Source organism: Hippoglossus hippoglossus, chromosome 22 (genome assembly GCF_009819705.1).
Source record: "Hippoglossus hippoglossus isolate fHipHip1 chromosome 22, fHipHip1.pri, whole genome shotgun sequence".
NCBI classification, from domain to species: Eukaryota; Metazoa; Chordata; class Actinopteri; order Pleuronectiformes; family Pleuronectidae; genus Hippoglossus; species Hippoglossus hippoglossus.
The window spans coordinates 22,492,870-23,057,952 of record NC_047172.1 but is presented as its reverse complement, the minus strand read 5'-3'; the positions used below and the strand labels follow the sequence as shown (position 1 = coordinate 23,057,952).

The following is a 565,083-nucleotide window of genomic DNA, read 5'->3' as shown; positions in this document are numbered from 1 at the left end:
CTTAAGAAAACACATGCAAGTGGACAAAACACAAGCAAAGTAAGAAAACATCTTCATCAATTTCACAACACAACACAACACATTACAGAAACGCGCAGCAAATACAGAAAAGCGCAGCAAATAGAGAAAACGACAACGTAAGTGTTTCCAGAGGACAGCTAAAAGTGATGGACACTGCTGCCACAGGAGACACAAAAACGTCCAATACATCAAACAAATATGGTTCCACACAGGGGTCGGCAACCCGCGGCGCTGGAGCTGCATGCGGCTCTTCAGCCCCTCTGCAGTGGCTGTACAGTGTTGTGCATATTTTTCATGAACGGTGAACTTAACGAATCAGTTTTCATATGATTAACGTGAACGTGACCATGAACGTGAGTGAACGCCACGTTCATTTTTTAAATCATCATCGTATCAGGCCATCATGAAATACCAGGAGCGGGCGTGTGTGTGTGTGCTCCCAAATAGCGCACACACACACACTGGCCCTGGGGCTCCGCCCCCGCTCACTAGCTCGGAGAGACGCACAGTGAGATCAGAGGTCGGAAGAGGGAGCAAAATTGCTCTTTTGATAGTAAAGGTTTCCTACCCCTGCACAATATGGACAATACATTGCCTCACGAACAGGGGCTTGCTTGTTAGCGCTGTTTATTCAGTTTAACAGGAGAAAACGGCATGTTTTGTTGACCGTTGACCGTTGAGGAGTCATGACGCTCTAAAGACAACATGATATTTGAGATCGTAAACAGCCCAGTGGGTCTCAGAGGGTTAACAGGATACATCTGCAGTAATAAAGTTTGTTATTTATTAAAATAAACCAAAATGTTTAAAGTTTAGCAAATTTTCCACGATCACTGACGGACACCGACTTTAACAACTCCAAACTGCGGCAGCAACAACAAGCGGACGTGTCCATCAGTTTTAGGAGTCCTCTGGAAACACTTCCGATGTCATTTTCTGTAGTTGCTGCGCGTTTCTGTATTTGCTGCGCATTTCTGTGTTTGCAGCGCGTTTCTGTAATGTGTTGTGTTGTGTTGTGAAATTGATGAAGATGTTTTCTTACTTTGCTTGTGTTTTGTCCACTTGCATGTGTTTTCTTAAGTTGCAGTGCGTTGAGCTCTCAGGGCCACCGTATTACGGTCACAGTAAAACACCAAGTCAGTTCGACTTCAGGTTTTTCAATCTGTCCATTTAGGAAGCCCAAGTGATTGTGAATGAATTTCACCTGTTTTGGTGCAAATGAAAGTGACAACAGGTGCAATGAAGAGGCAAAAGCAAGACAACAGAAAGGGAACAGTTTTATATGTGGTGGCCACAGACATTTGCTCTCTCCTCATCCTTCCTGACTGATTCTTCTCTAGTTTTGTGTTCTGCTAGTGTTCTTGTCACTACCTGTAGCATGAGGCGGTCCCTGCAGTCCAATCAGGTAGCAGAGGTAGTCTAGCTCCTCCAGGATGGAACATCCAAACGTGCAGGAGCAAGAAGGTTTGTTGTGTCTCCCAGCACAGTCTCAAGAGCGTGGAGGAGATAGAAGGGGACTGGGCGTTAGTTTTGTGTTCTGCTAGTGTCCTTGTCACTACCCTAGTTTCTCTCTGGTCACAACTGCTCAATAATCTGTGCCGCTGCTTCATAATCAGAGCAGAAGCTGCAGTTGGTTTGTACCGAGCTGGAGTTTCTGTGTCCTCCTCCACTCTCCTGCTGACCTGCTCTCACTTTAACTAATAAACACTCATCAGTTATCAGGACCAGGGGTCTCATTTATAACCATTGCGTACGCACAAAACGGGGCCTGAAACGTACGTACAAAACTTCTCACGCAAACGTTTGGATTTATAAAAACAAACTCGACGGCAAAATTTGCGTATTTCCACGCAAACTCTCACCCATGTGTACAAACATTTTCGAGACGGGAAAGTGTTGATACAGATGTGAGGTGGTGAACTGAGGCCAGAATATTGATCCACTTCATCATTTACATTAAAACCAACAGCTGTAGTTGTGCTCGCGTGAATATCTGTTCCACACAAACCTTTTAATTCAAAAATATATAAAACAACTTATAGCAAATTACGTTCAGATTCCATTAAACAGCTGAGTTACAGAGCCGAGTCATTAACAGTTTTTAATAATATCTTCTAACACTGTGCGTGTATCACCAAATCACTGCAGTGAACGGGACTGTGCCATCAGGCGCACAGAGCGCACTGGAGATCACTTACATGAAATGAATAAAAAACATTCACTTTCCAAATAATATCCCAGAGTGGAGGTTAGGATCCACTGATGTGAGGTAATCGGTCAGATTGCTCTAAATAAATAAATACTGCCATGACACTGCTGCGTGATGCTGCGTGATGGATGCACGCGAATGGAAGGATGAGGAGGAATCGAGGGTTCAGCGATGTCTGATCAGCTGATATAGATTCTATTGATCTGTGATCTGTGATCTTTGTGCTGAACTGAGTCAAGTATCACACAGATCGACCGATAGAACCGAACCATCCCAGTACAAACACAAGCATATGATAATAATTCTGTTAAATTCTATAGGTTGAGGACATCAAAGCTGCCTGTGAATTTAATAATCCTGCGGTTTTGGATGATTAAAATACGAACATGAGATTCAAAAAGTTCCTTCAAATTCTGAGAGTGTTTGAATTGGATCTTTTTTCATTTCAGGCTCTGTTCTTTCTATCGTCTTCACTCTCACACATTGTATTATCCACAGCAGCAGCAGAGTATCAGTGTATTTTCTTTATTAGTGACATCACTGCTGTCCCATGAATCGCTCTTCACCTCCACCTCACTAACAAACACCTGATGTCAGTGTCAGAAAATTCCGCTTCCTCTTCTCATCGCTTGATGCCGGGACTCTGTCAGGACTCACCGTGGAAACCCATTGGTCAACAAACAAGTTCACAATGACCGAATTCAGAAATGGACACTCCGACAAATATATAATAAGAGCAAGTTATATGCTCTTATTATATATTATATTATATATGTTTATACTTAATATATATTTGATATATATAAAAATGTGTTGCCTTAAATTTAAGGCAACACATTTTCACACATTCCCATGATACACCAAGTAAAGTCCAGTGATCTGAATGCATTGGTTTCAAGCTGTAAGGAAACGTTTGAGGCTTTGTGTGCTGAGTCTGCTAATGATGAATTGGTTCTGTTGTTCATGAATCATTTATTAACAATAAGCTTATGCAGACGATCCAGTCATTCAAATTTTTTGAGAATTCCAGTCAAATCAGAAAAGAAAAACATTTGATATTCCACAAACACATTGATGATTAAATGAGGAACTCCTAAAGTGTTTCATGGACTCAAACACTTCACCCAACTTTCCATCGGCATAGTGGTGACTAGAAAATGGGTGAATTTAAATTTTTCGGTGAACTATCCCTTTAAGGTTAGTGTAAATGTGGATATGATTGATGGAGGCAGGAGGAAAGTGTTGTATTTATGGATATTTAAGGTGGAAAAATCAAGTGTAATCAAATTAAAAAGGGAAAAAACATTTCATGCAGGTGCTTAACTGTGTTTATATATTAATGATGACTAATGTAAGTTAAGTTCATTCCTGCGTTTATGGGAATTGACAAAACAATTGTTTACAATAATTTACATGTATGTTTACACATGTAAATATTTACATTAGCTTTATGTGAACAGTAACGATGTGTTGAATCTGCCTCTGTAGTTCTTTCACCTCAGTCTGTGGCCTCCTGGCTTCTCCTTGTTAGTTCAGTCACATTAGTGAGAAGCAGGAAGTATGAGTGGTTGATGATCAGTGTGGAGAACAGTAAAGTGCAGCTTCACTAAGTCAGTCTCCATCCTGGAGTTTCTTCACTTTAAGAGATTCAACTACCCCACATTGAACCCTCACGTTACACCGTCATAGTTCCATCGATTTACAGACGTTATTGTGTTATTGTACTCTGGAAGAACGAGTGATTCGTGTTGAGCAGAGGATGTGATACAACAGAGGACTTGGTCAATGTTTTTAATGAAAACCTGTCTCATGTGAAACACGTCTATAATCACACATGTGACCGGACACACAGCACCTAACTTTTAAAACCTGATTTTACAGCTTAAGCAAAAGTACCATCAGTTATTGTTTATGACATTACTTTGTAAATAATAGTTAGTAATAAATGTAATAAATAATATCATTACTTCTTCCACTAGATTGCATCATGACAATGTAAAGAGGTTGAAAAAATACATTTAATCTGTTACTTTCTTTCATTTGACAAATATTAATGTGTGTTGTTTCTGCAATCATACTGTACATCTTGACAGATATATGCAGGTCCCTTTAATGCCATGGATCCATGTACATTAGGTGTATTGAAATTTGAAGTGTGTATCTTAATATGAACCTCCCCAGATAACTCTGGTTTTCTCTCACTAAAATGACACTAACATCTGACTCTACGTATTGACTGCTAATGTGCCTAGAATGACATGCATGTACTTGTGTATTTTACAAGTTGGTGTGTGACATGAGGAGATTTGCTGCTCTACCAGAGGAGAGTGTGTGCTCTTAAAAGAGCCTTTGTGGTCGGTGGTTTCAAAGCAGCTTTGCTTTACTTGGACTTGGGGGCCTTCTCGGTCTTCTTGGGCAACAGAACAGCCTGGATGTTGGGCAGCACGCCGCCATGATGCGATGGTCAGCTCCGCCCAGGAGTTTGTTGAGCTCCTCGTCGTTGCGGACGGCCACTGCAGGTGGCGGGGGATGATACGGCTCTTCTTGTTGTCGCGGGCGGGCGTTTCCAGCCAGCTCCAGGATCTCAGCGGTCAGGTACTCCAGCACAGCCGCCAGGTAGACGGGGGCGCCGGCACCAACGCGATGTGCGTAGTTGCCTTTACGCAGCAGCCTGTGGACACGACCGACGGTGAACTGGAGCCCAGCGCGGGACGAGCGAGTCTTTGCCTTCGCTCTGGCCTTTCCGCCGGTTTTAAACCTCTGCCAGACATTATGGCTGAACTTTGTTTTCCTAAGACACGTCAAGAGAAAACTGCTGTGAACTGCTCGAACCCTCCTTTATATATCCGGCGGATCAAGCGGGACGTTCATGCCAGACCAGCCAGAATAGAAAGCATCCACGCAGAGGCAGCGGGAAAGCCTGCACTTTCCTCCAATAAGCAGCGAGTACCCCAGAGGAGCCTCTCACCATCAGGATCCGGGGATCTGAAGCAGCGTCACCATTTCACGGCTGGCTCCGCAGTTTAAAAGCAGAGTGTCGCGTCTCTGTCTCACATTTCCTCCCGATCAGAGAGACCAGAAACAAAATGGCAAGACCACCAAGCAGACTGCGCGTAAAATCCACCGGAGGCAAAGCCCCCAGGAAGCAGCTGGCCACCAAGGCTGCTCGTAAGAGCGCCCCGGCCACCGGCGGCGTGAAGAAGCCTCACCGTTACAGGCCCGGTACCGTGGCTCTGAGAGAGATCCGTCGCTACCAGAAATCGACGGAGCTGCTGATCCGCAGCTGCCCTTCCAGCGCCTGGTCAGAGAAATCGCTCAGGATTTCAAGACCGACCTGCGCTTCCAGAGCTCCGCTAGTCATGGCTCTGCAGGAGGCCCAGCGAGGCTTACCTGGTCGGCCTGTTTGAGGACACCAACCTGTGCGCCATCCACCGCCAAGAGGGTTACCATCATGCCCAATGACATAGCAGCTGGCCCGCCGCATCCGCGGAGAGAGAGCTTAAACTGCTGCTGCTCCACTGACGATAACAACGGCTCTTTTAAGAGCCACTTCACTGCACTCAAGAACAAACTCCTCCGCGGCCCTCACTAGTTACTGACTGTTCATACATATAGAATACACTGTAAAATAGACTGACTAGAGAATTTACATTTTTTATTTTAACTGAGTTGAGTTCTAAAATACATGTGTGGGATTGGAGCCCTTATAAAACAAGAGAAACATAATTCGTAACCAGTGACATTACAGGCATTCATCACAGAACATTCATACGCCCACTGATATAGACTTGTAATTGAAAAGGTTAAGTATTACTGAATGGCTTCAACACAAATATCACTAGTATCAGGGACGCTGTCATATTCACTGCAATTATATTTGCATTGATGCATCTTACAAACAGCAACATTTTTTTCCAAGTCAACCACATCAAAGTCTTTTCCCACTCGTTTCTCATCCGAAAAGGAGTTCAAAAGCTCCACAGCTCCACCAAAACCCGTTTCCCAGCTGCTCCACATGTTTGTTCAGAGAGACCGAGTAAAAACAAGCACCTGCTGATGATCCCTTTGTAATAAAGTCAAGTTATTGTGCAGGCAGCAACACACCGCTGATGGACGAGGCTCATGGTGAAGTTGAGCCAGACTTCCTATCAGAGCCGTGAACGTTTCATGCTGAGGATGCTGGAAGAGCCATTCTATAATTAGGGCTACATTTCATGTCCATTGGGTGAATTTATCAATTTTACTAAATATTCACTTCAAGCGATGATCAAATCAATATTGGGGAACATTTCTCTTTCATTTAATGACAAACAGTCAACAGGTTCCATCATCAAATGCAACAGAAACAATCGACCACATCGAATGAATGCAAACACCAGATCAAACCTAAATAAAACTGTTGAAGTGCAGCACCTAAACATAAAAAAAACAGCTCTTTCCATGGTCCTGATACAATGTATCAATTGTATCAGTTTAATATTTGTCGCCTTTGTCAGACCTGGTTTCAACTTTAGCTCCAAGTATAGGTGTGAACACACCAAAGCAGGGCCATAGCAAAGGTTGGAAAAACATGTTGATTTTACATTTTCTGAAGTTATCCAAGTTTATAGTCTTATTTTTATACATTTAAAATATATGTTGTAGTGTGTGTCTGCTGGTATTTATTTATATTCCGCTTTGGGTGTTTGCGGCTTGTTGTTTGCGACAGTTGTGGAGGCCGTAGTGCAGGTTAGTGCACATGCGTAGTTATATATTGGTCATTGATATCATCTGGTGTGCGAAGGTCTGCGAAGGAGTGGATCAACACAAGTTCTTGACAGTGACACCGTGATATATGATCGTGCGACCTGCAACGGGCAGTGTGACGATGGACATGTAACGGATACTTGGACTTTACGCATCACCAAGTCGGTAATGGACAGAGATAAGGTGTTTTTAAAAAGCCATTTGCTGGAACCGTGCAAATAAACCCTTTCAAGTTTTTCCCGGCCTCCGGTTGAAGTGTGTTGACATTGGGTTTTCACAACCAGGCCAGAAGTATATCTGTTGGACACGAGTTAAACTTGATTATCACTCTGCAGGCTGACATTAAGTGGCCTATTGAAACTTGGAGCGAGGTAAAATGGCCAATACACCTTCCATTAAGTTTAATGCCATTGATGATATCATAATAAACCCTTACTGATTGGAATGTGGCTTTAACCATTTCTTTGTGATGGATTTTCTTGCAGCTACACTCAGGAGTTTTTTCAGAATTTAGTGCCAGAAGGAATTTACATTTGGAAAAGCCCAAAACAAATGGTAGTGATTTTAGATGGTGCTTGTTGTTTCATATCCTGAAGTCCTTTAAAGAGTCTGCCACAGGTTGAATAGACCTGGGTCCATGTCACTAGCATCTTGGGGCCCGGTTGGATTCTTTCCTCCTGATCCAGAGTCATTGGGTATTGTTGATTATATGTGGCTTTCACTGTCGGGATCAACAAACCCTTCATTTCCTTGTACCACTCAGATGGAAAACCATCTGGTCCTGCTGCTTTATTGGGTTTCAAATTACATATTACACTTTTGATTTCTTCATTTTTGATTTAACTAATTCGGAGCTTGTTTTGTTCTTCCTTCATCTTAGGTAATTTTATCGGATCAAACAATTCTTCCATCCATTGTTTGGAGAAAAAACTGCTTTTTTAAATATCATTAGAATAGATCTCATGTAGTTTGTTATTTTTCTTATCTATTTCCATTTTCATTCATGGATTTGGTTTTTAGACATCTTTTTTTTTTTTAATCGGACTGTAATTGCTCCATTTGTATTTTCTCTGTTTTTTAAAATGAGAGTTGTAACCTATCATTTCCCCCTCAGGACCACTTTACACCCATGGCAAAGTATTGGAGAAGACACTTCCCCACTTTCATCCCAAAATTATCTTGTATGGGTTTTTTGCTGTTTTTTTATTTAATATCCCGACGTTCAGTCTCCAGGTTGTGGTCCTATAGCTAGATCCATATGAATTGGGCTCTGATCTTTCAGGTCCATTGTCCCAATATTTCCATTTTTCACCAAAAGCCTACTGTGACCATTAAGTGTTCCCTTAACATTTAGAGCTGTGTATTTATCAGGTTGCTTTAGTTCAGATTGTTTTAAATGATACTAATGTGATACTAACATCAATAATAATAACATATAAAGTTTCAGACATCTTGCATTTCTTAACCCCCCAAATGTTCCAGTTGAGCTCTACAGTTCAACCTCTGTCAGCAGCAGAATAATGGACTCATGAACGTGGAGACACTCCCACGTGCTGTTACACTGACGCTCAACATTCAGCCAATGACAGAGAGGGAACGGCACAGCGACATTTACATGTCATGTATATAAATACAGCCTGGCCACCGACGTCTTTTATACATTTGATCGACTCATATCTTGACGATGCCTGAACCAGCGAAGCCTGCGCCCAAGAAGGGCTCCAAGAAAGCGGTGGCGAAGGCCCCCGGTAAGGCCGGAAAGAAGAGGAGAAAGTCCAGGAAGGAGAGCTACGCCATCTACGTGTACAAGGTGCTGAAGCAGGTCCACCCCGACACTGGGATCTCCTCCAAGGCCATGGGCATCATGAACTGCTTCGTGAGCGACATCTTCGAGCGCATCGCCGGTGAGGCCTCTCGTCTGGCTCATTACAACAAACGCGCCACCATCACCTCCAGGGAGATTCAGACCGCCGTCCGCCTGCTGCTGCCCGGGGAGCTGGCTAAACACGCCGTGTCTGAGGGCACCAAGGCCGTGACCAAGTACACCAGCTCCAAGTAAACGACTCTGCGGAGACATCACATCAAAGCAACGGCTCTAAAAAGAGCCACACACTTTCTCTATGGAGACAAACTGTCCTGACTCGAACGACATGTCCATCAATATTAAAATATACGTTTTAAACTAATACTGCAACTGTGGTTGATTGGATCATGGTTGAATTTAATAACTAGCATTCATATTGAATTTTTCCAAGCCACAGGCACAATAGCTTACAAATAGTAAAATTTATTTTTTTAGTAACACTGGTGTATTGAGACTTTTTGTAATGAGGAGTCCCCTAATGGTCATCGATTTATGATCTTTTATTATCAATATACCCATTTATTTATAGTCCACATTAGCTCCACAACATCCATTAAGAGCCACAAACTTAACAGCACCTAAACACAGCAAACAGCTCTGTCCATGGTCCTGAAACAAGGTTAAGATTATACTCTGAAAATTACAGCCTTTTTCTGATGTGCTTTTATCTGTAGTTTCAAGTTTGTTAACACTACTATGCAGGGCCATTGTCATGGTTGGAAAAAACTAGTCAGAATAGTGTTAGAGGTTTACATGTCCATCAATAGTAAAACAATCCACTTTTAACGAATACCGTAACTGCGGTTAAACAGATCATGATTGAATTAAATAATTGGGGTTCATATTGAAAGTTTTCTTGTCCCGTGTCAACAGGGACAATATATTACAAATATTATTTTTTAAAAAGGGAAAAAGATGATCGTGATAAATTTGGCCCATTTTCAATATAATCTGTTATTTTAAATGCATTAAATTATACAAATTCTCAAAACAGTTGGTCCGGCCTGCTGCCTCTGAATATTATAGTCAAATTAGCTGCAGCGACAAGACCTGTTACAGGCTGATTTCCGCCGGTTGAAAATCGCCCACATCGCTCTGATTCATAATGGCCGTTCTACCCCTCAGCTGTGACTGAGGGGTAGAGCAGTCGTCCTCCAACCTGAAGGTCGGCAGTTCGATCCCCAGTCTTCCCCATCTGCATGCCGAAGTGTCCTTGGGCAAGATGCTGAACCCTGAATTGCCCCTCATAGAACAACAAAGTGCTGCTAATAGATGCACTGTATGAATGTGTGTGTGAATGGGTGAATGTAACACGGTACTGTATAGAGCTTTGAGTGGTCAACAAGACTAGAAAAGCGCTATATAAATACAAAACCATTTACCATAATAAGACGTTGTTTTACAAAGTGCAGACACTGCAATCATCGACAGCAAACACACACAGGCCCCGGGGCCCCGCCCACTCGCTCAGAGCAACACAATGGAGCGTTACCATGAACCATCTGGTAAGTGACTTTGTTGAAGAACAGTGGAAACAGTGGAAATACAAAGTTTCTCTCTGGTCACAACTGCTCAATAATCTGTGCCGCTGCTTCATAATCAGAGCAGAAGCTGCAGTTGGTTCTTACCGAGCTGGAGCTTCTGTGTCTTCCTCCACTCTCCTGCTGACCTGCTCTCACTGACACTAATAAACACTCATCAGTACATGAAGTAACTCAGTGTTTATTTGATTCACTCCAGAGTTTATGTCTTAAGTGAAGACTAATAGAAAGTTTTTCTTGTTGCAGTAATTTCTAACAAACAAGTTCACAATGACCGAATTCAGAAATGGACACTATGACAAATATAAATGAAGAGCCTTAAACTTTAAGGTGACACATTTTCCCTAATTCCGGTGATACACCAAGTAAAGTCGAGTGATCTGAGCACGTTGGTTTCAAGTTGTAAGGAAACGTTTGAGGCTTTGTGTGCTGAGTCTGCTAATGATGATGGATTTATTGGTTCTGTTGATGTTTCATTCGTTAAAAATAAGCTGATGCAGATGATTCAGTCATTAAAAATGTAAATGTAAAATCAGTGAAGAAAAACATTTGATATTCCACAAACACATTAACTCCTAAAGTGTTTCATGGACTGAAACACTTCACCCACCTTTCCATCGGCATAGTGGTGACTACAAAATGGGTGAATTTTCATTTTTCGGTCAACTATCCCTTTAAAGTTAGTGTAAATGTGGATATGATTGATGGAGGCAGGAGGAAAGTGTTTTATTTATGTATAATTAAAGTTGGAAAAATCAAGCCCTACCAAATTAAAAAGGGAAAAAGGTTTCATGCAGGTGCTTAACCTAGAACACTAACGAACAGTTAGTAACACCATCACTAACGTCGGGTATATTTTATCCGATATATTATATCGGGTAAAATATATAATTTTCACTCTTCAGAACCCAACGGGTGATGTCACGGACACTATGTCCATCTTTATATACAATCTATGGTATAGACACAACACAAATATAAAATTATACCCAGGAACTTTAAGGCGACACATGTTCCCACATTCCCGTGATACACCAAGTAAAGTCCAGTGATCTGACCACAGATTCATTGGTTCTGTTGATCATTTATCATTTGTAATCAATAAGCTTAATCATGTTGAATACATTCATAAATATCCTGCATAACATCTACAATCTAAAATATTTTCATTTTAAATCCAATAGCAGTTTCAACTTGGATGTGTTTTGTCCCATGTGTCAAGAATCAGTGATCTGCGTTATTCATGAGGAGAAGGTGGTGGATTTTTTCCCTGATAGTTATAATGCATTTTTAAAGAAGCACATGAAATCATTGCTCCTCAGAGCAAGAGGAATAGATGGATCAGTAGAACTATGACTCTCTGTCATCTCTCAGTGCTTTCTTGTTATATATCAGGCTATCTTTCCAGGCCAGGTGAAAATCATCTTGGTTGGTGGAACGCCACTTCCTCTCCAGCTTCTGTGATGTCTGTTTTAAAACACGTATTGATAATTATACCATGGAGCTAATCTCCTCTGGTTTACTCCCTTATTGTTCAGTGTCAAGGGTGGTTTGTAATGAGGCTGCTGTACATTTAACAAAGTAATCAACTATTGTGGGATGTGAAGTTTTGATGTAATTAAAACATAGTAGTTGGACAGAAGAGGGTTTTGGGAAATATTACATTTCCAACATCTATATCATATGTCAGAAGAAGATCAAGAGTGAGATTGAGTTTATTCACATGTTGAGTAAAACCAATTGAGTCTATTAATGATGTAGTGGAAAAATAACTAAGTGTGGTTAAACCTATTTTGTTATTGAAAAGTAAGTTTTTGCAGAACTGTTTGAGACTTTTATGACCTGAAACCTTTATGACCTTTTTATCACTTATGTTCTCTCCAAAGAACTGAATTCATGTCTGCTTTAACTCCAAAGGAAAAATATGTAAATCCGATTTCTGTGTTTTAATTCCTCTCTCAAACTGCACTTACAGAACCAGTCTGAACTGGCTCTGACAAACAGCCTTAGTTATCCTATATAAGATCCTTGCATTTCACTGTCCAGCATCTTCACCTCTGAGATCCCTGTGACTCTCTGTGTTGATCCTTTCTGCAGAAAGCTCCTATTAACATACACAAAGACACATTTGCTGTTCCAGCCTCTTGTATTTTCAGATTTCCATCACAATTAATTAAATGATGAACTAAAACTATCACTGGAAAACAAATGAATGTTGAAATCACCTGTTGGGGTCAGGCCAGAACAAAGGAGAATGACGAGGCCTACATGGGCCTTTGAGAGCCTGCCTTGAGTTGTTTCCTGCCGTGAGGCCGAAGAGCACCCAGAATGCTTCAGGGGACCCCTATGTTTTTTAAACCGCCGCCCGAGTTTAAACTCGGCCTTCCATTGGCTGAGAGCCAACAGACCCCACGGCCCCCCCTGGAGGGAGGCCGGACACTTCTCAGGTAATAAATACAGAGAATCCCTTCAATTCATTGCATTTTCCCGTGCGCTGGAGATTGGACCAGAACCTCTCCCGGTTCCTCCAGATGATCCAGACACTTAAAGGGAGCAACCAATCCAAACGTTTGTATTTTTATTTTTAACTTAAGTTCATTCCCTTTTATTTTTGTGAACTTCCCATTCGGCGCTTTGAACCACGAGATAGACCAAAGCATCCCTTTGTTCTCCATTTCCTGTTGGTCGAACCACGAGTTTATACCGCCATCTTGAATTCGATCCTACATCAAATCACGTGGTTAGACCGCCATCTTGAATTCAGTCACACGACACCACGCGGTTAGACCGCCATCTTGAATTCAGTAATACGTCATCCCCGTGACTTCGTACGCCATCTTGACTCCCCCTCACACACTCACACACACACACACACACACACACACACACACACACACACACACACACACACACAGCATGTGTGTTATAAATCGTGATAGGTGTTTGTGGTTTTATCTTTGATATAGTGGTTCTTGTTAGGATAGTAGTCATTAACATTGATGTTATTATCTTAAATAAATTCTATTGTATTTAAAGTAGTAGGTATTTTTGTGATTATTTGTGCATACGTATGTGCATACAGCTGGATTATGATAGCCAGTGCTTGAACTTAAAATCTTCACTGTTTATTATATAATCATTAATAGTAAATATTGAGATTTTATGAGACTGATCTTTACAGATTGATTGTTGGTCCCTGATACCAGGGTGGTGCCCCGTCTTTTATAAATTATTACAAATTGTATTATTCTTAATTGATAATTTTATTGTTTCTCATTAATTATTTCATTATTCTTAATTGATAACTCTGTTTTAATTAATAATTGTATTATTTTAAATCATTTTATGATTATTAATAATTAGCCAACATCAAGTCTACCTACTATTGCACAACACCTATTATAATGACTTTATTTGTCCTAAGAACTAGCTCAGATAGAAATTCAGAGTAAGGGGTAGAAGATACGAACCTTAGAAAAATGGTGTTTGACATCCTTAATGTTAACATGTTATTAGATAACCAAGTATATAGGTAAATTATTTGACCATCAAAGCTACTAGATTTGTGAGGGATCAGAAACTAGTGAGAGCAGCGGAGGAGTTTTGTCTTGAGTGCAGTGAAGTGGCTCTTAAAAGAGCCGTTGTTATCGTCAGTGGAGCAGCAGCAGTTTAAGCTCTCTCTCCGCGGATGCGGCGGGCCAGCTGTATGTCCTTGGGCATGATGGTAACCCTCTTGGCGTGGATGGCGCACAGGTTGGTGTCCTCAAACAGGCCGACCAGGTAAGCCTCGCTGGCCTCCTGCAGAGCCATGACAGCGGAGCTCTGGAAGCGCAGGTCGGTCTTGAAATCCTGAGCGATTTCTCTGACCAGGCGCTGGAAGGGCAGCTTGCGGATCAGCAGCTCCGTCGATTTCTGGTAGCGACGGATCTCTCTCAGAGCCACGGTACCGGGCCTGTAACGGTGAGGCTTCTTCACGCCGCCGGTGGCCGGGGCGCTCTTACGAGCAGCCTTGGTGGCCAGCTGCTTCCTGGGGGCTTTGCCTCCGGTGGATTTACGCGCAGTCTGCTTGGTTCTTGCCATTTTGTTACTTGTCTGTCTGATCGTGAGGCGAAGGGGCGACACTCTGCTTTTAAACGGCGGAGCCAGCCGTGAAATGGTGACGCTGCTTCAGATCCCCGGGTCCTGATTGGTGAGAGGCTCCTCCTGGAGCTCAGGGCCGCCCAAAGAAGCGACCCACCGCCTGATTACTCGATGATTATTGGACAAAAGTGCAGGCCGTCCTCCGCTGCTCTGCTGGAGGCTTCTATTCTGGTTGGTCTGGCATGAACCGTCCCGCTCGATCCGCGGATATATAAAGGAGGGTTCGAGCTGTTCACAGCAGTTTCTTTTGACGTGTTTTAGGAAACAAACTTCATCCATAATGTCTGGCAGAGGTAAAACCGGCGGAAAGGCCAGAGCGAAGGCAAAGACTCGCTCGTCCCGCGCTGGGCTCCAGTTCCCCGTCGGTCGTGTCCACAGGCTGCTGCGTAAAGGCAACTACGCACATCGCGTTGGTGCCGGCGCCCCCGTCTACCTGGCGGCGGTGCTGGAGTACCTGACCGCTGAGATCCTGGAGCTGGCTGGAAACGCCGCCCGCGACAACAAGAAGAGCCGTATCATCCCCCGCCACCTGCAGCTGGCCGTCCGCAACGACGAGGAGCTCAACAAACTCCTGGGCGGAGTGACCATCGCTCAGGGCGGCGTGCTGCCCAACATCCAGGCTGTTCTGTTGCCCAAGAAGACCGAGAAGGCCCCCAAGTCCAAGTAAAGCAAAGCTGATGGAAACCACCGACACAAAGGCTCTTTTAAGAGCCACACACTCTCCTCTGGTAGAGAGCAAATCTCCTCATGTCACACACCAACTTCACCAACCACCAAAATACACAAGTGCAGATGAAAAAAATAAAAGATGTTTATTGTTTTTCAACATGTTACTTAAACATTTTAGGGAAGGATTAAACTGATCTTTGAGTTAACTACATAAAGAATGTAATAGTGGTGTGCGATACTGCAAGATTTGGTATCGATCCGATACCAAGTAAATACAGGGCCAGTATCACCAATATTGATACCGATACCGACACTTTTTAATAATTAAGGTGGATGCATCATCAAATTGCTAAATCTGAACGAATTTTCACGACCTGTAATTGTTTTTGTGATTTGTCCTTTGGATTGTTAATTAGTTCAAATCCACGACAGAATTTGGGCAAAGATTGTTCGTAAATAGAAAATACTTTATCATAAAAGTTTTTGTTCAGAAACGACAGTAACAACAGAACAGTTACAAAACTATTTTTTCCCCATACATTGTCATGTCGGGATTTTTTTCTTTAATAAACAAAGTGCACTGCACAACAAATATTATAAAACATTTAAAACAAATTCAGCCTGAATCTGAAAATATAGCCACACGGCGCTCCTCTTCCTCTCTGCCATTCTTCTGCTCCGTCTCTGTGCTGCTGGCCGGGGGGAGGGGGAGGAGGTGTGCCTGCTCCGTGCTGTGACTGGAGCGGCCTTATCGATCTTATTACACTGGTATTGATCAATATCAATACCAACGTTGGTATCGATATTATCGATATTTGGATCGATCCGCCCACCACTAGAATGTATGTGTACATGTACTTTTGTGTACATACAGAGTTTGTGACTCAGATTTAACCTTAGTTAACAAGGTATTTATTACATTAACATCATTGTAACACTTGTAACAGTGATACAACATGAACTTGTAATGGTGACACAGACAGCATTTGTGTATGTGTGTGTATACATGTATATGTGTGTATGTATGAATGCAGTGAACATTGACTGACCATTGGCTCTTTTACCCCACAACCACCAATTTGAAAAAAACAGTTTCACACAGTAGCTCAGATCAACGGTTCTGTTAAGTTTATTATCTTGATTTGTAGCTTACAATGACTTAAATTAACATGTAATAATGTCAAAAACATCTCTAATTTAACTAAGATACAACGGTTATAATTTTAGCAACATGATGAATTCACTTTGCTTGACAAATATATATTTGTTCTAGTTTGCTTACCACTCTCCATGTGCTTTAGTGAAAGATGGAATGAGTAATGTCGACCACATTTCCTTAATTACTATTACTTTTTTTTATAGTTATCTAAATACAGGCCGTGGCTCATCTTACCCACTGGCTCGACTTACCCAGTTGTCACCGACGTGTGTTTCTTCACAGACTTGAAGCGTAAAGCAGCTGCGCTCTGCTCCACAACATCCATTCAGAGAAACAAACTGTTGAGGTGCAGCACCTAAACACAACAAACAGCTCTGTCCTTGGAAAAACTAGTCAGGATAGGGTTACAGAGGTTTACATACAAAGGAGAGTTATTATGATCTGAGAGAAACTCTCTTTTAAATCTGAAATTGAAATGCTATTGATTTACACTTGAGCACTGGGTGTTAATGACCATATATGGACACACCCAAGCCAATAGCCAATATTTGAAAAGCATATGTCAGGTGGGTATTACTTAGATTTACTTTCACAGAAGATCTAATGATATTTGCAGGAAACAAGTTAACTTAGTGTTTTAATCATGAATCTGAGAAAAACGTCACCTGGAAAAACCCTCTGCTCACTGTGACTAAATTTAACCACGTGACTTTCCCTCTGTTGGTGTTGCCTGATGACAGTTCATCAATACTTTAGTCATACATTTTTTCTAACACTATTTTTATCGAAATTTCAAGTGTATATCAAAACATATACAGCAATAAACAAAAATAGAAACAAAAATATATACCTCATACAGTCAGAGGTTCACACACACGCACATAAACAAAAAAGTAAACAAAGCATTTTCATGTCACGTGACCACATGACGTCTATCAGGTAGCTCTGCAAGTTTTGCTGACTCGTACCCTGTGCTGAGGCAGTGAAGACGTCTGTAGTACAACTCTATATAATAAAGTAAGAATTTGAAATTATGTTATTTTAAGGTGAATGCATTTTTTCTGTACTCATTTGGTTAGCCATGTGTTAGCAAGTTTTAATGCTAGCTAAACCAGGTCATTTGCATTAATTTCCCATGAAAGTGGCAAACTTTTGTTGTGTCTGTTCGACTAGTGAAAAGATAATATTGTTGCTATTGTTTTTTCGGAAAACTTAATGGTAGTAAATTATGTCAAGGCTCATTTTTCTATAGTGCTTGAATTACATTAATTTGAGGTCACTGGTTTGTTATCAGGGACATCTTAGTTATAATATTTTAGTATGGCTCTTTTTATCATATACATATTTCGAATTTATGAATACTACTTCTATTATTCTAAACTTAGAAATGATTAGAATGTTTGAAGTACCAGACAGTGAGTACTGATTAAAGAGTAAGAATTCATATTTCCTTCTTTGATCTGTAATGCAGTTTAGTAAAATGACACCACTATGTCTTAGGCCTAATATTAGTGAATAAGAGTCAGTAGTGACAGTTATGGATAACAGTCCAGACAAAAAAGCTAAATGTGAAATCTTACATTTTCCTTTGTGTGTACAGGTTTGCTGTTTCTTCTAAAGGTCGCAATTAATGCTGTATTTGGTCCCAAAATGAACTATGAACGTCATTTCCATGTATATTTAAATAGGATCGACAAACCCAAAATGGAAATGGGGCACTTTAGAGAATAGCTTTAAAATTACCATAGATACTTACTAATATATTATGCAAATGTATTATGGCATTTGCAGAATGTCAGGGTGGTGTGATCAATTAAGAATATTTATGGAGACAAATAATGATTACAAGTTTAAATTCAGAACATTTAATTAATATCTTCTCCATCTTGAAGCTATTGCTTTATTGTTGAAGAGTAACTGGCAACAAACATAAATGTTTGTATAAATCAAATGCAACTGTACGATGCTGCATTTTGTAAATTGAATCAAGTGGCAGATGGTCTTTATGAAAAATGCAAAGACTGCCTTATTTCTGTTTCACGACGATCTGAAATTTATAAACATTATAAGCTGGAACACAGACATTATGGACGCTGCCATTCATATCTATTCATCTATTTCAACACTCCGTGTACCTGCAAGATTGGAATGCAGACCTGTGGTCTGTATCATACGATAACTGCTAAGAAACTGAGCCAAATAAATAAAAATGCATGTTTTGGCCCTTGATGTCAAAAATATGATCTTACACACCAAATCTGCTTGTGCTATTTTGTTTTTTAAAGATCAATGCGGAATTTATGAGAATTTCCACTGTTCCACTTCAACCACGCTTGCTGGCTACATTAGACCAGCACCACAGCAAGCTGACTGACATCATCAGAAACAAGGGGGGAGTCTTCAGAGAGAAGACCCGGAATGAAAGTTCAGGTATGTACTTGCTCAGTATATTGAAAATACGCCCAGTACATTAAAAATAATTGTTCTATCACTTAAATAGCAACATTGTCAATGTTTATGCTCAAATTTGAACAGAGTCTAAAGATATGTTTTATATCACTTGATAGTATTTGATGTTTTGATACTTCTAAATCTTGACATTACTGAAATAGATATTTAATATATTTCTGTATAACTTGACTCCCTTTAGTTAAGAACTCTGTCTCTACATATTTATTGTCAGTGGTGATGATTGATGAGGAAGCAGCTCTTTGTGGATAGACGTGTGTGGCTCTTAAAAGAGCCTTTTACCAGGATGGACATGTTTCACAGTGAGGACATCTCACTTCTTCTTGGCTGCTGTCCTCTTCACTTTGGGTTTGGCGACCTTCTTCGCGGGGGCTTTCTTGGGTGCAGGGGCCTTTTTCACCACCTTCTTGGGGCTCTTCGCCACCTTCTTGGGGCTCTTCACCACCTTCTTGGGGCTCTTGGCCACTTTCTTGGGGCTCTTCGCTACCTTCTTGGGGCTCTTGGTGGGCTCCTTGGCCGCTGCTGGTTTCGTCCCCTTCTTCAGGGACTTTTTAGCGGCTGCGGGCTTCTTGGCTGCCGCTGACTTGGGCTTTTTAGCCACTGCGGGTTTCTTGGCAGCGGGCTTCTTCGCTTTGGGAGCGGCCTTCTTCTCCGGCTTCTGGACCTTGGTCTCCACCTTCTTGCTCATCTTGAACGAGCCGGTGGCCCCGGTTCCCTTGGTCTGGACCAGGGTCTCGTTGACCACCAGCTTCTTGATGGTGTTGTTGACGCGGGCATTGTTCTTCTCCACATCGTAGCCTCCGGCAGCCAGAGCCTTCTTGAGGGCGGCCACTGACACGCCGCTCCGCTCCTTGGACGCGGACACGGCTTTCACGATGAGCTCACTGACGCTGGGGCCGACCTTCTTCGGTTTCACGACCTTCTTCTTGGCCGCTTTAGCCTTGGCAGCGGCTGGAGCTGGAGCTGGAGCTGGAGCTGGAGCAACTTCTGTCATCTTTCTCTTTGTGTTTAGATCAACGAGGAACTATCGGAGTGAGTGACCGGACTGTAGAAGAGTCCTGATCGGGAGGCGGTACTTGAACACACCATGAGAACCGTGAAGACTCAGTCGAGCCGTGGCTCCTGTGTGCAGTGTGAACACCGAGACACTTGTGTTTTCTCTTCACTGATAAACGAGTGAAAACTCAGTGGGTGAGCGGTGCTGGAGGCTGACAGTGAGGAAGCAGGTAGCGGACTTGTCTGTCTTCATATTGAAGTCATGAAGAGCTCTGATGCTCTCTGCATTTTGTCGGTGGAGCCTCCAAACCTCACCCGTTCACCGCGGTGAGCAGCGCTGCTCAGCGGCTTTTCCCACTCGTTTCTCTCCTAAAATGAGTTCAAAAGCTCCACAGCTCCACCAAAACCCGTTTCCCAGCTGCTCCACATGTTTGTTCAGAGAGACCGAGTAAAAACAAGCACCTGCTGATGATCCCTTTGTAATAAAGTCAAGTTATTGTGCAGGCAGCAAACACACCGCTGATGGACGAGGCTCATGGTGAAGTTGAGCCAGACTTCCTGTCAGAGCCGTTAACGTGTCATGATGAGGATGCTGGAGAGTCGTTCTATTATTAGGGCTACATTTCAGGTCCATGGGTTTAATATGTCAATTTGATTAATATTCACTTCAAGCAATGATCAAATTAATATTGTGGCACAGTTCTCTTTCATTTAATACAAAAAGTCAACAGGTTCCATCATTTATTTTGCAGAAAATGTTTAAGCTTTACTGGAATTTGCAGTTTCTCTGCTGTCTGATTTAGTAAATACCAACTTTTGCTCTTCACATTAACACTAGGATACATGTTTTTTATATATTGTAAAATAATCATTAAAACATGACAGAGGTTTCCCAAAAACTATCTGACTCACACATTAAATTATTCATGTGTGTGAGAAATCTCTGTCAACCTGTCAATATGTTACCTATTGATCAATAGATCAAGTCTTCTCATACTTTTATAGCCAATAACATATTCATATTACAAATGAAGGCCTTAGTGTCAACAAACACTCTGTGTATCCAGAATGTACACACGTGTACAGTACGTGTAAGTGTGTGTGTAGATTGCTGTGTGTAAATTGGAGCATGTAAACATGTAATTTTAACCATTCAAACAGATTTTATTTATGTAGTACAAACACTACAATACAAAGTACTTTCCATGCTAACTATGATAAAAAACAACATCCCCCACCCCTCCACTCACCCCCATCCAAGCTCATAGCAAAACAATAATAACAGTGTTGTTGTTGATCTCATAGTTTTTAACTCATGAATCAAAGGTAGGAAAGCAAAGACAAAGGTGAGAGATGGTCACTCTGCCCAGGAGTTTGTTGAGCTCCTCGTTGTTGTGGATGATCAGCTACAGGTGGCAGGGGATGAAAATACCATGTTAAGGATGCCCCCACAAAACCATGACCATTTTTTCTAAGGTCCATTTCTGCAAATGAAACCAGATGAATATAGTAAAACAGAATCCAGCAGATTGACAGTTTGTAATCAACAACACTTTCAAGCATACATGAGGTGCTTTTAAAACTGGTCAGTATCCAATGATTGTAAATGACCTATTAAACATTAGTTTTTTTATTAGAATGTGTATATATATTCAGAATTATGTGCTAATTTGTCTAAACAGACGCACTATTGGTTTTGATGCATTTATTTTGAAATGGTGTAAACGGAATGAGAAATGTTATACTTTTATTTTGAAAAGGTAGTTCCCGAAAAACGAAGATGATCGGTAAAATGGCAGGTGTGCCTCGTTGTTGTATGAAAAAGCATTACCATTAGTTGTTTAGCACCTGGCTGATAAAGGCACAAGGTTTGTGGTTATTTCGTTTCTTGTTGTCATTATTATAGACTTAATTCTAAACGTCCTTTTGCAGTTTGCTGAGGTTAAGGACACGTGTGCGTGTGTGTGTTAAATTTACTGTAACTGACTGCTAAACCTGGTAGGTTATGCAGATTGTTTCATTTATTATTTGGGTTGGGTTTATTTTGTACTTTATGTTCAAGTATGTATCGTGTTATTTAAGTTAGTAATTTGTTGTCCTTTTTAAACGTAGCGACTCACCTCGCGTAAATGCCTGTAGCTTTCACGGCGCGGACAGATGTAATATACACACCAAATCCCTCGCTTCCGGTCCGAGCCGATATAAAACACCTGCCGTACAGCTGCGTCTTAAGGATGGTAGCAGCGGAAACGACAGGACGCCAGCTGCACGGTGATTCCTTACCTTACGGACATATTGTAATCCTCGTTTAACACCCCTCGCCGAGCGGAATGAGATAGGAAGCAGGTTTTATTCACTTTGCTACAGGTAGTGCGGAATGGGAGTCGCTATGTCACATTAACCCGTCAAACTTGTCTCACGTGGTTATTTGTTTGTTTAGCTGATGTTTAGGTATTTTAACGGTTGTATTTGTCTTTTATTAAATGATTATGTTGTACTTGTTGTCGTTCTAGTTTTACGGTGTTTCTACGGCGCCACGATGTAATGTCTGAATAAAGAGCCGTGACGCATCAGTTCGAAACTCTCTGCGTCATGCTTTGCCAGCCAGGGGCTGTTACATTTACAATGTGGGACAAAGTATGATTATACTGAAACTGTATCATTCACACTAATAATTTGTTGTTATGTTTACGATAATATGAAATGGGGTTTATAAAGTGACAAAGAATTTCATTTAAGTTGAATATGTTTATATGCAGCCCTCTATTAAGAGTTTATTTTGTTAAGATATATAGCTATTAAGTATATAAGGGAAGTAATTAGGGCCCGAGCACCTCCGGTGGGAGGCCCTATTGTATTTCGAAGGATTTGTATTTCCCTTTTGGGGCTTTTTCAGGGCCTAGACATGCTCAAATTGTTACCAAAATTTGCAGGGAATTCAAAACCCCAAAAAGTAATTGTATTCTGGAGTAATTTGAAATGGCCGTGGAAAAATGGCTCAACAGCGCCATCTAAGGAAAAGCCCCTCAGTTAGCTTTCACCGATCTTCACAAAAATCGTAGCCCAGGTGTATCATGACAAGACAAACAAAAAAGGTCAGAGGTGCAATTGGGGAAAAAAGCAACAGGAAGCCTGCCATTTGGACTTTAGTGGCCATATTGCCCATTTTTACTTTGATGTACTTGTCCCAGGGCTTTCATCAGATCAACTTCATATGGAGATGCGTGTCATCACAACAAGATGGAGATGAAAACTACCCCAAAGATAGATTTTTCGTCACATGGTGTGACCGTGGCGTGGCATCTAAGTTTGATTACACGCCATCAAAACACGAGGTTCTGTATCTTGGACATACATGGTCCAATCGAGTCCAAACTAGACATGTAAGACAAGAGTCCCGGCCTGATGACATCTACATAGAAATCATGACTTAAAATCACAGCGCCCCCTGGTGGCAACAGGAAATGTCTTGTTTTTGGAATGTCTTACACTTGGAGGTATTCCTCCTCACCCACTGCTCGCAGCCGTGTCAAATGGGTCTCCAGACATTGATAATGTAGGCATAACATTACTGTGACTTTTCATCAAACGCCATAATAGTGGCGTGGCGTCAAATTTCATCAACTCGCCGTGACACACGAAATTAGTATAACTTCGGTGTTGGAGGTTCAACCTCCCTCAAACTACATTTGTGTAGCAACAGCCCCCCCTTGCAGACATTCAGATGGTTTTAAGGAATAGGCGTGGCAAAATAACTGACTAGCGCCCCCTAAAGTACAGCCCCGGCACTACGATTGGCAGACATGTTCAAAAATCGATAGGGACATGTGTCTTTTCATAACAAACAAATAAGTCTCTTGGATAGATATGCTAGACCAAACAGGAAGCCCGCCATTTTGACTTTAGTGGCCATTTTCCACATTTTTACTTTGAAGTACTTGTCGTAGGGCTTTCATCAGATCAACTTCAAATTGAGATGAGTGTCATCACAACAAGATGGAGATAAAAACTAACTCAAAGATCGATTTTTCGTCACACGGTGTGACCGTGGCGTTGCCTCAAAGTTTGATTACACGCCATCAAAACACGAGGTTCTGTATCTCAGAAATATTTGGTCCAATCGAGTCCAAACTAGACATGTAAGACAAGAGTCCCGGCCTGATGACATCTACACAGAAATCATGACTTAAAATCACAGCGCCACCTGCTGGCAACAGGAAGTGACATGTTTCATACTTTGATGCACTGCTCCTGGCTGCTTTACCATATACAGCTCAAATGAGCTCAGTCAAGTCATTGGACCATGGTCAGAATTGTGACATTTCCTCAAACCGTGTAAACATTGAGGTGCGGCGAAGGATCATCCTTCGCCAAAGGAGACGATGTTGTCATAACTACAGTGTGCATTGTCCTATCACTGCCAAACGTCTGTCTCATGATCAGAGATCAAGCCTGAACAGCTCTGTGTCAATATTTCCTCAGTGTCATAGCGCCACCTACTGATTCGCCATGAAACAGGAAGTACTTTGTGAATCCACTCTGCATTATCCTACCGGACCCCAAATGCTGACCTATAATCACAATCCAGACCTGCACAGCTCCATATATTAATATTAGTGCAGGGTCATAGCGCCACCTACTGATCAGTGTGATAATTAAGTTGTTGTAACATTGTCCAATTGACACAAAATTGCTCATGCTACATCAGAGCCCCTTCTTCAACAGATATATTAGTATGTATGTAATAATAGTGATGGCGCCACCTACTGGCAACAGGAAGTAAGCTTTGTTTTACAACTATCATTCGATTTACATAAAATTCACAGTGGGATGTGCTATTTGATAGCGTGGACCGTAATGAGCAATTAGCAGGCAAGGATCGACATCACGTGACGGACGCAGGAAGTGAAGCGTTTGTCCTTGCCGCAGTGCGCAAAACGCATGCAACGTGGAGACGTGCACTTGTTCAATGATCGCTCTCTCCACCAACAGGCTTCAAATTGCCTGTGCTCGGCCCGTTAGTGCTACAACGTAGCCCTACTTCTAGTTGTTATCAAATAATGTTTGTGATTCTTTGTGAAGTTCCATCACCACTGACGAGTAGCACACTTCAATAACTTCACACAGCACCGAACTACAGGCAGGTTCATCACTTTTTTGGGTCCCCAGGAAACATTTCCGGTGTCGTTTTCGTTATTTGTGGCGCTTTTCTATATTTGCGTGCTTTGGGACTTTATTTTTCAGCCCACGTGTCGTCAAATTGATGAAGTTGTTTTTTTGCATGTGTTTTGTTAATTTGCAGTGCGTTGAGCTCTCTCGGCCACCGTACAACACTATATAATCAGAATGGGACTTTTACTTCCGGAACCAGGCTGTTTGAGATCTACTCTCAAAAACAGAACCAGTCAGTCGAGTTGCCTTCCTGCCGAATATGCGCATTTCATTTCAGTAAATCCGTGAGGGCGGGTAGTTAAGGGCTGTTTTCTATGTTTGAGAAAAGGGCAAAAGGGCAAAAGCAGCTCAGTCTCATTCTCCGGCTCTCTCTCTGTGCAACACGTATGTCTCCTCCACCACGTGTCTCTGTGCTGCGTGTCGTCACTTTGTCTTTTAGCTTTTAATGTCTCCACTCTGTGTATTCATGTAACTTCCTCTGCTGAGCCCGCGCTCTGTGCACTGACGGGTTTGACCTGTGAGGCGCTGATGCTAGCCTGGTTAGCCGCAGCAGGCCTCGACCACGTGTTGCTTAGCGCGGGTTGAGATCAGCTCGGCTCGGCCTCGTCTCATCGCAGTGTGATGAAACAAATGTTGGTAGGGACATCTGACTACTGTGAGGAAACGCCAACTTTCTGACCGCGTGGGACACTGAGACACAAAGAGGCCGTTTTCACTGCAGAGCTCCTGCGCTGCCAGACTTTAGGGTGTGGACATGTTTTCAGTCAGAAGATGGCTGCATCTATTTCAATAAGTTTCGTGCTTAATCTGTTTTCCCATCTTTTTGCAGACTCGTCACCGACATCGACTCAAAATGAAGGTGAACAGCACGTGGTAAGTAAAAGCTATTAGGTTAGATGGACAGTAGTTTCTGAAACTTCTCACTGAGTTTGAATCAGTAGTGATAAATAAAGATTAGTTCCAGTTACTCAAGATGGCGTCCCGGACCCCTTCAACTAACGTGCCCTTCTTTCCTCAGGCTCAAACGGGTGTTTCCAGGCGTTTGGACTCATCAAATGCATCCCTGGTAATTGTACTTTTTAAACTCTACTAATCCAAAATGGAAGTCGCTGATGATTTCAATTATAAGAGTAGTGGACAGAAGTGATTTCTGAGCAGCTTTAGACGGAGACTTCCGTTTCCGCTGTGCACCATGCTCTCGGTGTCACATGGACAATACCAACATGCGCTTGTATCCGCAGGTTGGAGTATGATGCAGAGGTGTGAAGAAGCTGGGGATGATGAGGTAAAGCTCACGTTTTCTAAATGGCTTCTGTTTCTCTTGAGGTGTTTGCAAATCTTTATTTAGCTATTGAACATTTCACCAGGCTCAAAGACAAGGCCTCAGTTGTTGGTCTTAAGTCTGACAATTGTATTTTATAACTTGCATCCTTTTATTAACAGGATCCATTAAATCTGAACCAGTTTAATAACTCTCAAATCTCTTAATTTACAAGTATTTGATTTTAGAGCCACATCTGAAAACTCAAAGTGCAGTCTTGGCTCCACTCTGACCACACCTCCAGAGAAGCATCGGTCTGCACGTGATCCCTGTGCTGCTGATGACATTTATTTGCTATGTATTGGCTCACGTATATGTCTTGTTTCTGCAGGTGTGATCACACTGACTGAATTCACTCTTCGTTCACGACATTCAATAAGGTAACAAACTAGACTTTTATCTTGACATATTTGCCCCAAAACAAACTGTTAATGATGATTATTGTTAAACAATGGGAATCTCTCTGATAAAGGGTGAAAGAGAACTGTTTTCTGATGCAGTGCTGGTTTAGGAAAAGCTTGTATGTTTGCAGGTTTTTTTGTTTTCTCAACTTCTGGTGTTTGTCTTGCAGATGGTCTCGTGTTTGTGCATCTGGTCTGAACGCTCTAGTATGAGCTACTGGTGAGTTTAAGATTTTACCGGTTTAGTTTTGAAACTGGTCTGATACAATGATGATCCCATAGTTCAGCACAGTTAATCAATGAAGAAGAACTATTGTCTTTCGCTCCTATCTGATGTGTCGACTTCTATGACCTCCAATGTCTCCTCAAATGGGATTTGGTTTTAATTGAATTTCTTGTTTATTTTCAGAAACCTCTCTGGCTACAGAATGCTATGGTGAGTGAGACTGAAGTTTTATCCTTAAATGAAGTTTGACACAATGATGATACCATAGTTCAGCAGATTTAACAATGAAGAAGATCTATTTGTCTTTCGCTCCTAGCTGATGTGTCACCTGTAATTGTCCTCTAGTCCAAACAGTTTATTATGCATACTAACGTCCCCTCTGTTCTCCTCAGACATGTGACTTCTCCGCCGACTAAACTTCCAGCCTTGTTGGTACATCTCACATTCAAATCAAATGTTGCTAATGTTCAGGCGTGATGAATGTGAATCAGGTCGCTGATCCAGTTGAGGAAATATGTCATGTTTCTGATCTGATACTTGTTGCAAGAGATAAAATTGCTAGTTTCTGCAATCATCATAATTGAAGCTGTTTTTACTTTACAGATCTAATGGGATCTTGGGCAGTTGGGTGCAGAAGATGTCACACAAACAATGTGAGTATGAAAATAAAAACTGTAGAACCTCAGTCCCAGATGACAAGTGGAGCTGGACACAAACATGCCCTTTAGCTATCAGCAGGTAGTTGTCAAGACTGAAACTGCTAGTTGGCTTTTTTCACTTTATATCAAATAAAAGGTATGTAGTTAGGCTAGAACTGCAGGATTTAATTGGGATACCTATTCATAATGTAAACTTATGTTGAGTGGAAATAAAAGTCAAATTGGAAAATGCATGAATTGGAGTAAATTCATTTACAACTGACACCAGCTCCATTTGCTGGTTGAACTCCACCTCATCTGGGTCTGAGCAAGCAGCTCTGGTTCATTAGTTGGGAACTTGGTTGGTTTTAGTGAACCTCATGATCCCTGTAGTCTGACCTTGTGATGACTAGATGACGACTGACTTGAAACCATGGAGTCTTGTTATATTAGCTCTATCTGATTTGGTCAACGTAGAAAGCTTCACCCCATGTATGTTGTGCATACTCATCTTATGCTGTTCTGTCGTCTGCAGGTTCTGATCGCTCTCTGAGATCCGACTGAACGGCCAAGACGAGGTTGACTGAGGTGAGAATTCAGAGAATTGCAAAATGGCTTTTGCTGGTTCAGTGATGTCTTTAACAAATGTCTGACCTGAACTTGTAATGTGGACAACATTGTTGCTGAGTAACCTGCAAACTTGAAGCTTAATAGACCAATCACTGACTTGTAATAAGGGTATTTCTGTCTCTTCTCCAGGAAAAGGCTGCATCTCTTGGGCTGACCTTGGTAAGTATTTCAAAGTCTATGACAAAGTGCCAATGTTGGTTTGATAGAAAATATTGACATGAAAATCTGCTTAAATGGACCACTACCTGTGATGACAAGATTCTGCCAAATGATATCTCTTGATTATACCTTACCGTTCCATATTTCTCTGAGGTTGTGGTCTAAAACAAATGTTTTGTTACTTGATACCTGGTTTTATTTTAAAAGACTTGTTTCTTTCCACAGAAAGCAGATGTAATGTCCTCTGGCCCTCAGACAGCCTGATGTTTTACTCTAAAGGTAAGTACAAGCCTGCTAGAGTACAATATCTGAGTCGTGATGATATCAAATAGACTTTATTGTTCTGGATATTAAAACAAAGCTGCCTCTTTTTCAGATTCTGTGGTATTATGGCGACCGGAGTTTGACCTGCAGACAATTTAATATCTCTTGGCAAATGTGTTTTCAACATTGTTGCAATAAAATACTCAAAATGAAATATTGATGTTGTTTTTTTTGGAAAAATATGGAAATTGTGTTTTAAAGTATAATTGACTCAACTACAGAGCTGGTCAGTGATTGGAAGTCTTCATTGTGCCAGAAATCAATGATAAAATGCAATGTGATTGCAAAAATGTAAACAAGACTCATTTTAACTTAAGTAGGTTACTTAAGTCAGTTTGTAGGGATTATGCAAAACCTCAACTGATAGCCTTGAAATAGTGTGGGGTCAGGCATGTCTCAAAGAACCCGTTACATTTGTGTGGATCTGGGGTATTTGATATAACGTTAGGAAGTTTTTTTGCCTCTTACTGATCTCAAAAGAATTTGGCTATGGGGTAATTTGTCTGATGTGTGGGAAATGAGATTATTTTTTTTATATTGAATGTGCTTAGTTTTTAATCAGTTACAACCTAAGCCTTAAGCTCATCTATTGAATGGGCCTTGTTTTTCTGTTTAATTTTCATGTGCACTTTCAGGTTCCAGCTTTCAATTATAAAAATAGACATGGCAAGAAATCAACAGCATGAACAAATGTGTGATTCTTAAACTCTTCAAGCTAACAGCTACTCATAATGAACCCAACATTAAATCAAGGTCAAATAAAGACAGTAGGCAAACTGATCCCTTTTTTTTATTGCGGAGAACATTTCTTGAGTACGTGCTCGTCTCTAGACTTCTGAGGACACGCATTGACATGATTCATTCTCTAACCTTTACCATTGCAACTAAATACCTAACCTGAATCTACTTATAGCCCAAATCTACCTCTAACTCTAAAATCAAGTCTTAACCCTCAAACAACCCATTGACTGTGAGGACCAGGCAAAACCGCCCCACAATGATGAATTGAACCAAGATGGGCCATTATAACTAGATAGACATGCGCACACACACACACACACACACACACACACAGAGCTATGCTTCAGACTTTACCTTGACTTCCATTCATAATGGACAGCCTAACGTAATCCTTCTACCTTAACCTGACAACAATCCACATCTGATCTTTAACCTTAACCAGGAACACAGAAATGAAGTTTGGCCTCATCAGGACTGAGCTTTGGTCCCGTCAGGTCTACTGGTCCTGACAAGGTCAATGTTTATACTGGAAAAGACCTACAAATTTGTACACACACAAAATCACATATTGATTAACAGACATTTTCTGAGATAAGATTGTATGTGTGTGGGTGTATTAGCGTAAAAAACATACAGGAGTGAGAACTACCATTAAGGCAGTTTTAGTATTTCAGCCGGTGTTTATGTGTCATTTCGCTGAGCAGTGTTTCACTTCGCCCACCCTTGTGGTCTATTTGCGGGTGGCAACCGACATCAAGGTGCATTAGCGCCATCTACTGTTTAAATCACGATGGTTGACAAAGATTAAAATAAAAGAATTGTGACGAAAAGAAGAAAGAAAATTCACATAAAAGAAAATAAATCACTACAAAGGCATGAAGTTGATTGTGTGGTTTTATTCTAATTAGACATCAAAGCCGTGTGAGAGGTATATAGGCCGTGTGAAAGGTATATAGGCACACACAGCTTCATCACTTCAGTCACATTAACCTATTGTGAGGAGCACTTGGCTAAAATCTTTGCGTGATTACAGAGATTAACACTTTATAAAGATTTTAACATTTTGCCGAAACGGACATCAGCTTCCCTGGATCAAACCTAAGTAAGTTGAATTTTTTCCAGCTGACACTTGTTGAATTAAGCAGATTAAGTATGTTATTACAATGTTGTTACAATTTGAGCTTGATGGGAGTTAAACGTTGAGAAAAGATATTTTCATGTGTCATTAGTAGTTTTATCTTCTATATATTTTACTTAGTGTACAATGTGGGCATGATTTTGAATCGTGAACAATGAATATGTAGATATAGTGTTAGGAGTATAGTAATAGAAGAGAGAAATATTTATCGGCCTGTAATGAATCTTTGATTGAAGCAATACTTTTAGTATTGGCTGATTTTCAAGATTAAAACGACTGAGGTTGATGAACTGGCTGTAAACATTTCTGCTACATACTGTTTGTGTGAGAGCATACGTGGCTTTGTGTCTAACTTCCTTCTTTTCTATTCTCCTGACAAGTGTGAAAAATCAACAGGAGAACTATTCTGTCACCATGTCTCAAAACAGTGAGTTAGAAATCAGTGTAGGAGACCTGATCCCCTCCCCCACTACACAGTACCAGGCACAGACAATCCTGGGCAATGGCGTCTATGGAGTGGTCATCCAATGCAGGAATGTGACCACCGATGAAACGGTGGCTTTAAAAATGATCAAAAGCATGGAAAACATTGACTGCGCCAAGGAAGAGGAGGTAACCCTTCAAACCATGAAGGCGCTCCACTCAGACAGGTTCAACATCGTCAGATTCAACGAGTCATTCACCTACAAGGGACATTACTGTCTTGTGTTTGAGCACCTGGATATGGATCTGCAGAAATTCAAGCAGATCAGCCCGGGTCAACACCTTCAGCTGAAGCAGATCCGCCCCATTCTACAGCAGGTTTGTTTTTTAAACTCAAGCTCTTACACTAACTGCTTTGTAGGGTGAAGGGTAAACTTGGTCGCTAAAATGTGTCTGTTATGGTTGTTGTTGAGGAAATAACTCTGTAGCTCATGATTATTATTATGTTTTTCATGATTTCAGCTGGCTACATCCTTGGAATTTCTGAACAGCGCAGGGATCATTCATGCAGATTTGAAGCCAGATAACATCATGTTGGTGGATCATGTCAGGAAGCCACTCAAAGTTAAAGTCATTGACTTTGGTTTAGCCTTCGATGATCCTGAGGAACAGATCGGTGATCTCCTCCAGCCTTTGTGGTACAGGTAGGTAACTGACAGCACATCTGTATACCTGGGACAGCTGTGTTTGCTGTAATTAATTAGACAAGTCCTGTACGCTGGCATGTCAGGTTTATGTCTCAGAAACGGACAGTAACATATTGACAGTAACAAGGAGTTTAGTACATTTTAAAACCTCAGTAATATGTTTGTGTTTCTTATCCTAAGATCTCCTGAGATTCTATATAAAGAGCCTTTCAGCGGGGCCATCGATGTATGGTCTCTCGGCTGTATTGCTGCTGAGCTGTCTACGGGCAGACCACTGTTCCCAGCCTCTAATGAGAATGAATTGGTCAGTATCTGCACTTAAATCACAAGAAACACGTACAGTTCTGCCGTGATGTTTGTGTATTTTTAAATCCACACACTTGATTATTATAGTGAGAGGGTTTCCAGTAGAAGTTCACTGATTTCTACTATTTTACTAATGAGACAAATCAGAGACACTTCATCCATATGTCTCAGTAATAGAAGTGCACCTGATGTACATGATCAACAATGTAAACTTGAAGTTAACTAACTCTCACAATGTTGTGTTTTCTCCACAGATGAGGCAATTTGCGTTTGCAATTAGAGATCCAGAGCATGAAGGAAACTTCCTACCTCATGCGTTCTGGCCAAGACGCTGGATGGAAGGCAGATTTATGGTAAGAAAGTAGTTTACAACCACTTAGCTGGCTCCACTAGCTCACTAATTATGGTGTCTTTCCTTCAGTCTGTGTTTCTTTCCCCTGTGCCATCCACTGCAAACTATCTCAATGAAACAATTCTTCATTTCAGTCGATAGTTTCAATTCTCGTTTGTGATCAACAGCCTGGATGAATTTATAACAGCACAACGTTTTCATAATCCAAACACGAGGACATGTAACAATGTTGGTTTTCCTCATCTTGTTAAAGGGGACTCATCCGCTCGGGGGAGAAGACGTCCAAGCTGAACACTGTGACCTGCAGTGCTTTTTGGACCTAATGACTCAGATGCTGATGATGAGTCAGTTCAGAAGAATTACCCCCAGCAGAATTCTCCAGCATCCATTCATCACGATGAGCCACCTTCAGGGTTCATTCAGAAACAGCCTCTAGTAAGTTTGTGCTTAGATGGTCTGTGTAAGTCTGTGCTGATAGACATGGGTAAAAAATATCTGAGATATAAGGTGATTAAGGTGTTTGGCTCAGCAGTTTCATTTGTCTTCCAGTGTGAAGTCATGTAAGGATCTGATGGACATCTGTCAGGATCCAAGCTCTGACGATGGAGGACATGGAGACCAGGTGATCCTTCAAATGTCCCTGAAAGAGGACGCCTCCAGCAGCACTGCCAGCCCAGCCAAGGAGCGCAGCCCTGCTGGGATGACAGATGAGAAGCATTCAAAAATGAATGCAAAGCGTGGCACCATGTGAGTGTTTGAAATATCTTCCTGTCTTGATCGTTTTATATTGTAGAAGAACAGTTCAACATTTTGGTAAATATTCTTGTTTTTTGCTCAGAGTTTAATGGGAAGAATGATAAAACTCTCATTAACTATGGATCTGCAGCCAAGTGCAGTTTAGAATGTGCATTTTTAGAAATGTCAAATCACTGCTTTAAGATCAAGAATTAAATTATTTTCTTATCCGCATCACAGACCAGAAGACTCCCAAGCAAAGGTCAGAAGGAGTGAACGACTGGCAGCCGTTCGAAAAGGCACAAGTGGGCAAACGGGCCCAATCAGGATGAGGATGAGAAAGAGACACGATCCCACAGGGATGGGAACCCCTCGACAAAGAAGACAAACATGAGCCTCAGAAAAGGACGGACCTTGTGAGAGGCAACAAAAAGTCAGAAGCTGCCCCCTCCAACTCAACCAATGTTCATTCCCCAAGAAGAGGATGAGGGATGAAGAGGAGGTGCCAGTGTTGGACAAAACCTGCTCATGGAGAGAAGGAAGGTAGAACTTGCCCGTTCTAAAGACTGGAATAGTCTGCGAGTCAGCAGCTTCAGGTTCCTCGGGGTCCACATCAGTGATGACCTGACCTGGACCAACCACACAGACTCCATCAGGAAGACGGCCAGACAGCGGCTCTTCTTCCTCCGCAGGCTGCGGAGGCTCAACATGGATGCCAGGATTCTCTGCAATTTCTACAGGTGCACCATAGAGAGCATCCTGACTGGCTGCATCACCGCCTGGTATGGCAGCTGCACCGCCCTGAACCGTAAGGCTTTACAGAGGGTGGTGAAGTCTGCCCAACACATCACCAGGACGGAGCTACCATCCATGGAGGACCTCTACACCCAGCGGTGTAGGAAGAAGGCCAACAGGATTATCACAGACCCCTATCACCCCAGCCATAAACTGTTTTGCCTGCTGCCATCCAGCCGACGGTACCACAGCATCCGGGCCCGCACCACCAGGCTCAGAGACAGTTTCATCCCCCAGGCCATAAGACTTTTAAACTCCTCCAATCTGTCATAACTCTGCACCTTAGCATATTTGCACTATTGCATATTTGCACTATTGCACACACTTGCACTATTGTTTTTCTTTTTTTCTTTAGGTGTATATATATATTTTAGATATGTATATTTTATTTTAAATTTTAAATTTTGATTGAGCATTGTTATAAGAGAGCCTGTGACCCAAGCATTTCATTGCAAGCGACTGCTTAATGTTATCGTTGTGCATATGACAATAAACTCTTGAATCTTGAATCTTGAATAAGGAGACCGAACTGGACTGTCAAGATATTAATTTGTGTTTTATCTGCTCTTTTTAATCGATGACCAAAACCTTGCGCCACCTTAAGGAATGGGCGTGGCAAAATAACTGACTAGCGCCCCCTAAAGGGCAGCCCCGGCACCATGATTGGCCGACATGTACAAAAATCGATGGGGACATGTGTCTTTTCATAACAAACAAATAAGTCTCTTGGATAGATATGCTAGACCAAACAGGAAGCCCGCCATTTTGACTTTAGTGGCCATTTTCCACATTTTCCACATTTTTACTTTGAAGTACTTGTCCCAGGGCTTTCATCAGATCAACTTCAAATTGAGATGAGTGTCATCTAAACAAGATGGAGATAAAAACTAACTCAAAGATCGATTTTTCGTCACATGGTGTGACCGTGGCGTTGCCTCAAAGTTTGATTACACGCCATCAAAACACGAGGTTCTGTATCTCAGATATATTTGGTCCAATCGAGTCCAAACTAGTCATGTAAGACAAGAGTCCCGGCCTGATGACATCTACACAGAAATCATGACTTAAAATCACAGCGCCACCTGCTGGCAACAGGAAGTGACATGTTTCATACTTTGATGCACTGCTCCTGGCTGCTTTACAATATACAGCTCAAATGAGCTCAGTCAAGTCATTGGACCATGGTCAGAATTGTGACATTTTCTCAAACCGTGTAAACATTGAGGTGCGGCGAAGGATCATCCTTCGCCAAAGGAGACGATGTTGTCATAACTACAGTGTGCATTGTCCTATCACTGCCAAACTTCGGTCTCATGATCAGAGATCAAGCCTGAACAGCTCTATGTGTCAATATTTCCTCAGTGTCATAGCGCCACCTACTGATTCACCATGAAACAGGAAGTACTTTGTCAATCCACTCTGCATTATCCTACCGGACCCCAAATGCTGACCTATAATCACAATCCAGACCTGCACAGCTCCATATATTAATATTAGTGCAGGGTCATTAGCGCCACCTACTGATCAGTGTGATAATTAAGTTGTTGTAACATTGTCCAATTGACACAAAATTGCTCATGCTACATCAGAGCCCCTTCTTCAACAGATATATTAGTATGTATGTAATAATAGTGATGGCGCCACCTACTGGCAACAGGAAGTAAGCTTTGTTTTACAACTATCATTCGATTTACATACAATTTTCACAGTGGGATGTGGTATTTGATAGCGTGGACCGTAATGAGCAATTAGCAGGCAAGGATCGACATCACGTGACGGACGCAGGAAGTGAAGCGTTTGTCCTTGCCGCAGTGCGCAAAACGCATGCAACGTGGAGACGTGCACTTGTTCAATGATCGCTCTCTCCACCAACAGGCTTCAAATTGCCTGTGCTCGGCCCGTTAGTGCTACAACGTAGCCCTAGTATTTGTTTTGTTTTCCTTCTAGCTCTTACGGTGTGTTCACACTTATAAAAGCATGTATGTAGATGGAAATAAAGAGGTTGTGAACCATCAGTTAACAAGAGAGTCAGACCATCATTCAGCCGGGGATGCTAGGGTTAGGGTTAGGGGGTTAGGGTTAGGGTTAGGGGTTAGGGTTACCTAACCCTAACCCTGACCCCCTAACCCTAACCCTGACTAATAATAAATGGGCATGTTCATAATACTATCAAAAATAATTCCAGACAAGCATCAAGTGCTTACACTGTTTGACCCTGCACTAACACTTTTGACAAACTGCAACATGACTTTTATTGCTGATCAAACAAATCGGTGCATGTTTTTTTTATAAAAGACCACATTTAAAGAGTCAATTTGTCTATCGACTTTTAGATTGTTATGTCTTTGTTGTAATTTAACCTTCCTATTGTCCTTTGGGTCAATTGACCCCATTAAATGTTTAAAATCTTTAAAAAAATAAAGAGGTAACTCCTTTTTTTGGCTTCACATTTAATGACTTTTCCTATTAAATGGGGACAGCAGGTAACTTTTTTTTTTTTCATGATTATGTATATTCATTGACCTGGACCCATAGTGCACGCATCAGGGTTATTTTACACTTATTCATATTGATTGTTTAGGATGATATCGAGGTCTCTATAACATGTACTCTTCTAATCTTAACCTTCTGCTTTGGGGCCCTAATCTACCCGACCACAACTGTAGTGTGAGAACCACTGATGGTTCACCAGACATGGGGAGGCATGTACAGCAGCTTTCTAAACCATTTCCCTGATCTATGTGCTTTCTGTTCATGCTTGTTCTCAATTTGATAATAGCGTCTAAGAAAGGGTTTCTGCCAGTGAGGTTTTGTCACAGCTATTTGACAGTGAAAACGACAGGAGAATATGTCTGAAATGGAGGAGAATGTTGAGGAGGACCCTGATTTTGAGGCTTCCTCCTCCGATGAGAACTTTGGTGCTGATCCTCCTGTTGTCTCTCAACCACCAGCAGAAATGTTTTCCGTCAAAAAATGATATCCATATCCAAGACATCAAACCAGCTTTTTTTGTTCTTCATAACATTCAACAGAGATATACATGAGATAACACATTTTGAGGGCAGGCACGTGTATTTGGGTACAGTTGGAAAAACTTGGCTGCTCAATATTGTATTTTAGAAATAAGATCTTTCTGTTTGCTTATCCTGGGGTCAAATTGACCCCAAACATAAGATACAACAATAGTTTTTATCTCCAAATGTTACATACAATGTACTTGGAAGAACATAAATCCTCTAAAACCCCAAAAGATCTCTCCTTAAAATTATAGGTCGATTGGTGAGATTTTATGGTTATTTGCATATTTAGTTGCATAATCGGTAGTTGGGATGTATTGTGGGGTTGGTGGGGGTTGTGTTTTAGATAAAAGGCTATTTAAGTAGTCAACAAAGAAGCAAACCATACTTGAAACATACACTTAGGTTACATTTTTTATTATAATAATTGTCTGGAGGTTTTTATTGCTGTGGTTAAAATTACTCTAAGGATAAACAATGTCAATTTGAGGATAACAGGAGGGCTAAGGGAGAAATCATGAGCTGAGTCTTTGTGTGACCACTGTTTTTCACTCAAGGTTGCTCAATATTCATACATTGTCTAAGTACTTCCCTAATCAGTCCTAATGTTACTCTTATGTTTACTAAGCCTTTTTCACAGGCACTATTCCTACTTGATGGAAACGTGCTACAGTCCTACTGTTACACAAAACTGGTAAAGTGTCAGACCTCAATATCTACCGTCCTACATCCAAACCTGTGGAGGCGCTAGCGCACCATAGACTTTATAATCAGCGGCCATGAGGATCCACAGAGGAGGAAGACGGCCGCCTCTGTCTTCTATCAGGTCCTCAGTCAGGCTATCAATAGCTGTGTTTCCCGCGGAGCACTCTATTCACTAGATCTCATCTTACTGAAGAGAAATGTCTGGACGAGGAAAGGGAGGAAAAGGGCTCGGTAAAGGAGGCGCAAAGCGTCACCGCAAAGTTCTCCGTGATAACATCCAGGGAATTACCAAGCCCGCCATCCGCCGCCTGGCTCGCCGTGGCGGAGTGAAGCGTATCTCCGGTCTGATCTACGAGGAGACCCGCGGCGTGTTGAAGGTTTTCCTGGAGAATGTGATCCGCGATGCTGTCACCTACACCGAGCACGCCAAGAGGAAGACCGTGACCGCCATGGACGTGGTGTATGCTCTGAAGAGACAGGGCCGCACTCTGTACGGCTTCGGTGGATAAACTCACTTTACAACAGCTCAACAACACAACGGCTCTTTTAAGAGCCACACACTGAGTCAATGAGAGCTCACATCCTCTGCTCAACACGAATCACTCGTTCTTCCAGAGTACAATAACACAACAACGTCTGTAAATCGATGGAACTATGACGGTGTAACGTGAGGGTTCAATGTGGGGTAGTTGAATCTCTTAAAGTGAAGAAACTAGAGGATGGAGACTGACTTAGTGAAGCTGCACTTTACTGTTCTCCACACTGATCATCAACCACTCATACTTCCTGCTTCTCACTAATGTGACTGAACTAACAAGAAGAACTACAGAGGCAGATTCAACACATCGTTACTGTTCTCAAGTAGCTAATGTAAATATTTACATGTGTAAACATACATATGTAAATAACTAAACAGTAAATATTGTAAACAATTGTCGTTAGTGTTTTAGGTTAAGCACCTGCATGAAAATGTTTTCATGTTATTTGATTTGACTTGATTTTTCCACCTTAAATATCCATAAATACAACACTTGCCTCCTGCCTCCATCAATCATATCCACATTTACACTAACCTTAAAGGGATAGTTCACCAAAAAATTCAAATTTACCCATTTTATCGTCACCACTATGCCGATGGAAAGTTGGGTGAAGTGTTTGAGTCCATGAAACACTTTAGGAGTTCCTCATTTAATCATCAATATGTTTGTGGAATATCAAAGTTTTTTTTATCTGATTTGACTGGAATTCTCAAAAGGTTTAAATGACTGGATCATCTGCATAAGCTTATTGTTAATAAATGATTCATGATCAACAGAACCAATACATCATTAGCAGACTCAGCACACAAAGCCTCAAACGTTTCATTACAGCTTGAAACCAATGCATTCAGATCACTGGACTTTACTTGGTGTATCTTGAGAATGTGTGAAAATGCGTTGCCTTAAAGTTTAAGGCTCTTATTATATATTTGTCGTGTCCATTTCTGAATTCGGTCATTGTGAACTTGTTTGTTGACCAATGGGTTTCCATGGTGAGTCCTGACAGAGTCACGGCATCAAGCGATGAGAAGAGGAAGCGGAATTTTCTGACACTGACATTGAGGTGTTTGTTAGTGAGATGGAGGTGAAGAGCGATTCATGGGACAGCAGTGATGTCACTAATAAAGAAAATACACTGATACTCTGCTGCTGCTGTGGATAATACAATGTGTGAGAGTGAAGACGATTGAAAGAACAGAGCCTGAAATAAAAAAAAGAAAGAAACAAGTTTAGTGACAAGGACACTAGCAGAACACAAAACTAGAGAAGAATCAGTCAGGAAGGATGAGGAGAGAGCAAATGTCTGTGACCACCACATATAAAACTGTTCCCTTTCTGTTGTTGTCTTGCTTTTGCCTCTTCATTGCACCTGTTGTCACTTTCATTTGCACCAAAACAGGTGAAATTGATTCACAATCACTTGTGCTTCCTAAATGGACAGATTGATAAACCTGAAGTGGAACTGACTTGGTGTTTTACTGTGACCATTAAGTGTTCCCTTAACATTTAGAGCTGTGTATTTATCAGCTTACTTTAGTTCAGTTTGTTTTAAATGATACTAATGTGATACTAACATCAATAATAATAACATATATACTTTCAGACATCTTGCATTTCTTAACCCCCCAAATGTTCCAGTTGAGCTCTACAGTTCAACCTCTGTCAGCAGCAGAATAATGGACTCATGAACGTGGAGACACTCCCACGTGCTGTTACACTGACGCTCAACATTCAGCCAATGACAGAGAGGAAACGGCACAGCAATATTTACATGTCATGTGTTTAAATACAGCCTGGCCACCGACGTCTTTTATACATTTGATCGACTAATATCGTGACGATGCCTGAACCAGCGAAGCCTGCGCCCAAGAAGGGCTCCAAGAAAGCGGTGGCGAAGGCCCCCGGTAAGGGCGGAAAGAAGAGGAGAAAGTCCAGGAAGGAGAGCTACGCCATCTACGTGTACAAGGTGCTGAAGCAGGTCCACCCCGACACTGGGATCTCCTCCAAGGCCATGGGCATCATGAACTGCTTCGTGAGCGACATCTTCGAGCGCATCGCCGGTGAGGCCTCTCGTCTGGCTCATTACAACAAGCGCTCCACCATCACCTCCAGGGAGATTCAGACCGCCGTCCGCCTGCTGCTGCCCGGGGAGCTGGCTAAACACGCCGTGTCTGAGGGCACCAAGGCCGTGACCAAGTACACCAGCTCCAAGTAAACGACTCTAAGGAGACATCACATCAAAGCAACGGCTCTTTTAAGAGCCACACACTTTCTCTATGGAGACAAACTGTCCTGACTCTAAAGACATGTCCATTAATATTAAAACAGCCACTTTAAACCAACACTGTAACTGTGGTTAATTAGATCATGGTTGAATTTAATAATTAGGGTTCATATTGAATTAGTTTTATTGTCCCACTTATTCATGCTCTGAATCATTTAAGAAATATGTTACAGATATAAATGACCAGGATCAGTTCTGTTGGAAATAAAGTGGGCAAATATTTGAATATATATTTATAGTCTCAAAGGAAAATTGCCTTAAACTATAGGGCAAATCATTAATACGTTTTAAACTAATAGTGCAACTGTGGTTGATTGGATCGTGGTTGAATTAAATAATTACGGTTCAGATTGAATTAGTTTTATTGTCCCGTGTCCACAGGTACAATATATTAGATACGTTACAAGGACTGAAGTATTTGTATAGTGCTGTAATACACTGGTGTATTGAGTCTTTTTGTAATGAGGAGTCCCCTAATGGTCATGGATTTATGATCTTTTTAGCATTATCAATATACCCATTTATTTATAGTCCACATTAGCTCCACAACATCCATTCAGAGCCTCAAACTTAACAACAGCCCCTAAACACAACAAACAGCTCTGTCCATGGTCCTGAAACAAGCAGGGCCATTGTCATGGTTGGAAAAACTAGTCAGAATAGGGTTAGAGAGGTTTACATACAAAGGAGTGCTTACGATTTGAAGGAAACTCTTAAATCTGAAGATTTGCACTGGGTGCAATATACTCTAAAACTATTAAACTTATTTAACCCTGTCTGCCATGGGTGCACTCTGCATAGGTGGAATATGAGAATGGATCCTTCAGAGTGACTTGACAAACCAAGCTGTGTTTTCCAGTAGCTCAGCTGCTCCTGTTTTATTGCAGCTACTTGTCTGTTCTGAGTCATAAAAATGAGCTCTGTAGCAGCATCAACTTGATCAGTGGCTGTCATTAAACTAAAGTATTGATGAACTGTCATCAGACACTGCAACACCGAGGGAAAACCGAGGGACTCTCTTCATATACTGTGGAGAACAAGATGTACCGTGAACATTCATAGTTCATTTGTTTTGTTTTTGTCAAACATGTATCATTGTATTTCAACGGTCCAACTATCAGCTTTTTTCAGCTTTCAATTGCATCTCAGGGTGTTCATCAGTTAAAGGAACTGGCCCAAGGGTCATCTCATGACCAACATTACAACCTTAGCTCACATGATGAGGCCAAAGCTATTTGAGTTCACTGAAGAAGACCCTGAGAAGTGGTCGAAAGCTCAGAAAACAAGTCAAATAATAATGATGGCTGAGTTCCATTCAGCTGCTCCAGTTCAATGGTCCTGATGTTGTGCATGCTGGATCACTGTCATGTTTACTGGGGCACTTTAATACAACAGAGGACTTGGTCAATGTTTTTAATGAAAACCTGTCTCATGTGAAACACGTCTATAATCACACAAGTGACCGGACACACAGCACCTAACTTTTAAAACCTGATTTTACAGTTTAAGCAAGAGCACCATCAGTTATTGTTTATGACATTACTTTGTAAATAATAGTTAGTAATAAATGTAATGAATAGATATAATTTCTTCTTCCACTAGATTTGCATCATGATGAATGTAAAGAGGTTGAAAACTGCATTCCATCTGTTGTACCCACATTTGTTTATTTTTCATTGGACAAATAATAAAATGTGGTATTGCATTCATACTGTACATCTTGACAGAGGTATGCAGGTCCCTTTAATGTCGTGGATCCATTAACCTTGGGCATATTGAAATTTGAAGAGTATATTATTTATATTAACACTTCCAGATGAGCGCTGGTTTCCTCACTAAATGAGACAGAAAAACTACACCAATGAATACGTATTGACTGCTAATGTGTCTAAAATGACTTATGGTGTACTTGTGTATTTTACAAGTTGGTGTGTGACATGAGGAGATTTGCTCTCTACCAGAGGAGAGTGTGTGGCTCTTAAAAGAGCCTTTGTGTCGGTGGTTTCCATCAGCTTTGCTTTACTTGGACTTGGGGGCCTTCTCGGTCTTCTTGGGCAACAGAACAGCCTGGATGTTGGGCAGCACGCCGCCCTGAGCGATGGTCACTCCGCCCAGGAGTTTGTTGAGCTCCTCGTCGTTGCGGACGGCCAGCTGCAGGTGGCGGGGGATGATACGGCTCTTCTTGTTGTCGCGGGCGGCGTTTCCAGCCAGCTCCAGGATCTCAGCGGTCAGGTACTCCAGCACAGCCGCCAGGTAGACGGGGGCGCCGGCACCAACGCGATGTGCGTAGTTGCCTTTACGCAGCAGCCTGTGGACACGACCGACGGGGAACTGGAGCCCAGCGCGGGACGAGCGAGTCTTTGCCTTCGCTCTGGCCTTTCCGCCGGTTTTACCTCTGCCAGACATTATGGATGAAGTTTGTTTCCTAAGACACGTCAAGAGAAACTGCTGTGAGCAGCTCGAACCCTCCTTTATATGTCCGCGGATCGAGCGGGACGGTTCATGCCAGACCAACCAGAATAGAAGCCTCCAGCAGAGCAGCGGAGGACGGCCTGCTCTTTCCTTCAATAAGCAGCGAGTAGTCAGGCGGTGGGTCGCTCCATTGGGCGGCCCTGAGCTCCAGAAGGAGCCTCTCACCAATCAGGACCCGGGGATCTGAAGCAGCGTCACCATTTCACGGCTGGCTCCGCAGTTTAAAAGCAGAGTGTCGCGTCTCTGCCTCACATTTCCTCCCGATCTTAGAGACAAGTAACAAAATGGCAAGAACCAAGCAGACTGCGCGTAAATCCACCGGAGGCAAAGCCCCCAGGAAGCAGCTGGCCACCAAGGCTGCTCGTAAGAGCGCCCCGGCCACCGGCGGCGTGAAGAAGCCTCACCGTTACAGGCCCGGTACCGTGGCTCTGAGAGAGATCCGTCGCTACCAGAAATCGACGGAGCTGCTGATCCGCAAGCTGCCCTTCCAGCGCCTGGTCAGAGAAATCGCTCAGGATTTCAAGACCGACCTGCGCTTCCAGAGCTCCGCTGTCATGGCTCTGCAGGAGGCCAGCGAGGCTTACCTGGTCGGCCTGTTTGAGGACACCAACCTGTGCGCCATCCACGCCAAGAGGGTTACCATCATGCCCAAGGACATACAGCTGGCCCGCCGCATCCGCGGAGAGAGAGCTTAAACTGCTGCTGCTCCACTGACGATAACAACGGCTCTTTTAAGAGCCACTTCACTGCACTCAAGACAAAACTCCTCCGCTGCCCTCACTAGTTACTGATCCATCACAAATCTAGTAGCTTTGATGGTCAAATAATTTACCTATATACTTGGTTATCTAATAACATGTTAACATTAGGGATGTCAAACACCATTTTTCTAAGGTTCATATCTTCTACCCCTTACTCTGAATTTCTAGCTGATCTAGTTCCTAGGTCAAATAAAGTCATAACAGGTGTTTTCAACATTCATTTATGTTTCCAGTGATAGTTTTAGTTAATTTAATTAATTGTGATGGAAATCTGAAAATACAAGAGGCTGGAACACCAAATGTGTCTTTTAGGCTGTTTGTCAGAGCCAGTTCAGACTGGTTCTGTAGCCACAGTTTGAGAGAGGAATTAAAACACAGACATCGGATTTACATATTTTTCCTTTGGAGTTAAAGCAGGGTTAGGGTTAGGGTTAGTGATATAAAGGTTTCAGGTCATAAAAGTATTTAGACATGTTACATAGGTTTCAGGTCACAAACAGTTCAGGTAATAAAAGTCTCAAACAGTTCTGCAAAGACTTACTTTTCAACCACAAAATAGGTTTCAACCACACATTTACCTTTTATTTAACACGTCTAATTAACAGGTTTAAGCAAGTTAACTACCTCAGTCTAATTTTCACTTCACTTTAGTGTGTTTTGTTGTCACTTGATTGTAATTATAAGTTAATATCAATAAGCTACATGTGATAGTAACTATATGTTTAACAAATGTTCTCATACAGGCTCGTATAACCACCATTACTAACACAGCTAATATTACGTGTCAAAGGTATTGTAAATATTATTAATTGTATTGTCCAATAGCTTAAAAAAGGTATTTACAGAGTGTCTTTAATGTGAGGTGTTTCTCCTTTGTTCCATGTTATCCTACAAATGTTGACAGTGATTTCAGCATAAAACATCCGTTATAGTGAGTTTCTTCTTTTCATTACATGAAGCACCAGATGTCCTCAGCATCCACTTCAAGGTTGTCCGTCCCTAATAAAATGACAGGAAACATAAAAGTATGGCATTATTGCAGAGGAAAAATAAGTTTATTACTTCAGAGTTCATCAGATCATATCACTTCACTTTAGCTTAAGAAATAGGGGGTGGACATCAGCCTCAGGTTCTCCATGTGACTGTCTATGTCAGTAAAGTTACACTAACTATTATTTATTATCATGTGACAGACTAATACATTATTCTGCATGTTCACTTATTTAACACACGAATGACAAATTCAGTAAAGTTTGCTTAAGATTAACGATGTAAAAACTGAATGTAGGCGACAAGTTTAGTTTTCACTGTAACACGTTACAACACATCAACACCAATACTCTGTATACGTCAGAGTACATCCAAACCTGTGGAGGCGCTAGCGCACCATAGAGTTTATAATCAGCGGCCATGAGGATCCTACTGAAGCGTATTGCATTCACTTGAAAACAAAAACAAAAAAAATAAAATAAAAAAAGGAAAAACAGGAAAAAAAATAATTAGAAAAACAGAGCTTTTTTTACATGCTTTTATTTTGAAAGTAAAGTTCCTGTATAGACGCGGACTTACTGTTATGAATCTGTAACTTCACAAAGGAGAAGTTTGATGTTTTAGCGACCCTCCGAAGAGGCACACGCTCTTACGGTGTTGTTTAGGGAAGTTTCAAATAAACCTGAAAACATCAGCTGAAGGTCTCGACCATCTTTCGGGGATATGCTGCAGATAGATAAAGGATAGTTTTCATTTTTGTCCATAATTCAAATATTTCGTTTGGTAGTGTAAGCTATTTTATTTCGTGGCTTTATTATGGAAGATTGATGTGTAGTTCCTGTTATAAGCAGGGTGTTGGTTGGGACTCTTGTTTTGAAAGGGGTTCTAACGGAAGAGGGTTCTGTCGATAGAGAAGTTTTGAAGTGTGAAGGAAAGTAAACGGGTGTGATTCCGGCTGAGGCCTGTGACAGTATAACAGAACAACACGCTCGGCTACATTAGTCTTTTGTGGTTTACTGTTATTTATACAGAAGGAGAGTATGACAGTTTGAAGCGACGCTATACGTCATGGCGCTAATACAAGAAATCGTGCCAAACAAAAGACTGTCTTAAGAGTGCAACAGTTACATGCAGCCCGCTGAACAAGGGCTCTGTGCGAAACGTCCATGCAAAATGTAACTTCATCAAAATACTAGATTACAATTATCTATTGCATTCAAGTGAATGCAATACGCTTCCGTATATTAGCGCCATGACGTATAGCGTCTATACAGGAACTTCACTTTCAAAATAAAAGCATGTAAAAAAAGCTCTGTTTTTCTAATTAGATAATTATCTCAGAAAAACAGAACTTTTTTTTTTCAAGTGAATGCAATACGCTTCCGTAGGATCCACAGAGGAGGACGACGGCCGCCTCTGTCTTCTATCAGGTCCTCAGTCAGGCTATGAATAGCTGTGTTTCTCGCGGAGCACTCTATTCACTAGATCTCATCTTACTGAAGAGAAATGTCTGGACGAGGAAAGGGAGGAAAAGGGCTCGGTAAAGGAGGCGCAAAGCGTCACCGCAAAGTTCTCCGTGATAACATCCAGGGAATTACCAAGCCCGCCATCCGCCGCCTGGCTCGCCGTGGCGGAGTGAAGCGTATCTCCGGTCTGATCTACGAGGAGACCCGCGGCGTGTTGAAGGTTTTCCTGGAGAATGTGATCCGCGATGCTGTCACCTACACCGAGCACGCCAAGAGGAAGACCGTGACCGCCATGGACGTGGTGTATGCTCTGAAGAGACAGGGCCGCACTCTGTACGGCTTCGGTGGATAAACTCACTTTACAACAGCTCAACAACACAACGGCTCTTTTAAGAGCCACACACTGAGTCAATGAGAGCTCACATCCTCTGCTCAACACTAATCACTCGTTCTTCCAGAGTTCAATAATATGACTCTGAATTATTGGAAAACATGATCTTGTTAATAATCAATATATAAACCATGTTAACTCGTGAAATGTTTTTGTTTGTCTATAGTGAGTTTCCCCCCAACATGCACATAAGTACAACTTTCTTGCTGCCTCCAACAATCATAACCACATTTATACTAACCTTACTCATATCTCAGGTCAAGTAATATGTACTGTGTGACTGTCCAGAAAAAGGATAATTTTGATGTGGGTGAGTTGGTTTGTCAAGTCACTCTGTAGGATCCATTCTCATATTCCACCTATGCAGAGTTCATCCTTGGCAGACAGATAAGTTTCATAGTATATTGCTCAAGTGTAAATATTCGGACTTTAAAAGTTTCTTTCAAATTGTAATCACTCCTTTGTATGTAAACCTATGTGCCCCTATTCTGACTAGTTTTTCCCAACCATGACAATGGCCCTGCATAGCAGTGTTAACAAACTTGAACCTAAAGACAAAACCACGTCTGAAAAAGGCTGTAATTTTCAGAGTATAATCTTAACCTTGTTTCAGGACCATGGACAGAGCTGTTTGTTGTGTTTAGGTGCTGGTGTTAAGTTTGAGGCTCTGAATGGATGTTGTGGAGCTAATGTGGACTATAAATAAATGGGTATATTGATAATGCTAAAAAGATCATAAATCAATGACCATTAGGGGACTCATTACAAAAAGCCACATCATACCAATGTATTACAGCACTATACAAATACATCAGTCCTTTTAACACATTTAATATATTGTCCCAGTGGACACAGGGCAATACAACTATTTCAATATGAACCCTAATTAATAAATTCAACAATGATCTAATAATCCACTGTTATTGTATTAGTTTAAAGTGGCTGTTTTAATATTGATGGACATGTCGTTAGAGTCAGGACAGTTTGTCTCCATAGAGAAAGTGTGTGGCTCTTAAAAGAGCCGTTGCTTTGATGTGATGTCTCCACAGAGTCGTTTACTTGGAGCTGGTGTACTTGGTCACGGCCTTGGTGCCCTCAGACACGGCGTGTTTAGCCAGCTCCCCGGGCAGCAGCAGGCGGACGGCGGTCTGAATCTCCCTGGAGGTGATGGTGGAGCGCTTGTTGTAATGAGCCAGACGAGAGGCCTCACCGGCGATGCGCTCGAAGATGTCGCTCACGAAGCAGTTCATGATGCCCATGGCCTTGGAGGAGATCCCAGTGTCGGGGTGGACCTGCTTCAGCACCTTGTACACGTAGATGGCGTAGCTCTCCTTCCTGGACTTTCTCCTCTTCTTTCCGGCCTTACCGGGGGCCTTCGCCACCGCTTTCTTGGAGCCCTTCTTGGGCGCAGGCTTCGCTGGTTCAGGCATCGTCACGGTATTATTCGATCAAATGTATAAAAGACGTCAGTGGCCAGGCTGTATTTAAACACAACACATGTAAATCTATCTGTGCCGTTCCCTCTCTGTCATTGGCTGAATGTTGAGCGTCAGTGTAACAGCACGTGGGAGTGTCTCCACGTTCATGAGTCCATTATTCTGCTGCTGACAGAGGTTGAACTGTAGAGCTCAACTGGAACATTTGGGGGGTTAAGAAATGCAAGATGTCTGAAAGTACATATGTTATTATTATTTTTGTTAGTATCACATTAGTATCATTTAAAACAACCGGAACTAAAGTAACCTGATAAATACACAGCTCTAAATGTTAAGGGAACACTTAATGGTCACAGTAAAACACCAAGTCAGTTCGACTTCAGGTTTATCAATCTGTCCATTTAGGAAGCACAAGTGATTTGTGGCTGACACATTAAACGACCTTTATAGGACAAAAACATATTTCTTTGCTGTCGCAAATTAAACACAATTTTGAGCGTTGGTCCCTCCTTAATCTGTCTGTTGCTGCTAGAATCAACACTGTCAAGATGATTATTTTTCAACCTTTGTTATATCTGTTTCAGTGCGTACAATTCTTTCTTCCTCTTTCTTTTTTCCGCAAAGCAGACAGTTATATTATGGAGTGTGTTTAGAATATGAAGACTCCTAGATTGCGACGTCAGATTTTACAGAGGCCCAAGGCTCTGGGTGGAATGGTGCTACCGAACATTTTGTTTTATTATTGGGTAACAAATATTAAAAACTTGAACTATTGGCTTCGATATGAGGATTTGGAGGCCCCTCCATCATGGTTGGTTATGGAGGCAACCTCCACTCATCCGACATCGTTGAAAGTCTTTTTGCAGTCACCTCTTCTTTCTTCGACCTCTAGTTAGACTAAACATGTGATTGTGGCCTCCTGTCTTGAAATTTGGTTTCAATTTAGACGCCATTTCGGCTTACAGACACTCTCTACTAGGGCACCATTAGAGGCAAATCATATCTTTCCCCCATCATTACTGGACAGTGCCTTTTCTATCTGGGCTCGGTTAGGTATACAAACTGTGAGGGACCTATATGTGGATGATGTTTTTGCATCTTTTCAACAACTAGTTGACAAATCTTCACTCCCTAAGGTCATTTTTTCAGGTACCTTCCAATTCGCAATTTTATCCGCGGTTCATTTAAAAAATTTCCCTGCCATTCCTACCGTGTCAGCTCTTGAGATCTTTTTGGAACCTTTCCCGTCACTGAAGGCGGCGATCTCTATTATTTATTCAAACATACACAACCTCTGTTCGGGCTCCTCTAATGTCCTCAAAACTACTTCGGTGACAGATTTGGGTGAGGTGCTTCCGAGTGATGTGTGGGGAGAGATCTTACAGAGGGTACACAGGTCATCTATTTGAACCAAACACAGTTTCACTCAGTGAAGGATCCTGCACCGAGCTCACTACACCAAAGCTTGGATTGCAAAAATGTTTGAAACGGTGTCTCCCATGTGTGATTGATGTCAAGAAGCGCCAGCAAGTTATACACATGTCCACACGTTCTGGGGCTGTCCCTCTTTGAATAGATTCTGGTCTGAGGAATATTGTCCCTAACGTTTTTCTGCTCTATTTGGTGTGTTGTCCTTTCCGCTTAATTTTTCTTCTGCCAATAAGGACTTGATAGCATTCACAACTCTGCTGGCAAGAAGATTAATATTGTAAAAATAGAAATCCTCCGCTACACCTACCCATGCAAAATGGCTCAAAGAAGTGTTTTTTTTCCTTAAACTGGAAACAATTAGGTACACCTTGTCTGGGTCTGCTAACACTGTCTAACATTTGAAAAGACCTGGAATCCTTTTCTGTCAGATGTTAATAGCTCAGCATGTCATATTACTATTGCCTTGGATTGGCTCACTCGCATTATTTATTTAATTGGTTATTTTTTATTTTAAATTAAAATTATTATTATTATTTTTATTTTCTGTTGCTTTATCGTGTGCATCTTCCTATCACTCTGAAGGGGGTATGTGCCGTTGTTCATTGTTTTCTTGTCAACTGGCAACAATAATAACAAGTATTGGATTAATGACTGTAATTTTTTGTACACGTGAAAATCTATAAACAAAGTTTAAAAAAGAAGCACAAGTGATTGTGAATCAATTTCACCTGCTTTGGTGCAAATGAAAGAGACAACAGGTGCAATGAAGAGGCAAAAGCAAGACAACAACAACGGCTGTGGCTGAGGGGTAGAGCGGTTGTCCTCCAACCAGAAGGTCGGCAGTTCGATCCCCAGTCTTCCCCATCTGCATGCCGAAGTGTCCTTGGGCAAGATGCTGAACCCCAAATTGCACCTCATAGAACAAAAACGTGCAGCTAATAGATGCACGGTATGAATGTGTGTGTGAATGGGTGAATGGCAAACTGCACTTTAAAGTGCTTTGAGTGGTCATCAAGACAAGAAAACTGCTAGAGTAACAGATTTGTGTTCTGCTAGTGTCCTTGTCACTACCTCTCTGGTCAATAATCTGTGCTGCTGCTTCATAATCAGAGCAGAAGTTGGTTTGTACCGAGCTGGAGTTTCTGTGTCCTCCTCCACTCTCCTGCTGACCTGCTCTCACTTTAACTAATAAACACTCATCAGTTATCAGGACCAGGGGTCTCATTTATAACCATTGCGTACGCACAAAACGGGGCCTGAAACGTACGTACAAAACTTCTCACGCAAACATTTGGATTTATAAAAACAAACTCGACGGCAAAATTTGCGTATTTCCACGCAAACTCTCACCCATGTGTACAAACATTTTCGAGACGGGAAAGAGTTGATACAGACGTGAGGTGGTGAACTGAGGCCAGAATATTGATCCACTTCATCATTTACATTAAAACCAACAGCTGTAGTTGTGCTCGCGTGAATATCTGTTCCACACAAACCTTTTAATTCAAAAATATATAAAACAACTTATAGCAAATTACGTTCAGATTCCATTAAACAGCGAAGTTACAGAGCCGAGTCATTAACAGTTTTTAATAATATCTTCTAACACTGTGCGTGTATCACCAAATCACTGCAGTGAACGGGACTGTGCCATCAGGCGCACAGAGCGCACTGGAGATCACTTACATGAAATGAATAAAAAACATTCACTTTCCAAATAATATCCCAGAGTGGAGGTTAGGATCCACTGATGTGAGGTAATCGGTCAGATTGCCCTAAATAAATAAATACTGCCATGACACTGCTGCGTGATGCTGCGTGATGGATGCATGTGAATGGAAGGATGAGGAGGAATCGAGGGTTCAGCGATGTCTGATCAGCTGATATAGATTCTATTGATCTGTGATCTGTGATCTTTGTGCTGAACTGAGTCAAGTATCACACAGATCGACCGATAGAACCGAACCATCCCAGTACAAACACAAGCATATGATAATAATTCTGTTAAATTCTATAGGTTGAGGACATCAAAGCTGCCTGTGAATTTAATAATCCTGCAGTTTTGGATGATTAAAATACGAACATGAGATTCAAAAAGTTCCCTCAAATTCTGAGAGTGTTTGAATTGGATCTTTTTTCATTTCAGGCTCTGTTCTTTCTATCGTCTTCACTCTCACACATTGTATTATCCACAGCAGCAGCAGAGTATCAGTGTATTTTCTTTATTAGTGACATCACTGCTGTCCCATGAATCGCTCTTCACCTCAACCTCACTAACAAACACCTTGATGTCAGTGTCAGAAAATTCCGCTTCCTCTTCTCATCGCTTGATGCCGGGACTCTGTCAGGACTCACCGTGGAAACCCATTGGTCAACAAACAAGTTCACAATGACCGAATTCAGAAATGGACGCTACGACAAATATATAATAAGAGCATATAACTTGCTCTTATTATATATTATATTATATATTTTTATACTTATTATATATTTGATATATATAAAAATGTGTTCTCTTAAACTTTAAGGCAACACATTTTCACACATTCCCATGATACACCAAGTAAAGTCCAGTGATCTGAATGCATTGGTTTCATGCTGTAAGGAAACGTTTGAGGCTTTGTGTGCTGAGTCTGCTAATGATGAATTGGTTCTGTTGATCATGAATCATTTATTAACAATAAGCTTATGCAGATGATCCAGTCATTCAAATTTTTTTAGAATTCCAGTCAAATCAGAGAAGAAAAACATTTGATATTCCACAAACACATTGATGATTAAATGAGGAACTCCTAAAATGGGTGAATTAAAATTTTCCGGTGAACTATCCCTTTAAGGTTAGTGTAAATGTGGATATGATTGATGGAGGCAGGAGGAAAGTGTTATATTTATGGGTATTTAAGGTGGAAAAATCAAGTCAAATTAAAAAGGGAAAAAACATTTCATGCAGGTGCTTAACTGTGTTTATATATTAATTCTGACTAATGTAAGTTAAGTTCATTCCTGCGTTTATGGGAATTGACAAAACAATTGTTTACAATAATTTACATATGTATGTTTACACATGTAAATATTTACATTAGCTTTATGTGAACAGTAACGATGTGTTGAATCTGCCTCTGTAGTTCTTTCACCTCAGTCTGTGGCCTCCTGGCTTCTTGTTAGTTCAGTCACATTAGTGAGAAGCAGGAAGTATGAGTGGTTGATGATCAGTGTGGAGAACAGTAAAGTGCAGCTTCACTAAGTCAGTCTCCATCCTGGAGTTTCTTCACTTTAAAGGGGACATAGCATGCAAATTCCACTTTGTTAGTGCTTCTACAGGTTAATGTGGGTATCTGGCATGTCTACCAACCCAAAAACTCTGGGGAAAAAACACTCGCGCGTTTTGTTATAGTTCCTCTAAGTCAGAAACGTCATGCTTGAGCGACTCGATTGCGCTTCCTGGGTATTGTGTCGTAACAAGGAACTGGAAGTCTCCCTACATGGTCTTGGCCCCCGTCCCCCCACACTCGTTACTTCCGGGTTTACACCGGAGGCAGCGAGGCTGCGAGGCAGCGCAGCGCCGTTCCCAAGCACGCAGCCGGGCTGTTCACACGGGACGAGCATTTCTCCGCTGGTCAGCCCGCGATTCACTCACATGTGGCATTTGTCTGGATCGTTGGGACTGGGAGGCTGCAGCAGCTGCTCGGGAGCGACCGCTCGCTCTCCCGTGCGTGAGCTGGAATTTGTGTCAGCGCCACACAGCCAGCAGTGTGGAGGACTTCCGCAGTGTTCAGCGCTACTGTAACCCCCGAACCCCGACATTCAACGGGTACAACAACAAGCGGAGAAAGCAGAATCGTGGGCTGACCTTATATATACAGTCTATGGGGCTGACCAGCGCGGAGAAATGCACGTCCCGTGTGAACAGCCAGGCGGCTGCGCGCTTGAGAACGGCGCTGCGCTGCCTCGCAGCGGTCTTCCACACTGCCAGCTGTGTGGAAGACTTCCGCAGTGTTCAGCTCTACTGTACGCCGGGTTACAGTAGTTACGCCGGGTTACAGTAGTTACGCCGGGTTACAGTAGTTACGCCGGGTTACAGTAGTTACGCCGGGGTACACCGGACGCGGAAGCGCCGCTGCGAGGCAGCGCAGCGGCGTTCTCAAGCGCGCAGCCGCCTGGCTGTTCACACGGGACGAGCATTTCTCCGCTGGTCAGCCCCATAGACTGTATATATAAGGTCAGCCCGCGATTCTGCTTTCTCCACTTGTTGTTGTACCCGTTGAATGTCGGGGTTCGGGGGTAAATGATGGTCTTCATAGCCCCCCCCACCCACCCCTCTCTTTCTCTCTCTGTCTGTCTGCTTGTGTGCTTGTAGTGGATGGGCAGAGGGGGACATTTAATTATGTGATTGGGAAAATTAAAACTCCAGGACAACAAGGGGAATACAAAGTATGGGATGCATATTTGATAATTTATATCATATAAAATTTGTAATTTATATCGTTTAAAATCATGGGGGGAGGGGGGGGAGGGGGGAGCTGGCTCATTAGCATTTAAAGGAACAGGCACTCAAAACAAGTCACTCTGTGGAGGGCTGTTTTATACAGGGTAAAAAGGGTGCTGTTTTAAATGATCCTTGTGGTATTTTGACCAAAGTATGTTACAGACATTTCATTAAGACCCCAAGGAACCATATCAACTTGTGGTAAAATGGGCATGCTATGTCCCCTTTAAGAGATTAAACTACCCCACATTGAACCCTCACGTTACACCGTCATAGTTCCATCGATTTACAGACGTTGTTGTGTTGTTGTACTCTGGAAGAACGAGTGATTAGTGTTGAGCAGAGGATGTGAGCTCTCATTGACATGGATCCAGGTCAATGAATATACATAATCATGAAAATCTTATTTTTACGCAGTTGCCCCCTAAATAGGAAAAGTCATAAAATGTGAAGCCAAAAAATGAAGTTACCTATTTACTTATTTAGAGACGTTAAACATTTAATGGGGTAAAATTGACCCCAAGGACAATAGGAAGGTTAAATTACAACAAAGACATAACAATGTAATAGACAAATTGACTCTTTAAATGTGGTCTTTTATAAAGAAACATGCACCGATTTGTTTTATCAGCGCTAAAAGTCATGTTGTAGTTTGCAAAAGTGTTAGTGCAGGGTCAAGCAGTGTAAGCACTTGATGCTTGTCTGGAATTGTTTTTGATAGTGTTATGAACATGCCCATATATTATTAGTCCGGGGTGAGAGTGTGACTATGTTCATCTTTCATTTGGCATCATTGAATACTGACCATTTTTAAAAGCACCTCATGTATGCTTGAAAGTGTTGTTGATTACAAACTGTCATTCTGCTGGATTCTGTTTTACTATATTCATCTGGTTTCATTTGCAGAAATGGACCTTAGAAAAAATGGTCCTGGTTTTGTGGGGGCATCCTTAACATGGTATTTTCATCCCCCGCCACCTGTAGCTGATCATCCACAACAACGAGGAGCTCAACAAACTCCTGGGCAGAGTGACCATCTCTCAACTTTGTCTTTGCTTTCCTACCTTTGATTCATGAGTTGAAAACTATGAGATCAACAACAACACTGTTATTATTGTTTTGCTATGAGCTTGGATGGGGGTGAGTGGAGGGGTGGGGGATGTTGTTTTTTATCATAGTTAGAATGGAAAGTACTTTGTATTGTAGTGTTTGTACTACATAAATAAAATCTGTTTGAATGGTTAAAATTACATGTTTACATGCTCCAATTTACACACAGCAATCTACACACACACTTACACATACTGCACACGTGTGTACATTCTGGATACACAGTGTTTGTTGACACTAAGGCCTTCATTTGTAATATGAATATGTTATTGGCTATAAAAGTCTGAGAAGACTTGATCCATTGATCAATAGGTAACATATTGACAGGTTGACAGAGATTTCTCACACACATGAATAATTTAATGTATGAGTCAGATAGTTTTTGGGAAACCTCTGTCATGTTTTAATGATTATTTTACAATATATAAAAAACATGTATCCTAGTGTTAATGTGAAGAGCAAAAGTTGGTATTTACTAAATCAGACAGCAGAGAAATTGCAAATTCCAGTAAAACTTAAACATTTTCTGCAAAATAAATGATGGAACCTGTTGACTTTTTGTATTAAATGAAAGAGAACTGTGCCACAATATTAATTTGATCATTGCTTGAAGTGAATATTAATCAAATTGACATATTAAACCCATGGACCTGAAATGTAGCACTAATAATAGAACGACTCTCCAGCATCCTCAGCATGACACGTTCACGGCTCTGACAGGAAGTCTGGCTCAACTTCACCATGAGCCTCGTCCATCAGCGGTGTGTTTGCTGCCTGCACAATAACTTGACTTTATTACAAAGGGATCATCAGCAGGTGCTTGTTTTTACTCGGTCTCTCTGAACAAACATGTGGAGCAGCTGGGAAACGGGTTTTGGTGGAGCTGTGGAGCTTTTGAACTCATTTTAGGAGAGAAACGAGTGGGAAAAGCCGCTGAGCAGCGCTGCTCACCGCGGTGAACGGGTGAGGTTTGGAGGCTCCACCGACAAAATGCAGAGAGCATCAGAGCTCTTCATGACTTCAATATGAAGACAGACAAGTCCGCTACCTGCTTCCTCACTGTCAGCCTCCAGCACCGCTCACCCACTGAGTTTTCACTCGTTTATCAGTGAAGAGAAAACACAAGTGTCTCGGTGTTCACACTGCACACAGGAGCCACGGCTCGACTGAGTCTTCACGGTTCTCATGGTGTGTTCAAGTACCGCCTCCCGATCAGGACTCTTCTACAGTCCGGTCACTCACTCCGATAGTTCCTCGTTGATCTAAACGCAAAGAGAAAGATGGCAGAAGTCGCTCCAGCTCAAGCTCCAGCTCCAGCTCCAGCCGCCGCCAAGGCTAAAGTGGCTAAGAAGAAGGTCGTGAAACCGAAGAAGGTCGGCCCCAGCGTCAGTGAGCTCATCGTGAAAGCCGTGTCCGCGTCCAAGGAGCGGAGCGGCGTGTCAGTGGCCGCCCTCAAGAAGGCTCTGGCTGCCGGAGGCTACGATGTGGAGAAGAACAATGCCCGCGTCAACAACACCATCAAGAAGCTGGTGGTCAACGAGACCCTGGTCCAGACCAAGGGAACCGGGGCCACCGGCTCGTTCAAGATGAGCAAGAAGGTGGAGACCAAGGTCCAGAAGCCGGAGAAGAAGGCCGCTCCCAAAGCGAAGAAGCCCGCCGCCAAGAAACCCGCAGTGGCTAAAAAGCCCAAGTCAGCGGCAGCCAAGAAGCCAGCAGCCGCTAAAAAGTCCCTGAAGAAGGTGACGAAACCAGCAGCGGCCAAGGAGCCCACCAAGAGCCCCAAGAAGGTAGCGAAGAGCCCCAAGAAGGTGGCGGCGAAGAGCCCCAAGAAGGTAGCCAAGAGCCCCAAGAAGGTGGCGGCGAAGAGCCCCAAGAAGGTGGTGAAAAAGGCCCCTGCACCCAAGAAAGCCCCCGCGAAGAAGGTCGCCAAACCCAAAGTGAAGAGGACAGCAGCCAAGAAGAAGTGAGATGTCCTCACTGTGAAACATGTCCATCCTGGTAAAAGGCTCTTTTAAGAGCCACACACGTCTATCCACAAAGAGCTGCTTCCTCATCAATCATCACCACTGTCCATAAAAATGTAGAGACAGAGTTCTTAACTAAAGGGAGTCAAGTTGTATAGAAAGATAGTAATTATTTATTTCTTACAATGTCAAGATTTAGAAGTTATCTCATATCAAAACATCAAATACTATCAAGTAATATAAAACATATCTTTAGACTCTGAAGGAGAAGCAGATTACTACTGACACACACACCATGTAACATGATGTGCAACGATTTCAGCTTTACATCATATACTATACTTCTTGAAGAGCGTTCCTTTGTTAAACTTTTACATTTGTTTGGTAGAAACACATTTATTCTCTTAGTATATATGTATCGTATTTTCCTTTTAATTGCTTAATATATAAGTGACACTTAAAAACAGTGTCTATATATATATATATATATATATATATATATATATATATATATATATATACACACATGAGCTGCTTAGAAAAATGACGATTTCAGCTTTACATCACATATGTATAATGTAGTAACATCAGGCAGCCAACAGATGGCGCTGCTGTCCAAATATGTGAAGCGGAACCACGTCCACTACCAGATGAACTCTCTTTCATGTCCTGTCAGAAGCTTTGTTTTCCAGTAGCTCAGCTGCTCCTGTTTTATTGCAGCTACTTGTCTGTTCTGAGTCATAAAAATGAGCTCTGTAGCAGCAAAGACTTGATCAGTGGCTGTCATTAAACTAAAGTATTGATGAACTGTCATCAGACACTGCAACACCAACAGAGGGAAAATCACGTCGTTAAATTTACTCACAGTTTTTTCATTTGGCATTTTTCTCAGATTTATGATTAAAACACTAAATTAATTAGTTTCCTGCAAATATCAAAAGATCTTCTGTGAAAGTAAATCTAAGTAACCCCCACCTGACGATTGTTTTTTTTAAATTAAAACACTAAGATCATTTTTCAGAGTATAATTTTAAACAACTAAAGCAAATACCTTGTTTCAGGACCATGGACAGAGCTGGTTGTTGTGTTTAGGTGCTGCACCTCAACAGTGTGTTGCTCTGAATGGATGTTGTGGAGCAGAGCGCAGCTGCTTTACGCTTCAAGTCTGTGCAGAAACACACTTAGGTTACAACTGTGTAAGATGAGCCACCGCCTGTATCTAGATAACTATAAAAAGAAGTAATAGTATTTAAGGAAGTGTGGTCGACATTACTCATTCCATCTTTCACTCAAGCACATGGAGAGAGTGGTAAGCAAACCAGAACAAAAATATTTTTGTCAAGCAAAGAAAATTCATCTTGTTGCTAAAATGATCCATCTTGCATCTTAATTAAAATAGATTAACAAACAGACATTAACATGAATACACAGACAGACACTCACACACGAACACACACACACACACACACACACACACATATCCACACACATACATTAATATATACACACAGACACACAGCCATTTAGTGCATATATAAATTCACACTGAGCCACTACATTTGTTGCTATGAAGAACACACACGTGTCCTTTACGTGCACACCACAGCGTGCGTTAGTCACTGACGTCCCCTCGTACTGCAGGAGTTTGGCGACGGCCTTAAACTGCAGCCTTCTGGACCCTGACTGACTGACCCACTGACCTATTGACTCACTCACTGGTTAATGTAGACACTATTGCAATAAACACTAAAATAAAACACAGCACTTGATATCAATTTTTACTTGCTGACTTTTCTTTTCTGCCTGATTTCTTTCCTGACTGACCAATGACAGCTTCCCATGTCAGCTGACCTGTCTGATCACATTCAAGTAGAAGTCTGAGCCTGAGCCCTAAGAAGCGACTGGGTGAAGGACAGTTGTAGTAATTAGTTGTGTTCCTGATCGACACCAGTAATGCATTTATTAGATATTTAGTGTGTGTGTGTGTGTGTGTGTGTGCGCGCGAGTTTGTATGCATGTGAATGGTTGTGTGTGTGCTTGGCTATAAAGACGGTGAAGTATTATTATGATCTGAAGTAGACCTGACACAATATCCCTGTTATCACTGTGTAGAATATATATATATATATATATATATATATATATATATATATATATATATATATACACTAGCGTTCAAAAGTTTGGGGTCACTTAGAAATTTCCTTATTTTTCAAAGAAAAGCACTGTTTTTTTCAATGAAGATAACATTAAATGAATCAGAAATACACTCTATACATTGTTAATGTGGTAAATGACTATTCTAGGTGGAAACGTCTGGTTTTTAATGAAATATCTACATAGGTGTATAGAGGCCCATTTCCAGCAACTATCACTCCAGTGTTCTAATGGTACATTGTGTTTGCTAATCGCCTTAGAAGACTAATGGATGATTAGAAAACCCTTGTGCAATTATGTTAGCACAGCTGAAAACTGTTTTGCTGGTGAGAGAAGCTATAAAACTGGCCTTCCTTTGAGCTAGTTGGGTATCTGGAGCATCACATTTGTGGGTTCGATTATACTCTCAAAATGGCCAGAAAAAGAGAACTTTCATGTGAAACTCGCCAGTCTATTCTTGTTCTTAGAAATGAAGGCTATTCCATGCGAGAAATTGCGAAGAAACTGAAAATTTCCTACAACGGTGTGTACTACTCCCTTCAGAGAACAGCACAAATGGGCTCTAACCAGAGTAGAAAGAGAAGTGGGAGGCCCCGGTGCACAACTCAGCAAGAAGACAAGTATATTAGAGTCTCTAGTTTGAGAAATAGACGCCTCACAGGTCCTCAACTGGCAGCTTCTTTAAATGGTACCCGCAAAACGCCAGTGTCAACGTCTACAGTGAAGAGACTCCACTCCATTTTGCAACGCCATGCCATACCCTGTGGACAGCGCTTGATTGGAGCCAATTTCCTCCTACAACAGGACAATGACCCAAAGCACACCTCCAAATTATGCAAGAACTATTTAGGGAAGAAGCAGGCAGCTGGTATGCTGTCTGTAATGGAGTGGCCAGCGCAGTCACCAGATCTCAACCCCATTGAGCTGTTGTGGGAGCAGCTTGACCGTATGGTACGCAAGAAGTGCCCATCAAGCCAATCCAACTTGTGGGAGGTGCTTCAGGAAGCGTGGGGTGAAATTTCTACAGATTACCTCAACAAATTAACAGCTAGAATGCCAAAGGTCTGCAATGCTGTAATTGCTGCAAATGGAGCATTCTTTGACGAAAGCAAAGTTTGAAGAACAAAATTAATATTTCCAATAAAAATCATTATTTCTAACCTTGTCAATGTCTTGACTATATTTTCTATTCATTTTGCAACTCATTTGATAAATAAAAGTGTGAGTTTTCATGGAAAACACGAAATTGTCTGGGTGACCCCAAACTTTTGAACGGTAGTGTATATATATATATATATATAGAGAGATAGATAGATAGATACTAAAAAAAGCTAATGCTTAAAATAGAAGGCCAGGATGCACACCCCTGTGCCTCATTGTCATTGGTCCAGGATGAAGAGGGGGGGCAGGGGAAAGTGAATCAACTGCATTTAATGTAAAAAATTACTTTCCTGTGTATCAGATATCACATGTTCCTGAGAGAATCTGCTTTTTGTATGAATATTCACAACGAATAAATAACAGATGATTGGTACAAAGTGTCTGACCTTGTGTTTTTGTTCATGATGTCTTCCATTAAATTGTTTTCCACAGGAGACCTCTCCAAGGACATGTGCCTGAAGGCACAAGTAGAGTAATACATTAAAATAACAGAAATAAATAATGATTTAAAATCCTTGAAAGTCTAATGGAGTTTGACATGACTCTCTTCATATACTGGGGAGAACAAGATGTACCGTGAACATTCATAGTTCATTTGTTTTGTTTTTGTCAAACATGTATCATTGTATTTCAACGGTCCAACTATCAGCTTTTTTCAGCTTTCAATTGCACCTCAGGGTGTTCATCAGTTAAAGGAACTGGCCCAAGGGTCATCTCATGACCAACATTACAACCTTAGCTCACATGAGGCCAAAGCTATTTGAGTTCACTGAAGAAGACCCTGAGAAGTGGTCGAAAGCTCAGAAAACAAGTCAAATAATAATGATGGCTGAGTTCCATTCAGCTGCTCCAGTTCAATGGTCCTGATGTTGTGCATGCTGGATCACTGTCATGTTTACTGGGGCACTTTAATACAACAGAGGACTTGGTCAATGTTTTTAATGAAAACCTGTCTCATGTGAAACATGTCTATAATCACACAAGTGACCGGACACACAGCACCTGACTTTTAAAACCTGATTTTACAGCTTAAGCAAAAGTACCATCAGAGTTATTGTTTATGAATACACGTAAATAATAGTTAGTAATAAATGTAAATAAATATTACTTCTTCCACTAGATTTGCATCGTGACAAATGTAGAGGTTTAAATCTGTTACACTACTTTCTTTCCTTAGACAAATATTAAAATGTGTTGTTTCTGCAATCATACTGTACATCATGACAGATATACGCAGGTCCCTTTAATGCTGTGGATCCATGTACCTAAGGTGTATTGACATTTGAAGTGTGTATTCTTTATATCAACACTTCCAGATGAGCTCTGGCTTCCTCAATAAATGACAGGAACATTTGACACTGAAACACTACACCAATGAATACGTATTGACTGCTAATGTGCCTAAAATGACTTATGCTTGTGTATTTTACAAGTTGGTGTGTGACATGAGGAGATTTGCTCTCTACCAGAGGAGAGTGTGTGGCTCTTAAAAGAGCCTTTGTGTCGGTGGTTTCAAGCAGCTTTGCTTTACTTGGACTTGGGGGCCTTCTCGGTCTTCTTGGGCAACAGAACAGCCTGGATGTTGGGCAGCACGCCGCCCTGAGCGATGGTCACTCCGCCCAGGAGTTTGTTGAGCTCCTCGTCGTTGCGGACGGCCAGCTGCAGGTGGCGGGGGATGATACGGCTCTTCTTGTTGTCGCGGGCGGCGTTTCCAGCCAGCTCCAGGATCTCAGCGGTCAGGTACTCCAGCACAGCCGCCAGATAGACGGGGGCGCCGGCACCAACGCGATGTGCGTAGTTGCCTTTACGCAGCAGCCTGTGAACACGACCGACGGGGAACTGGAGCCCAGCGCGGGACGAGCGAGTCTTTGCCTTCGCTCTGGCCTTTCCGCCGGTTTTACCTCTGCCAGACATTATGGATGAACTTTGTTTTCTAAAACACGTCAAGAGAAACTGCGGTGAGCAGCTCGAACCCTCCTTTATATATCCGCGGAGCGAGCGGGACGGTTCATGCCAGACCAACCAGAAAGAGCAGCGGAGGACGGCCTGCACTTTCCTCCAATAAGCAGCGGTGGGTCGGTCCTTTGGGCGGCGCTGAGCTCCAGGAGGAGCCTCTCACCAATCAGGACCCGGGGAGCTTCTTCTTCTTCTTTTTGTTTAATTGCGGGTGGCACCTAACGTTAAAGGCCCATTACCGCCACCTACTATACTGGAGTGTTTGTTTTGTTTAGTTTTTTTGTTTATTTGTATTATTTATATATTTTCGCAGACCAAACAACCCCCCGCCCCACAATTTAAAGTTAAATATTCCTCATTAATCCAGTTTCTTTTAAAAACTCTAACAGGACGTTATATTTCCCTTCCCCAATACCTAACAAGTTCTTCAGATTTAACACTTCCACCCCACATTTCCTCAGCTCCATCTGTAGCTTTCCTCGGTCTGTGTTATATTTTTGGCAGTGACTGATGACATGTTCCACAATTTCTTCCCCTAAACCACATTCACATTGTCCTTATATATAGACCTTATGTCTGTTTCTTCTCCGATGTTTTTCCCTATTGTTTTCATTCCTCCCACTTTTTGCTTTATTTGATACAGATGGCCTCCTTTTCCTCCCTCATCCCATTGTTTTTGCCAGTCAGTCATGATGTTACTCATTATTATTGTTTTGACTTCGGCATAACTGAATGTTTCCTCCATAATTATTTCCTGTTTTAATGATTGTTTAGCGAGTGAATCGTCCATTTCATTTCCCTCAATGCCCCTTTGAGCTGGGATCCACATGAATCTGACTTCAGTTTGTGAATGATGTAGTCCAGTGATTCTCAAACTGTGTTATGCCTCCGCGCCCCACAGGTGGGGCGCGCGACCGGGAGGAGGAAATGTGAGGCGGAACTAATGTTTTGACGTCCACATCTCTTTAACGGTGGAACGTTAGTTACGTACTGTAACTCTAGATTCTATGAGTATAGGCGCAGCCCTTTAAGGCTATCGCTAGTTGGTTTATCCCTCGTGCGCATGCGCAGCACTGACAACTTTAGTCCACGCCCACCCACTGTGGGCCCCACCCCCGGTCTCACCTCGTATAAATTAGACTGAGACCGGCGATCGGTTCCCAATTAATAGCTTTTCTTCAGCCATAAAGGAAACCAGTGAGGCCCAAGACTTAAAGGGCCGCCTATACTCATAGAATCTAGAGTTACAGTACGTAACTAACATTCTATATCGTATAGGCTTCGCCCTTTAAGGCTATCGCTAGTGGGTTAAAGGCGAAGCTCGATGTAGTCCATGCCTCACTGGGTCTGTACAGTACCACAAGCATAAACACATCTACTTTAATAATCCAACAAGCCATTCCCAGGCATCATAGTGGAATATGAAGAAAACTTCATGATGGAAATGGCCTGGGATATCTACTGCTGTAAGAAGTGATAGACGAACGTTACAAAGACAGAGTAGAAATCAGACAGCTCTCCCCAGATCTATAATGGGAAGGAGAGCAGTATACAGATGCATCCAAGAACCCATCACTCTGACAAAACACTCAGTACAGAGTGAGTCATGGAGAAACGGGAAACATCCCGCAGGTAAAAACGGATGAAAGAACAGGGGGAAGACCAGGAAGCTGCAGTGCAGATGTCCGCTACTGTCATTCCTCCGTGCAAAGCCGCAGAGGAAGAGATTCCTCTGGTGGAATGTGCTCTGATGCTCTGTGGGGGGTCCATTCCTGATGAGAGATAAGCCTGTGAAACGGCCTCACAGAGCCAGTGAGACAGGCGCTGTGTCGACAGGGGGAGCCCTTGAGAATGTTCCCTGTAGTGCACAAACAGACGCCGAGAACGTCGCACCGCGGCCGTGCGCGTCACGTAACAGGCCAGCGCGCGCACAGGGCAGAGAAGATGGGAAATAGCCTCTTCCTCTGAATTGTGAAGGGGTGGGAAAAAACCCTCCAAAGTGATCACCCTTGATCGGAAAGAGCTTGTGATACTTTTAGGAGTAAAAGCAGGATTAGGGCGTAGAATAGCCGAGCTGCCATCTCCTTGCATCCGAAGACATGAAGGTGCCACAGAGAGAGCAGATAAATCACTAACCCTCTTTGCAGATTTCAAAGCCAACAACAGAGCTGTTTTGACTGACAGCAACTTAAGTGGAATTTGATCCAATGGTTCAAATGGGGCTTTTACCAGTGCACGTAAAACTAGTGCTAAATCCCACTGAGGGGCCAAGGAACGTAACACTGGCCTGTCTCTTCTCACGCCTCTCAGGAAACGTTTCGTCAGAGGATGACTGAACACTGTTCTGCCACCGAAACCCTCATGACAGGAAGAAATAGCAGCAGCGTATGATTTAACTGTGCTGAAAGCCAAATTCCTATCCATCAAGAGCTGGAGGAAAGACAACACCTGAGGCAGGGGACACGCAGTGGGATCCAAACTCCTGTCTACACACCAACGCTGAAAAGCGGTCCATTTGGATGTGTACGAAGCTCTGGTAGATGCGGCCCTGGCGCCTTGGATAGTGCGCACAACATCTTGAGAGAGACCCAGCCTCTCTAAATGTTCCCGTTTAGCGGCCAGGCCCACAAACGCTGACCTATCATGGGGTAGTTCCTGATCGCTCCTTCTGCCTGAGAGAGAGCGTCCCCGCGCCACGGAATTTCCCACGGCAGATCTGAGATCAGTCGTTGCAGACATGGAAACCATGACGCGCCCGTGCGCTCCGGAGCTATGAGGATGGCTGACAGCCGTTCCTTCCGCACTCGATCCAAGAACCCTGGTATCAGAGGACCCGGTGGAAAAGCGTAAAGAAGCATCTTGGGCCACGGCCGATGTGCTAACGCGTCCACTCACAAAGTGTGTTAACACACCTACGCAGAGTCATTGTCATGGTTGGAAAAACTAGTCAGGATAGGGTTACAGAGGTTTACATACAAAGGAGAGTGATTATGATCTGAATGAAACTCTCTTTTAAATCAGAAAAATTGAATTGCTATTGATTTATACTTGAGCACTGGGTGTTAATGACCATATGTGGACACACCCAAGCCAATAGCCAATATTTGAAAAGCATATGTCAGGTGGGTATTACTTAGATTTACTTTCACAGAAGATCTATTGATATTTACAGGAAACAAGTTAACTTAGTGTTTTAATCATGAATCTGAGAAAGGCGTCACCTGGAAAAACCCTCTGCTCACTGTGACTAAATTTAACCACGTGACTTTCCCTCTGTTGCTGTTGCCTGATGACAGTTCATCAATACTTTAGTCATTATTTTTTTCTAACACTGTTTTTATCGAAGTATGGCTCTTTTTATCATATACATATTTAGAATTTATGAATACTACTTCTATTATTCTAAACTTAGAAATGATTAGAATGTTTGAAGTACCAGACAGTGAGTACTGATTAAAGAGTAAGAATTCATATTTCCTTCTTTGATCTGTAATGCAGTTTAGTAAAATGACACCACTATGTCTTAGGTCTAATATTAGTGAATAAGAGTCAGTAGTGACAGTTATGGATAACAGTCGAGACAAAAAAGCTAAATGTGAAATCTTACGTTTTCCTTTGTGTGTACAGGTTTGCTGTTTCTTCTAAAGGTCGCAATGAATGCTGAATTTGGTCCCAAGATGAACTATGACCATCATTTTCATGTATATTTAAATAGGAACGAAAATTGCAAATTTATTACAAATAAAAAATGAAAAAATCCCATGTACATAAGTATTCACAGCCTTTGCCATGACACTCAAAATTGAGCTCAGGTGCATCCTGTATCCACTGATCATCCTTGAGATGTTTCTATAACTTGATTGGAGTCCACCTGTGGTAAATTCAGTTGAATGGACATGATTTGGAAAGGCACACACCTGTCGATATAAGGTCCCACAGTTGACAGTGCATGTCAGAGCACAAACTAAGCCATGAAGTCCAAGGAATTGTCTGTAGACCTCCGAGACAGGATCATATCGAGGCACAGATTTGGGGAAGGGTACAGAAAAATGTCTGCAGCATTGAAGGTCCCAATGAGCACAGTGGCCTCCATCATCCGTAAATGGAAGAAGTTTGGAACCACCAGGACTCTTCCTAGAGCTGGCTGCCCAGCCAAACTGAGCGATCGGGGGAGAAGGGCCTTAGTCAGGGAGGTGACAAAGAACCCGATGGTCACTCTGACAGAGCTCCAGTGTTGTACTGTGAAGAGAGGAGAACCTCCCAGAAGGACAACCATCTCTGCAGCACTCCACCAATCAGGCCTGTATGGTAGAGTGGCCAGACGGAAGCCACTCCTCAGTAAAAGGCACATGACAGCCCGCCTGGAGTTTGCCAAAAGGCACCTGAAGGACTCTCAGACCATGAGTAACAAAATTCTCTGGTCTGATGAAAAAAAGATTGAACTCTTTGGCCTGAATGCCAAGCGTCATGTCTGGAGGAAACCAGGCACCGCTCATCACCTGGCCAATACCACCCCTACAGTGAAGCAAGGTGGTGGCAGCATCATGCTGTGGGGATGTTATTCAGCGGCAGGAACTGGGAGACTAGTGAGGACCGAGGGAAAGATGAATGCAGCAATGTACAGAGACATCCTTGATGAAAACCTGTGTCGTATATTTAAGGAGCAGTGATGTTGAAGATGATGATGAAGGAATTTCCGCGGACACCGTTCTTGCTTGTATAATAAGGTTTATTACACAGAAGTTACAGGTCAGGACGGGTACCGGCACACCCGGAGACGTTCTCGGCCAATTCAGAAGTCTCCCTCGCCGGTGCCGGACAAGCCTTCATATAGGGAAGTTGTTTCCGCCCAGGAAATAAGATAAAATGACGTCATACATAGGGGCCTCTAATACAAAACATGCTTCCTACTAAAAGATGGAAACCCCTCTATCTACTTCCTACTTAAAGATGGAAACCCCTCTATCTAACAGGTCAAAGAGAGTTTCTCCGGGTCACAGAGAACTTAACGAGTATCATATCGAATAATAATTAGATTCCTCTGAGAGTCAGGAAACGAGGGGCCCCCTAATCATGAACATGTCATTAACAATCTATGTTAGCTGAATATACCACACCTGCTCCAGAGCGATCTGGACCCCAGACTGGGGCGAAGGTTCATCTTCCAACAGGACAACGACCCTAAGCACACAGCCAAGATAACAAAGGAGTGGCTTCGGGACAACTCTGTGAATGTCCTTGAGTTGCCCAGCCAGAGCCCAGACTTGAACCCGATTGAACATCTCTGGAAAGATCTAAAAATGGCTGTGCACCGACGCTCCCCATCCAACCTGATGGAGCTTGAGAGGTCCTGCAAAGAAGAATGGGAGAAACTGCCCAAAAATAGGTGTGCCAAGCTTATAGCATCATACTCAAAAAGACTTGAGGCTGTAATTGCTGCCAAAGGTGCTTCAACAAAGTATTGAGCAAAGGCTGTGAATACTTATGTACATGTTATATTTTCGTTCTTTATTTTTAATAAATTTGCAAACATTTTAAACAAACTTTTTTCACTGAAAAATTCTCCTCACCGATGATCGTCCTTTTTCGCTTACCATACAGGAGGGTTCCCCCAGCCCATTATCAGAAGCTGTGGCAGGCTATCGCTGCTATGGAAGAAAAGGGGATTATCAGGAAGTCCTCCAGTGAGTACGCTTCACCCCTTGTGATGGTGTGGAAGAAGGACGGTGGGTTGCGTATCTGCACTGACTTTAGGTGGCTAAACGCTTGAACCCTAAAGGACGCACACCCATTGCCACAGCAGTCTGATAGTTTGGCTGCTCTTGGAGGCAACTGCCTCTTTAGCACCATGGACCTCACATCTGGCTTCTTCAAAATTCTGATGCACGAGGATGATAAGAAGTACACCGCTTTCACGACTCCCCTTGGACTCCATGAATACAATCGCATGCCACAGGGTTTGTGTAACAGCCCAGCATCCTTCATGAGGATGATGATTGGTATTTTTGGAAACATGAACTTCACAAGGCGTTTGTATTATCTCGATGATCATCTTGTCTTTGCGTCGTCAGAGGATGAGGCTTTGTCCGGACTGTGTACAGTGTTCCAAAGGCTGAGAGAGAACAATCTGAAACTCGCTCCCAAGAAGTGCCCCCTGAACTGGCTCAGACAAACAGTATTATTTCTCCTATATAAGATCCTTGCATTTGACTGTTCTTGTTAAGTTTCTGTTAATATGTGCCCTCATTCTGAAGTCTATGCCTTTATATGAAATGACTGGAGCTTGCGCAATAAATTAAGTTGCTTCCGGTTCAAATAAACACAGATGACGGCTGTGTGTATTTTTCCTCCGTGGAATATGGATATTGGTGCCCGGTTCTTCTTCCCTTAATGATGACAACACCAACAGGTTATGGGCCCAGGAGGTAAGTTGGAGGCCGATGGAACCGTTTATGTTTTGATGGAGATGAGAAGAATTACAGGTTATGGGAAACAACGTTTTTGTGCCACATGGGACTGCTCGGACTGAAAGCGACCATCTTAGATGAGCCCAGTGAGGAAGACGAAGGCAGCGATGATGGTGAGAGAAATTAAGAAGCTTACGCCGAATCGATACAGTTTCAAGATGATAAGAGTCTTTCCTTGATAATGAGAGAGCCAGCGGACAACGGGAAAAAGACGCTACAGATGCTGAGGGAGCATTACGCAGGAGAAGGGAAACCTCGCGTGAGTAGGCACTGGAGCAACGTCACACAACGGAGCTGAAGTGAACTTTTGCCAAGGGTGTAACCAGCTCATACACAATAATGGTACAAAATTTGCCATTAAATAGCACGATAGACTTTACTATCTAAACACTGAAAATTATATGACTGATGATGATGTATGTTATGGGTGTTATGATATTCAAACTTGGCACGAAATACTCAGTCATTGCAACTATGATGATGTGTCAAAACTTGCGAAAGTAACAGAGGGAATGACAATCAAGGGCAAGGTTGATAAGTCTTACCTGAACTGTGAAATCTGTACACAAGGAAAATTTGTGCAGAGTAGGAACAGAGAACCGGATGAAAGAGCTAAAGCAACACTTGAGCTTGTGCACACTGATTTAGCTGGCCCGATTGAACCAGTGGCAAAAGACGGATTTAGATACACATTAGCATTCACTGATGACTATTCAGGGGCAGTATTTGTGTATTTCCTAAAGGTAAAGAGTGATACTACTAGAGCCACAGAGAAGTTCATTGCTGATATGACACAGTATGGAAATATCAAGCGTATTAGATCAGACAATGGCACAGAGTTTACGGCAACAGACTTCCAGTCGCTACTGAGTAACAATGTGATAAAACATGAAACTTCAGCACCTTACTCGCCCCATCAAAATGGGACAGCTGAGAGGAACTGGAGAACACTTTTTGAAATGGCCAGATGCATGTTACTGGAGAGCAATCTTCCAAAGCAACTGTGGACTTAAATTTGTTTTAAAAGGTGTAGTTGATCGACAGACTCAGACAAATCTGGAGACAAGCGATGAAGATCTTTCTGGGAAGAGATTTGTATCCCCCATGCCAAAAGATACAGTGACAGACCTAAGTTCAAACGGGACACAGGAAGCCCACACTGAAACTACACAAACCCAGACAGGAAAGGGAGGAGATAGTCATAGTACACGCTATCCCGACAGAGAGAGGAGAAGCCCTCAGTACTTAAAGGACTACGAGTGTAAAGTACAGTGTGATGACCATGTACCATTAACTATTGACTATTGTTACAGAATGTTGTGTAATGTACCAAAAACCATTAAAGAAGCCATGAACTCATCAAAGTCTGAACTTTGGATTGATGCGATGAAGGAGGAAATGAGTTCTCTTAAGGAAAATGATACATTCACTTTGACCACACTACCAGAGGACAAAAATGCAGTGGGGGGTAGGTGGTTCTATGCAATCAAAGAAAACACAGATAAGACTGAGACATATAAAGCCAGATTTTTTGCAAAGGGGTATAGTCAAGTGGTAGGGATAGACTAGAGGGAGACTTTTTCGCCAACTGCATATATGACATCAGTACGGAGCTTGATGCAACTGGCGGCTCAGTATGACTTTGACGTACATCAGATGGATGTTAAGACTGCTTATTTACATGCTCCAATTGATTGTGAGATATACATGGAACAGCCTGAAGGATTTCAAGTCAAATCAGATACAGGAGAAAGACTAGTTTGCAGGTTGAACAAATCATTGTATGGTCTGAAACAATCTGGGAGAAACTGGAATAAGATGCTACATGATCACCTCAGTGAGAATGGTTTTATACAGAATCCAGCTGATCATTGCGTCTACAGTAAACAAACTGGATATGAGAGGATAATACTAATAATTTGGGTCGACGATCTAATTATTGCTGCAAGTGATAATGACTTGATCAATGGAGTGAAAGAAATGTTAGGTACCAAATTCAAGATGAAGGATCTTGGAAAACTTAATAATTTTCTAGGGATTGACCTTACACAAACAAAAGGAGAAGTAAGGATAAATCATCAGAGATGTAAACATGTCGACGTCAAGTACCATTTCATTAGATCTGCATTGAGTGATAATAAGATAACCATTGAGTATTGTCCAACAGTTGATATGGTTGCCGACATTTTGACTAAGCCTGCAACAAAGGTCAAAGAGGAGAAGTATAGGAGTTACATTTTTGGAATGTGAAGAACACCATTGTTTATTAATTTGTGTTGAATGTAACTTGTACAGTATAAGAGCATGTGGGGGTGTTAGGTTTCTGTTAATATGTGCCCTTATACTGAAGTCTATGCTTTATTATGAAATGACTGGAGCGTGCGCAATAAAGTGAATCACTTCCGGTTCAAGTAAACACCGATGACTGCTGTGTGTGTTATTCCTCCGTGAAACAAGGATATCGGTGCCCGGTTATTCAACCCTTAATGATGGCAACCCTAACAGGAGGGACACTCTGTTTGTGTGACAGAGGAGATGTACTGACTTAGTGCCGTGAGTCCGCGCTGCCTGTTAACCGAGAGGTTACCGGCGGCCGGCTCACACAGTGTGGGGGTGTGTGTGTAACAGTTGCGGCAGTCAGCAGACTCAGGGACAGACTGTTTAGAGGATGTACTGCTCTTCTGTGGAAGATGTTTGTGTTTTATTTCGAAACATTCCACATAATCAATAGCACACATATTGAAGCGGGGCCAGACAGCGTCGCGCTGGGCCTTATGGGCTTGGGCGAAAACACTGGTCATCTCATCATAACAAGAAAGCACTGAGAAATGACAGAGAGTCACAGTTCTACTCATCTATTCCTCTAACTCTGAGGAGCAATGATTTCATGAGTTTATTTAAAAATCCACCACCTTCTCCCCATGAATAACTCAGATCACTGATTCTTGAGACATGGGACAAAACACGTCCAGCTGTTGAAACTGCTAGATGTTGTGCAGGATATTTATAGAATGTATTCAACATGATTAAGCTCATTGTTAAAGTTCATTGGTATAATTTTATATTTGTGTTGTGTCTATACCATAGACTGTATATAAAGATGGACGTAGTGTCTGTGACGTCACCAGTTGGGTTCTGAAGACTGAAAATGAGGCTCTCAGTGGTTACCCTGAAACTATTTGTAACCCAGGTTTCAAATGATTTAAAAGTAATCTAAAAATAATATAATAATTTTCGATGCTCAACTATAAATATCCGGGTCAGGAGGGTCACTTCCTCTTTCCCCTCTATTATGGTGAGCAGTGTGCAGCAGCGTTCAGCAGCAAACATCAGCGTGAAAAATCTCCGGTAAACTCTTATCAAATCAGCGGTCAGGTTTTTCCCCCACCTTTTGTCAGATGTTGCTGGACCCAAACACCCAAATTGGACTAATATGAACTCAACCTCCCTGCCACTACGAGTGGTAGGAACGTAAACTCTTTTTTGTTTGTTTTCCTTTTACATTCCAACGTGGAATATCCTTGGACCAACTGAAATTATATTAATGAACTGAAATTATATGCATGAACTGAAAATATATGAATGAACTGAAATTATATGTGTCTTGGCATTCATACATTGGGCTCCCACCGAACCTTGTAGTCTGTAATCTGCCTAAACCCAATTGGTTACATATTCCACAACAAAACCTATTGATTTATCTATTATCATAACCATACTACATACGCTTACATGCCTCAAGTGGTTTTTAATATGTAATTGTGGTAATTTACCTTTTATTTAACACGTCTAATGAACAGATTGAAGCAAGTTAACTACCTCAGTCTAAATTTTCACTTCACTTTAGTGTGTTTCGTTGTCACTTGATTGTAATTATAAGTTAATATCAATAAGCTACACACTGTGCAGCACTGTGAGAATTTATCACCTTGAATATTACAGATGAGGTAGAAAGACATTTGATATATTTGTACAATGTTTATTTCTTTCAATACGTCAGTTCTGGCTGAAATCTGTGGTGCTTCCACCTGCTGAACACAGAATAAACTGTAAGTACCAGTCTTGGCTGCTTAACACAGGTAATATTACATGTGTCAAAAGTATTGTAATTATTATGAATTGTATTGTACAATGTCTTTAAAAAGGTATTTACAGAGTGTCTTTAATCTGAGGTGTTGCTCCTTTGTTCCATGTTTTCCTACAGATATTGACATAGTGATTTCAGCATAAAAGATCATTTATAGTGATTTTCTTCTTTTCATTACATGAAGCACCGGATGTCCTCATCATCCACTGTGGCAGCAGCAACATGGTGGAGATCGGCAGCTTCAGGCTGGTCAACATGAGGACGACCTGCACCAGCTTCATCTGCACAACACTTCATGTTTACCTCCCTCAACTAAAGATGAACTGCGACTGCTTACAGTTGGCAGTCATTACTAAGTGTCATGGATAATATTGAGTAAATTTCTATATTCGTTATGGTTGGTTAAAAAGAAGAACACTGTTATCAGAACCATGTTCATCTTTTAAGAGACAGAACACAGTCAGCACAGCTGTGTCCTTCAGGCTCGTCCGTCCCTAATTAAATGACAGGAAACATAAAAGTATGGCATTATTGCAGAGGAAGTGTTACTTATAAACAAAGTTTGTGTCCTTATATTCTGTTGATTTTCAACTATGTATTTGAATATGGTTTTGGATTAAACAGTGTACTACCAAGACAGTGAATGTGCAGTATGGAGTTCTTACACATTAAAAGTTTTGCGTATATAATTTAACGTATTATGTCTAATGTACAATACTTTGCTTTGATTGTTTGTCAGTTCTGAAAACAGGTCTGTACCTGGAGTCAGTGCTGAAGTGATTACTCTCTGTGTTCAGTCCTGTTGGACATCCACGGGTGCAGGTTGTCTGAGTCACCTCGAGGAAAACTCAACACAAATACACAGATATGTGAAGTCATACATGTGCCAGGTTAACACTTTCACAGACTAACATGATAAAAATAAAAGTTTATAACTTCAGAGTTCATCAGATCATATCAGTTCACTTTAGCTGAGGAAATAGGTGGTGGACATCAGCCTCAGGTTCTCTATGGGACTGTCTATTTTAGTAAAGTTACACTAACTATTATTTATTTCATGTGACAGACAAATACATTATTCTGCATGTTCACTTATTTAACACACGAATGACAAATTCAGTAAAGTTTGCTTCAGATTAACGATGTAAAAACTGAAACTAGGGCTACGTTGTAGCACTGACGGGCTCGACCACACGCATGTTGAAGCCTGTTGCGGTCGGTGGAGAGAGCGATCAATGACCAAGCGCACGTCTCCACGTTGCATGCGTTTTGCGCACTGCGGCAAGGATAAACGCTTCACTTCCTGCGTCCGTCGAGCGATGTCGATCCTTGCCTGCTAATTGCTCATTATGGTCCACGCTATCAACTGCACATCACGCTGTGACAATTCTATGTAAATCGAATGATAGTTGTAAAACAAAGCTTACTTCCTGCTGCCAGTAGGTGGCGCCATCACTATTATTACCTACAGACTAATGTATCTGTTCAAGTAGGGGCTCTGATGTAGCGTGAGCAATTTTGTGTCAATTGGACAATGTTACAACAACTTAATTTTCACACTGATCAATAGGTGGCGCTATGACCCTGAACTAATATTAATATATGGATGTGTTCAGGTCAGGATGTGATCATAGGTCAGTAGTTCGGAGCCGGTTGGATACTGCAGGGTGGATTTACAAAGTACTTCCTGTTTCATGGCGAATCAGTAGGTGGCGCTATGACACTGAGTAAATATTGACACATAGAGCTGTTCAGGCTTGGACTCTAATCATGTGACAGAAGTTTGGTAGTGATAGGACTATGCACACTGGAGTTATGACAACATTGTGTCCTTTGTCCGCAATGTTGCCACGGTTTGAGGAAATGTCACAATTCTGACCATGGTCCATTGACTTCTCTCAGCTCATTTGAGCTCTATATTGTTAAGCAGCCAGGAGCAGTGCATCAAATGTCACTTCCTGTAGCCAGCAGGTGGTGCTCTGATTTTAAGCCATGATTTCTGTGTAGATGTCATCAGGCCGGGACTCTTGTCTTACATGTCTAGTTTGGACTCGATTGGACAAAATATGTCCGAGATACAGAACCTCATGTTTTGATGGCGTGTCATCAAAATGCTACACCACGCCACGGTCACACCGTGTGATGAAATCAAATATTCTGAGGTAGTTCATATCTCCATCTTGTTGAGATGACATTCCCAGAAGTTGAAGTTGATCTGATGAAAGCCCTGGGACAAGTACTTCAAAGTAAAAATGTGGAATATGGCCAAAATGGCCACTAAAGCCAAAATGGCGGGCTTCCTGTTTGGTCTAGCATATCTGTCCAAGAGACTTATTTGTTTGTTGTGAAAAGACACATGACCCCAGCGATTTTTGTACATGTCGGCCAATCGTGGTGCCGGGGCTGCCCTTTAGGGGGCGCTAGTCAGTTATTTTGCCACGCCCATTCCTTAAAACCATCTGAATATTTTCAGGGGGGGGGGGGGGGTTGATACACAAATGTAGTTTGAGGGAGGTTGAACCTTGAACACCGAAGTTATAGCAATTTCGTGTGTCACGGCGAGTTGATGAACTTTGGCGCCACGCCACTAATATGGCCTTTGACGAAAAGTCACAGTAATCTTATGCCTACATTATCAATGTCTTGAGACCCATTTGCCACAGTTTGATATGGTTGCAGTAAGTGGATGAGGAGGAATACATCCAAGTGGAATACATGCAAAAAACAAGACATTTCCTGTTTCCACCAGGGGGCGCTGTTATTTTAAGTCACGATTTCTGTGTAGATGTCATCAGGCCGGGACTCTTGTCTTACATGTCTAGTTTGGACTCGATTGGACCAAATATGTCCGAGATACAGAACCTCGTGTTTTGATGGCGCGTAATCAAACTTTGACGCCACGCCACGGTCACACGGTGTGACGAAAAGTTGTAATTCGAGTTAGTTTAGATCTCCATGTTGTTGTGATGACACTCATCTCAATTTGAAGTTGATCAGATGAAAGCCCTGGGACAAGTACATCAAAGTAAAAATGTGGAATATGGCCAAAATGGCCACTAAATCCAAAATGGCCACTAAATCCAAAATGGCGGGCTTCCTGTTGCGTTTTTCATAATGCTCCTTGAGACTTTTTTGTGCGCCCTGAACATGATACACCTGTGTATTAATTTTTCGTGAAGATCGGTCAAAGTGAACTCAGGGGCTGTGTATAGATGGCGCTGTTGAGCCATTTTGCCACGCCCATTTCAAATTACTCCAGAATACGTAAATTTCTCAGACTTTTGAAATTCCTGCAAAGTTTGGTAAGAAGTTGAGCATGTTAAAGCCCTCAAAAAGCCAATTCATTTGGCAGAGAATAATAAGAAGAAGAATCCTTACAATATCAATGAAAAGTGGAGCAGCTGGAGAGTGTGAAGGTGAAGAACGAAGACAAACGTCTGAACCAGCAGACAAATGATTACACAAAGAGAAGAGGGATGAGGGGACGTTTGTCCTGAACCCGCTCACCCTTCTACCTTCCTCTTTCCGTGTCAGTCGTTGACAACAGGAGTTAACATGTCATTTGCATCAGGTTTTGTTTCCAAACAGGTTTACACATACAAGGAATTCAATGTGGTGTAAGTGTGCAAGTTAAAATATAAAAAATACAAAAATAGGAAACTTTGTCTCTAATATATAGAGATATTATATTATTCTGACACCACATGGACCACACACAGTTTTCTTTAAATAATCTTTATTTAAAAACAATATGAAGTTCACACATAAACTAACATAACTCTGTTAATAAATTACCAGGAGTTATAAACAAGGTTTAACATGAAAAAACACAAACTGAGAGGAAAGAAATTATTATTTAAATGTATATTTTTATTCTAAAATATTATCAACATGTTTAATTGGGTAAAAGATTGAAGGTTTTTATTTATTTTCTATTAAAGGATGTCGATTGTTTGGTTTCATCTTTGCGGAAGTATTTTATTTTTTCACACCCCAGGTAAGACAAAACCCGCCCCTACCCAACCTCTGATTGGCTTATTTTATTTTCATTCCCCAAACTCCGACCAATCATCACTGGACTTGCCTTAAACTAGCCAATCGGAGGCTAGGTGGGGGCGGGCCTTCGCTCACCCCGAGTAGATTGCGGAGAATTCTGAATGTTACTGTCAGAGAAAATCTGTAAATACCTGCTGCTAGCTGGGTTAGCTGTGTGTTAGCAGTTTGTTAGCTGTGTTAGCAGAGTTTTAGCTGTGTGTTAGCAGGGTTAGCTGTGTGTTAGCTGCTCCTACAGTCAAAGCTCATGATATCTTAGTTCAGTGCAGGTCTGAAAGCAGCTGGAATCAGTTTGTTAATATGGTCGTTGCAGAACCACCAGTGATCATCACAGCTACCTTGTGTTTCTGCTGTTGTTACGTGTGCCTATATGTTTACAAAGTGGTTGTAGAGTATCCTGATGAGAGCGTTGTGCTCAGTCAGTGAGACGGTGTGAGACAGTGCGTGTGCACGAGGCTACGCACAGCGTGTCTGTACCTGGCAGACATCAGGTGGTACACCAGAGGGTTGATGGCAGAACTGAGGCGGGAAAGGATCCAGGTGAACAGGATATAATACAAGTATGTTTCAGTCAGTGTGTGATTGTGTGTACTGTCAGTGGGCGTCACAGCATATGTGTGTGTGCCTGCTGTCGCTGTTGTGAGACTGAGTGTGTCCTTCTGTGACTTTATGCAAAGGGTTGTGTTTTGCTTGTTACGTGTAGTATTGTGTATCTCCGAGTGTGTGTCTCTTTCAGTGCGAGGAGCCAGGTTGTGTGTGCTCTCCCCAGCTCTGATGTCGTGTGATACAACATGATGTGCGCTCGTATTGTCAGAACCTGCGCCCGGGTCATTGAGCGTTTCAGGTTGTGTGTCCACCAAGTGTGCGTCTGCATCACTGAGTGTGTCGATCTCGTTGTTTGTGTTTTCACAGAGTGCATCATCTCTGTCTGTGTGAGCTTGTGTCTTCAGGTCCCAGTCTGAGAGGCTAACAGGTTCGGTAACAGAGGCCATGTTGCCTGTGCTTTCAGGAGGAGTGTTCATGTCCGAGAGTGTGTTTGTGTCTGTGTTAGTTCCCGGACTTTCAGCACCAGTGCTCTCAGAAACATAGGTCATGGTCAGGCCGACGATGTAGGGCAGCCAGCACAGGACGAAGGCCAAGAAGATCACTCCTGATGGACATGAGGAGAAGGACACAGGAAGTGGACATGAGAATCATCAATATCTGCAGGTGATAGAATACATGTCTCACACTGTTAAACAAGAGAGCTGTGTCTCAGTTCAGGGGCTGCAACCTTCAGAGGACACGATCTACTCAACCCACCTCCTTCCTCGGTCAGGTAGACTGTGAAGGCTGAAACAAAATGAGACCGTCTGGTCCACAGAGGAGAAGCTTGTCCTGTCCTTAAGTTGGACACGACAGAAAGCTTAATGCCCCTTGGTTTTTTAACATGTGAGCCGTTAGTTGAGTTGATACGGTTCGTCACCAAAGTGCAATGAGTCCTGGGATATGTTGGACCTGGAAGGATTCACTTGTCAGAGCTTTCTCTGGTATGAAAGGAAGCATCTGTAGGAGCCTTTCTACTCGTGTCGCTGTGATGCAGCCCCTAAATTGACACACAGCTGGAAATAAAGATGGACGACATGACTGCTCCCCAAAAGTGAAGCCGAAGCATCTCGATTGCCCCTTGGTGGCTGGCTGCAGGTCCTAAACCTTGCCTGCCTCCTTGATGGTAACAGGTGGGACATGGACCAAACTAAAAAGTCAAAATACACATCAAATATATTCTCAACGATGGTTTCTGTCATTTTATGTGGTTCTCATAAAACTGGTGAGTTCTTTTTCTGGTAAATTTAGTTTTGATTAACTATTGGATGATACAGCTCCGACTCTGGCTCCAGATGTGGAAGCTGAGATGAAGACAAAGTATTAAATCTGTTCGTCAGCCTTTGTCAGTTGTATTTAGTAAAAGCTAAATTCAGAACCTAAGGGTGTGTGTGTTGGATTGTGTTTCTCACCCAGCATCTTGACTGCGTGTTGGTGACTCTTGTCTTTACGGCTGCTTTGTGGTCGGAGCCTCAGAGTCCGTCCAATCAGGATGTAGACTAGTCCCAGGATGCACAGGGGTACCAGGAAGTACAGGTTGTAGAGAATTAATATGGCCAACATGAGGCCAGAGGAGAATGAGGATTTTGATAATCTGCACACTTCGATTTCATCCTCTTTTCCCTTATGATCCACTTCCATCATGACCAAAAATGGTGCTGCACTGACAGCCGCTCCCAGCCAGAGGCAGCCAATCAGAGCCCTGGTTCTGCGATGTGTCACCAGCGTCTTGGAGGTGATTGGCCAGCAGACAACCAGGTACCTCTCCAAGGAGAGAAAGGTGATGTGGAGGATGGTGCAGTAGGTGCAGCACTCTGAGAGGAACACGGTCAGCTTACAGGCGAAGTCTCCCAACTTCAAGTCTGTCCAGAGCTGGAAGAGACACAATCCGTTTAGTGCACGTTCAGCCAAACCATGAGTATCTGGTCAAATCACAGTGAACTGCAACAAAAAGGTGTATAAGTATATAAGTATTATAGGATATATGTGAGTGCACCTTATATATATCCAGAGGCAGCAGCAGAAGATTCAGCAGATCACTAACAGCCATGCTGCTCAGGTAGAGGTAGGTGCAGCTTCTCATGTGTGGGCGAAGCCAAACCACCAGAAGGGTCAGTGTGTTTCCAAGAAGGCCGAAGATTATCAGTGAAACCAAAATCACAGTCAGACACACTAGAAAACGAAATATTGATGATTGATTTTCATTAGAATCACAAATTTACACATTATTAAGTCCACAATGGAAAATGGTAAAAAACATTCACAGAAATAATTTGTTCTCATGATTACTGGCACAAGAAGATATTTTTTTCAGTTTTTTCCTAAACTACTATGAAAGACTAGTATAAAAATATAAGAAACAACATGGAGTCAGGTGAAAATATCCTCTAAATGTTTTCTCCATAGCTCAGCAACATTTTCAGCCCCAGTGATCAATATAAGACGGGAGGAATATTTTACTGTTATTTATAACTTTAACTTCCTTAGAAAATTCATTCGCATCATTCTGCTGAAGCTTTCTGGCCAAGTTCTGCTAATTAATTTTAAAATATGTACTGCATATCTAAATCTGGAAAACACACACACACACATATTTACTTTTTCATTTTATAACTCACTTTTCCTCCAGCACTTTTATTTATTTTCCAGATTGTTTTTACAGTTTCAGTTAAAATATTGCAGAGGTAATTCATCATGTTCACTGGAAACAGACAGGAGCAACTGGGCAGTTTAATGTGGTGTGATTTTAAATCTATTCAAATGCTTGTGTGCATGTGTTTATATAACAATATATAACGTTTTAATTGGTGATATTTAAAGGTGCTGGGAGGAGAATCTGTTTATTGATTGTTGACAGAATCAGGCTAAGAGGACAAGCCTGTCTTTATGCTAAGCTAAGCTAAGCAGCTGCTTTGTATTTACTGTAGAATCATCTCAACTCTCAGTTTTTCTCTGTAATAATTTAATAAATTGTTTTATTAGTTATAAGAGGAAAATGTTTTAATTTTCTGTCTTTCAGATAAAGGTTGAAGTTGTTGTTTTATAACTAATAATAATAATAATAACAGTAGCTGGCTGTATCATTTTAAAATCGTCTACAGTATCATCACCATTGTTTTGTACCCACCTAACTCAATCGATCCAAATCTTGTTTCCTCCTTCTGACAGTCTTGGTTGGAGCAGTTTTCCTGGAAGCCTGGCGTGCTACAGTTTTTAACTCCACAGCTCACGTTTCCCTCCTCCATTAGATCCATGACGGCTCAGGTGGAGGCAGGACGGAGAAACCTGCAGGGGAGAGGTGTGTGTGTCCCAGGTTCCACAGAACTGACGCACACTGATGGCTTTCCTATGACGCTCGATCACAGCCAACACTGAGAGGAATGGTCAAGTGCTGTCTAATCAGAGCAACGGAAAAAACACACAGGAACATATTTAGAACCACATAAACATGCATGTATCACACTGTGAACTCTGAATAAACACATGTACTGCACATATTCACACTAAGAGCTGTTCTACACACATGGATGCACACATATTCAATATCAACACAGTAAAATTCAACCTATCAAAGCTTTAATCAGACCTTCCTCACTATTCTTACATTTTTAAATCACTCACGCAGAAAAGAAAAGGAGATCTCGTCCCAACGCCTACATCGACTGCCTGGCCGCACTCACTGCAAAAGACAAGGAGCTGAAGAAGAGTCGGGCAGAAACGCTGGAGGTGAAGCTGCAGCAGGAGACGACTCCAACTGAGGGACTGAGCTGCAGGTAGGTGGAGGCCGTCAACAGAGGACACACGTCTCTGAAGGAGCAAGTTCACCAACTGAAAGGTGAACAGATGAAGCTGGAGGAGGACGTGAGACACAAGGATGAGTTGATTAAGACAGAAACAAAGAAGAGACGAGCTTCCATAAAATCATACCTGGCTTGACGAGCTGGAGAGTGTTGAGAGGAAGTGGAGGAGAAAAGTGGAGCAGCTGGAGAGAGTGAAGGTGAAGAACGAAGACAAACGTCTGAACCAGCAGACAAATGATTACACAAAGAGAAGAGGGATGAGGGGACGTTTGTCCTGAACCCGCTCACCCTTCTACCTTCCTCTTTCCGTGTCAGTCGTTGACAACAGGAGTTAACATGTCATTTGCATCAGGTTTTGTTTCCAAACAGGTTTACACATACAAGGAATTCAATGTGGTGTAAGTGTGCAAGTTAAAATATAAATAATACAAAAATAGGAAACTTTGTCTGTAATATATAGAGATATTATATTATTCTGACACCACATGGACCACACACAGTTTTCCTTAAATAATCTTTATTTAAAAACAATATAAATTTCACACATAAACTAACATAACTCTGTTAATACATCACCAGGAGTTATAAACAAAGTTTAACATTAAAAAACACAAACTGAGAGGAAAGAAATTATTATTTAAATGTATTATTTTTATTCTAAAATATTATCAACATGTTTAATTGGGTAAAAGATTGAAGGTTTTTATTTCTTTTCTATTAAAGGATGTCGATTGTTTGGTTTCATCTTTGCGGAAGTATTTTATTTTTTCACACCCCAGGTAAGACAAAACCCGCCCCTACCCAACCTCTGATTGGCTTATTTTATTTTCATTCCCCAAACTCCGACCAATCATCACTGGACTTGCCTTAAACTAGCCAATCGGAGGCTAGGTGGGGGCGGGCCTTCGCTCACCCCGAGTAGATTGCGGAGAATTCTGAATGTTACTGTCAGAGAAAATCTGTAAATACCTGCTGCTAGCTGGGTTAGCTGTGTGTTAGCAGTTTGTTAGCTGTGTTAGCAGAGTTTTAGCTGTGTGTTAGCAGGGTTAGCTGTGTGTTAGCTGCTCCTACAGTCAAAGCTCATGATATCTTAGTTCAGTGCAGGTCTGAAAGCAGCTGGAATCAGTTTGTTAATATGGTCGTTGCAGAACCACCAGTGATCATCACAGCTACCTTGTGTTTCTGCTGTTGTTACGTGTGCCTATATGTTTACAAAGTGGTTGTAGAGTATCCTGATGAGAGCGTTGTGCTCAGTCAGTGAGACGGTGTGAGACAGTGCGTGTGCACGAGGCTACGCACAGCGTGTCTGTACCTGGCAGACATCAGGTGGTACACCAGAGGGTTGATGGCAGAACTGAGGCGGGAAAGGATCCAGGTGAACAGGATATAATACAAGTATGTTTCAGTCAGTGTGTGATTGTGTGTACTGTCAGTGGGCGTCACAGCATATGTGTGTGTGCCTGCTGTCGCTGTTGTGAGACTGAGTGTGTCCTTCTGTGACTTTATGCAAAGGGTTGTGTTTTGCTTGTTACGTGTAGTATTGTGTATCTCCGAGTGTGTGTCTCTTTCAGTGCGAGGAGCCAGGTTGTGTGTGCTCTCCCCAGCTCTGATGTCGTGTGATACAACATGATGTGCGCTCGTATTGTCAGAACCTGCGCCCGGGTCATTGAGCGTTTCAGGTTGTGTGTCCACCAAGTGTGCGTCTGCATCACTGAGTGTGTCGATCTCGTTGTTTGTGTTTTCACAGAGTGCATCATCTCTGTCTGTGTGAGCTTGTGTCTTCAGGTCCCAGTCTGAGAGGCTAACAGGTTCGGTAACAGAGGCCATGTTGCCTGTGCTTTCAGGAGGAGTGTTCATGTCCGAGAGTGTGTTTGTGTCTGTGTTAGTTCCCGGACTTTCAGCACCAGTGCTCTCAGAAACATAGGTCATGGTCAGGCCGACGATGTAGGGCAGCCAGCACAGGACGAAGGCCAAGAAGATCACTCCTGATGGACATGAGGAGAAGGACACAGGAAGTGGACGTGAGAATCATCAATATCTGCAGGTGATAGAATCATGTCTCACACTGTTAAACAAGAGAGCTGTGTCTCAGTTCAGGGGCTGCAACCTTCAGAGGACACGATCTACTCAACCCACCTCCTTCCTCGGTCAGGTAGACTGTGAAGGCTGAAACAAAATGAGACCGTCTGGTCCACAGAGGAGAAGCTTGTCCTGTCCTTAAGTTGGACACGACAGAAAGCTTAATGCCCCTTGGTTTTTTAACATGTGAGCCGTTAGTTGAGTTGATACGGTTCGTCACCAAAGTGCAATGAGTCCTGGGATATGTTGGACCTGGAAGGATTCACTTGTCAGAGCTTTCTCTGGTATGAAAGGAAGCATCTGTAGGAGCCTTTCTACTCGTGTCGCTGTGATGCAGCCCCTAAATTGACACACAGCTGGAAATAAAGATGGACGACATGACTGCTCCCCAAAAGTGAAGCCGAAGCATCTCGATTGCCCCTTGGTGGCTGGCTGCAGGTCCTAAACCTTGCCTGCCTCCTTGATGGTAACAGGTGGGACATGGACCAAACTAAAAAGTCAAAATACACATCAAATATATTCTCAACGATGGTTTCTGTCATTTTATGTGGTTCTCATAAAACTGGTGAGTTCTTTTTCTGGTAAATTTAGTTTTGATTAACTATTGGATGATACAGCTCCGACTCTGGCTCCAGATGTGGAAGCTGAGATGAAGACAAAGTATTAAATCTGTTCGTCAGCCTTTGTCAGTTGTATTTAGTAAAAGCTAAATTCAGAACCTAAGGGTGTGTGTGTTGGATTGTGTTTCTCACCCAGCATCTTGACTGCGTGTTGGTGACTCTTGTCTTTACGGCTGCTTTGTGGTCGGAGCCTCAGAGTCCGTCCAATCAGGATGTAGACTAGTCCCAGGATGCACAGGGGTACCAGGAAGTACAGGTTGTAGAGAATTAATATGGCCAACATGAGGCCAGAGGAGAATGAGGATTTTGATAATCTGCACACTTCGATTTCATCCTCTTTTCCCTTATGATCCACTTCCATCATGACCAAAAATGGTGCTGCACTGACAGCCGCTCCCAGCCAGAGGCAGCCAATCAGAGCCCTGGTTCTGCGATGTGTCACCAGCGTCTTGGAGGTGATTGGCCAGCAGACAACCAGGTACCTCTCCAAGGAGAGAAAGGTGATGTGGAGGATGGTGCAGTAGGTGCAGCACTCTGAGAGGAACACGGTCAGCTTACAGGCGAAGTCTCCCAACTTCAAGTCTGTCCAGAGCTGGAAGAGACACAATCCGTTTAGTGCACGTTCAGCCAAACCATGAGTATCTGGTCAAATCACAGTGAACTGCAACAAAAAGGTGTATAAGTATATAAGTATTATAGGATATATGTGAGTGCACCTTATATATATCCAGAGGCAGCAGCAGAAGATTCAGCAGATCACTAACAGCCATGCTGCTCAGGTGCAGCTTCTCATGTGTGGGCGAAGCCAAACCACCAGAAGGGTCAGTGTGTTTCCAAGAAGGCCGAAGATTATCAGTGAAACCACAATCACAACACACTAGAAAACTAAATATTGATGATTGATTTTCATTAGAATCACAAATTTACACATTATTCAGTCCACAATGGAAAATGGTAAAAAACATTCACAGAAATAATTTGTTCTCATGATTACTGGCACAAGAAGATATTTTTTTCAGTTTTTTCCTAAACTACTATGAAAGACTAGTATAAAAATATAAGAAACAACATGGAGTCAGGTGAAAATATCCTCTAAATGTTTTCTCCATAGCTCAGCAACATTTTCAGCCCCAGTGATCAATATAAGACGGGAGGAATATTTTACTGTTATTTATAACTTTAACTTCCTTAGAAAATTCATTCGCATCATTCTGCTGAAGCTTTCTGGCCAAGTTCTGCTAATTAATTTTAAAATATGTACTGCATATCTAAATCTGGAAAACACACACACACACATATTTACTTTTTCATTTTATAACTCACTTTTCCTCCAGCACTTTTATTTATTTTCCAGATTGTTTTTACAGTTTCAGTTAAAATATTGCAGAGGTAATTCATCATGTTCACTGGAAACAGACAGGAGCAACTGGGCAGTTTAATGTGGTGTGATTTTAAATCTATTCAAATGCTTGTGTGCATGTGTTTATATAACAATATATAACGTTTTAATTGGTGATATTTAAAGGTGCTGGGAGGAGAATCTGTTTATTGATTGTTGACAGAATCAGGCTAAGAGGACAAGCCTGTCTTTATGCTAAGCTAAGCTAAGCAGCTGCTTTGTATTTACTGTAGAATCATCTCAACTCTCAGTTTTTCTCTGTAATAATTTAATAAATTGTTTTATTAGTTATAAGAGGAAAATGTTTTAATTTTCTGTCTTTCAGATAAAGGTTGAAGTTGTTGTTTTATAACTAATAATAATAATAATAACAGTAGCTGGCTGTATCATTTTAAAATCGTCTACAGTATCATCACCATTGTTTTGTACCCACCTAACTCAATCGATCCAAATCTTGTTTCCTCCTTCTGACAGTCTTGGTTGGAGCAGTTTTCCTGGAAGCCTGGCGTGCTACAGTTTTTAACTCCACAGCTCACGTTTCCCTCCTCCATTAGATCCATGACGGCTCAGGTGGAGGCAGGACGGAGAAACCTGCAGGGGAGAGGTGTGTGTGTCCCAGGTTCCACAGAACTGACGCACACTGATGGCTTTCCTATGACGCTCGATCACAGCCAACACTGAGAGGAATGGTCAAGTGCTGTCTAATCAGAGCAACGGAAAAAACACACAGGAACATATTTAGAACCACATAAACATGCATGTATCACACTGTGAACTCTGAATAAACACATGTACTGCACATATTCACACTAAGAGCTGTTCTACACACATGGATGCACACATATTCAATATCAACACAGTAAAATTCAACCTATCAAAGCTTTAATCAGACCTTCCTCACTATTCTTACATTTTTAAATCACTCACGCAGAAAAGAAAAGGAGATCTCGTCCCAACGCCTACATCGACTGCCTGGCCGCACTCATTGCAAAAGACAAGGAGCTGAAGAAGAGTCGGGCAGAAACGCTGGAGGTGAAGCTGCAGCAGGAGACGACTCCAACTGAGGGACTGAGCTGCAGGTAGGTGGAGGCCGTCAACAGAGGACACACGTCTCTGAAGGAGCAAGTTCACCAACTGAAAGGTGAACAGATGAAGCTGGAGGAGGACGTGAGACACAAGGATGAGTTGATTAAGACAGAAACAAAGAAGAGACGAGCTTCCATAAAATCATACCTGGCTTGACGAGCTGGAGAGTGTTGAGAGGAAGTGGAGGAGAAAAGTGGAGCAGCTGGAGAGAGTGAAGGTGAAGAACGAAGACAAACGTCTGAACCAGCAGACAAATGATTACACAAAGAGAAGAGGGATGAGGGGACGTTTGTCCTGAACCCGCTCACCCTTCTACCTTCCTCTTTCCGTGTCAGTCGTTGACAACAGGAGTTAACATGTCATTTGCATCAGGTTTTGTTTCCAAACAGGTTTACACATACAAGGAATTCAATGTGGTGTAAGTGTGCAAGTTAAAATATAAATAATACAAAAATAGGAAACTTTGTCTGTAATATATAGAGATATTATATTATTCTGACACCACATGGACCACACACAGTTTTCCTTAAATAATCTTTATTTAAAAACAATATAAATTTCACACATAAACTAACATAACTCTGTTAATACATCACCAGGAGTTATAAACAAAGTTTAACATTAAAAAACACAAACTGAGAGGAAAGAAATTATTATTTAAATGTATTATTTTTATTCTAAAATATTATCAACATGTTTAATTGGGTAAAAGATTGAAGGTTTTTATTTCTTTTCTATTAAAGGATGTCGATTGTTTGGTTTCATCTTTGCGGAAGTATTTTATTTTTTCACACCCCAGGTAAGACAAAACCCGCCCCTACCCAACCTCTGATTGGCTTATTTTATTTTCATTCCCCAAACTCCGACCAATCATCACTGGACTTGCCTTAAACTAGCCAATCGGAGGCTAGGTGGGGGCGGGCCTTCGCTCACCCCGAGTAGATTGCGGAGAATTCTGAATGTTACTGTCAGAGAAAATCTGTAAATACCTGCTGCTAGCTGGGTTAGCTGTGTGTTAGCAGTTTGTTAGCTGTGTTAGCAGAGTTTTAGCTGTGTGTTAGCAGGGTTAGCTGTGTGTTAGCTGCTCCTACAGTCAAAGCTCATGATATCTTAGTTCAGTGCAGGTCTGAAAGCAGCTGGAATCAGTTTGTTAATATGGTCGTTGCAGAACCACCAGTGATCATCACAGCTACCTTGTGTTTCTGCTGTTGTTACGTGTGCCTATATGTTTACAAAGTGGTTGTGGAGTATCCTGATGAGAGCGTTGTGCTCAGTCAGTGAGACGGTGTGAGACAGTGCGTGTGCACGAGGCTACGCACAGCGTGTCTGTACCTGGCAGACATCAGGTGGTACACCAGAGGGTTGATGGCAGAACTGAGGCGGGAAAGGATCCAGGTGAACAGGATATAATACAAGTATGTTTCAGTCAGTGTGTGATTGTGTGTACTGTCAGTGGGCGTCACAGCATATGTGTGTGTGCCTGCTGTCGCTGTTGTGAGACTGAGTGTGTCCTTCTGTGACTTTATGCAAAGGGTTGTGTTTTGCTTGTTACGTGTAGTATTGTGTATCTCCGAGTGTGTGTCTCTTTCAGTGCGAGGAGCCAGGTTGTGTGTGCTCTCCCCAGCTCTGATGTCGTGTGATACAACATGATGTGCGCTCGTATTGTCAGAACCTGCGCCCGGGTCATTGAGCGTTTCAGGTTGTGTGTCCACCAAGTGTGCGTCTGCATCACTGAGTGTGTCGATCTCGTTGTTTGTGTTTTCACAGAGTGCATCATCTCTGTCTGTGTGAGCTTGTGTCTTCAGGTCCCAGTCAGAGAGGCTAACAGGTTCGGTAACAGAGGCCATGTTGCCTGTGCTTTCAGGAGGAGTGTTCATGTCCGAGAGTGTGTTTGTGTCTGTGTTAGTTCCCGGACTTTCAGCACCAGTGCTCTCAGAAACATAGGTCATGGTCAGGCCGACGATGTAGGGCAGCCAGCACAGGACGAAGGCCAAGAAGATCACTCCTGATGGACATGAGGAGAAGGACACAGGAAGTGGACGTGAGAATCATCAATATCTGCAGGTGATAGAATCATGTCTCACACTGTTAAACAAGAGAGCTGTGTCTCAGTTCAGGGGCTGCAACCTTCAGAGGACACGATCTACTCAACCCACCTCCTTCCTCGGTCAGGTAGACTGTGAAGGCTGAAACAAAATGAGACCGTCTGGTCCACAGAGGAGAAGCTTGTCCTGTCCTTAAGTTGGACACGACAGAAAGCTTAATGCCCCTTGGTTTTTTAACATGTGAGCCGTTAGTTGAGTTGATACGGTTCGTCACCAAAGTGCAATGAGTCCTGGGATATGTTGGACCTGGAAGGATTCACTTGTCAGAGCTTTCTCTGGTATGAAAGGAAGCATCTGTAGGAGCCTTTCTACTCGTGTCGCTGTGATGCAGCCCCTAAATTGACACACAGCTGGAAATAAAGATGGACGACATGACTGCTCCCCAAAAGTGAAGCCGAAGCATCTCGATTGCCCCTTGGTGGCTGGCTGCAGGTCCTAAACCTTGCCTGCCTCCTTGATGGTAACAGGTGGGACATGGACCAAACTAAAAAGTCAAAATACACATCAAATATATTCTCAACGATGGTTTCTGTCATTTTATGTGGTTCTCATAAAACTGGTGAGTTCTTTTTCTGGTAAATTTAGTTTTGATTAACTATTGGATGATACAGCTCCGACTCTGGCTCCAGATGTGGAAGCTGAGATGAAGACAAAGTATTAAATCTGTTCGTCAGCCTTTGTCAGTTGTATTTAGTAAAAGCTAAATTCAGAACCTAAGGGTGTGTGTGTTGGATTGTGTTTCTCACCCAGCATCTTGACTGCGTGTTGGTGACTCTTGTCTTTACGGCTGCTTTGTGGTCGGAGCCTCAGAGTCCGTCCAATCAGGATGTAGACTAGTCCCAGGATGCACAGGGGTACCAGGACATACAGGTTGTAGAGAATTATCATGGCCAACATGAGGCCAGAGGAGAATGAGGATTTTGATAATCTGCACACTTCGATTTCATCCTCTTTTCCCTTATGATCCACTTCCATCATGACCAAAAATGGTGCTGCACTGACAGCCGCTCCCAGCCAGAGGCAGCCAATCAGAGCCCTGGTTCTGCGATGTGTCACCAGCGTCTTGGAGGTGATTGGCCAGCAGACAACCAGGTACCTCTCCAAGGAGAGAAAGGTGATGTGGAGGATGGTGCAGTAGGTGCAGCACTCTGAGAGGAACACGGTCAGCTTACAGGCGAAGTCTCCCAACTTCAAGTCTGTCCAGAGCTGGAAGAGACACAATCCGTTTAGTGCACGTTCAGCCAAACCATGAGTATCTGGTCAAATCACAGTGAACTGCAACAAAAAGGTGTATAAGTATATAAGTATTATAGGATATATGTGAGTGCACCTTATATATATCCAGAGGCAGCAGCAGAAGATTCAGCAGATCACTAACAGCCATGCTGCTCAGGTGCAGCTTCTCATGTGTGGGCGAAGCCAAACCACCAGAAGGGTCAGTGTGTTTCCAAGAAGGCCGAAGATTATCAGTGAAACCAAAATCACAGTCAGACACACTAGAAAACGAAATATTGATGATTGATTTTCATTAGAATCACAAATTTACACATTATTAAGTCCACAATGGAAAATGGTAAAAAACATTCACAGAAATAATTTGTTCTCATGATTACTGGCACAAGAAGATATTTTTTTCAGTTTTTTCCTAAACTACTATGAAAGACTAGTATAAAAATATAAGAAACAACATGGAGTCAGGTGAAAATATCCTCTAAATGTTTTCTCCATAGCTCAGCAACATTTTCAGCCCCAGTGATCAATATAAGACGGGAGGAATATTTTACTGTTATTTATAACTTTAACTTCCTTAGAAAATTCATTCGCATCATTCTGCTGAAGCTTTCTGGCCAAGTTCTGCTAATTAATTTTAAAATATGTACTGCATATCTAAATCTGGAAAACACACACACACACATATTTACTTTTTCATTTTATAACTCACTTTTCCTCCAGCACTTTTATTTATTTTCCAGATTGTTTTTACAGTTTCAGTTAAAATATTGCAGAGGTAATTCATCATGTTCACTGGAAACAGACAGGAGCAACTGGGCAGTTTAATGTGGTGTGATTTTAAATCTATTCAAATGCTTGTGTGCATGTGTTTATATAACAATATATAACGTTTTAATTGGTGATATTTAAAGGTGCTGGGAGGAGAATCTGTTTATTGATTGTTGACAGAATCAGGCTAAGAGGACAAGCCTGTCTTTATGCTAAGCTAAGCTAAGCAGCTGCTTTGTATTTACTGTAGAATCATCTCAACTCTCAGTTTTTCTCTGTAATAATTTAATAAATTGTTTTATTAGTTATAAGAGGAAAATGTTTTAATTTTCTGTCTTTCAGATAAAGGTTGAAGTTGTTGTTTTATAACTAATAATAATAATAATAACAGTAGCTGGCTGTATCATTTTAAAATCGTCTACAGTATCATCACCATTGTTTTGTACCCACCTAACTCAATCGATCCAAATCTTGTTTCCTCCTTCTGACAGTCTTGGTTGGAGCAGTTTTCCTGGAAGCCTGGCGTGCTACAGTTTTTAACTCCACAGCTCACGTTTCCCTCCTCCATTAGATCCATGACGGCTCAGGTGGAGGCAGGACGGAGAAACCTGCAGGGGAGAGGTGTGTGTGTCCCAGGTTCCACAGAACTGACGCACACTGATGGCTTTCCTATGACGCTCGATCACAGCCAACACTGAGAGGAATGGTCAAGTGCTGTCTAATCAGAGCAACGGAAAAAACACACAGGAACATATTTAGAACCACATAAACATGCATGTATCACACTGTGAACTCTGAATAAACACATGTACTGCACATATTCACACTAAGAGCTGTTCTACACACATGGATGCACACATATTCAATATCAACACAGTAAAATTCAACCTATCAAAGCTTTAATCAGACCTTCCTCACTATTCTTACATTTTTAAATCACTCACGCAGAAAAGAAAAGGAGATCTCGTCCCAACGCCTACATCGACTGCCTGGCCGCACTCATTGCAAAAGACAAGGAGCTGAAGAAGAGTCGGGCAGAAACGCTGGAGGTGAAGCTGCAGCAGGAGACGACTCCAACTGAGGGACTGAGCTGCAGGTAGGTGGAGGCCGTCAACAGAGGACACACGTCTCTGAAGGAGCAAGTTCACCAACTGAAAGGTGAACAGATGAAGCTGGAGGAGGACGTGAGACACAAGGATGAGTTGATTAAGACAGAAACAAAGAAGAGACGAGCTTCCATAAAATCATACCTGGCTTGACGAGCTGGAGAGTGTTGAGAGGAAGTGGAGGAGAAAAGTGGAGCAGCTGGAGAGAGTGAAGGTGAAGAACGAAGACAAACGTCTGAACCAGCAGACAAATGATTACACAAAGAGAAGAGGGATGAGGGGATGTTTGTCCTGAACCCGCTCACCATTCTACCTTCCTCTTTCCGTGTCAGTCGTTGACAACAGGAGTTAACATGTCATTTGCATCAGGTTTTGTTTCCAAACAGGTTTACACATACAAGGAATTCAATGTGGTGTAAGTGTGCAAGTTAAAATATAAATAATACAAAAATAGGAAACTTTGTCTGTAATATATAGAGATATTATATTATTCTGACACCACATGGACCACACACAGTTTTCCTTAAATAATCTTTATTTAAAAACAATATAAATTTCACACATAAACTAACATAACTCTGTTAATACATCACCAGGAGTTATAAACAAAGTTTAACATTAAAAAACACAAACTGAGAGGAAAGAAATTATTATTTAAATGTATTATTTTTATTCTAAAATATTATCAACATGTTTAATTGGGTAAAAGATTGAAGGTTTTTATTTCTTTTCTATTAAAGGATGTCGATTGTTTGGTTTCATCTTTGCGGAAGTATTTTATTTTTTCACACCCCAGGTAAGACAAAACCCGCCCCTACCCAACCTCTGATTGGCTTATTTTATTTTCATTCCCAAAACTCCGACCAATCATCACTGGACTTGCCTTAAACGAACCAATCGGAGGCTAGGTGGGGGCGGGTCTTCGCTCACCCCGAGTAGATTGCGGAGAAGTCTGAATGTTACTGTCAGAGAAAATCTGTAAATACCTGCTGCTAGCTGGGTTAGCTGTGTGTTAGCAGTTTGTTAGCTGTGTTAGCAGAGTTTTAGCTGTGTGTTAGCAGGGTTAGCTGTGTGTTAGCTGCTCCTACAGTCAAAGCTCATGATATCTTAGTTCAGTGCAGGTCTGAAAGCAGCTGGAATCAGTTTGTTAATATGGTCGTTGCAGAACCACCAGTGATCATCACAGCTACCTTGTGTTTCTGCTGTTGTTACGTGTGCCTATATGTTTACAAAGTGGTTGTGGAGTATCCTGATGAGAGCGTTGTGCTCAGTTAGTGAGACGGTGTGAGACTGTGCGTGTGCACGAGGCTACGCACAGCGTGTCTGTACCTGGCAGACATCAGGTGGTACACCAGAGGGTTGATGGCAGAACTGAGGCGGGAAAGGATCCAGGTGAACAGGATAAAAAACAACTGGGGGTCAGTGTGTGTGTGATTGTGTGTACTGTCAGTGGGCGTCACAACATATGTGTGTGTGCCTGCTGTCGCTGTTGTTAGACTGACTGTGTCCTTCTGTGACTTTATGCAAATGGTTGTGTTTGGCTTGTTTTGTGTAGTATCGTGTATGTCCGAGTGTGTGTCTGTTTCAGTGCGAGGACCCAGGTTGTGTGTGCTCTCTCCAGCTCTGACATCGTGTGATACAACATGATGTGCGTTCGTATCGTCAGAACCTGCACCCGGGTCAGTGAGTGTTTCAGTTTGTGAGTCCACCAAGTGTGCGTCTGTAGCACTGTGTGTGTCGATCTCGTTGTTTGTGTTTTCACAGAGTGCATCATCTCTGTCTGTGTGAGCTCGTGTCTTCAGGTCCCAGTCTGAGAGGCTAACAGGTTCGGTAACAGAGGCCATGTTGCCTGTGCTTTCAGGAGGAGTGTTCATGTCCGAGAGTGTGTTTGTGTCTGTTAGTTTCCCGACTTTCAGCACCAGTGCTCTGAGGAACATAGGTCATGGTCAGGCCGACGATGTAGGGCAGCCAGCACAGGACGAAGGCCAAGAAGATCACTCCTGATGGACATGAGGAGAAGGACACAGGAAGTGGACATGAGAATCATCAATATCTGCAGGTGATAGAATCATGTCTCACACTGTTAAACAAGAGAGCTGTGTCTCAGTTCAGGGGCTGCAACCTTCAGAGGACACGATCTACTCAACCCACCTCCTTCCTCGGTCAGGTAGACTGTGAAGGCTGAAACAAAATGAGACCGTCTGGTCCACAGAGGAGAAGCTTGTCCTGTCCTTAAGTTGGACACGACAGAAAGCTTAATGCCCCTTGGTTTTTTAACATGTGAGCCGTTAGTTGAGTTGATACGGTTCGTCACCAAAGTGCAATGAGTCCTGGGATATGTTGGACCTGGAAGGATTCACTCGTCAGAGCTTTCTCTGGTATGAAAGGAAGCATCTGTAGGAGCCTTTCTACTCGTGTCGCTGTGATGCAGCCCCTAAATTGACACACAGCTGGAAATAAAGATGGACGACATGACTGCTCCCCAAAAGTGAAGCCGAAGCATCTCGATTGCCCCCTGGTGGCTGGCTGCAGGTCCTAAACCTTGCCTGCCTCCTTGATGGTAACAGGTGGGACATGGACCAAACTAAAAAGTCAAAATACAGATCAAATATATTCTCAACAATGGTTTCTGTCATTTTATGTGGTTCTCATAAAACTGGTGAGTTCTTTTTCTGGTAAATTTAGTTTTGATTAACTATTGGATGATACAGCTCCGACTCTGGCTCCAGATGTGGAAGCTGAGATGAAGACAAAGTATTAAATCTGTTCGTCAGCCTTTGTCAGTTGTATTTAGTAAAAGCTAAATTCAGAACCTAAGGGTGTGTGTGTTGGATTGTGTTTCTCACCCAGCATCTTGACTGCGTGTTGGTGACTCTTGTCTTTACGGCTGCTTTGTGGTCGGAGCCTCAGAGTCCGTCCAATCAGGATGTAGACTAGTCCCAGGATGCACAGGGGTACCAGGAAGTACAGGTTGTAGAGAATTAATATGGCCAACATGAGGCCAGAGGAGAATGAGGATTTTGATAATCTGCACACTTCGATTTCATCCTCTTTTCCCTTATGATCCACTTCCATCATGACCAAAAATGGTGCTGCACTGACAGCCGCTCCCAGCCAGAGGCAGCCAATCAGAGCCCTGGTTCTGCGATGTGTCACCAGCGTCTTGGAGGTGATTGGCCAGCAGACAACCAGGTACCTCTCCAAGGAGAGAAAGGTGATGTGGAGGATGGTGCAGTAGGTGCAGCACTCTGAGAGGAACACGGTCAGCTTACAGGCGAAGTCTCCCAACTTCAAGTCTGTCCAGAGCTGGAAGAGACACAATCCGTTTAGTGCACGTTCAGCCAAACCATGAGTATCTGGTCAAATCACAGTGAACTGCAACAAAAAGGTGTATAAGTATATAAGTATTATAGGATATATGTGAGTGCACCTTATATATATCCAGAGGCAGCAGCAGAAGATTCAGCAGATCACTAACAGCCATGCTGCTCAGGTGCAGCTTCTCATGTGTGGGCGAAGCCAAACCACCAGAAGGGTCAGTGTGTTTCCAAGAAGGCCGAAGATTATCAGTGAAACCACAATCACAACACACTAGAAAACTAAATATTGATGATTGATTTTCATTAGAATCACAAATTTACACATTATTCAGTCCACAATGGAAAATGGTAAAAAACGTTCCTAGAAATAATTTGTTCTCATGATTACTAGCACAAGAAGATATTTTTTCAGTTTATTCCTAAACTACCATGAAAGACTAGTATAAAAATATAAGAAACAACATGGAGTCAGGTAAAAATATCCTCTAAATGTTTTCTCCATAGCTCAGCAACATTTTCAGCCCCAGTGATCAATATAAGACGGGAGGAATATTTTACTGTTATTTATAACTTTAACTTCCTTAGAAAATTCATTTGCATCATTCTGCTGAAGCTTTCTGGCCAAGTTCTGCTAATTAATTTTAATAATATGTACTGCATATCTAAATCTGGAACACACACAGATATATATTTACTATTCATTTTATAACTTTCACTTTTCCTCCGTGCATGTGTTTATATAACAATATATAACGTTTTAATTGGTGATATTTAAAGGTGCTGGGAGGAGGATCTGTTTATTGAATATTGACAGAATCAGGCTAAGAGGATAAACCTGTCTTTATGCTAAGCTAAGCTAAGCAGCTGCTTTGTATTTACTGTAGAATCATCTCAACTCTCAGTTTTTCCTTGTAATGATTTAATAAATTGTTTAATTAGTTATAAGAGGAAAATGTTTGAATTTTCTGTCCTTCAGATAAAGGTTGAAGTTGTTTTTTATCTTTTAATAACTAATAATAATAATAATCACAGTAGCTGGCTGTATCATTTTAAAATCGTCTACAGTATCATCACCATTGTTTTGTACCCACCTAACAAGATAGATCCAGACATTGTTTCCTCCTCCTGACAGTCTTGGTTGGAGCAGTTTTCCTGGAAGCCTGGCGTGCTACAGTTTTTAACTCCACAGCTCACGTTTCCCTCCTCCATTAGATCCATGACGGCTCAGGTGGAGGCAGGACGGAGAAACCTGCAGGGGAGAGGTGTGTGTGTCCCAGGTTCCACAGAACTGACGCACACTGATGGCTTTCCTATGACACTCGATCACAGCCAACACTGAGAGGAATGGTCAAGTGCTGTCTAATCAGACGATGATGTTGTACAACTCGTTTTGAACGAACTTGGCTGAAATATGAGAAAGCCAATTAATTGCTGCGGTCGAACGTACAAGGAATATTCTCCATCTTGTCCTATGTTCTAAAATGGTACAGAGTTTAGTATAACCCTTGTGTTGTCCCTGCTTGCCCCGGCTGTTGGCCCCCTCATAGCCCACCCCATATTAGGACACACACGCACACTGACACCTCTTCCTCTTTCTCGCCCCGAGCGGGGCTGCTGCTAGGGCTATGGAGGAGGCCGGACAGTCGGGTCGAGCGTCGTAGTCAAGAGCTCTCTGTGCGGTGGCGGCGGGGGCTTTTACAGCCTTCACAACCGCGGTGGACGCGTCCGTGCGGGGGATGCGCTCCCTTCGTGCGATGAACGGAGTCACGAGAGCCTTTCCCAGCTGCTCTAGGAACACCCTCCGCTTGTTCCGCTTGCCCGGCATCCAGTCTGGGTTGATCTCTCTCCATATCACGAAGGCGTTGTAGGAAGAGACGTCGAGAATGTTGTGAAAGACGACCAGGGGCCAGCACGCGGTCATCCTCCTGCAGCTGTACGTTCCGATCACCTTGTCTAGGTTGTCCACGCCACCTTTGTTGCGGTTGTAGTCCAGGACGATGACCGGTTTCCCGTCCTCGCGGTCGCTGATGTCGGCCTCGGGGTGCCGTGTGCTCATGAGCACCACATTCCTGTTTTTCTTTGGGATGTAGGACACCAGAGTGGCGGTGGGCGTGAATGCGAACTTGGATGAGAACACCTCTCTTCCCATGACCGCGAGCAGCCCGGTCGGGAGCTCGGGCTTGTTCTTCCAAACCGTGCCAACCACGGTGAGCTTCCTCTCCAGGAGCGAGTTCGTAGGAGGTGAAGTAATTGTCGCACATGACGTTACGACCGTGCAGTCCCTCCGTTACATGGAGCACTACCCGCAACCCCTGGTTCCGTACTGGGCGTCCACCGCTCGGCTTTCCGGTGTACACTTGCATCTTCCAAGCGTAGCTTGATTTCGCATCGCAGGCCACCCACGACTTGATCCCGTATTTCGCCGGCTTGCTGGGCATGTACTGATGGAACGGACACCGGCCTAGGGAGAAAAACTGAGAGGAGAAGAGATGAGATGAGGACGAGGACTAGCAGCCGCTATCTACATAACATAACATAACATAACATAACATAACATAATAATAATAAAAGACTAACCTCTGAACGGAACCAGTTGCTCGTCCACGGTCACTTCGGGCCCCGGGTTGTAGAGGTGCGGTAGCCGCGACACCCACGCATCCCAGACCTCTCGCACGGCCGCCAATTTGTCCGTGGCTCATCTCGTGCATCTCGTCTCGCGGCCGTCGAAGCGCAGCAGTCTGGAGTACGTGTGGAAGAGTTTTAGGGGCATTGTGGCACGAAATATCGCCCGGCCCCTCTCGGCGTCCCACAGGCTGGCGGCGGCCTAGCCCCGGGACCTGTACACGCCCGCTAAGATCAGCAGCCCCACGTAGGCGCGCAGGTCAGTCTGTGGTCCGTGAGAGAGTGGCACACTGAGACTTATATGTGGGTCTAATGTACCCCCCTTGATTTCAATTGGAATCAGGTGTGGGTCTAAATGACCCCACAGAGCACCACAGCGCCCTCTCTGGGGGTCTAAATGACCCCTCCCATGACAATCGAGAATGACAATCCATTGGTCTCAATGACCCCAGGAGAATTGGATAATGACAATCCGTGGGTCACTCTAACCCTAACCCTGACCGGCCAGGGCTTGCGTATGATCACACGCACGCACTCAGGCACGCACCCACACACACTATTTACAATATTTCCATCTTCCTGCAGAAATTTAACTCCAAAATTGAATTAGTTGAGATCTCAAATTTCCTTCAAAATTAAGACAAACACAATCAAGTAACACTGTATCGATTTACGTTGATAGTCAGCAGCAACTGTGTCTTATTCTGAAAATATCTGACAGTTAGATGCTTACTATCGCTATTTGATCACCAGCCATAATGAGGTCACTCTACTCTGCCTTATACAGCTTGTTGGAGCTAAGTTCAGGTGAAGGTGCTGATGGCTGATGAATTAAAGGAAGAAACTAAACTTGCACCTGTGAAACAGTGAATTTTCAGCTTGTGAAACAGCAAAACTTTAGTCTCAGTGGAATAAATCCTGAGAACAAATTATTCGATTTTGAATCTTTTAATAATTGTTTTAAATATGGGAGGGAACCGGAGCACCTGGAGAAAAGCCACAACAAGACTGAGTGGAATAAATACTGAGAGCAAATAATTCCATTTTAGACATTTTATTCATTTTTATAAATGTGGGGATAACAGGAGCACCTGGGGAAAACATATTTAAATTTGAAAGTGAAGCTATCAGAATAACATCATCCACCTTTTATCTCCAGAAGAAGGAAGAGAACCTTGTTCTGAAAGAGGAGAAGACGCCAGGCTTTTTGCACAGGCGTCTTTTCAAAGAGGAGCTAATTGATATCTCAAGTTCTGGATCTCTTAAAAGAAAGGAAACCAATAGCATCTCTGGACAAGGCCACTTCTTACACAACTCCTTGAAAATGACCTCATCAAGGATTGTGTTGGGGTTGAAAGTTGAGTCAATGTCTTTGACCTCGGCCCATATTCTCTCCAGCAGATGATGACTTGTGTCTGTTATGTCGACATCAGTCCGGGTCACCTTTGCCTTATTATAGATTCGTGTGATAAGCTGGTCCAAGAGAACACTGACATACATTTTACATCTGTCTGCTGCCAGCATCTTTGCAATCTTCTCCCTGGAGTTGCTGTCTGATGATGCTGAGTTCTCCTTTTCTTTGCTGACCTCTGATGATGACGTCTGCTTCGATCCTTTCTCCTCAATGCTGCTGACCTCTGATGATGTTGACTGCTTCGATCCTTTCTCCTCAATGCTGCTGACCACTGCTGGTGTTGACCGCTTCGATCTTTTCTTCCCACTGCTGCTGACCTCTGATGAAGTCTGCTTCGATCTTTTCTCCTCAATGCTGTTGAACACTGCTGGCGTTGACTTCTTCGGTCTTTCATTCCCTCCGCTGCTGACCTCTGATGATGTTGACTGCTTCGATGTTTTCTCCTCAATGCTGCTGACCTCTGATGATGATGACTGCTTGTTAGTTTCCAGTGAGTCGATGGCCATAAAAGCCTCTGACACCCTTTTTGTGTGGCAGTTAACTTGGTTGTTCAGCCACCAGCTTATCAAGGACAGAAAACAAAACACCCTGGTCTGAATGTCTGCATATATGCCCCTGTGTGCCTTAGGAACAGCCACCTTTTTCACTGGACCTGAACTAATGTCTGAATTCCTTCCAGGTGCGATGTGCGCATAGATGAGATCTGAAAGCTGTTTTGTGAATACAAGAACCTTTTCAGATGGAGGCTTTTTCAGTGTTTGGAATGCAGAACTTTCATTTCCACCTCCCGGCTTCTCCTTCTCCAGAAGCACAGCGTCAATACTAGCCATCAATGACTGTATCGTCAGCCTCCTATTGACTTTGGTCTCCTCCTTGAATTTTTTCGTGACCCCTGTCAGTATTTGAAGCGTCCCTGCTGTGGCAAAAGTCTTTATGAAAAGACTATTGATCGTCCTCATTCCTTTACTGATTGAGAGGTTTGGCTGTGGAGATTCCTTTCCATTTTTGCTTTCCTTATTGATTGACTCAATAATTTCATCTAAAGCCATATCAATCTCTGGAGAAAACGATGAATTGAGAAAGAGGCTGTCATTGAACTCATTAAAGAAGTCTGTGATGTCAGTCAAACTATTGTTGATTGTTTCCTGGACAAGCATCTTCCCACTGTCCATACTGCTTGTTGTTGAACCTCCCTCTGAGGAACTACCTGACTTGGAGCTGACTCCTGAAGAGTGGGAGCTTGAAGAGGTCCTACACATCCGAATGGGATCATCTGAAGCGTCCTGTTCCTCTGAGGAAATGGCCCGACTTCGCCTGCGCGATTGACACTCAAGCAAGAGTTGGATTTTTGCATCTGCCTTTAACGTCTCGCAGGCATAACAGATCATCTTCTGGACTTTAGCGGGGTTAATGAGGCGGGTTGGTATAGGCTTCTCAGAGCTCACACAGGTGGAGCTTGCAGACAAGGTGGAGTTGACAGTCTTCGTCACCTCCTCTACAACCAAGTCTGTGAGCTTATCCAAACTCTTAGACTTTGTTGTGCCTGGTGAAAGACTGTCGTTGAGAGTGTCGCCCAGAATGGACCGAACTTCTTCCTCAGACAAGGGTGCATCGGGACATCGCTTTGCAATGGCATTTGAAACGGTCGTCATTAACTTCAGCAGAAGATCTGCCAACATAAATGTTGTAGCTTCATCCGGTTTGCATGACTTCAACAGCTCCCACTGCTCTGCAGTGATCTTCGTAAAAAAGGACTCGAAGTACGGGCGGACAGTCTCTACCTTTATATCCATTTGTTTCACTCTCCGAGTGATCTCCATTGCGACTGTTGTTTGTTTCAATGTGTGTTACAAATTGTTATTTTCGCTGTTCAAGATGTGTTTTCCAAATTCTCATGAAAAATCTCTTATCATCTTTGTTCTACCAATTCGCTGGTTAGTGCAGACTGATTCTTCACTTCTTATTTTTCTGAGATAAAGAGCATCTTTAAAGAATAGAAAGGGATTTGAAGCAAAGGAGTTTAAAGGAATTGAAGCAAAGGGGGTTAAAGGAATTGAAGCAAAGGGGGTTAAAGGAATTGAAGCAAAGGAGGTTTAAGAAATTCAAACAAAGGGGGTTAAAGGACTGTGATGTGACTAATAGATCAAAGGAAACCATAAACTGTTTTGCCTGCTGTCGTCTGGCCGACGGTACCGCAGCATCCGGGCCCGCACCACCAGGCTCAGAGACAGTTTCATCCCCCAGGCCATAAGACTTTTAAACTCCTCCAATCTGCAATAACTCCACTAAACCAGCACCTTAGCATATTTGCACTATTGCACATAATTGCACTATTGTTTTTTTTCTTTAGGTGTATATATATATTTAGATATATATATTTTATTTTCTATTTTAAATTTTTGATATTCTATTTTATATTATTTTATTCAGTATTTTTTTGCTTGTAATATTCGGAGCATTGCTATAAGAGAGCCTGTGACCCAAGCATTTCATTGCCAGCGACTGCTTAATGTAATTGTTGTGCATTTGACAATAAACTCTTGAATCTTGAATCTTGAATCCACTTGGATCGACCTTGTATTGCAGTACCTCTAGGAACGGTGCACCAACTCAGTAGATGGCGGTAATCAGTCCAAAATACTCTGTTTAATCTATGACAATACCATGACACAAAGAAGTTTTTTTACAGTTATCTTCTGGGATCACATGATCAAAGTCCCTTTCCCAACATATTTTAAGGCCCTCCAACTTTGGAAATGTATATAAATATAATCATAGAATTTTGATGCTCCCTTATTTTCGTGCTCCATCTTAGGTGAGAGATCTTCAATTCCAGTTGTACCTTGAAAATGTGTTTATTTGAAATACAGCAATGCCTAATTTAATAACCAATGCCTAGGTACACTGAGTGGAACTAATGCAGTCCCATACAAAATGCCATATATTATATAAATATTGTACATTTCATGAAGGTAGGACATGTTTTAGGGCTGTTGGTGTTGGATTGTATTAGTTTTAGCTTGGTGTACCTAATAAACTGCTTCACTTAGTTCCTTATGCAATACGTTACCCTTCATGTCCATTGTATAATACTTTGTGCATTGTCAGGGATTTGTTCTGCAGTTGAAAAACAAATGACATAAGATAAATTGTGAATAAAATTCACATATTTTTCATTTGGAGAAGTGATGAATGTCACTGTCTGATCTGTGTCAGCACCAAAGTTGGGATCTGCGATTTTGTTTTATGGTTTGTATTAAGCATATATTTAACAAAGCACTTTGTCAACTCCAAATACAAATGACTTCTGAGTCCTGTTTTCTATTGCTTTTTTCAAAATGTCAGTTTTTACTATGTATGACTGATCTGTGGAGAAAGGCATTTTCTTCTTCATTATTCCTGTGTATGCTGAGTGAATATTATAGAAGTGACACTAAATCTGATTGTGTTGCAAGTTGATTTAGCGCAGCATCACACAAGCCAAGAAGTTAAAACCTGAACAATACGAGCTCTTCACAGAAATATCAGTAGTGGCATATGTACCAACCAGTAGGTTCACACTGAACACATGGGGAGCATTATGCTACCTGTACATTCTACACACTAAACCTTTAAGGTTTCTACATTCTATTGGCCAGGTATTCAGTATCCTAAGCATCCACATTTAGATTTAAAGATGGAAAAATAATTACATTACCAGAGTTTAAATTGATAAAAAATAAGAGTTGGGTTCACAACTGCTGAGACAACCTATTTGAGAAAATAGGTTTAAGAATAGAGAGGATGACTGTGGTTTTTCCGAGCATGGGAAGTCTGAGTTTAAATCAGTTATAGCAACTCAAAACTAAACTGCAATGTGCCGGATTGGGGAGCGTATGAATGTTGTTTAACTGAAGTGAATATCAGGGACTGAACTAATCTCCAAGTCTCAGTGTCTCCGACTACACCCTGATCTGGACTCAGCTCCACCAAGAGAACAACCACAGCCAGCAGTGGTGCAGACTCCGACCTTGTTGCAGCAGAGGATGTGGACAGGCTTCCAGCATACACCACTCCATATGTGGCAGCCCATATTCCACGGCAAAATGGAAAAAGGACAATTCATGGCCTAAATGCAACCTCGCAAGCACCGAGGGGGCGCTAGTCAGTTATTTTGCCACGCCCATTCCTTAAAACCATCTGAATGTCTGCAGGGGGGGAGGGGGGCTGTTGTTACACAAATGTAGTTTGAGGGAGGTTGAACCTCCAACACCGAAGTTATAGTAATTTCATGTGTCACGGCGAGTTGATGAAATTTGACGCCACGCCACTATTATGGCGTTTGACGAAAAGTCACAGTAATGTTATGCCTACATTATCAATGTCTTGAGACCCATTTGATAAAGTTTGACATGGCTGCGGGCAGTGGGTGAGGAGGAATACCTCCAAGTGTAAGACATTCCAAAAACAAGACATTTCCTGTTTCCACCAGGGGGCGCTGTGATTTTAAGTCATGATTTCTGTGTAGATGTCATCAGGCCGGGACTCTTGTCTTACATGTCTAGTTTGGACTCGATTGGACCTTGTATGTCCCAGATACAGAACCTCGTGTTTTGATGGTGTGTAATCAAAGTTTGATTCCACGCCACGGTCACACCGTGTGATGAAAAATCGATCTTTGAGTTAGTTTTTATCTCCATCTTGTTGTGATGACACTCATCTCAATTTGAAGTTGATCAGATGAAAGCCCTGGGACAAGTTCGTCAAAGTAAAAATGTGGAATATGGCCAAAATGGTCACTTAATGCAAAATGGCGGGCTTCCTGTTGTGTTTTTTTCCAATTGCACCTCTGACCTTTTTTGTTTGTCTGGTCATGATACACCTGGGCTACGATTTTTGTGAAGATCGGTGAAAGCTAACTGAGGGGCTTTTCCTTAGATGGCGCTGTTGAGCCATTTTTCCACGCCCATTTCAAATTACTCCAGAATACGTAAATTTCTCAGTCTTTTGAAATTCCTGCAAAGCTTGGTAAGAAGTTGAGCATGTTAAAGCCCTCAAAAAGCCAATTCATTTGGCAGAGAAGAAGAAGAAGAAGAATCCTTACAATGTCAATGAGACGGAGAACGAGCTGGAGAGTGTTGAGAGGAAGTGGAGGAGAAAAGTGGAGCAGTTGGAGAGAGTGAAGGTGAAGAACGAAGACAAACGTCTGAACCATCAGACAAATGATTACACAAAGAGAAGAGGGATGAGGGGATGTTTGTCCTGAACCCGCTCACCCTTCTACCTTCCTCTTTCCGTGTCAGTCGTTGACAACAGGAGTTAACATGTCATTTGCATCAGGTTTTGTTTCCAAACAGGTTTACACATACAAGGAATTCAATGTGGTGTAAGTGTGCAAGTTAAAATATAAAAAATACAAAAATAGGAAACTTTGTCTCTAATATATAGAGATATTATATTATTCTGACACTACATGGACCACACACAGTTTTCTGTCAAAGTAAAAATGTGGAATATGGCCAAAATGGTCACTTAATGCAAAATGGCGGGCTTCCTGTTGCGTTTTTTCCAATTGCACCTCTGACCTTTTTTGTTTGTCTGGTCATGATACACCTGGGCTACGATTTTTGTGAAGATTGGTGAAAGCTAACTGAGGGGCTTTTCCTTAGATGGCGCTGTTGAGCCATTTTTCCACGCCCATTTCAAATTACTCCAGAATACAATTACTTTTTGGGGTTTTGAATTCCCTGCAAACTTTGGTAACAATTTGAGCATGTCTAGGCCCTGAAAAAGCCCAAAAGGGAAATACAAATCCTTCAAAATACAATAGGGCCTCCCACCGTTCGGTGCTCGGGCCCTAACTAGGGAGAAAAATAATAATAACTAGGGCTACGTTGTAGCACTAACGGGCCCGAGCACAGGCACTTTGAAGCCTGTTGCGGTTAGTGGAGAGAGCGATCAATGACCAAGCGCACGTCTCCTAGTTGCATGCGTTTTGCGCACTGCGGCAAGGATAAATGCTTCACTTCCTGCGTCCGTCACGCGACGTCGATCCTTGCCTGCTAATTGCTCATTACGGTCCACGCTATCAATTGCACATCACGCTGTGAAAATTTTATGTAAATCGAATGATAGTTGTAAAACAAAGCTTACTTCCTGCTGCTCCTATTACATACAGACTAATTTATCTGTTCAAGTAGGGGCTCTGATGTAGCGTGAGCAATTTTGTGTCAATTGGACAATGTTACAACAACTTAATTATCACACTGATCAGTAGGTGGCGCTATGACCCTGCACTAATATTAATATATGGAGCTGTGCAGGTCAGGATTGTGATTATAGGTCAGCATTTGGGGGCCGGTAGGATAATGCAGAGTGGATTCACAAAGTACTTCCTGTTTCATGGCGAATCAGTAGGTGGCGCTATGACACGGAGGAAATATTGACACATAGAGCTGTTCAGGCTTGATCTCTGATCATGAGACAGAAGTTTGGTAGTGATAGGACTATGCACACTGTAGTTATGACAACATTGTCTCCTTTGGCGAAGGATGAACCTTCGCCGCACCTCAATGTTTACATGGTTTGAGGAAATGTCACAATTCTGACCATGATCCTATGACTTGACTGAGCTCATTTGAGCTGTATATTGTAAAGCAACCAGGAGCAGTGCATCAAAGTATAAAACATGTCACTTCCTGTAGCCAGCAGGGGAGCTTTGACGACGAGTCAATATTGACACATGGATCTGATCAGGGTGGGACTGTGAATGTGTGAATGAGGTTTGAGGCTGATGGAACAATGCACAGAAGAGTTATAAGAAATCCCTCTTTTTTGGCGAATCATCAAAATTCGACGCCACGCCACGGTCAGAGCGTGTAACGTACACTTAAAAAAATTTATTTTTACTCTTAATCATGAACTAAAGTTATCTCTCAACATTAATTGACAAACATCCATAAGTTTAATTTAGTTTGCAACATATTAACAATGTGTGAACGAACTCTTCAGCCCTGGGGAAGAAGATTTGCGCCTTGGGCAAACCATGGTCTTACACTGCCCTCTAGTGACCAATATTGCAGGTGCAGCTCAATCATCTTGATTTGACTCATCAAACTTTAAAGGGGACATAGCATGCAAATTCCACTTTGTTAGTGCTTCTACAGGTTAATGTGGGTATCTGGCATGTCTACCAACCCAAAAACTCTGGGGAAAAAACACTCGCGCGTTTTGTTATAGTTCCCCTAAGTCAGAAATGTCATGCTTGAGCGACTCGATTGCGCTTCCTGGGTTTTGTGTCGTAACAAGGAACTGGAAGTCTCCCTACATGGTCTTGGCCCTACTGTAACCCCCGAACCCCGACATTCAACGGGTACAACAACAAGCGGAGAAAGCAGAATCGCGGGCTGACCTTATATATACAGTCTATGGGGCTGACCAGCGCGGAGAAATGCTCGTCCCGTGTGAACAGCCAGGCGGCTGCGTGCTTGAGAACGGTGCTGCGCTGCCTCGCAGCGGTCTTCCACACTGCCAGCTGTGTGGAAGACTTCCGCAGTGTTTAGCTCTACTGTACGCCGGGTTACAGTAGTTACGCCGGGTTACAGTAGTTACGCCGGGGTACACCGGACACGGAAGCGCCGCTGCGAGGCAGCGCAGCACCGTTCTCCAGCACGCAGCCGCCTGGCTGTTCACACGGGACACGCATTTCTCCGCGCTGGTCAGCCCCATAGACTGTATATATAAGGTCAGCCCGCGATTCTGCTTTCTCCGCTTGTTGTTGTACCCGTTGAATGTCGGGGTTCGGGGGTAAATGATGGTCTTCATAGCCCCCCCCCACCCCTCTCTTTCTCTCTCTGTCTGTCTGCTTGTGTGCTTGTAGTGGGGGGGCAGAGGGGGACATTTAATTATGTGATTGGGAAAATTAAAACTCCAGGACAACAGAAGGGGAATACAAAGTATGGGATGCATATTTGATAATTTATATCATATAAAATATGTAATTTATATCGTTTAAAATCATGGGGGGAGAGGGGGGAGGGGGGAGCTGGCTCATTAGCATTTAAAGGAACAGGCACTCAAAACAGGTCACTCTGTGGAGGGCTGTTTTATACAGGGTAAAAAGGGTGCTGTTTGAAATGATCCTTGTGGTATTTTGACCAAAGTATGTTACAGACATTTCATTAAGACCCCAAGGAACCATATCAACTTGTGGTAAAATGGGCATGCTATGTCCCCTTTAAGAGATTCAACTACCCCACATTGAACCCTCACGTTACACCGTCATAGTTCCATCGATTTCGAGACGTTTTTTGATTGTTATACTCTGGAAGAACGAGTGATTAGTGTTGAGCAGAGGATGTGAGCTCTCATTGACTCAGTGTGTGGCTCTTAAAAGAGCCGTTCTGTTGTTGAGCTGTTGTAAAGTGAGTTTATCCACCGAAGCCGTACAGAGTGCGGCCCTGTCTCTTCAGAGCATACACCACGTCCATGGCGGTCACGGTCTTCCTCTTGGCGTGCTCGGTGTAGGTGACAGCATCGCGGATCACATTCTCCAGGAAAACCTTCAACACGCCGCGGGTCTCCTCGTAGATCAGACCGGAGATACGCTTCACTCCGCCACGGCGAGCCAGGCGGCGGATGGCGGGCTTGGTAATTCCCTGGATGTTATCACGGAGAACTTTGCGGTGACGCTTTGCGCCTCCTTTACCGAGCCCTTTTCCCCCCTTTCCTCGTCCAGACATTTCTCTTCAGTAAGATGAGATCTAGTGAATAGAGTGCTCCGCGGGAAACACAGCTATTCATAGCCTGACTGAGGACCTGATAGAAGACAGAGGCGGCCATCTTCCTCCTCTGTGGATCCTCATGGCCGCTGATAATAAAGTCTATGGTGCGCTAGCGCCTCCACAGGTTTGGATGTAGGACGGTAGATATTGAGGTCTGACACTTTACCAGTTTTGTGTAACAGTAGGACTGTAGCACGTTTCCATCAAGTAGGAATAGTGCCTGTGAAAAAGGCTTAGTAAACATAAGAGTAACATTAGGACTGATTAGGGAAGTACTTAGACAATGTATGGATATTGAGCAACCTTGAGTGAAAAACAGTGGTCACACAAAGGCTCATGATTTCTCCCTGAGCCCTCCTGTTATCCTCAAATTGACATTGTTTATCCTTTGAGTCATTTTGACCACAGCAATTAAAACCCTCCAGAAAACCATTACAATAGAAAATTGTAACCTAAGTGTATGTTTCAAGTATGGTTTGTTTCTTTGTTGACTACTTAAATAGACTTTTATCTAAAACACAACCCCCCACCAAAAGTACATGTTATATTGAACTCGATATCGTCCTAAACAATCAATATAAATACGTCTAAAAGAACACTGATGCGTACACTGTGGATCCAGGTCAATGAATATACATAATCATGAAAATCTTATTTTTACCCAGCTGTCCCCATTAAATTAGGAAAAGTCATTAAATGTGAAGCCAAAAAATGAAGTTATTTATTTATTTAGAGACGTTAAACATTTAATGGGGTCAAATTGACACCAAGGACAATAGGAAGGATACATTACAACAAAGACATAACAATGTAATAGACAAATTTACTCTTTAAATGTGGTCTTTTATAAAAAAAACATGCACCGATTTGTTTTATCAGCGCTAAAAGTCATGTTGCAGTGGGTCAAAAGTGTAATAGTGTTTGTATATAAAGTACTACATAAATAAAGTCTGTTTGAATGGTTAACATTACATGTTTACATGCTACAATTTACACACAGCAATCTACACACACACTTACACATACTGCACACGTGTGTACATTCTGGATACACAGAGTGTTTGTTGACACTAAGGCCTTCATTTGTAATATGAATATGTTATTGGCTATAAAAGTCTGAGAAGATGATCTATTGATCAATAGGTAACATATTGACAGGTTGACAGAGATTTCTCCCACACAACATGAATTATTTAATGTATAAGTCAAATAGTTTTTGGGAAACCTCTGTCGTGTTTTAATGATTATTATTATTATTATCCTAGTGTTAATGTGAAGAGCAAAAGTTGGTATTTACTAAATCGGACAGTAGAGAAACTGCAAATTCCAGTAAAGCATAAAGATTTTCTGCAAAATAAATGATGGAACCTGTTGACTTTCTACATTAAATGAAAGAGAAATGTGCCACAATATTAATTTGATCATTGCTTGAAGTGAATATTTAATCAAATTGACAAATTCAACATGGACATGACATGTAGCCCTAATAATAGAATGACTCTCCAGCATCCTCATCATGACACGTTCACGGCTCTGATAGGAAGTCTGGCTCAACTTCACCATGAGTCTCAACCATCAGCGGTGTGTTTGCTGCCTGCACAATAACTTGACTTTATTACAAAGGGATCATCAGCAGGTGCTTGTTTTTACTCGGTCTCTCTGAACAAACATGTGGAGCAGCTGGGAAACGGGTTTTGGTGGAGCTGTGGAGCTTTTGAACTCATTTTAGGAGAGAAACGAGTGGGAAAAGCCGCTGAGCAGCGCTGCTCACCGCGGTGAACGGGTGAGGTTTGGAGGCTCCACCGACAAAATGCAGAGAGCATCAGAGCTCTTCATGACTTCAATATGAAGACAGACAAGTCCGCTACCTGCTTCCTCGCTGTCAGCCTCCAGCACCGCTCACCCACTGAGTTTTCACTCGTTTATCAGTGAAGAGAAAACACAAGTGTCTCGGTGTTCACACTGCACACAGGAGCCACGGCTCGACTGAGTCTTCACGGTTCTCATGGTGTGTTCAAGTACCGCCTCCCGATCAGGACTCTTCTACAGTCCGGTCACTCACTCCGATAGTTCCTCGTTGATCTAAACGCAAAGAGAAAGATGACAGAAGTCGCTCCAGCTCCAGCTCCAGCTCCAGCTCCAGCCGCCGCCAAGGCTAAAGCGGCCAAGAAGAAGGTCGTGAAACCGAAGAAGGTCGGTCCCAGCGTCAGTGAGCTCATCGTGAAAGCCGTGTCCGCGTCCAAGGAGCGGAGCGGCGTGTCAGTGGCCGCCCTCAAGAAGGCTCTGGCTGCCGGAGGCTACGATGTGGAGAAGAACAATGCCCGCGTCAACAACACCATCAAGAAGCTGGTGGTCAACGAGACCCTGGTCCAGACCAAGGGAACCGGGGCCACCGGCTCGTTCAAGATGAGCAAGAAGGTGGAGACCAAGGTCCAGAAGCCGGTGAAGAAGGTCGCTCCCAAAGCAAAGAAGCCCGCCGCCAAGAAACCCGCAGTGGCTAAAAAGCCCAAGTCAGCGGCAGCCAAGAAGCCAGCAGCCGCTAAAAAGTCCCTGAAGAAGGTGACGAAACCAGCAGCGGCCAAGGAGCCCACCAAGAGCCCCAAGAAAGTGGTGAAGAGCCCCAAGAGAGTGGTGAAGAGCCCCAAGAAGGTGGTGAAGAGCCCCAAGAAGGTGGCGAAAAAGTCCCCTGCACCCAAGAAAGCCCCCGCGAAGAAGGTCGCCAAACCCAAAGTGAAGAGGACAGCAGCCAAGAAGAAGTGAGATGTCCTCACTGTGAAACATGTCCATCCTGGTAAAAGGCTCTTTTAAGAGCCACACACGTCTATCCACAAAGAGCTGCTTCCTCATCAATCATCACCACTGACAATAAATATGTAGAGACAGAGTTCTTAACTAAAGGGAGTCAAGTTATATAGAAAGATAGTAAGTATTTATTGTTTACAATGTCAATATTTAGAAGTTATTTCATATCAAAACATCAAATACTATCATTTGATATAAAACATATCTTTTGACTCTGTGTGAAGGAGAAGCAGATTACTACTGACACAAACACACACACACACACACCATGTAACATGATGTGCAACGATTTCAGCTTTACATCATATACTATACTTCTTGAAGAGTGTTCCTTTTTTAAACTTTCATATTTGTTTCGTAGAAACACATTTATTATCTTACTATACATTTATCGTAGTTTCCTCATGTTTTAATTGCTTAATTTATAAGTGACACTTAAAAACAGTATCTATATATACACACATGAGCTGCTTAGAAAAATGACGATTTCAGCTTTACATCACATATGTATAATATAGTAACATCAGGCAGCCAACAGATGGCGCTGCTGTCCAAATATGTGAACCGGAACAACGTCCACTACCAGATGAACTCTCCTTCATGTCCTTTCAGAAGCTTTGTTTTCCAGTAGCTCAGCTGCTCCTGTTTTATTGCAGCTTCTTGTCTGTTCTGAGTCATAAAAATGAGCTCTGTAGCAGCAAAGACTTGATCAGTGGCTGTCATTAAACTAAAGTATTGCGGTACATAAGTATGTTGGTGAAAAGATAACTTGTCACAATTAACTCTAAATGGACAATTCAAACCTGGTAGATTGGAAGACAGATTCAAATTATGGGCAGAAAAAGGAATCGGAATGGTTTCAAACCTACTTTGTCACAGGTATCACATTCCTCAAAAAAATGTTTCCAAATATTTGCAATGAAGAAGTTTCCCAATCAAATCTCAATACAAAACTTAAATTGGGGTTCTATAATGTTAGGATCTGAGACCATGTATAAACGATACATTTTAAATATTCAATGTATAGTTCATACAAAAATGTAAATTCAGTCATTATCTACTCACCACTATGCAGATGGGGGGTTAGGTTTAGGGTAAGTGCTCCATTTCTACTTTGGGTTTGTCGTTCCTATTTAAATATACATGGAAATGACGTTCATAGTTCATCTTGGGACCAAATTCAGCATTAATTGCGACCTTTAGAAGAAACAGCAAACCTGTACACACAAAGGAAAACGTAAGATTTCACATTTAGCTTTTTTGTCTGGACTGTTATCCATAACTGTCACTACTGACTCTTATTCACTAATATTAGGCCTAAGACATAGTGGTGTCATTTTACTAAACTGCATTACAGATCAAAGAAGGAAATATGAATTCTTACTCTTTAATCAGTACTCACTGTCTGGTCCTTCAAACATTCTAATCATTTCTAAGTTTAGAATAATAGAAGTAATATTCATAAATTCTAAATATGTATATGATAAAAAGAGCCATACTAAAATATTATAACTAAGATGTCCCTGATAACAAACCAGTGACCTCAAATTAATGTAATTCAAGCACTATAGAAAAATGAGCCTTGACATAATTTACTACCATTAAGTTTTCCAAAACAACAATAGCAACAATATGATCTTTTCACTAGTCGAACAGACACAACAAAAGTTTGCCACTTTCATGGGAAATTAATGCAAATGACCTGGTTTAGCTAGCATTAAAACTTGCTAACACATGGCTAACCAAATGAGTACAGAAAAAATGCATTCACCTTAAAATAACATAATTTCAAATTCTTACTTTATTATATAGAGTTGTACTACAGACGTCTTCACTGCCTCAGCACAGGGTACGAGTCAGCAAAACTTGCAGAGCTACCTGATAGACGTCATGTGGTCACGTGACATGAAAATCTCTGGTTTCAAGTGAAAATTCAATTTCAGTCAAATTGTTACTTTTAATTTGATCCAAAGGGAGTATTATTTGCTTTGAGGCTAACTGAGCAAAACAGGTTTAAAATGGAAACCATGATTTTCAAGTAGACCAATAAAGAAATTCACTTAAAATTATTGACACGGTAGTTTCACCTTTTTCAGTGCATGATGTCTGTGTTAAATACCTACATGAGAAAGGAACTCTGATTCGCTGCTTGTGGGAATGCCCTAAGATTCAGATGTTTTGGGGAAATGTAGTTAAATGTCAATCACGGTTGGTTAAAAGTAATTTTCGACTGAGGCCAAAAATATGTATACTAGGAACCCACCCTGAGGACTTTAACAGAACAATGAAGCAAACGAAAATGATTGATTTTGGACTTCTCCATGCAAGGAGAATGATTGCTTCATGTTGGAAAAATGTAGAACCACCATCACTTGAAATGTGGAAAAGGGAGCTGATGACAGGTCTTGGGCTGGAGAGGTTGACATATATGGTTAAAGGTAAACAGGAATAATTTGTTTGTATTTGGTAACATGTATCACTGACTGAAAAGGAAATGTTAAAAGGGTAATATGGAATTATTGATCCTGCCCCTTTAATTTGATTGATTTGTTTACTTTTATTGTATGTACGTGTGTGAACCTCTGACTGTATGAGGTATATATTTGTGTTTCTATTTTTGTTTATTGCTGTATATTTTTTGATATACACTTGAAATTTCGATAAAAATAGTGTTAGAAAAAAATAATGACTAAAGTATTGATGAACTGTCATCAGGCAACACCAACAGAGGGAAAGTCACGTGGTTAAATTTAGTCACAGTGAGCAGAGGGTTTTTCTAGGTGACGTTTTTCTCAGATTTATGATTAAAACACTAAGTTAACTTGTTTCCTGCAAATATCAATAGATCTTCTGTGAACGTAAATCTAAGTAATACCCACCTGACATATGCCTTTCAAATATTGGCTATTGGCTTGGGTGTGACCATATATGGTCAATAACTACGGTGGCCCTGAGAGCTCAACGCACTGCAACTTAAGAAAACACATGCAAGTAGACAAAACACAAGCAAAGTAAGAAAACATCTTCATCAATTTCACAACACAACACAACACATTACAGAAACGCGCAGCAAATAGAGGAAACGACAATGGAAGTGTTTCCAGGGGACACCTAAAAGTGATGGACAAGTCCGGATGTTGTTGCTGCCGCAGTTTGGAGTTTTTAAAGCCGGTGTCCATCCGGTATTGGAAACTTAACTAAACTGTAAATTTTTGGGGTTTATTTTCATAAATAATCAACTTTATTACTGCAGATGTATACTGTTAACCCCCTGAGACCCACTGGACCGTATACGATCTCAAATATCATGGCTTTCAAGCGTAATGACTCCTCAATGGTTTGAGCTAGAGACATGCCGTTTTTTCCTGTTAAACTGAAGAAACAGCGCTAAAAAGCAAGCCCCTGTTTATGAGTAATTTACAGCACTTAGCATTCACATTCTTCCTTTTCTTCAGGCAATTTATTGTCCATATTGTGGAAACAAATTTGTTGGACGTATTGGACGTTTTTGTGGCTCCTGTGGCAGCAACATTGAGTTTTTGGCACCTTTTGTAGAAGATGGTAAGCTCTTCCCTAAAAGTCAATTATTTCACTAGTATTTGAGTTTAAATGTCTTCTTTGTGCATGATGTGGTACTGTGTTAATGAAGGATGTAGACTTACTATTGTCAGTCATGCCTGTGAAGGAATTTTCCTTCTTGTATGTTAAACTTCCCTCGTTTAGGTTAAAGGTAAATTAAGAGTGTTTCCCAGGCCAACCTAAATGGAACAGGGCAATAATTAATGTTATTAATTACATATGTGTTTGCCCTGCAATGACATGTCCAAATGGCTGCTGTGAAAAGGGCCTGTGTTAAAGGCTCTTTACACCATTGGTAAACCCACACAGGTGACAAAAGCATGCATGTAGGTTTCTGTGTTCTGACTTTTAAGCTTAATATGCTTAAATACAAAACAATAGTGGGATGTTTACATCATTGGTAAAGATGGTCATATTGAAGATGAGGTTATCTGGAGGTAGCCTAAAAAATAATTATTGTAACTATTTTTCACCACTTTTTGGTTGTGGCAGAATCATGTCAGTTAGACTTTGATGCTGTTTTTTAAAGGGGTAATGTTAAATGCCAGTCCAAGTTGAAGTTGTGCACACATTGAGCAGACTACTAGCACTTCTGTCTGTCCTGGGAGAGGGATCCCTCACATCTACCTTCTTTTTACCCTGTTAAAAGGTTTTTTAGTAGTTTTTCCTTACTCTTGTTGAGGGTTAAGGACAGAGGTTGTCACACCTTGTTAAAGCCCTATGAGACAAATTGTGATTTGTGAATATGGGCTATACAAATAAAATTTGATTGATTGATTGATTGACTAAATACTTTATATTATATGTGTTTTTTTCTTTCTTGCTACTGATACATTTTAATGTTTTTCTTATTAGTTTTGTCTCTGCATTCCTGCATTCCTAATGACCCTGTTCTCTTTTCCCTTCTGGCCCAGGACCCATATCAGATGAAGTCACGGAGACAGGCCTCATCCACAAATGTTTCTCAGACGGTCACACATACGAGGTGATCCTAGATTTTCTTGGAAAAAAGCACAACATTGTTATGAATCTCAGCACTTTAAAGAGGAGGCTAAAGGAAGCAGGCCTAACTTGGAGGACAAATTATACTCCCATTGCCACTGTGCAGGCAACTTTTGCACAGGAACTGAGAGGCTCAGGTCAGCTGGTCAACAGAGCCATGTGGCAGACATTGCAACAGAAGTATCACCTGACAGTTAAAAGAGATGATGTAAGGCATACCATTGCCAGACTGGATCCATCTGGAGTTGAACTTCGCTCTAGACGCAGGTTTGTCAGAAGAGGATACTTCACAGAGGGACCAAACCAAGTGTGGCATGCTGATGGGTATGATAATTGAAACCCTTCGGTATTGCCATCAGTGGCTGCATTGATGGCTTCTCAATGAAAGTAATGTGGCTCATGAGTGGCAGCACTAATAACGATCCAGGGATCATAGCGCAGCATTATATGCAGTGTGTATCTGAGTTTGGACAACTCCCAGCCCGCCTTCGCACAGACTGTGGAACTGAAAATGGCACTATGGCAGCAATTCAGTGTGCATTAAGATCTCAGCATACAGATGACTTTGCAGGATCCCTCAGTCACATGTATGGCACCTCAACGGCAAACCAACGAATCGAGAGTTGGTGGTCTTTCTTCAGAAAGCAAAGGTACAGGACTTTTAAGGTCAATTCCAAGAACATGTATGTAATGCTGCCATGTAGTCAGTCCTGTGTTTTATGTGTTTTCACATGCCAGAGGTTTTCAGCTGTGTCAACAATCTACATTATAAAAGAATAACAACACTACAAAGACATTGTCATTCCACCATTAGGACTCAGTTCTGGATTGATGTCTTCAGTGACCTGAGAGAGAGGCACCTTTTCAACGGCAGCCATGAGCACAAGTGCCTCATACAGTATGTCTTCTTGGCCGTCTTGCAGAAAGAGCTTGATGAGTACAGACAAGTTTGGAACAACCACACCATCCGACCTGTTCGTCAATCTCGTTATCCATCGGGTAAACCAGAAGCCATGTACCACCTGCCTCACAGGTTTGTATTTAACGTATGCGATATGTGACCATGTGTAAATATCAGATTGCATTTTCACTTGTGTTAATTTGAACACAATGTGTGTGATTGCCTAAAGCAGATCAAGTGTATAGTGAGATGCTCTGCAACTTCTACTGGGTCCCGCACTGAGACTTTGCTAACACCCTTGGTATACTGGCCCAATATGACAAATTCCTCACTTGACGATAAACCCATTTAATTTAAGTATGAAAACTATTTCATTCTTTCAAAAGGGAACTCAGATGCTGTTACACAAAAAAAAAAAAAAAAAATTCCACACCAAACCTACATTTAAAATGTACAAAGCAAAAAGGTGAATTTATCTGATAAATACCAAAAAGTGCCTTGTGGTAGAAGCAAATATAATGACCTTATTTGACTGAAAGAGCTGCTGTCAACCTATAAATTAACCTGTGGCTCATTTCTGTCAACAGAAATTTTGTCTTTGTTTACATTTTATGACAGCTGAAAAACAGACTTAGTTTGAATTATAATACTTATTTAGCATTTTTGCCTACCTTTTGGGGGGTTAAATGATCAATTTGTAATGACTTGACTTATAGCGTTTTGATTTCTGACTGGCCCAAGGTTTGACGGAAGGGAGTGCGGATTCCCAGTGTCCCAGGAAGCCCTACACCAGTTTGATGACTTACTGCCAGCTCAGCGCAGTCTGTGTGGTGATGTTAATCTCCAAAGTCATTTTGCAGACTTGGAGAGACAGAGTGGGCTTGCTCTACCAGTCAACTGCTGTTGTGAATTACATATCACTCAAGAATATCTCTAGCCATTAGAATCTTCAGTTCCTGGTTCTGCAACATAATTTGTCTGGTAGACATACACGTGTTATCTAAATAAATTATTATAAAAATGAATTAACATCCAACAGCCTTGTGTATTTGTTCATTTATTTGTTCTATTACATCAGTATTTTTGTAAATATCAGATTTTGTAAACACAATGAATATACCACACATGGAAAACCCTGTGGTCTTTAAGGAAAACTGTAACATGTCAAAATAAAACTGTTCAAGATGTTGTACAGTGTAACAGTACAATCAAAACGATTAACCTGAATGTGCCTCGTTTAATGGAATGGCTTGAAATGTTTGTTAACTAACAAATTGCAGGCTAAAAACTCAGACTGATACGAACATGTCTGCATTGCTAAAATGGTCAGAACATAAGTGGCACATTTGCAGCATTTGAATATAATAGTTTAACTATTAACTTTGGTGAACCAGCTAAAGAAGTTTGGCTTTAAGGAAGCCCAAACCCAGGGGCATTTTGTATGCCAAAAACCATGGCTTCTTAAAGGTCTTCATAACTGTGTAAGATTGGAATCTTATTTGAACATACATTTGCCACAGGAAAGCGTGAGGTCTTCTGAAAAAAATCTGTGGCTGTGGCTGTATTGTTGCAGGAGGAACTTCCCTCAGCCCGGTCCCAAACATAAGGACATCCTCCAAAGATGGGATTGCCTCTTTTTCTGGCAGGGGAGGGGGGAAATATGTTAGGCATTTGTTTTTTTAAGAATAGATTGTGGCAGAAAACGATTGCTGCATTTACATTTTTATATCTCACTGTTTAATGCATTGATGATTCTGCAAGTCTTATAATTTTTAAAGTTAATACCTTGAACGTAGAGCAGATAATCTCGCCAGTAGCCCAGTACTCTGGCCTCCTCCTGACACTTGGTGCTACCAGGTGGACTGAACTCCACGTGAAAGATGTTATCCACAGCATCAGCAGTCAGTGTTGTCTGAGTGTACCACATGAAAGAAAAGAACAATGACGGACGCTGTTCCAGGGCGTTGACAAAATCGAGCGTCGCTAGTCCCTCCTTGAACCTACAACACATACAGAATTATTTATTTATTTGCCAAGTACAATGTACAAGGAATTTGTTCCACAGAATAGACCGAATATGTTATGCCTCTGGACGGAATGATGGTTTCGGTAGATGAAATACCACTGAATATAATCATCTACTACTTTCTTCTGATCCTCCAGTGTCCTCATGAAGCGATAACAGCCTGCTGTCTGAAGCATGCTGGAGTGTTTTTCTTTGAGTCCCCGGAGTTCCCTCAGTGATGTAGTATTCTTTATCTAGTGACAAATATAAAGCAGTTAACAAACCACCAAACAACGGCTTCAGTTCCCAGTCAGAAAAGGATCTCTGACGGCAAAGTAAACCCGTGAAAATATTCTAAATATAGCGTACACTTAAATTGATATACATTTTTTTAAGGTGGCTAAAATCCGTTGTGCTTCTGACCCTGTCCACAGCAGGTCATTGTGAGTGTCCAGCGGGTACAGCTGTCAACTTCTCCAAACTGGGGGCATGCTGACCGCCATCCACTCTAGGTAATATGCTGACTATGGATAAGTACCTCATACAACCCTACTTCAAACAATCCAAACTATTCCTTTAATTGGAAGATGGGATTATCTACAGGCCTTTTATCAACACATAAGAGCAGCATATAACTCTTACAGTCAAATTTTAAGGCATTATATTAATAACACTGAATTTTGTACATTTAATTCAAAGACAGGTTTGAAAACACTGAAGTCTGTTTTGAATTTAGAGTCACTTTCCACATGGAAGTCCTCTATTACAGTACTGTCAAACAAACTATTTTTCAGCCACGGAGGTATCAATTTATATTGATAGTTTTGTGTCAGTTTCATGATTTCTTGAAATTGCTTAACCCAGCCCAACAAAGTACCTCCAGGAGGGCCTTCTTCACTTCATCATCAGGTATGTCCTCAATTGGAGCCTCAATTGCCTTTACTTTACCAATGAGGTACAGGAAGAAGTTTGGGGAGAGACAACGGGGCCCTGGACCGCCATTGACACAGGAGATTGCAATCATTCTTCCAATGTGGAAGTATTCATCATCTTCGACAGCTAGAAAATACCAATATTGCAATGTTCGGACAAATTACTTTGCAACATTATAAAAACGTGACAAATAAGGATTACCTTTACTATAAAATGAGAGGTATTTGGCATTGTCTTTGCCGTCAAATATTCTTCTTGTCTTGATGGAGTCCATCAAAAGGGTAAGAAATTCTCGAGTAGGCCCACCGGTGTCCACAGCGTCTTCCGTCAACCCAACATCTTCAGTGAATTCCACCATCATGCTGTAGCTAGGGTCATATGTGGATCGCTTGAACCCTCTTAAGGCACCATCCCAGACATTGGCCCGGTTAATGTTAAATCTGCTACAGGAGGTAGTGTTAAGCTTCTGAGACAGATTTAAGACCACGTCTGCAACTGTCAGTCCATCATTGTAGAATAAGAAAACAGTCAGTTAAAGGCAAGAAAATATAAAGACTGCCTCTTCTTAGTTGTGTGGATCATTTAAACTCTAACTAAAACTTAGTTTTAGTTTTTTATGGGCTTTTTATAGTGAGTAAGCTATCCGACATTACTCGAAAATGATAAGCTGAAGTCTGACATCACAATCTTTACTAAGTAATAGGTTGTTCCGCATGACCATGTTCTTCTGCAGAGGGACAACTGGGGAGAACAAACTTGACAGGTCCTTTAAGATTTGACTTGGTTTAATAAATCCTATGACTACTGAAAGCAACTCAAAATGTGTTCAGTTGATTTGACACGATACATAGTTTGTCTGAGGGTTAGAAAAACAAGAAAGGCTTAAGGTAAGCAACTATGTGCTGATAATACTTCTTATATCTGATAGTACCTGTGTTCCTCTTGCAATTTCTCTTCTTTCTCAGAATCTGAAGAACTGCTGTCAATGACGACAGGTGCATAGATATTGGTGTATGTACTGTGGAAGGAAGGTACAAGAACAATTGCCTTTTGAAATAAACTGTGAAATACAGTTTATCTAGTCTGTGTCTAGTATTGTCACACAGAGATGTTTGGACTCTGTAGTCCAGTACTTTAACCAAATAGTCCATGTTTAATTTCAAATCCAATGTTGTTGAGTACAGAGACAAAACAATAACAAACTATGTCACTGTCCTAATACTTGTTACTCTACTGAAGATGTCAGAATAAAAACAATTTAAGTTATGACTGACTTGTAGAATTCACTTGAAGTACTAGGGTGATCTACTGAGGTGGTCGTCTGTTGGGGCCTTGTTGCACTCTTGATCTGTAGCATTGATAAGACCAAACATCACAGCACAATCAAAATAATTACAATTGCAAGTTTACTATAGTAAAGAATATTACATACTTGTCCACTGGATGACTGGGATGTTGTGGTTGACCTAAAAAGTACAAATAATTCGAAATGATTTAGTAGAAATAGTCATTGTGTTGTAAAGGACATAAAATGCTTTCTGAAACATTATTTATATGGCTGTCACAGGGACCAAAACAATGTGTCAGCAGATATTTTACTTACAAATGTCTACACTCCGGTGTACTGCTCTCAGGACTTGTCCATAGCTGCCAAGTGAAAACATCAGACCCTAAACTTATTCAAAGCCATAACACTTAATCAAATCAATGTATATGCCTCACCTGTTGTCTAGGATATTTTAATGTATTACAACTGTAGTGTAAGCACAAACATCTTGAACAAATAAATCCCTGAGATGTACCTACCACTGTGTCAGAGTTGTCCAATAATAAGCCACAGAAAGGACAATTTTTATCTGACATTTTTATCTGAAAAAAAAAATGGGTTAAAGTTAGCATGCTACATTGTCTTCTGCTGTTCTGTATACATTTAAAAATATTCATGCTGTCAAACTGCATCTTAATTTGCTTACTTCTTGTTTTAACCATTAATTAAACAATTTAGAATTTATTTTTGTCCTTAAACGTTACTTGACAGTTCTGAAAGTAATAAAAACATTATAGCCAGCTAGCGTTTTTCACAATTAATTGTGTATGTCGTTGTATTTCGTATTTTTTAATTGGCAGTCATATAATAAGCAAAACGTCAACGCTCGGTCAACATGAGACATCTGCAGTAATAAAGTTGATTATTTATGAAAAGAAACAAAAGAAACTTACAGTTTAGTTAAGTTTCCAATATCGGATGGACACCGGCTTTAAAAACTCCAAACTGCGGCAGCAACAACATCCGGACGTGTCCATCACTTTTAGCTGTCCCCTGGAAACACTTCCATTGTCGTTTCCTCTATTTGCTGCGCGTTTCTGTAATGTGTTGTGTTGTGAAATTGATGATGTTTTCTTACTTTGCTTGTGTTTTGTCTACTTGCATGTGTTTTCTTAAGTTGCAGTGCATTGAGCGCTCAGGGCCACCATAAATAACACCCAGTGCTCAAGTGTAAATCAATAGCATTTCAATTTTTCAGATTTAAAAGAGTTTCTTTCAGATCATAATCACTCTCCTTTGTATGTAAACCTCTCTAACCCTATCCTGACTAGTTTTTCCAACCATAACAATGACTCTGCGTAGGTGTGTTAACACACTTTGAGCTAAAGATAAAACCACGTCTGAAAAAGGTTAAAAGTTTTCGTAGTATAATTTTTTAACTATTAAATTGGATACCTTGTTTCAGGACCATGGACAGAGCTGTTTGTTGTGTTTAGGTGCTGCACTTCAACAGTTTGTTTCTCTGAATGGATGTTGTGGAGCAGAGCGCAGCTGCTTTACGCTTCAAGTCTGTGCAGAAACACACACAGGTTACAACTGGGTAAGTAGAGCCAGTGGGTAAGATGAGCCACCCCCTGTATAAAGATAATTAAGAAAAAAAGTTATATTGTGACACAAATTAAGGAAGTGTAGTCGACATTACTCATTCCATCTTTCACTAAAGCACATGGAGAGAGTGGTAGGCAAACCAGAACAAATATATCTTTGTCAAGCAAAGTGAATTCATCATGTTGCTAAAATTATATTTTAGTTAAATTAGAGATGTTTTTGACATTATTACATGTTAATTTAAGTCATTGTAAGCTACAAAACAAGATAATAAACTTAACAGAACCGTTGATCTGAGCTACTGTGTGAAACTGTTTTTTTCAAATTGGTGGTTGTGGGGTAAAAAGAGCCAATGGTCAGTCAATGTTCACTGCATACATACACATACATGTATACACACACATACACAAACGCTGTCTGTGTCACCATTACAAGTTCATGTTGTATCACTGTTACAATGATGTTAATGTAATAAATACCTTGTTAACTAAGGTTAAGGTTAAATTTGAGTCACAAACTCTGTACATACACAAAAGTACATGTACACACATTCTTGATGTAGTTAACTCAGATCAGTTTAATCCTTACCTAAAATGTTAAAGTAACATGTTGAACAACAATAAACATCTTTTATCTGTAAATACAAGAGGCTGGAACACCAAATGTGTGTATTTTAATAGAGGCTTTCTGCAGAAAGGATCAACACAATCACAGGGATTTGAGTGAAGATGCAGGATAGTCAAATGCAAGGATCTTATATAGGAGAACTTAGGCTGTGTGTCAGAGCCAGTTCAGACTGGATCTGTAGCCATAGTTTGAGAGAGGAATCAAAACACAGAAATCGGATTTACATATTTTTCCTTTGGAGTTAAAGCAGCCATGAATTCAGTTCTTTGTAGAGTAAATAAGTGATAAAAAGGTCACAAACAGTTCAGGTCATAAAAGTCTCAAACAGTTCTGCAAAGACTTACTTTTCAACTACAAAATAGGTTTCAACCACACTTAGTTATTTTTCCACTACATCATTAATAGACTCAATTGGTTTTACTCAACATGTGAATAAACTCTAGAATCTCACTCTTGATCTTCTTCTGACATATGATATAGATGTTGAAAATGTAATAATATTTCCCAAAACCCTCTTCTGTCCAACTATGTTTTAATTACATCAAAACTTCACTCCCACAATAGTTGATTACTTTGTTAAATGTACAGCAGCCTCATTACAAACCACCCTTGACACTGAACAATAAGGGAGTAAACCAGAGGAGATTAGCTCCATGGTATAATTATCAAATACGTGTTTTAAAACAGACATCACAGAAGCTGGAGAGGAAGAGGCGTTCCACCAACCAAGATGATTTTCACCTAACCTGGAAAGATAGCCTGATATATAACAAGAAGGCACTGAGAGATGACAGAGAGTCATAGTTCTACTGATCCATCTATTCCTCTAACTCTGAGGAGCAATGATTTCATGAGCTTCTTTACAAATGCAATTATAACCATCAGTGAAAAAAATCCACCACCTTCTCCTCATGAATAACTCAGATCATTGATTGTTGACACATGGGACAAAACACATCCAAGTTGAAACTGCTATTTGATTTAAAATGAAAATATTTTCAATTGTAGATGTTATGCAGGATATTTATAGAATGTATTCAACGTGATTAAGCTTATTGTTTTCAAATGATAAATGATCAACAGAACCAATGAATGTGTGTTCAGATCACTGGACTTTACTTGGTGTATCACGGGAATGTGGGAACATGTGTCGCCTTAAAGTTCCTGGGTATAATTTTATATTTGTGTTGTGTCTATACCATAGACTGTATATAAAGATGGACGTAGTGTCTGTGACATCACCCGTTGGGTTCTGAAGAGTGAAAATGAGGCTCTCAGTGGGCGTTTCACCCAGCGCCATCTTGCAGGAGCCTGACTCCTCCTAGTTACTTACCCATAAATGGGCAAAAAGGAGGAGCGCGAGTGGAGCCGAGGTGGGCTGGGTGATGACCGACAACTGAGCCACGCCCACAGAGCTCAACGTTATCTGGTTAGCTCACATGCTTACATGCTACCCGCTGTTACTAACTGGTTAGCGCTGCGGTGTTGTTGCTTCAGGATGCTAGCGGTCGTCACAACGGACTTAACCAGAGGTAAGTTACCCTGAAACTTTACAACAACAAAACCTTTTGATTTGTCTATTGTCATAATCATACTACATATGCTTACATGCCTCAAGTCGTTTTTAATATGTAATTGTGGTAATTTACCTTTTATTTAACACGTCTAATGAACAGATTGAAGCAAGTTAACTACCTCAGTCTAATTTTCACTTCACTTTAGTGTGTTTCGTTGTCACTTGATTGTAATTATAAGTTAATATCAATAAGCTACATGTGTAAGTTGCATGTGATAGTAACTATATGTTTCACAAATACAGGATTCTGATACAGGCTCGTATAACCACCATTACTATTACCACCTCGTTTATTTAGCCTGTTATGGAATTTACAGTGAATTAGACTCAGTGCAGATGTGTAATGACAGTTTAGATGTGATTTTAATCTCCACTCACCACTGTTGTAAGCAGTTGTCATATTTATTACATATTTATCTGTTTTCACACTGAGAGAAGTGGAGGGACTTGATGTGGACTGTTGTCAACAGCACTGTGAGAATGTATCACCTTGAATATTACAGATGAGGTAGAAAGATATTTGATATATTTGTACAATGTTTATTTCTTTCAGTACGTCAGTTCTGGCTGAAATCTGTGGTGCTTCCACCTGCTGAACACAGAATAAACTGTAAGTACCAGTCTTGGCTGCTTAACACAGCTAATATTACATGTGTCAAAAGTATTGTAATTATTATTAATTGTATTGTACAATATTTTTAAAAAGGTATTTACAGAGTGTCTTTAATCTGAGGTGTTTCTCCTTTGTTCCATGTTTTCCTACAGATGTTGATTTCAGCATAAAACATCCTTTATTGTGAGTTTTTTCTTTTCATTACATGAAGCACCGGATGTCCTCAGCATCCACTTCAAGCTCGTCCGTCCCTGTTAACATCACAGGAAACATAAAAGTATGGCATTATTGCAGAGGAAGTGTAACTTATAAACAAAGTTTGTGTCTTTATATTCTGTTGATTTTCAACTATGTATTTGAATATGGTTTTGGATTAAACAGTGTACTACCAAGACAGTGAATGTGCAGTATGGAGTTCTTACATGTTAAAAGTATTGCATATATTATTTAATACATTATGTATTATACGCAATACTTTGCTTTGATTGTTTGTAAGTTATGAAAACAGGTCTGTACCTGGAGTCAGTGCTGAAGTGATGACTCTCAGTGCTCAGTCCTGTTGGACATCCACAGGTGCAGGCTGTCTGAGTCACCTAGAGGAAAACTCAACACAAATACACAGATATGTAAAGTCATACATGTGCCAGGTTAACACTTTCACAGACTTACATGGTTACAACACATCAACACCAATACTCTGTATACGTCAGAGTACATCCAAACCTGTGGAGGCGCTAGCGCACCATAGACTTTATTATCAGCGGCCATGAGGATCCACAGAGGAGGAAGACGGCCGCCTCTGTCTTCTATCAGGTCCTCAGTCAGGCTATGAATAGCTGTGTTTCCCGCGGAGCACTCTATTCACTAGATCTCATCTTACTGAAGAGAAATGTCTGGACGAGGAAAGGGAGGAAAAGGGCTCGGTAAAGGAGGCGCAAAGCGTCACCGCAAAGTTCTCCGTGATAACATCCAGGGAATTACCAAGCCCGCCATCCGCCGCCTGGCTCGCCGTGGCGGAGTGAAGCGTATCTCCGGTCTGATCTACGAGGAGACCCGCGGCGTGTTGAAGGTTTTCCTGGAGAACGTGATCCGCGATGCTGTCACCTACACCGAGCACGCCAAGAGGAAGACCGTGACCGCCATGGACGTGGTGTATGCTCTGAAGAGACAGGGCCGCACTCTGTACGGCTTCGGTGGATAAACTCACTTTACAACAGCTCAACAACACAACGGCTCTTTTAAGAGCCACACACTGAGTCAATGAGAGCTCACATCCTCTGCTCAACACGAATCACTCGTTCTTCCAGAGTACAACAACACAACAATGTCTATAATTCGATGGAACTATGACGGTGTAACGTGAGGGTTCAATGTGGGGTAGTTGAATCACTTAATGCGAAGAAACTCCAGGATGGAGACTGACTTAGTGAAGCTTGACTCGAGCAACAAATTAATTAATAAACACAAACTTAATTGTCATTTACCATAAACAAATATCTGAACTTAACTTATATCCTTCAGGGTGGATCAGTTTTGTGCTGAATGAACTGCCGAGTGCTGTGATGGTGTACTGCAAAGGGTGGGACTGGTTGTACATGAGAAGACAGCTTCGCCATCATCCTCCTCTGTCCCACTGGGTATCCCAGGACCGAGCTGGCCCTCCTGGTCAGTCTCTTCCTGTCAGCAGTTGAAATGCTGCTGCCCCAGCAAACTATTCCAAAGAAGATTGCAGATGCCACCACAGAGTCATAAAAGGTCATCAGGAGCGCCCCCTGCACTCCAAAAGACCTCAGACTCCTGAGCAGATAAAGAGTGCACTGGCATGATCGGTCCAGTTTATTGTTCAGGTGAACACCCAGGTACTTTCTATGAGGGGGACCAAATCAGGAATCTTAAGTAGACCTTACACAATATCACTATTATCACTGTGTGGAGAATAAACATATATATACAAAAAAAAGCTAATGCACCAATGCAAGTTTCACCTCCGTGTCATTGGTCCAGGAGGAAGAGGGGGGGAAGTAAATTATCTGTATTCAATTTAAAATTAGTTTTCCTGTGTATCACATGTTCCTGAAAGAAGCTGCTTTTTGTATGCATATTCACAATTAATATAAAATAGATGATTGCTACAGAATGTTTGACCTTGTGTTTTTGTTCATGATGTCTTCCATTAAATTGTTTTCCACAGGAGACCTCTCCAAGGACATGTGCCTGAAGACACAAGCAGAGTAATACATTAAAATAACAGAAATAAATAATGGTTTAAAATCCTTCAAAGTCTAATGGAGTTTGAAATGACTTTCTTCATAGTGTGGAGAACAATATGTACCGTGAACATTCATAGTTCATTTGTTTTGTTTTTGTCAAACATGTATCATTGTATTTCAAAGGTCCAACTATCAGCTTTTTTCAGCTTTCAATTGCACCTCAGGGTGTTCATCAGTTAAAGGAACTGGCCCAAGGGTCATCTCATGACCAACATTACAACCTTAGCTCACATGAGGCCAAAGCTATTTGAGTTCACTGAAGAAGACCCTGAGAAGTGGTCGGAAGCTCAGAAAACAAGTCAAATAATAATAATGATGGCTGAGTTCTATTCAGCTGCTCCAGTTCAATGGTCCTGATGTTGTGCATGCTGGATCACTGTCATGTTTACTGGGGCACTTTAATACAACAGAGGACTTGGTCAATGTTTTTAATGAAAACCTGTCTCATGTGAAACACGTCTATAATCACACATGTGACCGGACACACAGCACCTAACTTTTAAAACCTGATTTTACAGCTTAAGCACCAAAGTACCATCAGAGTTATTGTTTATGAAAACATTACTTTGTAAATAATAGTTAGTAAATTCTTCCACTAGATTTGCATCATGACAAATGTAGAGATTGAAAACTGCATTCCATCTGTTGTACCCACACTACTTTCTCATTCATTACACAAACATTAAAATGTGTTTTTGTATTCATACTGTACATCTTGACAGATACATGCAGGTCCCTTTAATGCCATGGATCCACGTACCTTACGCAGATTTATCAATCAAGTGTGTATTCTTGATATTAACACTTCCAGATGAGCTCTGGTTTCCTCACTAAATGACAGGAACATCTGATACAGAAAAAGTACACAAATTAATACATATTGAATGCTAATGTGCCTAAAACGACTTATGGTGTACTTGTGTATTTGACAAGTTGGTGTGTGACATGAGGAGATTTGCTCTCTACCAGAGGAGAGTGTGTGGCTCTTAAAAGAGCCTTTGTGTCGGTGGTTTCCAGCAGCTTTGCTTTACTTGGACTTGGGGGCCTTCTCGGTCTTCTTGGGCAACAGAACAGCCTGGATGTTGGGCAGCACGCCGCCCTGAGCGATGGTCACTCCGCCCAGGAGTTTGTTGAGCTCCTCGTCGTTGCGGACGGCCAGCTGCAGGTGGCGGGGGATGATACGGCTCTTCTTGTTGTCGCGGGCGGCGTTTCCAGCCAGCTCCAGGATCTCAGCGGTCAGGTACTCCAGCACAGCCGCCAGGTAGACGGGGGCGCCGGCACCAACGCGATGTGCGTAGTTGCCTTTACGCAGCAGCCTGTGGACACGACCGACGGGGAACTGGAGCCCAGCGCGGGACGAGCGAGTCTTTGCCTTCGCTCTGGCCTTTCCGCCGGTTTTACCTCTGCCAGACATTATGGATGAAGCTTGTTTCCTAAGACACGTCAAGAGAAACTGCTGTGAACTGCTCGAACCCTCCTTTATATATCCGCGGAGCGAGCGGGACGGTTCATGCCAGACCAACCAGAAAGAGCAGCGGAGGACGGCCTGCACTTTCCTCCAATAAGCAGCGGTGGGTCGGTCCTTTGGGCGGCGCTGAGCTCCAGGAGGAGCCTCTCACCAATCAGGACCCGGGGATCTTCTTCTTCTTTTGTTGTTTAATTGCGGGTGGCACCTAACGTTAAAGGTGCATTACCGCCACCTACTATACTGGAGTGTTTGTCTTGTTTAGTTTTTTGTTTAGTTTTTTGTTTATTTGTATTATTTATATATTTTCGCAGACAAACAACCCCCCGCCCCACAATTTAAAGTTAAATATTCCTCATTAATCCAGTTTCTTTTAAAAACTCTAACAGGACGTTATATTTCCCTTCCCCAATACCTAACAAGTTCTTCAGATTTAACACTTCCACCCCACATTTCCTCAGCTCCATCTGTAGCTTTCCTCGGCCTGTGTTATATTTTTGGCAGTGACTGATGACATGTTCCACAATTTCTTCCCCTAAACCACATTCAAATTGTTCTTATGGATGTGTCCCTATTAAGTGCATTGTTTTATGTAGTGCTGTGTGTCCTAGCCGTGATATATCTGTTTCTTCTCCGATGTTTTTCCCTATTGTTTTCATTCCTCCCACCTTTTGCTTTATTTGATACAGATGGCCTCCTTTTCCTCCCTCATCCCATTGTTTTTGCCAGTCAGTCATGATGTTACTCATTATTATTGTTTTGGCTTCGGCATAACTGAATGTTTCCTCCATAATTATTTCCTGTTCTAATGATTGTTTAGCGAGTGAATCGTCCATTTCATTTCCCTCAATGCCCCTTTGAGCTGGGATCCACATGAATCTGACTTCAGTTTGTGAATGATGTAGTCTGTGTTTCATATATGTCATAAAGAATATCTGCTCTGCAATGGGATGAGATGGACTGTAATGACAACAATGCTGATAGTGAATCTGAACATACTATAACTTTTTTATCTTGTTTTGCTCTGTCCACTGTAATGCCATTGTTATTGCCAACATCTCTACTGTGTATACTGTCATACTATTTACATTTAACTCTGGGGTAACAAAAGCAAACCCAGTCTTTCCTTCCTTTGGCTCCTTTGACCCATCTGTATATATTGGCTCCAGAGTATTGTGCGTAGTCCTTAGTCTTACCTCTACTATGTCTGCCCAATTTCCTTTTCTTTTGTCTATCTTCATTTGTTCTTGAATATAAAAGTCAATGGAAAATGGAACTGTTGCACTGTATAGTTTTTCAAGTAACCTGATCTTTTTTGCCATTTTAGTTGCTATAACATTCGGTCTTAGCTTTTTCCCTTTCCCAGCATGGTCTAAGGGCCCTCACAGTTGGGTGTTCTTCTTCTTTGTGTTCTTGTAGGTTTGACCAGTAGTTTAGAATAATCTGTTTGTATCTGAGGTTCAGTGGCATTTCCCCCGTCTCCACTTGGACAGATATATTTGGCAAGTACTGACATTAAATTCACAGCCATGTGTCAGTAACATACATGAAAGTTATCAAAACTTCACTCCCACACTAGTTGATAACTTTGTTAAATGTACAGCAGCCTCATTACAAACAACCCTTGACACTGTCGCCCTGCTGAACAATAAGAAAGTAAACCAGAGGAGATTAGCTCAAAGGAAATTATGATTTCATGAGCTTATTAAAAAATACAATTATAACTATCAGGTAACAAATCCACACCTCCTCCCCATGAATAACTCAGATCACTGATTCTTGACACATGGGACAAAACACGTCCAGCAGTTGAAACTGATATTGGATTTAAAATGAAAATATTTTCACTTCTAGATGTTATGAGGGGAAAATGATACAATGTTTTCAACATTCTTATCCCCTTCAATTTAATTGAATTATTATAATATCAAATGTATGACACTTACTGTCTTCCCACTACATCTAAAACATCATGTCCACAGAGAAGGGTTCAATAATTCATGTGCAATAAAATGGATACAAATATTTTTTTATGATAAATATAATTAAGCTTCAGGAGGGAATCTCCAAACAGTGAAAGAGTAAAACAGCATAGGAGTGATCATATATGGTGCATGTATAAAATTCCCTGCTGGAGCACGGTCGACGTCACATCACATCACTTGTGTTCTGCTTTAGAGACCTTGTGCTCATGCACACAGCTCGTGTTTAGTAGCAGACTTACCTAGAAAGTAGTTAACTCCCTCGCCTGGCAGGTTCGTTTAGCACAGCTGTAAAATATCCTTGTTTGAACATTTTGCATTAGTGACAATGTCAGTTTTTATCACTTATACCTGATGTTGTGTTTCATTGTACTATGACACTGGTTGTAAATATTAGACTTTGTTTAGAAGCTTGTGTGATAATTAGCAGGCTATTAGCTTCGCCCAGGAGGTCCTGAGCTGAGTGACTGGGCAGGTGTGTACCACAGCTCATATGCTACACCTTGTCATTTATGTTAGTGCCTGTTTGTTTAGTCAAATGTAAAGTTTGAATATAGCCTGCCATAAAACGATATCATGTGCATGCACTGCTGCCTTGTGGTCAATTCATGGCATAACATCACTACGCTAAGAGATGATCCATAATGTTTACTTCCTCATTTAATCATCAATGTGTTTGTGTAATATCAGATGTTTTCTTCCCTGATTTTACAGCAACTCTTGTTGATTTCCTGTCCAAAGTGAAGGATTTATGGTATAGGGATTGGGAAGAAGTCGACCTGCACGTCATAGGAACTGGTTTTCTCACATTTGGCTCCGTGACGCCTGGAGCCAGGCCAGGGAAGACCAGATAATCATTTTCTGGAGGTTTTTAATTGCTGTGGTCAAAATGACCCCAATGATAAATGTTGTAAATTTGAGTATAACAGGAGCGTTAAGATTGAAATTGGTAGTACGTAAAACAGTATGTATACTTTGCACATTACATGGGAGCATTGCACCTCATACATTATACTGGGAAAAATGTAATGTATGGTTATTCACATATTTTGACCGTGTTATCTCAGTTATAACTCTGTAGCAGTAGAATGCTTAATTTATAATTGTTCTGGGGGATCCAGGGGCTCTGGGGGAGTTGCATGTATCTTGCATTATTAAAGAATAGGTGACCAGTCAACATTGTCTACCTGCAACCATTACAGTTTGGAATCCCATGGCTTTCCTTAAAAACCATACCAATCACACCCCCTCCTCAAATCAGACACCTGGTCAAATTACAGACAGATTATCAATAGTCGATAATCACTTCCTCTCCTCTGGTCTTTCATCTGATATGGCTTCAGAACGACAGTTGATTCTTGTATTGTTACTGTTTAAATTAAAAGCATGCTGAAACACTGGTGCAGATCATCTTGAGCCTTACCTACATTGTCTAAGTACTTCCCTAATCAGTCCTAATGTTACTACCATTTTTAACCAAGCCTTTTTCACAGGCACTATTCCTACTTGATGGAAACGTGCTACAGTCCTACTGTTACACAAACTGGTAAAGTGTCAGACCTCAATATCTACCGTCCTACATCCAATCCTGTGGAGGCGCTAGCGCACCATAGACTTTATAATCAGCGGCCATGAGGATCCACAGAGGAGGAAGACGGCCGCCTCTGTCTTCTATCAGGTCCTCAGTCAGGCTATGAATACCTGTGTTTCCCGCGGAGCACTCTATTCACTAGATCTCATCTTACTGAAGAGAAATGTCTGGACGAGGAAAGGGAGGAAAAGGGCTCGGTAAAGGAGGCGCAAAGCGTCACCGCAAAGTTCTCCGTGATAACATCCAGGGAATTACCAAGCCCGCCATCCGCCGCCTGGCTCGCCGTGGCGGAGTGAAGCGTATCTCCGGTCTGATCTACGAGGAGACCCGCGGCGTGTTGAAGGTTTTCCTGGAGAATGTGATCCGCGATGCTGTCACCTACACCGAGCACGCCAAGAGGAAGACCGTGACCGCCATGGACGTGGTGTATGCTCTGAAGAGACAGGGCCGCACTCTGTACGGCTTCGGTGGATAAACTCACTTTACAACAGCTCAACAACACAACGGCTCTTTTAAGAGCCACACACTGAGTCAATGAGAGCTCACATCCTCTGCTCAACATTAATCACTCGTTCTTCCAGAGTACAATAACACAATAACGTCTGTAAATCGATTGAACTCTGACGGTGTAACGTGAGGGTTCAATGTGGGGTAGTTGAATCTCTTAAAGTGAAGAAACTCCAGGATGGAGACTGACTTAGTGAAGCTGCACTTTACTGTTCTCCACACTGATCATCAACCACTCATACTTCCTGCTTCTCACTCATGTGACTGAACTAACCAATATGAAGCCAGAAGGCCACAGACTGAGGTGAAAGAACTACAGAGGCAGATTCAACACATCGTTACTGCTCTCAGGAAGCTAATTTAAATATTTACATGTGTAAACATACATATGTAATTAACTAAACAGTAAATATTGTAAACGATTGTTTTGTCAAATACCATGAACACAGGAATGATATTAACTTACATTAGTAAACATTGATATATAAACCCAGTTAACCCTAGAACACTAACGTCGGGTGATTTTCTCTCACGCGATTGTGTTGCTGCTGTCTGAGAGGCGTGGGTCCTTGGTTAGCTTCAGTCTGCTCACTGACGTCATCGTCACCCGACGTTAGTGATTGAGAGTAAAATATTTTTGGGGTTGATTTTACCCGACGTTAGTGTTTGTGTATTGAATCAGGCGATCTTATTACTTTTCAAGGGTAACAACGTTCAGGCCCGCCATATGTATTGCCCCATATCATGCACAGCTATCATCCTGTAACAGGCTTGGTGACTCTGGCATGCCAACAAGTGAGTAAAACCAAGTTAAGGTTTGTTTACGTTGGCAATCGTCAGCTACGCAGATTTCTTCTTTAATACTAGAGCTAAGTTATCTAGCTTGGACTTTGCATGTAATCCTTATTTAGTGTAATGGTTATGAATAAATATCACTTTGTGGTAATTTCCAAGGGAATTCATTCGTTAAAAATGTTTTTATAGTCAACTCGTCATTTTTCCCTTCTTGAAAAATGCCATTTTTTGTTTATCTCTCCCAAAGTTGTCAGTGATGCAGGGAGACTGGGCCTTCACCAGACAAGGCTCACATGTCCCAGGAACTGGTGGACCGAAGAACAAGTTCCCAGCTCCATTCTTTTTTGGGGGGGAATTTTTCATTAACGATTCACTAATTTTTCACTAATTTTAGAGCCTTTTTATAGGGTCCCCCCATGATACTTTTTTTTCGTTTTATGAGTGTTCTATAGGGGAAAATAAAAGAAGAGTACTTCAATTTGCCATGTATTGTTGTACTTTAATATATTTTGATGAGAAGTATTTTTTATCAGGTATATTATATCGGGTAAAATATACCCGACGTTAGTGATGGTGTTACTAACTGTTCGTTAGTGTTCTAGGTTAAGCACCTGCATGAAACCTTTTTCCCTTTTTAATTTGGTAGGGCTTGATTTTTCCACCTTTAATTATACATAAATAAAACGCTTTCCTCCTGCCTCCATCAATCATATCCACATTTACATTAACCTTAAAGGGATAGTTGACCGAAAAATGAAAATTCACCCATTTTCTAGTCATCACTATGCCGATGGAAAGGTGGGTGAAGTGTTTCAGTCCACGAAACATTTTAGGAGTTAATGTGTTTGTGGAATATCAAATGTTTTTCTTCACTGATTTTACATTTACATTTTTAATGACTGAATCATCTGCATCAGCTTATTTTTAACAAATGAAACATCAACAGAACCAATAAATCCATCGTCATTAGCAGACTCAGCACACAAAGCCTCAAACGTTTCCTTACAACTTGAAACCAACGTGCTCAGATCACTGGACTTTACTTGGTGTATCACCGGAATTAGGGAAAATGTGTCACCTTAAAGTTTAAGGCTCTTCATTTATATTTGTCGTAGTGTCCATTTCTGAATTCGGTCCTTGTGAACTTGTTTGTTAGAAATTACTGCAACAAGAAAAACTTTCTATTAGTCTTCACTTAAGACATAAACTCTGGAGTGAATCAAATAAACACTGAGTTACTTCATGTACTGATGAGTGTTTATTAGTGTCAGTGAGAGCAGGTCAGCAGGAGAGTGGAGGAAGACACAGAAGCTCCAGCTCGGTAAGAACCAACTGCAGCTTCTGCTCTGATTATGAAGCAGCGGCACAGATTATTGAGCAGATGTGACCAGAGAGAAACTTTGTATTTCCACTGTTTCCACTGTTCTTCAACAAAGTCACTTACCAGATGGTTCATGGTAACGCTCCTCACATCTCATTGTGTTGCTCTGAGCGAGTGGGCGGGGCCCCGGGGCCTGTGTGTGTGTGTTTGTGCTGTCTGGGATTGCAGTGTCTGCACTTTGAAAGACAACGTCTTATTATGAAAGTCTATCAGAGCGATGTAGGCGATTTTCAACCGGTTGAAATCTCTCTGTACTCTATTAAACAGGCCTAGTCGCTGCAGCTAATTGGACTATAATATTCAGAGGCAGCAAGCAGGACAAACTGTTTTGAGAATTTGTATAATTTAATACATTTACAATAATAATGACGATTATAATGAAAATGTGCAAAATTTATCACAATCATCTTTTTCCCTTTTTTTCTTTGGGAGGGCGGCGCCCTATTGGCCAGCTGCACCTGTTTATGTTCCTCACACAAAGGAGCAGATACTGGTCCTGCTGATGGGTTGATGCTCTTCTACGGCCCTGTCCAGCTCATGTAACGCCCAGTCCTCTTCTATCTCCTCCACGCTCTTGAGACTGTGCTGGGAGACACAACAAACCTTCTTGCTCCTGCACGTTTGGATGTTCCATCCTGGAGGAGCTAGACTACCTCTGCTACCTGATTGGACTGCAGGGACCGCCTCATGCTACAGGTAGTGACAAGGACACTAGCAGAACACAGAACTAGAGAAGAATCAGTCAGGAAGGATGAGGAGAGAGCAAATGTCTGTGGCCACCACATATAAAACTGTTCCCTTTCTGTTGTTGTCTTGCTTTTGCCTCTTCATTGCACCTGTTGTCACTTTCATTTGCACCAAAACAGGTGAAATTCATTCACAATCACTTGTGCTTCCTAAATGGACAGATTGAAAAACCTGAAGTCGAACTGACTTGGTGTTTTACTGTGACCATTAAGTGTTCCCTTAACATTTAGAGCTGTGTATTTATCAGGTTGCTTTAGTTCAGATTGTTTTAAATGATACTAATGTGATACTAACATCAATAATAATAACATATATACTTTCAGACATCTTGCATTTCTTAACCCCCCAAATGTTCCAGTTGAGCTCTACAGTTCAACCTCTGTCAGCAGCAGAATAATGGACTCATGAACAAGGAGACACTCCCACGTGCTGTTACACTGACGCTCAACATTCAGCCAATGACAGAGAGGGAACGGCACAGATAGATTTACATGTAATGTGTTTAAATACAGCCTGGCCACTGACGTCTGCATTCATTGAATCGACTAATATCGTGACGATGCCTGATCCAGTGAAGCCTGCGCCCAAGAAGGGCTCCAAGAAAGCGGTGGCGAAGGCCCCCGGTAAGGCCGGAAAGAAGAGGAGAAAGTCCAGGAAGGAGAGCTACGCCATCTACGTGTACAAGGTGCTGAAGCAGGTCCACCCCGACACTGGGATCTCCTCCAAGGCCATGGGCATCATGAACTGCTTCGTGAGCGACATCTTCGAGCGCATCGCCGGTGAGGCCTCTCGTCTGGCTCATTACAACAAGCGCTCCACCATCACCTCCAGGGAGATTCAGACCGCCGTCCGCCTGCTGCTGCCCGGGGAGCTGGCTAAACACGCCGTGTCTGAGGGCACCAAGGCCGTGACCAAGTACACCAGCTCCAAGTAAACGACTCTAAGGAGACATCACATCAAAGCAACGGCTCTTTTAAGAGCCACACACTTTCTCTATGGAGACAAACTGTCCTGACTCTGATGACTTGTTCAATCAATGGTAAAATATCCACTTTTAACTAATACTGTAACTGGTTTATTAGATCATGGTTGAATTAAATAATTAGGGTTCATATTGAAAATGTTCTTGTCTCGTGTCCGCAGGCACAGTATATTACAAATAATATAATTACTGATTTATTTGTATAGTGCTGTAATACACTGGTGTATTGAGACTGCTAATGGTTATTGATTTGTCTTTAGTGTTATCAACATACCCATATCATTAGTCCACATAAGCTCCACACCATCCATTCAGAGCAGCTCACCTAAACTTTGAATAAAAGTTTAACCTAACAATTTAGTATCACTTAAATGTCACTTACTTATAGCACTTTGTAGTTTGGCTTTCTTGAAGAAAATTGTACTTTCTTGATTCTTGTTGTTCTGGCTTTGTGCCCTCATGGTTGAATGCACTTATTGTAAGTCGCTTTGGTTAAAAGCGTTAGCTACATGAAATAACAACCATAACAACCGCTCTCTGTCCATGGTCCTGGAACAAGGTATCCAATTTTTCAGACGTTTTGTCTTTTGCTCCAACTGTGTGTACACATTTAAGCAGGGCCTTTGTCATGATTAGAAATACTTGTGAGTATAGGGATAGAGAGGTTTATATACAACGGAGTGATTATGATTGGAAATAAACTCTTTTAAATCTGAAAAACTAAATTGCTATTGATTTACAGTTGAGCACTGGGTGTAAAAGACTGTATGTGGACATCACATCAAAGCAACGGCTCTTTTAAGAGCCACACACTCTCCATTGAGACAAACTGTCCTGACTCTAACGACATGTCCATCAATATTAAAACAGCCACTTTAAACCAACACTGTAACTGGTTAATTAGATCATTGTTGAATTTAATAATTAGGGTTCATAATGAATTAGCTTTATCGTCCCACTTATTCATGCTCTGAATCATTTAAGAAATATATGTTACAGATATAAATGACCAGGATCAGTTCTGTTGGAAATAAAGTGTGCAAATATTTGAATATATATTTATAGTCTCTATAAGGAAAATTGCCTTAAACTATAGGGCAAATCATTTCCACACATTCCCGTAATACACCAAGTAAAGTCCAGTGATTTGAATACTGCTGGAATTTTGTATCAAGCTGGAAGGAAATGTTTGAGATACCAGATGGATCTGGATGGTTTAGCAATTTTGTCAACTTCCCTAAAGGCGATTAGAAAACATTATTGAAACAAATTACAAACTTTAATTCTCATTGCTGTCAATAAAATGAGCTGGTTTACAGTAAAGAGTGGAATGTTGTTTTTGTGGCCTTTTTCCAGATGTGGAGCATCCTCTTCCTCGAGGGGGAGGCAGAGGAACTAAAGTTAAAGAGCTGCCTGCTCAACCCATTGAGTCAGTTCTGCCCAAATAATCCGCAGGGCCAGGCATCTGTTTTGTCAGGTTAAACGTTTGTTCGGGTGAACAGCCACTCTTTCCGGTTTGCTGTCCGAAATGAAGGTTTTATTGTATAGGGATTGGGAAGTGTCATACCTTAATATCTACCATTCTACAGTACATCCAAACCTGTGGAGGCGCTAGCGCACCATAGACTTTATTATCAGCGGCCATGAGCATCCACAGAGGAGGAAGACGGCCGCCTCTGTCTTCTATCAGGTCCTCAGTCAGGCTATGAATAGCTGTGTTTCCCGCGGAGCACTCTATTCACTAGATCTCATCTTACTGAAGAGAAATGTCTGGACGAGGAAAGGGAGGAAAAGGGCTCGGTAAAGGAGGCGCAAAGCGTCACCGCAAAGTTCTCCGTGATAACATCCAGGGAATTACCAAGCCCGCCATCCGCCGCCTGGCTCGCCGTGGCGGAGTGAAGCGTATCTCCGGTCTGATCTACGAGGAGACCCGCGGCGTGTTGAAGGTTTTCCTGGAGAATGTGATCCGCGATGCTGTCACCTACACCGAGCACGCCAAGAGGAAGACCGTGACCGCCATGGACGTGGTGTATGCTCTGAAGAGACAGGGCCGCACTCTGTACGGCTTCGGTGGATAAACTCACTTTACAACAGCTCAACAACACAACGGCTCTTTTAAGAGCCACACACTGAGTCAATGAGAGCTCACATCCTCTGCTCAACACTAATCACTCGTTCTTCCAGATTACAACAATCAAACAACGTCTGTAAATCGATGGAAAACATGATTGTTGTGATCAGATGTCATTGCATGTTTTATCCACCAGGTTGACAGTTGTCGAAGAGGAGTAATTAAAGACCGAAAACATTAGAGTAAGGGGACAATAAGATGAACATTTACGTTGCTAAACGCCAGGTGTAATAATGTTAAGCTGTGACTTAAGCTAAGCCTCAGTCTTCCAAACACGAACATAACAATGATCTTAGTAATAATCGATATATAAACCATATTACAACATAAATGAAACTCATTTCTACATTTAGTTTGTCTGTGTAGTGAGTTTTTCACCCAACATGAACATAAATACAACACTTAAATTCTGCCTCCAACAATCATATCCACATTTACACTAACCTTAATCCTGTTATGGATATCGAACCATCACTATCTCAGATTGGTAAAGTATCATGTACTATGTGACTGTCCAGAAAAAGGATCCAAACTGGACCACAGCCATATGATGGGTGGTGCAGTGGAAATTGATTCATTTATTAAAACTCACAGATCCAGCTGGATTAAACAAAAACAAAAATTTGGGATATAAAATGTTTTTTATTTTACACATGTGAACCTCCTTGATTTATCAGGGCTCCTTCCCAGCAGTACCTTTCTTTAAGAACACCCAGCACTCAGCGTGCTGTGTTTCAACCCCAATCTAACCCTAACATGTCTATCTAACCCAGACTCTGTGAAATAACAATATTGAAGATATCGATGTCCTGTCATGGCTTTCACAATGATGTTTTTCAGAATATATCAATTAAAGTAAGGCAGGATACAAAAACTAAATAAATTCATAGGCTGAAAACATATAAAATCAAGATTTGAAGAGAGATCATTTCCAGGCCTTGGTTTTGGGATCCATTCATCATATAGACGAGAGTTTAACTAAATAAGAGAAGATGCTGCAACAACCTTTTTGATTCCACACAGAATGACTCATTTTGTCTGTCACTCTCCCCCTGATTCAAACTACTGATTTATTGTGATGACATTTTTATCCTCAGGCTCGTTCATACTGAATAAAATGTTTCATTGAAATATCTTTAACCTCTTTAACACTAACCTGATTAATATTTCCAACCTTTGCGTTGGCCCTGCTTAAGTGTGATCACACCTATACTTTGAATTAACATTAAAACCAGGTCTGACAAAGGCTGCACATTTTCAAAGTATAATTTTCAACTGAAAATTTGATAAATTGTATCAGGACCATGGACAGAGTTGTTTGTTATGTTTAGATGCTGCACTTCAACAGTTTAATTTAGCTTTGATCTGCTTTAACAGCACCTTGCTGTTGTCCAATGGGCTTCACACTCAGTTCCTCGAGCTCCTGATGTCCGATGAAGTCCGCAGCAGAGTCTCCACTCTCCCCTGTTCAGCTCAGGTGGATCTATGAATTCAGTCTGAAGCATAGACACACAGCTGCTGTCTAAGCTGCTGATCCACGACCTGCTCTGGGCTCCACATCTCATGTGAACAGAGAGAATCCCTAAGAGAAATATGGTTCAGGAAAGAGATTGTATAAGATATCTATTAACTACGCTTCAAGTCTATGCAGAAACACATGTGGGTGACAACTGGGTAAGTAGAGCCAGTGGGTAAGGTGAGCCACCCCCTGTATCTAGATAACTATGAATAAATAAATGTGAACACAGATTTAGGAAGTGTAGTCAACATTACTCGTTCCATCTTTTACTCAAGCACATGGAGAGAGTGGTAAGCAAACCAGAACAAAGATATCTTTGTCAAGCTTGATAATACTGTAAACAACTTTAAAGAATTGATTCCTCTGACATTAAAGTCACAGCCATGTGTCGGTACAATACATGACAGTTGTCAAAACTTCACTCCCACACTAGTTGATAACTTTGTTAAATGTACAGCAGCCTCATTACAAACAACCCTTGACACTGTCGCCCTGCTGAACAATAAGAAAGTAAACCAGAGGAGATTAGCTCCATGGTATAATTATCAAATACGTGTTTTAAAACAGACATCACAGAAGCTGGAGAGGAAGTGGCGTTCCACCAACCAAGATGATTTTCACCTAACCTGGAAAGATAGCCTGATATATAACAAGAAAGCACTGAGAGATGACAGAGAGTCACAGTTCTACTGATCCATCTATTCCTCTAACTCTGAGGAGCAATGATTTCATGAGCTTCTTTACAAATACAATTATCACCACCTTCTCCTCATGAACAACACAGATCACTGATTCTTGAGACATGGGACAAAACACGTCCAGCAGTTGAAACTGCCTTTGGGTCAAAAAATTAAACGATTTTCAAATATAGATGTTATGCAGGATATTTATATAATCTATTCAGCATGATTATCCCCTTCAATTTAATTATTATATCAAATCTATCACAGTCTTCCCAATACATCTAAAACATCAAGTCCACAGAGAAGGCTTCAAACATTCATGTGCAATAAAATGGATACAAATATTTTTTAATGATTAAAACAAGATTATTTCCACATAAGAAAAACTGAATATATCCTATCAGAGCCAAATTGATCTTTAGTGACACCTGCATATTTCATAAGGTTTCATAGTTTCCCAGTTTTTTGTCAATCCCATGAGACATTCATTAAAATCAGCCAATATCAGGGGCAGCAGTCACTCTGAAGGATCCATTCTCACATTCCATTCATGCAGAGTGCATCCATTGCAGACACGTTTAATAGTCTGAGTATTAAAATGTTAACGTTAATATTTCCTGTGTCACAACCACGGGATATCAACAGTATCTTAGGAAATTGTTTAGAATATTTATATCATTTTATCTCCTGTAGTTTATGTTAGCATCAAGTTGAAAAGAAAATGGATGCTACATGAACTCCATTTGGTTTTAAAGAAAAAAAAAAAAAAAAAAAGGTTTGTGAAATAATGTTTTCTGCAAATATCAATAGATCTTCTGTGAAAATAAATTGAAGTAACCCCCAACTGACCCCCACTCATTTACACCCAGTGCTCAAGTGTAAATCAATAGCAATTTAGTCTTTCAGATTTAAGTTTCTTTCAAATCATAATCACTCTCCTTTGTATGTAAACCTCTCTGACCCTATTCTGACTAGTGGTTCTAACCATGACGATGGCCCTGCTTAGATGTGTACACACACTTACATAATATATGGGTATGTTGAGACCACTAAAAAGATCATAAATCAATCAGTAGCACACTCAACACAAAAAGCATCACGCCAATGTATTACAGCACTATACAAATACAGCAGTCCTTTTAACACATTTAATATATTGTCCCTGTGGACACAGGAAAATATAACTTTCAATATGAAACCTGATTATTAAATTCAACCATGATCTAATAAACCACTGTTACAGTATTAGTTATAAGTGGATGTTTTACTATTAATGGACATGTCGTTAGAGTCAGGACAGTTTGTCTCCATAGAGAAAGTGTGTGGCTCTTAAAAGAGCCGTTGCTTTGATGTCATGTCTCCTTAGAGTCGTTTACTTGGAGCTGGTGTACTTGGTCACGGCCTTGGTGCCCTCAGACACGGCGTGTTTAGCCAGCTCCCCGGGCAGCAGCAGGCGGACGGCGGTCTGAATCTCCCTGGAGGTGATGGTGGAGCGCTTGTTGTAATGAGCCAGACGAGAGGCCTCACCGGCGATGCGCTCGAAGATGTCGCTCACGAAGCAGTTCATGATGCCCATGGCCTTGGAGGAGATCCCAGTGTCGGGGTGGACCTGCTTCAGCACCTTGTACACGTAGATGGCGTAGCTCTCCTTCCTGGACTTTCTCCTCTTCTTTCCGCCCTTACCGGGGGCCTTCGCCACCGCTTTCTTGGAGCCCTTCTTGGGCGCAGGCTTCACTGGTTCAGGCATCGTCACGATATTAGTCGATCAAAAGAATACAGACGTCAGTGGCCAGGCTGTATTTAAACACATCACATGTAAATCTATCTGTGCCGTTCCCTCTCTGTCATTGGCTGAATGTTGAGCGTCAGTGTAACAGCACGTGGGAGTGTCTCCACGTTCATGAGTCCATTATTCTGCTGCTGACAGAGGTTGAACTGTAGAGCTCAACTGGAACATTTGGGGGGTTAAGAAATGCAAGATGTCTGAAAGTATATATGTTATTATTATTGATGTTAGTATCACATTAGTATCATTTAAAACAATCTGAACTAAAGCAACCTGATAAATACACAGCTCTAAATGTTAAGGGAACACTTAATGGTCACAGTAGGCTTTTGGTGAACAATTGAAATATTGGGACAATGGACCTGAAAGATCAGAGCCCAATTCATATGGATTTAGCTATAGGATCTGAAAACACCACAACCTGGAGACTGAACATCGGGATATTAAATAAAAAACATCATTATTTTTAGATGAAAATTTGGAAGTTTCTTTTCTTCACCAAGACTTTGCCATGCATATAAAGTGGTCCTGAGGGGGGACATTATAGGCTACGACTGTCGTTTAAAAAAGCAGAGAAAATACTAAATGGAGCAATAACATTCAGATAAAAAAAAATAGAGAAAATGTATAAAAACTAAATCCATAATTGAAAATGAAAATAGATAAGAAAAATAGCAAACTACATGATATCTATTCTTATATTTAAAACAGATACCTGAGATGAAGGAAGAACAAAACAAGCTCCCGATTAGTGAAATAAAAAATGAAGAAATCCAAAGTGCAATATTTAATTTGCAACCCAATAAAGCAGCAGGACCAGATGGTTTTCCATCTGAGTGGTACAAGGAAATTAGATTTTAGCCAGACCATGAGATCAGACTTTGTGTTTGCTGCCTGCACAATAACTTGACTTTAATACAAAGGGATCATCAGCAGGTGCTTGTTTTTACTCGGTCTCTCTGAACAAACATGTGGAGCAGCTGGGAAACGGGTTTTGGTGGAGCTGTGGAGCTTTTGAACTCATTTTAGGAGAGAAACGAGTGGGAAAAGGACTTTGATGTGGTTGACTTGGAAAACAATGTTGCTGTTTGTAAGATGCATCAATGCAAATATAATTGCAGTGAAATGACAGCGTCCTGATACTAGTGATATTTGTGTTGACAGCATTCAGTAATACTTAACCTTTTCCATTACAAGTCTATATCAGTGGGGTATAAATGTTCTGTTGATGAAGGCCTGTAATGTCACTGGTAGAATTATGTTTCTCTTGTTTATACGGGCTCCAATCCCTGGGGGACATGTTTGTCTTTCAAAACAATTGGAGTGTTTTACTAAAGGCATCTTTTTAAATAACTTAAACTGTTTGATAAATGTTTGCACTGAGTAGATCAGTTTCTCAGAAAAAGCAAGGTCATCTCAGGTTCTTAAAGTTTACACATGTATTTTAGAACTCAACTCAGTTAAAATAAACATTTTATTTCATTGCAGCTCTGACTCTGGTTCCATTTAACAGGTGAAGTGAAAGTAGCAATATTAATAAATATTAGATTAATAGCAAGCCAGGTCTTAGTCTGCATACTTTCCAATGTGTATTATTTGCAAAGCTATTAATGTAACAAATATTTTACTGTAAACTCTTTTGTATATAGTATTGTGAAATACTAACAACTGTTTGCTGTTCAATTAATATTGTAAAACTTATGGTGAGATGGTCCAGCCTGCCACTCTCCTTAGTCGGCTGAGTTAACCTAATTAAAATGATTGTGCTACCAAAATTTCTTTACCTCTTCCAAAACATTCCCATCTTGATAAGGAAAAAAATGTTTTAAACTTTGGACCGATGCATAGCATCCTTCATCTGGAATGGTAAATCACACAGGATTAAAAGGCAATCGCTTGAAAGACCCAAAGGGCTTGCTGGCTTGGCTTTGCCCAATTTTATGTATTATTATTGGGCCTGTAATATCCAGAAAATATTGTTCTGGATGAAGGACTATCAACCTGACAGCAGTGAGGCCTGGATACATCTTGAGTGCACAGGTGGCCCGGTCCATTTGCGCTCTGTCTTATGCGCTCCGTCCCCTCTGACCCCACATACCCGATTTTTCTCCAACCCAATTGTCCTTAACTCAGTTGGAATCTGGTCACAGTTTAAAAGACATTTCAACCTGTCTACAATGTCAATTCACTCCCCAATTGTCAATAATTACAATTTCCCACCCTCTACCTTAAAATCTGGATGGCAAAAGGCATTACTTCCACACTTAGCCTCTTTTTTCAGGGGAAATTTGGATCATTCGCACAACTCTCTGAGAAGTTTGACCTGCCAAAATCACATTTTTTTTAGATATCTCCAAGTAAGACATTTTGTGCAGAAAAACATTGCCTCATTTCCAAATTTACCATCAGATAACGCAACTGACAATCTTCTCACTTTGTCTCCGCACCGTAAAGGCTTAATTTCAGTCCTTTACAAGCAAATCTGCAACATCTCCCCCCAGTCACTGCAAGAAACTAGAACACTCTGGGAAGAAGACCTAGGGGAAGTAATGAGAGAGGATCAATGGGAGGCTGCGCTAAACCTAGTACACACATCATCCCCATGCGCTAGACATAGCTTAATTCAACTTAAAATCCTCTTGAGAGTTCACTGGACCAGGGCTAAACTTGCCAAGATTTTCCCTGATGTTGACCCCTCTTGTCCCCGCTGTAAAAGTCAACCAGCTGATCACATACATATGTTCTGGTCCTGCCCTTTCCTCAGAACATTTTGGGCAGACATCTTTCATGCTTACGCTAAAATGTTTGGTGTGGTCATCCCTCCAAACCCATTATGTGCCATTTTTGGCTTTACTGATGAAGCTCGTCCTCTTAAGGGCAGGGCCCATGTTGTCATAGCTTTCACCTCTCTGCTTGCCAGACGTCTGATACTACTCTTATGGAAGGAACAAACACCACCCACATTCAGCAGATGGATTAGAGACACCATGTCTTTCTTGAAACTGGAGAAAATCAGATATACTCTGAAAGGTTCCATACAGAGCTTTGAGAGAACCTGGACCCCTTTCTTGTCGTACTATGAGAGCATACAAAGCCCACTACAAGAGAAAGATTAGATGGCAACCATCCCCCCCCCCTCTCTCCCCCCTTCTTTTATTTTTTTAATATTTTTTTATTTTTTTTAATTTATTTTCTTTATTTTCTTTATTTCTTTATTTTTTTTGCTTTGTCTGGCAGCATTGTTGTATGTAATTGTACTGTAATAATTCAATATTCCTGTATATATGTGTATATATATATATACATATACATTCTAGATTCTGTCTTAATGTATGTACTTCTGCTGCATGGGGTAGGCTGGCTGGGGGTGGGTGGGTCTTATTGTGGGTAGGGGTATAACCATTAGATTTGTGATGTGTAATTGTATAGATTACCCAAATAACACCAATAAAAAACTGTTAAACATAATATTGTAAAACTAAAATAGTTAAATGTTTTTTAAACCTGTGCAAATATTTATTGTACGATGCTGTAATTACTTTACAGAAATTATTTATATTGGAAAATAATTGAATAGTAACTTTATTTTCCAGATAATTACTGTAAATTCTTTAGTCAGTTATTTACAGTGTATTATATGTATGAACAGTCAGTAACTAGTGAGAGAAGCGGAGGAGTTTTGTCTTGAGTGCAGTGAAGTGGCTCTTAAAAGAGCCGTTGTTATCGTCAGTGGAGCAGCAGCAGTTTAAGCTCTCTCTCCGCGGATGCGGCGGGCCAGCTGTATGTCCTTGGGCATGATGGTAACCCTCTTGGCGTGGATGGCGCACAGGTTGGTGTCCTCAAACAGGCCGACCAGGTAAGCCTCGCTGGCCTCCTGCAGAGCCATGACAGCGGAGCTCTGGAAGCGCAGGTCGGTCTTGAAATCCTGAGCGATTTCTCTGACCAGGCGCTGGAAGGGCAGCTTGCGGATCAGCAGCTCCGTCGATTTCTGGTAGCGACGGATCTCTCTCAGAGCCACGGTACCGGGCCTGTAACGGTGAGGCTTCTTCACGCCGCCGGTGGCCGGGGCGCTCTTACGAGCAGCCTTGGTGGCCAGCTGCTTCCTGGGGGCTTTGCCTCCGGTGGATTTACGCGCAGTCTGCTTGGTTCTTGCCATTTTGTTACTGGTCTCTCTGATCGGGAGGAAATGTGAGACAGAGACGCGACACTCTGCTTTTAAACTGCGGAGCCAGCCGTGAAATGGTGACGCTGCTTCAGATCCCCGGGTCCTGATTGGTGAGAGGCTCCTCCTGGGGTACTCGCTGCTTATTGGAGGAAAGTGGAGTCCATCCTCCGCTGCTCTGCTGGAGGCTTCTATTCTGGTTGGTCTGGCATGAACCGTCCCGCTCGATCCGCGGATATATAAAGGAGGGTTCGAGCAGTTCACAGCAGTTTCTCTTGACGTGTCTTAGGAAACAAACTTCATCCATAATGTCTGGCAGAGGTAAAACCGGCGGAAAGGCCAGAGCGAAGGCAAAGACTCGCTCGTCCCGCGCTGGGCTCCAGTTCCCCGTCGGTCGTGTCCACAGGCTGCTGCGTAAAGGCAACTACGCACATCGCGTTGGTGCCGGCGCCCCCGTCTACCTGGCGGCTGTGCTGGAGTACCTGACCGCTGAGATCCTGGAGCTGGCTGGAAACGCCGCCCGCGACAACAAGAAGAGCCGTATCATCCCCCGCCACCTGCAGCTGGCCGTCCGCAACGACGAGGAGCTCAACAAACTCCTGGGCGGAGTGACCATCGCTCAGGGCGGCGTGCTGCCCAACATCCAGGCTGTTCTGTTGCCCAAGAAGACCGAGAAGGCCCCCAAGTCCAAGTAAAGCAAAGCTGATGGAAACCACCGACACAAAGGCTCTTTTAAGAGCCACACACTCTCCTCTGGTAGAGAGCAAATCTCCTCATGTCACACACCAACTTGTAAAATACACAAGTACACCATAAGTCATTTTAGGCACATTAGCAGTCAATACGTATTCATAGGTGTAGTTTTTCTGTCTCATTTAGTGAGGAAACCAGCGCTCATCTGGAAGTGTTAATATAAAGAATATACTCTTCAAATTTCAATACGCCCAAGGTACATGGATCCACGGCATTAAAGGGACCTGCATACCTCTGTCAAGATGTACAGTATGAATGCAATAACACATTTTAATATTTGTCCAATGACAAATAAACTAGTGTGGGTACAACAGATTCAATGCAGTTTTCAACCTCTTTACATTCGTCATGAAGCAGATCTAGTGGAAGAAGTAATGATATCTATTTATTACATTTATTACTAACTTTATTATTTACAAAGTAATGTCATAAACAATAACTGATGGTGCTCTTGCTTAAACTGTAAAATCACGTTTTAAAAGTTAGGTGCTGTGTGTCCGGTCACATGTGTGATTATAGACGTGTTTCACATGAGACAGGTTTTCATTAAAAACATTGACCAAGTCCTCTGTTGTATTAAAGTGCCCCAGTAAACATGACAGTGATCCAGCATGCACAACATCAGGACCATTGAACTGGAGCAGCTGAATAGAACATTATTATTTTTTATATTTTCTCTTGTGATTCTTCTGGTGTGACACTGATGAGGCTGTCCTGAACCAAAGTGCATGTAGCTCTGTCACCATCTGAATGGTTTGGATTCCTCGATAAACTCTTTGAGCACTGAAGTTTACTCTTGTTCACCAGAGGAGTGTGACTCTGGATCAATTCAACCAGAAGCTCCACTTGTTTTCTAAGCTTTCGACCACTTCTCAGGGTCTTCTTCAGTGAACTCAAATAGCTTTGGCCTCATGTGAGCTAAGGTTGTAATGTTGGTCATGAGATGACCCTTGGGCCAGTTCCTTTAACTGATGAACACCCTGAGATGCAATTGAAAGCTGAAAAAAGCTGATAGTTGGACCTTTGAAATACAATGATACATGTTTGACAAAAACAAAACAAATGAACTATGAATGTTCACGGTACATCTTGTTCTCCACAGTATATGAAGAGAGTCATTTCGAACTCCATTAGACTTTGAATGATTTTAAACCATTCTTTATTTCTGTTATTTTAATGTATTCCTCTGCTTGTGTCTTCAGGCACATGTCCTTGGAGAGGTCTCCTGTGGAAAACAATTTAATGGAAGACATCATGAACAAAAACACAAGGTCAGACACTTTGTAGCCATCTATTATTTATTCGTTGTGAATATTCATACAAAAAGCAGATTCTCTCAGGAACATGTGATATCTGATACACAGGAAATTTAATTTTACATTCAATACAGTTAATTCACTTTCCCCTGCCCCCCTCTTCCTCCTGGACCAATGACAGGGAGGCACGGGGGTGAAACCTGCAATTCTATTGGTGCATTCTGGACTTCTATTTTAAGCATTAGCTTTTTTCTATATATATATATATATATATATATATATATATATATATATTCTACAGTGATAACAGTGATATTGTGTCAGGTCTACTTCATACTACACCATCTTTACAGACAAGCACACACACAGAACCATTCGCACACACACGCTTGCACACTAATTATATCATAAATTCAGCACTGGTGTCGATCAGGAACACAACTAATAACCCAGTCCCTCTCAGGGCTCAGGCTCAGACTTCTACTTGAATGTGATCAGACAGGTCAGCTGACATGGGAAGCTGTCATTGGTCAGTCAGGAAAAAAAAGTCAGCAAGTAAAAAGTGATATCAAGTTGTGTTTTATTTTAGTGTTTATTGCAATAGTGTCTACATTAACCAGTGAGTGAGTCAATAGGTCAGTGGGTCAGTCAGTCAGGGTCCAGAAGGCTGCAGTTTAAGGCCGTCGCCAAACTCCTGCAGTACGAGGGGACGTCAGTGGCTAACGCACGCTGTGGTGTGCACGTAAAGGACACGTGTGTTCTTCATAGCAACAAATGTAGTGGCTCAGTGTGAATTTATATATGCACTAAATGGCTGTGTGTGTATATTAATGCATGTGTGTGTGTGTGACTGTATATTCATGTTAATGTCTGTTTGTGTGTGTGTTTCACATTTACTTCTCACTAGGGGCATCTGTGCACATTTTTGACATATCTAACCCAACATTAAGAAGTTTAAACTCAAATTCAGAAGTTTACATTGATCATCTGGACTGTAAAAGTGTACAAGTTAAAATGATTTGTGTGTCATAATTTAAATGATCACAGGGTAAAGTCTAAGGAGGCACCATGAAAGAGGTCCAGCATCTCTGATAAAGAACAAAACAAGAAAGAAAAATAAATTCTCAGTATTTCAGGATGACAGAGATAACTGTCATAACAATGTCATGTAAAAGAAAGGTTTCCCTCCCTTTCATGACAGTCGGTCAATGAACTAAAATGTGTCCATTTTGTGTGATCAGTGACACCTGGTCAAGAGTGTGCAGAGGATGTATTCTCTACAAAATGTATTAGGGCCAATGTTAAGAGAAACGGCTGTGATGTAGATGGAGTTACTATAAGTCACTAACTTCTGGAGAAGTTGTACTTTTATAAGGAAAAAGATTATGCAGGAATACAGTCATGGAGGAAATAATTCTGAGAATAAAGTCATAGTATCACCAGAAAACCTTATTTTGAAGATGAAATGTGTTATGATTAATGACAGAACTAAGTTGTAGTTTTATGAGAAACTGACAATTTAAAAAGAATTAAGAATAAAAACGAGTATGGACATTGTATAATTTGACTTCAACTCAAAATATTACAACGTTGTTGTCTTAAGAATAAATGGTTGTGTCATGATCAGAAAGCCCCAAATAATAAGAATATCTCAGGATGAATAAGCAGTGCCATACACATAGAAGACACAGATGAAGAGGTCAAGAGAGTTTTTGGTGATAAGGGCCGAGTGCCAGCGTTGATATGCCGTGAAAAAAACATGTGATTGTTGCAGCAGAATTTATACGCGACGTCCTGCCTCTGCCTGCTGCAGCACCCCTCACCTGAACTCAAGAGAGATTTCTGTGTTGTGAACACATCTGAGCGGAGAATCTCCTGCTGCATTGTTCAAGTGTAAAAAGCAAACAGCGGAGAAAGCGCGGACATTCTCCAGAGGTCATGTCTGAAAACAGCTTTTAAATGAGAACTTCTTGAGAAAAGCTTGATAACAAAATGTTCAAGGTTACGATTAAAGTCAGAATTGCGAGGAAATCCCCCAAATTATGAAATAATAATTTAATTTAAATTTCAAATAATATTTCACTTCACTTTTGAGTTGGACTTTTACAAGACATTTATTTTAATGCCACGTCCCATTAAACTAATGAGCACCTAACTAAACTATGTTCAAGGAAACTGAAGTGAAATAAACACACATAACAGGCAGTCTGAAGTAATGGACTGTGAATCATTAAAGTTCATGTTCTGTTGATGAGTTGCTACCTCTGCTTAGCCCAAACCCAATAATACCAAAGTGACAGTTCGGTTCAAAAACAAGTAATGTTTGAGTCGCTAAAATCGACCCACACTTATCCCATTTTGTTCTCAAAATAACAATCTGTTTTCTTGGCATATTATAACTAAATTTTTATAGCCTAAATACATTTTGTGATTTCATCAAACTAAAAGAAAATGCATAGTTGCTTTTGCATAATAAATATCACTTTCATATTTTATTCTTGTAATATTTGGACATTTCCTTGTAAAATAACAACTTTAGCAACTCATCTTTTTCTAATGATGTTGTGACACTTGATTTCATAATATCATATATATATATATATATTCTACTAATATTAGGACTTTATTCTCAAAATCTCTCATTCCTGTTTTTCCTTACATCAACCCTAATGTTATGTCATAAACATCAGCACAGCACACTGTGTAAAAGCAGGTCCAGTTTGAGAAATGTGTAGAAATGGGCTCTGTGAAGGATGTGTGTGTGTTTTCAGCGCAGCCAGGAGCAGGGCACCCACTGAGGTTCAGTGTCCAGTTTGTTGATGAGTCGTAGCAGCTCGGTGTAGGCTTTGTCCTGGTCGGTGTTGACGATGACGGCATCAAACAGGTGACCACAGCTCTGCTCCATCTCTCGCGCTTTCTCTATAATGTCCCGCAGCTCCTCGGGCTAAAGACAAAACACACATTACTAAGGCAAACATTATAGAAATGTAAAAACCAGTGATGATTTGTCAGAGTGTGAAGAGCCAGTGTCGACAGTTAATCAGGGACCTTGGGGTTCTTGTTCTCTTTAGCCAACAGGGCGCGGAGTCTTTCCTGGGAGGGTGGAGCTATAAAGATGATGTAAGGCTTCAAGTCTGAACTCCTCAGCACCTTCAGAGCCTGTAGACACACATGCATGCACACGGTTAAATAAGCAACCTTTGAATCCGAGTTATGTAGTTCCCTTACAAGGAGTTTTTAACTTGTTATGAAACAGTCTTATTTCAATATTGCTGCCTCTTTATGACCTACAACAGCTAATGAGAACATCTGTGAGAAACTGGCTTTTTCTATGAACTATTGTCACTGTGACGGCATTACCCGCAAAGTCAGAGCAACGATAGTCAGGCTGGCAAAGCCTATGGTTCTGCGGTGGGAGAGGAAACAGAAGCGGGGGAAGCGAGCCGGGCTACAGGCTGAAGGCTAACCCGTACAGACCAGCGCTCCCGAGTCTGTTCCTCGCCAACTCCAGGTTTCTTACAAACAAGATGGATGACATCAGAATGAGATTTACAATACATTACCTCATTGCTATGCATCCTGCAAACAGCTGTGTGTTATGGTGTGGTTTGATATTCCAGCCAACTCTATGCCCCTATACATTGAGTGACTTGGTACTGTCTCAGGTGGGATGTTCCATTTGCCCACAAGAGGGGGGGGGGGTATACATTTCTTGTACCTGTATACATTTAATACTCAATGATTATGTTAAATCAGTTATAATATAGTTAGAATATAGTTTTTTACTGACAAATGGGTTCATATTCTATGTATCTTTATTTTTCTATGAATATGTTGAGTATTTTGATCTTTGCACAGAGCGGGGGATCCCCTGCTGTGTTCACACAGACTTTATACAGACTTTAAACTAGGAGTTAAGGCGGATACAATCCACAGTAGCAACTGCAGAGCGTCTCACTCTGACTTTTGCGTTCACACATGCATCTGTGGAGTCCAGTGGATATCCGAAAGCAGTTTCAGTCTGCATTTGGAGCAGAGAGAGACAGTGGTCTGAGAAGCGGATGTAAACGGATTCAGTCACTGTTTCGTGTTATATATCATTACATTAAAAACAATCTAAAGAGAGCTGCAGTGTCTCAGTGTTTTCTTGGTGAGTGTCCTGAACTTGATATACATGTGTGTTTTCGCTACTTCAAAACAAATGCACATGCTGTCTGGACCAAGGCTTTTAAGACAGGTGATAGGGGAAACACTTCTGCTTTTGTCCACAGAGGCACCAAAATCAACACAAATTAAAAGTTCCTTTCTCTCATGTTACTGTGTGTGTGCGTGTGTGTGTGAATACCAACCTGTGTGTGCAGACAGAGCACACAGATCTTTCCAGTGTTGATGACCTGCCTCACTGAGTCTGAACTGGTCCCATACAAGTTCTTCTCAAACTCACCAGATTCGATCAGCTTCCCTGGGGACAGTAGAAAATACTAAGTTAGAAACTATCTGGTTATAATTTTGTTACACAATTCTTACACAAACCATCACTGAATGTCCAGAGTATTCTCTGCAGGACTCTTGCAAATAAGCAAAACTTTGTTTACATTCAGCATTTTTACACCTAATCAATTGTGTGTATCTTTTAGTACAAAAAATGTGCCAAATCCATTTCCTTCCTCAGATAATATTATTAAATTAGACTTTGGGGCCATTTTAAATCACATATTGTTTACATGCATGTTTTAACTGACACACTGCTGCTGTGTACTTCGTTGTATGTGTGTAGATTAGTGCATAATGGTCAAGATTGTGTATCATGTCACCCACACAGAAGACTGACTTCTAAAACATTGCTACCAATGATTCAAATATGACCCTTTGTCATGTCTGTAAGAGAAAGCAACATACCTAAAATAAATAAAATAAACTCTGTCTCTTTCTGAGTGAACAAACTAAATCTTAAACAGACAATTAGCATGTAAGGCAATGGGGTACGCCTAGTGATGTTAGCTGTGGGTTTCTTTCTCCTCCAATGCTATTTACAATACATCTGTAACATGAACGGATACATCAGCTCTAAGCTGTTCCAGTACAGACAACATCACTCAGCCACTTTGATCATTATAGTCTCAAGTTATCTGAGAGATCTGGAGAAATGGACGTTTATCCTCAATAGATGTTGGAGAAACCGATCTAAATGGAAAGTGGTCTGCCACACTCAATGGTTCTGATCAACAACTCAGTTGCAAGGTCTTATCATTTACTTAAGTCAGGTTTGATGCAGAATTTATCAATATATAACCTGTCTATCAGTACACAGAGGTTTTCTAGCTACTGTGAAACTGGGGCTGCATCTATACTACTACTCTGATCTCTGTCCACACAAGTATTTTGGCTCTGTATCAGTTTCAATCCCCATCCATACAGACACGCCGTGACGTGACCCTGCCGGTATAAAACAGAAAGCATTTGGTTGTTAGTTGCAAAAAGAGCTGTTTAATTATCCATGTTCCTTTGTACACTAATAGTCATGGCTAATGCTTTGTTGTTAATTGTTTTCTTCCAGAAGGTTTCATATGACAAGAGTCGGACAAATGAGTGAAGGTTACGTCGGGACCCGATCAGCAAGTAGTTGTGAGTGTCTACGCCATCATCTCCGTTTGTGCAGTGCCAGAGTTTTCAAACTCCCAGCAGCATCTCCAAACTTCTCAGTTTTTGTAGCTCTGAGTAAAATATAATTACCTTCTGCTGAAAGAAAAAAAACAAAAAAAAACAAGAAATGCCTGACACTGACCGAGACAAAACATGGGAAAGAAAACCCTTGAAAGCTTACCAGCTGCCAGCTCTGCCTCAAACGTCTGACGAGACACAAAGTGGTAATCCCGACCACCCAGCTCTCCTTCTCTACGGCTTCTCGTGGTGTCTATTACATGTATGCACAGAAACACAGTATTTTTAATCCACAAACACATGGAATTGTGTGTGCACTTGTATGTGCGTGTGTTTGTGGGTGTGAGAGAGTCTTACGAGGTACAGCTCCAGCAAAACGTTCTGGTTGGTTGTTGAGGAGTCTCTGCCTAAGTTCTCCCTGTCCACAGCTGGTTGGACCGATCAGTGCAATAGGCCGCTTCCTATTGGCTGGCTGGTGGTACAGAGCCATCTCCTCATAGGTGAGAATCTCCTCATTATCAAAATCTGGACCAATGATGAGGACAGAATAAACAAGTGATAATTTGCTCCAAAAAAAGCTGCAAGGGTCTAGAATAGGTTTAGTCATTTTTAGACAAGGAACTGTTACATATTATATCTTTAAGCTTTGGATTTAATAGACACAGACAGAATGGACTTACCATCATTCTTGTGTGTGTTGTACAACGGCTTCTTTCTCTTCCTCTTGTTCTTCTTTGCACACCACAGCTTCCCTGTGAACATAAACACATCTTAAAACTCAATTTCAAACTCCAAGTGATTGACTCCATCAATCATTTCTTATATGGAAGGGGAAAGGTACACGTATTACCTTCATATAGCACGGTTCTCCTGTCATTACTACAAAAATACTATGAGGCCCATTCACTCTTTTCAAATACACACTCAGAAGCAGTTTTCAGACATGAACTCTACCTCTGAACTTTACCTCTCACACATGAAGAACACAGCAGGAGATTCTCTGCTCAGACGCATTCACAACACAGAAATCACTGGAGCATTTAGGTGAGGGATGGCACAGCAGGCAGAGGCTGGACATAATGTGTCAATGCTGTTGCGGAGATCACATGTTTTTGTTTACAACACATTGACACCCTTGTCAGCCCTTCTCACTAAGAACTCTAGAATCTAATCTTTCCAAGTTGACAAGTTTGTCAGTGTCCTCTACATGTATGGCTCCTATTTTTCCTCCCAAGATATTTTATATTAATTATTTATTTTTCAGTTTTGTGTAGAAACGTATTCTCTACAAAAAACATTCACAAACTGACGGTGCATATATCGGGGGCCATTTGGGGTTCAGTATCTTCTTGAGGGACACTTTGACGTATGATTTGTGGAAAACCTGCTCTACCTCCTGAGCCACAGCTTCCATATTTGGCTTAAACAAAAAGGTCTTGTCCAACATCTCCTTGTGTTAGGTTTAGTGTACGTGAGGTTGGTAAAGCACACACACACACACACAAAAACACATTTCGGTATAGAAATTGAGTTATATAGTTTGGTCAAATTGGACACTGGATAAAAAGTAACTTTTGTGGCAATGTAGCTATAAGCAATGTTTAAGCTTAGATACAATTATGAACTTTAAAAGCTTATTTATCATTACAGGGTTACATTTGTGGATGGCGGAGGAACTGACCAGGCTTCTCAGGCTCCTTGTCTTCTTCTATGGTTTGTTTCATAGCTTCTCTCTGCTGCTGAAAACTCTTCCCTGTGGAAAAAAGAAGAGAATATGAGCAAAATATAATGCAGAGTGGACGCAAGTTTAAACAGTGTTTTCAGCTAACAACCAACAACCTTGTGTATTTACTGGCAAGAGTCTGACTAAGCATTCTGCCCATGCTCCACCAAAACCACGAGATATTAAAAAGAAGAAACACTAAAAGACTCCAGCCACAGACAGACAGTAGTACCTGGTACCAGTCCAGCCAGCGGCTGGTTATCCTCATCTCCATCCCTGTAAGCCTGCCACCAGTTGGGGTCTGACTGACTGATGATGTGGAGAATGTCTCCTTTCTGGAAAGACAAGCCCAGCTCTCTGCACGGCACATAAGGGTCATCTGAGGGGTCGTAGTCAAAATGAGCCTTCACATGGACCTGGATGAGAGAAAGAAGAGACCAGGAAAACTGATTTATGAGACGTTTCTAACAGTAGAGATGGAGATATTTTCAAGTCTGCAGTCTTATATCAGAATACTTCAAATAATCAGCATTTGCAAACCCAAGGTAACTGCTCATTAGTCAGTCTGGTGGAAGAACAGAAAACAAACATTGTTTCTTCCAGATTAAATCACCATTTATGTTGAGCACTCACCACAGTCTCTTTGACAGGAGGAGGTTTGCTCTGATTGCTGGGAATCAGCACAAAGGTCAGTAGGCCATGCATGTCCGCCTGAAAAACACACACACACACAGACGGGAGAGAAAAGTGAACTTGTTATTTATCATCTTGCCTACTATTTCAGATTATTAAAATTTTAGACATCTTACATTTGTACCACATTCAATCCAAGTATCATTAAATACTGCAATCACTCACTTTGTAGATCATAAAGAATAACAATACATTTTACACTGTGCCTTTCTAGACACCCAATCTGATGTGAAGTGTTGGATAGTAAAATGTAAAGCTTTAGGCTCCCATTTGTTGGCTGGTCGAAATGCTCTCGTCTTAAAATTCTTATTGCTCTAGTTGGTGTTGATGAGAAAAGTGCTACATCCATGTCCTTCCTGAATGAATCTGTTATTGTTGGTAGTGGGAGGGATGGGAAGGACTACATGTAAAAGGGGGAGGTTGTTTTAAAGATGTGTTCTACGCCATTGTCTGCCGGGGGTGTGGATGCACTGAGAGGGACGGAAAAGACTAAATAAAGTGGTTAGGAGAGCCAGCTCAGTCCTGGACTGCCCCCTGGATTTCACCGAGGAAGTGGGTGAGAGGAGGATGTTAGTGAAGTTGAACTCCATCATGGACAACACCTCTCACCCCCTATACGACACTGTGGAGGCCCCGAGCAGCTCTTTCAGCAGCAGGCTGCTGCAACCACAGTGTAAGAAGGAACGCTACCGCAGGTCCTTTATTCCACAGCATTCGAAATGAAAAATAAAATACTGCACTGGTTTTTCCCATGTCTCTCTACTTATATGACTTGCACAATTTCTTACAAAAAAATATATAATTTTTCACAGTAGTAGGGTCCTCTACACATCACATTATCTCCTTATACTTATGTACAAACTGTTTTTTACTTGCTCATGCAATCATCCTGTGCCACTGCACTACACTCAAGTGTAGTGCAGTGGCACAGGATGATTGGTTCAAGAGTAGGAACAATTTCAGTTGAAGATATTTTTGGGTTTCGTACAGCCCTGGTAAAATGCCTATATAAGATATAAAGAGTAGAAAGTATTGATTGAAACTGACTGCAGAATAATAGATTATTATTAAGAGATTAATATAATCACTACACAACGAAATTGTGTCAAATATTCGCAGATGAGAATATACTTACGAGAATGTCAAAGACTTGGTTGACATCTTTCCCTCTTATCTCAATGCCGTTGATCTCCAAGATTTCATCTCCCTCTGATAACAGTCCACTCCGCTCAGCTGCTCCGCCGCGAACAATGCGACTAATCACGACACTTTCCATTTCATTACGAACAGTCGCTCCCTACAGACACACAGGGGAATACAGAGAAGATCGAAAACACACACGAGTGTATTAATGAGATGTACACTATTATTTATAACATGAAGAACTGAGGAGACAAGTTAATAATTTGGGGTGCTGTGTTAAGCAGGGGATCCCCCACGAGCAATGACAGTTGCAAAACTGAGAAAAACAACTGAAAACAAAACAAATATCTCCCGCTGAAAAAGCGGTGACATTTCGTAGAAGACACAGACAAAGATGTCAAGAGAGTTTGTGGTGATAAGAGCCGACACCGGTGTCTGTGTGTTGTCAAGAAAACCATGTGATCTCCGCAGCTGAGTAAATGCGCCACTTCCTGCCTCTGCCCTGAATAATGCAGAGAATTTGTTGCTATGTTGAATGGGTCTGTGTAAGAGAACCTCCACAGTTCAGGTCTGAAAATGGCTTTAGAGAGCATAAAAACAAAGCAACATATCAATAATATGGCAATGACAATATTTACTGTGTTATCTTTATTAATATGACTGACATCTACTGTATTATGAGTGTTCTACAGAGGCAGTATCACAGCCTAAGAGGAGCCATACAAATTGATAGGGCAGGGGATGTATGATGTCTAGTCCACATCATAATACAATTTTACATCTGTAATAACAAATGAGCCGATATCGTTTTAGAATAAGCAAAAGCTCATCCATCCTCTCAGTCAGACGTTAGTTCACTACCTCTGAACATTTATTTAATAAAAGGCTTTGTTTCATTTTTCCTATGATTATAAAACTAAACACTTCATTCGACTTCATGGCCTCGCTGGTCTCCCTCAACCCATGTTTTAGGTAACAGACTTTTGCAAATATTATTTTATAGACAGCTGCATCCAAAATGTGCATGATAAGCAAGAATAAGAGTGTTTGTATCATTAAAGGGGACATAGCATGCAAATTCCACTTTGTTAGTGCTTCTACAGGTTAATGTGGGTATCTGGCATGTCTACCAACCCAAAAACTCTGGGGAAAAAACACTTGCGCGTTTTGTTATGGTTCCTCTAAGTCAGAAACGTCATGCTTGAGCGACTCGATTGAGCTTCCTGGGTTTTGTGTCGTAACAAGGAACTGGAAGTCTCCCTACATGGTCTCGCAGCGGTCTTCCACACTGCCAGCTGTGTGGAAGACTTCCGCAGTGTTCAGCTCTACTGTACGCCGGGTTACAGTAGTTACAGTAGTTACAGTAGTTACGCCGGGTTACAGTAGTTACGCCGGGTTACAGTAGTTACGCCGGGGTACACCGGACGCGGAAGTGCCGCTGCGAGGCAGCGCAGCGCCGTTCTCAAGCGCGCAGCCGCCTGACTGTTCACACGGGACGAGCATTTCTCCGCTGGTCAGCCCCATAGACTGTATATATAAGGTCAGCCCGCGATTCTGCTTTCTCCGCTTGTTGTTGTACCCGTTGAATGTCGGGGTTCGGGGGTAAATGATGGTCTTCATAGCCCCCCCCCCCCACCTCTCTTTCTCTCTCTGTCTGTCTGCTTGTGTGCTTGTAGTGGATGGGCAGAGGGGGACATTTAATTATGTGATTGGGAAAATTAAAACTCCAGGACAACAGAAGGGGAATACAAAGTATGGGATGCATATTTGATAATTTATATCATATAAAATATGTAATTTATATTGTTTAAAATCATGGGGGGGAGAGGGGGGAGGGGGGAGCTGGCTCATTAGCATTTAAAGGAACAGGCACTCAAAACAGGTCACTCTGTGGAGGGCTGTTTTAGACAGGGTAAAAAGGGTGCTGTTTTATATGATCCTTGTGGTATTTTGACCAAAGTATGTTACAGACATTTCATTAAGACCCCAAGGAACCATATCAACTTGTGGTAAAATGGGCATGCTATGTCCCCTTTAACTTTTTCTTGGTCGTGCACTTATATTACACAGAAAGAATGTGTTTAAAAGGGCTGCACGATATATCGGAAATTTATCGTCATCGCGATATCAACCCTACTGCCCTAGATAATAAACTAAATGTATAGTTTATTATATATAGTGAATGATTGTCGGAACAAGAGAATAAGAAGAGAATAGAGAGAGAACAGAGAACTGCGAAGCAGCTCCATCAAATCTCGCTCTGCCTCCTCCAGACTAAATTCTACTGTGGAAACTTCGAGTGACCACATTTGTCTCGGGTCAAATTCATCACTATGAGCGGTTGATTATATAAAACAATTGCAAGGCTTATTTATGATCATAGAACCTGAGTGAAAAGTAACACACACACAGACTCCGCACAAAAGTGTGTGTGTGTGTGTGTGTGTGTGTGTGTGTAACTGAAAAGCCTACTGTTCGGGTCAGGCTTGGTTAGTTTTCTCTCCAACCCCCACTCTATAGCATGATACTATACTTCAACTACTCATCTCTTTAATCTTAAGTGGCTACTTTTGATACAATCTCATCCCCATTTTAATTGATCAGTTTGGCTGCTTCTTGTATGAAGGCAGCGGCTGATACGCTGATACGCTGATTACCTTTTACTTGCTACAAGATATAATGTATAGGGACATAAGAATTAGTATTTGAAAAAAAGGATTCAGACAACAACTGAGTATTTATATAATTAGCCTATTGATTTTGCACAGTGCTGAAGGTTGTACAGTCCACAGTGCACTATCACACTGGTGATGCCTGTGACACTGGTGTACTGCCCACCTGTTTTAAATGCACCCATTTGATTGACAGGGCACCTTTTCCTCTATCAGCACTTCTCATCTTCCCGTGCCTCCAGCCACAGTTGCACAAACATTGAGAGATGTTTTCTCTATCACAGTTCAGGAGTGGTTGCACCGACCTTCGAAAATGGAATGGCCCTGTATAGTAGATTTTCTCACAAAGGCATAGTACATTTACACAGTGATTTCATCGCACAGGATCCAGCAAAATAAGTGGTCTTCTATTTTGAAGAGGTGTTTCAGTACTGGTAGCCAGTATAGCAGATTTCTAGTGGACAGACCCACAGAGGATGGAGGGAGGGTTTTGTTTATCAGTTCATCAAACACTGGATCAGTGGAGTTTGTATGCGTTTCTTTTGAGGAATTACACTGAAGAATTTAAGAGATCACTAATTTAGCATTGCCTTCTATATATATCTATATATATATACATATATATCTATATCTATATATATATCTATATATATAGATATATATATAAAAAAAAAACCAAAAAACATAGAAATTGATAAAACTTTTTTTTCATGCCTTTTTCTTCTTGTTAAGTCCTGACTTCTACATTTCCTACAATGCAACCTGAGCTCCAGTGTTATGCTACCTTCATTTAATGGAGCCTGCAGCACCAAGCTTGAATCAGTGACCAGGAGCAACTTTTTAAATTGTCATATTTGCAGTGTTAAGCCTGCAAATGCTGATGCAAATACTGATGTTAACTATGCTCATCAACACCTGTAAACACATTCTAATGTGAAAGATTGCTGGAGTTCCCCAGTGACAGTTATTGGAACACAAGCTGAACTAGGAGTGTGGAGGGAGTTCAGCTCTCTATACAACTGTGTTCTACTTTATTTAGGCTGAACGTGTCTGTGTCTTACCAGTGGTATATCTTGGGCCTTCTCTATGCGAACGATCTTGACAGTCTCTCCTCCCCACTGGGTCAGTGTTTCTCCCTGGTCAGGCACTGCTTCGGGCTGCATTTCCGTCTCTGCTATGCTGTCATGGGCCAGGAACAATGACTGCAACACACACACACACACACACACATACAGTCACTACGGGATTCTTTTCTTTACTTTCAGACTCTATGTGTGTGAGTGTGTCTCTACCTGGATGTGTGTGTCTGACAGCAGGCTGTGGAGTTCAAGTCCCTCTTTGTTCTGACTTGACTGGATGAGATCCCTTACCTAAATCACAGAACATCACTGATGTTAATTCGTATAATAGCTATGCTATAGTTCAGAATAACCGTAGAACAGGCAACCGTTCCTGAACATAACAGTCTTTTTACAGTAACATAGCCAAGATACACAAGAGACAAGACAGGAAGCAAAGACACAAGAAGTTCCAAACTTGTTTGACAGCTAGGATGAAGTAAACACTTTATGAAACATGGTTAGAATTAGGTTCTAAAGGATATATTGTCTAACATTTAATCATTTTGTAGTACGACAATGTGCCTGATTCGAGAGAAAACAATCAGTGAAATGTGTGTACAATGTATTCAACGTAACTCAAGTTTAATATGAGAAAAGATTTAAATGTCTTTCATTCTGACCCTGATCTTATAAACTGCTCCAAAAAATTAAGCGAACACTTAAATCACTCATCAGATCTTGATCAATGGATTATTAGAGTTGAAAATCTTTACTGATCTACATTGTATAATTTGTTGAGAACAAAATGACGTAACAATGGTCAATCATCAACCCATTAAGGGGAGGATTCCAAACCTCACCGAAAATCTAAGTAAAAAATTGAGGCTGATCCAACTTGCGTGAATTCCATTGAGGCAACTCATTATGTGACTCAGAAGTGTGTATGGCCTCTGTGTGCCTGTATGCTCTCCTAACAACGTCTGTGCATGCTCCTGATGAGACGGTGGATGGTGTCCTGGGGGATCTCCTCCCAGACCTGGATCATCAGGGAGCTCCTGGACAGTCTGTGGCGGTACTTGGTGGGGTCGGATACACAGATATATTGTGTCCCATAGGTGCTAAATTGTATTTAGGTCAGGGGAACGTGGGGGCCAGTCAATGGCATCAATGCCTTCGTCATCCAGGAACTGCCTGACAGTTTGGTCATACTGGTCCTGCTGATGGGTTGATGCTCTTCTACGGCCCTGTCAAGCTCTCCTCATGTAACGCCCAGTCCCCTTCTATCTCCTCCACGCTCTTGAGACTGTGCTGGGAGACACAACAAACCTTCTTGCTCCTGCACGTTTGGATGTTCCATCCTGGAGGAGCTCGACTACCTCTGCTACCTGATTGGACTGCAGGGACCGCCTCATGCTACAGGTAGTGACAAGGACACTAGCAGAACACAGAACTAAAGAATCAGTCAGGAAGGATGAGGAGAGAGCAAATGTCTGTGGCCACCACATATAAAACTGTTCCCTTTCTGTTGTTGTCTTGCTTTTGCCTCTTCATTGCACCTGTTGTCACTTTCATTTGCACCAAAACAGGTGAAATTCATTCACAATCACTTGTGCTTCCTAAATGGACAGATTGATAAACCTGAAGTCGAACTGACTTGGTGTTTTACTGTGACCATTAAGTGTTCCCTTAATTTTTTTGAGCCGTGTTGAATAGATTTGAACGAAAGTTGTTTTTAGTTCTTGTTTTTGAGTTACTCACTGTGGCGGTTTTTATTTCTTAATATTTCTCTTCAACTTCATAAACAATGACAGTGTTTCTCCTAATAAAGTGTGAACTTTTCTTTTTGTAGCCAAATACAGGGCAGGGGGTGGAGATGCCAACACAGAGCAGAAATACTGTGTTGGTCGTTAATGAGATTCCACTGAAATGAGCCATGAATAGCTCTACCAGCCGGCCGGCTCAACACTGAAGCAGAAACATAATTACAGCACTGACAGTATTAGCAGACCGAGTATTGGCTTCACTTGAACTCGTTATGATCAACACGGTGTCATCTGGTTGATAGAATAACTCAACATTCACTTTACTTGTTCCAACAGCTAAACAGATACAGTTTGAGCTGAAACTGACATTGTAAAGTGTTACACAGGCTGTTAAAATATGATCAGTTAACAGGAGAGTTTGGCTGAGTGTGTACAAGCAAAAAATGTGTGTTTGTTTGAACACCTATTATGAGCACTAGTGTTTCTAATTGATGTGGAACAGAGCTGCTTTGTCTCCAACCCCATTATTACACACTCACTGACTCAGACCCTGTGTGTGTGTGTGTGTGTGTGTGTGTGTGTGTGTGTGTGTGTGTGTGTGTGTGTGTGTGTGTGTGTGTGTGTGTGTGTGTGTTAGATGATGCAACAAGGATCGACAAGTGATTAAATAAACAATCATTTCAAATTAATTTGATTTGGAAAACTGTGTGTTACCTCCATGGCCAGCTGAAGTGCCTGGTGTGTGTGGGGGTATGGAGGAGAGGGTCGGTGCATGCTGGTGGCCACAGCATTGTGGATCTTCAGCGCTGACTGGAAGTCAGACTAAAGGATAAAAAAAGAAAAAAGAGAGCAGGATGTTCTGTCAGAATCCACTTGCCCTGTGGTCACAAAAAGCATTTACGTTTTTGAAGTGAAATTATTTCCAACTAAAGTCTAATGCTCTGTGAAATCTTGATTAATTTGTTGCACTGGTCAAAAAACCCATCAACACCCACTAACATCTGGGCAACTTCCCCCACTGACAATGGGAAAGGAGTCAGTTGCCTACTTTTAGCAGGTTTACCCATGTTTTAAAATTTAAATTGTGGTGTAAAGAAGGTATATATATATGCCCACAGTGTACCCCACCTTTTGCCCAATTTCAGCTAGGACTGACTTCAGCCCCCAAACGATCCTCAAAGTACAAGTTGTATAAGTAAGGTAATTGAATGGAAAAATATTCACTGATAAAACTGAAGTGCTTCAGTTTGTATAATATTCATTAAATATTTTTCAGAGGTGGTTTTGACCCTAACCCTTATTTTGATAATTTACACTTCATACAGAAAAAACACGAGTATTTAATAATTAACTAGCTAGACAAAGAAATGTTGCCAGCTCTCTTACTTATTCAGAAGATACAACTGAATTATATATATTTTCCAGATCTCCAATCCCCACTGGAACAACAACAAGATATAAAGGGATCATTACTTCTTCTTCATTTATTCTACAAATGACATAATTGTACATCACATCATCTATTAAAAAGTGGGATACACACAGTCTGGGAATAAAACCGTGCCTTAGGAAACACAAGGGGACATGTTGGTGTGGACGTGTTGCTTCAGACAGCAGTAAGACAATGAAATACAAGAAGAAGAATCGAAGAATCAGCTGGTCCATGGCACATAATTCCATTATCGATTGTAGGTAATCTGCCAGGCTTGCATGCATTTGATAGGGCAATCCAGTCAAATGACGTCACTTTGTGAATTGTATTAATCTCAAAAGCATTTGACAGCTGTCATATCTGCACTGTTAGTAATCAATCGGCCACTAAAATCCTGAAAAGCCAGCTCCACCAAACAACAGCAACAGTCCAAGAACAACACTGGTGTCAGAGTGACACCAAAACTGCAGCTGCAAAGGTTTTAAGACCAATAAGACATTCGTGGTGAAACAGAGATGTCTATTCTTGTCCATGTCAGTAATATTCAGTAGTGCAAATTCTACCCACAGGTTCTGCAGCATCGGAGATTTGAAAAGATTCTTTTGAAAACAAAACTATAGTCTTGGTTTCAGAGCTCCCAAAAGGTTCCCGGAAAAACACCTGATTTTTTACCCTTAGAAATGTTACAATGTACACATGGAAATATTGAAAAACATAACATTTAGGAAAGTTTTACACTTGCACTAAAGGACAGACCAAAACTAAAGGAATTTTCTAACTGTGGTCTCCACCTTCCTCCATAAATGCAGCCTTCATCCCAGGGGTAGGAAGCTTGTAAGACCCTCATTGCCATGGACATTCCCACTCAGACAGCAGTGACGACATGGCTCCATCTTTGTAAATCTTTTTTACCTCTGAGGTCAGTAAGTATTGAAAAATACCACAATTACATATTTACCCGAGGCTCTTTTCCTCTAATTCCCTTTATATTACCTTGTTTAGTAGTGCAAGAACCAGCTCTATGTCATTCTGACTCTGCTGGTCGGACAGGCAGCCTCGGACCTGCTTCAGTGACAGCAACAACTCCTCCAACTCTGCAACAAACACACAATCACATCAAACACACTTGGATAGATTCACAAACCAGGAGGTTGACAGATCAAACACAAAGAGAGGACTAAGAAAACAATCTAAATCAGATGTTTTATTAATGACCAGAGGACGATGTTGTCCTGCCTTCAGATTAATGTCTAAAGTTTGTGTGTGTGTGTGTGCTTTTCATTTCATTGCTCAGTGAAGACTGAAGTTCTACAGTGTTTGTGTGATTAAGTGATTGTGTAAACATCACCACCCCTGGCACAGTTTTAATTAAGTTGCCCTCAAGAGCCTATCCGGTCCCTCTCTCCCTCCCTGAGGAATTTCCTCCCTGACAGCAGACATGTCTTCTTTACATTCCTTTCCCTCCTAACTTTCTCCTTCCATCCTTTACTTTCACCATCCCTTCCTTATTTACCTCTTCTCCATCAGCTTGTTTTGTTTTTTACAAATTAAAATTATCTTTCTAACACCTCTTTCATCTTTATTCTTTCCTTTTCCTCTGAGACCTTTATCGAAATGACCTGCTCTGGGCTGTGTGTGTGTGTCAGGTGTGTGTGTTTGTGTGTGTGTGTGTGTGTGTGTGTTACCCAGCAGTGCATGTGCGTGCTGGCTGGTGAGCGATGTCTGCTGCGGTATGTATGCGTCTTCCAGGAATGTGGGGTTGTCTATGCCGATGTGGGGATTCTGGGAGAGCTTCCTGAGCCTGAGTGAGGCGTTCAGGTCAAGCTGCCGACCCTCCTCCTCTCTACGACGCCGAAGGTCCTCCTAAAACACACGCACACACACAGACAAGTAAATACACACAAATCAGGAATACAATTCATTGTACATTTTGTAAGTCTTTTGATCTGATTTTGTATGACGGCACACCAAACACATTTAACCCCCTATTGTATTAATTAATGGTGCATCATTATTCATTAGGCAGCTGATACCTGCAGAAAGAGATACAGAGAACAGAAAAAGACCCTTAATAATAAGGTCGGCCTTTTCTTAACTACTGCAGACATGTTTTTGAACTGATATTTTCCCCTCTGTTTAATTGTTGTCTGTTTCATTTTTTCATTCACACGACCTTTGTTAAATTTGTTTGTCCAGACAATAACAAAAAAACTACTAAAACTGCTCCAATAAGCAGGCTGGGCCCAGAGGTAATAATAAAATCTACATCAACGATCCATCAAATATCAGAGGTGAACATTGTGAGCATGCTCAGTGATTATTATCCTTATTCTCCTCCTTTGCCACTTCTAACTTCGAAGTCAAAACAATAGTAGCTCATCATTTTTTTAATTACATGTTTGCTAATAATTATTTCACATCTATTTTGTTGTGTCCTGTCTGGTACATTCCCCAAGTGCTGATATACATGTAACATTCAGTTAGATTAATGTATAACAAGCCATCATATTTTATACAATTGTAAAAAAAAATCTAGTGCAGTGGAAGTGTAAAATGACAATGCAATAGAAACAATTCACGCCTCAGAGTGGTACTTAATTACAGTACTTGAGTAAATGTACTTAGTTGCATTCCCCTACTGCTATTAACTCTTGAAATAATTTTGTGCAAACATATGCAGAGTATGTGATCACCGGCCAGTGACTGGGAACGCGGAACACTGACCTTTCATTTGTTCTCTGTGTGTTTCCACACTATTTTTCTTGTAGAGTAATTTGATCGACCTTGATATATTTTTTTAATGTTTTATATAAATATACTTGACTTTTATGTTAGCAGCTGCTTCAACCTTAAGTAAAGTTATTGATGAATGACATAACAAGTGTGTGTGTTTATGTCTGCGCACCTGATGTTGTCGTATCCTCTCCAGCTGTGCAGAACGTCGGAGCGGTAGCATCCGACCCCCCAGCTCTCCCGGACAGTCGACGGCCATTTCTCTGTGCTGCTGTCCTCCCCTCAGCTCTTCATCCCCTCCTCCTCCTCCTCCTCCTCCTCCCCCTCCCTCCCCAGCAACATGGCCGTTCAGATGGGAGGTTGTCATCCTTCACATGTACTCACACACACCACAACTCAAAAGTGAGTGTGTTTGTGTGGTTTACAGGGAGGTTTATGTATGTGTGGGTGTAGATATGAAGGACGTCTAGGAGGGAAGCTCGGTAAACAGGGCAGCCATGATACCGTTACCTGTGGATAAAGAAAATGATGTCATTAATATAGCTTGACTGGTCCTGCACTGCAGCTCAACATTCCTCCAAAACATGCAGGAGGCATTCACATAAGCTGTTTTCAAACATGACGTGTGGGTAAAATCCAGAGAATTGGCGTCGGCGTTTACCCGCAGTTTGCCTTTCGCACATGCACAACTCAGCGGGAGGTTCTCTTCACAGACACATTCACAACAGCATCAAATCCTCCTTATAATTCAGGCGAGAGGTGGTGTAGCCGGCAGAGGCAGGAAGTGACGTATTAATTCTGCTGCTTTCGTCACTTTTCTTGAAAACATAGTCACCGGTGTCGGCTCTATCACCACAAAGTCTCTTGACATCTTCGTCGGTATCTTCTATGTGTATGACACCGCTTTTTCACCAGGAGATATTTGTTTTGTTTTTTGTTTTTTTTCATCGGTCACATCTTAGAAGCATCATCAACCAGCAATGGATTGGATTTGGCTGCAACGCTGTTTACCCCTGAAACTAAAAAAGTGTTTTGTGGACTCAAACACACCTCCGTCGGCATAGTGGTGAGTAGATAATGAGTGAATTTTCATTTTGGGGTGAACTATCCCTTTAACCCTGACGTGCTGGCTGTGCACGTCAAGTTACGCCTCTAGTTGTTTGTGTGATGGACTTTTTTTTTACGCGTTAAAATACATATCTTATAAACTCTAGAGAGAATCAAACAAACATAAATTAAACTCCATCACTGTACGTGACCATACAACTGATTAGTGTTGGTGTTTATTGTTCATGTGTAAAGTGAGTGCAGGTCAGCGGGGGAGTGAGGAGGGAGGATAGGCAGCAGGGTAATCCAGCACAGTGCAAGGACACTGGACATGTAATGTGTGTCTGCCCTGATCCTGAAGCAGCGGCGGGCCGTACAGTTTGGTACCTATGGTACTGTAAAAACAGAAGAAAAGAAAAAAAGAGTACTGTGACATTTTAGAATTTCAGCATCGGCTGTGTACCCGAAGTATCGGTTCTCGTGACATCCCTAAATCTGGACATTCTAAACAACTTAATACACAGCACCCACAATCCACCCATTTTCGAAGTGGACAAAAATATTGAAACATGAGACTTGTGTTTTTTCAAACATTAAAAGGTCTGTATGTCTACTCTTAGTTTGATCCTTTGGTTTCACCTGTGAAGACTGAGATTTAAAACAACATGAAGAGCAGAGAGCTGTCAGGGGAGAAAATCTGACATTCTGAGGTTGAAAAAAATAGGGAAGATTGATCAGAGCCATTATACAAACACTAGCCATAGCCAATATAACAATTTGGAGTGTCCTGAAAAAGAGATGACTGGTGTACTGAGCAAAAGACACTGAACAGGTCAGCCAGTCAGTATCACAACCCACTGTTGGAAGAAAACTCCCAGAGGCCAGACCCCTCATCAGCACTAAGAGTCGGAGAGCCAGACTAGAGTTTGCCAAAAGTATTATGCAAGATTACAGTTCTGGTTTAACAAGTTTAGAACATTAACAATTGCCTTTTTCAAAGCCCTCTGTCTACTGCTTTTTGCTTTCACTTATGGTCACACTATCTTCTCTGTTCTGTACACTGCCTGTTTGAGGTGGGGCTCAGCTCCTGTTACACACAAACGCACGCACGCACACACACACGACAGCAGAGCAGAGGCCGAAGTAGAGACAGGGAATCAGGTTAAGTTAAGGTAACAACTTACTCAAGTTGAGGACAGCAAGTGATATTAACATCTGCTTTGTCAGCAGTTGTTTTACACAACCACAGCACACTTCTTAAGCTGGTAGCAAATTCTTTTGCAGAAGTTAAAACGAAAGCGGTTTGTGTGTAGCCTGAGACCCCGACTTGACTGTGTGCCGTTGTACACAGAAATTGCTTGTACCCTAAACATGTAAGCAGTTGTAGCATTGTAAAAAGCTGAATTTAACTGCGCAACAGCTTTTAGCAAAGACAGCAGATTCAGCAGCTCTTGTAATTGATTGTCCATGTTGCCTTCTAAACTGGTAGCCGAGGCTGATGTCTGTTGTTTTCTTTAGGAAAGGGTTCATGTGATAGGAGCCTGACGATACAGAGAAGGCTACATCGTGACGGAAAAGAACAAATAAGCAAGTGGTTGTGTGTGTCTCTGTCTATGTCATCGCTTCAAAACTTCTGTTTTTGCTTGTCCAGACTTAAAGCAGCCTCAAAGTTTTATAAGTAAAACGGGACCAGCAGCATTTCCAAACTTCTCAGATTTAATGTCGGAGTAGGAATGGATACCTAAATCCTACATAATTCCTACATAGCCGGTACCTACCAGAGTGAATCACAATGCTGATTGATTAAAAAAGTTTAAAAAAAAATACATTAATTTGTTGAGGGACTTATTTATATTTAAATAAAGTATATAAGTATACTGTAAACTGTCAACAGTTGACCATCATTTAGTGCTTTTTTTAAAGAAAAAAGTTTTGGTTCTGAGCGCACTTGAACGCACCTCTGAGGAGGATATCAGAGGACATTTAGGCTAAAAACATGGTATAAATGACACTGTTTCAAGGTGAATATGAATGTTGGGGCTTGCAGACCACACGAGCAGTTTGGAGGCATGTTATGTTTTTTCTGTTTTATTACATCTGAAGAAGTCATAATTGACTTCAATTGTATTGGATTCCTCTGCAAAGCTGCTTACCACCTCCGAGAGTGTTTTGTGGACTCAAACATTAAACCCACCCCTCCATCGGCATATTGGTGAGTAGATAATGAGTGAATTTAAACTTTTCGGTGAACTATCCCTTTGAGATGAGAATTAAAAGGAATGTCGTATTGAAGGAATGCAACTTTTGTCCTCCTCGCAAGACTGAAGTCGAGCAAACATTGCAAATAGCAACTTTGCTATCCGTTTCTGACAAAAAACACATCTCAGACATGTTTATCCCTCTTTTAAACTCACCAACGTGATGACACGTAAAGCCTAAAAAAACGGACTTATCTTGTCTCACTCCAAGAGTCACCTTATCGGTATGTCATATTGACAGATGTTCATTTCGGTTCGTTGCCGATATGTCATATTAAAATCTTTGTCGGCCGATACTGATGACGTGCCGATATTATCATGCATCCCTGAAAAGAAACTCGGTGTAGTGTTTTGGTTTTTCGATAGCACCAAAAACTAAACTTATGGGGTAAATGTTGTTTGCAACCATTGCTTTCTGTCGTCTTGGTTGTCCAGTACCTGTGCGTAGATAATGGGATATTTTTAAATCATGATCGTATCAGGCCATCATGTGAAATACCAGGAGCGAGAGAAAACGTGCGTGTGTGTGTGTGCTCCCAGAAAGCGTGCACACACACAGGGCCCCCGGGGCACTTAACTTTGAACTAGTTCATTTTCATCTGCATGAACTGAACTTTGAACAAGTGGGAACTGGCACAACACTGAGATATATACAACTTCATAAGCTGTGTTATCAAATATGTTCTGTGGCTCCAGGTGAATTTTACTTGGTGGAAGAGGGGGCAAAATGGCTCATTTTCTAGTAAAGGTTGCCGACCCCTGGTCTAGAAAAACAGAGAGTAGGTCAGGTTTCACTCCTGTCAGACAAGAGAAATGTGAGACTGCAGTAACACAGATTCACCAACTATGGACAGTTAAAGATGGAAAAACTAAGCCTGGTCTGGTGAATCTGGATTTGTACTGAGGCTGCAGATTGCAGAGTCAAAATCTGGAGTCAACAGCATGAATCCATGGAGCCAACCCCCTGGTGGTGGGGTAATGATATGGGAAATGTTTTCTTGACCAACTTTTAGCCTTAATAGCAATCAATCATGTAATCAGGAGTATGGTTGCTAACCGTGTTCATCCCTTTATGGCCACAGTTTACCATCTCCTGCAGGATAATGCTCCATTGCAAAAAAGGTGTTTTCAGACATGAAAACATTTGTTCCTTTCACATAAGAAAAACGCCATCAAACATTTCAAACACACCTTTGAGTTTTCTCCTTTCCTCTTCCACTTATTATTTGAGGACAGAAATAAAAAGGAAAACAATTGAAACAAAAATAAGAAATGTTTTATGAATGTCTGCATGTCTGAAAGTAGCTAAAGTACAAGTCTCAAACAGGCTTAATGAACATGATTGTGAGTTCAGTGAACTTCAGTGGCCTCAACAGCCACCAGATGTGAGTGTGATGTGGTAGAACAGATGATTGGCAGCTTGAACATGGAGTAGAAATGATGTGATGCAGTTATTAAAATAAAAGGAAAGTTTTCAACATCTTGGGGAATCAGTTCTATGAAGAACTTGTGTTTTCTAGAGCAAAGGGTGGAACGAGCCAGGTGTTATCTGTGTTGAGGACTGGTTAGATTACTATATGATGAACTGGTACACTGACGGACTCCTTAAAAAGAACAACATAAGCTTAGGGCTCCAGACTGTAACCATAGTCTTATTTTGCGACTATTTTTGAGACAGTGCGACTAAATTTTACAACTAGGCGCACCACTGCGACTTGCAAATATGCCCCATGTTTTTATTTTTTAAATCATCAATGTATAGGACATCGAGTGAAATACCAGGAGCGAGCGAGAATTTGTGTGCACGCACGCACGCACACACGCACTATTATATTATAATATAAAATGTATAATTCAAATATCAGACTGAATATTCTTAAGAATTAAAAGTCCATTGCTCTACGAAAAGGTGGACCTGCATGATTATGCTATAATAATTATCATTATACAAGTGGTTTGAAATGTTTTTTAAGAATGCAAGAGGTCAGCGAAAAAAGCGCAATGATGGGATGCACCCAAATGAAAAAGTTGGACCACAGGTGCAACCAAAGTAAAAAGTTAGTCTGGGGACCTGAATATGGTCCCTGTTCTGCTCTCTACTGGTTTCTATCTTCATTACTTCTGAGACAACAATGTCATGAGAACCCCCACTCTCCTGATAACCATGACAACAGCTTTGTCAACTGCTGGGTGGTCCCACCCCACACACCCACGATGAACAGAGTTAGTGGGAGGGAAGAGTGGATGGATGATAAAATGTTGGGACAGACAACAGAGGGCAAGCAAGGTATAAATGACTGGAGAGATAAGAAGAGAGATGGATGGCAGCCTTATCTTTGAGTGTCACAATAACAACTATCTCTTGCCAGCAGGGGGGACACACACACACACACACACACACACACACACACACACACACACACACACACACACACACACACACACACACACACACACACACACACACACACACACACACACACACACACACACACACACACACACACACACACACACACACAGTGGGAGCAGAGGGGAATCAAGGTAAACATGGAGAGAGAGAGAGAGGAGGTAAAAATAAACACGTGAGAGATGGATGGAGGCCTCATCTTTGAGTGACACTATAACAGCTATCTCTTACCAGCAGGGCAGTAAACACACACATACACACTATCACACAGCGACAGAAAGAGGCAGAGAGAGGGACAGAGAGCGAGAGAGAGAGCAGAGGTCTCATGATGCAGCAGTGAGGAATGCCAGGCAGTCCTGAGAACAAAATTCCATAGATGGGGGAAGGGAGTGTGTGTATGTGTGTTGCATGATCTCAATATATTTGCACTGATCCCCTTGAAGTCTCGAAATCTTGGGAACAACAGTGCATTATTATTTAACACAGGGACAAAATAGATTAATGGCACTCTAAAAGTAGTCACACAACAGTACATGTTTTATTGATTGACTAGGATAAATTTCAACTGTATTTGTCCAGAAGGTTTCTAAGAAGAACATTTAGAACCAGTAGGGTTGTAATGTTGGTAAAATTTGGACTAAAAATATTATACAAACGTCCATGATCAGGATGACGGAACCACGATAACCCAACCCTGTGTCCCCACTGCAGAGGCAAAAAAGTGATTGTTCCTTAATTGTAATTGAGGTTAAAGTATTGATTGAAGTCATATTGCCCGGGCTTACTATAACACATGTAAATAACAAAATTATTATTCTGTTTAAAGTTTAATTGAGATATTTACACAATACCTTATTTTACTGTCTTCCAACTTCATGTGTCAAATGACTCTTTTTGGTCCAATCATGACCTGAGGGTTCAGTAGCAACAGTTCAGTCTATTGGAGCAGAACATCAATACTTTAAAGTATAAAAGCATAAAAATGGTTAATAACAAAATCATTGTACAATTTTGGAATCTGCAGCTGAAAGTTGACAAATGTGGTCACACAGACGTATATACACTGATAGCTGGTTTACTGCTCTGGTGACCAAAGACAATGACAGCTGCCATATTCTGAACCAAACATACAAGGCAACCAATGACATACAATTCACTGGTTAACACAACAATGTGAGAACCCATAGATTTGCAATTGAAACCAAAGTCGAAACAAATCCCTAATTCTATCTTTGCATTTTGGTCTTTTCTCTGTAATTACAGTGTGTACATCAGTGCTATATGTTGTGTGTAGGCAGAAGTTGTTGATACTTTGTGGAATCCAGTTCTTAACATGCACCAAAGGGTTAGTTGAGGTTAAACACTAATGTTGATGATAGCTGGCTACATGAGACACCTTGAGTCATGAGTCTCATACACTTTGCTGCAATAATTTGTCTATACAGGCCCTGCACACTTTATAGGACTATCATGATGGTACGTTGATGATGTTATCTCATAGCAGAGATATCTCATTTCTACAAAGAGAATGTGCTCACTGTTTCCAGCTCTCAGTTTAAGTTTGTTGACACGTTACTATCTCTGGCAGCCTGCCTCTTCCGGGGGGTTAACGCTAGCTAGTCTGCTGTGTGCAGACAGGCTGTTGTTTTGTCAACACAATGAACTGGTGTGCAAACTTTCAGTCTCTACCCTGTTTGTGGTCCAAGCGATATTTTAAGAGGGTGTGCTGTAGTTAGTTGTGTTGGATGGAATAGCATTTTTTATATGCATTATGATTACACCCAGTGAAGGTTTATTAAATGTTATTGCTAGTTTTATACATATCAACAAAATAAAGATGAAAAAAAAATATGTCGCCGTAGAAACACTTTGCACTCATCTGTCTGGGAATTTCAAGTTTAGCAGACCTCAAAACATAAAACATTTTTAGCTTGAGTCAAAACAAGTATGACCTAAAAAGAATGTCAATGGAAACAGGACTGAGCAACAGTGGAAGTAAAAAAAGCACCTGATAAGGTCTCGAGACAGTGATAATAGTGATAACAGCTCTGCAGTAAGAGTAGACAGTGTCTGAGGCTCAGACATCAGAGAGGAGGGAAGTGCAGGAGGATACATGCAGCTCCACTGGAGAGTAAATCTCCCTACAACATCAAACATCAAGCTGACACCACTACGAGGAGGTTGTTGAAAGTCATTCAGAGAGCCTTACAGAGAAGGGTTTTTTTTGGTCTATCATGACTGAGGAGACTCAATCAGTCTTCCAGACAGTAATCAGAGTATCACACACAAAAACTGACAAAACCTCCACACAACTACAACATGGTACACTGACTTTAACTGCAGTGTCTATCACCTCAGCATGGGAAGTAAAAGTACAAAATGAAATACAAAAGAAATAGTTAAAAGAACAGCATTTAAAATATGATTAAAACAAAAAAAACAGAAGAAAACTTCAGCTGCCTTCTAAATTCATGTTTTTAATCACTTACCCCATTTTGCTCTGATAAAATGTGGCATATTATTAAAAGCAAACAATATGATTGGTTGCATATAAGTGCAGAATTCATTATAAAACTATTAAACCTTATTTTTTCAATACAAGACATGTATTGATCACGTTGGCTTTTAAAACCAACCATCTCAGCACTTCTCTAACTCTACAACTTTGGCAGGTGAGTCAGAACGTTAAATTTGAACATTGACTACATGGACACTAATATTCGCGCCATTGAAGGTATTCTGAATAAGACATTATTTTGATTATTGTGTTTACATGAGTTGCTAAAAAATATTAAATTCTTATTCCCATGTTCATGTTAGAGTGTAGACCGATTATGACTCACATCATTACTGGTGTTATTCAGCCAGTTTTAAGACCCCACCCTGAAATTGTTTAAGGTATGATGCTACCATATACCGTTTTGGGTGTTTTCTTTCTAAGCGGCAACTGCTTTTGATTTTTCCATCTTGTTTCCACCCAGGTCAAATTGCATCAAGCAGTTGGTAACTGCTGTATGTCAATGTTGCAAAATGCTGTGGAAATTTAAAATGGTATAATGCGATCAAGATATATACATGTCTACAATGTTACTAAAGTCATAATATTCCACAACCTTATTCAATTAAGGTTAAGTTAATCAGAACTTAACTTTAACCTTAATCTGTTTAAATGCGTCTTATTCTATTGGCTTAATTGGGTATCCATGTAAACTCATTGAGAGAGGTCAAGAGTAGCACTGTCAGAAGATGTAAATAAAGCTGCTTCCAAGCAGGTGTCTTGACTGAATGGATTACTTTTCTCCTACTCTGAGGCTCGCTCATTAAAATACTGTTGTTCTATTGATGTGGAAAGCTAGCAGAAATAGACCATGACCTCCTTTATGTAATGATCCATACATTCTTACTGAAAGCTGGGTTTGAATATCAGTGTTTCTGACTGAATGATCTGCAGATGCAGTAGAGGGGATGACGTGGGGGTTTGATTTGTAAAACCCCTGTAGCTGATGAAGACTTGCAGCTGTTTCAAACTGGATCCTGCCGTTAGACCAGTGACTTGGTCAAATAAGACTTTATTTGCTGACCTACTGAACTGTGTACTGTTGTACAAGAAACACACTCAGGATTGATAAGCTATAAACTAAAACAAGGAACCCCCAACACACAAACACATAGACAACACCATCTGTCGCTATAGCTTACCCCCTGGTGTGAATGCATGAATGTGGGTATGCATGCGTGTCTTGCTGAGTTAACAGTTCAAGGCAAAGCTATGGGAAGCAAAAAGCCCTTCAAATGAAGGGTTGGGAACATGACTATATCACTGGTGAAGCAGTTTTTACTCCTTCAAAATAGTTCATCGTTTATCTATAGTTCATCTCAATCAGCTATCAGCCTGCTCAATCATAGATTCATTTTACTTCAGCCTCCATCTATAATAAAATAATGTAATGAAACTGACACCGTGTTGAGCTACGTAAAAAAGCAATTCACCACTCTTCACAGTTTCTTTCATCACAGACAACTCACAACCAACTCAATTATTTTTAAGAGTGTCAATGCTTATGAATTAGTTCTCAGCTATTGCATTTATAGTTTTTCTTTGAATTAATTCTGGGTCATTTAAGTATAAACACACACCACAAATATTATTTGCAGGCAAGGATGCTTAGCAGCACAACACAAGGGAGAGAAGAGCTGTTCAAAAAAAGAGTTTTTTTCTGCTCCGCACAAATACGAGTGAAGTAGTTCTCCAAGTACTTGAAGGAAAAGCTGATAGCTACAGTCAACAGCTTCTTCATCCTGCACAATATTACATGAGCTTCTTGAGTTGAACAGGAAAACAATGTGTGGGGACGCATAACTAATGGTATACAGCACTTCATCATGCACTGTTATTGTGTAATGCAAGAAAACAATTGCCCATTGAGAGCTGTGAAAGTAATTAAAACATACTTGTGAGCCTCAGGGGCTTTATGTGTGAGGAAGAGGAAGCATGACAATACCACTCCAGACAAAACAAAGCATCAGCAACGCCAGATTTAAAATCTCACTACAACATCGTACAGGAAGTATACTCTCCCAAAAAATGTGCAGCGTTCGCTAAAAGCTGGGCTGATACTACAGCAGTTTTAACATCCTGGCTGAAATTGGGTTGCACTCTAGGAGAATCTCACTGGGAGGAAGACGATGTTGAAAAAACACTATGGCTCTATCTGTAATAATGCTTTGCAGTGTTATAAAACAAAGCAGAAGAAATTAGTTTGGATGAAATAATGGTTGGGGAGATGTGGTCAACACAACACGTCTATTCTTCAGCAAGAGGAGAGATTACAATTTTCCGTTTAATATATGTCAACAAGACACCTGGTATAGGTGGTTGCCATTTCAGCAGCTTGACCCGTGGTCTCTCTGGTTCCAATTGGAAAGTACTGATGTAATCGTCCTGACTCTACATCCTAAATATTAAACATGTTTGATAATTTTGCTGAGCGGCCCTGATGAGGTGTAAGAAAGGCTCTTTAACCCTCAAACTACCAGACGATCCGGGCTGAACATCAACACCAACCGAGGTTCCTGAATTCCTGCAGTCTGAGCAAACTTTAGGTGATAGCTAATTTCAAAATGTGTTTTAATTGACAAATTTCCATGTTCGATTAAAATTAACATGTAGAGACAAAAAATAAAAACACAGATTAGACAATTAAGTTCATGCAGCAACATGTTACGTGATAGACCTATTATTTCCTCAAAGAGGATTCGATTTCCTCCTTACGGTGTCAGGTGAAACTGAGTATAAAGCAGGACTGAGGTGTAAACTGAAGGTCTGATGTTTACAGTGGGATTATCTCAGCGTAGTTCTTGTTTATTTATGCAGTGCAACAATGAAAAGCAGCAACTTGCTTCTTCTGAGGGGGCGAAAAACAAAACCTTCTTTGTCCAACGGCACATGCAGGTGCAAGTTCTGGCAAACGTTCAGTAGCAGTAGGAACATACATGTATGTATATTAATGCCATTAAACATTCCTCTGCCTTCCCCATATGCACATAGACTCTGCCTCTAGCTGCAACACTTTCATTGCCAGATGATGTCATCTTTAGGAGTTCTACAACCTGTTAAGGTGGTAAGCTTTGTGTCCACATTCTCTATAGGCCTGCATCCAAGGACAACCATAGGAACCAAACTCAGGAATGTCACCATGCTGTGCTCTTGCTATCAACAGGGGTATTGATATCTATATGTTAGCACGACTGTAGCACAGCCAATCTGAGAACAGTGGAATGAGACTCAATAGCATGTGGAAGATAAGGTCACCAGAGCTTTGTTCGAGCTGCAGCTGAAAGAGAAAACCTGCAGCCGGAGTAGCTCTGTTAGCTGGTGAGTGTGGCAGGTACACATTCATTTAGACTAAACTTCAGTATGTTCAGCGCCTGCCTGCCTGCCCGGTGAAGTCAGTGATTCCACTGAGGATGAAGGTAAGCCTCATGTATGAATTGTTATTATGAAAAGTACAAAACATTGTAGAGACTGATAATGCTAGCTTTCATTGTACCTTCAAAATACATTGTAAAAACTAGGCAGGAAATACAGACAAACAAAGTGACATAAATTAGTATTTTTCATCACCTGCATGTCTCCACATCTAATTTCTACATGAAATGCTAATGTGCATGTATTTCCTCTCTACAACACAAGATGTGTCAGGACGTCAGTGTGTAAGTCACCGGAATGATCCAGATTCATAACCCGACACCATCCATTAATAACTAAATACATGTGGTAGGTAGGGCTGGGCGATATGGAAAAAAATCTTATCACAATAATTTTTTCATATCAGTCTATATCGATATATATCACAATAAAAATCATAATAGGGGCGCTGCACTGAGGTGCATTACTCTGTGCAGGTCAACAAGTGACTCTGCTCCTCTGATGTTTTCTAATCACTCACACGTAGAACTGATCTTTATAATGCTGAATTCATATTTATGTTCATGGATAAACGGGGCATCGCTTCTTCTGCAACAATGAAGTTAAAACACTGCTGTCACAATCTGCTGGAAGAACCTCTGTGTGTGTGTGTGTGTGTGTGTGTGTGCGTGTGCGCGCGCGCGCTTATGGGGTGCCAAATGTAAAAATTCATTGATATGATATATTCGCTGATATACTTCAAATATTTAGCTCACTTTCTTCACATTTAGGACAGAAATTTGTGTCATATATAAGTTGAATGTTAAATTTCGTATCTATATGTAAATGTTAACTATGAATGTTGAATATATGCGACTGTTATATCTAAATGTAAATGGCAAATGCAAATGTCTCGTCAAAGGTAAAGCTAAATATTTACGAATTATGCAAATAGCCCACAAACCTTGAACTGTCCTCAGGGCACACAGCCACACTACAGACCGTGAATTGGTTGTGGAAAGACAGCAGCATGGCTGGCTCTCTTTATTTAGAAGATACAGAAAGAGCGGTTATGGCAGGCTGGCACGTGCACACATGGACATCAAAGGGAGCTTGAGCTCACTAAATGAATATTATATTCCTGTTTGCGCACAGCTTCCCTGTCAAACCAGTATACTGATTGAATAAAAAAATCTAAACATCAGGTGGAGAGATTATACTAGTCCCTCCACGTCTCCTGCACATTGCTGAGCACTAGAGCTGTGGACGTTTCTTAGATGCATTGTGACTCGGACCTGGGCTCTGAATAATTATAACCACCGCTGCTCCAGGATCAGGACAGATGCTCATAATTGTCTGCTCGTCCTGTATGTGTCAGGGTCTCTGTCGGAGTCTGCTTCCTCCTCACTCCCACTCTGACTTGCGCTCACTTTACACTTTAACAATAAACACCATCACTGATCACAAGTTATTAGGACACGTTAAAGTACTGATGTTTAGTCTGTGTTTCTTTGATTTACTCAGAGTTCATGAGACACATGCTTAAACCTGCTACACAACACGAGACGTAATGTGACGCGCACAGACAGGACATCTAAGGAGTCATGATTCGACACCATCGATAAATAACTAAATACATGTGGTCAGTTTGTGTGAAGAGGGACAGAGACGAGCACACACACGCACACTTCTGTAGACAGAAGTTCTTCCCGCAGATTATGACACAACGCTGTGTTTCAACTTAATTGTTGCAGAATAAATGCCGCCACGTTTATCCAGTAACATAAATATTAATTCAGGAGGTTTTTTTATAGAGATCAGTTCCTCTGTGAGTGATTAGAAAACATCAGAGAAGCAGAGTCATTTGTTGACCTGCACAGAGTAATGCACCTCGGTGCAGTGGCGCTGATATGAGTTATATTGTGATATACAGTATATATCGATAGTGACTTATATGAAAAAAACTATTAGATAAGATTCATTTCCATATCGCCCAGCCCTAATTGAAAACCTTATTTTGTAAATTACAGCACACTTGTAATAACAGTAACCGTCTAAAATACTTTTTTAAAGCACAAATCATGAGACTAGTGAAGATGCACACCTCTAGTAGTCACAGTGATAAAAAAAAATGAATCATGTATAAAATTATTTGATGAATCCAGATGCATCGATAATTGTTTTATAGTTGAATCGTAACCCTCTGAATTGGAATCGAATGGAATCGTGAGGAGCCTAAAGATTCCCAGGCCAACAATTGTATCCACAACATGTAAAATACGATGTGGAAATAACTTAAACTGCAGACAGCTGACAGAGAGTGAGTAAAGCACCAAGTCTCTGTGTGCGTGTGTGTGTGTGTGTGTGTGTGTGTGTGTGTGTGTGTGTGTGTGTGTGTGTGTGTGTGTGTGTGTGTGTGTGTGTGTGTGTCACTGGGAGCAGAAGCAGAGCTCAATCTTATCTTGTGTTTAACAGTACACACACACTTAAAAAGGGCTGTACCACCTTGTACCAGACTAAGGGATTCAGAGCGAAAATGAGGGCGAGGGGGGATGTAGGAACTTAAAATCATGTTTGTCAGTTATGATGTACTGAATTATTTAACATGAACAGACATGAGATATTTCAACAATCTGTCATCGAATATATAAAAGATTTGATCGATTTAAACTAGGAACGTTTTCAAATATGAAGAAATGCTTCAATAGGCAGTAGTAGAAACATATTTATGAAATAGTAAGACAGATTTGTAAAGAATATTTGTTGACCACACCCTTTAGAAAAATCCGGGTAGTGGTACATGTCTGCGTTAATCTGACTGCATGAACTTTCGTAAGGATGTTTAAAATATAGGTGTGTAACTTTACACAAAAATCTTGTTTCGGTACATACCTCGGTTTTAAGGTCACAGTTTGCTACATTTCCGGTACAGTGGAAACAAGGAAAAGAAAAACATTAAACTGATTTGTTGGGGGGGGTTTCACATTGTTTGCAGAAAGGGTGACAATGCTGGCACTTACAATGTTTCCCACTGTGGAGAACACTCTCACGCCAAGGACAGAGGTTTACAGAGGGCTGGCTGAAATGTGGACAAGAGGGAACATCGTAACGGGGCTCATTTACTTTCAGCGTGTATTTGAAGCCTGGGTTTTGAACCGCAGAGAGCGGTTGCATATCTGCTACTATAAAAACCCCTATGGTGGTTGTTAATGCTTTGACACGGTCTGAATTATTTGCAAGCGGTGCTTGGATGCCATGGGGACCTGGGTTTGCACTGAACTCTCTTTTTCCTTGTCCCACTAATGTCAGTCGCCATGACCACGAGCCTACGGCACATCCGGTCCTTTGCTGAAGTTTTCCCTCGGAATTTGAGACCCGTATGCACACAAATAAGTTTGGCACGTGGACTCGCTGCATTCGTTCGGTTCTCGTACATACCGAACTGAAAGGCCTGTACTGAAACGTTTCGGTTCAGTTACACTCCTATTAAAATAACAATGCAAATAATGTTTATGTTTGCTTTAGCATTTAGCTTCTACTATAAACTCTACTGAAAGTCAGGCTAACACCAAAAATAACAAGGATAAGTGGGTTATTTAAAGGCAACTAAAGCCGCTAAAATAAAGCAGTTGACTCTTTTCCCCATTGCCAGTATAGGAGGAGTTTGCCTTTCTGTTTTTTCCTGCTGCATCATGTTCGACATCACTGACGCATCTTAAACTGAGGTGCTCTCTTGCCTCGTTGTCTTTCCAAATTAGCCCATTAACCCAAGTGTCTTGTTTCCATCACTGCCAGTCAGAGCCGGAGCTGACAAAAACCTAGGTCTACTGCAGAGTCATTTGACCCGGAAGTATCCATTCCCAATGCAGATAAAAGCCAGGTGCGATTATAAGTTAGTGGGTTATTTGACCAATAGCCAACCAGCCCCTTGTTTCTGCGACAGGTTCCACTGACTGACAACATTAGACTGCTTAGCAAACGTTCAAACAGCACACTAGAATTAAGCCTGTTAATTAGCCATGGCCAGAGAGGAATTCTCATCAGATCCAAGATGGAAGAGACCCTGATTTGGTGACACATGTTGATTGGCAGCTCAATGGGTCTCAATCAGGTCAGAGTGAAAATGAGAGTGAGCGAGTGAGCGAAAGAGCATTCCAGAGAACAGAGGACTTCTGTATTTTGTCCGTCCTCACCTCTCTGCTTCACTAGCCCACTCTGTGTGTACGTGTGTGTCCGTAAAATCAGCATTGACCTCTTAACCATAGTGATGTGACCTAATACCTGCTTGTAGAGCCTATCTGAAGGTCAGCCCAGAGTTTCAAAGGATCAGAATGATCACACATGGTCCTGTGCTGTAAACTATAAAGTAGTGGACCAATGAACAACGTGCACCTGTAGTTAAGTGGCTGGACGGATAACACAACCTACAACTGAAGGGAATATACCTTGTGAGTTAGATATGAAGGATTTTGGTGACTGCACACTTCTTGAACGGCTCTGGTTCCAGAGGTAAATTCCCCAGTCATTTTCGCCATTAATGTTTCAGAGTTTTAAGTCTGGAACCAAGCGGACTAGCTAAGAAATGAATCGTGACAGAAAAACATTTGATTCGGACCAAAGAAAATCGGAAAACAATAAAAAAATAATATGTTGATATTTTTTTAAGAGTGAAGGAACTATGCATCCCATAAACCATTGCAAATAATCCCTTCCCAACAACCTCCAGCATGCTTCTTCTTGTTGTTAATGTAAAGTTGCAATACATTGTGGTTTCTGTCTTTAACGCATGTATATAGCGTTTCAAATAGTGTATAGTACAGTGACCTAGCGTAGTAACGCTGAACGATCCGATCGTAGCTGTTGTGGTAAACATTTCCATGGTAGCAGCAAGCTCCACCAATGAGAGATGTTGCTATTACACCTGATGATTGTAGGCAATTTAATACTTCCCCTTGACATTGTGAATTCCTTTTTTCTTTTTTTAAATGCAGTTGATATCACTTTGACTGCAGGACTTGGAATACCTGTGGAAGTGAGCTGTACCAAAAATAAGCAGCTCCTGTTAGTGCAGTATCTTTGGAAATGCTGCAGCTCATTGCAGGGTGAAGGTAGGGAAGGTTGTGGTTTTAAACTTTTCTTTAGAAAACACTTGACAAACGGCAAAACATTCTACAAATTTGAGGGAGATAAATTGTCTTATAACTCCTCGATGTGCTTCCACACGTTATAAGCATTATATTGATATGTAATGGATTTGTGCTGTAGTGCTATTGATAAAATATATTAATTAATCATATTGTTTTATTGCCTAGCCATACTCTAAATGGGTTTTTTTTTGCAAAGGCAAAAAAAGGTATGCCTCCTTGTGCCATATAGTTGCAGACTCTCTTACTCTGTTGTTTACAACTAGGTTTTGTTCGGCAGTGTTCCTGCTGCTACAAGGGATGTCTTGTCAATTTCTTATAGCAAGTCACTGTAGATCCAATCCGCCCTGAAGAAGTCGCACTGCTCAGAGGTTGTATTATAACATATTGTCTTGTAAATGCAAAGATGGCAGAAGCTCATGCAAGCTAAACCATTACAACCACCACCCACTCCTGGCAAGAAACCACCTTTAAACTTATTAAAAAAACGTATCCCCCTTCTTTGAATTATGCATAAGATCAAATGTGCAAAGCAACCAATTCTGGATGCAACAAATGAGAGTTGTATTTCAAAGCTATTTTGCACTGTTCCACTGCCAAGTTTGTTTTCAATGGTTGTGCTTGTCTGAGTCTAACTAGTCATTAAGTGTCTGTTCCAATGAATCATCTACAACACAAAAGAATCAGCGATGATGACGATGTGACAGATAAACTGCCAAAGCAGCACAGTGGTATCATTGAACCTGTGCTGACAGCCCCAGGCAAACAGCATGACACTGCAAAGAGAGAATCATTCACTACCATTGGGTGATTTCCGTTGCCAGTGTCATTGAGGACTACACCTTGTCACTGATAACAGTCTTCAGGTAAAGTGTTTCACTTGCTATGCTGTCTTTACACCTCTGTGTCTGTATTTCTTCAAACTTCAAACTCCTTGTTTGCCTCCTAGCCAAAATATTGGAAATGTTTGTATCTAAGAAACTGAACACGTCTGAACCACTGGGATGATTTAAAACTGTCACCATCTGTGTCAAACTCTAGCAGTGTTGCAAGATATTGAACTCATAAAATGCAGAACAAGGTGAGGATAAGAAATCCCATGGAAACTTACAAAGAATTAAAGCAGGAACATCATGCAAAGTAAACTTACTTTGGTCCCTCATGCTGGTTTCAATAGTATCTGTGCAATGTGATGTTGGCACAACCCAACACATACCGTTCTCTGATAGAGATAAGGAGGCTACATGTGGGAAATATGGCAGTCACTTGTTCCTTTACTTTGACTGTAGGTGCACAGCAGCGACTCCACACGTCCTTGATTAACCAGAGGCGACTTTGTAACACTTTGTGTTGCATTTAAAAAGTCGTACCTTTACATTTTGACTGTGCTATGATAGCAGCCTACAACATCAGCCAACGCAACTGGAGGTAAACACAAACCTCGGACAACAAAGCACAAACTAAACACACTCTTCCATTATTAACAATTGCCCGACGTCACGTCACGTATCGCTGATACTATCTCTGAAAGTTATTTAGTCTCTCTTCGTGTTTGGCAGCCTGCGGGAGAGCTACGTGCCAGGTGAGGAAGGCTCGCTGGGAGAAATGAGTGTTGTGTTGAGCCACTTCCACCATCAAACTCCCCCACAAGTAGCTGGACATGGAGCGAATTACTTTAACCACCAGTAAAGACAAACTGCCTCTGGTTAGTATAAACCGTTGACATTAAGTTAGGGAGTGCCACCCCCCCCACACACACACACAGAGACGACTACACTTATTCAAGAAGCGTGGGTTCGTTGTACTGAATGTTATCGGGCTAGCGTTAGCAGCTAACTAGCTAGCTGGCTGCTTCCTGCGGCACCTGTTGATAACAAAGCCACTTCAGAGCAGCAGCGAGAACCCGGGGACACTCACTGTGTTTCGGAGCCGTCCACCTCCTCCCTGCGCTGATGGATCCAACCGGGAGCTCGTGGATACGGTTTCGTTTTTGTAGTCCAACCGCTGGAAACTCCGGTTTTGTTCTGGAAAGTGTGTGACAGGCTGACTGCTGGTGCGTCGGAGCAGCGGAGCAGGGCTCTTCCTGCCGCTCCTCCTCTCAAACTGTCACCTCCGACTCCAGACAGGGGGGAGGAGACTGCATACCACACTCACATAAAACAACGACGCTGATTGGATGCAGCGATCCTCCGAGCCAATCGAATCCGCTGCTACATCCGTGGAATGTAGCGCGTGAACGTTGCATGGTGGAGTGGTTATTATTATTGATAGATTAGTATTAAAAGAAGCCAAATTAACTTCAAACAAAGACAGAACCCATGAAAAATCATCTGAAATGCGTAGATTGATTAATAAGTCCCATAATGTATCTCCTATGCTTGATATAATCAGGTGTATCCCAAACTTTAATGCCAATCCCAATTTAAAACGCAATTTTCATTAGTTCAAAACAATGCATAGATGCACTTTACTAAAGGTCTGTGTAGCAGTAGAAGCTTTGGTGTTGTTTTTGAATACATGTTTTTTACTTTGGTAAACTTTATCACCTTTATTAAAACTAGCAAACTAGTTAAAAAAAGTTAACTTAGTTACACAAGTGTCACCACCAATGACAGCCTTGTATTTACTGAACCTTTATGTATTGTGGTGCCTTATGTAATAAGTAGTTCACACAAATGCCCTTGAGGTATTGTGCATTCTATGTAGTGCCGTTGTGGCTATACTACTACTATGACTAATAATAATAATAATAGTATTATTATTTTGATGTAAATTAGCTGCAAACAAACTCTGGTGCACTTGCTTGTAATTGTATCTTTGCCCTGTAAAATAAACAATAGACTTTAGAACTGACAATGACTTTACTTTACAAATTACTCAAATTAGTCTTTGTCTCACCATGAACATTATATTGTTTAATCCCATGCTTGTTTAAAGGTTCAGCATGTAGAATTTAGTTTTAAAGGTGCTATATAAAGATGTTATGTTGTGAACATCACTTTCACAGATTTTTCTTCCGAATTATTCAATTTCACAGACAAACTGGATTTGAGAAATAATATCCACTTGTTGAAACAAATATAGTACAGAATAATCAGGATTATTTTTATTAATTCATCTTCAGTTTCAATAATATTACAGAAAAAACATCCTCTTTATCATATCTATACAGTAGTAGTAGAATGCTGTGTCATTGCTTCATTACAAGTGCTGGTCATAGTTTATAGTATGTGCAGTGTGACACTGAGTTCAGTCCAGTGTTACGAATCACTCAGTACAAAGGCAGTTTAACAAGAACCTGCTTCTTCTTACTCAAATGAATCTATCTGGGATTGATTGGTCCTCCTTGGGCAGGTGCCAGGACAAGCTCTGATGCTGCGTTCATGTCACTATGGGTTTCCTTTAAATATGAGCTTCCAGATGTGCAATATAATAAATGTGTTTTCATTGTTTATTTTTTATAATTTTTTTATTTGGATGTGGACTTTTCAGTGAATTTATGTCTACCTTTCACCCTGTTTTTCCAATTTGTATTACATGACATGAACCCAGCACGAGCCATTGGCAGATGTACGGTGCATTTGAGGTAACTGGAAAGTTTCTGACATCTGAGCCAGAGAAGTGAATGAGAAGACTGTGTTGGTATCCGAGCCTGGGCTCTGAAAACTCATCTTACGCACCAGTAGTCACATCAAGATCTTTCATAAATGTAGTTTTTAGTCAGATCAGAAGACGTCCAGACGCTGCACCCTGGTCTCAGGCCTGGAATCAATCCTGCCCAAAGAGAAAGACACCCCCCCCCCCTTTAATGGGCATGCAAGTGTGTGGGAAGGATAAGTGGAGGATGAGGAGAGGAAGAAAATGAGTGGAGAGGTGGAGAAAGACTGCGTCAGCCTATAGAGAGAGGGTCAAAGGTCAGAAACACTGACTAGTGTGGTATTCAGGTCAAAAATATTTTGTAGACACAAGGTTCTTATCTGGAAAGAACATTAACTTCAAATGTCTTAACTATGATCATCAGGAGGAAAAACTCCAATTATGTCATGTGGGTGTTGTAAAGTACCATTACATTTAAATACTCGCCACAGCTTTGTACGAGCGTTTCCACTATGACCTGAATGCAGCATCAGACCTTTGACCATGAGGGGTTGTTTAGCACTGATCAATCTGACAGGAAGAATCAGAGGAAGTAGAGGGAAGAAGGTTTGGGGCATTAGTGAATGTTTGGAACTCACACACTGCATATGATGCATTTGAATGATCCTTGTTAACTGGTAAACAATTTAAGGTTGGTCTTTAATCAGCAGGACACTGTAGGTCTACTTGCTTGTTAAATAAACTAGTCATGGGCTGAATCTCACAGAAGGTTTTCTAGATGTCTCAGTGTTGCTCAGACTACAGTACAGTACATCGAGAGAGAAGCGGTCACATGTTGTAGTTTGATTTACAGCCTTGAACTGCACCGACTTCGACAAGCACCTTAACACCATTGTGGTAGAAATACACTAGTTGTACAGTTTACGAGCACCTGAATGTGACATCCTGCTTTCAAGCGATGTCACGTCAGAGTTTCTCTGAGTTTGAAACATGTCTTGTCACTTGGACTTCTGTTGTCCACGTTCGTGTGGTTTGTAGGTAAAAACTTGAAAAAAGATGGAGGCTCCTGATTAGCCAAAACACAAAGCAAAGCTAGTCTCTGAGATAAGCTGTTGACTAAGTATAGTAATCTTTGGCTGCTGACAGAAAGATAATATTCCATATTATTTTCACTAAATCCCATGAAAAGACCAAAACCAACAATAATATTTGTATTCCTATGTGACACAATAAAAACCTACACACACACACACACACACACACTTGCTTCCACACACTGCTCTACTGTCAGAGATACTCAATCTAGCACCAAATGATGAGTCTGCTGCTGAAAGCGACCCACAGTAAATGTCCCATTTACTTATGTAGGAACTAATATTCCCAGCTGTTCATGGGTAAAGTTGGAGCAATACATTTTAAACGAGTAGTGACAGTGGTAGGTGGATTCTGTAACATTTGGACAGAGCGTGGCCAGCTGCCAAACCACACACATTCACTTCTAGTTTTCATTAAGTCTTGTCAGAGTATTGTAGTTTAATATTTAACAGAGAGACACGAGGTGTCAATCTTCTCATCTAACTCTCTGAACAAAAGGGAATTTAAGTTTTTCCGTCAGTAGGAATCAGTTGTTGATTCTGAAAGACAGTACAGAGTGAAAGAATGTCACTAACATAATGTTGGTTTTAGTCACTGGTGGGATGAAACAAAGTCCATTTAAATTGTTACTCTACTTGAGTACATTTTTCATGAATCTGTTCTTCACTTAAGTAGATTCATTTTCCAGTACGATTCACATTTACTCCACTACATTTTAACAATGCACTGTGTTACATGATCACATTGTTTTTATAATTTTAAAGTAATCAACAACTACAAGAGAATCTATCCCCTGATCCGATCACAGTTGGCATGTAACATTAGACCCGTCTCCTGCTGCAGAATCAGTCACTAATGAAGAAACACAACAGAGACTCAGACATAAAGATGTGGTAGACTGTTGCATTAGGTAACATGCTACACTCAGCTATACTTAGACTTTTGATACTTAAAGTATATTTAAAAGCAAGTATTTTTAATAAAGTAGAAACGATAATGTGTAAATTTTTGTCTATTTATTTGTACTTTTACTTCAGTAAAACATTTGAGTGCTTCCATCACCACTGGTTTTAGTCTTTTCATGAGATTTCATGACCATTAGAAAAATATAGAATAAAGTCAGCCATATCTTTTTTATAGTTTTAAAAATGAAGAAAAAATGGCAAAGTATAGACATTTTGTAGTTGTAAACCTTATGGAAATCAAACACCACTTGAATGCAGGGTCTGCGTTGTGTAATATAGCATCGGGATTTTGTTCAGATTTGATGTCGGAGCAGAGGGTTCTGGTGTGGTGAGTGAGGATGGAAGTCCAGCCTCACTCTGCCTTAAAGCTGAGCCACTTACAAGAGTTGCATGGCTTTCACTGAGAGTCACAATGGGATTCAGGGTCTCAGTATGGTCTCAAAGTGTTATCATACTGTATCTGGACAAAACAAATACAAAGGATCCTTGTATTATTTTTTCCTCTTTTGGCAACAAATGTTTTTTTTCTTTTTCTGTACTGGCACAAACTATTTCAGCAGCTTTGATCAGAAGATGTCCTTATAAGCCTTTAGATCAATATTCATGTTAGGGTCAGTGTGTTGTAGGAGGAGATGTAGTAATACTGCAGGGTAGGGATCTTCTATATCTTGATAGAGGGCGCCAGAGCAGAGGCAGGAGTAGAAGAAGAAGAAGAAGAAGAAGAAGAAGAAGAAGAAGAAGAAGAAGAAGAAGAGGAAGAAGAGGAGGAAGAGGAGGAAGAAGAAGAAGAAGAATTAGAAGAAGAAGAAGAGGAGGAGGAAGAGGAGGAAGAAGAGGAAGAAGAGGAAGAAGAAGAAGAAGAAGAAATGAAGGAAGGAAGGGGAAGTTTACGTCTCTATATCTACCAGGGAAACTCACAAAGCAAATGAACAGGAAAGAAGAGGGAATGGTTACTACTAAGATGATAATATTCAATCAATAATAATAAATAGAATATTAATTAAGAATATTAATAATCATTATCATCAGGATAGTAATAATAATATTACAGAATAAATCTCATATTTTATATATTTCTTTTCACTTTTTTTTTCTTCATTGAAATACAGTGATCTCCTCAGAGCAGACCAATGAGGATTCAGCCCGCGCTGGCTCCAATTGGCTGTTGCATATGACATCACAGCTAATGGCGACCAGGTAGACATGCATCGCTTCCTGCCCCCGCCCATATCCTGTCCAGACAGGAAGTCCTGGCACTGCCATGGTAATCGGTAGCGAGTGACATTGAAGTCTGGGGATAAAAGCAGTTTGTTGGATAGTTAGTGGGAGTGTTTTTCCTGCCTTTGTGACAAAGTGAAACACGTGGACAGGGGAATAAAACAGATGAGAGAGTGATGTACCTGCATCATAGTCGTCCGATCACCATGACGTCAACGACCTCTCCCTTATGTAGCTCCACATACTGCTCTGTTTTAGGAGGCAACATCAGCAGGCCGTTGGCGCTACGCATTGACATGAGCCTACTGGATACCTGGTTACCTGGAGAGAGCCACAGCGATCATGCATGTCTGAGTAAGTTGTGTGTGTAAGCCTCCAGGATATGCATATAATAATAATAATAATAATTCATATTATCATTATTATATACTTTTTATATGGCACTTTTCAATAAACAGGTTTACAAAGTGCTTTAAAGACAAAAAAAATGAAAATGCATAAACAAGTTAAAGCAAAAGACAAAGGATAAAACACACAAATAATTAAAAGCAATTTTATAAAAGTGTGTTTTAAAAGAGGACACTGGTGGTCTGATTAACAAAGGAAGGTTGTTCCACAGTTGTGGAGCCCTAACAGTAAAATCCCTACCACCCTGTCTCTAGTCTGGCTCTGGGTATGGAGAGCAACACCTGGTTAGCAGATCAAAGAGTCAGAGCAGGGTATAAGGGATGAGGAGGTCTGCAAGGTAGGGCGGTGCGAGGCCATTCAGTGATTTAAAAACTTGCAAATTAATTCTGAGAACCATGCGTAAGAATTGCAAAGGCGAGAATGGGTGTGATGGGATCATATTGTCGTGTTCATGTAAGAACCCCTAGCTGCTGTGTTTTGGGTTGAAGGTGAATAAGGGCATGAAAGGAATGATTTGATCTGGGCAGTACTGATTTGACTGATATCTGATTTGGTGATATAGCTCAAATGTGTATGGAACTTTGGAAACACAATTCTTGCCTCATGGGTTTGCAATGAAGACCACGTCTAAAATGTGTGTGTATATCCGTGTGTGTGTGTACCTGTGCTCTGTGCCCAGGGCAGTGGCTCCTGGTGATGCCAGGTGAGAATACAGCGGTGATACTCTGGTCTGGGATCCAGCTTAACATCACAGGAAAGCTGAAATACACACACACAAACACAAGGTTATGGGCATGTTACATATCTGTCCAACTTCACTGCTTCTAACTTCTAGGAATAGGATTCAGGAATACCATTTTCATACCTGTATGCTACATATAACAAAATATTTTAACCATACGATACATGAAATGTTAATTGCTAAACTTTAGAGACTCTAGGGGGTGAATTGTGTTTCCTTTGCACAAAGCCTGGGTAGCTGTTTCACAGTTTCCTGCCTTTATGGAAAGCTAAGTGGCACTAAGCTGACTGAGCTACTTGTTCCGGTCACATGTACATGCCCATGGCTCCCTTCATATTAAAATGAGGGTCTGTGTCGGTCTTGCATTCCAGGTATGCATACCTGATCCCTCGTTCTATTCCAGTAGGTGAATTTACTTTATTGTACCTGTAGCATGTGCAGTTTAAGTGTTCAGTCAGCGTGGTCACAAATTTGGGAATGCATGCCTACATAAGCATATGGGTCTGTGTGTACCCAAGCAAACGTGAGTGGATAACAAACTGTGCATCACAAGGAGAACAGCGGACCCCAGCGGACCCCAGTGGACTGGCGGATGCGGACACTATGAATTCTCCTTAACAACCTCCCCAAATATTGCAACTTTTTGTGTGAGTGGGCCTGGACACAGTATCTTAGAATATGGATTTATTTATTTTTTAAACGCTCCCTTCCAAACGTCTCTATAATTTCTTCCACAAAAATGTTGATTTGAGCCATTTTACAAAACTTATTAACAGATATCTGGCATCTGTGGGAAAACAAATTACAGTATTTACATTACTGTTAAAAGAGTTGTTGGGTTCTAAGACACATTTCTCACACAGTGGATCGAAAGTCAGTTCCCGCCATGTACTATATGTCGTTGTCATATTATGATCAACCATCGAGAAGGTGTCTCCACCCTTAATGTAATAATATATAAATTTGAGATTATGGATGTGTGTGTGTGTGTGTGTGTGTGTGTGTGTGTGTGTGTGTGTGTGTGTCTGTGTGTCTGTGTGTGTGTGTGTGTGTGTGTGTGTCTCTTACCCTAGCTTTAATGATAGTAGGTCTAGGATCCAGAATGCCTTGCATCTTCCTCAGAGCAGGTATCACAAACAGGTTACAAGTCACCACTGCAGACACTGGGTTACCTTTAAGACAACATAACAACACAACACTGGGTTACTGAGGAGGAAAGCATGGGCACTACCAACAACTGAGATATAAAGTTAGGAGATATTTACAACAATCTACACGAGTGCAGATATACAGTGTACAGTGCCGGGTGAATACATGTCTAATTAGTGTCTGCATTGTCTCCCTTTGCATTGAACATGTTGGTGTTGTACTGCACATGCCTGATATAACACAGACCTATCCCTGGTGAATAAATTATTTTTGATGCCAGTCATAACCAGCACTGGAGACTTTGTACGAAGGCAAAGAAACTCACTGTCAGCAAGTTTGGGAGTAACTCCCAATGCAAGAGCAATACAAGGTTGATTGAGCCACTCAAGCAGATGTCAGACAGGAACTCTGGAGGATGTCTGGAGCATTGAGTCTGGACATTGGGCTGGAGCTTTAACGTGAGGGGCAGTGCAGCAGGAAGAGGCAGGATGTAACGTATTAATTCCGCTGCGGATATCATGTGCTTTGGTTTACAGCACATCGAAACCGGTGTTGGCCTTCATCACCAAAAACTCTCTAGACATCTTTGTCGGTGTCCTATACATGAGTTGCTCCTCTTTTTCTTCCTGAGATATTTGTTTTCTTTTTTGCATTTGTCGCATGTTAGAGATGTCATTAACACCCCAACTCGCTTGCAATTAATCCTGAAGAGAATCTCCTTCTGTGTTCTCAAATCGGTTCCACCGGACTCTCTGCAAACTTCTTTACTTGGGGGCCAGACAGAGAAAGTCCGGAGGCTCTCACTTGGACATTACAGCCCCAGCGGAAATAGTCTAGAGTTCAGTGCGTATCTGAAAGCAGCTTTATTGTGTTGAAGCAGGCTCCAGATAATAAGAGCATTACGAACCAAGGTGCAAACGAGGATATGGAACTATTGTCAGTGCTTTAATTTAATTTTTTTCTTCCAACTCCTCATGTAGTATTTTCTTAACATTTTATGAAAACAAATGTTGAGGTCTCCCAACTTTTGCTGTTTCTCACAGCATTACCAAATATGTATCTTATTCTAGTAATTATTCTGTAGTTCCTCTAGAACAAGACACATAATACTTTAAAAGATTTAGCTGTGCCTCAGCTTTACCAGGTTAAGGACAAAGAAAAGTAGGTGCTGGTCCAGGCAGTGTCCTATTCAGAAGAGAAGATGACTCCTATAAACCCATAATCATGGCTCTCTAAAGAGTCATGTACACGTTTCTATGGGTCTATGCAGACAAGGGCATTATGGGTTACCATAGTTCAAAGAGGATTTGCAAGACTGAACGACACAAATCCTCAATATGAACAAAAACAACTTGTGTGGACCAGTATGACTGTATAACTGATGGTCAGGTCATGATGCTATTCGACAGAACACAGCACTGAGGACAAGTGGCTGGTTAAGCAAGAATATGCATGAATATCCAATAATTTCCCAGGTTACAGTGAGTATGGGTATCAATATATTTACATTCATCATGTTTTCAATCAGCTGATGGTCACCTGAGGTTCAAAGTTTGTACTTTGGGCTTGGGCAAAGATGATACCCAAAGGACATTTAGGGTTTTCACAGCATTGCCCATAAGGAGAGTGCAATATACTTAATTTACACCTAATGCTGCTTTAAAAGTAATTCTATCTTTAACTATTTATATTAATTTATTTCTCTCTGTATTGTGAGCTAAATGCAACAAAATTCAGTTTAAAGTGCACTTGTCTGTATAACTTTGAATGACAATTAAGGTCTTTTGAAGTTTTGAAGTTGAGGTTCTGTCAATGATGATGATATGAGGTGATATCTGTTGCTCTGCTGTTACTAAGAAACACTTTGGTAAGTGATGTGTTTGTCAGTATCTGATGTTACCTGTTCTCGTAACGAAACGATTTATTGAATTAATTCATTGACTAAATATTTGACGAGAGCCAGCAAAAAAACCACTGAGACGAACTATGAAAATATGCAGGCAACAGAATGACATTTTAGCAAGAGTCATCAGGAGATAACATATCGTCCCCGGCACCCACAAAACCTGAAACAGCAGATGATTTGGTGCTCTAACAGTTAGATGTAGCTGTAAAATTTTCCTCAGTGATTAAGAGTATCCAATTGTTTCTTAAAACAGGTGAATCTCTTCATACACATACCCTGTAAACATAATGTGTGGCATCTTTCTGTTGCTTACTGGTGAAAAGCTCTAATGTGAGAGCCTACTCACGTTTGATTTGGTGATTTGGAATAGATGTGTTAGCTAATGATAGCATGCAACCACCTACAACCAGCCACTTAAGAGATTAAACATGCTGAGTTAGCAGGTCTGTTCAGATGGAGAATGAATTGCTTCAAGAAGAGAAGAGTATAAGGTCAGAAAGATGAAACCTGGAGTTAGACTTTCTATTACACAAACAGTTTGACCTTTGCCACTTTGAACAATAACGTATAACTCAATAAGACCATGAGTCCTTCCTCTGGCGAAATTTGAAAGACTTGTGGCATCACATCACTTTAGCCAATGAACTTTAAGCTACAACTGTCACCAGTTTGTGCGTGTTTGCTACTAAGTGCTTCTGACTTTGAGCTGCAGTTGCTTTTATGTTGAAGGTTACTTCTTAACTTCAGTTACTTGTCACATAAACTCCTGATTCATGAATTGGGATTATGACTGAGCCAACACATACAGTTGGTCACATGTACTAAATTGAACATGGCTTCATATGAATAACGACAGTGTGTGAGGAGCCAAAACAGTTCTGATCAAACAGGGTCTAGGTGATTGGACAATAATGAGATACACACTTACTGACAACACTGACACAACACACAAAAGCAGTAACATCAGATATAAATACGGCACCTGGCAGAGCAAAGATGAGTTTCCGAGCTCCATCAATGTCAGCTGTGGCAAAAGTAGTAGGAAGACTGAAAAACAGAAACACGCAGATGGTCATTTTACTTTTACTAGCTGTGATCATATCAGACCATACCTGTATATAAAAAATGGACGTAGCTTCCGGCTCCAAAAGAAGAAGCCTATGCGGAAGTGCTTAAAAGTGTAATACTGCAGAGATCCAGCAGGGGCTGGGTCAAACTGGCTCCAAGAAATCTCTGGCTCCTTAGACTGCCATTGAAAAAACTTTCTCCCATGAAATACTCTGTCAAAAAAATGTCCCACCTATGATTATGGTCTCATTCGCTAAATACTCTCCTTCTTAACAGAGATTTGGTAGTACATCTGAAAATTATATCGTAATTAATTAGATATTAGAGCTTAAAAAGCTGTAGATTTGGGGGCGTGTCTGTTTGATTGACACACTCTCGGATGATTGACAGGCAGCAGCTGGGACGGGTCAGACTAGAGAGAGATTCATCGTGTTCACTCACTTCTCTGACATTTACTTCTATTCTGTCGTTATCAGTTGCTGAAGAGGGTTTTTACACCGATGCTTTTACTGTTTGTACAGTTTGCTTTATTAGGGCCCGAGCATTCACAGTGTGATTAAGGCCTGTTCTTCAGTAACAACAGACACGGAGGAGCTGATGTCTCCGGTTTGTTCGGTGAAGAAACTCTTGTTTTCTTAATGTTTTACAGTCTTTATCTTCACATTTTCACTATGCTCCAAAAAATGTACTGTGTGTTTCTATGTGTTCTGACTGGAGAAGAGGAAACTGCTAGCATGCTAGTCACTGTCCCAGTGAATGTGAATTATGATGTTAACCAAGCTAGCTAGTTAGCTGATAGCTTTGCAATGCTGGGCCTACCAGTTCCCTCAGGGCTGCTAACCTGTGTTAACCAGGTGTTAAAGTTACGCCCTTTTAATTTAACCAAGGTTAACATGACAACGTTTGTTTTGTTTCTGCCACATGTGACTCAGTTTAAATGATGTGAGCTGCTTTAATGTGAGTTATTAAAAGTCCAAGAGGATGTCGTGATAGTTCAGTTTACAGCATAAATGTTATGAACAAAGAGGTTAGTATTGTTTCTCACCAGGAGTCAATAGGAAAAAAAAAAAATCCCCTGTTTCCTCCATTTTTAATGTTTAACCCCATCCCCCGTCTTACCCTGGCTTCATAAAGACTCGACCAAAGTGGATCTGAGCATGTAGATCAATATCCAGCACCTGCTTTAGGTAGTCCTGACAGACAAACGTGAAAAACAACAACATTATAAAACTGAACTGAGTCAACAGAAATGAAAAGCAATGATGACAAATCATTGGTAAAACCTAATAAGCTGTAGTTGTTGCTGTAATTTTACTGGTTCCAAAGGTTAATGTATTAGTGAACAATACAATGTTATTTTTTTACTTCATAGTGACATGATGATGATCAAACTATTTTTTTGATCCATATGAGTTTTAGGTCATGTCTACAGTCCTTTAGGACCGAATTGTCTGACTTCTTTATGTCGTCTTCGTGACATCACATATCATATGGTTGGTAATACGTTTTTGATCAACATAAGCTTTATATTGACTCTGTTATTTTCGGAAAATGTTGATTTTTCTGACCATTATTTTGTTGACCTTGACCTTTAACCTTTAAGCTCCAAAAGTTAAGCAACTGGTGATACTGTATGTTGGCATACAGTGCAACAGAAAACGCAAAGCTGAATCAGGCACATATAAATACCGTGCATAGGGATTGTCATCTTCCTCATTACATTTCATCTCCTCAACATGGAATTCTTTATTTATTTAGAAGAGGTGGATTATAAGGTTGAGGTACCTTCTCTCCCATGGACACGCCTCCTGAGGTGATGATGACGTCGGCACGACTGATTCCCTCATGGAGAGCTGACAGCAGATCATCAGGGCTGCAGGACACATCAAACCCAGTTTACTAATCCTGAAGAAGCCACTGAGCTGTAAAATGTCTCATGTGGCTGTTGAGAAGCTTTTGTGATGTCTGAGAAAATAACCACACTACAACTACAACTGCTGACAAACAAGAGATGAGGCATTTCAAAGAGCCTTTACCACACAAGGAGATTCGAAAAGGTGTCAGTCAAGTGGCATTATGGGAAGTGCAGGATTATGTTTTTTTTCCTGATCTTTATTGAACTGTAGTCTTTCAGTTTGAGAGCAGGATTTATTTATTTAACGTTCAGATTTTGTAAACACTCAAATATACCCTGTTTGTGCTTAGATTTGCTTTGCTTGTGCGCTTGCACTCAGATATTTAAGCACTAATGGTTGGGGGAATTTCGCCACCCAAAAATCCAAGCATTTAAGAAAAAAATCTGAGAGTAGATGTTCCATGCGTGCACAAAAGCAGCATGAGTCCCAGGAAATCTGTCCAAGCAATATCAACATCTGAGAACAAGCGCACAATTTGAGCACAAGTAGGGCCTATTTGAGTGCAAAAGCAGGGTTTGAGTGAAAGCATAAAACAATCTGAATGCAAAATAAATAAATCAAACTGAAAGATCACACTCTGTACAGAGTCCCTCTTTTTCTGCCATGGAAAGGACTAAAAGTCAGGATATGTGCCTTTGCTGCTTCAGTTTTGACCCTTGTTTTTTAGATTTATTTGAAAATTAAGGTCCAATCCCATTTCACCTCTTCCCCTCCATTTTGCACGTTCATGCGTAGGTGATAATCCCATATTTTGACATATTTTTATGTTGCATCCCCCCCCTCATTGAAGATACACGATGCACTTGATTTAACTAGTGTATTGCAGCGATGCTACTGAACTGAACTGCTCCTCTAATAACAAAGCATCCTGGCAGGGTTGCATACAGACCCCTGTTAGCAAACTGAAGCTGTGAGCTTTTGATTTATACGTGAAATAATGCAGAGCATCCAAGCTTTTCAATTTCAAATGCCATTGACTCACCTGCATTAGCATAGATTTATATGGATATAATAGGTTTGTCACTTTAGTAACTGCAAACATTAGCATTGGTTTATTTAAGATCTTAACAATGTTATTACAATGACATCCCCGGCAAAACTTCTTGTCGCGTCTGTTTACATCGACGACTACTGATGATGTAACAGCTTCTTGAAGTGCTGTCCCAATTCGTAGGGGAAGATTTCAACCACTACCCCTATTAGCTCCGTTTCAAGGGGCAAAATAACCCTCGAAGACAAGGGGTAGGGGTAGGGAGAAGGGGGGAATGGGATTGGGCCTAAGTCTCTTGTTTTCTTCATCAAGCTTTATGAAAGTGGAATATTAAATCAAAGAAGAAGTATTTTAACTGTATCAATTTGAAGTTAATATAATAAGACTGGTCAAGTAGAATTACCACCAAGTAGAACTATTTGTCTCAACCAACCAGTCAAGGTGCAGGAATAGCGGTAAGAAGTTAGAGTGTTAAATTATGGCCAGAGGAACATTATGATGTCACAGTAAAGTGGCTTTGACCTTTGGCCAACAAATCTAATCAGGGCATCTTTGAATCTAGGTGAAGAATTTGAAGAAATTTCTTCAGGGCATTAATGAATGTTTAAGAGACTGGGAAGAATGGATGGACAAACCATCTCCAGCACAGAGTTATAATCAGTATGATCCAATGGTTCAAAATAAATAACAGTTGTTGGGCAAAATATTTCAGCACAAAACTGTAAATGATTGGATACTATTGTGAGCTACATGTCCTGAATCTGAGATGTTCTTTGTCAAAATAAACGTTCATACTTGTCTCCAACGATGCCCAGGTTGATGGTGGGGTAGCCATGCTCCTGAATGGTGGCCAGAAGAGTGGAGCGGTTAGAGTCTCTGATCTTCCCTGGGTGGAGGTCATCCTCTGGATTCAACAGCTGCGCACGCACACACACACACACACACACACACACACACACACACACACACACACACACACACACACACACACACACACACACACACACACACACACACACACACAGAGAGATATAAACACCTAGCATCTTGATTCAGTGACCAACCAAAAGTCTAAGCGCAAATATCAAAATAAAGGTCAGAGTGTAATTGCATCTGTTTATTGGCATGTACCTCATTTCCAGTGGACATCACAGCCACCACAGGAAACTTGTGCACGCTGACCTCAGTCACTCCAACTGTAGCCAGCAAGCCAATCTCTGACGGACCCATGTGTGTTCCTTTAGCCAGCACACACTCGCCTCGCCTGATGTCATGACCTATTGGCCTTTGGAACACACACACATGTTACATGAATAGATAACAGTGGCTTTCTAATGCAGCTTTAATAGCAATTAGCTTCCACTAGTTTTTTTTTAGTTTTTTTACCTGATGTCCTGTCCTGGCCTGGCCTGAACCATAATCCTCACCTCCAGCTCCTCTGTGCCCTGTAACAGACAAATGTTCAACATCATCATGCCCACTAAGAAGACATATGCTGTCCATACACAGCAGTAAAGTAGCCAGTGATCAGAAAACATCCAAAGTGGTGTTATTACATCCTCAGACTCCCTCAGCAGCTCGGTATCTTCTACTTGGACCACAGCATCAGCTCCACAAGGAATGGGAGCACCGGTCGTCACCCTCATCACCTGACCTGGCATCACTGTATGGGTGGGCTGCACACAACACACCCCAACACAGACACACACAAACACACACAAAATTGACTTAGTCTGATAGTTGTCAAGTGCTTCTTGAACACTTCATTTTAGTCATTTTACGTTTACTTCAGAAATCAGTTGAGCAGAGTATACAGTAAAATATTGTCACTGATTAAAAGTGTGATATGGTGCAGTAGTCACATTAGTAGCAAGGTAGTTAACTGGTAGTAGTGGTAGTCATAGCTTTAAGATTTACTACTGCAAAATTAAAACAGTGACAGTTGTTCGTGTTGTTCGTGTACTTCAACATAATCTGCTGCAGTTGTTACTCTTTGTGAGCTGCAGGAACTACAGTAGACAATAGAAAATCATTAAATATATATATATAGTTATAATATATCTTCCTAATAACGAGATCTACTCAGGAGGGGATGGAAGATCGAGTTACCAGCAGAACTGAGGCGGTCTCATCTGCTACTATAGAAGTTAAACTACTCATTTCTAAAACACAGGAATGAATCTCAGGGGTCAAAGACGCAAAAAATAAACTCCTGTGTTCTCATGGCATTTTTTGAATTTCCAAGGAGAAACACTTCACCCAAAACTTAAGGGTGAAATTACACTTAAATTATGTGACACGAGGCTGCTACAAAGAAACTTGAAACTACAAACCCCAGTGGTCAGACACAACTTGATATGCCGACAATTTCTTCACCATACGTCAAATTAACAAGATTCATTAATACTGAGCATCACTGTTTCATTTTCCAGTGTTTATGACAAAAGCGGTGTGTCACATTTCCTCCATTCTGGTGGAATGACATTGGCTCTGACTGTGAAAATCATCTGTTTGTGTGGCGCAATGTCTCATCATCCTGCAAATTCAGACATTCATTCATTCCCACTGCCATATCTGTTCTGAAGTCAGGCAGATGGGGTAAGGGTTTGGTGATGGCATTTGTGTTGTATTTTTCTGTTTATTATTCTAGTTTTAATTGTATTTATTCAACAATATTGCATTCATTCAATATATCACGCCAACTGGGGACTACTATCTTTCTCTAAGGGGACTGTTGGGCTTTGGCAGACGTATGTGCTCTGTTCAGCAGTATTACTCACAGTAGTTATAGTAGTGGAACTGTTTTTACACATGCTAACAGTTATGTTGTTGACAGTCTGAGTAGCTGTGTTGCTAAACAAATGATGCTAGATACTAGATACAGTTCAAGGCATGATCTCTAAATTAGTGTTAGTGTGTTAGAGCTGACCTGTTGTCCAGCCTGTGATTCTCCCATGATGAAGCGATCTCCTGGGCCATCAGCAGCTACAGGTCAATGAACATGATGTTAATCCAGTTAATTGTGAAAATAAGACCACGATTATTGATTCTTTAAACTTTGAGTGGCAGCTAAGATGACAGGTTACAGTTTGCTCTTTAATTCACTCAGTGTCAGCAGGTTAACAAACATACAGTAAATGAATAGATGGCATTCATTTTCATGGATGCTCCATCACATTAATCTGGTGTAAAATATGATATCGGATTCGTGGTCTCACCTCGCACTGCATAGCCATCTTTAACAGAGGCGGGGAACGGAGGAAGGTTGTCTTTGGCGTAGATGTCCTGAGCGAGCACTCGACCCAAACCGTCTGCAGAGAGCAGCCACCAACCAGTAGCAACAAAAGTATACACAATATTGATAACGTGAATGTGTGTATCGTTGACAATTGAGCACCAAACTGCTGCAGACTACTGATATAAGTTCCTCCTCTCCTCTTGGTTCGTAAGATAGCAGCAGACAGAAAGAAGACAGGTAATGTGATGAGACTCACCTCTGTAGTTAATGACTTCAACTCCCAGAATAGGTGTCATCTCTAGAACAGTGATGAAGGCTTTGTCCATTGACGTCAATGGGAACGGGGACATGCGATGACGACGTGCCACTTTACTGATGTCCACTGCACTGTGGCCTGCACACGCACACACACACACACAAACAAACACAGAATGGGTGAGTAAATGGTTAATATGCTGCTATAGATGGTAAATGGTCTGTATTTATAGAGCGCTTCTCTATTCTTGATGACCAATCATCACACTACAGAATTGCCTTTCACTATTCTCACACACACACACACACACACACACACACACACACACACACACACACACACACACACACACACACACACACAGTTCATCTACTTGGAGCACTGTCTCGATCACACACAATAGTGGCTCAGCTGTCAGGGTTAATGTGGGGCTCAGTATCTTGGCCAAGGATACCACAGCAGGTACGCGGAATGGGGGAGACTGTGATTGAACCGCTGTCCTTATGGTTCCGACCTGCTCTACCTCCTGAGCCAGACACATGGACAACAAGCGTAATCCGGCTTCGTACTACAGGGCCCCGATCTAGAAGCTAGCTATAAGAGACAACTAGCTGGCCCTTCACAGTGTGTACATCATGGTAGAGCCACGGAAGGAAACTGAAGAGGATGTTGTCAGAGAGAATGAAGACGAGAAAAGAGAAACCAACCAGGTAAGAAACTGAATAAGAGTGAATATCCCAGCATATTTCACTCTTAAAGAGGCCAGAGGATGCAGGACAGATGTGGACATTGTGTTGTTGTTGTTGTTATCAGACAAGTGCTAAATGTTTGGTTGTCGACTCGCTAGTTTATCATCAGAAGCTGGAAAACCCATTTCCGCCAAACAATTTGATGCGATCAGGCTCGCACATCGATAAAAGATTCTGTGACTTGCTTGATGTGTTAGCTTGTATGCTACTGTTCTATACCCTATGTTGAGTGGGGTATATGTGGTTCTTTGGCTTTGCTCGTTATCTTTTTCAGTGTCTTGTATGCCTGTTTCAGGCTGGGCATATAATGTGCATGACACAGTGGTAAAAATCTAACAGTTAATCAATAAATAAACTGTTTATCATGCAGTGCTCTGTTTACTGTGAGGCAGATACAAAAAAGTGGTTTTCTTGACTAATGCATCAAGTAATTGACTTTTGGAAGGACAGCCCCCACACACGCGCGCGCACATACACACACAGAGTGAACTTACTTGCTCTCAGAATGTTCTCATTACTGCCACATCGTGACTGAACCTGCAGAGAGACAAACAGATATTCTATATTCTCCTTCATGACAGGACAATCTGCTTGCAAAGGTTTGAAATGTTGATTAGTGTCTCACAAACACACACGACCTTGAAGTATGAATACCATGTATTTGAGCTCTTTGTCAAATTAACAGAGACAAGAATGACTGCAGGGTTTGACTTATACATCAGCTCCACTCCGACCTTTCATCACATATAAGATATCAGACAGTTATTCATCTTTGCTATGAAGGAAGTTCCTGACACAGTTTTCAAAACCTGCTGTGACATTTTACTTTCTTAATTTATCAGATCTGTTCATTCACTAGTTTATCAGTACTTGTTCTGCTCCATTGTGTAATTATTAACGCTCTGCTCTGGCATATAAAGCTCCTTTAAAAAAAATGTTTTTTTAAACACAGAAAAAAAACAAAACAAATTTATGTATTATTTAAAAGTAAATTTTCAGGATTTCTTATTTCTTTATGCAAATGTTTGTGTGTCTGCCATTATGAAAGTTAGTGTATACCTTGGGTGTCGGGCACGAGGCGGTGGAAAGGCGGGAGGTTGCCTGTGTCGCCCGTGGTGACTCGGAAGGGGTGGAGCTTAAAGAGGCTGAATCTCGAGGAAGCACCTGAACGCCTCGAGAAATGATCGAGTCCGGGATCTAGACACACACACACAATGTTGTTGTTTTTTTACAAACATGTGGACAAACTTCACCAACATAGATACCAACATCATCCATGTTTCCCTAAGTGATCACTGGTCCACATGCTTCATATGACACTAAGAAGCAAAGTAACAGTGATGAATCGGCTGAATACATTTAATTTCTTACTTAATGACATGTGTAAACTTGCCTGCAGAGTCTTAAACTATATTTATATCCACACAATATATTCTGACGTATCAGTGGTTAGTAAATACTAAAATATCAATCGAATGTTATTTAACTCAAGTTCAAGTTATTATCAATTAAATAGTAGAACAAATCGTTGCAGGGGATCAGTAATAATGTTTATTTTCTTTCTTTTTATAAAATAAATGAATTTAATTTGAAATGGAATCACAAACACAATGTATAAATGAAATGAAGCATTTGTGCGGAGTTATGAACAAACAGAACCTCTGCAGACTGTGTTTGTGATGAAGGCAAGTTAATTTGTAACTCCATCAGTCGACCTTTAAGTAGGAAATCAGTCATGGATACTGGAGTGTGCAGCATGTAACAGGGACATGTGGATGATTTTAGTTTCTGTGCTCTCATCACTGAATTACCAATGTGACCCACAGGACAATTTACACAAACTATGTTGAATTATTTATAAGATCCATGGAGGCCTTTCCCAGGATGTTTTGCTGTAACATTAATCATCACACCTACAAACTGCTGCTTTCAATCATTATCACTGAGGGTAGGCTCCCATTCTTCATACGATCTTTAATGATCTAAGCTAGGGTTAATGTTTCGCCTCTAAAACCATCACGTGAATTCTTATCTAGTCAACAGCAGCCAGAGGATTGATTTGTTCTAGCTGAAATGAAGGCAACATGAGTTCGAAGTCATAACCAAGAGCAGCACTAATCCAGGAGCACCTAACATATGATTGTGCTCATGTTTGGTTGGCATCATTCCTTAAACAAGGCTTTACATTTACTTATGATGCAATTACATTTCATACATTCCAAGTGTTTTAAACGACATAGTTTGAGATTTGAGCCACCTGAGGGAGTGGACCTATTCACACAACACGCTGACATAGAAAAATATCAACATCTACTTGGAGGAATATTAAAGCAATATTGTTTTTTCTTGTTTAATGTAATAATGTAGTGTGCTGTACAGCTGGCTGCTGTTGCTGGAAACGCAACTGATGAACCAAAACACCTCAGATGTGAGCGGTGAAAACAGAAACAATGATGTGAATAAAAAACAAACTCTGCTGAGCTGAAGGCAACAGCCAAGTTAATTATCTGTGGATTCATCACCTCACTTATATCACTTGATCCAATGTTCATATAAAAAACATTGACTAAGTGCAGCTTTAAATGAACTAAATATAATGTATATTGTCGCATGTTAAAGATTAGAGTGTTCTGTGAAAACTTAACTTCATTTTCTCTGCATTCCAGATGCTCATCGTGAAATTATGAAAATGGTGCTTCATATTTGAAAATGTGTTTTTCGGAATGTGTGTGATTCATCTTGACAAGTCTTTGTTTGTGTGTTACTGACATTATCAGCTGACAAATGGCACAGGGAGGATGGGTTTGTGTGCGTCTCAGCACGAGTGTCTCACCTGCTGGTCATGAGTACAGGAGCAGGTGTAATGAGTGGGTGGGGCGGGTGTGGTGCCAGGCAGATAGGGACCCCCCTTAGCCATGACCACAGCATGGCTTGTCTGATGGACACACACATGCAGGGAACACAAACACACAAACACTTACAGACAGATGTATGTGGGCACGGACAGACAGGTGAGTGAAATTAAATGGTGAACAGATACAAAAAGTTCACATCTGAATCTAATACCAGCTCCTCTTTAAGATGCTTCTAATCATTATCTAAACTGTGCTGTGAACACTCATGACATAAACATTGAATAATCAACATAATCTGCATTAAAACAAGTGCTTTAGACCCCAATTACACCAGGTGTTAAAGGCCCAATGAAATGAAAAATACAAAATGTACAATACAGTCAGTCACTGAGGATCGTAAATACATAAAAAGCAAGTGAGCTAACGATACGCTAAAAAGGAGACGTTGGGAATTATAAAATAATAAATGTGTATTGAGCGAAGCAGCTACGGTTGATGTTTTGTCCAGACATACGGCACATGGAAAAGCATGCTAACTTAGCTAACCTCCGTGGTCATGTGACCCTTGTCCGTAGCTATCTCCTGGGGCTCCCAAAGCAATGCTGCAATAATGTCTTTATAACTACCGCTAAAGAGGTTATGCTTTCACTTTGTTGGTCTGTCTTTTAGTTAGCAGGATTACACAAAAACTACTGGACGGATTACCATGAAACTCGATGGAGGGTTACAGTATGGGTCAGGAAAGAACCTATTAAATTTTGTCTGCGAATAAATATGTGGTTCCAGAAATTGTGTTTCACTTTCTCTGCAGCATGTCCCTCATAATTATTTCAATCTATGGGGGTTGTGAGGTGCACGTGCACTTTGTGAGTGACAGGTAAACAGACTAAAGAGTGAAAGACAAGTTCTTGAGTGGGAGAGAGAGCTGCATTGCATGCCACTTGCAGGTACGCACACAACTGCATCTGAATCTATGAGGTCTGACTGCGTGGACGGTAAATACTTTATGGATGATAGCGCGAGTGAGCATGTGTCAAATAGCGCTGCACACAACTATGCAATGCAAATCAGCAAGTTAGTGATCTCTTATTATGAGAAGTCTAATATTAGTTTTTGGTTCATTGTGAAACTGGCAGGACAAATTAGAATATGGCGGGTATGCAATGCACTTATACCAGGCTTAGAGCCAATAAGAGTGACTTAATCAATTTGTTTGCAATTGTGAAGCGTTCAACAGTCTACAGCTGAGAACAAGCTTTTCCAGTATCCAGATACAGACTGCATATTACCGGGTGTAACTGAGACCTTAATGGCATGTGAAAGGGTCATGGTTTAGCTACCATCATTTTCCCTCCTTATCTCCTTGGAAATGTTTTACTAATAATTTCATCAAACAGCAACTTTCTTCAGCTTAACTTAGACTAGTAAAATATTAATTTGAGATTTGAAGAAAAGACATACTGTACATCCTGAAATACTCCCCTTTATCTCTAATCTGTGATTTCTGTTTGGAGCAGCATCAGCCTATGGCATTAGAGCAGTATCTATAGTGCAGTAGCCTGCTGCTGCAATGACCCAATTTTCCCACAGGGATCATTAAAGTTTTATCTATCAAGTTTTCAGCAGCAGCTCTGGTGTTCTCATGTCTCGCCGGACGGTTACCTTGGCAGCAATAGCAGCTGCGGTGATGTGGGAGGAGCCATGCTGGGGATGGTGGTGGTTGTGCACATGGTGACCTCTCCTATTGTCCTCCTCTTCATCTTCCTCTTCCTCACACTGGGTGCCGCGCTCCATGGTGTGCATGTTGTTGTGAGTGTTGATGTGCGTGTTGGCCAGCAAAGAGGAAGGGGACTGCAGCTGCTCCAAAGCGGCATGTGTGTATTTAATTCTGACCGTTGCCTCCCGCAGCAGGTCAATGGCATGGGGCAGAGCGGGCAAGATGAACTGAAAACACTCCTAGAGCAAAAAAAATAAATTATAATAATAATAATAACAAAATAATATAAAAAGAATATATATATATGCACACAAAGTACATAAGCTGCATTCTAAGCTGCATTCACTGATTCTTTTTTGCTGCTTGGGACCAGGAAAATCTGAAATCCCAACACTGACACCTTTGAAAGACCAGATGACATATACCTCTTTTCAAAATTACCGGTTATACGTGTAAGTGGTGTAAGCATTGCCACGTCATGTTCTGACTTCATTGCTATTCCAGTGTTGCTGTTACACTCTCTGTAATAAAATCCTCGACCTCGAAAGAAGAAGCTAGACTCAGGTCAAACTGCTTGTCAAGCCAAATTAGCGTGTATACGTGTTTTCTTTTTTTTAATATTACATTACATTTCATTTAGCTGACCCTTTTATCCAAAGCGACTTACAATAAGTGCATTCAACCATGAGGGTACAAACCCAGAACAACAAGAATCATGTGAGTACAATTTGCTTCAAGAAAGCCAAACTACAAAGTGCTATATGTAAGTGCCATATAAGTTTTTTTTATCCAAGGTATATTTTTACACAGGTAAACCTGCTAAAATAAGGCAAACAAGCTCAAATATAAATCCAAAATGAGCATCAAGTGATGAAAAATTTTGCACAAGATGAAGTCCCTAGTAAAGTTCAGGACCTACACTTTAGGTCATTACCAAATTAGTGCTCTTCACTGAATTTATTGCCATTTTTGTGAAGTTCTGTAAAACGTAAGTTGATGTAAATTAAATGAGAGATAATCTATGTCATTCTAATAAGGTACACAGTAAGCATGGGTGAGTTAAGTCAAAGAAATCGTACCTGAGAGCCCTTCTTGCTTCCTGGCAGGTTGATGATCAAAGTCTTACCACGGATACCACACACCGGCCTGGAAACAAGGTAAAAGAGAGCCGATTAGACCAGAAGACGACACCACAAACATCATCTGGTTACAATCAAACAGATTAGAATGGCTTTTACAGTTGGCAGCATGTCTGACTGAGTAGTGAGAACATCAAGTCTTTACCTGGACAGCATGCCGAGTGGTGTAACGTTGAGGGATCCCATAAGCATGGCCAGAGCCATACCTGGGGCCTCTCGCTCTATCACCTCTCTGGTTGCCTACAACATAAACAAAAGGACTTAGACTTTGTTCAAACTTTTCAGGTGTTTGTGTGTCCCAAAGATTTTGTTTGTTTCATTTAATTCAGAATATGTTCTTTCAAGATGTTTAGCATTTTTAGACAGGACTTATTAGTTTAGTCTTTCAATTTCTTGTATTTAATCAGTACCAACTTTGTTTTAATGAAACGATGGCAAGGTTTTATTGTGTGTACCTCAGGTGTAACATCTCGTGGTGCAAAGCCAGTTCCTCCAGTAGTCAGAATGAGGTTCAGCTCCTGTTCATCGCACCACTCCAAAAGAGTTTCCTGCGCACACATAAACCCGCACACAAAGTTAAAACTATACCACGCATCATGCTCATGTATAATTCTATGAATCCAATGATTCCTGCAATCGTTAAGACGTTTTTCTTTAAGGCACATTTGGGTTAGAATTCCACTGATAATTAACATTTGTCCTGGTCAAGTGTCTTAGAGCAAGACAACCAGCTCTAAAGGTGCTGCTTAGAACCTCCAGAGAGAATGTCCCCATTAGGATCAACACAAATCTCATATTCTCACTGCATTCAGTGACTATGAGCCCTGCACCGAGGAATCATAACTGGCTGAGTGTTGGATGATGGACAGATAGTACATTTCAATAGTGTTAATGGGAACTATGTTGAAAAATGCAAATGGCAAATGATTTTTTTTCATGACTAAAACTAGACTAAAGCATGGAATATGATGAAACGCATTACATTTTTTGCCAGTGAATAAACCAAAGGACATGTTTTAATGCAAAGTCTTGTTCAACATACAATATACAGTATATATATTTTTTAATTGACAATAATTCCTCTGATGTCATTATCAAACCCCTATGACTCATTAATCATATTTAGACTGGATATTTGACAGCTTTACCATTAACTAAATTATTATTAATATTATTATTATTCAAAATTACTATAAATTATAAGAAAACTGAAATAAAACCATACATATAGAACTATATAGAAAACATTTTTACATTGACATGTTTATGTAAAATGTAGACAAAAAAAAAAAAATCATTGCATTGTTTATTCTTAAAAATACAAGTTTTTATATCCATGCACATCAGCAAACACAAATACCAATTCAGATATATGTCTGTTAAAGGCACATCAGTCAATTGACCATCCGATAAATGTTGTTGACTACATCACTAACACACAACAGAGGCAAAACTGAAATAACAAAGATAAATGAAATATCGAAGGATGTAGAGGCGGTGCTATACAGGTAGAAGACAGCAATGAGTTTTGGGTGATAACGGCCGATGTCAGTGTTGATGTGCTGTAAATAAAAACATGTGATCTCCACAGCTGAATTAATATGTTACGTTGTTCCTCTGCTTGCTGCACCACTCCTCAAATGAATGCTCCAGAGATTTCTGTGTTGTTGTAAATGGGTTTGAGCTGAGAACCTTCTGCTGCATTGTTCATGAGTGAAAGGCAAACTCCGCAGAGAGTATGGACCCAATTGTGCAGACATTCTCTGGAGTTCATGTCTGAAAATGGCTATTGTTGGCTAACTTTAATGTTGCTATCAAAGGAGTTGTTAACTTCCAAGATTCAATGTCGGCAGTAACCATCATCTCCTTCTGGGCATTCGCTGAAGAAATGTGTTGATGTTCTGAACTAAACCCAGACAGTGAACAGAATGTTAGTGAAGTGAGTGGATCCAGCTTCTGAATGACTCACAGCATAGGGAGCTGCAGTGATGCTTGGTTAGAAGGATCAACTGTACTAGAGTAGATTAGAGAGAAAGCGGTTCTGTTCAGACAGTCTGGAAATGCTAACATCATTTACAGAGGTGAGTCAGTGTGTATACGACTGCAGAGCAGAGGGACGATGACTCCTTACGATTGACACCTAGAAACCTGTTAACTGTACACAAAGAAGGTGACAGCTGCAACCTCAAAATAGTTAGAAAGCATTCAAAATTTTTAATTCACGACAAAATTTGACTAACATATCTGTGATGACAACTAGACAAAATGTCTTTGGATTTTTGTTGACAAAACAAAAACTAATTTTACTAAAACAAAATTTAAATCAGTAAAAAAATGAGCAGATGGTCATTGCCAACTGCTCATAAGACTTTATTAATTTGGACAAACAGATTTGTACGTACAAACGTTTAACGCACAAATCTGGGATTCATCATATGTTCTTACCTAAATTTCTTCGCAGAGTAAAAACTAATTTAGAACTTTCTCAGACCATGCGTACGCACAAATGATGAAGGACCAGCTGTCCTGGAAAATGTAAACACACACCCTTTTAACTAAATTAATAATGTATTTTAACTCTAAAAAAAGTCTTTAATGGACAACAATCATTTTATTTACTAATGCATTGACCAAATGTATTAAATAACCATGAAATTAACATCATATATTGTCATAATTAAAATCTTCAACTACACCAGTTGAAATAGCTTACTTAGTTTACATAGAGTATATGAGAACGTTCATATTGAAATATAACAGTTTGGGCTTTTGTTAAATTGTTTATTGACCTAATAGACTGTATTCACCTTTAGTGTCTCCACTTTAGTACAGTACCTGTATGCCATAACTTATCACATTAGCTAGTAGCACACACACGGCAGCGCCACAGTACTGAGGCGTATTACTCTGCTGGTCAACTAGTGACTCTGCGCCGCGCTGCTTCTTAATCTGCGGTGTGTGTGTGTGTGTGTGTGTGTGTGTGTGTGTGTGTGTGTGTGTGTGTGTGTGTGTGTGTGTGTGTGTGTGTGTGTTCACGCCTCTGTCCCTCCTCAGACTTGAACTGATAATCAGATGGAATTATTTTTGAATCGATGATTTCGAATCATGACTCCAGATCGTTCAGGTCACTTTAACCCTGATGTCCTGACTGTGCGCGTCAATTCACGTGTTGTGTCGCAGGTTTAAACATGTGTCTCAAACTCTAAAGTGAATCAAACAAACACAAAGTAAACATCAGCACTGTACGTGTCCTAATAACTTGTCATCAGTGATGGTGTTTATTGCTAAAGTGTAAAGTGAGCGCAGGTCAGAGTGAGGAAGCAGACACAGGACGACCGGACCTTTAATGAGCGTCTGTCCTGATCCTGAAGCAGTGGTGGTTATAATTATTCAGCGGAGTCAACGTCCTTGTTGCGATGTATCTAAGAATGGAGAAATGTCCACAGCTCTAGTGCTCAGCTGTGTGCAGGACACAGCATTCACCGCCTCAGTTATAGCAGCCCAGGTTGAATTTTTTAAACATCGTCACTCCGGAGGACACGCTACAGAGAAGTGTTCCTTTTGTGGCTTCCACCTCCGAGACAATTACTTCAATTTTTCTCCCTTATGACTTCAACTTCTCTGTTCAGCACACTGCTCTCTCCATGACCAACGGATGTCCGTATATGGAGAAATAGAGGCGTGGCAGTATGCTAATTACAGAGAACGGACACACACCTGTCGATTTAAAATGATTCTGATTCACAAACATACGCATGGTGGTGAGAACAAAATCGGCTGGTGCGCACGTGTCATGAATCCGCACTTATTTTCTGCGGAGAGTAAGAACAGACAGAGTGATTCGGTTGAGAGTGAGCTCAAAGCAAAGTCACGCACCTTGATTTCATCGATTTCATCTGGAACTACTTTGTAGGCTGCTATGACTCCTCCCAACCTGCAGGGGGTGACAAAGATACAGTGAGTGAAATGTGTGTGTGTCTGTGTCAGCATGTGTGCAGACTGTAGGTTTTATATATAGTCTCACAGTGAGGGGTCATGGACCAGGTCTTTCAGGTTGACTCCGCTCCTGTCCTCAGCCAAGTTGTTGTAACAGCTGTCACTGACTGAAGAAGAGAGAGGTTCAGGTTACTGAGGAGAAGGTCTCTGACAGCAGACACACTGACTGACTCCATATATATAACTAAAACTGACATATGAAACAGATTGTCATCCAAAGTAAGCCTCATATGACCCTTGAATGGAATTTCACACTTGTACATTTGATTAATGGTGATTTTACCCAGACTTGTGATTGAGTGTTTGCATCTCACTGACCAACTATGTTTACATGGACAGCAATATTTTGACTATTGACCTAATTCTGAATAAGACATATAGAGGGCAGCACGGTGGTGCAGTGATTGGCAATGTCACCTTACATTTAAAAGATTCCAATAGGACGTTACAATGTGATTAAGACATGTACATGTCTCCAGGTCGAAATCCTCAACGTGTCTTAAAGGTTCAGTGTGTAAGATTTAGGTCAAAAGGATCTACTGGCAGAAATTGAATATAAAATAATCCTAGTGATGTTTTCACTGGTGTTTCATGTAAATTGTACAAATTTGTATTTTATTTGTTTACCCTCAAATGGGCCCTTTATATTTAAATACTTAATATTTACATCGGGAGCAGGTTCTCTCTACGGAGGCTGCCATGTTTTTTTACAGTAGCCAAGACTGGACAAACTAAACAACTTTTTGAGTTTGTATGACAACTGAAGGCTACCACAGGTTCTCTTTCATGTTTGGAAGGGGAGGGTGAGGTGAGGGGTATTGAGCTGCAACATGCAACTTCACCACTAGATGTCACTAAGTTCTACACAATGAACCTTTAATTAGAATATTTCTCGAGTATGAGCTTATTTAGGTTACGGAAATCAGAAAATGCTGTTTACATGGCGGTGCCTTTTTCAGGCTATTGTCGTGAATCTTGAATTGTCTTCAATAAAACTGAATCCAAATATTGTAGTCCATGTGAACATAGTCAGTGTTTCCTGTTTCACGGAAAAAAAGCATTTTTTAAATTTTGAATGTCATAAAGAAGTAATTGATTCTATTGAACATAACAGCCCTCCATACTGCTCGTGTGGCGTCATCCAAGTGTCCCCAAGCCCCGACATTGATATTGGACACGAAACAAGGTCATTTACACCGTGTTTTAAGCCTCAAAGTCCACCTGATGTGGCTAAGCTAGCGGACTTAGCTACACGATGGTGTGTCCAATGGTCTGCACCTCGTAGGAAAATATCAGAGGACATTTAGTTTCAAGTCGAATATGAATGTCAGGGCTTGCAAGACACTTGGATGACACCACACGAGCAGTATGGAGGCATGTTATGTTTTTTACGTATCAAGTCTTGTTCACCAGTTACTTCAATTGTATTGGATTCGGCTGCAACACTGTTTACCCCTGAGACCCCTAAAGTGTTTTGTGGACTCAAACACTTCACCCACCCCTCCATCGGTATAGTTGTGAGTAGATGAGTGACTTTCATTTTTCAGTGAACTACCCCTTTAAATGTGCCCCCTACTGAATCAGGGATTGTGAATGGATGTTTGCCATATAATTGGCCCCTCTGTGTAAATTGTGGTCCCTGATAAAATCCTTGATCCGCCACTGGCTGAAACTGACATAAAACCCTCTAGTTAAAATGTCTCCTCCACTGTTAGACATGTAAAACAATACAGCCACACATACGTTATCACATCACACCGCACACACACAGCCACAGACACACGGTCTGGGGGTGGTGTGTGAAGGTGACAGGAGCCTGTGTGTTGCCATGTAGCTGCTGGTAGACGGGATGCTAGCAAGTGAGAGCACAGCAGACTCCTCGGCCAGCTGCTGCTGCTGCTGCCTGACGTCCTCTTAGCATTACTCTCACGTCCCCCTCTGCCTCCTCGGCAAGGAGACAGCGGAGCTACCGGTGAGTGTCGCCCGGCTGGATGTGGACTGGTCCCGGCGACAGTGACTCCGCCGCACGACTCACCCACCAACAACATCCGCCGGGATAATTAGAGCAGATCCACCTGCACCACAATTCATCTCCACTCACCGGAGCCTCCTAACTAGCCTTTTAATGGGCACGACTCGTGATTCACAAATGTACTTTTCGCCCTTTTATTTACATGCAAAACGCAGACATCGAGCCTGAAGGGCGGTCAAGAGAACCTCACAAGGAAACGTTCATTAAAAAACAGCCTAAAACACCGCCGCCATCGTATCGGCTCTGCAAAGGGACATGAATAATGCAGCTGATATAGGCTCGCTAACGCTACATAGCTGGAAAATATAATGTCCTCTAGCGTCAAGCTGGCAACACACAGCACAGGAGAACCGGATATATACCGTCGTTCCTGGCGAAATGAAAGCACAGTTCCCATTAAAACCCATTGCAGCACACGCGCCACCGGGGAATAGCCACCTTATTTTGAAAGTCTCCGCCGGTGGTACGTGTTCCGCCTTGACGCTACATTAAACATGTCCCCGTGCTGTCCGCTACAACACTAAACATGACAGCCTGTCCTCGCATGTAAATGAATACGCGTCCAACTCGGGCTCGGAACCGCGGATAGCGTGGATCCCGAGCGAATGTGCACATCGGTGCGGGCTGTCCGCAGCCAGGCAGCGCTACAGCGAGGCTAGCAGCCCGCTAGCTAGCACCGCAGCGAGGACAGCCCGCATCGTGACACCGACGCGCACAAGCAACCCGCGGCCAAACGGCTCGGGTGTAAACCGTGAAGAACCGTCCTGTCACGTCCCACCGAGCGGCCTCGCTTACCCGTCAGAATGCCCACTCGGGTCTGATGGTCGTGGTTGGTGAGCACCATTCCGTCCGCCGCCATATTTACAACCTCTGTCTGCACTGTGACGGCACGTACATAGAAACAATGTGGTGCGCGAGGCTGCTGCACCTCTGGAGGACGAGCGTGCGTGTGCGTGTGTGTGTGTGCGCGCGTGTCACAGTATCCTCAGCCGTTGCTCCATTTAGAACCAAATTTACTTTAAGTTTAATAAGAAACTCTGACAAGTTCCAGTAAATCGTCTTCTATATAAAAAACGGTTTATTTTTCTATTTATCCTTTCCACAATTAAATACATAGATATTATTATGATATTATATATTATATATTATATTATAAGTAGCTGGGATCTTTTTGGCACACAACAACATAAAAACGGACATGATAGGTATCTAAAAGTCTCTACTTGGTTATAGTCATTTGTTTTGTCTAGTACAGATTGCTGTGTGTTAACATATTATTATTATATTATTTACATATAAACATTTCCTGTTTGGATTACATGATTGTATGTTCTTGAACTAATTTGTCTGCCACATAATATCACAGGCTTATATTGAACCACAATGCAGCCTTATCCAGTACAATACTACTGAATACTACAGGTACAGCAGGATCCAAACAGTAGATACAGAGTGGGAGGAAGGAATGAGAAATCAGTCAGTTCAAATCTAAAAACAAACTACAGGGATGTGGATGCTTGGGGTAGTGTTACAGGCCTTGTGATGAGGAACTACAGTGTCATGTGGTGGTGGTGGTGTGTAGGAACATGGTGACTGGCGGTAAATCAGCCTGCTGACTGAGTTGAACACACGATACCTTCAGTTGTCACCACAGCAAATGAGGCTGAGGGACCATGAAGGGGGGAGCTGCTCTGTATCTGGGACATCCTGCTCCACCAGTGAGCTGGGACACAGCCACCATTTAGACCATTAATGTCTGGATGATTTTTAAAAGAGACATTCTTCGGCTGTGTGATTTCTCTTATTGAATTAGGTAGATATTTTCTTACTGGCATATTACCTTGTATTCTTTAGGTGGTTTTGTTTTTGTTTTTGTTTTGTTATGATGCCTTTTATACTTGGGCCCACAATACCATTAAATTCAATCCAGCTGCACAAAACCACACACGCTAATAGATATGAGTCCCCTAAACATGCTAGTTTTTTTTCATCAAGATCTCTTATTTCTTTAGAAATTCACATCAATCTTGAAAAATGCCCTTTCTCGCTATAATAAAGAAAATGAAGACAAAATCCTGGCTCTGCCCCCTGTTTCCGGAACGCAACCAAATTTAACGGTCTCTTCCCTGACTCATACCACATCCTTGCACCACATTTCCTGGTACTCTGACCAGTAGATGTTGCGTAATCCCGCAAAATTTCAAACAAACAAGTTAGGTTGGCTACTTGGGTGCCTGTGGCTGAGGGGTAGAGCGGACGTCCTTAAACCAGGAGGTCGGCCGCTCGAATCCCAGCCTATGCCGAAGTGTCCCTGGGCAAGATGCTGAACCCCAAATGGCTCCTCATAAATGTTCAATGCACTAATTGGATGTCGCTTTGGATAAAAACAACAGCTAAATGACATGTAATGTAAGACTTGTGGCTATGTGATGATGATCATGACGATGATTATGATGCAGATGACTAAATGTTTTCAACCTCAGATATGACCACAAAACAAATCTGCTAACCGCTAATAGCATGCATCAAAAAAGAGTGCTCAATTAACCAGGTAGGCTAATAACTTCCATTTCACCCATGCATGATAATTTGCTGTTCTCTTTATTGAACTAGATCTACATGGGGCAATAAGAATTGTACTGTCTGCCCCAAAACAGCCATTGACCTGAGTAGGAAAGTCTCACCCTGTCTCTTCATTTTGACAGACACTGGAGAGCTTTTCAATTCCTTAAGTCAGATTTCTATCATAGCTGGATCGAGCTCTCTGAGCAATCTAGCCCTGAACATTTCATGGGAAAAATTCAAGCAAAAGGGCCTCCTCCTCCCATTCACATTGAAAATGAATTTAATAAATTTCAATCCAGCCCTACTCAGCTTCTTCGATATAAAATAGCACATCAGCATGATCTAAGCCTCAGAGGTATCGAGGAAAGGTTCTTTTTAAAGACTTCAAAAAAGTCAATACATAACTTCTCCAGCCATACAAACACTATCATAAAATTCATAAATTCAAACTTGGCCTAGTTCTAACATATGTGTTAAACAGAGTTCACCTAAAATGTTGAATGTTGTGGGACAATTCTAAACTACCAATACTATTTACTATAAATCACATATTTCTCCATGTAAGCAGATGTAATTAAACCAATTCCTACATTTATAAAAAGAAAAATATATTTTGTGCCTCTACAACAGTGTTGTTTGGAAATAATGTTGTCTACTACAGTGACTTTCTGTTTACACACTTGATTTTTTTTTTTTATTGGAGAATGATAGGAATGTTTCTTACTGACTGATTAAGACGTTGCAACAATCTGTACAAGCTGACACATTTTTTGTATTTTAATAGTGCAACCCTATTTTGTAAATCACTAGTTTGAAACCATAGCTAGTCGTGGTTACTAGGACATTAAAAGGACTTGCAATGGATTCTTGAAAAGCTGGTGTGATCCAATTCTGGGGTGAAATTTCAGATATCTGGACCTGCACTCTTGTGTCATGTCAATACTTGCTGTGAAACAGGGAAAACACATTGACTTTGTCTGCTCCATCCCTAAACATCCATGGATCACTACATAACTCATATTGGAAGGTTAAGTTTATATTAGGAGTTCATACCTTTTAAGTAGTCAGCCTCGCCTCCAACATGAGTTACTTGGTGTCTGCCCATGAGGGGGCAGCAGTGTACAGCAGTTTGGTTAATGAATGACAGCCATCACCTCCACTGGGCCCCACATAGTTAAGACAGGGCAGCAAACTCAGACAAGTACTGGCTATAGTCTCCTTCTGGGCCCTTTCTAGCTACTTGTGAAGGCCAAAGCACTGGAGATGCCTTTGATTTAACAGGTAATAACTGTTGCAAATGATTAATATCGAAATTATTTTCTCCTAACCTTTCAGATAATGTGTAATGTGTTATAGTATTTACTTAGTCTATTTAAAATGTACATTTGTTCAGTTATTTTCAGTAAGTCATCAGCTCTTAGACATTAGCATACCTAAATGAAATAAGGCAGTAGTTGATATTTTGTGATAAAATACAAAGTGGGTGCTGATATTTCAGCAGAAACACAAGCTGGAGTTCCTTTACCAGAGGGTTTTATCTGACGGTGGAGGCAGTGTACAGCAAATAAAAATGCAATATACCTTTGATAGGGAAACTAGTGTATCAGAATGATCAAATGTCCATCTGTCCACACACTTGTTAGCTGCACAAATGTACCACCTTGCTAAGTTTAATTATTGGACAAAGTAATAATTACCAAAGTAAAAGTTTCCCAAAATTTTGTTACATTACATAACATTACATTTCATTTATCCAAAGCGACTTACAATTTGCATTCAACCATGAGGGCACAAACCCAGAACAACAAGAATCAAGAAAGTACAATTTTCTTGAAGAAAGCCAAACTACAAAGTGCTATAAGTAAGTGCCATATAAGTGCTACTAAATCAGTACAATTTATTATTATTATTTTTTTTTAAATTTATTTATCTTTATTTTTAAATTAAATTCAAGGCTCAAAATATACATATAATAAATGTAATTCTTAAGCACTTGCAGGGTTTGAAGAACATTACGTCACAGCAACTTATTAATACAAAGCTCAGCAGTGACAATGTGGTGAACCCAGGAGAATGACAGTCTAAAGCTCCTTATCCACTGGTCAGAAGTTCCACTAACATCTGGCTGTTGTCTGCAGAGGGAATGGATACAGTCAGCATTCACTCCTGGGTCAAATTACGGCAGTAGAGAATTGGTTTTAATGGTTCTGGCTCCAATTGGCAGTGGATATAGATTATGTCAGTTTTCAGTGCATTTGTGTTGCAAAAATGTTGCAGAGGCAAACTCTTCCTTTAAGAGTAAATCGCCTTTTTGAGCGGGTTTACCCACGTTTAAAAAACCTGCCTATACCTGCTAATTTTGGTGTAAAAGAGGTATAACAAGCAGTTTGTTCTGATTATAGGATCTTCTTTAGAGCACCCAAAGGACTTTATCACATAGTGTGTAACAGCAATGCTACAATAGCATAGAAAGTCAGAACGTGCTGATGCTGCCATAGTGTACATTTATACATCAGAGGATACATAACCAGATTTTGTGTTTATAGGTGAGGACAATGGATTCTGGACTTTAAGATAAGTTCTTTTTAGGCTGAGAGGAAATCAAATCAAATATGTTTCAGAGGTCATGTCAGTGAAATGGTTCCATCATACTATAACCTTCATTCACACATCTTCAGAAAGTAACTTGCTCTTGAGGCTTGTTGGTGAAGTGACTAACTGCAACACACCAGCCATCCCAGAGCATGCTAATGTTACTGAGATACAAAGATGAGAGGTATTTACAAGTGGATGGTACACATTTACATCGTTCTCAACTTTTGACTTAAAGGGGACATAGCATGCCCATTTTACCACAAGTTGATATGGTTCCTTGGGGTCTTAATGAAATGTCTGTAACATACAGCCCTCCACAGAGTGACCTGTTTTGAGTGCCTGTTCCTTTAAATGCTAATGAGCCAGCTCCCCCCTCCCCCCTCTCCCCCCATGATTTTAAACGATATAAATTACATATTTTATATGATATAAATTATCAAATATGCATCCCATACTTTGTATTCCCCTTCTGTTGTCCTGGAGTTTTAATTTTCCCAATCACATAATTAAATGTCCCCCTCTGCCCATCCACTACAAGCACACAAGCAGACAGACAGAGAGAGAAAGAGAGGGGTGGGGGGGGGGGGCTATGAAGACCATCATTTACCCCCGAACCCCGACATTCAAGACCATGTAGGGAGACTTCCAGTGCCTTGTTACGACACAAAACCCAGGAAGCTCAATCGAGTCACTCAAGCATGACGTTTCTAACTTAGAGGAACTATAACAAAACGCGCGAGGGTTTTTTTCCCCAGAGTTTTTGGGTTGGTAGACATGCCAGATACCCACATTAACCTGTAGAAGCACTAACAAAGTGGAATTTGCATGCTATGTCCCCTTTAACATGGGTCTTTATTCCCTCAAAGGTCAACTCTGTCAAGGTGGCTTGCTGGTGGTCAATGACACACATGTACATGATAAAGCATAACACATTCATAACGTAAGAATTTACATTAATTTAATATTTAGAACATTGCTAATAAGGCAACATGCAAAGTTTTCAATTGGTGGTAGACACCTGTGTCATTCACTTCTGCATCCTCAGATTTAATATTTGATCAATGTAAAAAGAGAGTTACGCAAAAGTTATTATGTTTTAATTTTATTCGGAATAACATCTGTCACCTGATGGAACTGTGGTATTGCAACTATGCATCTATGGAGAGACAACAGCAATTATACATCTGCATGAACGTTTATTCTAGTTTTTAAATAGTTGTTTGACAAAATAACCTTAACTCGAGGTTCGAGAAGAGGAAATTTGGCATGAACGCCAGCATCCTCACAAACCTCTAACGGTGTACCATCGAGAGCTTGCTGACGGGCTGCATCACATTCTGGTCTGGGAACCGCTCTGCTCACAGGTGCAAGTCACTGCAGAGAGTGGTAGAGGCGGCACAACACATCACTGGAAACAGTCTCCCAGCCACTCATCCACCACCAGCGGTGTCTGCAGAAGGCACACAACAGCGTCAAGGATCACAGCCATCCAGCACGCAGACTGTTCACTCTGTTACCCTCTGGCAGAAGGTACAGGAGCAGGGCTGCACAACCACCAGACTGAAGAACAGTTTCTACCACCAGGCCATCAGGTTTCCACACTTGGAGTCAACTCATGACTAACAACCCTCTGCACATCTGTTTTTCTGCCTGTTTGCACTTATGTATTTTTTTTTATCTCACTAAGCACATGGGTTAAACTTGTTCATAGACCCTCCATATAGTTAAAGTTGTTACTACATTTGCAACGAATGTCACACTGCACATTTGTATATTTGTATATAGTTTTAGTATTGTATCATATTTGACTTTTTTATATTAAGCTCTTTCTACCTTGCTTTTATTTTAATTTAATTATTGCACTGCTGAGTTGACCTGTTTTGTTCTCATCCAACACCGTTCATTGTACTGTTGACCCTGTGTTAACTTGCACATGACAAATACAATTTAAACTTTAGGTACGATATGTAATAATCATGTGACAGATGTTTAACTCAACGGATCTAATTCTATCCACTGATGAAGAAAAAAACATTTATTATACTAATACTGTATAATTTCAATCTCCAGTGTAGATTATCTTTATGGTGGCCACATCTTGCTCCTCTGCAGGTTTTGAGTTTGTTAGCTCATCATGTCCCATTGTGAAGAGGCTGTGGTTGACTTTAAGGACCCATTCTGTGATCCTCTGGTCAGTGTAGTACTCATCGTCATCATCGTCCTTCAGCCTCTCCCTGTGACCTTTGTCTTCAGAGGCCTCAGATTCTGTTTCAATGGCTGAGTCAGTAGAGCAGAAACCTCTTTGTCGCCCTGCTCCACGGAGACTGGCATCATGTTTAACCTTGACTGCCTTCACTGTACTATCGTGACTGGCACCAGGATCACTCGAGTCATTATTCTTCTGACGTAGTGGAGATTCCGCTGGTGCTGGAATCAGTGTTGCAGCTGGCTGACCATCAAAAGACCCTTTCATTAGCCTGCTGTGAGATTCTGGATCAAGGAACGCTGCTTTGTTTCCTGCTGCAAGAGCAGCACCGATTTTCTTATATTTGTTAGACTCCTGAATTACTTTCCCACATTGTGTAACCAACACATGAAGCATAGCATTTTCCTTCACCCTGTTGCCAGTTGGTAAGTTAATACCGTATCCTTTTGGTTTGGCTGACTCCTTTCTGTGTGGAGGTAGAGCAGCAGCACGTTCCACTTTCCCCGAGATGCCTTTTGATCTGCTGATGGGTGGTAAAGTGATGCTTGTTGTTGGTCTTGGTTCAGACAATCCCATGAGACGTTTGGGCCTGGTCAGGATGTGTGCAGTGTCGGCTAATTTTGCAGCATCTTGGAGATAATTGGATGATTGCATTTTGATGTTTGCAGCGATTGGTCTGTCAATCCGTTGGACGCTCATTTCCAAAGGTTTTCTTTCAGTAACATTGAACCCCCATCGTCCGGACCTTCTGCTCCTGTTCAGATCTGACTGTTCCTGTTTGCTGTGAACTTCTTTGTGTGAACTTTTCATAGCTTCAGCAGTATGTTGCATCCTCTGTCAGGCAAAGTGCAAACTGCAGCCATGTTTGATGCACTTGGACCCATTTGGCAGTCAACCTTCTTTTATACTGCTTGTCCCTTCCCCGCCCACTCTACACACACACAACCCTGAGCAGTCATTTGATCTGTAACAGTACACTTTACTAGTTACTTGTAAGGACCTAAACCTTTTCACAGTTGTTGAAGAGTCATACATACACAACACACAGCAGCCAGTGGTGGAGGTTGAATGTTGATGGTTAAATGACTTTAATTTACTGGAAGTGTTACTGCTTGCAGAAGGGACAGATAGGCTAACTTGTGATTTTTGCATGAATCCACCATGTAAAATAATAATTCAGTTATGGTGTTAATACAATTTATCTTTAAGAGTTAGATGAGAACAACAACGTTACATCTGTGCATGGGTACAAAAGTCCTGAGTTGGTTCATGGAGCTCGAGAACAGTGGAGGTCAAATTGTTGGTCAAAAACTCAGCCATGCTCAAAAACTTTTTGTTTCAAATGAAATGCAAATAAAACAGGATGCAAATGCATTTACAGAACAAATCCACTGTGAATAGTCTTTCTCTATGTGTTGCCCTGTCCACCATGTTTGAATTAAGATATGTTAATTTTAGGCTTTACAGTGCAAACTGGGAGGGGATTAGTGAGGTGGTAAGGTTCGAAAGGGAGGTGTAGTTTAGGTAAAGCACGGTAGAAGATGAGGTGTATAAATATATGCCACCTGTTTCCTCTGCCTCTGGCCTGGAAACTAGACAAATCAGTGAGCTCATGTTTATTCGCAAAGGGGGTCAAGTCACCTTTCCATCCAACCGTCCTGAAACTGGCTGGGCCATCACAAATATTTATCTAAGATGTGCTGAGTGTGATGCGAAGACTGAAAGAGGAGCGCCCAGTGGAAGCAAATAACTGCTGCATGCTGTAGTCTGTTTACATTTTTCTGTCATTCTTCTTCCACATGTTCCGTTGCTCTGATTGTTTATAGCTCTGTTCTGTAACTGTTGATTACAACCCTTGAAAATCACAAATGAACTGAGAGGCTCCAGACCAATGACTGTGTATGAATATGGATGACACATGTCCACTTCGTCCCGCTGTAAAAAAATGAATCCAAAATATCCAGAATAAGTGTGCTGCCATCTTGTGCTGGTGATGTCATTTTCAGCCAGTCTGTGCAGTGGTGATCACATAGTGGAACAGCAGTAGTTAGGTCCCATCAATACATGCCCTTGACCAAATGTCTCAGCTGTCAATGTTGACAGCTGAAACACATTTTTATTAAAAAAGAATCAATTTAACACAGACATTTCAGAAACATGATCTCGTGAACAGTGTGATAAGGACTATCTAATGTGACAGAAACCATATTTTGGAAACTTTGTTTGACCCGCACGTCGACTTCTTCAATTTGGTCCATGTCCTATCTGCTAACATGGAGGAGGTGTAGTTTCTATCCTATACTGCAGCCAGCAGCCAGGGGGTATGGAGATATCTTTGTGTCATGTTTGAGGGTTTATCATGTCATCCATCTATAAATACAGTCTATTTATTTTTCAATGTCAGACTGGCCTGCTTCTAGGCCAGGCCTTTATACTAAGCTTGGCTAATGTCATGAATCCAGCACAGACATAAGATTAATATTGATTGTCTCATCTCATTCTTGAAAATAATCTAAATAAGTTTCAACATTGAACTGTTCCTTCACTGTCATTCATTGTCCTTTTGCTTTTGATGCCTTTCACCTGATCTGACCAGATGGAGCCTCCTGTAAAATATTCACCACAGGAGGTACTTGATATGTCTCTACGTATGTATGGGACAAGATCGTCAGTCCAGGAAATGACTGCTACGTGCTGCAAACCTAAACCTGAGGTTTCAGTTACAAGTCACGCTCTCTGTTTAAGAGCTATAGTCAGTGACTAAATCCACTTCTTTGTTTAAAGGAAGAGGGGATTATTAACAGCTGTAATATACCCAGTGCGGTTGTTGCAGCATACAGTTGGAATGAATGGAAAATTAAATGATCAAATCTACTGCATGTTAGATGTGAGTACATCCTTAAGAGACCTTAAATGTTCTGACAACTACTGTACACCACAGAAAGTCATTCAGCGAAGATTATATCTCTCTGTTCAGTTTGTTTACACAAGTAGTTAACACTGTAAACAATATCTCTGAGACAGGCATCAGCTCTAGAGCAGCAGGAGACGTGACTCATGTGAGATGAGTGTTCTGGTCTGTGACACTGTTGACCTCCTGCACAGGCCGACTCACCATGATGAGCTCACTTGTTCCACTGACAGCCAGTGAGGGGTGTGTATGTGTAACAGGAGGAGGGTTCAAAATTCAGATTCAGGTCATGATCTCTGGGTATTGACAGAAAGAATGGAAGACTAAATGAAGATAGTTTGCAAACAGAAGAGGGTGAAACTGGTGGGAGACCCTGGTGTAGACCCTCAACAGGAAACAGTTGTATTAGAGACGGACGTCTGGACTTACATGATCTGCTGCCACAGCAGAACAGAGATGGATGGAGTCGTGGATTTAACTGCTTAAATTGAATCAAAATAAACATGTAATTTAAAATGAAATTTCTAGGACAGTATTATGAACAGTAAGACCGTACGCTCTTCATTTACGTCTTATTCTACTTCTGCTACAATAATAGTTTTATAGTATATTCCATTCATTTTCCCTTTTCCTTTTCTACATGGATTAATTTGATCAAACAAAAGAGCTGAGTTAAATCTTAATGAAATAAGAAAAAAGCTGCAGTAACATTTCTGATTGAAGATTTCAAATCAACTACTAACATGCAGTGGGATTCTGCAGTGTGGTGTTAACATGCGTAGACACATTTAATCGGAATAAGCTTTGTGATATGCACTAAAAGTGTAGCATAAGTCATGCATTTGTCTTTCTCCGCCAATGAGGTTATGTTTTCACTTTAATAATGTGAGATAGGGCACTTTTCAATATTTCCATTGCTTTATAAGAGATGTGTAAATCTTGATGAAAAAAATCTGACATGTTTAGGGGACTGATTCATGAGTGTGTGTAATTTGGTGCAGGTCCAAATAAAAATCCTCATTCCGTCATTAAGACTAGAAAAGCACCATATAAATACAGACCATTGCTATTCATTTCTGGGGTGGAAATTAAGGATGCAAGTTATTATATGTCTTTACTGTTTTCAAACACAAAAGACAAAATGCTCCTCTGCTATTTGATATTTGAGATCAGGAGAAACGTACAAATGAGCTTTTTGATTTTATATAATGTAGCAAACTTGAGTGTTTTTGTTGGCATCAGAGGAAACATTTATTTCCTGCTCCCAAACTACTTTCTGTTTTCATCTCAAACCGTGGCCCTATATTCCGTCAGATGACTGATGGTTTTAAAGCTGAAGGAGGCAACTGTCCAAAATGTCAATATTTAGGGTTAAAATTAGATTGCATGGTACTTGTGTGTGTGACTTTATTCTTTGATGTTACAATTAGAACAAATGCATTTTCCATCAGTTCTCCACCAATTCCCCAAACACATCCAAGCATTTTTGTATGTAAACTTAACGTAACTCTAGTCGCGACAACAAATCAAATTCTGTTGTATTTTTATATATTAATGTATGAACAATGAATGGGGAAAGTCTGACTGAAAATTATTTATAGTCTTCCTCTGTAAAGATAAAGGTCAACAAATCTCATCATTTAACATGATTCATGAGCTTGTGGGACTTTAAGTAACACATAGGTCCCCCCATACCAAGGCATGTCTCTCTCTCTTCCACACAGAGATCAATTTATAACAACTATGTTGTAATTATAATTATTAGTGGATCAGCAGTGACAGGATATTGAGTAATAATAGACACAAGATGCAGTAGGTCTGTACTGGGGGCCAGCTGATTATACGGTGTAGACGCTTCATGCTCCAACTGTTGAATAAACAGTATAACAGCTTTAAAGGTCAGAGCTATACTTAGAAGGTGTGCTATCATTTGGATGTTTTGACTGTTATCACAAGCATGTAGCTGGCTATGTTCTGGATGTACAGTGAAGCCATTAGAGAGACAGCAAAAACAAATATTCTAATGTGACATTCTTTCTCTGTGTATTACTCCCATGACTCTTTAAAGCCACAATGTGAACCTTTTTATATGAGCAACTGTTCAAATGGCACACGTATTTGTCTGTAGAAAAACTAGGCCAATTGAAACTAGTGCAGTCTGTTACTTTAAACTGCCTCCTCTCAGTGTCCCTGGATCAGCGTTGGGTGGACTTAAACATTTATATCTTTATATGGATGTGTTTCTAATAGTACCACATGGGCATCAACGTTCAGAGACCATAATGGACTCATGACGAACTCAAAGAAGAACTAGGAAATACTGGGTGATATAAATATGTATAATTTATAAGGTATGATGCAGTTATATATCAGTGCTACACTATCACAAGTTACAGTAACAGTATTTGCTGACAACCGCTGGACACCTGATTTTCAATGTACCAGGCTATGTGTTATTCCTTGGCATGTGAATGTGTGCCCTTACTCTTACAAACCATTACAATCCAGCACAACAATTGTATTAACAGGGGTTTGAAGCAGGTAGAATACAGTTGAGTTGAGCCCTGTTTCAAAAATATATTTTTGGAAAATGCACTATAGCTATTGCAGAATTATTGTATTTGCATGCACTGTATATTGGCATTGTTATTTATTATGTTCACTTAGCTTTACGTAACATTAGAATGGTGTAAGACACAAAATATTGACACTTATTATTTGGTCTTGTTTGTATTTCAAACAATTACCATGTGTTGTTGTAAGTTAATGTCTCCTTCCATTCATGAACATTTGACACTGTTGTTTTCTGTGTGTGAATGCTGATATTAAAAAAGCTAATATATAATATTATATATATTGTCATTCATTGTTTATTATTATATTGCTGTCATAATTACAAGTCTTTTGTAAATAGCAGCTGTGTAAAGTTAATGAGAGTATTATCACATTCACATTCCCGCACATCTACAGTAAATTGAAATCTAAAGATTTCTTTGAATCGAATGAAAGCACCACAGTCAATTCAAGGTTAAACATACCAAGGCATGTCAACAGATTTCCATGCAATACTAGACTTTGATCAATGGGGGGCAGTATTTGCCTGCCATGTAAAGGGCCATCAACTGCAGAGAAGCACAAACACAACAATCAGGTTGTTTTAAGAGGAACATACAGAGTATTGTGTATTTATTGTGGCTTGTAGGTACATATCGGGTCAGTATCTGAGAGCTTTGCATTTAGGTTGTCAGGTTTGCAGCAAAAGACCCTGTGAGAAAAGGAGTAAGACATCACAGACACAAACATGGGGAGGCCATGGATGCAATATTTTGTATGCAACCACGAATCACCTTTATATCAATAAAGACAGATATTTGTTGCCTAAAAGACAGATACAGGTATATTAGGGTTGATGTTTGTTTTTGTCTTTGCATGGACATTCTAATGGGTCAATGGCATGCTTTAGTATCGTCTGCATTTCCCTACATCCTATTTATGACATTTCCACTTCAGCTTGTGGTTCTGCTGCACGGCCTGTGGTTTTCACATCAGTGGGTGGGAGAGAGAGTCACATTAAACAGAGCTCAGACACCATTTTATCTCAATACCAGTGACGGATGTTCCACAGCACAGTCACATCTCCTCCATCTGTAATTAACTGTCTTTTCTAAATTGGGTCAGACCCAGGCACGTTGGCACTGCGCACGCGCACGCCGCCGCCTCTCCGGCTCGTCAGTGCCATAGCAACCAGAGCAGGCGTCAGCTCAACATGGTGAGTGTTCGTGTTGTCGATCATTGCGTCGGTGTTATTTGGTGTTTCTGCGGTAAATATGATGTCCGACCTAATGCAGAGGCTTCGCGTGTGAGAGGCTCAGTTCAACGGGGCTGTCGCTGTGAGTTAGTATCAGCTAACCTTAATTAGCCGGTTAGCTAACCATACTTGTCAGTGAATGTAGCGTTGAATGGGAGGCTAGCATTGCCTCTGACCTGGGTGCCTGTGTGCACCATGGGGGTTTCAGTCATTTCTAAATCCTGGATGGAGTGAACTAGTAGGACTGGAGACTCACTCAGAACGAAGAGTGAAGCAGCTAAATAGAAAGCGACAGTGAGGACAGTTCGTGTTCTGAGCCTGTAGTGAAGTAGAAGGACGTGTGTTTACTCTAACGCTGGCTGGTCCGCGGATAAGGATCTGCTGTTTACTCATCACAGTAACTCAGCCTCTTCCTGTGTCTTGCAACCCTTTGATGCACAAGCTGTGCAAACCCCTTCATGCATGGCTGGGTGTTTCTTTGCTTTTATTCTTTTTTAGCTTATTCTTCCTTCTTCATTTAGGAGAAGGCTCCATTGATGACATAGAAGATGAGTCTCTTATGCCATCAAAGGAGCCTTCTTTATTAATGAGAGCTGGATTCAAAGACACACCCACAACTCCAGCTTGATCCTGTGGAACAAGTCTTGGTCCTTATCATCAGAGATTACAGAATCAAAACCCAGGAATTGTCTCCTCATTTTCCTCATCCTGTTCTTCATACAGCATCTTTATTAACATGGCAGCCGTGAGTCTGAAATGATTGCGACCAGCCATAGTAACACTCTGGATAAAGAAAATCAAAAGCATATTGTCAAATGCACATCAATCAGTCTATTAAGTTTATCCTCTCTGGCTCATGCTCTAGCTATGGTTAGCTAGCCAGAAAGGAAGCTAAGCTAGCTAACAGCTCGTTAGTATTGTACATATTTCTCTTTCTCACTAGTAATGGTATTTAAAATGAGACTTACATGCATCAGATGTGCAAAAAACAGCTGTGTGAAATAAATGGTAGGTGTTACCTAGTGAACACAGACTGTAGGGGTCATTTTTGACCCATGTGTGTAAAAGTGATGTAGAAATACAACATGTCTTGTTTATAAAGTAAGAAAGGAAAAAGGAAATAATGATTTGTAGTCATCAAAAACAAGATATTTAATCAATTAATTTTTTTAAATATAGCAAAGAAACATCCAGCCATGCATGGAATAACACAGGAAATGATTACAGGTCATTTTTGACCCATGTTGTGCATTAGAAGGATATTTATACAAACATTTATAGGAAAAATTTAAATAAGGATTTGTGATGATCAAAAAACAAGTTAAATGGGGAATAACTGAAATACTGAATGATGAAATTCATTCACTGCAAAGATATAGAAAATAAAAACTGAGCCGGGTCACTTTTGACCGATGTTGTGTATCAAAGGGTTAATGTCATGTTGATGTCTCCAGGCCAAAGCAACGACTGTGAAAGAAGCACTGGCCAAATGGGTGAGTGACAAACACACACAGCTACAAAAACACAGACTGAATACCATCAGACATTAACATGCTGTAACACATTTACAGTATTATTTAACATGCATGCTGTAACACATTTATTTAACAGACAGTAGCACATATATTTATATTCATCATACTGAAACACATTTACAGTACTATTTATTATTGCAGTATGTGACAGGGAATTTTTTACTTATACACCTTTTAATACCTTTAATATTGTGTGTGACAAGATGTCTTATCTAAACTTGGTTTATCTAAATCAAAATTTTTATAATACTGAAAAGCTTCTATTGTACTTCAAGCCATTTGGTTTGACTATCTGCACGTTAGAGCAAGAACCTTCTCTGTATACAGATCCATGTTGTAATACACTCATATATACAAGAACAACTGATTCAGCCATTTTTCATCATATGTATTTCATCACTAGATTTATTTCATATTTGTGTTCAAGTCCGTATACTCCAAGCTCAATGTTTAGTTGCGTAATTGTAACATGCTTGTTGTAATGGTATTCTCTCTCTCTCTCTCTCTCTCTCTCTCTCTCTCTCTCTCTCTCTCTCTCTCTCTCTCTCTCTCTCTCTTTGTGTATGTGTGTGTGTGTGTGTGTGTGTGTGTACAGGAGGAACAGTCAGGGGAGAAAGCATGCGATGCCATAGCAATAAAGCTGTATGGTCAGGTTCCTGCTATAGAGAAGATTGATGCTTCTCTCTCCACACTCACCAACTGCGAGTGAGTCCAGCAGTAATACGACAACAACTTAGTTTGATGTGTTTAGTGTGCTCTACAGGACGGAAGCAGTAGCACATTTGCATTTGCCAAATAAATATGCCCATTTAATGAGTGAACCAAACTTCATCCATGCAAATCTGATAACAGTCTAATCAAATGATGATTTCATGTTCAGTACACCATCTCTATTCCCAAAGAAAGTGTAAATGTGCATATCTCAGTGCATGAACTGTATATTGAGTTTTGTTTTTTTACTGTAGATCAGTCAAGAGGAAGCAAATAAACAACAAATTTGTCAAAACGGCTTTAGTCACTAAATTCAGCCATACATCACCTTTGAAAAACTGAGAATTTATCTGTATGCTATCCCACACAGAAAACTGTCTCTGTCCACAAACTGCATTGAGAAAATAACCAACCTCAATGGCCTGAGTGAGTACTGACTTTATAAACACACAAATTCACAAACACAAACTCTGTTCATGCATGGTAATGCAGTGTTGTAATCGGGTATTTTATTGTTTCCCTTCAGAGAAGCTGAGAATATTGTCATTAGGAAGAAATAACATAAAGGCACTAAATGGGCTGGTAAGTTACTGTTTTACTGTTTCATTATTTCCCTCTTTTACTTGTTTCCTCTTATTTCGGTTTTCATTTCTTTCTTGTCACTGTTTATTTCACTTTTTCTCACTTAAAGGAGTTTGAGAAATGGTTACACATGCTAAATAGATACTTTGAATGTACATCCATTGTGTGTCTGTGCTGTGTGTGCACGCAGGAGGCAGTGGGAGACACATTGGAAGAGTTGTGGATCTCCTATAACTTGATAGAGAAACTGAAGGGAATCCAGTGCATGAAGAAGCTGAAAATCCTCTACATATCCAACAATCTGGTGAAGGAATGGGGTAAGCTACATTCAGAAATACAGGAGGTGGAGTGGGTCCTCCATTAACAGGAGGGTCACTGGTTTGATTCCCAGCTCCTGCAGTGCATGTCTCAAAGTGTCTTTGAGCATGACACTGAATCCCAAATTTCTCCCAATGACTGAGCCGTTTGTGTTTAAATGGGTTAAAAAAGTGTCACTTGTGATTTAGAAAGCACAATAAAATTACAGTTCATTTCCCAATTACAGTTTGAAATTAGAAACAGACAAAGGTAATTAGATTGAAAAATTACTTTATTTTTCGTATGTATTTTTGGGACTGATTTGCCTTTTATTTGATAGGCTAGAGTGTCAAGTGTAAAAGGGGGGCAGAGAGAGAATGGGGGGTGACACGCAGCAAAGGGCTACAAGCCAGAATCAAACCCGGGCTGATGCAGTTTTAAGATTAAGTATCCTGTTCCATAATTTTGAAACTTTTCTTCTTTCCTAAAAGAGAATAAATAAGTCAGATGTCAGCCTTTCATTCCTTCCACTGTCTGAAGATGTAATCTTAGACCCTTTAAATCTGGAAGCACAAAACTCTTTATATTGTGTTGGGAGGAAAATTCTTATCAAAATTGAAGGTGTCACACAATGCAAAATGCTTAATTCAGAGCAGGAAAGGTTTTTCAATTTAAGAGTAACCTTATTTTTTTTAAGTTTGCACTCTTCAATTAGATAATGATGATGTCTTTTCTGTTTCATGTAGGAGAGTTTTTGAGGCTAGCTGAACTACCGTGCCTCGAAGACATGGTGTTTGTTGGAAATCCCCTGGAGGAGAAGTATTCAACCGAGGGAACTTGGATGGAGGAAGCTTCTAAAAGGCTGCCCAACCTGAAGAAACTAGATGGTACAGTCAACTCCTCATATTCTATATTCTTACTACATCCCAGATGACAGGAAAATAACTTAACCAATAACTAACCAGTCCACTAGATTCCAGGGTATGATGCATAAGACTGTAATCATTTCTAAATGATTTTTTTATAGTTTTATCAATTAAAATGAATTGCCGGCAGCAAAAAATCAGGCAGCAGCTGATGTCTTATGCAGAAGATTTTAATGTAGACTTGATGCATCATGGAGACCAGAAGGTGGAACAATATACAAACGCTAACAGAGGAACATGAGCAATTGTCACCCCCCAGTCTGAAGATGTCTCCCACAGCATCTCCATATATCTTCCTCTACTTGCGTCACCCATTCCAACAGCACATCCATGAATGGCTAGAATTGCTGTCACTCTCTATGTTACATGTAGGTGTTCACATCCTATTGGATAGTTAAGCCTAAAGTATGCATAACTAAATCACATTGTGTCTTTATGTCTTGCCACTGGTGAAATACACAAAAGAGGGGAAGTTGGTGAGAGTTGAAGTTGGTGTCTCTCTGTCTGGCACATCTGAGTTAGATATGAAAGTCCCTCAACGTACACACTACAATGTACTGTTGGTTGGTCCTTTATCTTTAACCTGACCTTGGGTACTGCTTAGAGAGAGAAGGGAGTATCTGTCGAATTTAGACAGGCACTATTCTCCTAATGATGTACAGATATACTGTAATATACACATATACATAATATATAGTGTCATACACAGTAATGTGTGAGGATGGTCAAAAATTCCTCAAAATAGCCTAGAGAGTTTTTTTGTCAAGGCATAGAGGGTCAGCTGAACATGAAAAAAATGTTTAATCTGTCAACAGAAAAACGTACAGTTGAAGTTTCCAATACTAAATGAAAATGAAAGGATATTAACTTGGTTTAAATGGGGAAGATCTTTGAAGGAAAGTTATTTTGAAACCATGTTGGAAAAATTGAAACCATTCTGCTGTTCCAGGAGAATAAAGACCTGTAAGTCTTACTAAAATTGCAAAATAGATTAAAATTATTTTCTTTGAAAATCTCTTCTCATGTTCTTTCAAGGAACCCCAGTCATCAAACAGGAGGAGGATGAAGGAGAGGAAGAAAGCTGAGAAGAATGACTATCTCCAAAGTTACAACCTCCTAAGAGTCTTCCCTTTGTTTGTTTTTATGGTTTGTCATTGCTGTTCTTTACATACAATATGATTCTTACAACAGCAAAACTGTTGAAGACCAACAAGCACAAAAACAACCTACAAATACACAGAATGTGTATCATTGAATAAAACTATTAAACTAACAATTCTTCAGGCCTTGAGGGTTTGGTACCAGAAAGGGGTGATTAAGAAATGAAAAGCACATTTCTTAATGCTATTTACAACATTAGCGTTATGATTTAATTTTTTACTAATCCTTCAAAATATGAAGAATTTCGAAACTAATACTAATATTTCATAGTGTCCGTGATTTTATATGCCTGTACACTTATAGACAGTAGTAAATCAGAGTATAGCACACAGATTTGTGAGAAGAGACATTTGTGTGGACCAAATGTTGACCAGATATTACTATTAACTCCGTGCTGCTGGAGCTTCTCTAGCCTAATAGGAGTTGGCTGTAAATACCTGACACTGTTCTCACTCCATAGAAAAGGCCAGTTACATATACAGCTTAGCTGGATCATTGTTCTTCATTTACATGTCATTTTGTATCAACTACATTGTTTTCTTTTCTCTTGTTCTGTCCTTGGGTCTCATGAAAGGCTCTTTTTTAAATGAAAGTTACTATTATTATTATTGTTATTATTATTATAAATGTGATTGTATTCTGCTCTAACATGAGCATGCATTGTAATAACAAATGATGTTTATTATTTTGAAGGGGTTTTAAATTATTATATTAGACATTACGTTTCTACTTACAGTTGTGAGATGTTTATGATTTTAAATGACTGATATTTTAAATAAATGCTTTTTATGCAACATAGGGTCTTCTCAGTCTCACTTGAAACATTAATCGTATTAATCTGTTAATATGTAATAGCATTTAAAGGATATAACAATTTTGTTTGTCAAAATAGACAGCTTTGTCTGTATTTTGTAATTAATACTGCCAGTTATTCATATTTAATTTAGTTTTTTGACACAACTTATATACAAAATACATTAAAGAAATATTAAGGAAGAAACCAGTAATGGCTTCTTTGAAAACCACACTCAAATGTAACCAAAATAAATACAACATTTGTAAATTTTTAGTTAAGGTTTATATTGGTACAAAAATAAAATCTGGACACAAATTAGTATAGTTGAAAAATAAGAGGGAAGAATATATGCTTTAAAAACAATACTTACAAGTTGGATGTGGTTTTAAGACTTGTCGTCCAATGAAAAGTAAGTCCCACCCATCTCTTTCTGAATAACCTTCATGATTGGCTAATATAAAAGTCAGTTTCTTTCGCTGTCCTGGCAACGTTCTCCTACACGGAAGTTGTCATCGGCGCGAAAGACTAACATCTGAAGCTCAAAGCGGAAGAAAACAAGTGTCAGTTACCGGACTTAGTCCACAGCTGAGGGGATGGAACCCACCTGTGTGTCTGTAGTGTGTCTGTAGTGTGTCTGTGTCGGTGGTCATGCAGCGGAGTAAAGCGTCTGTGAGTGTGGAGGTGAAGCAGGTGATCGCAGCTCTGTGCAGACTGCTGGCGGCCACCGGGCTGGACTCGGTCCCAGCACCTGAGACCTTCAGACGGGCCAAATTCAGTGGTGGACCCGAGGTGGTACGTTTCTGTTTCTGTTGTCACTGCTGGGATAACTATTCCTCTTATACTGTACCTCTAAGGACAATTTAAAGATACTCTTCCACAATTAGGAGAGAGTTATTCTACTTTTGACTAAACTACATTTCTACTAGCAACTACTAGTTATTCTGCAGAAAATAATTTTAAATTCAAAAATATATAATCACTTTATATGCAACAAACTGTACACACATTTATATAATGTTATGTTATAGCCAAAGTCGTGATAATAGACTGGTATAGTATGGATGTCTTCCTGATCCACTAGTCATAGTTAATTCTGCTGATGATTTCTAGGAAGGTCAGTTTTGGAAGCTCCTCGCCACCATCCTCCAGAGAACTGGTGTTGTGTCCTCTGAAGACAGCTCACAGCTAAGAGGAGGTCAGTAACATTTTGTTAGTCTATTATTAACACTATTTGTCCTGGACTGAAGTGATATCCATGTCATCTGGATTGGTTCAGTTTGAAAACACAGTTTGTTTGTCCAAACTCTTTATTGACCCGTGTTAAGTGAAATTAACATGACATGTGATTTATTATATACAATTTATTAATATGATTGAATGGAAATTGTAACCATATTAACATGTGAAATGACCAAACTCATACTCCGAACATTGAGATGTGTTCTTCAGACAAAATGTAAAACCAAATCTGATGTGGCTAGAGGAAGCCGAAGGCCACTTCGTCTTGATGTTACAACTACTCAGTCATGGAAACCATACCCAAGGAAATAGTTCAGCCAGCATTAACAAGTCAGACACATGGGTTTTAAACTCAGAACACGTAGATTTACTTACACATGTTTCTAAAATAAAGATTAAGCATTTTGATATTAAGTTTAAAATAAATACAATTAAGAGCTTTGCAGAGAGGGTCGATTAGAGGGGTGGGATGCACCAGTTGTGTATTTTCAAAGTAATGCCTGCTCTGGCTTGCATTTACAGGATAACCAGCCCTAGCTTTAAGACAAGAGGGACTTACCAGGCTTTTTTGACCAACCTTGATGTAATTATCTTTATCTGTAGAAAAAATATATATACATCAAATTTTATTTGTATAGCCCATATTCACAAATCACAATTTGTCTCCTAGGGCTTTAACAAGGTGTGACATCCTCTGTCCTTCAACAAGAGTAAGGAAAAACTAATAAAATCCCTTTGAACAGGGTAAAAAGAATGCAGAAACCTCAGAGAGAGCCACATGTGAGGGATCCCTCATATGGGATTATTGTCAGTAATTGTAGAGTATCTGAGTAGAAATATTATATATCAATCAATCTTGTTGTAATCATAGTCCATGGTCAGGAGCCACCACGATCATCAAGATCGGATGCCACCATAGGCCACAATCAAGATCCACTGCCGCCATCAGGATCCACCATCAGCTGCCACCTCGATCGTGGTCCACCACCACTATCAGATTCATGAATTTTCCTGTTCGGACTTTGTGACACTAAATAGAACAGTGCAGAGACGAATGCAGTGCTGCTCCCTAATCTCAACTGAGAAGCAATTGAGTGAAACTAGTTAGAGTGACTTGCTGAGTTACAGTATGTGTTTTCCTCTGTGTATAGACTCGGAGCACAGGAAGCTGGTGGCTGCAGGCCTCTGGCAGACTGGTTACCATGCTGACTGGATGTGTGGGAGGGAGGCGGGAGAAGATGAGGAGGGGAAAAGTTTGTCCAGCAGAGATCTTCTACTGGCACTGGGCTGGCTGCTAGCTAAAGGAACACTAGAGAAACTGCTGACACAGAGAGTCCAGCAACTGGACAAAACCCTTCTCACATCTCTACCTGTAAGCAGAACTGTACTGTAACACCATCATAGTATATCTGTAAACCTAAGTCTGTATTTACACATTTTTATACTTTTATATCCCAAATCTCCACCTCTGTGTGTTAGGTGAATACTCAGGTCTCTCATGAGCTCCAGTTAGACTTGACCTCCCTGCGGAGACTTCAGTGGCTCGTTGGCTATCTGAGACACCAGAGGCGGATCCTTCTGTCCATGATAGAAGAGCGAGCCCAGTTACTTCATGCTGTGAGAAAATCCTCTTTTCCAAGTTACTGCCCCTTTTTTTTTCAAGCAAAACATTGTTCAGATCATCACATTACCCACAGTCACAAACAATAGCCAATGTGCATTCAAGACCTTTTGACCTCAGTAACTTCAACTTCCTATATGACAGAATTACCTCATTAACAGTCTTCTGTTAGTGAATTCCTTTGGCCACATTTCTATCCAAGTTCTTTCATTCATAAAATCAAAAAAGTCATATTGACTCTCTCTTTTCAGGATAATGTTATATTGTGTGTTCGCAGTCCATAAGTCTTTACAATAAAGGGAATAAGCACCAAACCAAACAGTGTGGGCTTTAAAGGGTTAGTTATAATATCTATTAATGGTACTGATCTAAAACTCTTAATTTCTCAGGTTTTTTCTGCCGGCCTCCCCTCAGCTGTATCTTCCTCCTCCGATTACAGTTCTACAGCACTGAAGGATGTAAGTGTGGTTTGTTTGTTGTGAAAAGATTTATAACTAATACTATGCTCTTCCTTTAAATTGATTTATAGTCAGATACCTAAATATATATATACGTGTGTACTTATTTTCCTTGAATTTACTTGTGTTTGGTATTTGTAATTGTGTATTTATTAAAACTAGTCCACGTAATATGTTTGAATAAATATCTGTCAGGTGACCAGAGCTTACTATTTAAAGCTATGGTTGCTAATCGTGAAAAAGATAGCTAGGACAGGCAACACTTTGAAAACATGCACATGGTGCATTCAGGGACCGTGGGAAATGCTAACTAGCTTAGCCGCTTCCTGTGGACTTTTATGAATTTAACATTTGTACAGTGACTTAGAGGAGATTTCCAAATATCGCGATATTTGTTTGAGGCCATATCGCCCAGCCCTAGATACATCCCCCCCCCTCTGCATCAGCCCTCTTGTTAAGCCAACTTTTTGGTGATTCCCTCGCTAATTTCTGGCTCTCGCCTTTGCCTCAGAATTGTCCAGCCAGTAACTTACAGCTGTACAACTAAATATTAATGTAGATATTAAAATGTTATTCTATTAAAGGTGATTTTGTTATGTTACTCTTACTAGTTGCAAGCTAATATTGTTTTTTGAGTGATTTCTTTTTATTATTAAACAATATGTTGATTTTCACGGCCATGAGTGAAAATCAACATTTTGTTCAATAATATAAAGAATTCACTTTTTCAAGCAGGTGTCTTTTAAAAGTGTCGTACTGTGTATCATAAGGTGTGTATTTCTTCTAGGACTGCGTTTGTATGAGGCATCTCTGTGACCTCCTGGAAACATACCTGAACTGGAAACAGGTGGAGAAAGTCTTTTGGACCTGGATGGTGAGTTAGACACATCAACAAAGGAAAACAAGAGCAGAACTCAACACAGCAGTGGTTTTCTGACTTTGTGCATCGATTGGACAAAAAAATAGGTGATCATAGAAAATTCAACATCAGCACTAAGTGATTGGTTCACTGTCATGTTTTCTCTCATCACCCAGGCATAACCAGTTTCTCCACACAGTGTCCTACCATATGGTAGCCCCGCGTGCCAGGAAATGTGATGCTAAGCTTGTGTGTGTGTGTGTGTGCGTGTGTTATGTGCAGGACAGTGTGGTGGACTGCCATCTGACAGAACCCGTTGTTAAGACGTCTGTACATACACCCCATGTGTGTCACCACAAAGACCAGGAACGAGTGGAATTGGACGACATGCTATCGAGACTGCCCACAGCACAGGTGTGAAACATGCACATACAGACACAAGCTGTTCATTCCTACACAGATCATTAGCTAATGCTTTTGAACAGATCCTTGCTGAACACAGTTGCTGCTGAAAGTGAAAGCCTATTAAAGATACACACACAACTAGGGTGGGCAGGCATTGCCGTTTCTCAGATGCTCTGGTGTCATGATTGTCTACACAGGAAGGCTTTGCTTGCTAGCATCCTCCATTTTCAGAGCAAAACCACATAGTATTACTGTCGTACTTTACCTGTAGTTCAAGAGGGCATGCAATACTTCTAACTGCTTCAGACGGTCTGATGCTCTTCTAGATTGTATATTTAGAAAGGAACAAACTTTTCTCCCACGTTCGAATGAATGTTCGAATTTCAAGTGACAACAGTATGTTGTATCTAATAAGGCATATTCAGTCTGAAGTAAGTGAAACCTGTAAAACTAAGGTATCTGTGTTTTAAAAAAGATTCCACAATATTTTGGGAAACACGCCTGGTTTACTTTCCATGTCTCTGTGTTAAGTAGCTCTGGCCTAGTTTAGCAAAAAGAATGCAAAAGGACGGAAATATATATGTATACAGGGATCCAGACTTACTAAGGCTACTAGTTAGAGAGCGCTTAGTGCACTATGGCTGAGTTGGGGAATCTAGATATCGTTTTGGATTTTCTGGAGCAGTGGTGTTATGATTATGCAGCGGCAGGACATCGCTAAAACAACGAACGTAGCTGAAAACATGAATATATTATGTTCAGTCTCTGCATCGATGCAGAGTCGCCCACGTCTGCATTGCGATGCATCTAAGAACCTGGAAATGTCCACACCTCTACTACCCTGCCTCCAAATCTCCTGCACAGAGCTGAGCACTAGAGCTGTGGACATGTCTCTTAGATGCATCGTGACGCGGACGTGAACTATGCTGAATAATAATAACATCGCTGCTTCAGGATCAGGCCAGACGCTCATTAAAGGTCCGGTCGTCCTGTGTCAGAGTCTCTTTCGAAGTCTGCGTCCTCCTCACTCCTCAGCTGACTTGGCTCACTTTACACTTCAACAATAAACACTATCACTGATCACAAGTTATTAGGACACGCACAGTGCCGATGTTTACTTTGTGTTTCTTTGATTTACTTAGGGTTCATGAGACACATGATTAAACCTGCTACACAACACGCTACTCACAGATTAGTGAGAAGAAAATGTTTTAACTTCATTGTTGCGGGAACAAAGGGGCCCACCCCCTTTTATCCAGAAACATAAATGTGAATTCAGCCGTTTTGTATAGAGATGATGAGGATGAAAGGGATTTGTTCGCAGAGCAGTAGTAGTAAGAACATATTAACGAATCACAGATCTGTGCGTCAAATGTTCATACGCACGGTTTAAGCACAGATTTGTGCGTTCACACTGTTTGTGTTTGTGTTATAATGTACAATGTTATAATCATATAATGATAGTTGTGTGCTCCTACGCTGTGTAATGTTTGTCCAGAAAGGACCGCGGAGGTGTAGAGAGGAAACTGAGGACAGAGGAGGAGAGAGGTTGCAGAATGGACTGGACACCTCCTCTCTCTTATGTCGCCCCTCGCAGGCCTACAGAGTCAGGCTCCAGGTTGAGAGGCCGCTCAGCGACCACATCTCCACAGCCGAGAGGCTCCACGACAGCACCAAGGCTCCCGACACGTTCCCAGCATCTCAGGCTGCACAGCTGCTTCTTAAGACGGAGGCTCTGCTGCTGGAGCGGAGGGACAGGCAGAGACTGGCCAACAGGATGCAGCTGCAGGAAATGATTGGTGAACTGGAGGGACTGGTGTTGATACCACCATAGACTTTTAGTTTTCATCGAATGAGTAGATTTTGCAATCGTAAATGAGACACTCTTGACAAATTGACAAGGACCTGTCTATGAGATATGATTTTCAGTAATGATCATTTTCTTTTGGTGCTGCAATCTTGTGCTGGAGATGATCCAGGGAATAGTTCCACATTATCATGAACCAGCTGATCAACTTATCAGATAAATACACATCAGTGTAATCTGACCTTCCTAAAAAGACAGATTATCTTTGAATAAACATTGTTTTGTACGTTGGTAGTGAAACTTCGTGAAAATTTGCTAACATGGATTTATGGCAGCTAGCAGGGGATCATCCAGATGTTTTGGCTTCCCTTTTGGAGAGATGTCATGTCATCCATCTTTCTATTGTAATTGGAGGAAACAGCTGGCCTGGCTCTGTCCAAGATTGAAACAATATGGCCACAAAAACTTCTGAAGGTCACTAAATCTCATGTATCTCAATTGTTTAATAAAACAGGAATGTAAATGTCAAAGTTTTTTAGTGGGAGTATATATGGATGCACAGGTTTTGTTATAGCCATCCCAAAATAAAAGACCTGAGTTTTACAGTGATAATAGTGAGTTTTAAGGATATTGGCAGGTGTTTTAATCTGCTTAAAGGTTAGGTCCAGTCTAGGTTAGACCAATTGATAAATGTGATCTTGGCATCAATCTTCTCATCTCACTCTCGATTATGATCTGTGGATCGCGTATCAGAGATCGTAATGGTGGATCCAGTATGGCGGATTCTGCATCGTATGGCGGCTGAACGTGATAATAATGGCGGATCCTGTATGGTGTTGGCATCTGATAATGGTGGTGGACCACGACCGAAGTGGCAGCTGATGGTGGATCCTGATGGCAGCAGTGGACAATGACTGTGGACTATAGTGGCATCCGATCTTGATGGTGGATCATGATCGTGGTGGCTGTTGACCATAGACTATGATTGCAACAGGACTGCTTGATATATAATATTTCTCCTCAGATACTCGACCATTACTGACAATAATCCACCAATTCATTGACCTTCAGTTATGCTTCAAAATGTTTAACCATTATCAATGCTGCTAAAACCTTTATCTTGATGTTCTCCTTTACACTTGAAATCTATTGCACTTCTGTCCGTCCTGGGAGAGGGATCCCTCACATGTGGCTCTCTCTGAGGTTTCTACCTTCTTTTTACCCTGTTAAAAGGGTTTTTTAGTAGTTTTTCCTTACTCTTGTTGAGGGTTAAGGGCAGAGGATGCCACACCTTGTTAGAGCCCTATGAGACAAATTGTGATTTGTGAATATGGGCTATACAAATAAAATTTGATTGATTGATTGACTCAGAAAGAACAGAAACGTAACATTTACAGTAAGTTAAGTTTAAGCCTAAATGATATCTTCCTACGAAGTGTGTTCAAAGACCCTTGGACACACCATTGTGTGGCTACGTCCCCAACTTAGTCACTTCCAGTGGGTATTTAGGCTTAAAACACAGTGTAAATGACCGAGTCGAATATGATTGTCAGGGCTTCTAGACACCTGGATGACACTACACGAGCAGTATGGAGGCATGTTGTGTTTTTTCTCTTGTTTTATTACGTCTGAAGAAGGACTCACCATTGACTTCAAAAGTATCTGATTCTGCTCCAACAAAGTTTACCCCTGAAACTCCAGAAGTGTTTTGTGGACTCAAACACTTCACCCACCTTTCCATCGGCATAATGGTGTGTAGATAATGAGTGAATTTCCATTTTTCGGTGAACTATCCCTAACTAGCCCAGCACTGAAAAAACTTGAGTCCACGCCCACCTGTTGTGGGCCTCACCTCGGTCTCACCTTGAGTATAAATTGGGCTGAAACGGGAGATTCGCTCCCTTTTCTCTTCAACCAGCCTAGACCAAGTCAACGCGATGTCATCCTGCGGATCCAGAGTTTGCCCGGCCTGCCAGACGAGGCCCATCATGCCCTTCGACCTGCGCGGCCTCTGTGAGTCTTGCCTGGGACCGGAGTACGCCGGCGACGCGCTTACCCTCCAAGCAGTGTACCCCTACTGCCAGCTCCCCGCCGCCCATGCGTCACTCCGCGGGTCGCTTCTTGTTCTCCCCCTCCCGTCGGAGTGGCCGGAGCTTGCTAACGATGTGCTTGACGCACGCCCTGGGGTGTCCATCTCATCCACCACTTCCCTACCGACCGTAGGTTCTCTTCTCCGTGTGCTGCCGGGGGTTATTGCGAAGGCTGCCACCTCCAAGAACCTGCCTGTTCCTCCGGCACAGGCTCCCGCTTCGGCCCGACGCCACCCTGTCTGGCCCCGCTTCCCTGCCATCAAAGCCTACCAGTCCGCAGCGGCAGCGGAGCCAGGGAAGCTGAAGGCGCCGGTCTCTGCCTACGCTCCCATCACTAAGGTGGAGGACTTTTCGGAGCATGGCTTCCCTCCCGTACCCCCCCTGGAACCCTGCCTGTCTGCGATGTTTGGGTTCAGTGTCAACCCGCTCGGAGGACGGCGACCTACTCCACTCTCCGCCAGGGACCAGATGATAACGACACTTTCAGACCAGTCTCACCAGTGCGCTGTGCAGGCATCGGCAGCGGCGAACAACATTGCTTTACTAGCATCCTATTTGTCCAAGCTGGCCATCGAGCCTGAGGTCCTGACGCCCGAACGGGCAGAGGAACTCTGTCACGCCACCAGCACAATCCTCACCCTGTGCACATCTGTCGCCGTCGCCACCTCACGCATCGCAGCATGGCAGACGATGATCCACCGGCAGGTCTGGCTGGGTGTCTTTCCACTGCCCAATGATTTAAAGAAGGAGCTCCTGAATGCCCCCATCAGTCCGGACGGGCTGTTCGGGCCCCGCCACCAGTCTGCGGTCGACTATATGACGTCAGAGGAGGCAGAAAGGATCAGAATGCACATGGCCCGGTCCCGACCTTCCACGCGCCCTCAACGCTATGACGATCACCAGCGCAGGTACCGCCGGGGTCACCGACAGAGGCAGAGACGTCCAGATGCGGCAGCGCCTCGCCCACCTGCTCCTCCTGCTCCTCCTGCTCCTCCTGCCTCTCTCCCAGCTGCACAGCAGGCACCAAGATGGGGGAACTGAAACCGCCGCGTGGCCTGGTCCTGGCCCAAACCCTCCCCAGGAGCCACCGAGGAAGCAGGGCGGAGACAATGACGGGTTTGGGAGGGGTGTTGTATGTGAAACCAGTGTTTTTGTTATGTTACCTGTTTTGAAATAAAACACAAACATCTTCCACAGAAGAGCAGTACATCCTCTAAACAGTCTGTCCCTGAGTCTGCTGACTCTGCCGCAACTGTTACACCCACCCCCCCACACTGTGTGAGCCGGCCGCCGGTAACCTCTCGGTTAACAGGCAGCGCGGACTCACGGCACTAAGTCAGTACATCTCCTCTGACACACAAACAGTGTGTCCCTCCACACACACACTTCTTTTAACAACAAGTGTGATCATGAGCCCACGAGAGCCAGTGTTACGCCTCCTGTGGTCAACGCACACAAGCGCGGGCAGAGGAGCCCCCCCCCCCCCCCCCCCCCCCCACTCCTCGGGGTGTGAGTCTGACCTCCCTTCACAGTCACGTTTATTAGCCGTCTCCTCGTAAACGGCGATTTCTTGATTTCTTGATTCTTGATTCTTGATTTCTTGATTCCTCCGATCATTACGCACCGTCTTCCCGGCTTCTTCCGACTGTGAACCCGTGCGTAATGCTCTCTCCGGTGGCGGCCGCTCATCCCTTTCGGTCCGAGCCCCCCCATGGGTTGTTCCGGAGAGAGCTAAGGCCGCATCTACCAGAGCGTCTTACACATCCAAATGGTCCACTTTGCAGCGCTGTGTGTGTAGAGAAGAACCTGGACCCCACTGCGTGCCCTCTGCATCTCATTCTTTCTTTCCTCCAGCTACTGATGGATAGGAATTTGGCTTTCAGCACAGTTAAGTCTTACGCTGCTGCTATTTCTTCCTGTCACGAGGGTTTCGTGACAGATCAGTGTTCAGTCACCAGCTGAAGAAACGTTTCCTGAGAGGCGTAAGAAGAGACAGGCCGGTGTCACGTTCATTAGCCCCTTAGTGGGATTTAGCACTGGTTTTACGCGCACTGGTAAAAGCCCCTTTTGATCCATTTGATCAGGTTCCGCCTAAGTTTCTGTCAGTCAAAAAAGCTCTGCTGTTGGCTCTGACATCTGCAAAGAGAGTCAGTGATTTGCCTGCTCTGTCTGTGGCTGGTTATGCTTGTGGTACTGTACAGACTCAGTAAGGCATGGACTACATCGAGCTTCGCCTTTAACCCACTAGCAGTGGCCTTATAGGGCGAAGCCTATACTCATAGAATCTGGAGTTACAATACGTAACTAACGTTTTGAGTCAAACACAAGCTACAAGCATCAAAAACATTATTTACATCTTTATTCGTTAAATTGAATAACATCAACTTATTTTCACATTTCTGAAGCGTTCATTTAGCAATAAATAACTTTACAACGAAAAGAACCTAAGCAATGATAATGCATCGGGTTTCTTTGACTTTAAATGTGTCCCGTCCCTTAATGGCTGGTATGTTGACTGACCGACCAATCACCCAGAGACGTGGTGTATCCCTTTTAAAAGGCATTTTGCCAGTGTACAGTTCAGACAGTTGTTTTTTTCTTTTTTAAGAGCTGTAAGGACTGAATGATCATGAAGAATTAACCACCAGTAGTTTCTGCATGTAGGAGTTGAGCCACTTCTGTCTCTCCATGGAGGTGAGGAGCTTGCTCTTCTCTCTGAAGGCAGCATCATCAGCAACCACCATGTTCCTCTTCACCATCCTGGCTCCCTGAGATGACCATTCAGCAGGCCACACCTTTCCCATCCTGTCACTACACAGATACATGACCAGGAGAATAGTGACCAGCAGGTATCACACAAATAAATTACCTCCAGAAAATATTCAGACCATTTCACTTTTTGGATACCTTATTTTCTTTCTTTTTTAGAAATTAAAAAATAAATTGTGCTCAATAACCCATTATTACAAACTAAACAAACCTCGTTAAAACTAAAACAAAAACCTAACCTTTTTAGAAGTATTTCCATTTTCATTTACAAGAGCAACCCAAACTGTTTAATGCAGAATTCCAAACTGCTGTTTGGTGAGACATAACTACTACTTGATTGGAGTCCAACTGTGGCTAATTGGACATAGTTTACAAAGGAAAAGGCCTGTATAAGGTCCCACAATCCAACTTTTTCCCAGCAGACATTTTCAACATGAAACAGTAATTAAAACAGATTACTAATCACATTAATAAAGATTCTTTTGTATTTAGGTAAGAGTCTGCTGGAACACAATGTCCTCGCTAATTGGGGAAATGTTTGGAGCCAGGACCCCTTCTACAGTCGGCTGTCCAGTTAAACTGTGTAAACCAGTAACACGGGCCTTGCTTCAAGGAGACAAAGAGACCAATGGTCAGTCTGACCCACACTAGTTGGTCATGTTTGGACTATAAGAAAATGGACTCTTTAAAATGAACCATCAAGAAAAGTAGTTAGACACTCTGGGAAATGTGAAATTTGATTTCTTATTGAAAGTTAGATGAGAGCATTGTGTTACCATGCTCATGTATGTGTATGGAGCTCGGGACATGGTTAACTTAGTGTAGCATCAAGAAAACGCAGGGAAACAAGTGTGTACTTTGTGACTTGTAAAGTTCACTGATGATCATGTGAAGTCTGAAGCATTCAAGAGTTACACATTTGAGTTGTTTTAGAAAAGTGCAAGTAGGTGTTTTGTTATTGTATTTCAAAGAAATTCTAAATTTACTTGAGTATTAACAGATGCAAATTTCAGATCAGTCGAAAGGTGAAATTAAAACAAAATAGCAATGAGAACATCACATATCGAAATAATGGATATGTCACTAATATATATTGTAATTTATTATAATATTTTGAATTTTTGTAATTATTTTTTTAGTGTGAACCTACAGTTTTAGTTTCATGACATAATAGATGTAAATGTCAGCACAAGAGTTTACAGACAGCTATATGAACAGGAGACTATACCAATCCCATGAATAGAGTTGTGTACTGATCAGCCACATCAGTAAAACAAGTTATGTGTTGTTTCAGGTCGCAGATGATCACAGTTTTTTTGTTTTTGACCAGTTGTTCATTAGTATCAATGTATGAGCATTATTTTATCATTGCTAACAGTGGTATTTGCCCTCACTATTCAGTTACCCTGCCTCCGTCCTCTCTGGGTCAAAGAGCCACGCCTCCTTCACCAGTCCTGCCTTGCTGTCAGCTGCTGCTCGGAGGCTGGGCGCTGACAACATCTGAATGCTCCAGTCACGGAGAGAGATGGAAGGGTACAGGACGTCCCGGTCAGGTCGTTTCGTTTCCTCTGAATCCTCAGCACTTCTGGAATCAGATATAATGACACTGACTCATTTATGGGATGGTGCAAGTGCAGCAAAGAAAGTGCCATTTTAGTTGAATGCTGTAGAAAGTTTAACGTGCTTAATTCACATTCTGTATGTTCCATTGTATTAGAAATATATAGATAAGTACTTCACAGAAAGACGAAAATAAATAAGAAAAGTTTTTGACTTTCATTCATGTATGCTGACGTATTACTATTAGTTACTTCTTTAATCTTTTAGTTCAGCACTAGTTACTCAGAACCAATTACAGCTACAGTTTGATCTAGTGAGTAACAACCTGAGAGGTAGTCCAGGCTGAGGGAAGCCGGATGTCACCAAGGTCATACCCAAAATGCAAAGCAACAGGAAGGACATGCGGCATAGAGCGGCCTCTGATGGGGCTTCAGACATCCTAAAAAAGAAAGACAATTAGTAAATGTAATATTAACATCCTCTGAGCTGTGTCTTCATAATAAAGTGATTCTAAACACATACATAAGCTGCTGGTTTGACAGTTGTTTATGTTCGGCCAACTTGAGTTTTGCTGTTCCAACCTATAAGTAAAAATAATCAATTTATTATTTATATTGTAAATTTTCCAGTACCTTGAGTAGCCCATTTCCCTGAGTCTTTCACTCTGAATATTCTAGTCTGAATGGAAAAACTGAATAGAAATAGTTGAGTGTATTTTGTCTTATTTCATTTAATTCAAGTCAAACTGTGACATGATGAGTGTGCTGTATATTTAATTATTAAGTCTAGATATGGATTACAAACCTTTTTTAATCACAAATGAATAATAACAACTTAACCAAAAATAGACGATTTCTCATGCTGAAATGATGGATATGTCACTAACATATATTCTAATTAGTTCTGTTGTTTCAAATGTTTTACTGTGAAGCATGATTATTGATAAAGAACATGGTGCTGTTAAGTTTCTTTTTATGAAAATGAACAAAATGTTAACGGGTCAAAGAAAAAAAAAGATTTCAAAAATAATATAATAATACTTGCATAACATCACTTGCACAGTGTTCTTACATGTGTTGTTCCTTCTGTGACATGAGAGAATTAGTAAAAAAAAATGTCATACTCTTGACAAACAACTTTTTATTCGTCCTAAATGATAAATCAGATTCTCTTGAGGTGAAATGTGTCAATCAGTTCTATATGTCAGGACCTCTTAATTTTCCAAAATAAAGTTTCTTTTTTGCAGTGATAAAATAAACCAGCAAAATGTTATTCTCCAAACAAGCAAAGTAACAAAGAGTTTTTCAACCTTGGGACTGATACACATACAATTATATTCAAATACGAGTTAGTTTCTAAACATATTATATTTGACACATTAACAGTATAGAGTCAGAAATCATAAAAAGATGTCGTCACATCTGTTTTCCACTCGATGCTTTTGAAAAAAAGACGCCATCAGGTTGCTCATCTATCTTTTGGACCTAAATGGGCCAGAAATGTTCATCCGGCCCTAACGACCCACAATATGAACGCTGCTCCTAGACGCTCAGGTTTGTTTCTGATTTGTTTAAACATTTTTAAGAACCAGCAACAGATTTCGTAAAGACATTGTGTTCCAATACAGAGCCTGAAATGACCAACAACTGTTGAAGGTCTATAATTTATACATTAAGTTCATGCTTAACTGGAACCATACTCTAGCATTCATCATCACAGAAAGAACATTTTTAGTCTTCTGTATGTCTTCTACAAAATCTTACATATCTTCTTGAGTCACTCCAAATAAACAATTTACGGACAGTCCAACATGCCTGAAGTAAAATTGGCTTCTTGGCAAGCTGTTGCTTGTACAGATTTGTATACAGTTTGTCCATATGCAGAGAGCGTGCTGGTGTCTTACCTTATCTTCTCGGATGAACGCGTTGATCTGTTTGTAAATTGTTTGCACCAGCGATCAGCCAATCTGAGTTGAACTTCAGAGGTTAGAGGTCAGCCGTCATCCAAACCCAGAACCACCAACTAAGGAAGAAACCAACCACAACAGCAGGAATTACTCTCTCCAGCCAGGTACTTTATTTTTTTGTGGCTCCCTTTGCACCATTTATTTCTAATTTCTGAACTTTGGATAGAAGACAATCTTCTCGATCTTTTTTCAGTTGCTGCTGTGTTGTATGTACATCCACAGTGGTTATAAAAAACATCCAGTTCCTCACCTTACCCACTTATATACCCTGGACTGCAGTGTGTTAGCCCCCATCCCCCAAACCCACCCACACATATATACAAGCTCACACACCCCTCACCAGATCAGACAAACTTTGAGTTTGCATTTGAGTGTGCGAGAGGAAAACCTTCGAGGAAGCGTTGTTAGCTTGTTAGTGTCCCGTTTCAGAGACTCTTGGTCATTGTGCTGTGGTAGAGTCCAGCAGCTTATTACTGAAAATCATTATTGTGTGTGTGTGTGTGTGTGTGTGTGTGCGTGCGTGCGTGCGTGCGTGCGTGCGTGCGTGCGTGCGTGCGTGCGTGCGTGCGTGCGTGCGTGCGTGTGTATGTTCATTCATTACCTGTGTGAGCTCTCGGGACTATAATCCACTTTGTCTGCGCAGAACACAAATATCAATACAGATTCAGGAAGACATAATCTCAATGTATGAAGCATTAAAATATATAATGTATGAAAAGTTAATTTATGATCTTGGTAGGGAAATGGGACATGGGCGGGAAAAAAAGAACATGTCAAATGTTGGCGTGGATCTGTACAAAGGTGCAGATCCAGGAATTTGTATCACTTTCTTTGGCATGACGAGAGTGTGTTTCTTCTTTTTCTGAGGTTTTACCAATTTCCCAGGGAATAGTTTATGGATCTGAATGAAAAAAATCTGGCATATTTAATGGACTATTAATGAGTGTGTACTAGTTAGGGGACAGTGGAAACACGACACTGATGTATTGTCACATTTTAATTTGGATTTTGCGTTTTATGCATCCAGTTGCTTATTTTTGTTTGTGTCACTCTCCTGTTTGTTCTGGTTTGGTCTTCATCGACCTCTTCGAAAAATGGCTGCTGAATCCTCCACTGTATCCTCCAGCTATTTACCAACTTCTGCTGTGCTTTGTCTTCTGTTTGGTTTGGAGCAGGTGGTGTACACCCCCCCCCCCCCCTCCCCAGTAATACTTACAGCCAAATGTACATATGGTTGTAAATTAAATACAGTCAATAGTATCTTTGTTTTTCTAAAGTTAAATTGATCATTGTGAACTCTGATTATTTTTAAATGTCTAAATAGGTTTGAGTCAAATATATTTTTACTAATTGGTTTGATTGAAACATGCACTCGCCAACATAGGCCTATTAAGGAAGAATATGATGAGGGAAAATAATTCAAGTTATGGGGAGATAAAGACCCCTTAAAACCTTATAAAATATAAGCCAGTAATGACAAAGACAAGTTTTCTCTTTTCAATCACCATATTTTAGCAAAATCTTTTGGTTTCGATTTTTACAATTTGGTATCGTTAAAAGAAAAAATGAGCTATTAGCAGATGATGTTCGCTACATCCCCGAATGAAAAGACACTGGAGTAGTATATTTGGATCTCATATGTTTGTTATTTGGTTCGTATGTTTGTTTTTTAGCAAAACTGTACATCAACTCTACTGGACAGATTACCATGTAACTTGGTGGAAGGATGCGATATTAGCCAGGGAAGAACCCTTTGAATATTGGTGAAGATCCAGATTAGGATCTAGATAGGGCCTTTTCCCAGATTTCCGAGTGAATTTGAAAAAAAAGCATGTTTAGGGAACTGATATCTATGAGTGTGTGGAATTTTGTGCAACTTGAATAAATTTAAGTGCACTATTGTCGTTTTCTGAACTTCTATCTGCAGTGTACACCAGAGATAATGAAATCCTTGGTGAGTAGAAGTCACACTGAGTGACTTTGTTTTTCGACTGAATGATGTGACCCTGAGAAGATGGCCGCTGCAGACTGTGGCATCATGTTATCGGTTGTCTGTCCACCTCACCCATTCTCATCACATCATACCTCAGGGACGCCTCAATGGAATTTCTCCAAATTTGAAACGTTCACTTGGACTTAACACACATGTATGCAGCCGTCACCTTTTGTGTAAGGCATACACAGTGAGGGTTTTGACTTTTTCCTGCTTAATGTTCCCATCTATTACAGATCACGCCCTGTAATTTTGTAAAGCTAAAACGCCCATGCGGATGTTCAATTAAATCACGAAGGACCACAGGGAATATTTCGTCCTCCTTTGTGATTGTGAGGAGGAAATGCCTGTAAAATGGTGCAGCAGGATTCAACAGTGTTTTATTTTGTAAAGGACCTTTACATTCAACACTACAATTTTATAAAGATATATTCAAAGCAGTTTTGAGCAGCTCTTCAGGGCGTCTCCATTCTAAGTTACACCTATACAATGCTCTGATTGGCTCGGTTGTTTTAACAGTGGGGGGGAACAGCAGTCAGTGAACACAACAGATCTGTTTGATTAGATATCTGTGATTTTGTTTTGACACCAGGGGCCTGTACTATGGGAGATCAACATAACCAGGATATGTTTTCATTATCTGGCTTCACTTAACCTAGTATGTGCCGTACTGATGAGCTGTACCATGAAGCTGTTCATCCTCTGTGTCAGTTCACTTGCATTTCTTATCCAGCTACTAGCATGTTGACGTGGCAGAGGAGGAGTCATTAGTAATGTTATAGTTAACCATGAATAAAGTTCTTAATATAATATTAAAATAAATGCTGACACCTGCTGGTCAGGTCGGTAAAAGCGACAAACAAAACTCACAAATGTGAAACGGTAATGATCATCATATGACAATGAAATAGCAGATCTGGATTTCTATCTTTAAAATATAAGGTAAAATGTAAATAAACAGAGGAATTTTATTAAGGTTATTACTAACAATATTTATTTTACCATAATGTTCATTTATAATCATGGAAATATTGAATAGTGAGTGCATGATTTTATTAAGGACATACGAGTTTTTATTTCTCATGTTATTTTGATCTGAAGTGATAGAATAAAACAGTAATAGCATTAACATTGTCAGGTATTATTTCTTAAAATGTATCCTCTGAAGTAAGACAGGGCTGCAGAGTAAAAACATCCTCGAGAAAACAATTTTTAAAAATGTTCTCTTGCTTCTCTGTGGCAGATTGACACTTGTTTAGTGGAAGGAGGCCATAACTGCTCATGAAGATACTTTGTTCTTCATAATCGAGAAATTCTCAATCTCCAAACTTCAGCTTTACAGGAAGTGATTAAAAAAAATTGGAAGTGTCCATTGACGTGTGTATATTTGATACTTTGCCCCGGGGTCATTATTCACGGTCTTCATGCGCGGATGCCTCCTGAAATGGAAACAAGATAAAAGGTGTAGTGGAGCTTGTGCAGTTTGTGAGCACACAGGAAGCTTGTTACCATTTAAGGACCTCATTATGGTTCATGTTGGAAATGATGCTGCCCGGACAGGAAGCAGCTGGTCCTAACAATGGCTCTGCCACACTCGGATTTTAAAAAGCCTAACAAGCTTCAGACACAAAGCCTGAGTCACCTCACACTTCGTATGTCCTCATCAGAAACACTGTCGGCGCACGTCTCCGCCCTCAGCAGCGTTTCTACGTGATTTAAAATCAATGAGAGAATTCCGGAGTGAATCATTGTGTTTCTGACACATTATTTCTGAGCTGGTTTCTGTTATGTTAGGTACTTCTTATCATACTGGTGTACGTTCAAGTGTTCATGTTTCCAGTAAGTTTGGTTTTAATTTGTTATTTGATGCTATAGAAACTGTTTGAAACATCATGATTGACAGCTGAGACTGAACCGCGATTAGTCGAGCATGTGTATCGGCAGGTTCTCAATATTTCTCTCCACTCCATGATAACCAATGCGTAGACTCTGGCTCCAAATGATGTCAAAAGCGCAATATGGCGACATAGTAATCAGAATAGTTTAGCTTCATTTTCATACAATGGCAGGAAGTGGAGACACTTCATCTATCTTTTATATGGGGGGGGGGTACTTGTCCTTATTCCTTTCTGATTTCATTTCAGAGTCACCCCTGTCTTTGCAGCCTCAATGAAGTGAATGATGCAAATGTGGATTGAGGGCACACTTTCTCTCCTTCAAAGGCATTCATGATGTTGTACTTGGTTGTACAGTGTGTACACCAAGCGTTCTTGTCAAGGATGAGCACAGAGAGTTTGAGGGGAAAAGAATGTAATTCTTACTCACCTCTGCCCCCTTTGTCAGTTGCTGCATGATGGTGTCAGTCTGTCGGTTGTAGAAAAACATAAAAACTGGAGATGGAATGTTCCATCATGTTAGCCGCTGTCTGTTGATTTCCACAAACACTGTATTTGAAGCATGTGGGTTGTTTGTATCATTCTTGTGACTGTTTTTCATTCTTGTTTATATTGTAGATTTTGATTTCCTTAGCATTAATTTAATTCCACATGTATCCCAGAGATGCCCCATAATTCATGTCTGAATTCACAATGACACTTTCATGTTAAGACTTCTCCATCTGGTATTTATTTCCGATTCTGCTCAGCTAATTAAAATAAACCTAAAACATTTGACTTTTCTTCCGTATATTTTTCTCTCTCCCACATTGTCATGCTCCTTTTTGTGACATGACATTGTCTCTTTGACATTTTATAATCGCATAATCCTCCTCTGTACCTTTTTTAGGGTGCCACAATTTTACGATGTTTTGATAAGTTATAAATGCTTTTTTTCTGGTTGGTAAGTCATTTACTAATACTTCATTTAGCAATTGTAAGTCATTGATTATGAATCATTTTCAGGTGGTAAAATTACTTTGGCTGGTAGTACAATTAATAAATGCTTCCTTAGTTGTGACCAAATTGGTGGTCATGTTGTCCAGTCAGTCACAACCTGCCTATCAAATGGCTGCTTTTATTAATGGCTTGTACATGATTAATAAATCTTGTGCAAATCATTATTCATCATCTCATATTGCAGACCTATTTTCAGATAGAACTATACTACAGAAATATTGTTAAGAAGAACAAATCCTTGTGGAAGCAAACAAGAAAAAGAACGGTCAAACTGTGAAAACCAGTTTATTTACAATATAGTTAGTATCAGTATATAGAAAACAAATGTGGAAGGAAACTTCTGGAATGAATATTCATAATTGGTTCATATAGCTGCTTCTATACCTCTGCTTTAAATAAGAGTCTCAATGAGTTTTCCCCATTCAAATAAGTGTTTTGGGAGGTTATTTATCACAACGTCAAATTGGTCAAAATGGTGTGGAATTGTTACAGATTTGTCCTGTTCTTATTATCCTGAACCAACATATTTTGTAACTTATAGTCTACGCCAGGTTGTCTCAAGCATCAAGTATTATAGAGCGTGAAAAGCCTAAACATGGTAATGTATGTGTATTTTGAAATTACATGCATTTTTACATTTTATAAAACCATATACTCCTGTAGTTCCTGGGGTTCCAGACCCCTTGTTAAAAAAACACAAAGAGGGGACCACAGCTGACTGTGTGGACACATTAGAAGAGAGTAATATCATATATACATGTTTGCTCAGAGTCAATCCTTCAGTTATCTTGCATGCAATATTCCACGTGCGTCTGGACTCTGAATTAGATAAATATTTCAGGTGCACTTGTGTTGATGGTTGCCATAGTGATACAGCAGCATCCACTGTGTTGCTGGAGCAGTTATAAACTAATCAGACTGTCTTCTTCCTCTTCTTCTGCCTCTGGCTCCACTGTGGCTTCGTCAGCAGCGAAGAAGCTCTCTGTAGGTAGAGCTGGGGGCGGATCACTGGGGCAGCTGCGGCCAGGCTGTTTGCCGGGTTCCTCGATGGGGTGATAGACAAAGCAGTAGGCTCCGGGCTGGCAGCTGTTCTTAACACTAAGGGCCAGCTCTGTAGAGACCAGGGGCTGCTCAACGTCATCCATATACACACTGAGTGTGTAGCAGTCTGCAGGAGAGGAACACGGAGGCATGTTACAAACATATGACTTAACAGTGCAGTGATAATCTATAGCTGCTTTCAGACATGTACTGAACTTTAACTTTAACTCCTGACATTATCCGGAGGGGCTGTATGTGAGAACGCAAACGTCCCAGTGAGAGGCTCCAAACTTTCTCCAGTTTCTCCTGCCAGCTCCCTAGTATTATCCCTATATTCAGATAATGTCCGAATGACCCAATACAAAAACAGCAGGAGGTAAACCAGGAAGAGTGGTTGTGTTGATGATGTTTCTAACAAGCAACAGATGAAAAACTGAAACAAAACCAAAAGGACTACAAAAATATCCGGATGAAAAAGCAGTGCCATACACGTCGAGGACGCCGACGAAGATTTCAAGAGAGTTTGTGGTGATATGAGCGGTGTCGATGTGCCGTAAACAAAAACATGTGATCTCCACAGAGGAATGTACACATTACGTCCTGCCGCTGCCTGCTGCACCACCCCTCACCAGAATGCTCCAGAGATTTCCGGAGAATCTCCTGCTGTGTTTTTCACGTGTGAAGAAGAAAGTACCGACCCAACAGTGCGGACAGTCTCAGGAGTTCATGTGTTGAAACGGCATGGTAGTGCCATAGTCACAATACCCCATAAGAAAAACACATTTTTGACACCAGGAAACTCAAATACTCACTTATTAACACTAGCAACTAATTAGCAGTAAGATTACCAGCAAAATAACAGTTATTATTGGCATAAACCTAACGAAGATTAAAACACTGCCAGGAAGGTTTTCTTCAAGTTCAATATTGAGCTCATGTTTGTGTGTTCAGTACTGAGCTTGAGTGGAGCGCTGTGGCTAGCTTAGCATAAATTCCAGAAGCAGGGGGAAACAGCTAGCCGGGCTCTCTGAAAATAATTAAGAATTTACATTCATACTTTCACCTCCAAAGCTCACTGAGTAACCTGCTGTGTTTTGCTTGTTTAATTTGTGCACTTTTTTGGGGAAAGCTACCATCTCTTGACAAACTGTTGTTTTTCTGGCCGTGGCACAACTCTATACAAGCACGGTGGTGCCATATAGACTGTAAATAAAGATGGACGACATGACAGCTCCCCAAAAGTGAAGCCAAAGTGTCGCAATCCCCCCCTGGTGGTTGGCCGAAGAATATGTTAGTAGATGGGACATGAGCAAAAGTTAAAAGTCAAAATGCAAGTCAAATGAATCCGTTTTTTGTCATTTTAGGTAGTTGTTAGCACACTGATGTATGTTAATCCGTGTGACCTTGATATCGTGGCTCCATTCTCCAATCGCTACTGCACAGACTGAATTTACATCATCACCACAAGATGGCAGCATCCGCATCTTGGATATTTTGGCTTCATTTCTGGACAATGGAGATCGGCCGTCCATCTTTATTTACACTCTCTGGGTGGTACCAAACGCCCGGTGGTAATCTCTCTTTATAGATTAGAACATGTCCCACTGTTTGTCTTAAAGAAATAGTTCCATCATTTAACCTCATCTGGAATCACAAATTCTCATGATCATGTTTCTGTTTGTGCACAAATTAATCAAATGATCTTTCGACATTTTAGGCATGTTCTGTTATAATTCTAAAAAGAGCATGATTAGCTATCTTCCCCTCCTCTTTACCTTTATGCTAAGCTATAGACTAACCCTGTCTTGACCCCCAGCTCCATATATTACCATTCTTCCTATGCAGCTCTTAGAAATAAAGTGATTACGTGCATTTCCCCAAATCCCTTTGGGTTTAAGTTTCAGCCTGTCCCACTGTCCCCTGTCCCAAATTTGTATCTAGTTTATTCTAGTCTACTTATTTAGTTTTTTCAGTACTTTTGTTGTCTTACATAAACACTCAAATTAATTTTTTTGCATTTATTTTGTTTCTTAAATAACTGAAGAGGCGCTGCACTGAATTTACAGATCAATTTACTTGGGAAGACACTCCTGCACTGTTTGCTGTGGCTATGGAGCAGCTTTTTCATATCTGAGAAAATAACTGATGAATTACAGTTTCCAGTTGCATTATGGGAAATCGAAAATGCCGCTTTTTGGGCTGAAGCTTGACTCGGGAGTAAAAGTGAGCATATCTCATCCTCTGCTGGATCAGTGTGAATAAATACATGAAATCTGTCTCTTGCAGTTTAAACTTTATGGAAATGCTTCTTCCAGACATTCACCTTGTTCAAAGCGAGCAGCACACTGCTCAGCCAGCTGCTCGATGGTCGTCGTGGGGAGGACACCCAGAGTTTTTGGGTTGGTTCCAATCTCAGGACAACACACTGTCAGGAAGTCCTACACAGCACACATACACAAAAACATTACAGAAATATAACACTCCACCTTGTGTCCCTATGTGTGTGACTCCACCTGCGCTTTCCTGTTCTCAGTTTTACTTTTGCAAATATGAGTAATATACATACCATCAACATGTTTTTTATTTGTTCATGAGGAAATATTTGTTAGTACATATTGTATTTTAATCATATTGTGTCTGAGCCATAGTACACACTATGACTGGCAGCATTCTTCAATGGTCCATGTTCTGTGTGTGTAAGAATGTAAGTATGACTTCTGTTACGAGGAAGTAAATCTGTTTACACAGTCACATTAAAATTACTTTTCTTCCTCATGGGGACAAAAAGCAGGTCCCCATAAGGGAGAATAATTACATTTAATGGTGAAAATGTGATTTTGGTTTAGTGTATGATAAGGTTAGGATACAGGTTTGGAGTTAGACAAGTAGTAGTTTTGGTTAAAGTACATTTTCCAAGAAACTAATATTGGTTAATGTGTGTATGTGTGTGTACCCGCACAGATCCTTGGGCCATACGCTCCTGGTTGAGTGTGCGTCGTCTCTCCCAGCGGTGGATGGAGTCCTGAACCTCTCTGCTGAGCTGCCGTGTTGCTGACCTCTGCTGGTCAAAAGACTTAATGTGCTCCAGAGCCCCATAGGTGGTGGTCAGATAATAGGAACCTACACACACACACACACACACACACACACACACACACACACACCATCAGTCATGTAATAAACATGTCCACAGGAAGAACTGTTTCTGGGCATGTATTTGTGTACTCTACCTTCTCCTATTGTTAGTGATGGGTCCATCAGCTCCATCATATATTCGATATCCATCTGTAGGGTGGACAGATTGGATCTGGCCAAGACGTACATCATTACAGGCAGGAAGTCATCAGCGCCGTAGGCCCGCCCTACACACACACACACACACACACACACACACACACACACACACACACACACACACACACACACACACACACACACACACACACACACACACACACTTATTTTGACTTCCACAGAGGAACCAACCATCTCTGAATTGGAGAATTTGATTCACTTATTCACGGAATTTATTTGCAATCGACATGGATACTAAGATATGCACATGTACTGTTTGAGCATTTCTAAAATGAGCAGAAGCCTTTGCAATTGGTTAATGTTGTGAAAGGGTCTGTTTTGACCTAAACCACCATCTTTTCCTATACATAATCAAATTAAAATCTGAAAACCAAAAAGCCTTTCTGTGTTCATGCTATCTGGCAGAAAGATCTTGGGGCAAACTGGTTCCAATGGCAAAACACATGGTGGAATAGAACAACCACAACTCCCAAAAAACTGTCAATAGGAACTTTGCCACATTTTGACAGTTATTGTTGAAAAAAACAGCTAATGAAAGATGAATACGTTTGATATCATCATAATTTAAAACATTAGCTCCCATGAATATCCAAATCTTGCTTAGTTAGCATCTACACCAGAGAACGCTTGTAATGCGTTTTTTTTTACCATGAATGCAGCTCTATGTATCTGGAGCCTAGTTTGATTAATATATTCACAGAACACAAGCTGCAAAACAAGCATATCTCCTGGTGCGGTAAACTGTGTTTATTTCTTGATTAGCTTTTATTAAAACCGACATAAGGACAGCTTAAAGGCTCATTTATGCTCAACGTTAAAAACATAAACAGAATCAGAGAGAGCCTTGTGTCAGTACTCTGCGTTCATTTCATCCAGATTTGTGCTCGTCTTCTGAAAGCTTACAGATTCAGCCGAAACAGCCGAAACGGAGCAGTAGCAGTGGAAATCGTGGGGGGGGGGCAGTGTTTCCAGTAGTTCAAGCGAGATGACTACTTACAATATTGGTGGAACTTTTTGAGGAAGCAACACAGCCTCTAGTGTAGAGGTTAGGGTTGCAAAGGGGCGGAAAATTTCCGGAAAATTTCCGGAAACTTTCCATGGGAAGTTAAGCTCGGGAATTTGGGGAATTTTGAAAAAAAAAAATTACCGCAAATTAAACGCTGAGCAATAAAAACGTCATTCAAAACTCTATTTTAAAGATGTATGGAATGCAGCACACGCTGCACGTTGAATTTCAACCCTGCACTGTGCATTTCTCCATCACATGCACAGATAATTCCCAGCATCCTGCACACTACAGCAGGGCTATTGAGGCCACACTACTGCATTAGCCCAAGGACTAGTCAGGGAAGTTTTGATGATATTACTGGGGAAAATATATTAGCATGCTGATTGAGGATTGTTCATCTGTTCATCTAGCCTATTTCTATTCATTTATCCATCAATTGTAAAATATTTTTAAAGACGATTCCAATTGTTTAGCTAACTATTTTTTTTAACTATCTCTGGCATTGCATTAGTGTTTTTTACAAGCTTTTTTCTCATCTTATTCTACAGAACAATGCCACGTGCACTATCTCATGTGTGGAGACATTTCACCCCAGCCAATGTAGAAGGAAAGGCTGTGGACATTTGCAAATACTGTGCAAAGACCTATGTTAAGAATGCCACAAAGATGCAGAAGCATATAGTCAAGTGCCCAAAGTTTCCTCAGGGCTCAAATCAGCTTATGACAAAACAAAATGTTTATATTTATGTCTGTATATGACAAGGTAAATACAGTTAGTATAATTTACCCACAAAATTTCCAGTTTATTCCCGTTAATTTCCGTTAATTCCCGTTAATTCCCGTATATTCCCGTATATTCCCGTATATTCCCGTTAATTCCCATGGAAAGTTTCCAACTTTGAATATTCCCGGAGTTTTGCAACCCTAGTTGAGGTCCATTTTCATGACATCGTTCACCATGACCACTAAGTTGTTGTCAGAAACTCTCACCTCTGTGCTGCCCTCTAGTGGATGTATTGATTGACAACCATGATAATGTAATGAACACATGGAAGTATCTGGTCCGCGACAGTTACATTTTTTTTTAAATGGACATGTCTCTTGTCGTACGTAGAGGCAGCATAAATGAGCCTTTAGGGTTCAGAGGTTAAAGGTGTGTGGGGGGTTCTGACCGGGGCAGCTGACGGACATGGACTCGTAGATGATCTTGCAGGCCTTCAGCAGGAGCTCGATCTTTTTCTGGGGAGAATAGTCTAGATGGAGGTTGTTCAGTTTGATGCTGATCTTGTCCATAGCGGAAGCCTCGGGGACAGAAGTGGTTACTCCCAATGCTGTGGTGGTGCTTCCTAGAAGAACAGACTGACACAACAACACACACAGGCAACATCACATGTGCTGCTGTTGTTAAATGCACAGTAGCAGTCTCCTGCAGCAGTAGTGTACATGTCATGTTGGTAAGAATTGTATATAGGTACGTTACCATCACTTCCCGGCTAATAGTATAGCCCCTGTGATAGAGCTCATGCTGTGTTGTACCTGGTTCTGTGTCAGTTGTTTCAGGCTGTTGTCGTTGGAGTGTAGTGTCTCCAGACACTTGTAAATTGGCTCCCTTAGTGGCTTCAGCACACTCTTACACAGGGCAGCTTCTACTATGCTCTCTGCATGAACACACACACACACACACACACACATATTAAGCAGAAGAAAATGTTTAAAATTTTCGGTCTAAATGGAAAATATTAAAAAACATCCTTACAACCCGAGCCTCGCCATCAATCCTTGACTAATTTGGGTTGTACAGGTGTTGTATGTTGAATGTATACATTGTAAATTATCACTTAAAACAACATACATCCTCATCATTGTATAAAATGAAAAATAGGGAAATAAATTATATATCTTGTCATGTTTTGAAAACATAATAAACAAACAACCTTAAAACTAGACACGAAACCAAGACTTATTCATTCAAGTTCTTTTAGCGTTAAAACCACATTGCGACTTTGAACCACATGAACACATTGATGTCAGAACAAGTTCTGCTTTTACAGTAGTAGAATACAAAGTAAAATATATAGAGGAAATAACAGTTTGAAAGAATTCTCTAAAGCTCTAGTTCCACATGAAACTAAAAGACAGAAAACATGGTAAATAAAATATAACATAGTGGTAAAGTCACCTAGTTTGTCTTGTACATTCTGATGTTGCGGCTCCAACATGGCCTGCAGCTCTGTGCTCTGCAGCAGGTAACTCTTCAGCTGAGTCATCATCTGTCTGATCTCCTGCAACAGCTCGGTGGACGAGGAGTGGTTGGTCATGGTCTCCAGGGTGAAAGCACGGTGCTCTTTGACCTACAGGTGTATTCGTGTTTTAGACTTTTGGTTGACGCTGTTATCCAGAGCAGTCCACACACATCAGACTTCTACTGCGTACTCACCAGGTTGCCAAAGTAGCTCAGAGGGTCCCTGGCCAGCTCAACAATGCGCTGTGTGAGGCGGCGGTCATGGCTGATGAAGCCGGTGATGACGCTGGACAGGCGGTAGCGGGCTCGGCCTAACATAATGGTGGTGGGGGTCCTCCTCACTGCTGCCTTGGGACTACGGCTCTCTGCAGGACGACTGAAGAAACAAACAGTGAGACTGCATCTTTAGTTTTTCTTCAAACCAGTAATTCTCTGCACTTAAGTGTTTGATTTGTAACGTGCATGTGGTTGCGCTTTTAGAAACATTGAAGTAGCTTTCTGTGAAGTGACTGAATTTCCTTTCTTTGTTGATAATAAAAAGCAAACAACCTTTTCAGGTCAGATATTGTATGAGCTTGTACCTGATAAGGTGTAGGCAAGAATCACACTTAAAAAGTAATACAGCAAAATTGCTTGCTGCTTCTCAATTACTGCAGGTCACTGTTACAATTTTTGAAAGAAAGCTCCAACCAGCAAACAACCCATTCCAAACAGGCAGATTTACTACAGGCACTGCACAAGTACGTTTTAAATATCGAGGTCATACTCACCAAGCACTTTATTAGGAACATACTAATACCTAATACTACTGGCTAGTTCCTCCCTTAGTTGTTAAACAGCCCCACTTCTTTGTGGCATGTTAGAAACCTTCTTTTGAGATGAGCTGCTAATCTCTTACTCTACCCTGACTCTACCACACCTGAACGTTGTTCTGCCATGCTGAAAGTAGCCATTAAAAGATGGTCAACTGTGCCCAAAAATGGATGCATTTGCTCCAGATTGTGACTCTACCATCTGCAGCCTCAGCAGAAATCCAGATTCATCCGACCTTGCTACGTTTTTCAATCATCAACTGTCCAGTGCTGGTGAGTCTGTGTCACTGCAGCCTCACATTTCTCTTCTTGTCTGACAGGAGTGCAACCTGCTCTTGAAGAACACCCACAGCGAGTACAAGGTGTTGTTACTTCTGAGGTTATCTAAGTTTCCATGGTCTTTCTGTCAGCTCTAAACATTCTGATCATTCTCCTAGGTCCACAGAACCGCTGCTCACTGGCTGATTTTGTTTTTGGCTGCCCTCTGAGTAAAAACTCTAGAGAGTTTAACGTGGGAAAATCTCAGGAGATCTACTGGTCGTGAGGATCTAAGAATAGAAACGTGTCGTGTTCCCTTTTCCAGCGGTCCAACAATTTACTAAACTCATTTAAAGTAACCTGCTAAAGCTAAATAACCTTATTTATACTGTGTAGATGGGATAAAAGGAAAACTGATCTTGATGCCACATGTCACACAATTAGTGAATCAAAAGCCTTTAAGCAGTGTACATTGTACATTGAGGAGACATATCTTTTCTGTTTTGGTTTACCACAAGTGGTTATTCTGGAACCTTTCTTCCTCCCCTTGCACCACATGTACTTCTACATAGTCACATGGTTTATTAAAACAAGACTTCCTGACAGGGCGCACACTGACTCAGACCTGTACATGTACATCAGCGACACCTCAGTGGCTAGTTCTGCATGAATATTTGGAAAACATGTTGAATTTCCAAATTAGTTTAAGATGATTGACAAGAAATCCTTCACATAACTCATAGGGCACATTACCTGGTTGCATATATAGTATAGACCAGGCAATTTGTAGGGGGGTGAGGGGGAGATGCCATCCCTTTAAACCAAAATGACCAAAAAACATAATTACCTGACAATTGGTGTGCCAAATAGACTGGCAAACATTCTCCCTGGTAAAAATAAACAAATTGCCTATACTGTACATATATATATATGAACAGTATTGTAGTTGTTTTTTTTCCTATCTTTATTTAAGAGTGTGGTCTTTCAGTCTGAGGGCAGGACTAATTAACTATACGTTCAGATTTTGTAATGCTTTCACTGGAAACCCTGTGCTTGCACTCAACTAGCCCCTGCTTGTGCTTATCTGCTGCTGCTCAAACTGTGCACGTGCGCTTTGTCATAGAGGGCAGGAGAGCATGAACCTGGTTAAATGAACTGCCTGTACTGCATTTTCAAAGAAATAAAGCTAACAACGAGTGGGGGATAATTTCACTTGTCATCATTACACCAGGCATTCTATTGGTTGAGGAATTATGACAGACTTGTTTCACGCATGCACAGAAGTAGCATGAGTGCAAGGAGAAGAGCTGTCGACAGGAAATCTGAATGCAAGTGCACAATTTGAGCACAATGTGAGCACAAGCAGAGTACAAGCAGAGTACAAGCAGAGTACAAGCAGAGTACAAGCAGAGTGCAAGCAGAGTACAAGCAGAGTACAAGCAGAGCAAATCTATGCACAAGCAGGGGCAATTTGATTGCTGAGCGGAGGGTTTCGGGTGAAAGCATTACAAAATGTGAATGTGAAGCCAATAATTCCTGTCCTCAAAGTGAAAAACGATGTTCTTGAAGAAAGATAGGGGGAAAAAAGATATAGTGAGTAATTTGACCTTGAGCCTGAGTCGAGTCCAAGTCTGATCCATCAAGGAAGAGTCAAGGCTGAGTCGTGTTCCTATTACCCGAGTCCAAGTCATCAGGATTAAATCTAAGGTATATCCATGTAAGCAAGGTTCTTTTAAGGCATCTTAGCACTAACTGTTACTGATGGTATGAAACCATATATAGGCTGATGAACACTTGTACGGAATTTTATAATATTACAGTATTAATGTAACCATTAATATAGTAATAATAAACTAATAACATTTGTGGCCTAGTCCTTGTCCCCAACATCCCTGGATCATTTATTGTTTCACATCATTTTAGGTAAAACGTGCCATTCATGAGTTTTTCAGAGTGGAAGTGCTCCAGCCTCTGCCATCACCAGCCAATCAAAACCTACCTGTGGTTCTGCTCCTGTTCCTGGTTCGGCTCTCCTTCTTCTTCTGTGCTGCTGGTAGAGCAGGAGTCGGGGTCAGTTACCAGAACAGCGCCTCCCTGTGGAGAGTACAGTGACACATCTGGCCTCCGCGCTGGCGAGGGAGGTGGGACTTTCATCCCAGCACTCTGATTGGCTAAACCTCCTTCAGCCTGGTTGGGGCACACAGGTGCGTCTGGGGAACATGGCTTCCTCCTGGGTGGAGGGACTGGACGTGACGGTCTCTTCACTAATGACGGACACTGTGAACCAGATTTCAGTTTTTCCTCCTCTTTATCCATTTTGACCTCTTTTTCCCCCTTCTCATCCTGTTTCTCACTCTTTTCTCCATCTGTTTTTGCCTCCTCTTGATTTTGGCTATTGCTCTCTTCTTCAACTCCCTCACTCAGCAGACCTGATTTACTTCCTGTTTTCTCTTGTCCTCTGTCTCCTCCCCCATTTTTCTCAGCTCTCCTGTCAGGATTTTGTCCCTTCTCTCTCTCCGTCCCCTCTCCTACCTCTTGGTCAGTGTTTTTCCTGGAGGAGGTGCGACGGAGAGGAGCAGGAGGCAGAGGCGGAGCACCACGGCTCTGCGGGGGGACAGGAGGCCTCGACGGAGAAGGTGATGTTGACATTGACTTCCTCTCTTCTTTCTCCCCACCTCCTCCCCTTCCTTCCTCTTTTCTCACAGATGCTAGAGTTACAGAAGATGGAGGGTGAGGCGAGGGGGGAGAGAAGAGGAGGCCCATCCCAGACCCTGAGCCAAGGCTGGGTGGGCGGGGTGGGGGGCGTTTGTATTTAATCTCCTGGTCGATCGTGGTCTTGGACTGAGTTTTGTCCTCTTGGCGGTCTTTCTGTGGGGCTTCTCCATTCTGCAGGGAGGAGGCGATGTTTTGATTGGACACAGAGGAAGGGTTCAGGTTTTTGTTGGGGCTGTCCTCTACAGTGACCGGGTTGACGTACATGTACAGACTGTTCTGATCCAGAACCAGGTCCTGGTTCTTTGCCTGCTGGTGCAGCTCAGACATCCAGAAATCTGCAACACATGCAGCACAGTGTTGAAAAGTTGCTTTGAGCTCACGTATCAGATGTATTAGCTAATATGTACTTTTTGGTTTGTTCTCTAAAAAGAATCTATCTCATATCATATTATATCACTATTCTTTCATTGCTGAGCATCAACATTCATTGTTGATCTTGTGCTGATAATTTTCCATTTTTCTTGGTGTTTTATTTGATATGATTAAAGGAAGATTTCAAGATTTCCTTTTAAATACAATTAATCATTTCAGAAGAGTTGAGAAATAATTCTAGTTTCATGAGAGGGAGTCTTTCTTAGCTGGTTGCAATGACTAAAGTGGGTTCTTTGTCACCATGATGTCACCAGGAAACCAGAAGAGACAATGACTTCCTGTCATTGCTCATTCATGTAATGGTCCTGCACATAGCATCTCATGAAACAGATATTCACCCTTTGTCTTTTACACTGATTAAATGAAATATAACATGTTCATGAGTGATCTTAAAGAGTAATTGAACAGATTATGAGAGCAAGGTTGAATATTTCCTCCTTAATCCAGTTGTTATGCTAAACTAAACTATCAGTCACCCATAGATTGACATTTAACTGGAAGTTTTGAGAACAGTATCAGTATTGTCAATGTACCACTCTAACTCTCATCATTAAAACTCCAGAACATTCAACTATTTTTAAGGGATATCTAGAAACTTTAAATATTGTACAGCAGACAATAATATATATTTTTTACAATTACATAGGACCTTGTAATGTCCAATAGGTCCTGTAAATGTGATATAATGTACATTATACATCGTATACTCTGGTTATCCATGCTGGTTTTTCTCATGTCATATATTTTACCTGGCTTGTCTCAGTGCCTAAGTGTCCATTCATTGTGAGTCTGTATGTTTTTATTCACGCTGTCCTTCACTTCGCTTTGAAACGTCTCTGTCATACAGGGCTTTAAGTGTGAATCCTTTTATTTCTTTCAACGCTGTATCTTGTTCTCAGCAATGACCCAACTTCAGTGCACTAATGATGTAGATTTATCTACCTGCACCCAAAGCAGAGATGACCTCCAGCTCCTCTCTCTTAGTTGCCGTGGTAATGGCCCGGGGTAACCTCAGTCGGACGGTCAGGATGTCCCTGATTGGTGGATTCAATTAGCCAGCGTTCAGCGTAAGCAGGGAATATTCTGACATAACACTCTGTCATGGCATTCGTGTGTGTGTGTGTATGTGCGTGCCCCGGTTTATTTCCATGTGTGTTATGTAATTTCCTAGGCACTTTGTGTGAGTTTTTCCTCAATGTATGTATATGTACGTGTGTACATTCATACATACATGTGTGTATGTATGTTTATGTGTTGTGCATATACAGTATGTATGCTGCATGACTTGAGTGGCATATATTGCTCATTATATGTGATCTGATTTTCATCTATTTAAACTTATGGACAATCACATTGTGCTTAAGCTAATAACACAAACAATTACAAATATTGTTGTATAGCACCAAATCACAACACATATCAAGGCACTTTAAACAGTAAGGTTGAGAATTTACAGATATATAGAATAGATAACATTTGTGTGTGTGAATGTGTGTGCGTGTGTGTGTATTTTACCTGCTGGCACAGTAGAAGGAGATCAGTTTGAAGATGTCATCAAACACCAGGGAGGAACCATCTAAATGAACAACTGGGACGGAAAATATTTCAAGAATGAATCTCTAACTGCGCCAACATGTCAGCTCAGCTCAGACATGCACCTTCTGCATTTTCTATTTATACCACTTGAACATTGAATAGCAGAACCTTAGAGCAGAAGCTGCTTTGTTGTGTATCACATACATGTCTTGTGCTGCTTGACCATCAGACTGTGTACGAGCGGCGCCCCCTGGTCATCTGGTAGGCGTACTGACAGTGTGAGGCCCTTGTCCTCTGTGCTGTGAACCAGGAAGGCCTGCAAATGTCAGCATGAGCACAGAACACAGACAAATGAAACGTCAGATTTTAAATATAGTGCATGAAACATACAGCACAAACATACATTTATTTTAGACTTTTAAATAATCGGATTTCAATTGATACAAATCTCATGTCTGTGCATTAAAACCTCGATCATGGAGGTTTATCAAAGCTCAGTGGGACTCTTGGTTAAGAAGGACATCCTGTCATTCAAATAAATACAAATACTATACATGAGACAACTGTGCTCAGATGATTTGTTGGAACAAAGACTTGATATCAAACAGTTATGCTCAAGAGGATAGAAACATTTTATAAAGCAATTCAAACTGATTTATCTAAAAGCACATAGGTCTAATGTACATCCATGCGACATATGATTATATTATTTTGACTGTTTCTGTCTGACAAAAAAGTATAGAAGCTATTTCTTAGATAAAAGGACACATCTAATATTTAATTTGACGGAATCAGATTTGCAAAGCAATAAAATGAATAGATTGGTACATGTGGACGTTCAACCATATTCACCTCCTCTAATTACACTGGTGTTATAATTCACTTGTATGTTAGTTTGCAGGATTACATGAACACCACTGGATGGATTACCTCGAAATGTAGTGGAAGGATGGTGTATGGGTCAGAAAAGAACCCATACATTTTTTATGTGGATCTGAATAAATGGGCAGATCACGGAATTTTGTTTCACTTTCCCTGCAGAGTTTCACACAGAATTCATTCAATCTATGGTGGTAGCGGGGGTGCATGGGCACAAACTTTGCTCTCATGTGCAACAGATTCCTTGTGACAGGTAGACTGATGCTGCAAATAGTGCTGCACACAGGTATACAATACAGCAATGGAGCAAAACACCAATTCAGAGATATCTCATGTTATTATGAGGAGTATGAAGGGAAACTCTACTTTGACTTGGTAAGATAGGGCTTTAGCCATGAAGAGGTATGTGCTCTCAAAGCGCCCTTCTAGTCGTAGTAATAGAATAATAATACTCATTCTGAATCCAACATATAATAAGCTTCCAGTTTCATGTATATTAATTAATGTGGGTGCCTTAAACCAGCCAATGACCTGATACACCAGTAAAAGGTCACATCATTTCACCTGTATTAAGACTCAACAGACCAAGCAGGCAAGGACAAGCAAAAGGTGAAGTCAGGGTGAGAAGGTAGTGACTGTTTTAGCCTGCCTTTAAAAAAAAAAAACAGGCAAGTAAAAACAGATAAGTAAAGGTGGAAAGCTACAGCCTGGAAATCACCCCACACAGTCTGACAGCGACTGAAGGAATGGGTTGGTTTATAAATATACTCAAGGAGCTGGTTAAGAACCAGGTGAGTAAGTGGACAGAGAAGAGACAGGTGGCTGAAAAACAGGAAGGACTGGAGTTAGTGGAGGACAGCAGGGAGCAGCAGCATCTGAAATAACTAGAGCACATGTACCATAGCAAGGGTGAGGTAGAGAATCAATAAATGAATGCACAAGAGAACTGAGACAACTTATGGGTGCACTAGCAACAACGACTGCACTGGCATTGCACAGTAGACTGTAGCTCTAAAAAACTGCTTTGATGTTGTATTAGAGAAAGTGTACATTGAGTACAGGTTAAGTGTGATGTGTGCTGGTAAATTTTCCGACAGTTTCCTATACTGATGGGGCTTGAATGTGCACTTAAAGCAACACTATGGAATTTTTAAACAAAAAAAGAGCAGCTTCAAAACAACCTGAAGGCTTGTTCTAGCTCTATGCAACTTTAAGAAGTGTGTAACAGACTGAATCTGATTTCAGACTTGCAAGAAAAAGGTCCAGAAATGTCTATGCCTGCTGAATGCTCTACCTATAGGTGCAAGCCCTTGTCTGAATGTTCAGGACGTTTTCCTGTTGAAGAATCTTTATATGTTAAAGGGAAAGTCCAGAAAATATCCAAATCATATTGTTGGGAGTTCATCTCATTTCTATCTCGTGATAGTCGCAGCTGAAGTGGCCAGAATCAAGCCACGCAGCTTAACTGTAGATATGTTAGAGAGACTTAGAAGTAATTTAATAACAAATGTTTATTTACAATAATCAGCCAGGAATCCTTTAAAATATGTAGAGTTCTAAACAGAGTTTGGTGTATTTGTTACAGCCGCAGCGCTTCTGGTTCAGGATGCCTGGGATCATGGGTAATATCCACTGTTCGGTTGTATTTCAGCCAAGTCAGTGGGACTACGAAGTCAGCGCTCCGCTCAACACACTGAGAAGCTTAGCCACGTAATCTCCCAGACGCCGGGCCTAGCAGAATTAATCACCATATTTGGCTGCAGAGGGCCGTGTTACTCTGTAAAGTTTAAATAGTATTGCTTTAAGTGCTCAAGATGACAGGTGTTGGATTTGGGACAAACCCAAGATCTGCCATGTTTGTTAATATATCAATATGAAAAAGTAAATAATAAGAAAACAGTAAAAAGAGGCTAAACAGTGCATTCTGCTGTCTGCTCATCTTGTGGAAGATTAGCTGACAAGGAAGGAAGGAAGTTGCCTCTTACATGCTCTAATCAGGGCTGAGACAGCTTCTTTTGGTCAGACCCTGACTTGTTTGTGGTGACACAAAAAAATGCAAATATTTGATTCTGCAAAACATGTACTTACAATGGACCAACACCTTCTTATTTACGTCATCTAATAAACATAAATAGATGTTACAGAAATTTGTCTACATTTCCCTTTCATCAGTATAAAATTAATTAGTCATTAAGCCATTTAAAACTGGAATGATATTTTATTTCAGAGATAACTCTAATTCAAAGATTTGAGGCAACCACAACAAGTTTGTGTGTGTCTGGGTGTGTGTGTTTGTGTGTGTGTGTGTCCCACCCCATCTGTCTCTTTCTCCATTATACTCGGAGCTTGGTCCTGGCTGAGTCCTTTGGGCTGCCATACCGAGGCGCTCCCGACCAGGCGATCGATAGGACTCAGTAATGATGGAGGAGTTGGAGAGACGGATGGGACAACAGGGGTAGGTGGAGGGGGTAATGAGGGAGTGGAGGAGGATGAGACAGTGGGCGAGGATGGAGGAGCAGGGGAATAAGGAGTCATAGTGGGAGTAGGATCACTAGACACAGTTGACTGTAGAGACACCAGAGGAGGAGGAGGGACCGGAGTGGGGGAGAGAGGAGGCAGAATAGATGGTGGAAGGTGGTTGGAGGGGAGAGATGGAGGACCAGAGGGAGGACTAGGATTGGAGGAGAGAGGGGGAGGAGGTTTGGAGACAGGTGGGAGAGGAGGAGGTAGGGACGGAGGTGTGGATGGAGGTAGAGGAGGTCGAGAGGGGAGCTGGGTGGACTTTGCTGTAGGAGGCAGCGGCTTGGGTCGACATGGACGGGCAGGAAGGTTCAACGGCAGCAAGGTTGGAGATAGGGGAGACGATGAGGGGATGGACGCTGTATCGAGTGGTCCTGTCAGAGCACTTGTGTGGCTGTAAAAGAAAGAAAGGCAAAAGGTCAGTGGTGGAAACCTGCGGAGGACTGATGTCATCTTAACTTCAGTTTGGTCTAGAAACAGCCCTCTGGTCATGCTGATCTCCGTTACCTCTCCTGTCTCTTGCTCTCTGCTACGTAGGTTCCTATTGAATCAGTTTTGAACCTGCACTGACAGATTTTCTTCATCACTTATAGGCAGCAGAACAAGCTGTGAAAAAACAACATTGACCCATTATCGCCTTTACAAGTTGTTGAACATGCTACTAAATAGCTGCCAGCTGTTCTCTGACCTTTTCTATTCTTTGGAGCTGCAGTGAAAACGAGAGTTACGAACATAATAAGGTTCTATGAATTCTGGATGACCGCCAGACGACGGTGCAATGCACTGGATATTTCCTTCTTGCATACATGCAGCTCAAGTAGTTATTCCAACAAAGTCACCTGTGACCATATGATGGCATGGTGTGCATGCCCCAGTATATATCCCTCATGTCATTACGTAATCTGTTCCTCCAGAATCTTCTTGCCCAGATTCCGAGTGAGAGGCAGCTCTGTCGGTCACCCAGAATTCACAGAACAGTAGTTACGTTCGTAGCTCTTGTTCTATTTCAATGGATTACTTATTACTGGATTACTTATACCAGCCAAGTCACCAGGAATGCTCACTTTTCTAAGGGGTGGAAACCATTGACAGGACGGCTGTTGCCACTGCATGAGAAGCAGCAACATTCACACGGTAATACCAAGCAAAGGTACATGAAGACTCCCAGGTTACTGCAGCACAAGTGTCTTGCAGAGAGACCCCTCTTAAGGCTGCCCAAGACTAGCATAATCTGACCTGCAACCACTTGTCCCATTGCAAGAAAATTAAAGGAACAGATTGTGTGATGACGTGAGGATTATATACTGGACCCCACATCATCATATGGTCTCGGGTGACTTTGTTGGTATAACTACTCGACCTGCACGTATGCGAGATGGAGCTATCCAGTGCGGAAGCACCACCGTCTGGCGGTCAGGAAGAATGAAATAGAACAGCTGCTGCAAGTGACACTGAGAAAAATGGTTAAACTGAAACCGTGAGCTAAAAGAAAAAACTGTTGCACTGATGGGAAATGCAATTTGGATAATTCTCTGAGGTTTTCGGATCCTAATGCTAGTAACACATTTCACATTATACATAGTTAATTACACATATTTCATTAATGAACCTCCAAAATTGGGTCACAAATAGATACTTTAAAAAAAAGATGTGGGGAACCTTCAGTTGTATATGGCCTGCACAACAATTCATTAATACGAAAACAATCATATGCAGTAAGACATAGCAGACTATAAAGTTCCTTTAGGGTGTATATTTGTCAGGTCATAGTCAGGATGAATGAAACACACACATATTATGGGACATAATACCTATTATCAATAAAAAAACATAATGGCAACTGTCACGAAAAGAAGTAGATTTATTATTTTCCAGGAATTAAACTAATTATCTATTTTTCTGTGAAGTAAAACACAAGCCAGTGTGATTAGTTTGTAAAGAACTGAATGAGCTGCAGTGAAAAATCGTCCAACCAGCTGCTTTAACTGGAAAAAGTTAACTTAATAACTTGTTGTTGCTGATACTAGTTTGTTTTAAACCAGACTGATTAGATAGGCCGGTTCTCTTGTCCTGTGTTAATGCTCTAACCCTTGTCATTACTGTCTCCTCCTCAAACAGTTCTACAATATACTGTTTCATTGTTTGTGTGCTGGACATTGTGTACAGAGCTTTTTTTATTAACAGGTGCAGAGTGAAGTTAGAAAACTTTGTGTTCATCCTACCTAGTTTATCTGCAATGAAGATTTTCAAGTCAATGATTTTCATAAAATGAAACTGAATTCACCATGTGTGTGCCTTATGTTTAAGTTTGAATGATTTACTGAATTTCCGTTATCTTTTTATACATTGCAAAACATTTCAGAGGTCTGTTAGGCAATCGACACAACCTTCAAACCCAAATTCACAACTTTTCAAAATAAAAGCTCTGTAATTCAGCTTCATATAAAGCATTGTAGTAACAAAACAAACATTGTGCTTTTACTTTGTAGACAAATTGCTGTAGATGAAGTGATTGTTGTTGAATGTTGCTGACATGACATAGATCAGCACCGGTGACTCTCTGTATAACTTCAAATGGTGACAAAAAAAATCCAATGTCATTATTAAACTAATGTGGTAGCGATTTTGACCCACATTTTGACTTAGTTGCCGCCCACTGCTGTAGTTTATCCAAGGATGTAGATTACATTTTTTTACTGAGACTGAAGTAAAGAATGGATCTTCATCATCATGATCATCATCATCTCATTCCTTATCATGATCATCATCATCATCATCATCAACACCACTACCATCTGACATCAGACACCTCGCAAAAGAGAAGCAATTCCAGCCATTACATCAGAGAGGTTAGTTATATATATATATATATATATATATATATACGTGTGTGTGTGTGGGTGTGTAATAATTTAGTATGGTTTTTAAAGGATGTTATGAAATGACCCTTGATAGGAAAAAAGGTTCCAACCCTGACCTATAATTCCTGAAACATCTCTGTAGCTTTTACTTAACATTAGTCAGGTAAATGGTGCATTTGTTGGAGACTATTTTTAGGTTTAGATTAATACACAGCAGCTAGCACTTATAAGCAACAAAACGACAGGGTGTATTATGACCAAAATTTGTCAGCCAGTGCAACAGTGTGGCTCACCAATGTATTTCAATAGTTTTGAAAACAGTGAGCTTTACAGCTCAGAGGAATAAGATATATCGATAAACACATGCAATGCATAGGTCGATTTTTTACTGGTATTGATCTTTTCACAAGATTTCACAACAAGATGTAGACTAAGCTTATTTTAGCCTTTAACCAGTCGAAATGTATGTTATTGGTGAAAGGCTGTTGTTATTTGTCTCTGCATAAACATTTGACTAAAACCAGAAAGGGCGAAGAGAGTCCTGTGCAACAAGAAGAAATGTGGGATTGTGTGTGAATAGAAAAATTGTCTTATCATTGAGTAACAACATCATGGGCATACGACAGTTATTGGAATTATTGACAGTGATGTCAAACTCTGACAAGTTAAATATGGCACATTAATGTAACATGTTACAGCATTGTCTGCTTTACTACTTTTAAGTACTGAGCTGGGCTTTGTGTTTAAAAAAGAGAGAAAATAAAAATAAAAATGCATTGTGGGAAACCACCAGAGTCAATCCCATGATCCATTTCAGGGCCTCATAGCCAGCAGCTAGTCACTGGTATGAAAGGGCAGTGTATGACCTAACCATTGTATTGATACCTTAAGCTATATGAAGCAATATCAACAGTAGGCTTTTAAATCTGACACTCAGACACTCTCTGCATGAATACATAAACTGAATGTTCAAAAGTTCCATTAAAGGAATAGACTATAAGTATCTTGTCCAGGGGGTGGATCCAGGAGTGTGCAGGCCTTAATTCCCCCTGTCTGTTCAGTGGTCTTTTATTTATGTTTTTCAAACTTACTAACAATGCAAACCAAAAATATGACAAAAAGCTTTTTCTAAGTTCAAAATATGCTTGAACAAGTGACATATTCAAATATGTGTGGCTATGCTCAAAGCTATGGAGCTAACAGTAAACAAGGAATGACTTAAATGTGCACCTTATTGAACCAGGAATTGTGCATGGATATTGGAAATATTATTGGCCCCTCTGTGTAAATTGTGGTCCCTTCGTGGTCCCTGGTTTGGAAAAATCTTCTTCACCTTCTTCTTGTTTTTGTCCCATTTTGACAATTCTAAACACTGAGGAAATTACACAACTGTAGAAAGTCCGGTTTGAGTCAGACATGTTTCACTGGTTCGCAGAAAAAACAAACAGTGTAAGTGTCAGCTATATTTTAGAGCTAGCATTGCAATAGAAATCGCAGTTCTCAGTAAAAAACTCAGCAAAGACTTCCTCGAATGTTATTTGAATTATTTGATATCTGCAATGAAACTTGCTAATACCAGGGACTCTGATATTTAGTATGTATTTAGTATCATAGTCAGGGAGATGTAAAATAATAATAATAATAATAATATGTTCATATGGTCCAAAGGCTTAAAGATCCTTTGTTTAAAGCGTAAAGGAGCTCTCTGTGCAGTTCTCTCAACAGAACCTTCACTTTACTCAGTGATGGAATGAATCCGTTTGACTGAAGTATTTGACTGACGTATTGTACTTAAGTAAAACTTTGAGGTACTTTATGTACTTGACTTGAGCATTGAAATTTCCTGCTATTTATACTTATTCTCTGCCACAATTCAAAGATCAATATTGTTTTTAATTTGAATTAATTAAGTTTAAATTGGCTCAACATCAAGCAACAATGACAGTAAAATGATACATGTTAACTTAACTCTTCTGCTACATTGAGTTTTCATCCTATCATGCCTTGTACTTAATGGTCAAGATTAAACAAAACTCAGTTATTCACCTGATCAGAGTGAACTTGTTACTTAAGGTCTGCACAGTTACAACATGGTAACTGTCACTAGGTTCAATCAAGTTCATCTAGTGTAGCCGAGGAGTTGCACAAGCAGAAACAGAGCCCAAACTACATATTGCCTGAGCACCATCACTGAAACAAAGTTTAAAGGTTCAAAGATTAAAATATGAATCTTAAAACTCTTAGCATATTCAAAATCAAACCAGCTTTCTGATCTCCTCACAGGCCTCATAACTGTCTGATCTGCCATTTTAAATGATCAGTGGCAACTTTTAACCCCTTATAATCTTCCACACAAGAAGAATCAAACAGCAACAGATATCAGCATGTCTGTAACAAACTCAACATAATATGTATTTTCTCTTACAATCCATACATTAGAAATCTGATCTGTGGAGACAACATAGAAACAGAATATTCCAAAAACCTCTGAGAAGCCAGTGACCTATATATTAGCCGTTGAGTCATCACATCTGTTTTTCCAGCTCTGGCTGTCTGACTTTCGACCCCCTGCTCCCCCCCCCCCCCCCCCCCTCTCCTCTGCGACCGTTACAACGACCTCATGCCTCAGCAGAATATAGTTCCTGCTCTGTAGTTTTCACTCGGTTGTACTTTGCCCCAGACCCCTCACAAACTCACCCAGTGTCCTGGGGAACGACGCTGGCTTCCATCATATTTCCACAGATTCGGAGTTGGACTGCTCTCTGTCAGCCCTTCAGCTCCATTTGAGACCCCGCCTTGTTCTCTGTCCCCCCCCTCTTTTCTCCCTCCTGAGCAGGACTGAAAAGGGAAAAACTCAAACGCAAAGGGAAATTATGTTTCAGTGTGTCAGCCCTCCCCTTCTGTCTCAACTTCCTGAACTCGTCGGACAGGAAGACACAGACATTTGGGGTCAGACTTCCCCCACTCTGTTTATTTGTCAGTTACATACATGTACGTCTCAGCGCTTGTAGTTCATGAGTATGGGTATATTTACCAGCTGGATCGCTTTTTCAAACAGGGTTACTTACACCATTGAATCTCAAAATGTCTCCTGGATATATAACCATGTTGATGTCCCGTACAGCTTCAATATTCAGCAGATGCTCCTTGAGCCTCCTCCTCTGCCTCCTTCTCTCCTCCCACTCTGCTTTTAAAGCTTTCCAGATGCTGCTCCATTCAAGCTGTGGAATGTACAACCTCATGTTTCTTGCAAGCTTCACTCTTTGCTTCCTGATTTCATGACTGCTGTGTGTATTTGTCTTACCCACCACATGTCAACCGCTTATCTCTTCTCTGATCTAGAGGCCTTTTTCTTTGTTTTCCCAGGGGATTTTTTTTTGCTAAAAACCAGTAACTAGGCTGCTGGTAGGATTGGAGTTACACATTGGAATTGGAGTGTGAATGCATTTTTAGAGGCTTTACCACCGGGGGACTGATCAAATCAATTGTGGAGGCTTGACAACAACACAGACAACATTTGAATACTGACATTAACTAGTTAAATCATGACACCGTTGAAAAGGCGTGGTCTAAAACTCCCTCTCCTTTTAGACTATTTATGTTCCAAATTCAACAATTCACATATTTTTTTGACTTATTTTAAAACTACAACTCAAGAGCAAAGTACAGTTTCTACACAGAGCTCTCAAGTTGCACTTACTGCAAACACGACAGATGTGGAGGTTCTTGGACATGCATCTGTGGTCAAAGAAAAACACACACATACACACCAACGCAGCCAAGTGTGGTGACTGTGCAGCTGCTTCCTGTGCACACACAGGGGTCATACGTGCTTTGACTCTGCAGATAGGCTGAATGTGACAATGAGGTGTGAGATTGTTTTCGCAAGAGTATGGCTGTTCAACAGCTGTAAATAACCACTGGAGGGAGCTATGGGACAGAGCATTGTGCACTGTAATAAAAAGAGTGAAAGCCATTGGAGTAGCCTGGAGTAAACGACATGTTCATTGATTTTGTAGGCACAGTTTTATCACTAGCTATGTGATCAGCAGGGAAATTGCATCATCAAAATATCTCTGTCATCATATCTGTGCACCGACATGCACATCTGTGCTCCCTCACAGCACCAGCGCAGATGTAATGCAGTCAAAATAAGTCTGACCGAAATCATTGAAGCTGAATTAATTGTACTTTTGGCAACTAGGGGGCAGTGTCTTTAGCTGAAAACACACTCACTCACTCATATTATCACCTTATTGGGTTAATGTGGCAAAAGATGTGTGAAATATTGACCAGTCACTCCAGTGGTGAATCTATAATAATTGATTTTTGTGGCCACTTGTGGGCAGCAGAACAAGCTGTGATGTACTGAGCAGTTTATCATGAAAACCCTACACCTGCTTACTCATGCAGTTATATAACCAGCCAATCGTGTGGCAGCAGTGCAGTTCATAGAATCATACAGACTCAGGTCAGAAGCTTCAGTTAATGTTCACATGATCAGAATAATGAAAACATTGTGATATCAGTGACTTTGACAGGGACAGACAGGCTGATGATCGGAGATTTGCACACACAAGAGTACTGAGAGTTTTTACTCAGAATGGAGCCAGTGGACGGCAGAGGACGGAAACACTGTTGTTGAGAGAGGTCAGCGGAAAATATCCACAAGGCCACAGCAACTCAGATAACCGTTCTTTATGTCTGTAGTGAGCAGAAAAACAACAAACTCCTGAGGAAAATATTCTGCCTGTTTAGCTGAGGGGCTTTTTACTTTGCAGAGTTTGTCGTTATCATAGGACAAAAACATTGACCTTAAAGACACTAAATAGTTTTGTAGAGCTGAGAGGTCCCAGGTTCAAATCCCAGACGAGCCCCTATTAATGTTACAACCCTGGAAAGGGATTCAGGAAGTAACACAAATGGATTCAGGATGTAACACAAATGGATTCAGGAAGTAACACAAATGCCAGATTTAAACAGGCAATTACAGCCCTTTTATTGTTGAGACCAAGTGAAAGAAAGAAACAATTCAACAAAGAAAACCAGGCGAGGAGAAACAAAGGGAGCAGGGCTGAGGGTGGCAGCAAAACCACAATGAACAAAACCAAAGACAACTTCCCTAGCCCTAAACTAACTAACAGTCAAAAACAATAGAGATAAAATACTAATTAACAAAACACAAAAGGGCACCCATCCATAAACTTAATGTGGCTAACAGTGAAGAAAATGCATGTGCGTGTTGTTGAATGAGGATGAAAAAGTTCAATATTGAAAGCCCACAACTAGTTAGCCATGAATATTTGAAAACAAGTTACTCAAACAGGTAACTATCACGAAATAAAATTATACACGAGAGGCTCAAACAAAATCACAGCTGCCCCCTTGCGATGCTTTGAAGTGGCTTTTAAAGGCTTGGCTGCAAAAGGCTGACTTCTGGTTGGTGGCCACCCGGTGATGGGAAACAGGTGGAGATGGGCAGAGAGGGCGTCATGAAACAAGAACCCATAACAGGAACTAAGGAGTCAAAATTCTTTATGAGCTCATTACTGCCAGTAACTCTGTTCTCCTTTAGTCTGCCTGTAGTTATTTGATTTATTCTCAATATAAACACATTGATTATTTCAGCTTTAAACTTCCAGAACTTGGGACACAATGACAATATCAGCCAGTAAAACCAGCAATAGCAGGTAAATAGATTAAAAAGTCGTAAAAAGTTGATATTGATCCCATATAGAGTTAATTTATAACTCTATAGTTTATGTATAACGTTAAATATTTTACAGGACATTTCTGTTGTCTCTCTGTTCTACTTGGCACCTCTCAGTGTGAGAATGTGATTTGTGGTATTTGTGTCAGTTGCAGGCCACCATATGCCGTGCCAGAAGCCCACTGTGGTGCTTCTGAACACATTTCTAACCAGCACTTTATCTTTTATCTGCTCTCTGAACACGGACACTATTTTCTGCTTTAGCTGAAACAGACACTAAGCAGACGCCTCATTTGTTTACCAGGAGAAGGCTGCAGGATTCGTCTTTAAGCATTTCTTACTGACGACCTTAAATAAAGATTGATGAATAAATGGACCAGGCAAAAGAATAAATCCAGTTTTATTATAGTGATAGTTAACATACATAATGAAACATACATCACTGAAACATTAACATGCAAACCTCTCCATAATACAACTGAAACCTTATTACACAGACCACTGAACACTCTCCTTTCTTATATTGACTCAGAGGACAGGGTGGTGATAACATTATAATTTACACAGAGAGGGGGACATTACACATTTATAAGAAACTGTAAAGGTGGACAAAGCTGTCCACGATTAAAATTGATCATACACATTAAATAAGACTATATAGTCTGCATACTATATAAAAACGGGCCTTATTTCCAGAAGTTATTTGTAAAACAAAGCAAGTTTCTAACAAAAGCTACAAAATAAACAAGTCTTTGAATTACATCAGCCTAAAATCAAAACAAACTGAACAGCCCACTATCCCCAAAAGAAACACATGATATAAAATCCCATGATTTCAATCTCCAAATTATTATTTTAGTATCAAAAATACAAGCAAATTTTATACTGTATATATACACAATGTAGTATATAAATCTACAAATATCTGCCTGTCTTTCTGTCTAAATGTGGCTTGCATATCTCGAGAACTGTTCAACCTATCAGCTTCACACTGAACAGCTCTTTGTGCAGCAGCGGTGGCAATTACTGCTGCTCACTTATATAGTTTCAGAAATAAAGCTGCAACTAGCCGATTCCAAACATGCTGGTCTAATTGCACTAGTCAAGAAAAATAACAATAAAGTTTAAGTGTAAATTGTTGAATCTTCACTTTAGGCTGTATTTTGTAGTGCCTTGAACGTAATGCTAATATGTTGCAGGTAAGGTACCATGATTGCCATGTTAACCAATTTAGTTTAGCTTATTAGCATGTTAAAATACCTGTCACAGAAATAGTAATAATACTAGAGCTAATTGTGCAAGCAAATTTGAAATTAATATGTTTTTTGTTTTTTTAACAAATTAATGAATCAATCCATAAATAAATAAACCCAATTACAAAATAGACTCAAACATTGAATTTAAAATACCAGTAATACAAATCTGACATTTGAAAGAAAAATGTAATTTTCCTCATAGCTATTAGATTTGTTGAGTCATTCAGCCTTTGTTGATCCATCCAATGGCTAATTTCCATTATTTTACTTTGTTTTACAAGCACACGGCCCAGAGTGTCAGGGAGAGGCTAAACGGAGAGGCTAAACAGAGAGGCTGTGCAAATTGACTAGCTGATGGAAAAGAAAGAAGCAGCAGGGAAATAGAAATGCAAATGGAAAAAAGGATGTTCTCTTCTAAAATCCCTGATTCAAATCTGTATTTGTTCATTCAATTTCTGTTTCAATTTATTTCTCTTTTTAAACTTCAATTTCAAAGAGATTTTTAATTTCCATCTATGTATGTTCATTTATTTGATGTATTTTTAAAATTATATTATAATATAGGCCAACTACCTGTAGGTAAACTTCATGTCCACAGCTTGTATCTTTGGCTCATGGCTACAGATTAGGGTTAAACTTCTACCCTCATTGGTAAATAACTCCTCAGGTAATAACAGGAGAGAAACATTAACAAAAGTTCTAACTTAATTAGTGCCAGGTTTCATGCTCACACAGCTGCTGGACTTATCAAACCCAACGTGCTCATCTGTCTGGTGTGGACACAGCCGACTGTGAGAGGGAAAAACAAATGCAGCCACAGATATACACATGAATTCATTCTTCACATTTTTCTCTTTTACTGTTGACTGAGATTTCTCTCCTTGTCTCTGCTTGCCTGTGTCTGTCTCCCCTGTCACACACACACACACACACACACACACACACACACACACACACACACACACACACACACACACACACACACACACACACACACACACACACACACACACACACACACACACTCACTGACAGAGTCAACACCACTTGAGCTTGCAAAGGGAACAAGCATAATAAAGGGGAGTGAGAGTCAGTCTTTTCTTCTGTCAGTCACACAGACGTGGAAATGACTGGCCCAGTTTTAACAAGGCTGTGGTGAACGCTACAGCTTTAAATTCCAACCCTGGAGTTTCAGAAACCACGTACAACTTTCATGGTTTTCCCTTTGTTTAAATTACATATCAACATGCATACATATTTACTTATTTGCATGCATATCTGGGCTGCATTACTGTAATGAACCACATTACTAACCGGGCAGTGCTGTTTGCTGTCATTGGTCTGATGTCTTGCTGGGATAAGTGATTCAGGAGGATGTTTTGTTGCAGGAACGACTGTCAGTTGTATAATCTTTACCTCCATCGAAGAGGTACGTTTGCACCCCTGTCCGTTTCTTTATTGGTTGGTTTGTATGTTTATTCATTTGTGAGCAAGATGTGGTATGAGTCAGGAAAGAACCCATTGACTTTTGGTGCGGATCCAGGATTTTTATTTAACTTTCTGTAAAACAGCGAGAGGCAGCTTCATGACATTTCCACCATTTTGCCAGGGAATAATTCATGGATCTTGGAGAACTGATATCTAAGAGTTTGTGAAATTTGGTGCAGCGTGATAGAATTTAAGGACCACTACCTACAAGGTGGGCAGTTCGATCCCTGTGTTCCCCATTCTGCATGCTGAAGTGTCCCTGAGCAAGATCTTGAATCCCAAAATTGCACCTGCTGGCTGTGCCAGAAGTTTAAGGGATATAGGCCTATGGATGCACTGTAAAAACAGAACTGTAAAGTGTGGTCATTGATAGAACAAAACATTTAAAAGGCAGAATTAAAAGAAAGAATTTTATCCAAAATACAGAGATTTTCTATATAATAAAGGTAGAGTCAAGGAGATGAGTCGGATCGGACTGAACTCTTCCCCACCTGACCGGGCCATGACCCCCCTGCTTCCTTACAGAGACATTAACTGTGGATGCCTGCTTCTACAGTCACATTGTTGTCACTGCAGCTTTTAGGCAGGAAAAGATGTCGTCAGGACGTGTCTAACCATTATGTGTTAGATTATTCAGATAGGACAGGGAAAAATGACAAATTATGGTGCTACTGATCATTAGTTTCCGAATAATATTTTTTTTAAATCTTGTTTTTTGTGTTTGCATATATCTGTATGGTGGTACTGATGACGACGCTTTCAAATTGCTCTGTACAGTATGGTTTGCTCTTTCTTTCTCTGTCTCTCTCACTCTCCATGCCGCCTCCACAGTAATGTGTGTTGCATTAACGCTGAGGTGAGGAGTGGGAGGTAGAGGGCAAACTGAGAGGGCTACAAGAGGGATGGAGTGAGCAAGAGAAGAAAAGAGTGTGTGTGAGTGGGAGACTGAATGATAGATAGATAGATAGATAGATAGATAGATAGATAGATAGATAGATAGATAGATAGATAGATAGATAGACAGATAGATAGACAGATAGATAGATAGATAGATAGATAGATAGATAGATAGATAGATAGATAGATAGATAGATAGATAGATATTTAGATAGATAGATAGACAGATAGATAGATAGATCTGTCTGTCCTTCATTCTTCCCCTTTGTTACCTAATTTCTAAAATGTCTGATGGTGATGATTTCCCAAGGGAAACCCACTCAGGTCAAACTAAATCTAGAAGGGATTGTGAGGGGGAGAGAAAGATGGAGAGATCCCAACACAGAGAGATGATGAGAGGGAGAGATAAGAGGGAGAGATGAGCTGGTGGAAGAAAGTAAAGAGAGGCAGATGGAGAGGAGAAGTTGGTCTCTTTGCGGCTCCAAAGCTCTTAAATCCCTGAAGCTGTGTAGAGTGTAAACGGGAGGAAGAGAGGGAGATAGAGGAGGAGAGGGAGAGAGCGAGAGGTAGAGGCAGGCTATATTGAGGAGAAGAAAAGCAAGAAGAGAGAGAGAGAGGGTGAAAGGGAGAGGAGGTGGAGGAGGGTTTGCGTTGGTGTGTTGGTTGGCAGCGAGAGCGCTTGTCAAAAAAAAAACGTCCTCTGACAGAAGGCATGATTCACAGCAGAGAGAGAGAGGGGGGGGGGGGGGGTGAGAGGAAGAGGGAGACAAGCGACAGAAAGAGAGGAAAGCGGCAGAGATAAAGAGAGGGAGGCAGAGAGAAACGACAGGGACAGAGATGCCGGTAAGAAAAACAAACGAGGATGCCGATTTGAGACAGGATGACAACACATTACCAGGATGGACAGGCTGGATTAGCTGATGCCTGTTAATGACTTTGACCATGCTGATAAGGTTCTGGCTTTTCTATTGATCAGGCTAAAATAGAGCAGGTGGCAGCAGCAGTGATGAAAGAGAGGGTGTGTGTGTGTGTGTGTGCTTGGAGGGAGGATGCTTAAGACTGAAGGCGCACTGAAAAGATAAAGAGATAGAGAGACTAGAGATGAGTCTGTCAATAGGCTCCTTTGATGGAGCTTCACTAATATATGAGGAAGGCATCACTAATACATACAAACGAGACAGTTCTTATATGACATCTGAGATGGTTATTAGTGTTGATACTTGAGGACGACTGTGGAAACGTGTCTAAAGATGTTTTTCAGTGCGTGACTGTCAATCTGTTCTTTTCACTATGTGGCAAAAAGATGTACTCGGAATGGAGTTTTGAATCAGTAAATGATTTTTTTTTTAACTTCTTTTGTGATAAAACTAGCGTCGTGCTGAGGTTGCCAGATCTCCCTCGATACTCGTGACTTTCTGCCAGACAACGTTTAGAGCTAATTATCATATTAAGTGCTGTTGTTATCTCGCTCCGAGCTGGAGTTGGCTGGCTGTAGGTGCTGTCTTTGAAACTGTTCGGTGCGTTCAAAAGTAGAAACATCAAAGCAAATTTTCACAATGTCGTTTTTCATGTCATGTTGAAAATTCAGCGTCATATTTCTCATATTGACAAAGGGAACAGCTTTGGAGGAAGGTTGACGTCATCTGGACTTTATTTTTGGAACCAAATTTGCATGGGGCTTCAAGAATTCTTAGTGCAAGCTGTCACAGTAACATTACATTACATTGCATATTGCACATTCACATTGCACTCCTGTTTTGCATTTTGCATTTTACTTTTTACTTTACTTTTTATATCTTTTATATCTTTCTATTTTATATATTGTTTTTTTCTTATGTGTAGTACTTATTGTGTTTTTATGTTTTATGTTCATTGTATGCACCTATATACCAAGGCAAATTCCAGGTAGGTGTAAACCTACTTGGCAATAAATACTTTCTGATTCTGATTCTGATTCTGATTCTGATTCTGATCTCTCCAACTTCAAAATGCTTGAAGAGTTGTGACGATTTATCTTTTGTTGTCTTGGCTGTGAAGAGCTTCCCCCCCCTCTAAGGTTGCAAGAACTGTTGTGATTTATGATCGATGATGTAGTTTCTACAAAATTGACCAGAGGGATTTGCCATGTAGGTCTATTTTTTTGATTTGGTTGTGAGGTGTTTTCACCCCTAAGGTTGCGAAAGGTGTTGGTATGTTTTATGTAATAATATATAGCCTAACTAAGTTAAGCTAACTAGGGCTTCAGGTCTTTCTGTTGGAGAATAAAATTATAGATAGGCTAACATTTGAAATTGTAATCATTTGTTGTTCTGTTGTAAAGTTTTGTAATCCTTAAGGGTGTAAAATATTTTGTAATGTTGCTAATATAAAAGTGGCTAGCTAACTATTACTTGAGTATTTAGCTTAGCCTGTTCCGTTGGAGAACAAATTAAACTACATTATAAAGAACATTTAAGATTTACATCATTTGTCATTTTGGTTGTGAAGTGTTTTCACTATTATGATTGTGAAAAAGTACAGTATATTTTATGTCATAGTATGTGATGTGTACAAAATTGAGATTAGCTAATCATAGGGCTACATTATATAACTTAGTAATACAACAATCTCTGGGGTAAAAACGAAAAGTATTTGAAGTTTTACCTTTTGTACTAAATATAAAACTAGGGCTTCAGTATTTAGCTTAGTGTTAAGCCTGTCCTGTGGGGAAAAACATGATATGTCTACATTTCTTTCTATTTTTCTTTTGTCTTGGTGCCGAAGTGTTGGTCACACTTGTGAAAACTGTTGGTATTTTATTTGTTTTAAGATTTAACATGTAAAAAATGAATCATAAGGGTTTAACCAACTATGGCTACAATTTCAAGGTCACTATTCAGGATTTCCACAGTACATCTGTACATCTGTACTGACAGTGTTTTTGAAGTGATGGTTTAACTACTGAATTACAAAAAGAAAAACCAGAGAAACCACATTAAGGGAATGTTTAAAACATACAATTGGGTTTCCATGTGATTCTCCCCTAATTAAAGTGGTGCTTCTCTACAGCATTATTGATATCCTGCTCGTCATTGGTTTGGTATTTTTGAATTGTTGGCTAGTCCCCTTGAAATGACAAGGTGAGGATAATGGATGGATGGATGGTTTTTGGTATATGTTGAGTATTCTGGTGACTTTTGGCTAGTATTGAAATTGACTGAGAAGACGGTTTTCTACATTTTCAGACAGCTGTGAGCTACTTTTGCTGTCAGGTAATTGTTAAGTGCTCTGCAGTCACCGCTGGATTGCAATTAAAGAGGCACTTAGGAATTTAACATTGCACCTTCATTAAGTTAGGGGATTCACAAGAGACAGATTGACTGCAGTCGAAAGCAGGACTTTTACTTTTTTTTCTAAATTCTTGTATTGCAATTAAAAGTTATTTTTCTTTAAATCCTCTCTGTCTGCCTTTGAAGACCCACATTTCAAGTTCGTAACCCAGACTTTCTATTTAAATTGTAAAGTCTCATGCCCTATCCGAGCTAATACAGAGCAGATTTCTAAACCATGCATGTGGGCAAATCAAGCTCACAGACTGACAAGTGGAGCATGTGATGTGCTAATGTCTGCCTCAACATAACACGGGAAGCAAGATGATTTCTAAGCATAGTACTGTTTAAAAACAGAATCTTTTGTCATATTGTCAGGTTCAGCAATGATGAAGTCTACTCTGTACGACCATTTAGAGTACGTTTTCCATCAGTTCTTAAGAATAAGCATTTCTTTCATACGACTGGTCTGACTATTTCAAGATGTCCTTGAATAATCTCATTGTATCTCTGAGAGTAAACTCTGTTGTTTTCTTTTGTGTTGTCGATTTTCTTCCAAGCGATTCAGAGAGTCTTTTTGTATTGTACAGTATGAAATGTGGTTTAATTGCCTTTGTTTCCTTTCCCTCTGTGAAGGGACCAATCCATTTATTGGAAGAACTGAGATTAGCTGCAACTGATGCATCCCACTGTATCATCCTAGGTCATTATAAAATGTATGAAATTAAACTGAGCCAAAATGACCCAAAATATTTGCTGATAAAGACATGTGGATGAATTACCTAATGTTTTTATCATCTGCCAGTAAGAGCAACTCTTCCCTTTCTTGGGTCCTCATCACAATCAAATTTTAACTCCAAACCCCAAAATAACAGTGCCAGAGATTTGCAACCCCACTATCTTTGGAGGTGGTTGAAGCACACGAAGGATATTGATTTGAGGTGGTCGGCCGAAAAATAACCTACATGCACATGTTGCAATGTTTCCTCGGGGGCTGTGAACTGACCTTCTGCAACCGATGCTGTAGCTAATCCGTCATTATGACCTTGGAAATCATAAGGGTACAAAGAGATTGTCCTCACATCATCCCCATATGAGACTTTAACAATCATTTGTAACAATTATGGCTAAAATATGAGATTTCCAATTGTTTTGAAATTGTAATAAATTGTCTTCTGACCTCTAGTTTGGCAACCACTGTTTGACGATGAGTTACATGTATGAATTCACAGTTTGCCAACGTACGTATACGGTTTACTAATTTGTGCAATTGGGGGTTTTCTTCTGGCTGTTTGTCCCAAAAAAAAAATTCTACCACATGACCCCATGGGGGCTACATACTAATGACATCAGAGGGTTGTTTTCTCAGCCCTTAGAAAGCTCCAGTCAAAACCACAGAGGACATGATACAACTGGTTTTACAGGTTAAGCAGAAAATTGAAATGTTTAAAATGAATTGCCCATTCAACATCATTGATCTATATGAACCAATATCTGATATAAAAATGTTTAATAACCCCTAACTTCGGTGGGACAGACTTTTTCAAGCTGTTTCAAGTGAATTTCTTTTCCTTTGCTTTTTTTCCCACAGACAGATGACGTAATCAACAAATTCAACCAGAATAAGCGAAGACGCTTTGACTGGATTCAGTCTATCATTCACTGCAACGCCGACTTTCTGTTGCTCTGTGGATGACAAACTTACACTTGGCTCTGAAGTGGGACAGAAGATGAGCTAAGAACAGTGACCTTGTGGATATAAAAAGTGGACATATTTTTTCTTTTCCTGTGATGTGTTTCTACGAAATCTCTTTGGGATATTTCTTGTTGTAGGAATCCATTTCCAAATCTAATTTAAACCTTATGTAATTTACAATGTCTTTTTGTCATGGAGATTTTGACAAGAGGATTTTTTTCATCACAAGATTGTCCTGACCTCTCTAACATTTCTCTAATTCTTTTATTTTTCCATGGCCCCTTCAAAGCCAGCTGCCATGTGTCTTGCACATTCTGAAAGACCTTTTTCAAGCAATTATTTTCAGATTTAGTGAAATTAACAACTTCACAATTCACTCTTCAAACTTCACACGTGCCTCCCACCAATCCCTCCCGCCATCAGCTATCCACCCAAGCATGGGCAAGCCTCTTAGCCGTCCAGGGTGTTTCAGGAAGAGCTCTTGCTGCCTGGAGAAACATGGAGCTGGGGATGGGAGAGTGGGAGGGCGAGATGTAGGAGTGGAAGGGGGATATGGAGATGGCTACATACCCCAGCGATCCATCTATGATACCATGTGCATCAACCAACAGATTGACAGCCATCACCACCACCCTGGAGGGTCCATACGGCGAGATGCTGGTGGTGACGCAAATTTTATCTACTCTGCAAGTGGCTCTCTCAGAGTTAGCAGGTCCCCAGCTGACATGTTTGATCCACAGCCCCGCTCCTTAACTCCAAACCCTTCATTTGTGCGCCGACTAGATGAAAGAGCCATTTATGATTCATTGAAGCTGGGGGGTCATGATGTCAATGGTGGTGGCTGCCACTCGCCAGGACATTTTACCCGATCAGTTTCCCCCTCTGTATCCTCTTTCTCAGCACCGGGAGTTTCCTCCTCATCCAAGAAACACCACCATCACCACCACCATCACCATGGAGACAGCACAAAGAGCAGAGATGGTCAACATTCCTGGAAAGTCTTACCACCTCCAAAACATCTCGAGTGTCTTGAGCTTACTACAACTGAAATGATGGACAGAGGAGGGGGATATCTAAACCCAGGACACTACCCTCCCACAGGTGGCCAGTCGTCCTCTCTTACCTCCCCCCTCATTTCCCCCTTCTCTGGCTCTCCTCTTTCTTCAGGGTACCATACTCCAGTCTTTTTCTCTCCTGCCAAACCTCGCCCCAGTCAGTCTCAGAGTTTGCGCTGTTCCCCTCCCCATGTCGTTCAGCCAAGGCATTACTCTCAAACCCAGAGTCTTAGGTTGTCACCACCCCAAGAGCTTAGACGATCACCCTACCGTTCCCCGCTGGTCCAACTCTCCGCTCATGACCTTGAGCAGGACCTTAGGGAGCGGGGAGGAGGATGGGGCCGCAGTGAGCGAGAAAGGGATTGGGAGAGGGAGAGAGAAAGGGAGATGGAGCGAGGGTGGGCCCAGCGAGAGTGGGAAAGAGAGAGGGAGAGAGGCAGACTGGAGAGGGAGAGAGCTAGAGAAAGGGAGAGGAGGGAAACGTCAACTTTTGGGACCTTCGGATATGGCAGACCAGTCCCTCTGCACTCAGAAAGAGACTCTGTGTTTTTAGATCACGACCAGGTTTTAGACACAACACCCCTGTTGCTTCCCCAGCCATCACCTTCACCCTCCCCCAATGCTGCCCCCAGAATGGGCACCTGTGCAGTGGGTAGAAATAGAGCTGGATCAAGGGTTGGTCTTGAAAGTGTAGGTGGGGGAATGGTTTCTAAGTTTGACAATGGGAGTGTTGGTATGGTGTTAGTTGACAGCAAATCTGGGTGTGGGCCAAGGTTAGTATGTGAAGTTAGTGTTGCAAACATGTCAGAGGCTGAAATCAGGGCTGGGATACAAGAACATCACAGAACTGAAAGCTGGAACAATTATGATAAAGGATCCAGGTCTAGCATTAGAAATGGGTCTGAAATAAGAATGGGTCCCAAAGTGAAAACAAGACCAGGAGGACGGAATTTGGAGGGAAAAGTGCAATCTGGGATAGAGATAGAAAATATGTCTCCAGATGTGAAGGAGGGACACAGGGGAGGGACAAGGAGTGGAGAAAGAACTGGAAGGGGTTTGTCTAAACCAGAAGTCATTGCTGAGGCTGGTCCTTCAAGTCCAATTGATACTGAGGACAGGGTCAGGCCTGGAAATGAATTTGAGGTTGGAGCTGGATCTAATTCAGGAATTAAGCAAGAGGCAGGGGTTGATGCTGATTCAAATTATATGGAGAACAGGGCTGGAACAGAAGCTGGAGTTGTAGCTGAAGTTAATAATGAGGTTGGTTCAGAAGCAGAGTCTGGAGTAGGTGCTAAAGTTGAGACAGAAGTTAAGATCGCATTTACATCTGAACCAGAGGCAGTACTAGAAGCTGGTGTTGAAGATGAGACCGAGACCCTGAGTGATGCTGGGGTTGTCAGTGATGCCCAGTACAGCGCTATGACAATGGATAAAGGTCAGATTTGTGTTGCTTCTGCACATAAAGCTGAAGTTGCCCCTTCAGATCAGGCTGAGAATATGCCTCTGGACATTGATAAGATTGAATCTAGTGATAAAGAGAAAGGTTCCAGACCCCACAAATCCAAATCTTCTAAGTCCAGTTCCAGGACACGACCTGGCACAGCCACAGGGCTGCGACCAGGCGTGGTCAGCCCAAAACTAAGCAGGGGGCTTGGAGACCTTGAATCACAAGGCCCCTCCGAAGGCATTGAGTCAACCTGGCCTCGTCGAATCATGGTTAGAAAGAGGACTGTTCGGCAAGGTGGAGCCCTCCACAACCTCCCTATTCTCCCCCCACTCCCTTCTGTCCTCTCAGCATTGGAGAAGAGACGCCCCCATGCCCTTCTCCACCCCCGCACAGGTCACTTCTCAGAAAACCCATTATCAAGTGTAATTAATTCTACAAGTATTGTGGGACGATGCTCACTTAAAGAGCCCTCCCATTCAGATTCAGCACAGGTGGCGAGTTTGGTGGGCAGGGCTTCCTTGAAGGAGCAGAACTTGGAGAACTGGAGGGTCTACAGTGAGCAGGAAGAGCCCAGGAGATCGCGGAGCAAGGAGAAACAAGGAGAGCAGAGTAAGGAGAACAGGGAACAGACAACTGAAAGGCAGAACAGGAGGGGTAAGGAAGAGAAGAAAGAAAAGGAGAAGAGGGAAGAGAGAGACAAAAAAGAATACAAAGTGGATAAGAAGAAAGACAAGGTTACGGTCAGTGAGGAGCTATTAGAAGAAACCAAACAAGAAATGAGAAGAATGGAAGAAAAAGTCCAAGTAATTTCACACAAAACTACTGAAGTGAGAAAGGAGATGGATGAAGAAATAATGTCTGAGAGGTTGGTGGGCAGAGATACAATGATCAAAGTTGAAATACAAGAGCAACATGAACAAGAGTTGGAGGTGGTTACATTACAAAAAGAAGAAGTTGAACTGGAAGGAGGAGAAGGAGGGACACTTGGAGAGGAAGGAGGGATGGAGTGTTGGGAGGATGTCCTTGACGTGGTCAACACATTATGGGATGATGGCTGGGAGAAAGGGGGCGCAGGAGGAGAAGGTGATACAGATTCCCTCTCAGGTTCTCTGCCCCGTTGGCCTCTCCTCCGGCCCCCGGTTGGCTTTGGGGGATCGCACCCCCCCTCCTCGGCAGCCTCAGAGCTCAGCCTTACAGAGTTAGAAAGGAGAGCGAGGGAGCTGGACTCTGACCTGGAACACTTAGACCTGTCTCAGCCCCACAGGGACTCCCAGGATCTGTACCAAACACTGCCAGAACCACAGAGGGCTGACATGTACCAAACACACCCTGGGCCGCAGAGGGAAAAAGCTGCTCTGATGACAGGTACATATTTGTTGGATTTCAATAGTGTTTATCTTATCTTATCTTTTATTTCCCCCTTGTTCTTTTCATTCATATCCGTGCAGTTACATAAGCTTAGATGACGCTTCTAATGCCAGACAGACGCTAAAAGGAAAAAAAGGAAAAAGAAAACAAATATCTCCCGGTGAAAAAGGTGACATCCATGTAGAAGACACTGAAAAATATGTCAGGAGAGTTTGTAGTGGTAAGAGCTGACGACGATGATTGTGTGCTGTCAAGAAAATCACGTGATCTCTGCAGTGGAGATAATACTTGGCTTCCTGCCTCTGTCTGCTGCACCCGGCTGCTGAATAATGCCGAGGATTTGTTGCTGTTGTGAGCGTGTCTGTCCAGATAACCTCCCTTTGTGTTGTGCATGAGTGAAAGGCAAACTGCAGATAAACTCCGGATTCTCCGGATTTCACTCGCAGGTCATGTGTGAAAACGGCTATACTGAATTCTGAGAAGCTTCAGTTAAGTTAGAAATTGAGGTGACAGCAAAGGAAGACTATGACCAGCATTAGTATGGGGGTAGATGATCATCTTTAAAACAGGGGCACAAATTAGGTAACAATGCACGAGCCACCTTCATGACTTCAGTAATCTATTGTGGTTTTTTCGATTTAAAATAATAAAGACAAAAACTCACTGATTGTCTCATGTCAGAGGAACGGTGGGTGATGTTTGCTTTTCATATATCAGCTATTCTAATTACCTAAATATGGCTTTGTTAACTTTGGAACTGTAACTGAGAAAATTGCCCTCTCACAAACCTGTGCTTCTCTAATCCCGCAGAAATACCTCAGCCAGAAAAATCAATGAATGTTACAGTCACGAGAACCAAGCAAACATTGAGCAACTGGCTGTAAATATCGAAAGACTAAACTGGATGGGAAATGAATGGTAGGATGTACTGAGTATGTCTCCTGTTCCACTTGTTTCATTTTCCAGGATTGGGGAGCAGATCTCAGGTCAGTTTGGAGCTTACTGCTATGGCCTCACCAGCTACAGACTCAGACAGACCTGTTGACTGGTCAAACCAATCTGCTGGGACTTCCACTGTTGGCACAAGGTAATTCCATGAACATGGTTATTGTGAGCACCGACCCACCACATGTTGACATATATCCTGACTCAATGCATGTACATAACACAAGGCAAGAACAAAATCCATGTTTGAATTCAGCCAAGACATTCTGAAGACATTCTCAAGCTGTAATCAAAGTCAGTTCAAGTCAAGCCCATCCTGCATCACACATTGGTATCTACTTGTTTTGGGGGTCTGTTTAAGGAATGTATGAGCTTTATGATATTTTAATATTTCAAATAATCTTTTGAAATCGAGCTTGACACGTAACAATTTCATACACTTTATGTTTCTGAGAATGGAATGGCAAAATATATTTAATGGAAATAATTCTTCAATTAATTTCTAATTTACATATCTTTGATATTTTTTAAATATAGTTAAACTAGATTGTGCCTGGAATCTACTTTCAAATGAATGCAAAATAACTTGTATTCTTTTTAATTTATTTTTAAACTTCTTGAAACTGACCAGTGAATGACCTAATAAACTAAATAGCAGTGGCAATATAATCAAAGAATAGTTGACAGTAGAGTCAATGAATTAAACATGGGAAATGTTAAAAGAAAAAAGATCTTTCTCTGTTTATTTGCTCCATATTCCTTCAGGGCAGTTCAATACAGCTGACATTGCATCAATTCAAACTGCCATTTGAAGTCATTTGTGTGTATAAAGGTGACTTGGTAGGAGGTTCAATTGTTCATTCGCACATTTGTTGTGTTTGTTTATGTTGCGGTTTCATTGCTTTTCATATGTCATCATCATGAACTTATCAGTGGTAGAAGAGCAGAGCGTCTACCAATAGTTCTGGCAATGTGAGACCAGTGTGAAAGAAACAGTATCTAAGTTTGTCCTGAATATGGCTTTAGCAGATCACTGTAACAATTAGCTCCCCATGAAATCCATGACATGGCTTCAACCAAATTAGAGAGCCAATGTCTTCATAATGATGTGTCCATCACCAAGACATCTGTGCAAGCATTCAAATTAGAGCTCCAAAAATCAAAGTGCTCTGTGGGTCTGAGAGTCAGAAACAAGATTCAGAATCAAGAGTTCTTGATCTATCTTGAAACAAGTCAATGGTCTTGATCTAAGAAAGTAGGTAATGGCAGGTTTTGGTAATGATAGTGAAATAGTATTAAAAGTCAAGAAGCTTATTAGACACATGGGAATGAAGCAGTCATTTGACTGCTTTGTCTTTTTTCTAGCTCTACTAAGGAGGACAGCTCTCCAGACTCCAACTTAACGCTGGAGTCCGACTCCAGTGGTGTCTTCCTCTCCTTATCCAATCAGAGCCAGGAGGAGGCCGGCTCTGACAGTGACCAGCCTGTCAGTGGGTCTGACTTAGGCAGCAGCACATCACTGGAGAAAGACGGGGACGATGGAGTGCTAAAGAAATGGGGACGGGAGGAGAGTGCAGAGCTACAGTGGTGCTACCCATCACTCCTCAACACCTCCTCACATGAAGACATAGAGGGATATGTTGAAAAAGAGGAAGTAGAATCTGGAATGATGGAGGGAGAGGAAGAGAGGGGGAAAGATAGAAAGATCGGAGTAGTTTCAATAATGAAGTCCTCAATCCACCATACAGACTTTGAGGGCTTGTCTGCTCTGAATGACCCATCGAGTCAAGAAATACCACCTAGGAAAGAAGTGACCCTCATGGGAAGTGATTACCCTCTTCCTCTGTCTCCCTCAAAACCATTCAAACACTTTTTAGATCCCAATCAGAAGCCAATCAGAACCTCAGGACTAGACTGTGGTGATATAGATCCCTTCGTCCAATCAGACAGCTTTGTTTACCTTGCAGTTTCTGCAAGACCTTACTCCCATGGTGATGTCACCACAATGACAGAATTTCCCACCCATGATACAAAACAAGATTCAATACAAACAAGACTTGATGATACAATGCTACGTTCATATAGCATGAAAAGACACTTAGACCTGTCAACTCAGGAACAGGATGCCAAGCTGACTCACCTAGCCCCACAAAAACCAGAGGAAGGAGATTTTCTGTGCACGGACAGCTTTGTCTATTTGGCTGCTCCAGCTTGCCTACTGCTCGGCCCTGCAGGAACCACATCATACAGTGGCAGGTATGTGCAATTTTTCTTTATTCACTATAACCCTGGCACTTTTCATTTTTTTGAATTCACAGAATTCATTAATTCAGCCACAGACCAATATATCTTCTACTTCACTTTCCGTTCGTGGTGGTAGACAGCCAAGTAAGGTAGCCCGGTCTGTCTTTCTATATATCATCTAGCCTTCCCGAGGGGACACTGAGAAGCCCAGATGGGATATGTGATTCCTCTAGTATGTCGAGTCAAGTCATTTTATTTCTATAGCCAAATATCACAACAACAATTTTATCCACAAATGATCTTCCTTTGGGTCTCGTCCCAGCTGGATATGCCAGGAATACCTTTACAGGTAGGCATCTAGGAATCACCCTAATCAAGTGCCCAAGCATCTGGCTTCTGTTGACACAATGGAGTAGTGATTTAACTCCTTCCAGGGGTCTTAGCCCCTCACTCTAGCTCAAAACGTTATTCTTACCACCCTTTGACAGTCTGGTAATTTTCTATTTTTGCTCAAATTGAGTTTCTATTTAGGCCAAGCTCCCTCTTCAGTCCACTGCAACATCCACATCACTGCCATGCTAATCCATATGCTTTTTCCACACATTACATTTTTCCTTAATGGAATATCTGGTTGAGGTTTATGGCTGCAAGGTTTTCATTTCCCAACTTCAGAAAACTTTTTTCCACATCTAATGGAAGGATAAGAAAATTGAATCTATGTTAAAAGTTTCCATTGTTGACACATGGCTACTTGAATCTTGTCCTTTTTAAATCATTGGGAGCTAGAATCAGTGCAGTATAGTGATTGTGGACAGGAGCCAACGTGTCAAAGATGTGCCAATACATGCGCTCGCTAAATTGTGAGTGAGTCTCAGCTGTCAATCATAACATTTCTTCCCATTTTTATAGCATCAAGTAACTGATTAATACCAAACTTACTTAAAAAAATGACCACATTCATACATCAGTGTGATATGAACTAGCCAAAATGACTGAAATCATTGATCGAGAAGCTTTGTCTTTTCAATTGGGGCACTGTTATCTTGTTTATTTTTATGTATAGTCAATTGTAGTAACCAATGAACCTGTTGATCTTTTCAAATGTTTGGCTCAGAGTACTTCTGAGGCAGCATAATTATCAGGAGACTAAATGGACTGAAGATGCAAAAATTTGGGGAGGCCTTGGAGAAAGTCCTATCAGATGTCTCAGGAAGAGGAGACAGGGCTTTGTCTCATATATATATAAGTAGTTGAAAGGGATAGTTCAACGTAAAATGAAAATGTACTCATTATCTACCCACCACTATGCCGATGGAGGGATGGGTGAGGTGTTTGAGTCCACAAAACAAATTTGGAGTTTTAGCGGTAAACAGCGTTGCAGCCAAATCCACTACAATTGAAGTAACCGGTAATCATGTCTTCAAAGGTAAAAAAACAAGAGAAAAAACATGAAATGCCTCCATACTGCTCTTGTGGTGTCGTTCAAGTGTCCGACATTAAAATTCGACTCGAAACAGCGTCATCTGCCCCATGTTTTTAGCCTAAATATCCTCTGATTACCTCCTGCCTGGAGCGTTCTTGCGGGCACATTTTTGTTGCTGCCTTACAGGAGCTTTATGGGTGTTCAGTGTCCCATGTAGCCTTGCAGGAGGCCTTTTTCTCTGGAAGACAACAGGAAGGGAAGACACAGTTAGAATTTTCTCTTGCTTTGATGTGTCTTATGGAGAAGATAAAACAGCATGTGCCGAGTGACATGCCCAATGCCGAAGGTTTGCTGGGAACCAGTTTGTTGAGCAGGTCTTGGATAGCGCACTACTTCACGAGCTAAAGCAGTATGTGCGCAGGCGGCCGCTAGCTAGTTTACTTGAAATCAGGGGAGAGGCAATCAGGTGGGAACTGGAGGGTTTGCCAGGCGGTATGAGAGGTCGTAGTAATTTGTTTCCCTCTGCATTTGGTATACAGTATGGAGACCAGGGTGCTCATCAGGCAATGGCTTCTCAGGTCTCTGAAATGGGTGAGATGAGCCTGGTCATTTCGCAAGGGGCTGCGATGGAGTATGTGTTTTCTGCTCACGCCCAATGCCCGCCTCACAAGCTCACCCAGTCAGCCTCGTCCCGCCCTGGCTTCAGAAATCTAGCGCCCACCAAATTGCAGAGCCCCAGTTCGGGTGGGGCCTCTACTGGCTCAGGTGCTGATTAAAGTGGTTTGGCAGATGCTTCAAGGTTGATTTAATTGTGTCCACACCTAGCTTTGTGGCAGTGAGAGGTGGGAGGACAAGGGGAAAACTACAAATGGATTAGACTAAGGGGCATTAACCAGTGTAGTCAGAACTGCAACAACACCACCCTGGTGTTCCAGGGAAAATGTGTACCTCAAAATCAGTACCAAGATTCAAAAAGGCTCTTTCGGGTTCATTATACTGAGCGAGACAGGAGAAGTGGTTCAATTTACCAAAAATAAACATAGTTATTAGCCAACAATATATTAAAGGGGAATGCATTTTCTGGAACAAATTACTACTAAAAAAACATTTATTACAATAGCAGAAATGTATATACTGTTAAAAGAAAGCCAAACTACGCACACACAAACTACAAAGATTTACTGCCTGAGGCTTACCAGTGGAGAGGTGGGTTACTGAGTCAAGGGAGGTAACCCAAAGAAGTCACACGTGTGTCACTAGCACACACACATACACACACACACACACACAGGTGAGGAATCAAGCAGAGGAGTGAATGAAGAAACGTCACACCGGAGGGAGCTTCTGGGTGAAAACAGAAACAATTAGTGGGGTTACATGCACTTAAAGTAATAAAACACAATGTCCACTGTAATCAGCTATTCAAGGGGGCCTACAGGAGTGCTAACCAAAAATAAATTATGAATGAAAAGAAAAGTTGAAGTGTTCAAACAATTTGTTTAATTAGAAACAAAGAAAACAAAACAAGCAACCAATATCAAAAGAAGAAAGGAAATCTCAACCAACAAAAAGTTAAACTATTAACATGTTGCTCTTTGAGACTCTGTATTATCAACAATATAATATTAATCATACACCGCCAATGTAACACAGTTCAGTTAAGAATTTGCTCATGGCAAAACAGGAAACAGTTCATCAACAGACAGGATGGTTCAGGGTTTGGGGTTGATTCAACAAAAAGGATAAATTATAAATCCTGGCTGAAGCTAAAGCGGCAGCATGGCAACACACGGGTGGTTTGCAACTAAGCAGCCGTCTATGCAAAGCAGCAGCGGTCCTGTCGCATGCAGAGTGGCAGTAGGAGTTTGCTTTTAAGGCCACCTGACACCGCCCAGGCTTACGGTCCCTGTGATACACAGTGAAACTTTATGTTAAACTACTGAAGCCATGATAGGCTGGCTTTACATACCAGTTCAGTGATGTCTTTTGTCACTGGGAGAGGAGAGTGTTACTGTGTGGCGGGGGCGGCTACCAGCGTTTACCTGGAGCAAAACACTCATTACTACCAGCGCAGCATGATCAGATTATGTGCAAGGAAGAGGGTTAACATAAAGAAATGAGCTGCAGGAGGAGAGCATAAAAGAGCGAAGGCACAACCGAGGATCAGCAGCGGTCAGAGTCTATATTTATATATATTCTCTCCACCAGTGGTGATTGGCTGGCAATGAACAGATGATTAAAGAGGCAGAAAACAATCAGAGGTGGATAAACAGTTACATATAACTGCTGCATATGCATGATGTAATTTTCTGACTTCTTTGCGACTTCTTCATGACATCAGTCATCATATGATGGGGATTCATTTTCTGATCAATATAAGCTTTAGTCTCCAATATCTAACGGTGATGTAGTATCTTAGAAAATTAGATTTTGGACGACCATGACCTTTGATCTTTGACACATCAGCTCCCGAAGTACTGTAGTACAATATTTTACTCAGATTCTGTCTGTCGTTTTCTTCCAGGGAGTCAGACTCGGAGAGTTCAGGATCTGGTCCTGTTGATGAGTCAGTGCTTGGTTGTGGTTCAGTGGCAGGGGACAGTGACTGGGACTCAGACCAATCCGACTCCGATCCCAGTCGCTCCTCCAGAAGCTCTGCTACTGGGGACAAATCTGCTGGTGTGTCACGACCCAAGCAGCTGCCTACAGAGCCCGACTGGGACATGAGTGGAGAAAACACTGAACCTGAAGTGCTGAGTGAGCTTTTCACTGAACAGGACAGAAACAACAATGGCAAAGCAAGAAATGTTACAGGGGTTACCACCTGTGTGGAAGCGACGCCAGGCGTTCCCATGACATCTCAGGCTGGCACGACACCAGTCAAGGCGTCAACAACAGTAGATCAGTCGTCGACAACCAAGAAAGTGACATGGCAGTTTAAACCAGCCCAGAGGTCAGTCTGCACGGGAAGCAGAAAGGAGAAAGACAAGGAAATGACAACATCATCATCATTGGCAAGGTTCTCTGAGCTGGGAGGAGGCGAGACCCATAGACCCCCACCTTTGTCTTCATCGTCTTCATCATCTTCTCCTTCGTCATCTTCCTCTGGTTGACGTGTGAAGGAAATGGTTTTGGTTCAACCATTTGGGAAGAGCTTTCATTGCCTGAAGCTGATTGGTTTGGAGAAAGGTATACAATATCTTCAACTTGTTTTATAGAAACTGATTGCTTCAAAAACTACAGCTTTTTTGCCTGTATCTTCTGCATCTTGCTGCTGCCATTGCCTTCTTATGACCTTATAAAGGTTGCATAAAGGACTAGTTAATTGTTGCTTTTTTCTTAGATTAGCTTATATAATATCGTATATGATGAGTTTAAAATTGAGACGGTGTGAGACTCAGGCTACAAGGAACCCTTCAGGTTGAGATTGTGTGGAAATACAGCCACTGAAAGAGCATTTTAGGTAAGATATGCACAGTGTCGTTCCTAATGTGAACTTTTGAAACACAGGGTTGATTTATTAGTTTCCTGTTCACATATTCTCTATATAAATAATACATATTATATCTGTGAGTTTTTATTCTATTGAATGTATTGTACAGGATACACACGCCTCCAAAAAACATCCACCCTAAAAAATTGCACATATCAGAAATTCCTAATGATTTTGTTTGACCATTTTAAACATTATTTCAGTATAATAATTCAGTTACAATAACACATGTTAAATGTGTCATGATGACTGATGGAGAGAGAATTTCTGTTTTCTTTAATCTTTATAGAAATTACACTTCCTCCACCACATAATGACCTGACTTTAACACTTGATCTTACTACATCACGTATGTAATTAAGAAACTAACGTTTAAAAAACGACGAGGTCGAACTTTACAGTGTATAATGTATTTTATAATCAGATTCAACTTTACAGTGTATTTAACAGTGTGTTGATAATATATTTTAAACATTGAATGTACAAACATAATAAAAATAACTGAAGGATTTAGTTATAACGTTTGACTTAAATCTTTATCTATTAGATTTAAAAATGTGAATGTAATAATTTAGCAATATGCTTACAGTCTAATGCTATACACTATGTTTCATATGTGGAAGTTTTGCCTGATTGGAGTGGATAATAATGTTTGAGATTCATTTTTAAATACAGTCAATTACCAATTGTAAATGCAGCCGTACAGTCATTTAGAGGCTCAATGTGTAACAGTAGGTAGTTTGGTTCAACTGCCATTAACAATGAGACCATGACTGAGATGACTGAGGACTTTGTCTCTGTGTTTTTAGTGCCAGCGTTCTCAAAATAAAGACGTAATTTCCCTTAATTCTCTCTTAAATCCGCACTCTCCTTTCCTCTTTTGCATCTTTGGCAATGCTGAAGAGGATAAACATGTTGGAGACATGTTTTTCCATTTGCCTCTCACTCTCATTTCTTCAGAAAATCTTACAGCTTTTGATTTGTTTGTACCCACATTAAAGTACTCTAAAAGATTTACCTCCAAATCTGAGTTGGAGGCACAGAATGTAAAATTCAGTTTGGAGGCTGGTGGAGCTGCCAGTCATCCCAGCAGTGGTCTTGTTGTTGAATAATCATTAAGTACTAATGTCTCAAAATGATTTACAGATGTTAAAATGATACATGTATCACCTTAAAAGAGTGCACAGTAATCACACATTATTGTCACTTACACAATAATCGATTTTGTGATGCCATTATGAAAGGCTGCGTGGGAAGAGTGTATGGGCCGAGAGGCAAATCAGCTCCTGATCAGGTTTAGTTGTTTTTCAGATTTGCACTTGAATTTCAGAATGGTTAATGAGAGGTAACTGAATTTTGAGAACCTCCAAGTAAACTGATTATGTCTTAAGGTGGGCATACGCTGTGCGAGACATGTTGTTGTTAAATTCAGCCTGACGCTGTGCGACTAATCATCTGAGATGTGAAGCCAAAGCTCACAATTTGTGTGCTTTCACTGTACGGTCCAATTTTTTCACACAACCTGACTGACCTCACACTAAATTACCTGCTGGGGTTTGTGTCAAAGATGAAGTTGAAACTCACTTGCTAATAACGCTAACAAAGTAGAACCGTAGAAAGAAAAGCTAACTACATTTGAGGCTGCAATATTATAAATTGATCACTAGCTGCCCTCTGGTTACTGTACAGTATCTCTCTATCTTTTCTTTCTTGCTGTACAATTGCTTCTAGCCATAATCTACATTTCCTGTTATTGTTTTGTGCCATGTGGGACAGCCTGCCATGTCAAAAACTCATCCAACCATCTGACGAGCGGTGGGGACAATCTGAACACAACAATGCTGAAAATCTGTTTGACTCTAAAATGAGTCACGCAACTTATAAAACAAACTTGGGCTCAAATCGCACAGCGTATTTCCAGCTTTAGTGTTTCGGGAGTGAAGGGGATGAATTTGGATTTGGAAGGTGACTTTGTTCTGATGCTGCAGCCATATTTATTGATGGTTTGAGATGGGTGTTTTTATTTTCAACTGTTTAAGCAGCTTTAAATGCTCCAACGGTCCTTAGTCCCAATGATGATTGGCAGAACCCTAAATGCACCTGTCAAGTTCTGTGATGGATTTAATTCTGGTGCTTTTGAGCACATATGTACAAGCACATCCACAGAGGAGTGACGTGCTTCATTGGCATATCTTTGTTTTTAAAGCTGCAGATCTTTGTTTTTTTAACTTTTTTAAGAAGTCAGTTACGGCTGAACTAATAACTGATTAAGTTTTAAAACTACTTGTGACTTTCTTACCCATGTCATAATGCATTCAGCGTATATTACGTGATATCAGTATAAAATCCAACAAGCACTCCAAATCATAGTGAAGGTCACAAGCATCAAAACATTGAAGGTGAGCTTTAAGCATGGCTGAATGATTCACTTTCTGGCCAAATCGTCAAGTGTGTGTGTTCTGAAGATTTAAAGATTAAAAATCAGTTAAATCTGTCACAATGTTTGTGGTCTCCCACGTTTTTAAAATCGGCCCAGTTTAAAATCCTTTAGTGTGCAGCTGCCATTAGGTGGACAGGGGATCCTAAGTAGGAAAACAAAGGAAGATATAATGAATCGTTATAGAACTACATGTCATTGGGATTATTACTTGAATAGGCACAGACAGACAAAAAATACTTGGGGCCTTTATCACATTATGAATAGGAAGTGAAGTCTGTCTGGCACACCCATGCCCAGGTGCCTTACTCTGACACTTAGTTAGTGGGAGAAATATGAGAAAAAGAAGGACGACATTGCAGTTCTTGAACTTTGCAATGGTTTTTTTACACTAAAAACAATATGAATGTTAAAGTTTGTTGTGCCACCGCTTTACGCGATCACTAACAGTCAGACTTTTTCCATCCTTCTTTTAAAATCCAAATGATTTCAAAAACCTTTTATTTTAGATTTGACAGTGCACTGTAAATTGTGTCAGTGAAGTCTGAGATGTTGCTTTTGATTTGAACTCACTGACAACCCTATGCTAACGTTACTGTGAAGAGTGTTGAGTGGTGTCTCACACTGGGTTTTGAACCTTTACGAGTTTGTCTGCAGAAGAAATGACAGAGCAGCTTTAAGCAACCGATTCATAACTGTTAAAAACAGGGCATCAACTGGTTCATAATACATTTAGATACATCTAGTGATCAGCTTATCGATGTGGTCACATCTCCTCTGATTCAGATCCATCTTTTAATGAGCCAACTCGATAATATTAGAAATAACAGTAGTGGATGGAAATTCTGATAAATTAGCATTTTCTTTGCCCATTTTCTAAAATTAATTGGTAAAAATGTACAAAACATTAGGATGGAAACCCCAATTTAGGCTGCCCCAACTTTTCCCTGTACAGTACCATGCACAGTATCATAACCTACATTTATTTTTACATGTTATTTATTATTATTATTATTATTATTATTATTACTATTATTATTATTATTATTATTATTATTATTATTATTATTATTATTATTATTATTATTATTGTCTAAGTATTCAACACATTTAAATTCAGCTATGTTATACAAATAACATGTGATTGAACCTCTTCAGCTTAGCCTGACTAAGTCTTGGCAAAACCTAGAATAGCAAACAAACACCTGTGTGACTGGTTGAATGGAGAATTAGCCGTTCCCATGCTTTAGCTAATAGAGAGCTAATCAAACAGGATCTGTTGTGTTTCACATTTTACTTTAGTGGTGCCAACAGATTGAATATCAACCAAATTACTGAACTAAAAACTGCCATACAGTGAACCTGGAACTCCCAGGGTTCCAGGTCACGCACCATTAATCATTTCGGCATTTCGGCATTAGTGAGGCTGATATTAAACACAGGGGTCGTATCATTAAGAGTGAGCTCTTCTTTGAAAGTGGCCAACGGGACAGGGTGGCGTTCCACACAGTTTGGACACATTCCACGCACATTTCACATGAGAGCAATATAAATACATGAGGCGGGTGTATGTGTTATGAGAGACATAATTTTCACAGCTGCAATCTCATGCCTCCCCCTCTTTGATTCTTTATGAAAGATTGCATTGGAACACAATCAGTTTTCTGCAGCCTCACAGTCGAGCTCCAGTTTCTCAGTGACTCTGTGCAAACAATGGCATCTTAAAGTGATCATGTATGGAGAGCGTAGCTGTTTATTTGAAGCTGACTGTTTCCTGTTGTAGAAATCAGGCAGAACATTTATAAACCACCTGGACAAACTGTTTGGTGGCTCACGCTGCCTGTATTTACACTCTCCTATGTCTCATTCTATAAAGGCTGTTTACGTGACACTGTTCAATACAAGTAACCTGTGTGGGATTTTCAAGTAGCACTTGAAAAACATGTTCTCTATTGGAATAATGACGTGTGTTCTCAGCCTGCTGCTTTACATGTCTGCTGGAAGGGATTCTGGGATCAGTGGATAAAACAATATAACTGGACTAAATGTGAGGATGATCCTGATGGTTGGATGTAGTATTTTTTAACAATGTAAGTGATCTTTTGTTTTTCGCTCGAATTAAACTGTGGCAGAACATCTAGTTTCACTGTGATATGTTATATAAATTACATCACACAGACTTTTGTAAAATCCAGTTAATATCAGGCAGGTCATATAGGCGTAATATTTTTGCTGTTCATGTTAACTCGGTCACTGTTCAAGCTTAGTGGTGATTAAGAACTAGGAGCTGAGAGAAATCATAGTGAAAACAGATGATTTATGTGAAATCTTATTGTGTGCCGTACTCCTAAGCCTTGCTGAAATGAATTAATGTACAAATAAAGACTAAACTTGGTGGTGGAATGTGACTCATTTTGGCTTGTTTCTTGTTTGTTTCAGCTGTTTACACCTTTTCTACACTGAGCTTGCTGCTAAATCAGTGATTGGGTTACACTGCATTGCTATAGACTACCTATGTAGTCTAATTACAGACTATATATAAAGATGGAGGACGTGACACCGCCTCAAAAGTGAAGCCAAAGCCTCTCGCTGTATCAGTGCAACATCATTACTGCAGCTTTATCCCCTGATTGCTACTGAGCAATCTCTGGCTCCAACACATATCTGGAATAATTTAGCTTCATTTCTGGGTAGTGGGAGGAAGTGGGGACACAAATCTCTACGCACAGTCTATACCTATGTCTCAATTCGGAAGATGCATTAAATGCATTTAAAGACCGATGGCGTCACAGTGGTGCGTCTAGACTGTCCCAATTCGAATGCTCCTCCAAATATGGCCGACTAATGTGTCCCTTCACCCCCCAAGAACCGGAGCCTCCACCAGGTGGATCCTTCCCGACTCGGCTTGTCCTATGATTCATTGGGCTTTTGTGACAAACTGTTTTGCAAAAAGCGAGTCGAAAACTTCGAAAGAACTTATTGTTAATTTAAGTACTCAACTGAGCAGCTAAGGTTACACATGTTCAAAAACATCTTTTCAATGTTTTTAATTAACCAAAGAACATTTTCGAATGTAGCTCTGTTGGTGATGTATTAAGAAGACCAGACCATCTTATTTGGGTTCAGCCAATGCGGTCCAGGTCCAGGTCCTCGGACAGATGTGGCCCCTAAGACACAGCTGTCTAACACAGGCTCACTAATACCCATGAATGAACTGCACTGCTTCAATTCAATTCATCTGTAATTTGAAATATAGATGATAGAACTCAGAAACACAGAGATCGACCACTACCTCTGTGCTCCCCCTCAGCTCTAGTGATTTAATGACTGTGAGCTAATCATTTAATCACCTGAAATGCTGAAAGTTTCTTTACTGCACCCAACAAGTTGATGGCTAAGATCTGGTAATGAGAAGATAGGGCAGGAAACACACAGCTTTAACCAAATCTCTGCATCAGCTCAATGTAATGTCGTGTAATTCAGCCAATAGCAAGAGTTTAGCATTGTTTGTCTTACTTTATTTTTTAAAATACTTTATTTAGACTGATAGAAGTAGCTCAAAACTTTTTTCTGTTTATTTATTTTATTTCTGTCCTTTTATTGGATGTGTTGTCTTGCTCACTGTGAAGTACTGACATCACTCACACACAAACAAACTTTAGTTGTATTGTCTTTATTTATGATCTCTCTCTCTCTCTCTCTCACACACACACACACACACACACACACACACACACACACACACACACACACACACACACACACACACACACAACGCTGCCATCAGTGTGTTAAGCACCATACGTGTATAAGGACTTGTGTCAGTAATGTAGGTCTGTCCATCTATTTAAGGCTGATTAATTAGAGCACTTTGAATAAGGCCAGAGAGAGAGAGAGGGAGAGAGAGACTACCACTATGAATAGTTAATCTTTGTGCCAGTTCTACAGCCACCGCAGGGACTGTGGTGATTTACTGAGCCAGATGACACAGTCTGTTTGCTACAGTCTATAAAAATATATGAGCAGATTCACCATCATTCCTGAACAAATTTGAACAAACGTCTCAGGATCAGTACACTCTGAGGACGAAGGAGAGTTAGACATGAAAATACAGGCTGATATATTTGAGTAACGCCACAATCATCAAACTAAAGCAGCATGGCAAGTCTATATCATAAAACAGCTATAGTGTGTCTTCAGGGACTGATGGGGTTGTTGATGTATAGAGGCTAGAAATTAAGGTCATTACTTTTCTGATGAGCCATGAAGCATCATGCTGTGTGTACACCAGCTTCCCTGTGGGATCAAATAACTGCTTTTTTAAGCTGTTCTAAACAATTCCCCATGACCTATATTATATTTTATTCCAGGAGTGGGTATATATTACATTACATAAGTTATTGTTGTAGTTTTCCGTTACTCGTCTTTCATCTATTTACATGCTGACAATAATGATATTTGCTAAAACTATTGCTATTGCTACTTTAATGCTGTTCCAGGTGAGAACAGCACAGAAAGTAACCAATGATCAATGACAATCATTGTTTGGTAACATTTTCAGAAATGGAAAGCGGGAAAAAAAAGATGAACAAGAGAAGTTCATTTATTGTTGGATAGTGAGTAAATATATTGCAACTTAAAGCGAAGGTTGCTAATCCTTGAAGAGCTAGCAAGAGCAGGCTACACCATTACAAAAAACAAATTACAAATGCAACTGATACATCCCACCCCCTCCAATCTGCCTGACAACTGCTAGAAGCCGCTCGCTAACTTCTGCTTCAGTGGTGTTTGTGTCTCTCCGGCCTGTGAAGACTCTGGTCCTGTGCAGTGTGAACACAGGCAGGTCGTTAATGACAGTACGCCGGGGACTCTTTCTTTCATTCTGTCCGGATGAAATGATTAATGAAATGAATGATTGGTTGAGATTATTACAGTCACAAACACTTTATTTATTTATTTTCAAACTACTATTTATTGATGGCTATCGGGACGTGAAGAGGATTTCCACAATTAACGTAAAAAGTGTTTTAGAAACAAATTACCAACCCTACATTTAAAGGTTCAGTGTGTAGAATTCCGTGACATCTAGTGGTGAAGTTGCATGTTGCAGCTGAATACCCCTCACCTCACCCTCCCCTTCCAAACATCAAAGAGAACCTGTGGTAGCCTTCAGTTGTCATACAAACTCAAAAGGTGTTTAGTTTGTCCAGTTTGGACGACTGTAAAAAACATGGCGGCCTCCGGAGAGAGGAACTGCTCCTGATGTAAATATAAAGTATTGATATATAAAGGGCCCATTCTAGGGTAAAGAAAACAACAATTCATATATTTAGTGATGAAACACACTTGTGAAAAAATCACTACGATATCTTATATTCAATTTCTGCCAATAGATCCCTTTCACCTAAATCTTACACACTGAAATTTTAAGTCAACGGGATACCATATTGTGTAACTCCATTTCATGTCGTCCATTACGTTTCAGACCCCACCTCTCCCTCTGCACATGCTGTTACCTCAGCGTTTCTGCTGCCTACATCGCCTGCATGACCTGCCCGCCTACCTGCACACCTGCTACATCTAACAGTTTCTCTGGATGCACACCAGCTCTGTCTCAATCTTTTGTCCAATCAGTATTTCTGTAGCTGTATTGGTCCAGTCTGTGTTTTCCTTTTATCTGACTGCTCTTGACCTTTGCCTGAGCCAGTTGGTTTTATTATTATTTTGCCCGCTCCCCGTTTGCCCTATTAGAGATTTCTATTTACCTGCAGAGATTTTTGACTTTTACAAACCTGTTTCTCAAGTCCTTCTTTTGAGTACAAACTTCTCAGTCAGAAACTTTACACTACTGACCTTTTAGGAATAACATTGGTTTAGATGCCCTTTAAGTTTCAAGTTTATGACTGTATATAAGCCAAAACTTTCACCATCTCAATGACCTTTACACAGGCTCCTGAAGCAGCTTTTACATGACAGTCATGTAATTGTTTTAGCTAAAACAATCGTCCATTAATATTTACAAGTCGTCATACATGCATGATATATCATTAATAATTATATATGATATAAATATATAACTTGATATCTCCTTTAAAACAACGAATGAATATTCTTTGATCACTTGCTCCTGTAAGCAGGATGACATACCTACTACTTACTCTTCAATAATTCAGTCATATAAAAGGTTGTCACTGATTCGACAAGAAACTTTAAGGTTTTCTGATCTGAGGCATCCATGTTTAATATTTAGGAAGGTACATTGTTAAATTGAGCTTGGAAACAGCAGTGCACAAAACATGTCAAAATAAAGGTACTACTTCTATGCTGTTTCTAAAGCTTTCAAATGCATCTCGTGGCCTTCCTTATTGGACGGAGTTGCTGAGTTGGAGATGGTGTAAAATTAAACCTGCCGTATCTGTGCAGCCACCAGGGTGTTTCATCACTGACCCATTTCCTCGATCTCCCCTCATATCCAAACACATTTGTCATGTCGCAGAACTTCCAAGCTATTGTGTCTCAGAAGCTATCACCATGACAACTGAGAAAACTTCACTGACAGACCACTGTGCCTTCCAGAATGTCCATAACAATAAACAAATAGAAAATCTAAGTGAACCCCCTTTGGCTGATGTTCAGTTTATTATTTTGAAGAACATTTACTATAAATACAAATTTTTACTTGAAGCTTTTTTCAAACTCTTAGTTGTGGCTCACAGACCCATTGACCTGCACTTTAGAGGTGAGACACAGCTGTAAAACACTTTACAGAAGAAGAAGAAGAAGAAGAAGAAGAAGAAGAAGAAGAATGAATTAATTAATTAATAGAAAAAAATCTGTCAAACCTTGCATCTAGCTACCATATTATCACAACAAAAACCATCCCAGTTGGCCCTTAGCATCTCACCTGCTTTCTGTAAAAGCCCTGAACACAATGGCAGATACATTCACATTTACATATTCAAGGAGCACTCTCGATATTGTGATGAAGTTGGCAGTCTTAAGCCCTTTTCAGACATGAACTCTGCAGAATGTCTGCACAATTGGGTCTGGACTTTCTCTCCAGAGTTTTCACACATTTTAACAGCAACACAGAAATCTCTGGAGGATCCAGGTGAGGGGTGGTGCATCAGGCAGAAGCAGGGTGTTATGCATCATTTCCACTCCAGAGATAATGTGTTTTTGTTTACAGCACAACGACACCAATGTCGGCCCGTATAACCAAAAGCTCTCTTGACATCTTTGATGGTGTCCTCTATGTGCATGGTGCTGCTTTTTCATCCTGAGATATTTGTATTCTTTTTGTTGTTTATATTTGTCACGTGTTAGAAATGTCATCAAGACACCCGCTCACTCAGGGTGAATCCTGTGGAGACTGTCCCGCTGTGTTATCACATTGGTTCATTCTCACATTATCCGGATTTATTAATAGGCGAGCTGTCGGACAAAGTCTGCAGAGAGTCCAGAGGCTCTCATTGGACATTTGGGTTCTCACATACAGCCCCTTCGGAGAATGTCGGGCAGCTTTAGAATGTACGAGACAAGTCATGAGGTACATTATTATCCTAAGTCATCTAAAGCCCATAGGAGCCCTACAGGAAGTCCACTGGAAAAAAAACGATTTTCCTTGATTAGAATGTCAGGACGTTCAACAGTTTTATATGATGTGTTGACCAGGAAGACCAGGAGGACTGATACTGGGTCCAGTTCTGTGTCAACATCACCCACTCTCGTGTTGGCAGCTGATCAATAAGAAAAAGTTCAGACCAGGTGCTTCTCGACCTGGTCTGAGGTGGTGCACGATCAATCATCCACGGTAGGTCTGCTGAGAATGAGGGTCCTTGTTTTCATCCATTTGCAGCCCTATTGGCATGGCTGTTTACTAAATGAGAAAAGACAAGAATAAACGCTGCATGGGCCAAATTAAAATGGCTCAGCATGACCATAGTGCCATAAAAACACTGTCCATCCCGCTGACAAGATGTTGATGGTTGTGTGTGTCTGCAGTGACCATGAACACAATGTCCACTTTCAACTCACCTACTGCAGGGAAACCCACAAAAATGCTGCTCTTCTGATTGTAGTTATTGTCTTCATTCTCTCTGTGGTTATTGTACATGCACATTAATGTGTAAGAGAATATGTAACCATTCTCTGTCCATCAGTGTCTCTCCCTGCCTCTCTCGCTCTCTCTCTCAGTTGGGCATCTTTCTCCTTCTTCTTGTTTTTGTGAGTTTTTCTGTGTGTGGGCGTGTGTGTATGTGCGTAGGTGCCTGCTAGCTTTTTTATTGTCTATGTGTGTGTGCTGTTCCGTGTGGGTGCTAGCTGTTTGTATGCACTGCAAGTGTGAAGAGAGGAGGACGAAACGATCCGCTGAATCTCAGCAGAATCTAACACACATGCACATGCACACGCACACACACACACACACACACACACACACACACACACACACACACACACACAAACACACACACACACACACACACACACACACACACACACACACCCACACACACACACACACACACACACATATGCACACAAAAAGAAGCATGCAAGAATATAAAGTGGAAAGCATTTGGATTCAAGGTTGTACCTCAGGCTCTACAGCAAAGAGTCTTGCATACCGAAAGCTTATTTTCTGACCCTCTTACCATTGTTATCAACTTTACTCTTGAATCAAATTACAATCAAAATAATAATCATAAATTATTATGACACCATGGTATCTAAAAATGTCCTAAATGTGTCAAACTGAAATAGGGTAATGAAATGAGGAAATACAGAATGGGAATGTTTCTTGTGACATTGATAAGTTGCTGTTGCTAACCAATGAAGGATGACACTGTACAACACAAAAGGCCCCCAAAAATGAACGCAAAATATCTCTCTCCCCCTGGTGGCTGGCTGAGATATGAGCCAAACTAAAAAAACTAAATGCCAAATAGTTTTTTCATAAGATGATTTCTGCATTCTAGTCTTATCACACTGATGATGATGTAAGTTTTAATTTTGTTTAATCTTGTTTCTATGAATTATTTGAAGCAATACAAATGGACCACTAATACACACACTGTGGCTCTACATGACGTCACCTGCAAAATGACAGCAGTGCCCGTTCATTTTTATAAAGGGGCAGGATGCGTCATCCATCTTTACAGAGGCTACAGCAACTGTTAGCCTATTAACATCAAGCAGACATAGAGCAACATTAGCATTCTTGTTTCTGGCAACCTGATGACAACATTGATTTCAACATGACTGATAACATAGAGTATTAAATGTTTTGTGATGGTCTAAATTACTGCTGCTGTGATGGTGGACCAATACACACTCAGCACTGACAGCATGAGTGGTAAAATATCTTCAGATTGTAATCACACAGCTCTACAGCATCCAGGAAATGTGTTAGCAGCTGACAGGGGGTGGCAGGAGGAGTCTCATAAGCTGCTTTCAGACATGCGCTGAACTCCGCAGTTCCTCCGTATTATCTCCGGAGGACGTGCATGTGTGAACCTAAATGTCTGAGTGAGATGCTCCACAGTCTCTGCTGACTTTCTCCAACTGTCTCTGCAGTCTCTGGGGACTTTCTCTGCCTGGCCTCCTGGTATAAAGTCTGTGGAAATCCAGGAGAAGTTGATGTGTGAACACAGCAGGGGATCCCCACTGGATTCACTGTGCGCGAGTTAATGCTTCTAACGCGCGACAGACGCAAAACGGAAAAAATCAAAAAGAAAACAAATATCTCTCGGTGAAGAAGTTGTGACACACTGTGATGGAAATCTGGAAATACAAGAGGCTGGAATACCAAATTTATCTACGTGTATTTTAATAGGGGATTTCTGCAGAAAGGATCAACACAGAGAGTCACAGCGATCTCAGAGTGAAGACGGAGAACAGTCAAATGCAAGGATCTTATATAGGAGGACTAAGGCTAAGGCTCAGAACCAGTTCAGACTGGTTCTGTAGGCACAGGTTGAGAGAGGAATCTAAACACAGACAGCTGATTTACATATGTTTCCTTTGGAGATAAGCAGACATACATTCAGTTCTTTGGAGAGTAAATAAGTGGCTTAAAGGGGACATAGCATGCCCATTTTACCACAAGTTGATATGGTTCCTTGGGGTCTTAATGAAATGTCTGTAACATACTTTGGTCAAAATACCACAAGGATCATATAAAACAGCACCCTTTTTACCCTGTATAAAACAGCCCTCCACAGAGTGACCTGTTTTGAGTGCCTGTTCCTTTAAATGCTAATGAGCCAGCTCCCCCCTCTCCCCCCATGATTTTAAACGATATAAATTACATATTTTATATGATATAAATTATCAAATATGCATCCCATACTTTGTATTCCCCTTGTTGTCCTGGAGTTTTAATTTTCATAAACATAATTAAATGTCCCCCTCTGCCCATCCACTACAAGCACACAAGCAGACAGACAGAGAGAGAAAGAGAGGGGTGGGGGGGGGGGGCTATGAAGACCATCATTTACCCCCGAACCCCGACATTCAACGGGTACAACAACAAGCGGAGAAAGCAGAATCGCGGGCTGACCTTATATATACAGTCTATGGGGCCATGTAGGGAGACTTCCAGTTCCTTGTTACGACACAATACCCAGGAAGTGCAATCGAGTCGCTCAAGCATGACGTTTCTGACTTAGAGGAACTATAACAAAACGCGCGAGTGTTTTTTCCCCAGAGTTTTTGGGTTGGTAGACATGCCAGATACCCACATTAACCTGTAGAAGCACTAACAAAGTGGAATTTGCATGCTATGTCCCCTTTAAGGTTCTGACAGTTTTCAGGTCATACACAGTTCAGACCATAAAACAGCTCGGGTCATAAAGTATTTGGACAGTTTGTATATGTATGTAGATACAGGTCATAAAAGTCTTTAGACAGGGCTGCAAAAACTTACTTTCCAACTACAAAATAGTTTTCAACCAAACTTAGTTAATTTTTCTACCACAACACGAACGTAGAAGACACTGGCAAAGTTGTCTAAGTTAGTGCAAGAGTTGGCATCGGTGTCTGTGTGTTGTTAAGAGAATCACGTGATCTCTGCAGCAGAGTTAATACATCACTTCCTGCTTCTGTCTGCTGCACCCGGCTGCTCCACCTCTTGCCTGAATAATGCGAAGGATTTGTTGCTGTTGTCAACGCATCTGAAAACATCCTGCTGTGTTGTGCATGTGTGAAAGGCAAACTGCGGGTAAACTCTGCATCCAATTCTCCGGATTTTACCTGCAGGTCCATAAACGGCTAAAATAAACAGGATGTGTGCTTCATGTAAAATGAACATCCCTGACTATTAGCATATTGACCTCCTCTATGGATTCAGGCTGTTTTTATGATACCACAGCGCAGAATAAACAACAAACCCTGAAACATGATGATTGTAACGTTTGCCAGTCCGTCTGTCCTGGAGGAGACTAGCTATTTTGTCCTGTTCGCTGGGTCACAACTGCTGAAGAGAGAGCGGAGACAATCGGTTATATGCAGGCAAAATGGGATACAAGCACCGGGATGAAGAGGAAGAGAAGATCAGTAGGTGCCGCTTATATAAGACCATCACAAATATCATGTTAAAGACCTGAGAGGGAGCGGAGCTATTTTAAACCTGGGCGAGAGCTCAGAGAAAGAAGCAGTGTGGGCTGATATGTTGGCCATCACAGCAAACTGTGCTTATATGTGTGTAAAGTGTGTGTTCCCCACCCTGCGGAAACCTGGCACATCGCAGACTGGGGCTTTAAAGACATATTACATAATTCTGACTGGGGCTTTCATCACAGCAAAGCACCTCCAAATTGATCTTGATTGTTGTCTCAGGGTTTGCCTAATTGAATCTGCCTGAACTACACGGACATTAATTGTATAATGTGAAGAATTTTCCTAGAAGATGTTCCACTAAATGTGTGTGGCTGTGTTTTTAACTGTAACTGTAACTTTCATGTTCTCGTCTTTTTGTGTGTGTTTGGGACCATTTTGGGACACTGGGTGCGAAGCCACCAGCCAATAACAGTGCAGCAGTTCTGAGGGGGGAGGGACTATATAAGCAAGTAGCCACCAGGTTAACACTCTGCTGTCCTGGATGCATGAAAAGCTGTAGGTTTGTGTGTCCGTGTGATACACGAACACACACACACACACACATTCACACAAAATCAGGCAACCTTCCCGCAGGGTTGTGTGTCCGTGTATATTTGGGATTTAGGACGCTACGGTCTCGCAAACTCCTCATTCGCTCTCTAGCTTGCTCAACCACCGCTGCTCTCTCACTCTCTAGGGAGGATGGTCTGACTTAGTATGGTGGGTTTACAAACAGCAGCTAACAGGTCCAGTATATAGTGGACTATGAATGATGGCTTACACAGGGAACTCAAAGACAAAGTAGCTGCTTTGTCTTCAATACTGAAAATCATTCTTTCACTCAGGCTACATCCACTCATGTTTAACCCTGAGACTTTTGGAAACACTGCTGGGTCCGTTTTAGTTTAAGATTTAAAAATAAGGGTTTGCTTTTTACTCATGGATGGGTAATACATTTTTGGCAACAATGACATATAGACACCCACATTCATTTTGTGATTGGGTATGATCAGTCATGACTCGCCAACCAGTTCTGAGTGTTCCACCTTGTCGTCGGTCCAAGAAAAGAAAATCCCTGCTCTCACTTTTCACCAGTGCTGTTCCTCATCCGTAGTATCTTCTGTAACTAAGCAACCAACTGCAGGTTGGACAATCGGCCTCCGGTTTACACATGCACACACATGACCTGTGTATAGGGTCATGTGGTGTGTGTTAGTATGGAGATTAATTCTGATATGGAGCCAAACTACTCAAATCTCATTTTATCCGAAAATCCCGTTGACTTCAGGAGGAGGACAATGAGGACAGTATATAACGCCAACATATTTCTGGCTTTTAGGACTTATTCTTGTATCACTCAGTATGTGTTATCTAAAGAACCAGCATTTCTTAAAACTTGGTGACTCTACAACAAGTCTTCACACTGCGGACACGTTTTCATATTATGAATTATGGGAATGTGTTTGGAAACAGTCGCCTCCACAGACATTAGCATTTATTAGGTCATTTTTCTGGCCAATTGATGCACATAAGTCCAATTGTCTAATTATCATTCTGCTGTTAGCTCTGTGTTCATCACCTAATCCTAAGGGAAATATGTCAAACCCCATTTACACTTATGGGGCAGGTCAGGTGGCCAAGTGTAAATTACACCCAAGAAGCATTAGGGACGTGTTTATTATGTGGGTGTTGCTTGTTAGCTGGCTAATGTTGTAGAATAAAATTATATATTTGATCTATTATTATTAATATTATTATTATTATCACAAAAATACTACTTGGCTTTAAAATAGTAGTAAAATACTTAAATACTTGTATATTACACTGACCCCAATGTCTCTGGCCCATTTCCATTATATTGATTAAAGCAACTGACTGGATAACTGTGCCAGTACATGTACCAGACATTTAGTTCTGACATCATGACACTGATGTCACTGCTGCTGTTTCAGGCCTGTTAGAAATCAATAAATTAAATGAGGTAGCTCTTAGGTTTAATGAGTTACCTCAATGAAAGGGAGGCTTTACATGCATCACAGGCCAGACTCATAACTGTCGTGTTGAATATAGTGCAGGTACAGGCCTCAGGAGAAAATGAGCTCAGTGATATTGATCTGATCATGTATATCATATTATGTAATGTCTCAGCAGTGTTCTTCTCTGCAAACTACATGTAAAATGTGTGATCTGTCCCCTACAGAGATTAAACTCAATTAGGTGTTTGTCCAGTTTCAATATATTTTTTTCAATTTACCTCTCGATACAAAATTATACCAAGCCTGCAGCTGATGTGATTTGAATTGGGTCTGCAAATACCGCAACCAGTGTGTTAATATTTTGTGTTGTCAAATACAACCTTGAAATGAGTGAAACTATTTTAAATTAGACACTTATTATTCACTATAGAATATTTATAAATATGTATGAGGAATAACCTTATTTTGACATGTAGCAAATATGACGTATATAGGGTTAAATTGTATCTGTCATCCATCTTATCCTCAGTTTATCACTAAAATATTTTTTTGTCTCCTGACACTTCTTCCAGCCGCCCACAACACTTCCCTCACAAGGGGTCAGTCAGGGCACTGCCCACAATCCTTATCTCCTCCAATCAGCACATCCACATCTCTGATATAGTCCTCCAGCCTCAACGTCCACCCTTTAAATTCTGAATCTTAACACAAACACCTAAATTAAAACTCCTTATTTCACCATATGAAACGATAGTGTTCATTCCTGTGTGTGTGTGTGTGTGTGTGTGTGTGTGTGTGTGTGTGTGTGTGTGTGTGTGTGTGTGTGTGTGTCTCTGAGCACAGTTATTGATCAGGATGTTGCTCTGGTTCCCTCTTGTCTCCCTGACTCATCCTCTGGCTTCCATGTTTTAAGCCTGTCTTCTTTGGACAACTCTTTTTGTGTGTCTTTCCAGGTGTCAGATTGGTCCAAATGGGCCCCCCCCCATCATCCAGGGGCTTCACCTGCTCTATGTTTCCCACTAAAAATGTTATTTCACAATACTAACAATTTTGATTTGGTTGTTTGTAAAAGTTCCAATCCTAAAATATTGCTACCATAAATGTGTTTTACTTAAGACGTTTTCTTCTGGAACTCTCTCTGTTCAAGTATTTCTGTTCTAATCACAGATACAAATATTCTATAAATGCTGAATGTTATTTATGATAGTGGGTTGGGTGTCACAGAAGTAAAGCCCAGGTTTAGTCTGGCTGTTGGACTGAGTGTATTATTCCAGGGCTATCAAACCATGATGTCCCACGGATTATATCACATGTAAAATGTGGAATAAAACCATGACACATGCATTTCTTTTCTATTGTCAATGTCACTGTATGAGTTTAGTGACTTTTTTAATGCATGATGTATCACATGCTGTACCCTCAAGACAGATAGTAGAGAAAGAAAATAGTTCTTCATTTCTGCAGCGTTTTAAACAGCTTCCCTCTCAGGTAAATGGACACACACACACACAAACATATACACACACACACGCACACACACAGCAGCTTTGTCAGTGTAACTTATAAACATGATGTTTTCCATTTAATTACACAACTAATGCAGGAAAGAACTAGAGAAATATTGTTTCTTGTTCTGTGTTAGCTGTGAAATAAATATCCTGCTAAAATAATCACTGCAGTTAAACACAGGGGCTGTTAGACAGAATAACATTAATGTTACTCAAGGTAAACCATGTGTCAAGGAAGGATTATAACATACAACTCTTCTGGAATAGAATTAAAAACACAAGGACCTCTGCTGTTTGATCTTAGTGAATGTCTGATTTTAGTCAGTTTGATCTGTAACTGAGACAGTGTCAAGATATTGTGATCTCATGAAGTTTTAAGTGTTAAGCCCACAGGGAAGCTGTCACTACATTATAACCCGAGGGTCTATCTGTTACTGGACGGAGCTCAAATAGAACAAACACTGTGCATATGTGTGTGTGTGTGTGTGTGTGTGTGTGTGTGTGTGTGTGTGTGTGTGTGTGTGTGTGTGTGTGTGTGTGTGTGTGTGTGTGTGTTCATTGGAAACCTTATTAGTAACTAAAGATTTGTCCATAAGTAGCCTCATTAATTCTGTCTATGTGTTTTCATAAATGCCATTGATTCTTCCACATGGATGAAGAGTTGCACTTATTCAGATTGAAAAGAAACACAACCCTTGAATTAAATGCGGTGTGTGATCAGAGAAACACAAACATCACATTATATGCTTTAGGACAAAGAATCTAAAAGATCCCATCTGTGTGAGTCAATTCCGATATTCATTGTTCTGATTTGCATTCAGTTTCCACACACAGCTCTGTTTACGTGTGTAAACCAGCAGGTAGTGCCAGCTCATGTCACACATCCACATGACGTCCTCCCTTCCTGTCGAGGCCGACATGCTGGGTTCACCTTGAAACGCAGAACCATGAGCCTCTGTAGGTCATTCCACAAAACGACCAAATACATTAGTCGATAAATGAAATATTTTCTGACTAATTCTGAACCTTCACAGGATATCTGAGCTGTTATCAACATTGAGCTTCATCATGTCCCAGCTCTGTAATCCTGTTTAGCAAACACCTGCAGGTGCAGACTGGTGTCTCTTGACGGTGGCGCCCTCTGCTGGTTTCAGCTCCACAGTTCTACGTTGTCAGCTTTTTAGTGTGGACAGATACCGTGATGTCTACCGCAGGCTGGAGACGGACTGAAACACAATGATCAGAGCCGACTTCCACACACTGTAGCTCATACAGAGTTTTCCCAGAATGCAACACAATATAATCTTTCATTAAAACCTTCGATATCTAGTTGGCTACATATGTTATCAGTTTCATATATAGTCTTGACTGCAGTTTAAGTGCGTGTTGCTATGGTACCGTTCTGTTATGGACTGTGCTCATGAGTGACGTCATCAGGGCCTAAATGGGTTCCACTCACAGGCTGTATATTAAGATGGGCGTATTGTACGTGACGTCACCCGTTGGGTTCTGAAGAGTGAAAATGAGGCTCTCAGTGGGCGTTTCAACAGGCGGAGCCTGACTCCTCCTATTTCCTGGCTAACCCATAAATGGGCAAAGAAGTGGAGCTGAGGTGAGCTGGTGACGACCGACAACTGAGCCACGCCCACAGAGCTCAACGTTACCTGGTTAGCTCAGGCTAAGGAGCTAGGCTACATGCTACCCGCTGTTACTGTACTAACTGGCTAGCGCTGCGGTGTTGTTGCTTCGGGATGCTAGCGGTCGTCACAACAAACTTAACCAGAGGTAAGTTACCCTGAAACTTTACAACAACAAAACCTTTTGATTTGTCTATTATCATAATCATACTACATATGCTTACATGCCTCAAGTCGTTTTTAATATGTAATTGTGGTAATTAACTTTTATTTAACACATCTAATGAACAGATTGAAGCAAGTTAACTACCTCAGTCTAATTTTCACTTCACTTTAGTGTGTTTCGTTGTCACTTGATTGTAATTATAAGTTAATATCAATAAGCTACATGTGTAAGTTGCATGTGATAGTAACTATATGTTTCACAAATGTTCTGATACAGGCTCGTATAACCACCATTACTATTACCACCTCGTTTATTTAGCCTGTTATGGAATTTACAGTGAATTAGACTCAGTGCAGATGTGTAATGACAGTTTAGATGTGATTTTAATCTCCACTCACCACTGTTGTAAACAGTTGTCATATTTATTTCATATTTATCTGTTTTCACACTGAGAGAAGTGGAGAGACTTGATGTGGACTGTTATCAACAGCACTGTGAGAGATTATCACCTTGAATATTACAGATGAGGTAGAAAGATATTTGATATATTTGTACAATGTTTATTTCTTTCAGTACATCAGTTATCATGCATCATATATATTATATCCATATATCATACTCTACTCTCTCTACAATACAACATCTCTTTCTCATCCTGAACACCAATTGAATAAATCTCGTTTTAAAGATGTGAGAAATGTGTATTTTTATTGAGTATATGTGAAAAAGCTGTGGTACAAGGTATCAATCCCGGCAACACGTGAAACACACAAACAAAAACAAACAGAGCCATTTTTTGCTGTCCACAAGATGGCACTGTGGGACACTCTGTCACACATGACGAGGTGGCCGAGTGGTTAAGGCGATGGACTGCTAATCCATTGTGCTCTGCACGCGTGGGTTCGAATCCCATCCTCGTCGGACTTTACACGTTTTCCACAAGTCCACAGTCCTGCTTTTCAGAACTCTCTGTAGATATTATAATGATGCTGATTATAACTATTATTATTGTTGATAATATATTTGAAAGTAACAACAGAAGATGTGTGTGAGCAAACCATTAAATGAACAATGGCAACGGCAACATGAATACTCATTATGGAGCCTCCATATGGGATCTTGTTCAGATTAAGAGTCCATATGAACGTCCTCTTCTTGTGGTTTTTAAATGTGGCAGCTGGGCTGTGTATTCACTTAATGCCAAAATTGGCTATGTAGCAATGTGGCAGCTCTTGTGGTCTTTAAATGTGGCAGCTGGTCATGTTCTGCATGTGGAAACCTTTTCACCTTCATCAAAGTTAAAAAGTGTTTTATTTGTCTTATATACAGTCCTGTACAAGGCAATTCTTACTTTGCCTTCTGCTACAAAATCCTTGCTTTTAGAGTTATAAAAAGTAAAAAATAAAATATATCTATCAATTTAAGAACAGTATAAATATGTGCAATCAAACATCCTTGAATAGACAGTAATGCAGTCTAGTGGACAGTAGGACATGGTGTCATGGGTGAATGTAAATTATATGGCATGATTCATATCCTGTATGTCTGCCATTGATTCATAGTTATAGCTTAACTCAATAACTTAATATAATCATTATCAATAATTTCAAACATAATTTTTTTTTTTCTAGGACCGAGATGTAGTTTTATACACACACTTAGTGGTTCATGCTTAAGGGTGGATTCAGATGTAATCTAAACACTGTAAAATCTACGATGTCCCCCTGATGACAGAGTCCTTAGTCATCGACAGAATGAACTACCCCCAAGAGACCCATTCCTATACTTCAGGAGACACCATTGTCCACCACACACTCAACAAATAAACTTTTCTGTAGTTTTCTCACCCATTCCTGTGTAAACTTTTCTATTATTTTGAACTCAAAACGTTTTAATATATATTTATATAATATTTATTTATGGCAGATGAGCAAATTTGCAAGCTGGGTTTGACTAAAGAGGCCTCCTTGCACCCTTAACAGCACAGTGAACTTGGCATTATTCTGTCGGGACTGTAGTTTGTGCACTTCACTTGTACTTTTCACTCCCCATTTCCTCCACGGTGACTCACCCAACACATTATCTCGTACATGATCGTAGGTCACGTGACTGTGATCATTATCATCTGCCATTGAAATTCTACAAAATAGTTGTTGATTTTCATATGCTATGAATGAGGTGTTCAATCATTAATCGTCTTGATTTCTCCTTTCATGATGCATTATAGACCAATAAATGGTGAACAGTCAGTCCAGTCAGGTGTACTAGTTCCTCTAGTAGACACACATCAGCCCAGGTTTAATTGGTTTATTGAACTATGACAATGTTGTTATCTAATAGTATCATAATTAAATCATATTTCAAGCATGAAAAACTGAATGGGAACATTCGTTTCCTGAGTAAATACAACCTGAATTTGTTCATGGCATCTATTGCTAATGTACTTTTCTCCTCTCACCAATGGATTTTGAACAGAATCACAATGCATAGAGAAATCACAAATCAAGGATAACCTAAAGCATTTTTATTGTACAAGCAATAAAAGGTATCATATTTGTAAACAAAATATAAGTCAGTATCTCAAAAGAAACTTTTATGATATTCCAGTTGACTCTTAGTCAGAACAGAAGGAGCTGGGATTTAACCAGATATTTAAGAATAAATGACCTTGTCCTTAATGGCGCTGTTTGTAAATGTGGCTATTGCTACATAGCCAAACTTCTACTGAAGTGACCATGCTGACTAGCTGCGCCCTGAAAAACCTGTCTTGTCTAGCGAGTCACTGTAGCTTTATATTAACGAACAAAAAAATCCATCTAAACATAAGCTCATATCAAAAGTCAAAACAAAAGCTGTGGGGTATAATTAAATATGCAGCCAAAGTTAACAAAGTATGAATGCTAACCAGCTAGCCTGGTTTGTAGACGTTTTAATCTCTTGTCATGTAAACTCAACGGTGGCAGGACTAGTGTGTATTCACTTAATGCCAAAATTGGCTATGTAGCAATTGACATAGCTCCTTTAACATTATTCTGTCAGTTTAGCTAAAGTCCTGCTTGTACAGCAAGAAATCTTTCCCCTGATATTAAACAACCAAAAATGAAATAATTTACTGTGACATATATTTAAAATTCTGATAATCAAGAGCCCTTAACAGACACATTAAGGAATTAGCTGATTGTCAAATACAGCTGGTTGGCCACAAAGCTCTTAGAAATACAAAAATATTGACCAGCTTTCTTGGAGGAGAGATATAAACATGAAAGATTGGCTTACTCAACACTTCATTTGAGGCATCAGCTCATTACATGCCTGGTGGTATTTTGGTCCCTGTAGAAGAAGAAATATAAACATTCCTTTTCTCAGTTAACAAAGGTGTTATCAGTGTTGAAGATACCAAGTGCTGTAATTTACAATATCATATATTTCTCATGAATCAATAATCAATCTACAATTTCCTGAAAACGCAACATGGGAATCCATCCGTTCTGTAATTCTCCTGGATATGTCTCCTCATGTTGTCAGCCATAAGAGGATCAGATCTGTGGCACAAAGCGTTGTCCCAGTATCATAGTGATACCAATAGTCCTCTTCTTCAATTAGGTACTACAATATGCAATTAGCCAGTCTTGGCCATCCTCCACAAGGAGAATTATGATTCGTGTTCAGCTGGATGACAGAATCACAGAGGTCAGGACTGGGCCCTATAGTCCTTCGGATTAATAGTTTCAGGTAACCCATGTTCCTGTTGTGTCCATGGCATAGTGGCGGTTGGGTCCTACAGTGTCGTAGTTGTAGTACCTTTTCTAACCTTCTCCCGCTTATTTAAACTCAGCTGGCTGTCAGACAGTGTCGGATCTGTCTTCCGATACATCGACCTCGGCGGCGCTAAGTCTGTGAGCTCATGTTGATCAGCAAATATGAGTCTCTGGTTCTCGTGTCGGATCCTCAACAATTTGCTGATGCGCTTCCCAATGAGATAAATCATCTCACAGATGCACATGATGATGCACAGTATGCTGGATACAACCATGAACAACATGAAGATCTTTTTCTCTGTTGGACGACTGATGAAGCAATCCACTGTGTTGGGACATGGGTCCAGGGAACACTTGGATAACCTAAAAATAGAGTAAACCCAGTTAGAGTTTGTAGAAAACACAATTTTTTTAATTAAAAAAGTTATTAGACACAAGAATCACCTGGGCAGGTCATATCCATGATAAATCCTGTACAAGATGTAAAGGAATGATGCGTCGAATCCAGATTTGAAGACCAAACTCAGCAGATATGTCCACCACAGCCCCCCTCTCTTCTTGCCGGGGTTGGCGTACAGGTGAGAGCCATGGTGCAGCGATTCATATTTCTTGTCCTTGCCCTCGCGGAATTTCACATGAGCCATCACCATCAGAGATGGGCAGGTGATAAAGATCAGCTGCAGCGCCCACAGACGGATGTGGGAGATGGGGAAGATGTGGTCATAGCAGACATTGGTGCAGCCAGGCTAAAGAGAAAGATAGATTACTATTTCTATAATGACTGTGATGTCATGTAACATAGGTTGTTGCATTCATGTCAGAGAAAAAGATGAAAATTGGCTTAAAAAAAGACATAATTATGTTATGGTAGTTAATGCCTCTTCCATGACATGATACTGTAAATGCATACCAATAATATCAATACTTTGTCAGGGTGAGATCAAACATGTGATTAAGGTTTTAATAACTCTGGTAAAAAGTAATCTGCATGTAGGCCTAACAGAAGAAGTAATAACTGTTATTATGCATAAAGTTTATCGTGAGAAGACCAAGCTGAGAGAGTGGTACACTCCCAACGGGTCTGTGAAAGGTTTCCTGATTCATTCTTTAAAATTGTCATGCTATATGGGTATTCTGTGTTGGCATGATGACAATATTTGAACATATTACATTATACATGACAGTAGAAGTGTAAGAAATAGGTTAGGTCAAATGATTCCAAGCGACATACATGAGGGGTCATTCAACTTGGCATGAAGTTCACAATGTACATTAAAATGGGAAACTGAAAACACATTGAAAGCACAAATGTGTTCCTTTATATGTTTGTTACCTGCCGGGTGTTACAGACAAAGTCCTTGTTCTCATCCCCCCAAACCCTCTGCGCTGCGACTACAAACACCATCACACGGAACACAAACACCATGGACAGCCAGATCCTCCCAAATGCAGTGGAGTATTTATTGACTCCACTCAGCAGACTCTCCAGGCCCGACCAGTTCATCCCTGCTGCTCTACTGGTCCAGGTGATAGACACAAGCGCACCCTGTTAAAGAGAAGAGAGAAACTTAGTTATGTTTCCATATTCACAAGACAAAATTAAAAAAAACAGTTCATAGCTGAATCGTAGGTGAACATCTTTTTGCTCTACTGTACAAAGAGGTCAAATTTGGACTTGTTACAGTTATAAGTTTGCCACACCTCGTCCAATCCAACACATGTCAGTATGTAGAATGACTAGTTATGCCAGAAACACCAGCTGCACCCTAAGCGGAGCTTGCACAGGCTTGCCTGAATCATACCAACCGAATTACAAATCTCCAAGTTGAGAGAGTTGACATTTCTATACATATTTTCAGGTCATATATCTAAGGATGTTTCCTGTGTGAATTTATACAGATGGTACAGTAAATTAAATGTGTGTATTGCTTTTTAAATAGTCATTCAGGGTTAATGATATTATCAGGTTCCCATAATTCAGCAACCTCAATTAGGTTCGTACACGTGACAGAATAGAATACTTTTAACTTCCAATTATGTATGACATCAAAGACACACTAAGTTTTAATAGGAAGCACGGTGCTCTGGTCATTTCCTCATTCCTACTCCATGACCTCATTTAGCAGTATGTAAAGGAGTCGATATGATCATCTGTGCTAGGGCTGAGTGGTAGAAGCTTAAACTGATGGAATGAGGCCCAGTGAGTTCAAGAGTAAAGTCAAACTGTAGATCACTTAAAAAGGCCCAGTGAGTTCAAGAGTAAAGTCAAACTGTAGATCACTTAAAAACGATAGAAATCATTTAAAACAGCGTTCATCTGTGGCATTAAGCAAGGAAACTTTTAAACTTTGTTACAGTGATGGCACCTATGGTTCAAGAAAACAGAGATCATGAGGAAGGTCCACTGTTCAGATATGTGTCAGTTAAGTGAGTTGGACTACGCAGTCAGAGCTCCAGTTAAGCATTTGAAAGAGAGTGTTATCTGTACATGATCATACGTACTTCATCAGTAGCCGTCGATGTAAACAGACATTGTTGAGATCTTAAATAAACCAACGCTTTTGTTTGCAGTTACTAAAGTGACAAAACTATAATATCCAAATAACATCTATGCTAATGCAGGTGAGTCAATGACATTTGAAATTGAAAAGCTTGGATGCTCTGTATTATTTCACATATAAATCAAAAGCTCAAAGCTTCAGTTTGCTAACAGGGGTCTGTAGGCAACCCTGCCAGGATGCTTTGTTATTAGAGGAGCAGTTCAGTTCAGTAACATCGCTGCTATACGCGGGTTCAATCAAGTGCAGCGTGTGTCTTCAAAGACGGGGGATGCGACATGAAATTATGTGAATATACGGGATTATCATGCAAAAAAAAGGCCATTAGCATGCTAACGCTAGCGCGCTCACGTTCTTTTTTTTTTTTAAGGTTGTTGAAAATACATTTAAATTATATTAAACTAAGATATTACAATCCTTATCGTACATTTTAAATCCTTATTAATGGAGAAAATACCACATCTGTGGGTCTCACTCCCAGCTTGCCGGTAATTCGCAAGGCATTTAGCCACTTAGCCCTACCCCTCCGTCCCAACAGGTATCGGGACAGCCTACCCCTACACGTGAACGTGCAAAACGAGTCTAACATTTCTGGTCTTTTGAAAATGCTTTGATATTATTGCTCATCTATTTTCCCAGCATGATTTGAATCTCCTCCATGTTTACTGTTGTTGTGTAACTCGGTTTATGTAGCATCATCATTGTTGTTGGCCTGTAGTTTTCTGCATCACCCCCACATGTTGGACTGGAATGGAACAGCTTATTGTTACTGTGGGTTATACATTAGCATGCTAATTTGCCTTATCGCCCCTGGTCTAGTGGAAACATAGCTGAATAAAAGTCTGCAGGAGCCTTTAAGTTAGTTCCTAAAAAGAAGTTCCTCTGACTAAAGGTTCCAGGTAAATGTTCAAGTGTAAACAGAGAAACTGTGGCCAAGCTGTTTTTTTACTCCGTATTTGCATACACCCTCTGAAGTATAAAAACTAATAATTTGCAAATTATGTGAAGCTGTGTCCTGGTACATAACCTCCCGTGAAAAAGTGGACAGTCTCACACAGTCTCACAGCATTTGATTGTGTTCATGTTACCTGTGTTCCCCTGTTTTTAGGCTTTATGCTAAGCTAAGCTAACAGACTGCTGGTTGTAGATTCATATTTAGCATACAAACATGACAGTGATATCAATCTTTGCATCTAACTTTCAACAAGAAAGCAAAGTGTTTCTTAAAAGCTATAGTGTGTACCTTTTTCTTCATATATTTTGGTTGAAATAGCCGATTTTCACACGTGTGCATGTGTTCAGCTTTACATGACATTGACCATGAACAAAATGCTGGTCTAATGTTGTGGCTGATTGGTGTTCTTTGTCTCTACGCTTCATCATGGACCCTGGTGATTCTGTACACACAGCTGCTTTGTGTGTTATAACTGAGCTCGGCTGCTGTTTGTGTTGCTCGGCTTGTCTGCTGCTGCTGAATGAACATGGTGAAAGCACTAGAAGGCTATTGTGTGTAAAGGTAATGAGGTTCTTAAATGAAACAGACGAGTATGATGAGTCCAGTATAAATAAAACCTAAATCATAAAGCTTCTGACATCGTGTGTGGTTTCAGAGTTTGTGTTGCCTGGACACTGGGCAGTGTGTGTTTTTAATAAATGGTCCTAGCAAGCAAAAATAAACGTTCACAAATGTTGAGTTTTCTATTGAATCACAGTGTTTTCACAGGCACATATGGCTGACATTGTATAAATCATAGAGAAATATGTATAAGTATCTTCTACCCCCCGTACACAACAGAATCATTTTCAGCTTAGTTTTTGTTTTACTGTAGATGTCAAACTAATAGTAAGTGTGGAATATTTCAACCAGTGCTAGTTTATCCAAGTTGAATTTCTTCATTTGTTTATATAAATCTTTGATAAGTGAACTTATTAGGTGATACAAGTTACGTGAGGTTGAGGTGTTTATACTTTTTTTTAAAGTAACATATACAAAGTATTGAACTGAATTCAGATTTCCCATTTAATTACTAGAGAACTAGAAAACTCAATCGATATGCGATCTGTAACACCACCATCAGGCCTGTACGGATTCTTGGGCAGTGGAGGATCACTCACTGTTTAGAAGAGAGTAAAATATTTAGATTTGAGAAAACAGGGGTGGTTCTGTACTGAGGACTTTTCTGTGTTAACACTTTAAGCTCCAGTGCATTAAGACAAAAATCAAATGTGTTTTGAGCAGCATTGAGGCTCGCACTGGTTTGTAATGGTTGCCTTTACTAATCACTACCCTGGGTTAAATCTAGTTTTGGAATTTGTTTTATATCCATCAGCAAATAAATGTTTCAACAGATCAAATACATGTTTAGTGGAAAATGACCTGTTAGGGAATGAAACTTGAGGAAATCATCACATATTCATCAGCGACCAAACTGAACTACAATCAGTTAAATTTAAGGAGCCAATAGGATGCTTCATGTATCATCATGGGTAATGTGGAAAATGTTAGTGTTAGTAGGCTCCGCTCCACCACGCCGCTATCTGTGTGTTGAATCTACAGTTTTTATAAACATTATATTCAGTTTCTTTTATTGTTCCCTTATAGGAGTTGCTCAATTTCTTCCCACACTGAACATTCTTGTGTCTTAGTCATCGCTAAAGGAAAAAGTGATTCCCACTGTGTCTTTTTTTAAGGTTGTAATTAACTTTGTGGTTTTCCTCATTGCTGGCATAACTTACAACTTGTATCCATCTTGTTTTAGAGGTAAATGTGAGAAAAACTATTGTAACTCAGTTTGTGTGCCATTTAAACACAGTCTTTTGTTTACCCTTCAGCCATGTGATACAGATTTAGGAAAATAGTAGACGAAGAAGTAGAGGAAACTTACCCTGTGCTGAAAACCTCCTTAAACACCAGAACCAAATGTGTGAGCAGCAGCAGGAGATTAATGCCCGGCAGTGGAGTTAAACGTAGTGAAGGAAAATGTAGTTTAAAGTGTTCCCCTCCTTCCTTTCTCCCTCTCTGTCTGTCTCTGCTCTCGCCCTTTCCTCAGAAATCCGGCCAAACCAGATTCAGCAGCTTCTACGTCACTACAAACACACACACACACACACTCTCACACTCTCACACTAAAAAATGTCTGCATGTCCTGTCTTGTCAGTTTGTAGGAAATGGAGGCTCCACTCCTTATGAGCCATGTAACTAACACAGTGTACATGCGTAAAGGACCAGACACATAGACTTTATTGACAGGACATCCATGCCAACCAATGTGTGTGTGTGTGTGTGTGTGTGTGTGTGTGTGTGTGTGTGTGTGTGTGTGTGTGTGTGTGTGTGTGTGTGTGTGTGTGTGTGTGTGTGTGTGTGTGTGTGTGTGTGTGTGTGTGTGTGTGTGTGTGTGTGTGTGTGTGTGATTTTGTGTGCCAGAAAGAATGAAAAAGAGTAAGAGAGAGCAAGAAATGCCACACCCTCTATGTTGTTACACAGGTCCGAGAGGTCTGTGGGGGTGCAATCCAAAATGTGTTTTTACACTGTGCGATGAGTTCACATGTGACTACTTAATTACTAAATTAGATAATTAAATCAGATTTGAATACATTTTGTGTGTTGACCAGTTTCAGTAGCTTATTGCAAGAGTTTCTTTGAAAGTAAATAACTGTATAGAATAAGATGAAGCAATTGCTGTAAAATGTGAATGTTACAAGACCATGCAAAGCTAATCCCACAGACCACAAGACAAAATCAATTGTGAATGTTCTTCAAGTACAAGAGTAAATTAGATCCAGATAAAAACATGAGAGATGTGTAACAAATAACAGAACCTGATAAAGTGTAACTTTCTTCTCACCCACACCTCCATCAGTGATCACTGTAATCACTGAATTGGACCAAATTAATCATATTTCTCAGCATTTTATTTCTCTACTTTTTTTTTACTGGCAGCTGCTTTGACAAATGCACTCCGCCCCAAGGATTGATATAGTGATCTATCATCTTCTCACTCACCCACTCACTCTCTGGATCTGTCTGTCTGTCTGTCTGTCTATCTTTCTGTTGCAATGGGTAGAGGAGGATATTTATAGTTTAAAACAAGCCAGACTATGTGGTCAAACCAGTAGATTGAGGGTTGGATGTCCAGTTGTAAATAATATAAAAACATAAAAATGTTTCTAAGACGAATGGTGGAATGAGCTCCCCAATGACATCAGGACCGCAGAAAGTCTATACATCTTCTGCCACAAACTAAAAACACACCTCTTCCGCCTATACCTTGAATAAAAGTTCAAACTAACAATTTAGTAGCACTTAAATGCAGTGTTGTGCATGAACGAGTTCAAAAGAACGCGTTCATTGAACACGTTCATTTTTATGAGAACGATGAACTGAACGCAACTTAATGACAAATAATGAATTTGAACGGTGAACACGTTCATATTATCTGAGGTCTAGCTGAAACGTTACGGAATGTTTTCCTTCTCCTGAGGAGAGACGCTGTCTAAATCGAACGCTTGCACCATGTCGTTGCTCAGTGCCCGTACAATGTCCGCGATGTAGCCTAACCTAAACCAACTAACTCGACTTCGCACTACGTTACCCATGATTCATCGCACACACATGTAGTCCAAACAAGCAACGTATTCCAAGACAACAGCTCTCGGTCTCATATAAAAATGGCAAGTGAAAGCAGAGACGCAGACTCAGCGACTACATCCGATGCACCTTATTATTATTTGCGGGATTTTTACACACTGTCTGATAAAGATCCCGACAGTAAAAATCTCACCTTTCTGTGCAAATTGTGTCGTCCTGCCCTGAAAAAGCAAGTCCGGACGTCAGCCTCATCCGCATCTAATTTAAAACGGCATGTGGAGCTGAAGCATCCAGCTAGCCTAAAAAGTTATCTCCAAGTAATTGAAAGTGAAAAAAAGACCAAGACCCCCTGCCAACAGCCCCAAATGACCCAACCCACATTGTCTGCAGCCTTCAAGGGTAGGATTTCCCAGCAACAGGTAGACAAACTCGTAATTGACTACATTGTTGGAGATTTACAGCCTCTGAGTAAAGTGGAAAAGCCCTCCTTCATCAGACTAGTGAATGGTTTGCAACCGGGCAGACAAACCCCCCCAAAAACCTTTTTGTCCTCTGTCCACACATTTATTTTATAAATTTAAATGATAGAATTTAAGGTCTAGCCTAATAATTGGTTTCATAGCAAGGCATAGCACTGTGATTTGTTGTGCCTTTTGTTTGCAGGGTACGAATAAATAAACAGGCAAAATTAGCAATAATTCAAACAAATACAAAAAAAACATTTCTTTTAGGAATTGATACATATGAAGTACAGTTTAAGGCAAGGGGTAGTGATGGATAAAGTTTTCTTTAAAAAACAAGTTAAGTCTCACTTTCTCACTTTCCACCTTAAAACTATGAAATGAACTGAACTATGAACTAGTTCAGAATTTAAATGGTGAACTATGAACGTTTACTTGTATGAACTGAACTTTGAACTAGTTCATGAGAGGTGTGAACTTGCACAACAGTGCTTAAATGTCACTTACTTATAGCACTTTGTAGTTTGGCTTTCTTGAAGAAATTGTACTTTCTTGATTCTTGTTGTTCTGGGTTTGTACCCTCATGGCGGAATGCACTTATTGTAAGTCGCTTTGGATAAAAGCGTCATCTAAATGTTTTGACCCTCAGGGCCACCGTATTGCAGACCTGCTGTGAACGTGATAAACAGTAGATGGCAGCGATTATTTCAACATTAGTTCATGTCTGACCACAGTATAAAACTGTACATCACATTAACAGAGCTCAGTTTATTTGTGCATGAACTGATCAAATGTGAGAAAATCAGCTCCAATAAATTACTAAAGTCTACAAGGCTTGAATAAACACAAACATTCTGGCCAGTATGTGTTATAAAATGTGTCAAACGTACAGGAGGCAGACTGACTATAACAGGAAGTAAAGAGTGGTGGCCTACAAATTAAAAGCGTCGTTTCCCCCTTGTAACGATGTAACGTGAATGACTTTTTTTCGTGTTTTATTTTCAAAAATGCTGGCACCGGAAGCTGCTGGGATTACTGTGGCTAGCTCGACCGCTCTGTTCAACATGTCTCCTTCGCAGACCCGTCTCTGTCAGTAGAAGAAGCGTCGGGATTTATCGCCAAACAACTACGTGTTGTAAGTATTCAAAAACAACCGTGTGTTTTGTCACGGCGCTGCTCCTGTTGTCCCACAAGCCGCTGTGGCTGCTGTCATTCGGCTGTTGTTGAAAACCTGCCGCTGCTCTTTTGCCTGGAAGTGTTAGCTCGCTGTTTATTCTGGGAACATGGTTGTTGACCTGGTTGTTCATGACCTGACCAGCGGAGCCAGCTAATGACAGAAGGGGATGCCGACTAGTCTTTGGAAATCACATGTTTATGTTTGATCTTAAACTGGGTTCGCCACACACTGTTTGTGTTTATAATACGAGCCTTGGGAAAGCAGCTAGCGCTAAGCTACCTGGTAGCTAGTCGGTGATTTAACGTCAGAACATGGCACAGCTTATTGCTAGCTGTCAGCTGGTTGTTTCTGAACACAGCTACAGACGTACGGTCAAAACAGGCGGTTAGATCAACACTGAGCTCATTAGTGAGTATAGCTACACTGTGCTACACTGTGCTACACTGTTAGCTGAGAGCCAATCACTGTCTGCAACCTGCAGGTGAAGAATCAGATTGTTGATAGCATCTCAGCTTACTGTACCCATTCGCTCTGAAACGCTGTGTTCTGTAACGTTCGTTGAGTATTATATGTCCCGTCAATCACACTTAAAAGCGAACCCTTCCGTTCACGGGATAGTAACACATTAGCCACACACGAGCTAATGCTAACGTCTGAACGGGGAGGTTGGTGTTGCCACAGGTCCTCGTAGACACGTAACGCAGGTAGATTGCTAACTGTCCAATATTAACACGCTTTCTCCTACGCAGCAGGTTAGCATTAAGCTAGCGGGCCGTTGTCAGCCAGGAGCCAGAACATCAGCAGCAGCATCATCATCAATGGTGTGTCTACTTCCCGGAGCCGTCACATTCTCCTGTGTGCGCTCAATGAACCATCTCCTCAGCTCTCAGCACAGTGAGTGTGTGCCAGGAGGCTCCGATGCCACCTGTTGATACAGTGCATGTTGGCAGTATATCATATAACGCATGACAACCCATTTCCCTTTGTGTCTCTCAGGCTGCACATGTATGGCGTTTGCGAGGCTTGGAGGGGAGTTTTGCCAAGCCCAGCACCTGATGCTCATTGTGGACAAGTGAACAGGAGACAGCAGCAAGGCACACACACTGCCATTCACCTACACAGGTGTGTTTTGATACAGACTGGTTGTGTGTTTATGCAGGGACATCAGGTCAGAGACAGGTTCACAGTTATTACTTTGTTACAGTCCAGTGACAACAGAGAGTAGTATATCAGTGTTGACATAGACCCTGTTCAGACCTGGTATTAACATCCGTACTGAGTGATTCAATCACAAGTGGTCTGCACTAATTTCAACGCACCTGAATATGTCCTGAGATCCGATCACAAAAACCACATTCAGAAGTGGTCTGGGACGCATGTGGTCACATTAGTTTTGCTCTGTAAACGCAAATGCGTCCTGGGCCACATATGAAGTACCACTTACTCAGCTGATGTCTCTGACCTGCTACAGTTTCACAAAAAATTAAACTGTTTTACATGTCTCTGTGTCCATACATTGATTTGTTTGTGGCCAATGCCACAATATTAACACTGAACGCCACATGATGATTGATACTTTTCTTAAATTGGTGAAATCTTTACTTACAGCAAAGCTGCATGAGATTAATTCAGCCCCTCCTGACTCCTCTCTACTGAGCTTGCGCTCGTCTCAACACACATACGACATACACTCAAACACAGTGACATCAGGTACTGTAATCTCAGACTGGGTTTAAACTAAATAATTTGGTTTCCCAAACAGAATTTCTGGATATGTTTATTTGCATATAGAGCAAGAAATGTCCCAATGTCCAGACTTCCATGCATGTCTGAAAGCAGCGTTAGTTAGACTCAGAGCATTGTAATACATTTTAAGACTGTTTTTCTCTCTCACAGGTCCTTCCTGCCATCTTGTTCAACCCATATGAAGACAAGCCAACCTTCAGTCTGTCACCTGTCCTGGGGAGTGGGGGAGGATTTGGACCAGGAGTTTCCTTTCTGCTCTTCTACTTTCCTGCTTTTCCTTCCTGCTTCACATCTTACTCTCTCGAGTCTTCTCTGAATGGGCTAAGAGATTTGGAAGGAAGGAAGGATATATATTTTCTGTCCTCAATTTTTTTTCTTCTGGACTTTAGGTGTCTTCTCCAGTCGTCTTCATCCCAATCTGCTAAATTGAAAATTTAGTTTTGAAGCGATTTGTTTTTATTTTTTCCTTCACTGCCAAAAAAGTTTAGATTTTTATCCTGTTTCTTCTTTATTTATCTTTTTCCCCTGTGTTTTTAATTCAAACTACTTTTTATCGCCAAAGGAGTAGAATATTTACATTTGTTGCCCATAAATAATTTGTAGTTTAGTGATTTTTTTTTTAGTGTTCTAGAGTTTTACATTTTCTTTTGAAAAGCACACTTTTCTTCTTATCTTTAATTCTTCGTCAACAAACCTCTGTTGGTCTAAACATGAACCGACCGGCTCCAGTGGAGATCTCCTATGACTGTCTGAGATTCCTCATCACGCACAACCCCACCAATGCACAACTGGGAAGGTGTATAGAGGTAGCGCATTTTTTAAGATTGCATTTCTTTGCTGTTATGTAATTGTGGAAGTCTTGATATCTTTAATAATGACTGTACTCTGATAGGATCTGAAGGCATATGGCGTTAACACCTTGGTACGAGTGTGTGCTGCTACATATGACAAGACACCGGTCGAACAAGAAGGCATACAAGTTCTGGTAAGTGATGAATGTGAATCTGCCATTGAAGCTGACTAGTGCAGTGCCCGTTCTAAACCTGTCAGTTTAAAGTGTGCTGGTCTCTTTCGTCTCAAGTTCCTCAATATACTGTCACTTTTTATTGTTTGTGTGCTGGACGTTTTGTGTAGAGCTTTTTATAAATGAGGGAGGTTAGAGAACTTTGTGTTCATCCTATCTGGTGTATATTTGGAATGAAGATTTTATAGTCCCATGTTTTTCATGATCAGAAAAAATATTTTTTGTTAGTGTTCATGTGTGTGGTTTATATGTAAGTTTGAAGGATTTACTTAAGAGGTGATATTTTTTCATAGATAACATGTTGGGAATTTAACCTCGTTGCCACAAACCCACGACAGGTGATATGTTAGCAGCTAAAACAGCAGATCAAACAAAGACTTCCTTTTCCTTCCAGGATTGGCCATTTGATGATGGCTCAGCTCCTCCAGACCAGGTGGTGGACGACTGGTTGAACCTGCTACAGACAAAGTTTAGAGACGAACCTGGCTGCTGTGTGGCTGTGCACTGTGTTGCTGGACTGGGACGGTCAGTATGTACCAGACACAGGATTGAATAAATTAAGATATCAACAAAGTGCCAAGATAAACTAATAAGTCATTTACTGATGCACAAAATATCAATCTAGAGCCCTTGGAAGAGGATTTTTTAAGTTGATGCTGATTTTGATATTGGAGGATTTACAAAGAAATCTGATAATATACAGTATATAGAGATTAAAGTTCCCTGTTGCTATGACGCATTTCCTGCAACTGGATTCCACAGACATATGAGATCCATGTAGATCAAAATATGATTTTCTACTTCAGAAGACAAACCCCAGCACCACCTGTTTAATGGGGTCATATGTGTTGGACTTTTACCTAGCGTTGGCTAGTTAGCCAGTAGGCCACTGAGGCTATGGAGAATGTTATCAGTGCTTTTATATGTAACTTGAGATATTTGTGTTTTGTTTCTTTTTGAATTCAATATAAATTGTTTTTACATGCATGTGTGAGTCTACCTGGATATTTCCTAGTGGGCCAATGAAACTGTCTGCATATCACCATGTGACAGCGTGATGTGTGTGTTTCAGGCCTGGGCCCACTGGCCACTTAGAACTGTGTTAGTTATAATGTTGTAGGATAATGTAAAAGTAGCCTGCAGCAGTATGGATGTATTAATCCCCCACCGCCACCTTTCTCTAAGATTTAGTTTTTGCTTTAATCCCTGGAAGAAGCTTAAGCATATTTATTTTCTTTCTATTGCTCTAATCATTGCTTACTTATTGGCTGTTCCAAATGAATACTGATCTATGATTAGCTTAATTTGGCCCATTGAATTGATATCTTGATCTGTCGATTTGGCTCCAGGTAAAATTTGGTGTGTATTGTCAGTTATAATGTTACAATGTGTTGACCTCTGTTTGTCACAGCCCTTCAATCTGTAGCTACAGGGGTCCAAAGTAATACGGCATTAACTTCATAAAGAAGAAAGCTCAAACTAAATATCAAATATGAACTTTTAATGTGGAGTGTTGTTTCTTTGTTCCCAAACAGATTGCTGTACTCCTGTGTCTATTTGTTCTTTGTCCTCAGAGCTCCTGTGCTGGTGGCCCTGGCTCTAATTGAGTGTGGGATGGAGTATGAAGATGCGGTGCACTTCATAAGACTGTGAGTGTCAAGCTTTGATTCTGCAGGGTTTTTTCTCATTTTTCTCAGTCTTTTCATGTACCATGTTCAGTACCATCCCTGTAATTACTCATGTCTGTCTCTTTCATGTTAGGAAGCGTCGTGGGGCGTTCAACTCCAAGCAGCTGCTTTACCTTGAAAGCTACAAACCTAAACTGTGTCTGCGCTCCAAAGACGCCAACGGACAGAGCTGCTGTATACAGTAGGAATCTACAACCCCAAAACAGCCTCACCGCAACTTCTTAGGAGAGTTAACCTGTTTGGTTCAATGTTTCTGTTAATATTTACCCCTTGATAATTATTCAAAGCACTTTTCAGAAATGTAAAGACCTCACTGTGAAGTCCTGCAAATATTCACTGTAATCAAGCAACTTCTGATTTATGTCAAAAATGAGCCTAAAGAGTGGACGTGTTAAAGGTTTTTATTTCTGTTGGTCGGTAACCTCCCCTCAACATGAAGCAGAACTGCACAAATCGTCACATTAAAGGGAAAACCCACAGTCTGACAGAACTCATTTTACAGGTGGGGTTTGAACTGAGGGAACAAAATCAATTCACTGCTTCCACCCCCACATTCCTACCTGTGCAAACCACTGATCTAAAAAAGATGGGATTAGCCACAAACATTAGTAAATGGGACAACACACGCTGTGAGCAATGTGAGCAAATTATTGTTACCCACATGTCAAACAGAAACAGGGCAACCTCTTTCCCCTTTCATCCTATTCAACTCTGGTTCACGCAGGTCTTCACCTTTTCGATATTTCATTATCTTATTTGGGTTAGCTGTAGTCTGTGGTTCTTCAGCACTTAACAATTGGAGCACCACTGTGAAAATTATTGTGGTTATACAATCCTGTGAGATAGCAGTGTTAGAATTTCCAGTGGCTAACAGTAGTTGTTACGTTCTGAAACAGTTGTGGTGGTGTTCCTTATCCGAGGCCACTTTTTCACGTCATCCCTCGATAGTAGAAGACACTTGAATGATAACATTATCTCATTTAAGATGTAACAGGTAATGTTTACATGTTTTATTAAAAATCACTCCAAGAAAGATGATTACAGTACTGTTAGCATATACTTCTTACGACCGTTCCTGTGGAAATCGCTGCCCCCCCCCCATTCTTTGTTTGAGCATGAACACCCTTGTTGCTGATTGGGTGAAAGAGTGTTGTGCTGTTCAGGTCACCCAACTTTCTTTGTTTCCCAAATACAGAGCCAGGGTTGTGTATTAAAACCAGATTTTTTGAGCCCACCCACAGTGAGTGTACAGCTAGCGGGGCGAGAGGAGGTATTGGCAGAATTTGGCTAAATGTATTTTGGATTAAAAATATACCTACCTTTAACTGTCACTGTGAACTCCAGTTTTCTTGGCTGTAAAAATGGAAAAACAATCACAAAGGTCACCCTCTACATTCAAAGTTATAGATGCAGCTAAAATATATGCTGCTGATGTCAACAGAGATTTTCTAATTGAGACTTTTGACATAATAAAAATGATATAGCATTGGGTAAATAGTTTGCAGTATGTGCTATCAGAGGCATGCTGGTTTATTGCACATCAAACCACACAGTGGTCCACACTGATTTATTTATTTTTTCAAATTGTTCCACTTACTGACCAAAACAATGCTCTGCAGCCAGATTGTGGCACAGAAAGAGACAGATTTAACAAAAACGTGTTCAGAAGATGAAAACATAAATGGGACAATCTACCTACTTAGTATTTGTCCCACGTCAGTCATAGGAGCACAGTCTGCTTCTCTGGAACAAAGTCACGTTGGCTGTTAATGTTAAACACCGTCTTTCGTCATGTCACCATGGCAATAAAGCCAAAATGTTAAAGATGAGTTGGTGAATGTGTTCATGAAAGAACACTGAAAGGTTCTGGTAGATTATCATCTTTTAGATGTTGAAAACAAACAAAATAACTGACATGTCCTCAGTCGTTGGCTGCAGTGAAGTGTTCACTCCACAAAGTGTCTGAGTGTTAGCACGCGCTGTGTGATGTTAGCGTTTCGGCTCATTGATATTAAGTGGAAATGTGTTTACAGCCCAGAGGTTGTTGCTGAATGACAGTAAGCTTAAGACAAACACATGTTAGTTAGACGTAGAAGTGACATTTAACAAAGCAGGACTGATGAGCTTTTACTCACACACACAGTCAGAGAACATTGGTGACCCAGTTAACTGAACTAAAAGGACAATCTTCCAAAAGCTTTCTGTGTTTTTCCAACAACAAGCATGGAACAGGACTGTGAAGCCAACATGGCTGCCACTGAACACGTAATGGCCGTTGTCTCTGTCCGGTTCTGTACCTACATGGCTGTCTGCTCAGCTGCTGTGTTTGTGATTTTGGTCTTTGTGATGATCTTATTTATTTTCTTTCCCTTGTACCTCTTATCTATTTGTACTTTGTGTTTATTTATTGACTCCACTGTGTTTCTTTGTGAAATGTTTGTCTGCCGGAGGAAAAAAAATCAATTAGTCTTGAAAAATTAAAGTGTTTAGTACTTTAACTGTTGTGGGTTATTTTTTCTTTTTGAAAACTGTCCAGTATTGTATCTGTGTCTGTTGTGAACTTGAGAAAACAACCATTAACACTGATCAAATCAGTGTCACATATTTCCCAAAATGCATTTAAAGTACTTATTTAAGTGCGTATTTATGTATGAATATATGTATATACCTGTAATTCTAACTTAACAAACTGCACATGTGCTTCTACACAAGATCAATTTCCCAGTGATGTTGAGCTGTACTTTCAACCTCACAGATGTCCAATGTGAGGCTGAGCCTGAGCCCGACCTCAGTTAAGTGTGTGGGATTGTGTGTGAGAGACAGTGAGCGATGGCCTCTGGCGGTGGCGGTACTGTGTGAATGTGTCTGTCAGGGTGGAATCACAGCATCATGGAGCCAATGGATGATTCAAGGCTGACTGCCTTTATTGACTGACCTGGCAACACACGCACAGGGACTAACCTTGAACAAAGGAGCCACAGTGAATACACACAATAAATGTCCATGAACTGTGGCGAAGACCCAGTTTTTTTAATGCATCTTCGGAAGAGTTCTAGTTGGTGTTAAGGTTAAAATACAATAACCGACTGATTAATCGATGATCAAATTGAAACTGCTTGCTGGAACCTAAAGGAAAATGTTTATCATCGTTGTTTCCTTAAATGATAAATCGACAGCAAACAGAGCTCCACATTATATTCTGGTGCATGTTTTAAAGTTAATATTAGATCACGTTTATTTATTTATTCAACTTTGGTTTTTATTGGTGTCACAAAATCGTATACATGTAAATAGAAAAATATATGAGAAATATGTTTAAAACACTAATGTAGCAACACACAACAAAGACAAAAATCTGCTTACGTGTTGTAGGACAGAACAGGATGGGTGTGTATACACAGTGATGAAGATGTAGATAACTTCTCGTCACTTATTCTCAGAGGAAAACAATCACCGGTATAATAAAAAATGCTGAGCATCTGTACCGATACGTTAGTTTGTATTTTCACTTCATTACTAACAGTAATGCTGGGCGTCAAGTGAAATAAAAAAATAACAAAAAGAGGTTAAACTAGCAGCTGCATATTTATAGAATCAAATTGTTCAAAGGCCAAGTTCAAATCTTTTTCAGCTAGTGTTGATTGCTCCTGTTGCCAGTAGATGGCGATAATGTCTTCTCAAACTTGGACACTTTTCAAGTCATTTGTACTTTGAATAGAAACTTGACCGTTGTTTTCCAGGAGCCTGACTCCATTTATGTTTACCAGGCTGAACACATGACAAATACGGTATCACAAAAAATGTGCTAAGTACTGTAATGTTTGTACAGTGTGACTTCAAAATGGACAAACAGACCCACACAGCTCTACAGTGTCCTTGGCAGCTGTGGACAGCTCTGTGATAATCTGCTGAATTAATGACAGCTGAACATCTCTAAACTTGCTGACCATGTGTGTGTCTGTGTGTGTGTCTGTGTGTGTGTGTGTGTATGCTTTAATGTCCTAAAGGCCACTGCTCTCCATTCTGCATTTGCATGTAACCAGAACAAATTGATTGAACACTGAATTGAACACATCCATCAGTTATTCATCTTTTTTATTTTTTAATCTGTTATGAAAAAGCATAACAGCAGTCTCATAATATATTTTACAACATTATGTAATATCGCTACAAACCTTCATAGGAAATGAAGGATGTGAATTACTCTACGGGATTGTTTTAAAACACACTACATCCTATAATACATTTTGAACAAGTGCTCAGTATATACAAATATTTTAAATATATAACTTAGCACAGTCTTAAAACGCTATTATCTGTGTAAGCTCTCTAACAGTGTCGTACAACTTTGTTGGTGCCGACTCTGCCTAGAGAGGGCGCTCTTGCACAAAGTGAATAAACAGCATGTCTGGAAAATAGCATTGATTGTTGTATTGGTCGATTGGTCCACCACCTAGTTTTACTGCACATGAAAATGAACCTGGAGGCTATATTGTGAGGAGGAGGAGGAGGAGGAGGAAAGACATGGAGGGGAGGGAGGGAGGTGGTGGCGGATGGGAGGAGGGATGATCGGGACGGTGACCCAGTTCACCCTGCACACAAACCCACTCATGACCAGAGGATGAGAGTCACAGAGATTTGAATGGTGAAGCTGCAGCGGCTGTTTCCAGGTTTCTCACATCCAGCAGTTTTTCATCTGTGGCCTTAAAACAAAAAAGAGAGAGAGAGAGAAAGAGAGAGAGAGAGAGAGAGAGAGAGAGAGAGAGAGAGAGAGAGAGAGAGAGAGACCTTTACCGTCTGTGTGTGTGAGGGAGAGAGAGAGAGGAAGGAAGAGGGAGGGATTGAACTAAGGAAAGTGGAGTTTTTTTTTAGGTTTTCACAGCATCTGGAGACCTGAGCGGATCTACAGACACACAAGAGGAAGCACAAGAATAGTTTGGACGCACGGAGGAATATCAGAAACCAGAGGAAAAGGCTGGATAAAAAACAACACCTTAAAAGAGGAGAAGAGAAGAGAAGAGAGGAGTCGAGGAGGAGAAGTAGTTGGTCTAACGGGACGGGACGGGAGCAGAGTTGTGTCACAGCAGCAGGAATGTTACCGGTGAGTTTCTCATTGAGTCCAATATTTCAAACACATTTTGAAATACAGTAGTTTCTCCTTGTATAAAGTGACACACATCTGCAGCTGTGAGGGTTGTGTTAGGGTCAGCGAGTCCAGAGGAATGAGTGCAAACTACAGAGCTGCTGTCTTCAGTGATCACAGAGCAGACTTTACCCGCTGACTCTATTGATTGTATTTTGCAGATACATGATTTGATAGAGTTATTACAGCTGCTATTACAGAGTTTGTCACACAACTCAGTGAACGGACAGGAAGTCAAACTGATATTTATCCACAATCAGGGCAGATGTGAACTGCCGCTGTATACAGGGGGGGGGGGGGGTCGTCACTGTGAAGTTCGGGAAGACTCGAACGGCCGATCCTTTCCAAGAGTTTTCATTCATTCATTCATTCATACAAAATTGTATAAAACTTACTTAAAGATGCTTTAAGTTGCTTCAAGTTGCCAAAAGAAAACGAATTAAAACGGAAGTGAAGTCAAAATATAATACTATTAATAATAATTTTAACATATGTGAATTGGAGGTCAGGTTGTTTCTTTGTTACCCACCTTGCTTTGAGTAAGACCTTGCTTTAATTCCCCCTTATTTAGGCCTATCATTAATATGCTGTAAAAAAAAAGGCTAGCACTATATATATATATACTCTAATAAGTGTTTATTAATGTATTTAATATGATCACTCCTCCTGTGGACCCTGAATGCTGCAGCGTAAAACAGATATAATGACATATGTCTTCACAAGAGGTGTTAAACTGCACATTACAGTCTTTAATAAACCCTATATTACATGGTGTGAATGCTGACTGGGGGGGGATTATAGTAAAGTGTTACCATAACTCTACCAGGCTTTAAACTAAGGCACAGCTGTAACATAGGTAAAGGAAATCTTACAATGTGTGTAGGTTTTAAAAGTGCAAGTGGAAAGAGAACTTACTACTGATTTGATGATATCAGAAGAAACACACAAGAAGTCCCCAAGACATCAGTAACTTACATGGTATTTTAAGATATTCTGTATTTACTGGATAAATGTGCCAGTAAAGTGTTTTAAACTTTGCAATAATCCCACATCTAAAATCCTTTTGAGTTGTATACATTTGCATGCCTATACTTAGCAGTCTTGATTAATTAGGTTATTTGTATATGTAGCCTATGTACTCTGGAAATATGTTCATCAGTGGGGCATTTATTTTGAAGGTAATGATCAGAAAAAATTGTCTGTGTAATGTCTGTCTTTACACTGATTTAAAGGTGTGTGTGTGTGTGTGTGTGTGTGAGTGCACATGTGTTTGTGAGAGCTAGGAGGGAGAGACAACCCCCAGGCACACCCCAAACACACTTGCACACATGCTTTTGTGCATATGTTGTGCATTTGCTCATCATCCAAGACTTGAATATTTGCAATACATTCATGCCTCAGTATTTAGCTCAGATGTTGGTTCTACAAAACAAAACTCCTAGTGTTGTATTTACCTGAATCATATGCAGCTTTTACATTGTTCGTAACATTTTCTTACTGATGTGGGATGTTTCTGATGAGATGGAAATGGTGCTTCTTAGTGGATGTTAGGAGCGTTTACACACACTTAAGTTTGCAGATATAAGAGAAAAGGGATGAGGGTTAGGGGGTTAAGTGTATTTCAATATTGTGACGAAAAGTAAAACTAGTAATCCCTTCCCACAACTGGAATCTGGAATGAAGATCTTGACCTGCCAACAGTGAAATGAGTAAACCATTAGTATTCCTGTTTCCAATCCTGTCCCTTCTCTCTCTCTCACACACACACACACACACACACACACACACACACACACACACACACACACACACACACACACACACACACACACACACACACACACACACACACACACACAGAAAACACTACACCTCTTTGTGGCTGAGCTGTGCTGCTGTCAGCTCCACACAATACACTGAAGATATAGAGATGTGTTTACTGCAGGGACACACACACACACACAGAGAGGGAGAGAGACTGTCACCTTGACCTTTCACCCCACCCTGAACGCTCTTCCGGGTTCAGGCCTTTTCTTCTCTCTTTCATCCAAAGTACAGAGAGTTTTGACTTGTGTAATTGTCCCAGTGTTCACAGCGCTGTGACTGTAAGTTTGCCCGCAGCTGCCATTAACAACACTTATGTATCTAAACTGCAGGGGAAATGTTTCTTTGCCATACTCCTCCTCTCACCATTTTGCACTCACTGCTGCTCACATGACCGATGCAACCAATGCAAAACAGAGTATGATATCATCTCCCTCTGAAATGTTGAGCAGCTAACACATATTTTCCTGGGTAGAGAGCAGCTGGCAATGTTGCTGCCACCACTTTCATTCCTCATGGACACAGAAAGTAGTCCCTGCTAAATCTCAGTATGCTCGTTTACACCGCAAGTGCTCCGAGAATGGAAGTACATTTAAGCTGATTTAAAAGTAGCTAAATAAATGTTTTGGTACTATTTGATGTTTGATATCTTGTGTTAAACGTTGAAGAAAGACCCTGAAGAAAAACCATTCATTGACAAAAGACAGCACACTGGTTCAGAAGTGTATAGGAGATTTTCTTTCTGGATGAGTGGAAGCTCATGTTTCGGGGGCCACATGCAGTTCCTATAGAGACAGTGCAGACTGATTTGTGTGTACTACGTGTGAGTGTGTGTTTGGGTTTGTGCAGCGGGAAGAGGGGGTGGCTGGAACGCACACACATCCCTGTCAGCTGTCGCTGTGGTCCACTGCTGTGCTCACACACACACACACACACATGCAGGAGCTGCTGCTGGGACTTTTGTATATATTTGTTTCTTTTCACTCTAACATTCTTTCATTCATAATCTTATTTATATCCTTCAAATTAGAAGAAAACGTCTCCTTCTCCTCTTTCACTCCTCAGATTGTATTTATTTGCTTTGTCAGAATTTATCCTGACATCAGAAACACACATCATAACACTGGAGTATCATATGTTTATAATGTTATAATGGTCCTTTAAGAATCTAATTTATCACAATGAGATTAAAGCTCATTCCATAGTTCATTCATTGCATGTTGCTGTAGAAAGAAAAAGCATTAGCCCTTTTCCTAAAGCGTAAATGTCATGTCTTCAGTGAGTGCTACATATATCTGACATATCGGACTCCATGTTTAGGGCTGTGAAACCCACCACCTTATTAGCAGGTGTTACTTGAAGCTTCCTCACTGAGCTATTTTCTCCTCAGTGTGTAATACTTTCCTAATTTTGGTCGATGTAAAAAAGGATATGTCTTCATGTGCGGTATTTAAATGGCAGCGGTTTCCTGCTCCACACCCACACCAGCTAATCTTACCACCATCCAACTATTGTTTTAAATGTCTCAGAAATTGAATTTACACCATCCGGGATTCAACCAGCTGCTTCTCAAATCCTCATCCAACAGTTAAGGCCAGTATGAGCTGGATTCAGACATAAGAAAACGCACTGGGCACCAGTTTGACAGATGGCACCGATTGAAACCTTTCCACTCCCAGGAGAACCTCTCTCCTTGAACGGTTGGTAGAGCGGATATAAACTCACCACGCCCCAGATCCCAACACAGTCCATCATCATTTAAAATGTCTTAAACCAACGCTAAAGCCGCCTTAACAGCATCTTTGTTACATAATTCACATTCTCAAAAACGTACTGTTACGCCATCCACACCACTTTTATTAAATGTGGTTATACAACTCGCACCTGCAGTTGACCGAAACAAAGTCATATATAAATGTGACCCAGTAACATTTAAAAATGCAGAGATAGGGTTCTGTAGTGTTATAATGTATTGGACAGGAATTTGCTTATTCACTTTCCAACAGGAAGTCATGTAAGAAAAATGTTAAAAAAAAACATGTCTGGACATTATGAGGCTAAAGCTAGCATCCTGTAAGCTTATCTCAGCATAAAGACTGGAAACAAGGGGATGCTATAGACTATATATAGATATAGGAGATGTGTCTACACTTCCTCCCATGTCCGAACGCTGGGCTGTAGCAATCGGGGGATAGAGTCACGGTCGCAAGGTCCCATCGATACATGTGCTCAACCAATCACGAGTGAGCCTCATGACTGTAATGATCTTAAACTCCCTTTTTATAGCATCAAATCACTAATTAAATCCAAACTGACTTGAAAAATGTACTTTTAAACAAACATCAGTGTGATAAGAACTACCTAAAATGACAGAAACCATTTTTGAGAAATGTTAATTTGACATGGACTTTGATTTTTTGTTTGGCTCACATCCCATCCACCAACATGGAGGAGGAGGAATTTATGACCTGCACTTAAGCCAGCGATCAACACACTTTGACCTCTCTTGTGGAGCGGTTGTGTCGTCCATCTTCATAAACAGTCTGTGGGGGGAACAGCCCGAGCTGTCTCTGTCTACAGGTAACAGATCCACGTACAGGCAACTGTAAAGCTCACTAATGTTTAAGTGTGTTTGTTGAATCCATATTAAAGGTAAATACAAATGAAATTTGCCATGTTACAGGATGTGAACTAGAAACAGGCAGCTGGCTGAGACTGCTGAGTTACTGCTACTGGCCCCGGAACAGTCGAGGTCTTGTACATATCACAGCATGCAGCAAACTAACAATGAATAATGTGTTATTTCACGTTTTGGAGGTGTTTGAAAAAAAACATTTTTTAAGGCTGTGTCCGAAATCATTCAATAACTTTACTATATAGTGACTTCTAGTGGACTATATCAGCAAAAGAAAAAAACACTTTCGGACACTACTTGGCGCATTTTTTCTCTGCCGGTAATCTCATCATTGCTGCAGGTTTATGACGTACAAAAATAACTTCGGCCGGTGGAAAATCCCACAATTAATTATAAATGTTTATTTTACTCTTAGTATTAATACTTTTAGGTAAAAACAAGTTAAATGACCATCTCTACATGCAGGAATAAACTTGTTTGATGCAGATGTGATGCACAGCTCGTATTTACATTTGTACGACAGATTGGGCTCTTCCTGCTGCCCTCCCTCCTCTCGACCCTCTGCTGTGAGCGCAATGCATGATGGTAGATATTGCTCGCCTAATGAACATCTGTTGTCCACTAATTTTCAAGAACGCTTTATCACTATATGGTGATTAGTGAGTAATTTCGGACACAGCCTAAATCAAAAGAGTCAAGCTAGCTGTTTCCCTTTGTTTCCATTCTTTGCGCTAAGCTAAGCTAACCAGCTGTTGGTGACAGCTTCCAGCTGGTGTATTTGTGAGAGAGTGAATAAGCATATTTCCACACGTTGGTATTTTGTGCTGAGTTCTCTACTGGCTGCCCAACATGAACCCTGATAGCAACCTACAGGACCTTTTATTTTATAATTATTTGCAGAGTTAGCACCACTTATCACTGATAGATAAAATATATGTGCCACAAATGTAAATGTAATGAGTGTTACTTTTAAACATATTCTAAATATGTGTCCAGTCATGGTGAGCAACTGGTGACAACTGATATGCAACTTTTTCTTGATCGACAGCCATTTAAACTGGCTCTGTGTGTGTGTGTGTGTGTGTGTGCGTGTGCGTGTGTGTGCGCGTGCGCACAAGTCTCTCACAAGTGTCTGTGATGTGGTTGTATTGTCTTGAGTAGGTTGAAGTACAGTACTGTCCCTTTGAAGAACTTGGAAGAACATTTTGTTTATAAGAATTGGAGGTCCTGTGGAGACACCCCCCACACACAGAGACTTTTAAAGGCAGCACGTTTTAATTCCTTCAGAGTGCTTTGATAATAAAAGTGGCAGTCACCGAAAGTGCTTCTGGCGTGTATAACAAAAGACTACTTCTCTAATAAACTTAAAAATTAATAATAAAATTACTGTCTGATTGATCTTATGATGAATCTTAAATGTCTGACGATGCTATAATGCTTGCTGTTTTTTGAAATATTTTTTGAATTCCAAGAATCCTCAACTTTGCTGAAACATAATGATGGTTAATGCGGAGTTATTCGAAGTGTCATGATATTTCAGTACACCGTCTCCAGGCAGCGACTGCAAAGGATTGTGGGACATAAAAATCAGCAAGAGCCACGTGACTACTAATCTGTGATTGAAGCTTTTGTCATCTGTCTGTCTGTCTGTGTGTGTGTGTGTGTGTGTGTGTGTGGGTGTGTGTGTGTGTATGTGTGTGTGTGTGAGAGTGAGTGAGAGAGAGAGAGAGAGAGAGAGAGAGAGAGAGAGAGAGAGAGAGAGAGAGAGAGAGAGGGAGAGAGAGGGAGAGAGAGAAGAAGTGAAAAAGGGGTCAAGAAGTAGAGGACAGGGTAAAGTAGAAGTTAAAGGACCAGACAGAGCTTTGTGTTACACTACTGTCGTGTGTGTTGATGAATTTATTACACTATGCATATTAATGTAATGACAGTAGATTGGTATTCATGGTGATGATACTACATGTCTGTCTCTGTCCTCTGCATCGTTTACTGATTTTCTGTCTAGTCCAATACAGCTCTCTATGTGTGTGTGTGTGTTGAGTACATGCACACAACATGTGACCCTGTGTGTGTGTGTGTGTGTGTGTGTGTGTGTGTGTGACACTCTGCCAGTGTACATTCTGTGTCCTTCCTGTGTGTTTGTGTGTGTGTTTCAGTGTGTGTATAACAGGGCAGTCACGCTGCAGTATATCAGTGTAGCCTCTCTAATCTCTACCCTCCAGCTCCTCCACTTCTGGACAGCTTCTCTCCACACCACTGTTCAACCACCACACATATATGTATGTTTTACTTGCTGTGATATTTAGTACATAAAGAAGTCATTCATGCTTTCAGGATAGTATCTTTAGGTACTTTCCCTCAGTCTAGACTCTGTCGTTGCTGGTGGTCTGTCAGATAAGTGTTAAGAATTTGTCATGTTCCTGTAATTGTGAATCTTTCACTATGTGGACTTAAATATATATTTACAGGCTGCACTAAAGGCAGAGTTAGATAAAGTACCATCATCTACTGCAATAATGCAGCATGAATGGTTTTATAAGTGGAGGTGACACCTCTTGACCCTAAGTGACCTGGCCGGCTCCAGCTCTGCTGGACTCAAGGCTAAAAAAGAAAATGGCATCGGAGTGTCTGGGACTTTTTTAAGACTTGACAATTCAGTTGTCTCTAATGAAGAAGTCAGTCAAGCACCAGTCTGATGATGATTATTCAGGAAGCGTCACATTAACATTTGATATATCAGGGGAAATAAAGGACTTAGAGTAAAGTTTATAGAATAACCATTAGTGTAGAGTTGTTGTAAATGTAATTAAACTAATAAATGTGGTACCAATATATGAAAAAGTGGGGCAATATATACATTTGGGTATCAACACATTTACAGTATAACAGAAATAGACCCGTTTAATATTAATATAACATTTGCACCAGCAGTAATTAAACGGTAAATAAAAAAGTGAATGTATAAGAATATAATATGAAGATAATGTATAAGAATATAATATAATACAAAAATATTAAAGCAATTCAGTTTGATAAGATTGATATGAATACTTCAGTAAATGCTCATTAGTTACTTGACTGTCTGATTTTAAAGATATTTTTGGTTCATTTGGGATTTCCCCTCTCTTACATAAAGTGTTTTGTTCCGATGAAACATTTGATATGGTCAAAAACAACACAGCTTCAAAAGCAGCAACAAAATATTTGCACAAAAAGTTTAGAATTTTTGTAATTTTAACATTTCCAGACAGCTGGAAGGCTGTTACAGGCTTTTCATGGCTTATACCAATATTTGGAGTCGTACTGTAAATGAATCCAAATGTCAGTTCTGCATGTGAGGGTTATCCATGTGTTGGTGCCTTTGTTAGGATGAAGAACAGCATCACGAGGAACTAACCACTGCCCCCCGAGCTGGCAAGCTGAGTTACTTCCTGCACCCGTAGAGAGGACAGGGACCTGTGAGGGACACATGAAGCGTCTTGATAAAGAATTACATTTGGACCCTGAAGCTGACGAGTAGAATCTTCCCATCACACCCTCAGGTTAATCACGCTAACAGTAAAGACAGAAGCTCCTCCATCATATCAGATAGATATAATGGAAGACATTGATCTCATTGTCAGACATCAAACATGTTCAGTCCCATCTCCCATCAGTCTCTCCTCCTCACCCTCTCTCTCTACCTCTCCTCATATTTACTGAAAGCCGACTCCCTCGCTACCTCCCTCCACTCCTCCCTCGCTGACACACACTCTTATTTTTATGTTTCCTGCCCTGACACAGACATACACACACACACACTGCCACCCACAAACACACAACTTTCTCTCATCATCTGTCTACATCTTCTTTTGTCAAATACACACATGTACACACTCACACACACATGGACACTGCTGTGTGGGGTTTTCGCTCGATGGGCTTCCAATGAGGGGATTCTTTGGCCGGGTATTGGAGCGGCTGGTGTTTGTGTCCAAAAACCTCAAACTGAGTAAATGCAGGAAACAGAGGAAGAAGGTCGCGTGCAGGAAAACCAAACCATCGGTGAGTGAGACGCAGAGCAGCTTGACTTTATTTTACATGTATATGTTGTACCAACTCTTCACAGTCAGTGTAATGTTGCTGAGTTATAAGTCAGAGGACAATAGGTCACATAGCATGAAATGTGTGTTTCACCAAGTGTTTTCTGGACATGATCAGTCACATGAACATGGCAGTGACGGGCGCTGTGTGATATGAAAGCCTTGTGGAGTTTACTGTACTTAACAGGACGAGGCGGGGGCAGAGGGGACCTGGTTGGGGTGTCAGGTCGGAGGATGTGCACCCGCCACTGTGCTGCCCTGCCTATAATTATCACAGTGTGTTGATGTGCCCGGCAGCGAGTAACTAATAAAATGAGCATTGATGTGTTTTGTGCAGCAGTTGGACCAACAGTGGCCCCCTCACACTTTCACTCTCCTCTCCCACTATCTCCCTCTCGGTCGCTTAAAATAGCCAAAGTCACTCTATTCAGCACCGGAGGCATTTCAGGAACCACAACTCAATCTGCCTCTGTGTGTGTGTGTGTGTGTGTGTGTGTGTGTGTGTGTGTGTGTGTGTGTGTGTGTGTGTGTGTGTGTGTGTGTGTGTGTGTGTGTGTGTGTGTGTGTGGTGTGTTATGGGTCCTGTTTACTGATACAGTATGAAGTTGTCCTGACTCTGAGTTTACAGGGATCAGACATGCTATTGTGTGTCTGTTACTGACTCTTTTTTTTTGTATTTTTAATTTAAATCCATCTATTTTAGGTATTTATAATATATATGCAATTTAGAATTCAAAAAGAATCGTCATGGACATATTGATGTGGGCAATGCTAAATCTTATCATTGTTAGCTCTACACACACAATGGAAAATGTGTTGGCTGGTGATAAAACTTATAGTAGCCATTAAACCACATTATAAAGTTTTTACAACAGTGTAGCCTAGAGGTTCTGTTGGCTCCTTGTATCCATTAACTTATTAGTATCAGTTAATAATTATTTGAAGTAAGACAGGTAATCTGTGCAAAACTCCTGTGAAATACGGGTACCCTTGATTGACACTTGAGACCCCCTGGAAGCCTCAACAGGACATTTGTCAAATAACATTTTGCGTGCAACCAGTTCAGCTGCCACACACAACACGAGACCATATGATGTGCACAGCCACAGGATGACCTGGATCCATGATCCGACATCAGCGATTAATAACTTAATACATCTGATTGTTTGTTTGTGTGAGGAGCGACAGGGACTAGCAGACACACACACACACACACACACACACACACACACACACTACAGCATAGAACTGGGGCACAAGGGGGACCCCCCCCCCGATTGCCACTGGGTATACACACTGGTAAAAGGTAAACTGCAGAGGTGGAAGCTACACATGATGGTATTGCAGTGAAATGGACAATGCCAGAGGATGTTCAGAATTTCCGAATTTACCCAAGTAAATTCAAGAATATACCTTGCAAAAAAGTAGATTTTTAGCTGAGACTTAAAAGAAGACAATGTCTCAGGCAGCCTTATTTCCTCAAGGAATTAATTTAAGAGCTGTGAGAGTTGAAGTTGGTGTCTCTCTGTCTGGCACATCTGAGTTAGATATGAAAGTCTTGGCGTAGACACTACAATGTACTGTTGGTTGGTCCTTTATCTTTAACCTGACCTTGGCTACTGTTTAGAGAGAGAAGGGAGTATCTGTGGAATTTAGACAGGCACTATTGTCCTGTACAGATATCATGTTTTATATACAATATACATAATATATAGTGGCCCCTACAGTTATGTGTGAGGATATTCAAAAAATCCTCAACAACGAGGAAATATGAAAATGGAAATAATATATACAGTGCCAACAGAATTGATATTGGAATTGCACAGATAGAAAATGAGTATTGCACAGTGAGTCTGTGGTGCTGAACTTGGTGCTTGTGGTCAAATGGTTGTTCAGTATATATGCAGTATACAGTACAATTGTTTTCACACTTTCAGTTTAACTAAACAATAAAAAGTTGTCTACCTGCTTGAGGGGAAGACAGGCAATGTGCAGAGTCATGTGTTTAATGATGGGAAGAATATGCAGAAGAGAGGGTTTAATGAGGGAAAAATACAATTTTAAATACAAATCCATAATAATTTAGTGTAAAGTTTAATGCGGGAGGCTCCCAAAGATGTACCAAACAAGTCCCAGTTTATTTATCACAGCTAGGTGGTGGAAGTTAATACAATTATTGTTTATAATGAGAGGAGAACAGGTTTTCCTCAAGCGAAGCACGATGAAACAGTAATGTTTTGCATTTGGAAGAGACAAATGACTTTAAATTACTGCACTTAGACATCGCCTCGTATTTATGAATCATATCAAGTGATGCTGCAGTGAAGCTCCATGATGGTTTCAGCCATTTCAACATCTGTGACATATGCAGCTGCACAGCCACTGCATGTTTCATTAAGTTCTGTGAATTTGCTGCATCTACAGAGAATATTTTGGCTGCGGGTTTCAGGGAGTTGTTAGTATTTTGTTGATATCCGGCCGAAACGATGGAATCACTCCAAATAATTTGATTATGTAAAACGCCTAAAATTCATCTCTGCCAACCCTGCTGTAGTGTATCAAATGCTGGTGTTATAGAGCATGTGAAACCGAAACATTACAGCCCCTGTGTGGCCACGATTAGCCTGTTCTGATGATTCCTGCACGAATAAAACCCCAACTGTGTTCGCAGGGTTTCAGGGTTTGGGTGTCTCTCTCTGTGTGTGTGTGTGTGTGTGTGTGTGTGTGTGTGTGTGTGTGTGTGTGTGTGTGTGTGTGTGTGTGTGTGTGTGTGTGTGTGTGTGTGTGTGTGTGCGCGCGCGCGCGTGTGTGCGTGTGTGCGCGTGTGTGCATGTGTGCGTGTGCGTGTGCGTGTGTGCGTGTGTGTGTGTGCGTCTAATCCAAGCTTTACAGAATGTGTCCCTGCTCAATCTGTCTGCATGCAACAAGAGATTACTTCACATGATCTGGGACAGGTGTATAGAATACTGTGGATTAATTCACAGTGTATATTTTGAGTGTGCGTGTGAGTGTGCACGTGCTTGTGTGTTTGTGAGGTAGAGAACAAGCAAGCAACATTGAGATTAAAAGCATATCTGTATCTGTGTGTGCCTCAGTGTGTGTCTGCTCCTATCCCAGATTACCCTAAATTTATCTTTCAACTGCCGACCGACTATCTGACATGACATCATCAGTGACATCACTGGCGGTAACACAGGATGTCCTCTATCTGATTGCGATTTTAATCTGTTGGCTACAGAATTTGCAGGATTTAACAACAAAATGATTTGATCATTACTCCCCGGATGATATAGCATAGAATCACATACTGCGTTTTCAAATATGTTCATAAAAGCTCTTCCTGTGTCCATCAAACTGTATAACTCATCCCCCGTCTGCAGGGAGGATCAATAATAATCACTGAAGACACTGAAAGATAATACACTCAGCGCAAAATTACTTTACTTATTTCATGTCTAATATTACTATTTATGTGCAATTTTATTATGTTGGGCATCATGGTATTTTCAATATCATGTGCAATATTACTCCCATATTCTAACTCTTGTTATCATTCTCATTACTACTTTCTATTGCCACTCTAATTTTGGTTTTAGTTTACTTACATAATCAAAAATGTATTCTGTTGTTGTTCTAGAAACTGGTACTGCATTTATTCCGTATACACATTATATTTGTATTTTAAATAATAATATGCTTTATATTTATTTTCACTGATACTTTTATGCTTAATCACTCCATTGCACTCTATTGTACTGCTACTGTAATCTTGGAGCAAGCACACTCATTTTTATTGGGATCAATAAAGTCTATTGTATCGCAGAAGATCATATCGGCACTATTATAACATACATTTCTTTATTAGTCTAAACAAAGCTAAAGTTTTAAGAACCTTTTGATCAGGTTAAACCACTGTTCTGAGCCCTGTGTGTGTGTGTGTGTGTGTGTGTGTGTGTGTGTGTGTGTGTGTGTGTGTGTGTGTGTGTGCGTGCGTGCGTGCGTGCGTGTGCATACAAGCAGTTATTGATAGGTAATTAAAGCTGTGATCAATGTGTTGTGGAGTCAGACGGACGAATGGTCGTATCTTGTTACAAGTTGCTGTCATCAGTGGCTGTCAAACAAAGCCTCATTCCCTTAGTTCTTCTCGTCACTTTACTTTGACACATGTTGTATCTACACATATTGAAGGTTTTCAATTTGATTAGATTAGAGTCAGCCCTGCAGCTCAGGTTTCTATGTTGTTAGACAAACCAAGTGGCCTCGGAGCTTGTGGATTAAATCGTGTCTGGAATTTAAGCAGCTTCTCTGCATTCACAATACTTGTAAATGTATTGTTGATGTATCTTTGCAGAGGTGATTTATTTGACCCACTACTCATTTTTCAACTGAATTTCACACTTAATTCTAAATCTGCTCACTCGCTCACGTTTTACTGCTGCAAAAGGAACAGGACTGAGTCATTTAGCAAAGTTCACCGTGCTGAAGGATTGTTACCTACTAGTTAGCTAAGTTGATTAGTTATTAGTTATGTCTGACATTGGCCATTAAACAGCTAGGAATTCTTTCATCCATCATGTCCAAAAGGTAGTCAATAGTTTTAAATTTTATGACATTTAACCTTTTTATTTCTATGGTTACAGGTGATACTGACAGTTTACCTCAATGACACCCAGCAGATGCTAACCGAGGTCCCAGTTACTCCGGCAACCAGAGTGACTGATGTGGTTGAATACTGCAAAGAGGCCGGCGAGGGGGATTGTCACTTAGCCGAAGTATGGAACGGGCATGGTGAGTCCACGTCCGTCAATGCAATAGCATTTATAAATCTTTCTAAACAGTTGTCAGTAAGTGACAGAGAAAACAAATAAGACAAATAGCACACACAAGTCCTGAAGCGTATAAACAAAACATAAAAGTGTAACAGATGAAAACAATGATTTTAAACCCATTTGGTAAAAGTACATTTCAAGAGTAGATTTAAAAGCAGTCAGTGACAGTTAAGTTAAGTGACAGTTAAGTTCTGATTTAGAAGCTCAGCGAAGTGGCGTGGTGGCAAACAGGGCCTTGAAAGTCTAGATCAATATTTTAAAATATTCTAAAACACAAATGGGATTGTAATATATCAACAGAAACAAGTTGTGTTTCTGTGTATGCAGATGATACACTGATTGAATCAATTCATTTAAAATCAGAATTCACCTTGTTGTAGCAGTTTTATTTGTGTCTTGAACCCATCTGAAGCTTCATCAAAACCAATAGCTAACAGGCTATTTTGGAATTATTGGGGGAAATTAACTGATTAAACACAAAGCTGGTAAAAGAATGGAGGTGGGAAATCGATTTTTTTGTCATTCTGATTTAATATTTCCACAAATCCCAATTTTGTTTTCTTTTCATTCATCTGGTTAGCCTCCAATACTCATATGGTAACTATTGACAGGCTGACACGATTATAATCTGGAATTAGATCATTTGTTTTGAAGTTAAATATACACAAAGTCAGACATGCATCACTGCTGCAGCCTGTGAAATCAATAGCAGTGTTAAGTGCCTCCTGTATACTGGATGTCATCGTGAAACCTGAATAGACCAGTCCATCACATGCAGACACTTGGTGTTGCTGGGTCCTATAAAACATGGCCTACATTCATTCAATCATAGCGGTTGTTGCAGCGATCCACTTAACATCGTAACACACAACAATGTGTTTGTGTTGCATTGTGGTGTGACTGAGCGGTCAGCCAGGCTATAAATGGCTCTAATACTATACTGTGTCTCAGAGGGTGACTGTAAGGCAACACATAATGAATGGTGGTATAAATTGTGTTTGTGTCAAAGTGTCGCTGTGTGATGAAAGGCCGTGCCTCAAGGCCGCAAGTGGCCTCACAGCTTGTGTGTATGTCTGTGTCTATGTGTGTCTATGTGTGTGTGTGTGTGTGTGTGTGTGTGTGTGTGTGTGTGTGTGTGTGTGTGTGTGTGTGTGTGTGTGTGTGTGTGTGTGTGTGTGGCCGCAAAGCCGTTGTCTACATGTGTATATTATTGGCTTTGATGGATTGATGGATTTTACAGTAAGAATGTTGTTGTTGGGCCTTTGAACATGATCACACTCTGACCTTCTTTTTAGTTTTTTCTTCTTCAATCTTATAAATGTTTGAATATTCATACACATCTGACGTAATTATACAATTCCACATTCCAGCCATTACAGAAACCATTTGAGTGTAGTTTTAATAATAGTCAATTATGTAGGAGTTATAGCAGGTTTCCAAACTTGTTTTCATCTTTTATGGTGGTAGTGTAATCTTTGTTTTAGATTTAGATCATTGGTTAAAATGATAAGACTAATTTTAAGCTTTCAAATGTTTAACTTTTCTATTTTAACATTCTATTTTCTATTTCCCCCTGTATGGAGCTTTTATCTTATTTGCTATATGATCATTACACAAATAGAAATATGCAAACTCAAGTTTGAATAGTTTGCATGGCTCCACTTAATGTCTACATCCCGTTAAGGTTGTCTGACATCTTTGGAAACTTTGCAGAATAGAATGCCTTTATTGTCATAGTACATTGTATAAGGAAATCTGCTGTGCATCACCAAAATGTTTTAACATGAAGAAATAAGTTATAAATAATAAAGGTATATATATATATATATATATATATATATATATAGTAAAACCTGGTGAAATAGTGCATGGTGCAGGGTGATGCATAGTAAAAGTGATAAAGACAGTAGCTTGAAGTTAAAATAAAGTTGTATTTCTCTCCTCAGAGCGAGTCCTCCCTAAGGAGTTATTATTGCTGGATCTCCTTCAGCAGTGGGGGGCCAGGAGGCCTGAGGTCAGCTTCTACCTCCGACACTGCCCCGCCTGGGCACAAGGTATACGCACATGCACACACACACACACACACACACACACACACACACACACACACACACACACACACACACACACACACACACACACACACACACACAGATGCACGGTACAAGTTGAGTCCATCCAAACACGCGTCTATCTGCTGATTCGCAACAACTTTCTAACAGTTTTCTGTTTTTTTTTCCGTAATCAGCAAAATTCACATGCAGGTGTGTGTGCGTGCGTGCGTGCGTGCGTGCGTGCGTGCGTGCGTGCGTGCGTGCGTGCGTGCGTGCGTGCGTGCGTGCGTGCGTGGGTTTAGAGGTGAGGTCAGGGGCTCGGTCAGTAATTAGCCAGATAAGATGATTAGAAGTTACATAATGTGGACGGGGAAAACCAGAAGTGGTGTGGGGGAGGGGGCAGGGACACAGACATGATGTCTGGTCTGTTGCAGATATGTCACATGATTTTGAATTGCTTGGTGCAACAGTGAATACACTTTGGAAATACACCTCATGTAATGTAATGTAAAAATGTTCCGCAAAGAGGAAGGGAATAATTGGATGTGTAATACTGTATGTGTGTGTGTGTGTTAGCACCCAGGGCACACGATGGCAGGGCTGCTATTGTACTGGACTGTAGCACTGGTGTGTTTTCAGTGTCAGCTCCCCACGGGCAAAGGACAACCTCACCATTTGCTGGTGTATTTCCTGTTCACCCCCTCGTTCATTGAAAACATCATTATCATTCATTAGAATCTCATTAATAACATATGCTTGTGGACAGTGAAGTGTATTCTGAATAATGAATTAAACACTTTTTTCAACTTGGCTGAGTCATAGAGCCCATTCATCATTTTATAGTAACAGTATCTAAACCTTTATTAATGGTACATTTATGCCACCCTTGTTCTCATTCCCATTCAATATTTTGTCAACAATATATAGGTTTTAGCCTGTTTTTTTTTCAGTCCCAGTCAGAGTTTGTGGTGCCAGCAGCTTGGTAATGGGTCTAAGATCAAGAGTAAGATAAAAAAAAAAAAAGAGCAGCAGGTTATTTGTCCACCTGCTGTGAAGAGAGGGGCCTGTTTTCCTCTCTCTCCCACTGTTTCCAGCACCAATATTTAACCCAGATGTGGCTTTGATGTGAACAACTTAGATTTTGGACTGACAGGTTGATGCCCTCCAGCAGAGTTAAGCTGTGTCTCAATTCAGGGGCTGCATCCTTTGAAGGAGGTGGTCTACCCGGCCCCATGAAGACCACCCCCTTCATTTGCCACGCTTCGTTTCTCGGGGATAGAAGAAAGTGTTTGACAGAGCCCTTAAAATAGGACAGCCCTGTCGCGCCATTGTGATGCAATCGATCTTCAAACGCAGCCTCTGAAGAATGCAACCCCTGACTTGAGACACAACTATACTGTCCCTTTAGTTTGCTGCCAACTTGTGTTTGGCTCCTCACCTGATATAATAAACCAGCATCTTAAAAACTTTAGCCAGTGGCTCTCTTACCACCGCACATTACCCTAATGTATTACTTCTTGCCAGGCTAATTTAGCATCATCTGCCCTCTGCGGCTCATTGAAGGTGCCTGTGGCGAGTTTACACCTCCCACACAAGGACACCACGTTCCTCTTAGAAGCTTGGCCTGCTCCTCATCAAATAACCAGCCCTGTAGCGGGAGGAGCAAACTGTTCTCATTGGGATGGAACGGAAGTGACCAACTGGTCATAGCGATTTAAACTGTCCTGGAGTGAATTGAATGAAAACATCATTTTATGTGCTGTGTTGATTATAAGATATATTGTATAAGATACAATTGAAACTGCTCCAGTGAATATAAAGGACTGTTGAAGTGCTCTACTGACTAGAGGTGAAGCTTGGAGCTGCGTGGGATTAGCCCAGATTGAACCTGTCTGGTCTTGGTAAAGCATTAGAACAAATGAAGCTATTTATAGATTACAAACTCTCAGAAGAAGACCGAGCTACAGATGAGAGAAAGGGAGGAATCCCAGCTTTTGTTTGTATTCAGAGTGTATTTTTTACACTGACATTTTTTATCCCAATTTGACAATAATCAAAAAGCAAATAAATAATGTTTTTGACGTTGTAAGCAAACCAGCATGCATACAGCCTGTGCAAAATCAATCTCACTGTAATGCAAGGCCCTGTCCTCTGTGTGTCTGTGCTGTCAAAGAAGGCAGACTGCCAACTGAAGCATCTACATCCTTAGTATTAGGAATTGGAAAGACTGAATTTAAAGGACAGTGCGAACGAGGACACACACACATCATTACTTTCACTTTCAACACCAGCATACATTGAATTCTAAAATTGGAGCATGGTGGAAAGAAATAAAGAAATATGCACATACATGAAATAAATCCCATCAAGGTATTTATAATACATTATGAGTTTAGATGAAATGATGGAATTATGATTTAAAGCAGCCAAGTGTAGAAGAAAAGCAAATCTTTACACCCTGAGATGTCACCGGTCCATTTATCTTTGTGATAAAGCACGCACTCGAATAGTAACAAATAGTTAATTAAGGCCAAGGACCCCTCACACACTCTCTCTCTATCTATCTCTCTCTCTCTCTCTCTCTCTCTCTCTCTCTCTCTCTCTCTCTCCATCCAATACACAAGGCTCAGGTCAGCTAATCTGCTAAGATTTCTTTTCATTGTTCTTCTTATATGCAGGAAGTCAGCAGCCTCTGGAGCAAAGCTGGACCTCAGAAGCAACAGAGAGCGCTAATGACAGGGTAGGTGGACACACACACACTCACACATACAGTAGACTGGAGCTTGGCTGAAGGTGCAGGACATGCCGTGTTTTGCATTTCCAGTTAGCTCAACCTCAACACCCTGGGCCTATTGTGCATTGTGCATATAATGGCCTTTGGCACTGTAGAGCTTTGGTTTGTCTTGAGCAATTTTGTCATCTGCTTGAAAATACAGTATATAACTCACTCAGAGTAAAGTAGAGTAAATGCAATAGGCCATGTGTGTAATAGTGTATACATATATAAATGTGCAAATTGTAATTTTTTAATACGAGAAAGAGCATTCAGACTCCCATATTGATCCATTCCTTGAGATGTGAAGTTGAAGCTAAAGTCCAATACAAGCCCGCTTAAAGCTGCACATGTTCTTCCCTGTATCTGTAATTTCCCTGTTGCGTTATAATACTTTCAAATTAAAAGTTTACAGACTGCTCAGCACAGAGGCATCCAATTAAGTTCAATCTAATGAACCATGTTTGTTTAATTATATTTTCTTGATGAACACCGATGAAACATTGAAAATGTTGTTGTTCGTGCGCAAATGTGCAAGTTTTCACAAGAGTCTGGTACAATGCTGTGTGTGTGTGTGTGTGTGTGTGTGTGTGTGTGTGTGTGTGTGTGTGTGTGTGTGTGTGTGTGTGTGTGTGTGTGTGTGTGTGTAGTCTAGCGGATTAGCCCATGGATTAGTGACAGTGATGATTATAGTTCTCCAGTGAGAACCATGTGAACATGTGAAAACACACACACACACACACACACACACACACACACACACACACACACACACACACACACACACACACACACACACACAGCATAAATATTGTAGCATATATATAGTATATATCATATACTATATATATTAAGGAATTTGCCTTTCATCAAAATCCTTACTAATATCTGTTGGCTAACTGTTTTGTTTTGCTAGCTTGCTTTATCCTGTTCCCTGTACAAAATAATGAGTCATGTAGTTAAAAGAGCCTCTGACCTCATGCTAGCAGCTTTTTATTTGTCTCTAACTACTATTTTCGACCACGTTAGCCATTGTGTTTTACACAGGCTACACCTTTGCTTTGTATGTGTGGGTTAGGCCTTGGTTAGCGAGTCACCAGCCATGTTTGTATGTGTGTATCTGTGTTGGTCAGTCTGCTGGTTAGTCAGCCGCTGTGCATGTGTGTGTGTGTGAGTGTGTGTGTTGGTCAGTCAGTGAAGGTGGGATTAGCTGGGTCCCATGACATAACCGGGCTAAGAGGATTTTTAGTTCGCCAAACAACTCCTCCTCCTCTCACCTCCCTCACTCCTTCACTGTCGTCTTCAAGTCTCTGTCTGACTTTTGTCCTCCGCCTTTGGTTTAAAGCAGCAGCAAAGAGACACGAGCACGGGGGTGAGTTCTCAAAATGTGTTTCTGTGTGTGTGTGTGTGTGTGTGTGTTCGTGTGTTCGCCTCCCACTTTCTACCCACCTTACCCTTTTTGCCACCTTTGCAATTCAGCTCATCATACATGATAGAAGAATGGAAAATGTGGAAGTAGGAGAAAATGTAAAGGTGACTTTGAATTGTGTGTGTGTCGGGGGGGTGGGTGTCACAAAATCAGAGCTTAGTAAGCTTTTATGTCAGTGTGTGGCAGGGTGTGGTTTCTTTTGGCCATGTGTGTTTGGGTTTACGTTATTGTAACTGTGTGTGTGTGTGTGTGTGTGTGTGTGTGTGTGTGTGTGTGTGTGTGTGTGTGTGTGTGCAAGTCTATCTGTAGTTTTGGTTTCATACCATCATTGTGAGGACATTTTGATGTTGTGAGGACCAGCCTTTTTTGAGGGTTAAGACTTGGCTTTAGGGTTAGAAGTAGGTTTAGGTTAGAGTTAGGGTTAGACATTTAGTTGTGATGGTTAAGGTTGGGGTAAGGGGCTAGGGAATGCATTATGTCAATCAGTGTCCTCACAACTATAGAGAGACAAGTGTGTGTGTGTTTATCAGCCGTACTTAGAGATGTGAATGCATGACTCCAAGTCAGGGTGTGACTTCTACGTCTATATAATCAGAACCAAAAGCTCACTTAGTTACTCACTCATACACACAAACACACACCAGATGCTGCTCCGTTCCACAGATTGATGTCCCGATAGTCTCGCAAAAGTTACCCACTTGGGAAAACACTCTGGTTTGTTTGTATTTCTTTAACCAATCACAATCATCTTGGGGCGGCACTAAGTCCAGGAGGCAGTGATAATGCCCCTGCAAAATAGTGCTAGATGTGGGGAGGCAAGCCACTTAAAAAAAAAAAAAACTCTAATTCCCTGTAAACACAATAACAACAGAAAAAGTAAAAGTCAACAGTGTGATCGCTCAATCCATATCTTTTCAGCTATTGTCAGTGTTTAGGTTGCAGGTTGGAGGTTGCTCTCAGGTTGGCTGCAGCTCCTACAAAATCTTAAGCCTTAAAAGTTTTAAATTGTCTTAAAATTAGATTTGATGAGGGGTTTCTTACATATCACCGCCGAAGTTCACCATGGACATTGTAAATGCTCTGTATTTATATAGAGTTTGCCATTCACTCATTCACACACACATTCATACAGTGCATCTATTAGCAGCACTTTTTTTTTCCTATGAGGGGCAATTCAGGGTTCAGCATCTTGCCCAAGGACACTTTAGCATGCAGATGGGGAAGACTGTGATTGAACTGCCGACCTTCTGGTTGGAGGACAACCGCTCTAACACTCAGTCACAGCCACCCACATAGTACTACTCTGCCAGACCAAAAGAGAATTATTAGTCCTGGCTACGTCTAGCCTTCCAGCCTGTGAGGTAGGAAAAATAAAAAAAACCAAATTTCTCAGGATGAAAAAGATTAGCTATACTTGTAAGACACAGAAGAAGATGTCAACTTGGAAAGAAAATGAGAGTCAAGAGTTGTTATACGATGCGGGCTTCCTGCCTACCCATTGCCTGAACTTTATGAAGAGAGTTTTCTGTTGTTGTGAACGTGTCTGACCGAAGAATCTCCTGCTCCATTCTAAACATGTGAAAGGCAAGCTCCACACAAAGTCTGCACATTTTCCAGAGTTCATGTCTGAAAACAGCTTCTGTTCACTGTAATTTCATTAAACAAATTGACATAGCACTGTGACACAATATCAGCGGCTACCTACAGAAATATGTTGCTTGTCCAATAATATTAAAACACTGGACGCCGGTGTTGTGCAGAAAGCTCCTCCTCGTCACAGCCTTCTACAACCCTCGCCTCTGACCTCACTACGACCACATGGTGACAGTCACACACTTTGAGTTAACACACGCACGCGCACACACACACGATTCAGTGTGTTGATCCGACCGTGAGTAACTCGACCCAATCCAGCTGTGTGAGAGCACTGCTAAGGGATATATTAAGAAGTCAGGTGTGTCTGTGTGTGTTTGTCTGCTCTTGACAACGCACAAATATCAGGGGTTGTGTTGATGTAGATTAAGATGAATATTTTCACTGTATGTCATCACTAGGAAATCATCGGTAAGTTATGAGATAGTCTGGGTTCTGCTCAATGTGAACTGGTGGTGATGGATTGATAAAGGTTTGTCTTAGAGCTTGTTACTATTAAAGGTGTGTCTTACATTTTCATCAGAGGTTTCCTGTGACATCTGGGTTGTATGAGTGATAAGTCAGGACACATTCAAAGTGATGGACAAGTCTGTCTGTGGCGGGGTTCAGAGACGTGACCTCTTAGTCACAGGATGGGCCACCCTGCTGTGTGAACGTTAGTCGCTGCAGTGGTTCTGATAACAGAGTCTTCCCCCTCTGTTCTGCTTGGGCTGCAGGAATGTCTGAGGGCTGTTATTGTAGATTAGGATGGATATTTTTACTGGAGGAGTACAGCAGATGGGAAGGGGATGGGTTTCATTGCTAGAGTGACCTATGATCAGAACAAGGTGTGTGTGTGTGTGTGTGTGTGTGTGTGTGTGTGTGTGTGTGTGTGTGTGTGTGTGTGTGTGTGTGTGTGTGTGTGTGTGTGTGTGTGTGTGTGTGTGTGTGTGTGTGTGTGTGTGTGTGTGTGTGTGTGTGTGTGTTTAACTCTACTAGAACATATGCACTGTTGGGAAACTTAATACTCCCAAGCTGAAAAGGAGAAATATTCCCATGTGCTTCAGATTATAGCTGTGATCTCATCATAGGTGAAACTGCAGCAAAGACCAGTGAACAGCAGCAACATGAGATAGTTGTAACGATTAAGAACAAAATGTCGCCATTAACAATTATGCACTTTCAGTAAAATGTATCGAATTTAGTGAAACCAACAAATGGAGAATGCACTTTGTATATTTAAAACCACTTTACTTGACTGGTCACCTTTCATACAGCACTTGTCATCAGTGGGGACACAATAGTTTGCAGACTGGAGGAGCAAGGGACCAAACCTATAATGGTCCATTAAGTGGACGACCTGCTCGACCTCCTGTGCCACCCTAACCATGCCTCCACAAAATCCTGCATAAATCCTGCATACTGTAAATTCTGAAACATTTCCTGCACTCTGAATGAAGAAACTTTGAAAGGGAGTTTTCTGTGACTTCATAAACCATTTCCAAATGGCTGCGAATCTCCTGCGTCTTCTGCAGCATTGCAAGATAAAAAATAATGATCAAATAATCAAAGAAAGGTCAGAGAATTATCAATGTTCAAGAGAAAATATGTACATTCAAAATGCAGACTGTGAAGAAGTGGGATTGCGAAGGCGAGGTTGGTGGTCTAATGAGATACCAGCTGTGGTGTGAATGGGTCATACATGGTAGATCCAGGGTTTTTTACACAACAAATATTTGACATAACGTCACCCTCTTAAACTAATGGCCCAAGTCATTTTTTCAGGTTTTTCAGAAAACACAAAAAAATTCACCAAATATTGAATATATGATATTTATTAATAATTTCACTCAAAAAGGTTATGACAATAGATGACTATTGACATACTAATAACAATGTCTGTCAATTATGTAACATAAGAGGAATAAATGACTTAGGCAAATTGTTGAACATGCCTTTGTGACTTAAGCAATTTTAAACCTTCAACTCTGTCAACAATAAAGCATAACTAACAAACTAACTAAACATAATGCTGAGGAGGCATGTGCATCTCCTCACTTCTCCCTCCAGCTCTTCTTTGCTGGGTTCTTGACTGATACCTATTAATGTGGCAAATTGTCAAAGAGGTGATGACACTCAACGGGCATGACGTGTTTCATTGACTGGAGGTCCTGGAACTTTCTCTCCTTGATTGGCAGAGCACATGGAAACATTCGTATCCATGCTATCGGCTCATTTGGCACCTGTACCCTTTGTGGCAGTGCTCCCCATGCAGTGTCCTCCGAGAAGGACGGCTTGAAATGGACCTCGCATTCACTGTCGGATCTCCAGCTTTTTTGCCTGGTCGGATGCTAATGAAGTAAGATCCATTCATTTTCAGGAACTCATCATGCCTGAGCACCTTCACATGGTAAGGTGATGGGCTGATTCTTGCAGTCTGGAGTATGATGACGTAGTCTCTCGGGGTGAAGTTAACTATTTTGCGTTCAATAGTACTATGCATGCTGTCACACTCAGGGCACACACATTTGTGTGTGCCCTGCAACAAGGTATTTCTGTGTTTGACTTTGATCTCCTTGAGTTCTGGATGGTCTTCGATCACACCTTTAAAGGACTCATGGGGTATAGTCTGGATCGCTTATGACATCACCATCATCAGATATTTCCTCTTCATGGTGTGGATGTGTCTGCTTGGCATCTTCAACGGGAGTGTTTAAGGTATTGTCTGCTCCATCTGAAACAGAGTCTGGGCCTGGTACATGCTGCTTCATCTCTTCAACGACTGCCGACGATTGTCATTTTCAGTGGATGAGGCCTGATTGGTGTCAGAATTGTCAAGTGCATCTCCTACCAAAAAGGAAAAACACTTCAACCCTTTGAGGTGTACAGTCACAAATGTGTGATCATTCTGAAAAACATTCATTGCCTCGTGGTCACTTGTATTAAGCTACAGCAGGGATTCCCCAAGTGGTGTGCATGCACCCCTAGGGGTGCACAAGCTGTTGTAAAGAGGATTCTTTGTAATTGTTTTAATATACACATAATTTCTAGCGATTAGATTACAATACGGTATTCAAATCTTTCTTAATTAGATCATGTAATGTGGAAAAAATGAGACAAAAACTGTAGATGAAATATTGTTTGAAAAGACAGAAAAGAGTTAACAGAAAGCCTATCACTTGTGACATTCCACTCTTTGCTAAATGCTAGCTTCATGGACCTAGCTATTTTGCTGACTAAAATGCTGACTAAAAAGACTGAATAAAAAGACAAAATAACTACGCAATATTTATAGCCTAGCCTATATTATAGTAAACCTCATCACTTACTAATAGGGGACGAGCCCTGAATCATGGAAATAACTTCAGCAGCTAGGTCGATTTTCGTTCTTCTTGATGCAGCCACCATCTTGAAAAGCTTGTAAAATTGCCTAAGTCACATTGTCTTTTGACTTAGGCAAAAATAAAACTGCCTAAGTCATTGCATGATCTGTTCAACTGAGGATGTAGGCGATTTTACCAGAGGTGGCTAGCATCATGAGGAGATGATTTAGGCAAAAAAAATCATTTTGTCAAAAAATGACTTTGGCCATTATTTTAGAAAGGTGACGATAATAAGCATGAATGGTTAACAGACAATGAATAAACACCCTGATTTTACAATTCATCACTTAAGGAAAGAACTGTGAAACTATGTCAAAATGATAGTACATGTAGACGTTGTTTGAATCATTGGTCACATTATGACCTTAGAGTTATCATAACACTGTTCCTCCTGCTTTTAGTAGGCTGTATACTGTAGTTATAGCAGAGCCTAAATCATGATCACTGTCGAAAAGACCCTTGGACAACAATACAGGAGGTTTCTTTCGATATTTGAGGAGATGCAAGTTTATATGAGGCCTTTTCATTTGCTACGACTTTCAGGCTAATGACCTGAAATGAAATGCAATTTTGGCTTTCATCAGCCCTCTGTTGTATGTCTCTTGTGTCCTATCAATCTCTTTGTTTTTCTCTTCTTCTGCTTTTTAATTTGTGGCAATGTCAGTTTCTGTACCAGTTGCAGGTGAGAAAGGGCTGATTATAGCTGGAAAGGTCCCTACATTCTTTTACCAGTGTAAACCACCCAAAGAAGTAGCTCACAGTACTGCATGCAGCCCAGAGGCATGTTCACCCACACAGTCAAATAAAAGCAGTTTAAATGGACTGAAAACCACCCAGTATGGAAACACTGAGCTCAAATACCACACAGCGTTACACACTTTCTGTGTTCAGCTCAGCTAAGTGTTTTGTTTAGCCATTAGTTGAAGTGAATGAACAGGCAAGACTGCATCTAAATATTGTACTATTATATTGAATTTCTACTGATTCTATCAAATAATTGTTTCCCTTGCTAACTTTCCCAAAAATAATTAAAGCCAGGGTTTTCAGTAGTTTTAATTAGTTTTTTCTTTGGTGGAGTAAAAGACTCAAGGGCTCTGCAAAGAGCCAATTCTGAAGAAAACTCAAACATATCAGTTAACAACTACTTAATATTAATGAAAATGTCGTCCAATTTCAATTGAAATCTATTTCAATGTCTTTTTAGTTTTAAAAACATAATGAATCACTGTTAACTACTTATAGATTTTATGTTGTCTCTGCTTTCATTACTGAAAGTGTTTATGTGTCTTTGCATGTGGTCGATGTGAGTGTGTTTGTTTTGTGTTTGTGTGCTGAGTGAGACAGATGTGTGTCAGACAAAATGTGTGACGCAGCAAGTGTGTGTGATTATTTGTGTGTGTGTGTGTGTGTGTGTGTGTGTGTGTGTGTGTGTGTGTGTGTGTGTATGTGTGTGTGTGTGTGTGTGTGTGTGTGTGTGTGTGTGTGTGTGTTGCAAAGGAAAAGGCACAGAAAGGGAGAAAGAGGAAAATATGACGCAGCAGGAGTCAGCTGTTATTCCAGTGTGCGCTGGTTTGTTTGTATGCAGGAAGGTAAATATTACTTGCACACGTCTGGCAGGAATATGTGCCACAGCTGTTCATCTGTCATCAACTGCATCGTAATCATCGTCCTCATGTAACACATCTGGAGCAGCAGGCAGAGGTTGACTGAGTGCCCCATCACGCTGTGGTGCAGTGATCTCCCTTCCGAGAGAAAGTGGGAGAAAGAGAAAGAGGGAGGTGTGAGGGGGAAAGAGAGAGGGAAGGAGAGAGAGAAGGGGATGTCGCTGCAGCAAAGAGCCAGCTGCAGAGGAAAGACAAGGACTGAGAGAGAGAGAGAGAGAGAGATGAAGGAATGCAGATATGTAGAGAGAGAGAGAGAGAGAGAGAGAGAGAGAGAGAGACAGAGAGAGAGAGAGAGAGAGAGAGAGAGAGAGAGAGAGAGAGAGAGAGAGAGAGAGAAAGAAAGGTGTTGAAAGGTGCAGAGGTAGAAGGGGAGAAGGAGAGATAAATAGACAGAGGGACCGAGGGAAATACAGAAATAGATGATAAGGAGGGATAGAAAAGATGATGACATAGGAAGATAAAGGGATGGAGAAAAGGAGGGATGTACTCTATAGTAAGATGGATGGAGATAATGACTTCCCTCTGTGTTTTTGCACCAGTGTATATGTTGACATGTTTGTTGTAATTGAATGCGGTGTCACATTAGTGGGTTTTCCACTCTGTTCACACGTCACAGACAACACACCAATAACTGAAAGAGAGTGGATGAGAGAGAGAGAAAGAGGGGGAGGGAGGGAGGGAGTGTGCGACGAGCATGAGAGAGACAGAGAGAGAGAGAGAGAGAGAGAGAGAGAGAGAGAGAGAGAGAGAGAGAGAGAGAGAGACAGGGGGGAGAGTGTCATAAATCACAGCACATCACTGGGTGGACGAGAGGGAAAGTTGTGATAAGGATCGCTCTGGTTTCCCCTGCTCTAAGCTGCTTTTTTCTCCGTCAAGCCAACATTTTCTCTCCCTGAAAGCATTTTTAAGGTGCTCAGGTCTCCGTGTCTGTGAGCGGCTGGTGAGCATGGAGTGGAATGAGGTGGATTTGGTGCAGGAATTTACTGTTGAAGGACAATGCAGCAAAATTAAAGTCCGCTCCTGCAGGATCACATGGGACAGCCTGCAGGTAAATACGGCACAGCAGGGGGGCTGATCAGAAACTGCACGCAAATGACAGCATGCAGGCTCGCGCAGCGTCTAAAGCAGCATGAGCAGCAGAATGCATGACACCGCCTGTGAAGTGTCAGGTGAAGTGTTAACTTTTCAGTAGCTCTAGGATGCATGCCATTGATTACAAAGATAAAACTGAGGGAAAAAAATGCTACATTCACTGTTGTGACTGACAAGCAATCTTATGTCTAACCCATGACAGATTATATCAGCAAGTTATTGTTCAATATAGTGCAGACAGTGTAACCTACTGCTTTTGGAAAAATAATATCTTCAGGGATGTGATCTTTTTAGATTTGTATTGTTGTTGCAAGCTTTTTTACTTTAAAATATAATTTGGAAAGAATCAATGATTTGTTTCTACTTAGAGTTAGAAGCGAGCGGAAGGTGCTAGAAAATCAACCATCACCTTTTTACTCCGTCTTCACATGATAGACAGAATGCACATTAGCATGTTATTCAATCATAGGCAGCTCCAATATGAACGTGTTGCACTTGAAAGTCAGTTTCAAGTATGCTGCATGCCTACTAAAAACTGTTTTATTATCCCAAGCACAACACACTCACATTTAAAATCAAACTTGTTTTTCTTAAAGTTGAAAAAGCAAACTGGTTGGAGTGGTAGATAGAACGTAAGAGTTTGGAAGAGCTGATTTTACTGTAGTTCACCAAGCAAAGAACACACCAACAGACTCTGCCAAATGAAAACAAAAGTTGCATTTTTAGTGACAAATTATTCTGGCCAGCTCCAGATGAAGCTACTCACTGTTCATGTTGACTTAGTTTCTCTAGCTTCCCGCCATCTGATGACTGCTATGTGTTTTTTTAAGGTTTTGTGTCCATTGCGTGCTGTATTCTCACATGGGCTCACTCTGACATAATTACAGGGGGCTGGCAGGAGGAACTCCGGAGATTGTCCGCAGCGACTTACTCGGTCATTTGCATTCTCACACACAGCCCCTATGGATAATTTCAGGAGATTGTCCAGAGTGTAATGCAGGTCTGAACGCAGCTTTAGTGTCATCTGATTTCAGCTAAGTTAAAAAGGTGTGCATGTGGGACTAAGATTCATCATGTGGCCAGAAAAACGGCCCCAAATAACCAAGTTAACAACTTATTGTTTGAGTATTATACGTCTTGCGTGACTTGAGCAACATGAACTCTCCAGTACTTAGAAGGTCGCTGATCTAAAATCAGACTAGTGTTTCATGGTCGGGCCACATAGGACTAATCCTTGCTGGGCGGTAGCCTTATCTCGCCCTAACCTACTGCCACAGTCATACATCTACAGATTATAATATCAGTGCCAGTAACTTCTAACAATAACACTTTTCTGTTAACATTGTCAGAAATGATTTAATTCAGGGATATGTTTACTACTAAAATTATTATTATAGTTACTTGGGCTGAAATAATATATATATATATATATATATATATATAATTGTAAGTCGCTTTGGATAACAGCGTCAGCTAAATGATATGTAATGTAATGTCATTTTTTACTCCTCTTCATTTGCATACTTGGCGGGGGCAGAATATTTGTCACATGTCTGAATATGAAGCAGCCCAACTCTAACTATGACCTCAGTGCTAAAACATATAATTAAATCTACACCCTTATGACAAGGTCAACAAACACTGATCATATATGGATAGGTTAACTAAAGTTTTTTGTTTGTGTGGTGATGCTCCTGGAGGTTTTGTTGTGAAAGTCTATCCCCACTACACCACCGTTGGCAATATTTCCACTAAATATCTAATTATACGGGCCCTGCTTGGTATCTTTAAGTTGACAGCACTGGACCAGAGCACATTAGCATAATGCACATCAAAGATCTGAGGATCTGCAGTTTCCCATAGGTCAGCAGTTAGCTAATGATATGTGGAACCACTGACGGGAAAATCAGTGTAACAAGCATAATGTCATCGTCTAAAACCTGATGCATTGGAATACTGTGTGTCTGCATAATGTCAGTGAGTGTTAGCCGGAAGGCAATGATGTTGTCTGTAACACAGTGTGACCATCTGTGTCATTAATCACCAACAGTGATATTTAGCAGGGCGCTAATGCTGCCAGACTTGGAGCGTCCACTCCTGGAGCCATTAAATGGCCACTGAGTTTAATTCATTTTTCTGATTTCATATCTAAGAATTGCCAAAACCGCAGGGCTCTGTGCAGGGTAATGGACTTTTTCACCAGCTCCTGAAGATTCCACGGAGGTGTTCAAAGGTGTATTCAGAACATTTAACAAAACTGATGGAAACCTCAGTGCCCTTGCATTTAACAGTTCTGAAACTATTTCTCTCTAATCTCTGGCATATAATGAGTTTAATCTGTGTGGTATTGTTCGAGGCCATATTGTTGAATTGTAGATGTTTTAAAATGTACTAACTACAGTCTGATATACTGTATCTACAGCTTACTTGTACAACTGTTATTTCATGGCAATGCTTAGTGCAGGCAGTTAATCAAGTTCAACTATATCAAGATTTTACCTGCAGTACAGAAGAGTTCCCATTTAAAAGTGCTGACAGTACATGGTTGTTTAGAGTTACTGGGACATTTGTTCAAGGTAGAGAAGATGGGTTTTGCGCCACAATCCAAATTCCATTCAGTATGTTTAACTCAGTTGAATTATCATTATTATTATAAACCCATTTAATAGTAATGAACCCTTTCACACCACACATTATGTTTTTGAAGTGACATAAAACAAGCATTACAAAACTGGCCATACTTTAGTCTCTGAAAACCTTCACACACTGAGATCAGAAATACATTCTATAAAGCAGATTCATTTGGGGGTTCCTCAGGGTTTCATTTTAGTCCCAGTCAGCAGACAATTCTACTGTAGGTGGAATTCATAAATCTGGATTGAGACTAAATTAACTGTGACTTTCTTTGAGTTTCAGCAATGTTTAAATATAGTAGAAACTATATTTGTTCATCTTTGGTCCCAGGCCTGTTTAAATCGACCCAGTCTATTGTGATGGTTCATTATGATACAGTACAGAGCCCCCTGGTGTTGAAGCAGTCTTTCAGCGTTATTAATGTTATTGCCTTTATGTCATGGCTTCATCATTTCCCACTGGATGCAATTTGAAAACTTTTATATTGTCTTGCCTCCCTACTGGAAATGAATGCAGCAGACCAGATGCTGTTTGTCTGTGTGTATTCATGAGTGAACATACACAATAGCAGGATGTGGCTGGGCTGAAACCTTCCACTGTTGTCTGCTAGAGGCATTTCTCCCCCCCCCCCCATGACCCCACCCTCAAAACCCCAAACACACACACAGGGACAAACATTTCTTCATGTAATCAAAGAAATGTTTGTTCTGTACAGCCACTTAACAAGGTGTTCCGGTGTGTGTCCGACTCTGACAGTAAAAAACAGGACACATGATCAGTGATAAGATTTTTTCCAGCCGTTGATGTCTGTGTCACAGCACTGTAATGACCAGAGCAGAAAGGATACAGACATTTTCCCTTGAACCAATACTATGATATGTCACGCTGCCAAGGCCACCAGCTGCTGGTCTAATAACATTGTAGCACACTGGGGCTGCTCAATGACCTAAAGTGTGAGGTGATGTGTGTGTGCAGCTGTGTGTCATCTTGAGTCGTCAGTCCTATGCTTAGCTATGTGTCGTGAAAATACACAGGGGGAGGTCGAATTAATATATGCAACTCTTGTGTGTGTCCTCATGTGTGTAGATTCCCCGTGTGGAGCTGACCCTCTCTGAGCTCCAGGAAATGGCCACAAGACAACAGCAACAGATAGAGGCTCAGCAACAGATGTTGGTCGCCAAGGTAACTTAAATCTATTACCTGTCAGGAACTGTAAGGTTATCTACGTTAGAGTCTGCCTGAAAAGGTCAGTCACAGGAGCTGGGGCCTCAGAGGAATGTGTGTGTGTGTGTGTGTGTGTGTGTATGTGTGTGGATCATGGCTCATACGTCTTCCTTTGAAACAGAACATGTAATCCAGGTCAGAGTTTAAGGACTGGAGAGAAAAAAACAAATCCATTTGATGCAATAGACAACCATTCACCTTGGTGTGTATGTGAGAGAGAGACAGCTCATGGTCCCTCGTCCCCAGTTCCCACGTTAGGAAGTGACTTTTGACTTTACAGGAAGTGAGGTCAGCAGGGGAACCACAGATGGAAGTTGAAGTAGAATTGTACTCCAGGAAAGAGTCACCAGGGTGAGCCAACACAAACCTGATTCTTAGAACTTCTGTTCATGTGATAGCATGTCCACTTAGACTAAAACAAATACAAATGTTTTCCAGAGGAAACTATACTTTCAAATACCAACATTGATTTGTCCAATTTTGGTTTGCCAAAACCCATTGTGGCTACTTTATGCTGATATACAGCATTTTTAAAGCAGCAATCAGCAATCCCCCAGTGTTTCCTTCCAGTGTTCAAGTGTTTCCCTCTCTCATCCGCCATGTGGAGGCAGTTTCCATTATCTGATCCATTATTAGTTCAAAGTGGGTTTAGGATTTCCATTTATAAAGGTCAAAAACACTGCATACATGTTTTTTTTTAGCATTCTCTATGTAACGAAAGAAGCTACAGTTATGTAATGTGTTATGTGTGTGAAAGTTTGTGTGAATGTGTGTGAATGTGTGTTTGGTTCCAGTGAATGATGGGAGGGTTCTTGCCAACATTCCATTTCCCTATTCCTGTGTGTGTGTGTGTGTGTGTGTGTGTGTGTGTGTGTGTGTGTGTGAGAGAGAGAGATAGAGAGACAGGTCAGCTGTACTACGTGCCAGCACTAGAGAGGAGTAAACTGCCTCAGTCAGCATCACACATGGCATCTCTCTTCCTCTCTCTCTCTCTTCCTCTCTCTCTCTTTATCTCTCTCTCTCTCTCTCTATCTATCCATCTATCTATCCATCTATCTATCCACCTCTTGCTCTCCTCTTTCTCTGCAGGATTGCAGGATTTTTGTTTTATAATGTGTGAGGTGGTTTATTACATAAATGCCTACATTTCAACAAAAATCAGTAGCCACATAATTTCCAAAGTTACAGACAGTAGGCCATTTCAACAGTGGCACAATGTTTTCCCTGTACACCTCTACCATTATTTGAAAAACTAAATCCTTGAGATGAGTAAAGATTTTAAGATTTAATTCAAGGGGTTTGACAAAAATGATGCGTTAACAATTCAAGCATTTGCCATTTTTATATGTAATCCCTCTATTTTCAGAGGCTCAAAAATTATTTGACAAACAGATATAAATATGAATACAGTGACGCCTGAGGTCTGGAACTCATGGAAAGCCTATGTTTCCTCCCATTAGATGCTTTGCCAGGTCTTTACTGCAGATGTCTCAATTACAGCTTGTTTGTGGGTCGTTCTGTCTCAGTTTTGTCTGCAGTGATTCCTCAGTTTTATTCTTTTTTAGTACAGGGGAATATTTATTTGCCTGGAGAAGCTCTTGGTTAAATTTTGCACTAAGTCTTGGATCATTATCCATCTGTACTGTGAAGCACTCTCCTATCAGCTTTTTGTAGTGCCCTTTAGTTATTTATTTAGGCATAATAGATTTCAATATACCTGTGTCTCATTATTTATATTAGAGCCACTGTGCAGCCAAAGCAGAGGGTTCATTTATGATCAGATCACCCAAGACAGATCTTAATATCTGAACAGGGCCATAGTAAGAATTAGAGAAAACGGGTTCCCAGGACTTTCAAGTGAGAGACACTATCTGCAATAGAGGGAGAGAGGAGGTGTAGGTTTTGGATGATGAAAGGAATATTTATAGCAGTTAGTCTGATGCCAATGCCAACAAGTCTATACAGCAGATAATGTAGCTGTAAATGTATGAAAATCTCCAAAGTCATCATGTCCTCTTTTTCCTGCAGGAGCAGAGGCTGAGGTATCTTCAGCAGGGAGGCAGATCCAACCAGGGACAGACACAGGTGGGATCCTTATGTCTTCTATCAGTCTCAAGGAGAGGTTAACATTTCTTCAAGTTTGCTCCAATACAGCACACATGGTCATATGTCCATTCAAATTGTCTCTGTAATTCATCCTGTACATACTGGCTGCCAAGATCCATCTGCTAACTGAATGGATATAGCAAACTTAAAATTTAAAACAAGCCCTGTTTATTCAACCCGAGTTATGGAGACTCTGTTATTTTGTTTTTTGTTGATATTTCAGTAGCTAGTGAGATGAAAATGCAAATGAACATTTATCCTGGGTGGTTTGTGTTCTTCTCTCTGGTTTAGTCTGAAGCTGAGAAGCTGCAGCGGCTGAAGGAGCGAGTAGAGACTCAGGAAGCAAAGCTGAAAAAGATCCGAGCCATGAGGGGACAAGTGGACTACAGTAAACTGATCAACGGAAACCTCTGTAAGCCTAAACCCACTGAACACACAGGGATGATGACTGTGATTACAGCCACTGCAGTTTATGACTATATATATTAAAAAGACAATGAATCTAATCTACTGAAACATGAAGGAAGCATGTGCAAAACAGCACTATACAGTGTGTATTCTTTGAGTGTTCATATGATGTGCCTAAGATGTATTCAGGGACTAATATATTAAAATATTTGCTGTGAATAAAATATGTATACATATTGCTGTAGATGCATGCACACTTCCCAGAAAATGAAGATATCAGCAGTGATCTCATTCACTGTGAATACATCTGACTTCTCTCCTGTCTGCAGCTGCAGAGATAGACCATGTGAGCAGCTTGTTTCAGGAGAAGCAGGCGGAGCTGCAGTCTGCAGTGGTCAGAGTCGACCAGGTAATGCTGAGGCTTGTTTGGAGTTGGCTATTATTCAGATTTTTCTAACGGCTGTTATTCAGTTAAATTCTGCACTCTACAACGATACAAATACTTACATGCATAATAGATGAGCTAGTAATCGAGCAATTCCTGTATCCGTGACACGTGCATACCTTCCCGTTCACATCGGCATGCGCATGCCCAGTGTAAGTGAGTGGTCATATGATATGTGTTTTCAAGTGTGTTAGTGTGGATGGGAATTAAAATTGAATCTAGAGCCAAAACACTTTTATGGAGAGAGATAATTTTAGTTTGAAAACACTGTTTTCAAATGAAAACATACTGTATTAGTATGGATGTAAGTGTCAGATGAGTTGTTGTTGTTAAGTTCAGGTGAATATGGGCTATACAAATAAACTTGATTGATTGATTCTGTGTAAAACTGTTTCACCAGTTGACTCAGCAGTTGGAGGATTTGAGGAAAGGGCGCATTCAGTTACACCCTGCACCGCCTCAGGGGGCACCCACTGGGTGCCATGGTACCACCACAGGCCAGAAAGGGTCGCCCCTGTCTGGCCCTGCAGCCCTGGAGCTGAGGAAACTCTACCAGGAGCTGCAGGTAAATGACACTTCACACGTCATTTCTTTTACCTAGAAACAGTTTTCAGTGACTGGAGCATGTAAGCACTGTGTATTTCTGTCTGCTGTGTTTAAGGCTCGTAACCGCCATAACCTGGAGCAGAGCAGCAAGTTGTCCCAGAACAAGGAGCTGCTAAACAAGAGGAACGCCCAGGTGACAGTGATGGATCAACGCATCGGAGATCTGCGAGAACGATTGCACAAGAAGAGAGCTGAGGTACAAAACTTTACTGCTTAACATGGATTTTTATTCACGGCTAAACAGTATGTAGAAACACTTTAAATTTTTCCTCACAGCCTAAGTTGATGTCTCATTCTTTCTCTTGACTCCTCTAGTTAACCCGTATGAATGGAGGAGGCCTGTCCTCCCCTCAGTCCTCTTCCCACCCTGCTGGTGGAGTTTTGGGTCGAGTGGCAGCTGTCTGCCCCTACATCCAGGTTCCAGCTGAGGGGAGACAGGAGGCGGCTTACCCCCTGCCAGCTGACCCTCCACCCAAACCCACCCCACTCAGCCACACCCGTTCCCTCTCAGGTTGGTCCAAAATCATTTCCTGTCTTTTACTTGAGTTTTTCTGGCTGCACTGTCTGATATTTCTGTCCAAGCTCTAACTCACTGTCCTTCTACTTCCTTTCTCTGTCTTTTTGCTCCTTGTCTTCCTTTCCCCTCATCTGTTGTTGTTGACGTCACCTTAAATGTTGATGTGTATGTCACTGATTATTGTTTTGTCATTTGTTGATGTCGTGGTGGTGGCTGGTGTTGTGACTGTTGGTGCTGTAACCGTCCTGTGGCATCATTATGATGATGTCGTCGTGGCCATGTCCCTGTTGTGCATGTCGTTGTTGTTGTTTTGGTGGTTGTTACTGTGGTGGTGGGTGTGGCTGCGCAGAGGAGGACAGGAGTGGCAGCAGGAATCCTCCCAGCCAGTGGAAAGTGTCAGATTTAGACATCGTCCTGTCTGAACCCACAGAGACGTGGGAGGGACCTGGGTCCCCTCAGGGGGGCGACAGTGACAACAGTGAGTCCGTAGAAGGGGCTAGAGAAACTTACTCACCTCTAGCTGCAGTGATAGATTAGCAGCACCTGGTTACTCACTCTTCCATACACATGTCAGTGTGTAGTGGGCCTGTTAATAGTAGAATCCTTCATCACCAGTTTGTGATTTCACAAGTTCCATCCATTGAATTTGAATAGCGCCGAATCATAATATATATTATCTCAAGGCACTTTACATAGTAAAGACGAGATCTTAAATATATATGTCTGAATGACCCTGAAACATCGAAGGTTGCATTGAAACCATACAGGTTGTGTCATGTCTAACTATACAGAACAGATGGTTTAGAGAGAGAACATAATTGAGTCAGCTACAGAAAGTGACCTCAGAATGTAAGGGTCATGTGTATGAGGACACCGACAGGACATCTGATATCCGGCAGCTGCTTGGGGTTAGAAAGGACAGCATCAGACAATAAACTGAGGGCAAACCACAGTGTGGACTGAGACTCATGTTCAATTATTCTATGTTAGATTTAGATGGTTCAATACAGTGAGTTCATCATCTTCAGTTTACTTACAAAGTCTGAAACAATCTGCCCAAAGGTAACAAAATAGAATGATGAAATTGTTTTCCTAGTCAGTAACAATATTCACATTCACACACATATTGAGTATTTTTACATGGAAAGCAATATTCCATCTACTGAGCTTCTTCAGAAGACAACATTGTTTAGATTACGGTGTATACATTATTTGCAAATAGAATATTCCATTCATAATACATGTTCCTGATTTTGACTCACTTTGTTACATCCCACGTTATTCTGCCAGTTTTAAAAGCGCAACCGTGTACGATGCTACCGTATACCATTTTGGGGGGTTTCTCTCAAATTTTACAAAAGCAACAACTCCTTTTTATTTTTCCATCTTGGTTACACCCAGGCCATGTGTCATCAAGTAGTTGGTGACTGACGATGTCGCAAAATGCTTTGAAAATTCCATTGAGACGTTATAATGCTTTTAAGACATATACATGTCTACATAATGTGACTAAGGTCGGAATACAACACGTCTTAGTTCAATTATTGCTTATTCCGAGTATGAACTTATTAAAGTTAAGCTAATCAGAAAATGCAGTTAACATGACACTGTCTTACTCTGATTATTGGCTTAATCGGGTTAATACCAGAATATTGGTGTCTATGTAAACATTGATACACTACTGTTGCTTATGGTAAAACATCATTACACCCTGGCTTGAATAAGGATACCATTTCTACTCACTTAGTGTAACTTTTGTGTTTATAAGTGTCTTTAACCAACAAGGTCACAAATCCCATTGTGTTCTTGATGAGCAACAGCGAATGCCACGGCTTTATTTATTATCCCTGCTTATATAATGTGGAAAATACATTGTTGTACACAGTCTGCTGGGCAGGCAGGCACAGCAGATGAATGAAAGGAAGTCTGAGGTACACTATATATAATGTGGTATATATAATAATGTGTGTTTGAGATTTTTAGAGGAGCATCTGGCAGCTGTTGTTGCAATCATCAGAGATTAAAGGGATAGTTCACCCAAAAATGAAAATGTACTCGATTGAGGGGTGGGTGAAGTGTTAGATCTCACAAAACACTGCAGCACTGGAGTTTCAGGGGTAAACAGTGTTGCAGCCAAATCCAATTCAATTAAAGTACATGGTGACAGATTCACTAACGTAAAAACATTTTATAAATAAAAACATGGTGTAAATGATGCCGTTTCGAGTCGAATTTGAATGTCGGGGCTTACGGACACTTGGATGAAACCACAGGAGCAGTATTAACCCTAACCTTTACATTTGAAGAATCGGTCACCTTTTACTTCAATTGTATTGGATTTGGCTGAAACACTCTTTACCCCTGAAACTGAAGTGTTTTGTGGACTCAAAAACGTCACCCACCCCTCCATCAGCATAGTGGTGAGTAGATAATGAGTGAATTTTCATTTTTGGGTGAACTATCCCTTTAAATCTTTGTTCATTAGTAACAAATGTTACGAATGGATGAATGTTAATACTGTACAAGCAGTCCATAATGTTCAAACAAAAATCATCACAGCAATAATTCAATGCATTCAATGAAAGTATTGACATGATCCACATACCAGATATTCCAAAACAACTTTTAGAGTCTCACATGTCTTTGTAATGACCATAGGCTTTATATAAAGAGGATTGACATGGCAACACCCTAAAACTGAAGCCAAAGCATCTGGATTGCCCCCTGGTGACTGGCTGCTGTTTAGGTCATAAACCAACCCTCCCACTAAAAAGTGAAAGGTTTCTGACATTTTAGGTTGTTTTATATATATTTATATGCAGTCTGTGGTAATGACCAATAGGCTTCAATGCTTCTCATGCTTATGTTACAAAGAAAGACTTTTCCAATCAATCTATTCCGGATATAGGTAGATAGGTAGGTGTAAATTAAAGGATATTATATAACATGTGGAATTAATTAAACAATTAATATTAAGTAGTTAGACATTTTGGGAAATATGCTTATTTATTGTCTTGCCACAAGCAGACTGATACCACTCTTGTGTCTGTTTGTTAAAAGCGTCACTACAGCTATCAGCAAATTAGCTTATCTCAAACAAAGGAACTAGTCTGGCTCTGTCCAACAGTAACAATATCCACTTACCGTCACCTCTAAAGCTAATTCATTATCTAGTTTGTTTAATTTGAGTTTAAAGTTTATGGGTAATAAGCTTATCTATCTCTTGGCTGGGTGGTGACTTCCCTTAGTCTTGTCTTGTTAATATGCTCTAGAGGTGCTGATAAAAAAGACTCTGTTGCATTAGGCTACTTCTGGAGCTCTATCCCGCTCCATCCAGTATTTTCTCGCCATCATATAGAACGTTTGAGCTTTGGGTTACTATGCAGGAAGTCGTTTACACAGTGTGCTTTGCATTCAAGTCTTAAATTGTAACAAGACTGTGGCTAGGCAATAGCAACATGGAGGCTAATATTAACATTACTGTTGGTGTCTAGAAGCCACAGAGGTGACAGTTTAGCCAGCTAGCAGTTGCCTAATGTAATGCAGGAAAGGCAAAGGCATCAGAGATCATGGTGAGTAATTAGAATGTATTCTCAAAAGATTTGAAGGCAGCATTAATGCTACGCTAACCAGCTGTTGGCTAACAAAATATTAGAGTGGTTTCATCCAACACTTTTCCCAAAATATTGATTACTTTAATCCTAATGAGACAAATTGATTAGTTATTTTTCAAGTTTCTGAAATACATTGTATATTGCCACAAATAATGAACAGTCTACTTCAGTTCAGGAATCCAAAGATTTGCATTCAATAACCCACATTAGATTTACCTAAAGAAAAGGCTTGAGTTGTTTTAAGTCAAATAGACTTCTTTAAACCCTTAACCTGAACAATGGCCACCCTTTATCTTATGCACCAGAACATACTGTGATGGTACCTGTGCTGGACTATGTAAACTGTGCACTGTACTGTTTCCTCTTAGGCAGTGACTACATCTAATCTGGGCTCTCAGGCAGATGGCCAGGTTTCCACAAAGCTGACTGTTTATTTCCTGTCGCGAATGTTGTCTTCCTGAGGTCAGCAGGTTACAGCGGCAGTCAACAGGTTGCACAGCACAGATTACTGCACTGACTGCAGGACACCCAGGTTCAATACTCAATCAGTATTAGTCTGGTAAACTGTATATATGCGCCAGAGTTGTGAAGCAGTTGCACCATTAATCGCTGGGCCAAACGATTAGGTAACAGATTAAAATTATACTTTGACAATAGATGATGAATAGACAAAAAGCCAACATGAAGTGGAATTTTAATGTTCCACAAAGTACAACATTTATTTTTAGAGGCTTTTTCAATTATATTCAACCAGGCCATTGCTTCAGCTCTAAGGACAGGTCTACCTGGCATTTGACATACCACAGAAATGATTTTTGTAAGAATTGTTTATTGTACTTTCATTGTCCAAATAAATTCTAATTAGCACATATTAGTGTGCTAACACTCTAAACTCTAACTTCGAACATGAAATCCTACTAAACATGATCATGATAACATTTCTTTCAATGGGTGTTAGCGTGCTGACGTTGACTGTGAAGCATTAAGCTAGGTCACTGACCTCAGGACTGTCCGACTGTCACGAGAAAGTGGGATCCAGATTTAGTAAACGACCGTGACCTTTGTGCCCTGACCTTGTGTTGCATTGAACTTAGCCATTTAGTTACCTATCCACCTCTGTGGAGGAGCAGGTTGGGTTAAACTGCAACTTCACATACCCAGCTGATACTTTTGTTTACAGCATTGGGCTCATTTATTTAAAAGCTTAGCATTTTAGCACAGTCAGTCAAGTGGGCTTTAAACCTTCAAGGCAAAAGGTTTTTTTTTTGTCTGGGTTTTGAAATGTTTTGTTGGGTTTCCCGCATTAAACAACCACCCAGTGTAATTGTTGGTGAAAGTTGCTGTTGAACAGCACCCAAAAGTCAATCGAATGGCCACGACTCTCAGTTACGGCAAATGTTTGCCTTTTTCATCATCAGATACAAATTTAGCAGTTACCATTACAACAACAACATTACAGACACATTTTGTAACCAAGCTCATGATGAAAGAGGAAACTAAATGATATTTACTGTTGGAAATAGACTGTAATCACCAATCTGAACATGGAGAGTGGTTGTTAAGCAATTAAGTGCTTGTCTTGTTATGTAACACTATTTGTTATGTTGAGGCTTGAAATTTGAAATTTAATTGAGAGAGAGGGGGGGTCACCTGCTAAAGCGCGGTGGTTCGATCCTCAGCTCCTCCAGTCTGCATGCTGAAGTTTCCTTGGGCAAGATAATAAACTTGAAATTGAGAATGGGTAGATGCGACTTGTACTGTAAAGCAATTAGAGTCAATAAGACTTGAAAAAGCGCTGAATATTGTTCAATTACCACGGATAATACTATGCATTTATTTTATTTACTTTATTTTTACACTACTATTTAACTATTTGAGTGTCATACTGCTATGTAAATGTATTTGAAATATTCTAGCAACCAGATACTTTCTGCTGTTTTTTTTGCGTCTCCTGCTCCTACAACTACCATCTTACCTCTTACTACTTTCAACACACTGAGGGTTCCTCTGTTTGTGTCTGTCTTCATCACTCCCTCTCCTTAATTGCCTTTCCTGTTGTAACCTTTGTCCCTTTCTCACCACTCCCTCTCTCTCCATTTAGCCAATGAAGCATCATGGCCTAGCATCAGTAAGAGTGTGTCCGATTGGAGGACCAACAGTCCAGAACAGGTAGTGTTTATACTCTAGACATTGAGAGATAATATGAACATTATCATCATCATACTACAATATTATATATAATCTCATGAATTCTGTAATAAAAGGAGTTCAAGTAAGTTCCATTTAAATATTCATCATTTTTGCTAAAGGCCTCCTTAGCTGCCACTTTGAAGGCCAGTTGAGTAAATGTGAACTTTTCAAACCCAAGAAATATCTCTGGAGAAAGTTCTCCATCCTAAATGAGGCTATTTAGTCACTCATTTTCAAATTCTCTCTCCATTTGCACTTCTGTATCTCCTTCTCCCACCAGCTTCCCTCTGGTTATGGTACCTACCCCAGTGCCACCCACCAGGCGGCAGGGCATCACTGTGCCACCAGCTCTCTGCCCCGCTCTGCCCCTGGTACACTGGGCTGGCCTCGATCTAACGTTGCCAACGCCACGTCATCTTCCTCTTCATCATCCTCCTCCTCCCAGCAAATACAACATCGTATCTCTGTCCCTCCTAATTCAAACCAAGGTCATTAAACGAGAGTTGTTTTGAGTTACATTGGTGTTTGACTAACTTGACACTTATAATCTATTTAAGTGAATAGTTTGCAAAACAATTTTTTTTCATGTTAATTGTATATTTTACATTTTTCCGCACACAGCCCAGTCCTCTCCACTGTCCCCACAAACAGAGCGAACAGATCCCCCTCCAGCTGTGGCTGTACGCCCCTACGTCCCAGACCATCCCTCCAGGCCCCAGTCCCCCAGGAAGGGTCCTGCCACCATGAACAGCAGCTCCATCTACAGCATGTACCTCCAGCAGCCTCAGGCTAAAAACTATGGATCCCTCAGCAATAGGACTACCGTCAAAGCAGGTAATTAAACGACAGATTAAATTAGAAGTTGGATTGTATATTTAGGCTCAAGCTGCTTTTGTAATAATTGTTACAATCCCCTCAAGGGAAAATAAATCAATATCTGTCCCTTTCCCTTTCTCTCCGCAGTCTATGGCAAACCTATCCTCCCCACGTCCTCCACCTCTCCGTCCCCTGTCCCTTTCCTCCAGGGAGGAGGAGGAGTGAGAGCAGGAGGAGAGGATGTAACAGATAAGGAAGGAGGGAAACGAGGAGGAGAGAGCAGTGTTGGGCAAATTATCCCTCCGCCAAGCGTAGATAACATCCCTCGTCCCCTCAGTCCCACAAAGCTCACCCCAGTTGGTAGGTACCAGAGCATGAATTAGATTCAAACACCGTGCATGCTGCCATAAATCTGCTAATTCTGCTTCTATCTGATTAGAGGATTATTTGTGTAATTTTTTAAGTTAACTTGTTTCCTTTGAAAGTATAAATGGTCATAAATTGGAAAAAGTATATATGTCTGTTGTGCCAAATAAGTGATGATTTGGCATATGATACCTAGGACCATTATGAAGTACATTGACATAAATAGATGGCATAAGAAGAAATGTGTAATTGTAAACATTACAGAGTCCCACTGTTTCTGTTTCCACAGCCCACTCCCAGCTACGTTACCAGAGTGATGCTGACCTGGAGGTTCTTCGCAGACGCCTCAGCAACGCTCCACGGCCGCTGAAGAAACGCAGCTCAATCACGGAACCAGAGGGCCCACAGGGGCCAAACATCCAGAAACTTCTGTACCAGAGGTCAGTGCTACACTCCGCCACAGAAATTCAATAATTTTTATAAATTAATAAATTAATTTGACACTGATGCTGATTTCTCTTCTGCAGATTCAACACACTGGCGGGAGGAATGGAAGGAGGCTCAGGTAAGATACACAGATATGATGATATGAGCGGGCCTCACTCAGCATCAGCTGGTGTACAGTGTTAAGATGTATTTTCCGTTTGACCTAATGGTACTGTTGAGTAAATGATGCTTAAATTGCTTGTTTTCCAGGCAACACTTTCTACCAGCCCGAATGCCTTTTGGGTGACATGGACAACATCCATTCAGCCAATGGGAATGTAGAACCTGGTGACAAGCACATCAGTGTGGCAGCTGTGGAGGGCGAAGTCCAGAACTTGAACTCGGACTCGCGACGCTTGTCCCCTCCTTCTATTTCCATAGAAACGTCCAAAGAGTCAATGGCAACAGCGGAAACTACCAATAATGTCTCTCCGTCAACCCAGCCCAGCCCATTCCCTTCACCTGATAGGCCAGAGGACCAGAATAATAATAAACAGAGAGGATCTAGTCCTACCAACAACTCTGTAGGCCAGGCCTCTCCATCACCTCCTGCACCTCCTCCGCTGCCTAAGGTGGGGATACATATTAGTTTCCTGGATGTCAAATAAACACTTAAAACTTGAGCTCCCATTAGCTACAATGTGCACCTCTCCCTTTACAGTACTAAAGCCCAATAGATTCCATTAAGTCCACTTCACTTGTTTCTCAGCATGTTTCTGTATTGGTGTATTTCCTTTATTTTCTCACTTTATTTTCCTGAAACCCAAATATAATAAATAGAAAATAACTGTTCTCTCTAAAGGCTAATGTGCTTACTTAAGCACTAAGTGCCTGCTTGGCAATTTCTGTTCTCAACTGTCAACACATCCTTTCTCCCTGTGTACTGCAGGCGAAGCGAACCAACCTGAAGAAGCCGTCATCTGAGCGGACAGGCCACGGTCTCCGAGTCAAGTTTAACCCTCTCGCCCTGCTGCTGGATGCGTCGTTAGAGGGAGAGTTTGATCTGGTGCAGAGAATCATCTATGAGGTAAAACATATGTATAATGATGCATTAAAACTGTTCATTTTGTAAACATTATTGTCTTCTCCGCAGAGCTAAAATCAAGTCATGTTTATTTGTAAAGCTCAGTAAGTCAAATGGCAGGCCAACATAAGCAGTTCCAAATCCATCTTATGCTCTTCAAGAGGATTAGAAAAACTTACAAGTCCTACAGTCAAAAACAGAGATTTGTCAATTTAAAGATAAATCTCTTCTCAGACAGTTGGAAGTGTAAAGGAACTGGAAAATGTTGATTATAAGAGTAAAATTGTACGGCTGTAGTAATGGGATAATAACTGATAGGATTATAGGCAGAAAATAACCACAGTCCACTGAAATGTGTCCTTTGTACCCTATGAATATTAAACTCATAAAACAACATTCGTCAGTGTAGTCCATTGACCCTGAATTTTCTTTTGTCAGGCAGCAGTAAACATATAGCAGATTACCTTGCTAGCATTGGTTTAAGTTTGGATCCCACAGAGAGGATCACTAGGTTCGATATCAACATAAAACAGATCATCGTATGCCCAATGAGGATTTTATGCTGAAGCTGAAAATCAGGTCACAGAGTGGTTGCATACACAGACAGGTATTGGACCAAGTACAGTGCCTTGTGAAACACCAAAAGTATTTTAAGACCAACTATGACCTCTTTCTCAGGACGGACTTAAACCTTGAGAGTACTAAAGTATGGCCTTTGCGGTTTTTAAAGTGTTGATGTCTGTGAAGTATTGATTAATAATTGATAGTGTAGAATAGTTAGGTTGAAAAAAATTGAAATTATGGACACAATTTGACTTAACTACGACCCTACTGTTCAGTACTGAAGTGTGGTCTGATCCTGACCAAACAGTGTAAATCTTCTTCTGGAGTCTTCAGCAGCACTTTGAATAAAATTTCCATTTCTAAAATGCTGTGATTCTGTGCTTTTTTACATTTGTGTTGAATGAAAGAAATATATTTCGCTTATGTAATAGAGGAATATTTTTACATACCCACAAATACTGGACACCCACACACAGACTGCTTTCAATTAGAAGAGTATTAAGCTTTCAATACCATGAGGACAATACAAATTAGTTAAGTATGATATCTTTGATCCTCAGCAATACTGTCATGGGAGAAGTGGTCTCAGTTGTCAGGTGTGCAGACTCGTTGAGGACACACTCAGCACAGAGCTCCTGAGAACAAAGCTATACATTTTTAGATGAAATCTATATCCACTACTGACACATTTCCTTCATGGATGCTGGACAAAATTGCTTACAGACTTTTTAAACTGTAAATTATATCCGTTACTCTCATTCAGAAGCTTCACATCCAGAGCAAGGTTTGAAGGTATAATGCCCTGAGGCTAAATCTCAACGATTTCCAAAATGTTGCAGTCTCCTGCGTCTTGCAGAGAAGTCAGGCCCTTCTACATTGCTCTCTACGAGGGTTTCTCAATGCCAATACTCACTGTTGCTGTAGCTGTTGTTCTGTTGGGACATTTGTGCCAAAGTTCAGCATCAGAGTTAAGTTAATTTTAATAATATTATGTATCTTCCCTCAATATTTGAATTTTAGGTGGAAAATCCCAGTATGCCCAATGATGAAGGCATAACTCCTCTTCATAATGCTGTCTGCGCTGGACATCACCATATTGTCAAGTTTCTGCTGGACTTCGGAGTGAACGTGAACGCAGCTGACAGTGACGGATGGTCAGTACTTTGAGTCCGTTTTTACTCCTGTAATATTAGGAGGGAATTTTGGCCAAAGAACACACTCTGTGGCAGCGACGCTGGAGCTCAGCTCAGAGGCAGCAGTGACAGAGATAATTGTATTTCTAAATTCATTTTTGACTCAGCTGCTGTACAAAGTTGCTTGATTGAATTACCGATGCAGCGGAATGAATTCATGTTCAGTTAATGTCAGCCTGTTTCGTGATGACATTGGTTTTGTTGAGCCTATAAGATTCGAGATATATGTGCATTGCTGGAAGGTTTGAAAGTCATATTTGAATGTTGTGCCTTACAGGACTCCTCTGCACTGTGCAGCTTCATGTAACAGCGTTCACCTCTGTAAGATGCTTGTGGAGTCCGGGGCGGCCATTTTCGCAACAACAATTAGTGATGTCGAAACAGCAGCAGACAAATGTGAAGAAATGGAGGAGGGCTTCACACAGTGTTCTCAGTTTCTCTATGGTAAGTGAATATTGAGAGACTGATGGTGAATCAATAAAACTCATCAGAATTTGCCAAGTCCACAGCGGAAAAATTTACATTTAAATCACTGAAAAAGAAGAAATTAAAGAAGTTATATATATTTCTTTCTTGTGGAAAACATCAAATTGAACCTTCATTGGACACTTTTTAGTTGAAAGTGACATTCCTTGAAACATCATTTTCCAACACTGAATAGGCCTACAGTGAATAAAACTTTGTATGTCTTACAGGTGTACAGGAGAAGTTGGGGGTTATGAACAAAGGCTTGGTCTATGCTCTGTGGGACTACACGGCCCAGCAGGCTGACGAGCTTCCCTTCGGCGAGGGCGACGGCCTCACTGTGCTTAGCCGGCGTGACGAGACTGAGACAGAGTGGTGGTGGGCGCGACTTAATGACCGGGAGGGATACATCCCCAGGAACCTGCTGGGGGTGAGGGAAAATAAAACATCCCAACACACAACACACTTCACTGTGAATGTGCACACAAAGAAAGGCATGAAACACTTGTCGCCTGTCTGTTAACCTACACATGTGTAATACAAGCTACTAGTAACTATTAACTAGTTTATGTATTTAAACCAATTTTAGATCATGGGTTAAAGTGAAATCACACTAAGAGTTTCTTTAGGGCAACTTTGTTCACTTAAATGTTCATCAGTAAAGTTAGACAACAGAACAGAGAATACAGGTAATATATCACTTTGTATTCATACTTTCACTTCTGGATAATTACTGTGTATCCAGTAGATTCAACCAACCTAACTAACACTGTTCCTATCAAGCTGACAAGCTTCCTGTTGTTGCGTTGCATACTGCAAAATTGCAAATGTGCTGTTTGCATAATAACATTAAGCATTGCAGGAATGTATATATATATTGCTAACATTTGCTCCATTGGTTGGTTAAAAATCCATCAAACTCTTTTTAAAATGACGATCTTGTTAAAGATTATTAATGCACCTCATAGATACATGTTTTACTAAAGTACTAAAGCCACATGTCTCATGCTAAAAGTTAGTATGTTCACCAAGCCAATTAGCCAGACATGCTAATCACTGTAGCTCATGTTTAAGTAGAAAAACACTCATTTTAAATGATTCCTATATCCTTTTCTTACACTTACACTCTTTTAGTTATGGTAAAGCCTTAATAAAGACACCGCCTTCTAATTTCTTTAAAAGCCCAATATTGCTGTTATTACAACACAATGCACACCACTATATATGGAAAAGTTCAAAGCTTGGCAGGCCTTTTGTGCCTGGTTATTGTTGAAGAGGTATGATTGGACATTCCTTGTTAGGGGGAGGGATTTTGTTACATTACATATCATTACATATCAGATTTAGCATATGGTCAACTGGTATCAGCTAACGGCAATGCTCATATTGTCATGTATATGGTGGCCGAGTGACTTAATGGAAAGCATGCATGCAAACGCCACAACACGAATGCAAAAGCCACATAACAAAAACATAATCCATGGAAGGGAGCAACAACAGATGCTGACAATGAAACAAGCGCAGTTATTGTGGTCAATTGAGCTGTCGTCTGTGAAAACTTGGTCAAGCAACCTTAAAATGTGATGTTTGTCTATTTGAGGAGTTATGGCCAAGGTGCTTGAAGCACCTAAAAAGGAAGAACGTCTTTGTACCATAACACCTCATTTAGACTAGCATCAAATCTTAAGCAGTGACAATTTTTTTCAGTTTTTCACACATTATAGCTCACGTGACCCATATATCCATGACCTGACCATAACTCTGCTCGTTTCATTGTCAACATGCGTTGTCTCTCATTTCTTTAGTGGTTGTGTTTCCGTTGTGTGTCTTTTGTCGTTGTGTTGTGACTTTTGCGTTGGTGTTTTACACTAACCTGCTTGTGATGTCCTGGCCACGCCCACTGTACATTTAAGTCCCATGTAAACACACAAAATGGGCATTTCAAACTATTATATAATTTATAAAGTAACCATTCTTTTAATGTGTCCCAGAAGAAAGTAAGTAAAAGAAGTAAAAACACATGTACATCAGCAGACACTTTGATTGGACCAGCAAAACATCAGAAAAGCTTCTGAGCAGACTCTTAGTGACTCTGATTTGCAAGTCAAACTTGGGCTCAAGAATGAATGAACAGATTTTGTTGATGATCTTTATTTGGGTTTATTTCCCTTGTCCTTTAGGATTAACCCTAATCCAAAATGCCATTTAATTGTATTACTGATATGTTAATCTTATTTATTGTAGGATAAGTTTTCTATTTTGTACACAGTACATTAAAGCCGCAGGGAAAAACTACACCCTCAGCAAAGCTCAACTACATTAACGTCTTGAATAAAACTCGTCAACCATCCAGCTGCAGCCACACATGATACCATGATGCCCCCTTAGTGTTTGATCTGTATATTTACAGAAGGAAGTACAAGCACATTCAATTTATACTCAACAGGAAGTGTCACCAGTGCTCATCCTCATCTACAGAATGTGAATTAAATAATATGATTTATCACAGGGAGCAGCCTGTACAGTCTGTCTTCATGTTGTTCAGGCACCTCGTGAACAACGTTAACAGGATGTAGTAACACTGCTCTCTCTCTCTCTCTCTCTCTCTCTCTCTCTCTCTCTCTCTCTCTCTCTCTCTCTCTCTCTCTCTCTCTCTCTCCAGCTGTATCCAAGGATCAAACCCAGACAACGCTCGTTGGCATGAAGCCCAGATCAGGGGCCACGTGCACACTCACTGTGGGCACATGCATGCAGAGAAGAAGAGGAGCAGAAGCCGCATGAGGGCGGGCATGTTACCCGAGTAAGAAGGACTCAAGGAAGGATAGAAATAGTCAAGAGGCTGAGAGAGGAAAGAAAGAAAGAGGAATATGGAGGTTAAAGTTTTGCTGGATAGTTTTTTGGTATGTTTGGGTGTAAACGCTGGAACAACAGAGCCATGTTGTGGTAGAGTCATGATATATTTTACCGAGTCTCTGCAGAGTTGAGGAAATTGCCTGAATCTTGTTTTCCGCTACGGTAGCTTGAAAACGTCACTGGTGTTCAGCCGCATGACAGAAGCTGAATAGAAAAGAAAATCACCAAAACTTTCTTATCTTTTGGATGAAGCTTCAAAGTCCGCTTCAGTTCATTTAGCTCAAAACATGACACCATGAGACTGGAACTATGGCTTCACCTGACATGTGTCAAGTATTCTTGATCTGTGAATTGTACATGTTCATTTAAAAAAACACACACGCAACATTTGGATCTTAAAGGAATACTCATCATCTGCATAGCAAATGGACGAGATATTTACTAATAGAAATGAACACGATGTCGGACAAATCTGTCGCACTGCGAGGTGTGAAGATCTCTGAATCAGGTGAAGTGTGTGATGTGACATGTGAAAGTGAGGACGGAGAGAGGAAAGTGAAAGAAGAGAACATAGGAATGTGTGTTCAAGCAAGTTTAGCCAGTACTGTGTGGCTGTTGATCGGTTGAGCGGTTATTAGCAATTTCTGTCCAAAAATTAGCTGAGGTGCACATCAGCCCACACAAGCACCAGATTTTTACAATTAAATAAAAAAGCATGGTTTAAAAAAAGTTTGAACTGATATCAGAAGATTTTTTGGGGTTCTGATTTTACAAAACTGATCTGTGAACCATTACTGATGTCTCAACCTTTCAGAATTTGCATCTGTCTCATCGCTGGTGCATGCTGACACATCAACATCTGCTCAACTGCAAAATGGTTGTTGCTGGAAAAACAGAAGAAAGGAAGGAAAAGAGAATGTGTAGAGAATGTGTTTGTGTAGCTGTGAAACCAAACTATGTAAAAAATAAACAGATTTAAAGGTGAGAGACCACGATGAGGAATTGAATAGAGAGAACACCTGCTAGCCTTCACACATTTACACATAAAGTTTAATCCAGACTAGAGCCTCGTTCACACTGCTCCTCATGCTGGTAGAAAACTGGTACCAGGCTTTAGAACTAACAATCACATTAATCAGTCATCGACCGACAAACTATATTTGTTAGTCAAATGTTAAAATACCACATAAAAGCTCCAGTTTTTATTTTGACAACTTTGAACACCAGAGTGTAGAAGGTTGAAAACAAATGTACAGGCTAAATACCAACACTTTATCCCTGGGCCAATTGGTTTAGTATTGAAATGGGGCTACATTAGCTCAGAGTGAATGAAGAATCTAAAGTTTGAAAACAACTTGAGTTTTTCTCAAATTTTATTTCATTTTATTACTATTTTTTTCACATTTAAATACTTCAGTAGTTGTATTATGTACTCAGCTTTTTGTTTGATTGTTTTATTTTGAGCAAAGCAATGTTTTCTATTATTATTATTATTATTATTATTATTATTATTATTGGGACACACTTCTGTTGTTTCTTTGTCAGAGCTGGCGCCTCTCACTGCTGCCACCCAGTGTACAGGAACGTTGTGACACAAAATAAAGAATAATTTTCTTGACCACATGCTGTGTAAAATATGAAGCAACATATTTGAGTGCTGTCTGATGTGAGAAAGGTTCATTGTTGTGAGGAGTGTGTACCATTACTTTGTGTATATGCTAGCAATAACTCTACAGCTACTGTACATTCATAATAAAGAAATTATAATCCCGACAGAGAACCAACGCTTTGACTGTGACTGATTTACTCAGAGTTCACATGTTTGTGGTTATTAGACCTTTGTAAAGTCAGAGAAGAGCATCAGAGAATCTGGTTTGCATTTAAAACAGTTTGATGATATATAAGATGATGTAACTACATGACCGGTTATATCACAAGTTAAATATACCATATAGTATAGAAGAAGTTTCAGAGGAAAAACAATAGTTATCCATTGAAGGTAACCCCCCCCCCCCCCCCCCCCCCCCCCCACACACACACACACACACACACACATCACACACAAGTCATGGTAATAAACTGTGGACTTTAGAAGGGAATTAACCCATTCAAGTCTCCACACATACAGCAGGCTCCTAACAGGTAGGTGCATTCCTGTTCTAATTCACAATATGACTACTCTCTATAGTTTGTCTAGTATTTTTCTCTTAAAGTTAAAACACGCTGACTCTGTTACAAACTAATTTGAAACTCAAACATCTGTCATGTCACCGCAAATAACAAATAATACCTGGGGAACTATAACATTTACAATGAAAGCAGAGGATAGACAAGCAAGTGGGCTGAACACAGGTGTCAAGGTGTTTTGTCTTTTTATCTCTTGTACTTCCTGAGACAGACAGTGTAAAATAATACTTTATTATAATGAGGAAATGAAGACAAAGATTATTATTAGTAGTAGTACTGGTAGTAGTAGTAGTAAAATAACCATTACAATAATTTGTATATAGTTATTATTATTATTATTATTATTATTATTATTATTATTATTATTATTATTATTATTATTATTGTTATTATTAGCAGTAGTAGTAGTAGTAGTTGTAGTAGTAAAACCGTCATTATTGTTATTGTTATATAGTTATAATTTGTATTAGTAGTAGTAGAGTTTACATTGAATCTAAAGTCATTAAATAAAACTTTTAATATAACTATATGTCAGAATATACCATTAGTACAGTGTAGAATACTCTTACTTGTGTTTACGAATTAAGGCAAATCTTGCAAACACAAACAAAATATATACAAACGTATATATATATATATATATTCATTTGGCTGGAAACTGAACCTCCGTGCAGCACTTGAGTGAATCCACTTTGCACTAATACAGTAATTTATTCCCACTGTCACAACATTCATGGTATTGAGAAATCCCGTAGCACGTTTATTTTGAAAGTACAAACCGGAAGTGAGAGTGTTTCGCTAGCTGCTACATGCTACAGGCTACATATGAAGAATCACATGACTGTGTAATGATGCTCACAGTTTATCATCTGACGGTCAGGGGCTCGTCTTCTCCGAATGTAAGTTATTATTTATCAGCCACGTCCAGTCGCCTGATGAGTGACGTAGAGGACGATGTGTGCGTCATTACACAGGTCATCAGTTTACACTGGTTGTTGTTGTGGGAGCAGCGTGTAGAGGATTATTTACACAAAGTTACTCACAACAACAACAACGAAGAGTTAGAGAATGAAAGAAAATCACAAGTGCAATGCGATTTAATCTGAACTACAGCCTCACAATGAGATATGTTGTGACCAGCTGCAGTATGAATATGTTATGATCTGTCCACTGGTCACATCAACCAGTCATGTGCACCTCGCTCTTCATCACTGTGTCTCCCTGCAGTATTTGAAGGCAGCATCTGACTTGCAGGGTGCATATGATAATAATAATAATACACTTTATTATAAGGTACTTTTCAACACAGTTACAACGTGCTTTACAAGTTACAAATGAAACATTAAATCCAAACAATAGGAGATTATAAAAGCAATTTGAAGATCACAAATACAAAAAATAAAAAGTGTTACAGATGAGAAGAAAGTAAAAATAAAACTTTGGAGAAAAAAAGTTGGTAAGATCCGAAGTAAGAAGTAAGAGAAAGAACACCTATAAAAACAGGAGGGGGGCGCTTGCCCTGACAGAGAAGGCCCGGTCAGGCCAGGACTGTGGAATGGCGTGCGGGTCCCTCACTGAGGACCTCAGGCTCTGACCGGGTACATATGGTTTCAAAAGATCTCAAATGTACTGAGGTGCAAGTCCCCAACGGGCCTTAAAAGTCTGCAATCAAATCTTAGAATCAATTCAAAAATTTACTGGAAGCCAGTGAAGAGAAAGTTCAATCTAAAGTCTGGCTACTGCGTAACAAAGTGGAGGGCAAGGGACACCGCTGAGAACTGTAATACCAATTTATATTAGATACATTTATAAACCTCTCGGTCCTGTAAACCACAAACAGACCAGGGTGGCTGCAGGTCCTTAAAACATCGGAGAATGTACAAATAAAAGGCCTGAATTGATTTAAACTGTCTCACATAGAGATGGGATGTGTCTTAATTATATTAGACACGTCGCCGCCAAAGGTCACAAAGAAATGTCTCTATTCTGCTAGAATGAAGAAAATAATTTTTATGTGCTGCATCAATACTCGTGTTGACAGTTTTTTAAACTTGGGACAATGGAGATCAAGGCGTTGGAGTCATAACGGACATAACTGTGTTTACTTGGAACAAGAACATTTTAATTTTTGTCGTGTGTTTCCAACACAAGTTTTGTCGAAAATTTAATTTCAAGAGGAAATAAAAAGGTCTTCGCTTCGACACCCTGCAGCCTGACTACGGTAGAACATCCTACCTGCTGTCACAGTCACATTGATTTTCAACATGTCCAACATGTTGTTTGCCCTTCAGTGACTGTAGCTACATCATGGCGGAGCATTTCCACCTGAACACACCACTGCTGGAGAGCGTCAGCATGTCCAGACGGGCGGGAACCCCTGTCTATTTAAAGATGGAGAATTCACAGCCCTCTGGCTCCTTCAAGATCCGCGGCATCGGACACCTCTGTCAGCAGGTAGGAGCCCCGAACCCCTGCTGGAGCCGATAAGAGCCTTTTCTCCCACAGACCTTACATAACCAAAGGACAACACCGGTGGACTGTGGCAGAGTTTAACTCATTAGTTAATTGATTATTTATTTATGTGTTTATTATTAATATATAAAGACTTGAGTTGCCCTTGTTTCATATTGTTGCTCTCCTCTGCAGCTCGGCACAAAGTCCAAAGGAGTTGTCTGTTCTTCAGGTGACACCTCATGTTGAAATACACAATACACTACTAGAAAGGAACCAATTGGTCGACTCTACTATACTAAAACACTGTGGGCTTTATTCTAGGTGGTAACGCAGGTATGGCCGCTGCATACGTAGCAAGAAAAATGGGTGTACCAGCCACCATCGTGGTTCCCTCCTCTTCCCCTCCCATGGTCATTCAGAAACTACAGGATCAGGGGGCTGCAGTCCAGATCGTAGGGAAGGTAAAGTGTGACAAACATGTCAGTGATCTCTTTGTGGCACAGAAGCTAGATCGCTTTCTTTTTTTTTTTACTTTGGAAAATGTTTCGTTGTAGGTTTGGGATGACGCCAACGCAGAAGCTCTCAGACTGACAGAAACTGAAGGACTCACTTATGTTCCTCCGTTCGATCACCCCCTGCTGTGGTAGAAACACTCATCACAATGAAAGTGTACTGTTTGTGCAATGCATCAACTAAACTTTAAGATACTTATACTCAGATAACATGTACGCCTCTCTCTGTGCTCACCGCCAGGCAGGGCCACGCCAGTGTGATCTCAGAGGTCGCGGCCTCACTGGGCCCCAGTGGGAAGCCTGGAGCCGTGGTGTTGTCTGTGGGCGGAGGAGGGCTCCTGTGTGGAGTCGTCCAGGGCCTGAAGGACGTAGGCTGGACGGACGTACCGATCGTCGCCATGGAGACAGTGGGCGCAGACTGTTTTAATGCCGCTGTTAAGGCAGGGAGGAGGGTCACTTTGGATGACATCACCAGGTAAGAAGTTGAAGAGTTCATTAGTTTTGTGCAGTGATGAAATACATCCTCATCCTGGTCTCTGGCTCCGTGTGTCCTCTCCCAGCGAGGCCAAATGTCTCGGAGCAAAGACGGTGTGCGAGCAGGCCTTTAAATATAGTCAGTGCAGCGAGCTGAAGATCGTCTCGGAGCTGGTGACAGACCAGCAGGCCCTGCACGCCGTGGAAACCTTCCTGGGTGAGTGTGTGTTTTCAAACATCCAGAATGATTTGTGAACAAATGAAATCCATCCATTGTTCAAACCACTCATTCTTTGAGGGTCGTGGGGGGTCTGTAGCCAATCCCTGTTGACATTGGGGAAAAAGGCGGGGTTAACCCTGGACAGTTCTCCAGCATAATGCATGGCCAAAATACAGGCATTCATACTCACACCTACAGTCAATTTAGAGTCTCGAATCAATGTCATCCCCAATGTGCATCTCTTTTGGGAGGTACCCAGGGAAAAACCCACTCAGACACTGAGAGAACATGCAAACTTTACACAGAAAGACCCCGAACTGGGATCTGAACCGAGAACCATTTTGCTCCAGCCTCCACTGTACCATCATTCCGATTCTAAGAACACTGCTTTTTATCTTTATAACAGCCTTAAGCCTTTATAATGAAGTTATCTTTGATTTGCCTTTGTTTTACTTTACGTGTGTGTGTGTGTGTGTGTGTGTGTGTGTGTGTGTGTGTGTGTGTGTGTGTGTGTGTGTGTTTACATTGTTGACAGATGAGGAGCGTGTGCTGGTGGAGATGGCGTGTGGAGCAGCACTAGCAGCAGTCTACAGTGGTCTTCTACACAGACTGCAGGATGAAGGTAACTACACTGAATGTATTGCTGCTCCTTGTCTTTCTTTCCTCCTGGTTCTTATGGGGCTGAAAGAATTGGCCAAAAATGGAGCGACGCCTGCGAGCCAGTACAGACGGTCAAATCAATGTTAGGGTTAGGGTTCTTTTCCTGTGGTTCCCGTCCACCACCCCAGCATCCACCTGGAGGCTCTGACAGGGGGTTAAAGATATTTGCACATCACCCCCCCCCACTTTATCATTGTAATTATATCTGGGGAAGTCATTAGGCCATTGACTCTACGCCAAGCTCTAACAAACATAATAAATAAACACGAGTTGTCTGACTGAAATTATAAAGAGATACATTTTCATACCAGTCAATAATATTGACTATTATCGTGATAAAAACTCTTTTTCATGAGCAGAGAATGATAAACAGTAAAACATGTTACAAATCTGAGGTCTATCAATTATGTGTTAAACCTCCTCACAATGTGAAAAGCATTATATTGAACTTTTGTTATTTCCTGTTGAAAATATTATCAAGATGATTATTGATATAGTTTTATTAACCATCCCTATTTTCTTATGATCATGCTTGTGTACATTAGTTGGTCTCACCTTGAAGCCATGTTGGTGTTTCACAGATAGAGGATGTACTTCAATTGTTTTACTTTGTGGAACAAGATTACATCTTTTTAAAAACTCGGTGTGTGCACATACTGTTGTAACAGATGTAGATGACGGCAGAGGCTGATCCTTGACCTTTCTCTTTAGGTCGCCTTCCGACCCCCCTGGGCCCCCTGCTGGTGATCGTGTGTGGCGGCAGCAGCGTGGACATGGAGCAGCTGAACAACCTCAGAAACAAACTACGGACCTAAGCTACTGTATGTAACAGCTAAAACATCATTGCTTTAATTCCGATTTTTATATGTGGATAGATTTATGAAAGGACGGATGGAGTAAAGATTAACTCCAGGAAATTAGAATAAAAATATGAAAAAAGAAATGAAGAAATGTATTGTTTAATTTAGAAGCAAAGCTCCTGTTTGTAATATTGGTCAGTTTTTGTGTTATAGTCCCTTTAACATTAAAGTGTCAGATCTAACTTACAAAAAAAAAAAATTCTAATTGACAGTCAAATTCTGCACTTATAAATTATTGGATTAGTCATTGCGATTAAAAATGTTTAAACACAAACTCACCTAATCGTCATTATTCAATTACAAAGTATGGCCACATGATGGCGCCATAGTCCACTCTTCCGAAATGCACAGACCGTGCACAGTCTGAGTCAGATACAGAAAAGCTTAAAGGCATAGTTCACAGAAAAATGAAAATTCACTCATTATCGACACACGACTATGCCAATGGGGGGGGGGGGGGGGTGAAGTGTTCACAGGCCACAAAACCCTTCTGGAGTCTCAGGGGCAAACAGTGTTGTCAATACAATTGAAGTAACTGGTGACCTCTTCTTCAGACGTAGACTGGGATGACACCACACCAGCAGTATGGAGGCATGTTATGTTTTTTCTCTGTTGTTTTATTACGTCCGAAAAAGAGGCCGCCATGGCTGAAGCACTGTTTACCCCCGAGACTCCAGAAGTGTTTTGTGGACTCAAGCACTTCACCCACCCCTCCATCGGCATAGTGGTGAGAAGATAATGAGTGGATTTTAATTTTTCTGTGAACTATCCCTTTAATGGGGGAAACAATTGTTTGATAAGATATTTTTATTGATGTAACTTAATCATTAATTCATTCTACATCACTGCAGCACTGACATTCTCAGACTTAGGAAAACTGCTCTTATATTTCATACTAATTGATATTTGTGCATTTGATTATTTCTTCGGTCTTTTCTCAAGGCAGTAATTTAAACTTATGTAGTATATTTTAAATGAAAACAACAGATTTGTAGTATCAGATCGTTAGATTTTTACTTGCACATCCAATTTAAACTCAAGTTGTGTTATGTGTAGGAGCCTCTGTATTACTATGGTAACAGCTCAGCTCCTCACTGTTCAGCCTGCATCAGGGGCGAGTGCTCTGAGTGCAGGCACCAAATGGAGCCCCTCACTCTTTGCACACATTCATGTGTTGTACATTTTATTATAAATGGATAATCAGTGTAGTGACCCGTTGCCAATCAAAAGAAGCCACCACGGTTGCTGATTGATTGTTTAGATGCGTGCAAAGTGTACAACAAAGGCGATTTATTACTTACAATCGACAGGGCTTCAAAAACAAAACAAAAAAATTGTAACCTTCATTTCACAGCCATTACAGCACAGTCAAAAACTGTTAGCTTCTTACCAGCAACACCAGTATCAAGTTACCCCCCAGATTATATTAACCCTTTTCCGCAGCAGAATCAACTATAGAGGCTTGGTACTCTCTTTTAATGAAGGGATCAGTGGCCTGGATCTCGGGGATGGGATGGTCTGGGCTCCATACTTTCTTCAGGAGTTAAACTTGTAAAACCCTGACCTGGATGAGAATCTTTACACATCGCCTTCGTACTTAGTGATATTTGTTTTGTTTGTGTTGTTTACAAATGTGTATTTGTTTGTATTTTTGCATTTCTTAAAAAAAAGAGAAATATTTTAATTTAAAAAACGGGCTAATAACTTTTACTCAAGGCACGTTAACATGGAACTATTCAGTGAACTCTTCCCCTGTTCAGCAGAATCAACCATAACAAAACTGTGAGGAATTCAACTGGATCAACATAATAACACACAAAGTCAGCAGTCATGATTCTCATTTTCATGCTTTGGCTGACTGTGAGATTAACCAGTCAGTTTACGCACTCAATGGGCGGGATGATGGTATTCTAATGATCATAATGTCAAATAAATAAAACTTAAAATTAAATCTTTTTTCAGCCTCTGCATTACCTTTATCAATGTACCAGGTTACACAGATGGTTCTCTTATCAGTCACTACAGTTTGTGTTTACCCATCACTTACAATATGACTACATGATCCAAGGTCTGATACAATTAAGCCTGTGAGCTGACAGACAGTTGGTAGGAAATATTAAACACCTTGAAATCTTTGATCACATGTGCATTATATCCATCATGAATATATTTTCCATACATCAGTTAGACAGCCACGAGGGAGCTGCAGCCTTCTTCTGACATTTACATTGATCTATTCTTAAATCTATTCGGAGACGTGTGTTGCTATGAACCCTCCTTGTTCCCCACGGTGAATAAAATGAATGTAAACACACTAAGTCCGGAGACTGCGGTTATGAAACGCATCTCATTCAGTTTCAATGCGGTGGTTGGAATAACACATGCTGCTGTGAAGAACCAATTTTCCCAGCAGCACCATAACAGCAGTGAGCTGATGAGGTTGATTCCCAGGAGTCACACTGGTGTTCACAGCTCAAGGTCAAACATGAACTGGGCATGACTGTCGTGGCCCTGCTCACCTCTCACTACTGCCACAACATTAGTGTGGTATACATTTCATGTCTGTGCTGATGTTTCCTGAGTAAGATGTATATATCTACCTGTTCAGAAGAATGTCACTGACCCACAGCTGTGCTCCCCCTGCTGGTGAGTGTGGCGCATGCAGCCTGCAGACAGAGCATCTAACGGCCAGCTCCATTTCTATGACAACAGGAAGGAGCAGCTTTGATGAGCCCAGCAGAGGGCATTTAAACAGAGCTGCAGCTAAAAATAGAATCCAGTAAACAAGGATGAATGGAGAGGAGACAGAGGGAAACGTGTCTGTGTTTGGGAAGTTGTGTCTGTAGGCACTTGCATTTATTTATTTACATTTACAGCTTAAAATCTATTGATTCACATTGTACGTGAGAGTCATGTTTTAATTTGCCTTTAGAAGTGATGACTCAAAACTTCAATCATAGCACCACCGCAAATGTCTTGACTACTATGTTACTGTAATTTCCAAAAATACAAGAAGTTACTGTAAATGACGAATGGCATCGTACACTTTTCCCACAATTCCGTGCAAACTGCTGTAACTAACTGTGAAGATATTTTATTGTTTTGTTACTGTGTATTTAGTGAAATATAAAAGTACAATAAAGCTTAACAGTGTACTCTTGAGTTTCACAGTAAACTCTGAGAAATCTGTGGTCTGTCCGTTGAGAGTTTCAGCTTAAGAGAGTCAACCCTCCCCAGGCACAACAGACATCAGAATAAGATAAAGTCACCATGCATTCATGTTTAATAACCCTGTTCCAAAAACTATACATAGAAGGAAATATATATTTTATTGACTGTTTGACATTTATGATGTTTTATTGGTTTTAATTCAATAGTTTATCTTTAAAAAATATATATTAACTCAGATCAGGTTTTTATCACATTATGAATTTGTTAGTTCTGTGTGATAACAGTGACAGGGATTGAAAAAACAGGGCACAGTAAGACAGTCATGAATGTTTATGTTTTTTTATTGTGATTAAGCTGTTTATAATTAACAGCTGGAACATTACAGCATTTCACAACATTACAGCACGACTTGATGAAGTATTCGCTTCTTCTTTTCGGACTTGATTTATTCATGTTGAACATTTGTTGCTAAGGTTCACTTGTTTGCTGTGCCTTGTTGTATATGTTCAAAATAAAAGCCTATAACCCAACTTAAACACTGATGTAAATGTTATGTTAAAAGGTTCAGCATGCTGGGCCAAGCTTGCTTTTGAAGCCAAATGTATTAATCTATACGACATGCATTGGTAATTTCTTGTTTTTCATTTGTAATTGTGTAATTCTTGAATCTGTTTTAATCACTCCCAAAAGTCTCATTGTGTGACTCTGGATGTTTGTCTCCTCAGGTATAAAATAAGAGTAAACGTAACTTCTCAAATACACAATTATATTTATTCTTTGCAAATATTCTCTCCCCTCAACTTAATACTGTTAATACAGTTTTTACCTGTGGGCTGAGAGGGAGAAATCACTCTTTGACAGGTGTGCTCACAGCTACTAGAGGTGCAACATGGTTGTTTCCATCCAACAATGTATATCTATCCATTATTGGTGACCTGCCTCTCTTTGCATTGGGTGATGCATCTGCTGAGGAAATGAGAAGAGAAAAACACGCCCCCTTTAATCGAAGCTGGCTGTCGAGGTGTTTATTGGTAGAAGCCTTGACTTTGTTCAGAGGGTTAGTCACACAGTTTGCATCATGTCAATAAGTCAAATAATATCTCAGACATCGCAGTGTTGCACTTATAAGGAGAAGAAGATGTGGAGGGTATCCATCAATTAGTGATATCATTTTATGTAAACTTCATGTTGGATTATATGACTAACATTTTTTGAAATATGTGCTTTGTGTACAATTCTCTCAGTCTCCTCTTTCAAATCTGTCTTTCATTCTGTCTTGTGCACATCCCTCTTTAAATTCCTGCCAAACATGACTGAAAAAAGGTTTCTAAAATTAGAGGAGAACAGAATGAGGGCACAGATATAGTGTGTTACTGAATAATATTTTTACATGGTATCACAAGGTAAAGCTCATGAAACAGCTGTATCCATGGCAACCCAGTGACAGCATGGGACTACAAAATTGCATTTTCCAAATCAGACTTGATGGGCTTTTATATTTCTTATTATGTTAAGGCTCTTATTAACATCTGCATAATACAACAGCTGCATGTTTTCAGAGGCTGAAACAAAACAAGCGCAGCTATACTTTGTACAATGGAGCGAACTGTGTGTTTGCGTTTCAGTCAGCTGAGAGACGAACATGAGCAGCCAATAGAACCTGACTGACAAAGACTGCAGGAGCAGAATCAGCTTAATTACATTGTGATTAGATAGAAATGAATGGAGTTTAATGAACCGTCAGGAAATGGGCCGACTGCAGTAACACAGAGCGATTTAGATCAGACCAGAATAAATATAGACTACTGAAGACAATAATTACTAGATAACGTGCTCGTAATAACTTGTGTTTATGTCGTGTCATTAATGTTTAAAGCTTAGGCACCAAGTAGCACACACTCCTACCACTAGTAGGCTTGTAGTTCTAACATGGACACATAGTCAGTGATGGGGGTCAGCAGGTGTTTCGGGTCTTGACATCAGACACCTTCACCCAGGCGACCCAACCGGGGGAAATCAGGCCCAACTTGTGTCCAGGTGGTTCACACCACTCATCCCCCCCCTTCAACCAGAGCCAGCAGGAAGACCTCTCTGCGGCTTCCCAGATGTTTTTGATGGTTCTCCTCCCTTGCAGCCCACTGATAAGGAGGAGCCTATGAAGAGCATACATCCCACTTTCACAGTGAACATTCCACCTGTTCTTCTGGCACTCAGCTAACAGGTCTAGTTGGTTAGTTAGTTAGTTAGTTAGTAAGATTTTTAACAAAGTATTCGTTACAAAAAAAACAAAGCAATAAGTTTACAAAAGAAAATAAATTTAAAAAAACTAATGTATAGACCTAAAAGGCATAGGCTGAAGCATTAGCTTGTCATGCCTACTCTTTATACCCAGAAGTAGTCAACTCTCAACCCTAGGTCAGCATACTTTGCTAGTTTTCTTTCCTGGGCTTCCTCCATCCCGTCTTCCCAAGGAACAGTCACCACAAGCAACACCACTTGTGTGGTTAACCTGAACATCAGTACAATGTCAGTCCTAAGTGTGGTTACTGCAATCATTTTGAGGAACATATGCTGCTTCCCTACCAGCGAGTGCCAAACACTGGGTCTTTGTCTGAGGCTTAAGCCCTGCTTGCACAAAGGCGATGACGCCCTGGGTTGGGTGCTGCTGCTTGCTGTTGTTGATGCCAGTGCAGATGGAGTCTGCTATCGCCCTCAGAACATGGTCGTGGTCGCCACCTGTACCTCCTGTTTTCCAAACTCCTTGGGCAGCTGCTCAGGTTTGGCTCGAATGAGCCCTTCCTCTGGCAGACCCACCAGACCTCAACTGTACAGATTAGCAGGACTCAGGAGGACGTCCTACTCTGACTGGACCAAGAACTTGAATCAGTGTGGTTCCACCTTCAAGAATTCTGCCCTGGTGATTTTCCCACCAGTTGTATGGTCCCATCTAGTCCAACCCTCTACACAATCCTGCCACAATGGGCTCCTTCCACCTCTTTATGTAAGATTCAATGTAAAATAAGAATCAAGTAATATTTGAATATATTCTGCAACTTTCAATATACTTACACCTCTGCTGTCCAGCTGTTTTAAAAAACAGCCCAGTGAGTATTGAATAGTTTTTCTTATTAGCGATGATGCCTGCTACATGCTGAATAAATATTTAATTATATTTCTCTATTTAATACCTGACCTTTAAGATTCACATTGCGTAAACATTAGCTGCCATGCAACACTTTTACATTCAGATCCCATCATTCACGGATGTTTAGTAGGATTTTGAAGTTACATTGCAGTTTCTTTTTGTTAGCAAAGGCTACAGCCGAGGTGTTGATGGGTTAATATTTGAAGATTGTGGTTCTGCTGTTTTTACGCTGCAATCAGTGCTGACATTCATATCCGCCACTTGTTTGATGGATTTCTGTCTGATGACGGTCCAGGAGGCGACTGTAGGAACAGGCTGTTGTTGTGCGAGGGCTGACACAAACACTCGGTGTTGATTATCAGAGCAGCACCCAGGAATCAGAGCCCTGCTTGTTCTTTTTCCAGCCATCAGCAATCAGACGATGATTAACAGCTCAGGCATGAAGCAGCCGCACTGAGTCATTCAAGTGGGACTCAGAGCTGAACATTTCCGTTGAGTACATATTTAATCAGTTACCTGCAGGAATATGAGAAATATATGAAACAGAAGTGTCTTCAGAAAGCTGATATTCTTTTCCTGTGCTTTGCATTCATTTACAGAAGGATGAATATTTGTCTTTCACTTTAAAACTCAAACCAGAATAAAGTTCATTAAAGGAATGGTTCCTCTTGTTTTTTGTATCACACAAGTCTATTTAATTCAGCAAAAGATAAGGCTGCATTAGCATCTAATAAGCTTTTGCAGGTAAGCTTTTCCTGCAGGTAAAGCAAATTCATTATTTGGTTGGTTAGGCTACATTATTTAGCTGCTTTAGCATTTAGCATTACTTTAAAACTGTACTATCTCCTAATCCTGTGTAAGAAATCGAATGCATCTTCCTCATGTGTTTACTATTGAGCTGCCTAAACTAGCTTGTTTAGCTAATTTAAGATGAAGATAAATAATACTAGTCAGAAAATGCTTTAAATAGAGATGCCTGTATTCAGTAGATATCACAAAAAAATTATTCAGGTTCATTGAGGTACATTTTAAAGTCTTATTAACATAAGTGCATTATCATCTCATACAACTAATAGCTCAGCTAAGCAAAATTGTTACTTTAGTCAGTACACGTTTTAAATCATCGAAAATTGTATCAAATGTAACAGGCGTCATTATTTAGCTGTAGTAGCGTATAATACATCTTATATTATTTTACTTAGTCCAAAATTAATGTTTTGCTTGGATAAACAAACACAACTTCCCAATAAGCTGTTGTTGAAGTATTTTGTAATTGATTAACGATAAAGGAAGCTACCTTGTATTCTTTATTTAATTTCATCCCGTAAGCATATTAGTATGATATGTAATAATCTTATTATATAATCTATAATTTTTTACTATGACCATGTAAATTCACTTTTGGGTTAGTACATAATTAAACTTTATAGTCATCTATGCAGTTCCTCATTATTAAGATGCATTATCATCTAATATTATAATAATGTAGCTTCGCTGAACTAAATTAACTTTTAACTTGCCATAATAATAATAATAATAATAAAAATTAAAAATATATATGCTGCAATCTATTTAATGGATACAGCATGTGTCACATAAAGGAGTATATAATTTGCTGAGCTTTATAAGTGATAAGTTGAGCTGAGTAGTTTCTCTCAGCTGTAAATAATACATAAGATATTAAAACAGCACTTGTTTCAGACAGTCAGCTTCATGCCCCTCGCTGTCTCATGGACTGTACCACTCCATCAGCCACCCCCCTCCCTCAGCCTGACAGTGGGCCGCTCCCCCTTCTTCACCGGCCGCTTTGGTTGAAGCCAAACAAGAACATCATGGCGATTGATGGTAAGTAGGCCAATAACGTCTGTGCTGTGCCTGTGATTAACAGTACGTGTCAGAGGTGGATACTGTGAACCGGAGGGGGGGATGTGAATCCAGGAGAATGGTGCCTTGTCTGTGTGGAGTCAGTGGAAGTAGTTTCTGTGTGTGGTTTGTGTAAAGCGGTGTTTTTTCTCTGAGCTGAGACAGAGGGGTGTGTGTGTGTGCGTGTCGGTGGTGCTGAAAGGACAGCTCCGCTCCTTTAACCGACATCCACATGCAAACTGTTTTCACTGAGCTCACTGTTGTTGGATTCGACTCTGTGGTGCTTTTGGTTCACGTTAACCTGAGCTGATCGTCTGTAGCCTCTCTGCAGGCTGGCACTTTACAACTTGTCTTAAACAGAGTGATCCCCAAGCAGCAGCCTTTATCTTCTTTCATCTGTTTCTACCTTTACCTCTTGTGTCCTGCTCTGTGTCCACACCTTCCTCTGCTTATGTAACTCCACATGCTGTGAGCAGCTTTGGAGCTCACTTTATCAGTTTGAGTGTCCTGATGCTTACAGCTGTGAAATACAGCATTTTGAATACCACTGGAAAAGAGGACATTACAAAGCTGTAAATAAGCTGCAAATAAGCTGTTTTGTAATAATGTAGAGTGGTAACATTTACCCCATTCAGTCAGAATGACAGTCAGGAAAAATATCAACCAGCAGCGGATATTGTGTAATTCATTTAACAACATATAGCTGAGCAGTGTATAAGTCTACTCTATTCCTAAACATGCCACTTTAATTTTTTAATTCTGGCACACAAGTTGCCGATGTTTACACTTTATGATTAGCTCTGAACAGAGCTTGAATAGGTTTAATGTTACACTTTTGTCTTTTGCACCTGACATCAGACTTTTTATTGAATACAGATTTTTTTATATGATTAACGTGCAAATGTTAGAATTTTATATGTTTGTCACCTGATCCTTTTTCTTGGCTCTTTGTTATTATGCAAATATTAGAAAGAGGTGTCCAGGTGTCGTTTAAACTCTAAACACATAAATATAACACAAGCTGTTTACAGCGTCCAAGTTTTTCCACATTCTTCCAAGCACATGAACACACCAAAGTCTGATTAATGACTTTGCAACTCAGGATATGGGACCTTCAGAGGAGTGAATTAACACAAAATATAGGACATACTGATTAAAAACACAGTGAAACATGTGATAGAATATAATATAAATCTACATAAATGTTATTTATGTTTGGAGTTTACTCTAAAAGAAGTTCTCCACTAACCAGAAGGTTGTTGGTTTGATCCTCAGCTCCTCCATTCCACGTGCTGAAGTGTTAGGTGATGCATTAGTCTAGTGTTTGATTTTATATTTTTTGTATAATTTGACAAGAGATCCAGGACTTGAAAACAGTAAGGGTTTACATTTAATTTTTATTTTTCTTCAAGTTCTACACATGTGATTGTATTTGTGGTTTCGTTGTATTTATAATTATTTATTATTGTTTATAATATCAAGCCTCAATAACAATTCATTGGCACAAGGATTTGAAAACAACATCTTGGGAATCATTGCCATTGTTTAAAGATATATTTATTGGCCCATATATCTGATAAGAAATGTTTTACCCTTTAATATCAGCCTCCACATATTCATGGATCCATCCATCTGTCAAGCTCTAGTTTATATATCCCCTGGTTCAGGGTTTCAATATCAATGAACCAAAATCAAAGGAGGAAACAGTCTGAAGTGTATAAACACAAGAAGAAACAACACAAGAGGCAACTATTTACCCCTAAAGTCCTTAATCTCATCTCTACCTCCACAGTCACACCTCACCTGAGTTATATGCTTGTTCTAATCCGTCCACTGACCTCAACCTCCCACTACATTAGTCAGCACAGTGCTGTTTCCTGAAAGGCCATGATTCCAGCAGCCCTGTCAGCGATGTTTCACTGCAGCTAGTTGGCTCTGCTGAGATTTACAACAGCAGCTGTGGGGCTGACTGACACCTGCAGCATCCAGAGGCCGTGCAGTCCACCCCAGTGGGAGGCTGGTGTTTCTGTCTGTACTTGTGATGTCAGGTCGGACGAACATCGCGAGGTGTCACAAAGGAAACAGGAATGGCTTCTGCCTGATATTAATGTAGCTGTTATGATGTAAGAGTGACTGTGTGTGAATTTAGAGGTCTGTCGGTCTCTGGCTTACATACATCTTCATACCTCATCCTCTCAGCTTCACACTTGGCATGTGCATTGTTAAAGGCCCACGGACGTGCAGTGTGGAATTTGGCTTGATTTGGACACATGATATGTTTAGTATAATAAACAGGTGATCAGCCCTCTGTAGTAGTGGCAGCTGGGACTTATTACGAAGGGAAACCAGCATTATCACAGGCCAAGCAAACATCCCACTCCGAACAACAGGGTTGTCAACACTGCAGTTGGTAACATATTTGGTGGAGACACCAAATGTCCAAAAACGAAGGTTAGCCCGTACAATTTTGTATTAATGACATATGCAGCAAACTCTCACATTTGATTTAATCGATTATGAAACCAGTCACTGACTAACTGTATCAGCAAAACAGGGTTTCCAAAATGTCTCTGAGGTAAAGTTTTAATGTTTTATATGGAGGCAAAAGTATGAAACATGATAAAGACAACTTGACAAATGTTATTAGAAAACTTTACTTTGTATTGACAGATCCACGGCTCAGCCCTGCGACTGAGCTCAGTGCGTCAGCTCCTGTCACAGGCTGCAGACATATTGACCGTCGGTCCGGATGGATTCCACATATCCTGTTCGGGCCCGTTTTGTTTTTGCCTCGGCAGATCGTAAGCAGCCCGGCTTCGTGCTCTCAATGTGGGTGGTGTATTTATGAAGCCTCGTCGAGTACTGAGCTTGAGCGATTGAACTGTGGAAATAGAATTTGTTAATAAAATGACAACAACAGAGAAGCTCACAATGCTGACGTTTTGATAGGATCCAAGATAATTCACCCATAGAGAATTATCTGCTGACTCTGTAGTTATTTCCATATGCATTTAGGTAGTCATTTTAAAACTGCAACAATCAATACAGTTGTAAATTTACGAGAATTAAGTTGTAATATTACATTTTCATTAGTATTAGGACTTCAGAGGATTCGGCAAGAAACAACCACTCTGACTTCGAGGAAGTTGCCTCTTTTGTGGAGGAGGAAATGTTTGGTAGTGTTCGACTGTGAGGTTACCGTTGGTTACATTTGTATTCTATTCAAAGGGACTTTGTGGTATCTCAAGAAACAATGAGATTGGTTCAAGTTGGAGAAGGAACGAAATTCCAGCGAGCACAATTCTCCTTGCTGTTTATTTCCTAAAAATGTGTTTTTTATTGATTCTCATAAAATCATGACTTTTTCTCATTAAGTTACGACGTGTTAAATTGCAATATTTTCGTAATATTACAACTTTATTCTTTGAATATAATTACTTTATTCTTGTAAATTTAATTTGTATTTCTCTTAATAGTAGGGGGCTGAGGGGGTAGAGCAATTCTCCTTCAACCAGCAGGTTGGTGGCTTGAATCCCAGCCCATGCCGAAGTGTCCTTGGGCAAGATGCTGAACCCCCCAAAAAATAGCTCCTAATGGATGCTAATTCTAAGTGGGTTTGGATAAAAGCATCAGCTAAATGACATGTAATGTAAAGTATGACTTCATCATCAAAATCTCAGATCTTTTTTTTCTCTTTGCATGGCCCTAATACTCCATCGCACACACTCATAGATATCAGTCACCCACATATTTTTTCATCAAGTTCCATGCTTGTTCCCTGCGTGAGAAATCAGTCAAAATGTCAAAAAACACCATTTACATTTCATTTCATCTTGCAATATTTCGTGATAATCTGCTAAAAACAAACAAACAAACAAACAGACAAACAAACAAACAAACAGGGGTGAACACATAACCTACTTGACAGAATGATTGATTGATGACTGGCTATGTGTTGTGTGAGTGCAAAAATCGCCCATGGTTACAAAGCCAGCTCTCATCGCTGTTGTTTCAAGCAGCAGCAGACAGATCTTCCTCTGGTTTGCCACTACATGCAAACAGAATCATATTAAAACAGTGACAGCAACTAACTGATTCTTAAATTGATTAGTTAAGAACAGTATTATTACATGACTTGTATATTCTCTTGTTGAGTTACAGACTGACCTTATTATCTTGTGATGTTTTAAGACTCTTTCTCTGCAGTTTAATCAGTTAGTTAATATTCCTCTGTTGATCACCCCCAGGCTCTTCTCTTTTTCTTCAGACCCTCAGAGGTTTGATCTGTGGAGAGTTTGATGAGCATGTCATTCCTACAGTGTGTGTCATTGACTTCTGGATACACAAAAACAAAAACGCTCACACTGTGTAACTCATGGGCAAAGCAGACACACAGAGATGGATCGCACACCCACTGCACTCACTCATCATCAACGATGATTTCTCTGTCATCTCAGGGCCTTTTGTTCTGGTGGAGACAAGGCGATGGATTTGTCACTTGAAGGATTTTTGCGCAGTTTAGTTATTGGTCGGCTCTCAGGCTGTCACGTGGCCTGCAGGGAGACTGTGAGATGTACTGGAAACAACAGAGGGACAGTCAGATAGCATCGTAACCCAACGATTATTGTATTGGTGATGAGTTTGTCCCAGTAGAAATGTTGGAGAAGCATATGAGACAACATTTGGAAGATGAAAGTTAAAAATGTTCTTCTTTGTTATCAATGTCTGTGTGCTTGTTTTCAGACTCCAGGTGTGTCACCTTCACTGTGTTTGTGAAATGAATATTCTGGCTCTAAATTTGGCCGATGTGGCTGTATCACTTCTAAAAATAAGGTATCAACTGCACTACTTTGAGAGTGTGTTTCCATGTCCCCGGGCTATGGATAGTCCTGGTAATGTGGAGCAGTGGTTATCTGTGACTTCACACGGAGAAAACTCAGTCTGTGCGTTGCAGACGTCGTCTGGAGGGACATGTTGCTGCTTCGTGAACTTACCGCTGAACTGTTAAGTATAAGCAGGCTTATCTTTGACATGCTGCATCCTCCGCCAGCTAATTGGCTTAGCGCTGACGTCGCTCTCCTTGTGCCTTTCATTGTGTCAACAGGAAGATGTTTCATGAACAACCTGATTAACACAAACCTTCTTCCTGCCAGGTTCATTTAGAGACTGAGAGATTTTCATGTAAGTGGCTGTTTACAAGGAATCTGCCTCATATTGCTTCTATTGTTGAGAGGACATGACGAGACCAAATGAAAAGAATAACACTAACTGATTCTCGAGCAGGAGCACTGCATTCATGCATACAATCAATTATCGGTAGAAATCAATTAAGACCCATTGCAGGTCCATTCAAAACGTCAAGTCAGGTCAAGTTCAATATTTAAGATGTAGGAAATGTCTGTCTGTATATTTTACTTGCTCATGTTGTTGTATTGAGGAGAAGATGTGGCCTAATGTGTGTGTATTGTCATCTATAATGTGGAGAAACTTGCTGCCTTCATGATCTATTAATGATTTTAACCTGGCAGTGTTTTAAGACTAGTTTTTTCCATGTGTTTTTGACAAGTATTAATACATAATGTAATTTATATTATGGTTTATTTTTCATTAATAGACATGTTTAAGTATATTGGGTTATTAAGGTGAGACATTAGTAATTCAAATGCAGCTTGTTTTGTGTTGCGTAGCAAATCCCATGACTATGATAAAAAAAAAAAAAACATCATTGGTAACATCTACATTGGTAGAATACAGCAGTAGGTAATATCATGAGCTTTGGTTAAAGAATTTTCTATTTGCAAAATATTCCAATATGGCTGATAACGTAATGAAAGGAATAACACTAACTGATTCTGGAGCAGGAGCACAGAATGCACGCATTTATTTAGTCGTTTTAAAGCTGCACTTGACAATGTATTCATATTACTAATTGATATTAGTAATATACAAATGACTATAAAAGGGGTCTGTCAGTGACAAACACATGGACCGCTGAACAAAGATGAAGCCAAAATAGCCTGGATACACGTGCCGCCATCTTGTGCTGTAGACACCATTTGGTGCCAGAGTCTGAGCAGTAGTGATAGAGTTACACAGAGTTAGATGACCAATGTCACTCTCGTGTCTGTACAGTAAATACAAAGCTACGGCAGCAGCTGTTTGCCTATTAGCATAAAGACCAGACACAGATTAGCTTAGCATGTAGCAATTACACATATCCTCTTTATTCAATTTTCCCATTCAGGTCTTGTGCTGAACTATTTCTTTCATTTTAAAGATCTTCTGAATGTAGCATGACTTTAAAAAAGAAGTGTTTTTTCCCTCTGACCTCAGATCACCAAATATCTCTGTCAGGTCAATTTACTCAGCCCGACTTTCTGTGTCACGGCCTCAGTCCATTCCTCTCTCCTGAACCCAGACGTGTTAGCCTCAGCAGCCTGATCAGAGGGGGCAGGTTGAGGAGATTCTTCACAGAAACTGGGACAAACCCTAAAAATGCTGCCGGCCTGGCCCCAGACGTCTGCATGAGGGAGGGCTCCAGGCCACACACGTCATCTTAGTTTAGTTTCCAGAGGTGAGATGCACTTCCTGGTGAAGTCAAGGGAGAGAAACAAGAACTGAGACATTGCACCCATTGATCTCAACTGGTGATCAATTCTGACTCAAGAGGAGGTCACGTGACCTGCTACATGTACTGATGAGGTTTGAAGAGCCTGTACTGTGTTTTCAGTAAAGACACTTTACATGAAGGTACGAGTGCTGTTAAGAAATTCAAAGGCAGCGATCAAGTGCTGGAGGAACTGAAGACCAGATAACATGCAAATGTGTGCCGGTTATATTTCAGCACAGCAGAGACATTTTTAGACATGAACTCTGGAGAATGTCCGCACAAATGGGTATGGACATTTTGCCTTTCACATATGAAGAACGATTCTCTAACTGCTTTCACAACAACAGGAACATCTCCAGAGTGCTTAGGCGAGGGGGGGCACCCCAGGTAGAGCATGCAGGAGGCAGAAAATTATATATAAAATGTATTAGATAAATATTCTGCTGCACATTTCACATGTTTTTATTTGCAGCACAATAAAGGAATAGTTCACCCAAAAATGATAATTCTCTCATTATCTACTCACCCCCAATGCCGATGGAGGGGTCGGTGAAGTGTTTGAGTCCACAGAACACTATCAGGGACTTATCTTCAGACGTAATAAAACAACAGTAAAAAAAACACAACATACCTCAATACTGCTCGTGTGGTGTCATCCAAGTGTCCGCACGCCAAGTTTTAAGGCTAATGTCCGCTGATATCTTCTGACGAGGTGCATTCAGTAAATGGAAATGCTATTGTCCGCTAGTTTAGCCACTTCTGGTGGACTTTTAGGCTCGTGATGTGTCGTCCAAATGTCGGCAAGCCCCCTACATTCATATATGACTCGAAACGAGGTCATTTACACTGTGTTTTAAGCCTAAAAGTCCACCAGAAGTGGCTAAGCTAGTGGACGTTAGCCTTTCCAACGTCCCTGAATGCACCTTGTCGGAAGATATCAATGGACATTTAGGCTTAAAACTTGGTGTAAATGAAGCTGTTTCGAGTTGAATTTGAATGTCACGGCTTGCGGAAACTTGGATGACAGCAGAGGAGCAGTATGGAGGCATGATATGTTTTTTTACTGTTGTTTTATCAAGTCTGAAGATAAGTCACTAATATCTTCAGTTGTATTAGATTCAGCTGCTACGTTCTCCAGATCATTTCTTGTATTTATCAGTTCGGTTTAAATGAGGTGGATTAATGGAGCCTGTTGTCCATTTTCCTCCTGAGGCTTATAGCAGCTCATTTTGTTTGTTGGAGATGTGGGAGAGTGGCCTCAGGCCATCAGCTCTCAAACTCTATTCAGTCATGAACAATCATGAACAGTTATGGCAGCAACTAACAATCAATTCATCTGTAGAAGTCAATTGAGACTCATTGCAGGTCTATGAATAACGTCAAGCTGTTCACTATTGAAGTTGTGGAGAATGTCTGTCTGACTGTGTCTTGTAAATATTTAAGGAGTTAATCTTGTCTTGCTTCTGTTGTTGCATTGAGGATTCACTGAAAATTCAAGTCACCAAAATATTCTTGAAAACTTTGACCAAAAGTTTATAGTCGTCTCCAGCGGATGGATGCATTTCCTTTTATTAGCTGTTATTTGACACATGATCCAGATGATAGTAGAAGATAGGGACATACGTGGCCTTATGTGCGTGTATATGTGTGTGACACATTTATTGATGTTAAGGAGCTTGTGCCACATTCTAGTTGATTATAATGTGGATCAACTTGCTGTACATGATCTGTTGATGATTAGAACCTGGCAGTGTTTTCACGTTAGTTTGTTCAATATGTTCATGACAAATATATTCATGCACAAGTATTAATGCTTTCATTTGTTTATAGTATGGTGCAATTTCCATTAGTAGACATATTAAGGTGAGACATTAGTGAAACAAATGCTGCTTGTTTTGTTTTGCGTAGCAGATCCCATGACTAAACATCCGTGGTAGAATACATTGGTATCTATCATGAGCTTTGGTTTCAGAGTTTTCTGTTTGTAAAATATTCAGGAGAGTGTAGTTTTGTAGCTTGTATGTTTGACATGAGCTACCAGCTCTGTGTATCTGAAAGTGTGAATGTTTGCATGTGCTCTTGTGTTATTCAAGAAAAAATAAATAAATAAAGAATGTTATTTTTGACAAGTGTGCTGAGTGAAAGAGGAGTGAAAGCCCACTGGGAGTGTCCTCCCACACACAGCTGCCGTATCGATCTGCTGGGCAACGGCTCTCAGCTCCGGGTTTGGAAGAACAACATTCTCAGACAGTGTGTTTTCACACACACACACACACACAAACATACACACACTCACAGTCTCACTGAGGTGTGTGTATACAACAACGTTTGATATCCTTTGGACACATCTCCTGTGACACCTAATATGAAAATATTAGCAGGTGTAGATATGTAGACTTTTATAGAAAATTATGCTCTTTTCTGTTGCACGAGACTTTCAGGACTTTGCCAAGTTACATTAGAATTAAAATCACACAAAGACTCTTCATCATTCACTCAGTAACTCATATTGTTTTCTCTTTCTTTCTTTTAAATCATTTCCTTTGTGTCAAATATTTTCTCAATTAATCAATATTTTTCTGGTCACTTCTCAGTCCCGAAGTTTACAAAGATATTCTGTATAATATCACAGAAGACGAAGAAAATCAGCCAGTATTTCCATTTCACAGGCTACAACCAGTATTTCTGTTTTAGATTTTTGACATGACTTTAACATTTACATTGTTTTTGATTAATTTTATGTAAATGTTTTGGCTAATTGTTTGAGTTCTAGTTCTTAAGTTTCTGTGTGTAGTGAGCTCTGAGCTCTGCTCTGATCAAAGAAACTGTATCGAATCTGAGCTACATTTTGAACGTGACCTTTCACAGACTGATGACTAAATCCACACAGGATGACAATAGGAGGAACATTGGTTCATTTATTTAAATACCAATAATGTTTTCTCCACACAGTGTGTGAGGTTCATTAATTTCATTTTTTATTTCTAATATTGTATGTGATTGTGCTGCTGTGCTTTTAAATCTGCTTGAACAGACCTGCAACACCATTCATTTCTCCTGCAGAATCATGTGTATGAAAAATGAGGCACGAGACAAAGGTCAGCTGTCAGAACGACCATGACCTTCACACCTCAGTGACGCCATTTGTTTCACTGCTGACAGCTTCCAGTACATACAGCACATAATGTTACAGGTGTCACAGCTGGAGGCAGCAGAGCTGTTACAAAGCTCAACCTGTGGACCGATCCCAGAGGCTGCAGCAGAGCTCAGAGCCTGAGAGGCCGTCACATGTGTGAGTAACAAAGCTGAATTACAGTCAGTCTGGAGGCCTGTCTGCTGAAGAGCAGCCACTCTGAACAGTGTCTGTAAAGGCCTGGATGTGTCGGAATAATAGTGTCTCAGTATCTACTGTACCCCACAATGCTCTGGCAGACACACACACCCCAGCAGCTGCCACCCATTGGGTGTAGCCCGCTGAGCTGACACAGTGTTTGATAACATACAGTGACAGAGGACCTGAGTGAAGACACGCTGGTAGAAATCTCCCTAAAGAACACAAGGGGAAAGTAGAGCTTTCTCTGTAGCTGCCTGTTAAATGTTGATGGCAAAGTCGCTTAGTTCACCTCTTCTGTCCAACAACTTGGATAGAATGCCATCAAATTCAAATAGAATGGACCTCACACCATGAGGTTCACACTGGTGTTGAGTTACATCTAAACCAAAATTAGCAGGTAAATGCAGGTTTTTAAACTCGGATAAACCTGCTTAACATGCAGTGAACTCCTTTCCCATTGCCAGTAGAGAAGCTCACCTCCTTGCTTTGTTCATCATGTTTGATGTCACCAGTGCCGAAAATTGAGGCGCTCTCTCACTTCGCTGTCTTGTCAAATTAAAGGTTCATTTCCATCAATACCGATCGGAGCTGGAGCCGATAAATACAGTACCTGTGTCTACTGCAAAGTAATTTAACCTGGGAGTGAATGCTGAACGTACCCATTCCCATTGCAGACAAAAGCCCGATGTGAGTGGGCTTTTTGACCAGTGGAAAAGGGGCTACAGGGTTTGATTGGAAGGTGTTCTGTCATTGAGGCCTTATCTACAATATAATTCAAATCAGCACTAATGGAGAAAAATAAACATGTTCCTGTTCATCTCGGTTCATGAGACTTGGGTTTCTTCTCTTATGTAATCATGAAGTGAAACAGTGATACAAGGGAGCATACAGGTTGCCATGATTTAAGATTAGAATACAGACCTCACACGCTTCTTTTCCTTTTATGTAAGTGAACCAGGGAGTTACAGATGACATGTGAGGATGTTGTAAAACATCTCAAGTCTTTATCTCTGTGGTGAAGCTAGCAGCTCTGAGAGATCCTTAAATGTTTTTGTATCAAAGTTTAAACTTATAAGCACGGGTGGATTTTATTGTTTGGTGACATTATTGTAAATTAACAATATTTTATGATTACAGGCCAGAATAATAATAACACATTAATAATACCTCTGTAAATTGAGAGTGTAAACCCTGATGAGCATCATATTTAATTTGTGGTCATATGTGTGGTGAAGCTAATAATATCAATGCTGTAGAAGCACATGTGTAATTATGTATCAAAACAATCTGTAACTGAATTTAAAGACCATTTCTATTGTATGTGTATGTATATGTGCTTTCAATACATTTCCTATGCATTAGCATTGCTGATCTTTTGATCCCACTCTGTAACTAGCGGAGGTCCTGACTCTACCTCCAACAAACTTAAACCAGGTTTAATCCACATTGGATTGAAACTACCCGATTAGGCTCCATTACATCCTAACCATGTAGCGTGGCTGGAATAAACGAAATCAAAGGAGCACAATTAAAGTCAACAAAACGTTATCAAGTTGTTGTTGTACTAACTGTCAGATGTTTTATATACATGCTTTGTATTATCTAATGTTCATGTTCTGATTGGAGGGTGCAAGAGATGTTTTCTTCTTTTTTGTTGTTGTAATAAATTATATGGAATAGCTGAACATGTGTATTATTTCAAGGACACTTTTTTAAATCACAAAGACATGTCATGTATGAATTGGTTTATTTTAACACAGTTTTGTGTGTGGGGATGAATGAGCATCACAGATGGAGGGGTTCAGGATTTCATTTGATGGATGGAAAATCCAGTCGAGTGGTCGAGTGAATGAAAGCTGGTCGTTTATGAATCCAGGGATTTCCCTTCTTGCCAAGAAACACATGATCAGAAGATCAATACCACTCCAATGCAGTTAGAGCCTGTTAAATAATTTACTACAACTGCTTAATATCAAGTGACAACCAGCGGCTGGTTAGCTTGGCTTGGCACTGGAAGGGAGAAGAATGTGATCTGTAAGGAAAACTCAGAAGGAATTAAAAAGTAGAATCATATAAAAATATTAAATTAAAGTTGAGTTGAAGAGAGAGTTTCGAAGTGAAAGATGTGAGAACTGAGAAGATAGAAAGAGGTTCTGAAAACCTCAGTGACTCTATTAAAGACAGCTCCCAAAAAGGGAAGCTAAAATATTTCATTTGCCCCTTGGTGGAATATCCTGACATGGTTTCTGTCAGTATTAGTAAGGTCTTATCACACTGAAATGGAGATTCATCTTTATATATTTACTTCACCTAAACAAGCTGAATCAGGCAGTAGAAGGTAACCTTAACTCATGTATGTACATGTTGTACAAGTATGTATGTACACGTTTTTAGCATATATCACCAACTTCTTATCACAGTATTTAGTTTGTTTTTCCAGCACATTTAGAGCAGATAAACAGCTTTTACTCTGTGTTCATCGGAGCCTTGCTGGAGCTTAAGAGAAGAACATTTCGCTGCCCTGTAAGTCAGTTATCATGAGACAGTCAAAGACAGTTCAACGCTGAACACCCACATCACACTGTCATCACTGAGTCTCTGTCAGTGTCCTCTGTCTGTCGTCCCCCGCTGGAAAAGTCTGTCGAAATGTACAAACATGTTTAAATGTGTTTCCATGTGTTTGTGTTGTGTGTCCTTCCCTCCATCACAGCGCGGCTCATTGACACTGCATTGTCTTTCCAGGTGGCGAGCGTAACTGTGGAGTGCATGAGCTGGTCTGCGTCAGAAAAGGTAGGGCGGATCAGAGCTCTGCGAGGTTGAACTTTGACCCCCCTCCCCATCAGCACGTGTCACTGTTGTACTGTCAACGTTAAAACTGGTCCTTGTTCTGCTGTGTTTGTTTCAGTCTCCTGTTGTGCTGTGAGCTCATCGCTCTTTGTTTCCTGTTTCAACTGTCGGTGACATTGAAAATGTTTGAATGAAATTCAGACAAATTCTCACAAGTCAAAACAAGTATACGACACTTATTACAATGAAATACTTTTCTGTTTAATTATCTTGTCTTCACTGTGCCCAATATTGAGGGTATTTAAATTCCTTAAAGTAAATTATTTGTGCTTGATTAAGTTTAAAAGATGAGTTGAAATAAATACATTTATAGCATATTACTATAAATTCAAGGTATTTATTTACTAACCTTCTCACCACATTGTATCTGCTACAAAATTACCCACTTGAGTTTTTACAAGATTACAGCCAGATAAGCCAGTTATACTTTTTAAATATTTTGTACATATGGGGAATAATACTTAAAGGATAACTTCTGGCAGTTCATATCATTAATAAAGTACAAAAAAAACTATTGTTTGTAAACATGCTACTTACTTGAATGTATGTTTGTTGAATTATAAAGTCATTATAATAATAATTCACCTTCTCTTTATGTCACAGGCGTGAGTAAACATGATGTGGTTTCTAAGTGAATGCAGATAGATGATGGTGCTGCTACTGAATTGTTCAGACTCAGTATGAGGTGTGTCTCTTTGTCAGGGCACTCCGATGAAAATGAATGTTTTTCAAACTAAAAATGCTAAAGTGGATTCAGAGGTTTTTTATCCCAGTGGATCATTCAGCTGAATGGTCTGGCTCCATGTGCGCGAGCGTGTGTGTGTGTGTGTGTGTGTGTGTGTGTGTGTGTGTGTGTGTGTGTGTGTGTGTGTGTGTGTGTGTGTGTGTGTGTGTGTGTGTGTGTGTGTGTGTGTGTGTGTGTGTGTGTGTGTGTGTGTGCACACAGTAGGTACTCTGCTGCAGAGCCCTGTCTGAACATGTGTAGGAGTGTGTGTGTGGGTGCTGATGACAGTGCTTATGTGCTGCCTGTGGAGTGTGTGGGCGTCTTCATGCTTCTGAAATGAGTTTGTGCTTTTTGACATTCAAAATGGCAACAGTTTCCGTGTGGACAAAACGAAACAGAGACAACGAGACATGCAACAGTGAATGAAATGAACGAGCATGAATATTTGTCAGCAGTGAAAACACCAAAGTACATTTATATATTTCTTACTTACACATAGCCTACTTCACAGTTTTAGTTTTAATCCAGTGTTGGCTTATCATCATCATGTATTGATTCTTGTCGGAGCCTCCCCATGTTCACAGCTGTGCACATCACTCACTTACACAACCAATCGTTAAGCAGAACAGCACAAGAGAAAGCAAACAAGCAAAAGTTACGATTTACTTTTCCAATTACAACAATGTCAGGTCAGCTTCTCTCCTGTTTCCTTTGGCCTCTTTCAGCTTTCACCAACGAGTGAAAAGTGCCCAATATTCACTCTTGTTCTGTTTCTAACTTCAGTTTCTTTGGTAGCTCTGCTGTGATGTCCACACTGACAATGGCGAACTAGTTGTCTCTTATAGCTAGGTTATAGGTACAAAAATAACCTAGTGTCGCAATAAGTAAAGCTACCGGTTAATAACTCCTCTTTCTCTCAAACAGTGTTTGATATAAATCAGTCTCAATATCTGAGCTCCACTGCGACTTGACTTTTTCTTATCTTTTATCTATCTGTATTCAATACTTTTAGGTTCTCGTCTTTATCTATATATTCTTGCAAAATCTTTTCGCTGTTCCCCTTATTGACAGAATTATATGTCTGCGCTCTTATTTGCATTGTGTATACCTGATTAATTCAGTGTTTTTGGTCTAACAGGCCTAACACAGCAGGAAAAATACCTAAAACACCTCACAACCCCCACAGAACAGTTGCATCATAAACCATATCAGGTTCTCAGCAGCAACACAGACGGTGTGTGAAGGCTACATACACAAGTTTTTCAGTTTTTCACATATTGAAATTCGTTTTACATCAATCCCTCAATTTCCTGTTACATCTTTATTATCATATTGATTTTATTATTGATTTGAGTAGGATCCCTATTAGCTGATTTTCCTGGGGTCTGAAGTTCTACTGGAACGACATGACACCACCACGTGGCTAACTTACGCATTTTGAGGCGTGATACCTAAAAAAAACGAAACCATCTTTCATAATTATTAATATGACTTAGACTTATTTAGTTTGGTCCATGTCTTATCTGCTAACACAGAGGAGGCGGGGTTTATGACCTATACTGCAGCCAGCCACCATGTGGTGATCGAGATGCTTTGGCTTCACTTTTGGGAGCTGCCATGTCTTCCATCTGTACTATCTGTGATGCTTATATATAAATACATAAATCTACACATATATATACTATTCATAAACTATAGTAAGTATTTATCATATTTTTTTAAAATCCTAATATTTTGATGAGTGAAGTAGACAAAGCTTGGGGTTTTTTATGCAGCATTCAATTCCTAATATTTCATATTTCTACATACTGTATGAGGTACACCTTATTAATCTGTGCTTCTTGTGTAACAAACAACGTCTTTTACTGTTTAGTCTTGCTGTGAGTCATCAGTCAACCCCCCCCCCCCCCCCCCCCCACACACACACACACACACACACAAACACACAAACACACACACACACACACACACACACATTATCTAAGACCTATTCTCGGTGTTTTAATGGAGCACAGTTGATTTGGTGAAGTATGTCGAACAGGAAAATGAGAAATAATGACAGCCGCCCCAACACTGTGTTACAGCACCACAATTTCCCGTAGCAACACGATTATATGCAGGGTCCGGTGATGAAGCAGAGGAGTGAAGACTGAATACAGTCTGTTTATAGAATAAATCAAACACATATATTCATACACTGCGCTGTGACGTCAGGAAGTCCAATGTAAAGAGAGAGTCTCTGTGGGTGTCTGTGATTCAGTCTCTTCTCCCTGTCTGAGCCTGTTGAGGAGCAGGATCCCGCTCCATCTGTGCTGTGAATAATTCAGTCCACAGTGAGAAGCTGGTACAGTGTGAGCAGACAGGCATTCCCATGGTATAACGCCTCCTGTGACCAAACACAGTCAGCTACCAAACAATAGTCCCAGCTCATTGCAGGCAAATCCAGGCGAGAGAACAAACAATTACTCAACGTGCTTTTTCATTGATTTAGTTTTCTTCGCAGAGCAAGAAGTAACAATATATGATGTCACATTCGTCCCTTGTTCTTTAGGTGTGAAACAGTGAGTCTGTGATTATGTAACAGTCTCAAAGCAAACTGGACTTGCTCTGGTTTTTACACACTTACATTTTCCAGACCTACAGCAGATCAAAATGTTTGTTTCTTGTGCACAAACACCTGACGTTAATAGGTCAAATAAATACATAGATACAGAGTGAAACAAATGCAGTATAGCATAGCAGTGAAGTGAAAACAGTCAGATAAATGGCAGAGTCCAGGTAATTGTTTCAGGCATTATACTGGAATTAAATACATGATCATGCTAATTTAGCTCATTATCTTCCTTTTATAACTGGGGCTGTCATAATTATGCCTCCGCTCCGGGGACCAGAGGCATGTTAACAGTTTGTCCGTTCGTCTCACTTCTGTGAACATGATAACTCAAGAAATAATTTCTTTAGGTTTGACACAAAGCGCCACTTGGTCTCACTAATTTACTGATTAGAATGTTGTGGTTGAAGGTAAAACGTCAAGGTCACGTGACCTCATATGCTCATAAGCTGCACTGGTTGGTGGAGACATAGAACTGCAGGATGGTTTTAGTTCATCTGCATTATGTTGCACCGAGGTTAGATCATCATGATGAGCTCAGCAGGGTTATGAGAAGTGAACACTGTTTTCTTTTGAAATGCTCTAAATGCCCTTTCCCCACATACTTATTTTGTACCATTATTCACTGTCTAGATATGTGACCCCTCAGCGGCCTCACTGATACTGTTTGGTGAATGTGTCTCAGACTGATGTAAATTATTCCTTTGATCACAGTGAACACATTTTTTCATATTAACAAGTAGTTATGACAGCTGTGGAGACGTTATGTTTTCAAGTTGTCTATCTGTCCTATTCTTGTGAGGTCATTTCAATCTTGTCACGAATGATAAACTGATTTGATTTTTGTGGTCAAAGATCAAGGTCAAGTGTAAGTGAGATGCTAATGCACTAATTAATTATAACATGAAATATCGAACAGGATACAAATTTGCACTGGTGACATTGTAGGATTGAGAATTTTAGCAGGATAATGTAAAACCTACTCTATGGATTTCCATTAAACTTGGAGGTAGGATGGGACATGGGCCATAAAAGAACCCATTCAAATTTGGGACGGATCCAGACAAATGTGTGGATCACTTTTCTTTACGTCGCGAGATCAGTGTGAGGATTAATCCTGAGATCTTGTTGAAAGCACTCTGGTTTATTTAGAGGAGTGATTTTAATGAGGGTGTGAAATTTGGTGCAGTTTGATTAAATTTGAGGAGACTGTTGGACGACGGCAGAGGTGTGCACTCGTCTGACAAGTACAACTCTCGAGGGTCTGGCACGAAACATCGCAAACAAATCAAGCAAATCAAGACAGTGTGTGGGAGTTTTGTTCCATAACGTTTGGTCCACTTGTTTTTCTCCTACGCAACCGTCACATGCAAAGGATTGTTTGGAAGTTTCTAGCAGTGAGAATCTGAGTCGGCAGCAGTTTGACTGTATTGTACATCCTTTTCAGAGCTCAGTCTTTTCCTTCTCACTGCACATAACAGTCCAACTTCTGTAGATAGTGGTAAGAAAACCGAGTGGTGCACACACCTTTGTGTTTTCTCTATTAATCCATTTTTAAAACCTCTTGTCCATCATGCAAACAGTATTTGTCTATTTCGGGTTTACAGGTGCAGTAAGTTAGTTAAATTACAAAGGATGTCTTCTCTAGTAAGCTAATCATTTCTCAAATGTCCCTACTTGTTTAGCAATAAACTTCTCTGGCACCATATGACACATATGCTGTCATTACATGGTGGCTGTTAGCAATGATGCTACGCTCCTTTCACACATATTAGCCTCATGTGTATTGTCTCATGAGGCTAATATAATGTTGCATCTGTCATCCTCGGCCAGTTCTCATTATGTTGTGCAAAAGAAGCAGAAATTTCCCCGAAAGTGACATTTTAGTAACGTAGTGTTTTCGCTTGTTAATTTGTAACTCGTACTCAGGAGACACACTGTTAGCACGGCACGGTGGAGTGAGTTCTTTAATTTTGTGCCTCTGATTAAAACATAATTGCTTTCGTTTCCGTGAAAAATGTCAACACGCTGAACACACTGCAGGAGGTCACCCCCGAAGACTGATTGCTGCTGAGTGTTTGTTGAAAGGAAATGCTTTAGTTTTCAGTTTGAAAGGGTTAGACGGAACATTTGGCAGCAGTTGAGGACAAATGTGTGTTTTTAGCACATTTATTCACTTTGATAAGACGAGATTGATCCACTGCCAGAGGAAAGAACAACTGGAAAACACAGCATCTCAGATGAGATGTCTCCCCTGTGGCTGCGCCTGATGACGACGTAGCGCCACCATGAGGGCGTTGGAAGGTCATACGTGAGGTGGAAGGCATCTGTCACAACCTCACTCCGATGGTTGTCATCAGCAGAGGTCACCCTGCTTTAACTAACCCTGTTGGTATCTAATGTCGTCGAATTCCAAATCAACCCGTGTCTGCTGATGTGCAGCAGCTAGTGTTGCCTTTAATGAGATTTGACTCGCCTGTGTATCTGGAGTCTGGAGTGACGCTGCCCCTGAACTTGTTGCTATGGCAACCAACAGGTTGTGTCTCTGCAGTGTTACAACCTCGGTCTCTCTCTCCTCTCTCTTCCTCATGCACTTGTTTTCCATGTCTTCCAGACTTTAGAAAGTAGGCCATTCTTTTTTTTGGTGTTGCATTAATTATATAATTAAAAAAAAACTTCATACTTCCCTTGATCAAAGTCCAAGCAATTAGCTGTTAATATTAATATTCACTGATTCACAAACTGAAAGGTTCTACTATCTTCTACTGGCATGACACTTTTTTTTTTTAATGCAACAATTATCTACATTTTATCAAAAGATTAAATAAGTTTATTTTCCAAAATGTTGACCTACATGTAGAAACATCCTTAGTGTGACAATAGTAACACCGTCATCATCTCATCCATGATCTAAGTTCTTTACTGACATATTTTATGCCAAAGATGATTTGTGTTTTGATGTGAATTTTTGTTGTTGTTTTTCAGTCTCTCCAGAGGTGCTGGGGTTTCTGACAGCTATTGGACTCTTCATCATCCTCATGACCTTCCTCTTCTGGTACCTCAACAACAAGTTGGAACTAGAGAATCCAGGGAGCCTGCAGTGCCTTGATGAGTTCAGGAAAACCACAGAGCTGCAAGGTAAAGCTGCTCATACACACATCATGTATGGTTCTGTGTCCTGTCCCTATGCTCAGATTTCTCTTATGGAAAGTTCTGCTCAGATATTCCACCACATTTATAATGGAATCATGTGTTTTGCTCTTTTGAGATAAACACAATGCTCTGTGCAAAATAGTACTTTAATATTCAGGTTTAGGCTGTTTTCTATGAGAGCCACAGTGTCCAGTATACAACACACAGTTAATCTGCTGCAACACTGGATACTTCAGCCTACGCTGTTTGGAGAGATAATTTATTCATATAGCACTTTTCATAGCATAAAAGCCAGTACAGAGTGTTTTACAGTTACCTAGGCATGACAATTAAAAAGCATGGGTCAATTTCTGAGCATCCTCTAAAGAAAGGTATAGTCTGACTCTGACAATGTTTCTTAAATGTTAAAATACTATTTTTGTACCCGGCACTGATGTGGCTTCCAGGTTTTCCTTCGAATTTGGCCTGTTGAGCATTAGCAGCTTCTGAATTCTTTCACAAAACCTAAAGAAGCATAAACACATACATTTAATTCCGAAAGGGAAAAGAGATATAATTTGCAAATATTTCAGCGTGGACCTGGCAGATACCTATGTTCCTTTTTCACATAACTTGTGTGGAGTAGACAGAATTTTGATAATTTAATTAAAAGCAAATACAAAAAACACAAACAGGTTCCAGCAAGTTCTACATCAGCTGGACTCATGTTACTTGTGAAAATTATAGACCCATGTCACTGGCCCTGGCCTTTCTCAACCTGTGAGGGGGTGATTGTCACTGACAGATGTTGGGATGTTTACCTGTCATCTGCCCCAGAGGCCTTAGAAGTTTAAAAGGTTGGTGGCCCCAGGGAGCCCGGGCCCCACAGGGAGCCGGCTCTACCCTGAGTACAACTGGTAAACCTTGTGTTAAAACAAAGGGAGGCAGTGTGAAGTGGCGAGCTGATTCTTCTCAGTGTCTATTAATTTATCTTTTTCTGGAGTTATTTTTTTTTAATAAAAACGTTCAAATATTTTGAAGTTTTTTCATTCTTAGCTTTATGCTTATTAGCACACTTTACAAGTACAGTTAGGTACTGTCTGTTCAATCTGTAAGGGAGTCTTAGTAAGGCGATACTGATCCCTGCTGGAAGAAACAGGGAGTTACAACTACAGCTTCCGTGGTTGATCCTCAAGAATAAACTGACTGAACGGCTCCTATTTTTTTTTTTATCTTTGTGATTTTACTCGATTTCCTTTTTTAAATTTCAGTTTCTGTAATGCAGTCTTAATTAAGACCATCTTTTTATGTAAATTCATTGCCTCAAAATAGCCATGGCCACAAAGATATCTTTTTTTGTTAATACTCTTGTCAGTATATTAGATTTGTCTTTAAAATGTTTATTTCTTGCATATCAAGGCATTATGTTGCATAATGATGTCTCTGATCGTGGACACAGCATCATGGCAACATTCATGTTGAAACCCTCAGGACAGGTACATTGTGTCTGGCTGCTGTAAAATGTGTAAAATGCTTCACCTGAACTTAACTAACCTGATCCAGCTACGTCTGCCCTGTGAATCGGAGTTAGTCTTTATTTGAATGCCCTCATACTTTTTGTTTTTGTTTCATGACTATTTGAGTTGAGTTGAGTTGTGAGCAGGTACACATTTATTGTAATATCATCCAATACAGTGTTTTCTATCTGCTGGCTTTTAATTACTCAGTGCTGGAAAATAGTATGCCCTCCTTGACATATCACTAGTAAACAATGGCATGGTTTGGTTTGGTTTGCAAAAAAAATGTAGATGAGATGTCTGTAGGAGATGACAGAGAAGTTCTTAAATTCCATTTTATTTTCTTAAAACAGTTTAAATATTAAAATTGTAAAAGGTAAAGCTCTCAGGGATGGAGATGAAATGGTCTGAAAATGTTGTATCCCGATTATAGTGAAGAAAATTATCATGGATATCAGTATTATCGTGGTATTGTTAAAATGTGCTGTAAATATTGAAAAATTACATACATGACTCATATTTGTTATGCCTCCTTGAATTCTTGATAAGTGTTCAAAACATCAGATACATTTGAGAATATGTTACATCGCTGTGTGACATTACCCAGATCCATAAATTAATATAAATCACTGAAATGTTCATTTAAACAGTGTCATGCAGGAGAAATTAAATTAAAATCCAGAAAGAAGCTTGGATGCATGTGTAGAGCAGCAAGTCTGATTTTTATACCTCCACGCATGGTTTCCCTCATGCCTTGAACGATTTTTTTTCGAATTTGTTACCAAAGTTCAGTTTGAGTCAAAGACGAAGGGATTACAGTTTGGGTGGTTGATGGTCCAAGGTCAAGGTCATTGTGACCACATGAAACATGTCTTTGGCTTAATGAACATGATATCTCAAGTCTGTCTTCAGGGAATTTCTTCAAATTTTGACCAGTTGTCACTTGCAGTTAAAGGTTCTGTGAGTAAGATTTAGCTGAAAGAGATCTATTTGCAGAAATTGAATATAAAATAATCCTATTGATGTTTTCACTAGTTTGTTTCATCTAAATTGTAGGAATTGTTGTTTTCTTTAACTTAGAATGATCCCTTTATATTTAAATACTTTATATTTACATCGGGAGTGGTTCCTCTCTACGAAGGCAGCCATGTTTTTTACAGTAGCCCAGACTGGACAAACTAAACAACTTTTTTAATTTTTATGACAACTGAAGGCTACCACAGGCTCTCTTTCATATTGGAAGGGAGGGGGTAGGATGCGGGGTATTCAGCTGCAAAATGCAACTTCACCACTAGATGTCACTAAATTCTCCACACTGAACCTTTAAAGAGAAATTGATTAGATTTCATGGGTCAAAGGTCGAAGGCTAAAGTAAAGGTGGCCTCATACGAGTCTGGAAAAAGAATGCATTTAGACGAAAACAACCCTGTTTGGTGGAGACATACAACCCCCGGGCAGCATTTCTAGTTTCCAAATAGATTTCGAAGTTTTGTCCACCACCGTGTTGATTATCTTGTTACAACTGATTCAATATCCTCAAAATGTGCATTTATAGATCTCTGTGTAACACCCCAAGATTGTGATTCTATCAATGCACAGTTTGTGTCAGTCAAAGCTTCCGGTCTACTTGATTTTAATCAACAACTAACTCTCCGCTTGAAAGAAATTTTAATCAAAGCGTGTCCCACAGTAACCAGGCTGTCGTTCTGTATCCCAAACAGACAAGGCCTACCGTGATGCCAACCTGCAGGGCTCATCATCAGACAGCGAGGATGAGCTGATGGGTCAGTATCAGGAAGCGGTCAGCCGCTCCCAGGGCCTCCGGGGAGGAGCCAAGGCAGCCGCTAATGTTAAGCATGGAGGAGGCTTCAGCTGGGAGAGCCGGCATAAGTACAGCCCCCTGAGTGCCGATTATGACGGCTACAGCAGCGAAGCTTCGGTCGACGACGGTAGGTCCTATATCTATGAAATTAAACTCATATGCCTTCCTTACAGTATTCATACTGTAAATGTTTTTAGGTTATTGCTCCTTTCTGTCACATTGACTGTTTTGTTTATTTTTCCAAGAACATCCACAAAAGACGCCTCAGCTGTACATTGAAAAAGCAGTGAGATTAGTGCAGATATTTCCCTCTTATCACTGCAGTAAGCTTGAGTCAGACTCTACTGCGCCTCCACTACCAACAAACCCAAGCACCGCACACACAACACACACACCGACACACACTGTCAGTTAATCCAGAGAGGTGATCAAAGCGAAGCTCCTGTTCAGCACACTCTCCGTGGGAGGGTTGTGAAACAGTCAACTGTCTGCATAATCTGCACAGCCGCAGCCTCACACTTTTCTTTTTTCTTTTTTTTTATCTCTCTTTCTCATCTCTCTCTCCCATCTGCCAGACTTGTCATCTCAAGGCATTTACCGTGGTGGTTGGAAATCTTTTTTTCATTTTCATCATAGACTGAATAACACTGGCACTGACCTATTTGGATTAGTCAGTTTGTTCTCTTATTCATCTGTTCGAATACTTGACTGCAAAAGTGGCTTTTTTATTCATTTGACTTCATAAAAAGTACTATACACCCTCCACCTAAACCTCAAATGTGAATCAATCATTGAAGGCCTGTTATTAATTTGACATGACATGATATATTAGCTTATTTGTTATAATGGACCCATTCTGGCAGTATAGGTCTAAACTCAGTGAGAGACTAAACTGAGGAAAGTATTTTTTATGTATTTGAAGAAATGGTTCGACACTTGAAATACAATAATTTACTTTTTTGCCCAGAGTTAGTTAAGGAGCTCAATACGTCTTTCATAACTGCTGGTTAGCTTAGCTTAGCTTAACCAGCTAGCCAAAAGGTAACAAATCGAAAGAGGCATCTCCACTTTCTCCCACTAACCAGAAACTAAGTGAAAATATACCAGAAGCAATATCTGCCAACTTGTGCCAATGATGGGATTTGGGGCCACAATCTGTGCCATAGTGATTAGGAAGGTCCTGCCACACGTTTGACCAATTGCAAGTCAATCTCTGCTGCCAATCATGAAAGTTCATTCTGTTTTTATAGCATCAAGTAACCAATTAAAACTAGAACAAAAACTAAAACAGTGCAATAACAACTTCCTAAAATGAGAGAAACAATATTTGAGAAAACTGTATTATAGGCCTATGATATACTACAGCCAGCCACCAGGGGGTAATTAAGACACTTTGGCTTCACCTTTGGGTAGCTGTCGTTCAGAGTCTATGAATAAACTAAATCATATAATAAATTAAGTAATGAGCTTTTAGGGAGCGGGTTTGCTGTAATTTTTGGATGCCAGAAAGAGTCCATTTAGCTGGTTTTCCTCCCTTTCCAGTGTTAATGCTAAGCTAATCTAAGCTAGGTTTATATCACATAGAGAACAGTAGCAATCTTCTCATCTAACTCTTAACAAGAACGTGAAAAACAGACATTTCAAACTATTAAAATATTCCTTCAAAGGGGAAAAATAATCAAATAAATGATAAATAAATAAAATGTTTACAAAGAGTAAAATGTCCAAATCAGGAGCTCTGGATCAAAACAAACTAAATGAAATGAGAGCAAATGAAACTGCGTCCAAGAGCCATTGATTTCAATCACTCATTTATATAAGTGACATCCAACCAGTTAAAATAAAAGCGCTGGACAGATCGTGCAAAGCTTTAGGAGATCACTGTCGTTTTCTTTGGACACATGATACGTTGAGTTTGTTCTCCGTCCTCAGACAGGAATCACTCGTGTTTATGTCTGACTGTGTTTTTCAAAGACAAAAAAAATCTCATCTTTGCCAGGGTCTTTAACTAGTGAATCATGTCTGAACCAGCTCTGTGTTATATAAGACAGGGGTTCAAAGACTCAGTGTATTGCACCATCTATTTAAAGCAATGTTTGAACTCGTTGCTGAGGGATAAATAGTGCATGACACGCTTCTGACTACATTAGCAAAGAAAGCAGCGCGCTGGTTGAAAGGTTGTCATTATGCAAGTGCTGCAGAAGTTGTGTCTCCTCATAACCACTAGATGGTCTCTGTCGTCCTCAGCCAGAGTTCACATACAGGGTAACAGATAGGAAGTTTGGGCTGTTTATATTATTTATTTAAGACTTTCACTGCATTTTGAAATGCACACACAGAAATTGAATTTATTTTTCTTGGGGGGGGTTACAGATTCTCTCTTCAAGGAATTGTTCCACAACAGCCTCATTAAATCTTATCGCTGCATTAGCTTGAAGGATAAGAGTTAATCAATGATTCTTGTCAGTCAAGTGGTTCTGTGGCAGTGGCGAGAACAAGTCATTTAGATTATTAATTATTCGTTGTCCACTAGCGGGACAATTTGTCAGAACAAAATCTGATTATTGTGGATTTAGGTCTGTGCATGTTGCCAGATATTATTACATATATCATGTGGAAATACAGTGATATGTAGAAGGTCTTTCTTTCAAAAACACCTACACGCTTGTGAAGGTTCCACAGGTCGCTGCGAATTAATCATAATCAAATTCATTTCTCCCCTGGCTCTAGCTGATCATGACGCTTGCCTCTGACTTTCATGCCCTTTACATACTACTGTGGATAGTTTTGCTAAATGAACAAACTGTATGTACCGTAAAACAGAGCATTTGGGAAATGATGACATCAGAGTTTACTTGGCACATGCCCACTGTTGCTTTGTGTAATGAGCATGCGCCAGAAACAATAACAATGGTAACAATATGCCAGTGTTCCAACGTTTGGTTTGCACGGCTAGGTCTTTCTAAATTTAGCATCACCGCATTGCATTCACAGGTCGTCTGCCTCTCCCAATAATACATGGACTTTTTATATACGTCTGTACTATCATTTTTAAAGGATCATTAATGTAGACGTTGTTGCCACCTAATGGCCCGGCATGTTTGTTTGAGCATTTTTAGTCTTTTTACGTTCTCGTCTGGACGGATATATTATGTGGAAGGAGATTATTTTTAAATTTAATTCTTGATTATAATTATATTAATTATAATAATATATTTATAATTCTTAATTCTATCAAGCACAAACTGCTTAAACCTTTAAAAAATACAAGAGGTTATTAGCCTATATATGAATCAGTTTTAAAGAAGCAGTTTACACTGCATCTGTTCTTTTGGACAAAGCCATAGCTGACTTGTTTTTGGTCTCTCTTCCTTGTGAGGAAGAGAGAGGCAGGGATTTGACTCATTGTGCCTGGCAGCAATCATTTCAAATTGATGTGGTTTATTTATACGACAACATTGTAGCTATGAAGAGTTAGTATTTGTTTTTATGTCAATGAAATACCCTTAAAGGTCTGAAGGATTATATCGAAGATTAAAGATTTCGAAGCAGATTATCTTTTCCCTTAAAATAAAAAGATCGCATCAAGAAAACATCCAGGGAATATTTGTAGATTCTCAAAACCTCGTTTTTGTATTGGTTGAACAGATTATTCTAATCAAGTTCCTTTTAATGCACATCACCCTAAACTATAACCTTCATTTAGTGAAGGGAAAGCCATGTCCATCCATTGTTGCCCTATGGTTAAAAGAGAGGTTCGTTATTTTCCTCCCTGTGGTCAGGCTATGGTAGCTGTGGCTCTCTCCTCCACTATCTCATAACAGCAAGCCACCATGGATCAGTAATGATCAAGCAGCAGCCTCGTACCTGAACTGACATCTGGTCACGATTTCTCCCCAAAACTAAAAATGATAATTGTGGAGATTTAGTATTTAGATTCCATGATGTAGCTGAAGGCCATTTTCATTTAATCTCCAGCTAGACTTTATTTCATTAATTTCAAACGAGCCTTCGTAAAAGTTCTAAGGAGACTGTAATATTTCCTCTTAACTCACACGGCTGCTTTTGTTCAGGACATATGTATTATACATGAGGGGGCTTGTGCAGAGGCTGCAGAATCAGGGACAGTGCTGCCCCGGTGGCTCCTCTCTCAAAGTAGGAAGCTTCCTAAAATAGGTAATAAGGGAGGAAGAATGGTCTGCAGTTTGTCTGAACCAGCTTCCTATCTCTGAGCATGATGACTATTTCAATGTAAATGTAATTATTGACATTAAACAAAATGAAGAGAAGGAAACGCTTATCATTATGTGGAATTTAAAGTTCATTATAATGACTTGTCATCATTACCAAAGTCCTTCTGATAAATACCTGATAATAACATCCATGAAATGAATCTAAGTCAATTAAATGTCCTCATGAGTGTGTGTGTGTGTGTGTGTGTGTGTGTGTGTGTGTGTGTGTGTGTGTGTGTGTGTGTGTGTGTGTGTGTGTGCAGGTAATGCATCCTCTTGTGTATGGAGATGAATCATTGCCATACTAATTGGAAACATATTAGCAACATAATTAATCACTATGGAATATTTTTTTATCTCATCTCAGTGCTTTATTTATGGTTCTGTTTATCAGGCTCATAACACACACTAGTTAACAACCTGCCTCGAGCCCCAGAGTTCAGAAAGACAGTTGAACTCTACCATGATACTTGTTACCCAGGATCAACAATATTAGATTAAGTGAAGAAAAGACCACAAGGCAACAAGGATAGAGAGGTTGGCTGTGAGCCAAGTTCTCAACAGTTTGTACTCGCCCTGGACAAACTGGTAATAATGGACATCAGTATAACACATAACATGCTGGCAACAACACTGTTGTGTAAGTTTGTGACTAATACAATGCCTCACATTTTATAATTCCGCCTGATGTCTGTCTCTAGTGCCTCTTTTTTACCAGGAGGTGTTCGTGTACATAAACATACATACGCCCACAGAGTATCTTTTGTTTCTTTTGTCTTATGACACAACGCTTAATACAATGAATGCTGCCTCCACCCAAGTGAGTGTACTTGGTAGAAGTTCAAATGTTGTTTTTCGTACATTGGGGAGGACACGACAGGCTTTTAGGCTTTTATAGAAACCCTTAGAAACATGCAATTCACAACAACTTGCCAAATAATGAGGCTACAGAGAGAAGAATCACTCATTCCGAATTTTTAGAATGCAACATGTTAATGCATTCCAAGAGTCATTATGCATTTATTTCAAAGGTCTGAAAAGCTGCAAAAAAATACTTTTTTGAGTGACAAGTCCAGTCCTGTTTGATTAACTACTAAGATGTAAAAAACACATATGGTGGACTCAGATGCTGTTGGCGAACAATTTCTCTGCAAACAACTGCCGGCCCTTGAGAAGTCTTATTATCACACGCACGGTTTCAACGTGCACCATTAAATAAACAAATGTTCAAAGACCTACACCAAAATTACATTGGTGCTCACCAATGTAATCTTAGCCTGAAATGCTACACGGAAGGGCTACAACTATTTTTTCCTGTTGGTGTCAATTAATGAGCTTTGAAAAACATTCTTAATGCTAAGCTAGGCCAATAAGAACATGGCATTAAACCTCTTATCTTAAAGAAAATGCAATTTCCTAAAAAAAAATCATGTTTATACTGCATAACCATGTAATTGTCTATAAGAAAATTAAAACTTGTATTAAATTTATGGTTTTATAGTTTTTCAGTAGTGTTTCAGCACTGTGAGGAGTGGCACAATTTAATCGTAAACAATCATGTGACAGCGATGTTTGCTTGGAAAAGCCCCCCTACTCACTTGTTTGATCAACCCTTGAACATATTTGTCTGAATCAGGATAATTTTACATACATTCATTAGACAGTGGGTTAGGCTATTTGCAGACAGGGGATGGAGCTTTCACTGTTTGCATTATTGATCATAACTGATTGATAGAACTGTGTTGAATTGGTGTTTTGTGAAATCTTACAATAAATCTCTCGAGAGGCCAACTGAGCAAGGGGCCATGTGTTTCCCCCTCCTTAAAACCGTGGGCACAACAATAAAGTGTCGCTCCGCTAATTTGTCACCTCAGATTTCCATACCCGAGTCTCACAGTCAAGATTCACAAATATCAAACTGGTACCCCACTTAAAGAGGTACAAGAAGGCAAAACACGGCGACTGCCAGTACAGAGGCGATGAAACTGCGTGAGGGAAGGGTGGGTTAGACGAGCGGAGAAATGGTAACCATCCCAATTAGCGGGCTGGAGAAAAGAGTAGTGCTTTTGCACAGCAGCTTCCATCAAATCAACCGCCCCCGGCTCAGCGGGGAAAAAGCTGCTCAAAATGGATTTGCTCCTTTTATCAAGCCCTCCATGACACTTAGTTAAGACTCCTTTGCCTCCATCCTTCCACTGATATGTGCCACTTTGAGGTGGTGTCTCACTGACATTATTAAGAGCGAAAGTTTCAAGAACTTGGGAGAAAGCTGGAACAATGAGTCGCAGCGGATTACGTCATCATAGTGTTGGCTTTTTCCAAAAGTTAGGAGACAGCATAAGAAGGGGATTTTTTCCAAGTTATTTTCCTCTTCATCTTTTGTTTTCTTTCTTTCTTTTGCAAGAATCCGGGTATAAAGCACTCTTTGCCAGTGTCCCTATGGGAGTATTAGCATCGGCTGCTAAATTTTTGAGAATCCAAATTGGACAAGGGAAGCAGATTGGAGAATGCAACTGGCAACACTATTCATGGTTCTTTATCAGCGCCACAGAGATGCTCAGTGTAGCCTCATTCTGCATGTGCCTTGTGGGCATTTGAGGCCTTTTAAAACGGTTAGAGGCATTAAATCTGTGACAGATTAAGAAGTATTCAGTTCAATCCTTTAACGCAGCTGATGTTTTATGTAGGTTGTGCATTCAGAGGATTCCTCTCACAGACCACATCATGCTCATGAGGTCTGTGTGAAAGACCCTGTTCCATTTGTCAGTGAAAATACATTCTGTGATGAATATGATAGATTATATTATAACTCAATTCAAAAGAATTACATGAACAATATATCTTTTACCTGAAAATAACTATTAATTAAATCATTATTGACACATACTTTAAGAGCTTTATCAAATAAAACATATAGTAACATCACATGATGCTTTGTTGTAATCTAATGTTAATTTTGTAAAAATACTTCTTCATCATGCGCTGTTAGATGTTAGAATATCTCCCGATTGTCAAATAAAATCACAACATTAATAATGGACCTAAAGTTTTAGCTAAGATTCTGAACAGATAATGTTAGAGCTGCTTCCACACATTATTTTTTATCCAGAATAAAAAAAATATCAAATATAGTTTCAAATTTAAGGTAATTTAAAAGATCTACAAATGATTATTTTTCTTTTACCTTTTTATCTTCACTTTTGTGTATAAAATATATGCAAAAATAAGACTGCATTGTCTTTCCTACAATAAGAACTGCTCCTTAGGTGTCAACGTGACTTTACACAGGGAATATATGCTTTGCACTATATGTTAACGCTGGTATGATATCCTGCTAAAACAAGGGAGAAGTTGTGCACTCACAACTCTGATGCATTTATTATCAATGTTTCGGAAAAATCGCCTTTTTTAGGATTATTAAGAATCATATCCCGAAGGAAGGCAGTTTGCTTAGTTAAAAAATCTTTCATTCAATTTATTTCTGTCCTTTTTTAATTATGTAATATTTAAAGGAGACGGTGTCACCATTTGATGCTCCTCAGCAGCTAATTTGGATCTGTAATCCCTTGGCAGCCCAATAACATTACAGAAAGGAAAAGATGAAACATACAATACAAAACTACACACTAGCACGTCACTAAAGTATGTTTGTCGAATAAAGGTGAGTCATGACCATAGTGAGTGAGGGCCAAGTAGATTTTAACAGGTTTTTAGGTTGTTTTTAATCATGTTGATGGAGCTACAGCCCCTCACATCATCATCAGGCTGTTCAACTGACTTGTGGCTGTTACAGAGAAAGCTGAAGCAAACTGAAGCCAGACTCAACAAAAGCAACACAACAAGCAATATGCCAAACCTGTAGGCCTGCCGCAAAAATGTAGCCTCATTATGTTTAAGTGACTGTGGCAACTTTCATGCCGTTTGTATTTTTCAAAGAGATGTTTTTGGTCTCGCACCCAAGTCGTTATCCACAGTACGTCTGTTCCGACACTTTGAAACAGCAACAGCTCCTTTATCCTCTTTTTTTCTTATTGGGGTGTTTTTGTAAAGAAATCCCCGGATTTGCCACAGTTCTACTTAAAGTCACAATATCTTTGCGGGTCAGCTCGCAGCGGAGGTAACTCAGTGACAGCAGATGTACCTGAGTTGGTGTCGAGGATCGACCAATCACATGTGATAAAAACATAACATAATTGAATACCTATTGGCCGTAAATAAAAGTGGAAACATCCTGGGCGCAGGGAGCTGTGTCCCATGAAAAATCTTCAACAACCCCTTAAAGATCAGCCGCAGGACCTGTGGTTGCCAAAACCTTCAGGACCCTCATTCACTTCCATTTGGCCGTCGCCTTTACACCCAGAAGTATATGTATTTACGAAACAATTTACCAAGTACAATAAAAAAACTTATATTAAATGCTCAAAGGTGCTTACGGTCTACCAGGAGCATTGTACGAGTAAACTATTATAATCTAATTAAATATGTTTAACATTTTTGTATAGGCTCTTTTTGTCTCAGGATGTTGGATGGGGCGGAGCCCCAGCACCCTGTATTACCCAGCCGCCACTCACCTTTTGTTTTGTTTATGATTAGACTGAGACATGATTGATGCAGCAAATGTATGATCCTTGTTACGACAATTGTTTGCTTGACACATCCTTAACTTTATCTGCCCACATGTAGCTCTACATCATTTATTAAAAAGTCACACATTAATATACTAAATAATTTGTATTTTATTAATTTCCTTATGCCCAGTCAACTGCATTCAGCGTATGAGACGCACACCGCCACTGGATGAGCTTCAGCCACCGCCCTATCAGGATGAGAATGGCTCTCCACGGATGTCCTGCACAATGTCTGACCTGGGTGACGCCAAGTGTGATCTGTCCCAAACCAGCGGCAGTCCCCACCTGTCCTTTGGAAAATGTCCTAGTGTGGACAGTGACGACCAAGAGACTGAGAGTTACCTCAACAAGGGTTATGAGGAGGATGTACCCAGTGACAGTACCGCCGTCCTCAGCCCAGAGGTAAATACCAGGGATATTATAATAATATATGACTGTGAAAATGTGTTTTTTGGGTGAGATGTTTACATTGAACATATCACTCTTTAGGATATGTCAGCCCGAGGATCAGCAGCACGGCTCCCTAAAGGTTACGAACCAGATCCCATTGCAAAATACGGCACTCTGGATGTAGTGTTTGACTATGACTCAGAGGAGCAGCAGCTGGCGTTGACCATCATGGCAGTAACGGACCTTCCCGCCCATAAACGCACCGGCAACTTTTCCTGGCAGGTCCACCTGGTGCTGCTACCCACCAAGAAGCAGAGGGCAAAGACGGGGATCCAGAGAGGCCCGTGCCCCATCTTCACAGAGACCTTCCGCTTCAGCCACGTGGAGTCAGAGATGATCAGCAATTATGCCCTCCGCTTCCGCCTTTACAGTATGCGGCGGATGAAGAAGGAGAAGGTGCTCGGGGAGAAGGTGTTCTACCTCACCAAGCTCAACCTTCAGGGCAAAGTGTCTGTGCCAGTCATACTAGACCCATGCTGTGCTCTCCTGGTGAGTACGATCAGAGCAGATGTTGGCTTTCCAGCTTTCGTTTAACACTCTAATTGCTCCTCTACACCGATTGATCTTTGGTATGGTTGATTAACATTTTCAGAGCAAGGTTTTATTATGCAGCTTGAGAGAATATTAAGATCCTGTTTGATGGATCAGTTACTTTTGCTTGGTGTCATGAATATGATTAATAGATAATGGGCCGTGCTAACTCAGTGAAGTTCAAGAGGTGATGAAAACTATAAAACATATGATATTTGAGGCCAGCACCACCATGCATGGATGGCCACAGCAGGAACTGACACAACATTGTGTTAATTAGTGGAGACAAATGTTCGAAATCAGCGATTTACTTCAGCAACCTCGTTGTACAGTAAATCAAAGTCTGTAACTTGTAACAAGATTGACAATATTTCAGAGCTCCCCCTAAATATCTCAAAGTAGCCTTTCAGGGGAACTCATTTCAGGGGAGCCGGATTTCCCTTAGCTCCCCCGTAGTTCGAACCACGCCTCCATTGCAACGGTTAGGGCAATTTGGTAAAGGTGTAAAGGCTAACCCTAACCTCAAGGTAAAGTGAGACACACATTGGTTGGTGTTGTAACCAACTCATGGGGCTAACATTAGTTTGACTAGCTAGCTATAGCTATACTGAACAGCTGAAATCTTTCAGATGTAAAAAATGATGGTTGTTGTTGAGAAATGAGAAACCCTGCTTTTGTCTGCTTCTGAGATCAAGGGCCCTTTGTTTCTAAAAAAAATTCATCTTCCCTTATTATTGTAAACTACATATATCATCAGAATGTGTACTCTGGGTTTTGCAAACACTATTTATATTAATATTAATAAACATAAAAACGTTACTTTCACACAATGAAATCTTGATATTTCACTAAATATGTAGATGTAGAGGGTAGATCACGAGTGAACAATTTTCTGAATGTCACTCTCAGGCTGGTGAATCCCAGGTCAGCCTCTCAGATATGACATGCAGTGAAAGCGCCTCATCATTCCAGTCAGTAAGTCAGACTTCCACACCAGAGATCCTTGTGGGCCTGGTGTACAACGCCACGACAGGACGTCTCTCTGTGGAGGTCATCAAAGGCATCCATTTCAAAAACCTAGCTGCCAACAAGCCACCCAGTAAGTACCACAAAACGTTTTATTTGAGCAGAATGTGGAAAGAGCAGTTAACAGTAAAACTATTAAATGTTTTGTTTCAGATACTAGAATGGAAAGGGACAAGTTGAGCTGGTCCATAGGGATTTGTGTTTATGCAGCCATATTGCATCTTAAATCTTGACTCACATTGTGAAAATAAGTGATCCATGTATTAAATATACTATTAGATTTTGAGAATAAGGTTGTGATATTAAAAGAAGTCATGTTTAAGATGAAAGTCATAATATTATGAGGAAGAAGAGTAAAGTTTTAATATTGTAAAAATTAAAATTGTAATGTAATGAAAAAAAAGTAATATTATGAGAATGAAGTTGTAATTCAACAAGAAAAAATTAAAATATTATGAGAATAAAGAAAACCATAAGATTTGGGGGAAATAAGTAGCATGGAGAACATGTGATCGTTTGACTTCCACTCCTCGATCCAAAATCTTGAACCAATGTAATTGTTTCTTGAGAAACTATGAAACCTCTCTGAATAATATGCAGATGTTACCAATGTCAGCCCTGCAGTTGACTACTATTGAACATTTTTCTCCTCCACAAAAGAAGCAATTTCTTCAAAGTCCAAGTGGTTTAATTGACAATTTCTTGCACAATCTTTTCTTTTAGTGAATTGCCCCGGTGTGTGGATCAATAAAGTTTTATATTATCTTATCTTATCTTATCTCTTCAAAGTCCTGAGACTTATGATGATGTGGTGCTGATGTGCCAAAAGATAAAGTATTTTCTTATTTATGAAACATACTAAACATGTAACTTAGAGTGCAGATAACAGGCTGATTTTCTGATTCCTCCTTTAAAATGACACATAGCCTAAAATTACAAATGTATTCTCTTAATATGACTTTTTTTCTCATACTCCTGACTTATTGACGTTATTCTCGAAATATCTTTGCGTCTGGCATTACTTTGTGCGGTCTTTTGTGCAAAGAAAACTGAGCCAGAGTGAGACTGCACAGCTTATAGCGTCTCTGTAGAGAAGATAGTTCTATCTATCCCAGCTTCACTACCTGCTTTGTGGTTTCCCTCCTTTCCCGACCAGCCTCCTCAGTCAGTTTCCAGGGATCCAAGCAGCAAGTTCAAACAAAAAACAGCCTCTTGTTGAACTTTGTGCAATGTTGTTGGCCTTCTGACCCTGTTTCTCTTTCCTTGCATCTTCTGTTGTGTCTGCACCTGAAATTCTCTCTCCCTGCCACCTTTTTTGACATCTTGGTCCGCTGTTTTTCTTACTGCTGTCCAACCCTTGTTGTCAGATGGACTGTTCTGTTGTCTAAAACACTTGATAGGTGGACAGGTTTATATTATCAGAGGTGAGTCCCTATCCCTGTCCCAAAGTGAGGTGCTATTTATGTTCAGTCTTGGACCTTTTTATACTATCTTCATGGATGCAGGCAACTACACACAATTTCTTGATTTCTCATCATTTGTAATTAAGATAAACTATTTAATTTACTTTCAGGTCTTATCTGTAAATAGATTTTCACGAGAAATACCTGTAATATTGTAAGATCTTTGAGTGAACAGACTATTGTTACAACCACAAAATTTTGCAAGTGCTAAACGCACTGATGAAAGTGTTTTATTTTTTTGAATTCACTTAAATCAATCTGGCATTTTTGGGAACATACTTGTCCTTTTTCTTGCAGATCAGAAGATTGACACCTGGCTTGTGTCTGTACACTATATGAAGCTAAAGCCAGTGGCTAGCTAGTTTAGCTTCACATAAAACCTTCGGTACCAGTGATGACAAGACTCAGGGTGCTTTCACTACTACCTGTTTGGTCCGGACCTACAGACTTTTGAGTTTCGTCCGAACTAAAATAGCAGGTGTGAAAGGGGCCTCAGTCAAAAATTAGGTCCAGATAAGATGGAACCATGGTTTGGTTGTTTGCTGTGTAAAAACTTTTTTTTGGATAGGTTGGACCTTTGGACCAATCACAGGAAGTTGAGCATTTAACAATAATATCGCCTGTAGTCTTTGCCTCCAATGATATAATGTTTGAACGAGGAGAATGTTTATTTTGGTGGTAGTAATACCATTAAGATATTACACTGGCAAAGAAATTAACTAGGTGAACCAGTTCATTCATTTCTCCATTCAAACTGAAAAACTATTTTCTTCTATTTCCTTTAAATAGCCAAATTGACAACATGCCGATCTCAGATGCATGACTATCGAAAAACAATCCAAGTCAGTTATAGATAGACACAGCCCACGTAGGTGATGATGACATGACGTACGTATGTCATACACCATTTTTTAGTGTACTCCCTAAATAACAATGTGAAGCAAAAACTAATCAGATCAAATGTAAGCAATTAACAATTACATGAACATTGATTCCGACCATGGTCAGAACTTTCAGGTAAGAAAATGCCTTTAATCTTTTATACGCATAAAACAATCCCTATAAACTGACAGAGCCAAGCTAGCTGCATTCCTTATGCTAAGCAAAACTAATGGTCTCCTGGCTTTAGCTTTATATTCAAGATGCAAAACTGAAAGTGGTATCCATGTGTAATCTGGTGAAAAATCTAAATTTAATTCTGGTCTGGCACTACAGCAACTTCTTCACACTTACTCATCCATGAAGATTATTGCTTGTTGTAACCTTTGTTCCCTGCAGTTGTTGAACGCGTATCTTATGCATGCAGCACTGTCACCTCCCTCAACTCTATCTCATGTCTTTCTTGTGTTTGTGCCCGTGGTGCCTGGAAGTCTTTTATTCTACTCGGAAATAACACTTTTCACGCTGTGGTAACTCAATCTGGTTCGCTTGGTGGCTGATGGCCAGCTAGAAGCAAATGTTGTGCGTCACTGACTGCTGGCTTAATCCAAACAGTGGGCTACACTTTGGCATGCTTTGGGTGTAATTTTTCATTTCATTTTCTCTGCTTACAGCATATGAAACAGAAACAGGACTTCTGGGATAGAGTAGCATAAATGTTCATCTTACACTTGTGCTGTCCTCCCATTAATTGCCATGTTCCTTGTTTATTCATGAACGTCTGTAACTAATGACTAGCTGATTTTGATATTGTTTGTGCTTTCCTGAATAGCATACGCACATACTGTATAGTCTTCAAATTACATTTAGAAAAAAAATAGTCACATCTGGTAACACTGAAAAAAATCTTTGTGCAAAATCCTCACGCAGGCCTTGATTGACTTTGTGCGTCTTACAAAGTGGAAGGAGTGCGGTGAAAGCCGCAGAGCAATTTCAAAGCTCCTTTTCTATCATTTCAAAACAGTACCAAGCCGACGAGTCAAGTTAATCATCAGTCGCAGCCCCTCTCATTCAGCAACAATACCCAAGAGCCATGCATCACCGCTACTGACCACTTAAGACATCCACTGCTCCACACAGCCCATTCAGCAGCAGTCAAAAAAGAAATCAAGGCTATTTTTTTCACTGTGCTTTTATGTCAAAGAGAGCAACTGAATGTGTGATTCAAGGCGGTGAGCTAGGCGTTGGAAGGCAGCTGGCACTCGACAGCATGAAAGCCCCTGCAATTCATTCCTTCTACTCTCTCTTAGACAGGAACATAATACACAGTATTATTACAGAGTGTGGTTGTAGACGAGGGGCGAAACACTCTCAAAGGCCTATTGTGATTGCCAGTCTTGCCTCATTTACTTTTCAGCCGGATTTGTGGCTTCGGTTTATGTCATGATTTCTGCATTGAAATGAGGAGTGAATAAGGCAACCTTGAATGCTGAATCACTTGATAACGGAAAATTGATAATGTTTTTCCTCTTGCGTTTTTTTTTTCTTCTTTTTGGGGTTAAAAGAACGATATTTATTGAAAATTATTTTTTGGGGTTTTGTTGTGCAATAAAACAGAAGGGAATCGGCTGGGGATAAAAGATGGGAAATGTCACACAGAGTAACAGTCACATACCATAACAGCTGTAGGCTAAATTTAAATACTGCTTCCAGGAAACTTGTCCACAGATCATGTTCTCTCTTTGATTGTAAGGATCTTAATTTAATTATTTTTGTTCCCAACTGTAATTATCCATCAGTTACTATCTGTTTGTGAATTTTTGAACATTTGCTTGCAGTAGGCATCTTATCAAAAATATGTGACTGTTGTTTTGGACAGAGCAGTCTTGGGACACTGCCCTGGGCTTTAAAAGACACTAATAACAGCCACATAGTTTGTTCCAGAAAAGGCTCCTCGTCCTTTAAGCACAGTATTACTAACATTTTCTTGCCGATGTTTTATCTTCGACATTATCTCCTGCTGCAGGTTAGACATACAGGAGTTGCATAGCAACAAGACTAAAATAAAACTCCTTGAAACCTTTGAGTTCTTGCTCTCTGTTATCAGGAGCACGCACAGCTGTGCTTTGTTTTTGATCAGGAGAGAAACCACATCCTATGTGGTCAGGATCAGTTGCAGTGACATTAACAAGAGCAAATGCTTTGTTGGGGGAAATGTGTCACACTGCTGCAGAGGAAACACAGGTGCAGCAGGTGGTGATACTTTGATTCAAAGACAATAAGAATTTTGCACAAATGATCCAATACTTAACTTAGGAAACACACTGAAGCAATGTACACCATCATACCATGTTTTTATGAAATATATATCAAAAGGTTTGCTTCATTTCCCCTCTTATTGTCCACTCCACCTGTTTCTCGTCTAGATACATATGTTAAGCTGACCTTACTGAACTCCATGGGTCACGAGATGTCCAAGTGTAAGACATCCATCTGTCGGGGTCAGCCCAACCCAACCTACAAAGAGACGTTTGTCTTCCAGGTAGCCCTTTTCCAGCTATCGGACGTCACACTCATCCTCTCCGTCTACAACAAGCGCAGCATGAAGCGCAAAGAGATGATTGGTTGGATTTCACTCGGCCTCAACAGCTCCGGAGAGGAGGAGCTCACCCACTGGACACAGATGAAAGAGTCCAAAGGACAGCAGGTTTGCCGCTGGCACAGTTTGCTGGAGTCCTAACAGCAACAGAAGAGTACAATGAGGGAGTGCTTAGAGGTAACTGCACAGAGCAGTTGTTGTCCCAGAGGAGCGAGACATGGATTCAGCAGGGAAAGAGGAATGTGACAGAACCATGTGTTCAGTTTTTCATCACAGCATAGCATAAGAATTTTCATGGCACTGTGTCTAAACTCACATTGGCATCCATTGATTAGTAGTATGGAAAGAAATGTGATGTCAAGGGACACTCTGTCCTTGAACTGGTTAAGATATAGCCTGTTCCTAGAAGCAGGTCCTGGATAATATTCATGAGAAAATTAAAGTCTGGTAAATTAGTGTACCCACACCTCTGGCTCAAACAACGGTTGTCGGATAATCCTTAATCTTCTCATAGAGGCTTTAATTATGATCCTTGAGCAAGTTTTGAAGGTCTCAGAGCAAAAATCATTGGTGTTCTGTGCATTTATAGATCAAGTTTATGTCATTAATTGAACCTTTCCTTTAGAAAAGCCACAATAGAAAATAAATGGCCATTGCTCACATCAGCAAATTCCTAGTTACTTTAATGTTTAAGTCACAGTTAAATGAAAATGAGTTGTGATCGCCTTCTTACTTGCCCAGTGAGCTCCTGTTACATAGGCTACTAGATATAGCACATACTTGAACAGAATTTTGATAATTTTTTAATCAGAAAAAGTAATTTTACTTTGAAAAGGGTACAAATATGAATGTTTGTATTATATTCGACAGACATTAAAACTGTGGTGGAAGATCATTTTCACAGTCTATTTTGCTGTGAAACATACAAGGTACGCAGAGGAAAAAGGCAAGACCTCTAATCTGTAGAAGAGCAGCGTGGCCAGAAATATGTCCCCATACTGGTAGATAGTACTCTCTTTAATTTCACTGTAACTTTAATTTCAAGTATTTTTCATATCACAGTGAAATGATTTGAAACATATAATGGGGTTTTAAGCAATTTTCATTTTTCATACATTTTTCCACATCTTGCTAGCTAACTGTTGCAACTATCTTGTTAAGGAAGTAAATCAGGCAGCACCAGAGCCATTAAGCTCTGAATTTCACCAGATGTCGGTTGCTTAAGCCAGATGTGTGGTTACATTAGGCTACCATCAATACGTAAACTACTCCGTTCATTATGTATCAATCAGAATCAAGTCATTACTAGGGACTAGAAACAGAAACACACCGACACAAAACAAGTTTCATTAATTTATCCAATATTTTGGTTAAATCACCCATTTTACTTTGCCAAAGTGTAATTTGCCAGTTGTTTCAGTCAAACAAATGCAGGACTCTACGGATGGAGGAACATTGAAGGATTTTTACAGCCTACAGAGAATTGATTTTGGAAGAGTTGAGTCCAAATTAAATTAAAGCCATTTTAACGAATTCTTCTGTCTCAGTCAACACTGCCGCGGTAAAATATCTCAACATTTGTCTGAGCCTCGAACAAAACGCCACTTGTCTAAATTTAGATGTCTTTTTCGAGCAAGTCAAATTTATGACATCACTGACAGCCACAGTGTCACGGTTGACATGATCCCTGAGAGTCAGTGAACGTTTGATATTTTTGGAAAACTATACTTTTACGGATGCACTGACTGAGCTGTGTAGAAATGTGTTGTAGTTACTGTGGTGGTTTGATAATCTTGAGTTTCCATCGACCAATCAACAGCTGCAGTGAATGGCAAAGACATTTTCAAAGGAATCTCACGACACAGATGTTACAGATATCGCTTGGATAAAAATAACTTATTGACACATCACAGAGTAAATTAACAGGTGAGAAGAAAATGTACCTGTTACTCTCTTTTGCCTGCTTTGGTGCTATGTCAGTGCTGTGGCTGCACATTCACAGAATCCCTTGCCTTATGCTTTAGTCAGTTCACACATTATTTCAAGTAGACCCAGTTGAAAAACGGACACGGACACACCCTCAGAGCACACACACCTGCATCTATGATTGCAGAAAGCATACACACATAGGCGCGCACACATACACACCCACACACACACACACACACCGTACAGCACCAGTCAACCTTACCTTACCTTAAAGGGAGTTCAGACTGTTTTCATAGGAGCCTCAGAATGCAGACTGTGGGTTATGGGTTGTATTCTTCGCCGTGGACACTTGCTCACTTCATTTAATTTACAGTCAACAGCTAACACATATACATATACTCCTTACTGTGCCTGTAGTTGTGGTGAAAACTAGCTTTGTGCAGGGTTACCAAGAGTGTACGTGTGTGTGTGTGTGGGTGTGTGTGTGTTGAATGGGAAGGTGCAGTAAAGGGAGCGTAGGGGGCTGTGATATCAGTAGTTGTTTCATTTTCTTGCTGGGTGTGATCATTTATAACTTTGTTTGCTGGTATTTAGAACAAAACAATCCACTTCTTGATTGTCTGCCATACATTTTATATACAGTAAATGTTTTCTTATCTATTTTTGTAACAATAATGGGGAAGAAATTGTGTCAAGACAGTTATTAGTGAAATATTAACCAACTCTGTGAGCAATACAATTGTGGATTGCTTCTCGTTATTAAAGTAACGCGATTATGTCTTATAGCAGCTGGTCCTCTTTACATTCTCTGTAAAGCCACAGAGCGCTGTGATGGAGACCAGGGGAGCTCATGTCAAACCAATCTGTCAAGACTTCTTAGCTTTGATACTTTGGAACAGCGTGAATCAAAAGCACAGCCTTTACAGCACAACGGTGAAACACACCATGTGAAAGACTTAAAGTGAAATCGGTCGTACATGTCAATCCACTGTTACATGACCATACTGTATTAGCTGTATTATTTCCGCAATCAAGGTAAATCGAGAGAATGTGTGCGGGTATATACTGTAAATGTGCTTGAACGGTGAACATTTATCAATGGATGTCTGATGGCAGCCATGTTTTTGTGCATCTTAGTTTCTCCCATGATGATGAATGAAAATGACTCTTCACTGAAAATAAACAATACTAGAAAAGATTAGTAACTGAAAAATCTTTTTTGTAAAATGTACACTCTAACCTTCCCCGGGAGCATCACACATTGTGTTATTGCATGCTTAACATGCAATTTATTTATTTAGATGATAAAACCAGGTATTGCCATCAAATACGGGAGAAAAAGAAGGCCAAACATTTTCTATTTTTTTTAAGCATCTGGATACCTAAATTGACCTTTATTTAAATAATAACATTTTTAGAATATAGAATATAAGATGGGACCTCTGTCCTGTCAAGTTATGTTCTGCCAGTCAAGTAAAACGTGTGCACTTTTATTGTGTTGTCTAACTGTATTAAAAAATTCAGACCACATTAATTTAAAAAATGATACGGAAAGTAAAATATTATATCAAATGCTATTAATTTAGAGAACATTTAATGTAATTATTTAATGTTCAGTATTTAATTTGATTGCAACTGATTGGTTATCCAAGTGCTTAAAAGTAATACATTGTGGCCTTTCTTTGTCTCCATACACATGACACAGAGACCTGCTAGTTGAAGAACATCCTCTGCCGATGTTTTGCTTGTCTTTCGCAAGATGTGTTTCACTAATAAGATTTTTAAACCAGAATATTTATGCTTGGAAGTACGGTTTCTTTTTCTTTCATTTTCTTATGACTTTTCTGGTTTTTAACACTGGTTCTTATTGTGGTTTTTTTTCTTTTAGTTTTGAAATGACCTATGCCACAGACGGCATCGGTGCCTTACTGTTTTTCACTCAGCTACCCTGTGTCACAGTGTCTTAATGTATTTGTAGATGTACTTTCTTCTGTACTTCAAGCTGAGTTTGAGTTGTAAAATGTCTTACAAATTGATTTATGATAGAGACGGTTTATATGTGATAAAGAATTATTGTTTAAAAAAGAGCAACAACGAAAGCAATTATTGTTTTGTGTGTGTGTGTGTGTGTTTACATAAAGACAGTTTCGCCCTAAGGGAATCACATTAGTGCCATATGAACAAACATCTCATTAGTTCTCTGTATGTGGAGGATTCTTATTACACAGTTTTGAAGACTCTCACACAGCGAGTGTTCCGATTTTCTGTAAATGTGTGGAAGATGTGCAGCTCAACTTAAAAGGTGTTAATTAAGTCTCCAACATGTGGTTTGCCCTGCATAGCCACAAAACAACCAACAGGTGGAGCAACTATTGTATTTTACTCCTTATGTGGCAAATATAAAATAAATAGCAAATTTTGTATAAACCTTTAAGTTATTAGGTTAAATACAACACTGTGTTTTTATTTGAGGGACGTGCTTTTTTGTATTGTTTATTACATGGTTCTGATTACTTGCACCTCTAATGAGGAGAGCTTAACTTATATAGTGTTGGCTCATTTCACCCCAAAAAACAAACTGTCTCTGCTCTAGTCGCTTTGCCGTTACAAATTTTAAAAGCTGTATAATAGTAGTGTTGCTCGAAGAGGTTGGGTATGGAATTAGTTCATTTTAGAAACAGAAATAACAAATGTGGATATAAATAGTGAATATGTCCAGGTGAAACATCTATCTCTTCTTGTGAGTCCAAATTGGATTTTTTAATTTGTTGTCAAAAGGAATATTTGGGAGTATGCTCCTTCTTCCAGGTGGGTAAGCCACATTTATCATACAGACAGATAAGAGCTTTGAAATCATCAGCTAAATCTTTAATTTATAGTGTTGAGAAGGAAGGTAAAGAGAGAGAGAACAAGATCTGAGGAATTCGTTTCTTTACAATTAACTGTGTTCTCCAGCACATTCCACCACTGAACACAGAACAAAGTGCTCAGGGGGAGAAATGCTGGAAAATAAGATTCAGTGGCTGCTGCTGAATCAAAGGGGAAATGCATAACAGATGAGAGGGGCTTGCTCCCTCCCCTCTCTTTGTCGGTCACATCCCTGCAGAGCAGATATCCAACACACAACCCAAAGAAAAAGAAGTGTTGGAATGCCTTCAAGTGCTGTCGGAAACATGAGAATTACATATTCAGTGCACATGCCAGAACAAAGGGGTATGAATATTAACATAGCATTGGTGATTTGTCAGTATCAGTAAGTGGGCCTGCAAAAAATCATTACATTACATTTTACTGATATTAATCATAATTAGAGCTGAAATGCTTAGTCAGTGGACACGATGACAAAATGAGCAGTAACTATTGTCAATTATTTGATTGATTGAGTAGCAACTACTGTCCATGAAAAAAGAAAAAGAGGCAGTTCAAAAAAGAGTCCATGAGTCCAAGATGCATTTTCTTAAAGCAAAATGTGATGGTCAACACTCATCTTTGTCTATGTCCTGCCAAACACGTAAAAAAGGAAAAAGAAAATCACACCCTAGTTCCCCTTATTCAGAAGTTGTAATATATCTGTTATAAAATATCTGCAGCCTAAATAAACAATTACAAACACAGGCTTAATATTAACTTTGGCTCCTAGTTGGTTAACATAAAATAGTAAACACTTGATGGCTACATGACCATTCTTGTAAATTCAAGTTTGGGGGGTTTTGAAGAGAAGATCAGAGCAATAAGCAAGCAGCAGCACCCAACTAAGCATGTCATCACCTTTGTGCGATCAAGGGTGAAGCCTCAAACCAAAAACCCAGGGTCGGCTGCTTGCAAACCTGGGATAGGCAGCTGCTGGTTGATCAGCTGAATAAATTGCAGTTACCACACTTGACATGATCTTTATGTCTGGGTTAGCCAAGCAAGGGGAGTTGCTTGAGCTGGCTGTACCTTGGGAATACCGGATTGAGGAAGCCCAGGAAAGAAATCTAGCAAGGGATCCTGACCCGGTAGCTGACAGCTGGAGGAACAGGTGGAAGGACCCCTTCTGGATGTGGGACGTAGACACAAGTCAGGGCCTGATCCCCCCCCCCCCCCCCCCCCCCCCCCCCCCCCCCCCCCCGTCTGGGTCGCCTGGGTGAAGGTGTCTGATGTTTAAACCTGAAACACCTATGATGCCTGGCTCATCTCTGACAATGCATCCTGGTTGTACCTCGAAGTGTATCATGGGACTTTTGCCAAACCAAAGCCAGATTAACCTTCTGTCAATTAACTTTAAGCCTCCTCAAAAAAAACTTTTGGTTGCAGCCCTCATTAGGATTGATTGATGTATCACGTAATGCATGTTTAAGTTAATACAATTTGAAGCATATCTTTAAATTCTTAGTAAGTGCACATTTTGTTGGATTTTAGATTGCATTCTATTTGACATTTCTAGAATAAACTTGGTTTAAAAAAAGGGTCAAGAAAATAGACTATAGTCAGATGTGACCTTAAACATATTCAACAGAAGCAGTGATTCTAAAGCTGCTCCAATAACAGATTATAACCGCGAGACCAAGAGGGTGGTGTAAATTCCGAGCTGCGCTTGAACTCGTCAGCAGTAGTTGACTGGAGGGAATGGATCTGCGACGCTGGTGTTGTTTTCTCTCTCACACACACACACACACACATACACACACATACACACACACACACACACACACACGCGCGCGCGAAGTGTCAGCTCTGCCGTGACGACGTGAGCTGCTCCGGACCTTCAGCCCGGGAAACCACCGCAGATGGAGCCGGACCACCTCGCCGCCGACACCGCCACAGCTCACCTGAGGGAAACCAACAAGCCGACAAACACGTCCACAAACAAACAGCCGCGTACCGTCGCCAGCGCGCGGGGATGCTTCGCGCGGGAGAAACGCGCGCGCGCTTAATGATAAGTGTTCAGTCGATAATTAAGTCGTAATTACGTAAGTAGCGTTCAAGGTTGGCGTGTCTGCGGCGCTGCGCTAAATTTAGCAGAACGCGCCGGAGGAGGACGCGGTCGTGTTTTCGTCCACGCCGAGGGAGTTTCTACATTTTTCATCAGCGCACCTTGGATCTCAGTCGTCACCACAAAGCAAGTGTGGAGCCGCGGACGACGTCAGAACAATTCCAGACAGGTAAGCGACGCTCCCTGCAGCGAACGCGCGTGAGCCTGCTTCACTGAAAGTACGATAGGGGATAAGTTAGCCCATTGACACAAGCTACCGTGCATGGCTTCCAGTTTATGTGTCTTTGTTTCCACAGTGCAACGATGAGCTCACAGCCCATCTGGAGTCTTAAGTACACTCTGCACATCCCTTGTTGCCACCCACACTGACATTAACACGACTCTCACTTAGCTGAAGCGCAGAGGAAACCGGGATTTACTCTGGTTTGAATGTTAATTTTTGCCACAGTAGCTCTCTTTAAGTCACGTGAACTATGACAATTAAAAAAAAACTTGAGCACGTTCAGCGCAGTCAGAGCTGACTGACATTAAATGGGTTTGGCGTAATGAAGCGGATTTAGCTCACTTGTCTGGTCGAGTGGCTCATGCACATGATGTTGGATGAACTGTTGGATGAAACTGTATCAGGCTGATTAGCTCAGACACTGGAGGATTAACGAGGATCGCAGGAGTCAATACATCACAAGTGTGACACGACAAGAGACCCTGGTCGGAGCACATTATGCAGGCTGACATAAGCAGCCCTCCTCCTGGCATCCACCCAGCCTCACTTCATTATTCGGCGGGGACTGCGAAACCCTGAAGTGGTGGTCGCTTGTATCACTGCTGCCTCCTGAACGCAAGGAGCTGAAAGTCTGAGCTTCTGTTGAAATTCTCTCTTCTTCATGACATTCCTGTGCTTCCTTGGACTTAGTGTCACAATCATCGCCTCCACTCATAGTGGACGATTAACACTGTTGGCCCCAGAAGGGATTAAAAACGAGTCCAACATGTCTTGTTAATAAATAGAAATGCACACTCTTCGTATAATCTTCTTTAAATGCCGGTTTGGTGGAAGAAAGGCTTGTAGTGCACTTGGTATTTAATAGGGTTGGATGCGCCTCACCTCTGCTCACTGCCAACAACATCCGGAGTCACATGCCAGGAATTCCACCTTTGCTATTTATTTCCCTCTGAGGGGAAAAGTGTGTTATGTGGAATATATTGAGGCATGCAACAGGGGAGAGCATCCAGCTCGGATTGAACTCACAGACCAGAGAGGAGGGGTTGTAACAAGAGGAAGCTCTCTGGCTTTTGCAGCACGGTGGACGGGTTCCTGGCATCTAGCTCGGGCAAGTCGTCCGATGCCAGATTCCCTCTCTTTCCCAGCCTGCCAAAGCCCCTCCATCCCATCTCCTTTATCAAAAGCCCTCGCTGCGACTCCCCCACTTCCAGTTCTGTCGCTGCGCTATCAATCATATCTTGCTCTCAGCAGACTCTTCTGCTCATTAAGGATGTGAACCTGTAGGTAGCCTGCAGCCCCCCTAGACATTCATCTCTCTCAGCGGGGCGCGGAGTCTCACATCTGGAACAGCATTTCAAAACACGGCTCTTAGCAGCAGACGCGTAGTGTACACTGATGGAGGATTCAATACATTTTTAAAGGCTGCCTTTTTAGGAGACGCAGTGCCAGGCATAAAATTAGCAGCACATGAAGTGTGTTACTCATAGACATGCACACCTCTAATGGTTTGTTAGTTGTCAAAAAGGCAGAATAAAGCAGGTGCAGAGGATGTTTGGAAGTGCGGAGGATAATGCATATTGCAGTACAGTCAGTGGTGATGATAGCTGGCTGGCTTCACATCTCATTCCCTTTGTCCCTCGCTCTCTCTCTTGCTGCTCTGTTCTGTATAAAAGGTTTCAGCCAAGACAAGTTGAGCTGCTTTCGTGTGTGTGTGAGTAAGTGTGTGTGTGTGTGAGAGAGAGAGAGAGGGGACTGCAGGGTGTAGCCCCAGACCTCTTTCTTCCCCTAAGGCACTGCTTCCCGACCATGAATACGCCTTTGTGCTCCAGAAATACTCACAACTAAGGTGGACAACTCGAGAGGGAAGGAGCGCACACATTTGTTTATGCACAAGTGTAAAAATAGAGGAAGGTGTGAAATGACCTTTATTAATAGCAAAGACCTTATGACTTCACCTGCCCCGAAAACAAAGTGTTTACACCTGAAGATCCAACCTGCAAAATAATATATATATTTTCTATAGCCTTTCCTCTCAGTACGTTCTTAAATGTGTCTGTAATGTACTGAGATCTGCACAGGAATGTGAATTTATTTATACGAGTGTAATGCAATTTGTACAACCTCAGTTCTCTGTTCAAAAAGCATCACAATATAAAAAGAACTCTAATAGCAAGAATAAAGCTTTAAAATGCGAAAAGAGATTATTTAGGGATACTGTAATATAACAATGTTTTTTTTAATAAGCACATGCTGATGCTCATGTCAGTTTTTAATGTGCTGCATCCACCTCTGGGAGCTTGGCACTAGCATACCCACACAGTGCCGACCTGTTAACCCTCACAGCTACAACAAGCCATCCCCAGATAGACCATAATGCAGCTCCGTGCAGTCGCCCTGTCACAACACATGTGTCACCACTCAGCAAACTCTGAAACCCTGAGGGCCCTGAACCCAGCTTAGTCACGCCACCGCGGCCAAGACGGCCCCACCACCATTTGCACACTGCGCTGATGCTTCCTGACAGGCTGCAAGCTGGCACAAACACAATCTGAGATGCAACCAAATAAAAAAGAAGAAAATATCAATATAACACAGCAGGAGAGTGGAATGTCAGAGGAGGCTGCTGCTTGGCAGACTGGTTTTTTGTTTGTCTTAAGGACTCTGATGTTGGACAAAAAGAACAGACACAAATGATTCTGAAACATGTTTTGCAAACATGCATTGACGTCATGTGCAAAGGTTTGCATAGATGTCTACCAACATAATTAATAGTGACATTGATGTGTGCACAAGGAGGTAAGTGTCGCTTTCGCTCAACGAATGAAGAACTGTTGGGAGCCAGGTTGTTTAACAGTAATATGAATGAGGCTTACTTAAGGCACATGAAATATGGAGGTTTTTTCCATCTTTAATCAAGAGTGTGGTCTTTCAGTTTGAGAGCAGGACTTGTCAATTTCTTGTTCAGATTTTGTACTGCTTTCACTCAAAACCCTGCAATGGCACTCAAATACCCCGAATTGCCCCTCGTAGAAAACAGTGTTGCCCATAGATCCACTGTATGAATGGCAATAGCCTGTGTTGTTAAGTGCTTTGAGTGGTCAGCAAGACTAGAGCTATATAAATACAGACCATTTGCGCTCCAGCTTCAGCTCCTCTCCTCGCCCTCATGCTGCCTTTGTTCGCCTGAAACGTCTGCTCTCTGATTTTTTCTCTTTTGCGCTTGGCATTTTGGGCAACAAATCTGTCACAATTCCCCAACCAATAGAATTCCAGGTGTGGTGATGATGAATCAACTTGCCTCGCCTTTGTGGTGGTTACTATTGCTGTTGGTACTGTTCCCATAAATACAGGGGAAAAAGAAACAGGTGGCATATATTTAGTTTTTATCATTGCTAGCAACAGTGTTCCCACAAGGAAGAAAATACTATATTGAGTTCCTAGATTTTGCTGCTTCATGTTGACCAGAGATCTGCTGGACTCCTGCTCCATGAAGGTGTAATTTCTTTCCTTCAAGCACACCAATGTTATTACCTAAAGCTAATACACACACAACGATCTACAGTTGACATTCTATTGGTTGGGTAATTTTCACGAAATTGTTGCATGAAATAATCCAAAATAGGATGATAGATTAGTAAAAAACAAACCCATTAATAAACAGGTAAAACACATTTGTATGCATCAAATATCCTGTGCAAGGATCTAATGTCACATATAAGTATATTAAGGAGAAGACCTTGGAGCTTTTCAGTGCCCTTACAAAGTGTTTTGTCATTTATTTATTTACTTTTTGGAGCAAGCCTCTGCAAAGCATCTTCAGCTTTTCAGGCTAATTTGCCCAGCGTATTTATTCTCAGTGTGTCCGTGTGACGGTGGTCCACTCCACCAGCAGGGGGCTAATAGCTCGCTATGTGCGTCTCAATTTTGATTCATGGCGTACAGTGCAGCGCCTTGTTGTTGCTACTCTGAAGGAGAACTTGATGTCATGGAAGCTAATTATCTATTCTCTATCTGTTCTGTCTTGCTGTGTGCCTCACTGTCTGATGCCAGCACTTTCACACTTTCCACCCCCATGCCAACCGCCATATTGATGGAGTGAAGCTTCTCCATATTGAGAAGAAGTGGGCTGTATCTTGGCTTTGAGCTTTTAGCTGCATTATGGTGATCAACATCTCCTTCAGTGGATTAGTCGTTAGTCCACTTTCTGCCTTGTTTTTACCTTGAGGTGGATAGTTGCTAAATCCAATTATTTATAACATTATCTTTTTTTATGTAAAGAGAAGAGGAAGACAGAAAGTAGATGTATACTATCCAGATTTCAGAGCAATAAAAGCATTCATAACATTATGGCTTGTCACACACACACAGCCATTTATTTGAATATTATTCAAATTACAGCAAACAGTCTTAGCTTTGTTTATTACATTGCCATTAACACTGTAAAACTCAAAACATCTCCACTTCTCGGGTGCTTTGGTGTGATTTTACACTCAGGATGGCATTGCTTGCAGATGTCCTCCATTTTCGTAGCCAAACAAATTAATGATGGTGGCTTACTTTACTGATAGGTCAAGAAGAAATTTGACAATTTGGTTCTTAAGTTGTGACATCTGTGATATATGTCTCTGGGTCCAAGCTCTGCTATGTTGAAGATGCTACATTGCTGTGTCCCTTGCAGTAATTGTAGATCTCAAGTGGTGGAATAGATTAAATACAATGTGAAACAAATTGTGTCTTTTGGTGGTGTTAGCTAACGTGCTAACGTTAACAAGCTAGACATAGCTGGTCAAACAGATGCAATAACTGTGTGAATACTGAAATGACATTGATTAAATGAGTCGAGTCATGTGCGCTCCTGCTCGTCTGGAGAAAAACCTGAAATATATTTACCCTTTTTACCCTTATTGATGCCTCCCTAAAAATGACATGATGGTGAATAAATTAGAAGGTTCTGCCATTGTTGTTTGCTTGCCACCTGACGGTTTGGACCCGGATATTTCACGTCACATGCAATGTCACACTTAACAAGTATTAAGGTCAAGCTGATTTTAAATTTGAACAAGTCATTACAGTTCAAACATCAACTTTTATGTTTGAAATTTGAATAACAAGTGTCAGCCCTATTATAAATGAAATGACTGTAAACTATATATTTTTCATGAATTAAACAAAATAGATAAGTAAATAGAGAAAATGATAAAACATAAAACAAATCAGTTGTCATGAATAATACGATATATCTATATTATAAAATACGGATTGAGGATTTTCAATTGGGCCTATTTGTCTTAAACCTGACATTCAGTAGTTTCCATCCAATCATAGCCCAGACATTAACAGAATTTCCAGGAAACTGATGAAAATGCTAATAATGCTTCCATCCCCTGCTGTGACACAAATATTTAAAAGATCTTAAATAAACAGCTGGTAGCGCTAATTCACCAGTTGTCATTAAACCATGGCAGAAGATGAGGGTGCAACAAGATGACTTCATTGAAGAGTGCCAGTCAAACGATGGAAACATTTTGAAAATGTGGTTGAAAAATGTAACGTGTGCTTCATGAGAAATGTAGCATTCTCTTTATTGGTGCTGTCTTCAGTGCGAGCTCAAGTGACAGGTCTGTGTGTGTGTGTGCGTGCGTGTGATCATCTACAAGCCCTGGCCGGTCAGGGTTAGGGTTAGGGTGACCCAAGGATTGTCATTATCCAATTCTCCTGGGGTAATTGAGACCAATGGATTGTCATTCTCAATTCTCCTGGGGGGTCATTTAGACCCCCAGAGAGGGCGCTGTGGTGCTCTGTGGGGTCATTTAGACCCACACCTGATTCCAATTGTAATCCAGGGGGGTACATTAGACCCACAGAGAAGCCGGTGTGCCATTCTCCGTGTGCCACCCTCCCTGACCATGTCACGATGTCACGTCAGGCGCGTTTCACCAGAGAACAGGTTCTCCAACAGCTATTCTCCCAGCAACCATCCTCTGAACCCGATTTTGCGATGCAAAATCCAGCTACGCTTGGAAGATGCAAGTGTACACCGGAAAGCCGAGCGGCGGACGCCCAGAACGGAACCAGGGGTTGCGGGTAGTGCTCGATGTAATGGAGGGACTGCACGGTCGTAACGTCACGTGCGACAATTACTTCACCTCCTACGAACTCGCTCGGCAGCTCCTGGAGAGGAAGATCACCGTGGTCGGCACGGTTCGGAAGAACAAGCCCGAGCTCCCGACCGGGCTGCTCGCGGTCAAGGGAAGAGAGGTGTTCTCATCCAAGTTCGCATTCACGCCCACCGCCAATCTGGTGTCCTACATCCCAAAGAAAACTGAGCACGCGGCACGCCGAGGCCGACATCAGCGACCGCGAGGACGGGAAACCCTAACCCTAACCCCTAACCCGGCGGACACGGACACAAAAACTTAAAGGAATCATGATGTTCATGCTCACCTGTGTGTGCGCGCACATGTCAGTGTGTGTGTGTGCGCGCACGTGTCTGTGTGTGCGCATCGGGATGGAACTCCGCCATGCGCGATACAGAGAGCAGAGGAGAAATGGGCGCCCCCCCTAATATAATGGTAGGGGAAACACTGGGGTGGGCTATGTGAGGGGGCCAACAGCCAGGGGAAGCAGGGACAACACAAGGGTTATAAGTCTCAAATTGAAATCAACAAAATAAATTTTCTGCAAAGTATTAAAATTGCAGGCAGTGCATTTAAGACTAATGGGAAAATTGTCATGTTACTGTAAATGTGATTTGTCCTCAAACTTGATCGAAAAAGCGAAATAGTAAAAACTCTTTCGCAGGGAATAAGTCCATTGTCCAGGCAGGCGTCATGTTTTGTGTGGTTAATTTTTCCGTTTTTGCAAACAAACAAACAGAAGGCAATGGCATCTGCTGTCTTTCTTGACCTGGTAAAAAACCATGAACCCTTCCTAACCATATCTATAATATCACCTGGTGCTCTGTACCTTCAAAACAAAAGCATAAACTACCAAAAATAACTAAAACAATATGACTATTGATCTTTTATTATTAATATTCTGAAGGCATAATCTAACCAGTTATATTAAACAAAGCAAAAAACCAAATAAACAAATGTTTAACTGTTAAACACTAAAGAAAACAGTAAATAGCTCCAACAGTTAACCCTACTCATTGTTATTATTCTGATAATCTTATTAATCTTATTAATCGGTTTAAATAAATTATCTTGTCTATCAAGGACATTTTGGGGCTCTTTAATTACATTTATTGAGGTCTTAAAAAGGTCTTAAAAAGCATTCAATTTGACTTTAAAAATGGTGCAAGAACCCTGTTCTAGATAATTGGATTGTCAGTGCAACTTTTTTAATAGCACCAAGATTTGCACTTTTCCCGTCTTCATTTTTGCAAATAATACATGAAAGAAAAGAGGATTTACAAGGCTAAGCATCAGTGGGACCAGATAACGCCATAAAGATACAACAGGTACTCTACATGTGACACATTTCAGTGGTCCTGTCCCTGTCAAAACACTTCAACAGTCACTTTCTGAGTATGTGGGCATAAGCAGCAGGCATCAAACAAAAGATGAAGTGCAGGGAAGACGGTGACAGTACTCAAGTTTTCCCTCTTCCTGTGAGATTCAAAGTGTCCGTCGTGACATCACAGAGCTCTGAGGATCCTGTCAACGTAAACCACAGGCAGCTCTTTCAAGGCAACGCCCACTTGCAGTATTTTCTCACTGTGTAGATGTATTACTCAGATTTGGTCCAGCACACAACTGTCATTGCTATACAGGGATACACACTGACATACAAAAGAGCTGTTCAGACAAAGACCTTGTCAAGAGTAACATGTGAAAGGATTTTTTTCACTTTGTTCAAATGCACAAGGTTATTGTTGACGCCTTTCCCAGTGCTGTATACATATGGAATACATTTCAGTTGACTTTCTTGCCAATTTGCTTCCTCAAACTTGCCATTTCATGTTAACTGTCTTTCACCAGTTAACTAATCTGTAAGGTTTAGAACACAGTTCAAAATACAATACGGTTAAGATAAAATGTTGTAGTGTTTTTCTTTGAGGAAATTTACTTGAAGTTTGGATATTTATAACGAGATGTATTTGTGTTTTTTTAATGTCAGTATAGTTTGACATCTCCCTCATGCTTTTTGGAGCTCTGGGAAGAAAAATGGTGTTTTATGTCGATCTTTGAGCCTCTCTTCTGATTGGCCAACCGTTCTCTGGGTGAAGTACAGCCAAGTCAACCACAGAAAGCAGACTTTAGATTATATCTGGCAACATTTTATTTGTCTTGTAGCTTGTCAGGTCAGTGAAGGAATGGCGGCTTGATTTTTGTGTTAATAGTTAAAATAACAAAGGTTTGATGGTGACTATATAGTTGTGACATTGCAACGTTGTGGAAGCTCTGTCTCGGTACTACACAGTTTCTGAATATAGGCTGTGAATAATTTTTTCTGAAATGCTACAACAGTTATCATAAATACTAGCTGCACAAGAGTCACGTCCCTCAGTTTTGAGGTCACGGTTCGGTACAGTAGAAACAGGGAAAATATTTTTTTTTACAAATTTCTTTAATTTATTTTTATTTAACACTGTTTAATTTAATGGAGTATGGCTGTTTCTTTCTAAAGGGCACTTAAAACGTTTTTAAAAGTAAATAACAGTCTCTCAAATAAATATTATTTATTGTTTGTTTGTTTGTTTTTATTAACTTGTCAATATTGTTTGCAGAAAGGGTGACCATGCTGGCACTAACAATGTTTCCCGCTGTGGAGAACACTCTTACGCTAGGGACAGAGGTTTATAAAGGGCTGGTATGACTTGCTGACTGCAATGCGGACAAGAGGGATCTTTGTAACGGGGCTCAATTACTTTCAGCGTATGTTTGAACCCTGCGTTCTCAACAACAGAGAACGGTCGCATACCTGCTGTAATACAAACACCTATGGTGGTTGTTACTGCTTTGACACGGTCTGAATTATTTGCTGCTTATCTGCCATGGAGTGCTCGGTTTGTACTGAATTTGTTTTTTCCTTGTCCCACTAATGTTAGTGGCACATCACTCTGGTGATACTGCTTCAAACAAGTCGGCATGTTCGATGTGCTACCAGCGACATATCCGATAGCAGTTGCACAATGTCGGCATACAGCTTTTGTACGATCCACTTGGTCCGTCGTCATTATAGTTCCCACACAGCAGACTTAAATGATGAGGGAGACTGTTTAAACGGCTGTTTGTCTGCAGTCGCCATGACCACTAGCCTACAGCACATCCGGTCCTTCGCTAAAGTTGTCCCTCGGAATTTGAGACCTGTATTGACCCACATAAGTTCCACATTTTGACTCACTGCATTCGTTCTGTACATGTGCGTACCGAACCGAAAGGCCTGTACCGAACATCTTCGGTTAAGATACATGTACCGTTACACACCTAATAAATACATAGTCAGTGTGTGTATATACATTGTTCGTCTTTATTTGATTTGTGATTTTGATGAATTGGGAGTGTCAATCATTGATGCTAATGGTCAATGGCAGAACTAAATCTCACCAACATGCTCACACCCACACAATTCCCCGTTCTACCATTTATCTTCCTGCTTCTGTGCAGTTGTTCCGTTGTGACACAGAGCATGCTGCTTGTGTGTGCTGCAGAGACCCTTTCAGGCGGCCTGGAATCTATTTTGATGTGAAAACCACAGACATGAACTCCTTTCACCGCTCTCTGTTCCCCTAAGGCTCGGAAACACTTACTAAACACCTGGCCAAAAGAACAGGGAGTAAACACTTTACACAGACACACACACATGCAGAGTGATACAGCAAACACTGACATACACATGCTGGATCAATTAGAAATATTGAGGCCGCAGAGAAAAATACTTTGAGAGAGCACATAGTTTATTAGAGGCGTTTCATACTCCCCAGAATCTCTGTATGAAATGAAATCTTCTCCCATGTATGGCTTGAATATCAGTTTTTCTTTTACTGTTTCTTTATTAAATGCGCGGTTGAAGTAGATGGAACTTGCAAATAATCATAAAAAGCCCCAGATGACAGAGTGAAGATGACAGGCAGATAAGATTAAAGCTCCGACACATTTTATGTTGCTATTTGTATATTTGTATACTTTACTGACCATATAGGCATTTAAGGCATGTAGCAAAGTAATGTGTGCACATAAAAAGTGGACTATATAACTGCCTAAATGTCGCCAACAACAAATCTGTGGGCTCACCTGTTAGCAGCAGCGAAGTAGGCACCAAAGACGAACAGCAACATTAAAGGGCCCATATTGTGTAAAATTAATTTTCTGGGCTTTTACTATCCGTAATTACTTGAAGGGGGTCAGTAGGTACCTTCAAAATATGAAAACAGTCACTCCGTGGACTTTTTCACTCAGTCAATTCTAAGAAATATGTTATCGAAACGTCTTGTTTCAGACTTCCTCCCCCAGACTTTGCACCACTTCTACCAGAGATCTATTTTCAACAATAGAGGTCATGCCTGCAGACCTGTTTTGTCTTGAAGAAGATTGTAGTATGTAAAGTAAAATGGATCTTTGTTTAAATGTAAATGTTGCATACATATACACCCCAACAATACTAGAATTGAATGCAAACCCCTAATTAATATCTTAAAAGCTGCCAAAGTCACTGGAAATTGTGTGTGTATTTCAATAACAGCTTGTTTTGAGAAAGATGAAACAGCACCTGTAGTATATGTGAAAAGCCAGAATCAGACATTGGTAGTGTGGTCCAGGAACACCTTGGTTGACTGTCATGGCCTTAGCTGACTTCCCCTCCAACATATTTGAGGACAGTACAAGCTGTGCATGCTGCTGAGTGTGTGTGCGCCTGTCTATCTTAGCGCTGGAGGGAGTGAGTCAATCACAGCAGCAGAAATCATCCCTGCGGGCGATCTGTCTCCACTCATGACAAGGCTCCTAAGGCACTTATCTTTCCCTCCCTGACTCATTCCATCCCTCCCTCGGCTCCCCCCCTCCAACCCTCTCCCCATTCTCCTATTCTCTTCCACTCTGTATCCCTCCCATGGTTTGTCTTGTGCCCTGGCACTGCAATTAACTTCTCGTCATCAAAGGGTGTAATGAAAACGAAGGCGAGATAGAGAGTCAGTCAGAGGTGGGGAAGCTGTGAGAGAGGGAAGATAAGAGGGATGAAGCCAGAGGAGCTGTGACTGAACAGAGGTGAAGCAGTGCCTCGCATACACTCTCACGCACACTCACATACACTTGTACATACTCGCAGGTTCTTTTTTCCCCCTCAAAATACACACTCATTTTAACACAATCAAACACACATATACACACACAGCTCACACTCACTCTCACTCGGTCTCACATTCCTGCGAGTTGCAGACAGAAATAGAAAAAGAGAGGGATGATATCCCCCAGGAGATTTTTTCTCTCCTCATTCCTTGTTTTTATTTCTCAACCCTCTTCTCCCTTCCTCTTTCACAGACCAACACACACTTGTTCAGTCTCCCCTCCTCCTCCTTTTCTGTGAAGAACAAGAAATATTGGTGTACATGTAGAGAGGCTGCTCCGTCGGTATTCTCATTGTTTTGCTTTTTTCTTCACCACCCTGGTTCAGAGAGCTGTCAACTGTGACCGCCGTTGAAAGGATGTCAGCAAGGGAGACAGAGGGGTTGAGAGAGAGAGATTGAGACTTGGGGATGAAAGAGACGGTAAAAGAGGGAGGGGGAGTTGTTGAGATGGAGGTCCCTGCGGAGGGCAGAGGGAGTGATGGCATGCTTGTTTCTTTGTGCCCGAGCAAACGCAGCAACAGCAGCAGTGAGGGGAGGTGATGGAGAGGAAAATAGCTGAGGGTAAAAAAGTAGCTCATGGGGGAAATGAGAAAAGCCAAAGTTGCTAATTAACCATGGCACTCGCGCTCAATAACAGTGACATAATTGGCCCTAGTTGGTGGTCGTTGGTGGGGGAGCCCTCAGCAGTGGAATCTAGCACAACACAACACGCTATAAAATGTGAATAATCTGTGATGTAACACAGTGGATTATGACCAAAACTGGAGTAGTTGAGTTGCAGGCTCCATCAGACAGTGAGAAGAAAAACCAACCTCTTTAATGAGTCCTCTGATCTAAACAGAGTGACCAGCTTTGTCTTTTCACCTGCCGTAGGTCGACACATAGTGTTCCACTTGTCAGTATTGCAGTGGTGACAACTGGCTTCGCACATAGAAAAACTGTCCTTTGACTATAATAAGTTGGTAAATCACAGGGTATTATTTTACATTTAGTGTAAAATGACAAAATAGACAGATTGATGACGCAGAAATACTACTGGGCTGTTGGAGTTGACTGTGGATCTTAAGTCTAATAAATCCTTTAAAATATTAAATGTAAAGCCATAATCTATTGCTCCTCATTGTTGGTAGACAGGTTTGGTAAGAGCAGCCCAGTCCAGCCTGATGTTTCTGTGGTTTCTGTTAAAAGCAAACAGTTGAGAAGCAGCACATGGAAATAAAACTATTCATCCAGGCAAAGCAGAGAGCTTATTGAAGCGGACATTTCAATCAGCCACCCAACGGGGGTAAGGTTGAAATGGTGCCGCCCCAGTTTGGTCTGTCAAGATGGGTTGTGGGACATGACGTCTATTGATGCGGGCAGGTTGAGGAGGGGCAGGAGACGCTTCGAGGAGGTGGTCCAGACGCTTATGCTTCAAACAGCTGGCTTTGCATTCTGCATGAAGGGGAGGAAACAACAACGCACCAAATGACAGCCATTCCACTGTGATCAAAAGGACGTTACAGTTTCTCACTGTGGATTTAGAGAGTCACAGACAGACTTTGGCTCTTAGGACCCTCAGCGTCTTCACAGTAGGGCTCTGTGTTCAGATTGAAAAAAGCTCAGTTGGCGGGTGAGAAAGTCTCCCCGCCAAATCCTGTGTCAGCCTCATGTTTTTATCTGCATCCATTTTATTTGAAACATAAGGTGATATAGCTTCAAATATGTGTGTTATTTAAAAACGGACAAAAATTAACATGAACTCAAAACAAACAAGTATAGTGTCTGTTGGATTCCGTTTGTCAAGTTGTTTGCTTTGTGCACTGGCACAGCACACATCCCCTCTGCTTCCCAGATTACCATGCTGTTGACCCAGCTTCCCAGTGCATTTCCATGTGTGGGATCCGTTTCAGTGAACAAATTGGTGTCAAACATCTCACTAACTCTCCTACCTCCTAATCAATAGGGAATTCATGGTGTGGGTGGGTGTCATCTCTCCATCTGTGTCCCACTTGTCACATATCACAGAGTTGCCAGCCATCTGCCAATTTTTCCTGCTCTCCATTATTGTTGTTCAGATTCGTTACGCAGCTTGCACAGAAACTGGTTACTCCTCCACGAAACACCAACGTATTTGCCAGAATCAAAGATGAGCATCTTGTTAATGTTTACCACATCATTAATACAAATTTCAACTAAATGCTTGCGAGGTTGACAGAAATACCATGTTAATGTGGAGAAATATTTTACATTACATTTCATTTAGCTGACGCTTTTATCCAAAGTGACTTACAGTAATTTTAAGAACTGGTACAGAATTTACTCAAGATAAATGCATTTATTTTGAAGAATGCAATAAAATGAAAGTGACCTTAGTTTATTATTCTGTTTTCACATCTGTGGAAATGCCCTGTTCTACTGATCAATATTTCTATGATAAGAAAGGGACCTGATTAGTGATGTGAGTGCTTTGTTGCTTTCCAGACCGAAGTCAGGGAGAGAGATGACCCTCGTTTTGTCCATGAATCCTTTCCTGGACCCAGAAGGAGACCCACCGCTCTCTGCATATCAGCCCATATGGGAATCGGAGCGCTGCAGTAAGACCTGCCTGTCAAACCCGGCCCCGCCATGCAACTCGGACGAGCAATTTACTCAAGGTACACGCAACAAAAACAGATGTTAACTCTATCATTTATTTATGTTGATCAGATACTGTTCCACAGAACAAGCTCAGGCTGTGGTTGGATAGTTGTTCAAAGAACAGGACTTCAGATAATTCATGGATTCTACACCTTAAATGTATTGGGCTGTGACCTATAGGTGTCAAACTTTGAAGCATTCTTATAAGTGTACATTTTGAAAACAGACAGTAATGTTTGGTTCCATGTCCAAGCTGTGGTAACATGGTCCCACATTGTAGTGATTTATGGTTGTGTTTTCTCTCTGCAGAGCCCCCTTGTAGGCGAGTTCCTGATCATGTGTCAGTGTCAAGGATTGCATACTTCAAGAGGAAGTTTGTTGATGATGATGATGAGCCATCCTTCAGTTTCAGGACATACTGCCAGACTGTAAGTAACTAAGCATTTCATAGCACACCACTTATCCTAATAAGGCATAAAAACAGGTGTCCCATGCTGAGGACAGTGACTGTATAGTTAGTCCTTACGGAAGTCCAGGCAGTTAATTTAAAAGCTGTTAATTTAACAGCCAATTTTGATGCGTGTAAATATTATAAGGAACTGTTATCTACCCCAAACCTCAAATCAGATCAGATTTATATAAATGCCCTATGGTAAAACAGAAGACTGCTGTTATAGTTTAAGTGTAATACTTATGCTTGCTTGCAGTTGTCTTTTTTATGTTTGCTTTTGCTTGTTTGCATTTTGATTTGCATTTGTATCTTATTTTGAAAGGTGAAGACCTCTTACTCTCACCCTTTCCTAACTGAAGTTGATTAAAAATGGCTGGGAAATGTATACTTATTTAACTTCTTTAAAGTAATTGATCAGGTTACATAGATCTAATGGGATACTATCCTTTAGGTGGCACCGGTCTTGGAGGAGCGTGCCCACGTGCTGCGTCTCTCCTTGGAGAAGATGAGATTCATTGACGACCCTGAGGCCTTCCTCCGTCGCTCCGTTCTCGTTAACAACCTCCTTCGCCGCCTGCGAGCTGAGATCCTGCTCCAGAGCACTGACTGGTGCTTCCCCCCAAACCCAGCATTCGCCACTGGCCCTTGCGTCCTTCCACCCAGCACTAACCCAGCTCACCAGGCAATCCATGGAGCAGTACCCCGGATTTGCCTAGCACCCCAAGCCGGACCACCCTTCCGTAAACGCTTACGAATGGTCCGTGGAGGACACGGTAATCTTCGCCCTGACTGTGCCCAGACATGCTGCTGCATCTACGCAGCGGCAGCCACTGCAGGACACTACCTCCACCTCCCATTCTCCATGTATGATGCCGCACTCTCTACCTGCCCGTCCACACCACACTCCTCATTTTTTCAGCTAGCTAGCCATAGTAAGTTAGGGCTGACAGTTGCTGTGGAAGAGCGTGATGATGAGGATGAAGATGTTGAAGAGGAGGAGGAAAATGAAGAGGAAGAAGAAGAAGAAGAAGAAAGGGAAGAGGAGGAGGAAGAAGAAGAAGAAGAAGAGGATGAAAGGAGACCAGGGCCCTCCGTTGATGTTGTAAAAGACAAATCAAGTCAGAAAAGGACCAGGACTTTGCTTGGTCATGCACACACAAGGACAGAGGAAGACACCTGCATGACAGATAGAGTGGAAGATGAGGAGGAGGGAGAGCAGGAGGAGGAAGAGGACGAGGAAGAGGGGGAGGAGGAGGAAGAAGAGCAGGTCATGCGACCATGTCAGTGGGTCTCAGAAAGAGAGCTCCACAAGGTTAGCTTCTGGCACCGCAGGGCTCACAGACAATGACTGGACTTTCTGAGATTCAACTCACATTCTACCTTTGTAGATGTAATCATGACGACAACTGTCATTAGTTGAAGATTACGCAGATGAAGGTGCAAGTTACCTACCTTATTAAAATGCCAAGTCAACTTCATTTTAAAGGTCTCATATACACAGACAAGCTCAATACAACTATATTGCTAGTGTTATGGTTAGATGAAAAATTAATATTTGGCCTATCTTAGCACTGGAAACATTTCTCTAGCAAGTACAAAGGCTAAGGTCACATAGGTGGGATCTGAAATCCAAAAGGTGAAGTGAAGCTTGCTATTGCACTGTCTACAAGACCATTTTCAAGCCCCACAGCACAACACTTAAGTCTCAATTGGGGCTTTATATTGGTGCAACGGTCTCATTTCAGGACCCTAAACAAGCCTATCAAAAGAAGGGATATGGATAGTGTGTGCTTCTGTATGTGTGTGTGTTTGCAAGATATGATGTAGCATTTTTAAACTTGAGTTTAAGCTATTCTTTTCATTATGAAACACGGGTTACACCTGAGTATGTGTGCCTGTTGATTTTGATGCTGTCTCAGGCAATGGCAAGTGACTGTGCTGCAGCGCGGGCACAATGTGTGTTCTTCAAATTATTTTACGAGACAACAATCATAAACATTGTTTGGAAATGTTAAACCACAATTTCAAGTGCCTTAGTGTTTTTATAGATACATGTGTATTGTGTTAATGTAATTGTTCTTGTTACTAAGTAGCTTTCTTGCATTCCAAATGTGTTTGACTAAAACCGGGCATGTAGTTAAATGCAGGGATTCTTTCAAATGTTGTTCAAAGGTTAAAGTTTTAAATCTGACTAAATTCCCACACCCTCTGTTTGTTTTAAATACAAAATGCATGTTTTCTAGCACTGCCTGTCTTGACAATGCACAAATGTAAAGCCAACCTTCAAGGCCAGTTGCAAAAGCCTTGAAAAGATACTTCTATTCAAAACCTCATTCACGTTTTTTTAAAGCAGAAAAGGCTCGTTATGGTTTGGTTGATGAGCATTTACTAAAACAATTTGAATCTAAAAACATCAAACGGGATCTGATTTCAAAGATTTAAACGTGTTATATGTAAGTTTTATCTTGCTGGGAGTGGGTGGTCGTCTTCGAAGAGCTTCAGCCATTCTACTATTCGAAGAGATTATAATCCGACCTCAGAGCAGCGCTGCTTCTTGAGGGCAGACTGAACGCTACAGTAGCTTGCTATTGGAAAGTGACAAGTCAAGCTAAATTGTTAGCATACTAACTTTGGTAGAAATAAAGAAGTGATAGAAAAAGAAGTGAAACAAGAGTTAGCATTGACATTGCTCTCTTCCACTGGAGGCAGCTCTTTGTTAGTAAAAGAACAAAGTTTGATGCTGACCTCCCAAATGGTTCTTCTAGATTATAGAAGTAAACTGCTGTTAATGCTAATGTTGGATATGTAGCGGTAGCAAAGACTTACATATAGCTCCTTTAAATTGCAACATATAATTAGATACTGTAAATAAAATTTTACCAATGTCGGTTTTGCTTTTTTTCCCCCTATCATTTGTTTAAGAAATTCAGACAAACAAATATTTCATTATCAAGCCATAAACACTCTACTTTCAATAAATGCCAATAGCTTGCCAATGCCAATTCAATAGCTAGTGGCTAGAGATCTGCCTAACGTTGTCTAACAAACTGTTTAAAGTTTTTCAAAAATAGCTACATTCAGCAACAAGTCATAGTACAACATTTTGGGAAATATGCTGAATACCTTTCTTGCCGAGAGGTAGATAACCCCTTTTATATATGTACATGCCTAATTATGAAGCCAATGTCAGGAGACGATTTACATAGCTTAGCATGAAGACTTAGCTTAGCTTAGCTTAAAGACTAGAAAAATTAAATAGTAGGCCAGGTAACACTCCTTTGTTGTGCAGATTAAGTAAACAACATATAACATGCTAACAGTTTTGATGCTAAGCTAATGCTATGTCACCTCGCTCCAGCTTCATATTTACAGAACAGACATGCAACGGATATTGATCTTATCACCTGGCAAGTGAGCAAATAAACATATTTCCCACAATGCTGAACTTGATTAAAAGAATAAGCAATCACATGTCTGCGTTAGTGAGACGTTCTGTCATGATAGCATGATCAGTGGTTTCTTGTTTGATGGCGTCCCTCTTCTAAAGATTAGGGTCCTCACACTGATGACAAACCAAAGTAGTTAAAAATGGAGAAATATATCAGTCAGAAGTGATATTTTTATTTATTCATTTTTACTTTACTTTTTTTACTTACTTTTTTGTGATGTACCTTAAGACAAAAGTAATGTGGATGGTCTCTGTTGATTTACAAGGTGGATCCTGTCTTTTTTTTTTTCTAAAGTTCAATACTGACAGTTTGCATCAGTGACACTACAACAGGACGAGTATGAGTACCAGCCTATTTAATTTTAATTCTCTAAAACCTGTGATTATCTGTGTTTCATATTTTTTTTTTTTTTTTGATAAAAGGATTTGACAAAGCAATATCTGTTTCTGAGACAAGAATGTGTAAAACTGCATTGTCTGTTATTAAAAACAACAAAAGAGCAAGTTCTGCTCGGATAATTTTATGTGATGTTCTGTGACAAGTGTAAAGATCAGTAAAAGAAATGTTGAAAACATATTGCTTCCTCCTTTATTCCCTCTCATTACAGACATGCTGATCCTTGCAGCTTTCAAACACAGTTCAGTGTGAGTGCGTGCACGCTCATGTACGTGTGTGGATTCCTCTTTATTGTCTTGCCTCCCATCCTGTCTGCTGTTCAGTGGAGTGTGGCGCTGCAGCTTATTGCACTCGCCAAATGTCTCTCAGGTGTCACTTTGCTGCTCGACTCTTGTTAATCTTCCTGACATTACGCTCAGAGCAGTCACCTCCACACTCCTCCCTGCACCCGCTGTCATATCTATTGTCCCCGCAATATTCACTTATGTTGGAACATAAAACAGACCCCTTCGCCTGCATCATACAACCTAGAGATAAGCCAGTGACAATTTGGAAATATTCGTTTCCATACCCTATCCTTGAGCATAATGCAGTCGGTGCTTACACAGCAGTGTCATCCAGTGGCATTACTGGGCTTGCTACGCCATTGTGGCACACACAGGGTAAAAAGCGTGTGTGTGTGTGTGTGTGGTTAGGATGTAAGAGTGTGAAGTGGGGAGGTTAAATCAAGGGTCTGAACATCCTGACAGCACTGTTGCGAGGTGAGGATGGAAGATCATCTTTTCACGACACCTCTGCCGCAGGGGTGTATCCTGCCGCTCATCCTGCGCCCATCTTTCTCTGCCTCTACTTCAGATCCCTCAGTGTCACTGCCTCGCATTCACTTCTCTTACAATGACTGGATAACAACCTTTTAATAGATACACTGTTTAAGCAACATATTCTATATAAAAAATGTCCTAACATATACATTGTTTTAACGTAAATTAGTTCAAAGTAATCTATATCTGATTACTACTTGAGCTGTTCTCATACGTACACTAGGGGTAACTGACCTTTTTTCGCCAGCTGTACAGCCCTGTCAGACCACCTGTCCTGTTCCAAATATGCTCTGTAATGCTAAAGTTAAATCGGATGCTATTCAACATTATTGATCATGTTACATTGTAGTTACATAATTATACGATGCATTACACTGTCAGATGCTGATGTTTCAACAATTTAGCCACAATTTGTGTTTTTTTCACCACCCATAAAATACTTCAACTAACTACCTAATTCATTTATCATATAGTTTTTTTCAACCCACTATTTATCATCTATTATCTAATACTTTCAGCTCACAGTTTCAATCTTTACTTAAAACGATTTTTTTCCTTGATTCTACTGAACTTTATCCATGTTTTGTTTAGTTTTATGTTTTAGCTCACTGTTAATTTTAAGTTATTTCTCTTTTTATCCATTTGAGCCAACTATTCAAAATTTTCGATTTACCTACAGTAAAAAGCTAACTTCTAGCTAATGTTTGTAATCAATTATCCATTTTAAGATACCATTCTTAAACATTTATACATTACTTTTAGCTATTCACCCGCATCCATTACTTTCAGCTTATCATTTCGGCTGTTTCTACATTAAGTTAACTGTTAGGTTAGGGTAAATGTTTTGACGACGGAGGTATAAGAACCTGTCTGCTTACTTTCACACACACACTCAATTGCAGCACCAAATGTTCAGGTGTACATACAACTGACTTTCTTTCTGATTTCTTTCTCTAAAAACAATCACAACTTCCTCAAATTTGAGTTGAGTGATTCTTCAATCTCTTACCATTTAGTGCACATACAGCTGTACATACTGAAAGGTTACAGAACAACATTAAAATCACATTGTTAAGCAAATGATTCAGACGGCAGTAAGGGTATTGAATATACTGTGTGTGTGTGTGTGTGTGTGTGCAAGTCTATAGATATGAGAGACAATTTTGGTTCAATACCATCATTGTGAGGACAGTCTGACTTGAGGACATTTTGGCTGGTCCTCACAAATTCAATGGACTGTTTGAGGAGTAACACTTGGTTTTAGGGTTAGAATTAGGTTAGGGTTAGGGTCTAGGTATTTAGTTGTGATAGGGTAAAGGGCTAGGGAATGCATTATGTCAAGGAGTGTCCTCACAACTATAGAGAGATGTGCATGTGTGTGTGTGACTACTGTGTGCATGTCTGCATACAGAAAACAATGTTCTTTTTGTGTCTGTTTCTGTCCCTCTGTACATAAGGCAAAGATGGGTACTTGCCAACACACACACACACACACACACACACACACACCCACGCCTGTGCGCACACACACACACACATCGCCGGGCGACTGCTGAGGAGAGGGGAGCTGTCATTTGTCAACAAGGAACTTTGGCAGCTCACCGTTGCCATGGGAACTGTCTGTTGCCGAGGACTGGTTTTGCATCACAAGGTCCTCAAATTGGCTCCAAAGCCTCAGAGGTCCCACCCCTCCTCCACCCAACTCACCTCCATCTCTCACTGCTTCAAACATATTGTAAGAATCACCCACCCCTTGATAGATAGATAGATAGATAGATAGATAGATAGATAGATAGATAGATAGATAGATAGATAGATAGATAGATAGATAGATAGATAGATAGATAGATAGATAGATAGATAGATAGGACAGCATATACTAATTAATTTAATTATTTGTTAATCTACAGGTAATTGATATGAATAAAATGTCTGAAAATAATGAAATAAAAACCTAAAAGACTATTGATAAACTAAATGTTTTAGCTCATAAATTGATCGTCAAGGTGAAATCTAAGGTTGACTTGGTCATAATCTAAAGCGTGGTGGCTGATTCTGACTCAATGCAGGTAAAAATCTATTCAGTGGCCAATAATGATCTATTCAAATAAGAAATAATTTGAATTGTCCTCCTACATAATAATGATATCTTTCATAATGATAACAGTAGAATCTGTGACTTTTGCCTCCCTATTCATGTTTACGTGGGGGAGTGTCTTTTAGTTCCTCGTTCTTAGAACATGTAAAAATATTGCAGATTTTTGGGAACAAGCCTTTTTTTTGATAACTTACTTAATTACAGAAATTACAATTGTAAGGGGAACAGCTGAGGCAAACAATTCTGGACATCAGATATTTCTATGAGGAAGGAAATTTGATTTGTGCACAGTGATATTAAACAACAAGCATTGACTACAGCAATGATTTACTCTCTGCAAGCACTTACACATGAATATGCCTGGATTTTCATCCATGTCACTACAACACAAGCCCAAAACGTTGATCCCCATCGGATCAATTTGATTGAGCTTACGTAACAACCACAGTTCTGTGTCTGTTGTTGATGTTTCTTCTCCCTAGTATAATGAGCTTGTATTTTCTATGCAGGAAGAAGTTGTTGGTATTTGATAAACATTTGCAATGTGTAGGATGTCCTCAATCCTTGACTGTGAAACACACTCCCTTTACCCCGTCTGTGAATTTTTCACGCTACCAAGACAAAGTTGCCCATGAATTGTGACTAGAGATGACAGAGATGCATTGCATTGGCTTTCACAGCTGAATTTGTAGATTAATGGTGTCAGTGACGCAAACAAGTTATCTAACAATAGAGTTGCCTTATCAGTCTAACTTAACTGCCCCAAAGAAAAAACTAAGCATAAAGAACAAGAGTGTTCATAGGCGAAAAGAGCCCATTATAATTAAGTACTATTGTCAAAGTTGCCCCCAGCCCCCCATCCCCCCATCCAGGCTGAAACTGAGGTTACAGAACATCTACCCAACTGTCTGTCCATCTATTTCCCACAATACATTGACGTATAACACTGATTGCAGACAAATGATCGCTGTCAGTGTATATTCTCAAGTGCTACAATGATATGTGTGAGTCCATGAATTGTCAACAAAACATTTTTTTTACCATTAAAAGACAAAAAATATTTTGGGTTTAAGCAACATTGAACATGTCTCGCTGAAAGACACGTCTCACTCTCAACCATGCAGCAGCTAGTTGTCCTTCCTCTGCTTGTTGCCTCTCTTGCTCCTTTGCTCTTCAGTTTGTTGCAGTTCTTGGTCCGAATACTCCGGCTCAAACAAGTTGGGGTGACCATCAAAACCAAATGCCTCACTGACATTGTCCACAGCAGAAAAATATCAGAATATCACCCCCAGACATATAACACTGACCGTTTTATTCCTGGGAATAGACTGCCTGACACTCTCACATGAATTTACAAGTTATTATCACAAGGATGTTTCAAAAGTCAATGTGGAGCTGATCACTTGGGGACTGGGTTACCAGAGGAACATTAGTTTCTGCTGACAGACCACTCATTTCCGCTCACAAAAGCTGCAGGATGGCACCGGTAGGTTGGTTTCCGTGAGGAGCATCTGCACAGAGGACGCCACAAGCTAAATCGACAGATAAGCATTCCAGCTTCTGGGTGGAGAACATCCAACATCTTGTGTCAACCAGGGTTCAGGACTCAGTAAATGTTGGTATGAAGCAGAGTGAGAACTACAGGATCCAAGTGGGAGGTTTGAGAGTTTGTTGTAGTATGAGTAAAAGCAGGCAGAGAAAGGCCACACCCTGTCTGAAGAATGATATCTTTGGCAACAATTTTCAACTTTCTCACCAAGGCCTTGAATCACTCTCCCTGTTTCGGCTTGTAGCGACAGTCCTGAGAGGAAGAACGAGGTTAAGTATTGGAGGAGGAGAGCGAATGGCCTGAGAGCATCCACAACATCTCCTCCTTTAACCTTGTTCTATATCTGTCCCATGATTTTTTTTTTCCTCCACACCAACCGTACAACCCCTGGGATCAGCTGATAAGCTACACATCTCTCCACCCCTGGCCCACTGTCCTATTTCCTCAAGTCATGTCCTTCCCTGCTCTGTACTATGGTCTCTTTGAGTTGACTGAATAATAGATTCGGAATCAGGGTGGAGAGGATGAAGTTAAAAAAATGTGGGGGGAAAAATCCGGTGATAGGGTCAGACCTGGCAACCCCTCAGTGTGAGGCTCTTAGCTTTGATCTAACCCTTTAAATCTTCAACCGCTTGTATCAGACTTTTTCACTTTTCACTTCTGACTCTAAAAGTGTCAACTCCTTTTTTTTTTCTCTTTTTCCATCTGGGCTGCATTTATCACACGAGGCAAGCCAGGTCATCTGTGTCTGATTAAAGCCGCTCTCCTCGTCTCTTTGCTCGCTGTTTCCAACACAAAGCTCAGTTTGAGTCGGAATGCAGTGAATGTGTGTCTTGAAGCGCATGTGTGTGGTGCAACCGAGCTGAAAGACGCTGCAGACAGAAGGGCCTCAGTAGGGCATTTTGTCAGCATGCAACTGTGAATGTATTTTAGACAACATTTGAGAGCGATACACGTACCGTCCAGCATTAGCATTAAACATCCCCTTTAACCCCATCACTGCCATATGAACCATGACCTAAACATCTGTCAACTCCAGATCATTCACAATACAAAGTCTAATGGCTACATGTTGAATTAGGTTTTGTAACATAAATTATGTTTGTCTTTTGCATGAACTGTCTAAATCAAAATCTCACTGCAATCAAATCAGCAGATAAGACATACTGTACCTTTTAGATTTTTAAGGCAATCTTTGAACAGCAAGGGTGGTAACAATCTTCCCACAGGAGAAATAACTCAACTCGCAAAGCAGTTTCGTATTTTCTGGAATAAGCTAGTAAGTAGAGCCTGACTTAAAGACAACATATGCTTTTTCAATTTTCTCTAGTTTTTTTTATATATTCGCCCCACAACAAAACCAGGTAAAGCCAGAGCAGGGGTTGACATTTCCATTACACAGGAAGCATTTGACCAATCACAACAGAGTGGGCCAGCTGAGCAATCAAAGCATAAGGGGCTTTATCGGGAGGTGGGGCGTTAAAGAGACAAGTGTTTTAGACAGAGGCTGAAAAGAGGAGCTGCAGCAATGAACAGTATGAGGAAAGTGATGTGTTTTCTGAACATCACAGCATGTAAACCGTTTTTAACTCAAATTAAAAGGAAGAACTTGAATATGAGCATATCTTTTGTTCATCAAACCCCTGATAGACCTATTTATGCTGCATTATTATCAAGCAGCATATAGCTGCTATTTAGTCCATATAGCGCCTTAGAGAGTTATAGTTTGACACTATAATATACTAATTCACTTTGTTGACAAAATAAAAAATTTGAAAATCCGTACAATAAATATTAAGCTAAAGCAAGCAGTCTTTGGCTTAGCTGCCCAATGGTTACAAAATCTGTCCACAGTGTAACTGTTTTGTAAATTTGAAAATAAATCAACTCTGCTACAGATATGTCTGGCGTCCACACTACTGCAGACTTTTAGATCGACTAAAACAGGGAAGCTGCTGGCCAAATTTAATTTAAAAATTCTGGGGCAGTGTTTTAGTCTAGACGGGCTGAAACAAAGAAGTATTTAAACAATGACATAGAAACTCACCGCCGCTTGCTGATTGGATCTTTTTGGTCATGACGTACATGACCCCCTTACGGAAGAAAATAACCGGCACTATCCCCGGCTACTAGTGCAAAACGTAACATGGATAGTCAATGACAAGCGTTGCTGACCCTTTCTTTTCTAACAGCTGTTAAATTCTGCATTTTACAATGATTCAACTGCTTACATGTGTAGGACACAAGCTATTCGAGCAATCTGGGACAATTCCCTTGTCCGGCGGGACACACATGCTTTCCTGTTTACAGCGACATACGCATGCCCAGAGTACATGAGTAGTCACCTGATATGCTTTTTTTCCCCCGTGTGCTACTGCGCACATGGATTAAAACTCATATGGAGCCACAGTGTCACAGTATGTCTGCACAGAAGGCATTTCAGATGTATCGTCTATCTTGCACATATTGAATGGAATGTATAAACTAGGATTTGAATCAATAAAAGGTTTCTGTAAATTATACACGTGTGCTGCAAAGACGCAAGTGTTAAACATTCTTAATTCAGAGCACCGAAATTGCTGCTCTGCTAACATGCTGCTAATGCTATGTCTTCAGTGTAGAAACTATTTACAGGCAAATCACCCTGTTCACCCAAGTCACCACAGACTGTATCCAGGTAAGAGTAAATAAAGACCCAGTCAGATCTGTGAGTCTGCCAGCATTCATCATATTAAAGCCATGACTCAGATCGCCCTCTGAGTCATTTCTACTGCTCAGCCTCGAATAACCTAAAACTCCAGACTCTAATTGGCACGAAAGCTAAATTCGTATTAGCTGGTCTCTTAGTCTCCTGTGTTTTTGTGGTTGAGTTGAGAATCATGGTTCTCACTGTAACCAACGAAAGTCCGGACCAACATGATAGGTCAAAAGTACATGGTTGAACCTGAAGCATACTATTATACTGAATGGTAGAAAGAGTTCTACTTCCAGTCCTGAGCACTTGATTTTACTATTAGAGAAACTGTTCAGTTATCGGGTGGACGATCACTTTCTCTTTATTCATTCAACAAAGCTCCCATTATATTGCATCTTCCTCCAGTTTTTAATTTTCTTTAATCTAATTTCAATTCAAACTCAGATTTTGCATTAAAATAGTGTTTATCACTTCTATCACTCCCACTCACAACCAGTGTCTGAGAAAAATACCTCCTACATATTAATGTAGCACTTAAAAGCATTTACAATCGATGTAAACTGAAGAAAAGATTAATCACAGCTTTAATGTGATTTCCCAGTGGCTTTACAAAATGCATCAACAAACTGTTGTACAGTAAAGGGGAGCTTTGTTGACAACATCCTCTGCAAATTCAGCACTAATGCACTCAAATCAAAAACAAATTCCGGCCATTCTGGGAACACAAATCATCCTTTTAATTACCAATGTCAGGGGAACTTCTCATCTTGGTGAGTGGGGTCAACTCCCACAGCACAAACAAACACAAATTGGCCAATTTAATGGCAAAAGAAGGCAAAGTTCTAACCACAATGCAACATTTATGGATGGTGGTAGTTGAAATAACATCCAAAATACCACTACAAAACGTTCCTCTGTGAGCATAACAGTTTGATAATCACACACTTAGATGAAAACATTCCCTATATGAAAGTTCACTTAAACGCAGGAGGAGAGGATGTTTACAGACTTTAGTACTTCAGTCACTAACTACTGCGATAAATAATGAGGTGTAAGTGAGGACAGATTCTGTTTCATGGCCCAATGAGGAAAAAACTATGCACCATTTTTTGACCTACACTTAATTCAATTTATTACTTTAGAATTACATAACATGTTGATTTTGTTCTGCGTTTTAGCCACACATGTGACCTGGCTCTGTAGACGCCAGATGAAATGTCTTAACACCGATTGGATGGAATGCAATAAATTTGATGCAGACATGCATGGCTCTTTAACGGATGAATCCTGATAACTTTGGTGATCCCATGACTTTTCCTCTAGTGCTATCAACAATTCTTAGTTGTCACTTTTACTGTGAAATACCTCAACGCATAAATAGATAGATAAAATATATAGCAGTCATTGTCACCAATCTGAATGGGTTTAGTGGCTTTTCCTCCACTGTTACCGTGAGACCCTTTTTTGTGCTTAATTAAATACCTCAACAACTGTCAACTGTGGGATGAACTGCTGTTAAACTTGGCACACCCTTCCCCTGAGGAGGACATTCAAAAACTTAGGACATCCTTTAACATCTCACTCAGCAGCAATAGGAAATTTGAACTTAACAAGAAGCAGTTACAATGGGAACTGTCTTTAATATTATTAATGACATTCACAGTCCCTAGAAGATGATTCCTAGTTATCGCAGTGACTCCTTGGCCTTTCCTTTAGCCACTATCACAGACAAGCATAATGTGCTATTTCAAGCTAAAAAAACAACAACAACAGCCCCACTTTTGATAATACTGAGTGGTAATTCATGGCATCGGACAAAAATAAAATCCCAAAACCCAAACAAAATTGCTATTGTGGCTTCATGTGCTCAGAAGTAAAAAATAAAAAGTAAAAATCCCCCATAACACAAACTACATGTGCTCATTCACACGGAAATCACCTAATGCCATGCTAGGTACAAACTTGGCAATACTACTCAGCTGGATTTTATGGCTGACAGCTGTAATATCCTCAACATGAGGAAACTATTCATCAAGTCAGTCCAACATTTGATCATGTGGTCAGTTATAGTTACTCATGTATGTAAACCATAGGAACAGTGGTTTCATAACCTTTAAAAGAAGCCACAACTAGACCGTGCAGTTGTATATGTAATGACAAATTCTCCTTATACATGTGGAATATTGAATTCTGCTGAAAAAATACCTATATGAAATGTAAGAGTATGACTTGTCTTTACTTCATGGAGAGTTCAGCACTTGACTCTGAAGTGTTTAATGGCTCAGAGTGTGGGCTTTACCTAAATCCTTCCTTAACATTTAAAACCTGTGGAAACCTTGAACCTCTGCAGACGTACAGCTGCCAGAAAGAATAACTGTGTGTGTGTGTGTGTGTGTGTGTGTGTGTGTGTGTGTGTGTGTGTGTGTGTGTGTGTGTGTGTGTGTGTGTGTGTGTGTGTGTTTGTGTTGTACTGTACTGCAGGAGAGCTCACCATGTGGCTGTAGTTAGGAGAATGAATACTGTTTGACTGGTGTGTAGAAATGGATACCCCCCCCACACACACACACACACACACACACATACTCCCCCTTCCCCGCTCCATTTGGGACCCACAAAGCCTCTGAACAACAGACACAGTGTACTCTGGACTGTCAGTGAATTTAGCGAGAGCTCGCCCTCAGTGTGTGTGTGTGCTCCGTGCACACAAGAGTTACACCTTCCACGTGCATGCTTGTGTGCTAAAATGACGTGTGTGTTCATTTCTACATGCCTGCCGGCTTGTTTGGTTGTGTGTGCATGTGTGTGTGTGTGCACAGACTGTGCAATTTCTTAGAGAACTGAAGACACATTCTTTGAGCGGTGGGCGGCCCAGAGGAAGCACAGGGGCTTTCAGATGGTATGACGAGGTCGCTGTTTAACTTGGAGAGGCTGACTGTTATTCCTGTCTAACCTGTGGCGAGTTTGCAACACTCTCTGAAATGGACCTGGAGGACCCCTGGGAGGAAAACCAAGTGTAGGGCATGAATGGGAAGCTGGGCGGGGAGATGGACACAGACAGGGGGGGGGGGACCTCACACACCAGAAGTTTTGAGAGTCGAGCTGAAGAAAAACAAACCAAACAGGGTGTTGTAAAGAGGCCTCAGAGCCACGGCTGTCATGACTGCATCTCTCTGTGAGTTAATGTTTTTCCATGTGAGTGTGCAAACGTGTGTACATAAAAGCTCTGTGTGTGTGTATGTGCTAATGAGCATACAGAGCGGCAGCTTCACGTACAGTAAGACCACAGCACAGTTTATTGAGCTATAAATGGAGATCTGGCCAGACGAGCTACAGTAGAGAGGTTTGGCTGACACACTTTACTCACACAAAAGTCGCACTGATAGGAAGTGGTCTCCACAAAACTGAGGTCCCACAGAAAAAGTTTCATTAGGTCAACTTACAAGTTAAAGTTTGTACAGGGACAGAAAATCTGCCGTGTACACAAAAAGTGCCCTGAAGATTTTTCCATGAAGTGACACTGTGTATGTTAACAATGGCTGAACATATTCATCACCTCAGGTTAGCATTGTCAGCATAGCGACTGACATCATCTTACCCTACAGGTTAGGTGGCTAATGAACTTCACAAAGTTCAACCAGTTCCTCTTTGCGCACAATTTTGGCCTCGTGCAGTTTTGAAGGGCCACAGCGAACATTTGACGTGCCATAGAAAATCAGAAAAAGCTACTTTCTGAGCTGCACTGAATTCCGGATAATCTCCTGCAATTATCCGGAGGAGCTGTGTGTGAGAACGCAAATGTCTGAGTCAATTGCTGTGGACTTTCTCCAGCCTGGTAAATCAAAAACTCAGATAACGTCTGAATAAGCCCATGTGAGAACACAGCAGGAGATTCACTGGAGGATTCGCCGCCAGGGAGTGGGCGCGTTGATGATCTCTGCAGTGGAATTTATAGGCTACCCCTCACTAGAGCTTTCTCTTTTTTGTGCGTCTTGTAAACACATCTGAGTAGATAAACTCCTGCTGCGTTCTTCACATGTGAAAGGCAAAGTCCTGACAGAGTCTGGACCACAGTGTGCGTACATATTCTGGAGTTCATGTCTGAAAACAGCTCAGTATCATGATGACTCTTCAAATCCAAATCATATCTTTTACAGTAGGTTTACATTTACATTTGGAAGCCACTTTTATCCAAAGTATCTTACAATTAAGAGACAGCAGTAAAGCCTCAGGACAGTGGAAGATCTTGAAGGAAGTACTAAGAGCTGAATCTGTTCAATAAGACAAAGTGCAGGAGATCAGGCAAAAAGGTCAGAAGATAAAGAGCGACTCCCCTGCTTTGGAAGCAGTTGGTTGGTTGTTCCACCATCAGAGAACAGAATGCAGGGATGCATGTTTCCTGCTTTCTGTAACGAGAAGAAAAATGTCCTCCAAAAGAGAAACAAAACCAAATGTGTGAGAGTGAATTAAACAAGGTCAGTACCTGGAGTGAAGAGGATCAGAAACAGGATTCGCTAAAGACATTGGAATTTAAAAAATCTCAATATGTATTTTCTAACCTGGCATCTCTTTCCCCTACAATAACCTCTGTCATTCTTGACATTGTTTACTCAAGTCCTGGGAAGTTTAGAGAGTAGAGTTACAAAGTTGCACAAAATAAATTCTTCCTCCATAACTTACACCTTCCCGCAAACCCACCCTGTCAATGATCAATCCCTACTGAGGTCAAAGTTCCACTTAGTAACTTAACCAGGTCAAGCCTGGTGCATATAGATACACAGTAACTTGTGCAGCTGCCTGTGGTGATCAGCCTCAGTCTAGTTCTGCATAATGTGGAACTTGCACTTTGAGTGAAAATCGTGTGTGACAGCCAATCAGCCTGGTAATATTAAATAGCAATTATTATTTTGATAACTAATAATGCAAAATTCACAGAATGAAATGCAGATTATTGTCAATGTTGGTGCGATCGTAGATATGAACTCTGACCTACCTGCCCAATGGACACTGGTACGGTCACATGACTCTTTTCCAGACAGCATTGGCTATTTGCATTGACTATTGCAGCACCCATTTTGAACCTGTCTGTTTGCGTGGCCTCCTTTTGTCTGTAAAAGCGACCCGCAGTAATTGAGCTGCTGCAAGTAGGACCGACTGGTAAACTCTGAAGCTGCTCCACCACTGCTGCACAACTCACGATCACGACTCAGTACTCAAAACCCCAAACTGGAGAATCAGTTGTCACGAACCTACTCGTTGTTGTGATCCTGGCCACCGCTACGTTTAAATATTGAATATGATCTGTGTCTAAATCGCAACAAATTTAACACTGCACTTCATTGGGCCATTAAAAATACACATGCCAAGTGTGAAGCTGATAAGATGAACTGTTTTTGACTCCAAGACAGAGATTATTAGACAAATCGTCTTTGATATTGAAACAGCATTTTTTTGGGGGACTGGATATGCTTTTCTTCCCCATCAATTGCATTGGAATTATTTCATAATAATGATAACAATAACTTTATTTAAACAATACAAAACATCGAAGACAACAAACTAATTAATACAATGTCAGACAACAGATAAAATAGTACTTAATACAAGGCAATTTCAAACGGAAAGGATAACAGAAACATAAAAAAAGTAAAGAACGTAAAAGCCAATGCTGTACATTTAAGAACAGAAAGTGAAGTTTCAATTAAAGGTATAGAGATCTCATGCAGCCGATGTGGAGAGGAGGAATAATTGTTTCATGCTGTGTATTTGTTGTCGGCAGCCCTGAGGAATTTACAGTACTGAGACATGGGACCTGGTGTAAGTGCATATTTGTGTTTTTTATCATCATTATACAAACATGAGCAAACACAAGTCGAGAAAGAGCTGGAAGCCTTTCACTTGTTGCAGTGTTTTAATAAGAGATACTTATTGGGTTTGACCTGGAGGTAATGAGTCATCCTGTTAGAGTCCGCCTCCACTATTTTCCAGTGTGGTCATTTACCCACAGACGTTAAGAAGTGAAGTAAGTGAAGAAAAAATAGACCCTAACCATTACATTTAAGCTCTTTTGATATATGTCCCTGTTTAAACATCAGGAGAAAAATATGAGAGCAGATTTTACTGCACTGACAAATCTGTCGCTGGCTCCTCTCAAATCTCGCCGAGCACATTTATTGCAGCTTGAATTTGTTTTTGTCCTTATGCGGTCCTCCTGTCATAAATAAACCACGCTGATTTCTGTATGTGTTCATCTGCATATGAGTGTGTGTGTGAGCTTGTAAAACCGAGTGGAACGTTTATTTGTTTAGAACCCAAAAACAAGCTGAGCGTTGTCCAGTCGTGGGCCTCGAGCCAGAACGCTTCCTTCACTCAGCAGGCTTTATTGTTCTTCAGGCTCTCTCTCTCCACAGCAGGAGGATGTTGTCTGTTTCTTGATTCTCCTACTGGCCCCTCTCGACACACACACACACACACACACACACACACACAAACACACACCATTCATGTGGGAAAGAATGGGCCCAGTCTGGATTAGGCTATTCCCCTGCGTAACACTAGACAAGGCATTCAATATCCCCTGCTCTCTCTGTCCAAACAGTATCTTGGCACAGGCTGAGTGGAGGCTGGAAAATCCCAGAGCTGCTGCTGAGTTTTTGGTGTGACCCACTCTTTTATTATAACGACTCAATAAATGCTTACAGACCCTCGTCTTGGCCCTGTCCAGGGGAGGGGCTTTTTAAAAAAGACCCATTACACATAGACACATACACACACACGGAGACATGATGCACGCATGATGCATCACAGTAACGCACACACATACACAAACCCACTCCCAGAAGAGGTGAAGATACATGAAAACACACACACATGGACTATGCATTCTTTCACTGTGTCCACTTTACTCCTCAGGAGTCAAGCAGTGGCAGCTGGGAAAAAGACAGCTGGGACACACACACACACACACACACACATCATTTCACATGCACCCTGGAAAGAAAATGATCAGTGATGTGGGAGGAACAAGTGAAAAGTGGGGAGAGGTGGCGGAGAAAGCAGTTCAGTGAGTTTATAGGAAGACGTCAAGCTCGACAGATTTTTCTTACTGCATCTGTCATTTGTGCGAGGCTAATGGCGGCCATCAAAGCCCCCAGAGACCCTCACCTTGTTGTAGTGCTTCGAGCCACTTAACCCGCGGCCTCACCAGCCTTGGAAACTCGCAGACAGACAAATAAAAAAGAGATGTGAAAAATCTGTTGGTTTTTTTCCTCCCCCACTCCACATCCCATCCCTCCCTTTCCCCCTTCCTCTCACATCTGGAAAATCATCATCTGGCAGCTCACGGTGGAAGCAGTGTAGATATTGTCTGAATTTTCTCCCCCTCCTCAGTCTTTACTCCTTCAGCTCCTTCAGGTTCCCCCTGTATCTTTTTTTTTCCTACTTTCACTTCAACAGTTTTACGTCTTTAAGCGGCTTCGCTCTCCTAACTTTCCTGTCAATGTTTTTCTTCTACGATTCTGTTGGCAAAGTTTTATTATTTTTTGTTTTGCACCTTATTCTCGTCTTGAAGTGTCCTTTTCTATTCTAAGAAAGTCGTCAAAGTTAAACCTCTATTTTAAACTCTACTCTATATTTTTATTTATTTTGAGCTTTACATATTTTTTCACTTTTGTTGTGCAAAGCTTGACAGAGAAACAAAAAGAAAAGTAACTTTAACATATTTGACATTGTGGGGAAAAAAACTGTATAGCTACTGAAGATATAACAAAAAGCAATTACAGTGGTTTTAATATGTCAAACGATATCTTGGCTCGGTACGGTTGTCGAGCAACCTGCTGAGACTCAACAAAGCTTTTCATTCTTCTTTTAGCTCTGTTTTGGTCTCCACCAACGGGACCTTGCTATGGAGGCTCCATCCCCCGATCACTACTGTGCAGTCTCAGAATGCATGAGATTGTTCATATCTGGGATATTTTGGCTTCATTTCTGGGTTGTAAAGGAAGTGGAGATGCATTGTCCATATTTATACTTGCCACACACCTTAAACCAAACAAGGGTTTGTACATGAAGCAACCGCTACTGAGCATATATCACTTTAAAATTATATTTGTTATTTTGACTGCTTAAATTACTGCTTTCTATATCTTTCATACAGCAATGTACTAGCATCTTCATGAGTTTACACAAATGAGCATCATGTGCAGTACAGATCAACATATGACCACTCAACACTGTAGTGAATGATATCCTTACTAAAGCACTTGGCCTTCTTTTCAGAAAAGTCATTGATCAGGATGAGAGTTCCGAGTTTCAATGATCATGAGTTACAGCATGTTAAGTTGTTGCTGCTTCATCCTGGTCCATGAATCATAAGACATTTAACTCCTGACATTTACGAGAAGGACCCCTCTCCATCACAATGTATAACATCTTACGATTTAATCTGCAAATTAAAAAAAAACATTTAACCTATTTCATAATCATGCAACATTTTCAAAATCACATCCTATATCTTAAACCTGACACATTAAAAACATAAGCCTAGTAATACATTTTAAGGCCAAGGGCCCCCATTGGCTCCAGGGCCCTGAGTATGTGCCCATTTTGTCTGTGTGATAATCTGTCATTGGATGAGAGCAGTAACACTAAAACCTAACAGTCAAGTCGAGGGTCGTAAAACCAAGAGAAGCTGAAAGCTGTTGGGTCCAGCAGAATTGAGTGACAGTTCTCTGAGGGTTTGTCACTATAAGACGCTTTTCTCATGTCACATACACTCATCTGATAAACTGTTAATAAAATATGTACAGTGAAGGAGTGCAGCTTTAAATGTATATATTAGCATGCTCTTTCAAATTGAAGGAGGAAAAAAATACACACCGGAGGATTATGGGTTTGATCGATTTTTTTTATTTGGTTTAGCGCTAAATCATAACATCAAGGCACGTTACATATTCGTTGAGACCATAGACCGTATATAAAAAGACCTTAATAATTATACACAAACCCAACAGTTCCCACAATGAGCAGGCACTTTGGCGACTGTGGAGAAAATGTTATGTCTACTACACGACTACTATAATGGATAATCAAAGTGAAATTGTCTTTTTATCAAATAGAAGAGAAAACGCTCGTCACATAAAATCTGGATGGTGTTCAAAATCCAGAGGTTTTTTTGTTTCGACTGTTTGAAAACACATTCTCTGTTTTGTAATTTCATGGCTTTAAGCTATAACAACAGCCCATTGTGTCCCTCTTCCCAAAAATATGTCTGCATTTCTCCAGACATCTGTGAGCTTTAAAAGATGCACGTCTGCTTACAGGAAATTTACTCCAAACTAACAAACAAACTGCTGCTGCCTCACTTTCTGAACAGAATGAAAAAAAATATTTTCAACGCCTCCTTGTCAAATCCTGGGATCAGAAAATATCAAATGAAATAGTACGATCATGTTCTCTTGAAATACAAGCGAAATAAATTTTTCATCAAGAACATGCAGGATGAATAGTTAATTCCACTCCTTCTCTCCTTAAAGGCACTTGAGTATAATCATTATTCATCATAATTACTCATCTCCTCTCCAGTCAGTGTGTCCCGCTCTGCTCTCTCTGTTTTTGTTTGATTTGGCCAATGACGTGCTGTGAAAGCGATCCTTCCCAGTGAGGCCAGTCATGGTCGACCACTCTGACTCCCCTAAGTAGAGCAAAGCAAAGCGGAGCAGCCACATCTGGCAAACGGCTCTCACATCTGGTTTGTGTATCAGCTCCTTTTCACGGCCGTCTACCACAGAGTCTGATAGTGTACCTCAGAGACATGAGACGAGATGAGCTACAGACACTCTGCTCAGGGGGGGGGGTGGGGGGTGCGTGCTGGACGGCGGCGAGCGAGTTGGTGTGCAGGGGTCAGGTAGACGGAGCAGGAAATGTCACTCAATGACAAAATGTCAGAAGGTAAAACAGCTGTCTGTTTCACTGGGATCAGAACTTTCTAAGGTTTTTAATGTGCAGCTGCAGTGACTAGAAAGAGAACAGGGCATTACAAACATTATGGACTGTAATGTTTGACAAAGAAGTAAAAACAAAGTCAACTGAATTTGAAGGCCTTGCGTCTCTGCTCAGCAATCACATTAAACATGATGCAGACCAGACCAGTGTCATTAAAATCCAATGAGACATTTGCTTCTATTGCAGTGTTTTTGTTTTCTCAAGTTAAAGGGTTAGAAGAGTGATAAAATGTATCACGCAGAGAGAGACAAAAGCAGCAGTTTCATAATGGAGCTTGGTCTTCCTCTGTGGTATCTGTGTAGTTACATGTAATGTAATGACGCCCTCTTGTGTCAGACTTATATTATGCACTGTAACTATAGCAATAACTGATGATTTTGTCCTTTTACGAGGGTATTACCATATAATTCAGAATGAATAATAATTATAATAATAGGAATAATGTCCCCTGCCTTGATATAATTTACAGAACCTATTCAGAAACTGTATCTAGGTATATATAACATATTTGACAGCTGTTTTATCAGCTGGTGATCTGAAAAAGCTGTGGACTGAGGAAACATTAACAGCATTAGTCTGAACTAATAACTGTGTTATTTGTTTACAACAAGTAGCTCTAGATTTTTAGACTCAACCATTAATACTTTGAGCCTCTGTGTAACTGTGAACCATCCACGACCTTTTACTTCATTATTATAAAATGAAAACTTTTTTTTAGGACAACAGCAGTAAAGAAGTCACTTTTTTCATATGGATTCTGTTTTCTATAAACCACTGCTGACTTAATTTCCAACACAAGAGTATTTTCCACACTTCCCATGGCCAGATCCATTGAACAGAAGGTCGGCGGGTTCGATCCCAGTCTTCCCCATTCCGCATGCCTAAGGGTCCGTGGGCAAGATACTGAACCCCGAATTGCCCCTTCTCGAGTGCTGCACATAGATGCACTGTATGAATGTGTGTGTGAGTGGGTGAATGCAAAACTGTACTGTAAAGTTCTTTGAGTGGTCATCAAGACTAGATATACAATATACAGACCATTTACAGACGATCACACTCTGCAGGTATAGGAACATTCAGCTTCGGAAATAATGAAAATGTGTCATGGAAAACATTTAAGAATAATTAAACAGAAATTACCTCAATACAGCATTAACTCATGTATCACGGTAATACTCAATATTAGTTATACCACTTTTAATAAGAATATACATCCGAACAATTTTGTACAATCCTTGATAATAAGCTTAAAGACAAAAATGGCATTGTTGAGTTTTCTGCTATTAGCTTCTTGACTCTGATACCAGCAGTGCACCCTTGGAACTTGGTCCTGACATACTTCAGCGGAGACGTGGCTCAGTCGGGTTGAGTAAAACAAATGTTTCAATATGATTTCATGAATCAAAGTGTGCTCGAATAAAACCAGCTCCTGCTTCTCATTGGTTATTAAACACTGGATACAATGTCATTGGTTTGTTGGTTCTTACTTTAAAGTTCAATGTCTGTTTAATGTTTTATGCAACCAATTATCAGTTCTGTACTTTTGAAGAATTAAATCCTAAAGTTAAAAGTTTGTATCAACAAAGTTCTAAATTGTTGTGCATTTTGACAGGGTAATTCTCTTGTATTTTTAACCGATATTAACTTAGCTGTATTCCAAGCATTGTTTTGTTTGTTTTAATTGTTTTGTATATCTAGTTTTATTTGTCCGAGGGTATCCCACATATATAAAAAGTACACAGTACGGTAGAGGTGGATCTAAGATTCAACCCCACCTCTGTCAGTGAGATAACACTTTTGGAAATCCAGGGGAGGGTGGAAATATTTTGTTATGTACTAATGTGTCTGTTGTACTTCTTTAATTAAGGAAATAATTTACAGAAAATTTGTGTTATATATAGTTCAATCAATCATACAGTACAACCAAGGGAGCTAGATTTAGCTTTGGATGAATATCAGTTGAGTGATACATGAAATGAATGACGTAGTATGCGGAAGTAACATGATATTTTGTTAACATAGCCATGTCACAATTTTTCCACCCCTAATAGTGCTGTTTTTAAAACCTAAGAAGATTTCCCAAAAATGGAACATTCCAAGAGACACCATTGGGAGCATTATAAGGAAGTTTAAAACGTATTGCACAGCTGCAAATCTGCTTGGCCACAAGAGAAAGACCAACATTTCATTGAGAGCCCTTAGTAATTTAATCAGGATGACTGTCACTGCAAATCACCAACAGGGTGACAAGATGAAGGCCGGGCCAAGTGGTTCAGTGGCGACTATAAGACGAACACTGAATACACAGAGTGTCAAAGGTCAACTAGAGTAGACCAGGCAGAATTTGGACATCACGGTATTGTGAGACAGTTTTACTTTATCGACACATGCCTCAATGCTTGGACCTAAGAGCTTGTATTTAAGGGAACAAACACATTACACACTTGTGACATGTGTTTATGTATCACTGGGTGTAAACAGTCTGTCTTGAAGAGTGACTACCTGTACAAACCACAAACATTCCAGTTCAACTTGACTGAACTGGTCTTTGCTACTTTGACTATATGAAAAACTGATTTCACTCACTCTCTATTACGGATCAATCAGTCCGTCTATACTTCTACATTTCAAATACAAAGACACAACATGAAAACAAGGTTATTTATTTAAATCTTTAATGTCATGCAAAAGAATTTCAATAATTGTATCAGCAATAAACTGTATAAAATTTTACATTGTCTTATAATAATTATATAACATTAAGAATTTTCGGAAATGGTTTTATTTCTACGTGAACCTACTCAAACATTCAGCCACTCTGATGCTGTTAATCTCAACTCAATCACAAACTATCTCACACAGCAAGTCAAAGGCAGTGATAATATTTGACTTCTCTATCCTAGAACTACTTCTAATGAAAAATACACTAGTTTCGTATCAAAGTAAAACATTTGAACCTAAATACCAGAGCTAAATAAATTATTCATCCATCACGTTCCCCCTCATTATTTGGGTAAACTCAATTATTTGAGACGCTGCAATATACGTCTGTAACAGAAAAATTACAAGCTAGAGCAAAACCTTTTACCTCAAACATTACCTCAGACTCACAGCTGGTCTATTGGAAGTAACAACCAGAAATGTGTTAACAGTACCACAAAATAAGAGAAAAAAATATGAAGAAAATATAGAATCGGTGAAACAAAGCCTGAAATGATTCACTTAATGTCATTATTTTTCATGAAAACTCTGGAGGTCAGAGGTCAGAGGTCAAATAGCTCTGGAGCTGGTCAGGGTTTAGTGAAGAGATTCCTTCAGGAAGGAGGATTTTGACTGATTGACTGACTGCCTGACTGACACCCACTCTCCATTCTGTTTGAGCTGGTTAAACTAAGGCCCTTTTGTGACCAGGTGTAACTTTCATCCTGAGAGATCTGCTCAACAGTGCACAGCGCTGTCTGTTCCTGACACTAAAATGTGTCCTTAATGTGTCTCCTGTGACCACTTAAGATCGGATCTCACGTCCCAGCTGTATATTCAAATAAAAAAAGAAGAGTATGAGTCATTATGTGGTGATCAGTGTTGACATTGTAACTTTGGCCACAAACAAATCAATGCACATAAGAGTTTTAATGTGGCGGGTCAAAGAGGACACACTCTCACAGTGGCCACATGCGTCACAGACCACCTCTGAATGTGGTAAGAGTGATCAGATCTCAGAACACATTTGGGTGTGTTAGCCCCTGAACTTAGGACTGACCACTTGTGATTGCAGCTCTCAGGACGGATGTTAATACCACGTCTGAACGGCGTCTAACACTAATGTGAGTCACAGGCCTCACTGGCTGTAGCCTGACATCAGTGATTATTCACTGAACAAATTAACTGAGAAATGAACACAAAATGAAATCAGCTTGACAATAAAGGCTTCATCTCTGTTTTTAAGACAGTTGTGATGAACTCACAGGATACAAATGACTAAGCATATGGTCAATCTTAGAACTTTGAACATTATTTGCAACAAAAATCAAGTATTCCATCAAGAGGAATATCGCTAATGTACAGCAGCATTTAGAAATTATGTTCATTGTCAATATCAAAGTTGTGAAGGGCAAGAAGCGGAAGGCGAAACAGAAATGGGGGAAATACCACAGCAGACACAGCACTGCATTCTGGGAAAATAGCACATCGGGACAAAAACAGTGGTCCGATACATTTTGAATAAATTTTTCAAAGTAGGTTTGACCTGTTTTAGACACTTACAGGATGTGTCAGCTTGTGCTGTGAGAACATATTGAGATGAAAATCAACCAGCTGCTCCTTGTAGAGGCTCTGCCGCTCTTACAGTTTAGCATCATCATTTTAAAGTTATTAGAGAAAATGGAAACTTTTAGCGGCTGTACGATAAACAAACTACTATAAACAAATTTCAAGGTCATTAAATGTACTGATACATTTTCTTAAAAGGCCAATCATATTATTTATACAATAATAATGCACAGTCTATCAGGAACATGTTCAGTCTCTATGTTCTCGTCAATGACGCCGTTTACATGGACACCAAAATTCTGATAATTCACCTTATTCTGAATAAGACATTACTTTGATTTTGATGTTGACATGAGCTGCTAATAAAATTCTCCATACATATTCCATGTCACAGAGCATAGCCCGATTATGACACCTGATGATGTTCCTCTGGTTTTAAAATCCCAACCTGAATGTACAATGCTACCGTTTGCTAGGTGTTTTCTTTCTAATTTTGCAATAGCTACAAATGTTGATTTTCGCAAAATGCTGTGAAAACTCTAATAAGGCGTTATACTGCGATCAAGACGTATACATGTCTAGATAATGTGACTTAATTCAAATATTACTTATTCTGAGTATGACCTTATTCGGGTTAAGGTAATTAGAACAGTAGTGTCTTATTCAGAATATTTGCTTAATTGGGTTAATATCCGATATACTAGCCTCTATGTAAACGTTGTCGCTGACAAAACAGAACTGTTTCATTTTTAAGAACTATAAGATGATGAAATCTTTTTAAAACCAATTTTACTGTAAAAGCATGTTGGGACTTAAAGAAGGCACGCGCGCGCGTGCGTGCGTGCGCGTGTGTGTGTTTGGCTGGCAGGGCTCTCAGGCTGTCTTTTTACAGACATGGATGAAGTAGCAGGGAGCCTGGGCCTGGCTGGGGACGTATGTCTTGAAGTCTCCATAGACGCTGTGCTCTATTTTGCCGTTGAAGGCCTTGTTCAGCAGCCCTTTGAAGTTCTCCAGACGGTGAGGGTAGTAGGACAGACGGAATTTACTGGTCAGGACAAACAGAGCACACATAAGTTACTATTCCCACAACCATTCAACAAATGTCCTTCCCGCTGTGTCTACCATGTCTGGGAAAGGAGTCCCTCGACCTCGACTGTGTGGGATTTCACACAAAAACATAAGAGGGTCATCAGGGTGAAACAAAACAATACACACTGTCACATAAAGAATATGCTCCAAGACATTTCATTGCTGTTTGTTTGTTTATCTGCCTTTTCCAAAATAATTTCATTCAAAAACTACTTATCCACTTATCTTGAAACTGGCCAAGAAATAACCCATTAACTTTTGGTGCGTATCCAGATCAGGGATTTTTTTCTCTTTCTAAACATTGTGAGATGGGGAGTCTTTTGACATTTTCACAGATTTCCCAGGAAAATATGCCTGGACCTTGATAGAAAAAAAACTTTAATGAAAAATGACGACATATTAAGAGGACTGATATCTATGAGTGTGTGCAATTTGGTGCAGTTTGACTGAATTGAAGGGAACAGTTGGGCCTTGGCAGAGGTACGCGCTCTACCGAGTGCCATTCTAGTTGATAATATTCTTTGATATCTAATTATAAATGTCTACGGTTGGCTAAAGAGGCAGTCATTTCTTTGATATACAAAATATAACATTAAACAAAAACACAATATCTGTCATAGATGCTTTATGTGACAGTCACTACAGGGTAATGAATCTGTCTCGCTCTCTCTGATTTCATACAGGGTTATCACTCTGTCACGAGTTTGTCTCACATTCTTAAAATATGGCAGACATGTAGTGGGTCAGGGTTTGTGTCGTCTACTGAACATGTTAAAATCTACTGCCAAATGCTTGTTACATCATCTCATGTGTATTTGTGTAAACTTTTTAAAATCTGGCTGTTGCTTCATATTCAGCAAACAGACGTGAGACCAAAGTTTGATCTTCTCACCAAACCTTCAGGACAAAAAGTACATGTACATGCAGTTAACGTTCTGATAAGATCTATTGATCAGTCACAACATAAATATTTGATAACTGCTTGAGTCATTCCCTGTGTCTCATGCGACAGTGATCTGTATGGACGGAATCTGACTTTGATGACGTCTCCTTGAATTTAAGTGATTTATGTTATAGCTATTTTTGGACCTAATGATTAATTGGTTATTCAAGAAAATGGATTTTAACCCTTGACATTTAAATCATATATTTTTTCACATTAGCCCGACAGTGAGCATTCAAACATCTGTGCAGAGCGTCCAGCCATACCTGACTTCAGGGAGATTCTGTTCGGCTGCCTTGGGCACTTGGATGGTGTAATCCAGAGTGATCATATGGGGCTTACTGTTGACCCACAGCACTGAGGTGGAGATGTCCTGAGTTAGATCACTCTGCAACACAACACACACGTGATTATACAGCACGCTGGTGAAGAACTCTTCAGTGATGTCCAAATGTGAGCAGTTAATTAGAAGTGACTCAACAACACCAGGAAGCTGCTCTCACTGTTGTGGATTGTTGAGTTGGACCATGAGAGCAGACACCGGGATTATGGGGAATCAGAAATGGATTTGACTCTTAACACGCGACTGTTGACTTAGTATTTATATACAGGCATTCCAGCTGGATAGTTCTTGCTTTGGCTGGATTTAAGAATATGGTTCTTGTTTTGAGGAAAATAATGCTAATTGAAAATGGCTCATTGCCGCCAGCACCTGCTGTCAAGTCTCTGTCGAGTTCATATATCCTCGAGGACTGGTTATTTATGTAATGGTATCCAAATCAAAAAGTTCAGGATGACAGAAAAAGAGTATAACAGTGCGATCCCTGATATATGTATCACAGTTAGAATCTGATGTGCATATACACCACAACATAAACATGTCAAAAATAAATAGATGCAATTATAATAAAAAAATTTAAATAAAAAACAGTAGTTTTAATGTTGTCGGCTGATCCATGTATTTTTATTCCAAAATTTATTTTCTAAAATCAGTGCTTCAGACATCATGTGCTTTTCAACACAGTTAGCACTGACGCCTCACAGCAAAAAGGTTCATGGTTCAAATCCCCATTCGGCCGAGGCCTTTCTATGGTGAGTTTGCATGTTCAAACTTCATCTGTGTTAGTTTTCTCTGGTTTGGTATCTCATGCACATTTCCTTCTTTCATCGGTGCCAGTTTCATTGAAAATCTCTCAATATCCGGGAGGCTCTGGGTGAAGCTTAAAGGTCTTAAACCCAGCTGCTGCTAGTGATGGTGCCAGTAAACCATTCATAAACACTAGTGTCTGTCAAACTCCTCCTTACAGAGAAATTAATAAAGTTTAGATTTTTATGTTCTCTTCAGGCAGATAGTTTTAGTCTATGAATAGTTTCTTACTTTCACGTTTGAGTCATGTTATAGTACCTTGTAGTAAATGTTTTTGCCTTTTGGCGCCTTCCCAGTCTCTAGGATGTAGTCGTAGTTACGGTGGTCAATGATGAGGATCCCACCTGGTCTGACCATACTGGCGATGTTCTGAAGGGCCAGCTGATGGTCACTCTGGTCCCCTGAGAGCAAGACAAAATCCATAATATGATCAAGTTCAAATTAAGAGAACAATCTTCAGATGACATACTTGGAAGAAGAGTTTTAACTGGAAGTGGAACTTTGCTGCCCACATCTTTTCACCCTGCTGTGCTGATGTACAAGTGTACTCTGGAGTGAGTCAGTACACTGTCACACCACTGATGGGTGTGGTCAAAAGTGCAGAACACTTTCATCTTTCACATTTTGCTGACACATCTAATTATCAGTGAGTTTTGAATCAAAAAACATTAAATTAGTGATTGAAAGATTACGTCTGTATTTTGCAGACCTAATTCAAAAACAGAACGAAAGTAGGTGACTGTACCTTTAAAGTCTGGTAAATGGGCAAATGAGTTGCCCAGGCAGATGACAGCGTCAAATCCATCCCCTGGCTTCTGAATATCTTCTGGTAACGACAGCCAGTTGGCCTCTTCAATAACTACAGAGAAGAAGGACACCAAAGGAAAATATGCTCAATTTCAAATGTTTTGAATATTCAAAATCTCAATTCAATCTTGACAAAATAAAACATTTCTTACCCCACTGATCAAAAGCTTGTTCTTTTCTTCTGTCCCATCTTGCCTTCAGCGCGTACTTCAGCATTTTGTCACTGGCATCCACACTCACCATATTGAAGCCCTCCTCCACCAGCATGATGGAGTCCACTCTGCAAAAAAAAAATCTCTGTAAACACAAGTGCTGTATTACAAAAAGAACAGTATAACCTCACAAGCTCAGAGAAAGAAGCACTTGTGAAATCTTTATTGACGTTGACTTTATCTACTGATTTGACAGATTTTTTTGACAGATAGTTAGCAGATAGATGCGTGTTCAGGAAGAACAAAGTAAAATTTGGTGCGGTTCTGGATAAAGGTGCTGACGCACAAATCACTTTTTTCCCTTTCTTTAACATTAAGAGATGTTTTCCTGTCCTTAAAAATGTGCAAGCAAGTCAGCTTCAACGTTGAGAGGATTTCAGTCGAGTTAGCTTCAAAACAATAACCTGAACATTCCCTCTCTAGATGCACATCAGTCATAAGTTACATTCTCTACCTGTGGGAAAGGCTGTGTTCACTACCAGCCTACCTCCATCCATCATTTATCTATAACAGAGGTTCTCAAAGTGGGGATCCAAGACCCCCAGGGGACCACGGCTCATAGCTTGGAGGTTCTTGTAATAATTTGTATCAATTGAAAATTAAGCCACATCATTAAAAGAGAGCACATATACAGATAAGGACCACTGTACCAATAAAATGAGCATATTGTGGCAATTATTACCGCCCACATTAGCTTTGGACAAATAGACATTCTGATATGATTATGACACATCACCTAAATTTCCCTCAGGCAGCACTTGCGTGCCGCTCCTACTACCTTCAAGCTTAGTAGCCAGCTGTCTAGCAACCATGTCAGATTTACATAAGTCAGTCACATAATCAAGTGACACAAAGCCCAAACCAGGTAAACTGGAAAAATATGATGACAGTTCTCGACTTTTGTTTTATTGAGAGCAGCTATGGAAGACTGTCTAAGTATTAGCTAATGAATCCATGAAGCCAGCCAAGGTAAAGTGAGATTACAAAGCACCCAGATGATGGTGGTAACCATTTTAATTAATTTAAAAGTAGAAATCCAGTCAAGTTGAAGTATTTAGTTTGAAAGGTTTTAGAATACAATGATTTTTTGCAGCATCTAGTAGCACAAATGGCAGTAAGCATATGTTTTATCAGCACTAGAAATATGATAGGGTCCTTGGAACATTTTGTCCCCTATAAGGGGCCAATGATCTATACAATTAATCCTCTCAGGGTCAAGGTGGGGCAATCCCAGCTGCCATTTGGCGAGAGGTGGGGTACAGGGAGAGGTGACAGGGCTTGCCACTGCACCACCATGTTAAAACAAGTATACCTGAGGTGACTTATTCTAACAAACATCATTTTCTCATTGGCTGGTGACGCCAAACGATATTTAAACATGGAGCCCAAAGAAGTTATTTACCTTTCATCATCAGTCTGGAGGTGCTTTCCAAACAGTAACTATTTGTGAGTTGTGTTACACAATAGTCAAAAACTACAGATTCAAACAACAGAATCACATGGAGGCAGAGTCCAAGTAAAAAAAATACATATTAGAGCAAGACTGGTGCAAGAATCATGACCTAAAAAAACCTATAATCATCAACAACAAATGGGTAACTCCAAGATAATATACAGCTGCACACTGCAAATAAACAGCGTATATGTTGTATAATGAACAGTGACTAATGCAGAGTTTAATTTTATGACTCAAGTTCAAGTTAAACCTGATGCTTGAGATTATGGCACAGCTTGTAAAAGAGTTCTCTGACTCACGTGCAACTGTGCAGCTAATATCTGAAGGCAAAACAAAAAGTCCTCTGTGGTTCGACTTATACAAGTCATGACGTTCAGGGAATAACTTGCATCTCGCACTCTGCAGGCTCTTCTTCTATTCCATAAGTTGCTGCTAGTTGTGATGACAGACCTGGAAAGCCTGGCATCAGATACACACTTGGCCAAAAATAGCAGTGCCGTTTGTAACCTCATTCCACTATGATCGTGTTTACATCACCCAAGATGGTCATGCTACAGAGACACGCAATGCTACTATGGAACAGCGTCAAAGTCAGTGTGCTTATTTTTTCCACACCACCTGTGTTCTGTGAGATATGATATATTTGTTTTGAAATGTATATGACTGCGGGGTTGAAAGAGGGACAAAAATATTACCATCTCAGAAGTACTTATTGGCCGAAAGGTCGACCCTCGTCTTATAGGTGATAGTGTTGCATCTCCTGCACAACATTTCTAAGATAAGGCCAGTTGAGTATACCGGGGGTAAGGGGGGCTTGGCAGGCGGGCTAAAGTATGATGGGTTCTTGTCTTGAGTTCAGCCAATGGCCTTGTTGCTGTCCCAGATCCCTGATACGCTATCAGTGGAAGTAAACACGCTGCAGGGAACCAGTCAAAACCCACTGCAACAAGCCGGCACCAGCTGCACAACCACTGAACCCTACATCTGCTCCTCCGCAAGAGACAGTGCGCTTCCTTTTTTGCTAAATAAACAGTACACCCCCCCAACCCCCAGCTCTCACTCAGTGGCCCTATGTGGGGCAGAACATATGTCAAACGTGGGTAACTGGTGGCTGAAAACATGTGACGAGAAAAGCTGCACATGAGCCTTCTACATTATTACATACGAGAAAATTGAATGAACTTAGTAAACTTGGGATCCCAGCCCCCAGATTGCTGCTTTAGGCAGGAACTGGTACAGTGGCTTGTGCAACTCTGCACTTTCTTTCATTATTCTCTGACCTAATCCGGATTTCATTCCAGGGTGAAACCGGGTCAGTCGGCTGGAATTCCACAAAGTCAAACCAAACTATTTGCGTTAGAGGATGCATAATTTACAAAACGTAAGATATTTCATATATTTTTATCCGTCTTTATTAATTTGTTATCGTTAGATTTTTCTCATATCTTTCAAATGTTGAATTATCACAACTTGCATGTGGAAATAAATGAAATATTGCAGTTATATTTTCATATTTGACACGTGACAATATTCACATCTTGCCAAATCTCCTTTATAAATACACTGTCAGGTCACACCCTGACACCAACCTGGTGGTTTTAGAAATGCTCCTTCCGGCTGGTGGACTAAATACAACTAAAACTTATGGAATGAAAACAGAGTTGGCCTTTTATTTCACAGCCGAATGGCTCATTGGAAGCTGGAGATTTAGGCAATCCACGTACCATTCAACCAAGTGTGTTATATTTGTTGTTATACACGGATATACTTCAAAATGATGCAACATTGAATGGGGTTTGGTGAGACGTTCACCGCCACACCGGCCAAACCCCCAGTGAACCGTGCCAGTGTGAAAGTGCTGAGTCGGCCTCATGTTACCCGGTTCCGCAGGCGACATCCAGCACCTTCCGCACCCCCTGCTCCCTCAGCAGAGACACCACCCAGCTCTTGTACTCCTGCGTCCGGCTCTGCGTGTCCCCGATGTACAGCTGCCACACTTTGGCCGCTTTGCCATCTGCGTACTGGTCAGGAAGACCCTCGGCGGCCACACCGAGGGAGCGGGTCCTGAACACACTGTCGACCGACATGATGCTGCCGCTGCTGCCGCTGTGAGTGCTCCGTGTGTTTCAGTGAGCGAGCTGCGGATCTTTCTGTCCACATGCGGGTCCACGTCCAGCTTGTTATTATTTATAGGCGGAGAAACTTTGACCCAATGAGACAGTGAGGGGACTGACGCCTACTTTCTGATTGGATGAGAGAGACCACCTCCGAGTTAATGTTTACGTACAGGAAGTGGACCGTGCTTTTTTTTTTTCAGAATAAAAATCCTTTAGTGTTGGATAAAATAAATAGTAAATAGTTTTTGATAGTTGAAATCATGTGATTGCTGTTTGGATGAACATTTTACTTCACTAACTAAATGAGAATAGTTACGATGTTGGTGTTCAAATGTGTTCAAATCACTCCTCAGCTCATCCTGGCACATCAACATAAAATATTTCCTGTATCTTAATATTGCTTGAATTTAATTTTGGTTTAAGATGCACTTAATTAAATACAGGTATGAATTAACTCTTGGATATTTTTCCCTTTATTGCTGATTTTATTGGTGCATATAATAAAATAAGAGGCCTAGTCCATTCACAATAGCCCATGCATTTAAAATGTTTTTGACCCAATACCACAGGGCAGGGTCTCAATTCAGGGGCTGCATCCTTCAAAAAGGCGCCGTCGACCCAGGTCATAAAGACCGTCTACTTTGTGGGAAGGGGAGACCTTAAAGGCCGAACAGAAATGAGATGTTCTGGTCTACAGTGGCTTTCCGTGATTGGCGTCACCAGCTCATCCCTTATTGCTGTTGCCTAGCAACAGAGCTAAAGTTGGTCACAGTTTAATACCCCTTGGTTTTTAAACATTTGTACTATTTTTCTATTTGCTTGATTTGAAGCCTGATACTTAAATGCTGGAGCCTTCATTTCTCAAGGATGGAAGGTGGCATTTGAAGGAGCCTGAGGAATGGCACAGTCTAGTCGTGCTGCTTTGAATTGGTCTGAGGCCTACTTCCTAATTGGATTAAAGTAGAGATGCAGCCCCCAAGTTCATCTTTTACATAACAAGCGTTGACTACGGAAATTGTCTTTCTGACCTTAAATTAGCCTTCTTAGATAATACAGTTACACAGTATTGTATATAAGGTAATGGTTGGCGTTAGAATAAGTTACATGTATGGGGTCATTCATAAACTGCTCAACGCCCAGACTATGACCAGTTCAAACATCTTGTATCATTTCATCATGAAGCTGGTCCCACAGCTGCATGAAATAAATGATGTGTGTAAAAATTCAGCTTAACCAATATAATAATTTATTGGCAATTTTATGCAACAGCAATAACTGCTCTTTTTACTGTATTTTTCCTTAATTCATAGTGTATATATTGTTATTCGAAAACTCACAAAAAACTACCATAACAACATTTTTTGTGTATTTATGTATTTTATTCCATGTGATTATGTTGGATTACATAGGGACCCTGAGTCTGAATAATAAATGACAGATTGCATATATATCCTATACAATTGTCCACACATTTGAATCGATACATATAAGATTGGTTAAATAGTTAAATAGTATGAGCAACATGAAAGAAAACTCTGAGAGGCTGTCCCCCACACATCTGGCAAAAAACACTGTGTCTCTATTCCCTCCCATAAAGTGAACTCCTCCTGTTGTGATTGGCTGATGAAGTTCACAGAGGGCCATCCTTGTTTACTGGCACAGGTGAGGTAAGAGTGCCTCAACCAGAACTGGTACCAGCCAGGTTAGTTTTGAACCACCCAGTTTTATCAACACTCAACTCACTTGTCTGTGCATGTCTTGCACACACCCACACACAAAAACACACTAACACAAATTCTCCCTCTCTCTCTCTCTCCCTGTGTGTGTGTGTGTGTGTGTGTGTGTGTGTGTGTTTTGTGTGTGTGTGTGTGTGTACGAACAAAGGCAGGATCAGGTCAATCCTGAGTTTAGGTACTATCAGTAAAATTCATGCACATCTCTCTGGTAACATCTAGTGGTTTCAGCATAAAACTACAAGAAACAGATGTACCATGAAGTAATACTGGATGTTATTGTCTGTTGATGTCTTGTGGCTTGATTAATCCAGACAGACTGTGAACCAGTTCAGCGTGTCAGACTACATGCCAGAGGGATGAACTTTGTTTTTTCACGGTGTGACCAGCAAGGAGATGAGAGTGTTTGAAGCATCCGATAAAAAGTATCAACACAGTTTTCTATGCAAGGAATGTCATATATACTGTGTGAGCACTGTTATAGAGAGAGAGAGAGAGAGAGAGAGAGAGAGAGAGAGAGAGAGAGAGAAAAGCTAGAACAGATGTGGACAGTGATGTACAAATGGAGGAGGCACCACAGACGAGAGGAGCAACATCAAGTGTTCATCCTCAACTGACTTTTGCAGGGGAGTATTCCAATACATTCAAACTTGATTTTTAGAAAAGGTGACAGCCCTAATTCCTGAAACTGCATCTGAAGTCTCTGTCTAGAGGAGCACAGTCCTAGGAACAGCTCAGACACCGGGCCGAACCCTCAAACTCCCAGGCCTCGGGTGGAGGAACAAAGCTTGAGGAAGAAGTGTACACTACTGCCCTCATGAGGGTCAATGGGAAATTGTTTTTATACACACACACACACACACACACACACACACACATATATATATATATATATATTTATTTATTTATTTTTTATTTTGTCTATAACTTGTCCACTTTTCTTCAGAAAACTGGTTGTTTACAAAACATGAAGTAAGTACTGTTCATTCAGCAGGTAGCTAAACAATAAGATCAGGCAAAGTTTCTTTCAAACTATAACTGAAACCAACGCAGACTGGCGATAACTGTTACTGCAATTTGTTGAGCAAAACGGTAGATGGCGCTCTAAGAGCATGCATGATGAAGGAAATGGAGCATTGATTCGTTTGAATAATTCAGATTTTAATTATTTAACATGTCTCATGAATGACCACGTGTACAGTCACCTCCTCTGTGTTCCACTTAGGATCAGGGTTAAAGAACATTTATTTCAATACTCCATATTTTTACATTAAGTTGAATGGATATGCACATATACAAATGATTACTCTATTTAAATGCACAAAGAAACATGGTACATTCATTTCAGGGTCATTTTAAGGAACTAACACTTGATGATTTCCAGTTTATCAGATTTGATCTTTATTGAGCTCCATTTCATAACACAGTGTATTTTATCTTAACTACTGCAAATTATCTGATAGTTTTGAACTAAATTGCTTATATTTGTATTCATGCACTTAATCTGAATATAATAATGAATTGACTTTCAAAATATTCTTTCCCATTATTGTTGATTTTAATGATGCATATGTGAAACAGAGTGAATTCACAATAGCCTGCTCGCATTTAAAATGTATCCATGTTAACATATTTCCTCAGGTAAATTTTTTACGGTGCACTGTTCAGAAAATTGAGGCTTAACAGTTCACAAAATACCAAACCATGAATATTAAATCTGGTGGACTCAGCGTTAACACTCATTATCATCCACAGGAGCAGGATACTGTTGAGTGGAGTTTTGTTCTCTGCGCTTCTGACGCCTCACAACATAAAACCTCACCACACAGATTAACACCACCACAGCCGCAGCAGCAAAAACCCATACCCAGAGAAACCCTCCAGCAGGTGCAGAAGACGTCTTCGGGGTATTATCAACAGCAGGTTTGGTAGCACGCACGCTAACAGGAGTCATGGTGAAAAAACGCTCTCTGTATTTTGCTTTGACGCAACTGTATTTGCCTGCAAGTACAAATCCTTCTCTGCAGGAGCACTCAAAATCTCCAAAAGTGTTTTTACAGTCTTGATCACAAGACTGTTGCAAACATTCATCGATGTCCTCACAGAAACTCAAGTTCTGGATGTAGCCCTCAGGACAGAAGCATTCGCCCCCACTGTGTCCTGAACATGGGCATTTCCTCTCGCCACAATGCACTTTGCACTGCCTGGGGTCTTTGCTGTCTTGGATGTATCCTGTGAAGCAAGAGCATATATAACCTCCTTTTACGTCCGTGCATTTGTGCTCACAAGGGCCTGTTGAACAGCCTTTAGAGCTTACGAAAAAAGTTGGATCCGATAATTCCTGTGCCTGGCACGCGTCTTTGTGCTGTGTTCTGCACAGATATCCATCAGTTTCCTCTGAGCACAGTCTCTCTGTCCACTTTTGATCGTTTGAAAGTGACACACAGTGCGGAGAGCAGACTTCAGTGCTGTGTTTCCAGGTGTCGGAGGATGGGATAAAGCTCTTCTGTGTGCTACCAGAGATCCACTCATAGCCTCTGAGTGGAGATGAGAGGTTGCTACATGCGCCAGCTGGTAAACGCAGTCCGATCCAGAAGTTTCCAGACAACTCCTGACTCAAAGTGTGGAGGATGCTCCCATCTGTCTCCGGATGAAGCGTCAGTAGTTCTCCGCTCCTATCTCCACATGCTGTCTCTGCTGTTCTGAAGTCCACTCTGTCCTGGTTAACAGTAATACAGTCCCCACCAGTACAAACAGGCCTACATATGCCTGCCTGCTTCATGCCACACCCTGCCTTAAAAGACAACAAAAAAATAACTGACATTAAAATAATCATAATCATTGGCAGTTTGATGAAGTCCATGACGTCGCGCAGAAGATCATCTTATAATGTCGCCAGACTAAAAGCGTGTGGTTACAACAATGAGCAGGACTAAAACCACTGACAACTTAGATTCTGTGTAAGTTGCTGCTTACCGTAGTACTACGTAAGCGATAACTTACGCAATTCGCTTACTATATACTACGGTAGGCAAATTGCGTCATTTCCTGTTTTCCTGCCGCTGGTGGTGGTCGCTCTCTCTGAACTAGCTCCTCTGCTAACACAGCTATTTCTCTATATTACTACGGCTAAATCGCCGGTCTATAGGTAAACATCCACACATACCAACCCCCACTCTTTGGTGCTTCAGCGATTCTGTGTCTTTCCATCTGCGTGTCACCGGATTCTTCTGTTTGAAGAGCTCTCTGCTGCTCCGAGTGTCTCGTGTTCACTTACTCCTCTGCCTCCTTTAACAGTAGTGGTACATGTAACAAATGTAGTGTATTGGTAGCGATGGAGGCTCCGTAGCTTATAACCTCCGTTAGCTGTAGTTAGCCAGCCGCCGCGGAGCCGCCTAGCTTAGCACGTAGCTTAGCCTCAGCTAGCAGTCCCTCGACTTGTCCCGTGCAGCCGGGAGCCCAGGGCGGCTGGGTGACTGTCCGGAGGGGGCATAGTGCCACCCTTAAAAAGCCCACGATTAAAGAGCCACCAGCTCACGTTTCAAACCGATTCTCTGCACTCAGCGACGCACCCGTTGAGAAGCAAACTCTGGTCATTGGCGACTCGGTTCTGATGAACGAGAGGGTAGCGACACCATCGTCAATTGCATGCCAGGGGCCAGAGCCGGCGACATCGAATGCAAACTGAAGCTGCTGGCTAAAACTAAACGTAAATACAGTAAGATCGTAATTCACGTCGGCAGCAACGACTCCCGGCTTCGCACGTCGGAGGTCACTGAAGTTAATGTGGAGTCGGTGTGTGCTTTTGCAAAAACGATGTCGGACACTAGTTTTCTCTGGCCCTCTCCCTAACACAACAGGTGATGACATGTTTAGCCGCATGTTGTCTTTTAACCGCTGGCTGTCGAGGTGGTGTCCTGTAAACGGTGTGGGCTTTGTAGATAATTGGCAAACTTTTTGGAGGAAACCTGGTCTTGTTAGGAGAGACGGCGTTCATCCCACTTGGGATGGGGCAGCTCTCTCTTATCTGGGAATATTACCCAGTCTATAAAATGACAACCCAGAGTTGGGACCAGGACGCAGAGCTGCAGTGCTACACACTTCTCTGCGCTCCCTCTGGACCAGTCACACAACCCCATAGAGAGTGTGTCTGTCCACCGTCCCATTAAATTATGTAAATCAAACAATAACAGAGGGAGAATTCTACACAAAAATCTAATACAAATTAACACAACCTCTGCAACAACTCAGGAAACAAAGACTTTTAAATGTGGTCTTTTAAACATAAGATCATTATCATCAAAGGCTATTTTAGTTAATGAACTAGTCTCAGATCACAACATTGATTTATTGTCCCTCACTGAGACATGGCTGCATCCTGATGAATATGTCAGTCTAAATGAATCTACTCCCCCCAGTCATGTAAATTCACACGTTCCCAGAGAATTTGGCAGAGGAGGTGGAGTTGCTGCTATTTTTAACTCCAGTCTATTAATTAATCCTAAACCTAAACTAAGCTACAACTCATTTGAAAGTCTTGTTCTTAGTCTTCCACACCCATCCAAGAAATACCAACAGCCAATCATATTTGCTGTAGTTTACCGTGCTCCTGGGGCTTATTCTGAGTTTTTAACGGAATTCCCTGAGTTTTTATCAAACCTATTCCTAAAGGCCAATAAAATTATTATTGTTGGTGACTTTAATATTCATGTTGACAATAATAATGATAGCCTTAGCGTAGCATTTATTTCAGTACTAGACTCAATTGGTTTCAGTCAGTGTGTACACCAACCTACTCATTGTTGTAACCACACACTTGACCTTGTATTATCATACGGTGTCAAAATTTAACATCTAATAGTACTTCCGCGTAATCCAATTCTATCAGACCATAATTTAATAACCTTCCTGTCTAAAATCCTTGAAAAAGTTGTCCTCGTTCTGTTAGATCTTAGTGCAGCGTTCAACACAATTGACCATCAAATTTTATTACAGAGACTAGAACAGTTAATTAGCAGTAAAGGAACTGCCCTAAACTGGTTTAAATCATGTTTTTTATTGCACTTCTGTCCGTCCTGGGAGAGGGATCCCTCACATGTGGCTCTCTCTGAGGTTTCTACGTTCTTTTACCGTTAAAAGGTTTTTTTTTTGTAGTTTTTCCTTACTCTTGTTGAGGGTTAAGGGCAGAGGATGCCACACCTTGTTAAAACCCTATGAGACAAAATGTGATTTGTGAATATGGGCTATACAAACAAAATTTGACTGATTGTTTGATTGTGTCCAGTAACTCCGGAAGCAACACCCCTCAGGGTTAAAGACAGGAAGGAACTGAGATAGAGTTGGACTGCTGGTTTCAGTGGAGGCAGTGGTCACAAAAATGTAAATATAGATACAGATTCATATTCCAGAATACACTTTTCTATTTTGTTTTCATCTTATAGCATGACTTAATTTTATACAACATACACAGGTTTGATAGTCAGCGTGTATTTATCATTACATCATATTTATTTTACACCAACACAATCACCTGTGCAACCTCCCCTCTGTAAGTAAAATGTGTTTGATTGCCTTTGTGTATAAATGTAAATGTGTATTTACTTAAGTGCAGTATGTAAGTCAAATTACTTCATCATTTTGTCACTTTATTCTTCACAAAATTTCAGATGGAAATGGAAACATTACATCTACAAACTACTAATTATAGATTTTACTATTAATTAGTATTATATCACTTCAACCAGCGACAGCATTAATGTAACGCTTCCATGTTAATGCTTTAGTGAGAATAGCCAATCATATGATGATATAACGATGACAGGGGGATTCCTGCAAATATGAGAACAAGTGCTTTTACATAAAAGAAAATATACCATCTCCATATCAACTTTATTTGATTTTTATCCTTTTTTGAGGCACATTGTCATTTGTTAAGTCTGATACAAATAAAACCTATTATTGTAATGTTATTATTTCTCATAATTCTTGCTCATACCTCTGTTCTTATTTATAATGTAATATTTTTTAATTGATGCTGCTTTTCCTTTAGTAAAAGATCAGATTGATTCTCCCACCACTGCTTTATGATATGAATTAATAATCTGGAACCTACTGTGTCCATCATCTGAATATTGCCACTGTTGCTGGGCTAGGAGGGGACCACAGTACACACATTATTCAACAATGTAAAATAGCAGGAAATATGGCTGCTGATGATGAGACATATTTCAAAAGGAGCACAATGATCTTGGCATTAAATTAAGTCCTCTGACCTAAAAACATATGTACATTTTAACCATGTCATTAAACAAACAGGAAACAGCCAAACCACTCCATCAGTTCTCTACATACATTCAGTCTGGTAATACAGAGCCCCTCACATCCCCTTTATAGCAAAACCTGCATGTATTTACACTTTCTGTCGTGTTTTTCATACTTTTCTTTTTACCCAACTTGTTTCCTCTCTATACTCTGTCTTTCTATCTTTTACTCTGATTTGTGATTTGATATGTAATCATATTAAAACAACACACTGCCTAACTTACAGAAAGTGCAAAGACATAAATTAGATAAATAAACATAATGCAGACAGTCTCCTCCGAAATCATGAGGTCATAGGTCATCAGTGGAGATGGACTCGTATAGTTTCTCTAGACGTGGATCTAGACCCGATGACACCCAACAGTAACCGTCTGTTGTTGTTTTGTTCTTGGCTTCTTTTTTGGAGCGACTGCATCGAAAAATTGCAATAGCTAATGTCACTGTGACGAGCACGAGCAGAGGGATGACTGAGCCGAGGACGCAGACCATGAGCCTTGAGTTGACCCAGCTTGGCGGCAGGGACACGTTGCTCTGCTGACCGATGTGTGTAACGTTCACCAGGTCTGGAAGTGGTGAGTCAGTATGAGGGGACTGGTGCTGGACCTCCAATGTGGTTCTCGTCAAGGACCAGGTGAAGTTCTCGTGTGTTCCCTCATCAGCTGGGTCATCTGATGGAGTAGCTGATGTTTCGGACCCATCCGGAGCGCAGGCCGATCCATCAGTCTCCAGATGGAAGCCCCCTGGGCACGGGCAGGAGAAGCCATCCTGGGATAAAGTAAAACCTTGATTGCAGTAACAGGAAAAGGATCCAATATTGTTCAAGCAGCCGTGCTCACATCTTGAGTGTGCGCACTCATCCACATCAATGCATTCACCATCAACCATTTCATAGCCGTCTTTACACTCGCATGTGTAGCTTCCCGGTGTATTTACACACAAATGATCCTCACAGGCTTGTGACTGACACTCATCAATGTCAAAGCAGTTGCGCTGGTTTTCATCCAGTTTGAACCCATGTGGACATTTGCAGGAATATCCAGACTCCTCCATCACACACTGATGCTCACATGTAGCAACGCTGCACAGGTCTTTTATCCTGCAAGAGAGTCCATCCTCATCCAGGTCGTAACCTTCTCTGCAAAAACATTTAACTTCCCCTCCATCCTGATGGCATGAATCTTTGCATCCGCCATTATTGATTGCGCAATTCTGCTCTCCTGTTTTGCAAAATGGACCAGGGACTGTCCATCGATAGATGTCCTTTGACGCCGTACACACAGAGTAGTGAAGCTTTTGGTCACTGCAGATAATATCAGCATAAGTTCCCTTTGGAAATGATTTCATGTCACTTCTTGCTGGCCTTTCTGAGAAGGGCACTGTGTAGGTTATTTCCCCAGACCCCATCAGAGCCAAAGGTTTGCACATTCCCTTAAAGTAAAACTTACATGCATAGAAAGCCAGGCTTTTGCAAGCTCCAGCTGTCCACTTCAGTTGATTCTGACCCACTAGCGTGTAATTAACCCTCACACATCTCTCTGTGCAGGTGGAGACAGGTTCTTCTCCCCAGTTGGAGTACTGGGAATCTTCCTGCCCAGATGCCCACTTGAAGCCCCTGAGAGTCTTGTCAGCCAACGTACAGTTCCCTCTGTTCAGTTTTAATCCAATCCAAAATTCCAGCACCCTGTCCTGACGTTGTCCTTTGATCTGTGAGAGAAGCGAACGCAGCACATTCTCTTCTTCTGTGTCTCTGATCGTCATCATATAACCTCCGTTGTGCGTACAGTTCTGTTGGGCCAGCGCATAGCTCACCCTGTCCATATGTATGGTGAAGCAGGTGTTAGACGTGCACAGAGTCTCATGGTCAGCTCCAGATAAACCTCTCACACTGTTGATGAGCTGCAGTAGAAAAATCCACAACATAGTTGTTGAAGTGATGAATGAATTAGCTGATATCCAGAGTGTCCCTGCAAGTTTGGGGGTAAAATTAGACTAATATGTGGTTATCCATTCGTAGCCCAAAAAATAAGTTATGTGGGTCTGAGACTAGCAGTCAAGCTCCTGTATCCTGTTTGCAGCACAAACCAAAGATGGAAATCATGTTTAGCAGCAGTTGCAGGTCCTTTCTTCCTGCCCCTTTTTTTTCCCAGTTCCGTTTTTTGAGCACATAACAATGGCAGGCTCCACAGTGTTATGACTGGTTCTCCAGATGTCTCCGGCCCCAGCAGGCTTCAGGCAGTTACTCCCTTAATTGTGGTGCCTCACAATACATGCACATGCAGGGGTCAGAGCCTCAGAGACACAGTGACATTACAAAAACTGCTGCAGAGAATGAACCCATGACATACACATTATTATTTATAAAGGTAGTGTTCATATGATAATCATCCATAAATGTTTTTTTAATAACCAGGCATGTAACGGTTTCATTTGTGATGTTATAAGTGCCTTTAATGTTGTGATCAGGAGTAAAGATAACAAAATAAACGTTTGGTTCATTTCTGGGTGAGTGTCTCTTACAGTAGGAAGTAAGATATGAGTGGGCTGCACAAAAACTGATACAGGACCTGACTTGTGGGAATTATGGGATTTCTAGTCTCTTTATATATATGAATACACCCTGTAAAAGATTGTTCGATTGTTCACTCACATCAAAATCCAAAATCTTGGGCAAACTACAGTTGAACTTTCCAATAAAAAAAAACATACACCCATAACTAAATGTATACAAACACTGTCCATTATTTGGGCCAATGCTTAGACATTTAGACTGTGAGATTCCTCTCTTCACTTCTGTATTCTTCTCTTCATGAGGATTTAAACAGTTGCTATGAGCGGGAGGAAACCTCATTAACAATGATTGTTCACAATGTAACAGGGACACATTTGTGTGAAATTGTGTTTTCTGTTTAGATGGCAATAAGTGCCAAGGACATTCATGTGAATCCAAAAACCATTTCCTGTATTTGTTTAAACACAGGAAGTACCTCAACAACAATCACGGGAAAGAGAGAAAGACACTCTGCACCCACAGGCAGTTAAATAGAATCTACTTAAAAAAGAAAATCTGCAGATATATTCCTTTGTTCAGCTTTTAGGAATTCCAAGACACAGCCATGTCATTGAAATCCTACATCACAGTCATACAACAGTAATAAACAAGATGGACATCAGGTCAGGCTTTTTTTTTTTTTAAGTAGCACCAGTGAAAACTCACACAATGACACATGTTATGTGTCCAGTGTTTTCCATACACTCTCAATCATTTTTCCAGTTCTTATTGAAATTAACATAGTGTAATGTTCGCTCTGACACTACTACTATTGAATAATGTTAATACAAATAATAATGGTCACAGTAAAGACAGATTTTTTAGCGAAGGCTGTGGTTCAAAACAACTTCTTTGTGGACAGAGAATTTAGAAAGCTTGATAAACAGCAATACTTATTGATAATGTTTTATTGATAAGCATGAATAGGAATATAAGGTAAGGATTTTAAAAAAAGGGAATCATGGTGGGATCTAAAATCCTAAATGCAACCTGATCTAAATTTCTGACGCAATCAGCAGTCAATCATATTGTTCCAGCTGTTGCAGAAGTTTCCATAAATGGGTTGAACTTGCTCTGCTTTCAGTTTTCTGTTTGTCCATTCGATTTACATCTATGTCTGGATCTCCTCTTAGGTTTTGGGTCATTATCTCCTTGTAGAATGAAACCCAATAGTTTCTTTTCTTTTTTTACTTCTTTTACTTATTCTTCTCATTATTCTTATAACAGTGTGCAGTCCAGCTTCCTGCAGTACAGCATTCTCCTAATAATCCATCAGAGGGAGCAGTAACTCTGTTCCAACACTGCCTTCCTAAGTTCACAGGGTTTGTAAGTGATCAAATAAAGTTGGGCCTTTTGTAAACTTCATTCAAGATTCAAGATGTATATTGTCATACCAGTTATACAAGTGTCTATCAATATCAAGAATCTGAAATACTTGTAGGGAAGCTCAACAGTAGCAAAACTAAATGACTTAAAAGACAAAACAATCAGAATAATTATATATATATATATATATATATATATATATATACATACATACATACACACAATGAGCATTTACAAAATGGTAACATTAAATGGTCTACATTTAAATAGCACCTTTCTAGCACCTTTCTAGCACTTCTAAATAATAAATGTCCTGAACTAGCTGAACCTTTCGATGTTTGAATGGATGAAATCAGCTGAGGTAAATGGGACTATATGTTTGTGTGTGTTCTTTATGTATCTTTGTGAAGACAATTTTAAGCATAGACCTTTCAGAGAGACGACATTTTTGGAAAGTGAGGACATTTTGGCTGGTCCTCTCTTTTTCAAATGCTTGTTTGAGGGTTAAGACTTGGTTTTAGGGTTAGAATTAGGTTTAGGGTTAGGCATTTAGATGTCACTAAGATAGAAGTACAAACGTGTGTGTGTGTGTGTGTGTGTGTGTGTGTTTTAAACTGAAAGGATAACCTGTCCTGACTGTGTTTGAGAGATAATTGTAGTTTCTCTATGAATATAATATAATACAATATATAAATATTGATATTGATTTATTCTGATCTGGTTAGTTTGTTGCAATAAACTGATTTAAATCCACAATTGGAAGTTTTGGTCTCTCATACTTCGAATGACAATACACCTTTCATATAAAGGCCATGACACTGAGCATGGTACTGTTGGGCAGGCTTCATATAATGAGGTAAACTTTCCATGGAATCACAAATCACCCGAGAGCTGTGTTTTTAGGTGGCCTGTGTTGTTGTGAAGTACATCATGCAGACGTTTCCTGTATTTGTATAAAGGAGGATACACACCAACTTCAATCACAGGAAGTAGCAGTTGTAACACATTCCAACACACTCTCTCTTACACACACACATACATACATCATAAAGACTTTTAAATGTGGTCTGTTAAACATAAGATCATTGTCATCAAAGGCTATTTTAGTTAATTAACTAGTCTCAGATCATAAAATAGATTTATTGTCCCTCACTGAGACCTGGCTGCATCCTGATGAATATGTCAGTCTAATGAATCTACTCCCCCCAGTCATGTAAATTCACACGTTCCCAGAGAATTTGGTCGAGGAGGTGGAGTTGCTGCTATTTTTAACTCCAGTCTATCAATTAATCCTAAAACTAAACTAAGCTACAACTCATTTGAATGTCTTGTTCTTAGTCTTCCACGCCAATCCAAGAAACACCAACAGCCAATCATATTTGCTGTAGTTTACCGTGCCCCTGGGGCTAATTCTGAGTTTTTAACAGAATTCCCTGAGTTTTTATCAAACCTAGTCCTAAAGACCGATAAAATTATTATTGTTGGTGACTTTAATATTCATGTTGACAATAATAAAGATAGCCTTAGCATAGCATTTATTTCGATATTAGACTCAATTGGTTTCAGTCAGTGTGTACACCAACCTACTCATTGTTGTAACCACACACTTGACCTTATATTATCATACGGTGTCAAAATTGAACATCTAACGGTACTTCCGCGCAATCCAATTCTATCAGACCATAATTTAATAACCTTCGATTTTTCACTATCAGAATATATGCCACTAATAATAAACTCATTTTCAAGATGTTTACCTGATAGTGCTGAAGCTAAATTTAAGGAAATAATTCCGATTACATTTAAACCCGTACTATCCGTCGATATAAACAACAAATTCATTAAAAACCCTAGCTCCACTGAGATTGACCACCTCGTCGATAGCTCTGTAAAGTCATTACGATTAACATTAGACTCAATAGCGCCTCTAAAAAAGAAACATATAAAACATAGTAAATTAGCTCCGTGGTATAATTCCAAGACACATGAGTTAAAACAAGTATCAAGAAAACTAGAAAGGAAGTGGCGCTCCAGCAACTGTGTTGAAAATCTCCTAGACTGGAAGAATAGTGTTAAAGCATATAAGAAGGCCCTCCACAAAGCAAGAGTGGCCTTCCAGGCATTTTATTAGTTAGCATGGTGCCTTTATCCAGTAATGCTGTATGTTTTTTTCCCCTGTTAAAAGTAAAGCTTTAGATTGTCTTCCGTTTTACTTCAAAGCAACTAATAGAAGAGAATAAAAACAACCCCAGGTTTCTCTTCAGCACTGTAGCCAGGCTGACTGAGAGTCACACCTCCACCGAACCCAGTATTCCTCGATCCCTAAATAGCAATATCTTTATGAATTTCTTTGATGATAAAATTCTAACTATTAGAAATCAAATCAACCATCTCCTGCCCTCAATTGGCACTAATACCCTATCAAGAACAGAGAACTCAGAAACGGCTAAGAATCCTACCAATTATTTAGACAGCTTCTCTCTGATCAGCCTCGATCAGCTGACCAAACTAATCTCATGTTCTAAACCAACAACTTGTATCTCAGACCCCATTCCTACAAAATTACTTAAAGAAATTCTGCCCCTAATTGACAGTTCATTACTGAACACAATACATCTGTCATTATCATCAGGATATGTACCACAGTCTTTTAAAATAGCTCAATCAAACCCCTCCTCAAAAAACCCACCTTAGACCCAGAGGTTTTAGCCAATTACCGACCGATATCTAATCTCCCCTTCCTGTCTAAAATCCTAGAAAATCAATCAGCTGTGTGAGTTTCTCCAGGAAAATAATATATATGAAGACTTTCAGTCAGGGTTTAGAGCCAATCACAGCACAGAGACAGCCTTGGCAAAAGTCACTAATGACCTTCTAATAGCTTCAGATCAGGGATTTGTGTCTGTCCTCGTTCTGTTAGATCTTAGTGCAGCATTTGTCACAATTGACCATAATATTTTGTTACAGAGACTAGAACAGTTAATTAGCATTAAAGGAACCGCCCTAAACTGGTTTAAATCCTATTTTTCTGATCGCTCCCAATTCGTGCAAATTAATGATGAGTCATCTGTGCGCACCAAAGTTAACCATGATGTTCCACAAGGCTCTGTGCTCGGCCCAATTTTATTCTCATTATATATGCTTCCACTCGGAAACATTATCAGGACACACTCGGTAAATTTCCACTGCTATGCGGATGACACCCAGTTATACTTGTCACTAAAACCTGAACAAAGTAATCAAATAACTAAACTCCAAGCATGTCTTAAGGACATAAAAACCTGGATGACCCGCAATTTTCTCTTATTAAACTCAGATAAGACAGAGGTTCTAATACTTGGCCCTAAACACCTTAGAGATACATTATCTAACGATATAGCTGCGCTAGACGAAATTGCCCTTGCTTCCAATAAAACAGTCAGGAACTTGGGAGTGATCTTCGATCCTGATTTATCCTTTAATTCTCACTTAAAACAAATTTCTAGGACCGCCTTTTTTCACTTGCGTAATATCTCCAAAATCAGACATGTCCTTTCTCAAAAGGATGCAGAAAAACTAGTCCACGCCTTTGTTACATCCAGACTGGATTATTGTAATTCCTTATTATCAGGCTCCAGCAGTAAGTCGTTAAAGACTCTGCAGCTTGTCCAAAATGCCGCAGCACGTGTCCTGACAAGAACCAAGAAAAGAGAGCACATTTCTCCAGTATTAGCTTTGCTACACTGGCTTCCGGTTAAATCTAGAATAGAATTTAAAATTCTCCTCCTCACCTTCAAGGCCCTTAACAATATGGCACCATTATATCTTAAAGAGCTGTTAGTACCTTATCAACCCACTAGAGCACTGCGCTCCCAGAATTCAGGCTTACTTGTCGTCCCTAAAGTCTCTAAAAGTAGAGTAGGAGCCAGAGCTTTCAGCTATCAAGCTCCTCTCCTGTGGAATCATCTCCCACTTTCAGTTCGGGAGGCAGACACCATCTGTACGTTTAAGAGTAGGCTTAAAACCTTCCTTTTTGATAAAGCTTATAGTTAGAGCTGGTCCAGGCTTGTCCTAGACCTGCTCTTAGTTAGGCTGCTATAGGTCTAGAAGGTCGGGGGACACATGACACTCGGAGCTTCTCTTTCCAGCTTCTCCTTCCTCTTCTCAATCGTTATCACATCAAAGTAATTCATATCCCATCAATACATGTTACTGACTTGACTTCTTCCCCGGAGTCCCTTTGCCTTATCGTCCGCAGATCCAGGGCCGCGGCTGTGGCCACATCATGGATTAGGATCTGTGGATCATGTATCAGAGGTCGTAATGGTGGATCCAGTATGGCGTATTCTGTATCTTGCTGGCTGATCGTGATAATAAAGGCAGATCCTTTATCGTGTTGACATCAGATACTGGTGGTGGACCACGACCGAGGTGGCAGCTGATGATGGATCCTAATGGCGGCAGTGGACAATGACTGTGGACTATAGTGGCATCCGATCTTGATGGTGGATCATGATCTTGCTGGCTGCTGACCATAGACTATGATTGCAGCAGGACTGCTCGATACATAGTATTTCTACTCAGACACTTGACCATTAATGACATTAATCCACCAATTCACTGACCTTCAGTTATACTTCAAAATGTTTACCCTTATCAATGCTGCTAAAACCTTTATCTTGATGTTCTCCTTTACACTTGACATCCATTGCACTTCTGTCCGTCCTGGGAGAGGGATCCCTCACATGTGGCTCTCTCTGAGGTTTCTACATTCTTTTTACCCTGTTAAAAGGGTTTTTTAGTAGTTTTTCCTTACTCTTGTTGAGGGTTAAGGGCAGAGGATGCCACACCCTGTTAAAGCCCTATGAGACAAATTGTGATTTGTGAATATGGGCTATACAAATAAAATTTGATTGATTGATTGACATACAGCCAACCTCAATGGAATCTCTATGGACACATATGATTTGTTCCCAACAAAAATTAAGTGCACGTCAGTCCTGCATAGATGTGTTTTACGACAGTTACTGACTTAAGTGGCTATACAACGCGAAAACCAGAGCTACGTTTGCTATACATGTTGAGCAGGGTCGGCTGTCCAATAGGGGGCGATAGGGTGCCGCCCTCCCAAAGGAAAAAAGGAATATGATATGATAGTGATCAATTTTGTTAATTATCATTATAATCGTCTTTATTATTATTAAAATTATAAAAATTTTCAAGATGTTTTTTCTGCCTGCTGCCTCTGAATATTATAGTCCATTCAGCTGCAGCGTCGAGTCCTGTTCAATAGAGTACCGGGCTATTTCAGCCTGGTTGAAAATCACCCATACTCTCATAGACTTTCTGACTAAGAAAGGTTTTTCTTCAAACTGCAGGCACTGCAATGCAATCTCAATAACTTCCGACAGGGCACACACTAACGTGCTTTCATCATACATAAGCTGTGAGCGTAAACGTCGCTCACAAATTATCATCGTATCAGGCCATCATTTGAAATACCAGGAGTGCGAGAAAATGTGTGTGTGTGCTCCAAGACAGCACACACACACAGGCCCCGGGGCCCCGCCCCCACTCTCTCGCTCAGAGCGTTACACAGTGAGATGAGGGGCGTTAACGTGAAGCAGCCGGTAATTGACTTTGTTGAAGAACAATGGAAACAGCAAAAATTCAGAGTTTCACTCTGGTCACAGCTGCTCAATAATCAGCGCTGCTGCTTCATGTTCAGTTGGTTTGGTTTTACTGCACCAAACAACAGTGCATTAAAACACCACACAGCCAGCAGGAGAAGTGCCCAGCACCATAGTCTTCTTGGAATTAATGTGGAGTGTGCAAAAGGAGGCTGGTGAGTGAAGTGACTGAGGATGAGGAACATGATGAACAGTAATACCTTGGCTCAGTTAACAACACATTACATGATGATAAACATAACCTGTGAAAATAGAACTACAAGAAAAGGCTCAGCCCTATGCAGTGAGCACGGCACACAGAGTCCCCATGCCCCTCTTAAGAGCAGTAAAAGAGGAGCTGGACCGATGGAGGCCAATGAAATCATCAAGGTCATAACAGAACCAACTGAGTGGTGATGGTGCCTGTCCCGAAAAAGACTAGAAAGGCGGGCATCTGTGTAGACTTAAAGAGACTTAAAACCTTGAAACCTTGAAACCTTCATAACACCTTATGGAAGGTACTGCTTCAAGCGTCTCCCTTTCAGGATAAGGCGGCGACATTAGTGAGTACGATGAGCGGCCTGAAAAAGTCATGGAGCGACTAGAGTCAGCAGGCTTTAAGTTGAACACTGAAAAATACTGAGTTACACTTCCTGGGCCAGGAAGTTGTCAAATGGATTGTGGCTGAGTAAAAAGTACAATATAAACAATATTAAAGTAGTATAACAGGAAAAAACAAGAGTAATGTACAAGTAAATGATATTTGCACTTGAGTGCAGCACTTACAAACCACCAACTCTAATAGGCACAAAGACCCCTTAAAAATGTGATGTAATTGAATATGAAAGTTTATTTCAACCTTTATTTTACCATAAAGATGGTGCTCGATGAAAGGTTAATGAGGCACCAGTATTAGCCAAGACCACGAATGTGTGCGCTGATTAGGACTGAGCCTCTGGGCACCGTGAATATCTATACATCATTTTTGCCATTCTTCTTTTCGATGATGAGATAGTTCCCTGGCTAAGTTGATATTTGGCGTGTTGTTGTTGTATACCTCAGTAACCAGTGATAATTCAGGTTTTACCGCAGCGTTCTTTTCCAACACGTACACTACCGTTCAAAAGTTTGGGGTCACCCAGACAATTTCGTGTTTTCCATGAAAACTCACACTTTTATTCATCAAATGAGTTGCAAAATGAATAGAAAATATAGTCAAGACATTGACAAGGTTAGAAATAATGATTTTTATTTGAAATATTAATTTTGTTCTTCAAACTTTGCTTTTGTCAAAGAATGCTCCATTTGCAGCAATTCCAGCATTGCAGACCTTTGGCATTCTAGCTGTTAATTTGTTGAGGTAATCTGTAGAGATGTCACCCCACGCTTCCTGAAGCACCTCCCACAAGTTGGATTGGCTTGATGGGCACTTCTTGCGTACCATACGGTCAAGCTGCTCCCACAACAGCTCAATGGAGTTGAGATCTGGTGACTGCGCTGGCCACTCCATTACAGACAGCATACCAGCTGCCTGCTTCTTCCCTAAATAGTTCTTGCATAATTTGGAGGTGTGCTTTGGGTCATTGTCCTGTTGTAGGAGGAAATTGGCTCCAATCAAGCGCTGTCCACAGGGTATGGCATGGCGTTGCAAAATGGAGTGATAGCCTTCCTTATTTAAAATCCCTTTTACCTTGTACAAATCTCCCACTTTACCAGCACCAAAGCAGCCCCAGACCATCACATTACCTCCACCATGCTTGACAGATGGCGTCAGGCACTCTTCCAGCATCTTTTCACCTGTTCTGCGTCTCACAAATGTTCTTCTGTGTGATCCAAACACCTCAAACTTTGATTCGTCTGTCCATAACACTTTTTTCCAATCTTCCTCTGTCCAATGTCTGTGTTCTTTTGCCCATATCAATCTTTTCTTTTTATTGGCCAGTCTCAGATATGGCTTTTTCTTTGCCACTCTGCCTAGAAGGCCAGCATCCCGGAGTCGCCTCTTCCCTGTAGACGTTGACACTGGCGTTTTGCAGGTACCATTTAAAGAAGCTGCCAGTTGAGGAACTGTGAGGCGTCTATTTCTCAAACTAGAGACTCTAATATACTTGTCTTCTTGCTGAGTTGTGCACCGGGGCCTCCCACTTCTCTTTCTACTCTGGTTAGAGCCCGTTTGTGCTGTTCTCTGAAGGGAGTAGTACACACCGTTGTAGGAAATTTTCAGTTTCTTCGCAATTTCTCGCATGGAATAGCCTTCATTTCTAAGACCAAGAATAGACTGGCGAGTTTCACATGAAAGTTCTCTTTTTCTGGCCATTTTGAGAGTATAATCGAACCCACAAATGTGATGCTCCAGATACTCAACTAGCTCAAAGGAAGGCCAGTTTTATAGCTTCTCTCACCAGCAAAACAGTTTTCAGCTGTACTAACATAATTGCACAACGGTTTTCAAGGGTTTTCTAATCATCCATTAGTCTTCTAAGGCGATTAGCAAACACAATGTACCATTAGAACACTGAGTGATAGTTGCTGGAAATGGGCCTCTATACACCTATGTAGATATTTCATTAAAAACCAGACGTTTCCACCTAGAATAGTCATTTACCACATTAACAATGTATATAGTGTATTTCTGATTAATTTAATGTTATCTTCATTGAGAAAAACAGTGCTTTTCTTTGAAAAAGAAGGAAATTTCTAAGTGACCCCAAACTTTTGAACGGTAGTGTATACTCCATTGCTACTGGAGTCTTCAATTGTTTGTCGAAAGAATTCACTGGAAAGGGTCAGAGTTCAATGCATTAGAGTTTATTCTTTTACAAAGAGATAAACCCAACCTGGCTCCGGAGCCCAACTGAAGACCGAGCTTCAAACCTTCCGCTTATATGTTCATCCCCGTCTCTGCTGTTGCTCGTTCAACCAATCAGGGGGTGGCTTTCCCCACTTCCTTTCTCGTTCAAAACTTCTGATTCGTTCCAAATCTAATGGTGTCATATTTCCTTTGGTGACCTTTGTCATTTTAATGGTACATTATATCACTGGTTTGTAATTGGCCATTAAATCACTGTTTTTTATTTGGCCAATAAATCACTGTTTTTTAATGGTATATTAAATCACTGGTTATCAGTTAAACTCTGACACCATTATGAATCTTATTCATTGCAGGCTTTTGAACTGAGCCTTTAATCGGTATGAGTTCATATATCATTAGACTTAGTGGTTTCTTAATGACATTTCCCATGCTAAATATCGTTTTTCAAAACAACCGTTCCACACATGTTAACATAAGGCCTCTTTCATGATAATATTACTTTTATGCTTGATATATAGTGCTATCATGTGAGATTGTACAACTGCAACTATAGCTGCACCCTGATACGGGCTATGGGCCTTCCTTATCTCCTCAGTATGTCACACAGACATTTATAGCCTCATTAGCCTGTTTAACTGTTTAACTTGGATCTTGTCCCAGGGCAGGCCGCCTTCAGTTTCTGATGACACATAGTGTAAGTACATGAGCTTGCAAAGAATAAATGTATACAGAATTTTCTACAACAGTATCTGTGGGACCTTGCTACAATGGCTCCACATCATAATCACCACTGAACCCCAAATTGAGTGATGTGTGATAGAGAGACATTGTCCATCTTTATTTACAGTCTAGAGAGGTGTGTGTGTGTCGTTACACACAGATGGTCTGCTTGTGCACAAAGTGAAAGTGCTTCCTTTTGCAGAAAGTGTTCTCTCTCTTTCTAACAAGCAAATCTGAAAATATAATACCAGGGTGCAGGGGCATGGGAGATGGCACTCTGACTGGTGTAATGCATGTTACCCCAAAAACTCCATGATTCATGATTTAATAAAAGATAACCAAGAACAAACCTTTTGTACCGTGTGCTTTGAACTGCAACTTTGTTTTCTGTCATTAAAGTAGCAACGGTGGCTTTGGATACACTCTAAATGCACATGCTCTGTGCTTTCATCATTAAAACAAAGGTCCATTGTGTTTAAGTACTTCCTGCACTGTCACCATGTTTTTGTAACCCAGGGCAAGCACATGCAGCTCTCCCTGATTTGCATAAACTGGTATCTCACATGGAATGTGTGCAGCCCTCCCACTTCAACCTGTTCACTCAGCATGAACATGGACATGAACAAGCAGGTTTACCCTTTACAATTGTCATTCCTTGAGATTATAATAGACTCATCATTTGTCAATCACCACAGGCTACAGAGAATTCTTTACAGGTGAAACAATTGTAAAAAAAGCGGGGAAAGATAATCCCAGTTATATAAGGGACTAAAACTACAAAGAAGAAAGGGAGGAGTCACTGTAATCCCTTTAAAGTGCTCAGTATTTAGAGTGAACATTTACTTATATGAACATAGTTGTCTTTGTACTCGCAACTTAGATTTATGATGCTATGATTAATATAATAAACTATATACCATCTAGTTTTTCATGTTGAGGCCCATCAGAATGTATATCCATATATTTAAATTACCTTAGAAAGCTAATATTATGGGATAAAAAATATGGAGCAGAGCTTTGTTTCTTCCTGTTCAGTTCTCTAAGAATTATTTGACGACCTTTACATATTTACATGTCATGTTTGAAACCATTAGACAAAATTACCTATTTACACAGAGATACAGAAGAGACAGCATAGACTGTATAATATATCATTAATAATCTATTTCTATATACATACACATGCACATAACTTCAGGATTCTACTTTTGAAATAGATTATGTAGAATCTGTAAATTATCATTACCACGATCAGTTTTCCCCCAAGCTGATGCTTTTTGTTTATTGATGACAACACAGTATATGAAGGCCCACGTAGAGATACATGAGCCTGACTCTTATGAGGATCTCAAACCTGTTGTAAGCACTGGCCTTGGTTACTAACGATGTCCAACCAAACAACAGTGCACTGCATTTATACTATTAGCAGCCTGTGCTGTAAACATGGCAGCTGTATCCTCATTGACAGTGAAACTCTCCTTCTCTTTGTCTGCATCTGTCCCACAGCAGCCATAAGTTGTACGAGATAGGTCAGAAGCGCAGGGACCCCAACCAACCAAACCCAGGTAGCTGGAGGCATTTACAGACAATATATAAGTGTGGAAGCCTGTCTTCTGTTACTTCCTGATCCACCTTTCCTTCTTACTGCATGACAGATCCTCTCACCAAGCCAGTCAGGTAAGACTTTCAAAAGAAAACAACATTTTGGATTTGCATACAAGCAATGATCCTGCACAGTGCAGTGAAGCAAGGCAGCTGATCTTCACATGTTTAGTTTTGTATGTATGTATGTGTGTATGTGTGTGACATGTGATTGTTAATATGTTATAACAAGACATTTTTGGAGTACCTAATAGGCTACGATGACTATTTCTGATATTCATCTAATGCTTTTATTTATAATATGCTGGCACTATAGCATACACCAGTCATTCCCAAAGTGTGGGCCGCGGTCATCAGGTCATCAGAAAATAAATAGATAAAAAAGTTTCAGATTTGTAAGTAAGCGTTGATTACCACAAAAAAATTATGATTGATTTAAAAAAAAACAAAACGAATCATCACAGGTAATGAAACACAGACATGAGATATAAATTCCACGTTGTTCTTATTTTATCTGACCTACATAGCAGGTGTCATTGTTTTTGCTGGCCGTCACATTTACACTTGAACGCATCATTAGCGGGGGAATCATAGGTGAGGGAGAACTTTGTTGTCTGCTGGGTCGAACAAGATGGAGCAGAGGATAGCTGCTGAAGGGGAATCAGAAAGTCAAACTGAATCATTCAAAACTAAAAAGAGGACTCGCAGAAAGGACTCAAGTGAGGACCTGTCGCTGGCCCAGAGGGACAACCCCCAAGCCTGTGTGTGTGCTGTGCGCTGAGATGCAAGGTAACAACACCCTGGGACCGTGTAAAGTGCGCCGCTGCCATTTAGAAATTAAACATGGACAATATTTATCCAAGCCTCGAGCATCTTTTAAAAACACGCTGAGAGAGCATCGGAGCCAGCTACGCGGCAACACCCCCCCTCTCATTGGGTGAGTTACAGGTGACACAATGTCACTTCACACGATATGTGATTCAATATCAAGTATATCGAGATAAACTGCTTGAGGTGTCAGACCAGAGGAATTGCAGTGTTAATGTCAGTTTATGGACATGTGATAGCGACACATGTGAGGGGGGGCCCTTAAACGCCTTAAGTAAATATGGTTATGCCTCAAATGTGTTTTTCTTCTCCCTGATATTCTTGTCGTGCTCTGTTATACAAACAGCAAGAAAATATTTTTAACAATCCACTATTTGCACTTCATGTTTTTTTTTACATTGGTTGCTTTGCAAATTGTTACGCTTAAATGTGGATGTTATTGGATTTGCACTGCATATGCCTACGTTCATATACAATTATTTTTGCTATATAATGAATAATATTGTAGCCGAGCCGAGGACACGAAAGATGGTTATTGAATCGGGACAACACACCCGTTTATTTTCCTGCACTCTTCCAAAACTTCTCTCCCCGACAGAACCCACTTCTGTTAGAACCCCTTCAAAACAAGAGTCCCAACCAACACCCTGCTTATACACACCAACCTTCCATAATAAAGCCACTAAATAAAATAGCTTACAATATGTATGGTAATAGTTGATTCTAGTCCTGTGTGTGGATCATATAGTTGTGATTAAAGGTGTGGGTGGGCCGCACAAATTGTTCAGTTTTCAAATTGGGCCGCGGCATTCTTAAGTTTGGGAATGGCTGCCATACACTATATATATACACTATATTTTCTATTGAACTGCAAAAGTTTTATAAAAATGATGGTTTATATATCAAAGGAAAAAACTGAATAATAAATAAACTAAACACGGCAGATACCACAGGGTGGACATGAGACATTAGACAATTGCTACAAATACCTTGTAGACATTGTTTTCATTTTTTTGAATAGAAATCTAACAAACACTTAGGTGAGAATGGATAAAATCGTAAGTCATCCTTCTCTTTAGCACCATGTGTCCTATTATGATTATTAATATGTATTATTTATTGTTATTCACCAATTATTATTTGTTGAAATTGCATATTTCTTACTTCAATCAAAACAAAGACATTGTGTTTCTCTGTGGAAGTACACCACAAAGTCAAGACTAATATTCATGTAAAGCATAGTGGGTTTATCAGTGAGAGGTTAAATAATTATGTTTGATAATGTTGAAAGAATGTGTCACTTCATGAGATTGTTCATGGCATGAAGTTTTACAATATAAAACTTTACCATGTGGAAAAATGTCCTTTCTCTGGGAACTTGAGAAGTGTGTCCCTCTTTCTAACCCGACAAAAGATTGGACATTAAAGGCCCCATATTTTACAACTTTCTTGGATTTAATTAGAGGTATTGGTACCCCTAAGATGATATATCAGTGGTTTAAAGTCGAAAGTACTGCTGCAATGTGTATTTCCATGTCCTCTCTCCTGCCTCTCTCTGGAGCTGCAGACAGAACAGGCTGTTTTCACCTGCCTTTTGAGCCCCTCCTCTAATTGGCTGACTGCACTTTGAGTGACACAAGACAATTTACTCTGGTAAACACAGCTGAAAGTCATGTTGTAATGTTTGGATACCACTATAGAAGAATAAGAACCGATAGGAAGTACGAAAGGGGACGTTTCGATAACATATTTCTTAGAATGGACTGAGTTAAAAAGTCCGCGGAGTGACTGTTTTCATACTTTGAGGGTCCCTACTGACCCCTTCAAAGTAATTACGGATAGTAAAAGCCCAGAAAATGTATTTTACACCATATGGGCCCTTTAAAGGGATAGTTCACCAAAAAATGAAAATGCACTCATCATCTACTCACCACTATGCCAATGGAGGTGTGGGTGAAGTGTTTGAGTCAACAAAACACCTCTGGAGTTTAAAGGGTAAACTTTGTGGCACCAGACTCTAATATACAATTAAAGTCAATGGCAACATACGTACACTTTAGACGTAATAAAACAACAGAAAAAAGTCAGAACTATTCCTTGTCATTAGTGAGTCCTCCTCAAACTGTTCAACAATGTACTGTCACTTTTTATTGTTTGTGTGCAGGACATTGTGCGCAGAGCTTTTTACAAACAGTCGATGGAGCAGAGTGAAGTTAGAAAACCAGATTAGGTTTTTATTGATGTTTTTTACCTTCCAGAAATTAAACTGCATTTGTTTAATACTTTTCATTTGTGTGGCATATATATAACTTAGAGAAAGATTTATTGAACCAATGTTATTTTTCATATTTTGCATGTCCACAACTCTTCAAAATAAAGCTTTGTAATATAGCTTGACATAAAGCATTGCAGCAACAAAATGAGCATTGTGCTTTTACTTTAATGACACATTTCTAAAGAGGAGCCATTCTGGAGATCAACTTGGTCTGCAGACTGAAGGCACACTGACCCTCCACCACTGACTGGAAGGCTCTGTTTGGCTTTTTATTCATCCCTCCTGGCTGGTCTGCCTGCTAGTGCCATCCGACCTCTGCAGCTCATCCAGAATGCAGCAGCTCGACTGGTCTTTAACCTAAATTCACTCACACTACTCCGCTCCTCCGCTCCCTTCACTGGTTACCGGTGGCTGCCCACATTTATCTATCTCTGTATCTGTCTGATCTGTCTAGACCTGTCTGCTTACAGGTAAAAATGCAGGTAGACGTAATTGTACACTGAGAGTCGTGGCCAGAACGAGAGCTTCTTCTCTCATATGTTTTGATCCACCCTAACACTTTCTCTGTGTGGCTGCTGAAGAAGCCAATTTCAATGTCACTTACACTTATGTAACTCTATTGAACAATTGTTGTTACACAGGAGACATTGAAAATAACTTACTTCTACTGCAATCTTACATAACAACCACAACTGAAAAAAAGTGTGGTGATCACAAGAGTAGATAACTTTGCTCTTTAACTTCTCGTCACAATTTAATATTGTGAAAAAGGAAATTGACTCTGTTGCCTGTATTTTTCTGTACTATGTATTCTGGACTATGGTGCATGCAAAGGCTGAGAAATGCATCTGTTACATCTTTGGCAATGTGACAACAACAACAACTGTAGGTATCAGTGCTTCTGCTGCAGGTGCTGGTGATGTTGGCAGCATGTCAGGAAACTAAAAGTCCATGTATTTTCTTGTATTGCTGTGATTCATCTAATCACAAAGATGGGCAAATGTTCTAAATGCATTTCTTTCCACTATGTTTGAGGAACACTTTAGAAGTATTAAGGGTATTATCTAATGGTTTAACTTACTTTGTTACACATTATAGCAAATAAGCTGTCCAGATGGAACATATCATAAAGAAAAATCGGGACATCATTGAGAGCAATCATTCCTTACGGGAGGTATTCATTGAACCCCAGGGGTCAGTTTCAGAAGGGCCTCAACTACCAAGGACAAACTAGTCAGGAGTTAACTTCATGCTCCTAAACCTGACACTTGGCTTCACCAACCCAAGAGCAACCTCTGCTGTGGTAATTACAATTATTGTAACAATATGGTTAAAAACATTTTTAGTGATGTATTTACCAACAAAATCTATCCTATCACCAGTTTCATAAAATGTAGCACCGCCCATGTTGTGTACCAAATTGATGTTCTTGTGGTTGTTTCATTGTAGGCCTCACTAAAAGGAGGCTGAGGGACAGAGTGGCCGAGAATAGGTATGCCCTCCATACAGGGAATCTGAATTATCCTATGGCCAAACACTACATAAAAGCCCAACATGGGAGCGATAAAACTTTAAGAGTGTCAGGTATTGAAGTAATAAGCTCTGGTGCCAGGGGCGGGGACAAAATCAAACGCAAATGCAAATAATCCCTCTTTGTCTCTATGTGTCAGTACACCCTGATGAAGACATAAACCGATACGCATCGGATTATTTTAATGCTTCAAGCCCATTGAAATAAAGGCTGTTTACATTTTTCAAACCACTTTGAGTGCCTGGACCTGGATTCTCCATGCCATTATTTCTGGACATAAGTTTTCCTCTATATTTCTTAACTACTTAACGATGTTGGCCTAAACAAAAGGTTATACCATTCCCACACTTAATTTAAATGTGGTAACCATTTCTTACAAATCCCATTACTTGATACTTATTTTTTTCTGAACAGAGCTCAACCACTGCAGCAATGCCTACCTCTGGTGTGTGTATGAACATCATCAATGCACGGCATCAGAAAAGTGGCTATGGGACCATCACCAACCCCATTAGCTTCCTCAACCAAGACTACGAGCAGATGAAACAGTACTGCCTCAGCCGACGAGTAAGGTACATTGATGAGATGTTCCCCCCTGACAGTAACACCATCGGCCAAGGGTTACTGAAACCTACTGACCTGGACCGTGTGGTGTGGCTGAGACCAGGGGTGAGTGGTGTGGTAGCTGAAAAGATGGGATTTAGCATAACAGTTATCCAAGTTCATGGTTAAATGAACATGTCGTTAAAAAGGCAAACTCAAGTGACTGTCTATCTGTGTTTATTTAAATCCACAAGCGAGTAGCTTATACTTTCGGCTGGTTAAAGCTGCAATGTGAATTTTTCTCAAAGCTTAAAGCTATTTTGTACCATAGGGCAAAAAACAAGATAACACTAACACACTAGTGATCATTTATGTTGTCATGGCACGTTACCGACCGAGCAATAACAGGCCAACATACTGTAGTTACAAATTATTGTGACCTGCTTTGTTCTGTCACCTCCTGGTCTCTCTCCTGTTAAGTGTTTTACTATGTCACTTGTTTATTGTTAGCTTGTGTTAGCTGTTGTGTAGCAGAGAGTCCCATTACCAATACTTTTTAAGGACAGAGAGCTCAGATGAATGACCAACCTGACAAGGCAGGCCATAGTAATATTATATTGCAATATTATTTTCTCACAGTTGAAATATTAAAACCTTCAACAATAACGTGTAAATAATTCCTCTGTTTCAGAAAATAGTTTCCAATCCATCTTTTGTTGTTGATGGGGTCTCCAGATTTGACTTTGGTCAAGGCCTGCTTGGTAGGAAACTTGCTTGATTCACAACAATAAATGAGTTTGTTTTACAGCAATGTCATTAAGAGATGCCCACACAGCCAAGTGGCACAACTGCATCCTCATGAAATTGCAGAAAACAGCATTTCAAGCCCAAACAAGCCCAATGTATTCAGTTTCAAACATGTTCACCCATGTTGTCACCGGCACGGGGTTGTGCTGTTATCGGTATCTGAAAACAGGTATTGCGCACTTATACAGGTACTTTAAATGACAAGCAATGACTTGTTGCATTGTAGGCAAGTAATTGTGGGTAAGTCATGTTTTCAGATAAACATTGTCTTTATTGCATGGACATTACAAATGTATAAAAACTTCAATATACTGAAATTAACAGTTTGCCTCTCTTTAAATTAATAACATCATATATATATATTAGTGAGTAACTCACTAATAACAGAAAACAAAGTGTGTGTGTGTGTGTGTGTGTGTGTGTGTGTGTGTGTGTGTGTGTGTGTGTGTGTGTATCACCTACTAGCCCCAAGAACAACATTTCAGGCTAATTTTTTAAGTGTTTGATTGTTTGAATTGTGGGATTTGGTGTTTGATGGAGACATGGTTTTAAATCACACGACAGACTATAGCTGCCAAGTAAAATAGTGATGCGTCATCAAGTCAACTCCCTTACAAGCAAGTACACAAACTCTTGTAAAGTCCACACACACACAACATTGTATTGCACAGGTGCAACAGCGGTAATTGTGTCCATTGCACAGTTTTTTAGCATGTGTGAGACATAGTATGTCGCAGAGCACAGCCCTTTAAAAGTTTGGAAGAAAACAATCCAAAATCCTTAAGCCTCTCCTTCAACAATATTTTAAGGATTTAAAGTCGCCACTTGTTCTCTTTCTCTGTGGAACGGACTCCGGGCGACATAGAAATAATCCCTGTTTTACAATGTATTTTACTTATTATATACTTATTTAAATATGGAATTTTCATTTAATCAAAGCTCAATGAATCATGGTACCTCGAGATGAAAAGGTAACAAGTCGAGTCTGAAAGATAATGGTGGTTATGCACAGCAGTCTGAATTCCAGCATGTGGTTTAGAATGTTCAGAAAAAGTAATGCTCGTGCATCAGTGTAATGATACTGAGAAGACATCCATGTTGTCAAACCTAACCTCATCTGTGTTCATGGGACAGTAAGAACTTACAATAACCACTGTACCAACGTGTATTCTGCCTCTTGGCTGTGTTAGCATACTTGAATGTTTCTTAGACGTAAACCTGTTTAAAGAAACATTACTGTCATGTCTGCTTAACATACTGTCCTGACAACTCAATGGCTCTATTTTACTTAGGAAACTGCTGGTTCCTTGCATCTATCGGAGCTCTGACATTCCAGAATTCAATACTAAAGCAAGTTGTTCCTCTTGAACAAAGTTTTAATGAGGACTACTGCGGGCTGTTCCACTTCAGGGTAAATATTGCCAACATCATCCAAAAAAATAGGTTCTGATCAATTATATACATCTAATTTTGCTAAAACCGTCTTCATATTCTCAAATATTCAGTTTTGGAGGTTTGGGAAATGGGTGGATATTATCATTGATGACAAGCTACCAACAGTTGATGGCAGATTAATCTTCGTCCAATCCAAAACCCCGACTGAGTTCTGGCCTGCTTTGCTGGAGAAAGCCTATGCCAAGTATGAAAAACAATGCATTTCTCAGTCACACAGTCCTCATAGTCTCAGAGTGACATTGATCTTACTTTCTGAAAGTCTTTGAAAGTAATTTAACACCTGCTGTCAGGGTGTGTGGTTCATACGCAGACATGAATGCTGGAACTCCTGCTGAGGCTATGGTGGACTTCACTGGTGGTGTCCACATGTGCGTTAACCTCACAGAACCTCCTCCGGACCTGTGGGAGCTGATGACAAGAGCTGGACAAAATATTTCCCTGATGGGCTGTGGGACTCCTCTGGGGGTAAGCATTTATTTACAACACAAAACCACAGAGTTGACAGCTTAACTTCAAAGCATCTCAAGGCTTAGATAATCTAAGGTTGTCCGAGAGCAGTATCTAAGATGGAAGTGTTAATAGACCTGTCTAGCTTCCAACATTTTGTGTTTTCATAGCAGGAAGATAAAATCATTAAACAGTAGTTTGGTTTAATTTACAGTTTGATCAATCCCTTATATGCACTTCAGATTCCAGTATAATTACCTCAACGTAAAAGGCCAGCAGTGGCTGCCAAGACTCAATAACTCAGAAAATGATCTGTAGAGCATAAGAACAGTTCAACTGTATGTAATTACCTTTGGCATTTGACTAACAGCCTATGCCTGAAGGAAAAGATTAAGTGCTCGAAGCTGTAGTTAAAGTATGTGGTAGCGAGAGAGGGTGGGGTCAGGGTTTTGAATGGGTCCAATAATGCATGAGAGCATTTATTCCAGTCAATTCAGCTGTCACATCAAGAGTTCACTTAATTTTCTTGTTGATGTCATCAAATTGGCAATTTCCCTTTTGGTTTTTGAGTACATTATTTTCAGGCTTGTGCATTTAAATGGGTGTGTTTGGTACCAGGTTAATTTAGTTTAAGTCTAATGTTATTTAAGAAGTGCAATTAAGTTTTTACTACACGTTGTTAACTCATAAATTTCAGAACTGTACCTTCAGCATATGTGGAGTCTATCAATCCCATTTCAGTGACATCTCTCTATACTGTACACCTCTATCTTGTAGAAGACATCTGCCAACAATGTGTTGCCAAATGGATTGGTCCAAGGCCATGCCTATACTGTCACAGGTGTGAAACAGGTAAATAGTCATATTTGCATTGAAGGCATGGCAGCATACAGAATTCTGTGTTTGTATAAATATCCCTGATTTATTCTCTGCTGCTGATTACTCGTCAGTTTATGAGCCAAGGGAGACTCGTGAACCTGGTGCGTTTGTGGAACCCCTGGGGCAAAACAGAATGGAAAGGAGAGTGGAGCGATCAGTAAGAATGACTACCCAGCAAATGTTTTATGAAGATTTATAAAGATAGAAGTTATTTTACCCTCACTAAATAACATGTTGCTGATGTTTTCACCGTCACCTTTTTTTGTTAGTCACATATGAAGGGATTGAGGATATCTGAAACAAGAGACAAGACGCCTTTCTATTACTGTCTTTAATTAGCTTTAATACTTTGGAGGCAGTTGTATTGTATTTTATATATATTTATATTTATATGTTAATCTATGTCAATACATGTATATGTTATGAGGGCAAATTTTGGTTCTATCCCATCATTGTGAGGACATTTTGACAGTTTGAGGACATTTTGGCTGGTCCTCACAAATTAAATTGGCTTTTTGAGGGTTAAGACTTGGTTTTAGGTTTAGGGTTAGGGTTAGGCATTTAGTTTTGATGGTTAGGGTTAGGGTAAGGGGTTAGGGAATGCATTATGTCAATTACTGTCCTCACAACTATAGTGTGTGTGTGTGTGTGTGTGTGTGTGTGTGTGTGTGTGTGTGTGTGTGTATGCATCTTTTTATATTTAACTATGTTTCTTTCCTCCTCTCTCATTGTAAAACTTTCACTAAAGTTCGCCTTTGTGGCAAACTGTGAGTCCTCAGGATCGTGAAATGTGCCTTTCAGTGAGAGATGATGGAGAGTTTTGGTAAGTGTGTTGTATGTTCGAATCAAAATTTGATATCTTTCTTAAAAAGGCAAAAAATTATAATTATTATTGTAACACATCTTTTGTTACATTATAGTTTGGGGTAAAAATGCACTAATGTGTTGATAAAAAACAGAGTTATATATCTAAAAATAAGTACTGTGTATCAGGCACTATGTTCATATACTCTCCGAGCAGTATATTTTCGCTCAAGTGACTGCCACAGAATACATTTTTTTTTCCTCTTATGGATCAAAGAGTTATTAAATACTAATTCTATCATACTCATAATTCAGTGATGATAATTAACTAAATCAATTTCTGATTTGGACAGGATGACACTGGAAAACTTCTGTAAGCTCTACGAGGATCTTGACATCTGCTGCCTGTGTCCAGACTTCCTTGATGGAAGCTCCTCATGCCATTGGAAGTCGTCATTCTATGAGGGCAGATGGGTTGCAGGAACCACGGCTGGAGGATCCACGGAGAACTATGGTACTTTCCAAATATCTGTAAATAAGTTAAACAGTTTTTGCATCTTACAGAGATACAGAGACAGTTTCACTGTTCTGCTCTGTACTGTCTAAAAGAGGCAAACATGACTCCAAATGGAAACTGTAAATAGTAAAACCAGAGACAAATGTGAGATGGAACACGATAACAGCCACAAGACTGAAAAATAGAGCTGGGCCTAATCATTTGCCAGTTAAAAGATCACATTCCAATTTATTTGATGAATTTATAATCACCTTTCAAAATGTAGAAAGAAATTATTAACAAATCAAAATCAAAATCTAAAGTCTATAATTATTTCTTTGGCGCACACCAGACTCCATACACACAAAGCAGAATTTTGCAATCATGGATGAACTGGCTGCAGTAAGTTTGTATTTCACGTTTTGTCTCCTTCAATCTTCCAGAAAAATTCTCCACTAATCCACAGTATCGGATCAAGGTCGGCAAATTATTCAGTGAATGTTCAGAGAACCAGGGGGAAAGAAACTTTCTGATGTCTCTCATGCAAATGCCCGACAAAAGGAACAGACGCTTGGTCCAAAATCTCCACATTGGACTCCACGTATTTGAGGTAAGTTTTGTTTTATCGGGTTTTGTTGTTGTTTTTTGTTTGTGTCACATTTGGATTAAACTTTAAATAGTTCATGCATTGAACTAAGTTGAAAATAGTCACATAAAGATACAAATTAAATAGTTCTGTGGGTTCAGCCATTACATGTCATCATGTTAAACGTACCAGTGGGAAATTGAATTCCATGGTGTGCATTTACTTTATTTTATTTACTTCATAATGTCAAATGTTTTGTTTTATCCCCAACACAAACTTCATTTTCCTCTGGTTTCATCCAAGGTGACCAAAGAAGTAAGTAACATTTCTCACACATTGCCCGTCTATACTGGAGATTGAGCTGAGCTGCATAGAAATTAAATATCTGCTTATTGTTGGCATTACAGTACAAGGCACACAAAGGGAGGTTCCCAGCCTCTTTCTTCGGCAGAAACAAAGCTGTGGCCCAAACTAAAAACTACTTGGACGCACGTGAGGTGATGGAGTTCGTCATGTTGAAGCCTGGTGAATACCTGATTGTGCCGTCCACCTACCATCCCAATGAGACGGCCTCCTTCATCCTGACCATCCTGTCCACGGCCGAGACTCAAGTGCAGTAAGTCACTTAAATCTCACTCATTAGCTTTCAAAGTGTTGTAGATGTACAGTTTATCTGTATATGCCACATAGCATATCCTACAAGACATTACAATGACAAAATACCAGTCTGAACACTGTACATGCAAAGACCAAACTGATGTCAACGTTCAATCTAATGTCTGGTCCTTCTAATGTCTAATATTATGCTGCTTTCAAAAATGTTTGAGAATCTCTGAATGTTCTGGAGAGTTTCTCCTGCCAGCTCCTTAAAATAAATAAATAAATAATATATAAAAGCATTGATTCATCTTCCCAGCACAACCACACTGACATCTGCTGGTCTTTTAGCAGCTCTGCAAGAGTAGCCTGTGTGTCCTGTCTTGCTGAGGGTACTTGAAACACTGCTCCCGTGATGAAGTGAATTAAGTCATTGGACTCAAAGGATAGTGATTAATATTAAGATTAAGATTCCTTTATTGGTCATATGTTAAGTACGATATATAGTAAGAACTCTGGAGAATGTCTGAATAAGACAATGTGAGAACACAGCTGGAGATCCGGAAAGTGGGTGTGTTGAACAGCTGCTACGTTCCTCGTGTGAAAGGCAACATCTGGAGAAAGTCTGTACCCAATGTTGCGGACATTCTCCAGGGTTCATGTCTGAAAAGTATAGAAACGTATTTCACTCAATTGAGAAATAAATTCTGCTCTGTTTTTGTAAATAAACAAGATTGTTCAAAATCCTGCTAGAAGCTCTCTATCTATCTTACTTAAGACACAATTATCTCCCAGTGTCTTGAACCCAAACCCAAATCAAACAGGATCAAACTACACAGGTGGGACATGTTTGCTCTCTATGCGAAATTCAAGATTATTTGGCGATTGTGAGGAAGGCTATCTTGTGACCCAAAAGAAAACTGCATTTTTTTCCTCATGAAATGAGAAAATAATATTGTTCATCCAGAAAAACAGAACACCTTTATTTTTCTCATGAATATTATTACTATAATTTAGAAAAACTGACAATTATTTTGTTACTCCAGAAAAATAAAGCCAAATTATTTTCTTATGTGAAGGTCTGTAGTTATTAATTACTGAATCTCAAGTTTTAACCCCTAACACTACTTGTTACTGTAATTAGGTAGCCTAATGTGATAATTCCCTGCAATGACCACGAGTACTGACGACTTATGTTCTTCCTCTCAGTGAGGATTCTGGAGGCCATAACCACGAACACAACAAAACAGAAGAGGTGCACAAGATTTTATAATTGACCCTCTGTGTAAATATCATTTTGGTGTTTCTGCTTTGATCCATGTTCTTTACTGATTGCATTGATCATATATGATACATGCATATATATATATGTATTACCTTAGCTCAGCTGGAACTGAACACTCCGTCTTTTTCAGAAAACACCAGACGAAAATGTAGTGGATGACCAAAATAAGAGAAAGTTTTTCCGTCAATACTCTGACAAGGTAATTTATGTGTCTTCAGACAATAGGACAACATATTAAAAAGTATTATTTGCTTTCTTTCCAAGAATTTGATGAAAGACGTATGACACTGGGTTATTTTTGAAAATTGCCAGGTTAGCTGTATCCCCCAGCTTCCAAGCATACAGAAACAAGATCAATCTTATATTCAAACAAATAGTTTCAGCTGCAGTGGTGCACACGAGAACTTCTCTCTCACTGTTGTGCGGCTGTCACTACTTGCAATCTGTTGTACGTAAGAGAAACATTCATGCGTGTGCCCTGTGTACCCTATTATTATTATTATAACAATAATTATTATTATTATTACTCTGACTTATTTTTCTGATTTCTGTTCCAGTATGAAGAAGTGGACGCTGAGATGCTCCAGACGATTCTAAATGACCAAATCTTGAAAGGTTTGAAAACTTTGGTTAAATTATTCGAATGTAATTATCTTTTGTTGCATTGCTTAGTTGCTGAGTTTTGGCCAAACTGAATCTCCTGCTATTTTTTGTTTTTGTTCAGGAGATTTGAAATCTGGAGGCTTCAGCATCGATGCCTGTCGCAGCATGATTTCTCTGATGGATGTATCCTACGTGATGTTTATGCTACACTAGAATGTAGTGATATGAGCGCTGTGCATGCAGAGATCTGTCTGCCCTTTTGTTCATTTCAAAGTTATGAATAGATTTAAAAGTCAGGTGGACACATTGAACAGCATTCTGACTTAATACCTTAATGTTGGGTTAAAGACGTCTATCACGGGCAAACTGAATGGTGAGGAATTCCTGCGTCTGTGGAAGAAGGTCATCGTGTACAAGGTAAAAGGATCCAACGACTGGTTACATCATAATTATTACATCACTACTCTAATGAAGTGTTAGGATACATCGTGCTTTAAATCCTGACCGTGTGTGATCTTCCTGATCACCTCATAATTTCACTAAACTGTTGTTGTTTTTTTTACACAGGACATTTTCTCCCAAAAAGACGTTTCACTTACAGGAACACTGTCTCTGAATGAGCTCAGGAATGCTGTCATGGCCTCAGGTGGATGATAAACTTGTTCTTTTTGTCTACTGTGGGCAGACGTCACTGCCTTGTAGGAGTATCCCCCCTTGTTTGAAAACAAATGAACTGTGTACAAAGACAGAAAATACCCAAATAATTTTGAACACAAAGCAATGCTATGAAACCAGGTGCCAAATAAATAAGGTATCCACCAGATGTGGACGAAGTACTCAATGGTCAGTCAGACTGTGACATGGGAAAGAGGTTTCACCGTTTTCCACCAAGCAATACACTTCAACTGGGATTTTCCATCTAACGTCACATTGTTATGGGCGGCACAGTGGTTTAGTGGGTTGCTCTGTCGTCTCACAGCAAGAAGGTTGTTGGCTCAGATCCCAGTTTGGCCGTTGTCTTTATGTCCAGATTGGGGATAGGTTGATGAAGACTCTAAATTAACCGTGAGTGTGAATGTGAAAGTAAATAGTGGTTAGTCCCTGTGATCCGCCCCCCAGCGACCCTCAAAAAATAAGCAGTATCGATAATGGGTAGTTAATTCTTAATGGGTCATTTTTGGGGGGGCTTGTGTCTTTAATTGGTAGAGACAATGGAGAAACAGGAAATTCAGCGGCAGAGAAAACGGGAATGAGACAGTAAATAGTGAAGAGCTGAAGAGGGATCCTGCTGGTCAGAGCATGTTTTGCCCATATAATAAATTTGTTGTAAAACGTTTTGAGCTACATTTCTTGTGCTTTTCAAATATAGTGTTTTATTATTATTGTTTACAAACTGTAAAAAATTGTAAGACATTGCAGTTCATCCTTTGAAAACATCAGAAACATTAACGTCATTAACTGCGTTGCCGATGTATTGCATAATACCCCCTCTGCTGTCTTTTTTGGTCAATAATTTTTGTGATAGGGTTAGGGGTTATAACCCTTTTAATATATGCAGAGCACATTCTTTTCATTACAGTAATGAATTGGACTCCATTGCTGCAAATATTGAGATCCTGAATTATCTTGTTAAACTGAGTGGACAACATAGCTTTTTGGCAATATGCTGCCCCCTATATTTTTATTTATGAATTCAAAAATTGGCCAATTTTTAAACATTCTCCCTTTCACTGTGGTTTTGTTCTATTCAAACCTCCTTACAACAAAATACAACAGTATGAGAGTCCTATTACAAATAATCTGCAGATGAATCAGTAATGAAAATAATGAAATATGTTCTGAACTCTTGTCTGATGTCTATTGTTCAGGAAAGCGTGTCAGCGATGACATGCTGAATTTGATGGCTCTGCGCTACGGTGCCTCCTCTGGACACATGACACTGGAGAGTTTCATCAGTCTCATCCTTCGCTTCGACTGCATGTCCCGTAAGTGCATTTGGAAAGCCGACAAAGCCAATATGCCAGCATCAGAAAGGAAATGGCGAAAGTCTAAACACCCTGATGACCTGCTCACTTATTAATGTCTCCTCTCTTCCTTCTCTGCCACTATTTCTGCAGCCAAAAGCTATTTTTACCAAACAAAAATTACAATCCTCATTTACCAACCCCCCCAAAAAATCATCTCCATCTTTTCCAACCTCGTTGACCCCCCCAGTCCCCCTCCTCTTTCCCCCCTTCTACTAAGCCACTTTGTCAACTACTTTATAAAAAGATAGATGACATACGCTCCTCATTCCCAAACCCACCTTCTGTAATTACCTTTCCATCAACTTCATCTTCATCCCCTTCACTTTCCTCTTTCTCCCCCTTGTCTCCCAATCAAGATCTTACCCTGGTAACTTCTGCCCACCCAACCACCTGCCCCCTTGACCCCATCCCCTCTCACGTTCTTTTCTCACCGATCTTATCAACACTTCCCTGTCAACTGTCTGTTTCCCTAACTCTCTTAAAGAGGAGAGAGTGAACCCTCTTCTCAAGAAACCCACCCTCAACCCGTCTGAAGTAAACATATACAGATCTGTCTCTCTTCTTACTTTTGTCTCCAAACACTTGACGGTGCTATCTTTAATCAACATCTCCTCCTATCTCCACCACAACAACCTTCTTGATCCTCACCAGTCTTGTTCAAGGCAGGCAACTCAAATGAGACTGCCCTCCTTGCTGTCACTGAGCAACTTCTCCCTGCTAGAACAGCCTCTCTCTCCTCTGTCATCATCCTTCAAGACCTTGGTGAACAGATTTACTGTAGGAGGATGGTCAAAAATTCTCTCACACACACCAGCTAAATGTTAGGCGGACCGGTGCGACCAATGAAAAGTTTAAGTCATACTTCACAGATTTCTGGTTCACGTGAGCAATGGTCAAAATGGTCATTGTTGTCATTTCTTTTTTTTAATGTATTTATTAATGAATTATCCCGAGGGCCGGATCAAACAGTCTTGTTTAGGGGCCACCCCTGCACTAGAGCTGCATGAGTTGAGGTGTGAATGCGTATTTAACTGTCTGGGAGAGAACTCAGGACAGCAGTGGTGGACAGTTGGTGTCTTGAGCCACCTCCACTCTTCTCCAGGTTGACAAAGATGACTTCTATCAATCCTCTTTAAAATCATCTTTCTTCTCTGGCAAAAATACTCTTTCAGTCAAGGGGAGATACAACATTAAGTACTAGAGAGTGCTTACATCCACCAAGGCTAACATCCTACCTTGTCATGTTAAAGTGAAAAAAATATCTGCCCTCCATGGCCTATACCCTACCCTTTCACCAAGTTTCAGATAAATCACTTCAGTAGTTATTGTGTAATAAATCCCTGGCAACAGTACAGGATACTAGAGTTTAAGGTGAAGTGGAAACATAACGTTCAATCTTTCTCAGCAGTCCAATAACTTTCAATAAGTCCCTTCACTTATTACCATTTGGAGAATTTTGTGTTGTGTAGTGTTTTAGCAAGCCAGAGCTGCTCTGTACCATTGTCCATTGCATTTTAATGGATATGATTATTTCACTTAAAGCGTTTAGTAACAACACGTTGCTTTTTTCTCAATAGAAGTCTTCAAGCAGCTGTCTGATGGAACGGCCATGACTCTTGGTGAATCAGAGGTAACACAAGCTCTACAGAGTTCTTAAATATTTTTTTGAGAGTATCTTAAAATGGTTTTATCTTTTCATAACCTGCACAGGTGTTGATTTGAAAATGTCTTATTGTTAATCACCTTTGTTTCAAATAGAATTCCACTATTGTTTCTACAGGAAATTGTTAATTCTCTGTGATGAAGTGATGACGATTTTGAGCATCTAGCAGAAATGCAGAAGCAAATGAATAATCTATCTTATGTTTATTTACAGTGGATGTACCTTTCCATGTACACTTAAACTGACAGAGAAGATGAGCTGCAGGACTCATTTGGAACAACTGCAGCAGACGATGTGCAAATAGAATAAATGAACAAAAAAAGTAATCTCTTTTGCAAGTTAGCTGTTCTATATTTTTGAACTACAGGTCGTTTCTTTCACTCCATTGCAAAGCTGAGTGGGAGAACAAATTGGATACACACACAGATATGCTATCAGATACTCTGAATAATTTTTTTTTTACAAATGCTTACACTGAAAACTGGCAAAAAAAAGGTCAACTCATTCTCTGCGTGCATCATGGCTACACCCCTAGTCAATGTACTAATGTGCAAAGTTGTCTCCCTGAATGGGTACTGTTCATTTTAAGTGGGTTATTGCATTTTCTGATTTGCTATTAGATGGAAATACTATTTTTGGGGCCATGCAATAAGCATGTTGCCCACAACTTTGGTTCAAACTTGCATATCTCAACATTTATAGATGAATTGCCATAAAACCTGGTTTGTAGCATGTATCAGTGGTACCCATGAAGCCACATCACTTTCTGTCATCTTCCACCTTTGTCTCTATATGATTACCATGTTGTTAACAGTGAATATGTTTACATGGACAGCAACATTTCAATATTAATCCGATCAAGACACTAGAATAAGACAATGTCATATAAAGAGAATTTATTGATTACTTTAACCTGAATAAGGTCCTACTCAGAATAAGCAATATTCAAGAAATGTGGAGTATTCCAAGCTAAATCAGATTATGTGGACATGTATATGTCTTAATAACATTAAAAGGTCCTGCTGGAGTTTTCATTGAATTTTGTGACATCAGCATATGGCAGTAACCAACTGCTTGATGACATTTGCCCTGGGTGTAAACAAGATGCTATTTCAAGTTGGGGTTTTAAATCTGTCGGATTGACATCGGACATAATGGCTTAGTGGACATAGTGATGAGTCCTAACAAGACTGCTCTGTGACATGTAAACAGGAATATGAATTGAATTGAATTCTATTAGCAACTCATGTAAACAACATAATCAACATGATGTCTTATTCTGTATGAAGGTCAACAGTCGGAATATTGGTGTCCATGTAAACATAGTAACTGATGGTTTTGAGTGTAATTTCATGAATACTATCCAGTAATACGATTGCCACGCAGGGGGAATTAGCCAATGTTAGCATGCTAGCATGCTTAAATAAGATTGTGAGTATGGTAAATGTTATACCTGCTAATTATTAGCTTGTTAGCAATAATGTTAGCATACAGTAGTTAACATGTACAGTACAAGTCTTGTGAAATCTAACATCTAGTATCTCGGATTGAATATTAGTAGAATTATTTTATATGTGGGGTAATGCTTTTTCAGTTTTAGGTGGGAGTGTTATTTTTTTCTACTTTATTATTTTTTTGGTGCAAGTTTTTTGATTGAATTTAACAAAATAAAGATATTATCCAGGTTTAGTGTATGACCAGTTCTTTCATCTTTTAAATTCCTTGCAGATATCTTGAAATGTGGGAAATAAAGGTTAAATAAAGTGGGCCTTTTGAAAATGGATTCAGAAAATAAACTTTGGTGACAATGCATTGCCTTGTGATCAGTCATTTGTGTCCCCTAGAAAGAAAATATACAGACGCTTTTATTTTTAGTGCAAACAAGTAAGACACTTGTCTGGATATTTTTCTGTATATGTATGCTCTGCCACTTCGGATGCTATTAAAAAGTGTAGTAAAGGAATTTATTGAGGTAGGAAAACATCAGCACATATTATGTTGAATTTCTTTAAAATCTGCTCCAAGAGAGAAATACAAGCAACAGTTTATTAGTATACATTTATTAATTTTAAGAATAGCAATACAGTTGAATTCATAATAAAATGATCAGTAAATTCAAAGGATTTATTTGTATTACACTTTTCATAAACATTGAACACAATTGTCATCATTAAGAATTCATTCCCAAATCCCAGTATGTTTATCCCGTTAGATCATCACTTAAAACCGATTATTTTGATTTTGTTTTGTTGACAACATGAAGAGATAGAGTGAAGCGGAAATTAAGCAGCTGACAAAGTTCTTCAGGCGTGAATAAATAACATTGACATTAAAGTTAATGAATCACACTCAAGATGTAAGCATTACCGAACAATGTAATAATGATTGATTAGGATGCTAAAGTCACAACGTTGTTTAGGTTAGTTGTAGCATTTGAAGCACGGATGTCAGCACAGCAGCTAGGAATATGGAAGTTGAGTGAAGGGCGAGCTCTGTTCCCCCATCTGTGGTTGTACCTGGAAGAAGCCAAAAACATACAGGGTGAAATTACTGTTATCATGGAAGATTTTCTTCCTAGTATTGTCATGATTGAAAAACATACCAAACTGCAAGTGACGAGACAAATACAAGTTCAGTTGGAGCATTACCACATAAATTTGAGGCAAGTTGTTGTTGCTCACCATTTGTTCCTGGAGTGGTCGAGGTCAAACTTGCGCTGCTGGTGCTTCCTGTGGATTTGATTGAATCTATTTAGATTGTGCATTACCAAGAAGTGTAACTTCATCTGTTTTCAAACGGCTGCTATACCACATGAATTCTCATTGTGTATTGTGTATTAACAAGCTCTACAGCTTGTGGTACATTGGTCGTTTATACAAGGTATCAAATCACAACATTGTCATGAATATTGTTGTTGTCACTGAAATGACAACACAAGCACAGGCTGTGTTGCACATGTGCCCTCTTGTGGCTACAGGATCGGTGTTTGCTGATCATTACTCATTAGTTAGTATCCTGTTTGTACAGAGTTTATATTATTTACTGAGATACAATTGGAACTAGGGCTACGTTGTAGCACTGACGGGCCCGAGCACACGCATTTCGAAGCCTGTTGCGGTCGGTGGAGAGAGCGATCAATGACCAAGTGCACGTCTCCGCGTTGCACGCGTTTTGTGCACTGCGGCAAGGATAAACGCTTCACTTCCTGCGTCCGTCACGCGACGTCGATCCTAGCCTGCTAATTGCTCATTACGGTCCACGCTATCAATTGCACATCACACTGTGAACATTTTATGACCCTGAACTAATATTAATATATGGAGCTGTTCAGGTCAGGCTTGTGATCATAGGTCAGTAGTTCGGAGCCGGTTGGATAGTGCAGAGTAGATTTACAAAGTACTTCCTGTTTCATGGCGAATCAGTAGGTGGCGCTATGACACTGAGGAAATATTGACACATAGAGCTGTTCAGGCTTGGTCTCTGATCATGAGACAGAAGTTTGGTAGTGATAGGACTATGCACACTGGGTTGTCAATGTTTAGTTTCCACCGTTTCCAAAGTGTTTTCAGTTTATTAGTACCTCGTGTTTCATGTATATTCTTGTGCTTATGTTTGTATGTGTTTCTGTGTCTCTGGTTTTCCCACTCCATGTTCTGTTTCCTGTTTTATTTTGTAGTCTCTGTTCATAGTGTGTTTTTTACTTCCTGTCTGTGATTGTCTGCACCAGTCCTCATGTGTTACACCTGTGTCCAATTGCCCCTGCCTTCCCTGTGTGTGGATATAAGTCTCTGTGCTCCCCTTTGTCCTTGTCGGATCGTTGTCGTATGTTGTCGTCTGTTAGTTGTGATCTCCTGTCCTGGTATCCTGTCCTGATCTCCGATGTTTTTCGTATCCTGTGTCTCCTGGGCCTCTGCACCTCTGCATCTCCTGTGTAAGCCTCCTGTGTGTTCTCCCGTGTGCTTTTGTTGTTTTGTCTGTTACAGACTCCTTTTTGCATTAAACTACACTTTTTGTTAATACTCTGCGTCTGGGTCCTACTGCTTCACCGCACCCTGACACTGGAGTTATGACAACATCGTCTCCTTTGGCGAAGGATGAACCTTCGCCGCACCTCAATGTTTACACGGTTTGAGGAAATGTCACAATTCTGATCATGGTCCAATGACTTGTCTGAGCTCTATTGAGCTGTTTATTGTAAAGCAGCCAGGAGCAGTTCATCAAAGTATAAAACATGACACTTCCTTTAGCCAGCAGGTGGCGCTGTGATTTTAAGTCATGATTTCTGTGTAGATGTCATCAGGCCGGGATTCTTGTCTTACATGTCTAGTTTGGACTCGATTGGACCATGTATAACCTTGTGTTTTGATGGCGTGTAATCAAACTTTGACGTCACACCACGGTCACACCGTGTAACGAAAAATCGATCTTTGGGTTAGTTTTTATCTCCATCTTGTTTAAATGACACATCTCAATTTGAAGTTGATCTGATGAAAGCCCTGGGACAAGTTCTTCAAAGTAAAAATGTGGAATATGGCCACTAAATGCAAAATGGCGGGCTTCCTGTTGCGTTTTTCATAATGCTCCTTGAGACCTTTTTGTATGACTGGTCACGATACACCTGGCCTACGTTTTTTGTGAAGATCGGTCAAAGGGAAACCTAGGGGCTGCGTTCCAGGTGGCGCTGTTGAGCCATTTTGCCACGCCCATTTCAAATTACTCCAGAATACGTACATTTTCACCATTTTCTAAGTTTCATAACCTTTTGAGCATGTTAAAGCTCTCAAAAAGCCAATTCATTTGGGTTAGAATAATAATGAATTCTCATATTGCTAGTATCTTTGTCTCTTTCTGCCCATTCCGTTGTCACTCTACTTGAAATGTTACACACCGTCTCGTTCTCCATTTACAAAGCAGACGTTTTGTAGAATAGAAGTAGAATCCATTGTTTCACCTACATGTGCTGATCTATCCAAGGAGCGAGGGCCCTTTAATACTCCTCGCACCTTGAACTTTACATTGAAGTTCTTAAGCCATCATCAGAAATAGAAATTTTCATCACTGTGTTGGGATAGAGTCGTGATTGCCATTTTGTCTGTGATTCAAAGTTTGAAAATGGTCTGTTCATGTTTGTTTACACCCTCCATGTCTTCCTCGTGTTTTGTTTTTTTTATGTGCCTTTTACCAAATAGAATTTTCCTTAATCTTGTTGATAATTTGCAACAAGAATTTGATCAAGTGCCTTTCTGAAAAAGATCTAAAACTTATAAAATGTTATGTTTCCATGTAAATAAACGATGTATTTCATTGGCTCTTTTTGTGAAATCAACGAAATAACCAGTGTCTGCCTGTGGAATTACAAGATTTAATCTGAATTTGTTTGTTCTCTAAAACTAATGTCTGATTTTTCCTCTTCACATTTGCAGTATGTTGTCCAACATCAGAGTTTAAAGGTTAACACTGCATCAAATGATAACATGAAGTCAGCTTAGAATCATGTTGAAAACTAAAGAATGTTAAAAGTTAAATTTGTTCAGTTTGATATCTTTTATTTCAGACTGTCAATTGTTGTATGGTCTACGGTTGTAAAATAATCACATCATTTAAGTCAGATCAGTTTCACTCGAGTCATTTTGTGTCATGAATGGAATCATATAGAGACAACTAACTAACATTATTACGCTAGGGTCAGGCACATCCTCATTGGTTTTAAAATAAGTATCTCCTAAGGTAGGTATACGTTGATACACAACCAGATAATGCCTTGCACCAACACTAGAAACTAAGTGAACTGCTACCAATGCCTTGCCATCGAAAACATCGAATGCAGTTTAAAGGACAACATTTATCCGCGAGAGGGAACAGGGAAAGAGAGGGCCTCCTCCACTGGCCAGTAGTGGTCAGTTGGAGCAAGTCCGAGACTGGGAGATGCTGGTGGATGTGGGCCAGCGACTTACAGTCCCATCACATATTGACACTACCACCCTAAGACCCGACCTGATAATCTGGTCTTATACCCTGTGCATCGTCTACTTTTTAGAATTGACAGTACCCTAGGTGGATAATGTTGAAGCAAATGAGAGGAAAAGGCTGTGGTATGCAGACCTTGCATTTGAGGCACAGCAATGTGGCTGGAAAGCAATAACTTGCCCTGTGGAGGTTGGCTGCACCATTAGGTTGCACAAAGATCTGGAGATCCAACGACAAGCCCTGCACCGGACCATAAAAGAAACATCACACACTGCAGAACGCTGCAGCCAATGTCTCTGGATCAGGAGGAAAGATCCCAACTGGGTCCCAATATGCTAGGGACATGCACCCAGGTCTGATCAACCTGTGGTGGGCCTGTCTTAAAAGACGATGTCTTGTGATTAAAAGGCCTAAACACCTGATGACGCTAAGGTACACAACTGAAGATATGTCCCTAACATCCGCTGGTGGTCACTAACATCCGCTAACATCAACTGGCAATAGGCATTAATTGCTGCGGTCGAACGTACAAGGAATATTCTCCATCTTGTCCTATGTTCTAAAATGCTACAGAGTTTAGTTTAAAAAGGCTAAAGAGGTAATGTCTGATCTACTGAGCAGCCACATGGCTTTCATAGTACTGCCATAATACCCAGCAGCCAGTCAGATTTACCTTTATCCTCAGCGTACCCTCAAGTTCGGCCTGTATCATTGATCAGAAGGTCAAAACACTTGATGACGCTAAGGTGCACAACTGAAGTTATGTCCCTAACATCCGCTGGTGGCCCCTAACACCTGCTAACATCTAATGTTTTTTTTGTGGTAATTTGTGCAGAAGACCTTCAGACGTACAAGGGATATTCTACATCTTATCCTATATATTAAATCATATAAACTCTTGTTGCTTTTTACATAAGTGAGATATAAAAAACATGTTGCAGTTGTAATATTTCCATCTTCCTGCAGAAATTTCACTCCAAAATTGAATTAGTTGAGATCTCAAATTTCCTTCAAAATTAAGACAAACACAATCAAGTAACACTGTATCGATTTACGGTGATAGTCAGCAGCAACTGTGTCTTATTCTGAAAATATCTGACAGTTAGATGCTTAGCTTGTTGGAGCTAAGTTCAGGTGAAGGTGCTGATGGCTGATGAATTAAAGGAAGAAACTAAACTTGCACCTGTGAAACAGTCAATTTTCAGCTTGTAAAACAGCAAAACTTTAGTCTCAATGGAATAAATCCTGAGAACAAATGATTCGATTTGGAATCTTTTAATAATTGTTTTAAATATGGGAGGGAACCGGAGCACCTGGAGAAAAGCCACAACAAGACTTAAGTCTGAGTGGAATAAATACTGAGAGCAAATAATTCCATTTTATACATTTTATTCATTTTTATAAATGTGGGGATAACAGGAGCACCTGGAGAAAACATATTTAAATTTGAAAGTGAAGCTATCAGAATAACATCATCCACCTTTTATCTCCAGAAGAAGGAAGAGAACCTTGCTCTGAAAGAGGAGAAGATGCCAGGCTTTTTGCACAGGCGTCTTTTCAAAGAGGAGCTAATTGATATCTCAAGTTCTGGATCTCTTAAAAGAAAGGAAACCAATAGCATCTCTGGACAAGGCCACTTCTTACACAACTCCTTGAAAATGACCTCATCAAGGATTGTGTTGGGGTTGAAAGTTGAGTCAATGTCTTTGACCTCGGCCCATATTCTCTCCAGCAGATGATGACTTGTGTCTGTTATGTCGACATCAGTCCGGGTCACCTTTGTCTTATTATAGATTCGTGTGATGAGCTGGTCCAAGAGAACACCGACATACATTTTATATCTGTCTGCTGCCAGCATCTTTGCAATCTTCTCCCTGGAGTTGCTGTCTGATGATGCTGAGTTCTCCTTTTCTTTGCTGACCTCTGATGATCTTGACTGCTTCGATCTTTTCTTCCCACTGCTGCTGACCACTGATGATGACGTCTGCTTCGATCCTTTCTCCTCAATGCTGCTGAACACTGCTGGTGTTGACTGCTTCGATCTTTTCTTCCCACTGCTGCTGACATCTGATGATGACGTCTGCTTCGATCCTTTCTCCTCAATTCTGTTGACCACTGCTGGCGTTGACTTCTTCGGTCTTTCATTTCCTCCGCTGCTTACCTCTGATGATGTTGACTGCTTCGATGTTTTCTCCTCAATGCTGCTGACCTCTGATGATGATGACTGCTTGTTTGTTTCCAGTGAGTCGATGGCCATAAAAGCCTCTGACACCCTTTTTGTGTGGCAGTTAACTTGGTTGTTCAGCCACCAGCTTATCAAGGACAGAAAACAAAACACCCTGGTCTGAATGTCTGCATATATGCCCCTGTGTGCCTTAGGAACAGCCACCTTTTTCACTGGACCTGAACTAATGTCTGAATTCCTTCCAGGTGCGATGTGCGCATAGATGAGATCTGAAAGCTGTTTTGTGAATTCAAGAACCTTTTCAGATGGAGGCTTTTTCAGTGTTTGGAATGCAGAACTTTCATTTCCACCTCCCGGCTTCTCCTTCTCCAGAAGCACAGCATCAATACTAGCCATCAATGACTGTATCGTCAGCCTCCTATTGACTTTGGTCTCCTCCTTGAATTTTTTCGCGACCCCTGTCAGTATTTGAAGCGTCCCTGCTGTGGCAAAAGTCTTTATGAAAAGACTATTGATCGTCCTCATTCCTTTACTGATTGAGAGGTTTGGCTGTGGAGATTCCTTTCCATTTTTGCTTTCCTTATTGATTGACTCAATAATTTCATCTAAAGCCATATCAATCTCTGGAGAAAACGATGAATTGAGAAAGAGGCTGTCATTGAACTCATTAAAGAAGTCTGTGATGTCAGTCAAACTATTGTTGATTGTTTCCTGGACAAGCATCTTCCCACTGTCCATACTGCTTGTTGTTGAACCTCCCTCTGAGGAACTACCTGACTTGGAGCTGACTCCTGAAGAGTGGGAGCTTGAAGAGGTCCTACACATCCGAATGGGATCATCTGAAGCGTCCTGTTCCTCTGAGGAAATGGCCCGACTTCGCCTGCGCGATTGACACTCGAGCAAGAGTTGGATTTTTGCATCTGCCTTTAACGTCTCGCAGGCATAACAGATCATCTTCTGGACTTTAGCGGGGTTAATGAGGCGGGTTGGTATAGGCTTCTCAGAGCTCACACAGGTGGAGCTTGCAGACAAGGTGGAGTTGACAGTCTTCGTCACCTCCTCTACAACCAAGTCTGTGAGCTTATCCAAACTCTTAGACTTTGTTGTGCCTGGTGAAAGACTGTCGTTGAGAGTGTCGCCCAGAATGGACCGAACTTCTTCCTCGAACAAGGGTGCATCGGGACATCGCTTTGCAATGGCATTTGAAACGGTCGTCATTAACTTCAGCAGAAGATCTGCCAACATAAATGTTGTAGCTTCATCCGGTTTGCATGACTTCAACAGCTCCCACTGCTCTGCAGTGATCTTCGTAAAAAAGGACTCGAAGTACGGGCGGACAGTCTCTACCTTTATATCCATTTGTTTCACTCTCCGAGTGATCTCCATTGCGACTGTTGTTTGTTTCAATGTGTGTTACGAATTGTTATTTTCGCTGTTCAAGATGTGTTTTCCAAATTCTCATGAAAAACTATTATCTTCTTTGTTCTACCAATTCGCTGGTTAGTGCAGACTGATTCTTCACTTCTTATTTTTCTGAGATAAAGAGTATCTTTAAAGAATAGAAAGGGATTTGAAGCAAAGGAGTTTAAAGGAATTGAAGCAAAGGGGGTTAAAGGAATTGAAGCAAAGGAGGTTTAAGAAATTCAAACAAAGGGGGTTAAAGGACTATGATGTGACTAATAGATCAAAGGAAACCATAAACTGTTTTGCCTGCTGCCGTCTGGCCGACGGTACCGCAGCATCCGGGCCCGCACCACCAGGCTCAGAGACAATTTCATCCCCCAGGCCATAAGACTTTTAAACTCCTCCAATCTGCAATAACTCCACTAAACCAGCACCTTAGCATATTTGCACTATTGCACATAATTGCACTATTGTTTTTTTTCTTTAGGTGTATATATATATTTAGATATATATATTTTATTTTCTATTTAAAATTTTTGATATTCTATTTTATATTATTTTATTCAATATTTTTTTGCTTGTAATATTCGGAGCATTGCTATAAGAGAGCCTGTGACCCAAGCATTTCATTGCCAGCGACTGCTTAATGTAATTGTTGTGCATTTGACAATAAACTCTTGAATCTTGAATCCACTTGGATCGACCTTGTATTGCAGTACCTCTAGGAACGGTGCACCAACTCAGTAGATGGCGGTAATCAGTCCAAAATACTCTGTTTAATCTATGACAATACCATGACACAAAGAAGTTTTTTTACAGTTATCTTCTGGGATCACATGATCAAAGTCCCTTTCCCAACATATTTTAAGGCCCTCCAACTTTGGAAATGTATATAAATATAATCATAGAATTTTGATGCTCCCTTATTTTTGTGCTCCATCTTAGGTGAGAGATCTTCAATTCCAGTTGTACCTTGAAAATTTGTTTATTTGAAATACAGCAATGCCTAATTTAATAACCAATGCCTAGGTACACTGAGTGGAACTAATGCAGTCCCATACAAAATGCCATATATTATATAAATATTGTACATTTCATGAAGGTAGGACATGTTTTAGGGCTGTTGGTGTTGGATTGTATTAGTTTTAGCTTGGTGTACCTAAAAAACTGCTTCACTTAGTTCCTTATGCAATACGTTACCCTTCATGTCCATTGTATAATACTTTGTGCATTGTCAGGGATTTGTTCTGCAGTTGAAAAACAAATGACATAAGATAAATTGTGAATAAAATTCACATATTTTTCATTTGGAGAAGTGATGAATGTCACTGTCTGATCTGTGTCAGCACCAAAGTTGGGATCTGCGATTTTGTTTTATGGTTTGTATTAAGCATATATTTAACAAAGCACTTTGTCAACTCCAAATACAAATGACTTCTGAGTCCTGTTTTCTATTGCTTTTTTCAAAATGTCAGTTTTTACTATGTATGACTGATCTGTGGAGAAAGGCATTTTCTTCTTCATCATTCCTGTTTATGCTGAGTGAATATTATAGAAGTGACACTAAATCTGATTCTGATTGTGTTGCAAGTTGATTTAGCGCAGCATCACACAAGCCAAGAAGTTAAAACCTGAACAATACGAGCTCTTCACAGAAATATCAGTAGTGGCATATGTACCAACCAGTAACTAACTAAAAGCTGAAGAGCAGGTTCACACTGAACACATGGGGAACATTATGCTGCCTGTACATTCTACACACTAAACCTTTAAGGTTTCTACATTCTATTGGCCAGGTATTCAGTATCCTAAGCATCCACATTTAGATTTAAAGATGGAAAAATAATTACATTACCAGAGTTTAAATTGATAAAAAATAAGAGTCGGGTTCACAACTGCTGAGACAACCTATTTGAGAAAATAGGTTTAAGAATAGAGAGGATGACTGTGGTTTTTCCGAGCATGGGAAGTCTGAGTTTAAATCAGTTATAGCAACTCAAAACTAAACTGCAATGTGCCGGATTGGGGAGCGTATGAATGTTGTTTAACTGAAGTGAATATCAGGGACTGAACTAATCTCCAAGTCTCAGTGTCTCCGACTACACCCTGATCTGGACTCAGCTCCACCAAGAGAACAACCACAGCCAGCAGTGGTGCAGCCTGATGACCAGTCGGACACTCAGCTGCTACCGCTGCCGTCCCTAACCTCTATCCAGACTCCGACCTTGTTGCAGCGGAGGATGTGGACAGGCTTCCAGCATACACCACTCCATATGTGGCAGCCCATATTCCACGGCAAAATGGAAAAAGGACAATTCATGGCCTAAATGCAACCTCGCAAGTACCGAGGGTGGAAGTGGCTGCAGAAGATGAAACAACTCAGCAGATTTGCAGACCATTGACATTCACTGATAAGGAAGAATCATTCACACAAGTGTTGAGTGGGGCGAGTGCACAAAGCAGAGCAATTTGAAGCTTTTTGCCAGCAGTTTGAACCTACCAGCACTGAACTGCAGAGACTGCTGATGAAGATGGAGATCAGTGAGATGGTGCAAGCAAGCTGCATTGCTTGGGAGTCTGCAAATCTTGGGACAGTTGAATTACATGCTATCCGTGCTGAAAAACTCTTGAACAACAAGAAAAAGAGAAGGAGTGCGCAATTGACAGAGAAACTGCAAATGGCACAGCTGGCGGCGCATCAAAACGAAGTCCGCGGGCAAGGGAATGGTCACGGATGGAGAGGAAGAGGACGGGGAAGAACTGACATCTGTTACAAATGTGGCAAAATTGGACATTGGGCAAGGGAGGGCCCTGGGAATTGACAAGCGGTGGAGCTGGGGACAGTGAAGGATTCATCTGGTGGGACGCTGAGATGGAGAGAGAGTGTCAGAAAGTTTTACAGCCAAATTTGTGTTGTGAGTGGTGTATTATGTGAATATGTTTGTCCTTTAAGAAAGATTTGTAAACCCCACAGAGAGAAATCACATTTGTGAATTTGAGCAATGCAAATAAACTTTGATTGATTGACTTGATGAGTGAGTGCTGTCTTTTTAATACTAATGTGTGAAGTTGTCGAGCTATTATTTCGGGTATTGTAGAAACAAATCATACGAAATGAATGTGATTATTTGAAAGTTTATATCTCCATCTTGTTGAGATGACACTAATCGAATTTGAAGTTGATCTGATGAAAGCCCTAAAAGGAGTATGTCAAAGTAAAAATGTCTAAAATGGTCAAAATGGCCACTAAAGCCAAAATGGCGGGCTTCCTGTTTGTCTAGCATATCTATCCAAGAGACTTTTTTGTTTGTTATGAAAAGACACATGGCCCTACTCAATATGAAGTTGATCTGATGAAAGCCCTGGGACAAGTTCGTCAAAGTAAAAATGTGGAAAATGGCCAAAATGGCTACTGTTGCCAGTAGGTGGCGCCATCAGTATTATTACATACAGACTAATAGATCTGTTCAAGTAGGGGCTCTGATGTAGCGTGAGCAATTTTGTGTCAATTGGACCATGTTACAACAACTTCATTTTCACACTGATCAGTAGGTGGCGCTATGACCCTGAGGAAATATTGACACATAGAGCTGTTCAGGCTTGAACTCTGATCATGACACAGAAGTTTGGTGGTGATAGGACAATGCACAGTGGAGTTATGACAACATCGTCTCCTTTGGCGAAGGATGAACCTTCGCCGCACCTCAATGTTTACACGGTTTGAGGAAATGTCCCAATTCTGAGAGAGAGAAAGAGAGAGAGAGAGAGAGACATCAAAGATTCCTTTGATCTATTACCACTGACACTGTCACTGCAGGAGTGGAGTTGTTTGTTGACGGCTCAGCGTCAAAGGATTCATGGTCCATGTATGTCCGAGATACAGAACCTCGTGTTTTGATGGCGTGTAATCAAACTTTGACGCCACGCCACGGTCACACCATGTGACGAAAAATCGATCTTTGAGTTAGTTTGTATCTCCATCTTGTTGAGATGACACTCATCTCAATTTGAAGTTGATCTGATGTAAGCCCTGGTACAAGTACCTCAAAGTAAAAATGTGGAATATGGCCAAAATGGCCACTAAATGCAAAATGGCGGGCTTCCTGTTGCGTTTTTCCAATTGCACCTCAGACTTTTTTGTTTGTCTGGTCATGATACACCTGTGTATCGATTTTTGTGAAGATCGGTCAATGTGAACGCGTTCCGGGGGGCTCGGGGGGCGCCGTTGAGTCATTTTGCCACGCCCATTTAAAATTACTCCAGAATACGTAAATTTTCACCACTTTTGAATTTTCAGGAATTTTCAGGCCCTGAAAAAGCCCCAAAAGGGAAATACAAATCCTTTGAAATACAATAGGGCCTCCCACCGGAAGTGCTCGGGCCCTAATAATGTTTAGAGAGCACAGCAGAAAAATGACATGTCTTCAAAATAGTTATTTGGAGGAAAACAACAGTAGAGCGCTTACCTCCATATTATTATTTTAGATGTCACACATAATGCAATTACATAAAGTAACTTGCTATTGTAAGCTACAGTATATTAACCCTTGTATTGTTCCTGGGTTGGATTGACCCAGAGTGTGTGTGTGTCTGTGTATGTGTGTGTGTGTGCATGCGTGCGTGCGTGTGATCATCTGCAAGCCCTGGCCGGTCAGGTTTAGGGTTAGGGTGACCCAAGGATTGTCATAGTCATTATCCAATTCTCCTGGGGGTCATTGAGACCAATGGATTGTCATTCTCGATTCTCCTGGGGGGTCATTTAGACCCCCAGAGAGGGCGCTGTGTCACTCTGTGGGGTCATTTAGACCCACACCTGATTCCAATTCTAATTCCAATTCTAATCTCGGGGGTATATTACACCCACAGAGAAGCCGGTGTGCCATTCTCCGTGTGCCATTCTCCCTGACCATGTCACGATGTCACGTCAAGCGCGTTTCACCAGAGAACAGGTTCTCCAACAGCTATTCTCCCAGCAACAATCCTCTGAACCCGAAGAGGACACGAAAGAGCAAAACCGAGAAGTGGACGGAGAAGCAGATGGAGAAGCAGACCGAGAAGCAGACAGAAAAGCAGACCGAGAAGAAGACCGAGACGACGAAGACGACGACGAAGACGACGACGACGAAGACGACGACGACGACGACGAAGACGTCTCATCTCTTCTCATCTCTTCTCCTCCACTTCTTCTCCCTATGCCGGTGTCCTTTCCGACAGTACATGCCCAGCAAGCCGGCGAAATACGGGATCAAGTCGTGGGTGGCCTGCGATGCAAAATCCAGCTACGCTTGGAAGATGCAAGTGTACACCGGAAACCCGAGCAGCAGACGCCCAGAACGGAACCAGGGTTTGTGGGTAGTGCTCGATGTAACGGAGGGACTGCAGGGTCGTAACGTCACGTGCGACAATTACTTCACCTCCTACGAACTCGCGCGGCAGCTCCTGGAGAGGAAGATCACCGTGGTCGGCACGGTTCAGAAGAACAAGCCCGAGCTCCCGACCGGGCTGCTCGCGGTCAATGGAAGAGTGGTGTTCTCATCCAAGTTCGCATTCACGCCCACCGCCACTCTGGTGTCCTACATCCCAAAGAAAAAAGGGAACGTGGTGCTCTTGAGCATGCGGCACGCGGAGGCCGACGTCAGCGACCGCGAGGACGGGAAACCGGTCATCGTCCTGGACTACAACCGCAACAAAGGAGGCGTGGACAACCTAGACAAGGTGATCAGAATGTACAGCTGCAGGAGGATGACCGCGCGCTGGCCCCTGGTCGTCTTCCACAACATCCTCGACGTCTCTTCCTACAACGCCTTCGTGATATGGAGAGAGATCAACCCCGACTGGATGCCAGGCAAGCGGAACAAGCGGAGGGTGTTCCCCGAGCAGCTGGGAAAGGCTCTCGTGACTCTGTTTATCGCACGAAGGGAGCGCATCCCCCGCACGGGGAGCTCTTGACCACGACGACGACGCTCGACCCGAGTGTCCGGCCTCCTCCATAGCCCTAGCAGCAGCCCCGCTCGGGGCGAGTAAGAGGAAGAGGTGTCAGATATGCCCCAGGAAAAAGGACTGTAAAACTCACACAGTGTGCCGGGTGTAACAAATACATCTGCAAGGGCTGCTCACTTGTCTATTGCCCTACGTGTGCGTGCTAATATGTGGTGGGCTATGTGAGGGGGCCAACAGCCGGGGGAAGCAGGGACAACACAAGGGTTAAATACTTAAGGCCTTTGCACCCAAGGGGCTTAAACAACACAATAAATACAAAATACTTGTCTGAGTATTATGCATCAAAATGTTTCATAATGGCATCGAAGGGAATTTGCTACAATTACAACATATTCTTGATAAAAAGTGAAATCTATTTGTTCTGGCTCATTCTCCTGGCAAAAATAATGACTTATGCATCATTCAGTAATGATGAACTCCATTTTACAAAGTTGAATGTGAGAAGCAGAGTTCCATTGCTTCATACAGGGGATACAACGCCTTCTGGTTCAGAACATATGCATCTTAGGATGATTGTCCATGGGACAGTTTGAGGTTAGCACCTCATCTGAGGGTCAGAGGAACACAACAGGATCCTACACAGGATCGGCTGTGGCTGAGGGGTAGAGTGGTCGTCCTCCAACCTGAAAGTCGGCAGTTCGATCCCCAGTCTTCCCCATCTGCATGCCGAAGTGTCCTTGGGCAAGATGCTGAACCCTGAATTGCCCCTCATAGAACAACAAAGTGCTGCTAATAGATGCACTGTATGAATGTGTGTGTGAATGGGTGAATATGAAACTGTACTGTAAAGAGCTTTGAGTGGTCATCAAGACTAGAAAAGCGCTATATAAATACAAACCATTTACCATTTTACACAGCAGTTTCTTTTTCACTGCGTGATATAACAACAACAGTTCTTGAAACATTCCCAGTGTGAAGACCTCATGCTCCAAGCCAAAACTCACTTAACGAACAAATAAACCCAGATGTTTCTTACCCTGTGTTGCTGTCACATTAATGGCTGCTGCTGATGTTGATGCAGAAGTTGATGCAGATGATAATGCAGATGTTGATGCAGATGTTAATGCCGACCCTGATGCTGATGTAGATGTTAAAGCTGATGCCGACACTGATGCTGGTGCAGATGTTGAAGCTGATGCCGACACTGATGCTAGTGTAGATATTGATGCTGATGCCAACACTGATGCTGGTGCAGATGTTGAAGCTGACGTCGACACTGATACAGGTGCTGATGCTGATGTAGCAGTATGTGTGCTGCTGATGGATCTGGGTGGTGCAGTGGTCGTGCTGGTTCTGTTGGTGGTTAGGTTTAGACCCAGTTTGTCTAGATCGACCTGCAGCTGACGGTTCACCCAGGTCTCAACCACAGGGTCTCTAGCAACAACTCGAGATCGCTGACCTGACTACCCATGAGGCCTTGGACTGTGGTCACATTAAAAAAAAAGATGCGAAAAGTTGTTAGAAAAAATTAGCTAATGTCAAATTGTACTACACTTCCAGGTTTTGCACAGATTTAACAAACAAGATAATATGTCTTAACTAGTCTTTAAAAGCAGGCACAAGTAGGCTAACTGTTTCCCCATGCTACCAGTCTTTATGCTAAGTTATGCTAGACTGTAAACTTTATTTTAACTGACAGATATTAGAGCAGTGTCAATCTCTTTCACTTGCATCAAAAATAAAAATATACATCACAGTGTGGAGAGAAAAAACTCCCTCTTAACTGGAAGGAACCCTAAGAACCAGACTCAATGTGAGCGGAGGAGTAAGTGAATGTCAAGCACACTGAGCAGGAGGGAGCAGGGGAGTGACAGCTGCTAAAGCTAAGTTGCTAGGCTAACCAGGACAACAATAGCATGTGAAACACTGTGAAAAAGAGAGTGTGTAGACAGAATGAGGTTAAATATGGAGATGGGGAAGAAAGTAAGAGAATTAAGGAGGATGAAGTCGAGCAGAAGTCAATAGACAAACACCAACAAAACCAGAAGTTATACAACACGCTCACCAATTTATTGATTTGTTGTTCAGCCATGTCTCTAAATTCCTAAATTCATCTTTTTTGTCATTGTGGAAGTCTGTAACATGCATTTTACTAAAAAGCCAATAATATATACAGTATTAGGCCACTCAACCTTTCATGTATGAAATTTACCTGGTTGAGTTTCTTCAGAATGATTTTCTGGAAATCATCATAGACCGCTTTCTCGCAAATGGAGTCGAGACTGTCCTTCAGAACAGGGACGTCCAGGCAGAGGTCAAATTGCGTTGCATCGTAGCCAAAGGGGAAGGACGGGTCACTCGCTGTCAATTGGGTGATGTTTCCCACTGTGCAGCCTTTTGTGAACAATTATAAGCGAGTAAATGAGAGGAACACACATACACAGCTGTTTTATACAATATGTAGTTTTTACGATACAATATACAGTTAGAGTCCAAGGTGATGTCTTCAAAGTGCTTGTTTTGTGTGAAATCTTTGTTATCGCACTTGACAAACGACTTTGAACTGGACAAATAAGAAATAACAAAATGTTCCTCTTAACTAATTAAACGTTTAGATTTGAAGAAATAAAACACACACCTGCTCAATTCAATAGAACAGACAGAGAGGTCTGATTGCTACTGTCTGTAGCCTGATTATTCACTTATCATCAGAATGTTACATTTCTCTCAATTAATTCACTAATGAAATCAGCTCCAGTATAAACAGACCTTTTTGTAAAACCGAACACAAAAACGGAACCTTTACCTGCTCCTCGTTTTCTCTTGAGCGCGATCATCTGTTTGAAAAGATGTTTGAGCTTCCTCTTCTTTGTCTTGCTTTTCCTCAGACGGGGCATAAATTTCCTGAGATGCTTTTTCTTTGTTTTCTGCAAAAGAAAAAAAAACACATTACGGGAATTGTTTTTAACACAAAACATACAATGGATTGGAGGAATCTTTGGTGTGGTATTTAAATTAGAAAAATGATTCAATAACATGGCAACAAAGAGTATCAGAAGTAGAGTAAAACACATACATGTTTTAACTTTCCCCAGATGTTTCTTGTGAAATACAGAGGAAGGATCCCCAGGTCCGTCAGTGTTTGCTTGTTCCAGGTGTTGACATTTCTGCACAGAGAAGACACATTCTTACAGTCTGGTCTATTGCTCGGCTACTCATTTTATGGAAGAGGATTTATTATTTAACAAATGGACATTAATAATCCTTAAATATACCTAAATACCTCAAAATAAAAGAGGGTGATGGTTTGTGTACGTTGCATTCAGGAAATGTTTTTTTCTTGCAACTATCAAATCCCACAAAAGACTAACACCAGCAATGTGTTTGTACATCTCTCAACAGTTTCTGAGTCTGTGTTTGTGGCATTCAAAGTCACAACGATCCTGCAAAAAATCATTTTGTCGCTGGCAGTTCTGTGAACTTTGTATTTACAGCAGCAAGATGGTGCATGTGGGACAGACTCAAAACCTTGACTCCAGCTGGCCTCATCAATAAGGCCCAGGAACCCAGCATTGCACTGCCTAAATGTCCTCACCCGTGACTGTGGAATTTTAACTTTCCTCCGCCAATAACGGCCATATAAACATTCAAATTGTACATATCCACGTTCATATTGTGTTCATCTTTTTCTAGTGTTTATAATATTCAGATATATATATTGTTCCCTATTTCTATATTTTATACGAATTGTTGACAATATGAAAAATATAGAAGATTATTTGCCCATGCTTTAAAAAAATAATTTCAATGGCTGTTAATTGGATTCGTTTTTTGTACCCATATGGTGTTTTCCCAGACAGCAGCAGCGTCTCAATGGAAGCCACCTGGCTGTCAGAGAGATCTTTGCAGACTTTGAGTTTTTCCAGGATGAGAGGATCAGCGTTCTGGATGTAAGAGCCGTCCAGAGTGCAGGCCATGTTTCCCATGACCTCCACGTTGTCTCGGCCCACAGTGAAGCCTTTTATGCCCTGTTCAGTTGAAACATAATCTATTTTAAAACAGTGGTGAAGTTGAGACACACAGACTACTTTTCTGATTAATTTGCACCATCTAACAAGCAAATATGTTTTTTCACACATACGCATCACGCATCTATTTAATTCCATTCAATTCAAACTACTTTATTTATCCCACTGGGATCAATTCATTTGGAACAGCCTGTATAATAAAACATACACAGATAGGTCCAAATATAGAAGGTAGGATAATAATATAAGAATAAGTATATGTGAGAATGAGAATGTATGAGAATAATTATAGAATAAATAAAACTGATCGAATTATTATTAAAAACAAGAATTTAAGTGGATGAAAAGATAAGCAACAACGAAGGCAAGGGTTTAAAAATCTATGTACCGTTTAAATGACGGATTGCAGAAGGGATACAGGATTTGGAGTATCAAATATTTTTGCAAACAAGTAAAACATAACTTCCTGATGGCAACAAGAAAAAGTCACTTCTAAGAACATGTTCAATACTCAATATGCTTTTAGAGGTTTGTTGGTTACAAAACCAAAATTGTTCACTCACTGAACAGATTTTGCCAATTTAGTTTTAAGCTGTTTCTGTCCTTTACTGTGAGGCTGTGAAACCAGCAGATGAAAGAGAAACATAAGCAGAAGCATGTCAGAAGGATAATCTCCGAAGTTCTGGGAGATGTTTCACTTGAGCAGGTTGTACATGCAAGTCAGCTGTGGAAAAAAGAACATTACGAACGGCTACATAAGTGGCTCACAGTCTCCATTGCACTTCTGTCCGTCCTGGAAGAGGGATCCCTCGCATGTGGCTCTTCCTGAGGTTTCTACGTTTTTCCTGTCAAAAGGTTTTTGTAGTTTTTCCTTACTCTTGTTGAGGGTTAAGGGCAGAGGATGTCGCACTTTGCGAAGTCCAAAAGTCCAAAGTGCATTTGTCAAAATAAACATTTTTAAATGTGAATCAAGTCTCTCCTGATGAATTGTAGTTGTTGAAAAGGACACAGATGTCAGAGTTGTTGTCAATCATATTGGGTTGATTGAGGAGCTGATTCAGCTCTGCGGCGTTGATGGTACTTAGGAGCTGAAACAAATAGAAAGGGGGGGGAATTAATGACGAAAATAAATTACAATACTCAGTTTGAAATTTCTACTGAATTACCACTTGGAAAACACATGAAAAGGAATTTGGTGAAAACTGATTAGCCCCACTTTTCAAAAGAAAATGAGCAATCTGTGTGAACTTTATAGATGGATTCTATTATATCACCTCTGATTCACGTGTCGCTGGCAGAAGAGATTTGAACGTGGACAAATCTGGGAATCCAAAGCTGAGGAATGTGTCTTTCAGATAGATGTACAAGCTTCTGCCAGTGTAACATTTGAGAGGTATTGGACCTGTATTAAAAAATACATCACAACAATATATACATAATGGTAAATGCTGTACATAGTTTTATTCGTAAGTGTCAAGTGTAGTGTGTCCAACAATGTGATGCTAGATTCAGAAGAACATTAGTCAGAAGCAAGTCAACAATCAGATCACATCACAATGATAATCAAAAATAATCACGACCACCACAGGCATACTTACATTTCTTGGCTGCTATTACAACTCCTGTTCTTCCCAATGTCAAGTAAAGGTGTCACCAGGCTGGGAGAGAGGTCGACCAGCAGAGGCCACAGCAGGAACTCTGAGTCATTTATTGCTGGAGAGGACAGATTCCCTCTGTCATATATTGCCTGGAGGAAGGCAGATTTCACCTCCTCTGTGTAGTTGGCCGGGTGGGTCTACGGGACAATGAGATTTAAGTGAAATTAAATAGTTTGTGCCTACATAAAAGTAAAATAATCATTTTCATCATGTTAGAATTTATGTATCAATCATCGCTTTCCTTTGCTGCCTTTAAAATCCAACTGAGGATACAAAACGCATACATTTTGTTGATAAACCATTGACTGATTATAAAGATGGATAACATGAAAGCTTTCTGTATCCGTGGTACCACACTGCGATGCCTACTGTGCAGAATCTGGCTGCAGTTTCCTAACCACTATCCCAAAACCATGATGGAAAACGTCATGTGGTCAAGGAAAGATGTGGGGACAAAAATCCATAAAGAGTTAGGATTATTCGATTGTAGTATTTCAGCAGTAGTCAAGATAAGAGCTCATTCTCTAAATGATAATGAAAGGAGCTCTTGTGTTTCCTATCTTATCTCCTTTTGCATATAGGAAAAACAGGACCATCCTTTGTAATAGAAAAAGGGAAAATGCCACAATTTATTATTGCAGTAACATTTAAAGTGGAGCCATGTTGTAGTTGCACCTGGGTGGAACCACGGATATACTGTTTTCCTGTTTTCTTCTTGGGAGACTATCCAAAACATATGGCTTATCCTCACATGATTATCTGATCTCCATATCTTTCTATTTTGTTGTTCCAGTGAAGTATGGTTAAATGACATACGCACTATCTCAACATTTTCATTGATATTAGCAGGTAAGTTTAAACTAGTTTAAAAGCACAAAATCACAGGCGATGGTAAGAATGGCTTTTTTATTGGTAAAAGGATAGCTAAAAGTCAGTTACCAGTGTTTGCATTGTGTGCAGTGTGTGCAGTGTGTGTGAACTTGAACATGGCTCCGAAGGAGAATATCAGAGGACATTTAGGCTAAAAACTTGGTGTAAATGATGCCGTCTCGAGTCGAATTTCAATGTCGGGGTGTACAGACACTTTGATGACAACACAGGAGCAGTATGTTTTTTTAATAGATTTGAAGAAGTGCTCACCATTAACTTCAATTGTATTGGATTTGGCTGCAACACTGTTTACCCCTGAAACTCCAAAAGGGTTTTATGGACTCAAACACTTCACCCACCCCTCCATCGGCATAGTGGTGAGTAGATAAAGAGTGAATTAAACATTTTCGGTGAACTATCCCTTAAGGCAAATTAAAACATATTAACTATTAACAGTTTCAAGTATACTTAACTTAAATATATAAATATAAAGTCCAAAACTCTGAACAAATTTACATACAAAATCAGATAATAAATAAACCTCACCCAACTAAATTAATTTAACACTAGATAACAGCTTTAGCGCTAAACACAGCAAAATCCTCCAGCTCTAAACTCTGCGTCAATCGTCTCCCCACACCCACACTGCCTGCTGATGTGCTTGACATGGGGTCACGTATGTAGTCAAACACGGTGCTGTATCCTGTGCCTCGCCAGGTGCTTTATCAAATTTGTGTTGTTCCTCGCACAAAATGCATTCTGCTACAAGCTGTTGCTCCCAGGACGGCTATTGCATTTGCATTTGCTGCCTTTTACGGTGTCTAAATACTTTTGCATGAAATAAAGCCACACTTTAGTTTTTTTGTCTCATGTCGACTCCAGTTTGAGATAACTACTAACTAACTGTAGGCTACAAGCTGTCAGAGCAATGTCAATCAATCAATCAATCAAATTTTATTTGTATAGCCCATATTCACAAATCACAATTTGTCTCATAGGGCTTTAACATGGTGTGACATCCTCTGCCCTTAACCCTCAACAAGAGTAAGGAAAAACTACTTAAAAAACCCTTTTAACAGGGAAAAAAGAACGTAGAAACCTCAGAGAGAGCCACATGTGAGGGATCCCTCTCCCAGGACGGACAGAAGTGCAATGGATGTCAAGTGTAAAGGAGAACATCAAGATAAAGGTTTTAGCAGCATTGATTAGGGTAAACATTTTGAAGTATAACTGAAGGTCAGTGAATTGGTGGATTAATGTCATTAATGGTCAAGTGTCTGAGGAGAAATACTATGTATCGAGCAGTCCTGCTGCAATCATAGTCCATGGTCAGCAGCCTGTCTAGAATGTGTTGCCACCAGAGTTTTTATGTTGCCCATGAGCAGAGCAACTATTTCAGGACAGAGCTGAGGCACCAAAATGAGGCACTGTATTCTGTGTTATGATTGGTACCGAATGAGTAGGACCCAGTTTCGGTAGATAACCCTAGTAAATAGATACAAAAACTCGCTAATGTTTGATAGTTACAATTTTAACAGTATCGCTCTTGATACAACCACCAGATAACATTTAGTTATTTTTTAAATGCTACAGATGATGTGTTTACATAGGGTGCAATTTTAACCACCATGTGAGTATTACTGATAAGAAAATACATTTTAGATGTTCACCTCAATGGCTGGTGAGACTGTGTCAAAGAAAGCCCCGTAGTCGACAGGTTTGATGACCGCCATGACTTTTGTCACTTCTTGCTTCGTCTTTAGCTGTGACGGAGTAGCTGCGTAGCCGGCCAGCTGATCGAAGGTCAAAAGATCTGCAACCTCCACCTAAAAGTGACAAGCAACATTTCAGTAAGTGAACAACAACAGTTAAACTTTGACCTTTTATGGCATGCACTTGTCTGGTTAGGTAAGCATTGGACCTTCCACAGTGAGCTGACTAAACCCTTTACTAATGCAGTGCCCAATCTAAATGACTGTTTGGAACAGGCTGTTTACTTAGCATGTAGTAATGCTAGTTGCAGCTTTCTGTCTAAAACTGTAAAATGTACCTGCAGCAGCTGCCGGACTCAGTCTGCAAAACCCTGAAGCCAGGCCATTAAAAGTTCAGCTCGACCAGTGTTGCCAAAAAATCTCACCAGAAGTAGCTATTGGCTCTCTGAAATGTAGCTAAAAGTGGAAAGATTGCATAATGGCATCACATGTTATGTAGATAACATAAGTCATGTAGTTATGTCTAATTTGCATATGTCACACTGCCTACCGGCATCCCATTCTCTTTTATTTTGTTTGGTTGTTGATTATTTTTTGGGTGGAGGTGGGTGGGGAAAACGGGGGATGAAGGGGTGATCTTTGTTATTTTTAATTTTTATCATCGAACCATAACTGGTTGAACCTTTTGTGTGAAAGAGGTCTCCTCAGCTGACCAACATGGGATCATGTTCCCATAGAGACATTTGATTTCGTGGACACTCTGTTCGCAGGATCATGTGGAAGAGCTGATGAGAGCTCATCAACACAGAATGATTTGAAATATTTGCAGAAAATCGTTTCATTCTACGGGCTATTCTCTGAGCCTCTGTCACAACACAGAAGTAAGATTACAGATCTAATGTTGGGAACGCTAGAATGCAAAGAAAGGCAAACGTGATGTTATTCACAAATTAGTGAACATGATTTTGCTGTTGCTCAACAACTTATTGAACAACTAGTGAAAAAATTACACACATGTAGCGAGTTCAGGACACACACCAAGAAAACACTGCGACATCGCAGCTCTCTTTCGATTGTATTAACTGTAACGATATAACATGAAACGAGGACTGCATCAGTTTACATCCTCTTCTCAGACCACTGTCTCTCTCTGCTCCAAATGCAGACTGAGAGAGAGATTCTTTGGCGCATGTACCAAAGCGTGACAATGCTGGCATATTAGCTTGCTCATGTTGCTGCTACCTCAGCTACATTTACATTCGTCAACTTGATCCTACCTTGCAGGTTGTGGCTGTCTGTTGTGGTGGGAAATTCCACTGACCAGGTGTCTCACTGATGTGATACTGTCTACCTGACAGGATGGAACCCTTATTTGGTGGTGTCTCACTGCTGTGACCTTGACAAACAGGGTGTATGCCCTTAAGAAAAAAACAATATATAAAATAAAAAGATATAAAAGATATAAAAAGTAAAGTAAAAAGTAAAATGCAAGATGCAAAACAGGAGTGCAATGTGAATGTGCAATGTGCAATGTGCAATGTGCAATGTAATGTAATGTGTGTTAATGTAACACAGACTTGAGGCGTGGGGGCGGGATAAGAGTCCAAGTCAGGTGGGGGTCCCGGGCCTTGTTGATATGGCCAACTGCAGCCGGGAAGAAGCTGGTCTTGTGGTGTGAGGTTTTGGTCCTGATGGACCGCAGCCTCCTGCCCAGAAAATATATTTTACACAATATGGGCCCTTTTAAAGGGATAATTAACCGAAAAATGAAAATGCACTCATCATCTAGCTAGAGCAGCCTCTCTCTCCTCTGTCCTTATCCTTCTAGACCTCTCTGCTGCATTTGACACATTGAACCACCAGATCCTTATTTCCTCCCTTCAGGACCTGGGTGTCTCAGGC

General features: G+C 40.7%; 43 protein-coding genes, 5 long non-coding RNA genes, 8 other non-coding genes and 3 pseudogenes across 89 annotated transcripts; 33 read left to right on the top strand and 26 right to left on the bottom strand.

Annotated features, from left to right (window-relative positions):
• The window catches only part of LOC117756217, a 5,973-nt pseudogene extending 972 nt beyond the window's left edge, over positions 1 to 5,001 (bottom strand).
• The window catches only part of LOC117756247, a 6,443-nt pseudogene extending 679 nt beyond the window's left edge, over positions 1 to 5,764 (top strand).
• Positions 5,765 to 8,660: 2,896 nt separating this feature from the next.
• Positions 8,661 to 15,236, top strand: LOC117756263 (histone H2B-like). The gene is made up of 2 exons (XM_034576688.1): positions 8,661 to 9,068; positions 15,220 to 15,236. Exon 1 carries the CDS (start codon positions 8,661 to 8,663, stop codon positions 9,033 to 9,035), a length of 375 nt encoding a protein of 124 aa, XP_034432579.1. The 3' UTR covers positions 9,036 to 9,068; positions 15,220 to 15,236.
• On the bottom strand, positions 14,004 to 14,493 carry LOC117756232 (histone H3). The gene has a single exon (XM_034576653.1). It carries the CDS (start codon positions 14,459 to 14,461, stop codon positions 14,051 to 14,053), a length of 411 nt encoding a protein of 136 aa, XP_034432544.1. The 5' UTR covers positions 14,462 to 14,493; the 3' UTR covers positions 14,004 to 14,050.
• LOC117756259 (histone H2A-like) lies at positions 14,638 to 15,210 on the top strand. Its single transcript, XM_034576683.1, has one exon. It carries the CDS (start codon positions 14,802 to 14,804, stop codon positions 15,186 to 15,188), a length of 387 nt encoding a protein of 128 aa, XP_034432574.1. The 5' UTR covers positions 14,638 to 14,801; the 3' UTR covers positions 15,189 to 15,210.
• A 3,800-nt stretch (positions 15,237 to 19,036) lies between the features above and the next one.
• LOC117756216 (histone H1-like) lies at positions 19,037 to 19,849 on the bottom strand. Of its 3 annotated transcripts, none has more exons than XM_034576633.1 (2): positions 19,285 to 19,849; positions 19,037 to 19,242 (listed from the first exon to the last, which is right to left on the bottom strand). In XM_034576633.1, exons 1-2 carry the CDS (start codon positions 19,810 to 19,812, stop codon positions 19,132 to 19,134), a joined length of 639 nt encoding a protein of 212 aa, XP_034432524.1. In that variant the 5' UTR covers positions 19,813 to 19,849; the 3' UTR covers positions 19,037 to 19,131. The 3 variants fall into 3 exon arrangements, with proteins under 3 accessions (XP_034432524.1, XP_034432523.1, XP_034432521.1); XM_034576632.1 differs by having other exon boundaries at positions 19,037 to 19,263; positions 19,306 to 19,849; XM_034576630.1 differs by having other exon boundaries at positions 19,037 to 19,849.
• Positions 19,850 to 25,593: 5,744 nt separating this feature from the next.
• Positions 25,594 to 25,673, top strand: LOC117756886. Its single transcript, XR_004612950.1, has one exon. It is a non-coding gene; the product is annotated as a small nucleolar RNA SNORD74 (small nucleolar RNA).
• Positions 25,674 to 25,815: 142 nt separating this feature from the next.
• Positions 25,816 to 28,831, top strand: LOC117756309. The gene is made up of 11 exons (XR_004612771.1): positions 25,816 to 25,859; positions 26,005 to 26,052; positions 26,228 to 26,271; positions 26,639 to 26,687; positions 26,879 to 26,928; positions 27,118 to 27,144; positions 27,327 to 27,587; positions 28,108 to 28,160; positions 28,332 to 28,361; positions 28,587 to 28,640; positions 28,738 to 28,831. It is a non-coding gene; the product is annotated as an uncharacterized LOC117756309 (long non-coding RNA).
• On the top strand, positions 26,091 to 26,159 carry LOC117756907. The gene has a single exon (XR_004612971.1). It is a non-coding gene; the product is annotated as a small nucleolar RNA SNORD75 (small nucleolar RNA).
• LOC117756878 lies at positions 26,731 to 26,809 on the top strand. Its single transcript, XR_004612942.1, has one exon. It is a non-coding gene; the product is annotated as a small nucleolar RNA SNORD79 (small nucleolar RNA).
• On the top strand, positions 26,968 to 27,050 carry LOC117756890. Its single transcript, XR_004612954.1, has one exon. It is a non-coding gene; the product is annotated as a small nucleolar RNA snR60/Z15/Z230/Z193/J17 (small nucleolar RNA).
• On the top strand, positions 27,180 to 27,262 carry LOC117756888. The gene has a single exon (XR_004612952.1). It is a non-coding gene; the product is annotated as a small nucleolar RNA snR60/Z15/Z230/Z193/J17 (small nucleolar RNA).
• LOC117756905 lies at positions 28,197 to 28,263 on the top strand. Its single transcript, XR_004612969.1, has one exon. It is a non-coding gene; the product is annotated as a small nucleolar RNA SNORD78 (small nucleolar RNA).
• LOC117756884 lies at positions 28,445 to 28,517 on the top strand. Its single transcript, XR_004612948.1, has one exon. It is a non-coding gene; the product is annotated as a small nucleolar RNA SNORD47 (small nucleolar RNA).
• A 2,147-nt stretch (positions 28,832 to 30,978) lies between the features above and the next one.
• On the top strand, positions 30,979 to 32,258 carry LOC117756545 (homeodomain-interacting protein kinase 1-like). The gene is made up of 3 exons (XM_034577086.1): positions 30,979 to 31,365; positions 31,510 to 31,691; positions 32,255 to 32,258. Exons 1-3 carry the CDS (start codon positions 30,979 to 30,981, stop codon positions 32,256 to 32,258), a joined length of 573 nt encoding a protein of 190 aa, XP_034432977.1.
• A 264-nt stretch (positions 32,259 to 32,522) lies between these two features.
• On the top strand, positions 32,523 to 33,103 carry LOC117756543 (homeodomain-interacting protein kinase 3-like). Its single transcript, XM_034577085.1, has 2 exons — positions 32,523 to 32,787; positions 32,902 to 33,103. Exons 1-2 carry the CDS (start codon positions 32,579 to 32,581, stop codon positions 33,101 to 33,103), a joined length of 411 nt encoding a protein of 136 aa, XP_034432976.1. The 5' UTR covers positions 32,523 to 32,578.
• Positions 33,104 to 37,755: 4,652 nt separating this feature from the next.
• LOC117756542 lies at positions 37,756 to 46,517 on the top strand. The gene is made up of 5 exons (XM_034577084.1): positions 37,756 to 38,111; positions 39,997 to 40,354; positions 42,389 to 42,783; positions 43,170 to 43,534; positions 46,151 to 46,517. The coding sequence occupies exons 1-5, from the start codon at positions 37,802 to 37,804 to the stop codon at positions 46,466 to 46,468; spliced, it is 1,746 nt and encodes a 581-aa protein (XP_034432975.1). The 5' UTR covers positions 37,756 to 37,801; the 3' UTR covers positions 46,469 to 46,517.
• On the top strand, positions 39,952 to 40,391 carry LOC117756300 (histone H2B-like). Its single transcript, XM_034576729.1, has one exon. The coding sequence runs from the start codon at positions 39,984 to 39,986 to the stop codon at positions 40,356 to 40,358; it is 375 nt and encodes a 124-aa protein (XP_034432620.1). The 5' UTR covers positions 39,952 to 39,983; the 3' UTR covers positions 40,359 to 40,391.
• On the bottom strand, positions 42,343 to 42,869 carry LOC117756254 (histone H2A-like). The gene has a single exon (XM_034576678.1). The coding sequence runs from the start codon at positions 42,831 to 42,833 to the stop codon at positions 42,447 to 42,449; it is 387 nt and encodes a 128-aa protein (XP_034432569.1). The 5' UTR covers positions 42,834 to 42,869; the 3' UTR covers positions 42,343 to 42,446.
• LOC117756237 (histone H3) lies at positions 43,075 to 43,641 on the top strand. The gene has a single exon (XM_034576658.1). The coding sequence runs from the start codon at positions 43,184 to 43,186 to the stop codon at positions 43,592 to 43,594; it is 411 nt and encodes a 136-aa protein (XP_034432549.1). The 5' UTR covers positions 43,075 to 43,183; the 3' UTR covers positions 43,595 to 43,641.
• A 905-nt stretch (positions 46,518 to 47,422) lies between the features above and the next one.
• LOC117756541 lies at positions 47,423 to 48,148 on the bottom strand (annotated as a pseudogene).
• A 7,504-nt stretch (positions 48,149 to 55,652) lies between these two features.
• LOC117756214 (histone H1-like) lies at positions 55,653 to 57,079 on the top strand. Its single transcript, XM_034576628.1, has one exon. The coding sequence runs from the start codon at positions 56,251 to 56,253 to the stop codon at positions 56,935 to 56,937; it is 687 nt and encodes a 228-aa protein (XP_034432519.1). The 5' UTR covers positions 55,653 to 56,250; the 3' UTR covers positions 56,938 to 57,079.
• A 4,483-nt stretch (positions 57,080 to 61,562) lies between these two features.
• Positions 61,563 to 73,225, bottom strand: LOC117756322. Its single transcript, XR_004612783.1, has 3 exons — positions 72,950 to 73,225; positions 69,564 to 69,578; positions 61,563 to 61,573 (listed from the first exon to the last, which is right to left on the bottom strand). It is a non-coding gene; the product is annotated as an uncharacterized LOC117756322 (long non-coding RNA).
• LOC117756258 (histone H2A-like) lies at positions 61,663 to 62,203 on the bottom strand. The gene has a single exon (XM_034576682.1). It carries the CDS (start codon positions 62,164 to 62,166, stop codon positions 61,780 to 61,782), a length of 387 nt encoding a protein of 128 aa, XP_034432573.1. The 5' UTR covers positions 62,167 to 62,203; the 3' UTR covers positions 61,663 to 61,779.
• Positions 73,226 to 77,234: 4,009 nt separating the features above from the next.
• On the bottom strand, positions 77,235 to 80,654 carry LOC117756540 (growth hormone secretagogue receptor type 1-like). The gene is made up of 5 exons (XM_034577083.1): positions 80,528 to 80,654; positions 79,397 to 79,617; positions 78,813 to 79,272; positions 77,506 to 77,965; positions 77,235 to 77,334 (listed from the first exon to the last, which is right to left on the bottom strand). The coding sequence occupies exons 1-5, from the start codon at positions 80,652 to 80,654 to the stop codon at positions 77,235 to 77,237; spliced, it is 1,368 nt and encodes a 455-aa protein (XP_034432974.1).
• Positions 80,655 to 82,454: 1,800 nt separating this feature from the next.
• Positions 82,455 to 85,858, bottom strand: LOC117756539 (growth hormone secretagogue receptor type 1-like). The gene is given in 6 exon segments (XM_034577082.1): positions 82,455 to 82,554; positions 82,726 to 83,185; positions 84,032 to 84,491; positions 84,616 to 84,683; positions 84,686 to 84,776; positions 85,835 to 85,858. Coding segments are annotated over 6 exon segments (1,203 nt in total).
• A 1,800-nt stretch (positions 85,859 to 87,658) lies between these two features.
• On the bottom strand, positions 87,659 to 96,330 carry LOC117756538 (growth hormone secretagogue receptor type 1-like). Its single transcript, XM_034577081.1, is given in 6 exon segments — positions 87,659 to 87,758; positions 87,930 to 88,389; positions 89,236 to 89,695; positions 89,820 to 89,887; positions 89,890 to 89,985; positions 96,008 to 96,330. Coding segments are annotated over 6 exon segments (1,311 nt in total). The 5' UTR covers positions 96,135 to 96,330.
• Positions 96,331 to 107,312: 10,982 nt separating this feature from the next.
• Positions 107,313 to 107,714, bottom strand: LOC117756295 (histone H4). Its single transcript, XM_034576725.1, has one exon. It carries the CDS (start codon positions 107,670 to 107,672, stop codon positions 107,361 to 107,363), a length of 312 nt encoding a protein of 103 aa, XP_034432616.1. The 5' UTR covers positions 107,673 to 107,714; the 3' UTR covers positions 107,313 to 107,360.
• Positions 107,715 to 109,305: 1,591 nt separating this feature from the next.
• On the top strand, positions 109,306 to 110,636 carry LOC117756220 (histone H1-like). The gene has a single exon (XM_034576637.1). The coding sequence runs from the start codon at positions 109,815 to 109,817 to the stop codon at positions 110,472 to 110,474; it is 660 nt and encodes a 219-aa protein (XP_034432528.1). The 5' UTR covers positions 109,306 to 109,814; the 3' UTR covers positions 110,475 to 110,636.
• Positions 110,637 to 114,919: 4,283 nt separating this feature from the next.
• Positions 114,920 to 117,012, top strand: LOC117756215. Its single transcript, XM_034576629.1, has 3 exons — positions 114,920 to 115,747; positions 115,912 to 116,130; positions 116,740 to 117,012. The coding sequence occupies exons 1-3, from the start codon at positions 115,479 to 115,481 to the stop codon at positions 116,933 to 116,935; spliced, it is 684 nt and encodes a 227-aa protein (XP_034432520.1). The 5' UTR covers positions 114,920 to 115,478; the 3' UTR covers positions 116,936 to 117,012.
• A 27-nt stretch (positions 117,013 to 117,039) lies between these two features.
• LOC117756297 (G2/M phase-specific E3 ubiquitin-protein ligase-like) lies at positions 117,040 to 119,911 on the bottom strand. Its single transcript, XM_034576727.1, has 5 exons — positions 119,868 to 119,911; positions 119,138 to 119,445; positions 118,881 to 119,062; positions 117,784 to 118,257; positions 117,040 to 117,637 (listed from the first exon to the last, which is right to left on the bottom strand). The coding sequence occupies exons 2-4, from the start codon at positions 119,295 to 119,297 to the stop codon at positions 118,024 to 118,026; spliced, it is 576 nt and encodes a 191-aa protein (XP_034432618.1). The 5' UTR covers positions 119,298 to 119,445; positions 119,868 to 119,911; the 3' UTR covers positions 117,040 to 117,637; positions 117,784 to 118,023.
• LOC117756321 lies at positions 119,906 to 120,748 on the bottom strand. Its single transcript, XR_004612782.1, has 3 exons — positions 120,369 to 120,748; positions 120,211 to 120,284; positions 119,906 to 119,954 (listed from the first exon to the last, which is right to left on the bottom strand). It is a non-coding gene; the product is annotated as an uncharacterized LOC117756321 (long non-coding RNA).
• Positions 120,749 to 127,863: 7,115 nt separating this feature from the next.
• On the bottom strand, positions 127,864 to 128,350 carry LOC117756250 (histone H2A-like). Its single transcript, XM_034576673.1, has one exon. The coding sequence runs from the start codon at positions 128,309 to 128,311 to the stop codon at positions 127,925 to 127,927; it is 387 nt and encodes a 128-aa protein (XP_034432564.1). The 5' UTR covers positions 128,312 to 128,350; the 3' UTR covers positions 127,864 to 127,924.
• A 3,692-nt stretch (positions 128,351 to 132,042) lies between these two features.
• Positions 132,043 to 132,462, top strand: LOC117756294 (histone H4). The gene has a single exon (XM_034576724.1). The coding sequence runs from the start codon at positions 132,099 to 132,101 to the stop codon at positions 132,408 to 132,410; it is 312 nt and encodes a 103-aa protein (XP_034432615.1). The 5' UTR covers positions 132,043 to 132,098; the 3' UTR covers positions 132,411 to 132,462.
• A 3,450-nt stretch (positions 132,463 to 135,912) lies between these two features.
• LOC117756302 (histone H2B-like) lies at positions 135,913 to 136,311 on the top strand. The gene has a single exon (XM_034576732.1). It carries the CDS (start codon positions 135,925 to 135,927, stop codon positions 136,297 to 136,299), a length of 375 nt encoding a protein of 124 aa, XP_034432623.1. The 5' UTR covers positions 135,913 to 135,924; the 3' UTR covers positions 136,300 to 136,311.
• Positions 136,312 to 142,040: 5,729 nt separating this feature from the next.
• LOC117756268 (histone H2B-like) lies at positions 142,041 to 142,429 on the bottom strand. The gene has a single exon (XM_034576692.1). The coding sequence runs from the start codon at positions 142,425 to 142,427 to the stop codon at positions 142,053 to 142,055; it is 375 nt and encodes a 124-aa protein (XP_034432583.1). The 5' UTR covers positions 142,428 to 142,429; the 3' UTR covers positions 142,041 to 142,052.
• A 1,268-nt stretch (positions 142,430 to 143,697) lies between these two features.
• On the top strand, positions 143,698 to 150,537 carry LOC117756313. Its single transcript, XR_004612775.1, has 3 exons — positions 143,698 to 143,709; positions 146,781 to 146,784; positions 150,045 to 150,537. It is a non-coding gene; the product is annotated as an uncharacterized LOC117756313 (long non-coding RNA).
• On the bottom strand, positions 146,165 to 146,622 carry LOC117756239 (histone H3). Its single transcript, XM_034576660.1, has one exon. It carries the CDS (start codon positions 146,620 to 146,622, stop codon positions 146,212 to 146,214), a length of 411 nt encoding a protein of 136 aa, XP_034432551.1. The 3' UTR covers positions 146,165 to 146,211.
• LOC117756255 (histone H2A-like) lies at positions 146,899 to 147,350 on the top strand. The gene has a single exon (XM_034576679.1). It carries the CDS (start codon positions 146,937 to 146,939, stop codon positions 147,321 to 147,323), a length of 387 nt encoding a protein of 128 aa, XP_034432570.1. The 5' UTR covers positions 146,899 to 146,936; the 3' UTR covers positions 147,324 to 147,350.
• Positions 150,538 to 150,697: 160 nt separating the features above from the next.
• On the bottom strand, positions 150,698 to 186,403 carry mpp5a (membrane protein, palmitoylated 5a (MAGUK p55 subfamily member 5)). 2 transcript variants are annotated; one of them, XM_034576580.1, is made up of 17 exons: positions 186,203 to 186,403; positions 167,691 to 168,028; positions 166,471 to 166,648; positions 165,779 to 165,879; positions 164,068 to 164,175; positions 161,822 to 161,899; positions 161,591 to 161,731; positions 157,850 to 158,011; positions 156,655 to 156,732; positions 156,254 to 156,437; positions 155,980 to 156,051; positions 154,979 to 155,050; positions 154,656 to 154,823; positions 154,462 to 154,551; positions 152,987 to 153,099; positions 151,686 to 151,796; positions 150,698 to 151,581 (listed from the first exon to the last, which is right to left on the bottom strand). In XM_034576580.1, the coding sequence occupies exons 2-17, from the start codon at positions 167,883 to 167,885 to the stop codon at positions 151,405 to 151,407; spliced, it is 2,028 nt and encodes a 675-aa protein (XP_034432471.1). In that variant the 5' UTR covers positions 167,886 to 168,028; positions 186,203 to 186,403; the 3' UTR covers positions 150,698 to 151,404. The 2 variants fall into 2 exon arrangements, with proteins under 2 accessions (XP_034432471.1, XP_034432472.1); XM_034576581.1 differs by lacking the exon at positions 186,203 to 186,403 and adding an exon at positions 168,180 to 168,310.
• A 961-nt stretch (positions 186,404 to 187,364) lies between these two features.
• On the bottom strand, positions 187,365 to 216,272 carry gphna (gephyrin a). Of its 12 annotated transcripts, none has more exons than XM_034576567.1 (26): positions 216,118 to 216,267; positions 213,319 to 213,397; positions 213,171 to 213,228; positions 209,750 to 209,842; positions 209,440 to 209,534; positions 209,235 to 209,301; positions 208,101 to 208,394; positions 206,417 to 206,518; positions 204,643 to 204,780; positions 204,078 to 204,120; positions 202,835 to 202,972; positions 202,559 to 202,672; positions 202,270 to 202,325; positions 200,897 to 201,016; positions 200,727 to 200,785; positions 200,472 to 200,625; positions 200,136 to 200,257; positions 198,219 to 198,306; positions 197,553 to 197,626; positions 196,348 to 196,412; positions 193,379 to 193,482; positions 192,231 to 192,327; positions 191,343 to 191,481; positions 191,027 to 191,233; positions 190,324 to 190,402; positions 187,365 to 188,179 (listed from the first exon to the last, which is right to left on the bottom strand). In XM_034576567.1, the coding sequence occupies exons 1-23, from the start codon at positions 216,179 to 216,181 to the stop codon at positions 191,348 to 191,350; spliced, it is 2,358 nt and encodes a 785-aa protein (XP_034432458.1). In that variant the 5' UTR covers positions 216,182 to 216,267; the 3' UTR covers positions 187,365 to 188,179; positions 190,324 to 190,402; positions 191,027 to 191,233; positions 191,343 to 191,347. The 12 variants fall into 12 exon arrangements, with proteins under 12 accessions (XP_034432458.1, XP_034432460.1, XP_034432459.1 ...); XM_034576569.1 differs by having other exon boundaries at positions 187,365 to 188,059; XM_034576565.1 differs by having other exon boundaries at positions 187,367 to 189,638; positions 189,676 to 190,402.
• A 12,951-nt stretch (positions 216,273 to 229,223) lies between these two features.
• Positions 229,224 to 235,427, top strand: dnal1 (dynein, axonemal, light chain 1). Of its 2 annotated transcripts, none has more exons than XM_034576647.1 (8): positions 229,224 to 229,368; positions 230,862 to 230,900; positions 231,538 to 231,647; positions 232,024 to 232,079; positions 232,180 to 232,235; positions 232,426 to 232,552; positions 233,279 to 233,419; positions 234,494 to 235,425. In XM_034576647.1, exons 1-8 carry the CDS (start codon positions 229,366 to 229,368, stop codon positions 234,541 to 234,543), a joined length of 582 nt encoding a protein of 193 aa, XP_034432538.1. In that variant the 5' UTR covers positions 229,224 to 229,365; the 3' UTR covers positions 234,544 to 235,425. The 2 variants fall into 2 exon arrangements, with proteins under 2 accessions (XP_034432538.1, XP_034432537.1); XM_034576646.1 differs by lacking the exon at positions 229,224 to 229,368 and adding an exon at positions 229,876 to 230,152 and having other exon boundaries at positions 234,494 to 235,427.
• Positions 235,428 to 235,589: 162 nt separating this feature from the next.
• Positions 235,590 to 242,127, top strand: tedc1 (tubulin epsilon and delta complex 1). Its single transcript, XM_034576605.1, has 9 exons — positions 235,590 to 236,207; positions 236,526 to 236,610; positions 237,806 to 238,026; positions 238,134 to 238,271; positions 238,665 to 238,733; positions 239,521 to 239,607; positions 239,875 to 240,006; positions 241,496 to 241,859; positions 241,900 to 242,127. The coding sequence occupies exons 1-8, from the start codon at positions 236,064 to 236,066 to the stop codon at positions 241,829 to 241,831; spliced, it is 1,212 nt and encodes a 403-aa protein (XP_034432496.1). The 5' UTR covers positions 235,590 to 236,063; the 3' UTR covers positions 241,832 to 241,859; positions 241,900 to 242,127.
• Positions 242,128 to 246,137: 4,010 nt separating this feature from the next.
• pth2 (parathyroid hormone 2) lies at positions 246,138 to 251,034 on the bottom strand. Its single transcript, XM_034576652.1, has 4 exons — positions 250,127 to 251,034; positions 248,549 to 248,662; positions 248,069 to 248,248; positions 246,138 to 246,699 (listed from the first exon to the last, which is right to left on the bottom strand). The coding sequence occupies exons 2-4, from the start codon at positions 248,659 to 248,661 to the stop codon at positions 246,522 to 246,524; spliced, it is 471 nt and encodes a 156-aa protein (XP_034432543.1). The 5' UTR covers position 248,662; positions 250,127 to 251,034; the 3' UTR covers positions 246,138 to 246,521.
• A 4,303-nt stretch (positions 251,035 to 255,337) lies between these two features.
• Positions 255,338 to 277,570, bottom strand: rin3 (Ras and Rab interactor 3). 2 transcript variants are annotated; one of them, XM_034576559.1, is made up of 14 exons: positions 277,394 to 277,570; positions 271,629 to 272,229; positions 268,641 to 268,752; positions 268,416 to 268,488; positions 267,843 to 267,934; positions 265,753 to 266,803; positions 262,879 to 263,059; positions 262,621 to 262,792; positions 261,978 to 262,099; positions 261,614 to 261,800; positions 259,348 to 259,479; positions 259,077 to 259,237; positions 258,441 to 258,555; positions 255,338 to 256,244 (listed from the first exon to the last, which is right to left on the bottom strand). In XM_034576559.1, the coding sequence occupies exons 1-14, from the start codon at positions 277,426 to 277,428 to the stop codon at positions 255,979 to 255,981; spliced, it is 3,300 nt and encodes a 1,099-aa protein (XP_034432450.1). In that variant the 5' UTR covers positions 277,429 to 277,570; the 3' UTR covers positions 255,338 to 255,978. The 2 variants fall into 2 exon arrangements, with proteins under 2 accessions (XP_034432450.1, XP_034432449.1); XM_034576558.1 differs by having other exon boundaries at positions 259,071 to 259,237; positions 277,394 to 277,568.
• A 6,962-nt stretch (positions 277,571 to 284,532) lies between these two features.
• On the top strand, positions 284,533 to 303,523 carry LOC117756175. 2 transcript variants are annotated; one of them, XM_034576546.1, is made up of 5 exons: positions 284,533 to 284,890; positions 288,947 to 292,918; positions 293,888 to 294,008; positions 295,232 to 296,122; positions 300,058 to 303,523. In XM_034576546.1, exons 2-5 carry the CDS (start codon positions 289,489 to 289,491, stop codon positions 300,644 to 300,646), a joined length of 5,031 nt encoding a protein of 1,676 aa, XP_034432437.1. In that variant the 5' UTR covers positions 284,533 to 284,890; positions 288,947 to 289,488; the 3' UTR covers positions 300,647 to 303,523. The 2 variants fall into 2 exon arrangements, with proteins under 2 accessions (XP_034432437.1, XP_034432438.1); XM_034576547.1 differs by lacking the exon at positions 284,533 to 284,890 and adding an exon at positions 284,905 to 285,000.
• A 13,362-nt stretch (positions 303,524 to 316,885) lies between these two features.
• On the bottom strand, positions 316,886 to 331,161 carry LOC117756319. The gene is made up of 3 exons (XR_004612780.1): positions 330,968 to 331,161; positions 330,128 to 330,130; positions 316,886 to 316,898 (listed from the first exon to the last, which is right to left on the bottom strand). It is a non-coding gene; the product is annotated as an uncharacterized LOC117756319 (long non-coding RNA).
• Positions 321,188 to 321,269, top strand: trnas-gcu. The gene has a single exon. It is a non-coding gene; the product is annotated as a tRNA-Ser (tRNA).
• cx28.6 (connexin 28.6) lies at positions 322,641 to 329,837 on the bottom strand. Its single transcript, XM_034576624.1, has 4 exons — positions 329,550 to 329,837; positions 325,440 to 325,652; positions 324,551 to 324,852; positions 322,641 to 324,469 (listed from the first exon to the last, which is right to left on the bottom strand). Exons 2-4 carry the CDS (start codon positions 325,608 to 325,610, stop codon positions 324,127 to 324,129), a joined length of 816 nt encoding a protein of 271 aa, XP_034432515.1. The 5' UTR covers positions 325,611 to 325,652; positions 329,550 to 329,837; the 3' UTR covers positions 322,641 to 324,126.
• Positions 331,162 to 332,729: 1,568 nt separating the features above from the next.
• On the top strand, positions 332,730 to 338,982 carry LOC117756230 (protein tyrosine phosphatase type IVA 2-like). 4 transcript variants are annotated; one of them, XM_034576651.1, is made up of 9 exons: positions 332,730 to 332,848; positions 333,640 to 333,784; positions 333,887 to 334,076; positions 334,787 to 335,025; positions 335,330 to 335,442; positions 335,529 to 335,621; positions 336,055 to 336,185; positions 337,235 to 337,309; positions 337,422 to 337,546. In XM_034576651.1, exons 5-9 carry the CDS (start codon positions 335,347 to 335,349, stop codon positions 337,531 to 337,533), a joined length of 507 nt encoding a protein of 168 aa, XP_034432542.1. In that variant the 5' UTR covers positions 332,730 to 332,848; positions 333,640 to 333,784; positions 333,887 to 334,076; positions 334,787 to 335,025; positions 335,330 to 335,346; the 3' UTR covers positions 337,534 to 337,546. The 4 variants fall into 4 exon arrangements, with proteins under 4 accessions (XP_034432542.1, XP_034432540.1, XP_034432539.1 ...); XM_034576649.1 differs by having other exon boundaries at positions 333,887 to 334,012; positions 334,787 to 335,442; positions 337,422 to 338,982; XM_034576648.1 differs by having other exon boundaries at positions 334,787 to 335,442; positions 337,422 to 338,982.
• Positions 338,983 to 341,919: 2,937 nt separating this feature from the next.
• Positions 341,920 to 393,177, top strand: LOC117756177 (apoptosis-stimulating of p53 protein 1-like). 5 transcript variants are annotated; one of them, XM_034576554.1, is made up of 24 exons: positions 341,920 to 342,449; positions 355,670 to 355,817; positions 357,805 to 357,912; positions 360,591 to 360,652; positions 373,606 to 373,701; positions 375,772 to 375,828; positions 376,141 to 376,261; positions 376,587 to 376,666; positions 377,103 to 377,267; positions 377,364 to 377,504; positions 377,624 to 377,819; positions 378,175 to 378,303; positions 383,541 to 383,608; positions 383,910 to 384,117; positions 384,251 to 384,463; positions 384,593 to 384,805; positions 385,101 to 385,251; positions 385,339 to 385,376; positions 385,508 to 385,869; positions 386,187 to 386,324; positions 387,906 to 388,039; positions 388,356 to 388,522; positions 388,774 to 388,973; positions 391,206 to 393,177. In XM_034576554.1, exons 1-24 carry the CDS (start codon positions 342,441 to 342,443, stop codon positions 391,245 to 391,247), a joined length of 3,246 nt encoding a protein of 1,081 aa, XP_034432445.1. In that variant the 5' UTR covers positions 341,920 to 342,440; the 3' UTR covers positions 391,248 to 393,177. The 5 variants fall into 5 exon arrangements, with proteins under 5 accessions (XP_034432445.1, XP_034432443.1, XP_034432444.1 ...); XM_034576552.1 differs by lacking the exon at positions 341,920 to 342,449 and adding an exon at positions 350,750 to 350,991; XM_034576553.1 differs by lacking the exons at positions 341,920 to 342,449; positions 378,175 to 378,303 and adding an exon at positions 350,751 to 350,991.
• A 1,184-nt stretch (positions 393,178 to 394,361) lies between these two features.
• On the top strand, positions 394,362 to 399,878 carry sdsl (serine dehydratase-like). The gene is made up of 9 exons (XM_034576616.1): positions 394,362 to 394,482; positions 395,875 to 396,037; positions 396,230 to 396,266; positions 396,359 to 396,498; positions 396,592 to 396,680; positions 396,791 to 397,024; positions 397,110 to 397,240; positions 397,779 to 397,865; positions 398,615 to 399,878. The coding sequence occupies exons 2-9, from the start codon at positions 395,891 to 395,893 to the stop codon at positions 398,716 to 398,718; spliced, it is 969 nt and encodes a 322-aa protein (XP_034432507.1). The 5' UTR covers positions 394,362 to 394,482; positions 395,875 to 395,890; the 3' UTR covers positions 398,719 to 399,878.
• Positions 399,879 to 406,883: 7,005 nt separating this feature from the next.
• On the top strand, positions 406,884 to 447,272 carry syt14a (synaptotagmin XIVa). 8 transcript variants are annotated; one of them, XM_034576591.1, is made up of 9 exons: positions 406,884 to 406,924; positions 419,629 to 419,676; positions 426,054 to 426,206; positions 429,439 to 429,666; positions 438,530 to 438,801; positions 438,889 to 439,338; positions 440,290 to 440,479; positions 441,774 to 441,830; positions 445,175 to 447,272. In XM_034576591.1, the coding sequence occupies exons 1-9, from the start codon at positions 406,912 to 406,914 to the stop codon at positions 445,486 to 445,488; spliced, it is 1,725 nt and encodes a 574-aa protein (XP_034432482.1). In that variant the 5' UTR covers positions 406,884 to 406,911; the 3' UTR covers positions 445,489 to 447,272. The 8 variants fall into 8 exon arrangements, with proteins under 8 accessions (XP_034432482.1, XP_034432481.1, XP_034432480.1 ...); XM_034576590.1 differs by having other exon boundaries at positions 441,756 to 441,830; XM_034576589.1 differs by having other exon boundaries at positions 441,753 to 441,830.
• A 4,595-nt stretch (positions 447,273 to 451,867) lies between these two features.
• LOC117756198 (SERTA domain-containing protein 4-like) lies at positions 451,868 to 470,857 on the top strand. The gene is made up of 4 exons (XM_034576606.1): positions 451,868 to 452,420; positions 466,228 to 466,400; positions 466,693 to 466,811; positions 467,286 to 470,857. Exons 2-4 carry the CDS (start codon positions 466,247 to 466,249, stop codon positions 468,180 to 468,182), a joined length of 1,170 nt encoding a protein of 389 aa, XP_034432497.1. The 5' UTR covers positions 451,868 to 452,420; positions 466,228 to 466,246; the 3' UTR covers positions 468,183 to 470,857.
• An 8,949-nt stretch (positions 470,858 to 479,806) lies between these two features.
• On the bottom strand, positions 479,807 to 499,951 carry gnmt (glycine N-methyltransferase). 2 transcript variants are annotated; one of them, XR_004612770.1, is made up of 9 exons: positions 499,643 to 499,951; positions 496,249 to 496,376; positions 496,035 to 496,148; positions 495,548 to 495,690; positions 494,409 to 494,530; positions 492,981 to 493,155; positions 492,703 to 492,874; positions 486,343 to 486,345; positions 479,807 to 479,821 (listed from the first exon to the last, which is right to left on the bottom strand). XR_004612770.1 is itself a non-coding variant. In XM_034576621.1 (7 exons), exons 1-6 carry the CDS (start codon positions 499,849 to 499,851, stop codon positions 492,984 to 492,986), a joined length of 888 nt encoding a protein of 295 aa, XP_034432512.1. In that variant the 5' UTR covers positions 499,852 to 499,951; the 3' UTR covers positions 490,507 to 492,874; positions 492,981 to 492,983. The 2 variants fall into 2 exon arrangements, 1 of the variants encoding a protein (XP_034432512.1); XM_034576621.1 differs by lacking the exons at positions 479,807 to 479,821; positions 486,343 to 486,345 and having other exon boundaries at positions 490,507 to 492,874.
• Positions 499,952 to 502,745: 2,794 nt separating this feature from the next.
• On the bottom strand, positions 502,746 to 506,970 carry LOC117756202 (complement component C1q receptor). Its single transcript, XM_034576613.1, has 2 exons — positions 506,880 to 506,970; positions 502,746 to 504,522 (listed from the first exon to the last, which is right to left on the bottom strand). Exon 2 carries the CDS (start codon positions 504,475 to 504,477, stop codon positions 503,347 to 503,349), a length of 1,131 nt encoding a protein of 376 aa, XP_034432504.1. The 5' UTR covers positions 504,478 to 504,522; positions 506,880 to 506,970; the 3' UTR covers positions 502,746 to 503,346.
• Positions 506,971 to 508,061: 1,091 nt separating this feature from the next.
• On the bottom strand, positions 508,062 to 510,124 carry LOC117756192 (complement component C1q receptor-like). Its single transcript, XM_034576597.1, has one exon. It carries the CDS (start codon positions 509,853 to 509,855, stop codon positions 508,227 to 508,229), a length of 1,629 nt encoding a protein of 542 aa, XP_034432488.1. The 5' UTR covers positions 509,856 to 510,124; the 3' UTR covers positions 508,062 to 508,226.
• A 12,386-nt stretch (positions 510,125 to 522,510) lies between these two features.
• Positions 522,511 to 539,722, top strand: LOC117756184 (calpain-1 catalytic subunit-like). Of its 2 annotated transcripts, none has more exons than XM_034576578.1 (22): positions 522,511 to 522,666; positions 527,640 to 527,901; positions 528,467 to 528,529; positions 529,868 to 529,986; positions 530,081 to 530,214; positions 530,321 to 530,495; positions 531,255 to 531,329; positions 531,428 to 531,513; positions 532,105 to 532,179; positions 532,514 to 532,674; positions 533,100 to 533,266; positions 533,546 to 533,557; positions 533,650 to 533,858; positions 535,049 to 535,094; positions 535,255 to 535,323; positions 535,682 to 535,739; positions 535,849 to 535,910; positions 536,076 to 536,144; positions 536,295 to 536,373; positions 537,596 to 537,712; positions 539,332 to 539,384; positions 539,631 to 539,722. In XM_034576578.1, exons 2-22 carry the CDS (start codon positions 527,658 to 527,660, stop codon positions 539,655 to 539,657), a joined length of 2,100 nt encoding a protein of 699 aa, XP_034432469.1. In that variant the 5' UTR covers positions 522,511 to 522,666; positions 527,640 to 527,657; the 3' UTR covers positions 539,658 to 539,722. The 2 variants fall into 2 exon arrangements, with proteins under 2 accessions (XP_034432469.1, XP_034432468.1); XM_034576577.1 differs by having other exon boundaries at positions 522,514 to 522,666; positions 527,640 to 527,894; positions 528,460 to 528,529.
• A 17,027-nt stretch (positions 539,723 to 556,749) lies between these two features.
• LOC117756536 (mesothelin-like protein) lies at positions 556,750 to 558,949 on the bottom strand. The gene is made up of 5 exons (XM_034577080.1): positions 558,751 to 558,949; positions 557,990 to 558,080; positions 557,720 to 557,840; positions 557,126 to 557,307; positions 556,750 to 556,809 (listed from the first exon to the last, which is right to left on the bottom strand). The coding sequence occupies exons 1-5, from the start codon at positions 558,897 to 558,899 to the stop codon at positions 556,750 to 556,752; spliced, it is 603 nt and encodes a 200-aa protein (XP_034432971.1). The 5' UTR covers positions 558,900 to 558,949.
• Between the last annotated feature and the right edge of the window lie 6,134 nt (positions 558,950 to 565,083).

What these genes read in the sequence shown, in the direction of transcription:
- LOC117756263 (XM_034576688.1), top strand. Translation starts at nt 8,661, where the DNA reads ATGCCTGAACCAGCGAAGCCTGCGCCCAAGAAGGGCTCCAAGAAAGCG.
- LOC117756232 (XM_034576653.1), bottom strand. Translation starts at nt 14,461, where the DNA reads ATGGCAAGAACCAAGCAGACTGCGCGTAAATCCACCGGAGGCAAAGCC.
- LOC117756259 (XM_034576683.1), top strand. Translation starts at nt 14,802, where the DNA reads ATGTCTGGCAGAGGTAAAACCGGCGGAAAGGCCAGAGCGAAGGCAAAG.
- LOC117756216 (XM_034576630.1), bottom strand. Translation starts at nt 19,812, where the DNA reads ATGACAGAAGTTGCTCCAGCTCCAGCTCCAGCTCCAGCTCCAGCCGCT.
- LOC117756545 (XM_034577086.1), top strand. Translation starts at nt 30,979, where the DNA reads ATGTCTCAAAACAGTGAGTTAGAAATCAGTGTAGGAGACCTGATCCCC. An exon ending in TCCGCCCCATTCTACAGCAG is followed by an intron (nt 31,366 to 31,509) that starts GTTTGTTTTTTA and finishes TCATGATTTCAG; the next exon opens with CTGGCTACATCCTTGGAATT.
- LOC117756543 (XM_034577085.1), top strand. Translation starts at nt 32,579, where the DNA reads ATGTTGGTTTTCCTCATCTTGTTAAAGGGGACTCATCCGCTCGGGGGA. An exon ending in TCATTCAGAAACAGCCTCTA is followed by an intron (nt 32,788 to 32,901) that starts GTAAGTTTGTGC and finishes TTTGTCTTCCAG; the next exon opens with TGTGAAGTCATGTAAGGATC.
- LOC117756542 (XM_034577084.1), top strand. Translation starts at nt 37,802, where the DNA reads ATGTCTGGACGAGGAAAGGGAGGAAAAGGGCTCGGTAAAGGAGGCGCA. An exon ending in TCTGTACGGCTTCGGTGGAT is followed by an intron (nt 38,112 to 39,996) that starts AAACTCACTTTA and finishes TGCCTGAACCAG; the next exon opens with CGAAGCCTGCGCCCAAGAAG. An exon ending in GCGCCATCCACGCCAAGAGG is followed by an intron (nt 43,535 to 46,150) that starts GTTACCATCATG and finishes TCATCTTACTGA; the next exon opens with AGAGAAATGTCTGGACGAGG.
- LOC117756300 (XM_034576729.1), top strand. Translation starts at nt 39,984, where the DNA reads ATGCCTGAACCAGCGAAGCCTGCGCCCAAGAAGGGCTCCAAGAAAGCG.
- LOC117756254 (XM_034576678.1), bottom strand. Translation starts at nt 42,833, where the DNA reads ATGTCTGGCAGAGGTAAAACCGGCGGAAAGGCCAGAGCGAAGGCAAAG.
- LOC117756237 (XM_034576658.1), top strand. Translation starts at nt 43,184, where the DNA reads ATGGCAAGAACCAAGCAGACTGCGCGTAAATCCACCGGAGGCAAAGCC.
- LOC117756214 (XM_034576628.1), top strand. Translation starts at nt 56,251, where the DNA reads ATGGCAGAAGTCGCTCCAGCTCAAGCTCCAGCTCCAGCTCCAGCCGCC.
- LOC117756258 (XM_034576682.1), bottom strand. Translation starts at nt 62,166, where the DNA reads ATGTCTGGCAGAGGTAAAACCGGCGGAAAGGCCAGAGCGAAGGCAAAG.
- LOC117756540 (XM_034577083.1), bottom strand. Translation starts at nt 80,654, where the DNA reads ATGGATCTAATGGAGGAGGGAAACGTGAGCTGTGGAGTTAAAAACTGT. An exon ending in ATTTGGATCGATTGAGTTAG is followed by an intron (nt 79,618 to 80,527) that starts GTGGGTACAAAA and finishes ATAATGTGTAAA; the next exon opens with TTTGTGATTCTAATGAAAAT. An exon ending in TGCCTCTGGATATATATAAG is followed by an intron (nt 79,273 to 79,396) that starts GTGCACTCACAT and finishes TGTCTCTTCCAG; the next exon opens with CTCTGGACAGACTTGAAGTT.
- LOC117756295 (XM_034576725.1), bottom strand. Translation starts at nt 107,672, where the DNA reads ATGTCTGGACGAGGAAAGGGGGGAAAAGGGCTCGGTAAAGGAGGCGCA.
- LOC117756220 (XM_034576637.1), top strand. Translation starts at nt 109,815, where the DNA reads ATGACAGAAGTCGCTCCAGCTCCAGCTCCAGCTCCAGCTCCAGCCGCC.
- LOC117756215 (XM_034576629.1), top strand. Translation starts at nt 115,479, where the DNA reads ATGAAAGTAATGTGGCTCATGAGTGGCAGCACTAATAACGATCCAGGG. An exon ending in TCTTTCTTCAGAAAGCAAAG is followed by an intron (nt 115,748 to 115,911) that starts GTACAGGACTTT and finishes TTCCACCATTAG; the next exon opens with GACTCAGTTCTGGATTGATG. An exon ending in ATGTACCACCTGCCTCACAG is followed by an intron (nt 116,131 to 116,739) that starts GTTTGTATTTAA and finishes GACTGGCCCAAG; the next exon opens with GTTTGACGGAAGGGAGTGCG.
- LOC117756297 (XM_034576727.1), bottom strand. Translation starts at nt 119,297, where the DNA reads ATGATGGTGGAATTCACTGAAGATGTTGGGTTGACGGAAGACGCTGTG. An exon ending in CCTCTCATTTTATAGTAAAG is followed by an intron (nt 119,063 to 119,137) that starts GTAATCCTTATT and finishes GGTATTTTCTAG; the next exon opens with CTGTCGAAGATGATGAATAC. An exon ending in TGAAGAAGGCCCTCCTGGAG is followed by an intron (nt 118,258 to 118,880) that starts GTACTTTGTTGG and finishes ATTTGTCACTAG; the next exon opens with ATAAAGAATACTACATCACT.
- LOC117756250 (XM_034576673.1), bottom strand. Translation starts at nt 128,311, where the DNA reads ATGTCTGGCAGAGGTAAAACCGGCGGAAAGGCCAGAGCGAAGGCAAAG.
- LOC117756294 (XM_034576724.1), top strand. Translation starts at nt 132,099, where the DNA reads ATGTCTGGACGAGGAAAGGGAGGAAAAGGGCTCGGTAAAGGAGGCGCA.
- LOC117756302 (XM_034576732.1), top strand. Translation starts at nt 135,925, where the DNA reads ATGCCTGATCCAGTGAAGCCTGCGCCCAAGAAGGGCTCCAAGAAAGCG.
- LOC117756268 (XM_034576692.1), bottom strand. Translation starts at nt 142,427, where the DNA reads ATGCCTGAACCAGTGAAGCCTGCGCCCAAGAAGGGCTCCAAGAAAGCG.
- LOC117756239 (XM_034576660.1), bottom strand. Translation starts at nt 146,622, where the DNA reads ATGGCAAGAACCAAGCAGACTGCGCGTAAATCCACCGGAGGCAAAGCC.
- LOC117756255 (XM_034576679.1), top strand. Translation starts at nt 146,937, where the DNA reads ATGTCTGGCAGAGGTAAAACCGGCGGAAAGGCCAGAGCGAAGGCAAAG.
- mpp5a (XM_034576580.1), bottom strand. Translation starts at nt 167,885, where the DNA reads ATGACAACCTCCCATCTGAACGGCCATGTTGCTGGGGAGGGAGGGGGA. An exon ending in CAACACACACAAGAATGATG is followed by an intron (nt 154,824 to 154,978) that starts GTAAGTCCATTC and finishes TCATTGGTCCAG; the next exon opens with ATTTTGATAATGAGGAGATT. An exon ending in TTTTGCTGGAGCTGTACCTC is followed by an intron (nt 154,552 to 154,655) that starts GTAAGACTCTCT and finishes TACATGTAATAG; the next exon opens with ACACCACGAGAAGCCGTAGA.
- gphna (XM_034576567.1), bottom strand. Translation starts at nt 216,181, where the DNA reads ATGGCGGCGGACGGAATGGTGCTCACCAACCACGACCATCAGACCCGA. An exon ending in GAAGCAAGAAGGGCTCTCAG is followed by an intron (nt 208,395 to 209,234) that starts GTACGATTTCTT and finishes TTTTTGCTCTAG; the next exon opens with GAGTGTTTTCAGTTCATCTT. An exon ending in GCCCTGGGCACAGAGCACAG is followed by an intron (nt 191,482 to 192,230) that starts GTACACACACAC and finishes GGCTCTCTCCAG; the next exon opens with GTAACCAGGTATCCAGTAGG.
- dnal1 (XM_034576646.1), top strand. An exon ending in AAGAAGCACTGGCCAAATGG is followed by an intron (nt 230,901 to 231,537) that starts GTGAGTGACAAA and finishes GTGTGTGTACAG; the next exon opens with GAGGAACAGTCAGGGGAGAA. An exon ending in TCCACACTCACCAACTGCGA is followed by an intron (nt 231,648 to 232,023) that starts GTGAGTCCAGCA and finishes TATCCCACACAG; the next exon opens with AAAACTGTCTCTGTCCACAA.
- tedc1 (XM_034576605.1), top strand. Translation starts at nt 236,064, where the DNA reads ATGCAGCGGAGTAAAGCGTCTGTGAGTGTGGAGGTGAAGCAGGTGATC. An exon ending in CCCTTCTCACATCTCTACCT is followed by an intron (nt 238,027 to 238,133) that starts GTAAGCAGAACT and finishes TCTGTGTGTTAG; the next exon opens with GTGAATACTCAGGTCTCTCA. An exon ending in GAGCCCAGTTACTTCATGCT is followed by an intron (nt 238,272 to 238,664) that starts GTGAGAAAATCC and finishes TTAATTTCTCAG; the next exon opens with GTTTTTTCTGCCGGCCTCCC.
- pth2 (XM_034576652.1), bottom strand. Translation starts at nt 248,661, where the DNA reads ATGTCTGAAGCCCCATCAGAGGCCGCTCTATGCCGCATGTCCTTCCTG. An exon ending in CAGCCTGGACTACCTCTCAG is followed by an intron (nt 248,249 to 248,548) that starts GTTGTTACTCAC and finishes ATCTGATTCCAG; the next exon opens with AAGTGCTGAGGATTCAGAGG. An exon ending in CCAGAGAGGACGGAGGCAGG is followed by an intron (nt 246,700 to 248,068) that starts GTAACTGAATAG and finishes GTGTAGTGACAG; the next exon opens with GATGGGAAAGGTGTGGCCTG.
- rin3 (XM_034576558.1), bottom strand. Translation starts at nt 277,428, where the DNA reads ATGATGGAAGCCAGCGTCGTTCCCCAGGACACTGG. An exon ending in TGGAGAAAGAGACAGATGGG is followed by an intron (nt 268,753 to 271,628) that starts GTGGGACACACA and finishes TGACATTTGCAG; the next exon opens with GCCTTCCTGGTTCACAGCAC. An exon ending in AACAACTGACACAGAACCAG is followed by an intron (nt 261,801 to 261,977) that starts GTACAACACAGC and finishes TTGTTGTGTCAG; the next exon opens with TCTGTTCTTCTAGGAAGCAC.
- LOC117756175 (XM_034576546.1), top strand. Translation starts at nt 289,489, where the DNA reads ATGGGCAAGCCTCTTAGCCGTCCAGGGTGTTTCAGGAAGAGCTCTTGC. An exon ending in AAAAGCTGCTCTGATGACAG is followed by an intron (nt 292,919 to 293,887) that starts GTACATATTTGT and finishes TTCATTTTCCAG; the next exon opens with GATTGGGGAGCAGATCTCAG. An exon ending in ACCACATCATACAGTGGCAG is followed by an intron (nt 296,123 to 300,057) that starts GTATGTGCAATT and finishes GTTTTCTTCCAG; the next exon opens with GGAGTCAGACTCGGAGAGTT.
- cx28.6 (XM_034576624.1), bottom strand. Translation starts at nt 325,610, where the DNA reads ATGAACTGGTCGGGCCTGGAGAGTCTGCTGAGTGGAGTCAATAAATAC. An exon ending in TTGTCTGTAACACCCGGCAG is followed by an intron (nt 324,853 to 325,439) that starts GTAACAAACATA and finishes CTTTCTCTTTAG; the next exon opens with CCTGGCTGCACCAATGTCTG. An exon ending in CATGGATATGACCTGCCCAG is followed by an intron (nt 324,470 to 324,550) that starts GTGATTCTTGTG and finishes CTCTATTTTTAG; the next exon opens with GTTATCCAAGTGTTCCCTGG.
- LOC117756230 (XM_034576649.1), top strand. Translation starts at nt 335,347, where the DNA reads ATGAACCGACCGGCTCCAGTGGAGATCTCCTATGACTGTCTGAGATTC. An exon ending in AACTGGGAAGGTGTATAGAG is followed by an intron (nt 335,443 to 335,528) that starts GTAGCGCATTTT and finishes GTACTCTGATAG; the next exon opens with GATCTGAAGGCATATGGCGT. An exon ending in GCGGTGCACTTCATAAGACT is followed by an intron (nt 337,310 to 337,421) that starts GTGAGTGTCAAG and finishes CTTTCATGTTAG; the next exon opens with GAAGCGTCGTGGGGCGTTCA.
- LOC117756177 (XM_034576552.1), top strand. Translation starts at nt 350,875, where the DNA reads ATGAGGGGATTCTTTGGCCGGGTATTGGAGCGGCTGGTGTTTGTGTCC. An exon ending in CCAACCAGGGACAGACACAG is followed by an intron (nt 375,829 to 376,140) that starts GTGGGATCCTTA and finishes TCTCTGGTTTAG; the next exon opens with TCTGAAGCTGAGAAGCTGCA. An exon ending in CAGTGGTCAGAGTCGACCAG is followed by an intron (nt 376,667 to 377,102) that starts GTAATGCTGAGG and finishes CTGTTTCACCAG; the next exon opens with TTGACTCAGCAGTTGGAGGA.
- sdsl (XM_034576616.1), top strand. Translation starts at nt 395,891, where the DNA reads ATGGCGGAGCATTTCCACCTGAACACACCACTGCTGGAGAGCGTCAGC. An exon ending in TTCGATCACCCCCTGCTGTG is followed by an intron (nt 396,681 to 396,790) that starts GTAGAAACACTC and finishes GCTCACCGCCAG; the next exon opens with GCAGGGCCACGCCAGTGTGA. An exon ending in ACTTTGGATGACATCACCAG is followed by an intron (nt 397,025 to 397,109) that starts GTAAGAAGTTGA and finishes GTCCTCTCCCAG; the next exon opens with CGAGGCCAAATGTCTCGGAG.
- syt14a (XM_034576589.1), top strand. An exon ending in CGAAGCTTCGGTCGACGACG is followed by an intron (nt 429,667 to 438,529) that starts GTAGGTCCTATA and finishes CCTTATGCCCAG; the next exon opens with TCAACTGCATTCAGCGTATG. An exon ending in CCGCCGTCCTCAGCCCAGAG is followed by an intron (nt 438,802 to 438,888) that starts GTAAATACCAGG and finishes ATCACTCTTTAG; the next exon opens with GATATGTCAGCCCGAGGATC.
- LOC117756198 (XM_034576606.1), top strand. Translation starts at nt 466,247, where the DNA reads ATGACCCTCGTTTTGTCCATGAATCCTTTCCTGGACCCAGAAGGAGAC. An exon ending in GGACGAGCAATTTACTCAAG is followed by an intron (nt 466,401 to 466,692) that starts GTACACGCAACA and finishes TTCTCTCTGCAG; the next exon opens with AGCCCCCTTGTAGGCGAGTT. An exon ending in TCAGGACATACTGCCAGACT is followed by an intron (nt 466,812 to 467,285) that starts GTAAGTAACTAA and finishes ACTATCCTTTAG; the next exon opens with GTGGCACCGGTCTTGGAGGA.
- gnmt (XM_034576621.1), bottom strand. Translation starts at nt 499,851, where the DNA reads ATGTCGGTCGACAGTGTGTTCAGGACCCGCTCCCTCGGTGTGGCCGCC. An exon ending in ACAAGCTTTTGATCAGTGGG is followed by an intron (nt 496,149 to 496,248) that starts GTAAGAAATGTT and finishes TCTTCTCTGTAG; the next exon opens with TTATTGAAGAGGCCAACTGG. An exon ending in CAGAATCTCCCTGAAGTCAG is followed by an intron (nt 493,156 to 494,408) that starts GTATGGCTGGAC and finishes TGTCCTGACCAG; the next exon opens with TAAATTCCGTCTGTCCTACT.
- LOC117756202 (XM_034576613.1), bottom strand. Translation starts at nt 504,477, where the DNA reads ATGGACTTCATCAAACTGCCAATGATTATGATTATTTTAATGTCAGTT.
- LOC117756192 (XM_034576597.1), bottom strand. Translation starts at nt 509,855, where the DNA reads ATGTTGTGGATTTTTCTACTGCAGCTCATCAACAGTGTGAGAGGTTTA.
- LOC117756184 (XM_034576578.1), top strand. Translation starts at nt 527,658, where the DNA reads ATGCCTACCTCTGGTGTGTGTATGAACATCATCAATGCACGGCATCAG. An exon ending in AGAGATGATGGAGAGTTTTG is followed by an intron (nt 532,180 to 532,513) that starts GTAAGTGTGTTG and finishes TGATTTGGACAG; the next exon opens with GATGACACTGGAAAACTTCT. An exon ending in AGGATCCACGGAGAACTATG is followed by an intron (nt 532,675 to 533,099) that starts GTACTTTCCAAA and finishes TCAATCTTCCAG; the next exon opens with AAAAATTCTCCACTAATCCA.
- LOC117756536 (XM_034577080.1), bottom strand. Translation starts at nt 558,899, where the DNA reads ATGGGAAACATGGCCTGCACTCTGGACGGCTCTTACATCCAGAACGCT. An exon ending in TCTGGGGAAAGTTAAAACAT is followed by an intron (nt 557,841 to 557,989) that starts GTATGTGTTTTA and finishes TTTCTTTTGCAG; the next exon opens with AAAACAAAGAAAAAGCATCT. An exon ending in CAAGAGAAAACGAGGAGCAG is followed by an intron (nt 557,308 to 557,719) that starts GTAAAGGTTCCG and finishes TGTTCACAAAAG; the next exon opens with GCTGCACAGTGGGAAACATC.